This window comes from Globicephala melas, chromosome 5, assembly GCF_963455315.2.
Source record: "Globicephala melas chromosome 5, mGloMel1.2, whole genome shotgun sequence".
NCBI lineage: Eukaryota > Metazoa > Chordata > Mammalia > Artiodactyla > Delphinidae > Globicephala > Globicephala melas.
In genome coordinates this window covers 36,481,494-37,053,600 of record NC_083318.1, presented here as the reverse complement: position 1 = coordinate 37,053,600, position 572,107 = coordinate 36,481,494, and the positions used below count along the sequence as shown (strand labels likewise).

Genomic DNA, 572,107 nt, shown 5'->3' with positions numbered 1-572,107 from the left:
AGCCCCTGCCCGGTAGAGGACGGATGAAGCAGGCTTTCCACTTCATGCTTTGCCCGACGTTGAGTTTCAGGCTCAGTTTTGAAGTCAGGACTCCGCCCACCCCCTTTGCTTCAGCATTCCAGCCAACATGTGGATTCCTGGCGATCTTTGTTGGTGGTGATCTCTCTGCTGCCAGTGCCTTCTCTTCCTCCCACCCTTCCCAACTGATTGGCTGTCTCTGCCCTCAAGACGGGGCTCATTCGTTCACCCATTCACACATCTATTTAAAAAAGATGGATGTATTGTATCTGCCAGAGTTCTTTGGAGGTAAGCAACAGAAATGGGTCCTGGCGAAACTTTATGCAGTAAAAGACTTTTATTTCCAAGATCTGGGGTAGTTCACAGAGGTCAGGAGACCCTGAACCACTAGGCCTCACAAAGACAGGACCTGGGGAAACTCTGGGCTTCTAGGTACCAAGAAGTAAGGAGAAGTCAGAACAACTTGGTATCAGCTCTTATCCCTCCTTGAGTCACTCTGTCATGCCTGAAATTCTCAGGAGAGGATGTCTGATTGGCCCAGCTTGGGCCACTTGCCCACCTCATGGCCAAATGCCTCAGGTACCATGATTGCCTGTCCATCAAGACTGCACGAGTTGGGGAAGGCTGGATCCCAGAGGAAAATTCAGTGCAGACACCACCATCCCTTGTGGGCACTCTAATCCCAGACACAGCCTGGATGAGTACTAGGGACCCCAAGATGAACCCCACAGTTCCTGCTCAAAGAACTCACAGCCCAGTGGAGGAGCCTGGTTAAATAGAAGGTGCTCAAAACAGAGTAAAGAGTGGCATGACAGAGGGGCCCCTGGAGCCAGGGAAAGGATTCCTAGATCCAGGTGGGGCATCAGAGAAGACTTCCTGGAGGAAGTGGTGCTGAACTGAGCTTTCACAGATCTTTAGAAGCAGGTTGGATGAAGAAAGTGGGGAATGGTGTTCTGGGCAGAGGGTACATAGAGCACGAGCAAAAGCAGAGCAGTGAGAAATGGACAAGCGGTTGCAATAGAGTCAGAGGAGCCCTGGAGCGTTCTGTATGGCCACAGGGGTTTGTGAGGCCCACTCAGGACAGTGGCAGTGGCTGGAGAAGCCTAGAATGCAAGCAGGAAGGGACTTCCCTTATTTCTGATCTGGTTCGAGAGCTTGTTGGTGGCCAGGAGGGCTGGGGGCTCAGCTTGAGACATTAACATGACAGCACCGAAGAGCTAAATTGATCAATGGGGACAGATCCTTCCCAAATGTGTACCAGATTCCATGTATAAGAAGAAAAACTCCAGGTGGAGGCAGGTCCGCCCAAATGACTCATCTTTTCTTCCTCTGGTACCCAGGAGAGGATCTGCACGGCTCCATTCTAATGGCAACACGTCTCAGGCCTCTTTTCCCTGCTGTTAACACACAGGTCACGTGGGAAACACGAATCCAAACCAACCAGGTCCTGTGATGGGGGAAACTAAGCCCAGCAAGGGGAAATCCTTGGCCACAGTCCGTCCTCGTCTAGAGCTTGAGTCTCCTGTTGAGCTCACAGAGTGTCAAGGTGGAGGGATCAATGCTTGAGCAAAAAAAATCACTTTTTAGCTTTGTTTGAAAACCACATTTTTACTCCCTTCACACCCACTAGCGTGGCTATAATCAACAAGTGGAGAAGGACGTGTTGGCGAGGATGTGGAGAAATCAGAACGCTTGTGATTGTTGGTGGGAATGTAGAATGGTGCAGCCACTATGGAAAACAGTTCAGCGATTTCTCAAAAACCTGAACATAGAATTACCGTATGATCCAGCAACTTCACTCCTAGGTATACACCCAAGAGGAAGGAAAACAAATATCTATACAAAACTTGTACATGTGTGTTCACAGCAACATGATTCACAATAGCCAACAGATGGAAACAACTCTAACGTCCATCAACTGATAAGTGAATGAGTTAACAAAATGTGAGATACACACACACACACATATATACATATTCACGCAGTGGAATATTATTCAGCCAGGAAAAAGAATGGCACACTGAAACATGCTACATGTGGATGAACTTGTAAACGTGATGCTAAGTGAAGGAAGTCAGACACAGAAAGACAAATATGGTAGGATTCCATTTCTATGAAAAGTCTAGAAGAGACATCTACTAGACATCTTCTAATCCATAGGCACAGAAGGCAGATGAGTGGTTGCTAGAGGCTGGAGCAGGAGAAAATGGGGAGAGACTTGTTTATGAGTTCAAGATTTCCCTTGGGGATGATGGAAAGGTTTTGGAAGCAGATAGTGGTGACAGTGGCACAACACTATTAAAGCACTCAATGCTACTGAATCGCACACTTTAAAATGGTTAATTTGATGCTATGTGAATTTCACCTCAGTAACAATAATAACACATTGCTTATGTCTAATGATGTTGGGACATTTGTATTGGTTAAGGACAAGATGATGTGATAACCCAGCACCTGCTATAGGGGAAGCCCTGTTTTAAGCCCTTGACAGCAACCTGATCTTGAAGCTATCATTGTTGTTGCCATTTTGCAGCTGGGAAGACTGAGGGCTCAAGGTCATACAAGGAGGAGTGGAGCTGGGATTTGAACCCAGGCTGTCCAGCTCCAGAGCCCATGTGATGAAGCACAAGGGAGAAGCCTCCTGGGTCACAGGACTGGCCTCAGTGCCAAGGGACCTGTGTGTGAACCCAGCACTCTCTGACTTCGGGTCAGGCCCGTAAACTCTGGGAGCTTTGGAGTCACACCTGTTGAGCAGGAGTGGGTGTGGCAGTGAGGATGAGGTCCTGTGGGAGGACCGCGTGACCACGGCCACACCCCCCCCACCCCCTCATGGGTACCTCTCTTGGGCTCCACATGCCTTGAGACATTTTGGGAGCCTCCGATCCCATCCCCCAGGATTCTCTAGGCAATCACCATCAATGAAAGGACAGGGCCTTTCATTTTTGCTAAGGGCCCTGCTCACAGGGACAAGCCCTGCAATTACCCTCTTGGCCCCCTGCTGCGTGGTGGGCAGTCACTGGATTCCTTTATGAATTCTGCAGGAGATGGATGGATAGGGAAGCCGAATCTCAAAGTGGATTTATAAGCGGAAATCAGGGATAAAGGTGGGAGAGGGGAGAATGGACCACATGTACCGCTAGATCTGGTTCCAAGAGGGGCGTGATCTGTTAGGCTATGTCCTGGCAGCGTCTGCATGGGCCACTTGGACCTGAGCATCTCTCTCAAACCACTGATGGAATTGTGTTTGGTCAATGAACGTTTCTAGGGATGATGGGGTGGTAATCCCTGGGGCCTAGTGTAGTACATTTACACAGGAAAGCTGACGTGGTCCCAGGAGTGGGCAGTTTTCTTTAACATGAAGAGTTTTTTTTCCGTCTTGTGGGCACAGAGCCTTTCTTGAGCGAAAATGTATGTACGTTTTGTTGGAAAGGAAGGATGAAACCCCTGTTGATTGGATGCCTGCCTCCTGGCCTGCTCTGCCCGAGGCAGGCCCATGAGATGAGCACGTCAATCTGGGAAGCGGTTATTTTTGCAGGTGGGAACCTGAGGCTCCGGGGTAGGGGCGGGGGATGTCCCATGTTCTGAGAGTCTGAGGAGTGAGTTCCTTCCACTTTATCAGGGCTCCCCTGCCTGGGGCTGGGAGATGGCTTGTGTCGTGGGCCCGGGGGACGGCCAATCCCTTGTTTCCTTTGCTCAGATGGGTGATATGTTTCATATATGACAGTCCTACTATTCTGCGGTTGTATGTGATACTCTTGGCCAATAGGAGCAAGTTTGTTTCAAAGGATCTGGGACTGGAGGGGGAAATTACTGTAAAGGGCATTATTGGGACAACGGGTGAAATTTGAATAAGGCTTGTGGATTAGATAATAATATGATGCCAATGTTAAATCCCCTGACTTTGATAACTGCATGGTGGTTATGTGAGAGAATGTCCTTGTTCTTAGGAAATGCACACAGGAGCCCTCAAGGGTTCTTTCCATTATCTGTTATCATTTCATAGCATAGAGGCCTAAGATGGTAATGATTTATTACGTCTCATGATCCTGTGGGTTGGCTGCACTCAGCCGGGAGCTCGGCTGGACCAGCGCACTCCAGAAGGCCTCACCCTCTCCACGTGGTCTCTCCCCATCCAGTAAACTTCTCTGAGCTTCTTTGTATGGTGGCTGGCTCTTAGGAGGGCTGCCACTTCACATGGTGGCTCCTAAGACCTGAGAACCGGCAGACTTCACCCAGGGATAATGATCTTTGGCCTTCAGGGGCTTAAACTCCAGCAAGCCATCCCGGCTCCACTTAGGGTGACCCCCAGGGATGCCTGCCACCAGCTGAACAGGAGGGTCTTGTAGTCAGAGATGCCCACCCCCTGGGACCCGGCCACCTTAGAGTCTTTAAGGGGGAGCTATGTTTCCGCCATTCCTGGGGGCAGTCTGTCTTTGCGGAAAGCCTGAAGGTTACCCAAAGACCTGGATTCCAGTTCTGGTTCCATCACTTAATTTTGGGCAGGGGACTGAACCTTTCTGAACCTCAGTTTCCTCAGCTGTAAAATGGGAAGAATAACACCCATAAAGAGGTTTGGTGTGAGAATGACATGAAATGGTAGAGTTCAGGCTCCTGGCACCGTGCTCGTCACTGTCAAGCTAGGGAACAGGCTCCCAGTCATCCCGGTTTGCCTGGGACTCAGGGGTACCCGGGACACTAAGGCCAGGGTAGTGGGGATGAGTTGGTCACCCTACATGGCAGGTCTCCTCGCCTTCCCTTCTCTGTGCCTTGGTTTCCCCAGCAGGCAGATGCGAGCAGGGCTTCATCCTTGTGATACTGCCGCAATACGTAATGGGTAAAGCACGCATGTTACATAAACTCAAAACCAGATGCCTGCACGTACATAGGTGGGTGTGCACATGAGGGTGGGCATGCACGAGGGGCAGGCCTGGTTCGGTGGGAAGAACGCCACTGCTAGTGGCCAGAAGCCCCGGTTTGGGTCTCAGTGGCCCTGTCACTTGAGCTGCGTAACCTTCTGCCCCTGAAGCCAACCCCACAGGGCCTCAGTACCTCCCAGTGTCTGGTGATGACAAGAGAGGTGGTCGCATTTGGTTTGGGGAAGAGGTTGGGTGCTTGCTGAGCAGGAGAGGGACTGCGTGGCGGTGGTGGCTGAGGTTTTCTTTTCTTTTTCTTTTTTTTTCCACCTCAGAGCCTGGGCAGTCATGTGCGCCCTTCCCTTGCTGTTTCAGGCCTTCCTCCCTAGCGGGGCTGGGTGGGGATGGAGGGACCATGCCCAGCAAGCTGGCTCCATCTAACAGCGAGGGGAAGGTGGGGGGACCACCCATCCTGGTGTGCCGAGTTCATTGCTAAAACTGGGAAAGTCCTGGGCAAACTGGGTCCGTTGGTCACCCTACTCATTACCTTGCTCCAGCCTCAGTCCTCTCACCTGTGAAATGGGGACAGGAACACCTTCCTGTCTCAGTGCATTCAGTATGCTTTAACAGATGGATATCAGAGAGCAGGCGGCTTAGAAACAGCAAACATTTATTCCTCACAGTTCTGGAAGCTGGAGGGCCAAGATCACGGCACTGGCAGATTCAGTGTCTGGGGAGAACCTGCTCCCTCACTGACAGCCATCTTCTCACTGTAACGTCACACAGCAGAAGGGGCGAGGGAGCTCTCTGGGGTCTCCTTTATAAGGCAATAATCCATTCATGAGGGCTCCGCCCCAAGTCTCCACTTCTTAATACCGTCATGTTGAGGGTCAAGGTTTCAACATGTGCATTTTGCGGGGGACACACATTCAGACCACAACATCCCCCCAATTCAACATCTCTTGGATGAATATTAATTGAGTCCTTACTATGTGCTGGCATAGCACTGGTCTCTGGGGATTCATGAGTGGACAAGGCAGACCTGCCCCAGCAAGGGGTAGACACAGACAACCCGTGAGTAAGCAAAGAGGCAAGATGCCTTCAGGTGGTGACGATAGGGTGGAGCAGGGTCTGTGGCAGAGAGGACTCTGAAGGGGCTGGGAGAAGGCCTCTGTGAGGAGGTGACATGAGCTGAGGACCAGAAGAAGCCCACTTCAGGCAGAGGCTCTGAGCAAGAACACAGCAGGTGCAAAGGCCCTGTGGCAGGAACAAGTGTGTCTGGCTTCCAGAGAGAAGGGGAGGGTGGTGGAGGTCAAGGAGAGAGAGGTGGGCAGGGGCACCATGTGAGAGCCCAGGAAGCCATTCTCGTCCGTGTGTCACGGGAAGGCATGGGAGGCGGCGTGGCTTCGTGGCCGGGAACGTGGGCCCACAGCTGGACTACGTTTAAATACCAGCTCCACCACTCACAAGTTAGGTGACCTTGCTTAACCTTTCTGTCTCCCCATTCCAAAATGGAGTTGTGCATAGGAAGTAAAAGGATGGGTTCAGCCAGGCCTAGAAGGTCCATAGGCTGATCAAAGAAGGCAGGACAGACAGGCAAGTAAAGAGAAGAGAAGTAAAGAGAAGGGGCACAGACCCTGGGGCAAGGCTGCCTGCGTTCAAACCCCAGGCTCCACTTCCTGGTGTGTCATCTAAGCTCTCTGTGCCTTATTAGTAATAATGACCATCTTATGGGGCTGTTGAGAGGATGGCGTAGATCAACACATGGCAGTTAGAGCAGGGCAGCGTAAGGGCTGCTGTCACTGTTATCATTGCAGGAAAAGGTCACCCACCTTAGGCCCTTGCACCCCCAGCAGGGCCACACAGCAGCTGTGTGACTTTGCCCAGTCACTTGACCTCTCTGAGCATCAAATTTCCATTAGTCACAAAGGTCTAGTCATTCCCCCCGACCCTGTCCCCGGAGGCTGTGGTAAGGAGCCAGGAACTTGGGCCAAGGCCTGGGACATAGTGAGGGGTCAGTTCCCTGCCTGCCACCTGCCCACATGTAGTTCAAAGATAGATGCTTCTTCTCCTCCTCTCCATCTCTGGGGCCTCTGTCCAGAAAAATCTGACCTCTCCAAGCATAAGAGAAGCAGTGCAGTGTGGTGGGAAGACTCTCAGTGTGAGAGTACCAGGAACCCACATGCCAATTCTAGCTCCTCCCTTCTCTAGTTGTAAAAGCTTGGGCAGGAGCTTCGACCTCTCTGAGCCTCAGTCCCTGATGGGAACCCTGGGCCCGCAAAGCCAGGGTGGGGGTCAAACCAGACAGCAGGTGTTGTAGCCCCTGTCCCTCCTTCCCCATCTCTATGTCTGCTCTCCGCTGAGCACCACCCCTCCCATTGCATCTCCCAACACAGACACCCAACATGTGAGATTCTCTTAGTTTTCGCTCTGGGAAGCCTGCCTCCGTTGAGTTGGCTGCAGTCAGCATTCCGCTGAGACCATCTCAGAAAGCTGGTTTGGAGCTGGATGGGGTGCAAAGAGGGGGTGGCAGGGGCTAAGAAGAAGGCAGGGTGGGGCCCAAATGCCCAGCTTGTTGTCTTTTGAGGCCAAGCCGCTTCCCTCTCCTGGTTCCCCAAGGGGACCCTTGGATTCTGGAAGTCAAACTGGCAAGGCCATATACCTGCTCATCAGCCCCAAGCTCCCGAAGCCAGACAGAGCCTGGGAGGACAGACCTGGAGTCACATCCTTGCTCGGTCACTTACAAGCTGTGTGACCTTGGGCAAGTTTCTCAGCTTCCTTTTTCTACAACTCCAAACCCTGATTTCAGTCTCTTGCTAGCCTAGGTTTAGTCCCAATAACAAACTGAGGAAAAGAAAAAAAGAGAAAAGAAAATAAATTACTCTTGGGACAGATGGAAAGAATACAACTCAGCCACTCACCAGCTATGTGCTTGGGCAAGTTACTCTGCCTCTCTGGGCTCAGTTTACTTATCTGTAAAATGGGTATGATATGTCTCTCTCTCAAGTATTACTTCTCATCAAATGAGATGACACATGAGAAGCACTTAGCACAGCTCCTTGCATATGGTTGATGCTCAAAAGAAATAATACTTTTATTGTCATCATCATCACCATCATCATTATCACTATAGTTACCATTATCATCACTGCCATCGTCTCCACTATCACGGTTAGCATCAGCATCCTTATTATCATAATTATCATTGTCGTCACCATCATCATCATCATCATTACCATGACTATCATCATCATCAACATCTACATCATTGTCACTATCATCACAATCAGTATCAGCATCATCTTCATCCCCATTGTCATCACTGTCATCATCACAACCACCACCACCACCACCAGCAGATGGGCTGCTGGTGTCCCCATGTGACGGATCAGTCTTGGTGAGTCTACTTGATGGTTTTAGGACTTAAAGCTGATTTTCTCTGACTTGTGGTAGTTAAAACTACCACCCTGGCATTCTTTCCACTGTTTATTGTTTTAGAAAATAAACCAGAAAATTGCTTTCTTCCCAATATGGTTTCCAAATACCCAGCATCAGGATTTTCCACTGGCATCTTGGAATGTTCTCATCAGAAATCTCCTTCAAGGCATGATCCTTGAGGCTGGGAGCTTTGCCCAAGGGCTGTCTGGGAAAGGAGTTTCTAACACTAATATCGTCTGCTCATGCCCAGTTCTTTCCAACTAACAGAGGACTTTCAAACCATGCAAACCATTAATACAAGGGCCTTCGGAGGAGAAGGGTATGGGGAGGGAGTATTAGCCTGCTCAGGCTGCCATAACAAAATACCACAGACGGTCGGGGTGGGGGGAGGCTCCAACAACACACATTTATTTTCTCACGGTTCTGGAGGCTAGAAGTCCATGAACGAGGTACCAGCAAATTTCTGATAAGAGCTCTCTTCCTGGCTTGTAGATGGCTACCTTCTCACTGTGTCCTCTCATGGTCTTTCTTCTGTGCTTGCTGGGAGAGGGATGGTGGGGGGAAAAATTTCTGATTTCTCTTCCTCTTCTAAAAGGACACCAGTCCTATTAGATTAGGGCCCCACCCTTATGATCTCATTAACATTAATTACCTCCATAAAGGGCCTATCTCCATAGATAGTCACGCTGGTGTTTGGGGCTTCAACATAGGAATTCTGGGGGACACAGTTCAGTACATAACAGAAGGGAAGATATATTTCTAAAAAGCCTACTACATGCCTGGCACTGTATCAAGAAATTTCATAGACATTGTTTCATTTGAGTCTCGAGACAAACCTGCAAGGCAGGTAACACAGTCCTCATTTTACGAATGAAGAAACGGAGGCTCAGAGAAGGTGAGTGGCTCAGTATCACACAGCACAACCTGCGGTTCTATCTGATTTCAAATACCATATGCCATCTTTTTTTTTTTTTTTTCGTGTCAGTGGTTCTCAAAGAATGGCTCACAGACCTCTGGGGGTTCCCCAAGGTCCTAGATAATGCTAATAGTATTATATATTAGTAATGTTAATACTATATAGTATCCTAGTAATATTAATATTAATACTAATAGTAAATGGGGTTTCACTGTGTTGACATGTCACCGACGGCGCAAAGCCAATGGTGAGTAAAATTGATTCCTTAACTGGAACAGAAACACTGGCCCCAAACTCTACTAATAGTCATTCTACTGTTCACTGCTATGCACTCACAGTAAACAATAAAATAAGAGTCATTAATTTTCTTAAATCTCAGCCCTCAAGTACACATCTTTTTAACATTCTGTGTGAAAAAATGGAAAGTATACATAAAGCACTTCTTTTGCAGACTGAAGTGTGACAGTTGCCTTGAGGAAAAGTTAAGTGTGCAGTTGTCTGGGTTTTGAGCCGAACTAGCTGCTTTTTTCATGAAGCACCGTTGTTTAGTCAAAAGAGTGATTGACAGGCTACCCATGATCATGCAGACTTAGATCGGAGGCAGGTATTTTTTGAAAAGGACGGAAGCAAGCCTTTCACTTCAGGGTAAACAACGGTGTTTGTTGCCAATGAGAAGACTTGACCTTTTGACAAAATACGGAATTTCGGAAAACTTGATTCTCCTATGGTCAGCTTGCTCCCTAATGACTGAAAGACTTTTTTTGGTGGTCACATGATTGAGATTGGTGGTGAGATGAATGAATGTGATTTGTTTTATGTTATATCATTTAACGTGTCAATATTTGGAAGATTTCATAAGTCAGTGATCCAGCGTTTTATAAATGGCCAACAGATGTTGTTTCCAAATCACACCTAGGTAAAGAGATCCATTCAAAGCGCTGCGTAGACCAATGGATGTTAATGTAACAAACCCCAGAAAGTTCATCAATATGTTTTCAAATTTCACATCACAACTAACTGTTAAAATACTACCACTTGTCAAGTTTTGTGTAGTATCAAGAAATTAGCTGAAAAGTCTATTAAAATATTCCTCCCTTTTCTAACTATGTATCTGTGAGACCAGATTTTCCTCATCTACTATAAGCAAACAACCTATTGCAACAGAAGGAATGCAGAAGTAGCTATGAGAATTCAGCTTCTATTAAACCAGCCTGTAAATAGATCTGCAGAAGTGTAAGACAATGCCACTTTTTCTGTGATTTGGTTTTTTGAAAATTAAAAATATGTTATTCATGTTAATAAATGCAAGAGATTTATTGATATTTTTAAATAATAAATACTCTAAAACATTTTCAGTTTTAATTTCTAAATGTCAGTAGATGCAACATACACGAACAAAAGCTCTTTGATGTCCTCAATAATTTTTAAGAGGGCAAAAGGGTCTTGAGACCAAAAAGTTTGAGAACTACTGCTCATGCCATTTTGGGGTTGAGGAAACTGAAGCTCAGAGAGGTTAGGCAGTTTGGCTGAGGTCACAGAGCTAGAAAATTGCCCAACATGGTGGACCTTGTGACGATTGCCGGGCTCCCCCAGCTTCTGGAAGACAGACCTTGGCTCCCCCAGCTTCTGGAAGACAGACTCCTCCTTGGAGGAGTCCAAAGTCACAACTCTTTCTAGGTCAACTTCCATCCAGTGCCAGACTAATGGGGTCAGGGAGGGGAGGGACTGGCTGGGGCAGCTCAGGCTTCTGAGGAGTTTGGATGGGGGTTTGGAGGGAGAGGAGGCTGGTGAGGGACCAGGTCCGGGCCACAGACAGCCCTGAGGCAGGCAGAGGAATTTAAACCTGATCTAATGGTGCTATTCTGCCTTCGTCAAGATCTCAGCTGGCCTCTGCCTGGGTTTGAGAAAGTTCAGGGTTAAGGACAGAGCACCTACAGCAATGCAGAAGAGCGGCATTGAGCTTACAATTCTGGGTCTTTCTACCTCCATTCAAAGTGCTATGAGAATCATGAAATGAGCACTGTTAACGTGTTTATATGTCAGAGGGGGCGGTTATCATGATCAGAACCTCTATCTTCAGGGGTAGAAGACTATGCAGCAGTTCTGGGATGCACGAAGCCTCCCTAGGACTATCCAGTCACAGGTTCATGCAGCCCTGCTTGCACACCTCCAGGGGCAGTGAGCTCACTACCTCCTGAGATGGCTCCCTGCTTCTCTGTCTATTCTCTCGTGGAGGCCGAGATCTTCTCTTTGCTGAGACCCTTTCCCTTTGTTTCTCTTCTCTCTCTTGCTTTTGTTGCAACCTGCTTCCCCTCCAGACTTGCCTTCTTATTGACTTTCTCTCCATATCTTTTGCCATTTTACTCTGCTTGCTTTCTCCTTTCCTGTGTTCCCCAGTCCACCTCCGCACCCACACGCCCTCCCACAGCTAACTCCTGGAGCCTCATCCACTCACCATTTCCGGAGGTCTCCTGTGTGCCAACCATGGGAACAGATGGGTTCATCAGATCAGTCCCTGTCCTCACCAAGCTCATGATCCAGTGGGGCCATTGCCATATGGTCCCCCTGTCCATACAGGGCCATATGGTGTGCAAGGTGTTAGGGAGGGGTAAGTCACCATTTATAAGTTTCCTAACCACAGGCTGGGGAATCCTGTTCCGAACACAGAATTTAAACCCAGGTCCGCCCACCCCCAACTGTGTATACAAATGACTTCACCTTTCAGAGCCTCAGTTTCCTTATCTGGAAAATGGGTCTAGTATTACCTACCTCTCTGACCCATTCTGAGGATGAGAGAAAATTATGTGTGTGAGCCCCTGGCACACAGTAGGTGCACAGGACCAGTGAGTTGGGGTCCTACTGTCTCCACTCAGCAGGCCCTCGGAGCAGCTCGTGTGTCCCAGCGCCGGGCAAATGGCCGGTAGGTCGGATTAGGGACATGTGTTAGCAACTCTCCGGTCAACAGAGGTCTGCCCAGCAATTGGCCCTGCCAAACCCTAGGCTTCCCTTAACTGATTTGGACACAAGCAACGGCTGCAGCGCAGACCCCAGAGGCTCCTCCCTTAACCTCCGCTTCCCCAGTGCCCAGGGAGGAGCCGCAGCCCTCCAGGGACACAGCCAGGCCAATTGAGGTGGATGGAATTCGGGCCTGGACCGCAGATGCTAGGAGGCGAGCCCCTGCTTCTGTTTGTTTAGGGGCCAGAGTTGTTAGCCTCGTCCTTTATCAGCAGCTGTGGGGTGGGGGGCTGCTCCCCGCCACCTGAGAGGAAGTACCTGGGCTTTGGTGTCAGGCACACCTGGATTTGAGCCCCGTGCTGCTGCTTTCTAGGTATAGTCCTTGGGCAAGTCACGTCACCCCCTGAACCTCAGATTCCTCTTCAGTTCAGGAAACTGACCCCCATCAGTTAAAATTACCCCCATCCCATAGGGTTGTGATGAGGATGAAATCAGATAAAGGATGCCAAGAGCTGCACACATGACAGTTTGGGAAATGTTATTATGGTCATTTCCCACTGAGACCAATGCCAGGGGCAGAGCTGAAGAGAATCAGACCTCTCACGTGCACATGAAATGATAAACGCGGGGCAGGTGCTACGGACCATGGCCCTGGAGGAAAGGTGGATGGATGGCAGTGCTTAGTCTGGAGCGGGCCTGGCAGGTCGGGGCCTCGGTACACATTTGTTGCCTGAAGAAATAACGGGTCACCCAGGAGGACCTGGCCTTCACTTTCAACTATGTGTAAGATCGAGGTGCCAGCTCACTCTGCGGGGGGCTAAGGTGGGGCTCGGGGTAAAGAAATCTCTTCCTGCAGCCAGGACAGTCCAAAGATAGAAGACAACACCTCCGCTGGGAGTGAGCTCCCCATCGTGGTGGGGGTGCCAGGCTGGTTGGGAGAACTGTGGGCAGAGATGTTGTAAAGGGATCCCCGCACTGGGTGGGAACTTGGCCTCTGTGATGTCCAAGTTCCTCTCCAACCTGAGGGCCTCCGATTCTCGGAGAAGCTTTCTTTTCCAACTCGTCTGTCAGTTATGGTGGCCTGCTGCTCTGCAAACAGCCTCCACACCTCAGTTACTAATGCGGTGGAAGCTTATTTCTTGGCCAAATAACAGCCCAACGCAGGCACTTGCCGCAGTCTTCCTTTGGGCAGTGACTCAGGCACCAGGCTCTTTCCATCTTATGATTCCACTATCCCTCCAGCCTCTGAATTCTTTGCCAGATCCTCTGCATATGGCTAGACAATGGGGGGAAGGAAAGAGTGGAGGATTGCATGGAAGATTTTTATGAACCAGCCTTGGAAACAGTGCACGTAATGTCTCCCCATGTTCTATTGGCCAGAACTGCAAGGGAGTCTGGGAAATGTAGTCCGGCTGAGTGTCCAGGAGGAAGAGGAAATGAGTGTGGTGAACCGCCGGTCAGTCATTGACACAGGAGCAGGGGGTGCACTCATTTAATCAATCATCCATTCATTCAGTGAACAGTGAGCACCTACCTTGTGCCAAACCCTAATATGGGATATAAACATGAATCAGATGCAGCCCTGGTCTCCAGGAGTCCACAGCCTCAAGTTCACAGCCTGGACACGTCAGGCAGCGACAGCCATATAGTTTGGCAGGGATGAAGGATGCCCTTCATCGCAGCACCACCATAGCGTATGAAACAGGGCCCCTGTTCCCTCATCCGGAAGTTAGGGAGAACACCACCTACCTCAAAGAACGATACATGCCAAGCTCTTCGCACAGTCCAGCATACGGTGAGCCCTCTACAAATGGGAGTGACTATTGGTATTAGTAACTCTATGCTTTGCAGCGTCAGTCCTTTCTAAGTATTTTAGGGTTGGGTCAGGAGACACTGGGGACCACAGTGCCATAACGGTGGCATTCCAGGAACCCTGGCAGGGTGGAGGGAGGAATAGCATCTGGTTGCTGACAGAGAAACCTGACTGCCCTCAAATCCTCACATGCAGTGGCCCAAGCAGAGCCGTCCAACCCAGGCTCCGTTCACTTCGAGGGAATGCCTGAAGCAGCTGCGTGTTTTCTCAATTCCCCAGCATGACAGCCTCCCTGGAAATAATAATTCAGGGGAGTTTCTCTCTTCTTCCCTGAGGTAAAGCAAAAAGAACTACACCCCTCCACAGCTCTACGAGAGAGATTCCAGAATGGGAAACTAAGGATCACAGAGGTTGAGCAACTTCCCTGCGGTCACAGAGCTGGATGGCAGAAGAGGGATTCCAGCCTAGGTCAGACTGCTTAACAACCCAGCTCTAGGGACATGAGGACAAAATTTGCAGAGGAGACCCTAGTGCAAGCTCAACCTCCTATGTAAGCGTGAGCTGCTTTCTCTGAAAATGGGAGTGACAGCAATATCTTCCCATAGGGAGCTCAATGAGAAACACTGTGTTTAAGGTCCCGGCCCCTGGTCTAGAACTCAGCAACACCAAACTGGACGGAGGCCCAGTGTGGCGGTTAGGAGCACTGACTGAGAGGCAGCCGCCACGGCGTAGCAGCTGTGGCTCCTTGGGAAAGTCATGTACCTTTTCTGTGCCTCAGTTTGTTCACCTGTTGAAAGGGGATGATGAAGTACCTGGCGAGTGCCATGTAAGTGTGATTTTTGTTATCATCTGTGCACTGATGAGGTGAATTCCTAATGGCTTGTTAAGCTACCTGACCTTTACCAATGGATAAGAAGGTGCCTTAGGCTAGACTTCTGAATTTTTTCCTTGAGGGGCTGGGAAAAGTCCAGACAGCTTAGCTCTGGGAGGGTGTTTGAATTGCGAGAACATTGAGTCTAGGAAGCCAGCTGCCTTCATATTACAGATGGGGAAACCGAGGCCTGGAGAAGGGAAGGGGTTTACCCAGGAGCTCCGGCTCACTCAGGGAGTCCTAGTGCCCAAGCCTGTGTGCCTTGCCCTCCTCTTCCTGTTTCAGGAAATGGAACCGGGCTTTCATTAATCTGTGTGATGGAAATCGCAGGGGCCCAGATGGAGCAGATCCCGGGTCACGACTGGAAAGTCTCATTGGTATCTGGCTGTCGCCAGGCTTTGCCTTATTCTGGAATATGAGTCCCCTTCTCCTCTGTCTGCCCTATGCCCCACTCATCCCCTTTCAGACTAAGGTACCTACATTGGAGAATTGTAGCCACGACTTCTCTGCAGCAGCAAGGGGTCCTAGACAGCACATTTCAATTCCACATATGTTTATTAAGCACCAGGCCCTGAACTAAGGGGATTCAGTGGTAAATGAATCAGCCATGGTTTCTGCACTTAGGATCAAACAGGAAGACAGATGCTAAACAAATCATTACAATCGGGCCCTGAACTGAAGGCTGTGTGACCATGAGCAAGTTATGTGACTCCTCTGAGCCTCATTTCTCTATCTGTAACATAGGATGAATGACACCTATTTAAATCCCAGAGTTGACATGAGGACGAAATGAGGTAGGGATGACAGCAACTAACACCTAAGTAGAAGTTCTAGAAAGTGGAGTTCTCTCCCCTAATTGGAGAAAGAAACACTGCACTTGTATTTCTAAGAAGAAAGAATAAGAGGATGTGGATGGACCTACAGATGATCATACTAAGTGAAGTTAAGTCAGACAGAGAAAGACAAATATCATATGATATCACTTATCTGCGGAATCTAGAAAAAATGATACAAAGAGCTTATTTACAAAACAGGAACATACAGACATTGAAAACAAATTTATGGCTACCAAAGGAGGTGGGGAGGGATAAATTAGGAGTTTGGGATTAACAGATACACACTACTATATATACAATAGATAAACAGCAAATAGCACAGGGAACTGTATTCAATATCTTGTAACAACCTATAATGGAAAAGAATCTGAAAAAGAAAAAAATATAGATCAGTCGATCGATCGATAGATAAACTGAATCACTTTGCCGTACACCTGAAACTAACATAACATTGTAAATCAACTATACTTCAATTAATTAAAAAATTAAAAAAAGAAGAAGAGGATGGTAAAAATAAGTAGGAGAGCGTGCACTGTGCCAGCCAGGACAGCGTTCTCCCAGCTTGGTGATTCACTCAGGTCTGAGGAGTTGAAAGCAAAGGTTGTTGGCTTATAATGCACCACTGAGCCTGTCTATTCGCCAGATACTCCACTTTATGTATCTGATAAAATGGCATCAAAATCAGAAACACATTTCCCAAAGATGCTGGAAATGCACAGTCCTTCCTTTAGAGCGTGTACAGCTGCAACATCGCTGTGATTTGGTCCGGTTGGGCGTGATCCATCCCAAGACCCAGTGGAGCACAGCTCTGCCGGCGTCCAGGCCATGGGAGGCCCTGCTCCACCGCGCTCAGGCTGGGCGGCCGTGGGGCCCAAGCTTCTCTGAGGCTCAGCTTCCTTATCTGTGAAAATGGAAGCAGTCCCAGCTGCTGACCCACCGAATTGCTGGCGTGTAACTGAAACCCGAAGGAAACTGTCTGTTTCACAGAGATACCTGCAGTGCCTAAAACAGAGCTTAGAGCATAGGAGATGCTCATTAAACCGTTATTGAATGGACGGTGCAATAAGAGCTCAACCAATATTTGTTGAATGGGCAATTAAATAAATATAGGTACAAAAGTATGTCTTTCCAGCCTACAGCATTCCTGGAGTTTCTCCTTCTTTTCTTTCTTTCTTCCTTCCTTCTTCTCTCCCTCCCTCCCTTCCTATATTTCTGTCTTTCTTTCTTTCTCACTTTTTTGTAGCTGAGACCTTTGGATACAGAGAGGTTAAATCATGTATCCTAGACCTAATTAGAGTCTGCCTCTGATGTTTGGGCCTAGTTTTGTCTGGCCCCGTGTGCCTTATACTTTCCACTGTGTCTGGAAGTTTCTTAGAAGCCTCTGAAAGTATCAATTAGGAATGCTTTGAAGAGTAGCTTAAGCAATAACGATGTGTATTTCTCTCCCACCAGGCGTAGTGGAGAGTGGCAGTTCAGGGCTGGAGCAGCCGCTGAACGTTGTAGCACAGAACTAGGCTCTTTCCATCCTCAGACAGTTGGCTTTTTGTCTTAATGTGTGTTGCTTTCTGGTCACAAATGGCTGCTACAGCTCCAGGCATCGCAACCAAGTTCAAGGCAAGAAGTGGGAAGAAAGGAGGGGGAGGGCATCTCCCGAAGTGGTTTCTTTTTATTATCAGCCAAGGAAAAAGGTACCCAGTGGCAGATATCTCAGCAGACTTCCCCTCCTGTCTCACTGGCTACCTTGGTCACCTGGCCGACCCTTCCTGCAAGGGAGGATGAGAAAGTGAGCCCTCAGCAGGGGCTGCTGGGCTGGCCGGGTCTGACCCAGATCAACTGTTATCTCTTGGGAACCGGCTCACTGCTGCTCTGAACAAAATCAGGGTTGGGAGAGTAAGGGGAGAGGAGGGAACTGTTGGGGAGTCCAGACCTACTGTCTTCCGCACTGGCGAGTGAAGAAACTGAATCCAGGGCGCTCCTCAAGGACAGGCTCTGGGTGTTACCTATCATTGTACCGGCTCTTTGAAGCAATATAGCACAGGGCAGGGCTTCCCGAAGGTGCCACATGCACGCGAGACAGATGATTTACTGTGATCTGCTGGTGCAGTGGTCCCTAACCACACAGGGAGAGAGAATTCCCTTCCCCGATTTGCTTTCAATTCTTCCGATGACATCTTGGAGAGATGATAAAGTAAATGTGATGAGTGGTCCTCGATTATATCCTGGATTTAAAAGAAAAAACAAGCCCTAAAGAACATACTGGGTTAAATGGGGGGAATCTGAATGTCAGTTATAAATTAAATAATAGAATTGAATCAGTGTTAAATTTCCTGAGTGTGATACTCAAGATTGTGGTTATGCCCTTGTTCTAGGAGATACACACTGAAGTAGTTAGCAGTCGTGTCATTGTTGTTCACAAGTGGTTCACCAAAAGTTGTTTATACATGTATGTGTCATACACTTATACATGTATATACACACATATATAACTACACATATACATACACACGGTATGTATAACTATGTACGTAAATATACAGAGATATATGTATATACATATACATTATACATATAAACAGAGAGAAAGAGAGCAAACACAGCAAATGCTAACATTTGGTGAATGTAGACTCTAAATGAAGGGCCTATGGGTGTCCATTCATGCAACTTTTTTTTTTTTTTTTTTTGCGGTACGCGGGCCTCTCACTGTTGTGGCCTCTGCCGTTGCGGAGCACAGTCTCCGGACGCGCAGGCTCAGCGGCCATGGCTCACGGGCCCAGCCGCTCCACGGCATGTGGCATCTTCCCGGACCAGGACACGAACCCGTGTCCCCCGCATCGGCAGGCGGACTCTCAACCACTGCGCCACCAGGGAAGCCCCATTCATGCAACTTTTTAATAAGTTTGAAATTTTTCAAAATGAAAAGTTAAGAAAATAATTAATGTTTTAAAGAGGAAATTTCAGAAAAATATTAAAGAAGTACATAACATGTTAGTGAGCATTACACCAATATTCAAAATCTTTCCAGTCATCTCTAAAGCCCCAGATTTGGGAACCACTGATGTCAATTTAGGGGACATCTTTCAGCATCATTTATCCTTAAGCTTTATTCCCTCGTATGTAAAATGGGACGATTTTTACAGCATCCTGGGATGGCCGGTAGTGGCCTTCCGGGAACGTGGTGAGAATGGTATGAAATAATACACGCACAGTTCTTGGCACAAAGGCTGGCACAGAAGCCAGGTTATGGGGAAGGCTCACTGTGGTGTGCACCCCCAGTAAGTACCACTGGGCCTGGCACACAGTAGGGTTGTTGAGAACTGGGTGTAGCTGACTCAGGCAGGTCAAATCACCAGGCCCAGAGATCCTTGATTAGCAGAGTCCAGGGCTGGGGGAGGCAGCCAGCCTTCAGTGCATTGGGATGGGGCTAATTCCATTTTCCGGTCCCTGCATCCATCAGAGGCCGTGGGGTGCACTCTCACCCCCCTCCAGTGTCTGGAGCTGGGCAGTGTGGAGGGGCCGAGCAGCCCGGAGAATTCTTTCCGGCCATCACCATCACCATCAGGGCTGCCAATCCCCACTGCCGCCCCGAGACTCCGCCGTGAGCCATGCTAATCCCATTACCCACAAATGAAGATGTAATCACAGCTCTTTCAAAGGGCCTCTGAGGCTGATCCCTCTTTGGAAAGAGAAAAGAAAGTGCAATTGTCCAAGCCACTGACTTCTGAAGTTCCCACTGCGATGAGGGGACACAGAAGTTATCTGGGGCGGCAGCTGCTCAGCTGGGAAGGGGCGGAGGCTGCCTGAGTGTGGCGCACAGAGCGGGGCGGGGTGGGGTTGGGTGTGCCACGGGCCAGATCCCACACCGACTTGCACCGTGTCCTCGGCTAGACCTCCAAACTCTCTGCACCTCGCCTGTGCATCTTCCAAATGGCGGCAAAGCATCTTACTGGATCTAGTGGTTGGGTGGCTGTGTGTGGAGGTGAAATATACCCGGATGTGAGGTCACTATTGATGTTGGCAATATGTTATTTTATTCGTGGTAAATTTTACTGAGCACTTACTAGGTGCCATTTTTCTGATGCTACTGTCATTCCCATTTTAGAGACCAGGAAACAGAAGCACAGAAAGGTCAAGTGACTTGTTCAAAGTCGTAGGGCTGGACGGTGGTGGCCAAGCTCAATGGCATCTGGAGCAGGAGCATAAAGTCCCACCTTGCACTATTGTTGCTTTGGAACAGAAGCAGTGGTGTCTGGCTGAAAGCAAAGAATCCTAGTTTTGCACGGGAATAGGGTCATCCTGCCCTTCGGCCATGCTCTTCCAGGCTCTGAGTTTCAGGACCATGAAAGGATTGACCCATGGCTTGGAGTAGAAGATGTCCTCCGTCCACCGGGCCTGGGATCCATGCGAGCCTTGCTGCCCTGTGAGAATCACGATGACTCTCATCACTGACCCTGTTCCGAGCACTGTGTACCAGGCACTGTCGTGTGTACAACATGTACAATAAATAATCAGTGACACAGCGGGAATTGTTTAACAACCAGCTCTCTGTGGAAAGCCCTTCATCTGTAGCATTTGCCAATTTCCATGGTGCAAATGCTCCCACCTCCCACCATGGCCAACAGGGAGTTGGGTAGGCATGGGCAGAATTTGTGCTAAGAGTGGCTCCAGTGAGGGTGTAGAGGAAAGGGAACCCTCCTACACTGTTGGGAATGTTCAATTGCTGCGGGCACTATGGAGACACTATGGAGGTTCCTTAAAAAACTAAAAATAGAGTTACCATATGTTCTAGCAATCCCACTCCTGGGCATATGTCCTGAGGAAACTATAATTCGAAAAGATACATGCACCCCAGTGTTCATAGCAGCACTATTTACAATAGCCAAGACATGGAAGCAAACTAAATGCCCATCAGCAGATGAATGGATAAGGAAGATGTGGTACACATATACAATGGAATATTACTCAGCCATAAAAAGAATGAAATAATGCCATTTGCAGCAACATGGATGGACCTAAAGATTATCATAATAAGTGAAATAAGTCAGAAAGAGAAAGACAAATACCATATGATCTCACTTATATGTGGAATCTAAAATATGACACTTATTTATGAAACAGAAACAGACTCACAGCCATAGAAAACAAACTTATGGTTACCAAAGAGGAAAGGAGGTGGGGGAGGGATAAATTAGGAGTTTGGGACTAGAAGATACAAACTACTATATGTAAAATAGATAAACACAAAGTCCTACTGTGTAGCCCAGGGAATTATAATCAATATCCTATAATAAACCATAATGGAATAGAATATGTATATATATGTATAACTGAATCACTTTACTGTATACCAGAAACTAACACCATATTGTAAATCAACTGTACTTCAATTAAAAAACAAAGAGTGGCTTTGGCACACCAACAATCAATAGCTCACAGCAGCGGGATGCCCTCGGAGTCCAGGTTTGTGTTCTAACTTCTCTCTTCCTGATTTCCCAGGGACAAGTCCACCCCCAGCCAGACGATGATCTCCTCAAGGGCAAGGAGCCTGACACAAAAGCACTAGCACCAGGCTCACACTGAGTGTCCAGTAAGTATTTGGAGAGTTGAACTGAATGCTTTGATTTCAGTGGAATCAACTACTTTGCCCAAGGTCACGCAGGTAACCAGTAGCAGAGGCCATGACTGGAACCCATGACTCTTGGCTTTGGGGGATTACACCTTTGGTATGTTTCAGTGTGAATTCTGAGGTTATTGCCACATCTGAGAAAGGAGATGGAATATTCTGATTTTCCTGGGAGGAAAGCAGAGGGGCTGTGCTTTCACACTTTGCATCATCAACGTCCCTTTGCTCCTTTTCTTTTGTGATCACCATTCAGATAAGTACGTACCTTCTACGTGCTGGGGAGTGGACAAGAACAGGACACCAGGACGAGGTTTGTAGAGCACTTTATAGTTTTTAAGGTTTTTTTCACTTGTGTGATGTCAGTGTTTCCTAAGTTCTGGTAGCATTCCCTTGGCGGCAACCAAGATGACATCATTGGTCATGAACCTTTTAGAACGTTAATACTTAGCCATTTATTTTAATATGCCCTCAGAAATATTTCTAGTACATTACATTAGTTAAGCATAGGTCACTGCAATCAACAAACAGCAACAAACGAGTGACTTCAATAAGAAAGAAGTTTACCTCTCCTTTGGTAAAAGTCAAGGGCTGGCATGGCACTCTGCGAGATCAAGGCCCCACCTCCTTCCATCCTGTGAGTCTGCTGTGCAGGACTTCCATTCTCAAGGTTGCCTCAAGGTCTAATCTGGTTGCTGCAGCTGCAGCCATCCAGCCTACATTCCAGACGGCAAGAAGCAGAACAGGAAAGGAAAAAAAAAATACATTCCTCTCCTTTAACTCATACCTTGTGTTCCCATCCATTGATCAGGACAGGTTATAAAAACCACACTTAGCCAAAAGAGAAGCCAGGACAGTAAGTTTTTATTCAAAGCATGCCAGTGGCCGGGCAAGGAAATTAGAGTTCTTCCACAGGGAAGACAGGGAGAGTCAGTTTTGTGGAAGAGACATTGGTCTTTGCTACCTACACACCCAAACTTTGATTTCATTGATATTGTTGCTTAGGATGAGATTAAAGTTTTTAAAAGATGAGGCAATTGAAAGGAAATTGTTAAGTAAATTGAGTCCAGGTGGCACGTGGATGTGGTAACAGTCAGGAAGGTGGTAAGAAGTGGTGAAGGCAGAGCAGCCTGCAGGGGGTCCATCTGTGCTCCTCCAGGACGTGGAGACTGGTGGTCAGTATGGTGGCATCACTGCCCTCCTCCTTCAAAGGAGGAAAGGCCAGGACTCATGCTCACTGCCTCTCAGAGACTTTCTTGGGACTATGGCAGCCACCGTGATGGCTCCCCCAGCAGCACCCCCCTCTTGCTGACCCATCACCTACCACAGAGACTGCAAAGATGGGGCACTCACTTTCCCAGCATCCTGGCAGCTCAGGGTTACCCAGAGACCCAGGTCTGGCCGATGACACGTAAACAATAAAAGCACAAAACAAGACAGGCAGCTATTCTGATGTTTAGGACTATTATTAATATCGATATTGACTCTGGGGTCCCAGTTGATTTCAGGGCCACACACACCCCAAGGAACTAGTCTGAAAAGAAACTCAGTCAGTAACTTGAACCTTGAATGGTAAAGTGGAAAACAAGTGCCAAGGGTAATGCTGGCCACATAGTAGGCACTTAGTAAATATTTATTATCATAAATATTCCACATGAGTGCCTTCTATCTGTGGTCCTTCTTCTATTAAATGTGTTTAAGGCGTGGAAAGGCTCAGACAAGTGTCTGCACATGGCCAGTGTTCCATTAGTGTTATTTACAATTCTTTTTTTTTTCCATTTTTTTGAGGTTTTTTAAAAAATATTTATTTATTTTCTGTTTTTGGCTGCGTCAGGTCTTAGCTGCCACACACAGGCTCTTCGTTGAGGTACCTGAGCTCAGTAGTTGTGGCTCGCGGGCTTAATTGCCCCGTGACACGTGGGATCTTAGTTCCCTGACCAGGGATCGAACCCACATCCCCTGCATTGGAAGGCGGATTCTTTACCACCGGGCCACCAGGGAAGTCCCTTATTTACAATTCTTGTTGTTATCATAGCATCCTGGGGATTGTCATCATTCATTCATTCAACAAACACACCCACGTGTGCCAAGCACCATCTTGGCACTGCGGAGTCAGCAGTGAAAAAGGCCGAGTCTCTGCCCTGCCAGGAGCCCAGGCCCTAAACAACTCATCCCACATTTAATTAACGAGGATCGTGGTACATGCCAGGTGCCACGCAAGCATAAAGTGGAGGCACTGAGCTTAGCCTGGGGTGCCCTAGGGAGAAGCTGTCACAAGCTGGGACCTCAGGAACAAGCTGGAAGTCGGTCCAGCTAAGAGTAGGGAAGACATATCCAGGGCTGCTCAGCAAACCCGGCGCGAAGGCCAGCAAGCCAGCTCATCGGGCCTCGGCTCCCAGGCCCAGAGTTTGGGACAGGGCCAGGCTGACTCAGAGCGGGCCAGGCATTGGCAGATGCCTCTGCACTGCAGGCTGGGCAGCGCTGCCCAGCCACCTCCCTGACCTCCCTGGGCATCCTCTTTGTGTAACAGCTGTCCCCCATGCCGAGACCCTTGGGATCCAGTTTCTGCAGAGGCTGACTTGCAAAACCCAGTGCATTGTCCTGAAACAGCGGGCTCTGGGGAGAGCTCAATGCAGTCATGGCCGCCACGTCTCTGTATACCGCCCTGAAAAGAATTACCTTCCATCAATAGATGGTGCCCATTATGTGCCAACACCCAAGGCTTTTAATTGACTCAGGCTTAATTAATGATTTGGAGAACATTCATGGCTAGCCTGGGGCTCCCAGAGAAGGGGGTGGGGCATGGTTAATAATGGGAAGGACTTTACAAGAACGTTCCATTTAACTGTCTCTAGGTCCTGGGTGGAGATGCCTCTGAAGTGTGACAACACAGGATGGAATGGGAAAATATTTGATGAGAAAAGTCCAGATTTGCCCCCCATCTTGCGTCTTCTTTCCTGCTGCTCAAGTCTGAAGATGCAGCTTGACTCATACCTACTACCCACCTTCTCGTTACATTTGGAGAAGAAGCCCCCATTTCTTTCCCCATCCTGAGCATCCTCTGACAGAGACCCCTGAGGACTGGACCTGTCTTGTTCCTGATGGTTTCGAGAGGCTTCAGTTTGTTTTTGTTCCCAGGGAATTCTGCAGGATTGCTCTGAGTGTCCTTTGCGGTTTCTAAGATAATTGAATGCAAATTCTGTGAACATTTCATGGGAATTTTATTAGCATGCCATGAGAGTTAGTTAAAAATTCCATGGAGGGCTTCCTTGATGGCGCAGTGGTTGGGAGTCCGCCTGCCGATGCAGGGGACGCGGGTTCGTGCCCCGGTCCGGGAAGATCCCACATGCCGCGGAGCAGCTGGGCCCGTGAGCCATGGCCGCTGAGCCTGCGCGTCCGGAGCCTGTGCTCCGCAACGAGAGAGGCCACAACAGTGAGAGGCCCGCATACTGCAAAAAAAAAAAAGAAACTAAGCTAAACTCTTGAAAGCCCCTTAGTCCATCCTTCCAGGACCTCCAAAATCTGGGTTATTCTAGCCTAACCCGTCTCGTCTCTTGCTCTAGCTCCTTCAGACCCTGGGCTAAATTCCATCTCTGTGACTCTGCTGTGAAGGTCCTTCTTCTTAGCATGACTTCCTCCTCCTCCTCTTTCCTGCTTCCCCCTACACTGAGGCCTCCCAGACTTCTCCAGTGTGCATTCCAGAACTTTCACATGTTGTACATCACGAAGTAGCACGTTCTGATGCAAGGATGCGTGGTGTTTGGGCTGCTCTTCTCTTGCAAAATGAACAGGGTAAGTCACTAAAGGTGAGGCCATGTCATCACCCAGACCTGGCCCTGCAACTGACCGGCACATGACCTTGGGCAAGATACTTTACCTCTCCCAGCCACTGTCCTCATTTCATAAAAACATGAGAATGGAAACAGTAAATCCTAGTTGGCAGAGGTAAAGGGAAATATGAAATGGGATAAAAGAGAAAGATCTTCCTGATAAGCTTTAAGAGTTTTAAAAACAATGGGGGTGTTGAGCGCGCGCATGCTGCCCGGTGGGGCGGAGGTGTTTCGGAAGGTGAGTCAATTCAATTCCCCCACCCCCTCCACATCCCCCAGCACACTGCCAGCACCTATAGTATAGTCATCTGCATTTGGAGCTTGGCATCATGGGCACTTTAAATTCTTCTCATCTCCTTTAATGATCCTAATTCCTTTCAGGAAGGTGCTGCCATGATCCCTTTGCTACAGTGGAGTGTACTGAGGCTTGGAGATAGCACTCGAGGATGCATTGGTCCATCTGACTTACGCGTAGCCGCCTGGCTCCGCTGCCCCTCCACTAAGTGGTTGAACGTTCCTCGACTGAGCAGACCTCCCGGTTACCACGTCCTTTTCCTCAAGGAAAGCCTGCTGTCCGAACTCCCATGAGAGGCGGTTCCTTATCAGCCACGGGACAGACCGACCTACAGGTCGAGTCTAAGTCCCCCTTGCTCAGGAGGGGGTGCCGTGAAATTTCCATGGACCTTTATAGGAATAGGGTAGGTTCGTAACGGCCACTGTTATGAAGGTAAGGAGAAATCCAAGCTGGAAAGGACTTCAGCTGCTTTATTCTGATGGAAACGTGGGTTCAGAGAGGAGGAGTGATGTGCCCAAGCCCTTGGTAGAGCCAGAGGTGGATCTGGGGCCTGAGTCGCAGTTCACTGCCCCTTGTCATGACTAGCCTCTCCGTGTCCCGCTTCTGCAAGGCCTTGCTCTCTGCAAGGACGAACCTCATCAGCTTCTTTGTGCTTTAATGGGTGATAATGTTGTGTTTTATTATACTTTCCAAGTAGCATCTTCTGTCATTTTCATTTACAATATTCCCACCATGTTTCCAGCCCTGTGCTTGTCACCATGAAAGTTACAGTGAAGGAGTCAAAACATGAAGGAGACAAAGTCTTTTTTCTCCTTAAGGAATTCAATGAGACGTGGCCACCTTACAGGGGTGGAGTCAAATAAGGATTCGTTTTTCTCTCACGTGATAATTCCAAAAAGAGGAGGTGCAGGATCAGGGACTCATCAGAGCCCATACCTCCTCCCCTATCGACCCAGCCATCTGCAGCCTGGGTTCCTTGTTCTCATGGTCACAGGGTATACCCTCCTCCACTCCCACCCTCATGGTGTCTTTCTGATCAGGAAGAAGGGGTATATGCAAGAGCCAAAAGTTTGTATGTCAGCTGGTTCATTCATGCCTAAGACCTTTCCTGGGAAGCTCTTCCCCACACATTCCTTTGGCCACTGCAAACTTAATGAGAGGCTGGGAAATTGTGTTTGTATTTGAGTTGGTACATTGCTGCCTCCCCAAAAGATTGCTCTTAGAAAGAAAGGGAGTAGATATTGACTAGACTACCTGCCATTTCTGCCACAACAGAATCAAAGAGTTCCTAAAATTGTATGCAAAATTAGGAATATTTAAACATGATTTTCTGGGGAGAGAGTCCGTAACGTTTCCTAAATTTTCAACAGGACCCATTGGATTGAATATCTTTGATCCAAATGGAGACTCATGAAACAGCAATTCTAGTAGCTGAACTTGGGCTCTTCATGCCCACCCTTAGTCAATTTCTTGAGGGTTATCAGCATGGGGGTAGGGTGGGGGACATTAGGGAAATGACACAAGCTTCCAAGGCAGAGGATCTCTTTTACAGACCTAGTGCTTCCACAGCCCAGCTGTGTGACCATGGGAAAGTGTCATAACCCCTCTGAGCCTGAGTTTCTTGGTCAGTTAAAAGGAGGGAAAAAACTACCTTAAAATGTTATAGGAATACTTCTGCTTCTTGCACAGCAGTAGTAACAGGAATAAGATTTAACCTCCCCTAAAAACCCGGATAAAATATGAGAAACAACGGTTTTCAGATATTGGACATCAGGCAGTGCAAGAAGCAATTCCTGAAAAAGTGAAAACAAATAAGAGGTTCCCTACAATTGCCCAGATTTTGGCCTGGAGACCGTTTCCAGGGAGCCGTGCAGGGAGGTGGAGCCCAGGCAGAACTTGGCAGTGGCCATGAGCTGAGGAATGGAGTTGGGAGTCCAGGCGTATGACATGACTGTAGTTCACAGGGCAGAATACTAACGAGGAGAGAATACACAGAGAGATCTGTAGACAGTCCTTCTGGAGTCTTCACTTGAGTACTGCTTAGCACATGCACGGGAGGAAACCTCCCTCCACCAAAGAATTAGAGAGGAAAATCCCTAGAGCAGAAATGGGCCAGGAATAGAGTTTTCATTGGCCAGAGTGGGAAAAGCTCATAGTTCAAAGGACATTAGATAGAGTATGCAGAAGGGTATTTATTGCCTCAGGAGTGGGCAAAATTAGCTCTAGACTAAAGGCTTCCCTGATATCATCTAAAAGATTAAAGGCAAGTGACAAAAGGAACAAATGGTTTCCAAGTCACTTAACTGTGTCACAGAAAAAAAAGCTCAAGAATACTTAGAATATAAAAATATCCAGCACATAAGAAAATACAAATCATAATAAATGGTACAAAAGTTACCAGGAATGCAAAGAAGCAGGAAAATACAATCTAAGATGAGAAAAGTCAATCAATAGAAACAGAACAAGAAATGGCACAGCTGATACATGAAGAGGCAAGCATCCTAAAACAGTAAAAATAACTGTGTCTAGGAAAGCAGAGGAAAGAATGGGCGTATTAGGTCAAGATCTGGAAGATATAAAAAGAACATAAATCAAGCTTCTAGAAACGAAAACTACAATATCTGAGATTTTAAAAGCAAAACACTTTATGGTATTAACGGCAGATTAAAAACTGCAGAGAAAACAAAAAAGGATTAGTGAACTTGAAGACATATTAATAGAAACTATACAAAACTGAAACACAGAGGGGGAAGAAATGACCAGGAAAAAAATGAACAGATCATCGGTGAGCTGTGGTACAACCTCCAATATGTTAATATAGGTGTCATTGTAGGAGAGGAGAGACGGGGAATAAAAGAAACAATATCAGAAGAACTAATAGCTAAAAACCTTCTAAGTTTGATAAAAATTTTAACCCACAGAGTTAGGAAGCTCAATGAACCTCATGTGCAAGAAACATGAAAACTTCAGCAAGGCACATCATAATCAAATTGCTTAAAACAAGTGATAAAGAGAAAACCTTAAAAATAGTCTATTTTTTAAAAGACACATTATGTATAGAGAAACAATGAGAACAGTAACAGCAGGTTTCTCATTGGTAACAATGCAAGACAGAAATAAGTGAAGTAAAATCTTTGGAGAATTAAAAGAAAAAAACCTATCAAATACATTTTTATACCCAGTGAAAATATCTTTAAAAAGAAAGGTGAAATAAAAAAAAGGTTAGGGTTAAGGAAAAGGACATACAAAAATTACAAGCAGCAGAGCAGAAAGCAATACTACTAGAAGTATTAAAGGAAGCCACTCAGGCAGAAAGAAATGTATTGAATGGAAACCTGGATCTACACAAAGGGAAAAAAAAAAGCACCAGAAATGGTAAATATGTTGTTAACTATAAGGTTTTTTTTTTCCTTATCTTTGTTGTCATTAAAACACAATGTGCAGTTTATAGCCAAAATTATTGTGTGTTGTGTGGTTTATAACACGTGAAAGTTGAATGTATGATAACAATAGCACAAAGGCCAAGAGGGGGTTGACTCTTATCTTATATGTGAAGTGGTATAATATGACTTGACGGTAAACTGGGGTACATTAAAAATGTAAACCATCAACCCTAAAGTACTGCTAAAGAAGCAGAAAGAGTTAAAATAAGCCAACAAAGGAATTACAAAATCTTCATAAAAATAATAATAAAATTAAAAAGATGACATAAAAGATGGGAAAGGGAGGACAAAGAACAGATGAGACAATTAAAAAAACAAATAGTAAGATGGTAGATTTAAACCCAACCATATAAATAATTACATTAAACGTAAATAGTCTAAACACTCCCATTAAAAGTCACCGATTGTCAGATGGGATTTAAAAACAAAACCCAACTATTCTTGCCTACATGAAACCCAGTGTAAATATACAAATTTGTTTTTATAAAAAGGATAGGAAAAGAACATGTTAACACTAAGCAAAAGAAAGCTAGAGTTAGCTACATTAATATCAGACAAAGTAGATTTCAGAGCAAAGAATATTACCAAGGATAAGGAGAATAATTTCAAAATGATAAAGTGGTCATTCATCAGGAAGAAATAACAATCTAAATCTTAAATCCTAAAGCCTTCTATTAATAAAACTTTAAAATATATGAAGTAAAACTGATAGAATTGAAAGGAGAAATAAACAAATGCATAATTAGTGACAGATTTGACCACCGCCTCTCAATCATTGCTGGAACAAGTAGAACAAAAATCACTGAGAACATAGAAAGGCTGAATAACCCTATTACCTAAATTGACCCAACTGATATTTTTAGAGTACTCCATCCAACAAGAGCAACATATACATTTTTTTCAAGTGCACATGGAGTACTTACCGAAATAGATCATATTCTGGGTCAGAAAACAAGTCTCAATAAATTTAAAAGGATTCATGTCATATAAAGTATATTCTCTGTTCACCCTGGAATTAAATTAGAAATCAATAACAGGAAGGTATTTGGAAAGTAAGTATTGCTCTTCTAAACAATCAATGGTCAAAGAGGAAATCTAAAGGGAAATTAGAAAGTATTTTGAGATGATTCAAAAGTAAAACACAACTTATCAAAATGTGTGAGATGCAGTCAAAGAAGTGCTGAAAGGGAAATTTATAGCAATAAATGCCCATTTTAGACAAAGAAGAAGGGTCTCAAATCAATGGTCTCAGCTTCTACTGAGACTTCGCCATGCTGGTCAAGTGTGTTCCACATATGCTCTGCCGTTGGTTAGTATTGGTTACCCTGGGACTTGGGTGGTCTATTTATTACATTAGTTCTCAAAGATATCATGCATAGGATAAGATCTGCACACTCATAGGTCAGGGGGTGAGAGGAGGGAGGTAAATCCAGGAATTCATAAGCAGCTTTATGAGGTCACTTTTCAAAGTTCTTCCTCCTCCATGATTTCCCAAGTACTTTCCAATTCCCTGGAGCTTCCCTTTTCCGTCTTCTGGCAAGAAAGCTGGGACTCAATTAATCTACTCTTCCTCACACTCTACAGCTGTACCCATATTTAGAGCCAAATGGCAGAAGGAAGGAGAGAGGAAAAGGCCATGAGCGTTGACCACACTCGAGACCACAGCTCCAGCAATGGGGAGAAAACATTCCACCTCCTCAGCTTTGGCTCCTCCAGGTTCTTACTACTGGCACTTCCACAGCTGCCTGAGGTTTCCTGGGGATTGGGAAAGGGGTGTGAGAGAATGGAAACCTCAGGGAATTTCCACACTTGCCTGGGGGTTGGGAGTTCTATTTCTCACTCCATAAGCTGGAGATAAGGGTGTCTTCTAGCACTCTCTGGGCCACAAGGCTCACTTTCAGGATTCCAGATGCATTTTAAAAATGGTAAACTATTTCTCAGTGGTACTTCAAATTCTGACATTCTTCCTCCACTATCGGTTCCTTTTCAGAGTCTCATGCAGCTGCTGCATGCATTCTGTCCAGGTTTTAGGGTTGCTTTCTGTAGGAGAGACAGATGCTTCCTTTATCTGAGCTGGAACCAGGCCCTACAACTGATTTTTGCAAAAGTGCCAAGGCAACTCAATGAGGAAAGGATAATCTTTCAATAAATGATGTTGTAACAGTTGGATAGCCATATATGAGAAAATGAACCCTGACGTTTACCTCAAAACACATGCTAAAACTAAGTTGAAATAGATCATAAATCTACATGTACATGTAATCTAAATGTAAGAGCTAAAACTATAAAACTTCAAGAGGAAAGCATAGAAGAAAATCATAGTGATTGTGGATTTGGCAAAGAGTTCTTAAACAGGGTACAGAAGCCGCAAACTATAAAAGAAAAACATCAAACTGTATTTTGTCAAATAAAAATGTTTTCCTTTTCAAAAGACGCTCACAAATGAAAAGACAAGCCACAAGCTGGGCAAAGTGTTTTGCAAAACACCTATCCAGAAGAGGGCTTGTATCTAGAGTATATAAAGAATTCTTACAACTCACCGATAAGAAATCAAACAACTAATTTTTTTTAAATGGGCAAAAGATGTGAATAGCCACTTAACTAAAGATATGAGTATGAGAAATATTCACATGAAAAGATGCCCAGGGTCATTAATCATTAGGGAAGAGCAACTTAAAACCACAAAGAGATACTACTACACACCCACTAGAATGGCTAAATAGAGAGAGACTATGCCAGGTGCTGGAGAGGATACAGAGCAACCTTAGTTTCACACACTGCTGGGAGGAAAGTGAAAGGTTTCAGCCACTTTGGAAGACAGTTTGGGTGTTCCTCAAAAAGTTATACCACTATATGACCCACCCATTCTACTACCAGATATTTAACCAAGAGAGATGAAAACATATGTCCAGACAGACCTATACACAAATGTTCATGGCAACTTTATTTGTAATAGCCCCAATCTAGAAACGATTCAAATGTCCATCAGCAAGTGAACGCATAAACGGATTGTGGTATGTCTATTCAATAGAATGCTACTCAACAAATAAAAAAGGAATGACCTTTTGATACATGCAACAACATGGATGAATCTCAAATTCATCATGCTGAGTGAAGGAAGCCAGACACAAAGGGTACATTCTGTATGATTCTATTTACATAAAATTCTAGAAAATCTGTGGTGACAAAAGAATAGTGGTTGCCTAACGTATGGAAAGAGAAGGAGTGGGAAGATTCCAAAGAGATAGCAGGAAACTTTGAGGGAGTGATGATTTTTATGTTAATCAGCTTCACTATGATGATAGATTCAGGGTCATATACATATGTGAATATTTTATGAAATTATACATTTAAAATATAAGCAATTTATTGTATGTCAATTATATATCAAAAAAGTTGCTTAAAAAAAGAAGAATAAAAAGGTTGTCAGAAGAGAAACTGAAATAATGGATAAGAAGGCTATAACAATGTGAGTTACAAATCCCAAACATAAATCCTTTTCAGTAAGACGAAAATAGTCCAAAAGTAAGATAGGTTCTCAAGGAGAAGACCGACGAGATCAGATGTCCAAATGCTTTTCCTGTGCAAAGGCTTGGCCTTAGAAGTCTACAGGAGCCAACCCAGTACATCCTCTCAACAACCTCCTAGGTAGAGTGAGGAAACAGACTCACAGAGAAGTGAGATAACTTGCCCAAAGTCACACAGCTAGAAAGTAGTCAAGCCCAGAATATGAATTCAAGCAGTGTGACCCACGATCTTGGGCTCCTTACCATGACCCTTTACCACCTCCCCTCCTGGCTCTTAACGCTTCTCATTCAGAGAGCTGAACGCAGCTGCAATTCTGTTCCTGGTCTTACATTACGTTTGGGTTCTCTCTTCTCTGTGGGAGGCTCCATGGCTCTTGTCACCACCCCTACCCCCAACCTAAGCTACAGTGTACTTTCCTTCCCCTCTTTCCTAGTCTCCCCACTACCACTGCACTCCTTTGGGACAGTTTAGAGTTCCAGAACCTTCTAGAACCTTCCTGGTGGTTTCATGCCTCTGTGCCTACACTCTTGTGAACCCCCTGCCTGATCACGCTCCCTGTCTTGCCAGTCACACCAGCACCTCATCTCAAGATCAGCTCATCTCTGAAGGGTTCTGACCCAAGCCCCCCCCTGCAGAATGGCCCCCTCCTCCTCCTCTTGTCCTGTCCTGTGCCTCTGCGAGACTCTGGGCCTGGCCCCTGTTTGCAAGCTGGACAGCCTGGCTCTCAAGGATGCAAGATTCTGGGACAGGCACCAAAAAGTCATGGTAAATCATGTGGGACAGGAAGAGGCTAATTGGGATTGATCTTGTAAATGAAATTTTAAATTGTGAAAACCATTTAAAAAATGTAGTCTGTTAAAACTATGGACTAATTCCTGGGACTGGTCCAGATAGATGAGAGTTGACCCTTCAGGAGATCTTGACAAAGTGAGGACAACAGGATACATCACATAAATAGCATCATTTTTTACCACAACATTGGAGGAATTCATCAGTGCTCCCAGGGGCCTTTCCCAAGGTTTTGCTATTCAAATCATTCTCCTTGAAAGCTGCTACACTGTCCTCATTGCAGTGGGTTTGCTCATCAAATGTTCTCTGATTTAATACCACCAGATCCTCATTTGGTCCCCATTTAGCTTGTGGCTAAAGAAATTCTTGAAAACCAGTGGTAGGCAGAATAATGGTCCCCAAGATGTCCATGTCCTAGTCCCTGGAACCTGTGAATGAATATGTCACCTTCTATGGAAAGGGGGACCCTGCAGATGTGATTAAGGTTAACAGTCCTCAGAGACAGAGGTTACCCTGGATTATCTTGGGCAAGCCCAATGTAATCACAAGGGTCCTTATAAAAAGCAGGCAAAAGGGTCAGATGGAGAGAGAGAGAGAGAAGCATGCAAGCCGAGACCAGAGGAAATAGAAGCTGCTAAACTGCTGGCTTTGAAGATGGAAGATGCCACAAGCCAAGAAATGCGGGCGACCTCTAGAAACTGGAAAAGGCAAGAAAGTGGATTCCCCCTAAAGCTTCGAGAAGGAACCAGTCTCAGTTTTAGCCCCACTGAGACTCATTTCCGATTTCTGACCTCCAGAACTGTAAGATAATAAATTAGTGTAAAGTCACTAAGTTTGTGACAAGGTGTGGCGACAGCTACAGGAAACTAAGAAAAAACCATTTCACCCTTTTATCTGTCTCCAGGAAGTCATGCATCTTCGAAAACTTTATGCCACAAACTGAATTATGACCCCCTCCCCCAAAATTCGTGTGCTGAAACCCTAACTCCAATGTGACTGTATTTGAAGGTGATTAAGGAGATAATTAAGGTTAAATGAGGTCATAAGGATGGGCCTAGTCTGATAGGATTGGTGGCCTTATGAAAAGAGGAGGACCTCTCCCTTACCCCCAGCTCTCTCTCTCTCTCCGCCATCTGAGGACACAGTAAGAAGGTGCCTGTCTGCACGCGGGGAAGAGGGTTCTCACCAGAACCCGACCATGCTGACGCTTTGATCTTGGATTTCCAGCCTCCAGAACTGTGAGAAAATAAATACCAGTTGTTAAGTCCCCAGTCTGCGGTATTCTGTTACAGCAAAATTTCCTTTGCAACTGCAATGGATGCTGTGATATGCTACCAATACCTGTGTCCCTCCCGTTGTCCCACTCAGGTCCTCCTCGCCCTGCTGACAGCAGCCTCACCTGGGTTACACCCCCTCCACTGGGGCAGACAGAATGGAATGGCTGGTCAGTGCCAGGGGGGCAGAAGCCTGGCCTTGATTCTGGACAATCTGAAGGTCATCCCAGCTGCAGAGATTCCCACGGATAGAGAGGTCTCTGCTGAGGTTGCACTGAGGTTCAGCTTCTCCTCCCGGGGCCCCTCCCCTCACTCCCTTGATCCAAAGGTGGTGTTGGCTGGATCGCTCCTCAATAAATTCCCTGTGTGCACATCAGTGTCTTGGAGGCCATTTCCTGGGAACTCCACTTAATACAGCAAATGTTGAGATTGGATTGCTTGCTGCCAGGGGGTCAGGTGGCCGCAAGAGCTGATCTGGCTTCAGCAGAGAGAGATGCACGTTTGTGGTTTCAACCCAGTGAGTTCTGGAGTTGAGTACGGAGGGCTGCTTGCTGGAGATGACATCGTAAGTGATCATTCTATCAGAGTCTCTCCCCGTTTGGAGATATTTGCTTCCCTCTGACACTCCATACCTGCCAGGACTTGGATAACGAGCCCAGGTGTCAAGGGGATCGCCTTGAATTTGTCTTTCGTGTCTGCACATCACCTTCAGCGTAGCCCAGCTACCTGTCGAATACCAGCCAAAGCCACGTGGAGCTTGAGAATCACCCCACAAATCCTGCCCAGATCTCTGACTCCCAAATCATGACATAGAACAAAATAATTGTTTTAAGTCTCTAAGTTTGGGGTCATTTGTTACCCAGTGGTAGCTTATGGGACCATGATTCCCTCTACCTTCGGACAGTTGCTCCCTCAGAGACATGAAGTTATATTAGATGACTAGCAAGTACCACTGCAGGAGTTGGGGAGAGATCAGAGGGGCAGGGAAAAAAGTCCAAGGCCCTAATAAGTGTCAGGCCCCATACCAAGTGCTCCCACCTCCGTAATCTCCTGGAGTCTTACTCTGGCTGGATGAGGTAGCAGTGCCTCTCCCCATTATACAGAGCAGCACACAGAGGCCTGGAGACGGGTCATGTGACTCACTCAAAGTTACACCACTAGGTAGCGGTGCTCCTGTATTCATTCATTCCACCAACGTCTATTGAGCGTCTCCTATAAGCCAGGCTCCAGACGATGTTCTGGGGACACACAGGTGAATAAAAAGAGTACAGTCAGGGGCTTCCCTGGTGGCGCAGTGGTTGAGAGTCCGCCTGCCGATGCAGGGGACACGGGTTCGTGCCCCAGTCCGGGAAGATCCCACATGCCGCGGAGCGGCTGGGCCCGTGAGCCATGGCCGTTGAGCCTGCGCGTCCGGAGCCTGTGCTCCGCAACGGGAGAGACCACAACAGTGAGAGGCCCGTGCACAGCAAAAAAAAAAAAAAAAGAGTACAGTCAGTACCAGGGGTTGGCAGTGGCTGTGGGGTGGAGGGTACAGATTTCAGTGGGGTAGTCAGAGTGGGCCCGTCTGAGAAGGGGAGGTTTGAGTCAGTATGGAAGTGGTGAGGGCTGGAGCCAGTCGGTCTGGGGCCCAAACTCTGTAGCCAGCAGCGGACAGACGCCCCATGAGCTCCCTAGCGTGACTTGAGAAACTCAGGCTCCTCCAGCTGTGCTGGGCACCAAGCAGGGCCCTTGGTCCGAGGCAGGGCTGGGCAGGCTGCTTGGCACCAGAAAATGATGCCTTCGCATCGCCCACGCGGGTGGGTGCACCAGCTCCGGTGCTCTGTGTTAATTGCTCTGAGCACAAAGGGCCATATGATTTGGATCAAAAGGCCCTTCCTTCTCGGTGAAGTCTTAATTGTGGCACGTCCTGCTGCCCGGGGGTGAGCTGAGCCAGGAGCACTGCCTCTGGAATCGTGCAGTCAGTGTTCTGGTCTCAGCGATGCCACTTGCCGATGTGTGTTGCTTAAACCTCTTCCGGCCTCAGTTTCTTTGCCTATAAAATGGGAGTGAAATCTGCCCCCTGACTATGTCATGGCACTGTAAGTGAGGATCAAGTTGGGAAGACGGTGTGAGAATAATTCCATAAATATGTCCCAAATTGCACGTTTTAGCTATACCAGACAATTCGCTGCTTTTTGAACTCACCTTGCATATTCATCCATCCATCTATCTATCTATCCATTCAGCATTTCCTATGTGCCCACTTTGTGCGAGGCATGGGTTCTGGGGTTGCAGAGATCACTAGGATGGAGTCACTGGCCTGTAAATGCCAATTGTCTGCAGAGGAGATAGGCAAGGAAATAGAAAAGGATAAGTAGAGAGCCACCACCGTGCAGGAAAGGGGAATTTGGGGCTGGGCTTTGAAGTTTGAATAGGAGTCTGCCCCTCAAAGAAGTGTGGGAAGACATGCAGTGCAGAGAGGCAAGGCAAGTTGCAGTGTGTTGGGAATGGCCAGCAGCTGAGGGTAGCCCAAGTGGGCGGGGGAGGATGCATAGGTGATGAAGCTGGGACTGCAGCGTCTGGGTTAAAGGGGCCTCTGCAGGCTGGCAGGAGAGTCTGGACTTGGTTCTTCAGCCACATGGAAAGATTTTTAGCAGGGGAGAGACAGCATGAACTTTATTCTAGGGGAAGGGACCCCTAGAGGAAGTGTGGAGGGTGAAATGGTGAAAGGCTGGGGGCGGCACAATCTGTGAGAGGCAGTTGCAACGGTTTAAACAAGACTCATTCATCAGCTCAACAAGTAGTCTTTGGGCACCTACCAAAAGCCCTGCACTGGGTAGGTCCTGGGGGTACATTCTCATGGGAGAAGACCATAAACACGTAGGGAAGTGTGGGGTGCTGACAAGGCCCACAGAACTGCAGCGCAGATGGATGTGGTTGGTTGGCCCCCAGAATCCCTGCTCACCCCCATCTGCTGCTCCTTTCTCAACTGCAGGGACTGGAAAACCAAAACCTGCATTCCCCAGACTTCCTTGTAGCTGGGGATCCAAGGCAATTAGGTTCCACTAAGTGCATACAGTTGTTGGAGCAGAAGAAAGTGGAGTGAGGCTGGGCCCTCTTTCCACTGCCTTGAGCTAATTTTTGTTGGCACCTAGGGTGCTTTTCTGCAGCCAGCAGCCTTACAGTGAGTCTGGACAGGGACAGAGGGCAGGGACAGTGTCCTTCCTCTGTGTTCCAGTGCACAGCACTGTGCCTGGTGCGTCAGGTTTGGGGCACAAAATTGTTGACATATCAGTCTCCCTGGCTAGATGGTGAGTTGTGGGTCTGCAGGGACTGTATCTTAGTCACCTGAGTCCCCATGGACCAGCATGGGGCGTCCCATCCCTCCCCTCTGGCAGGGAATGTCGGGAGCCTCATGGCCAAGGTCAAGGTGGCAGGTCTGTTAGCCGGAGCTGCAGGTACCGTGGGGAGACGCATCGAGGAAGGAAGAGCTGGGGCAGGCCAGCAGAGTGGCCACGTGGCCAGCCACTGCCTTCTCCATGCTCCATACTTCCCTGTGCATGGGAGGCCCACGTGTCTGGTGGGCTAGGGGTGGGCTGCACCACGTGGGCACACAGTGGGCATCTGCTGATGCTGAGGGCACAGCACACCTCCCTGGGAGCCAGAAGGCCTTGGTTCCAAACCCAGCTCTCAATTTCCAGCTGCGGGCTGCGTGAGAGTTTCTCAGTTTTCTGTGCCTCAGTTTTCTCATCTCTGAAATGGGATAGCTACTCTTAGGGTTTGTCACAGGTCCATCCTGGGTAACAGACTCTGTGATCTACGTGCAGATGGAGAGAGAGAGAGAGAGGGAGGGAGGGAAGCAAGACCCAGCAGCACTGCAGATACAACACGGGCTCAGGAGAAGGGCTTAGGAGGAGGAGGCATGGCCCTTCAGACAGAGCTGGCCCCTCCCTGGATTGGGGCTGCGTCTCCCTCCTGCTCTTGAGTAAGATGGTTCTCTAGCTGAGGGCATGTTTGGAGAAGGACTCAGGAGAGAGCCTTGGCCACCAACGCTCCCCAAAGCTGAGAATTGAACGTCCCCTCCCGAAGGAGGACTGGGGCCGGGAACCTCGCCATCCACTACAGGCTTGCTGGGAGAATTAGCGGTTGCTATTCCTCTGTGCTAATGAACCCAGCAGTGACACCTCCCCTGGTGTGAAAAGTTACTATTATATTTGTAGGGGAGCTGAGTTGGGGGCAAGCTGCCCAAGTCCAGGCTGCCCAACCCTACAGGTGAGGGAGGTGAGGGAGGCAGTGCCCTTGGGTGAAAACAACCTTGTTCCTGGATTCTGGAAAGTGTCTCCCCTGCAAACAGATGGTTCCATTGGAGCGAACTCGGGGGCGATGCCAAGCTGAGAGCCGGGTGGTTAGGGCTGCCTTGGATCCGTCCACGTTTCCCAAATAAATAAGCTGCACGCCATGCAATCCCCCACTTAAAATAAACCCCATTTCCCCGTGGAACAGAAACGACAGCTTAGCATTTCTTGGCAGCCAACAGTTTCCAGAATTTCATGCAGGTTAAAAATAAAAATGCAAAGCATTATGATAATCCCTCCTGTTTCTGTGGCACTCTGCAGTGTGCAAAGTATTTTCCCAACCATATTTCACCACATACCTCTGCAACCATCTTCAGAGGGTGGTTGTTTTATGCCTAATGGTAGATAAGGAAACTGGGGGCGGGAAGGCAAAGTGGGTGAAGGAAGATCGCCAGGAGTAGCGCAGGCCCGTGCAGCTCCGCGTTGAGTGCCCTTCCACTTTGCAAGTTGTTTTCATTAAGGAGCAAGGCATTGGATTTAGAGAATGAGCTACCTGTGTGTGATGTTCTTGTTAATGTATTAGGTGAGACTGGGAAAAACTTTCAACCTCAAATCAGCAGAGGTCCAAAGCTCATTGACCTAAATGAGGTTGGAATCAGTGTTCTCATCATTCGAGCCTAAACCTAGGGGACATTTCTCGGTCTATATCTTACTTGGTGTTGATAGCAGTTAGGGTCCAACAGGAAGGAGATGGTATTTTTCATGTGTGGTGATTTGAGAAGATTTAATCAGGAGACTGCTTACAGGGTGGGCAGTGTGACACAGGGGTCAGTTGGTGGCTCAATCTTGGTTCCAGACCCATTTGCGGGCCAAGTTCCGAAAGCCTAGGGGATAGATCCATCCTGGAGGAGAGAGAGAAGGGGGTCCTCTTTCCACTGATTGGGGCTGTGTAACCTGGGAGGCCAGACCAAGGTCACAGCTGGACTCAGGCAAAGAGTGTGGAGCAAATGAAAGACTTGCCAAAACTCAGGTCTCCAGAAACAGTGACTTGATGAAAGGCCTCTCCCACAGGTAGGACCCAGCAGAAAATGGGATCTGAGGTCTGTGGCCATCACTGCCAGCCGTTCACGGGGCTGTGGATCACGGCAGCTGGAGTCCCCTGGCTGGAGTCCCCTGGTCTGACCTCATGTCTTGCAGAGCTGTCAGCCTCAGATTCACCATTTGCTCTACCAAGCTGCTAGCTGGGTGGTCGTGGGCCTGTTACCCACTCTCTCTGAAATCCAGGTTCTTAATCTATAGCAGTAGACCCCTTACCCGTGGTTGTCAATCTAGAGTGAAAGCAAGGTATTCCCAAAGTGTGTTCACAAATTAGCCTCTGAGAAAGAAATGTGGCAATGGGATGTGCTGCGATGATGCCATGTGGGAGCTCAGCCATGCCCAGGCACAACAAAAACATGTAATGCCTGTCTCCTCTTCCAGGAAGTCCTCTGCGACTGATGTCACCTTCCTGCATCCCCTTTGGGCTCCCAGCTCCCTACCCTAGAACCTCTATCATGGCATTTTCCAGCCCACTTCTTCAGGGTCCCTTCACCTGCCTTCTGTCGAGACTGTGAGCTCCTTGAGGGCAGGACCTTGAGGTTTTTCTCCCTGTAACCCCAGATCTGGTACATTTCCTGGCACCTAGGAAGCCAATAGCTTATTGTGCCCGTGACTCAGCCAATAGTTGTTGAATGAACCAATGAATGAACCTGATCCCCTAGCATTGCTGTGAGGCAGCTGGAGCAGTCAGTGTTGCCCCATCTTAGAGGAAGGGAAACAGGGTCTCTAAGAGTTGAGGTGACTCACCAAGGACACAGAGAGGCCAGTCAGCGGTTGACTTTGGGTGAGAAAGTTCCAAGGACTTTTGAAGGAAGATAAATCCTGGGGCTGTCTTGTTTCTAACTGACCATGGAGAACACTGCTCCATGACCCTCAAGAATGCCTCCTGGCCTGAGAAAAGCCAGAGGAGGCCCAGGGGCCTGCAACCAGCCAAGGGAGCAAGAAAGGGCTGTTTCTCAGAAAATAATGGCGCCCAAATCCCCGTCCACCTTATTTAATGCTCCAAATTTTCTGAGAGGCCTAATTGAACATTCCTCTGTGGAACCCTCTAGGTGGAACAATTAACCGGCCTCTTAGCAGCAAGGAGCTCCCTGGGCAGGCCCCAGATTTATGTCTCGTGGGGAGGCAGCCTATTAGCTGTGGCCATAAATCTCAGGGCCCTGGCTGGCAAGGTGGATTTTAATAAAATCATAGGGGACGGAGGCAGGCTGGGGTGGCAGATTTCCGGGGGGAGAGCCAATGTTTGCCCATAATTAACTGGGACGCCTTTGAGCTCTGGGGAAATGCCCAGGATTTTAATGAAAATTCAGGATCTGGAAACAGTGACCAGTTGGCAACCAGGCCAGTATCCCTCCTGAGAGGGGGATCAGGGAACTGGGGGGTGCGGGCCCAGGTCACCCCCGCCAAGGGGTCTTGAAGTTGGTGATATTCAGTGGACTCTGGGACAATTATTCTGGTTGTTTAACTATGAGAATACTTCCATACCAGTTGGCAAATTGCTCCTCCAAGCCCCTAAGGGCCTCCACTTTCCAGGGACCCTTGTCCAGGAATCCTTGGAAACAAGAGGGGAAACAAGACGGGGAATGCCTGGCCTGGCAAGGGGCTTCCTGATCCTGAGGGAGGCCTTCATTCCTCTAGGTCAGTGCTCAAGGCCTTCCTTTGAACTTGGCTGACCCATTAGCCAAGCCCTCCCACACTGGAGCACCCCAGAGGCCCATCCCAGAGCCTCTTTTCGTCCCTCCCCTTCTCTCTTCTCTGCTTTCTCTTGCACGTCTATACCTCCTGTCCACATCCCTCTCTTGAGCTCCAGACTGACAAACGCATCTGCTCCCTTATACGTCGAATGGGCATCTCCTCTCTAACATGTTCAAAACCGAATGGTTTCTCCCCACCCCTTCCTCCTTGGCCCTTCCATCCTCATCTTAACAAACAGAGCTACCTTCACTCCATGTGCACAGGCCAAAAACACAGGAGAGTCCTTGATTCTTCCCTCCATTTCCTCATCCCTCAATAAGTAGCCAGACCTTCCTCCAAAACTCATGTCACCATCTTCACCAGTTCTGTTCCGGTTCAAGTCCCTTGTCTCAGTAAGCATGGGCTGCCACAACAAAATATTGCAGACTGGAGGGTTTAAACAATGGATATATATTTCTCATGGTTTTGGAGGCTGGGAAATCCAAGATCAAAGTGCTGGTTGATTTGGTTCCTAGTGAGAACCCTTCCTGGCTTGCAGACGCCCAGCTTCTCACCGGTGGAGAAACATAGCTCTCTGGTGTCTCTTCCTTTTCATATAAGGGCACTAATCCAACCATGGGGGCCCCGCCCTCATGCTCTCAACCAAACCTAATTACATTCCCCACCTCCTAATACCATCACCTTGGGGGTTAGGGCTTCAGCATATGAGTGGGGGAACATAAACATTCAGCCCATAGCACCCCATAAGCTCCTGCCTGGATGACTGTGTCAACTCCTACTTTATGTCCTTGCTTCCATTCTTGCCTGCCTGTTTCCTCTACACAGCAGCCCAAGAGAGCTTTTAAAAATGCAAATAAGGTCATGTCACTCCTCTATCAGGGACAGTGAAGGGTCTGGGATTTTAACCTACTTGCCAGGTAACGAGTTAGCCTGTCACAGCTTCATGGATATTGGCAGAGACAGGAGACTCTTGGGTCAGAGACAGAGAGCTGTGTATTACTGACACCAGTGGCCATAGCCAGGGCATCATTATTCTCTTGAACCATTTTTCTAAGCCCCAATTGCCTGATTCCCACAGGGTGATGCAACAGGACCAAGAAATTAGTGCATGGAGAGTGGGCTGCATTACAGGAAAGGAACCCCGAACTTAGGGAGCCCCAATATTTTCCAATGAACTACAAACAAACCTGCCCTAACTTTGCCCCAGAGGGAGATGCTTATCTTCATCATACTAGATGGTATGTGAATCCACCCTCTGCTTGGGAGGCAGACACTCTCTTTATCTTCCAAGGCTGTTCATATACAAACATCTGTGAAAAGATAGCATGGAACAAAGTCAGTCAGTGCTTCTGATTGTCAGAAATGGACAGACCCATAGAGGACTGTCATTGTGTTAGTTATCTATTGCCATGTAACGATATTGCTACAATCATAGTGGCTTAAAACAACCTATATTTATTATCTCCTAGTCTCTGTGAGTCTGAAGTCTGGAGGAATTTTAAGTGGGTCCTCTGCTAGGCTGGGTTTTCATCTGGAGGCTTGACCAGAAAAGGAACTGCTTACAAGCTCACATGGCTGTTGGCAGAATTTAGTTCCTTATGGCTGTAGGACGGAGGGCTTCTGTTTCTTGCTGGCGGTAAGCTGGATGCTGCCCTCAGCTCCTAGGGCCATCTGCAGTTCTTTGCCCAAATTTGGGCTTCCCCCAAATGGAAGCGTGCCTCATCGATGCTAGCAAGGGGGAGTCACTTAGCAAGATGTGTGCTTCAGGCTTAGGAAACCTAATCATGGGAATCACATACATCCCATCAGCTTTGCCATATTCTATTGGTTGGAAGCAGGTAACAGGTTATTCCCACATCCCCAGTCCCATAGGGGATTACACAAGAGTGGGAATACCAGGAGGTAGGTATCATGAGGACCATCTTAAGAGGCTGCTCCCATAGTCTTCCAACATCCCGGCTTAAAACCCAATGGCTTGGGACTTCCTGGTGGTGCAGTGGTTAAGAATCTGCCTGCCAATGCAGGGGACACGGGTTCGAGCCCAGGTCTGGGAAGATTCCACATTCCGCAGAGCAACTAAGCCCATTCGCCACAACTACTGAGCCTGTGTGCCACAACTACTGAAGCCCGTGCACCTAGAGCCCGTGCTCTGCAACAAGAGAAGCCACCGCAATGAGAAACCCGCGCACCACAATGAAGAGTAGCTCCCGCTCGCCGCAACTAGAGAAAGCCCTCTCGCAGCAATGAAGACCCAATGCAATCATAAACAAACAAATAATTTTAAAAAAACCCCAATGGCTTTAAGAGTGTGCATCTTATGGTATGCAAATTATATCTCAGCTAAAACAAACAAACAAACAAAAAAAACAACAAGGGCATCTCACTATTCTTACGCTTAAAGCCAACCTCCCTGCCCTGACTCATGACACTCTATGGGCTTTGGCCCCTACCTATACCTCTGACCTCACCCCCTAAGGCTCTCTTCCTCACTCCTTCTGGCCATTTATCCTTCTGTTTCCCAAACAAGCTGGCAGCTTTCCTGCCTCTGGGTCTTAACACTTGCTGTTCCATCTGCCTGCCACACCCTTCCCCTCCTTTCCCACAGCTAACACCCTCATCATCTTCACCAGTTCTGCCCTGGTCCAAGCCACCATCGGCTCCTGCGTGGTCACCTGCAGTCAGCCCCTACTGTGTCTCCTGGCTTCCATTCTTTCCTCCCTCCTTCCTCACAGCAGCCCAAGAGCTCAGTGTTACTCCCCACAAAAGGCCTCCCCGACCACCCTGTAGTTATAATAACAGCACGCGATACTTCCTGGGGACAGCACAGTCTCCCAGCTGCTTCACAAGCTCCTCATTTAACCCACCAGACAACTTAATGACAGTATGTGTGGCTGTCCTCCTATATTTCAAATGAGGAAACTCACATGGCACAGAGAGGTTAAATAATTTGCTTGAGGCCACGCAGATGGTCTGCTTTTAAGGCCGTGCTCTTCCCCAGGGAGACATACCCAGCCCAGGCCCCTCCCACCCCGGCTCTCATCACATCACTCCAGTTTCGCCTGCCTGCGCCCAGCACTACCTACATACGTCTCACCCGGATGACGTCTGCCTCCCAAAGCCTGCAGCCTCGTGAGAGGGGGACCCTGGCTCTCTGGTCACCAGCACCGGACACGCAGTAGCTGCTCCACGAGGATATATTAACGTGAATCCATTTTGTTCTCAGCAAGCAGTGGGTGGGAAACCATTTGGGAAACCACACGGGCCCCATACGGGTCTGAGATTAGCCAAAGCGTTCTCCTCTCTGGGAAGGAATCCGCTCCTGCCCGTGCCACGTGGGGCGATCCCAGCACTGGGACTTGGTGTTTTCTCTTGTCACTTCTCGCTGCGGGGAGGGTAAGAGGGAGACGTGTACTGTCGCAGATCAGAGCGTGGAATTGGCATCAACCCCGACTCTGCCTCTTGCTAATGGTGGGACGTGGCCAGAGACCCTTCCCCTGTGAGTCAGGGTTCATCCAAGGTGGGGGGTTACAGGGAAAGTGGGCCGTGGCAGCACCTCCAAGAATCCATCTAAGTCTGAGCAGGTGTGAAAGCGCTGGGCACTCAGGAGGGCTCGCTGGCTGCTGCCGGCACGGCTTAGAGCAGCGTCGAGGCCTCACATGGGGCTGAGAACTTTGCGTGAGTCGTCACATTTCATTATAGGAACCGTCTCCTGCAGAGGTCATGGCCGTCCCCACTTTCTCTGTGAGGAGGATCTGACATTCTTGAACTGGACCAGTCATAAGCATCGCAAACCACAAAGGAGTTCTGTTTGATAGCTTTGTTTGTGGAACATCACGAGGAGATTTAAATCCAGTATAAAGTGTACACGCAGATCCCCGATTTCCGTCTCCAGAGGACAGGGGAGATGTTTCAATCACCTGGGGACTTCTGTGCCTGGGAATTGAAGGTGCCGGGTGGACGATTACTGGAAGCAAAGCATTCCCTTCAGAGGAGAGCTTTCACTAAAGCCTAATAGAAATGTCTCACCTCTTATTGGGCTCTTGGACCATGAAATGGACAGTGTTATAGGGAGGACTGGATTGACCTACCTTCCCTTCCCCATAATCCCCTGACCTCAGTTTCCCCATCCACAAAAGGGGAGCAAAAGTCTCTAACTCTGGGTGCACTTGTGAGGATGAACTAGTTAGAGGGTGAAAGACGCTTCGTCTGTCTGTCCCAGGTGCAGAGCTGGGACACCATGAACGTTGGTCTGATCCCTACTCCAATGTTGACTCCTTGCTTGGAAACAGGAGGGCTGGTCCGGCAACAGGGGTTTCAGCATGGAGATGGAGAGGCAAGTCCTTCATATGTCTGTGCGTGACAGTCCTGGGAGGAGGGCAGAATTAATCCTTCAGGTGGGGACCCTCAGATGTCCCCAAGACAAAGAACGTCAGGAATTTGGGTGGGGGTGGTCGGCACCAGAGGACCACCGTTTTCAAAGCAATTCCCAATCTCTTAGCCCAGGAGTCTTACAGACCCATAAAGACCTTACTCCTCACGCCCAGGGACCTGAAAGGTCATCTAGAGTGGCCGATTTCTCTCATTTTTACACACGAGGAAACCAAGGCCCAAAGAGGGTGAGTGGTTTGCCTGAGGCCTGGAATTCCCAGAGGCCTCCCCCTGTCGTGGGAGGGAGTTATAAATCAACTCCTCTGTGGATTTGTCTTTGAGTCTTCTGCTAATCCCTCGTGTCACGGCTTAAATGTCACTTCTCAGGGAGGTCACTGCCAACCTCTCTGCAGGGGACCCTTCTATGAGCCAAGCAGCCTGCTCCGTGAAGCCTCACACATTTTTCTGGAAGCTTCTCCATTCACGTCTGCTTCGCTGGTAGGACATCAGCCTCCTCTGTTTTGCTGCTCATCTCTGGTCCTGAGGGCCTGGAACGGTGGTGCCGAGAAGCGAATGTGTGAACCTCTTTCCAAAGCATAGATCCAGCAGTGGGAGTTGGACCAAGTAGGTTCTTTAGTGCTGTGTTTAGTACAAAGCCCTCCTTTGATGTGTTCTCCTTGTCTCATCACGTTACCTCCTCTTGGATTCCAGTGGACACACCCAGCTCCCTCACAGCACTCTGAGAGCTGGACCTTGTCCACCTCACCTGTTTCTCCTGCAACTTCTGCCATGGTTCCCTGCGCACAGTAGGTACTCATGGAGCTGCGGGTGCAAAGTGGTAGAGTGTGCAGGGGGCCTAGGTTTAAATCCAGTGCTGCCACGTAAGAGGTGTGTGGGTTCGGCCTCCACAGGCTTCAGCTTCCTGGTCTGTAAAATGGGGAACACATCCCTGAGGAATGTGGGTGGATTAAATGAGGTAACATTATGACAGGGCTTAGCAGAGTGAATGGCACATAGTACGTGCTCTGGTGCACGAGTCCTCCAAGTGCCCTATTTGGTATCTGGTCTTTAAACATCCCCCCCGCACACATCCCCTCAGGCTTCGTCCTTCCACGATGACCCTCCGGGCTCTGCACCTTCCACCCCACCTGCAGATCGCTTTCTCTCCTCCAAAAGAACAGCCACGTCATCTGCCAGCAGCCTCTTCACGCTGGGACCTCTGCCCACAGGGCCTTCACTCTCCAAGCAGTGAAGACCTTCCACTTCAAGTATCACCTCCACTAGGAAACTCTACCCAGCCACCCTCACAAGGGGATCCAGTCACCCCTCCAGTGGATCTGGTCACCCTATAGGTAGATCTGACCATGTCCCCAGGTGGACCTGGTTCCCCCACAGATAAATCTGACCACCTCCACAGCTCTAACGACCCCCATAAGTAGATCTGGTCACTCCCACAGCTGGATCTGAGCACTTCCTCCCTCATCTGCTCCCCACCAACCTGTGCATACTTTTGTCTGCGTGTCTGTCAGTCCCCCCGCCGCCGTGTCTGCCTGGTCCCTGTGTCTCTGGGACTCAGCACAGGTCGGGCACACCCAGGGGCCTTGGGCAGCCTCTCGAAGATCTGAAAGACTGAGAGACAAGCCCCAGGAGTGGGTGCCCCTTCGATACGCCCCGTTGATCAAATAATCTCAATCAAAAGCAGTGACGCGTCCTGGCTCCCCAGTTTGCCCACTTAGCTTTCCCTCCCCGAACCCAACAGAAATCCCCACCGCGTCACAATGAAGAATCAAGCCTTTAGCAAGCTGCTGGGCTGCCTAAGAGTAAAGCAGCATAATTATATCTTAATAGTTGTTTTGCAGCATAGGATTTTAATTACTGAATGTGTGATAACGGCTCCTTAAATGCCCATGCTCTTTAAAAAACCTAATTTATAATTTAAAAAGCTGACACTTCTCCAAGCGCTTTATTTTATCTTGTCGGGAGTAATGGAAGAATAAGTTATTGAAAACCTTTATTTTTCATTAGCCTTAAATTCAACGACAATTAATGTGCCCAATTTGATTATAAACTGCACAAATTAAACAATAAAGAGCTGTCTAATGAGAAATTAATTATGAGGAAGGGAAGGGGAGCGGGACAGGATAAAAGCAATAACTTATAGCCCGTGGCAGGATGTGTCAGGTTTTAAAGGAGATGAAGGGCCCTCTCCTCAATGTGTGTCTTTGCTGATACGACCCATCACAGATCAGTTGATCCAGAAACCATAACAGGCTAGTAATTGAAACTGCCAAAATCAATAGTGCTGACAGCCTTAATTAAATTAAATATGGCTGTGATGGGCTCCCGGTGCCCAGCGGCAGCCGGCCACTTGACCCTCCGGCTGAGCACGCCTGATCGAGTGGCGTGATGGATCTGACCCCAGGGGACAGTTGGGGACCGGGCTCCCGAAGAAAGTGGCTCTGGGAGGATTGGGGCCGGCGGCTGCCCCGCCCCCTGCTGCCCGGCTGGGCCTGGGAGGGAGGATGGGGGACCGGGATGCATTCCCCCTGTCGGAAGTTGGGAGGTCTGGGTCCTAGTGGGGCAGAGAACCCTCCTGAGTTAGAGGAGGTGGGAGCAGAAGAGGAAAATTAGAATCACTGGTGAATCCCTCTTTGACAAAGTGTTGGCATTTCCCACCCTTTCCCGAGAGGCATTTTATGGCCCAGAAGGAGAGACTAATCAGACAGGCCTGGGTTCAAATCCCAGGTCTGCCACTTAGGATTCCAGGGACCCAGACCCAGACTTGACCTTCTCAAGCCTCACTTTCCTCTTCTGTCAAAAGGGCGCATGTGCTCAGAGAGTTTTAAGCGATGGCTGCGTAAAATGCACAACACTGACGGGATGCTGAGCCCAGCAGGGGGTAAGCACGTGCGCTCAAGATGCCCTCCGGTTTTGCAATGAATGAGCGGAAGCCCAAGAGGTAACATAAGCCGTACAGATAACACAGACTCGGAATCAGAACCTCTGACTCGGACCCAGGGCTCTTTCCTTATTAGAGTGGTGCCGCCCGAGAACTAAACGTGTGAAGTGTTTGGCAAGTGCTTCTTTTCCGTATGGAATCCTGACCCATGAGAAAAGTATAGGGACTGTCAGCTTCGTTTTACAGAAGAGAAAACTGAGTTTCAGAGTGGCCAGGAAAATTGCCTAACTTCACAGTCAGTGAGCGCCGGAGCAAGGGCTAGAACCTTGCCAGCCAGGTAGAATGGGACCCCAAGATTGAAGCACACGACAGAGGGAGGAGCCTCCACCCCTGGGGTTCCTGGTGAGGCCCTGGTGGTCACCGGGCACTGCCAAGCTCCTAGAATCTGAACCCTTCCCTCTTCCCCCCAGCCCTGATGAAGGGGCCGACTTGCTAAGAAGAAATATAGAACCAACAGCAGCAAGTTTTGTTTTTGTGGCTGTTCTTATAATTCTTTTTCTGAAAAAAACACTATCAAGTTGATGATAATAAAAAAAACAACAACAACACAGAAAGATCTAGGACACACGCTCCCACACCTGTCACTACTATGAATTTGGGTTAAAGACATTCGGTTCCTTGGATGCCTTGCAGGAAGGCGCTACTGCACAGCGTAGCCGCAAGGACTGTGGATTTTTCCTCAAAAGCCCGGGGTGGGTTCCTACGCCACTCCATCACGCATCCGTGGTGTGATCTTGGATATGTGACTAAACCTCTCTGCTATCCTTCTCCACATCTGTGCATGGGGACAAGCGTGGATGCCCTTCCTTCCTCTCAGAACTGACATGTCACCGAAGCAGCAGTGCCCGGGAAAGAGCTTTGTAAACCAGACAGTCTGGTGCAACTACTATCTCCTGTGTTTATTATTCACTGGTGTTCCATTTGCCTTAGCCGTGGGTCGACTGAAGGAAAAAAACATACATGATCACTTTCTGAGATATTGTTCTTTCCTTACCAAAAAAAAAAAAAAAAAAAAAATCAACGACTACAAAAATATCCTGGCTTCATAAACATTGGTTTTCACCGTAGGAAGCTGAACAAATAAATATCTTCACAGTTTGCTGGGCTGTCGGCCGGCTTGAGCTGACTTCTTACACGACATGAAATAGACAGCTCGGGGAACCCAGTGTTTATGTCAGCGCTAACAAACTGTCCCTTCATTACCGGCCTGCCGGAGATCAGAGGCCCAGATTATTGAAGGAGACGCCTTTGAGATGCCCAAGGAGTTGCTGTGACAACCCCCAGAGGGCGGGAGGTGGCGGGGGAGGCAGGCTGACTGTCGGTGGGGACAAGGCTCTGGGCTCTCCAGGCCAGAGTGGGGATAATCCCAGCCCAGGCTGCTGAGCGGAGGGCGCCCCGCACAGAGAGCCCCCTCTGCTCGCCTGCTCCGCCAGCCCCATCCACGGAGGCCTTGGTGACCGTGGAATCTTGGAGAGCAGCTGGGAAGCCAACGGGCCATACAGCTCAAGGATGACCCTTTTCTTAAAGCTGGTAAAAGAGCGATGTGGGTAAAATTTCCCATCCATGGTGGCTGCTAGTTATTGTTCACGGTCATGGTTCCCGTGCAGTGCCAAGAACTCAAGATTGTTTCCATCAGAGCCACCTGTGTTGAACCCTGGTCCAGCTGTGTGCCCTTGAGCAGTCACTCAACCTCTCTGAGTCTCGGGCTGACAAGTTCTACCTCGCAGGTTTTCTCCTGTCCCAGGCACCTCCCAGAGGTCAAGCGTGTGGGCTCTGGGGCCACAACACCAGGGTTTACACTTCAGGTCTGTCACTCTTGAGGTGCATGACCTTGGGCAAGTCACCCATCTTTGTGAGCCTCAGTTTCCTCATCTGAAAAATGGAGATAATGGTACCCAACTCAAATGCATTGGTCTATGTAAAGCATGGAGGCAGCTTGATAAGTATTTATTATTCAATACCCTCAGGACCACCAGATGAGGAGGGTCCTGGTGTCCCCAGCCTACACTCCAAGAGGAATCCAAGGCTCCCAGTGGTTGGATGCCCCTTCTGAGGGTCAATGGGACCACATCTCAACCCTGGAATTTACATGCCAGCTTGTTTGAGTGCAAAGCTGGTGCTGGTTCCTCTGTGAACCACGGTGACTGCTCTGGGGAATAATACATCACACACACACAAGCACACACACACGCGCGTGTGCATGCGCCAGCATATATCATGAATTGCCAGTGAAATTATGGGTCTGCTGGGGAAAAATTACAACAGGGAAAAAAAGCCCTCATTGAATCAGAGTCCTTCACCTGTGTGCTACACTCACCAGCTTAGGGAGGGCCGGCCAGGCTGCGCTCGCCCTTCAGCTTCTCCAGGGCCCCGGGATGGCGGCAGCAGATGTGATTTGCTTTCCCGGTCAGAAGCTGTGCGAACTGCAGCAAAGAAATGCAAGGCAGATTACTTTGATCAGGTAGAGGGTTTTTACACCGAGCTTGGCTTCCAGAATTCATCCAAAAATCTCTCAAGTAACTAACTCATTCAGCACGTTGTGACTGGGTTCCTGCTCTGTGTGGCATTGAGTAAGTGCGGGGGATGCAGGTAGATAAAACGTGGTGCCTTCTCGGGGTACCAGGTGTGAAACGGAGCCTGAAATCAAGACTACAACGAGATATCACCTCACCCCCTTAGAATAGCCGCTATCAAAACCGTTAAACAAAACAGAAAAGTAACAGATATTGACGAGGATGTGGAAAATTAGAACCCTGTGCGCTGCTGGTAGGAATGTAAAATGACTCAGCTGCTGTGGAAAACAGGATGGCGGTTCCTCACAAAATTAAACACAGAATTACCATATGATCCAGCAATTCCATCTCCTGGATATGCACCCAAAGAACTGAAAGTAGAGACTCAAGCAGATATTGTACTCCCATGTTCACAACTTATTCACAATAAGCAAAAAGTGGAAAACAACCTAAAATCCATCAGCAGATGAATGGATGAACAAAATGTGGTCCATCCATACAATGGGAACATGATTCAGCCTTAAAAAGGAAGGAAACTCTGACACATGCTACAACATGAATGAAACTTGAAGTCATTACGCTAAGTGAAATGAGCATGAATTTGTCAAAAAAGACAAATACTGCATGATTCCACTTATGTGAGACACCTAGAGCCAAATTCATAGACAGAAAGTAGAACGGTGCGTGCCAGGGGCTGGGGCAGGAGAAACAAGAAGACTTTTAATGGGGACAGAGTTACAGTTTGGGAAGACGAAGAAGTTCTGGAGATGGATGGTGGTGACAGTTACACAATACTGTGGATATACTTAATGCCACTGCACCGTACACCTTAAAATGGCTAAAATGGAAAGTTTTATGTATATTTTACCCCAGTTAAAAAAAGAAATCTGGAGAGGAAATAAAAGATACAGAGGTTGGAAGGGCAAATTCTAAATATCAGGGGCTGGACAGAGGTCAACTCATCAGCCAATCAGAATTGATTAAGTGCCTACTGTGTGCCAAAGCAGGACAGCTGGGACAGTGGGGGAGGTGGAAGGCTTGCCTAGAGAAGGAGAAGGACCTGCCCTCCCAGTGGCGTTTCTCACTGCAGTGCACTTCTGCATCACCTGGGGTCTTGTTGGGATACTGTTTCTGGTTCAATCAGACTGGGCTCTGGTTTCTCAACTGCACTTGTAACCAGCTCCCAGGTGATGCTGAAATGCTGCCGCTCCGCGAGGGTTCAGACACCGGCCCTGTGTGCCTGGTGCATCTCATCCAGGGGGCCCTGCAACGGAAAGGGTGGGAGAGAAGCTTGATGTCAGGCAGCCCAGCATTTGAATCACCGCTTCACTGCTTGTGTAAATCAGGGCTCTCCAGAGAAACAGAACCAATCGGGAGACAGAAAGATACAGATATTTATAGCTACATCTATATCTATATATCTAGCTCTATGTGTGCATCTGTATCTATAAATCTATGTATCTATCATATGTATACTATATATATTTTTATACATGCATATATATATATATATATATATATATATGGAGAGAGAGAAAGAGAGGGAGAGAAAGATGGCTCAGGGAAGGTTTCTCAGATGCAGTCTTTTTTTTTTTTTTTTTTTTTTGCGGTACGCGGACCTCTCACTGTTGTGGCCTCTCCCGTTGTGGAGCACAGGCTCCAGATGCGCAGGCTCAGCGGCCATGGCTCACGGGCCCAGCCGCTCCGCAGCATGCGGGATCCTCCCGGACCGGGGCACGAACCCGCGTCCCCTGAACCAGCAGGCGGACTCCCAACCACTGCACCACCAGGGAAGCCCTTGAATGCAGTCTTAAGGGCAGTTCCTTCCTCTTCTGCAAACCTCAGTCTTTGCTCCTCAGGCCTTCAACTGATTGAGTGAAGCCTACCCACACTGTGGCGTGTCATCTGCTTTACTCAAAGTCCATTGATTTTATTTTTAAACTCTTTCATACAATTCTTAAAGGTTACTTTCCATGAAAGTGATTACAAAATATTGGCTCTATTCCCCGTGTTGTACAATACATCCTTGAGCCGATCTCACACCCAATAGTTTATACTTCTCACCCCACAGGTAACCACTAGTTTGTTCCCTATGTCTGTGAGTCTGCTTCTTCTTTGTTATATTCACTAGTTGGTTGTGTATTTCTTAGATTCCACTTACAAGTGAGATCATACAGTCTTTTTGTCTATAAAGTCCATTGATTCAAGTGTTAATCACACTGAAGAAACACCTTCACAGTACTCTCTGGGATGGCGTTCGACCAAACAGCTGGGCCCCGTAGCCTTGCCAAGGTGATGCCTGAGATTAGCCATCACACCACTCACTGGCTGACGGCTGAGCTGCTCTGGGCCTCAGCACCCACCTCCGTAACATGAGGATAACCAAGTTCACAGTGAGTGGGAGCCCTCAGCTTGGAAAGGAATTTAAAGTGCCGAGCATAATGCCTGGTACCCAAGACAGGAGAAGTAAGCATCCCATCCTCCCAGCGTCCTTAGAGGAGATGCAGCTTGGGCACCAGGTCTCACGAGTGACTCTAAGTGTCTGCGCTCAGGGAGCCCAAGAAGATCTGGGACAGGGAGAACCAGGCCCAGGCTGACAAAGCAGGGCTCTTCCGTGGAGGGAGGGTGATGGCTGCATCAACTTCTGGAGACAGGGCTGCTGTAGGAAGAAGGAGACCAATCCCAGACACCAGAGAGAGGGGCTGCCCCTGGTGTGGCTGCCTTTCTCCACCTTATCTGTTGCCAAGGAATAAACTTGCAGTGTCAGGGCTGCAGACGTGCTGGTGAGGATGAGGCCAGAACCCCTTGCACTTAGACAGCCCTCTGATGCAAATCAGAGATGCAAATCAAGGCCCCTTTCTGCATTACTCTGCAAGGATTTCCACTCCGGGTCTCCCACCTGTGTTCCGTGGACAGGGGATGTGTGTTTGTTGACCTTGCAATCCGGGACCTAGGCTCTTTGCATAGCCTACAGGCTCCCACGGTCTGGCCTGTGCCTCCCCTCTCCAGCTAGGTCTGCTTAGCAACCCTCGCCTATCTCAGATGAAAGTCCAAGTCACAATGAACCATTCGCAGTCTGCTCTGGGGTGAACATCGTCTCCCCTAAATTCACCTTTACCTGGCACCTGTGAAGGTGACCTTATTTGGAACTAGGATCTTTGCAGATGTGATTAAGATGAGGTCAGACTGGATTAGGGTGGATCCTAATCCAATATGACTGGTGTCCTTCTGAGAAGAGAAGAAACACAGACACAAAGGAGAAGGCAGTGTGAAGACAGACACAGGGGTTGCAGTGATGTGTCTACAAGCCAAGGACTGCAGGCAGCCACCAAAAGCTGGGAGGAGGTAAGGAAGGATCGTTCTCTGGATTCTTCAGAGGGGGCACAGCCCTGTTGACACCTTGACTTTGGACTTCCGGCCCCCGGAACTCTGAGAGGATAAGTCCCTGTTGTCTGAAGCCCCTCAAACAATGGTTCCCTGTTACAGCAGCCACAGGACACGAACACACAGTTCAGGGCAGCCCCCTGCCCACCCCATCACAGCACCACCCCCAGACTATCTTCTTCCAATGCTCAGCAAACATGCCCCCCACCTCCGGCCCCCAGCCCCAAGTCCAAGTCCTTCTTTGCCAATACTGATTGCATCCCATTGTCACTGCCTGGACCCGCCTGTTGCCCCCAGACAAGTGTCTCCAGGGTGAAGGTCCCTTTGCATCATCCTTGCCTCTCAGCACTGCCTGGCACACAACAGGGGCCCCATAAATGAGTGTGGCCCCTTCCCCCAGGACCCAGAGTCTGGAGGGCAGACCTCGGCATAGCACCTTTCTGGGGCCCGGACTCAGCTCTGACGCTGTGACAAAGTGTTTATTTCTGGCCTCACCGACCTGGAGGTGTAAACACGTACCTGGTCGAGACACCACCATTCCTATCTTGGACTTCAAAATAAACTCATCTCAGTAATTGATAGTCTCCACACAACACAGGCCCTTATTAAGCCTGGCAGGGCCTCTGAAGGGCAGGAAGGTCACCCAAGGGCCTGGAGAAGAGACTGCTGGCTCCCCAAGGCAGAGTTCCTTCACCCCCCCCCCGCCCCAGTGAGGAAGTCAGTGCCTCCTCCCCCTCTCCCCCTCCTCCCCCTCCTCCCCCTCTCCCCCTCCTCCCCCTCTCCCCCCTCCTCCCCCTCTCCCCCCTCCTCCCCCTCTCCCCCCTCCTCCCCCTCCCTCTCTCTCCCAGGCTTTCCTGCCTTTGAAGGGACCACCGTTGTCCCCAGTCACTGCCTCCAGGAGCTTGGCAGTCCTTCCCTACACACTCCATTTCCACCGTACCCACATCCAGGCAGTCACCAAGCTTTGTCAGCTCTCCCTTCCCTGTATCTTTCAGACTTTACCACCCCTGCCTGCCCCAGCACGTCCCCACAGCCCTCCCTAAGTTATGAAACAGCTCCCAAACTTGCTTTTGCTGCCTTTCTCTCTCCTGTTCCACCCTCTTCAGTGATCCACAGGCGTCTCTACCTAAGGAAGTCAGTCTGGGTGCCTCCCCCTGCCTGAGCCTTTCAATGGCTCCCCGTTGCCTCTGGGTTAAAGATCTAACTGCCCAGCCCCATCTACAAAGCCCTTTGGGATGTGGCTCCTGCCCCTATCTACCCCCTTAGCCATCTCCAAGTGCTGCCTTCATGGTCTATACTCCACTCCATCCAGAATGAGTCACGTTGCACACAACGCAGGTCAAAGCCCAGGCTTTTGAAAACGCTCTTCCCTCTGCCCTGAACTTTCCTAATCTGTTAAGCTCCAATTTAACCCTTCCAGGCCTGGGTCAGATGTCTGCTCTTTCTTAAGTCCACCTGATGTCAGGGTTATGTATCCCATCTGCAGCCTTCCTTCTCCCTAGGCGGAAGTAGGATTATGGGTCCAGAACTTGCTAGTAGAGGGCCCCTGTGGGCCAGCCCCTCATGGGTAGGTAAACCTATTCTCACGGATGGGTCAGTCCATGTAAGACAGTTTCCTCTGGCAGGTGAGTGTGTGCCCATGTTGTAATGACAACAAGAAGTGGTTGGCCCCGAAAGCCTGGCCTGTCCCTGGCCCACTGTGGACATTCTCCCTCTCCTGGAAGGTGAGGAGTAAATGTCTGATTTATCTTTGCCTCCCCAGGAGCTAGTCCACGCCTGGAAAAAACTGTGTCAACAAATGTTAACTGGATAAACAAGAGAAAGAATCAGCAATGTAAAGAGCAGACAAAAGACGAAAGAAAGCAATCAGGGAGGATGGAGGCAGGAAAAGCAAGGATAAAACACATACTCAGTTAATCTCACAGTGTCCTTCCAAGGGGGTCCATTATGGTACCCATTTTATAGATGTGAAAACTGAGTTCCAAGGAAATCTAAGTGAACTGCCCCCAAATTACACATCTGTTTGCATCTGTGACACAAACCCATATCTCTCTTATTTTTTGAATTGTTTGTGGTCATTTTCACGAACGTGTGTCAAGCTGGGTTTCTCCTCTCCCATTCCCGTGCAATTCAGTTTTCCAGTGCCGCTTCTAATCTGCAAATACAGGTTTCTTTCCTCTTTATAAAAGTAGTGTGTGCTGATTTTAAAGAATTAGGAAACTAAAGTATTATTTAAAGCAACAAATATAATTTCCATGAACCCTGTCACCCCAGGACAATCCCTCTTAAAATTGTTATGTTTTCTAGTCTTTTCTCTGTTTGTTGTATATGTTTGTTGTATATGTGGTTAGAAGTAGCTTTCTAATGTCATTTAAAATCCTGATTTTTTTTCACGTAATATTGTATCTAAAGCATTTCTCCGTATCATTGGAAACTCTTAGTAAGCATAGCTTTTAAACTTTTTTATTAAGCACTTACTAAGTGTCAGGTACTGCCCTAGATCTGATTTACATTCATAATATACTTTGTAAACACACCATAATTCTTCCAGCCTTTCTCCAACGGTTAGGCATTTAAGTGGTTTTGTTTTTCACTATTATAATAATTCTGCAATAAATTTCTATGAGTATAAATTTTTATCCACACTTGGATAACCAATGAAGTTTTAAAAGTTAGTTATTGCAATAGACTGAATTATGTTTCCCCCCAGATTGAAGTCCTAACCCTCAATGTGACTGTATTTGGAGACAGGGCTTTTAGGAGGTAGTTAAGGTTAAATGAGTTCATGGGGTGGGGCCCTAATCCAATAGGGTTCATGGTCTTATAAGAAGAGGGTGAGAGGGATCTGCCTCTGTTTCTATGCCATGTAAGGGCACAGGGAGAGGGCAGCTATGTGCAAGCCAGGGAGAGGGTCCTCACCAGAACCTGACCCTCCTGGAACCCTGAACTCAGGCTTCCAAACTCCAAAGAGGTGAGGAAACAAATGTCTGTTGTTTAAGGACCCCAGTGTGTGGTGTTTTGTTGTGGCAGCCTGACATGACTAAGACAAATATCATGTTCAAGATCTCCATTATGATGAAGTCTTCGTATGTGTTTAAATTCGTCAAAGCTTAATAAATCATACCCTTTAAATACGTATATCTTATTGTATTTGACTATACCTCAATAAAATTGTTTTAAGTAAATATCAGTGTTTAGATTGAAATGAACTATACTTCATCTTGTTAATCCTCTCTTTTTTGGAGATCCCTGCAGGATTCCACACACAGACATCCTCACTCACATCAATATCATTTACAGTTTGGGTCACTCATTACATCACAGAACGTGAAACCGAGTTCCCCAAAGTCTCCAGCACTCCCCAGCTGGGTGCACTTGGGCAAGACTCATCCCTCTCTGAGCCTCAGTTTCCTCATCTGTAAAATGGGGATGCAACATCTTCCTCTTGGGTCACTATGAGCGGAGACCTGCTAGCCACCCTGGCAGAGAGTTTGGTACATGGCAAGTGCTTCAAACTGTTTTCAGCATTATTGCTGTGAGAAAATCACGAGCCCTCCTGTCAGCTGTCAAACTAAATACAGGCGGATCAAGCCTTCCACCTTCCCAGAACTGATGATAGATCAGGCTCAGTGAAAACAGGCGAGCGTTCTCAAGCCATTGCATCAGATCACCCAGGAAGCTCCTTTAGAATGCAGATTTCTGGCTCCGGGTCAGGTCTACCAGACTAGACCCTCTAGGACTGGGCCCTGGCATAGGAATTGTACCACGCATCTGGAGAAATTCCGAAAGCTACTCCCTGGGCTCCGTCAATCACGTTAATGAGAATATCATCAGCTCTTGTTTGTGAGCATCTACCCAGATCCAGGCACAGTGCTGGGAGTGCAGGACAGTGTTCTCAATCCATCTGTGGCACACCACGTGAGATGGGGCTCATTGCGGCCCCATTTGACAGGAGAACAAAGTGAGGCTGAGACAGGTTGTCACTTGCTCAAAGTCATTCTGCAGAGCTGGGTTTTCAGTCTGGGTCTGTCTTATTTCAAAGGGCTGTGCTGTCACTCACTGCACCATCTGATGTATCCATTTATTCAGCAGACATTCATTAAGTACATACGAAGTGCCGGGTTTGGGTCTAGGCGCTGTGAACCAACAGTGAACAAACAGGCAAGGTTTCTCCCTACATTGCAATAGTGGGAAATGGGCATTTTTAAAGTGTAGCAGTCAGGATAGGAAAGGTTATGCTGCAGTAACAAACAACACCTCAATCTCCATGCTTAACACAAGTTTCTTTCTTTCTCAGGCTGCACATCCACCATGGGTCACCAGGGGGCCGCTGCTCATCACTGGGAACAGACTGATGGAGGAGTTACCTCCAAGACACTGCTAGTCACCATGCGTGGGAGGAAGGGTGTTCTGCAGGATCGCACAACAGCTATGAAATCTTTCACCAGAAATGACACAAGTTACTTCTGCTCACAGATCACTGGCTAAAACCAGTCACCAGTGGCCCCATCCACTGATGAGGGGCCAGGAAAGGCTGTGTGGGGACCTCCCATATGCCTGAGGGCAGGGAGAACAGGCCACTGACTACCATTAAAAATAAACTCCTGACAAAGGAAGCTCATTTACAATCAGGATGACTGCTAGAAAGAAACAAAAACAGGGTTGTGGGGTAAAGAGAAGGGAGTGCAAAGGGCAGGAGGTTCTCTAAACAGGACACTCTGGGTAAGTGACATTTGAACTGTTGGAGGAATATTAACTTTAGGTTAAGGGAAGCGACTGCTTTGATAAACTTTTCTTTGTTTTGGTGAATAATCTGGATTTATCAGGTTCAAGTTGTTGAGAAACCCCAAAAGATGTTAGCTCTATTCCTGGTTGTGTCAATTCTCCTGAGTAACCCTTGAAAAGACACTGAACTTTTTGAACCTCAGTTTCCCCATCTGGGAAATGGGCACTGTGGGCCTGCTAAGAGGTCCTCAGTTGGCTGCCCCCAGGACGGATGGAGCCTGAAGAGCTGTTGTTGCTTTTAGTTAACGACATAAGCCAGCGTTTTTACATTGGGAAATTCCTAATAAAAGTTTGGGTCTCTAGCATCTCTTAAAATTGCAGTAGGGTGGGTAAGCCCCGGCCAGGACTCCCACGGCACCAGCTGCTGCGCTGTGTTGGCTTCCTCCTCTCCAGGGGACCAGAGCTGTGGTGGTCGGCATAGTCCCACCCTGCTGGGGTCAACCTGCCCCTGGGCCAAGTGCGTTTGCCATTCCTGGACCGGAGGGCCTCTGAGGTTTCCCTGTAGCATCAGCAATCTTGGGAGTCTGTATGTTTTCTCAGTTAGAGCTGGGGAAATCCTGTGTGTGTGTGTGTGTGCACGCACGCGCGTGAGTGTGCAAGTGAGTTGTGTGTGTGACTACACGTGAGTGTGCATAAGCTTGTGGGTCTGTGTGGGTGAGTGTGTAGAAGAGCTCAGTATGTATGCAAGCGTATGAGTTGTGTGTGCGTGGATGTGAGTGTGTGTCCATGTCGAGTGAACATGCCAGTGTGCATGTGTGTGTGTTTTAGGAAGGAGGGCATTCAACAGTCAAGTTGGAGGTTGCAGCCCAAGCTTGTGGCTGATTGCCTCAGAACTGGAATAAAAGCATTCATTTTTAAGACCCAGAACAGAGGTAAGAAACACTAAACCCCGTTTCCTCTATTTCCTTAATCAAACCTTTTAATGTAATCTTATCCCCTATCTTGCAAATCCCCATCCTTCCTTACTGGCTAAACCTCAGGACTGGATATGAGGAGTGGGGACAGAGGTGTTTCTCTCTCTAAGCGACCGAAGTGATAGCGTGATGGCGGGTCTATCTCTGGGGAGGGGGAAGGATGAAGGGAGAGGCAAGTCTCCTTAATGAAAGAGGCCGGATTAAGTCCCTTGCCCCACACTGTGTCTCTGAGTAGCCCCCAGGGGAGCGAGAATCAGGCAAACAGGTCTTGATAGGTGAGCTGTCCGGGCTCTGCACTGCCTCGGGGCGGCTCCCCACCTCCAGCTTCCTCAGATCCCGGGCCTGCTCACCGTAAAACTCCACTGATGCTGCTGCGTACAAGGAGGCCTGGAGACGAAGTGCAGCCCCAAAGCCCAGGTCAGGGCGGCCCAGTCCTCCCAGACCAGCCTGAGTCACGTGGGCCTCTGACCCCAGGGCCTTGGGGTGTGTCCTAGCCCCTCCTCCACCGGGGCTCAGGCCTGGGAGGGGTGCTGAGAGAGGGCATCCCAGGCTGCCCTTTGGAAGTCTGCAAGGGGTCCCCGGCCCCGCCCTGAGGAAGGAGCCTCCTTGCAGAAATTTCAGGCCTGTGGTTTCCCCTATTTGTAATCATTTGGATAAGGTCAGAATTAAAATCAGTTTCCATGGTGAGAAAGGAGGGAGAGACTTAGAAACAGACCCAGACAGGCAAACACAGAGAGAAACAAGAAAAGGGACAGAGAGGGAGAGACGGGGACAGGGAGACAGGAGGGAGAAAACAGAGAAGAGCAGAGGGGCTAGGGACTGGGCGGGGTCACCATCTTAGGGACTGCATTGACCTGGGGCTTGTGAGGGCCAGGATGAGAGGTGTCCTGGGAGAGGGGGCAACAGAGGATCTCTCCCCACTGTGTGCCCAGGGCAGAGGGCGGGGAAGGAAGGGAGAGAAGAGGATGGGAGAAGACACACAGGAGAGGCAGGGAGGGAGAAAAGGGGGGCTGGGACCAGACTGAGAAGGCAGGTGGCAAAGGGGATGAAGAGCACAGCCATCTGAAGATTGTGGGAGGTGTGGGCGAGGAGGGCCCCCAGCCCAGGCAGGGAGGAAGGAGGACCCACTGCCCTTGGCCTTGATCACCACTGCCCTCCCCAGACCCAGGGTCCTGCGACCAGGCCTCAAGGTACCTCCCAAGAAATAGGGCAGAAGAATGTGCAGGGCGGGGGGGGGGGGCGGTGATGTGATGATGGTGGGCAGGACTAGAAGCCATCTCCCCAGAAGCCCCAGGAATTCCTCGAGCTCAGCCCCTGCCTCCATGAAGTTCCTGCTTTGGCGTACTTGAGCTGTCACCTGAGTGAGCCCACTGAATGTGGTTCTGTGGAGGCGCTTGTTCAATTATCCACCAACACGGACATGTGGCTCAGAGAAGTTGAGAAACTGACCCAAAGTCACACAGCTGACCAGTGGCAGAGCCAGGAGTCAAATCGAGCTCTGGTTTGAGAGCCTGCACTCTCCTCACTGCCCCACACAGCCCTTCCCGAGCCAGGGGACTGCATGGATGCCACAGGGGGCATGGGTGCCAAAGGCTATACAGACCCAAACTCAAGTTTGCAGACTCTAGTGCTGGTCAGGGTGCTTGGGGATCTTGTTCAAATGCGGATTCTATCTTGGCAGAGCTCTAGACATTGCTGACCATTCCCAGTGAGGCTGCTGCCACCGTTTGGGGACCACACCTGGAGTAGTGGGGGAATCAGCCGTCCAGAGGATGGGAGCTGTTCAGGACTGAGTTTCCAAGTTATTCAACCAGAAGAACAGGAAAGTGTGAAAGGACCCCTGAGAGAGATCCTGGGGAGCAGGCAGGGGGAGACAGTGAGAAGGAAGAGGGTCCTGGGGTCAGAGGTGTTAGCACCTGTCCCACGGGGAGCCCAAGACAGGAGCAAAGAGAAAGAAGTTGCAGTCATGCCCATGGATGGGCACTCGCCCGCAGCAAAGCTACACTGGGAAAACACACACTGTTTGGGTGCAGACACATCTTGTCTGGGATCCTGGTGACCCCCGGGCGCTGAGTGACCCTGGGAAAAGCACTTGACCTTTCTGACCCTCAGCCTTCTCATCTGTGTAATGGGGAGTAATACGCCCTCCTCAGAGCATTTCTTGTGGGACTAAAACAAAGTCTGTATTCACTTCCTAGGGATGACTTAGCAAAGTACCACAGACTGGAGGTTTCAAAGAACAGAAACCTTGTCTCTCACAGTTCTGGAGGCCAGAGTCCAAGATTGAGGTGTCGGCAGGGCCGTGCTCCCTCTGAAGGCTCCAGGGGAGAAGCTGTCCCTGGCCTCTTGCAGCCTCTGGTGGTTGCTGGCCAGCAGCGTTCCTTGTCTTGTGGCTGCATCATCCCCATCTCTGCCTCCGTCGTCACTGGGCCTTCTCCCAGGGTCTCTGGCCCACAGTAGGAACTGTCAGCCCTTCCCCCGTCTCTCCCACGTGTCCAGTGTCAGTTACCTGCACAGCTCTACGTCCCAGCCCTCCTTACAGGCAGGAACTGTGCCACCATCTCTCTCTAAGAGAAGTGGCCAGACACAGCCTGGATACAGGGGAGCACAGATGACCCGCTGCATTGCTTCTCACGCAGAGGCTTCCTCAGGGTCTGCTTTGAACCCAGGCCTGTTTCCTTCTCTGGTTGCATCTTCCAGCCTCCCCCCAGGGTGGGGCCTGCCCCAGGGGCTGTTTCCTTCCTTGAGGCTCACAGATGCCTTGGGAAGGGAGGGCGTTCTGCAGATCTGTCGGATCTGTCAGCATTTGCTGCTACAGACCCCAGATCACACACTTTTTTTCTGGCCAGCGTCTTCCTGTCAGAACAGTACCCACAGTTTCATCTCAGCATGCAGGAAGGGACGAGGAGTCCCCACTGCCTCTCTATGTCAACGCCTTCCCTTGCATTATCCCAGGTATTGCCTTAGCAGTACTCTCCTGTGCATCAGAGTCCCCTGGAGGGCTTGCTGGACCCCACCTCAGACTTTCTGATTCAGCAGCAGGTCGAGGGTTGGGCCTGAGCATCTGCCTTTCTCACAAGTTCCCAGGCGGTATTGATGATGCTGGTCCAGGTGAGAACATTGTACTAAGGTGGGTGTCATTATCACCATAGTATAAATGAGAAACGACAGGTTCAGAGAGGTAAAGTGATTTGCCCAAAGCCGCACAGCTCACCTGGGTTATAATCTCACCTGGATCATGACACCAGTCCCCACCTGATATTCCTTGTTGGCCAACGACCCCCAACACATTAGCTGCCCCACCTCAGTGCCCGCCCTCCTGCCCCTACTCTCCGGGTTCAAGCCCACTCCCACAGAACCTCTGCCCTTCAGAGATGGAGGCTTCTCTGGTGCCGGGTGGGAAGGGTACACTCCCATGAACAGAAGGACCAGCCAGGAGCTCTGGAAATACATTCGAAAGGAGAATCAAGGCAGGCCTCATGGAAGAAGGGCATCTGAGCTGAGTCCTGGAGGATGGCTAAAGCTGGGTTCGACTTAAGCATTGTTATGGACCCTCCACTTTCTTGGTAAAGCCCCCTCCCTTCCTATCAGCCGCCTCCCTCAACTACCCCAAGGACAGAAAGGAGAGGGAAGGGAAGAGAGGAGTGAAAGGAGGAGGGGGGAGCTGGAGCTGGAGGGAGGAGAGAAGAAGGGGAGGGGGCAGGCGGGGTCTCAGTACAGGGCCGCTGCTGGGGTTACATCCAGAGCTCTGAGGCACAGTGACTTTGCAGACAGCCCGGGAGCCAGTGCGGGTCTGCATGATGGGTGGAGGTTAAACGCAGCCACGAGGCTCAAGTTGGGAAGCCATTCTTCAATTTCCAATAAAAACCCTGAAGTAGGGATGACGCGCGATAAATCAACCTTCCACGAGTCCCATCCTGGGATAATCTTTTCAATTATCTACTTGCTCAGTGCTCGTCTCCTAAGACGATCAAAAATGTGCCGGGTGGATGCCCACCCGGGCCAGGAGGCGAGGAGGCCTGAGAGCAGCGTTCGTTTGGCAGATGGGCCTTGAGTACCTGAAAGGCCAGTCTGGCCAGAGTCAGAAGACAGTTGATTAGGGAGGCTTCCAGGGAGAAAAGCGCTTCAAAGAGTGGCCGGGAGGTCAGGGACCAGGGAACCATCTCCTGGCCCAGGACTGGTACAGTCACGGCATCTCAGGAAAGACGTCTCTGAGCCCCAACTATGCTCCAGGGGCTGGCGACAGAGCAGGGAGCAAGGCAAGGTCCCTGCCCTGGTGGAGCTGGCCTTCCAGTGGGGGAGAGAGACATCAGACACAGAAAGGACATGGCGTGAAGGAAATAGGCACAGTGTGACGTGCAGAGGTGGTCCCGGAAGGCCTCTCTAAGGAGCTGAGACTTGAGCCTGTCAAATCGGCTCTACCACTCACGAAGCTGAGTGACTTGGGGGAAGTTACTTAATCTCTCTGAACCTGTGTGAGCTCCGCAAAGGGGAGGAGACATCAGCACGTGGTAGGGGCTGTGGAAGAGTGTGTTCCTTCCCAGTTGCCCCTTCGCTCACCTCTCCCGCCCAAATTCCCCTCCCCCAAGAACACCCCCCTTCTGCTCTTACTCCTCCCAGGAGCCTTCTCTGATTCCCATTTATAGCATCCCTTCTCCATCTACTGTGGGCCTCCAGTACCTGGCCTTCCCCTCTTTGAAATACCCTCCCTTTCTCTCGTGCATCAGGGGTACTTCCATTCATGTTTTCTCAGCCCTGCAAGACTGAGAACTCCTTAGGGCCAGGATCCTTGCCTGACTTGACCCTGTGGGCCCCGCAGACCTAGCATAGGACACGGCTCAGAGGTAGATCCTTGGATGTCTGCTGCCCTGATGGGTGGGTGGTGAATGGGTGAAAGGGTGGATGACTGATGGAGGGATGGATGGATAGATACATGGGTGACAGGATGGGTGGTTGCATGAATGGATGATGGAGGGATGGATGGATGACTTGCTGAATACCTGGGTGGGTAGATGAGTGAGTAGATGAATGAAAGTCAAGATCTAGGGAAATAAGAGGATTAGAATTAAGGACACTGGGGAGGGTAGCTTCGCAGAGGAGGAGGAATATTTCTTCCTCAAAGACAGGAAAAATTTTTTCCAAGGAATAAAAAGGGAAGTTGAGAAAACACCTTCTTTTTTCCCTTCATTTATTCAAACATTTGTTCGGCACTATGCTGGGCTCTAGGGATCTAAATAAACGGGGTTCATGGCCAAATAGTGAAAGCAACAAGCGAACAGGCGGTGAATGCATGCTGTGGTCAGCATTATTTGAGCAGAACGGTTAGGAGGCTGCGGGGAAGCGCCGTTCCCCTCCTGCTGGTTGGCACAAAGAAGGCCGCAAACAGGGCTCCCCGTCACCAGGTGACGGTGCTTTCTAAGCAGCCTGAGCTCTTGGCAGCGAGGTAGTTTGGCACTATTTCTTTGCCACCTCTGGCAAGCCTGCCCACGCCTGAGTCCCGACTCTGGAGCTGATGCCTGGGTTCCCTGGGGAACGCGCTTAGGCAGATGCTTGCAGAGGCCAGGGGATTTTTTTCGGCTGTTCCGTTTGATCTACAAAGGAATGGAATTATTCTCCCCCATCTTGTGTATGAGGAGGCAGTAGCTCAGGAAGGTGTGGTGTTTTACTCAAGGTCACCCAGCTGCAGAGCTGAGGGGCTGGAATTCGCACCCAGGACAGCATGACCCCAAGCCCCACGCCCTTCCCACCAGGCTGTGCCACTCCTCTGCATGGATGTCCTGTTGCTAGGGTAACCTCCCTCCAGGCCCAGCAGTCACCCCTCCTGGAGCGTGATTCTTGCACCTGACATCATAATCCTCTGTGACATCTTAATCAGCTCCCAGGCAACTGACCGTGCCCACAGGGAGCAGAGTAGCAGTATTAAGGCCCAGCAAGTCAGCAGGGCCTGGACTGGGCCCACCTGCCCCGCCTTAGCCTTAACCCTTGCCTGCCCACCCCACTCCCTGGGGACAGAGGTTAGTTCTAGAGTCACACAGATACTATTTCTGAATCTTTCTAAGCTTCAGTTTCCTCATCTGTGAAATGGGTATAAGGATGCCCATCAGCTAATGCACAAAATTGTGCAAGGGCTTCGAAAAAGGACCTGAAGGCACTGTGTCCTTTCAAGGAGCTGTGGGACACAGGAGCCGCTATTGCTGTCATTCTGCTCTGAGTTTACTGCTTTTAGAGCCTGGGTGTCCAGCAGCAACACAGAGCTCCCCAGGCAAAGAGGAGGACACACATACATCCTGTCGTGGGTTGCATTCTGTCCCCGCAAAAGACATGTTGAAGTCCTAAGCGCCCATACCTGTGAATGGGACCTTATTTGAAAATAGCATCTTTGCAGAAGTGATCAAGATGAGGTCCCACTGGAGGATTGTGGTACCTTAATCCAATATGACTGCTGTCCTCTTAAGAAGAGAGAAATTTGGACACACACACAGAGGGAAGACAATGCGAAGACATACATGGAGGAGACAGAGCAGAGATTGGGCTGATGCAGCTGTAAGCCACAGAATGCAAAGGATTGCTGGCAACCACAAAGCCAGGAGGAGGCAAGGAAGAATTCTACCTAGAGTCTCGGGGCAGTGTAGCCCTGCTGACACCTTGATCACCGGCTTCTAGTCTCTAGAACTGTGAGAAAACAAATTGTGTTCTGGGTACTTCATAGGAAACGAATACTAGGAAACGAATACACTCCCTAATAGGACAACTTCAAATCAAAGTCCGATGTACAGTGGGGATACCACTTTGCTGAGTGACCTTCAGCAAATCACTCAACCCATTCTCCCAGAAATATGGGGCTATGAGGCCACGTCGCAAGTCAGACATGAAGAATACGTGGCATCCAGTCTGTAACGTGTCAGCACAGTTGATGGGATTATTGAAGCCATGGCATGATTCCGTAGCATTGATTTTTATTTTTTTTAAGTTCTCATTGGGAAGCCCTGCGTCTCCACTCAGGAGGGCCCTGGCACCCAGGAGGAGGCAGAGCTCCTCAAAGTTTCCTCTTTGAAGACCCCCAGCCCACCCCGGGGGTTTACACATGCACAGCGCACCCAAGCAGAGCAAGTGGGAAGAGCCCCCCCCCCTTTTTTTTTTTTTTTTGCAGTACGCGGGCCTCTCACTGTTGTGGCCTCTCGCGTTGCGGAGCACAGGCTCCGGACGCGCAGGCTCAGTGGCCATGGCTCATGGGCCCAGCCGCTCCGCAGCATGTGGGATCCTCCTGGACCAGGGCACGAACCCGTGTCCCCTGCATCGGCAGGCGGACTCTGAATCACTGCGCCACCAGGGAAGCCCGGGAGGAGCCACTCTGATGGACCCTCATCTCCTCCTCTTCCTGCCCCTCTTCCTCCCTCTCTCCCTTTTCTCTGGGTTCCCGCCCTTGCTGAGACCCAGCCACTGGCTTGGGATTGTTCTGCCCCAGATGCACCAGCTGAGCAGAGGGACCTGCTGCTCCCACCTTTGATGTCAGAGCACGTGTGGGGAGGGAGAAGGCAAGGGGGACTCTTCCTGTGAGGGGTGGGGGCAGGGAGGGCATGAAAAACATTGGTTTCCTTTCCTTTGGGTTTCACAGTCCTCTCCAGTCTTCCCCCCAAAGCGACGACTGCCACATTTTGCGAGGTTCAAGTCTTGCTCAGCCCCCAGTAGCTGAGTGACCTTGGGAAAGTTACCCCATCACATCACCCTCATTGCTTTGGTCATCTGTGAAATGGAGACCACAGCACGGACCCCATGTGGCCAGGAGGATTAAATGAGGTAACGTGCCTGCACATCGTGGGTGTTTGGCAAGTTTCATGGTGGTGATTACTCCATCATTAATATTCTCCACGTGCCTGAGGTCAGAAGCAAACACTAAGCCCCTCACCTCAGACCACAGCTGCTTGGTGCCTCTGTTTTCCCACGTGTTAAATGGGTTAATGGTGCCTGGGTTTAAGGCTGTTGGGTGCATAAGATAATTAAAGCACTTAACACAGAGCCAATATCACTTACTTCTCTGCCTTCCCTTCTCATTACCGTTCTCTGCATCATGAGGGTAAAATCTTAACAGTAGTCCAAAAAATTCTTCCAAATTTGCCTTCCAAGTTGGAAAGTCTACAACACAGCCTCACAGGCAACCCAGCCTCAGGAGAATCTCAGGGAAGGCTTTTCCTCTTTGCACTCAGAAAAGAGAACTAACACGCCTGCCTGTGATCTGGGGAGAGGCGTGCTGGGCTGGCTTTTGTTTTTCTAGAAGGGTTGTAAACACAGGATAATGAGGGCTTGAGAAGACAGCTTTAATGACTGTTATTGCTGGGAAAACAGAGTCCATGGAAGCCCCAAACTGGCCCATGCCCTCCCTGACCGAAAGCCCAGAGCGTCTGGGAATGCTGGAGGGCAGGCAGGGTTGCCACAGAGCCTTGGGGTCTCACCTCTCTGACCTTCAAATGCTGCACAGCCTGCCCCTTTCCCCCTCCTGCCTCTGCTCTTCCCACCTGGACCGGCGTATTCTCCTCCACTCAGCATGTCCAAACCCTGTCTGTTTTCCCACGCCCACACTCTGGCACAGGCTGCCCTGTACCCCAGTGTCCTTCTGGCACCAGCTCCTGTGAAGAAAACACCCTGTCTGAACCTACACCACCATCCTCCCAAACATAGCACCTGGATCAAGTCCAAGAATGTCAGTCAACGAGCTGCCAGCCTCTGGCTGGGGACTTAGGGCAAGGACAAGGGAGTTCTCTTGGGAATGTGAAAGGCTCCTGAGCTGTGTGACAATGGGGCAATGTCTTGATCTCTCTGGGCCTTGACCTTGTACCTGCAAAAAGCTCCAATATCTCCTGGTCAGGTCAGACAGTCATTGCAAGGCTCAGATGAAATAACAGATGGGAAGTGGTTTTATCTTCTGGGGTGAGTTATCAAAGCCTGGCACCAAGGCTGGTCCTTTTGCATCACTGTATTTGCTGACAAGAATCTTCTGGAAAGCCCACTGACCTCTTTTGGTCAGAAAAAAACTTTCAGTGCAGGCTTCCTCAGTGCCAGCCACTGCACCAAATACCACACGTGATTTGCCTTATTTCTCACAGCAGAAAGTGGGTAGACTTATTAGGCCCATTTTGCAGATGAGAAAATAGAGACATGCAGAGGTCAGTAACTTTCCTAAAATCATGGCAACTATGCAGGAGATTTATTCAGTCGTTCACAAGTATTTATTGAGCAATTGCTATATGCTGGGCCCCGTGCTAGGTGATGGAGAGACAGTCGAGAGCAAAATAAAGCATTTGCCGGTAGGGGGCTGAAGTTGAAGGGGGAGAGACAGATAACAGAGATAATAATAAAATGTTGGATGGGACTCACGCTACGGAAAAAAATAAAGCAGGCTGGAGGGAGTGAATGAGTGGGAGAAGGTGTTCAGGGGAGCCTTCTCTGAAAAGGTGACACATGAATGGAGACCGGGAGGGAAGTGAGGAATGGAGCTATGGGGACAACTGAGGGAGAACATTTCAGGTGTCCTGGGGCAGGATTGTCTGGGCACCAGCAAGGGGCTCAGGGTGGCTGCTCATGGAGCAGATTTGGAGGCGAAGGGAGGGGGGCTCGATAACGTAGGGAGATGTGGGGAGGAGAGAGCGGAGCAGGTAGAGCCCCATGGGCCCAAGTGAGGCAATCGCCGACTGTGTCGCTGCACTCTGCCCCTCCCCACACCCCACAGGTGCAGGACCCTGACCCTGACCCTGAGCTAGGAACTGTCCTCAGGGCACCATGGGGTGGAAAGAACACAGGCTTTGGGGCCTTAGGGCTGGGTTGGGATGCTGTCTCCAGATGTTGGCCCATCTAAGTCACTGTAGCTCTCAGGATCCTTCCCCATCTATTAAGTGGGCACAACAGTGCCCACCTCCCAGGTTTGGAGGACCCATCTCGGGGTTGTTGTGATGGCAGAAGCCGACTCCCAGATCACTAAATCCCTCCGAGCACTTAGGAGGTATTCCTCTTTACTTAAGCTTCTCCGAGAATGAGAGAGGGAGACAGGAGAGGGTCAGGAACTCCTCCAAGGGCACAAAGTTGGAAGGGATGGAGCCAGGATTTGAACTCAAGGAGGAAACTACCAGAAGGAGGCTGTTCCAGGTGCCGAAGGTGGCTTCTGCCTGGGCTCTCTCACTCGCCTTTCCCCCACTCAGCATCTGAGCTGGCCTCCCCTTACCTGGCAATCAGGCTCTGAGCTGGCTCCAGTTACTGGAGGCCCTGAGGGGTCTGTTTAAACAAGTGTGTCTGAGCAGGAAAATCAAACAGACAGGGACCCTCCAGGGCCGCCGGGGGACCACCGCTGGGACCACGCCTGAACCTGATAAGGCCGGATCTATTTTCACTTAATTGGGCTGCGTCCCGGGACCCACGATTTGATCAGATAGGAGGTCTCTGCAGGGATGGAAAGGGTCCGTTTCAGGTGGGGTTGCCCTGTATCCCTGGCTGGGAAGCCCAAGAGCATTGGGGGCGCCCCTGGCTGAGGAGGGCCCCCATGAGAGTTTGCTCATTCCTGCAGAAAAGGTTGGGGAAAAGGCTGTCCGGAGCATAATTCTCCCCCACCAGGAAGGCCCAGGGAGGGAAATTCGGCCTTCCTGGAAGGGTGGGGCCTCTGGATGAAAGTCACATGGCCACATCCTCCCAGCATCCAGCAGTCACCACAGTCAGTGTCTGACACACAGGGAGAAACACGCAGCCAGGGAAGGTCCTGCCGGGTGGAGGCAGCCAGCTGGCCAGGGACACGCCGCTGGACTTGGAATCCATGCCGCTGGACTTGGAATCCATGCCGCTGGACTTGGAGTCCACGCAGGCCTTTCTGAGTGACACCAAGCACATGTTGTTTGATCTCTCTAGGCCTCAACTCCCTATCTTGAGAGGAAAAGGCAGCTAGGACTCAACTTCATGTTTAAAGGAGGTTTAAACTCAGCAGAGCCAGCAACTGAGTGTTCTTTTGCAAACGTCATTCAAGAACTATTGGATCAGCACTAAAATGGACTGTTTTCACCCTTGACCCCAAGGCTCAGGTCTCTGGCCCTAATGTGTCTGACCTGATGGGGACGCTCCGGGTTAGGGTCTTGTGCTGAAGGTTTGACACTGCCTGCTCGTCATCCATTCACCTCTCCTCTGAAGTGTCCCCTCTTTATGCCAGGCCCTGTCCTAGTGCCAGGGGCCCCACACAAGCTGGCTCTGGAGAGCCACCCCAGAGGGCACGCCCAGGGCTCAGAGCTGGAGCAGGTGGAAGCACCAGGCCCTGTGGGTGGGCCAGGCTTTGCAGCCTGCTTGCCCTTCCCCATCAGGGAGTCCAGATCAGGAGGCTCCAACGTGGGGCACATCCATGCAGTGGGGCACCCTGAGAATCCCCTGGGTGCCATGTGAAATCTTAGAACATTTTACATTTTTTATGTTGGTCTTTGCTCATAAACAATTTAACTCCAGCTTTCCCATATGTAAACCAAGGATAAAAATAGAGTTGTTGTCAGGATTAAATGAATTAAGACACGTTAAGAGCTCAGAACAGTGCTTTGCAATAGTAATTGTCAATAGGTATTAACTATTATTAATGGGACTTATGATTCCTCATCCTGGCATTCAGCTCTTCAGTTCTCCAGTTTCCTTGGACTCAGATCCAACCTCAGGGAGGATGGCAAAGTGGGGCTTGGCACGTCCATTACATGGATGCAGCAACTGAGGTCCAGGCCGGGGTTGTCATTCACCCTGTTACACACCTCCTCTGAGGTCATGGGCAGGGCCAGGACTCCCCGAATTCCAGAGGGGCGTGGCATGGCGAGGGGCGTGGCCCTATAGGGAGTCGTGGCCCTGTGCCTTCCAAGCGCACTTAGAACTTGTGGGTGTGAAGTCTAGTCCGGATCCAGCCCAAACTCGCTGGCAGTGGGGGAAAAACAGAACTGAATCAAAACCGCAGGCATTTACAACATCCACGGCCCATCTACGCCGTGCAGAGGCTGAGAGTGGGACAACAAAAACTCCCCCACTTCTCTACATGCGTGGCGCAGTGGAAATGAGCAGTGACGCCGTTTCCAGTCCTGGTGTCACCGATGCCCAGCTCTGCAGCCTGGAATGTGCTCGGTTTTCTCATCTGGTTCCATGTTTGGTTTTTATTTTTTTTTTGGCTGGGAGGCATGTGGGATCTTAGCTCCCTGACGAGGGATCGAACCTGCACCCCCTGCATTGCAAGGCGAAGTCTTAACCACTGGACCACCAAGGAAGTCCCTTCGGTTTTCTCGTCTGGAAAGTGGGCTGGCCATCTCGGGAGCTGTCGTGAGCATTAACTGTGGTGATGCATTGAAAGCACCTAGCACATAGCAGGTGTTCAGTCAAAGCGGGTTCACTCCAGCCCCCGCTGGCTCCAAGAAACAAACCCTGTCCCAGGGCTCCACGAGCCCATGCCCCAGCCCTCGCTGGAGAGAGGGGACAGACGCTCCCTGAACCTACCAGGGTCAGAGTGCACCAGGGTGCACCACGCTTTACAGTCTTTTGCATCTGAGTCCTCAAAAATGGACAGGGTCCTCTGTGAGGTCGCAGAGCTGCAAGCCACTGGTCACAGTTGGAACATCCGGGTTTCCTGACCTTCCTCGGGGCTGGGAAGGATGAGCACTAGGTAAGGCATTGGGCAACATACATTTAGTGCCAGTTCTGTCCGTTTCTGGCTCAGAGACTGTGGGAAAATGACTCCTTTTGGGGTCTCAGTTTCCCTATCTATGGAACATGGGCTCCATAGTGCGCTGATTGAGTGCCTACTGCATGCTGGAGGCTTTCCAGCCACTGTCCCCCCAGCCCTCCACCCTACCCAGGAGGGTGGCACCCAGCTCATTTCAAATGATGAGCGTCCCTCGTTCACGCTCATGGGCAAGGAAAGAGAGGTCCAAGGATTGCGAAGGCAGGAAGGGAACAGTATAGGGTAGAGGCAAGGCACCGCCTTTTCCGAACAGCTGAGGGTAGTAAGAGTACAGAGACCTGGGGCGGCCTGGCTCGTGCCCCTGCAAGCCCTTAGGAGGAGTCTTGAGTAGCCAGGAGGGAACTGGCTGGGACTGGGTCTAAGTGCCCTGCGCTGGGTCAAGGGCAGGGGCAGGGCCAACTGCTTCTCCCTACAGACCTGCTGCCTGCTGTTCTCCACTGTTCCCCGTGGGTTCCCCGGCCACTCCTGCCCTCTCCTCAGCGTGCCCTGCATTTGCACGCCGTTTCCTCCCTCAGGTTCTGGAACGGTGGGAGTGAAGGACTCTTAGCTGGCACCTTGAGGTCTGCCGAGCCTTCTGGGTGCCCGCAGAGCGCCATTCAGACTCTGTCACCCTCCTTTTCCATCCTCCTGACAACCCTAGAGGGAAGCTATATTGTGCGCTCATGATCCAGATGGGAAACTGAGACTCAGAAGAGAAATTACTAGCTCCAGACCATGGGCAGTAGAGGCAGGAGCCCGGTGGGCAGGGAGGAGCACTTCCTGCAGCTCCAAAGATGCCAACTGCTGCTCCAGAAATGGGAAACTATCTGCAGAAAGAACTCGCTGGAGTCGCATTAGCTTCGGAGTGACTTGAGGGCAGTGATTCCTACTGAATCATGGGTCTGGTGGGGGAGGTGAGAGGCTGCAAAAAAGACAGAAAAAGGGAAAGAGGAGGGGAGGGGTGGGAAGAAACATGGTAGTAGAGACGGAATGGCACAGAGACAGCAGAGAGATGAAGAGATGGAGGCTGCCAGGTCCACCGGAAGAGATCAAGAGAGACACACCTGAGACCAAGACCCACCCCAGAGACAGATGAGAGAGACTGAGGGAAAGAGGATGCAGAGGAAGAATGTCAAAAGCCAGGGCCCCAAGGGAGAGAGATCACGGAGAGAAAGAGGGGTGGAGGTGGGAATCGTCGTGAGAGGGGGCCCGGGGGCCTCCCAAACCACCTAGCCCCACCCGCAGCCCCACCCCCGTTCCTGTCCATATTGTAGGGACCCCTCCTGGTCGCGGAAGGGCCGGATCCCTTGCCCGAGAACTCGGCACAGTCCCGTCGGCTGCCCAGCCACGGCGGGGTGCGGGCCACACTTAGGAGGACACTCCCTGAGCTCCCCTCGACTGTTCTCTTTTCCCGTCCCAGCTCTGGCCTTCCTGGGCATCCCAAACTCGCCGTCCATCCCACTCAATACCTAGGTCTTTCAAAAGTCCCAGGATCGTAGAGACTCCTCGGCTCTCGGCATCGCGGTATCCATCGCTGTATCCTCCACCATCTCCGAGGCTGTGTGTCTTTTTGCCTGTGTCTGTTGATCACTGTTCCTGCCCATCTCCGCCCAGTCTGGTCTTTCGCTCAGCCTCTTTCCCCGGGTTGTCGAGCCGGGGGTGAAATACGAGGTTTCCCACCTGCACAGGCACCTTAGAGGAGGAAGTTGCAAGTCGAGAGGAAGGCCCCAGAACCCCCTGGATGCCTCAGAGCACCTCCAAGTGCTCACAGCGCTGGGAACCTGCCACAGCGCGAAGTCCGGCGGTGTGGCCAACGGCGGGAGGGCCAAGCTCAGCGTCTCTGAGCTGGGGAACAGAGTTCCCATTTTAAAGACGACAAACCGAGGCTCGGAAGAAACGGCCGTCAGATGGTGAAGCAGCTTGCAGCCCGGATCTGTCTTCTTCTCTGACACACCTGAGCTCCTCCACATTTGATAAATTCACGGGAAATCTGGACAGTTTTCAAGACTCGAGAATGTGGTGGGCAGGGGGAGGGGAGGAGCAGGAGAGAAGAATAGTAAGTGATGGACCCAAAACCCATTTTCTGGATTGGGGGCGGGACTGGGAGGCGGTGCTGCCAAATCCTGACAGCACCCTCTGTATTTTAATGCGTTTCGTCTTTTGACAGCTCAGTGAGAGGAGACCGCTACAGCGAGTGAAAAGAGTGGTTTGGGGATTCAGACCACCTGTGTCCAGATCCTGGCGCCACCACCAACTGGCTGTGTGACCCTGGACAAGACACTTAACCTCTCTGATTCTATTCTCTCATCTGGAAGGGGGAAAAAGGCTATAGTAATACCTATCTTCCAGAGTAGAGAGGATTAAATCGGGGAAAGTTTGTGAAAACTCTGACAAGAGCCCTGACACCCAACTCAAAAAAAAGTCAATTCCCTTCCTCCCATTCCTTCCAACGCTTGCACGTCCAGGCCCCTGCCGGAACTGAGATGGGGGCCTCGGTGGGCTGGGCAGAGCCTGGGGGGAGAAGGGCGAGCCTTCCTCAGCTCAGGGTGGGCAGAGCCGGGATGGAAGATGTTTGGTCGGCCCCTGGAGCCTCGGGGTCTGCCTGACATCTCCAGGCTTAAATAACCGTGCGCCTTTGTTATTCGTCGGCAGCAAAGTGGTTCGTTACGCCTGATTGGTCTAATTGCTTTGAAATGGGATATATTATCTATAATTATAGAGCTCTAGGAGGAGCCGGCCGGCCTCCGCTTTCATCTTCCCCAAGTGCACCCTCATGTCGCGATCACATTAATTTGGGCCATTTGAAAGGGGGGCCCCTCTCTCCCCCCGCGGATCTAGACCCCCTCACCCCCTTCCGAATTTAAAGACACAAGGAAGCCCCGGCCGGCTCTGGAGGAAAGAACTAAGGGGGGAGGGGGTGGAAGGGCAGGGCGGGAAGGGGGAAGAAACAGGGAGTCGGGCTTGTCGATTTCTCCCAGTGAAATCCTCCACTCTTGGGCAGTTCCACCCACAAGTTGGGCCCACTTAAGCGGAGGAACGAGCAAGAAGGAGAAAATGTTTTTTACTAGTAGCTTCCCCCCCCCCCCACTTCGCATTGAAAAGAACACCACAACTCTTCAAAGGTATAAGTTCTGCCCAGGTCCCGGGAAAGCAGAAAGCTTTTTGCTCCGAATCTGTGCCCTGGATATTCAGGCAATAGCTGAAGACTCCCTGGAGTTCTTAGCTCTCCGGAGTCTTTCTCTGGAAAGCTGTGAAATCCTCCTGAAGGATACCATCAGTGACTCCCGGACAGTTTCCCAAACCTCTGACTCCTAGCCGTTCACTTCTAGGCGACGGAGACCAAAAGACTGGAGAACTCCGGTCGGGAGGCCCCCTCCGCAAGTTGGGGGATCCCGGGGTGGTGCTTTCTGTCTACCCGTCAACCCCCCTTACCTCCAGGACAAAATACCTCCCCTCTCTCCCCCTCGGTCGCCCTCCTGGAGATTGGTGAATTCCCACCAAAATAAATCGTTCCGGGTAATCGGTTTTCATAGCACATTCATTCTATTAAAGAGGACTGTTTGGGGCTCGCTAATTGCCGGGGGATCCCACTGAGCTGCACATTTTAAAAATGCACGCGGATTCCTGGGTCGAGGCCACAAAATGCATTGGGAAAGGGGGGGAGGGGACGTAAACAAAAACCCGACGGAGGTGACAACGAATGCCGAAGTGAGGGACCAGCCTGCAGGCTCTTCGAATCCGTGCGCAATACCCAGATAGTGACGGAGGTCTTTACAATGGGGTCTGTCTCAAAACAAATCTCTGTCCACGAGGCGGGAGTCTTAAAACACCACCCTTCCTCTGCAGCCACGCAGTCCCATAAAATAGGCATTTTTGGGGAAAAAAAGACCACCACCACCAGTTGCCCAGAGAGTGGCCGCAGGACACACCCTCTTTCGGAACCGAAATGCTGAGCTGATCTGTTCGGGGCATGGAGAGAGCTTTAAGATGCCCCGGAATGAGGGAAGTAGGAGCCAGGCGGGAGAGGTGGGGAGGGGAGCGGAGTGCGCGAGGACGGAAGCCTAGCGCCAGTCCCGGAGCTTTATCTGCTGCGGGCCAGCCCTGCCCTTGCCAGGCATGAATTACAGCCCGGCTTTCTTGGCTGCAGCGGCCACGCGGAGAAATGCCGGGAGTAGAAGCGCCTGGGGGTTAGTGCTGGAGGCGAGATAACAGGCGCAGCCCCCGGCCCTGTCAGCTCTCGGAACCCGCCAACCGGGAAATCCGAAAAGGCCCAGACGAAAATCAACGCAGAGAAGGCTCCCTCTCCCTGCCCCAAACTTGTGCCTTTCCTCCCGCGGGAACAACGCGCCCCGGGAGACAGATGGATATTTTGGTTTTTTTTCTCTAAGTCCCTTCTCTGAGACCGTGGGTATCTTTTTCTCGCAGCCCATGGCGGATCAGTGGAAGAACCCCGCGCGATTCTGAGCACGGACTCCACGTGGAATCCACTCTGAACCCCTTTCCCTCTGCAGACACTCTGCTCGCCTTGCACGGGTGCTGCGGTCCACCCGCCGCGCCGAGTCAGAACAGACACTAACCCAGACCGAACCTAAAAAGATGCCGTGGGGTTCGGGACGGGTTCGCGAAGCAGAGGGGCGGGCGGCAGGGCCGGGGGCTGCGGGCGCAGGCGGTTTGCTCCCAGGAGGCGGGGGCGCGACTTCAAGGGCCCCTGCGCCGGCTGCTGCCTTTGATCGGGCCGCCGCTGGCGCCTAAAAACAACATCCTCGTCTGCCTATTAGGCGCGCTGAGGGATCGTGACAGATTGTTTATCCCCGCAATTAGCGATGCGGCCCTTCTCCCGCCGCCCGGCCGCCCGGTCCCCGGCCCGCGGCCTGGCCTTGCTGCGCCCGCCGGACACAGCCCAGAGCCCCCTCTGCGCCGCGCGCCTGCACTCTCGGGGTTCGAGCCCCAGCTCCGCCCTAAAGCAGGGGTTCTTATCTGGAGGACTCCAAGTGGGTACAGAGCCTTTGAAGTTGCTTTTGCTGATGCGCATTTTCTAGTTAGAAAGTTCTTGGTTATATTAGATTTTCAAAGTGATCTGGGAGCCAAACATTTTGCTATATGGGAGACGAGGGCGGAACACAGCAGGTCCCAACCGAAAGTCACACTGCTCGCTTTTAAAATGTTGACCCATACAGCCTAGGGGCCTCGGTTTCCTCTCCCTCTTTCAACCGAGTGCAGAGTGAGATTCCGGCTCGCCCGTTCCAGGGAGAGTTTAATTGGAAAGGCGAGCAATAGAAGTCGGCCATCCAGTCTGGGCTGCTAGCAAGGTGCTTGGCCTACAGCCTTGCGGAGTGTCAGGTCGCTCATCTCTGGCCTTCTATCCTTTGCACCCTCGGGCAAACCTCCAGGGTCTAGGTTTCCCTGCCTGGAGGAAGGACTCTCTATTCTCCGTGCCCCCCAGAGGTACGGTGCCTTTAGAGAGGCCGCGTCCGTGCGCCGCTCCTCCAACTGGGCCGGACGCGAGCTGGAGGCCCCAGACCCTGCCCAATGCTTGTGCTGCAGTTTCGGGAGCGCAAGAAGTCTGGAGAGGCTGCGTAAATTTCACAGACGAGAGTATTCCCGAACCCGCCCAAGGCCTTAACGTCGTGGAGCCTGCGGACAGATGGGAGGCTGCCAATGGCTCCGGCGTCCGCAGCCCGACCCCTCCTGCCAGACCCCGGACGCCGTCCGGGTAATAAAGTTCCCTCTCTAGTAATTCATTTTCCTTAATCTGGATGCCCCTAATCTACAGCTTTTATTGCGCCCAGTTAAAAGGCGAGGGAATTCGCTGTCCCTCCGCGCTCGGATAATTACCCCGAAATGGCCACGGCAGCCCCTTGTGTTTCCTGGAGATTAGAACCCCGCAGCCATCAATGGCCGGTCCCGGTGAGCCGCCAATCACTGCCGCCAGCTCCCCGGGAGCCGCCGGCCTGGGCCCCGGGATAAGAAGCCATAAAAAAGAGGTTCAGAAAACCGCCGAGCCCCGACCCGAGTTTGTGTACATCCTCCGTCTCCCCACACCCCCAACTCATTTTCCTGTATTTTTTAACAGCAAAAATAAAATCACGTTTCCTCCGAAATTGGCAAAATAAAAAATCTCAAGCCCAGCACCAAGGATCCGTCCCAGGAGCAGTCCTCTTTTCTTGGCCGTCTCTCCCAAATGCGCCTCCCCCTACCCCCAACACACACACACACACACACACACACACACACACACACAAGATCAGCGATCCAGAGATAGGGACTGTTATTGTTTTTGCGGACACGCTGATCGAGGTTACGTTAAGGCCAGATCAGTGTTTTGTTGATGTTTCTGTTGGTTTTATATTCAATAAGTTCTATATCAAAAGGATCGGCTTCGTCCCCGAGCCGGTCGTCGGTATAGGTGCTGTAATCCTCCTGAAAGTTCACAGCTGGAAAGTACGCATCGGGTATGAAACTCGATTATCCATTCCAGATAACACAATGTACTCTTATTGTTAACATCCATAGCAGCACGGGAGCGTGGCTTCTGGGGCAAACTTCAGTCCAGCGCTTAGGAGACAAAGGCCCACTTTTACGCAGAGGTAAAGTTTTGAAGATTGGAACCGAAGAAAATGAATGCTTAAAGAAGAAATTAATGTTATGTCTTTCTACTATAATAAATAACCCTGCAGATTTTTTAAACTATAAAAAGAATATATAAGAAATGGCTTCAACACAAATTATCGTGGTAGAGAAGAGGGGAGGTAGATATTGGAGGAGGACTATCCTCCACTATCCACTGGGTAGAAACAGACACAGCAACTGACTGAACGGAAAGGTAAGGGGAGAGGTAGGAGAGAGAAACAGGAAAGGAGTAGAGAAAAAAGGGAGGAATTGGGAAAGAGGGGCGATAAAGGAAGGGGAGGAGAGGGAAGAGCAGAAGAGAAGGACTGAGAACAAGGGAAAGTCCCCCAGGAACACAGTAAAATAGAGACCCAGGAGGAACCACACAGGGACAGGCGGCGCGGGCTTTAGCGCAGAGGAACGTTTCTCGAGCGCCCCCTCCCCTCCTCTGCCCTCCCGGGGCCGGACCCAGCCCTGCGCGCCCCGAGGCCCAGCGCGCCTCCGATCGAGTCCGCCGGAGCGGGGCCCAATGGATCGCGCCGGGACCGCCCCCTCGCGCTCTGATTGGCTGCCGCCGCACTGGCCTCGCCTTATTAACAAGTTCTCTGGGGAGCTGCGGCCCGACCCGGAGCCGGCTGGTGCGCCCGGGAACTCGGCCTGCGCGGCGGCGCCAGCGGATAAGCAGGCCCGGAGCGCCGGAGCTGGTCTTCTGGGGAGGGGCGGGAGGCGCGCGCGGGAGGGCCCGCCCGGCCAGGGCCCCGGGCAATCCCAGAGGCCGGCCGCGCTCCCAGCCCGCCCGAAGCTCATGCCCGGCGGCTGGCCGGAGCTGAGGCTGGAGGGGGGGCCCGGCTCTGCATGGCCCCGGCTGCTGACATGACTTCTTTGCCACTCGGTGTCAAAGTGGAGGACTCCGCCTTCGGCAAGCCGGCGGGGGGCGGCGGGGGCCAGACCCCCAGCACCACCACGGCCACGGCGGCCGCCATGGGCGCAGACGAGGAGGGGGCCAAGCCCAAAGTGTCCCCTTCGCTTCTGCCCTTCAGCGTGGAGGCGCTCATGGCCGATCACAGGAAGCCTGGGGCCAAAGACAGCGTCCTGGCGGCCTCCGAGAGCGCACAGGCGCCGGGCGGCTCCGCGCAGCCTCTGGGCTCCCGGCCCGGGTCGTTGGGCGCCCCGGATGCGCCGTCCTCGCCTCGGCCGCTCGGCCATTTCTCGGTGGGAGGACTCCTCAAGCTACCAGAAGATGCGCTCGTCAAAGCCGAGAGCCCCGAGAAGCCCGAGAGGACCCCGTGGTTGCAGAACCCCCGCTTCTCCCCGCCCCCGGCCAGTGAGTAGCCAGAACCCAGGCGGCGGGGGAGGGGGCCAGCGGGGGTGCGGGACCCGAGGGCGCCAGGCCGCGCGCCGGCGCCTGCTTGTCTCGGGCGTCTGCGTACCTGCAGCCCGGTACCCGGGGTCCGTGCAGCAGATGGTTTGGCGGGGAGGCCGGCGGTTGATGCCTCACCCCACTCCCACCCAGGAAGAGGGTTGAGGCCTGGCTGAGGCCCAGCAGTCGGTCCACTTTCGCGGGCTCCTCGCCTTGGCTAGGCGACGCTGCGGATAGGAGTTCACTTGTAGGACACGGGTGTCTGGGCACCCTCTCCTCCTGCCCCTCCCACCCCCCAAACGACCCCAGGAGTCCCGCCTGGCTCCTCTTTCAGACCCTAAGCCCTGTTACTTCGCCGTTCCGGCAACGGGTGGGTTCTAGGGGTGCGGACACCTTTCCAGTGCTCAGAGTTTCACTTTCTCATAGTTGAAGCCTGGTGCGCCCCCTCCCCTTTTCCAACCCCTCCCCCAAAGTATTTCTTTGCCCAAAGTATTTCCTAATCTCTTGCAAAATCCCCCCCCCCACCTTCGTGTTTCAGGTAGACACTTGGTGCTCTGGGTGGATGGATCATTTAGGGGGAGGGGGCGCTCAGGTTCCAGTGGAGGGGGCGGGGCACCAAGTCAGTTAGTGGGAGGCGCCCCCTCCAACATGGTAGGGAGCTCCCAAATGTCTCGGACTGGGTCCTGGAAGCTGACTCCAGCCGCTAAAGACGCCTCCGGGGTCGTTCCAAGGCCTCCGGGCCCCCTGGCTTCTCTGCGCAGCGAACACACTCGGAGATATTTCAGGAGCACGGGAAATTCCCAAGTTTTCCTCGTTTCCTCTGATTATTTTGCGCGGCATAATAGCAACCCGAATTCAATGGCGTGATGCTGAGGAATGATTTTTATCTGGGGATTAAACGTCTTTGAAAGGCCAGCCCCTCCCTGGGCCTAACGGCCGGAGAAGGTGGCCCAGCGCTGGGCTGTTACTACCGAAGGGAGTGACGTTTCCCTCGGCGCCCGCCCCTCGGGTGGCCCGGCGGAAAGCGAGTCAGGGGCCAACTGCTTCCCGGACTCTCAATGGTCTCGACCAGGGAAGAAGCAGGGATGTTAACACGAGATTTCGTTTGACTCACATCCTGGTGGCCTGAGAGCCCAAAGGATCTTTTTTTTTTTTTAAGCGTGCAAAAAACATTGCATAATTAGGCAAAACCCGCCTGGTGAAACATTCTCGATTTGAATTAATTGCTCCCCCGAGAGCAGCTGCTGCATAGGCAAAGCGTCCTTTCCAAGACTTGAGGATTCTTTTAGGGCCTGGGTCCCGACCCAAAGTCGACGGGATCTCTGTTGTCCTGGGAATAATTTTGGTCCCTGTTTTAACTGGCCGCAGCTGCTGGGTGTGGCAGGGGTTGACTGGCCCCGCAGACCCTGTCCCGGACCTGCATGAGCCCTCTGAGGTGGTGCTCGCTCACAGCCCATCCTTGAGGTATATTTTGAAGCCGTAAGAAAAAGACACCTCGGCACCAGCAGTGTTGATCTCTGCGGACTGAGGCACACCCCCACACACACATTTGAAAGTGACCAGAGGCCAAGGCACTGGGGATGGGAGAGGCGCAGGAGACAATTGAGACAATCAGAAGAAGCAGCCCCGTTAAGATGAAGCACCTCCTCAAACCATGGCACTTTTTATATTTGAGACTTGGCCGTGGTGCGACATTCGTGACATCCGGGGTCGCTCCACCTCCAGTCAGCAGGGACCGAGCTTAGAACCCTGTAGGAACGCATTGTTCCAAGGGAAAGAGTGGAAATCAGAGATCTGGATTCCAGGCCACAGAACGGCCTAGCCCAGCGCTGACCACTTAGTTGGCACAGATAAATGTTTGGCCAACGCCTAAAACTAAACGTGATCCCGGGCTGGCTGCAGGGCTTCTTTCCGTGCGTTTCACCGTTCTAACATCCGCCGTCCCAATGTGCGTGGCGTGGCGGTGGAGAAGGCCCCACTGAGAAAGGCCTTCTTAAGCGGCCATCTAGCTTTACGGGCTGTCCCGCCTCTCCCCAGTTATTTCGGGCCTTGAACATGGGCTCGTGTCACCTGGAATCTTAGTTTCCTCATTTGCAAAAGGTAGACAAGAACATCTACCCTGAGGGGCTGCGGTGGGAATTGGAGAAAATATTTTCCAAGTGCTTCTCATGGTGCCTGGCGCTGAGGTGCTCCACGCAAATGAAGAGCGGGTGTTGTAATTTAATATTATTCCCATTTATGGGCCGATGACTCTCCCGCGCGGGTGTCTTAACCTCCTGCGTTTCTCTCTCTCGGCCCCCTAGGGCGGCTGAGCCCCCCGGCCTGCACCCTGCGCAAGCACAAGACCAACCGCAAGCCGCGGACGCCCTTCACCACAGCCCAGCTGCTGGCGCTGGAGCGCAAGTTCCGCCAGAAGCAGTACCTGTCCATCGCCGAGCGCGCCGAGTTCTCCAGCTCGCTCAGCCTCACGGAGACGCAGGTGAAGATCTGGTTTCAGAACCGCCGCGCCAAGGCCAAGAGACTGCAGGAGGCAGAGCTGGAGAAGCTGAAGATGGCCGCCAAACCCATGCTGCCCCCCGCAGCCTTCGGTCTGTCCTTCCCCCTCGGCGGCCCCGCGGCCGTAGCGGCCGCCGCGGGCGCCTCGCTCTACGGTGCCTCCAGCCCCTTCCAGCGCGCCGCGCTGCCCGTGGCGCCCGTGGGACTCTACACAGCCCACGTAGGCTACAGCATGTACCACCTGACATAGAGGGCCCAGGGTCGCCTACCTGTGGTGCCAGCCGATCTCTCCAGCAACCAGCAGGAGCCTTCCCCCAAGGCGCTCCCCTGCTCGGCCCCGCCTGGCTCCTTCCCTTTAACCCCTACACTGCTCTGGTTTCTCCTCTCGGTTGACCCCTGAGTTCACTCTCTGAAGTCTGATCCCTTCCCCCAAAGCGGCTAGAAGGGTCCCATAACGCTCTTCTAGAAGCCAGATCTACCCCCTCGAGTTATAGATGGGGGAACCGAGGCCAGAGAGGCTGAGAAAGGTATCCACAGTCCCCAGCAGAGTTAGTGGTTGCACCAGAACTAGAGGCCGTGCCTCCTGCACCAGGCAGGAAAAAGCACAGAGAAATTCATGTCTGAAGATGTCGGAAACGAGAACAGTGGGAGAGAAAGAGAACTTAACAGGGGAGACGGATCCCAGGTCCTTCCACTGCAAAACTTAAGAGAACTTCAACAGCGAAACATTTGCTTTTGGGGGGAGGGATACACAGATGCGTGACAAAGGTAGGTTGAAAGGACCTCTCTCTTACCAGTACCAGAAAGAAATTGTAAAATAAAAATTAAAAATTCTGTTTCTATTTAACAGTACATTTGGGTGGCTCTCACGATTCCCTTTGGAAGGGATTGCTGTAATATACTGTATATTTGAAATTTTATTATCATTTATATTATAGCTATATTTGTTAAATAAATTAATTTTAAGCTACAAGAAATTATCTCCTTATTGATTTAGTCTTCTAATTTTACTTCTTGCCATCTCTTCACATGTACAGTTGCTTTCAGTTTGATGGTAGTTGGACGCCAGCAACTTTTCAAAGGTGACGACAGGATATTCAGGGACCGGGGGGGGGTGTCTTTTTGAACACACAGGACCGATCTGCGTTAGCAAAGTCAAGTGGAGAATTGAAGCAATTACCTAGGATAATTAGGCTCAATTTTCCAATTCACTTTAAGCTGAAATCGACACTTGCTCAGGCGACCCATAACCGACTCTTTCTTTTTTCTCCCCTTTTAACCTGTCTTTGAAAACAAAGCGAATCACCCAAATGGTTTGATGACTGCAGACAGCTAATCCAGACAATTCCCACCCCCGCAAACCTGTTTTTCCCACAGGAGGCCAAGTGGGGGGTGGGGAGGCATTGCTTTGCTTCTCTAAATCGCCGCGCCGGTGTAGACGCGGTTTGCGGAACTAATTTTTGAGGTCCCAGAATGTGAGCGCCTTCACACTTCCTATGACGACCCTTAAAAAAAAAAAATCTTTACCGAAAACCCAGGGCGACCATATACTTCCCGCCTTGGTGTGTCCTTTGCATGAGCCCTGCCTACAAACTTGGTTTTTCTTTTATATATAGTAGGTTATATTCAGGCTACCAGGAGAAGATATTTGAACGAGCGCCAAGGTTAGCCTTCTGGGGGCAATTCTGTGAGGATGTTGAAGGCAGAAAATGACCTCCAGCAAATAAAGCTTACTATGTTCCAGGCCCCGCTCTGTTCTCTTTCGAGTTGGGGGCCTTGGCTTAATTCTCACCAGATCCGCGCCCCTCCCCCCCTCCCCCTCTGTCCGGCAGTGGCGGCGCCTCCAAACTCCACGCCGGGCAGCCCCCCGGCAGCCTTTGCTCGAGCGTTTGCGACGGGAAGCCAACACACCAAGGGTTGTCAGAACTCGAAGTTACCTGGCGTTGGACTCGGGGAGGGTGGACGTCTCCATGGATAGAGACCGTCTCACGACGTGGAAACCGAGTCTGTGGCGCACTGCGCGGCTTCTAGCCCTAGGGGAGGTCAGCCTCGAATTCCAAGAGAGCGCAGGGTTGCGCGCACGCGCCCCAGGTGGGCTCTCGGCCAGTGCCGGGCAAGTTCCGCAGTACCGTGGGTCTCGGATGCTGCCGTCTAGGTAGCTCTGGCAAAGGCTCTGTCCCCGCGGCTGGCGCTGCAGCCTGAACTTGTCACAACTCCCCTCCCAAGGAAAAGAAAGCAAGCTTGCTGTGGAGTGCAGTTCCGATGACCAGGCAGTCCCCGGCCTCTGGGCTGGCACAAGCACGGCCATAACCCGAGTTGGGCCTCTTCATCCCCGAGATAGGGGAGTTACACTTTAAAATGTCTTGTACTCCGTATGCCCACGCGGCCCCTTAAAGGGGCTTAGGTACATCACTATGTCTTGCAGACACTGAAAGGATATTTCCCCCCTCTATAAACACAGCATCCCGAGTGACCGCGCGCAGGACACCCTGGCTTCCACAAATCTTCCGGGTTCCTTTCTGGAACACCCCTGGCGACTCTCCTGTCTTGGGGGTTGTACTGAACTTGAAGTCAGAGAAGCCCATGTGGTTGATCCCAGCCCTGCCACTTCCTAGCTGCCTGACTTTTTGGGTAGGGAAGATCACTCTGTCTCTCCATTCCTGTTTTCTCATCTGCGAAATGGTCCTGGGAATCCTTCCCCCGCCCCCAGGATTTTGGGGAAGCGTCAACGAGCCCTTGCGCGGGAGGGCGCCCGGGTTATACGGGGCGGTCTGAATTTTCTCAGCTCACGGTGCGTCGGCAAACTGGAATCTTTTCCACCCGTGCGGGATAGGGGAATGGCGGGGCAGGATCGGGTATCTCCTCCGGCCCGGGCTCCCGGGCCTCCTGGCTCCTCGAAACTTGGCAATTTAGGGTCCAGGCAACCTTAGAGCAACATAATTGCAGTAATGAGCAACTGTTCGCGCTCAGCAGACGCACCGAGGCTCCAGCTTGGCGGTAGCTGCAGGCGAAGTGGGCGCGCCCCCTTCCCCCACCCAGCGCCTCAGCCAGTAGGGAACCGGCCACCGCCCTGGGACCCCCGCCCGAGCCCGCTTCCGCGCGCACCCCAGCCCTTCTGCAAGCCTTGGGTCCGGGTCTCCTTCCACTCCTATGTCCCCTGGTTTCCCCATTTTTGTTTCTTTTCGTTCAGCCTTTTCTTTGCCTCCCTGCTTTTGTTTCTGAATTCCCTCCCTCGATAGGGCGTGCACACATAAGGTGCTCAATAAATGTTTGCTGGATCAGGGCGGCGCGCCGCTGTGGGGTGAGGACCCTGAGCCAGATTCAGCCGGGTCCGGCGGGAATTCGAGGCGGGGCTGGGGCACTGCTTCTTGTCCAGCCCAGTCCTTGGAACGCAGTTGCTTGTTTATCAAGCGAGGGCGGAGTGGGCAGGGGTTCCCGGGTCTGGTCCTTTAAGGATCGATTTCCTTGCCTGGCAGGAAACGTCGGGTCAATCACGACGGAGTCGCCACCTACCTCGCTTGTACTTTGTGATGGAGGAGGAGCCAGCACTTAACGCAGCCTACTGTGCGCTGGAGTTCAGGCGCACGCCACCTCCCCCGCGCCTCCCAACAACCCTAGGAGATTTTTTACAAGGGAGAGCACTGCGGTTCAGAGAGGTTACGCGGTTTTCCCAAGGTCACACAGCCAATAAGGGGGAGAGCAAGGATTCCGAACACAGATTCCACTCGGGGATCCACGCTTTCCCGGTACTGCCCAGCTCCCTCTCGTTGAGGGTCACAGAGTCCGGGCCAGCAATTTGGGGCTGGGAAAACCGGCCGCTTAGAACTCAGGCCCTAGCTCTACGAATTTAACTCCTTCCAGCCCTGACCACAAGTAAGCGCTGTCCCTTGGGGAACAAGAGGGGCATCTCACCTGCCCTGCACGCTGTCTGTGAATGCGTTTTCGTTTTGTTGGGGAGGAGACGGACGTCTCAATCTGCAAAACTCAGCTTCTGACCACTCTGGCGAGACCAAAGCCCATGGCGTGGAAGCCCGCGGAGAACCGAGATTACCGGGCGGCGAGGGACCTGGGGCGCTCCTAGCTCTGGGTGCAGGTCGGCGGGGCCCGGGCGGCCAGGGACCTGCGAGGCTGGGGTGGGGCTGGAGAGCTCGCGCTAAGAGGGCCTAGTTCTAGGGTTCCTTTCTCTGCTCTATGACCCGGGGCTGAAGGCCCAGCTCTCTCAGGAGACCCAGTGAAGACAGTTACTCACGAGGCACAAGGCGGGAGCCATGAGTGCGAATCCTACCGTTGTGAGGCTGGCCCCGGGCCACGCGCCGACCGATGCCCCCTAGTGACCCACGGCGCGGAGGTGAGGCCGGCCTGGCCTCGGCCTGCGCCCAGCCTGGAGCCCTCGGGGGCGCAACGGGAAGCAGCGAGGAGAGGCCGCGGCCGCCTTTCAACTAGGCGGCTGGCGCCGGCCTGGCCTGGCCCCCGGGGCCGTGCAGCCTCCCCGACTCTGTCCCCGCCCGCTCAGCAGCTCACACCGCGGCCGGGCCGGGACACTCCCCCAGCCCCGCCGCCCGCCGCCGGGACAAACACCTTAACCTACCCCCGCCCGGTGTCCATTCTTCAGAGCACCCCAGCTCGCCCGCCCCAGACTCTTGGATTTCCTTCCGCTCCACTCAGCTCCCACTGCCGCCGTGCACAGCACCCCCGCTCCACGCCTTCGGCGACCCTCCCATCACACTGGCCTGCCTCCTCCACAGCGCCCTCCCGCGGCCCCGCAGGCCCACAGCCCCTGCTCTCGCCAGCCCCTGCCCCTTGCTGCGCTGGAGCCTGACGCTGGACTAGGCTCCCTCGGCGACAGAGAGCGCTTGCGGTTGAGCGCGCAAGCACGCACGCACACACACACACGAACATATATCATCAACGCATATACAACACACCAACACACAGCACAACATACATCTAACACACACAGAACTGACACATGCAAAACATGTTACAACCAACACAGATACCCAACACACATCCAATCAACACTCATCACACACACAAACAGAACCAGCACACATCACCAACCATACACACCCAGCACACAGACCCACACAGTCAACAAATACACACACACACAAACGGCACTTCCCAAACACATGCAATTCGACACACACAACACATACACAACCAAGCCATACAGACACCCAGCCACACAAAACCAACATATGCTGCACACTGTGTACACATAAAACCAACACATATACCCAACCAAACGCACACAGCACACACCCAACGCCCACAATCAACATACACGTATTCCAATGAACACGGCTCCAGTTCATAGAGACACATCAAGGCTACGCTCCAACGTCCTACGCGAGCTCTGTCACTTAGGACCGGGTGACACTGATATTTACACATAATCTTGGGTGGGGGAGACCCACTGATAGACATTGATTGGGGGGAGATAAACTCTGAGAAATGATGTACTGAGAGGCTTCCAGCCCACAGAAAGAGACTTCAGGCAGAGGCTGAGAGAAGCCACTCAGAGACTGGGCCACAGGGCTCCACAGAGGAGCGAGCCGCATAGCCTAGAGCACAGCGGATGCGGTTAGGGGGAGATCTGCTGCGTGGAGGACACCGTGAGGGAACGTGCCCAGCGCGTGTGCGTGGGATCAATCCCAGGATGTAAAAGCTTTTCCTGGGAGGCATCAAGAATCGCCCACAGGAATGCTAGGCACTCCCAAGTACCCCGGGGTGACTTCAGCTCTTCTTTCTCAGCCCGGGGGTCCTCCTTGGAAACACCCTCCCCCCAACCCTCCGTCTCACACACCCGCCTTGTGCCTCCGCAGAGTCTCCAACGCCTTCCCAGGAATCAGATCCGACATCCTGCACGTGCTCCGCTGAACCCAGGCCCAAGATCTGGAATAGCCATTCAGACACCCCCGTCCTGCCCCCAACCGAGAAGGCGGTGCTTCTAGAAGCAGCCAGTTTACCGCTGGAGTCAGACCATCTGGTCTTAGGAATCCTGGTTTTGGTACTTATTAGCTGTGTGAACTTGGGCAAGTTACTTAACCTCTCTGAGCCTTTCCCCGTAGAGAAAGTGTGGAATGTGGCAACAATCCCCTTGAATTATTAAGAGTATAAAATGAAATAAAGTGCTTGTGAGATGCCTCGCACTGCCAGCAATTACCCTTGATTATGAGTACTTGAGGTGTGTGCGTGTGTACTTCCCTAGAGAATCCGAAAGAGTCGGGGCTGACGACTCAGACATGGGGGCTGGAATCCAGGTTTATGCCTTTCTGGATGGTGAATTCTAGCAAGTTGATGCTCCTCTCGGAACCTATGGAATCTGCCCCTAAAGCCTGGCTCGCAGGGCCTAGAGCATCGTGGCGGGGTGCAATAAAGACCTGTGTTTGCGGGTAGTAAAAGCGAATTCAACGGGCTGACTGGGAGCAGAGAGAATGATCGGCCCCGACCAGAGGCTGAGTGGGTCCGGGCAGCAGACCCGCCGCGGCTCCCTTTGCTGCCCATTTTTTAGGCCAGGAAACTATGGCTCCAGGCGGGTGCCGGGCGGTGGCTGGATCCCAACTCACTGCTGTAGGACCGCAGGGGCTGCCTTCTTCCCCACCCATGGGAAGCGGGTTTTGCAGACGCGCGGGGCTGCGGTCTGGGTGAGGTTTTCCGTGCTCGGCGCTGCGAGTCTGTGCGTGCACGCACGCGGGGCGCTGCAGGCTGTCTTTGCCCTGTTTACCAGGAGCTGGGTGGGGTAGGTTTGGGTAGATGGGGGCGCGACCTCAAAGCCTCCTCTGTGCGGGGCCACTTCCCTGCCTCCCCAGCCAGGCACCTTCAGGACTCCTCGGCCCCTGTCACTTTGTCCACACTCAGGTGAGCTACCCCGAGGGAAGGCTGAACTCTGCGTTTGGGGATGCTACTTAGAAAAAGATATCCCGTTTTCTCTCTGATGACCGGTTCCCTGCTTCTGTCCTCCGGTGGCAGTTGGGGCTCTTCTACCAAACAAGTGGCCAATGTCAGGGCCACACCTACTGGAAGTAAATATTTGGGGCAGGCTGAGTGACACCCCCCCCCCGATTCTCTGAGACTCAGGCTCCATGTCTGCTAAGTGGGCACAGCAATGACTCCTGGGAGGGTTGGAGAGAGCTAAAGGGAAAGAGCTCTCCCCAGGTCTGTTGGTCTGTGATATCACCTGCGTTCCCAAGCTGGGGCTGGGAAATAACGATGGACCTATCCTTCCGGATGTGACTGTGGTAACGTGTAGAGCCCTTGCATGTACAAGAACCATTGCAGGCACTCCACGTGGATTATGTCAACGAATCCTCACTACCAGGAGGGCATGCGCCATTGGTATCCCCATTTCATAGACGAGGAAACTGCAGCATAGATCGAATGACTCAGGAAAAAGCACACAGCTAATGAGAGCTGGAGCAGAGCTTCTGAACGAGGCAGCCTTTGCTGGGCGCTGTCACCTAAGCCTCTCACTTCTCTGAGCCTCAGTTTTCTGGCCCCGGGAATGGAGTCACATTCAGGCTAATGCAGAGGAAGCTGGGGTGACTCGACCTGGAACGTGCCTGAGGAGCAGGAGAGCATGCAGCACAGTGGAGGGATGGCCACGATCATGCTCTGCGCTGTTCATGCTGATACCCTCTGTGGCTGCTATGGCTGGCCAATTGGAAGTCGGGATGCCTGGATCCCCCAGGGCATGGGTGGGTGGTCCTAAGGGTGGGGGATGAGTGGGTGAAAAGTGGCAGGGGTGTTCTTGTCCTCGGATGGTGGTGGGAAGGATGGAAGATTCTGTACCACTGTGAACCCAGAATTAATCCTTTAATCCTCTCCCTTAGACTCAGACCCACTATTAACCCATATTACAGGTGAGGAAACCAAGTCACAGGGCGGGTAAGTGACTTGCCAAGGGTCACACAAGTGCCTAAGACCGGATCAGTGTTTTCCATCAACCACTGCCCATACCTCCAGCGTGAATGCAGAAACTCATCTGAATGGCAACAAAGCCACCAGGAAGCACCGGCACCTGGGTCAGAGCACTTGGCAGAATCCCCCTCGGACCACAGTCAGAACGGACCAGGTTGCCTTGCTCTGGGTGCTCGGTGCCTCCCTAAACCCACGTCAGATTTGGAGAAACCATTCTGGACATCGCCTCAGAGATGTGCCGTTGTCGCCAATGGGATCAATGTCCTCATGTACAGATGAGAAAACTGAGGCTTGAAGGGGTCGTGCTATTTGGCCAAGGTCACAAACTGAAAGTCTGTGTCCAGTGTACTTTCATTAATTCATTCAATGGTTGAACAAGATGAACACACTAACAAATACGAACTTCATGTAGAGATGAATGCTTTGAAGGGAGAAGATAACAGGACAGCGACAGGAAGCACAATGGGAACGGTCAAGGTGGACCTCTCTACGGAGGCGACCTGTGAGCTAAGACCCAAAGGGCGAAGAGGAGCCAAGGGAAGTATCTCCCGTGGAGAGGGAACAGCCAGTGCAAAGGCCCTGAGGCGGGAAGAGGCTAGCCAAGGCTGAAACTGGCCTCTGTCGAATTAAGCGTAGGAGGCCTACAGGGTCCGCTTTGCAGTTTCCGAAGCTCTAGGAGATGTTAGCGAGGAGAACAGTGGGGGCGGAATAGGAGGGACCGCGGGCCCCAGTTAGAGGGAAAGTGATGGCGACTTGGACCAGGGTGACCGCTGAAGAGATGCTTTTTTCTTGATAACCTTCCTTCTCTTCTGCGCCTCTCCCCGCTCCGACACCTTCGGAGAGAGTTTCTGGAGAAGCTTGGCAACCCGGCGGGGTGAGGCAAGCCCCAGGCCCCACTGTAGTTTCTCTTCCCTTCGGAGCTCATTCAGATTCGAGACCCCGCCCCCCGGCGCCCTGGTCCCGCCCTGGAGTCCCTGGAACCCGGCCGCGCCAGCCCTAGAGCCAGCTGGGCCTCAGCTGTGGGGCGGAGTCCGCCGCGGACACCCCCCGCGGCGACCGCAGCTCACAACTACGGTTCTCCGCCCCTCCCTCTGACACCCGGCCTGGTTCCCGAGGCCCAGCTGTGCGCCAGCTGTGCGGTCCCGCCCCGGAGTGCGCTCCTGGAGCTCAGCCGTCCTCCAGGGCCTGCCCTGGATCCATCTCGCAGTTTAGGAGACTGAGGCCCGGACGCCAGCGAAGGAAGAGGATTGCCTGCTATTGGGCAGGGGCGGATACATGACTCTGCGCCCAACGCCTGCCTTGCACAGTCCCATTTAACCCTCACGAACCGACGACAGGATTCTTATCGTTACCGCTTTGCACACAGCAGCACACTGCTGCCCAGCGAAGTGAAGGTACTTGCCCAGGGCCACGTGGCTAGACAAGATTCCAAGCCACACCCGGGAAGTCAAGCCAGGTGCCCAGGGCGCAAAAGTTGGGGAAGCACTCACTCTCGGGGCTGTGTGAGTGCAGGGTGGGCACACGGAGGGAAGGGACTACATGTCCAGAGAGTGAAGATACCCCCCCTCAATTATCTGAATAATATCTGCTCCTTTGGTGTTATTAACAAAGGTGGAGCCTGAGCTCCCTGCCCTGACCCCCACTTTATTCATGCTTCAAGTCTTGCACCAAGTACATCTGTCAACATCGTTTCCTCCTGTGAGCTGAGGGCAGGCTGTGGTTTGATAGATTCTTTTATGCCAGCGCCCAGTACAGCCCCGGCTGGGGAAGCAAATACCGCATCCCCTAAATGAGCGCTTACTCTGAGCCAGGCGCTGTGCCACGCGCGTAACACGCGCTATTTCACTTAATTCACCCTATGACCTTCAAAGAAAAGATTGTCTTTACTCCCTTTCTTAGGCACGTCAGTTGTGCTCCACACATGTCAAGTGACCCGTCCAAGGTCACTAAGCAGCTTCCGGGTGAACCCTCAGGAACCTGGACTCCTGACCGGGATACCCAGTTTTCCTCCACGCTGGGGCCGGGCAGGGTGGGGGGCGGGAGGTGGTTTCGAAGGAGAAATTCGGGAGGTGAGGCCTGAGCTGGAAACTTCATGGCGCATTGATTTGGGTGGGGGACGCAAGGAGGCGCCCTGCGAATATTTCTGCTCTCTTAAAACGCCTGTCGGCTGATACCTGAGGCTCATCCAGGTCAAATCGAACTGCTCAGGGTCCGCGGCTGGGGCGTCGGATCCGAGAGGCCAGGTCAGCGGACCCCCTGGCCCAGTAAACGCTACTGGGCTCGTGGATGAGAGCTTGGGGCAGGTGCACCGCCTGCGTCCTGGCCTCGATTTCTAGAAGGGGAGCCCTCAGTCTGACTCCATAGGTCCCCTGAGAGCCGGGCTGGAGGAGGCAGGAAAAGGTGGTGAGGACCCTGAGAGGACTTTCTTCTTACCCTTCCTTCACCCCGCCCCAATTCTTTTCCCTTTCTCACCTTTAATTTTCAATGTGATTAAGATAGTTTCTTATGTTAAAAGGTGTGAAGTGACCACTGGAGACCCTGGGCCACCCACTCATTTGATGAGTGTTCATTGTGTCAGGCAAGCCGGGAGAGGTGTTGGGGACAATGCTGTGACAAGACAAGGTGCTGGTCCCTGAGCAGCTCGGAATGAGAGTGGAGGCTGCTGGCACTAACAATGACATGAAAACAGATGTTGTCAAGCCAGGTGGTATGATGAGGATGTGTCTGGGAGCATGGGATCCCTGACGGGGGAATGTAGGGAACATTTTAATAGAATAAAGGACCTCCAGGCCAAGGGACCAGGAAATGCAAAGGTCCCCCATCACTGACGTGGGTAGAATTTTGCAGCTTCGAGCATCCTTTAGCAGTGGAAAGGCACTGGCATGATTTGCCTGGAAAACGGACATCTCTGCTTTTAAACCGAATTCACAAATCTGGTCTCCTTTGATTTTCATCATCTAGCGTGCAGTTGGGACAGGTTCTCACTGTGCCCGTTTTACAGATGAGGGAACTGAGGCCCAGTGCCCTGCCATGGCCCCTCAGTGCATGAGAGGGTAAATCTGGGGTGAGAGGGCAAACCTGAGTCATTCCGTGACACCCCAGCTGACTCCAGATGGACTGGTTTCAGGTGATTGCTTAGATCTACGTCTGCCTCCCACCAGCACATCCATTTAAGGAAGGACGAGGCATGCAGTTTGGATGGGCCGGCTGAAGGTATCAGAGCATGCATCAGAGCGAGAGCGAGAGCGAGAGCGAGCGAGGGCACGCGCGCGCGAGAGAGAGCGCACTGTCTTGCTGAGTGGCCTCTGGAGAGGCTCAGGAAGTCTTGGTACCTGAAGATCTACAATTTTACAGGTGTTCGTTGATCTTGGGGGTCTTCATTTTCCTGAGTCAAATCTGCTCCTCCTGGGTGGAATTCTAAGTTGCCCGGGGAGTCCTTGTTTCCACCTGGGAGAGTGTGCCTACCACTGGTCTCCATCTGCAGCTGGGTGGGTCCAGCACTGCACTCAGGCCCGCCTCACCAGGATTGAATGGGAGCTCTGAAATTCTCTGATGGAATGAAACCCACCCCCTACCCCTGCCTGCAGGGGCCATTCTGATTTTGTTCTCACGCTGAGCTGGCTTCATGGCCTGTGACCAGTGTGGTCACACTGGAACCCACTCTCAGAAGGGTCCCAGGCTGGGGTTTAATGCTGCAGTCACCATCTCAAAGTCCTTAGTAATTTGACCGTTGAGTTTACATTTTGTAAGTGATGTCTTATGTGCTGGGGGCTTGGACCTGTCTCCAGCTGCCTCCCCGGGACAGTTTTTGGCTGTCTGCTCCCCTCCTTCCTGGTAACTCAGGACCCACCCAGCCTCCTCCTCTGCTCCCTCCCAGTGACTGCTGCTGCTTCTCTCCATCTGGCAGAGGCCAGTGTGCCAGGGTGCGCAGACATGCCAGGGCATCTGGAGGTGGGGCATGGTGGCCGAGCGTGTCCCATGGGCAACTTGGGAGGGGTGAGCCTCTTGTCCACCCTGATCCGGGAGCCCAGCACATTCCAGCATAGAGATTGCAATACCCCTGGGGATCACCCATTTGCCAAGGGTCGGGGCAGGGGGTCCGAGGGAAGAGGAGGTACCTGACCCATTCGACTTCCCCATCGTTGGTTAGGTCTGGTGGCTGTCGGGATGGGGAGCCAGGCAGCTGGTGGAGTGGGCACGTGCAGCCAGGTCACACGTGGGGCCCCCCAGACACCTGCCAGTGTCCCTGTGAACGCAAGGGGGTGACACCACATGGGAAACCCCTCTACAGGACAAGAGTGAGGCCACAGGGAGAGGCAAACACTTTCTACGTGAGCCCCTTTAGCACACTTTCACCCCGGCTTTTTGAAAAAGGGGCTGTGCATTTTCGCTTTGACCTGGACCCCACAGACTATGCAGCCAGTCTTGCCCCCGTGTGCCGGGTGGCTCATGGGTTTTTCTTGCTGGAGGCCCAGTATCGCTCACGCGACCCGCAGAGCTGCTCCTCCAGGGGTCTGGGCAGAGGTAAGAGCAAGCTCTCAGCTAATAAGTCTTCATAAAATGGGATGCCCGGCTCCCACACGAACCCCAGCTTTACAAGGAGGTGCTCTTGACAGCACACCAGCAGGAACTGCTGCTTCGGTTCAGGGGAGACGTGTCTGCCATGTTCTGGGAGTTCCAGGCTCAGAATCAGAGAGCTAGCTGGACACGGAGACAGCCAGTCATGGGTGCAGGTCCTGATGGGCCATAGGAGGAAACTGAGGCCCAGAGAGAGTTGATGACAGTCTGGGGGTCTCACTGGGCGGAGGAGCAGAGTGAGGTCAGGCACTCAGGTCATCTGGTCCAGCTTAAGTCCAAAGCAAACATCCCTGCTATCCCCCTGCCTTCAGTGAGCTTTGATATAACGGTTTCTAAGACCCTTTAGCTTGCTGCTTGGTCCATCCTGTCCAGTTCTCCATAGCAGCTGCAGAAGGGACCTTTAAAAACTTGAAATCCGATCATTTCACTCCCCAGCTCTAAACGCCTCAATGGCTTCCCATCTCCTTCACAGTGAAGTGCAGAGTCCTTACCCTACAAGGCCCTACGTGATCTGCCCCACTGCCCCCTATGACTTTCCCAATTACTCTTGCGATGGTAGCTCCTCTGGCCTTCTGGATGTCTCTCAAGCGCAGCACACATACCCCTGCCCCAGGGCCTTTGCACTTACTGTTGCCTTTGCCTGCAGTGCTTTTCTCTGGGTATTTGTATGCCTGCAGGCTCCTTCTCTCTCTCAGGTTTCTGCTCCAGTGTCTCAGAGAAGCCTTTCCTACTCCCCCTGTCTAAAATTGCATTGTCTTCACTGCATGATCACGATTAAGCTTGCTTTGTTTTCCTTCATATAAATCACTACCTGAGAGCCGAGTGTATGTTTACATGTTTATGTATTTCCTGTCTCTTCCCAGCTTGACTCTCAACACCATGAGGCAGTGACTGTGCCCAGCACGTGGGACAGTGCTCAGTGCATAGTAAGGCTTCAGTATTTATTAATTAAATGAAGACTTCTCATCTCACACACAGGAGGAGCCCTGAGAGGTTCTGTGGGCAGCTCTAGGCCCTGCAGGTCTGGGGGAGCAGCTGGCTGGCAAACTGGGCCCCTGAACAATGGGCCCAGTTTTTGGTCTCTGTCCACACTGCTGCCCATTTCTCAGAGGAGGCCCTGGGAAACCTGGATACCCAGGAAGCAGGAAGATGGGTGCTGAGAAGTCAGCAGCTTCCCATCTGACAGCCCCGGGAACACAGATTTAGGGGAAAATGGTAAAGGAGGAAAAGGCCATCATTTCCATGCAGGCCTGGCAGCTCTCACATCCTGCTACGTCCCTGTCCAGAGTGAAGGCAGGACACCTTGAGATTCAAAGGAGGGACGGGCTTGGCGTGCACATGGAGTTGATGTTGATGGAGCTGAGAGCCATTCTTGGAGCCAGGAAGCTCGGGTTCAAGTGCTGGCTGCTCGCTAACTGGCCACGTGAACTTGGGCATGTTTCTTTGCTTCTCTAGTTAACAGTTTTTTCATCTGTGTAATGGGTGTCGTAATTCCTGCCTCATGGGACCAGTATGGGGATTAAATGAGTCAATGCATGTGACATATTTGGAATAGTGACAGGGACTTAGTAAGGTCTCAAAATTCCCCACTACTATCAGGTTCCTGGACTCAGAAGCCAGAAAGCCTGAGGCTTGGTTCCTGCTCTCCTGCCCACCCCTGCCGCAACATCAGCCAGTGTGGGAGAGAAAAGAGAGGAGGAGAAATACCGGGGGAAGAGACACACAGATACGTCCCCCAGCTGCACGCTCCTCTTGTAGACTCTCACCCCAAATCAGCGAGGCTGACAGAGCAGGAGTTATAACTCCCTTGTGCCAAACAAGGAGACCAAGGGCCAGAACGTTTGGGGTATTTGCCTAAGGTTGCACAGGGAGGAATGGACTAGAATTAGCCCGGATGTTTGGATTCCTGGACCCGTGCTCCGTTCCCATCACATTTTCACACTGGCCTGCTTTTCCTAGCATCTGCCTTCTGCATTACAGCTGGCTGCCTTTTTTATTTTCTAGTTTTTTCAGGACTTGGATGAGCCGGAGCCTGAAGACATAATAGCGAGTTGGACCCTGTTTCACCACTGATCCCAGGCCAGGGCATGGCCACTAAATGCTAGGGCTCTCACAGAAGCTTTTGCCCTCAGTCTGTGATGTCTGTGAGATCACTCTTGACAGGGATTTCCCAGAAGTTCTTAAAGTACAGGTGAAGGTAGGAAATTCTGCTAGGATGAAATGAAGATAAGGATATTTAAGTCCTTAGCATTTGGGTACTTTTCTGTATGTCGTTAGGGTAAAGAAAGAATGAGTTTTGTTTGCTGAGCACCTACTCGGTTCCTTACTCCTGTTCTTTGGTATAATGGACACATCAATATGTGACACGGCATCTTGTCCCAGTTGTTCAGGGAATACTGGAGCCAAGAGTGGGTAAGTCAGTTGCTCAGGATCATGCAGTTAATGAGCCTGTATCTGGAATTCAAATTAAGCTCTGTGTGACTGGAATGCCCATGTCCATGCAATCCCGCCACGCTTGCTTTAAGTGCCTTTAAACACATTAGCAAGCTCTGAAAGCACTGGATATGGTTTCAAAAATACAAATCAAGTAAAACACTTATAAGAAGAAAGAATGTTGGGGAAAAAAGCAAACTACAAACAAACCAACCCCAAACTCTCTCCTGGTGTTGATGGTTTTCACTGGAGATGGTACAGAACCAGAACTCTTAAAATCAGTCTTTGGACTTGTTAGTAACGGCCTGGTAAGAGAATGCTAATGAAATGTTATTAGTTTTTTTTCTTGTTCAAACCGCATTTCAAATAATTCGGTTCGTCATCCCCTTTTTACGAGGAACAAAAACAAATGTTTTCCAAAGCTTCAAACCAAAATCTCTGTGTGGGTTTCTTGTTTTGAGCCAAATATTTTGTGTCTTTTCCCAAGTGGGAATTCCCCCCCCTCCCCTCACCGTCTGTCTGTTGTTCCAAGTCCTCTGTGTCTTGCTGGTCCAACTTTCCCCTCCCCCATCTTAGAGGCTAGTCTTTCTCCCCACAGAGAGTCAGAGTCCTGGGTTCAAATCCCAGATCCTTTTTTGTTGCCCACTAAACAATTAGTTTTTGTTTTAATATAAGCCATATTTTAAAGACATTCCCACTGAAAAATAAACAAGAGTACTCAGAGTACAGAGCATATGTCCACTCTTCTCCCCAGAGATGATAGGTTTTTTAAACTTTTTAGAATTAATTTTGACTTTTTATTAAGGAAGTAAGTTTGTATAGTTTTTACAGTCAAATGGTTTAAAAGGCTTATAATGACAAAGAGCAGCCTCCATCCTGCCCACCTCAATTCTTCTGCCCAGATGCAACCATTTTCAACTTTTAGTTATTCCTTTTGGCATTTTCTTCCCTCTTTCTAAGTAATATCTCTCCACTAATAATTCTTTTTTTTTTTTTTTTTGGGGGGTACGCGGGCCTCTCACTGTTGTGGCCTCTCTCGTTGTGGAGCACAGGCTCCGGATGTGCAGACTCAGCGGCCATGGCTCACGGGCCCAGCCGCTCCGTGGCATGTGGGATCTTCCCGGCCCGGGACACGAACCCGTGTCCCCTGCATCGGCAGGCAGACTCTCACCCACTGCGCCACCAGGGAAACCCACTAATAATTCTTGATTTTTTCTGTGTCAAACATTATCAATGGACTTTCTGTTACCAAGATGAAATTTGCTCTTACACTAGTTCCCCCAATTATCCTCCCACCAGTCTAATTTCATTTTTTGTTAAATCAACATTCAGTGTTTATTATTATGACCATGTAAATTGTGTTCACAATCATACCACATAGTATGCGAACTTTAATTACATTTCCTGTCTTGTATAGCTTTTTCTTTTTTCTGGGGTTGATAATTGCCTTTACATTTTATTTAATTTCCCATGTGTCTGTAGTTACGTCATCTTCTCACTTTTTCAGAAATGGAAACTCTTCTGGGCAAATTCACACATACCAGGTAATGTCTCAGATCCATTTTCTCCCCCTTGCAGTCATTTCTCTTGGAGAGAATTACCCTCTTACCACTGGTTGCCATCTAGGCCACTACACAACTGTCAGCCTCGAATGTCTCTTTCCCATCACGCAGGAAGTTCCCTTTGCCCCTCTCCTGGGTTGGATCCCTGATTTCCTGAGTTTCACGCTTTTTTTTTGCTTGGTTTATTTCCTGTGTTGGTGTAGATCTCCTTCAGTAACTCTCTGAGGCAGGGCGCATGGAAGGTAAATTTTTCAAAATTTTGCATGACTGAGATTGTCTTCATTTCACTCTCACATTCCAGAGATAGTTTGTTTCCCTGTACATTTGCTCCAGCAACCTTGGCACCATTTCTCTGTGGTCTTCCCACTTCCAGCTACTGATGGTCTGATGTCATTCTGATTCCTACTTTATCTCTCTGTAGGCATGTGGGATCCTTCCCTTATTCCTGTTGCTTGGGAATTTCATCATCATGTACTTTGGTGTGGTTCTTTTCTATTCTTTGTGTTGGGCCCCAGGTGAGTAATTTCAATCTGGAAACCTATGGCCTTCAGTTGTAAGAAAGCACCTGAATTGTTAATCTGATCATTTCTCTTTCAGACTTCCTATTATGTCCTATCATTTGGTTATTAACCTGTTTAAATTGATACTTTTAACTTTTTTTTTTTTTTAAACAACAGAAATTTATTCTCTCGTAGTTCTGGAGGCTAGAAGTCTGAAGTCAAGATGTTGGCAGGGCCACACTCCCTCTGCAGGTTCGAGGGAAAAATCCTCCCTTGCCTCTTCCAGCTTCCACGGTTGCCAGCAATCCCTGACATCCTTCGGCTTGTAGCTGCGTCACTGCAATCTCTGCTTCTCATGGCCTCCTAATCCGCATTTCTTTCTTTCTTTCTTTCTTTTTTTTTTTTTAAAAACATCTTTATTGGAGTATAACTGCTTTACAATGGTGTGTTAGTTTCTGCTTTATAACAAAGTGAATCAGCTATACGTATACATATATCCCCGTACCTCCTCCCTCTTGCATCTCCCTCCCACCCTCCCTATCCCACCCCTCTAGGTGGTCACAAAGCACTGAGCTCGCGTGCTATTTGGCTGCTTCCCACTAGCTATCTAGTTTACATTTGGTAGTGTATATATGTCCATGCCACTCTCTCACTTCATCCCAGATTACCCTTCCCTCTCCCCGAGTCCTCAAGTCCATTCTCTATGTCTGCGTCTTTATTCCTTTCCTGCCCCTAGGTTCATCAGAACCTCTTTTTTTTTTTTTTTTTTTTTTAGATTCCATATGTATGTGTTAGCATACGGTATTTGTTATTCTCTTTTTGACTGACTTCACTCTGTATGACAGACTCTAGGTCCATCCACCTCACTACAAATAACTCAATTTCGTTTCTTTTTATGGCTGAGTAATATTCCACTGTATCTATGTACCACATCTTCTTTATCCATTCATCTGTCAATGGACACTTAGGTTGCTTCCATGTCCTGGCTATTGTAAATAGAGTGGTAATGAACACTGTGGTACATGACTCTTTTTGAATTATGGTTTTCTCGGGGTACATGCCCAGTAGTGGGATTGCTGGGTCGTATGGTAGTTCTATATTTAGGTTTTATAAGGAACCTCCATACTGTTCTCCAGAGTGACTGTATCAATTTACATTCCCACCAAGAGTACAAGAGGGTTCCCTCCTTTTTCTCCACACCCTCTCCAGCATTTACTGTTTGTAGATTTTTTGATGATAGCCATTCTGATTGGTGTGACGTGATAGCTCACTGTGGTTTTGATTTGCATTTCTCTAATGATTAGTGATGTTGAGCATTCTTTCATGTGTTTGCTGGCAATCTGTGTATCTTCTTTGGAGAAATGTCTGTTTAGGTCTTCTGCCCATTTTTGGATTGGGTTGTTTGTTTTTTTGATATTGAGCTGCATGAGCCGTTTGTAAATTTTGGAGATCAATCCTTTGTCAGTTGCTTTGTTTGCAAATATTTTCTCCCATTCTGAGGGTTGTCTTTTTGTCTTGTTTATGGTTTCCTTTGCTGCGCAAAACCTTTTAAGTTTCATTAGGTCCCATGTGTTTATTTTTGTTGTTATTTCCATTTCTCTAGGAGGTGGGTTAAAAAGGATCTTGCTGTGATTTGTGTCATAGAGTGTTCTTCCTATGCTTTCTCCTAAGACTTTTATAGTGTCCGGTCTTACATTTAGGTCTCTAATCCATTTTGAGTTTATTTTTGTGTATGGTGTTAGGGAGTGATCTAATCTCATACTTTTACATGTACCTGTCCAGTTTTCCCAGCACCACTTATTGAAGAGACTGTCTTTTCTCCATTGTATATTCTTGCCTCCTTTGTCAAAGATAAGGTGACCATACATGCCTGGGTTTATCTCTGGGCTTTCTATCCTGTTCCATTGATCTATATTTCTGTTTTTGTGCCAGTACCATACTGTCTTGATAACTGTAGCGATACTTTAACACTTTAAAAATCTGTTTTTAATCTTTCCTCACCAGGTTCTACAGTGCTTTTCTAGGAGATTTCTTCTGTTTTATCCTTCATTCTTTTCCTTGATGTTTTCATTCCTGTTGTTATGCATGTAGTATTTAAGACCGCTTCTGTGTTCTGTGAATGTCCCCTTTTTATAGCATCTTACTGTGTTCTTGTTTCACAGATGCAGTATTTTCTCTCTTTGAGGCTTTGAATTGTATTTTAAAAGTTTTCTTCTGCTTGCTGCATTGTCTCTCTTTTTCTCCAAGTTCTTCTTTCCCATTAAGAGGTGTTTCCCAAAGGGATGGTCATCTTTGCACAAAAAAGTTGACCACAGGCTCTGTGGGCATGGGCGTGTCTTGCGGACAGGTGGGCTACCTGGGTGGGCAGTAAGGCAGTGATCCAGCCCAAATGACAGTTTCTGTGGATCTTTCCCCTTAAACTGGTGGGTTTCCCCAGAGAGAATCACTTCAGTTTCTTCCCTGGGAAGGGCCTCGAGGGTAGAGCCTGGCCAATAGGTTTCTGAGGGCTGAGTAGGGGAAGGCACCAAGTGGTCTTATTATTGTAAGTGCAGAATTTCTCCTCATGCTGTTTTCAGGCAGGTGTCAGCCTGCCTCCTTCAGATGTATCTGATATCTTGGAATCCAGAGCTGGTTTGGGTCCATTTCTCTAGAGAAGAAAGCTCTAGTGGTTCACTAGAATGGGAGACGAGTGTACATCTTGATGCACGTGAGGGAGGACTTTCTACCAGTCCTCCTCTGCTTCCACCCGTCTCTCACCCAATCTCTAGAGGCACGTGGGCCTCTAATTCTGAGCTCTTATCCTCTGGTTCTGGGTATGACCAGCTCACGTGTAGACTTTCTCCTCTAAGACTTGGAATTCACTTGAGCCGGCTCTGCTAGGCTGTGTATCACTTGCCCATTCATTCACCATCTTCCCAAAACTTATGGACATCTCTTGATTCCTGCACCCTTTGTTCTCATAGATGAATGCCTTTAAAAAATCCCTTTATTGTTATTGTAGTGGACTGTTAGAGGAAGTGGAAATAAATGTGTTTCATCTGCAGTGTTTATATGGGAATAGAAACCTTTCTTGAGACATTTACATAATAATAAATCCATTGATGACAATGAAGATAATAATAACTACTGTCCATCACTCAAATTGTTCAAGTGCTTTGTAGGCACTGTCTCATAATGACACAGGAACTAAGCACTATTTTTGTCCCCATACTACCGATGAGGAAAGGGAAGCTCTGCTAGGCAGGTAATTTGCCCAGAACCAGTGTTGATGAGTAGAGAGGAGGAGTTCAGGACCAGGTCTGTCTCTGGAGCCTGGTCCCTAACCTCCCCCTGTGCAGATCCTCCCGGCCCTGTGTGCACAAGAACACACAGGAATGGGTGGAATGTCACACAATCGGGCTGTGAGCATTACTCCGTAACTTCCTTTTCTAATCCAACCATCAGTCATGGATATCTGTTTATACTAGCCCATTAGAGCAACCTCATTCTTTTTAACAGGGGTATAATATTCCACAACAAAACCTACCAAAATGTATTTAACCACTCCCTATGGAGGGAAATGTATGTCAGCTTTAATCTCCACAACTTTTAGCCATGTGGCTTGGGGTATATCAAGTCTCCTCTTGAGCCTCGGTTTCCCTATCTTAAAAATGGAGGCATCACAGAGGGTCCACTCCAGTACGATTCCATTATATAAAGTATAAAGCAGTTGAAAACTCAAATATGCCACATACAGTGTTGAATGGAAGCCCTCCAAAAGATACGTCCATTGGGCTTCCCTGGTGGCGCAGTGGTTGAGAGTCCATCTGCCAATGCAGGGGACACGGGTTCACGCCCCGGTCCGGGAAGATCCCACATGCCACGGAGCGGTTGGGCCCGTGAGCCATGGCCGCTGAGTCTGCGCGTCCGGAGCCTGTGCTCCGCAATGGGAGAGGCCACAGCAGTGAGAGGCCCTCATACCGCAAACAAAACAAAACTAAACTAAAATGATACGTCCATGTCCTAATCGCTGTAACCTGTGAATGGGGTGTTATTTGGAAAAATAGTCTTCGCAGATATGATCAAGTTAAGGATCTCGAGATGAGGAGATCATTCTGGATGACTCATGTGGACCCTAAATCCAATGACAAGTGTCCTCATAAGAGGCACACAGAGGAGGCAATGTGATCATGGGGGCAGAGATTAGAGTGATGTGGCCATACTCCCAGGAATGCCAGCAGGAGCTGGAATACACAAGAAGGATCCTTTCTTAGGATCTCTGGAAGGAGCTTAGCCATCCTGACACCTTCTTTTTCTTTTTCTTTTTTTAATTGAAGTATAGTCGACTTACAATGTTGTGTTAATTTCTGCTATACAGCAAAATGACTCAGTTATACACATACATACATTCTTTTTTATACTCTTTCCCGTTACGGTTTATCCCAGGATATTGGATATAGTTCCTTGTGCTGTACAGTAGGACCTTGTTATTTATTCATTCTAAGTGTAATAGTTTGCATCTGCTAACCCCAAACTCCCGGTCCATCTCTTTCCACCTCCCCTTTGGTAATCACAAATGTGATCTCTATGTCTGTTGAGTCTGCTTCTGTTTCATAGATAGGTTCATTTGTGTCATATTTTAGATTCCACATATACGTGATATCACATGGTATTTGTCTTTCTCTTTCTGACTTACTTCACTTAGTATGATAATCTCTAGTTGCATCCATGTTGCTGCAGATGGCATTATTTCATTCTTTTTCATGGCTGAGTAATATTCCACTGTATATATATATCACATCTTTATCCATTCATCTGTCAATGGACATTTAGGTGGTTTCCATGTCTTGGTTATTGTGAATAGTGCTGCTATGAACATAGGGGTACATGTATCTTTTTGAATTATAGTGTTGTTCAGATATATGCCCAGGAGTGGGATTGCTGGATCATATGGTAATTCTATTTTAATCTTCTGAGGAACCGCCATACTGTTCTCCATAGTGGCTGCGCCAATTTACATTCCTACCAACGGTGTAGGAGGGTTCCCTTTATTCCACACCCTCTCCAGCATTTGTTATTTGAGCCCTACTAACACCTTGATTTCAGACTTCTGGCCTCCAGAACCGTGAGTGAACAAATTTCTGTTATTTAAAGTCACCAAGTTTGTGGGTACTTTGTTATGGTAGCCACAGGAAACTAATATATGCCATTGGAAAAAAATTTTTTTAAGTGAAAGTATCACTTAGAGCATCTCAGAACTCTCCCATGTATAAAGAAGTGGATATCTCGTGAAGCAGGGCACGGTTTCCGGAGACCCGCACACCAGTCTTGGCTTGACGTTTCTTTGCACTTCAGGCTTGGCTCATTTCTTGCAGGTTCTGTAGTTTTCACTGTAGGTAGTCACCTGGTCTCCTTCCCAGAGCTACCTCTCTTGACATGGGGCTCAAGCATGAGCATTTTAAACAAGGTTCTATGCAAGACTCAGGTAACACAGTCCCTGAAGAACTACAGCTCTGAAATCAGAGTTGGCACCCCGAATGTCCAAGAGAGATGCAGTAGGGCCCGGAGGAAGTCTTGATCTGTTCTTGACCTCAGAGAAGGTCAGGGTTGGAAGGGTCCTTAGAGACCCAGCCCTGTTACTGAGACACTGAGCCCAGAAAAGGCAGAGACTTGCTAAAGTCTTGGGGCCAGCAGAAGCCTGAGTAAGGGGGTGCCAGGTAGGCAGCCTCCCCACATAGTGGAGTCGGCCAGCCGCAGCTGTGGCAGGCTTGTACCTCCCCCTGGATCTGCCTGGAAGCAGAGGCCCCCCAGCCCTGCTCCGAGGGAGAGCATCTCAGACCTGGGGGAGGCCCATCTGCCTTCTGGGCTGCCCTGTGTGACCCCCAGCCAACTCCTTAACTTCTCTGAGTCTGTTTCTTCATTGCTAACACGGAAAACCTACTGATTTTAACAGTCATTCCTACCTCGCAAGGTTGTTTAAAAGATTGAAAATGACCCTGGGTGAACATGCGTCATAAAAACATCAAGGCCAAATAAACAGCAGCTTTCCCGGTCCCACGCACTCACAGAGCTCTAGCAGCACCTCTTAGCTCTATTACTGTTAGTTTTAATGTTTGTCTTTATCCTTGGGATAAAAACTCCCTGTCAACAGTGGCCAGCTGTGACTGTTCTTTTCACTGCTGAATCCTCCATTTCTACATGATTCCTGACACATAGGTGCTTAATAAATACTGCCTAAATGAATATACTAACACTATTGTTAATATGAGATGGCATGATGTAGGATTCAAAAAAAATCTTTTGTCTTACGGATAGAGCCTTAGGTACTAGATTTTGTCTTTATGCGTTAGGATATTTTGCGTATCCATCTCTCTCATTCTTTCCCACCCTCTCTGAATCTCTACCTTTGTCCATCCTTCCGTCTTCAAGTCTGACCTCTCCGGCAGGCCCAGAGCCACCGGCATTTTCTTGGTCTGATCATCTCCAGGCTTGCCCATAACCTCTCCTGGCCACAGTTTTGATGGGAGCAAGCAGGGACCCTCCTCCTTGGTCCTCCAGGCAGCCTCCATTCCTCCCCAGGGGCATGCATTTCTAAGCCCAGGCCTGGGGACGTTGGGAGCCTGAAATCCAGGTTCTAATGTGACCCAGTGCTGGTCCTAGTGACAGAATGAGGCTGGGTGCAAACCTCCTGATGGACATAAAAAAAATGTCAGGAATCTGAAAAAACAATGTTTTGGCTGGAGCCCCACCTTAATCCCTCATGAGCTGTCTCAGTTGAAAGGCTTTTTTTTTTTTTTCTTCCGTGCAGATTATCTGAGAACTGCTTGGCACTTGGGAATTTTCCATTGGCGCAAGTCAAGCCTACCGGTGCCAAGAAAGGAGAGAAGAAATATCAGACAAAGTGGGCCCTGCTCTCCTGCCAGTCTCAATTTGGGAGACTTTTTCCATCCCTGGGGCCATTTGTGAGAAATCAAGCTCCGAGGCCTTCTAGAGAAAATATTTTGACTTTTTATTCTCCAGCGTGGAAATTCTCCACATTTGAATACTAAGCGGTGGCATGAGAAGGGTGTGGGGCAGCCAGGCCAAGAAAAGTTGTATGTGCTTATTTTTATTTATTTTTTTTCTTTTCTGATAGGGAGGCAGTGAGGTTTCTGCAGTCTGAAAACATTTATTCAAATTGTGACTCTGTTACTGGTTGTCGCATGGATTGGGCAAATCACATCGTCTTCTGGTCCTCACTTTCTTCTTTCTGGTGTATGTGTGTGTGTGTGTGAGTGTGGTGTGAGCTGGGTCCTCAGCTGGGAAGCTGGACCTTGGAGGGTGAGCCTTGGGAAGATGGGGGAAGAGACTGCCCGTATCTCTTCAGATCATCATTCAGGAAGGGCAGGTGTAGATGGCAGGGTGGTGTTCCAGGCAGTGGCTACCAAGATGGAAGCAGGTCAGAAGCCAGGATGATGTAGCCTGCTGAGAAAATATACTTTTATGTTACTCCCCATATTTATTCCCATTTTGAAATCCTTCAGTCTCTAGGGAAAAAAATCTGGATAGAAATCGGCTACTGGATATTCAAGGGAAGAAATTCTGTGAAGAGGGTGACAATGTGTGGGACCCCTGAGCAGGCTAACAATTTTCCTTTCAAACTGATGTTCTCTAAGTATTTACTTTGTAAATATTTACGGGGAGGGGGTGGCAGGCGTGGAGAAGGAGGCCCCTGGTGGCTGTCTTGACATCACCTCTGCTGTCAGAACAATTCTGCTCTGGCCCAAACTTGCAGGCTTCACGGAGTAAAACAAAACTTCTTCAGATAACTGCGCCCTACTTAGATTAGAGTTTAGCAACCATCTGTCGGTCCTCAGGCCTACCTTTGGTGGGGGGGGGTCTTATTCCTCAGCCCATGTGGGGATTCTTTCCAGACCCTCCTCCCTTGAGGGATGTTCTGTAAACACAATTCCCTCCATCTTACTGTCCCAGAGATGATTGGCCCCTCTTGTGGGTGGGCTTCAGGAAACTGCTCAGCTGTTGGTCCTCAGTCTGGCTCTGTGAGTGTGTCTAAGGGGGACACTGCCCACCCAACCTCTTCCAGACCAGAGAGGTGGACCAGGGTAGGAGCAGTCAGCAGCACAAGGTCTGTGAAGAAGGGAGCACTGGGACTGTGATGGTCCCATCCCATCCCGCAATGGAGATTCTCTCCCCATCGTTGCAATCTTGAGAGTTCAGGGTTTCTTTATATCAACACATATATAGCACAGTGCCTGACACACACTGGGCATTTATTGTGAGGCAATGCAGTGCAATGGCCAAGAGAACGGGCTTTGAATCCAAACTTTCTACTTTCAAATACTACCCCTGCCAACTGCGAGACTTTGGGGAAATTGCTTAAACCCTCCCTGCCCCCGTTTCTCATCTGTAAAATAGGAATTATAATAGTACTTACTTTACTTGGTTGTTGTGAGGACCAAATGAGATGATATTTCGAAATGCTAGCACCGGGTGTATCATATTGTGGTAAGTAGCATCATGGCACCCAGAGATGTCCACGTTCTAATCCCCAGAATCTGTGACTGTGTCAGGTTTCATGGCATTAAGATGAGGAGTTCAGATGGCAGATAGTATTAAGGTCCTTAGTGTCCTGGAGATGAGGAGATGATCCAGGATGATCTGGGTGGTCCAGTGTGATCATAAGGGTCTTTATAGTGGAAGAGGGAAGCAGAAAAGAGAGAAACAGCATAAGATGGAAGCATGAGAGAGTTCTGATCAAAGCTGACGGTCTTGAAGATATAGGGAGGGTCATGAGCCAAGAAACACGGCAGCCTCTAGAAGCTGGAAAAGACAAGGAAACAGATTCTCCCTTAGAGCCTGCAGAAGGAACCAGTGAGGCGGATTTTGTCCTGACTCCAAAACTGTAAGAGAATAACTTCGCATTGTTTCCAGCCAGGAACTTTGTTATGCATTAATGGAAAAGTAATATAGCTGGGTGCAGGGGAAGGGCTTCCTTTTCTGCAGGCTGAGATTAACATCTGAAAGGTGGTGTATGTGCCCATTTTCAGAGAGGGAACTAAGACAGCGTGAGTTATGTGTAACTGTGTAACAGTATTACCAACTCATTTAAACTGGCAGCTTAAACGAACTCACATGTATTATCTCATAGCTCCTGTGGGTCAGGAGTCTGGCATGGCTTGCCTGGGTCCTCTGCTGCAGATCTCTCAATCCAGGTGTTGTCTGGGGCTGTTTCATCTGAGGCTTGACTGGGGAGGGCACCTGCTCCCAAGCTCCTGTGGCTGTTGGTAGTTCCTTGCAGACTGCTGGGCTGAGGGCCCGTTCTCTTTTTGGCTGGAGGCTGGAGGCTGCCCTCAGTTCATGGCCACGTGGCCCTCTCCATGGGGCAGCTTACAACACACAGCTTGCTTCTTCACACCCAGCAAGACAGATGTCACAGTCTTATGTAATGTAATCACATGGGCCTAACCACACATATCCATCACCTTTTCCACAGTCTTTATGTCTGGAAGCGCATCACAGGTCCTGCCCACACTCGAGGAGAGGGGCTCCCACAAGAGCAAGAACATCAGATCATGGGGCACCCTAGAGTTTGTTCTCCACAAAGAACAAACAAGAGATGATATGAGATGACTCCAAGGAGGCAGTGTGATGTGAGAATCAAAAGCATCGGCTCTGGAAACTTTGCTTTGGGTTAGATTCCAACTATAGCATTTCCTGGTCCTGGAAAAGCTGCTTAGCTCTCTAAGCCTATTTATCTCGCCCATAAAATGGGGATGATGGAGCCCTAGCCTTGTAGAACTATTCTGAGGTTTCTAGTTGATCCAGAACTTGGATAGCCGTGTCATTGATTTAGCCCAGGAGAACCTAAATCAATGTCACTCGTGTTCACTGGGTCCCCTTTAAATGTTGGTTGGTTTTGTGTGGTCGAGGGTCTATAGTAGTCTCTTCCAGAAAGCAGTTTTATCTGTGGCAGAGGATACCTTGTCTCGCAGCATCCATCCTCCCTGACTCCCTTTGCTGCTGGAGTCTCCCAGTATCGGCTGGTGTCTTAGGCGGTTTGTTCTGCTCTAACAAATTACCAGAGAATGGGGGGCTTCCCAGTTCTGGAGCCTGGGAAGTCCCAGATCAACATGCTGGCTGATTCAGTTCCTGGTGAGGGCCCTTTTCCTGGTTTGCAGACAACGGCCTTCTTGCTGTGTCCTCATTTGGTGGAGAGAGAGCCCTTGTCCCTTCCTCTCCTTTTAAGGACACTGTAAGGGCATCCTGGGTACCCCACCCTCATGACCTCATCTTAACCTAATTATCACCTAAAGGCTCCATCTCTGAATACTATCCCATTGGGGGTTAGGGCTTTAACATATGAATTGGTGAGGGGGACACATTCAGTCCATAGCAGTTGAGGACCTATCGGCCAAGCTAAAACCACTTTTTAAAATTGCCCCTTGTGGCAAGAATGACCATGTGACCAAATTTGGTGGAGTGGATGTGACCAGAAGTGATGGGTTGCATGCCGTCATAGGGAGCAGGCATACCTCCTGTCCGTCTTCCCTCTTCCTGTCAGCAGGAAGGTGATGGGAGCAAATTTGACCACAGGTTGTTGCGACGGCAGAGAACAGGACAGAAGGGTCCTGGCTCCTGACACCCACCAGCCCTGGACTCTCTACCCAGAGGCTTACGAGAGCAAAAATTAAACTTCTTCTTCTTGAAGTCACTGTACTTGAAGCTTGCTTGTTAAAATGTCTTCATCGGCATTTTATTTAATACTTGGCTATTTACTGGCTTTCGCTGTGAAGAACACTTGCATATGGAGATGAGTTAAATGCAGTCTCTGTTTACAACTATGCGTGAGTCCTGCCTCTGCCTGGATTCCCGGAAAACAGTACCTGAGACAAAAGGCTTCTGTGCGACAACTTTGCTGGGGAGCGTGATCCCAGGGGGCAGCGAGTGAAGCTGGGCGGAAGGATGCACTGACCACACTAAGGGTGACTGGTGACCCGAACTCCAACTATTTTGTGAGAATCATCTGAGAAGGATCTCCCAGGGGAAAGAGAGCAGAGCAATTTTCCATTGGCATCTGACCCCTCCTTGGCCAAAGGTTAACCCGTGCGGTGTTAATTCCTCGCATTGCTGGAATGTGCGGGCACAGGGGGTGCTCCCGTGGCATCAAGAGCCCAGCATCGATAGAGAACCGCTGGGATCAGAGGCGGTCAGGTCTCTGCATCCTAAGGCTGGACGGAGCCCATGCAGCCATGGCTGGGATCAGTGGCAGGGGAGTCACGAGCATCTCAAGTGCATGGGAGGGGCTCTGAACATCAGTAGAGGAGATGAGTCAACACAGCCAAGTCTGTCCTCGCTCCACCGTCGTCCTCCCCATCGCTAACCGTGATGTCTGGTAGCTGTTTGCACAGCTTTAACCAGACTCCCTGGGTGGGGTGGGGGGAAACGGAGAGAGGACACCAGTTGGGTCCTGTCCTCAGCTGCTTAACGTCCTTCCCTGTTTTTTTGCACAATGTCCACTGTGTTAGTTTCCTGGGGCTGCCGTAACAAGATACCACCACTGGGGGACTTAGAACAACAGAAATTTCTTTCACAGTTATGGAGCCCAGAAGTCCAAATTTAAGGTGTCAGCAGGGCCGTGCTCCCTCGGAAGGCTCCAAGGGAGCATCCTTCCCCGCCACATCTAGCTTCTGGTGGGTCCAGGCAGTCCTTGGCTTGTGGCTGCCTCACTCCTCTGACTTCACGAGGCCTTCCCCACTGTGTTTCTCTCTATGTATCATCTTGTCATTGGATTAAGCGCCCACCCTAATCCAGGATCATCTTATCCCAAGATCCCTATCTTAATTATACCTGCAAAGACGCTTACCCCCAATAAGGTCACATTCTGACATTCTGGGCTGCCATGTCTTCTATGGGACAGCATTCAACCCACTACTCTTTCATTTAAAAATTTCTCTGGACATTTTCTGTTTTAGAGGTCTGAAGTCCAACACCAACTCACTTACATAGGAAAGGAGTTGAATGTAAAATACTCAACAAGGAGCTGATTAATGTAAAATAATCAACAAGGGAACTCTACTCAACACTCTGTAATAACCTATATGGGAAAAGAATCTGAAAAAGAATAAATATATGAATATGTATACTAAATCACTTTGCTGTGCACCTGAAACTAATGCAACATTTTTTTTTAAACATTGTTATTGGAGTATAATTGCTTTACAATGGTGTGTTAGTTTCTGCTTTATAACAAAGTGAATCGGCTATACATATGCATATATCCCCATATCTCCTCCCTCTTGCATCTCCCTCCCACCCTCCCTATCCCACCCCTCTAGGTGGTCACAAAGCACTGAGCTGATCTCCCTGTGCTATGTGGCTGCTTCCCACTAGCTATTTTACATTTAGTAGTGTATATATGGCCATGCCACTCTCTCACTTTGTCCCAACTTACCCTTCCCCTTCCCGTGTCCTCAAGTCCATTCTCTACACCTGCGTCTTTATTCCTGTCCTGCCCCTAGGTTCTATTTTTTTTTCTTTTAGATTCCATATATATATGTTAGCGTATGGTATTTGTCTTTCTCTTTCTGACTTACTTCACTCTGTATGACAGACTCTAGGTCTACCCACCTCACTACAAATAATTCAATTTCATTTCTTTTTATGGCTGAGTAATATTCCATTGTATATACGTGCCACATCTTCTTTATCCATTCCTCTGTCGATGGACACTTAGGTTGCTTCCATGTCCTGGCTATTGTAAATAGAGCTGCAACGAACATTTTGGTACATGACTCTTTTTGAATTATAACACAACATTGTGAATCAATTCTATATCATATCAATTATATATCATAATCAATCAATTTTGAATTATAACACAACATTGTGAATATAAAATTAAAAAAAAATTCTCCCCGAAAATCATCGGGGAATTCTGGTTTTTCAGCACAAGCCACTCATTCTCCTTGCTTGGCCCGGCCATAAGCCTTTCTCTGCTGCTGCTGCAAAAAAAAAAAAAGAGTTGACATAAGACTGGGAAGTCCAGGAACGGAGCAGACCTCAGACATGGTGGGGCAACGCCCTTCTCTCTCTTTCTCTCCTTTGCCTTTCTCTGTGTCTTGGTCCCTTCCTATGCTTCCTCTAAGTAGGAGGGAAAAAGCAGAGTCACAGGCCACTCCTAACTCCAGCCATGTCAGATAAAAGGGAGAGAGATTTTCTCTGGCAAGCTAGATGAGGTCTCAGGCAAGGACTCTATTGGCCCATCTTGGGTCAAGTGTCTATCCCTGGGCCCACCCCTTAGCCAGGGGTGTGGGATACCAGGATTCAAGCCCCACGAGGACCCCGTGGAGCAGGGGAAGGACAGTCTGCAAGGGAAGAGAGGCTGCTTTTCCTGGAAGGAGGGTTGGGTGTGGCGCTGGAGGGCTGCAGATGACAGGACCCCATCACTCACCTGCTGTCTGTCCTACTGCACTCTCCACCACCACACCAATGTGTCCTTCCCCAAAGCCTCCATGCTGTCACATGCTCTTCCCTCTGCCTCCACAGCCCTCTGTGGAAGCCATTCTGCCCGTCCCCACCTAGCCCTCCCTGTCTGCAGCCCCCAGCCCTGGCCAAGCTGGGTCTGCCTTCTGTGCTCCCACCACTTACTCCACTTCCATAAATCGAGGCTTATCCCTTTGTGTCATGAAGGTCTGAACATCTCCTTCACTGGACTGGGAGCTCACTGAGCTGAGGGACTGGATCTGTCTGTCCATCTGTATATTCCCAGGCTTAAAACAGAGCAGGAGTGTAGGGAGTCTACGCTCGCTGAATGAATGAGTGAAAATATATATATAAATTATATGAAAATAATCTCGGACAAGGTTGGACAAGTCATGGCAGGAGGTATGAGTGGACGAGGAGGGGCAGCTCCTCCCCAGCCGCTCAGTCATAGTGGTGGCTACGGCGGATGGCTAGTCCCATCATTGCCCTCGGCCTCCTGATTTTGTCCACAGCCCCCAGTTCTCTGCAAGCTCAGATTCACCTCGCTCTGAGGCATCCCTGCTCTGGTCAGCTCTGGGAATCTTTCTGCATCCATCCAGGGCCTTCTCCAGTGTCCTGGCACCTCCCTTGGCTCTGTTGCAGTGCAAACCAGGGGTGCAGGAAAGTTATCAGCCCCACTCACCCAGGGAGAGTGGGGACTTCTGCAGAGATGCCCTGTCTCCTGTCCCCAGGGCTGGGCAGTTCTGGGAGACTATTTTAGTGTCCTGTGGCTGCTATAAAAAATTACCACAAACTGGCTGACTTAAAACAACAGAAATTTGTTGTCTCACAGTCTGGAGGCCAGAGTTGGGGATCAAGGTTTTGGTGCGGTTGATTCCTTCTGGAGACTCTGAGGGGAGAAGCCATCCCCAGCCTCTCTCCTGGCTCCTGGTGGCTCCCGGCAATCCTTGGTGTTTCTTGGCTTCCAGACACATCACTCTAATCTCTGCCTCTGTCATCACATGCCTTCTGCTCTCTGGGTGCTTTCACGTGGCCTCTTATAAGGACACCAGTCACTGGATTTAGGGTTCATCCTAATCCAGTAAGACCTCATCTTAAGTAATTACATCTCAAAGACGCTAGTTCCAAGTAAGGTCATATTCTGAGGGTCCAGGTGGCATGAATTTTGGGGACACCCTTCAGTCCAGCCTGGAGGCCTCTGTAACCTTTTCGGGAGGTCCTGGAGGAATGGAATTCCTGCTGCTTGCAGCAGACACTCTGGTTATGCTCATAGCAGCTTCCCCATCTCCCCTGTCCCACTGTCTCTCTCCTCCCGCTGCGTCCTGGGTCACCCCCAGTGAACTACCCTTCTCGGGTTATGCTCTCGGGGGACCCCAAAACCAAGAGAGACCTCTTTTCAGTGCTAGCTATGAACTGCCTTCTCCCCCAACCCCAGCAGTCTCCCTGAGTTACCGCCAGAGACCAGAGTCCTCATAAACTACCCTTAACTGTGACCCAGGAGTCACTGTGTGTCATGAACCGTTCTAAGCAGTTTACAGGCCTTAACTCGTGAGTTCTCACATCAGCAGGCTAGCTCTTAACATTGTCCTCACTTTATAGGCAAGGAAAATACGGTCCAGATAGGTTGTAGAACTGGCCCAAGGTCACACCAGCTAAGGAGCCACAGAGTCAGGTTTGAATCCAAGTGGCTCCCCTCTGGAGCCCCTGCCCCCAAACAACGCCTTTGAGGCCCCTGGTGAGTACCTGACTGACTGTGTCCTTGGGCCCCACAGGGGCCATGTAACCCCTGGCCCTCCCACGGGCCCCTGTGCAGTGCTGATCGGCAGGAGTTTCCACAGCCGTGTCCTCGGGGCCCTCTGGAGGGAGTCTGGGTACTGGGGCTGCTCGCTTGGTTTCACGTGAATGTCTTACATGGTCAGCTTCCTGCTCCATCCATCTTAGGGGACAACCATGAATAGGAAGTGTGGGCTGAGCGTGCCGTGGGGGTCTGTGCCACCTCCTTTGTTCAGTGTACTTGTACCCTCTGGATGTGCTTAAGCCCAGTCTCAGCTGTGCCATGTCCATCTCATGAAGGGCTGCCTATGAAGGCCAGCTGGGCACACCTGACCATATGGCTTGGCGAGTCTGAGGGCACGCAGCATGCAATGGGCACTTCTGCTGGGTGGTCACTTAATAGTCTTTTTTTTTTTTTTTTTTTTTGCGGTACGCGGGCCTCTCCCTGTTGTGGCCTCTCCCGTTGCGGAGCACAGGCTCCGGACGCGCAGACTCAGCGGCCATGGCTCACGGGCCCAGCCGCTCCGCGGCATGTGTGATCCTCCCGGACCGGGGCACGAACCCGTGTCCCCTGCATCGGCAGGCGGACTCTCAACCACTGCGCCACCAGGGAAGCCCGATTATGACTTTTTATAAGTCATAACGGCTGACATGAGCTTTCTACTCATCTTTCTGCTTAATCTCTTTTGATTATATATTAATTTAATAATTGATGCCTTTTTGGGGGGCTTCCCAGCCTTCTTGTTTTAGGAATACCATGTTCTCTTAGATATATTTATAGATATTTGTGGGTTAGGGGTCCCTGATCGCCTATTTAGGGTAACTATTCCCACCTTCTTCTTGACAGTAAAATTCTGCCGCCGCTTCTCTACTATTTGGGAACCCCATCATCCCCCTTGTTACTTTATAACTGCATCTCCTACCATCAGTCCCAGATTACAGAGGACGACCACTAAAGAGCCTCTCATTGATGCTTCTGTCTCTCTTCCAGGGCGTTTCGTATGGCCTTGGTAGATGCAGGGTCCTTCAGGCCTTTCTGAAGAACATAGCCAATGGGTCTTCTGGTCTGATATATAGATCCATTATAGCATATCCTCTTCTCTCAGTTTTTTGCTCCCTTCTTCTAGAAACTTCCATCACAGTCTGACATCTCTACTTCATATAATGCGGCCCATCACTTTTTCAGAGCTTCTAAGAACAGCATGTTACAACCATTTCCTGGGTCCCTTGTCAAGATATTAAAGGCTGATAAGAACATGCAGTATAAACAAACAAACAAACAAAAACAACTAATACTAAACTTTCTTTGGGTTATTTGTATGGAAATATGTTAATATAAATGTTTCAGACATTACATGAAATTTCTAAAAATCATATGTTCTGGTCTAATGTTATAAGTCATAATTCTAGTTATTACTTTAAAATGTATACCTCAGAAATAACTAAATTTCCTCGTCAATTGCATTATTATGAACTTTCATCAAATCTTTAACCGTGGTCATTTTTAAGTCTTTTGTCATTTACAGACAGTTCTGGGTGTACTCTGAGGCTTTTGCAAAAATGTTCCTATAAAAGGGTTTCATCTTCAAGGAATTCATGGAAAAGACTCTGACAAGTACAGGTTTCTGGTAACTGACTACACTGCTGAACTGAATGAATAAGCATTTTCAGAACTCTAATGGAAAACTGATGAATTCATAAAAGTGCTAACAAAAGATCCAGATGAAAAACAAAATTAATTACGTGGGACTGAGTGAACTGATGAGGATCAGTATAATTTTTGTGACTTTTTGTTTGAATAAAAAAAAAATCCCGCAAGGACTCAGAGGCAAAAAATATACAAATCAATTTTCACTGCAAAGTAAAGGAGCTGTCACAGTGGCGGATTCCTGGACTGAATGTCCATATTATGACATAGTATGAGTGTTTCGTGTTTGATAATTACATTCATTGTTGCTTTTGTTGTGGTCATCCATTTACAATGCTTGGTGTCAGTCTATCTCTTGTAAAAATAAAATACAGTGTGTGTGTGTGAAAAAAAAGATTGAGTGAGAATGTACAGATTAAAGACATGTAAGAGACATACAATAAACTGTAAAAAAAAAAAGATTTAAAAAAATATATTAAAGTCTGTATATGAGGAGCTTGCTCCCCCCGCCCCCCTCATGTCAACAAAATCCCCCTCGCTCAGTTTTATATTCCATTTCCTCGACCCAGTACCTTCAGGTCCACTGCAGAGGAGACTGTCAGCTTCCTGCTAGAGCACATTAGCCAGTCCTGAAACTCTTTTTGGACTTATTAGCCTTCTCCTCCCTTAGAACACTTACCACTTCCCCAGTTGAGGGTCATGCTGAGACTGACCCTAACTATTGCTCTGATGGCTAGAAGGGGACTTGGGGAAGATCCTGAGGTGAGGGAATTTTGTCTTATAAGGCATCCCTTTCTTGAGGCTTCAAGCAGGTGATCACCATGACCTTTTAATGAGGGGGATGGGCCCCTCTCCAGGGTCAGGGGTTCAAGGGAATTTCTAAGTTCTCAGCTGTACTTACAGAGGTGTCTCCAATCCAAGTCTCAAGAGTCTCGGACTTTCCTTATCGTTGCCCTGACGCTGGCAGAGGAGACTCCCCAGCTGAGAATTCCACCTTCCCTGAAGTTCTGCTACCCGACAATTAAGCTTTGTCTTGGCCTTCAGCTCAGTGTGCCCTCCAGCTGCAGAGATAAAAGTCTCTGAAACGTGGCCACGGGGATCCTCTGACTCCCACATTTGACTTTTAACCGGCGATTAATCAATCTGAGCTTATCACTCTTCTCCCTTTAATTCATTACTGATGTTTAGCAACAGTCACTCGACTGCACAGATCTTACAGTTACTGTTTCTCCGCTACCTCCCAAACTTCAGTGACCACACACAGGCTAATGCAACTCCCTGTTGCTTGTACAGTACCATAATTAACACGGGTGAAATTCTCAGCAACTGTGCCGCTATAGCATGCCAGGGACTCCCCCCCTAACTACCAGTGATGGGGTCTTCATCACCATCTGGATAGGGAGAGACCCAAATCTAGGTTCTGTCCTAAGAAACTGTTTCTTAGAAACTGGTACCAAATGTGTCTGGTTGGATTCCCCAGGACCAGAGCCTGTGATAGGGACTCTTGTGCAACTGATACATTGAGAGAATACTTTAAGATGACGTCTATGAGAGGGACAGAGCCAGGGACACAACTTGGCAAAGATGTAGGCTCAGCTAAATTCTAGCCACGGCTTGATCTCATGGGGAGCTCTTGAGTGTCTCATGTTGACACAAGGTGGATGAGACTTTGTATATACATATTAGTCAGAAATTGGCTGCACACGGACGCTGGCCAGGAAGGGGACAGGGTGTAACTCCTCAAATATATTCCAAAAAGCAAAGAGCAGTGCTCCAGGGAACGGGCAACTCAGAGTCACCAGAGGTCACCATCACAGCAGCAAGAGGGATGGGTACCCACCCAGTGAATGGGGTCTGGCTGACCGGTATCAGCATCTACTCCAGTTTATCTCTGAGTATTATTTAGTTCTCTTGCTTTTTAAAGTCAGCCTCTTCACCAGCATTTTTGATTTTCATCCCAGAACTACTAAAACGAGTTCAAACCAATCAAAGGATGACCAGGAAAATAGGACAGAAGCTACAAGAGGGATTGAGCTGGACCAATGAAAATGTTTTGAATCAGACGTTGAGTCCAGCTGTTAATTAAAAATTGATTTTATTCCTTATTCCTTTGTAAACTTTACAGTTTACAAAGCACTCTCAAAGCTTTTTGACTCAAATGACCCACACAGCAAGGATTGAGCGGGAGAGCCTCCTTGTCATCAGAGGAGTGAAGTGATTATTCTAAGACCTCGAAGCTGGTAAGTGGTAGAGCCAGAGAGAGAAGCCAGGTTCTGGCACCTTCCATCAGAGTTACCTGACCCTGTCGACTTCTATATGTTCATTTGGGGCCATCACTTGATCTTAAGCACACACTTTTTCCTTCACTCAGAGGAAAACACAAGCCAGCATGGAGTATGATTTCCTTGAACCATGATGGAATGTTTCAGAGTTACAGATGTGAATGTATGCAAGTTTTAAAGGTAACCACAGAAGTTTATTTCTCTACTTGTATACAGACGATGGCCAGGGAATCAAATAGTCTGCTTCTCTGGTCTCCTATTGTCCATCCCTTTCTGGGTCGAAATCAAGATCTGCTTTTCCCTCCACTGGGGAAGAGAGTTGGGCGTTTTAACTCGTGGAAACATATGGTTCTCTTACCAGCCGACAGCCATCTGGCAGAGCCAGGGCAGGGGATGGGCAGCGTGCACAGTAGGCAGGTTTCTCAGAGAACTCGGTCTGGAGGCAGGCTGGGTGGTGCGTCCAGGGAGCTGTCTCACGGCTGCTGTGTTATGTGCAGCTGCAAATCACTACAGTATCTCCCTGACGTGTTCCACCCTTCAAACTGGGCCAGTGACTCTTTTCCCCCTCTCCAGATGACAGAAAACTGTAGACTTGAACTTCCCAGCCAACGGTCCTTCCTCCCACCCTGGCTGTGTAATTCCTCCACTCCAGTGACCTCTGTTTCACAATCTGGACCACATCTTGAAGCTCCTCTCCAGTCATCCTTCTGGAACGGCCTCCTCTTTGCTGGCAGCTCTGACATTTGAGCATCCTCCCAGTCACTATCTCAACAACCCATTTTAATTCTCTGTCTTGCCCTCATAACCATCATTTTCTAGGTTCTGTATTGATTTGTCTGCTTCCTCTTCCCTCCCCACACCCCTTAGAGTGTAAGCTCCGTGAGGGCAGGACCTGGACCTGCCTCGTTCACTGCTGATCCCCTAGTGCCCTGGCACATAGTAGTGTTCAATAACTATCTACTGCAGAGCATCTCTTATATCCATGATCCTTCTAAGCTACCCAGCCCCTCCCCACAGGGAGGTAGGCAGTGTGACAGGAGAGGGGACAGACTGAGGGGGTGGGGTTAGAAGGTTCTCCTCGGGCTGCACAGCTGACTCCTCACACCCTCCCCACAAAGCCACAGAGGTGGGGTTTCCCAGCCCCCATCAGGCCTGGCCTCAGCTGCCTACAACCCCTCCTCTGCCCCCCCCCCCGGGTGGCCCCCTCGCCACCGCTCTGTGCAGAGAGTAAAATCAGACACGGAGCAGATGGTCAGCCATGTGGAGCTCCGTGACGGACAAAATGTCACTTAAGAGAAGTGAGGCACGGAGGGGACCGTGCCCGAGCTACCATGATGTCCAGGTGACACCAGGTGAAAGCAGGGAACCCCAGGTCGATGGCCATGAGCAGGACATGCCTACAGGCATGCCAGATCCTTGCTCTGTGGAAGGAAAGCCATCTCTGGCCCTCCTCTACCCATGTCAGTGTGGCTTACATCACGAAGGAGAAGGAGACGGGGAGCAATGTTTGCTGAGCACATCAGGTACCGCCCACTGTGTGGCACGTTCCATTTTGAGTCCTCTATCTCCCTGTCTAGTTATCATCTAATGACCCATCTCCAGCTTTCCCTCAGAAGATCTAGAGTGGCTTACAAATACTCGAAATCCAACTTGGTTAAAAAGAAAACAAATACCAGGTCCAAGAGGAAACAAAGGCAGGAAAAACCCAACGCAGGCGAGGTGAAATTGGTCCACAGCCTGGACAGTGAGGTTCAGGAGAGTTGGAAGAGGTGGGTCACAGGTTTGGGTCTAACCTCTCCAGCGGCCAGTGCCGAGGGACACGTGACCAGGCACATGATGTCGGGTGTCCACAAGGCGAAACTAAACTGGCTGCTGAGAAGCTGGTACTAGACAGAGAGTAACACAACTATTTTTGGTCCTGAAGTGGACAGAAACATCTCCCTCTGGGCTTCAGAAGGATGACTTACTGGGGAGCAGGGAGCCCTGTCCTCAGCCCTGTCTTCAAGGTAAACGCAGTGGCCGTTCCTGACAGCGTCCCCGAATGCAGGCGTGTGGCACCACACCAGAGTGAAAATGCAGTAACACCTTTGTGCGGTGGGGATTAAGTGGGATAAAATTTAGAGTATTAAGGAGAATGGATAGGTGCTAAGTCTCCAGGAACTCTTCCATCCACGCTTTGCTCTTCTCTCAACAGGGCTTCTGATACCATTGTGTGGTGGCCCTAGAGTTCTATCTATGGTGATAATGATGTACGGGCAACCTGTCCATTTGTACAGCCATCCAAGTTGATCTTTGTTAATCCTCCCACCAACTCTGTGAGACAAGTATTACTGTCTCCGTTTCCAGTGGGAGCCAAGAAGACTAGGTAACTAGCCCAAATTACCCAACTAATAGGTAACAAACTAGTAGGGTTCCAAACCCAGTGTGGTCTGACCCCAAAGCTCTGGTCTTTCCCCTGCACCGTGCCGCTCAGCTTCTGCTCCTCTGGGGGAGCAGGCCTAGTTTTACAAAATGGCGGCCATGCGACTTCCATCGGCTCTCAGGCCCTACTTTCTCTCTCCTCCGTGGTTCCCGGGAACCCAGGGAACAGCCTGTTCTTTTGGCTGGAAAGAAACCAGGATGAATTTCAACATTTTCTAACCAGGCCTCGCCCTTCTCACTCTTGCCTTTGTTTGCGGATCTCCAGTTTTCCAAACCCAAACCCCCTGATTGAAGGTGAGCGACTGCCAAACACATCTGGCGCAGAGGAAGTCCAGAATCACAGTCATCCAGGTGTTGGGGAGGCCCAGCCGATGGGTCATCCGTGGTCAGCCGGGCAGCCTCCTGGTTGGTCGAGGTCTGGCCCTCCCCCCTTATCTTTGGGGCCTTCCTCCTGAGGACAGGCAGTCAGGGGGAGGGGCAGGCAAGGGGACTGGGCCAAACATTTGGAAATGCTTCCCTTGCAAAGACTCGGCCAAGAAAGGAGATTTAAACATTTCTTCTACCCACACGATTCAAGACAGCTTAGCTTGGAATTCCTAATTTTTATGCTTAATTATGACACAGTGTCTTCGAGGGTGTGTGGAAGAACTTTCATTGGGCTTGTAGAGGTAGGAATCCCCATAGACCCCTGACGGGGGGAAGCTGGTAGAAACCACAGAAGCTCAAGGACAAACCCTCTTATGTAAATGTGCAAACAGGCAGAGACAGAAAGGCACTCGCCCTTGATCCTACAGAGAGCGGGCGGCCAAGCTGGGGTCTGACCCTTGGCCTCAGGAAAACCAGTCCCTTTCTCCCCACCCACCTCTCAAGCCTGCCCATGAAGTGGGAGGGCTGGCCCAGCGTGGAAGGGTGGAAGGTGCCGGTGGAGCTGGAGGGGGACACAGAGTGCCAAGGGCTTGCTCAGAAATGACAGTCACTGTCTGCAGATTACTGGCCATTCACTTCCAGAAATTGGCATCACTGAGCAGATACTACCTTGTTTAAATTCAGGCTCAGAGCGAGCCTCATTGCCCAGCCGCCTTGGCTGGAGGCTTTTGACAGTACCACGAGTCATCATTGGTCCGTTAGCCCTCTGAGGTGACAAATGAGGCAACTGAGGCACGGAAAGATTATGTGACAAGCAGTTAGGGAAGAGCGTGGATTTGCATCCAGCTTTTTTCCTCCTTCCTCTGGGAACCTGCAAGATGTTTTAATAAATGAATATAACGTTATGTATAGCCAGGTTTCTGCAGGAAGCAGAATTCCACTGAAAAAAAGCCCGTTCAGTGGTTTTAATGAAGGGCCATGTACAGAGCTGTGGGCAGGGTTAAGGACACTGGCAGCCTTATACAGGCTCCTGGCAATACTAATTCAGGCAATCAGTGTCTCCTTCCGGTCTGAGGAGACAAGGGGAGGACGCAGGAACATTGGAGCCTGGTAAAAGCTGTAGCCGTGGACCAGGGGCCGCCCTGGTGTCAGTCACTGCTGGAACCTGCCCAGTCCCTGGAGCTGTTTGAATTGCAACCTGGTCATCGGAAAACAACTGCCCTCTCCCTTTCTTCCTCTCCCCACCAACCGCTACCAGAGCCCCGCACTGGCTGACACCACCCAGAAGCTGGGATGCACAGGCCCTTGAATGATACAGGCTATGGGTCAACTCCCAAAGATATGTCTAGTTTGGACCAAATGGTGTATTCTACAAACAAACGAAACAACTGACTTAGTTGCCTATACTTAAAATTTTGAGCCATCACATAAAAATCTGAATTTCAGGCTTCTTTTGAAAAAGCGTTGGTACCGTTGGTCCTACACTTCTGCTTGGCTGGGAGAGGCTGGACCAGAGCTACCTGCCCCTTTATGTAATGGTGGTATGCTTACCAGCCCTACACCCTCGTCTTATACCCCAGGCTCCCTTTGTCATTGATGTTCCTGTCTGGGCCTTGGAGTCTGTCACGTGGCCACAGGGAAGGTGGGGGAACCAGAGCCAGCGAGGAGAAGTGACTTCCCCAAAGTCACCAGCGCCGGGACCACCATGCAGGTCCTGCCTCAGTTGGGCATTCTTTCAAGGCACACGCTGCTGTCCCGACTGGGTCTGGGACTCTGTGGACCTTGTAGGACCCACCCTTCTCTGAGTCCACACCAAGGAATCACGTTTCATGTCAGGTCAGCATTTCCCAGGCATCCAGCTGGAGGAGAAGCCAGCCCCCCAAGTCTCCAGAGAGATCTTCAGGCATCTGGGCTCTGTTTCTGTGTGTTTAACAAGGAAGATCCCTCCCTTCACTTCCAGTGTCCCTCAGCAAGCGCCCCCTGTGAGCTCCAGGACAGCCCTGCCAAGGCCCTCATGATCACCCTGTTTCTATAAGAAACGAGGGGCTCAGAAATGATTTGCCAACAGATGTGCAGTGGGGTCTGAGGCTGCACTGGGATTGAGCCCCACTTGTCTTATTGGGGTTTTACTGCCAGTGTCTCCCCAGTGACGGGGTCCACTGGGTGTGGGGAAGGGTTGCCAATTTCAGGTTTCTGGTTTCCCCAAGTTGGCAGCGTGTCTGCCCCATGTCCGTTCACTGAGTGACACGGGCCACAGGGAGCTGCCCCCAGACCCACAGAGAAGCTAGGACAACGCTTCTGTGTTCTCGGATGCCGCCACCCTCGTCTGTCCCTGCGGTGTGAAGCTGTGCACTGCCCATCCATGCCAGGCATTCTCAACCCAGGCATCCAGAGGCTTCCATCAATGATCTCCAGTCTGGAATCTGCTGGCTGCCGAGGCACGGTCAGGGCTGCCCTTTTAGCCACCCCATTCCAAGATCTCCTTGACCTCTTGGATAGCTCTTGTCCTGTCTTGTCCAAGACTGAGATACCCTTACCCAGCTCCAGAAACTTGTCTCTTCCCCATTTCCAGTTCAAGGTGGAACAGTAGCTAGCACCTTCCATGCATGCTCACCGGGGCAGGGCAGAGAAAAGGTGTGCTTTTGCCCATCACTCGTTCTGAGTCCCTGGAGAGCCAGGACTCCAGCCATTTCTGCTGTGTGATTCCTGCTCGATGCACCACCGTCAGCAGACGGCTGAGGGCAGTGTTGAGCTGGATGCCGCCTGATAGAGCGGGGGCTCCCTCTGCTCCTGCGTGGTGGGGCTGCCTCTGCTCCTGCGTGGTGGGACCCCATCAGGCTCCTGGTGATTGGTCAGCAGGGGGACTGGAGCGCCCCTCGGCACCTGCTCACCCACAGATCTGCCACCTCTCCCGCCTCTGTGAGCCTGGACCCCTGACCTGCGTCTGTAAAGACCTGAGATTTGCATTTTGAAGTCAGGCGAGCTTGGGTTTGAATCCTGCCTCCCTCCACGCAAGCTGTGGAACCCTGGGCTCTTCTCAGAAGCCCCTGGTCCTCAGCTCCTTCATCTGTCCCGTGGGGACAGGACGTCCTACCTGGCAAAGTTGGGGTAAGGCTGGAGGCACACCTCCCTTCTCTCTTCAGTCATATCTTTGCTCCGAGGTCCACCCTGACCGCCCCCTGCCCCCCCACAATCTAAAATCCTCCTACTTCACAGACTTATCTTCAAAACCCTTGTCACCATTAGCCACAGGATGGGTTTATTTGCTTATTTTTTCATTGTTTGCCTCCTCGTCATAACGTAAACTGTATGAGGGCAGGATGGCCCCTGTCACTCAACACTGTATCCTCCATGCCCAGAACAGTCCCTGCATATAGTAGGCCCTCAAAAGTATTTGTTAAATAAATGAATAGACGTGTATTTGCCCGCCCTCAGTGTCCTGCCCTCACCTGTCCCCACAGGTCCTGCTCTGTGCTGTCAGTCCTGTCCTACCCTCTGGTCTTACACCTACTCAGAACTGAACCAGATGCTGCCAGCCCCCTGATTTTGGTCATTGCCACCTTCTGGAATCCCTGAAGCCATGTTCCCTACTGGGTTGGGCAACATGGGCCACCCGGATTAATTAATAAATGCAACAAAACATTCCCCCTCCAAAGGGTTGGGCTCTGCCCTCTAAGCTTACCATCTTGGGTTTGCGGGGCGGGGCAGAGAAAGACCAGCAGGTAGGCGGACTACCATGTATGAGGTCCCTGCTGGGCTGGGGTTCAGTCCCAGTCCTGAAGGTGCCTCGGGGGAGACCAACAAGGTCACATCGTTTCAGGAACTGGATCCTGGCTGGTTGTTGTGTGTGAGACCGTGTTTTGGTTGCAGGTGCCAGAAACCAAACTCAACCAGTTTAATTAAGTCCAAGAGGAACATTGTTGGCTCAAGGCATCAGTTACAGGAAGAGCAGAGTAGGGACTGGGGAAGGGATAGCCACAACCAGAAACCCCACGTCCCTCTTTCTTAACCTTGTGTATCTATTTCTCTCCGGGGTCTATTTCCGGGTCTCTCGTATGTCTATTTTCTTCCACTGTGGTCACTGGGGGAGACACGGCCCTGGGACCCTGAGATCTGAGAGAAAAAAGAATCTGTTCTCTCACTCCCACCTGATAAATCCTAGGGAAGGACTGTGGTTGGCTCAGCTGGGTTGAGAGCTCTGCCTTGGACATGTCACTTCGGTCCAGAAGGTCAGGCACTAGACAGGACATCCCACGCCCCTCCCGTGACCTGGGCTTTGACCAGAGAGGGAAGAAGCAGGACTGGGCCAGCATGAAGGGGTGTCTCCGGTGGCTACCGTGGATCTGGGTCTGCAACCACATCATGCCTCCGGCCCTGTCCTGGAGTCTAGATGCCCTCTGCTCCCACCTCTGCCACAGAAGCTTCCTGCTTCCTGCTTCCGGCTCCTGCTGCAGCTCCACCTGCTTCTTGGCATGCCCTTCCCTGGGCCCCCTTCCCTAGGGAGCAAACTGCTAAGAGTTAGTTTCTCCATTCTCAGGTGTTCTGGGCTGTGGCTGCCCCTGTCCCCATGTGCTTCCCTGGGCCTCTGAGCTGGGGCCCCCCTGAGGGACTGAGGCAGGATCACGTGATATCCGTGCTCTGGAGCACATCTGCTCCCTGTGCTTAGGGGAACCCAGGTAAACGATGTGCAAACGTCATGGGGCTAGAATGTGGAGCTGAAGGGAAGGATCTGGGTGAGGGCTCAGAAGTACACCCTTCATCTGATTACCTCAGAGGCTCTGGGGAGCCCGTCTTGCTAAAGAGGATGGTCTCGTTCTCCAGGCCCTGGTGTCCCAGAGTTCCCGGGACAGGGATGTCCTTGAGAATCCAACTCCCCGAGCAGCTTCACCTGGATTTACCTCATTCAAAGGAACGTCGAGTTCTTGCACCAAGTCTTGCCTGCCAATTGCTGCTCTGAGCTGTCCAGAGAGGACTCAAGGTGAACAGCCAGGATGGGAAGCTCTCATGAGGGCAGAAAGAACCAGTGCTGAAAGCGAGGCAGGGGGTGGGGGCTGTGGATGGTGAGTGCCTTTTATAAGGCACTGAAAGCGTGGCAGAAATGGCAGCCACCCAGCCTGTCTGGGCACCCACTGTGGGCCAGGCATCCAGAAAGCTCCCTCCTTGCCTACAGGGAGCTCACGGTCAGATGAGTTGCTTGGGTGCTGAGGCCCTGACTCACTCGCCCCGTCCAGCCCATCTGAATCATGGCGCCTCTGGTTGCCCGGGCCAGGTCCCTGGCCAAGCCCTCTGCACAGCTGAGTAACATTAAGAACTTGGCATCCTTCACAGCATGCATCAGATCCTCTGGGCCTTTTTCTTATTGTTGTTGTCAGAGGCTGATGGGAGTTTGGGAAGCAAATGAGGAATGTGTTCATTTAGGGCCAGGTTAAAACTGGGCTGCAGGGCGGGTTCAGTCTGAGGGGAGAGCCTGCAGGGCGTCAGGTCCATGTCCAGGTGGTGGGCTCTGGGTGGCCAGCTCCAAGCTCTGGGTGCATGGATAGACTTGTTCCTCTAAGCCCCATCTCCCCATCTACAAAAGAGGGGAGAACAGCAGAACCCACCTCCCAGGCCTGTGAGAAGATTGAGTGAGAGCAGGCAGGGACAGTGCCTAGATCAGCACAGAGGGGGTGCCCTGTAACATAACACTGGTGCTCCATGGTGCCTCAGTCTCTCCATCCATGCTGTCCATCTGCCCTCCTCCTCTGTCACCCCATTCCCACTGGCCACAGTGTGAGGACATCTAAGTTCCTCAGAAGACCCCACCTGGTCCCTAGCACCCTCTCCAGCCCCTCTCTCACCATACTTTCCCCAACATTCTAGGCCCTAGAACTCTAGAACATTCCAGGCCCTAGAACATTCTAGGCTCTAGAACTCTAAGAACATCCCAAGCCCTGGAATTCTAGAACATTCTAGGCTCTAGAACTCTAAGAACATCCCAAGCCCTGGAATTCTAAAATATTCTAGGCTCTAGAACTCTAAGAACATCCCAAGCCCTGGAATTCTAGAACATTCTAGGCTCTAGAACTCCAAGAACATCCCAAGCCCTGGAATTCTAGAACATTCTAGGCTCTAGAACTCTAAGAACATCCCAAGCCCTGGAATTCTAGAACATTCTAGGCTCTAGAACTCTAAGAACATCCCAAGCCCTGGAATTCTAGAACATTCTAGGCTCTGGAATAGGCATGGCACTTCCCATCAAGCACACCTTTGTGCTTTTGTTGACCTTGTTCCCTTCAAATGTGTCCCCACGTTCTTCAGCTGGCTAACTCCTCATCTTCCTCTTGTGGCAGGAGGTGACACGATGAGATTTTGGCCTCCCATCAACCCAGGCAAGTGACATTCCTCAGCTCAGATCACCTCCTCTGAGAAGCCTTCCATGACCTCACCTGTCCCCCAGATGTTCTTAGCTGAACTTCCTCTGTGCCCCAGTGAGCTGAGGATCCCCCACCAGGGCCCCCATGTCCCTGCTCTGGTTTCTCTCTGGCTGTGAGCCCCGGCACCTCAGAGAATTCCTGCATCACTGGGGTGGACCTGTAGGGGGTGTCCTCTGACACTTTTTGAGAGACTAAATGAAGGACTCGTGGAGATGGGGCAACAATGGCCTCCCAGTTAGGAGAACAGAGCTGCTACCCTCAATCTTTTGCCCAGACCCTATCAGGCCTCACTTTCCAACCAAGGACCCCTGGCTCTGAGAAGACCCAAGTCCAGCCCTGCTCAGCCACCAGCTGAAAACCTTGGACCATCAAAGAACACTGAACACAGCTTCCTGCTACAATTTATTACGCAGATTGTCATGGTGAGAGAGAAGAGAGAGGTGTAATTGGAAAGAGGCCTGAGAAAGTCACTGTGATATTTCAGCTGATGAAATCTTTTGCCAGCTTTTCTCTTTGAGTCCTTGTTGTGTGTGCGTTTGTAGGGAGGCGTGAGAGTGAGGTCGGCAGGGGATATGGGAGCAGGTGGTGGGACTTGCTGACGAACGTCTTCTAAGATTCTTCAGGGTTAATTTTTTTTAAGTTACTCAAAGATACACCAAAGGTTAGAGTTCTGGAAATGGGAACCAGGTTGGTTCCCTGGAAACTGAAAACTAAAGTGGCTGATTTGTCCAAGTCAGACTCTTCTCCCTAAAAGGTTGCCAGGCTCGTAGGACCCTGTGAGTTAGACTTCTGGGACCGCCAGCCCAGGTCAGCGTAGATTAGGGACCCATGCCTGATCAGTCTCCACTTCTTTCTCTTCTTTGTCTGCCCACCATCCCAGCATCCTTCGTTGCCATGAGGGTCCTAATTGTCCCTGGGTGATCTCCGTAGTGACTCTGGACTTCAGTTTCCCCTCTTAGGAAATAGAGAGATAGTCCCTTCTCTGCCATCCTCATAGGGAGGCGGTGAAGATCAAATGAGCATGAGAGATAAGCATAAGCATGAGATAAGCATGAGAAATAACTATTTTCCTCTTAAATGAGAAATGAGAAGAGGCAGCGGGCTAGGAGCCAGGATGTGTGAATCTGAGCCCTGGCTTTCTCTGATCCACGGAGAGATGGGCCCTTGAGTTACTCACCCTCTCTGGGCCCCCATTTTCCTTATCTAAGAATAAGAGTCTTGACCCTTGGCCTTGGCTGATTTCAAGGGCCCTGCCAGCTCCAACCTTCCAGAATCCTGCACATCCCATTTCTTCTTGACTAAACTGTACTTTTTTTGTGGGGATGGGGTGGGGCATGGTCCCATCAGATCTGTTGCAAAGTTCTTCCCGAAGGATGCAGCCGTGGAATGCTCGCTCAGGACCCACCATGAGGCTGAGACTCCCTCCATATCACTGGCCATGCCAGCTGAGACTGTGGCCTTCCAATTTTCCAAGCATGTTATGGAATCTGACCTGGGCTGGCTTCCCTGGCAGCTGGGCTACTCCTTCTGACTTGGCAGGTTGAAGGAGGCTGCCTTCCTTGAAACTGACTCAAGGTTTTGAAAGTCATTCATCACTGTTAAGTCTTCATGGGTGGGGTTCTCTATTCCTGCTAGAATTTCCTCCGGGATTGGTCTCTCATTGTGATGGGCTCTCACGCCAGTGCCACTTAGAGGCCCTATCATGATGAAGATGGGGACTTGCGTTCCAGTCCCAGCTCTGCCACCTCCTAGCTGTGTAGCCTTGGAGAAGTCACTTGACATCCCAAGGTCTCTATGTCCCCAGGGGCAGGACAGTAGGAAAGAAATACCCCTGCCCATCTCATAGGGTGGTGTGAGGCCCAAAGGAGATGATGGGTGGGCAGGGGCTTCCTGGTCGATGAGAGACTGTGGACTTGTGCAGCAGATGCTATATCTCTGCCGTGGTTACTTAGCAATGGCAGCACTAAGCTGTGACAAGTCCCCAAGTCAATTCATGGTGCTGAAAAGGGGAGTGGTTAAGGTGGGCAAACTTTCCCAGTGTGACGCAGTGGAGAGAGCATAGGAATGAAACACCACCATACTTTTCACCTCTGCAATTGAGATGGATCCCCAAATCTGGTGGCCCCCAAACATAAAATAGGGGCAGTAGTGAATTTGCCCAGTAATTAGGTTGGGATCCCCCAAAGCAGACCCTCAACACATAGATTAGATTCAAGTAATTTGGTGATAACCCAGGAAGGATGGGGAAGGGGGTAAAGGAGGGAGGATCCCCCAGAACCTCTGAGAGAGGGTGCAGAACACACCCAGAGTCACTCCACAAGGGGGCCGGGAACCTAGCTGGTGTTTGTCTACCAACTGTGAGTTGCTCTCAGGGTGTTAATGCCCCAGAGCTTCCTGCCTGTCTACGTGTGGGCCACCGATGCCCTACGTGACCAGAGAACACGCTTACGCAGAGATGCAGGAAGCCAGGGGACTCCAGGGCCAGCTGACGGGGTGCAGGCCGGATGCTGACAGTGACTGCTATGCCACCTCGTAGGCTGTGTGAGGGTGACAGGAGGTAATGGAGGAGAAAACCATGCCTGGCCTTGGCGAGCATCAGAGAGCTGTTTGCTGTCATTGCTATCTATCCACCAACTTCCTCTGTCGCCAGTAGAACCTTCTCCAGACATCATGGGCTTCAAGGGAGGCTGCCGCCAGCCCAGCCTCAGGGCTGGGGTCTTGGTTGATCTAAATCAATCATGGTGCTCCAGGCCCCTTGCCTGTGATTGGTTTAGGCATGGACCTGGGATGACTTTCTGGTCCATGAGACACAAGGAAGAGGAGGCTGGCTCCTGGTGGTCTCCTGAAAGCCCCTGCATGTTCTGTGTCTGTAATCACTCCTGGGGCAGGGGCTGCCACCTTGTCATGGTTCAGGTGCCCCAGGTGGCTGGAGCACCTTCCAGTAACTTCTAGAAAGAAGATGGCTTGAGTCTGGTAGCTCCGTACCTAAAACTTCCTTCAGCAGGGGAACCCGAGCACAGGTTTAGCTCCAAGATAAGCTTCCCACAGAATCAATATGCATGTTTTTCCTTCTTTAAGAAGGAAAAAAAGAACGCTCTGGCATTTTTCCTTTAGCGCCACCCTCTCTGTCTCCACAAGCTGATCTAATTTGCAATCAACGTTGCATGTTTCCTATTCTAAAGGTCTGGGGAGCTGGGCCTGGAAGGCAGGAAGGTAGTCATTTGTGATGGAACTGAGAAGGCTGGAGGAGCTTCCACATTCCTGCATATTCGCACCTCTCTGGGACAGGACTTGGGCACTGCAGTCAGCCGTGTCCTAACGACTTCCAGCTCCTTCTGGGAGCCTGGGAGACCAGATGAAATCATTGGGTTGTGAAGCAATTTTACTTGGAATGAATGGTGAATTTTGTTTTCTTTTGATAAAGAAACACCAGCCTGTATCTGGCCTTTTTTTTTTTTCTTGGTAGTTAATTTTAGGAAGGACTTTTGAATGCAGTTAAGATGAGGTTGGACAAGGTCACACTTGGGGTTGTCTTGGAGCTGCAGAGCCCGTCCATGGCTGTAACAATGGCGAGAGGGAAGGCTTATGACTGACCTGAGGCCTCAGCCCTGCTGGAGGGACAGGAAGGCTCAGGTCCAGGATTTGGGGGACCCCAGGAGCTGCAAGCCTTCCCTGACCCCTCTCTGGAGAAACAATGCATCAGGGAGAAAGCCTGCTTTCAAATGGGCTGACAGAGCTGTGTGAACCCTCCTGGGAAACATAGGGCCTTGGTCATGAGAAAATAGGCGCCCATGAGGGGAGAAATGAATACTCTGTTTTTTTCCCCAAGGGCAAATATGTTTATTTACAAAACGCACAAACCCTCCCTCCCAGAGTGCAATGCCTGTGGGAGAGGGGGAGGTCGGGGCCTCACACACCTGAGACCCCAAGAGTACCAGGAGGGGCGGGGCCTAGGCAGGGCCGGAAGGACACACTGGCGCTGCCTCAACACCGAATCCAGTAGTGGGTAGGGCTGGAGTGGTGAACACTCTTAATAGTAATGATGATGGTTACTTTGCCCAAGGCACCCTTTCTGTTCTCTCCAGCTCCCCTGTAAGGCAGACACCATCATTCCCACTTTTATATGCAAGGAAATTGAAGCTCAGAGGGGTTGTGTCCCTTACCCAGGGTCACCTGTCTGGTAGGAAGGTGACCAACTCTCCCGATTGGCCCGGGATGGTCCTGGTTTTAGCACGAAGATTTCCACAAGAAATTCCATCATTGCCAGTCAGAGCCAGGATTAAAGCCGAGTCCAACGGGTCCCCAAGCCCGTTGCTCTCACATCTACACCATGCCAGCTGCTAGCTTCCAGCCCTCGTGAGATCTTCCCACTCAGGGTGAAGCCCATAAGCAAGGCCATGCAGTGGGAAGATGGGGAGGAAGAACTTGAACCCAAGGCTGTCTTTCCCCAGAGTCTCTTTTTCTTATAAGATCACAACGGTGGAAGGTTCCAGAATGCCTTTAGCCCTGTGGCGTTGCTGTGAATGGGTAGGTATGCCTAGTGGTTATACCTCTCCAGGGGCTGTGCACACATCTGGAGGGAGAAAGCTGAGTCTCTGCAACAGCTGCCTCCTTGCCTGGCCTGGAGCCCTGCCTGGGAGAGAGCGAGACCCACGAAGGCTTCACGGCGTGAATGAGAGGCGAGATCACACATGGGTTTGCTTTCATTTAAGCAGCAACACAAACGTTCAACGACTCAATAATTGGCAGACATAAATACAGACATAAAATAAGGACCAGTTTTAAAAGAACTCCAAACAAGTACAATGTGGTAACTTTTCTCATTAGCATCAACCGTTGTCCTTCATTATGTGACATAATCTAACGCTGGTGTTCTTCCAGGCCTGGGCTAAGCTGCTCGCTCTCTCGCTCGCTCGCTGTCTCTCTGTCTCTCTGTCTCTCTCTCTGCGTGCGTGTGTGTGTGGTGTACCAATCTTCTGTGAATATACTTACATTCACAGAAGTTTTTCAAGCCGTTTCTCCTTCATGGAAGCTGTTTTGAATTTATGAGCAACTGCAGTGGAAAACTTGCTCTTTCATTGTGGCTGGCATGGAACATCACATTCAGCTGCTTGTCCTAATTAGCCTAAGACTTGTTTCTGTGTTTTGCTACTCCCCAGCATCTCTGTCTTCCCAGCCACCCTGGTTCCAAGGCCCCTGTATCCTCATTCTTTGTAGCTAGAACAGAGCCCAAGCGGAAGGACGTGCCAGCTGAGTCTGTTTTGAGTGGCTTCTGAGTCCTGGCTCTTGGCAAACCACTGGTGTATTCCAATATCCATTCTCCTCTCTTTCTATGGTAAGAGGAGCATGACGTTTGGGCTGAGCCATGGCCACCCTCAAAAGGAAGACTACATTTCTCAGATTCGCTGCTCGCTGTGGCTATTTGGCTAAGTTTTTTCGCTCAAAAGGTATGAGTGTGATTCGTACAAGCTCTGAGTTGTGCCCTTCAGGGGAGGGCTGTACCCTCCTCAGCATCCTTTCTTCCCTTCCCACTGATTCAAACGTAAGCGTGGTGCTGGTGGGCTCAGCGGAAACATTTGTTCATTCATCTCATTAACATAACCAAACAAGACTCCACAAGGGATAACCCACAGAGATAAAAGACAATAGAAATAGACCTACAGATTTGTCAGATGTTGGAAAGGTCGGAGGCAGATGATAAAGCAACATCATGGAGATGATCCAACAGCAAGCTAGGAGAAGCTTGGGTCCCTGCAGCCTCGTGGCTGCCTGGCTAGCCTGCATATGTGAGAGAGAAAGAAATGCTTATCCTGAGCCTCTGCTCAAGTAACTGAGCGGTAACTAACCCCACATCTGATAATATATGGTCCTTCTGTAGCAGCTGGGTTTTTCACATGCAAACAATTTTGGTTCAATCATGAACAACAATAAAGTAGTTCACACCCTTCTTTGTTTTTTTTTTCCTGGTACGCGGGCCTCTCTCACTGTCGCGGCCTCTCCCGTTGCGGAGCACAGGCTCCGGACGCGCAGGCTCAGCGGCCATGGCTCACGGGCCCAGCCGCTCCGCGGCATGTGGGATCCGCGGCATGTGGGATCTTCCCAGACCGGGGCATGACCCCGTGTCCCCTGCATCGGCAGGCGGACTCTCAACCACTGTGCCACCAAGGAAGCCCCACTCCTTTCTTAAATGGAGGCAGTTAGGGGGAAATTGCAAGGGACTACTGATAGGATTTAGAATTGGTTGGATGCAGTCGAAAAGGAGAGGGAGAAAATGATGGTGGAGAGGAAGAAGAGGAGGAATAGGAGGAGGTAGCTTGGTGGCACCTAAACTTTATTGAGCGCCATATGTATACTTGGAACATACTGATGCTAAACATTATTTGTTGTTTATGTGAAATTCAAATTTAACGGGGTGTTCTGTATTTTATCTGGCAGCCTGATTTCCACCCCAACCTCCTACTTCACCTGGATATTTCCTACTTATCCTACCAGACTCAGCTCGTGTGCAGATTCCTTAGGGAAAGCATTCCTGCCTCCTAGCCCAGACTGGACCCTTGTTACAGCTTTTCCCAGGACTGTGCTTCTGCCCCCAGAACCTTATCTCTGTTTGACTATTTGATTAGCCTCTTTCTCAAAGTAGGTTGTGAGTATCTGATGGCAGGTCCACCCCTGCTTTTGCTCATCACTGTTTCTTCTCCTACCCCTGTAGTGTATCCGGCACCTAGTAGGTATACAATAGATAGATGTACAATGAAGTAAAGGCTGGCTGAGGAATTCGTCCAAGACCAGCCACTTAGCAGGTAGGAGAATTAGGATTCAAATCTAAGGAACAAAGACAAGAGCTGTTTTAAAGGAAAACTGACCCCATAACTTGGCCTCTAGTGTCCCCCGGCTGCTTCTGCAGCCTCCTTGTGGAAGGCAGCTCAGCGGGTCAGGCAGGGCTTTGCCTGAGACTGAATCCAGGCTCAATGACTGCTTATCTGGGTGGCCGCGGGCCAGCCACCTAACTTCTCTGCATCTCAGCTTCTCTATCTGCAAAATGATGATAAAAAATAATAATAGCTCTCTCATGGAATTGTTGTGAGGATTAAATGAGCCGGTACATCTGGAGCCCTTAGAAGAGGGCTAAGTGCTCAGTAAATGTGAGCTTCTGTTATGCCATCTCTGCCTTGCTTGCTATAGTCCAGCCACACCCACGGAACTGGTTCCTACCTGAGGGCCTTTGCATGTGCTGTTTCCTCCGCCATGGAAGCCCTTCTCATGCTCTTTTGCCTGGCCAGATCCTTCTAATTCTATCTCTAATTAAATCTCGACTCCTTTCTCAGGAGGGCTTTCTCTGCTCCCACCTGTTGATGTTTTGTACTCACCCCCTTCTCCATCCTGTCTCCTCGGACCGCTGACCACGATATGTAGTGAAATGTGTATTTGGTATGTGTTTGTTTAGGGTCTGTCTTCTTCCATCAGACTGTAAGAGGGCAGGGACCTCTTCCTTGTTCTCCAAAGACCTACAGTGGCCAGCACAGTGCCAGGCATACAGTAGGTGCTCAGTCAGTGTTTGGTGAATGAATACATGAAAACAAAACCACCAGGACATGGTAGCTGAGGGCACAGAGTGGGGCAATGGGAGGGCAGTGAAGGGGCCTGGGAAGTGGGGAACAACATTGCTTTTAATGGAAACAGGGAGTGGGGGGAGACCCGGACTCCATTAATTTCAGTGAATGCTTGTCCAGCGTTGTGTCCTTTGTTGTACTTCTCTCCGTCAGTCACTCACGCTAGTCTATGAAAACGTCTCAAGGGGCCAAGTAGCACAGATGAAAGCTCTTATGACCTTGAAAGCTATTTCCTCCCGTTGCAGCTGCCTTAAGATTTCTGTGTACATCTAGGGGATGGATGAAAATAAGGATAACCATCACTGCCAGGAGATGCCAATTTAAAAATATACATTATATGAAATACTTCTTTAGAATCCCACAAGGTATCTTCTCCCAATTTTACAGATGTGCTAAAGAGTCTTAGAAGGAATAAGTGACTTGCCCAGAGTCACAGGAAGTAGAGGACTGCTGGGATTGGAACCCAATCTGACCGCCTCTGAAGCCCATGCTCTTGCCTGTCCATCCAACAGCCTGTGAAAAGCTAGAGTTTGACATGATTGGTCTGGCTACCCATCCTAGATCAGCATGAGGCAGCAAGGGCCCAGAGGGTCTCAGGGGCCATGCTTCAATACCAGCAAATTGCATGCCCACCAGGCCCTGCTACAGGGGGAGCAAACTCTAGCTTGGTAGTAGCTTGAGTTACTCCAGCTTGATACTTTCCTTGATTCTTTCATCCTTTGATTCATTGATCAAGCTATTCATTCATTCAATAAAATGAATTGTACAAGGCAATCACATATACAGGAAATTGTAGGGAAATATGACGTCCCTGGAGTCACAGGCTTTGGGGAAGTGTTGACCTTTGTGTTGCCAAGGTCCTGGGATTCAGCAACCAGATGAGCCCTTGAATGAGCCCTTGAATCTCTAGGACGGGGTCCAATAATGGAGACTCACAGAAGACATCGGCTCCTGTGAGACCACTGGGAGTCCTAGGCACATTTCACCTCTGGTTAATCTTTGTGTCCTCACAGTTTTAACAAAAAGCAATTGCTTTTGCTTTGTGTGTGTGTGTGTGTGTGTGTGCACGCACATGCACTGTAAAAAGAGTGGCCAAGAGGGATTTAATTCAAAACAAGCATCACTAAAAATATGCATCTCCATTGGATGAGGGTCAATTAATGATGTGAACAAAGAAGATACAATGTCAACAGTCATCTGTTTATTCAAGAGACATTCACTGAGGAACCCTGGGTGCCAGGGCCTGGGTCTCATGGGCCCCACAATTTAGAGGATGGAAGGACAATAAACAATGACCAGGAAGTGACCCATGGGCTGAGAAGGGGGTGGACACGGAGCTGTGAGCCCCAGGTCTGTGTTGTCACGTCTGTCTCACATCTGTCTTCTCTCTGGGTCCTCAACTTCCTGAGGGCAGGAGATGCCTCCTGGTCTTGTCTGTCTCCCTGGGCAGGGCCAGTTGGATGCAAAACACAAATGAGAGGGCCCTTGTTCAAAAAAAGGAAAAAATGCCAACAAAGTTACAAAAATATAGAGTTTCTCTTCTTTTGTGGCCTCTTTCTTAAATTCTCATGGTGTTTTAAAATATTTACTATTTAATAGCCATCTAAGTAAATAAAAATTATTAACATGACTTTCATCATTTATCTTTAAATTGTGTGATGCCGTTTTCAATACAAATCTAAGAGCATTTAACTCTTATGCAGAATCTCAGGAATTCTATGCTCATAGCTCGTATGTGAACACGTGGTTCATTCTTACCAGAACAGGGGAACCTGCCCAAAAGTAACTCACCTGTTCTCATTTTGCTTCTTGATGTGCACACTTTGCTCTCAGTCTTCAGCTCACTGATGAGTGAGGAAGGATGGAAAGGTAAAGGAATTGTGGGTCAGTCAGTCCTTCCTTTCCTTGTATGTCATCATTCTCAGCGTGAGATTGGCTAATACAGGGAAGTGACAAGAGATGGAAGGGATGTGATAGGATTTCTTGGTCGTTAGTGTTTCTTAGAATATCATTGCCTTATTTCTGCATTCGACATAAGTTCCAGTTGACAAAAGAAGGTGGAGGCTGTCAGAGCCCCCTGCTACTCAGTCACAGATTAACATGCTTACCTTGAACTTGCATTGAGTCTCGCTGAACTCCCGCTTAGTGGGTCCACAGGAATTCTGTGCTCACAGGGCTTCATGAATGCTGGATGTGGATGGCGTGGCAAGGAATGGCAGGCATACATGCTATATGTACCTCCTCTGCTCTATGGTCCCACTGGACTTCACTTATGAAACACAAGTTGAAAGACAAAATTATTAAGAATTTCAAGATGGTGATAGCAGAGCATTCAACCAAGCATGGGGTCCTTCCAGGTGTGAGGGTCTGAGAAACTGCCTAGGTTCCATGTCCATGAAGCTGGCCCTGTCCCCAGGGCCTTGGCCAATTTTGCTGATGAGTGAAAATCTTCCCCAAGGTGATCATATTTGATTTACGGTTGATTGGCCAAATGGAAGTCTCCCAGGCAGAGAAAGGGAGACCTAACAGAGGCAGGAGAAGTCATTGCAGGATGGGGGTTGTGGTCAAGTTGGCATGGCTCAAGTATCTTGTGCCAAGGAGGGAGCGGCAACAATGAGGTTGAATAGGAGAGCTGGAGCCAGGTTGGAAATGTCTTTGTATTCTAAACTAAGGAACTTGGACCTCTACCATTGGCAATGGGAAACCACTGAAGACGCCATTAGATCTTGGGCTCAGAAAGAGGGATCTGTTGTAGAGCAGGCAGGATGGTAGGGGAGTGGCAAAGGGGCTGGTGCAGAGAGTCAAGGCCAGAGACAATGGGGTCTGGATGCGGGTGAGGCTGCAGGGAAGGGAGGGGGGCTCACTTGAGGGAGAATACCCAGGTACAGCCCATAGGGCAGGGTGAGCTTCCCGACAGAGGCAGGGCAGCCAGGTGGAGGCCCAGGGCGAGCCTTGGGTTTCTCATTTGGGCAGCTGGGTTTTCTAACTTCTAAACCCAGAGGGTTTAGACATATCACAGGGTCTAGAGACCTCTGATCCACGGCCTGAAAATTCTTGCATTTACTGTTCTCTCCTGCTGAGGACGAGAGCATTAAAGCACAGAAAGGAAAACACAGCAGAGGGCATGTTATTTTTAAGAAAGCCTGTGGCACAAATAAAAACACAATATTTTAAGTCTTCGTTTATTTGCAGGGGAGAGACCATGTCAGCCTGAAGGTTCTGGACAGTGAGCCAACCCCCGCCAGCCTCTGTAAACACTCCCAGACGATAAATAACAGTAGCACCAGTGTTAAAGCCCCTCATTAGGGTCTTGGCATGAGCACACCTTGATCTCAGAGGTCCCCCTGAGTTGTGCGTGCTTCTCTTGAATTCCAAGAGATGAATCTTTCTTCTTGTAGTTCCCAAGCAGAGCAATGGCTAGAGGAAGGTGGAAAGACTTGTTTGTGCCAACAGAAACTTGTTGTTGTTGTTATTGTTATTTATTTATTAGGCCTTAAGAAGCATCCACACCTTACCCTCGCAACAGAAAGTCCCTTATACTATTTGACTCTCCACACACTCCTGTACCGGAGCCTAGGCCCATTTAATAAATGAGAAAAAAGAGGCTCCTGGAGGCTAGTGCCTTGCCTAACGCCATATGCTGGAAAACACTGGAACTTTCTCCTCGTGCTTCTTGGTCTGAGGTCCAAGCATTAGATCAGTGCTTCATTTTCTTGCAAAAGTACTCCTATCAGAGAGAGGTTGTCTTGGGGGTTCTAGAAGGAAGTTTACAGTGGTCCCCTCAAATAAGGAAACTGTCATTTAAGTCTAATGTCTTATCTTAATTCATACAAACATTGCATCTTGTGGTATATTATAACCAAATATGTTTTTTAAACATAGATATAATTCATTGAATGTCTTATCCAGTAAGATAGATGCTCTAAGAAGACCTGCTGTATTTATCCTGTGTCTTAGCCACCGGGTAGGTCCTTGGCGTACTTAACCGTACATTGAAGGGAACTGCATCACACTGTAGCTGCCACTGTGATCTAAAAACAGGATGAGATGATGTAAAAGCTACCCACAATAATCCTGGGTAACAAGCAAGCCCAGGATTTCAGTTGCATACAACAGGAAGCATTTATTTAGCTCAAGGATCAGCTGGTGGTCAGCTGATACTGGTTGGGCTTGGTCACATGCCTGCTGGCCCATTGGTCTCAGCAAGAATCATCTGGGCAGCTAGGCTCTGCTCCACATGCCCGTCATCCTCCTCCAGGGTCCAGTGCACCAACCCAGGCCTGCTCTCCTCAGGGCCATGGCACGGGGTGCGATCATGCCATTGCTCATGTCACACCTGCTAACTTTCCATTGACCAAAGCAAGTCACGTGGCTGAACCCAAAGTCAAAGTGTAGAAAGTATTCTTTCTTTGGGAGGAAAGAATTGAGAAATCACTCAATGAAGGGTGTGGATACAGGGAGGGGTAAGGAATGGGTGCTGTTAATGAAAACTCTCACAGTGACGGGAGTATGGGTCTAGTTATTTTGTGTCACTCTTATTAACTTGCATCAGGGAACCTGGATCCTTTTCTTTTTTAAATTGAGGTATAGTTGATGTACAATATTACATAAATTTCAGGTATACAAAATAGGGATCCACGATTTTTAAAGGGTAGACTGCATTTATATTTATTATAAAATATTGGCTATATATCAGGGAATCTGGATTTTAATGGTAGCTCAGCCATGTGACCTCAGATAAGACCTGTGTTCTATCTGAGCCTCACTTTTCTCATCTGTATAATAGGAACAATCATTCCTTTTTCCCAGGGGTGTTACTAGGATAAAATAGGTGATTCTATGGAACAGCACTTTATGAGAAAGCAGGATGAAGAGATTCTTACTATTACTCCATCTAATGTTTCCTGAGTGGCTATACTTAGCTCCAAATAACTTTTGACCTTCAAAATAGTCAAACCAGGCTACTGAATGCTTTGGAACAGCGATCATTATAAAAACAATGAAAACAACCACCACCACAGCAACTATGATAAAATCACAACAGGAACGCTTTGATATTCACAATTGCCTTTCCTAGATCACAACAGGAACACTTTGATATTCACAATTGTCTTTCCTAGTATCTCCAACGCTGAGACATAGCGCTTACTCTAACGAGGCTTTGCTGAATGAATAATCAAACCACTAAGTGATCATGTATTTTAAAAATGTCTCTCTGGTTCTAAAATTAGTTTACAAAGAGGAACTCTAGAAAAATCTTTGTGTGAGGGATCCCCCTGGAAGCCAAGCTTCACCTGCTTTGAAGAGTAGCTACTCATCTCCCCAGATATATCATGGAAGTTTTCTTCCACCATCCCCAGCACACACAGAGAGCCACTCTGAGTGTTTGTCTTTGCAGCCAAGTTGAACCATTCTGTGAGCCCAAATCCTTATCTTTATTCCCCATGGCATAGTCAAGCCCTAAATCTTGATTATCTTAGGAAAGAGAAATCTGCATTTTATTGAGGACCATCGCTGTGTCAGGCAATTCCACATGTCAATTTCTCCAGTTCCCGCTGCCTCTGAGGGAGGCATTAGTATTCACCCACTATTTACAGCTGGGACTCTGAGCTCAGAGAGGTTGTGGGATCTGAACTCGAAGATGAGCTTAGGCTGGCTCTAACTTTTTCCCCCCGGCCTGTGGCCTGCACTGGCATTAAATAGTTGTTACTTGATTGCTCTATCAATGAACAGGTTGGAAGAAGCTACTATTAAGGTAACAGTCATTTGGCCGGAGGCAAAATGTGGAACAAGTAGATGTAATGTCTGTCCACACTCCTGCCCTCAGGACAATATCCTGTCCTCAGTAAGGCTCAGGGACGGTTCATGGTGATGTTCACGCTCTCTGGAAGAGAACTCTGGAACGGAATTCTTTTTATTGAGCTCAGGATTTTAAATTAGGCCAAGCACATCCAGAAATTTCTAAGATTCCTCTGGGTTTGAAAACACTGGATGTAGTCTAACCCCCTCATTTTCCAGATGAGAAAACTGAGTTCCAAAAATGTGAGTGACTTTTAGAGTCACCCAGCTAGTTATTGGTAGAGCTTGAGTTTTGCTGGAAAGTTCTCTGTGTCTTTCTCTATGTCTCTCTGTCTCTGCCTCTCGCACACACACTCAGCTAAGCCGGGGCAGGGGTGGGTGCAGGCAGCCTCTTCTAGCGAGTAAGAATGCCCATAATCACCCTCTGCCTTTCTGAGTGACGCTGAGAAGTTGAAGGCTGAAGGTCTCAGCGCCCTGGAGCCCCAGGGAGTCTGTGAACACTTAGCACATTTAAACGTCAGCCCTTCAAACCATCCATCTGTGGAGCTTTCCGTGGGATCGATTCCCCCATACCGCCAACGGGATCCTGATTAGAAGCACAGCAGAGCTCCAGAAGCAGCAAGGCTAGCAGGGGAGGGACTCACTTCAGAGCCGTGACACGGTGGACAGCTGAGCTGTCAAAACAGGAAACAGATTCGCGGTGCCTGATTCAGGCTGGTTGACTGCGTGTGTGAGGGAATCAGCCCGTGTGCGACAGGCTGTTTTGACAGGCTCTGGGCCGCTGGGGCGGGATTGCACTCTGTCACACATGCTTTGGGCCTGCAAATGGTCCAGACAGCTGCCCCCTTTTGCATCTTGGAGTGAACAGCTAGGATGAGCTGATTCTGCCTAAGGACAAGTTCTGCTCCCTAAGAGAGAGGGCCCTGGGCCAGAGCCCCCGCGGTGTGCACCCAACTTCCCCACTCACTGCTGTGGAATCTTGGGCAAGTCACTGAGCCTCTCTGAACCTCCACTTCCTCCTCTTGAAAATGGGGACAATACTAGAGACCGAATTTAACTCACGGGTAGACAACCCATCACTGTATCTTAGCGGACCTTAAGGCACAGTATTTAATTCACAGTTAAATAACTCATCCACTGACATTAGTGGAGGTTGAATTATGAAATTTAGAACTTGGAGCGTTGCAAACGGAAGGCACTCAGCAGAGGTTGCTCGATGCTCTCACCAACATCTGACCCTGTACCTTCTGCCCTTAAGCCCAATAGGAGGGAGCTCCAGCTGCTTCAGCTTTGTCCAGGGACATCAACCCCGAGTTCCGAACCTGAGCCTCCTCACTTTCTTCCTAAAATTAACATCTGTCACTAATTGGACACCTGCCATATGCCCGGCATTGCGGTGGGCACTTACTCACGGTACCTCGTTCTACTGCAACAACAAATCTATAAAGTAATGACATTCAAATTAAAAATGGCCAATGAGTGTTATTTAAACATTCAAGGTGCACCGTGAACACTTAATATGTATTAACTTTGTTAATTAAGTTTTAGGTCTTATTTCCCCCATTTTGCAGATGGAGAAACCAGACGCTCAGAGAAGTGAGCTGCGCAGACCAAGTTGCGGAATCCCAGACACGGAAGACCTTGGAAAGACCCAATTTACTCTGGACAGAAGCAATCTCTCTCTCTCTCTCTCTCTCACACACACACACACACACACACACACACACTCTCTCACCTGTGTGCAACTGTGCACAGAAACTCCATCACCAGTGGTAGGGAAGGGGTTCCATGGGCTTATAACAGCGATCCTCACATATCTGGAAGCCTTGGTCTGTGTCTCACTTTCCTGGAGCCCAGCAGGGGCTATGGAGATGGGCAAAAGGTGGCAAGGGCAGCAGAGACCAGGGCGGGGCGACCACAGGGTGAAGTAGGGGCTGGAAGTACAGTTTTAAAAGCTGGAGAGTGGGCTGGGTGCACCGTGTCAGTGGTCCTGCATCACAACGATCCAGAGGCAGAATCCTGGTTCTCTGGAGGACCCACTGAGCTCCTCTCCATTTACTTCACTCGCTGGGTTCCCCCTACTCAGAACACCCCCATCGCCCACCCCCCCCACCCCCCCGCCAGCCTATCTTTCCCTAGGGAACAACTAGTCATTATTCCAGATCCAGTTAGGGGGTCCCTCCTCTGGGAAGCTCTGTTCCCTCCAAACAATGGTTCCCCAGATTCCCATCAGGTCCGGAACTTTCTACCACTGGAGCATCTGCTTGTAGTCTGAGTTCCCCTCTTGCCTGAAGGAGCCCTCTGGGGCATTTCATTTCTGCCCAGCCTAGCACAGGGCCCGGGACAGAGTAGGAAATGAATAAAAGTTGGTCGACTGATGAAAATGATGAAGTCTGGGCGAGTTTTCAACCAAACAAATGGAGGGAGGAATTCATATAACAATCTCATTGGACAGATCAAGAGGCTGGGGCTTGGGAAGTGCTATGGGCTGAATTGTGTCCCCCCAAATTCCTAGGTTGAAGTCCTAACCCCTGATACCTCAGGATGTGACATTATTTGGAGCTAGGGTCTTTACAGAGGTAATCAAGTTAAGATGAGGTTATCAGGGTAGCCCGTAATCCGATATGACTGGTGTCCTTATAGAAAAGGAGACGTTTGGACACAGATTTGTATAGAGGGGTGAAGGAACGTGGGAAGGGGACAGGCAAGGAGGGAGGCCTGGAACAGAGTGTCCCTCACAGCCCCCGGCAGGAACTAGCCTTGCCGACACCTGGATCTCGGACTTTTGGCCTCCAGAACCCATTCTGAGCTACTCTGTCACGGTGGCCTTAGATAGCTAGTACAGCACAATGAAGTAACTTGCTTATTGTCACAGGCCTATCTGTGGCAGAGCCAAGATTTGAACCTGGATCAGCTAACTCCAAGATCCATTTTGGGTGAAGACTTGCTGATTTCCCCACTCTGTACCTCTGTCTTACCAGTTCTCCCATTTTCCTTTTAGAATAAGAGTTGTTCTTGGGCTTCCCTGGTGGCGCAGTTGTTGAGAGTCCGCCTGCCGATGCAGGGGACACGGGTTCATGCCCCGGTCCGGGAAGATCCCACATGCCGCGGAGCGGCTGGGCCCGTGAGCCATGGCCGCTGAGCCTGCGTGTCCGGAGCCTGTGCTCCGCAACAGGAGAGGCCACAGCAGTGAGAGGCCCGTGTACCGCAAAAAAAAAAAAAAAAAAAAAAGAGTTGTTCTTCTGTCTACTCAATTTCTATCTACTGCTTCTCTATGCAGGGTCAGTTAGATCTGGGGAGAAGGGTGAAACTGAAGAAGGTTGGTGACTGGAGGCATTAAATCAAATGAAAATCGCATCCGCTTATCATTTTATGTGGATTAAACTTTCTATTGTAGAAACCATAAACCTACACTGACACTTTCTGTCCGTAATGAAACTTATCTCTGTAATGAAAACCTGACTGCTGCATTGGACACACGAGGGGCTAATCAGCAGTACCTCCAGGCCTGAGGTCCAGGACCCAGACCCTGATGGTTCAGAATGCAGAGGACAGAACCAGACTGCCTGGGCTCAAATCCCACCTTCACTGGTGGACACTCAGGCAAGGTGTTTCGTCTCTCTATGCCTTAATCTCTCATCTTAAACATAGGGTCAAAAATATTATCTGTTTCTTATATTTTCTTTGTTTTCCCCGTGTGGATTAAGGGAGGTGGGTAGTACCTGCACTGTGCTTTGAAGAGTGTCTGGCGGACACTAAGCACTCCATCAGTGGGGGTTATTGATAGAATATTAATAACATTATAATAGGAATTATAATAATATTATGTATAATCATATATTAGAATGCTAATTATAATGATAGTGTAATATTAATAATGCAATTGTTAATTATAATATTAATAATTAAAATAATATATTAAAATATAATATTAATAATACTATTGATACAACGGTAAAATTGTTGCTCCTACTATTACTGGTAAGCCCTCCATTGATGTCGGTTATTGTTTTGTTATTCTTATTATTGGTATTATCAGCAGTTCCTGAAGGTCTCAACAGGTCAAAAGGGGCTACAAGGAATATTAAAATAATTTTAAAATCACTTCTTAACTGTTTATTCCATCAAACAGCCACACTTCAAATATTTGACTTTGTATTTTGCTTCCAATCACTGTTTGTATGGGAATGCAGACATTTCCATGGTTATACCAGTCTCCCTATGATCACAAGCTGTGGACCATTTCTGAGCCGCCTGTGTGCCTGGAGTTTTACTTGGTACCTCTTTTGTGTGATAACTTCCTTCTCAACTTCACAATGGTTCTGTAAGTCAGACAGTCCCGAGATCCATGTCACAGTGCAGGAAAAGGCTCCGAGACTTGCCTAATGTCCAGCCTTGTTGTGAGGCAGAGCCCAGGGTATGACTCAGCTCTCACTGGCTCCAAAGCCCTTCTTAGGGATTATCCCTGTAGGACCAGTTCCAGGAGTAGACAACTTCTCAACCTCATCTTCCAACCGCTGTGGTTCCTCTTGGTGCACTGAGGACATAGTAATTCCTCAAAAACCCAACATCTGGAATGAATTAATGAGCAAAACAAAGCAACGGGGCCCACTGTGGCTTGGAATGTTGAAAGTTTGTCATCTTCATGCTTTTAATCACTTAAATCAAGTGAAGTTGCGGTAGGGTCCGCGTTCAGCTTGAACAAGCTGATTCTGCATCTCTGGCTGCAGGTGGGTACCCTGGGTGGACCCCACTGTGGAAAGCTGGGCCAGGGATTTGGTTGGGCGAAAGAGTCACAGTTTTGCCTCCATCAGGCCCTCGTCGTGAAGGAGAACAAGGTGCCCACCTGTTTCTCTTTCCCCAAGAGATTTTCTGTCTGTGATTGTCATTCGTTCCTGGGACTCATTGCTCTGTTTTTCCAGGAATAGCTTGGAGATCTGACCACTTCCAGAAGCTGGGAGGACAGAGATACCTTGGATCCCTCAAGGGCAGCTACAAGGCAGTGTGGGGAAGAGATATATTTTCCATCAATTCCCCAGAGAAACCAGGAACTGAAATGTGTCTCAGGGAAACGATGTGAGGATCTAAATAAGTACGGCTGTAAAGCCACCCCGGAAACCATGAAGTGCTTATAAATGATGAGAATTTCTAGTAATAGGAAATGATGGTATGGGCTAAGAGATACAGAGGAAGTTATAATGAGTAAATTTAAGGGGTTTAATGATAACGGTAAAAACAACGACAACTAGGGAGATCAGCTTGGCCTGGGTTTCCTGGAACTGCCCTGGTTTTAAAACTGAAAGGCCAGTGTCCAGGAAGCCCCTCAGTGTTGGTCACCCCAGTAATGAGCATCTCAGACAACATGAATTCATTCAAAGAAATTAAAAAGGATCCATTTGCAACACTTTTTGAACAATGGCTAGAACATGCATTCTGAGTCGTTTCACGGAGGGACTCTTTGCCGTCCTTGGTTGGTAGCACCGCTGCGACACCTGAAAAACCTCAGTTCCTTTCAGGCTTGGCAATACGTCAGAGCCAGACTCCTCAGGGACCCATCCCCTGAGATCTCGGGACTCACCAGAAACCCTGGCATTCCCATCACAGCCCCTTGCAAGCTGCAAAGTGATTTCACCTATTATTTCATTTCAGTCTTCCAGCAGCCCAGGGGAGTGGAAATAGTAGGCACAATTAATTTCATTTTTTCAGATTAGCAAACAGATTCAGAGAGGTTAAGCCACTCTCCCCAGGTCACACAGCTGGTGGGTGATCCAGCCAAGGGCCAGGTCTGTCTGACTCTAAAGCCCGTGGTTTTTTTACAAATACTGTATGATATCACTTATAGGTGGAATCTGAAAAATACAACAAACTAGTGAATATAACAAAAAAGAAGCAAACTCACAAATACGAGAACAAACTAGTGATTACCAGTTAGGGGAGGGGGGCAGTTTGCGCGTGGAGGAGTGGGAGGTACAGACTATTGGGTGTAAGATCGGCTCAAGGATGCACTGTACAACACGGGGAATAGATCCAATATTTTACAATAACTGCAAATGGAAAGTAGCCTTTTAAAATTGTATACAATTTTTAAAAATTATATTCCATTAAAAAAAATAAAGTCTGTGGTCTTTTCCCTGTAATATCTACCCCTTCTCTGAGTTATTCCCTCACGTGAAAAACCAAGATCTCAGCATCAAATAAGCCAATGCCAAGACTCCACTCCAGGGAGCCCCAAAGCATGTGGCTGAGCTGAACCCCACACACCGGTGCCAAGCCAGGGGGACAATGACATGGCTTCCAGAACCTCAGTCCTCCTGGTCTGTCACATATGCTTCATGACAGTGGCAGTGTGCAGGGGTGTGGGGTTGGGTACTAAGGAGGAAGAGTGGCTTTCGGAGTGAGATAGAGAAACCTTTAAGAGAACTAATGTAAAGCAAGATGACTGTAGTTAATAATACCGTCTCCAATGCGGGAAATTTACTAAGAGAGTAGATTTCAGGGGCTCCTATCACACACACAAAAAGGAGAAGATAAGTTAATGAGCTTAATCAACCTAATATATTAAGTAGCTGGACTGTGGTAATCACTTCACTATGTACATGGCTGGCAAATCATCCTGTTGCACACCTTTAACAATTTTTATTAAAAAATTAAAAATAAACCCGCCTCCATCTCTTACTATGAGTCTTGATTTCCTCACCTGTAAAATGGAATTATGGTCACCTTGCAAGGTGATGGTGAGCGTGAAAAGTGATAAAGTGTTGGTACAACACGGTACAGCCAGGGGACTGAGAGCTACCGTTCATTGAGCCAGACGTGGTTTTAAGCACTTTGATGGATAAAATAATTTAATCTCGAGCATCTCTGTGAGGGAACGGTAGGCTAGTCCATGGGTCAGATGCAGGTCTGCACACAGGGGGCTGGCTAGGGCCGGGCACGAGCAGGGGCTGAGTAGGTTTGCCAGATCAAATTTTCTAGTCTGAGTGTGTCCCATGTAATACTTGGGACATACTTAGGCTACGTAATTATTTGTTGTTTATCTGAAGTTCAAATCTAACTGGTCGTCTCGTATTTTTATTTGCTAAATCTGGTACCCATAGGTCTGAGCCACTGCCTCCAATAAAACCAGTGTTCATGGCTCACGTGGAACATTTCTCAGGCACTGGGGGGTGGGGTGTGGGTTGGAAGCTTACATGTACCAAGTCTGGACAGCCCTGTAACGGGAGGTGTGCATCCCCTGGGCTTCAGAGTCATCTTTGGGTCTCCTGTGAGGTTGGTTCCTTTGCATCTACCTCAAAGGGATCAGCAGCAGCAAAAGAGACAGGGATTCAGATGATGTAATTACTCTTTCTTTTGCTTTCTGATGCCCATCAAATGATTTGTCTAGCCCCCTCATTTTTTCTGCTAGTCTTTGCCTATATCCCACAATTATTTTGAGTGTGAATAAGGGAAGGAAATGTTCTCTTTCATTATCTTATAAGAAATGTTTTAGGGTAGTGGTTCTCAGATTGGAGTCCTAGGACCACCAACATCAGCGTCATCAACGAACTTGTTAGAAATGCAAATGAATCGGAAACTCTGGGGTAGGGCCCCAAACTCGGTTTCCACAAGGCTCTAGGGCGTGTTGATGCCTACGCAAGTTTGAGAACCTCTGGTTCAAGCCATCCGCTTTAAATTAGGAAGCAGGAGAGCTTAGAGCCCAGCTCCATGCCTCCCTGGCTGGGTGACCTTATGCAAATCACTTATTCTCTTAGACTGTTTCCTTCTGTTGAGGGTAATGGGGGAACCAAGGCCCCCAGAGCCCCATCTAGCTGTGTGTCATGTTTCCTCCCAGTCCGTCGATAAAGGCAGCCTGCTGGGGGGTCCCTGGGCACCGTGCCACAGGAGTGGGAGCAGTCTGCTAGGTCCCTGCTCCCTGCCACCCAGCCTGCGGGTCCCCAGCCAAGAACAAAACGACATGTGCTGCCACTTGGCCTGGCAAGGGAGGTGGCCCAGCGCCAGCCCCTGCTAATTGCTGATTTGCACTGAAATAGCAAACAAAGCTCTTCATGTGAATGCCCTGGTTATTTGGCCGGTTCTCCCCCAGCCTCCTTTAGTCACCACCCAGAGGACTGGCCCCATACTCTGGAGCTACTCACCCCGGGATTCCAGGAGGCCACATGGCCAAGGGCACTCACGCAGCCCCCGGAGAAGCCAGCCTCTCTCTCAGCAGCTAATTGGAAGGAGGGTTTGCTGTTGCTCTGTACTTTTTCTCTCCCATGTTTATGCTTCGCCATGAAGAAAAGAATACAATGATTTCTCTCTCAGGGGTACAGAGCTTTCGAGAGAAAGCAGCAGAGGGGAGAAAAGAGCAAGAGCCCCGACTTGCAGCCTTGAGACCCTGCCAAGGCTTTCAGTCCTGCTGGGACTCACTCCCATGCCTGTAACCCAGGGAGCCCTTGGTGCCTCCCCAGTGCTTGAGACCCAGGTAGGATTGCCTTGAACCTTCGTTCCGCTGCCAGAGGGCACCCCAAGTCTCCCCAGGGAGTCTGTTAAGCCCTGGTTTTACGTTCTCAGGGCCCAGCTCCTGCATCCTCATCCTTTCTCATTCTCCCATGACACTCCGACACCCACAGCTCAGCTCCATCACCAAGTACCATAAGCAAAGAGAAAACCACAGGTCCAAACGTTCCACCATTTTGTGGCCTTGACAGAGACTTGGCGGAGGGTGGAGACGGTTATGGGGTGAAGTTAAGTGGCACATCCCACCCTCTGGCTACCCACCACCTGCCTCCACCTCATCACATGCAGTTCCCTAGATCTCAGAAGCCCTGGTACCAGCTCTCACCTGGGCTTCGCAGAGCCTCCTTCACCCCGAGCAGGCTCATCATGCCAGTCTCCCAGCAAGGAACTCAGTTCCAAGAGAAGGAACTTTCCCTCATCATGTTGCAAGTCATTGGTGAAAATGAACTAAGTCTCTGACCTCTGGGAGCTTACATTCCAGTGGGAGGAAAAGGGGAAAAGCACAGAAACAAATAATCATAGAATGGGTCAGGTGGCGATGAGTCAATATATTTGGATTTGGAGCGATTCCCTCGCCCACAGGTGAAGCTCCCTGAGACAAGATTTTTTGTAAACATCTTCATGGAGTATAATTTACACACCATAAACTGCACATAAAGTGTACAATTTGAGAAGTTTTGACAGATGTACACACTCGTGAAACCACCACCACCAACCAGATAGTGATCCAGCTCCCCCAAATGTCCTTGTGCCCCTTTGCGACTCCTCTGTTCCTTCTGTTTGCCCCATCCCCACTGATGGTTGGCAACCACGGATCTCCTCTCTGTTACTACAGATTACTTTGCATTTTCCGAAGTTTTATAGAAATGAAATCATACTGAAATCATACTTCGGCTTCTTTCACTCACCAAAATTATTTTGAGATTCATCACTGTGGTCGTGTTAATTAAGAGTTCATTCCTTTTTTTTTTTTTTTTTGGTACGCGGGCCTCTCACCGCCATGGCCCCTCCCGTTGCGGAGCACAGGCTCACGGGCCCAGCCGCTCCGCGGCATGTGGGATCTTCCCGGACCGGGGCACGAACCCGCGTACCCTGCATCGGCAGGTGGACTCCCAACGACTGCACCACCAGGGAAGCCCCAGTTCGTTCCTTTTTATTGCTGAGTATATCTCACTACACGGACAGACCACAGTTTGGTTGTGCTTTTACGTGCCGATGGACTTTTGGATTGTTCCAATTTTTTGACTATTAAAAATAAAGCTGCTCTAAACATTTATATCTAAGTTTCACACAGATGCATGTTTCCATTTGTGCTGTGCTGGGTAAATATCTAAGTGTGGAATGACTGGATCATATGGCAGGTTTATGTTTAACTTTTTTGAAAAACTGCTAAACTGATTTCCAGAGTAATTGCACCATTTTACTTTCTCACTAGTAGCGTACAAATGTTCTAGCTCCTAGCCTAAAGTTGCTATTATCAACCTTGAAAATTTTAGACACTTTGGTAGGTATGTCTTGGTATTGTTACTGAAAGTGATGTCCAGCTGCTTGCCGCTCTAAAGCCAATACTACAGAGGCAATGTTGGTGGAAAAGAAAATTTGCCTTATTGCGGAGGCCAGCATCCGGGGGAGGGCGGACTCATGTCCAAAGGCCAACTCCCCCACTGACAACCAGTGGGCAAGAGCTTTTAAAGGGGAGTGTCAGGGGTGTATAGGTGGAGGGAGGGGCTACATGCAGAAGCAGCACAGTCAGCCCTGACAGTCATCTGGAAACTGGTCACGTTGTGGTCTGATCAGCGTCATCCAGATTGTTGTGAGTACAGTTAGTCTTCAGTTCCAGGGTCGGTTTGTTCCCATTTCTTTGAGTCCAGCTCTCGGAATTGTGGCAGCTTATGTCATGGCTACAGTCTGGTCATCTTGTAGTTAACTTCTTCCACCTGGTAGGGGTTTCAATATCTACAGAACAGCTCACAGGATATGGCTCAGAATATCATCTATAGCCCTTGAAGAGGAACTGAAGGTCCTTGACTTTGTTTAATGACTAGATTATTATGATTTGGTCTTGTTTGACCATTATCCTTTGCTTCTGCATTTTCTCACTTTTCTGATTAAACTTATTCTTTGACTAAAGTTTTTCCACAGACAAAAGGCAGGTGGAGGACATGAAGGGGCAAAGGACTATAGGATCCTGCTTCATTTCAATATCTCATTGTGGTTTAATTTGCAGTTCATAATGACTATGAGAGTGTTGAGCATCTTTTCATGTGTTTATTTGCTGTCCAGATATCTTCCTGAGTGAAGTGTATGTTCAACATTTGACCGTTTAAAAAATTGGGTTGTTTGTTTTCTCATCATTGAGTCTTTAGAGTTCTTTATACGTCCGGGATGAAAGTCCTTTATTAGAGACATACTTGCTAAGATATTTATTCCTGTCTGTGGTTTGTCTTTTTATTCTCAACAGTGTCATTTGAAGAGCCTAAGTTTTAAATTTTGACAAAGCCCAGTGTGTCATTTATTTTCTCTTATGGATTGTGCTTTTGGTGTCACATCTAAAACATAGCCTTACCCATGGTCACAAAAATTTTCTTAAGTGTTTTTCTTTTAGATGATTTATGGCTTTAGGTATTAAACTCAGGTCTGTGATTTATTTTGGTTAACTATTGTATGTGGTACAAGGTAGAGATCAAAGTTCATTTTGTTGCATAAGGGTATCCAATTGTTCCAGCACTCATGGTTGAAAAGACTATCTTTGTTTCACTTAAATGGCTTTGTACCTTTGTTGAAAATCAACTGACCATTATATGAATGTCTCTGTATATGGACTCTCTATTCTGTTCCATTGGTTTATTTGCCCATCTTTACACCAGTAATGAATGTCATGATTAGTGTAGATTTATAATGTTTTGTGGTCAAGTAGTGTTAAGTCCTCCAACTTTACTCTTTCAAATTTATTTTGGCTATTTTAGGTCTTTTGTACATGAATTTTAGAATTGGTTGGTCAGTTTCTACAGAAGAACCCGCTGGGAATAAATTTGGAAAGGGTTGAATCTATAGATCAGTTTGAGGAGAACTGACATCTAATGATATAGAGTTTTCCGATCCATGAACACAGTCTATTGATCAATGAACACAGTCTATCTATTTGCTTAGATTTTGTTTAATTTCTCTCAGCAATGTTTGTAGTTTTCAATATATATAGTCTTGAACACTTTTGACAGTCCATTCTGCATTACTATTTATACTTTTAATGCTATTCTAAATGGTATTTTAATTTCAATTTCTGATTGTTAAAAACTAATATTTAGAGACACAATGGAATTTTGTGTATTGATCTTATATCCTGCAAATTTGATAAACTCACTTATTAGTTCCACTAGCTTAAAAAATTTTTTTTCCATTCCATCAGATATTCTGCAGAAAGGATCATATGATCTATGAAGCAAGACAGTTTTACTTCTTCCTTTCCCATCTGGATATCTTTTATTTCCTTTACTAGCCTTATTGTTACTGATTTACATCTTTAGTAAAATGTTGAATAGAAAAGGGAAAACCAAACATCCTTGTCTTATTCTTGATCTCAGGAGAAAACCACTGGCTCTTTCCCCATTAATTACGATATTAGTTGTAGATTTTCCTAGATGTCCATTATCAGATTGAGGAAGTTCTCATATTTTGAGTTTAATAAGATTTTAAAAAATCAGAAATGGATATTGGATTTATAAAATGTGTTTTTTGCATTTATGATAATGTCATGTGTTTTTTTCTTAGTCTGTTAATGTGAATTACATTGATCTTTTGAAAATGTTAAACTAACCTTGTATTCCTGAGATAAATCCTACCAGTCACGATGCATTATCATTTTTATATACTATTGGAGCCTAAAATTTGATGTTTTCTTTGCAATTATGTTTATGAGGGATATTAGTCTGGTTTTCTTTTCTTGCAATGTCTGTTTAGTTTTGGTATCAGGGTCATGCTGGCTGCAGAGAATGGGCTGGGCAATATTCCCTCCTATTCAATTTTCTGGAAGTTTGTATAAAATTAGTGTTATTTATTTCTTACACATTTGGTAGAATTCACCAGTGAAGACCCTGGGCATGGAGTTTCTTTATGGGAAGATTTTTCACTACAAATTCAATTTCTCTAATAGATAGAGGACTATTTAGGCTATCTATTTATTCTTTTTTTTTTTTTTATGGTAGGCGGGCCTCTCACTGTTGTGGCCTCTCCCGTTGCGGAGCACAGGCTCCGGACGCGCAGGCTCAGCGGCCATGGCTCACGCGCCCAGCCACTCCGCGGCATGTGGGATCCTCCCGGACCGGGGCACGAACCTGTGTCCCCTGCATCGGCAGGCGGACTCTCAACCACTGCGCCACCAGGGAAGCCCACTTCCCTGGACTCTTATCCCAATCAACCCAAGGTGACCACTGGACTCCATCTGGGTTACCCTTTACTGTGCCACTTCATGGAAATTCTCTCCAGGCTAGATTGAATAATGGCCCTGTAAAGATTTTCCTTTCCTAAGTGCAAGAACCTGTGAATATGTTATGTTACCTGGCAAAGGCGAATTAAAGTTGCAGATGGAAGTAAGGTTGTTAATCAGCTGCCCTAACAATTGGAGATTACCTTGGATTATCTGGGTGGGTTCAATGTGATCACAAGGATTCTTAAAAGTGGAAAAGGAAGACAGATGTAGTAGAATCAGAGAGATGGCAGCTTGAGAAAGACAACACCCAATGTTACTGACTTTGAAGATGGAAGAATGGGGCCCTGAGACAAGAAATGTGGGCAGTCTCTAGAAGATGGAAAAGGCCAGGCAAGGATTTTCTCCTAGAACCTGCAGAAGGGAATGCACTCCAGACAACATCTTGATTTTAGCCCAGTGAGTTCCATTTTGAACTTCTGACCTCCAGAACTATAAGATAATAGATTTGTGTAGTTTAAGTCACTAAGAATGTCTTTGGCTATAGTAGCAATAGGATACTAATACAGATTTGGTACCACAAGTGGTGTGCTGCTGTAACAAATACTTTGAAATGTGGAAGTGGCTTTGAAATTGAACAATGGGCAGAGTTTAGAAGATTTTGAGGAGTATCAGAGAAAATGTCTAACTTGCCTTGAACATATTTTTAGTAGAAATGGCTGTTAATGACGTAGCTGGTGAAGGCTCAAAAAGAAGTGAGGTGCAGAGAACAACCCATATTGTCTTAGAGAATATCTAAATCTTCATAAATAGGCCAGTAGTGGAAATATGGATGTGAAACGTCCTGTTAGTGAAGGCTCAGGAGGAAATGAGGAACATGTTACTGGAAACTGGAATAAAGGGATCCTTACAGTAGCAGAAGACTTAGTGGATCTGGGACCTACAGTTATGTGGAAAAGCAGAACTTGTGAACTATGAAATTGGACATATAGCTGAGAAGATTTCTAATCAAAGAGCTAATGCTCTGACCCAATAAAGATGTTAAAAAAAAAAAGATGTGGCACATATATACAATGAAATATTACTCAGCCATAAAAAGAAACGAAATTGAGCTATTTGTAATGAGGTGGATGGACCTAGAGTCTGTCATACAGAGTGAAGTAAGTCAGAAAGAGAAAGTCTAGTACTGTATGCTAAAACATATATATGGAATTTAAGGGAAAAAAATGTCATGAAGAACCTAGGGGTAAAACAGGAATAAAGACACAGACCTACTAGAGAATGGACTTGAGGATATGGGGAGGGGGAAGTGTGAGCTGTGACAAAGGGAGAGAGTGGCATGGACATATGTACACTACCAAACGTAAAAAAATAAAATAAAATAAAATAAAACATATATATGGAATTTAAGGGAAAAAAATGTCATGAAGAACCTAGGGGTAAAACAGGAATAAAGACACAGACCTACTAGAGAATGGACTTGAGGATATGGGGAGGGGGAAGGGTGAGCTGTGACAAAGCGAGAGAGTGGCATGGACATATGTACTCTACCAAACGTAAAAAAAAAAAGAGCTAATGCTCTGACCCAGTTTCTTCTTGTGGCTTAGAGTACAATGTGAGAGGAAAGAGATAAATTAAGGGAAGAATGTTAAACTAAAGGGAAACAGGACTTTATAACTCAGAAAATTCTCAGCCTATCCAGATTGTAGAAGACACTATAATTAAGATATTCACTGTCAGGAAAGTATGCTTTAACAACCTTTTGCTAATACCTCAGAAAGATGAAAAGGTCCGAATATTCAGTTACACAAGAGGCTCTTTGAAGAGATTCAAGGTGTGACTATTAGATTCCCTCAGCCATTTCAAAAGAGCCAAAAATTGATATGAGATTATCTAGGGAGAATCTTCTTGTCTAATGGAGTGAATCCCTAAGACATACATGGGAGACCTACAAGGTCTTTTAGAATTTTACAGCAGTAGAAATGCTACCAGCATTTCCAGTTTTAGCTACTATGAATAAAGCTGTTATAAACATTCATGAATGTATGTTTTTATTTTTATTATTTTATGTTAAATTTATGGCATTAATTGGGGAAAAGTAGGGCCTCAAGAATTGGATTATGGACGTATAGGCAGATTCCAATGACAGCCTTGAACTCCTAAACTTTGCCATGCCTCTTTTGACAGTAGTAGAAGCAGCCTTTCCTTCTCTATCTAAGGAGATTAGCCTCCTATTGCCTGAAACTCCAGTGAGATTTCCTGTGGAAAATTTCCTAGCTGCCAATCCAGGACTGCTGATCCTTCTGAAGACATCCTGCAACTGCCCCTTGTTGTTTCTAAGTCAATAACCACACTCAAATCCTGGCACTACCCAGTGGGCTAGGTGCAAAGTGTTCCCAGGAAAGAGTACCATACATAACAAACAAATTGCAGGATTCTGCCCATTTATTATTTTTTTTATTTCAATTTTTTTTTTGCGGTACGCGGGCCTCTCACTGTTGTGGCCTCTCCCGTTGCGGAGCACAGGCTCCGGACGCGCAGGCTCAGCGGCCATGGCTCACGGGCCCAGCCGCCCCGCGGCATGTGGGATCCTCCCGGACCGGGGCACGAACCCGTGTCCCCTGCATCGGCAGGCGGACTCTCAACCACTGCGCCACCAGGGAAGCCCTGTCAATTTATTTTAAAAAATCAAAACCCATCAAAAATTTTTTTCATGTTAAGGAGTCTATGTAAATTTGGTATTAAGAGAATTTAGTGTTTTAGAGGGATAGTCTTTTAGCTCCACTGAAATGTACAGTATTTGACTTATACTTGTGATTTTAAGTGGAAATCTTATAAGGCGCGTGTGTGTGTATGTATATAAAATTATTAAACCACTGTTTTTATAAGTTTATTTGATTTATAAGAATTATTTCAGTATTGGGAGAGTTTGCCAGACCACTGAACTACTTAAAAGCAAATCAGGTATAAGCAATTTACAAACGTAATTCAAATTTTTGAAGAAGTTTAATTATTTAATGTGGTTAATAGGACCAAGTATTATTTTTGGATCTCTTGTGAGCGATTGTTTGCTGGTCATAAAAAGGCCTTGTAAACTCTGGTAGAAAGTTCTGGTGGCTTAACAAGATCTGCTTCTCTTCTTCCTTGGTGGATGTTACTTTTTCCCAGTCCTTTACAGTTAGTTGTGGCCAAATGACTGAGTTCTAGCCCAATGGAATCGACCAGAAGCGATGTGGGCCATTTCCAGTCCTGGCCCATGAAAACCTCTCACGGGCCTTCATTTCTTCCCATCTTCATCCATGGCTGGAATGGAGATGACCAAGGCAAATTTGCAAGCCACTGGTTGGAAAGTCAAAGCCTTGATCAGCCCGGGTCCCTGCATGACGTCATGCGCTATGGGGCATTCCTCACTTGTGCTGTCCCAGCACTGCCATGGCATGTTACATAGGCAAAAACTACATTTCTTTTGTGTTGGGCTGCTCCATATTGGGACTAATTGTTACCTAGCCTTCTCTAACTAATATGGTTTATAGAATATTAAAGAAAAGATTAGGTGTTAGGATATTTAACTTTAATAAGTTGAAAATAAACTTTGTGAAAAGCAAAACAAACTTCTGAATAGACTTTGCTTGGCCCAGGAATCTTTCTTTGCAAAGCTTCACAGTGGTAACAATTTTCAATTGAGGGTTTATAGGTAACAGATCTGTTGAAGAATGTCAAATTTTTCCTTCTTTTCCATTCTCTGCTCTCCATTTCCTCCCCATGATGGATCTAAACCCTGCTACAAGGGAGTCCTTGGAAAATCAATAATGTTGAGTAAAAATTTAAAATAAACCTTGTTTTTTTTAATTCTTAAAAGTAATATACACTCAAAAATTTTGGAAAATATAAAAAAGTGAGAAAATGTCAGAGAAAGACAATCACTGCTAATATTCCAGAACTTCTTTTTTCAAGCTTATGTTTAATTTTACATAGTTGATATTATATTATATACATATGTATTTAATAGATATTAAATATATATATAATAGGGGTTTCCCTGGTGGTGCAGTGGTTGAGAATCTGCCAGCCAATGCAGGGGACACGGGTTCGAGCCCTGGTCTGGGAGGATCCCACATGCCGTGGAGCAACTAGGCCCGTGAGCCACAGCTACTGAGCCTGCGCGTCTGGAGCCTGTGCTCTACAATGAGAGGCCGCGACAGTGAGAGGCCCGCGCACCGCTATGAAGAGTGGCCCCAGCTCGCCAAAACTAGGGAAAGCCCTCGCACAGAAACGAAGACCCAGCACAGCCAAAAATTAAAAAAAATATATATATATATATAATTACCATAGTGTGTGTGTATATATATATATATATATAAAACATCTTTATCAGAGTATAATTGCTTTACAATGGTGTGTTAGTTTCTGCTTTATAACAAAGTGAATCAGCTATACATATACCTATATCCCCATATCTCCTCCCTCTTGCGTCTCCCTCCCACCCTCCCTATCCCACCCCTCTAGGTGGTCACAAAGCACCGAGCTGATCTCCCTATGCTATGAGGCTTCTTCCCACTAGCTATCTATTTTATGTTTGGTAGTGTATATATGCCCATGCCACTCTCTCACTTTGTCACAGCTTACCCTTCCCTCTCCCCATATCCTCAAGTTAGCTGCCATTTCCTAGGTGCTTACCATCAGTCAGGTATTGAGGTTATAATGAACATACACCCTCTCAGTTAATTCTCCCAGAACTCCCACTATACAGTGCTGCTATCATTTATTTTAAAAACAAGCAAACCAAAGCATAGATTTGAAACAACTTGCTTGAAGTCAGAAAATAAGGAATTGTTTGAACCCAGAACTCTCTGACTCCAAATCCTTGAGCCGGTCTCCTCCACCATGATGCCAAAGGCCAGCTCTTTCCATTAACCTGTTGTATGATCTTGACTGAGGCACTGAAAACCTCTGAAATTACCAGATCGAAGTAGATGATCTCTAAACCTCTTTCCAGCTTTGCAGGCTACAGCCCAGTGATCCCGGGGTGCAAACACCCTCCCAAGCCTCCCTTCCACAGTGGGCTTGCTTGGAGCCTAGGAGGTGGTTCCGCTTATGCTTCCACATGCCCTTGCAGCCCACCTTCACCTTGGCTGCCTGCCCCACAAAGGCTGGAGCCTGAGCCTGGAAATCCACAATCCAAGCAGAGAGATGGAACGAGCTTGGGAAGAGGGCATGAGCTCCCTTAGTGGGGCCCAGTGGCACCAGGAGTCTCCTAACGTTCCAGCTCCCACTCAGGATGGCTTTTATGATTTTTGCAGAGGGGCGGATGCACAACATGCATACATTCGGCACAGTTCAGTACTTACTGCCATGCCAAGGCTGGGGGGTGCCATTTTATATGTCTCTGTTTGCACGGCTCTAGCATCATATAGGCTAAAATGAATTCCACGAGATGGGCTGCTCACAGGCAGAACCAAGAATTTCCTGGGAAGGGTTTCCGTCTGACTTTGGCAGCCGCTCTGTGCAGCGATAAAGCCCTTTCGGACCATCTCACACAGCCACGGGCATCCAAGGGTATTGTATTCTTTGGCCCCCGAAGACTATTTCTCCCTTTTCCAGAAAACGGAGTGTGGAGGGTGGGCTTGGAGTCAAGGCTGATCACAGATGGGAAACGAACCCGGGCCTCCTCCCTCGTCCCACTGGATGATTTGATGGACGGGGTTAGTGCGGTCCAAACAGGTCAGCTAGCACCCCTGCCCCGGGGCACTGGAGCCCATGGACCTGACCCCTTGTCCTGTTCCCCCAGCCAGACAGCCGACTACTTACTGCTCATGAGGTGGGTTTGGTTGGTGCTTTGATTTCTGAAGAACTTCCTTAGGCACCATCTTACCTGATCCTCCTCAGAGCCCTGGGAGGTAGGCTCCGTGATACTATCACACCTCGTCTTCAACACAATCACAGTGGTGATGACAGAACTACTGAGCATTGACTCTGTAGCAGTTCCTGTTGGAAGTACTTGACACCCATGAGCCATGGCTTTGCAGATAGGTCCGGAGAGAATGAAATGACTTAAGGTAGAGACATTCCCTGATCCTCCAGTTCACCCCAGCCATCATCCTCCCCGGAAATTTCACAATCCGGCAATATTGCAAAGGATGCTGCTTGCCAAACACATTGTGCTCATCTCCGTGGCTTTCTGCAGCCTCTTCAATTTTTCTAGTGCTCCCTGGAAAATGCCTATTCATCCCTCAAAACCCAGCTCAGGAGAAGCTTCCTCCAGTGCAGTCCCTCAGACCTCATCAGACTGATTACATCGACCCAGTCACTGCCCACGAGCTCAGTTTAGTGGCCACTGGGTATGGTCCACTTCTTCCACAGAGCTGCACGGCTCCCTGCTCTGGGGCCAGGAGGCTGACTGTGTCGACTGGCCCCCCTCTGCCCTCCTGCTGGATTTGGTCAGTAGGCGACATCAGCAGGTGATGCCAGGTCAGGAGGAGAGTGAGGGGTGGGCATCTGTCCCCCTGGCTCCTTCTCTGTGCTGTGCATTAACCATGACTTTTATTTCTCTACTCTGATGCTTTGCTCACCCTGGAGGACTGGGCCAGCCATTTCCTGGAGATAATAATCAGTTCACTCACAAGTGCACTTCCCAATGCAAACCAAGCAACCCAGAGCCCACACCCTCCAACCCCCTCCTTTATGGGGTTCACACACTCTGGGCCACTATCCACCTGTCCTAATCCTCAGGTACCAGACAACTGGGGAGAGCCACTCTGCCAGAGCCTGATGTAATCATTCAAAGCAGCCCAAGTCATCTCTCCCTGCTTCACCTGTTCCTTCCGTTGGAAACCACAAGAAAGGCTGCTTCCCAGTTTCCCCACTCCCTCTACCTCCCGAGCAACCCTGGTGCTTCCCCATGTGGCCCGCCATACTGTGGCATGTCTCCTTGTTTTGGAATCTCTGAGTATAGCAAAAATCTTTTCTCTCTTCATCTGTTGGCTTTACTGTACCTACATAATAATAAAATGTAAATTAAAACATAGCTGCAGGGCTTCCCTGGTGGTGCAGTGGTTAAGAATCCTCCTGCCAATGCAGGGGACAGAGGTTCAATTCCCTGGTCCAGGGAGATCCCACATGTGGCGGAGCAACTAAGCCCTTGTGCCACTACTACGGAGCCTGCACTCTAGAGCCCGTGAGCCACAACTACTGAAGCCCATGCGCCTAGAGCCCGTGCTCTGCAACAAGAGAAGCCACCGCAATGAGAAGCCCACGCACTGCAATGAAGAGTAGCCCCCGCTTGCCACAACTAGAGAAAGCCCGCACGTAGCAATGAAGTCCCAACACAGCCAAAAATAAAATAAATTTAAAACAAAACAAAACAAAACAAAACACAGCTCCTGTGGGCTAGCTGCTTCCCTCTGCTGGAGCACTGCTCCCCCCCACCCACAGCCCAGGCTTCTGCCTCAAATCCAGTCCAGTGTTCACACCTCCCCTGCACTTCAGGGCAAGGAGCCTTAGCAGCTGCCCCTACTAGCCCCCAGGTTCTGCACTGTCCACACCTTTATGAGTAGTGTTTGTATGAACATCTTCTCAGTTACACAGTTTGAGAGTGTCTGTTTCCTGCCAGGACCCTGTCTGGTACCTGGGGGTAAAACCTGGGAGCAGACAAGGTGAATGCTGTCCTTATGGCCCATCCAACCATCTTGAGAAGCATCTTAGGGTCCTTCCCACCGCACGGTGCCTGGACTCACCTGCCTCCAAACTGTGAGATCCCTGGGCCAGGCCCCTGCTCCCCACATCTCGGCATCCCCCACCTGCACAGCAGGTGCCATCCTGCGGGAAGCCGGGACAAGAATACGAAGGACAGATTCCAGGACAGGAGGGTGAGCACTTGTGGCTGGTTGAAGGAGAAGTCACAGATGACACCCAGGTTTCTAATGTCACCAATGGTGTTGCCAGGCAGAGCAGTGGGCTTGGGGGAGGGCGAGGTTATTACTGGACGTATATTGAGTTGGAGGGGCCTATGGTGTCCCGTGGCCAGTGGATCAGGGAACAGTGCAGCTATGGTGTGGAGAGACCCTCCAGGGACTGTGTGGAGAGAGACCAAAGTGGGCCCAGGGAAGTCGGGCTACATTTGGAAGCAGGGGTGGGAGGCCATCGCTGGGCGGCATGGGAGGAGGGTCTGCACAAAGGTGCAGAGCCAGAGGGGTGGGCTCCAAAGGGGACGCGGCAGGGACGTGGGCCGAGAGGCGCCTTTGGATTTGCCAGCTGCAGGGTCCCCTTGGGCTGAGGCTTTGTGGTGAGGGGGCAGAGGGGAGTCTGCAGGGGTTAGGATGGCAGGGGGTGGTGGTGAGCCCAACCTCACTGCACTCAGAGGACAGGAGGGTGTGAGGGAGACATTCTGGGAAGGGTGAGGCCCCCCACCCCCCCAAGGTGGGGTCAGGCAAGGATGGGACGCAGGAGCAGAGAGCTGAAGGGTGAGGCCAAGAGGAGGGGCTGAAGCGGTGGGAACAGCATTCCAGGCAGAGGGAACAGCGTGGCCAGAGCGGGACGTGGAGGACATGTGGCTCATTTATGTGGCTGAAGAAGGCAGTTTAGAGTCAGATGTGCTTTATGTATGAGAGTGTGAGTGTGTGTGTGAGTGTGTGTGTGTATGTGTAGGTGTGTGTGAGTAAGTGAGTGTTTAGAGTTCTTTTCCTTTCTTGTTGGCCCTCAGGTGCAGATGTCGAGGTGCTCAGATCTTCAATACCTGACACCTCACTTCGTCCGGCTGGGAAAGTCTTTTCATCAAGTTTTTCCCTTTTAGCCTCATACCCCACTTCCAACTCCTTCTGTATGTACACGTGTGCACGTGTGTATGTAGTCTTATTTGCATGTTCTTATAAAATATGCGTTGTAATTTGCATGGATATAGTTTTAATTTTTTGTAAGATGTACTGCGTCATGGGTCACAATTTCTTCCTCCTTCCTTTCTTTTTCTTTCTCCCTCCATCCTTCCTCCCTCCCCTCTCTCTTTCTCCCTCCCCTCTCTTGCTCTCTTTCCTTCACAGCCCTGGATTTTACTGCATAGTCAGTACACAGTAGTGGGTTCATCCCTTCTGGCTGCTACATTATGCTCCAGAGGTGCCCACCTTGCCTTTCCCCCTCTCTTCCCCAGGGGTGGACCCCCAGGGTGCCTTCATTTCCCTGTCCTGGGAGCTGATTTGTAAAGAGTCTGATGAAGAAGGGCGGGAGACGGGAGGCCAGGAGCCCAGGGGCCACAGAATGGGAGAAGAAGGAGGTACAGAGGTTCTATGTCTGCTGACTCTCTTGGGGGAGAGCATGAGGGGGCGTTGGAAACGGCCAGGCCCCAAAGGGTGATCAGGAAGGAGCAGGTGCCGGAGTTTCAGAGTCTTTTTTTTTTTTTTTTTTTTTGGCGGTACGCGGGCCTCTCACTGTCGTGGCCTCTCCCGTTGCGGAGCACAGGCTCCGGACGCGCAGGCTCAGCGGCCGTGGTTCACGGGCCCAGCCGTTCCGCGGCATGTGGGATCTTCCCGGACCGGGGCACGAACCCGTGTCCCCTGCATCGGCAGGCGGACTCTCAACCACTGCGCCACCAGGGAAGCCCCTCTGAGTCTTGCAGACACCTTTCCATTACCCCCCGAAGAGCCTGTGAGCAGGAGGGGCTAAGCTGAGCCTGGCCTGCTGACCGGGCATTTACTGGATGCTTATTTGGTGGGGGGAGGAGAGAAACATTTTCTATTAATAAAAATTGCATGCCTCTCTCTGTTCAAAATAAGAGATTTATTATGTGCATTTATTATAGGTGATTTTCTGAACCAGATGGCATCTTGGGAGGCATATTAAAAAGTTTAAAATGTAGATAATAAAAGAAAGCCCTTGCTTGGGGGTAAGCAGGGCTACATAATACCTCATTCTGCTTCTGGATCTCGGTTGGCTGGGATTTGCAGCCTCCCAGTCCCTCCCGTTGGCTGGAGCCTGGTGCAGAAATACTCAGCAGGGCATGGTCATCCACCGGCAGAGACATGGGTTTTTTTCCACTCCAGGCAGCATCCAATTTAGCAGGGCCAGGGCTTCAGTTCCCATTCTGCCACCTCTGTACGGACTCCTGCACAGAGACCTTCGCTAACTGGCCCTGGTTTCTGGTTTATGACAGTGATGTGTTCATGCCCTCATTGGTCAGTGCCCGAGGCAGATGCCTGGCTGGTCCCACTTAATATGCCACTAGAGGCAGCTACTGCAATCCTCACTGTACAGCCAAGGAGTGCTAAGTCACTGGCTAAAAGTCATATAACTAGTAAGAGATGGGGCTGGGGTTTAAACTCAGCTGCTTCCAGAGCTCTATTTTGCCCTGGGCCTCAGGCTGTGTTAACCATATCTTCTATTTTCTGTATTCTGATGCATTCACCTCTGGGGTCTTGCTGACTCTGGAGGGACTGCCCCTCCCGGGACTAGCCAATTACTATAGATAATAAACAATTCACTCTCAAGTGCACTTTCTAAATTCAAATCCACAAACGCAGAGCTCACACGCGCACCCCCTCCTCTATCTGTTTCTCACATTCAGGGCCATTATCCCTCGCTGTCTTCCTCATCACCCCAGGCCGGGTACCAGACAGCCGGGGACAGCCCTGCCCCCGAGCCTGCTGAAATGATTGAGACCAGCCACTCCCAAGCCTGCTCACTCCACCTCCCTCTTCCTTCTCATGAGAACCTCAGTAAAGGCTCTTGGCGCCCCCATTCTCCCTGCCTCCTGACCCACGCTGGCGCTCCTTCAAGTGGCCCTGCATGGCATGGCGTGTCTCACGTCTCCAGAAAAAAAACTTCTTCCCTCAGGAGAGCTATTTCTGCATCTGCATGTCTCACCGCACCCATTAAAACAAATACTGGTGCCCTTAAAACACACGGGTTTCCCAACATTCAATGGCCAGGAGCTCAGATTTCGGCTTTCACTTCACCTTTTTTTTTTTAAGTATAAATACATTCAGTAAAAAGCCACACGTGTGTTATCCCCATCAGTTCCTGCCACTTCTTCATCCTGCCCATCTTACCCACGACGGGATTGGATACTCTCTGCCTTGAGGTCTGCTGGTTGGTTACATTTTCTCAGGGAGATCTGGAAAGAGATCCCAAGGTGTGCCGGTACTGAGTTTAGTCCTCACTCAGCCAGGGGAAGGGAGTGTTGTTAACAACTTCACTTAACCGGCAAGGAAACCCAGACTTCACCTTGACCACGTTCCGTGGGTGGCCGAGAGGGGTTCATGGCCACAGCATCCTGGCTTTGCTCCACACGGGAGGTGGCGATGGGTTCTGATTTCTTGGAAGTTGAGGCCCGTCTGGGCTCCCTGCCATTCTGCCTGCAGTTAAAGGGCTCTTGCAAACAAGGACACGCACCTTAGTTACAAGGCTGTCCAACTCTGTGTTGTAAACCATTGCAAAACTTTAAAAACAACCTAAGTGTCCAACTGAAAGGGAATGGTTAGAAAATGTCTTGCTGTGGCCATACAGTGCAGCACCCTACTGCCTTTAGATATGCTGCCCAGAATATTAACTTGTGGGGAGTTGTCCATCGTAGTTATTGACCAAAAAAAAACTTACAAAGTATAATATACATGATGATCCATTTGATATAAATATCTAGAAACGTATGCAGCTATGTCTTTGGGTTAGGATTCAGGTGATTTTAATTTTCCTTGAGTTCATCTGTGGTATTCTCTACTTTTATAAGAAGAGGTGTTACCTAAAATAATACTTTTATTTGAAACAGTCTCTTTAATATCTACAGAGTCTGTCTTCTCTGGCACAGAGATGGGCCTGGAAGAAGAGAGATCCTAGGAATAAACGGAACTCTCCCAGGAGCTGGGGATCTGATTGCCCACCCTGTTCCCTAGGCTGGGCTAGGAACCCTGACACAGCCTCCTCCGGGGTGTGGGAGGTGCCCACACACAGCCTCTGCAGTAGAGGTTTATCTCTAAAATAGACACCATAGTCTCCACTGTCCCGGGGTGAGAACTGAACGGCTATAAAAGTGTGAAGCACCCAGCCTGGGCTTCTTCTCCACATCGGCCTGTGCCTCTCCGTTTGTCTTTCTCATTTTCCATCACCCTGCTTCTTCTCACCTCTCCTGTCTCCTCCTTCCTCCCATAACCCCTCCTCCATTTCGCTCTCGGGCAGGAAGGGACCCCGTCTGTCCGGGCTTCAGCCCAGCCATCTTCTCAGAGCTGCTTTTCACCAACGAATGCTCACTGAAGCTTCAGAACTTCCCAGGGAAACAGAGTCATCATGCCTGTTTTACAGAATGACGCTGGGGCGCAAGGTAATGAGCTGGACCGGAGAGGATCAGTGCAACGATGGTGGGAAAGAGTGTTGCCCCACTGTAGACAGGGTGGTTGGACCTCAGCACCAACGACTAGGTTCAGATAGGGCTCCCCACCTCCAAGCCAGCTTTTCCCCTCTGTAAACTGGGGATAACAATAGTCCCACGCACCATGGGCTGTTGTGATGATTAAATGAGAAAACCCACAAAAGCGGTTTCACGGAGTAGCCTGCCCGGCAGGAGCAGGGCTCCGGACTTGGAGACAGGGGCCCAGGGCGGGGCTCTGGGTTGGGCAGCACGAGGATTGGGTGGGCACCTCACCCGGGGCAGTGACCCTCCCCCCAGCCTTTCCAGCCTTACGTTCTAGGGGAGAGAAATGCGTGGGGTTGAGGGCTTCGCAGCAAGTTCATTCCCAGTCCGTCTCTCAGACCATCCGCTGACTCCTTTCTCACCAGGACCCATGAAAATCCAGCCGCATTTTTTCTTTGCTCCTGATGAACCAATAACCTTGAAAATTTGAAAATAAAATGTCTACGGCCGCACAGCTGACTAAGGCTGTGTGGCTTTGCAGACATTATAAAACATCAAATTAGACGGAAAATTGCCTAGGGTCCCTGTAAATGAAATTTACTCTTTTTATAGGGGGAAAATGACCCTTATAATAGCAACAAACAATTTTGGGCTCTTCCTTTTATTAGCCGGCTCACAGGGAGAACAGGCTTTGTTCATTCCACTGCCCTGGGCCCAGTCAACACTTTTACAAAGTTTTTACAACACTTTGCTTTGCACATTTTCACAGCATTATAACAGGAAAATGAGGTTCTACCTGTGTCTCTCCTGTTGGGATAGAACTTTTTGCCCCCCCTCCCCAAAGTTTATGCCTCCTGACTGGTGCTGGCTGGATCCAGGCTTGCTGTGGGGCAGTGGAAAGAGTCCTGGGTGGGGAATGAGACAAGGAAGTCCGCTGTGTGACTTCAGGCTGATCGCTTACCCTCTCTGGGCCACATTTCCTTCCTCCATGAAAGGAAAGGGTTGGACTGGATCAGGGACACTCAATGCCTCTAGGAGCTGGCACAGTGATGGCCTTGTGTGACGGCCAGGCGGGGAAGTGCTACCCCAGAGTCACGCCAGGGCCTGTGTCACCCATTAATGTGCATGTTGTAACATTAAAATTAACAATATGTTTTTTTCTGCTCCAGGACCTCACGAGAATATTTTGGGGGCAAGGCAAAGAGGGAAGATGCCACTGGTCCTAGCTCAGTGGTTCTCAACCGGAGGGTGATTTTTGCCTCCACCATAAGACATGCGAGAGTGTCTGAGACGTTTTGATTATCATGAGTGGGTGATCACCTGGTGATGCTCCTGGCGTTAGTGGGTGGAGGTCAGGGATGCTGCCAGACACCCTAGAGTGCACAGGAGGCTCAGCCATGACAAAGGATTAACCAGCCCCAGGTGTCCACGTGCCCACGACGAAGGATTAACCAGCCCCAGGTGTCCACGTGCCCAGGCCGAGGCCGGCACCCTGCACAGAGGATTTGAATGGAGCGTTGAGACTGGCTGGTCACAGACTGGTCCCCACCACTGGCCCTACTCCCCACGATGCAAAGCAGTGCCCGTGGGACCCTGCAGTGCTGGCTGTCAACCCAGGAGTCACCACACCCTACTACATGCCTGTGGCCTGACCTTTGTCGGGGGCGAGAGAGCTGCCGTCTGCCGCCAAGCTGGAAGCAAGGCCTGAAGAACTGGGTGGGGGGTCAGTGTTGAGGGTCCAGGGACGAAGCCCCAGAGATGAAGGTGGCACCTGGAGACCGCAAGCTGATTTTGATGAGTTCTAGCTCTCTCTCCTCCCAGATTCTCATAGGGGGAGAAAAAAACCTCAGTGGAAACAGCCACCCCCATTCACCCTGTCACATTGGCTTCCTTCTTGCAGGTAAGAGGAAATACACTGACCTTTTAAAACCTCAAAAGCGGAGCCTAAGGAGGCCGAGCGAGCAGGGCCCTGGGCGTCAGGGACCTTGGGCTCGAGCTCACGTGGACGTGTCTGTGGACGTCCGCCATGCTCTCTGACCCACTGTTTTCCCGTCTGTAAAGTGAGCAAGTGGATACAGGCTCCTTGAGTCCTGTAAATGGAAGGGTTTAGACGTTTCCTGATGCAGAGTGGGAATCCAGTCTGGGGACTGGCATGCTTGGTGTTTCCCAGGTACCGCACTGGTCTGCCTACCTTGGGTCATCTGAGTCATGAATTATGGATCTGCAATTTGGGCAGTAAGGATTGCCTTGTCCTACAACAAGGCTCTACTGTACAGCAGAGGGAACTATATTCAATACCTTATAATAACGGAAAAGAACCTGAAGAGGAATGTATATATATATATATAACTGAATCACTGCTGTACACTTGAAACTAACACAACATTGTAAGTTAACTACACTTCAATTAAAAAAAAAAAAAGGACATGCAGATGGTGACATGCTGAACGAGGAAACACAAACCACCTACACAGGGTCCACAGGGAGCTCCCCCTGCATACAGTCTCCCACTCTCGGGAAGTGAAAACCCTGGGTTGTTTCGATCAAAGGCGGAGTTTCAATACATCCACACAAAGGAAGTCAAGACACAAGATTTATCACTTATACATCCCAGAAACGGGGGTGGGGAACACAGTCAGCTGGGGGAAGGACCGTCCTCCGTCCCAGGTCAAGGGCGGGCAGAACATGGATAGAGAACAGAGTGGCAAGCACCTCTTACAAGATGTTTGGGGTGGAGGTCACCAACTTCTCAGGCTCAACTCTAAGTGGTTCTTTTAATTTTAAAAATGTATTGTTTATTTTTAACTGAGGTAGCATTAATCTACAACATTGTATGTTTTATGTATACAGCACTGTATTCCCTCTCCTGCGCGCCCTACAACGTGCTCACCACCAAAAACTTAGTGTTCATCCGTGACCATATAGCCGACCCCCTTTACCCATTTAACCCTCTCCCCCAGCGCCCTTCCTCCTGGTCACCACTATTCTGTTCTCTGTATCTACCTGTTTTGTTTTTTAGTTTGGTTTGTTCACTTATTTTGGTTTTGTTCATTTCTTTGTTTTGTCTGTCAGTTTTTTATATTCTGCCTACTGGGTTTGTATTTCTCCATCTGGCTGATTTCACTTAGCATAATGCCCTCAAGATACATCCATGTTGTCACAAATGTCAAGATTTCATCTTTTTTGTGGTTGAGTAGTATTTCAGTGTGTGTGTGTGTGTGTGTGTGTGTGTGTGTGTAGTAGCTTCTTTAGCCATTCATCTGTTGATGGACACTTGGGTTGCCTCCATATCTTGGTTATTGTAAATAATGTCATGATGAACATGGGAGTGCAGGTATCTTTTTGGATTAGTGTTTTCACGTTCTTTGGATAAATACCCAGAGTGGGATAGCTGAAGCATACGGGCTCTGTTCTTCATTTTTCGTTGAATAGCCATACTGTTTTCCACAGTGGCCGCACTGATTTACATTCCCCCCAACAGTGCACAAGGGTTTCCTTTTCTCCAAATCCTCAACAACACTTATTTCTTGCGTTTTTGATGTTAGCCATTCTGACAGGTGTGAAGTGATATCTCATTGTGGTTTTGATTTGCATGTCCCTAATAATTAGTGATGTTGAACATCTTTTCATGTGCTTTTTGGTAATCTGCATGTCTTTGGAAAAGTGTCTTTTCAGCTCCACTGACCATTGTATAATCTGTTCTTTTTTGTTTTTGAGTTGTATGAGTTCTTTATATAATTTGGGTATTAACCCCTTATCTGATATATCACTTGCAAATATCTTCTCCCATTGGTAGGTTACCTTTTTGTTTTATTGATGGTTTCCTTTGCTGTGCAGAAGTGTTTAGTTTGACGTAATCCCATTTGTTTACTTTTGCTTTTGTTTCCCTTGCCTGAGGAGACATATCGAGAAAGATATTGTAAAGACTGATGTCAAAGAATGTACTGCCCATGTTTTCTTCTAGGAGTTTTATGATTTCAGGTCTTATATTCAAGTCTTTAATCCATTTCAACTTACGTTTGTGTATGGTGTGAGACAGCAGTCTAGTTTCATTTTTAAGACCTGAAAATTATAAGATATGGTTGATAGCAATTGAAGAAGACACAAATAATTGGAAAGATATTCTGTACTCATGGATTGGATGAATGAACATTGTCAAAATGTCCTTGTTACCTAAAGAAATCTAGAGATTCAATGCAATCCCTATCAAAATCCCAAGGACATTTTTCAAAGAAATAGAACAAAAAATTATACAGAACCATGAAAAACTCTGAATAGCCAATGCAATCCTGAGAAAAAAGAACAAAGCTAGAGGTATCATACCCCCTGATTTCAAACTATACTACAAAGCCACAGTGATCAAAACTGCATGGTACTGGCCCCAAAACAGATACACATATGGAACAGAACTGAGAGCCCAGAAATAAAGCCACACATATATGAACAATTGATTTACAACAAAGGAACAAAGAACACACAATGGAGAAAGGATAGTCTCTTCAGTAATTGGTGCTGGGAAAACTGGACAGCCACACGCAAAAATAAAAAAAGAAAACTAAGTGGTTATTTTAAAAGGTGTCCCAGGAAAAGCAAAGTGGGAGTTTGTGACAGGAGTCCTAAGCTCAGGTCCTTATTTAAATATCCAGGCTCTGGGTGTGAGCTGGTGTTATACTGTAAAATGCCCAACTCATTCTCAGGGAGAAATGCTGGTGGCTTGGTCCCATGTGAGAGCTGTGGGTATGGTGATAAGAGGCTGAATTGGGGACATAAGTAGGTAGTTGTGATGGCTAGCTGCAGCTAGGAAGACATTTGATTTTTAGCCCAATTTTCATGATGAAATGGAGACCAAAAAAAGGTTAAGAAATGTGCCCAAGCTCACAGAGCTAAAGGCTATGTATGAATCCATACAGTCCACGAATCTGCGCCCTTGAGGGATGAACTTGCTGGAGTGGGGCATGTCTGACCCATCACTGAGTCCTGGTACACAGCAGAGACTCAGCGCCATCAAATGTGAATTTCGCTGCATCCTGCAGGGAGCCCTCTGGGCGCAGCCATAGTTCATTCTGGCCAGTGGCCACTAGAGGGCAGCAGTGCTTTTTCCTGTGAGCAAAGTTTCAGGACATCAGCTTCAGCTGAGTCAACCCCATCTGGTCCCAGGTCACCTGGAACTGAGAAACTTTGGGACGGAAGGGCCCCACTGACGACCATCCCTCCACCAACCCCAGCCTCCTACCCAAGCCAGAGGAAAAGAACACGCTTGAGGACGCTGGCGGGAGACTGGACAGGACAATCAAGACCTGCGTCGCTACCCCTCTCCCTGGCCCCCACCTCACATCTGAGAAAGGGAGGCCAAGAAGGAGGAGGGACTTGCCCAGGTCACACAGAGACTGGGTGCCATGTGACCACCCTGTTCTCTGAGACCCGCTCCAGCCCTTCTCTCCTGTGACCCCAGGGTCCTCCGTCAGTCCAGCTGACACTGGAAGGCCTTTGGCGGGGGGTGGGGGGGGGAGTGGTGTGTGTGTGCACACGATCAGATTACTATCCCAAGGAGGCAGCAAGGGCTGGAGGGCCAGTCAGGGAGGAGACCTGCTCCAGCAGCCTGCTGACCCCTTCCTGGGCTACATTTTCAGACTGGAGAGCAGTAATTGTGAGAGGCAAATGGTGCTGTTTCTCAGCCTCAGGTACCTGGCATCAGCTGAGTGTGGATTGATGTTTAAGCATCTACACACCACTGCAGCTTGACCTTTGAGAATCCTCTCTTGCTTCAGACATGCACATGGAAAGGTCACATTGATTGTTTCCCAAATCCCCGCATAAATATTTGCTTGGCTGGCTGAGAACCTCGTTCGCCTGTGTAAATTAATATAATTTATAATTAATTGCATTTATTATTTATTTATTTATTTATAATGAATTGCATTGGCAGGGCTTCCTGTCCACAGCCCGATGCCAGCTTCGGAGGCTCTGGCTTTTCCTGTTGATGGTCAGCACGTCCAGGCAAAGCTTTCGGGCTTCTCCAAGCAGTGCCCCCTTTCCCTGACTCATGTCCACAGGTGAGGCCTGTGAAGGCCCCGCCCTGCCCTCCAGTCCCAGCTCCCCGCTCCCTTGATGTGTCCTAGTCTTGGCGGTTGCTCACGCCTATCGAGCACCATTGATGGCTGACGTAACACTTCCCAAGTGTTTTCCACACCGTCACTCATCCACGCAACTCTTGGCAGAGCCCTACTCAGTAGTTGGTATTATTAACCCCATTTTACAGGTGTAAAGACTGAGGCCAAGAGATGCTTGTAAGGGACAGAAATAAGATTGGAACGAGGCATCTGGCTGGAGAGTGTATCTCCTTTACCTGTACGTGGTAAGCTGTTGGGCACTGAGCCACCTGACAGTGTCCTGGATGCTTTGGTGTGGGTCCTGCCACCACACCTCTGCTGGAGCTGTTCTCTCCTCCTGACGCCTCCTTGCCCTTCCTCTCTTCATCTGGCAACTCCAATTCCTCTTCCACATTTCTTCTCAGACCCTCTATTCCAGAAGTCTTCCTAGGATCGGGCCCCTCGCTGGTAACTGTGGAGAATTCTCAGTTTGCACCCAGGGTTCATCCACCGTCGGAGGAAGATTGCTTCTCATCACTGCTTTTGGCCAAGCATCCGCATCCCTTTGCTTTTGTCCGCGGCAGACCTTCCCTCTGTCTTCCCCAGGCCCCACCCCTGCCCTCTGGTTGGCCACCCCAGCTCCCTGCGTGAGACTGGAGCATAGTCCATGGGTTTATCCTGTTTGCTTATTTTAGCAGGAGAGTAATCAGAGGTGGGGTGACTTCAAGATCAAAACAAATCCCACTTTGTGAGCGGCCAGGACGTTTGCTCTGGGGCCCTGCCAAGTACCTCCACCCCACCTCCGCTCCCATTTCCAGCCTACGACTGGTAGTATCTGACCATTTCATTCCCCAAACAAGAGCCATGAGAGAACTTTGCCAAACGATATTTAAAAAACATGCAACCACAAGGAAGGAGGATTATTCTACAGCGGAGAGTCCCGGGTGCTGCTGAGAAGCCGGTCACGTGACCCCAGGTGCAGGAGCTGGTCCAAGGCTGTTTCTGCCCGACTACCTGCGTTTTCAGGTAATTCACCTAATCTTTGAAGACTCCCCTTTGTCATCTTTTTTTTTTTTTTTTTTTTTTGCGGTATGCGGGCCTCTCACTGTTGTGGCCTTTCCCGTTGTGGAGCACAGGCTCCGGACGCGCAGGCTCAGCGGCCATGGCTCACGGGCCCAGCCGCTCTGCGGCATGTGGGATCTTCCCGGACCGGGGCACGAACCCGTGTCGCCTGCGTCGGCAGGCGGACTCTCAACCACTGCGCCACCAGGGAAGACCCCCTTTGTCATCTTAAAGATGGAAGAAATCATTTTGTTCTGAATGCATCTCAGGGTTGTTTTGAAACACAACGTGTATCGTGGGTCAGTGTGTCCCCTGGGCTCTGTCAGCTGCAGAGCATCACAGAAACTACGGGGACCGTGAGAATGGGGGCGACCCCAGGTCTGAGGTGGGACGGAGAGAGTTGGACTCCCTCTTTAGATGGATCCTTCGGCTGTGTCCACGCTCTGAAGGGGACACATTCCAGGGCCCAGGATCCTCGGAGGAAGCACAACCTGTGGCCAGAGATAAGCAAGAGCTATAAATCCATTTTATGAGGCCTGGAATCGCTGTCTGCACAGGCGGCATCCTGGCTGCCGTGAGGGAGGCTTATCAGCGATTTCAGGAGGCCTGTGACACTGATAAGACGGAAACCAGGGCTGTGAGCTGCCTGGGACAGCAGCGGGGCCTGCGCTGGGCGCCTGGGAGCCACAGCTCCGCGGTGCCAATGACAGTCAAGAGCATCCTTTCCCGGGGCCGTGATCCTCCGCCGGGATGCCCCTCGGAACTGGGTTTTCAGTGTGTCAGCGTGGTACTGTGGTTCGGCATAAATTTTCCAGCCTTGAAAACTGTGCATCCGAATTTATTATTATTTTGCTCATATGTGTCATAACCATGGACCTTCCAGAAAACGAGCAGGATCTAATTTTACAGTAATGATTCCTTCATTATCTCTTCACTTTAAATCAAAACCACACCATTCTTCATCTTATAAATATGTTGCTCCAGGGGGTGAACTTGCTGAATCACTCCAGAACTTTCCATTTGAAACTGGAGGGAAGAGGAAGAGGTTTGGGAGGGACGAGGTGTGAGGAGTTGGCAGTTTGGGGAGTCTAAGAGGCAGGAAACCTCGAGGTACCCAGTGGGAGACCCAGAGGAGCTGGTCTAGAAATGTGAATTCGGGGATGGGGGCCAGGGCAAGAAGAGAGGAAGGAGGGATGAAGGCTGAGCTGCCTGGTGGGGACTTTCTATGGAGTCCGTGGCCTGGAGCAGAGAATTTTCTGAAGATGCCAACAAGAAAGGAACACAAGGAATAAAGACTATGTGGAACAGAAAGCACAAATCACCAGATAGACATTTGAAGGGATGTCAAAACAAGAAAAGATGCCAGGGACATCACTCCTGGGCCTGAGACCCTTCTACCTTTAGTTTTTCCTTTTCTCAGAGAGCAGATAGGATTGCCAGGTGAGGAGTCGTGAGGATATCAGATAATGTTCTTCCATCAGGTCGCCAGGAGATGGGCTTCCCACACAGATGTCTTCTTCTGATACTTGGAGTAGATCAGCATAGAGTTCCTGCTGGGGTACAGTGGGTAGTGGGGGACCCGGACCTCCTCCAGGCCCTGGCCAGCAGCTGGGGTGTGGGGTGTGGGACTGTGCTGCTGTGGACTAGCCCAGAGCACTCTGCTGGGAGTGGGGAGTGCAGACCAGGGAGGGGAGTATTCAGGCTTTGGAGGTTCTGCAATGAAGCAGTTGTGTGGCCCCTGCCAGTCTCTTTCCCTCTCTGAGCCTTTTGAGCAAATGTCTAAGCTCCCGCCTCGCCCCTTGAGCTCCCACATGCACAGTGGAAGCCCTGAAATGTCCTCCAAGGGAGTCTTGTCAGGTAATTCCTCCATCAATGGAAAGAGCAGTGGGCTCGGTGTTTGGAACCCTTGGTGTGAGCACCAATCCTGCCACTTCTTGGCTGGGTTACCTTTGGCACGTTACTAAACCTCTCTGAGTATGGTTTTCTCCCAAAAGTTCTCTCTGGCTCTGCGTTAAACAGCAATGCTCAGCTCTACTCTTCACAGGAGGAAATGGTACCTTATGCTAGAAAAGCGGGGGGGAAAGTAATAATTGAATCATTTATTGGAAGGGGATTTCAGTTGTTCCAATGAATAGAATGGTTATATTCACATTTTAAATTCTGGAATATTGGAAACATACAGAAAATAAGACAGAAAATTATAAATAAACAGCACAACTCTGATTCAGTAAATGTTAACCTTTTGTCCTGCATGCCTAAGCTTTTAAAAAAAATCCAGTATTACTGATAAAAGTGACGTTCTGTTTCCCTCCCTGTGCTGCTTCCTCTTCCCCATTCCCAGAAGCAACTAGTCACACGAATGCGATGTGTTTCCAGTCCATTCTCCTATGCTTCTAAGGAGTTTTTGATAGTCTTAAGTACATACAGCTATTTTGGGGGACATACACTCCTGAAACTTTTTTTCTTATTAGACAATTGGGGTTTTTTTTTTTGCTTTTTTTTTTTTTTTGCAGTACGCGGGCCTCTCACTGTTGTGGCCTCTCCCGTTGCGGAGCACAGGCTCCGGACACGCAGGCTCAGCGGCCATGGCTCACGGGCCCAGCCGCTGCGCAATATGTGGGATCTTCCCGGACCGGGCCACGAACCCGTGTCCCCTGCATCGGCAGGCGGACTCTCAACCACCGCGCCACCAGGGAAGCCCAAGACAATAGGTTTTGAGATCAGGGCTTGTTGAATCATGGGCAGCTGATTCATTCACATTAACTGCTGTGTAATATTTCATGGAATGAATATATCAGAGTTTACTCATTTTTCTGAGGGACTTTTAGGATCTTTCTTTTTTCCATTATAGCCAATAATGAAGTGGTAGTGAACATCCTCATTTATATCTCCTTGTGAGATATATTCCTGAGATATATTCCCAGGAAAGAAATAGCTTGACCAAATATCATGAAATTGCTCTTTAAATAATTTGTATCAATTTACACTTCTGAAAGCAGCCCATGAGAGGTCCTGTGTCTCCTTGTCCACACTAACCATTGGTATTATGAGACTTCATGTTTCTTCGTATTTGATGGGTATAAAACTGTATCATATTGCTGTTTTAACGTGCCTCTCCCTGGTCGCTAGAAAGGTTCGACATCTTTTCATAAACTTAAAAGGCCATTATGGTTTCCTGTTCCAGATTATTCAGTCCACATCCTGCCCATCTTTCTATATCGTTCTTACTGATTTGTAGGCAATTTGGATAAGATTAGTTAACATACTATTTTTCCAATTGACAGGGCTTTTCTTTAGTTTTGTTTATTGTGTCTCTTAAAATCTTGTTATATTTTTTAATGTTTTCTTTATTGAATATACTCTTTGGATCTTGTTTAAGAATTATTTCCTTGGGCTTCCCTGGTGGCGCAGTGGTTGAGAGTCCGCCTGCCGATGCAGGGGACACGGGTTCGTGCCCTGGTCCGGGAAGATCCCACGTGCCGCGGAGCGGCTGGGCCCGTGAGCCATGGCTGCTGGGCCTGCGCGTCCGGAGCCTGTGCTCCGCAGCGGGAGAGGCCACAACAGTGAGAGGCCCGTGTACCGCAAAAAAAAAAAAAAAGAGAAAAAAGAAAAAAAAAAAAAGAATTATTTCCTTATCCTAATAACACAACAATAGTCTGCCATGTGTTGTTCTAAATATTTTAAAATATTGCTTTACTTATTAAGTCTGTCATCCCTCTCAAATTTATTTTTGTGTATGAGATAAAACTTCCATTTTTTCTAAGTGGATATCCTATTATCCCAGCAGCATTTATTGTATTGCTTATTATTTTCCCACTGATTTGTCATGTATTCTCAGCAATACACCAAATTTCATTTGTTCTGTTCCACTGGTTATTTTTTTTCCCTGCATCAATAGGCCAGCATACTAATTTCTACAATATTATTACAAGTCTTGATACCTGGTAGGGAAATTTCCCTCCTTCCCTTGTTCTTTTTCAAAATTTAATTAATCTTTTACATTTTTCTATAAATTTTAGGCTCAGCATATCAAGATCTGTCCGTTGGGATGTTCACTGAATACATTGAATTTAAGTTGAGATTCATAATCATGGCTTATCTCTTTATCTATATAGGACATTCTTTTATGTCCTTCAATAAAGTTTTAGAATTTTCTCCATAAAGCCTGTACACATGTTTACTTATATTTATTCCCAGTTGCCTTATGGTTTTTGCTGCTATTGTAAATGGGACTGGTTTTTAAACTACATTTTCCAATTAGTTTTTGATGTCACTGCTATCCATTTTTATTTATTAAATATTGACTAAATAATAATATTTTTTCTAAAAAGGCCTATCTTCTGTCCTGAATTTTATCTTAAGCACTTTCATGAACTAAAAAGCTTTATCCCATATGTTTCTATCCCCCAAAATATATTTTATGCTTTTCCTGCTTTTGTCCATTACATAAACGAAATCATTCTGCATGTTTTCCGCTACTTATGTTTCCTCCTCACTGTAGGTACCTGAGATTCAGCCATGTTATTATGTGCCATTGTAATATATTCTGTATCATTATCATTATATGACTCTACAACAATTTATTTTTCCATTGATGGACTTTTGGGTTGTTTCCAGATTTGCTATTGTAAACATTCTGTCATAAACTTAGATATATTTGTGGCACACTTGTGCAAGAATTCCTCTAGGGTATATTCTAGGGTTAAAATTGCTGGGTCATAGGGTATACACATCTTCAAATTTACTAGGTAACATCAAGTTGTTTTTCCAAATATCTGTCCCACCAGCAGTATGTCAGTTGCCTCATGTCCTCACCTACACTTGATATTGTCATATTTTAAATTTTTAGGCATGTTTGTAGATACAACAGGTATTTAATCGAAGACTTGCTTTTAAATCTATAAACGGAGATCACTTGTCCTAATCCACCCATCCTTCAATGTTGGCATAAGAACTAAAGTTAACAGAGGGGAAAATAGATTTGAAAATATTTTGTAAATTACAAAGTTTTCCACATACTTAAGAAGTTATCATCACCAGTAAATTGAGAGTATCCTAGAGAATCAATAGACAATGTTACAGCACAACTCCAGACCCTTCCCCTCTCGAGCTAAATGATTTACAAGCTCAGGATGTCTGTAGACCTGTAGGCCAGAGGAAGGATGCCCATTGTGGTGACAGTGACAGTGATCTGAGCCCGTCTTCTGAATAAGGAACACCTTCCAATTTTATAGCATCTTCAGCTGGGTTGATTCTGGAACCTTGGGATCAAGATGAAGTGAATTAAGAAGCCATAACTTGAGCATGTTTTCTTGTTTTTGGGTGGCAGCCAGAAAATTCTTGAAAAATAAGTGGTGCTTGCATTTTAGGAACTTGATTACAAACGTTTTGGAAATGTATATCCGATGCTTAAATAATTCCTGGGATTCTTTCACTGTGAAGGAATGTAAACCTAAGTTATGACTGCTGACCTGGCCATTTTCTGCACATTGTGCTCTATTTTTCTGTTCTTTCTTCTCCTCCAACACTTAATTGATTTCAAGGGCAGTTCATTACGCTACCTTGTAAGTTCTTTTTTTTTTTAATTTATTTTATCCAAGTATAATTGACTCACAATGTTGTGTTAATTTCTGCTGTACAGAAAAGTGATTCAGTGTTATATATATATATACATACACATTCTTTTTCATGTTCTTTTCTATTACGGTTTATTACAGGATATTAAATATAGTTCCCTGTGCTATACAGTAAGAGATTGTTGTTTATCCATCCTATATATAATAGTTTGCATCTGCTAATTCCAAACTCCCACTCCATCCCTTCCCCACCCCCATCCCCCCTGGCAACCACAAGTCTGTTCCCTATGAGTCTGTTTTGTAGATAAGTTCATTTGTGTCACATTTTAGATTCCACATATAAGTAATATCATATTATCCTGTGAGTTCTTGATCTATGTCTAGACCTGAATATCCTGCAAAGGCAGAAGGTGATTTCACATTATTGGCACTTTTGCAAATCAACGAGGCTTAAACTATGAGGATTTTTGCCTAATAATTCTCAGTTGGTTGACATCGCCAACCAACTGGTGTGAAGGTGCAATGCTGATGTCAGCAAATTGCTCCAAGACAGCACTTCCCTGGTGGTCCAGTAGTAAAGAATCTGCCTTCCAATGCAGGGGACATGGGTTCGATCCCTGGTTGGGGAAATAAGATCCCACATGCTGCGGGGCAACTAAGCCCTCGTGCCACAACTAGAGAGAAGCCTGCACACGGCAAGGAAAAATCCTACATGCCCCAACGAAGATCCCGTACGCTGCAACTAAGACCCAACACAGCTGATCAATCAGTCAATCAATAAAGAAATAAATTGCTCTGAGACAGCCGAGACTGATGACTAAGCTTTTTATTTTTTAAATTTTTATTAGCGTATAGTTGATTTACAACGTGTGTTAGTTTCAGATGCACAGCAAAGTGAATCAGTCATACATAACATATATCCACTCTTTTTTTTTTTTGAGGTTCTTTTCCATATAGGCCATTAAAAGAAAGATAAGGTTCTGTTCACGTCTCTGCTGCTGGCTGCAGTCCAGACAGTCATGTTTTATGGAAGACCTTGGTCAGAGCCCTGTGAGAATGAGTGTCAGCAAGAGGCGGGTCTCTGTGTGTGTGTGTGTGTGTGTGTGTGTGTGTGTGTGTGTGACAGAGATAGAGACAGAGACAGAGAGTTACAGAGGTTTTGAAGTTGACCAAACAGTGAGAATCACAAAAGCATAGGAACCAGGCCTCCAAGGCTGTGAATATATCAGTGTTGTAAGTGGCATATACTTTATGAAGAAAGAATGGGCTTGGACCACTTGGAATTGCCAAATCTTAACTTCTGACTTTTCTTGGTCTTCCCAATAACCAGTATCCAGTCTCCATAAATATCCAAAACATAGTTACTGAGTATCTACTAAGTGTCAGGAATGGTGCTAGGTGGGGGGGATAAAGTGATGAAACAAAATGACGTGGTCCCTGCCTTCCTGGAGCTTACAGTCTAGTGGGAAAGACAAAGAATATGAAAATAAACAAATGAACATATGATCAAGTACTGTAATGTCATAGGATGCTTTGCAGAGATTGATGGTGGTGATGGTCAATAAGGGGTTTGTAGACCAAGGTGAGAACTTCAAATTTCATTCAAAGTGGGAAGCTGTAGAAAGCTTTTCAACAAGGGAAGGACATGATCTAATTGATGTTTTAAAGTAGATGATTCTGGCTGCTGAGTGGAAATTGGATGGGAGGGGGCCAGAGTGAAAGCTGGGAGGCAATTGCAGTCCAGGTAAGAGGTCATGATGACCTTGACCAGGATATGGATAACAGGTATGGAGAAAAGAGCACAGGTTCCAGGTATTAATCAGGGTTCTCCAGAACCCTGGATATAGTTATACATTTACAGATATAACATATCATATTTATTTGAAAAAGGATTTGTTATAAGGAATTAGCTGACACAGTTATGGAGGCTTAGAAGTCCCATGATGTGTCACTTATAGGCTGGAGACCTGAGAAAGTTGATGGTATGTTTCCAGTCTGAGTCCAGAGGTCTGAGAAATGGAAAGTCAATGGTATAATTTCTGGTCTGAATCTGAAGGCCTGAGGACTAACAGTGACGTTGGTGTAAGCTTCTGTCCCAGGGCAGGACAACACCAACGTCTCAGCTCAGCAGTCAGGCAGAGAGAACAAATTCTCTCTTACTCAGTCTTTGTTCTATTCAGGCGTCCAGTGGATTGGCTGAGGCCCACCCACATTGGGGAGGGCAATCTCTTTACTCAGTCCATTAACTCACATGTTAACGTCTTCCGGAAACATCCGCACAGACACAACTAGGATAATGTTTAATCCAGTATTCTGCACACTCTCTGGCCCAGTGAAGTTGACACATAAAGTGCTTTGGAGGCAGAAAGTACAGGACTTGCTTCTTAGTTGCAAAGGTGGGAGAAAGGTGAGGAAAAAAAAAATCAGGGGACACAAGCCCACGTTTTTCATGGAAGCAAATTGTGAATGATGGGGCAATTTTACTGAGACAGGAAAGGCCAATGGGCAAGAAAAGCAAGAGTTACCTTTAGAGAAGTCAATTCTGAGGTACTTGTGGGGACTCTAAGAGAAAATGTAATAACAAGGTAGTTGGAAAATTAGCCTAAGCGTCCTCGGAAAGTCTGAGTAGGAGGTGTGAATTTGGAGGTCCTTTCATTAGGTGGGTTAAATGAGTTGAAGAAAGAACATGGGCTCTAACAATTAACAAGCACATGAGAAAAAAAAAAGAAAACAACCTTCTGTTGTGGAAGCCTCAGGGGAGAAGGATCAGTGATTGTCAGAATCTCACTTGGGACAAAAAGAGCTAATGGTGAGTGAGGATAAGGGGACAGTGTTCTCGCCTTGGTCTACAAAGCCCTTATTTAGCATCACCAGCATCAGTCTCTGCAAAGCATCCTATTACAGTACCTCACCATTAGCTCCATCCTCCATCAGAGAAAGGAGTCCTGGGCAAAGGTTGGATGTCATGTTCTGAGAAGGTTCTGAACTAATGTTGAGGTGGTAAAGAGCAAATGGTGAAGTCAAGAGATGCAAAGAAGGTGGGGTTGACCAGTTGGCTATAGAGAAAGGAGGAGAAGGAGCCCAGGCTGGTACCCAAATGTCTGGCTTGGCAATGGGCTGGTTCACAGGGGAGGAGCCGTGTCCTCATTTTGTTATTTTTGAAATCCAAAGCAGAGGGACCCCTTCAGGAATTGACAACTTCCAACCACTGGGTCCCAGTCTTTCTGCCTAGAAAAGGATTCTCCTTTACGTGACCCTGGTTATTACACAACTGGGGTCAGGACAGACACCCTCTGCCTGCGTGTCCCTGCCAGGCCTCACCATGGTCCACACTGATTACATTCTTTTTTTTTTTTTTGAATAAATTTATTTATTTATTTATTTATTTATGGCTGCGTTGGGTCTTTGTTGCTGTGAGCGGGCTTTCTCTAGTTGCAGCCAGCGGGGGCTACTCTTCGTTGTGGCGTGCAGGCTTCTCATTGCAGTGGCTTCTCTTGTGGAGCACACATCTAGGTGTGCAGACTTCAGTAGTTGCTGTGTGTGGGCTCAGTAGTTGTGGCACATGGGCTTAATTGCTCCGCGGCATGTGGAATCTTCCCGAACTAGAGATCGAATCCCGGTCCCCTGCACTGGTAGGCGGATTCTTAACCACTGCGCCACCAGGGAAGTCCTGGTAGTTCTATTTTTAATTTTTTGAAGACCCTCCATACTGTTTTCCATAATGGCTGTACCAATTTACACTTCCACCAACAGTGTACGAGGATTCCCTTTTCTCCGCAAAACTTACCTGTTGTCTTTTTTATAAAACCCATCCTAACAGGTATGAGGTGGGTTTTCATGGTGTTTTTTTTTTTTTTTCGGTACGCGGCCTCTCACTGTTGTGGCCTCTCCCGTTGCGGAGCACAGGCTCCGGACGCGCAGGCTCAGCGGCCATGGCTCACGGGCCCAGCCGCTCCGCAGGATGTGGGACCTTCCCGGACCGGGGCACGAACCTGTGTCCCCTGCATCGGCAGGTGGACTCTCAACCACTGCGCCACCAGGGAAGCCCTTCATAGTGGTTTTGATTTGCATTTCCCTGATAGTGATATTGAGCACATTTTCATGTACCTGTTGTCCATTTGTATGTCTTCTTTGGCAAAACATCTATTCAGATCCGTTGCCCGTCTTAAAATCAGATTTGGGATTTTTTGCTATGAGTTTTAAAAATTTCTTACGTACTTTGGGTATTAACCCCTTATCAGATACATGGTGCAAATATTTTCTCACATTTCATAAGTTGCCTTTTTTTTCATGGTTTCCTTTGCTGTGCAGAAGCTTTTAAGTTTGATGTAGTCCCACTTGTTTACTTTTGCTTTTGTTGCCTGTGCTTTAAGTGTCATATCCAAAAAATCATTGCTGGGACTTCCCTGGCAGTCCGGTGGTTGGGACTCCGTGCTTCCACTGCAGGGGCACAGGTTCAGTCCCTGGGGAACTAAGATACCACGTGACACAGGGCACAGCCAAAAAAATAAAAATAAATACATTTAACCATTCAAAAAATATTTAAAATAAACAAAGAAAATCATTGCTAAGATCAATGTTAGGGAGATTTTTCCCTATATTTTCTTCTAGTAGCTGTATGATTTCAAGTCTTACATTTAAGTCTAATCCAGTTTTGTGAGTGGCGTAAGACAGAGGTCTAGTTTCTTTTGCGTGTGAATACCAATTTTCCCAGCACCAGTGATTGAAGAGACTATCCTTTCCCTATTGTGTGTTCTTGGGGTCCATGTCAAAGTTATGCATGAGTATATATCTGGGTTCTCCTTTTATATCTGGGCTCTCCATTCTCTTCCACTGTTCTATGTGTTCTGATCCATGTGCCAGTACCATCTTGTTTTGACTATAGCTTTTAGTATAATTTGAAATGATGTGATACTTTGAGCTTTGTTCTTTGTCAAGATTGCTTTGGCTATTTGGGGTCTTTTGTGGTTCCGTATGAATTTTAGGATGGCTTTCCTCTGTTTCTGTGAAAAATGCCAGGGGAATTTTGATAGGGATTAAGTTGAATCTGCAGATCACTTTGGGCAGTATGGACAATACTTTTATTTTAATGGTATTAATTCTTCTAATCCATGAAAAGGGGATAGCTTTCCATTTATTTGTGTCTTCCTCATTTTCTTTCATCAGTGTCTTATAGTTTTCAGTGTGCAGGTATTTTATCTCCTTGGTTAAATTAATTCCTATGTATTTTATACTTTCTGATACTATTGTAAATGGGATTCTTTCTTAATTTCTCTTTCTGAACGTTTGTTGTTAGTGTATAGAAATGCAACTGATTTTTGTATATTGATTTTCTCTCCTGCAACTTTACTTAATTCTAACAGGTTTTCTTTGGTGGAGTGTTTAACATTTTCTATATATAAATCATGTCATCTGCAAACAGAGATAATTTACTTCAAGAAGAGGGAATTTTGGACACAGGGATACAGACGCCAGGTAAATACCGCGTGTTGATGGGGACAGAGATTGAACCGATGTGTGTATAGCCAAGGAATGACAAGGATTACCAGTAGCCACCAGAAGCTAGGAAGATGCAAGGAAGGATCCTCTACCCTAAAGCCTTCAGGGAGAGGATGACCCTGACAACACTTAGATTGCAGAACTTCTAACCTCTAGAACTATGAGGCAATAAATTTCTCTTACTTTAAGCCCAGTTTATGGTACCCTGTTATGGCGCCCTAGGAGACCAGTACTGTGATGCTCTGGTCTTGTGCTTCTAGATATAAAATCATAAGCTACTAAATCATTTTCATAAATCATCTAAGTCAAAGACACCTAAGAACAAGGAGGGAAAGTATGGCCCACGTGTACAGAAGGGAGTAAAGGAAACAAAAAGACCACAGTGTAGCATGTGAACTTTTAAAAAATCAATATTTGAAATCTTTTTCAACAATCCAGTTACTTAACTGAGATGTTACTATTGTGTTTATGAATTAATTAAACAAGCATGCTTCACCTGCAGAGAGCCAGTGTAGGACACAGGGGAGAGTGCGGGCTTTGGAGCTCTTTGAGTTCAATCCAGCCTCCCCACTTAGCAGCTTGGTGACCTTGGTCAAGTTACCTAATCTACATGAGCCTCAGCCTCCTACGATGCCCGTCTCTAGGTTTGTTATGGTGACTCAGTGAACTGATGTTTATGACGTGTCAGGTACTGCACTGCCATGGGTACGATGCAGGATACAGTCTGTCCCCAAACATAAATTAGAGCATCTTCCAACACTTTAAAGACAGACATTCACACAGGTGGTTTGAAGCAGACCCAGAAACACCGGTGCTCAATGGAAAGAAGAAGAAAGACATATCTTGCTAAAAGCAGCAACTTGCAGAAAGAGCATGAAATAAACACACTGACACCCACCTTGGACAAATACAGCAGGACACGTGTTTCTCACTGTAATGATAGTCTTTATTTGATTTTCATCACCTTTCAATGAAAGAGTGGTTCCCATCAGCACTATGTAATTATGAACCTCACAAATACATCTTATAGATAATGAAATTTCCTTAAAATTGAAAGATAAGTGTAAGGAAAATTTGTAGAGAGAGAAGGTATAAAATAGAAGCTTGGTTAAATGTAAAGCAGGTTTTTATCAAGAAAGAAAAATGGTACCACTACTCCGTTAAAGTGGTACTGCAAACATACTATTTTGCTTGTTCTCAAGCTAGTTGCTCATAAAAAAGAAGCTGGTTTGCCCTTTTCTTCTTAGTGATCAAATCAACATGCTTGTGTACCTCACCATCCTGGTAAGACAAAACCAAGGGGAAGGAGAAGCAAGGCTTCTAACTATGTTAAAAATCGTTTCTAGGGTAGGAGCACAAGCCTTGCTTTCCAGAAGGTGGAGAGACACATGACAGTTTCAGGGAGACCTGTGGGGGCCATGGCTTTAGCCCATTGTGTCTGGGCAGCTGACATAACTTCAGTCCCCCTGGGGTCTCTCTCTGGTCTGAGCTGCCTTAGCTCTGATGATCTGGCAGGACCGTGGTCACTAGGATTGGGTATTCCAAGGCATTGCAGTCATCCAACAGGAACACCAAATCCTGGAAAAGATGTGCAATGAGCAGGAATGTCATTGAAGGTGGCCACAGAGCCCATGCACAACTATAGGACTCCTGGTTATCCTCAAAGACTGTTCAATTGTTCCCCTTTGTGTGAAAATTTCCCAACCTTCATTCCCCCAAGGAGAGCTGGTTACGTCTTTCTTCACCTTCCCATTGAATCTCATATAGTCTTTGACTATTGAATTCAGTTGTACGTTGGTTGACCAGATGGATGGATGGATAGATGGGCAAGGGAGTGAATAAATGAATAAATCTTAATTATTGAGCAAAGACTCTGGGCCAGACATCGGGGATACCATGAGTAACAGCACCAGGTCTCACCTTCAAACACTTTAGAGCCAACAGCAGCACTTTTCAGACTGTATTATGTCTTCTTCTTGTCTCCCCTCCATGACCAAGGGGAGAGGGGAATGAGGAGGGGAATGGGTGTGGGACAAAATGCTCGTCTCATCTTTGATGCATAGTAACAAACAAATCTTAATAAAACTTAAAGCTAAAAAACCTAATAGCTAATTATTAGTTTCCTGGGCCAGGCCTGGTGTTCGGTATTCTATGTTTAGTCACCTTGATAGAGATCTTAGGACCGAGGGAGTTACTACAGTGTCCAGCACACACAGGGTCAGGTTGTAAGTAGTAGTATCCTCCCAATGCTCTCCTGACATGGGTATCATTCACGAATGAGGAAACTGTGGCTCAGAGAGAGGAGGCGACACTGGCATTTAGGAAGCAGGGAGGTGATGCTGAAGCCTGTGCCCCTAGGACCACACGACTCTGCTTCCTACATCTTAACCAGTGCTGATTCTGTGTTTTTCCCGTCTCCCTCCCCTCTGCTGCCAGATTCCTCCCAGCACAGAGCACACCAGAAGCCCCTCCCCCAGGAAGTCTCTCCTGATCCCAGGGCTCTGGGAATTCTCGGAATTCCAGAGTCCTCTACCCGCAATCCCAGCCCCATTTGCCTCGCAGCCTGTGGTCTTGGGTGTTGGAGATGGAGCTGGAGGACAGGAGGAGCCTTGTCCTCAGCAAGAGCTATAGGGTTGAGGAAGGGATTTGTGACCTGGAAGCACCCCACAAGCTTTTGTTCTCCTCCTCCTCATCTCCCTCTTCTCCTAACCCTTCTCTTAAGTTCTTGGCTGATGACAAGTAGAAAAAGAATGTTCAATGGCGTCACTTACCCTCCTGCAGAACGAGTTCATGATGGTGTACAGTTTCCGCACTTTGTCCTTCAAGGCATCTACCCGGGCCACCTTCCAACACTGGGGCGATGCCACAAAGTCCCGCAGCTTGGCCAGCACACAGTAATTCTGTGAGTGGACAACAGGGACGGGTCTCGTGGTGGAAGTCAGTAGCCAGAGACACGGGAGCTGGGGACTCCTGGCCCTTCTGCACAGTCTCTCCCCACTCCCACTCCAAGCCCTCCTGCAGGCAGGCAGACCCTTCTTACGTGTATATCCAGGTACAGCCTGGGCATGTATCTCACACACGGCTCCTGCAGAAAGGGAAACGGGTTTCTGTGTTGCTCACAGGGACACACCCTCAGCCTGGCCACAGAAGGCTCTCTGCCAGCCTCCCCAAAACCAGAGCAGCCCCAGATCCCTGGGGCCTTCCTTGATGCTGCCGTGTACAATACTTTCTTGTACCATATGCCACATTCCCCCAAAGTAAACTGCTCTTCTATAATTCAACTTTTAGAATGCAACCATTTTATCATTGACTATGAGCTAGGGAACAGTTATATATATATATATACACACACACACATATACATACATATATATATATAGAGAGAGAGATACATACATATAAATATGTGTGTCTATATATGTATATATATTAAAACAGTTCTATAACTGTAATCTAGACATAGTAATATATACAGTATATACTTTAGTAATATAAAACTGTATATATATGTACACTTTTATATTACTATATTTCACTTTTGCTTCTGTGCTGGCCTGAAGGTCAGAAGACCCAGATTCTGGTCCCTCCCGACCAATTATCCCCTGTGTGACGTAGGGTAGGTCTCCTTCTTCTTTGTGACTCGGTTTCCCAGTTGTGAGATTAGAGAGTTAGAACACATCACCTCCACTTCCTTCCAGCTCTGAGCCTATGCATTATTTTAAGCTTTAAAATCATATAGTTTTAAAAGATGATTGCTCTACCTATTTAATAGCAAGGAATTTGTGGATACATTGGGGCGCAAAAATACAACCAAATGTTGTTACAAAGAAATATTAATTTATTTGACAGAGTCGCTAAAAAGTAAATTGCAGAACTGCTGTGTTGTTTGATCCAATTTGTCCACACACTTGGATAACTATGTACAGACCCAGAGCTGAAATCCTATCCTCTGAATGTGATGGCAGCAGGTCACCTCTAGGTGGTAGAATTGCAGTAATATTTATTTTCTTCTTTGTCTTTTGTGCCTTTTCCAACCATTTTCAAAGTATATGACTTTCATAAGTTGAAAAAAATACTCATCATTTAAGTTTCAAAAAGAAAATACAAAGGAGGTGATAGGGTATCGTAAGCCCCACATCTGAGAACGGTGCATTTTATTTGAAGGGTTCACAAGCGGTAAAGGGATACTTTTAAATTTTACCAGAGCTTTGAAGTTTAATTTGTTTTGTTTCTACACTGGACGAGCAGTCAGGAGGCCGGATTCTAGTTCTGGGTGGCCCCTGTGGGACTGATGGCTCCGAGCCCCTGGGTCTTCCTCTTAACACAGTGTTGAGAACAGTGCAGACTCCTGGGTTGTCCTCTGTGCAGGCTGTGTCTGCGTTCAAGTCTTCAACCCTCCAGCTGCCCAAAGCCGGTGAGGGGCTCAGCCACCCCCTCTCACAGCTGAGGATGCTGATACTCAGGGTTGAGTAATTTGCTCAGGGTCCTACAGCAGGTTAGGGGTGGGGCTGATTCTGGGAGTTGCCCCCTTAGCTCCTGCTGGCTAGTGGAGAGAAGAAATAAGAGGACTCTTTGGTCCTCCTTAAGCTGGAGCTCTAAACTCTATGGGAGCTTCTCTTCTCCTGTTCCCTTCTCTTCTCTTCTCTTCTCTTCTCTTCTCTTCTCTTCTCTTCTCTTTCTCTCTTTCTCTCTCTCTTTTTACATTTTAAAACAGATCCTCTGATATTTGCTAGTTATAAACAAAAATTGTGATGTCTTTGATTATATTTTCTTTGTATTTAAAAGGAAGTGCAAACCATCGGTATTTAATAGGATGGGAATAAAACACAAATACCCTTGAAATTAACATTGACCAGAAAAGAAAAATAGCGTTTTTTCCCTGGTCCAAAGGCAAATTTTTGAGAGCTGGGTCTCCCAAGTCCTCAGGGGGGCCGAGGGCACTCACCGAAGGCTCCGTGGCCTGCAGGCTCCGGGAGTCAGCGGTGATCTCCCGGCTCAGGGCCAGCATCCTGGAGTAGCAGGTCGGGGGAGCCGGCTGAGCGGCGGGGGGGCCGGCCAGAAGCAGCATCAGCAGGGGAAGCAGCTGGGGGCTCATGGTGCAAAGGCGGCCTGACTGCAGTCTGAGGCCAGCCGCCCCTTTAAGCAGAGGCTTGGGGGTGGTCCTCCACGTCTCCGTTTCCTGTGGTGCCCAGCCAAGGCCAAGAGCACGCCCACCTGGCCTGTGGACACTGGAGCCTTTCAGACCTAACGGTCCCCCTTGTTGAGAGGAGGTGCTTCCTGGCAGGGGCGGGGAGGGGGAGATGCCAGGCACCTGGAAGGGAACAGGGTCTTCCTCTCACACAACTTGCAATAGAACTTTCTCTCCTGGCAGGGGCTCTTCCTGAAGTGGCAGGATTGGCAGATGAGGGGGGCAGAGGACAAGAGGAAGACAGGAGGGATGGTGGTTCAGCCAGAGGGGCGGGAGTGAGCATTCAGCCCCTTCAGTTAGAATGGGGACCGTTTGGTAAAACTGGATGATCTCTTGGAGCAGAACTGGGGGAGGGAAAGGGACCAGAAGTGATGGATTGAGGACCAGTGATCCGGGGGTTTGGGGTCAGGCAGCGTGGGTATCACTATCCACCCACCACTGACTGGCCAGGGGAACCTTGGGAAATCCCTTGCCTTCTGAGCAGCTGCGCCTCTGCCTCTGGAAGATGGGCTTGTGCTAGGGCCTGTGATGGGGGATGTGGGAGCATTCCCCTAGCTGGTCCACTTCAAGCTCCCAGCACAAGTCCTGGTACAGAGCAGACCCACTGGAAGGGTGGGTTCTCCATATGTGGGTCTCTTTTAGCAATGATGCTCTGCGGGCTGCTCTCCTGTAAATACAGGAGCGTGGGTACCAGTTAGAAGAGTAAGCTCTGCCCTTAGGGGCTCAGTGCATCGCATGGTCACCCACTTCTGTGATGACCCTGGGCAAGTTTCTTAACTCTTTCTTCCCTCTCCTTGTCTGTGAAACGGGGATGATAAGTGCATAGCGAGGAATAGAAGATGCTGAACTATTATCACAGTCAGAGCTAATGTCACTGTCTCCTTTCCTACAAGCATCCCTGCGAGGCAGGTCCTGCAGAAAACAGTCCAGTTTTCCATGTGGGAAAATTGAGACTCACAGAGTTCCAGCAACTTGTACAAGGTCATAAGGCTGGAGGCAAATGGGTCCAGTGGGGCTTTCTGCCTTGTCTTCATTCCGTCCTCCCGTTCTGCGGTGTGGAACTGGGGAAGAGCAGGACTCTTGCAGCCAGAGATGAGTTTGAGCTCTTGGGCTGCCCAAGACCAAGGAACAAGCAACGCGAAGGAGCTGTCGAAAGAGAGGAAGGTTCTTACTTAACACCAAGCATCACATATGCTCCAGCAGTAATGCGTGAAGCTCATTCATACAACTACACAGCTGTTGTCACAAATGCCATGAGCTTCACAGAAAGCCAGTGAAGTGGGTGGGGTTATTCCCATTTCCCAGATGAGGAAACTGAGGCTCTCAGGGGATATGAAACTGTCTGGGGTCACAAGGCTTATAAGGGGAGGCAGAGCTGTGCACCTGGGTCTGCCTGTCTCCCAAGCCTGTCTCACCGCAGGGGAGGGCAGAAGAGCGGCCCGGGCTGGCACACATTCCCAGAACAAAACAACCAAAGTGGAGGACCAGAAGGTTAAGGGAAAGGAGTGTGGTGTCCTGCATATTGAGCAGCATCGAGGATCAACAGCAGGGATGAAAGTTCAGCTCCAGCCTCTCCCTGTCTCTGTTTGCCCACAAAAATCCCTTCCTGACAGGTGCCGTTCCCTGTCCATAAACAGAACAGCATCACCCCAGGCAGCGGGAGGTCTCTTCCCGCCCTGATGTTCTATTTTGCTACTTTTCTGTGTTCAAGCCCTGGGCAGGGATCACAGCCTTGCCTTCCTGTTGTGCAGGTGAGAGCATGTTCTCTAAACACCTTTAGCAAGATGGCCTGGGGACCGCATTTTGGGTGCCCTCTCAGGCAGGGCAGAACTGTGTGTGTTTGGAGGTGCAAGCAGCAAACCCAGATGTGTTTTTCTTCTGGATCAAGGGGTCTCCCCACTTTCTGTGGTAGTGCCTGGGGCGTGGGCCTCCCTGGCAGACAAACCGGCCCCAGTCAGGGACTCCGGACTCCTTTGAAATGCTCCAGTGTTTCTGGATGTGCTCATCGAAGGAGCTTCAAATTCAGGACAGGGAGGAAAAACCAGCCCAAGCAGCAAAACTAGTCCTTGGACCATCCGATCGAGGAGGCATTGCTGTGCTGAAAAAGCGGGCTTTTCTGTGCACTTGATGGTGAGATAAATGTGTCGCTGGGAGATCTGGCCTTGTTCCACCCTGGACACGTGTGTGGTTTTTGATAGGACTCCTTGGGCGAATCAGAAGCCTCCTCTGCACCCTACACACCAGACATCCCGCTAACAGGATCCCATCTGCCTTCCCACTCACCGTGCTTGCCTTCTGCATCTGGGCTTGTCAGCACCCAGCACCCAGCCGGGCAGAGCAGATGCTCAGGAAAGCTTTGCTGAATTAACCTGATGGCTGTTAATCTTGTTACTCAGAGCGAGGCACAAACCCATTAAGAAACCCACAGAGCACAGCCGGAGTCATGCCAGAGAGACCCTGCCCTCGATGAAGGAGGTATCCGGGGACCCACGTGTGTATTGGCTCACAAAGTTCTCCTTTGGCACTGCCGTCCCCCTGCGCCCCCAATAGCTCCCTTCCCTGGCCCCTTCCCTGGCTCCTTCAGCATCAGGCTACTCAGTATGGAACGTGAATGCTAAAAATCCAGGCTGGAATTTCCACACAGACTGAAGCCTCTGTCTTCCTCCAAAGGTTTCCCCAACCCCCTTAGTGCGTGAGAAGAGCAGGGGTCCCATCAAGCCATGGTACCTCATTATGTCAGGAGAGCCGAGCAGCCAGAGCTAATGAGTGAGTGAATGCTTCTCAGCTGGAATGGCCTCTACCAGCCATTTTCTTTGAATGGATTCTTCATTCATTCTCCAGACACTTTATTTATTGAGAATCTATTGTGTGCAGGCCTGAGATGGACAATAAGGATAAAACAGTGAATGAGAGATGCTGTCCTCTGAGGAGACTAAAGAGGGCAATTAACTCATCGAACACACAGGGTAAGTGGCATGACAGTGGGAACCCTGGTGCCGCAGGAGCCTCTCCCTGGCGATGGCTCCGTCAGCAAGTTGAGGAACGTTGTGGGGATGTGGGATGGGCATGGGGATGTGGGCGGGGGCGGTGTATGAAGGAGAGAGAGAATTTGGAAGCTGCTATGCTGCCACCTTTGAATGTGGAGGAAGAGGCCACAAGCCAAGAGATGCAGGAAGCCTCTAGAAGCTGAAAAAGGCAAAAAAAAAAAAAAAAAAAAAAGATTCTCCCCTAGAGCCTTCAGAAAGGAACACAGCCCCGCCAAGACTTTGATTTTAGTCCAGTGAGACTCATGGTGGACTTCTGACCTCTAGAACTGCGAGAGAATAAATGTGTGTTGTTTTAAGCCATTCTGTCGGTGGTTATGTGTTACAGCAGCAACAGGAAACTAATACACCATCTCTCCGGGGTTCAGTAGGATAACAGAGATCGTGGTTGTGAGGAACTTGGAAATGATCTGCATCAACTTGCCTGGTGCTTGTGCTTCTTTTACAGCTTCCCTGTCAAGCATTCATCCAGAGTCTGTTTGCATGCCTCCCTGGATGGGGAGCTCATTGCCCTTTAAGTCTGCCCTCCAGTCTCTGGGCAGCTGTGAACAATACAAATTCTTCCCAAGGTGAAGGTGAGATGTGCTGACTCCCTGGAGCTACCGCCTGTGACCTAAATCTCTGTTACCTTCTTCCACAGAACAGCCCTGGGTGATTCTCAGCCGTCAACCTGTCTACCACTACTCATCCCTGCCCCCCAGACAGAGCCGGCTCTCTTTCTGAGCAAACACCCCAGTTTCTTGAAACTTTTTCCATGGGAAGTGGCTTCAACATCCTTTTCCACAATTACATTACGGTTACCATCTCTCTGCCCAGAATTCTTTCCCCTCCCAGTAGACGTTTCTAAAGCAGAAATCCACGCTTGCCTGTTTCACATTCTTCCCTGGTTCCCTGAGGCCTGGAAGATAGTCTGAGGTCTGTGGCCTGGTCCCAGACTATCTCTCCAGCTATCTCTGCCTGTCCTTTCCTGCACTTTTATCAAGGAATGGCAATGATGATGGTGATGATGATGACGATGGTGATGATAGCTAACCCTGAAATGCGGCCTTGCTCCAAGCCCTGTACAAGGCTTAATGCATTCATTCTAGTATCATCATCTGAGGGCACTGAGGCACAGAGAGGTGAAGTGACTCGCTCCAAATCACACAGCATTAGCAATCCCTAGTGTTTGTAGTTATAACACCCAAGTGGCCTTTGGCCTTCATACATGCCGTTCCTGCTTCTTGGAATGTCTTTTCCTCACCTTGTTTGTTCCTGGTTCATTCCTTCTCACCCTTCCAGACTGAGCTGAAATGTCACTTTCTCCAGGAAGCCTGCCTTGCTGGATTGGGTCCCCTCCACCTGCCTGCGCAGGCTCCCATGGCCCCTGCACTTTCCTCTGCTTTGACACGGCATTGTCCACTCTGGCCTTTGTCTGTTTGCTTGTCTGCCCCCTACAGGCAGAGCGAGTGTCCTCTTTGTCTTTGTGTCCACAGCATGGAGGCCAGGTCCAACACAGAGTAGATGTTCAGTAAACATCTCCCTGCTGAATGGAAGTGACTGCCCCTTTATCCCTGTTGTGTGTCAATGTGTCTCCCACTAGCTGGAACCCAGATTGAAACACAGCCCTCCTTGAGAGGTCTAGTCAGAACTGTTAACCTCCTTGGTTTGGGCCCCCGTTGTGTCAGTTAGGACTAAAGTTGTGAGTTACAGAAAACACGGTTTGAGATACCCATGGCCAGATTTTCTGGAAAGTTCAACTGGAACACGTAGTGGTAGTGTGGAGCTCAGGAATGGTTTGATCTAGGAGCTCGATGAAGTCACCAAGAAATCACCTTATTCTGTCTCCCTCTTCCATACTGTGATGGTCTTTTGATGTGTCAACTCTGCCAGGCTATAGTCCCTGGTTATTCAATCAAATGCTACTCCAGGTGCTACTGTGACAGTACTTGTAGATGTGATTAAAGTCCATAACCAGTTGACTCGAAGGACAGGAGATTATTCTAGATATTCTGGGTGGGCCTGATTCAGTCAGTTGAAAAATGTTCAGAGCAGAGCTGATGAAGAAGAAATTTCCTAAGGAAGAAGAAATTCTGCCTGTGCAGTAGCTTCGACCCATCACCCTGAGTTCTAGCTTGCCCTTCCTGACAGCCTGCCTTGCTGTTTTGGACTTTCTTGGCCATGCCGGCCTCCATGACCGTGTCAGCCAATTCCTTACGATAAAATAATCTCTTACTATGTCTCTGCTTCTGGTTCTGCATCTTTGGTTGAACCTGAACTGACACATATGTCACTGACTCCATCCTAAAGCCAGGTCTCCTTGTGGTCGCAATGTGGCTGCTGGTAGAGTCCAGCACACATGCTATCCCATCCCTGTCTGGAGAGGACACATGCCATCTCATCCCCTGACCATTGAAGGAAGTCCTGAGCTTTGCGCTGCCAGCAGATCCTGCCATGTCTGTCTCGTGACCTCGTATTTTCATAGTCTGGGACTCCTTTTTAGCATTTTTAGATAAAGATCACTTAAACTTTTCCTTCTGGCTATTCAGACTGGCACATTCCTGTAAGTGATGCAGGTAACCAGGGAAACACTTTTTTGTTCCCAGCCCTACGGGGTTATGGGAAATTCCTGAGCAGACCATAAGAAATAAGAACTCTTTCATTACATGGCTCAAACTCAGAATCACACCTTTCCCCCGAATATTCCCTGTGTTCCTGTCCTGTGCCTGTTTGCAATGACAGCCAAGGTTGAAAGGGCCATGGCCAATCTCAGATCTCCTCGGCTACCCAAAGTCCAGCCAGTAGCTGTTTTCGCCAGAGATCGGAAGAGCCCTGTGGCAGTTTCCATCCTTGGAAAACATCACACTGGACACACAAGGAGTCTGAGATGCTGACATCAGGGGCTGGTGGTAGAGGCCAGTTCTCTAGCAAAGAGACTACCTCTGAGTCCCCCTTCCTGCCTGCATTTGAGGTCAGAATCCAGGGCCAGTGATGCCTGTGCTATCCTGACAGAGCAGTAACAGCCAGGAGGTATTTGAGCAAGGGGTGTAGGTTGAACAACTAGCCGGAATGTTGCCTCCAGGGTGTCCTGTCAACAGCAGTGTTCCTTTGGTTAAAAGCCACACATCTCCCCCTGTTTATGTGATGTGTTTTGAGCTTGTTACTTGCGCTCTTGGCAAACCCAAGTGGAAAGTTGGCCCACATATTCCAGAGTAAAGGAATGAAGACAAACAACAAGGCCAGGTTTTGCTTTGGGGCAGTGATTCTGAAAATAATCCCACGTTTTAGAATAGAGACCCCTCTATAATCCTTGAAACATGGATTCAAATTTTAATAGGAAACAGTGTGCAGGACAAATTCTCCCAAACATTTTCCTTGGGCCTGTTTATGCAGAAAGGACTCAGAAAAAGTCTTTCAGAAGAGTCCCAGCTTGGCTTTTCTCAGAAAGAACACAGGCTTTGGAGTGATAGAGGCTTCAGTTTAAATCTCACTTCTGTTATGATGTGACTGTGCAAATCTTGTCACCCCTTGTCTTCCTCTGATGTATGGGATTTATAACGTTTATTGCCCAGAGTTCTTGTGACGATGAAATAAACATGAAATAGCCAGCGTGACTGTGGGGGCTGTGGTTTTCATTTTCTTTATCTTTTCTTTCTTTTCATTTTTTTTTCCTGGTTGTGGACCTTGTTCATTCACTCCATCTTAGGCCAGTTCTAACCTTCCCACAATGGTTATGGTGATGGGCACGTGGCCCAGGATGGACCAATCAGCTTCCTTCCCTGGGATGAACTGATGGGTACAGGAAGAAAGTCGCTCTCTCATTCCACCAATGTCCCTACATGGTTGCCAACACGTCTCCTGACCTGGAGTGGGCTTCTCTGCTGGAGGAGCAGGCAAGGCCAGAAGCAGAGCTGGGAGATGGATGGAGAAGAGAGTCTGGATGGAGCTCCATCCCTGATTCTGTTCCCAGAGGCCCAGTCCTGGAATTCCTCCTTGGACTCTGTAAGCTGTCCTGGGGTCATTTCTAGCTATAGACTTAGTATTTCCTTTTGGCTAGAGCTGGTTTCAGTGAGTTGTTTTTCTATCTCTTAAAAATAAGAGAGCTCTGAATAAGACAGGACCCAGCACGGCGCCCAGCACAGAGCTGGTGCTCGCAGCCATTGCCTTCTCTTTGATGATTCACTATTTGTGGCAATCATTGGTGCTGATCATCAAATACGTCCAGTCTCCTCTCTCCTGGTTCCAAGCCAGCACTGAGCTTCCCTGCTCCCTTGAAATTTTGCATGGCCACGTGAGTCATTTCGTGCAATGACACATAAGAGGACATGATGGGTTTTGCTTCTGGGCAGAAGCTTTAAGAGCCCGTGCGTGCGTTGTCACTTTCCCCTTCTCTCTGCTATGGGACCACTGAGTCAGAGATAGTGGCGGCTCTGCTGGCCTCACCCTGAGGTGGAGACCTAGAGCTATACCCCAGCCCACCTCTGGCTTGTTTGTTATGACAGTAGAACCTAGCCCAGCCTGACTGTGGTAGGTAGAATTCTACCACGGCCTCCAGGCCCCTGTAGAACCCCGTCCCCTTGAGTGTGGGTGGAGCCCATGTAGGAGATATCATTCCTGTGGTTTAGTTAGTTATATGGCAAAAAGGATCTTGCAGATGTCCTGGAGCTTACTGATCACTTGACTTTGAGTTACTCAAAAGGGAGATTACCCAGGGATCTACCAAGTGTGGAAAGGATTTGACCTACACTGCTGGTCTGAAGGTGGAGGGAGAAACATAGGAAGGAATGGGGCAGCCTCTAGGAGCAGAGAGTGGCCCCTCTGGCCTCCAGCACAGAAATGGGAACCTCAGACATACAGCCACGAGGAACTGGGTCGGTCAGTAACCTGAATGAGCTTGGGAGCAGATCCTTCCCCAGAGCCCCCAGATATGAGACATGGCCAGTGAGACGCACAGCAGAGAACCCAGCTGGTTTCACCCCGACTGCCCTCCACAGCCAGTAGCTGATAATGGATGTTGTTGTTTTCCTTTAGTGATGTTAATTTTTTTTATTTTTAAAATTTTTTATTTAAGTAGAGTTGCTTTACAATGTTGCGTTAATTTCTGCTGTGCAGCAAAGTGATTCAGTTATACATTTACACATTTTTTCAATTCTTTTCCATCCTGGTTATCACAGGATATTGAATATGGTTCCCTGTGCTATAGAGTAGGACCTTGTTGTTTATCCATGCTATAGATAATAGTTTGTATCTGCTCATCCCAAACTCCCAATCCACTCCTCCTCCACTCTTCCTCCCCCTTGGCAACCACAAGTCTGTTCTCCGTGTCTGTGAGTCTGTTTCTGTTTCATAAATAAGTTCATTTGTCTCATATTGTAGATTCCACATATAAGTGATATCATATGGTATTTGTCTTTCTCTTTCTGACTTACTTCTCTAAGTATGATAATCTCTAGTGGCATCCATGTTGCTGCAGATGGCATTATTTTGTTCTTTTTTATGGCTGAGTAGTATTCCGTTGTGTGTATATATATGTGTGTGTGTGTGTGTGTGTGTACCACATCTTCTTTATCCATTCATCTGCTGATGGACATTTAGTTTGTTTCCATGTCTTGGTTATCGTGAATAGTGCTGCTATGAACATAGGGGTGCATGTATCTTTTTGAATTATAGTTTGTCAGGATATATGTCCAGGAGTGGAATTGCTGGATCATATGGTAGCTCTATTTTTAGTTTTTTGAGGAACCTCTATGCTGTTTTCCGTAGTGGCTGCACCAATTTACTTTCCCACCAACAGTATAGGAGGGTTCAAATGGGTGTTGTTTTAAGCCTTCATGTTTGTGGTACAGTAATTTATTACACAACAATAGACAACAAACACACCGAACAATACATTATTACTTGAGGTTATTCCTTGAGGATTATAATTTTTCAATTTAATAACACGTGTGACACCCCCCAGGCTGCCTTCCAGTGGTTTGTTTGCCAATGTCTGTGTCAGACTCAGGATCTTCTGGTGGAGGAGCTGAGCTGGTCATCTCTGTGTCCCCGGGCTGAGCAAAGGCCCCGGAGAGACACTCTAAGATGAGGTAGAGGTGACACTTGGCAAAATTGTGACATTGATGGAATGTTTTGCACCAAATGTCCACATCCCATCATGCCTGGTTTGGGGACCTTGAAACTAATAACAGCTAATGTGGATACAGAGCTGAGGGTCTGGTGCTTTTCTTAGGGTGTTGTGCCCGTGAACCAGGGCGATCCTTGTAAGAACCCTATCAGGTTGGTGCTGGTACCATCACATCCCCCCTTCACAGATGAGGCAAGAAGTTACATAACTTGCTCAAGGTCACACAATTCATTAAAGTGAAGCCCAGGTTCAAACCAGACAGGTTGGCTCAAATCGGAGTTCCTAACACCCCACTACCCTGCCAACTAAGAGAAAGGACTCAATAAAAATTTGTTGAGGGATGGAGAGAAGGCAAGAAGGAAAAAAATAATTTCTTTATACGCTAACAAGCTGTGTGATACTGGGCAGCTCACTACCCTATCTCTGAACTTTAATTTCTTCAGAAAATGAGGGGAGACTCTATTTAAGGTACTGTTTTGCATTTCTCTCCATTATAAATGTGGTGGCTTGTTGCTTTTAAGAGGTCCATCACGAGCATGGCGCGTCCTCTCTGCCCTGGGCAGGACCAGCCTACCGGCTGCAGCGGCCTGAGTGTGGGCTCACAGGCACATCAGGCTCTGGACCACCATTCTGCAATGTGCTTGATCCCCATGTTCTCAGTGTCCTGAGGTCCCTCATGGGGAGGTGGTCGTGAGGATTGAAGTGGGGTACTTGTTTCAGGCAGAACGGGCGATGCTCACTTATGAGTAATCTCCCTTCCCAGACCCTGTCTCCAGGGAACCTGGAAAATTCCCTGGTTGTTAGCAGATAGCATGTTGTATTAGAGATTGCATTTGGAGGCCCAGATTTTTTCCCCTTTTGTTGTGTTTGTTTTGTTTATAGGATGCTAAATGATTCACTTAACTGATTCTTTTCAATAAATTAACAGAATCGACTTAGCTGAACAAATATGCTTGTTGCTTTGGTGTCACGCATATACAACCAGAATTCTTTTAAATTTAGAACCTCAGACCAGTTGCTGGTTTTGGCTCCTGACCTATGAAAAATCTATACAACCGTTTCCATCTTTAATGATTTCTTTTATAATGAAAGATGATCCATTTCTCCTGCAATGTGATGAGTATTTCTAGAGCTATTCTGTATTCCCCTGAACCTATGAAAAAAAAGTTATTGTCATAAAATATACACAAGATAAGTTTTTGAAATATTTAAACTTTTTTTTTTTTTTTTGCGGTACGCGGGCCTCTCGCTGCTGTGGCCTCTCCCGCTGCGGAGCACAGGCTCCGGATGCACAGGCTCAGCGGCCATGGCTCACGGGCCCAGCCGCTCCGCGGCATGTGGGATCTTCCCGGACCGAAGCACGAACCCGTGTCCCCTGCATCGGCAGGCGGACTCCAACCACTGCGCCACCAGGGAAGTCCCATTTTAAACCATTTTTAAATGTCCAGTTCAGTGGTATTAAGTACATTCACATTGTTGTACAACCGTCACCACAATCCATCTCCAGAACCTTTTCATCCTCCCCAGCTGAAACTCTGTACCCCCTAAACACTACCCTCCACTTCCTCCCCCAGCTCCTGGCACCTACCATTCTATTTTCTTTTCGAGGGCCAGCTTGATTTAGAGGTTTCAACTCAAACCACAGATCTAAGCTCTGTCATTTTCTTGCCGTGTGACTTTCTCTACTGCCTTACCTGTAAAATGGAGACAATGGTGGTGGTCACCCTTATGCTCGGGGCCAGAGGGGATGAAATGGTTAAGATATGCAAAGCCTTTAGACCACCAGTGCCAGGGGTAGACAGAGCATTGTGGGTTTGGTATTATTATTATTTATGTGATTTCCAGCCCTCAAAATACGGTTCCCACCCCCAACTCCCCAACACATTGGGCGATGAGGGGCTCGGGAGCTAGGACACACCATCTCCACCCCCAGGCGCTGGCCCAGGGCTTGAGCCTGGTACAAGGACAGAGAACGTGGGTGGAATGAACGAAGCAGTGATGCTCCAGTCACTTCCTCCCATAGCATGAAGCCCTGGGAAGCCAGCACCCCAGCACAGCCACCATAAACAAGGGCCCCCTGAGACCCCCATTCATCTTCCCGGTCCCGTGGATTCCAGCTTCTGAGGTGAAGGCTTCCTCCCTCGGGAAGCGCTTTGAGTGTTTTGGCCTCCATCCTTTCAGGAAGCCTCGTAGCCGACACACACCCAGGGCAGGAAGTTGGTGAGAAGGACTTAAACCTTGGGTGGAAAGCATCTCACCTCTTCAGAAACCATTTCAGAAGCTGGCTGCACATCCATGTTCCTGGCACATTCCTGGCACAGGGAGCCGGGTTAAGTGTGACCTCCCAAGTTTTTTTCTTTTTTCTTTGAATAGTTCCTTTTTTCCTTCATGAAGAGGCCATAGTTTCTGAGTGAGGCTCGCTTATGGCACAGAATCAGGAAGGCAAAGGGGGTACAAACAGGTCCTGAGCACTTACGGCTGTAGCTCTCAATACTTTCTGAGCAAACAACCACTCTGAGAGATGGGTATAAATCCTCATTTTACACTTGAAGCTCTTAGGTTCAAAGGGGCCATATGTCTTGCCAAAAATACGCTGCTGGTACGTGATGGGCTGGTAATAAAACCTAGATGATCTGGGTCCCAGAGCTGATGCTCCGCATGGGATGGGATGTCTCTAAACCATCTTCATTGGCTGGGGGTATCCAGATACGCCAAATACACTCACATGGGCTGTGTTTACTTATCACAGACTTTCAGGGTGTTTTTAAAATTGAGCTGCATTCACTGACGCACAGCAGATGTAGGGCCCTAAACATAGTATAAAATTATATCCTCGAAACATTTCAAAACAAAGGAGAAAAGGCAAAAAAGCAGGTGGAGGAATACCACATATGTTTCCAGACAGGTCATGCTGATTTCACACTGTTATGTAGTTCTTCCTAATTCTATTTCAAATATAGGAGCTTTGGATTCTTGTTATTTGCTTATCCATCTGTTCAGCAGAGACTTGAGCAGCAATTGGGCTTCTTACAGCTACAGAATTAGTCTTTTGAAAAATGAACCAGAAGACGTATGGAAATTAATCTGGCCTTTCTCAACGAATACACTGTAATAGTAACCTCTTATACACGGGCATCACATGTTTATAAAACATGTGCCCCTTACAAATGAACTTATATACTAAACAGAAATAGACCCACAGACGTAGAAAACAAGCTTAGAGTTACCAAAGAGGGAAGGAGGGGAGAGGGATAAGTTAGGAGTTTGGGATTAACAGATACAAAACTACTATATATAAAATAGATAACCAACAAGGACCTACTGTATAGCACAGGGAACTATACTCAATATTTTGTAATAACATATAAGGGAAAAGAATCTGAAAAGGAACATACACATATGTATGTATGCATAGGGGTGTGTGCATATCCATATCTATCTATCTATCTATCTATCTATCTGAATCACTTTGCTATACACCTGAAACCAACACAATATTGTAAGTCAACTATACTTCAATTTTTTAAAAATGTGCCTCAAATGTGTCATTTTCCCTCCGATGCCTGGGCTTCTGACCACGCTGTTCCCCTGCCTGGAACACTATTCCTTCTCCCAGCCCTACTGCAATCAGGCTCAGACTACTGAGTGTCTGGACTGTCCTTTCCCTGACAAGGCATTTTCTCACCCCAGGCAAGATGAGCTGTCTGCTCTGTTCTCTCTCCTAGATTCTCATGCTTCCCTGTCCAGACATTAGCCACAGATCATTGCTTGTTTACTGTTCTTCTTTCCTGTACACCTTCTATGTTGCTCACAGCTGGATCGTGAGCAACCAGCACAGTGACTGACTCCAGAAATATTCTACATGCTCTCCTCCTCCCCCGTATTTGATGAATGAATGGCAGAGTGAGCAAACTTTATTGATAGCTGTTGTAAGTGCCACACTCCTACAGGGCACCCTGTGACAGCTCTGTCATCATCGTTATTCACGTCATGACAGTTTTGCCTGATGCTTTGCAAATTGATCCGTGTGCTTACAAAACAACTTTATCTGTACGTGTCACGTGTTTTCCAGAAAAATCTTCCCACTTTCCTGCTTGAACTACTGTTCAAAAATAAGCAAAATAAAACTATCCTCACATCCTTCCACTCATTCAGCTGATTCTTAAGCTGGTCTCAGCACTTGAGTAAATTTGTCAGGTAGCTTGAGGGGCATCTTGGGTTTTCTCAGGCTCCATCATCAGACATGGGCTCTAGATGCATTTTCGTGGCAGCCTTGCCACACAAGTCCTGCAAGAGTCAGTAGCAAGAGTCTTAATGGACTTTTCCATTAATGGCTGATGTCTGCTTTCCCCCCACTGGCCATCAGTGACTTCCTTTGAATGATGGTAAAAATGCATTTTCGTGGTTAGATGTAAATTTCATTCCAGAGTTCCACAGATGTCTGGAAAACTCTGCTCCCATTTGCAGACTCTACCGGGGTTGGGGTGGAATTTAGCGCGTGGCCGAACGCTTGGAGTTTGCAGCCTGACAGCCTCTGCTGGATGTGCTTGGCTCAGTCTCTCACCAGCGATGGCATTTCAGAACCACGCGCCTTCATATTGCCATTAAATTGTATGCACTACACTTCCTTCCTTCTTTATTTTACTTGTAGCACCCAGCAGTGACCATTTCATAGGAGGTCTTCATACATTTTCATCAAAGAAATGAATAGATAAATCTGTCTCTGAGCCTTACTGTTCAGGTATTAAAAATGAAAAAATAATCTTTATAGGAGACTTAATTAAATGAATGTTTGTAACATGCTTATTATACTAAATGGCACATAGTAATTGCTCAATAAATGGGTAAATGGTGACTTACGTTTTTAGTCCTTGTGGGGACTGAAGGGGTTGGCATGTCATGCAGACAAGAAGAGGGAGTTCTGTAAAGGGGAACAATGCATTCAACAATGTTTCCTTCCCCAATATTTCAGGCGACCCCTTCCCATGTACATAGTGCCTGACCATGGGATGTCCTAAGGGCTGCAGGAAGGTAGAGGAGGAACTCTTCACTTTGTCAGGGTTGAGCAGTAAGCAGGGGGCATTTCCAGATGAGGAGAGGGCTCAGCTGGACCCTAGAGGCTTGTCAGGGGCCCCCATGTAGGGAGGAGGGGCTGGGCATTCTCAGCAAAAACTTGGACTCATACTCAGAGGGCTAAAAGATCTTTGAGAACATTTACATTCCAAGTTAACACACTTAGAATTGTTACCTACAAATTGGCACCTGCCATCTACCTCTACAAGGATCAAATCATGAGCCGCTGCAGCCGCTGACCTTCAACACCCCCTGAAAGGAGTTCAGGGTGGAGATCAGGAATGAGGCCCTCTGTGCTCTGGGAAGGACTGGCAGAACAGGTCTTCAGATAGTTAGATATTTTCAGGAGAAGATTTTATGAACCCAATTCTTGCATCTCCTCGTATCTAGAAAAGCACTAAAATCTTTCATGATGACTTCTGCTCCTCATGACTAGTAACCTTCACGAGACTAGCAGCAACCTTCTGCAGAAAGTATGTGCTTGACCACATGTGCTCCCCCTTCACCAGAATCACATAGGTACTGACCTCCCCGCTACCTCTCTGGAGCAGTTTCTCAGAGCTATCTGAAATGCTGTCTCCTGGGCTATAGCCCTCATTTTGCCCCAAATAAAATGTAACTCACAACTCTCACGTTGTACATTTTTTTAGTTGACAGAATGTATTTGCATCAGAAACACAAATTAATTGTAAAAATGTTTTAAAAATTATTCTTCATGCATGTTTTCAAAAACATTTTTCTTCTATCATATTCAAAATTATTAAACTAAAAGAATATAAATTAGAATATAAATTGATATAATTAATAATTATACATTATAATAGAAGAAAATTTTAAATAAAAATTCTTTAAACCAATCAAAAATGATTTATTACTTTGAAAATATGATGAAATATGATGAAAATATGATGAAATATGATGAAATCCATTGACCACTTTTGAAAATATGATGAAATCTCATTGACTACTTTTACAAACTAAAACGATTTGATTTCAGTGTTCAACATCCATCTAGTTGCTAATATAAAGAATCTGTATCACACTTCAGACAAGTTCTATCTAGACTTACACACATCGAAATAAGCACAAAATGAATATTTAGTAATGCAAAATGTTCCTCAGCCACACCATGCAATTCTTGCCAATACCCGGTGGTTCATGAGTGCCTCTGGATCTATCTATTGGAGCCAAAAGGAAGCTAGAAATGGAAACTCAGCCCTGCCGGGAAACGATACCCTGTTATACAGGAATCTGACGGTTCATGCGCTCTAGAGCAGGGATGCCACGTGTTAACTCCTTTGTCTTTTCTGGTACCCAAACCCTCTGGCTGCTCAAATCCTCCTTACTCTTGGAAGCAGTGTCTGTCTCTAACATCAGCAGTGAATCAACTTACAAATCTTGGAAGCACTGGCATGCAGTCACATTTTGTTTTTAGGAGATAATTCCAGAGATGCAGAGAAGTGTTCCCGGGTTTCTGACCCATCTTTAGGGTTATGGGACATTCTGTGCCAGCTCCCCTGAGAAGGAAGCCCCAGAAGTTCTAACAAATTGCAGGTGTGTTTATGATTTGCCAGACCTTCTAATAGTGGGGGACCCAGTGCAGGAGCCCCTCATGTCTTGATCTAAGAGGGATACACTCTTTTGTATTAGAGTCTGATTGAGGGTAGTTTCTGTATCCTAGATCAGTTTATTTCAGTTTAAGGGCAATTTCAATTCTTTAGAGTACTGATCACTTCCTGAAATATTTTGTTTTTTTAAAAAAAGTATGCTTTCTTGCCTATTTTCCTTCTTAGAATGTAAACTCTGAAAAGGGAGATTTTTTTCTGTTTTCTTCCCTGCCTTGAGCAGCATGTTGTAAGATCCTGAAGAATAAGCAGTGAATGACTGCAAAACTAAACAAAGGTACCTTGATGACCCACCACATGCCAAGGTGTCGGGGCCACTTAGGAGCCCACACATAGCCTGGCATAGCGGAGGACAGCTGATTCTACAATAGACTCAGACTTGCTTTGCCTCCCCTTCACTCATTCACTCACTCACTCACTCACTGCATTTGCCAGTGTAATACGAAGAGTGGTACACAAAACTGACCCTGAGGGCTGTTAGGCTGCTTGGGCAAGGAGATGGCAGTGGGTAGGGGGTCCCCTATCCTGGATGGAGGCTGTACTTTCTCTCCACTTCCTATGACCCAGAGGGACTTTTTTTTTTTTTTTTTTTACTGTGTATTCCATCCTCACAATGTATCTCATATCTTTCTGTAAATTTTTATTTTTTTATTGAAGTGTAGTTAGTTTACAACGTTGTGTTAGTTTCTGGTGTACAGCAAAGTGATTCAGTTAAATATATATATATTTAAATTCTTTTTCATATTCTTTTCCATTATAGTTTATTACAGGATATTGAATATAGTTCCCTGTGCTATACAGTAGGACCTTGTTGTTTACCTATTTTATATATAGTAGTTTGTATCTGCTTATCCCAAACTCCTAAACTATCCCTCTCCCACACATTCCCCTTTTGTAACCCTAAGTATGTTTTCTAAGCCTGTGAGTCTGTTTCTGTTTTTTGTTTGTTTGTTTCTGTTTTGTAAATAAGTTCATTTGTACTATTTTTTAGATTCTACATATAAGTGATATCATATATTTGTCCAACTTACTTCAGACTTACTTACTTATTTCTCTGACTTACTTTGCTTATTATCATAATCTTTAGGTCCATCCATGTTGCTGCAAATGGCATTATTTCATTCTTTTTTATGGCTGAGTAATATTCCACTGTATACATGTACTGCATCTTCTTTATACATTCATCTGTTGATGGACATTTAGGTTACTTCCACGTCTTGACTATTGTAAATAGTGCAGCTATGAACATTGGGGTGCACGTATCTTTCTGAATTAGAGTTTCCTCCAGATATATGCCCAGGAGTGGGATTGCTGGATCACATGGCAACTCTATTTTTAGTTTTGTAAGGAACCTCCATACTGTTCTCCATAGTGGCTGCACCAATTTACATTCCCACCAACAGCATAGGAGGGTTCCCTTTTCTCCACCAGAGGGACTTCTACTTCTAATGGACGACTCCAAGGTGCCCAGATGCCAGGCAGATGGCTTTCCCAGACAGCTGTAAGAGCTGGCGCCAAAAGGCTCAAATTATTCCTGCATTTGAAAAGTTTCCATTCTGATTGTCCTGCACAAAAGGAGAGTAATAGGGGTGGGGTCCCTCTGCTGGATGGTAGACCTAGTCTGGACGCCCAGCAGAGTACCCTGGCCCAGCACACCTCTCCAGGGGAGGGTGGGAGGATGCCACCCCGCCGACCTTGGCCTTATAAGGTTTGCTTTCTCCAATAAAGCCTATTCCTTCACCTAAATCACATGGCTTTGTAGAGTTTAGTTAGAAACCAGGTGCATGGCATTCAAGATCTCCTTGGTATAATAGTCTGTCCATCATTAACCCCACTATCTTCTCTACTGTCTTGAGAATTGAAAAAGAAAATGCTCTTCAAGAATTTAGGCTAATGGGGAGGCACTACATAAAGCTACACATTCTAGACAGAACGATAAATCAAGAGATTGCAGCAACGAATAGAGACTTTATTCAGAAAGCCACCAGACCAAGATGATGGTGGACTAGTGTCCCAAAGAACCATCTTCCCCAAGTTAGAATTCAGGCTTCTTTTATACGGGGGTAGCGGCGTTTGGTTGTTGCAATCCTCTTGGTGTCAGAATCCTTTGTTCTTGCCGTTGTCCACTAGGTCAGGTCATGATGTTCCTATAAACCTCCAACAAGACAAATGTTTTTCTCTGTTCTGCAGCTCTTTATCCCTATGTGAATGGAAAAGTGTTGTACCTTTAAAGGTCAGAGCCTTGAGAATGGGCTATCCTGTATAATTCAGGCTGTAGGCAACTTTCTTAACTTGTAGCAAAAGGAATAGAACACAAAGGTTAAAGCAAAAGAAACTGATCCAATATGGAGTCAGATTTGTTCTTCCCTATTACAATATGCATCTAAGTTTAGTCTACCCATCCTACTAGTTAGTGTGACCTTGGGCAATATATTCATCTCCTGTGGTAGCCATAAAAGTATCACAAACTAGGTGGCTTAAAACAGAGTCTTATTTTCTCACAGTTCTGGAGGCCAGAAGTAAGTCTAAATCAAGGTGTCAGCAGGATTGGTCCATTTTGGAGGTTTCTGAGGGAGAATCTGTTCCATGCATCCCTCAGCTTCAGGCAGTTCTTGGCAATCCTTGGTGTTCCTGCTTTGCAGATGCATCACTCCAATCTCTGCCTCTGTCGTCATGTAGCCTTCTCCCTGTGTGTCTTTTTCTCTGTATTTCCCTCTATTATAAGAACAGTCATTGGATTAGGCCCATTCTAATCCAGTATGACCTCAGTTTAACTTGATTACAACTGCAAAGACCTTATTTCCAAATAAGGTCACATTTACAGATTACAGGTGTTAAGACTTGAACACTACCTTTTTGGAGGACAAAGTTCTACCTATCAAGGTGAGTTGCCTAACCTCTCTGGATACACTGTCCTGTTTGGTTAAACAGGGATGAAAATAAGGTCAAGAGGATTAAATGCTAAAATATGTGTCAGATGCTTAGCCGAGGCCCTGGCACATATTATACACTTAGTAAATGGTGGCTGGGATTATTGGTGAGTCGAGGTGATCAGCCAGAGAGGCCAGAGCCCTGGGTCTACCAGATGGCCTCGGATATTTCTAAGGCTTTGCAATAAATGAGCTGTCATTTACAGAGGTGGAGCTCAGGTGTTGTCACATGCACATGGGGCTCAGAGAAATGTCACCAACAACAAAGGAAAAGCTTGAGGTTTCCCCAATTTTAATTGGGAAATGGGGCCCAGAAGGGAAGACCTGGAGCTCATTCCCATGTATTCCCAGAGGAATAACCAAGGTTCTCATGGAGAGAAAAAGGCACAGAATATGGATCAAAGAGTTCAGGGTTTGACTCTCCATCCCCCCATTTACTGCCTACATGCACTTGGGCTCGTAGCACCTCTGAGCCCTGTTTTCTTCCATTTCCTAGTCCCTCCGTCCCATACCTGTGATATTTTTGTCACTAATCTCATTATCTCTATGCTATTATTACCCAATATATTGTTACTCTTATTACTTTAAACAAATGGTTCTTTTCCAGATCAATTAAGAATAAGAAAAGTAAAAGATTTTATTTATCTTCATTTGTTCCTTCTCTAATCCCCTCCCTTCCCTTAGGTAGATCCAAGTTTCTGACCTATAACATTTTCCTTCTTCCTGAAGATCTTCTTTCAAGATATTTTGTAGGGCAGGTCTGAATTTCCTCAGTTTTGGTTTGAGAAAGTCTTATTTCTCCTTCATTTTGAAGGATAAGTTCACTAGATATAGAATTCCAGGTTGGTGGGGGTGGGAATGCAGAAAGGCAAAAACAGATTGGAGGCCATTACTGCAATAATCTACCTACTTAATCCACTAATGGTCCATGCCTTGCTCATCATAGGATTTGGGCCTCTGCATTGTGGTTGCCCAGCAATTGGACATATGTCATCGTGGTGTCTGCCCATTATCTTTTGAATGGATTTTTTATTTTAGGGAAGGAAATTTCCACGTCGTGAATCCTACTTACCTCTGCAATGGAGAATCAGAATTCGATTTTCCTAGCTTCCCTTGCAGCTAGGACAAAGGACATGACCTAGATAGCACCAATCAGATGCAACTAAAGGAGATTTGGCTCCAGAAGAGAGAAATTGTCTGCCGTGTTGCAAGTTCTGTTCAGCATCTCCAATGCTAGTGTCTAGAAGCAGTGGGATTATGCCTGCAGCCTGTCCAATGGGGAGTTATGATCTTGGCTACTGGCTGCATCATGCCCTGTTCAATTCTCTGGCCATCCCAGGGATTGTGTAAGCTAATGAATATCCTTTAATACTTTCCTTTTATGTGTATATGACCTAGGGCTCATTTTGCTATTTGCAGCTAAGAATCCTAATTACGCACTTGTGTGTAACTTTCTCGCCTCTAAGAACTACCATTCCTGCTTATTTCAAAGATTTGTGTAAATATAATAATATATGCTAAAGCCATCTGAAAGCAGCTAGGTGCAATTAGCATGGGGGCTGCGTTTGTTTTATTTCCCAACGAATACCCAGCACTTAGCAGTTAGTGCCTGGAATGTAGTAGGTCCTCAATGAATATTGGTTGGAAAAATATGCTAAGATCATCACAGCTTACACTGGTAATCACCATCATCAACATCCCACTCCTTCTCCATACAGCAGGCCCCTTATGGTTCTGATTATGAGGATTGCATCCAGGTGTCTCTGAAGTCAGACAATAGACTCCACAATTGCAGACCAGACTAGAAGATGGCGCTGTTTCCTGATGAGTAATCAAGTGGACCTGAGCAAGTCGGATCAGGTTCTGCCAGCAACAATTCATACATGGATAGAAGGAACTAAAACTTGTGCTGCTGCTATTTTGAGGAAAAGCTTCCAAAATTCCAGTTGACAGTCACAGAAATACTGTTTTATGATTATTTATTAAACACCAAGGCAAGGGTAGCATTTTAAATTGCATACTATAGATCTCTAGCAAGAGTTTGAATGTATCATGTGGAAGTTGGTATTTTGATGGACTAGAGCACAGTCTCCCACCACTGGCACTATTGACGTTTGGGAGGGATGTTTCTTTGTTCTTGGGAGCTGTCCTGTGCATTATAGAATGTTTAGCAGCATCCCTGGTTTCTATCCACTAGATGCCAGCAGCACTGCTTTCCCCCAGGGCCAGTCATGACAATCAAAAATGTCTCCAGACATTGCCAAATTTCCCCTGGGTGGGGATCACCCTGATTGAGAACTTCTGGGCTAGAGCAATATTTCTCATGCTACCAAATCAGCATCTATTCACATGTATTGAGCCCTTGGTAGGCAGTGGGCACTTTGTTGGGTATTTTGATTCGAAGTTCACAGTAACGCTATAAGATAGGAAACATTATCTTCATTTTACAAATGAAGAAATTGAAAGGAAACTTGTTTGAGCAGAATGACTGAATAACGAATGAGTGGTCCAACAGCGATGGTGGGTTCAGATCACAACCAGCTCTTCTCACTCCCAGGCTGGAAGTTTGACCCCTCCAGAACCCCAGGTTCATTGCTAATCAAACTCAATTACTCCGCAGACAAAGGAAGTGGACGTAGAGTGAGGATGCCTTGAGGATTCTGAGACCTGGCTCTGACAGATGAACTTCCCCAAAGCAAATCAGGAACTCCTGATCGTGTTGAAGCTGGTGGAGATAAAGATACTTCTTTTCTGGAGACCAGCTCTGGGAGACTCTGAAGACTCAAAGATTAAGATGCCACCATGTTTCAGCCTGTTTTCAGCTTCCACCGCACTGCTTTTATTTACCATTGCTCCCCTTTCTTCATTGGCTTGTGAAGGTTAGCATGCGGATGTGTTCATTTCTGTACCCACTGGTGCCTGGCATGTAACAAGCACATGTTTGTTGAGTGAATAACTGAAAGGGGGCAGGAGAGAGGACGAAGGGGTGTGTGTTACATCTCTTTGATCCCTCTTAGAACCTCGCCTTCCCATCCTTTGTTTGGAAGACACTTGGCTAAGACAATACCAGTCACCTTGGTGTTCCCAGGTGACCCTCAGTTCTGAGAAACAACAGGACAGAATTTTAGTATTGGAAGAATACTTAGACATGATGTCATCCATAGGCAGTCTGGTTCATCCCTACAATATTCCTGACATGCCCATTAAACCCATTCATTTATTCATTCATTCTTTCACTTTGCTGGCCATCTGTTATGTGTGTATTTGTTCTGGATGTAAGGGAAGATGAAGATCTTGGCATTCATCCAATCTGTAGTAGTTAAATAATGGGCTTAACTGCTGAACCAAAGAAATGATGATAACTATGATCGTTAACTATGATAGTATGTTTTCCTCTCTTAACAGTCCAGAGGTGGGCAGGCAGTCCAAGGCCAGCAGGGCATTCTGCTGTGTGAGGTTATCCAGGGACCTGGGCTCCTTCTATCTGATTTTCCTGTTCCTCCCTAGGCTGTGGTTCTCTCCTGCAGGGTGGAAGCTGGCTCACAATATCATGTCCCTATTACAGCCTACAGAGGAAGGTACGGTCATTATATACATCGTTTCTCACATCCTATTGGCTGGAACTTAGTCATATGGTCACTCCTCTCTATAAAGGAAGCTGGGAAATGTAGTCTCTAGCTAGGTAGCCATGTGCTCAGCTAAAACTGGGTGTGTGCATGTTCTGTTTTTAAAAAGAAAGAAGGGACAAATCAATACCAAAGATCAAGTCGTAGTCTGCCATACAGCCCAACTTCTTCATTCTTCTGGTTTACAGATAAGGAAACTAGGCCCAGAGAGGGGAAGTAGCTTGTCTGAGGTTGCAAAACAAGGCAGTGACAGTAGAACCTTTAAGACCTGTCTCCCGCCTCCTAGGTCATACACTTTCCATCTCAATACATGGTGCCTTTTATTTATTTATTTTTTAAAATTTATTTATTTAATTTATTTATTTTTGGCTGCGTTGGGTCTTCATTGCTGCACGTGGGCTTTCTCTAGTTGCAGTGAGCAGGGGGTACTCTTCGTTGTGGTGCGTGGGCTTCCCATTGCGGTGACTTCTCTTGCTGTGGAGCACGGGCTCTAGGTGCATGGGCTTCAGTAGTTGTGGCACGCAGGCTCAGTAGTTGTGGCGCACAGGCTTAGTTGCTCCGCGGCATGTGGGATCTTCCCGGACCAGGGCTTGAACCCGTGTCCCCTGCATTGGCAGGCGGATTCTTAACCACTGTGCCACCAGGGAAGCCCCATGGTGCCTTTTAGTAAATTGTTATTATTACTCCTACTCCACTTGGCTTCTGCTTTCTAAGAGAAGGATTTATTCTCTCTGATACAGATTGTGTGTGCTGAAAAAAAAAAAAGCACAACCTAAAAGTTGAGAGTTATGTTTTATTCGGTGGAAAAAACTGAGCACTTAAGCCTGGGACACAGCATCTCAGATAGCTCTGAAGGACTGCTCCGAAGAGGCAAGGGGGAAGCCAGGATATACAGGGGTTTCTGCAACAAAGACCAGGTAGTCCGAACATCACAAGATGACTGTTCATTAAAGAAAGCCAGACATCTCAAGTTAAGGAATTTAGTGCTTTTCTACGCATTATGGGAAGATGCAAGAGTCTGGGCTCATTGAAATCATTCCTTTGATATGCACCTCAGCTATCTGGGGCCAGTATCCTGTGTTTTCTCATCCTGAGTTTCCTCAGGGTGTACGGTTGGGAGAAGGGGAGTGCAGGGGGGAGTGGGTGGCTGCATTTTGCAGATTCCATGGTGGGTATTATGTTTTCCATCCTGAGTTCCCTCAGGGCTCACCGGCACCATCCAGGGTGGCTGGAGCGGCTGGAGCGGCTGATAGCTGCTACAGCCTTTGTTCACTGATATGGCAGGCAGCATTTTTAGTTCACAACGGTTCTACAGATCAGTGGTTCTTAGTCCCTTTTTTTAGGGGAAGAGGTAGACTCGTGGAACTTTTCAGGGAACTATGAAAGACTTTCACTCTCCCCCCATAAAAATACTCAAACATACATGCACGGGCAGGCACACACACACATAAGTACACACACACAAGTTCAGGTGCAGTCTGGAGTATTCCCTCCCATATGACCCTAAGAATCTCTGTCAACCCAGGTGGGAATACAGTGTAACACACTCCATGGATGCTGTACTTGGCAGCTACAGAGCCTTCTTCCTGACCCAGCTGGGTTCACGTTACAGCTAGAATTCCCCGCAAACACTTAATTTGAGATCAGCGTGGAGCTACTATGCAAATTGTTTTAATATAAGAATGAGGAGCTCAGAATTGCTCGGCTACCAAGTTCCAAACGAGGGAAGTTTTATCAGGCCAGGAAAGGAAGAAAGGCCATAATAGTAGCAACTGATGGATCCTTCCTTTGGGTAAGCATGCACACCCACGCACTTACCCACAAAGACTCAACAATAAAAGGTAACTCTTGAAATTATCATTTTTTAAATCATTAGGGATAATTTGCTATCTGAGTGAGGTGATTTTCAACAATGAACTGGCTCTGCAAACCGTTCCTTATCTTGGTGTGCCACAGAACAGCCTTTCTCATTTTTTTCTTTATAATATACAACACTGCCAAACAGAACATATTGAAAGAAAGTGCAAGCAGACAGTATTTACTCTAAGTGAACCAGAATCAAGTTTTAAATAAAATAGGCTTAACAGAAACGATAACAAAATCTGATCTAGCAGACTCAAAAAAATCGCTTGGCACAGAAGACAGCCTGCCCGGAGAATTACATGAGCCTCTCCTGTGCGATTGTGTTACATAAAATTAAAGGTTACAGCCGCTGGAGTTTATAGTTCTAAATGCAAGTCTGGTGAATGCCTAATCATGTTCTCTGTGATAGGTCCAGCAGCCCCAAGAATCTACTCATGAAAATTGAAGTCAGAAAAAGCATCCCAGTTCTTATTTTCTGTGCCTCTATTTGGGATTTGAGATGTAACACGGAATCGTATACTCGATTTCGTGTCACATTCATAGGAGAAGCCTTAGACCGCAACTTCCATGGTCTTTCCACAGTCAACCTCCTGGGAAAGGCAGATACACTCAGGGCAGAGAAGCAGATGGCTTTTATTTAATTTATTTATTTTGCAGCTAGTCAGAAGACCACACAAAGCCTTATCAGTATGTGAGCCAGGCAAGAGGGCAAGACCTGTAGCTGGCTTTGCCTTGACCACGGCCGATACCAAGTTCAGCCATTCTCATCTAGGGGACTAGGTGACACTCCACATTGTGTAGGAGATAGAGGAGGAAGGTACTTACGTCAAAATAATTCAGTCAGATTGTGCCAGGAGGACGTGACCGATTCCTGCAGCCATGAAGAGTCATGACGAGGGTTTCTGGAGGCTTCCAGTCTCAGCTGTCTGCTAGGGAGAGCAGAGTGGGAGATGGAGGGTACCACCTTGTCATCCATCCCTCCTTTCCATACCTGGAGACCTGCCTGGTTGAAAATGAGTCTTGGTTGGGGGGGGGTCAGATTAGATGTGTGACTCTGTCTCCTTGACAAAAGAAGCCCTCACCCAGACACCAGTAGGGGAATGGAATTCTCATCTGTCTCCTTTTGGCAGTGGGCTTCTGACTACAAATGTCCATTGGAGTCTCCTCTATCTCAGTCTTTCCCAACAGCACCTGCAAAATCTTTTTCTGTAAAGAGTATTTTATGGAGCTGTAAGTAGAAAGAGTTAAGAACTGAGTGCTCTATGAGGAATGAAAACATAAACTTGTACTTAGCTTTTAAGCATATATTCCATGTATTCGTCTTAATTATGCACATGGAGTCACTTACATCTCTCATAAATCTAGAGCTATATGTGTCACATAATCCTTGGAACGAATGATGACTTTATAGATGACGAGCCACAGAGAACAGTCATAAATCCTCTGCTCTGCCCCCAGGATACCTTGGGCAGCATCTTCTCACACGAGGCGGTGGGATGCAATTTTACTTACTGGTCTCCTTAGTGCTCCTAGCCCAGCGTCTGACACAAAATACAAGCTCAGGGCATGTTAACTAAAGCACTAAATGATAGTGAGGAAGCCATTTGCCAGAAGCAGTTTGGACATTATTTCTAACCAGATTTTTATCGGGTTCACTTCTTGTGTTGGCCACTAATAAACACAGCTTGATTGTTACCAACATACCAGGGGCTGTGATACACACTTTCTCTACATGAACAAGTTTAATCCTCACACCTGCCCCTGATGCAGGTACTCTATTTGCCGCTGTAGATCATCTCTGCGCCTCAAGCCCTTCCCCCACGTAGCTCCCAGAGCATCCCAGACTTGGGGTTTCCTCTTATATGCTGGTTACTGCCTCTACATCTCCCCAGCCTGTTCTTATTAGAGGCCCTGGGGTTTGACATCTGGCATCTCCTTCTTCCTTGGCGTCTCCAAGATGATCTCCTCCAATCTCAGGGCCTGAAATGTCATTTAGAAGCTCAGGATTCCCAAATTTACATTTCCAGTCTCACTTTCTCCGCTAATCCCCAGACATACCTGTCTAGAGGCCGGTAAGCAGCCACAGGAGACATGTCCCAAACAGGACTCCAGATCTCCCCACTTCCCCTCCCATCTCCTGCTGCCACTCACCTCCCCGCCCCACAAATGCACAGATCCTATCCTGCCCACAGTTTTCCCCAACTTGGTCAATGTCAACTTTTTCCTTCCGGTTGTTCAAGCCACACCCTCCTAGTCATCCTTGTTGCACCGGCTGCCCCCTCTGCCTGTAATGTTTTCACCCCAGGTGTCCATGTGGCCAGCTCCCTCCCTGCCTTCCGGATTTCCCTCTGGTGTCTGCCCAGTGAGGCTTCCCTGACCATCCCGCTTACAAGTCCAGACGCCTGATTGGCGGTGACGGAGTTGGGGTTCCTTTCATGTTTCCCAGCAAAACCTGGATTTCTACACACCTGAAACCATCCTCATTCATCATTTTGTCAGTGAATATTTGTGAGCATCATTTCTGTATCAGGTACTGAACAAGACCTCGGGGGCACAAAGATCCCTGTATACAGACCTGGCTGCCCTTGAGGCTCACGGATAACAGGAGAGAGGGTAGAATGTGGAAGCAATGCCATGTGGTGTGGGTCCACGCATGCCTGTAGGGAGACAGCCTTGCTGCTGAGTAACTGTGGTGGTTGCGTGGCGGCCGCCAATGAGATACATCCAAGTTCTAACCCCCGCCGGAAACTGTGAATGTGATCTTATTTGGAAAAAGTGTCTTTGCCGGTGTTTGGGATCTTGAGATGAAAGCATCCTGGATTATCTAGGTGGGTCCTAAATCCAATTTATAAGAGACAGAGGAGGAGGTGACACGGAGAACAGAAGGCCACGTGAAGATAGCAGCAGGGATGGGGTTCTGCAGCCCTAAGGCAGGGAATGCCTGGAACCACCAGAAGCTGGAAGAGGCCTGTAACTGACCCTCCCTCAGAGCTTCTAGAGGGAACCCCCCCTGCAGACACCTTCATTTTGGACTTCTGCCCTCCAGAACAGTGAGAAAATATATTTCTGCTGCTTTAAACCAAGTTTGTGATAACTTGCTACAGAAGCCATAGGAAACGATAATACAATAACTGTGGCATTAAGGACAAGCCATTTGACCCTCTGAGCCTCTTTTTCTCCATCTGCAAAATGGGGATCTTCCTAGCACCCCCTCATGTCACACAGTAACGTAGTGATGAACCATGCCTTACAAAATCAGGTGTGTTAGTGTCCACAGATTTTTTTCAAAATGAAAATATTGCTCATTGTTTTTACTGGTTATTAAAATAATACAAAATTTTAAAAAGAAAATAAAAATGATCTGAATTTCATAACTCCAGAAACAGCCACTGTTCCCTACTTCCTTTCTTTCAGATCTGATATATGTGTTTAATTTGTGGATCTAAATCTCCACCACTTTGCAACCATTCGGCCTTGCCTTAACCTCCCTGTGCTTTTTCTCTATTAGTACAGGGGTGATAGTCACGTCCACCTGCCAGGTTTGTTGTGAGTATTAAAAGGGGGTGATCCATGAAAAGTACAGGCCTGACACAATATCTATAAATGGGTAGGGGGTCAGGGAAGGGGTTGCCTGGAGAGCCACGCTTCCTGCAAAGTGCTGGCATGGAGCTGACACACAGAGAGTTCCCCCTACAGCACGTTGCAGCTGCTATCCTGATCACCCCTGCGCTCAGTCACCGCACTCCAGCGACCTGGAACAGCTGAGGCCCTTCTCGCTTGGCCTCCGGACTTTGCCTGGTTGCCCCTCTCTTCTCCCACCTGGCTGATTCTTCCTTGCCCTTCTGGTCTCAGCTAATGTGCCATCGCCCTCCTGTCAGCTTCTTTGAGTGTGGTTCTGTAACAGGGAAGAACAAATCTGACTCCATATTGGATCTGTTTCTTTCACTTTTATATTCTATTGCTTTTGTAGCCTCTGGCCTGGAATATACAGGAGAGCCCATTCTCAAGGCCCTGAACTTTAGAGGTATAACACTTTTCCATTCATACAGAGATAAAAAGTTGCAGAACAGAGAATAACATTTGCCTTGTTGAAGGTTATAGGAACATCGTGACCTGACCTAGTGGACAACTGCAAGAACAACGAATTCTGACATCAAGAGGTTTCCAACAACCAAATACAGTCTCTCCCCTTTTAGTATAAAAGAAGCCTGAATTCTAACTTGGGAAAGATGGTTTTTCAGGACACTAGTCCACCATCATCTCAGTCCTTACCCAACAGCTGTCTCTCTACTGGCCTGTCCTGGGGTGCGTGGTATGAATTTGGACTCGGTAACCGTTCAGGGGCCTCCCGTCTGCCTTCACAGCCTGTGCTTATCCCCCTCCCCCTAATCAAAGTATGACCCGCTCTGTGAGTGTTGCCCTTGTCCTTCACCAGCCTTTTAAACTTCAGCTTCATGGAAGCAGACCCTGTCTTACTCATTGCTGGGTCTGCCTCCAGCACCCAGACCAGGGCCTGGCCCACAGCAAGTGTTCAGAAAATGCTTGTTCAACAAAGGAGGAAGTGAAGGAACAAACACTCGTGACTCCTTTCTGGGGGACTCTGCGCCTGCCCTGACTCTCAGGGCTGGGACAGGTCCCTCCTGTGTTCCCGTAGCCTCCTGGGATTCCTTCCACACAGTACAAATCACAGTCAGAGACTTTGCATGCATGACTATTCATTGAATATATGTATTTGTCAGTTCTTTCTGTGATAATGCTGTGGAACAACCACCCCCTCAGCAACCCCTCCCCCCCAAATCTCACTGGCTTACAAGAACATATTTTTCTTGCTTGTGAGCTTGTAGTTCTGCTTCAGGATACACGTGGGGTTCAGGTGTACACCTTGGGTCTCTCGTTCTGGGAACAGAGGCTACCCAGGGCCAGATCTTCTTGTGGTGGATGGCGAAAGGACAAGAGAGCTGAAACATGCAACATCTTAAGGCTGTCACTCTGAACTGGCACACTGTCACTTCCTCCCATAGACCACTGGCCGAAGTAAGTCCTACGGCACGCTCCACCTCAGTGGTGGGAAAGTAGGAACTGCCCCCTCGTTCCAGTGAGCAGTATCAAGGACAGGGAGAGAAGGAAAAATTGTGAGCCAACAGTACAATTTACACCATAGCTAATTACTGAGGATAATAACTAACACCTGTGTTGTGCTTATTATGTTCCAGACATCAACATCAATTCATTTATTCTGCATAACAACCCAAGGAGGGGGAAAAAAATACTATTATCACCCCCATTTTGCAGATGAACAAACTGAGGCCAGTAGAGGTTAAGTAATTTACCCAAGTTAGCTTGCTAGAGAGTGGCAAAGTGGAATGAAATCTGGGAAGAACAGGGCCCAGCACTCATGCCTGTCACCATCCCTCCTCCTGCCTCTTGGTCTAGGGGCTGTACCTCCTTTATCTTGGTTAAGTACATTGCCTGGTGTAGACTGGCCACTCAGTCAATGCTTGTGGGCAGAATGAAAAGCAAGAAATAGTTATTGATCATTTGTTACATGCCAGGCCCTGTTACCTGCTTTTATACATATTATCTGATATAATTCTCATAGCAACGCTGGGGAGTTAGTATCAACCTCCCCGTTTCACAGATGAGAACTGGAAGTGGGGGGGCACATACAGCCTGTAAGTGGTCGAACCAGTCCTGTAAATGATGCTTGTCTGACCCCTGAGACCTAGCAGTTTAGGCCAATCCTGAAACTTCAGCTGGATGGGGCTGGCTCGTCTGCTCGACCTCTTCCCGTTGTCTCTCGGAGTTTTCTTGCTGTGTTAGACAGAGAGACACTCCCTCCGTTCCCTCCTCCCCCACAGAAGGAGACAGACAAAGAGACAGAGACAGCTTGGGGGTGGGGGAGACAGGATAGGGAGATAAAAAGAACCACTGCTTTCCACCAAAGCACAGACGGTAACTTAAGGCGCCCAGCAGATGGCAGGATGTGGCCAAAGATTCCTGGCTACCAGGTGCCTGGGCGGGCAGGACTGCACCGCGCGGGTAACCTGCGCGTCCCTCAGGAAGCGCCCTCTGAGAGTCTGTGCTCGCCCCACGAGAGCTTTGGGGCACACCCATCGCATCCCTGTCATTAGTATCCCCGTGTCCAGTCTGGGCTCCCCAGCTCCCGCCGCCAGGACCCCACCGACCCAGATGCGAACCGCCCTTAGTTCAATTTCAGGGGACTCCGGAGGCCCACGCAGAGCCACTCCTAGGGAGAATGATTTGGGGCAAACCACGCCCCTTTGCGGACTCAGTTTCCCCGGGAGAATGAAGGGGTTAGACTGAGTCCAAAAGGGTAACTCTACTTTCACTCATTAAACATTTAGAAAAACATTAAGAAGAAAGAGCGTGTGTTGCAGAACTGGCAGACACACCACTGCCCGGGTCTCAGTCCGAGTGGACAAATAAGGCCAATAGGGCGTCCGGGGGTCTCCCTTCGTAGCCAGGACCGACTAACTACTGACCGAAGAGTTCCTTTACCCCTGAACTCTACCTGACTCTAAAATGGGCAACAACGCTTTTTCTAACCGTTGGGTTGTTGAGAGGTGACATGGGATTGTGTTTATAAAGCCCTTGACTGAGGCCCGGCACACAGTAGATGTTCACGACTCGCTTACTGCCTGGAGGGAGCGCCCCGACTCCTCCGGGTCGACGCTGCGCTCAGCTCCGGTGGGTGCAGCGGGGAGGCGGCGGCCCGCGCCCTCTCCTACAGGCAGCCCGTAGGGCTGCGTTCGCCCTCTGTGCCCGCCGCGCCCTCTCCTCCAGGCCGCCCCCGGGGCTGCGCTCGCCCGCTCTCCCCCTCTGCGCAGCCCCCGCCCATTCCCTCCTTCCCCTCCTGCTCCTCCTACTTTTCCCGCGCCGCCTCCGGTCTCCCGCGTGGAGCGCGCCTCGGTGGCCCCCGCGCCGCGAGCTCCAGTGTTCCAGGGCGGGCGCAGGCGAGGGGCGCGGTAGAAGAGTTAGCGTGGCCAGGGAGCGGCGGGCGCAGGCGAGGGGCGCGGCAGAAGAGTTAGCGTGGCCAGGGAGCGGCGGGCGAGGCGGGAGAGCGCCGCCAGGGGGACGCCCGGGAGGAGGGGGCGCGGTTCCCGCCGCTGCGCGGCGCTCGGCCCCCTCCGGCTCGGCGCGCGGCTGCAGTCTGGGCTGGGCGCTCGCGGCACATTCCGCACCCGCACCCCGGCGGCCGGGCATGTAGTAGCGGCAGCTGCGGCAGCCGCCGCGGCGGAATATGGGCGGGAACCACTCCCACAAGCCCCCGGTGTTCGACGAGAATGAGGAAGGTAAGAGGGCGAGGGGCGCCTGCCCCGCGCTGCCCCTTCGGGCAGAGGCCGGGTATCCCTCCTTCCAGCACCCTTGGCCGAGCGTCGGCTGTGTGCCCGGCCCGTGCCGGGCTAGGGGCTTCTACAGAGGCAACAACTCCTCGCGTCAGTGCCCCTTAGGGGCCGGGACGGTGCCGAGCGCGAGCCCGGGCGGGCCATTCCGAGAGGAGAGTGAACCCGAAGGCTTCACTTGGGGGAGCAGGAGGGATGAGTTGACTTCAGAGGCGAGTCTGGATGTTGCTTGGGCTCCAGGGAAGCCGAGGTCTCCTTTAGAGCCCGAGGCTGAAGGAGGCGGTGTGTGTGTGTGTGTGTGTGTGTGTGTGTGTGTGTGTGTGTGTGTGTGTGTGTGTGTGTGTGTGTGTGTGTGTGTGTGTGTGTGTGTGTGTGTGTGTGTGTGTGTGTGTGTGTGTGTGTGTGTGTGTGTGTGTGTGTGTGTGTGTGTGTGTGTGTGTGTGTGTGTGTGTGTGTGTTCCATGCTGCCCTCCTCATTCACCCAGGACGGCTTAGGGAAACTTTTCTTGATTAAACTCTGTGTCTGGGCGGAAGGCGTCCCGCTGTTGGCAGCCTCCCAGGTGGAGGAGTGGTGTAGGCGGTCCAACCTCATCTAAACTCCACAACTGGGCTCTTATGGCTCATATCGGTAGAGCTTCGTATTTGGAATAGCAGAACCCCTTTTCCAGCGCTGTGTGTCTGTGGGCAACTTCCTTAACCTCTCTGAAACCTTTGTTTCTTCACCTAGGAGAAGAGACTTACGATTGCTGCTTACTACCTTAGGGGGTCGTTTGAAGCTTAACCACTGGTAATTCCTGTGAGAAGTGCCTTGATAATATAATCAGTTACAGAGCTCTGCACGGTGTTATGTGTTAACTTTGCCTCTAAAGGCTCGGTTTGCTATTGCACTGGTTTCTCCAGTCTCCACTGTGTCCCCAAATGAGAGCCAGGTCTACTGAGCATAGTCCATGTGCCAGCCAGTGTTCTAGGGCTTTACATGTGCTCACTCAGGCCTCATGGCAACCGTATGAGGTGGGTACTTCTGTTGTTCCATTTTACAGTTGAAGAAAGAGATGTGTCCTAGTCAGAGCTGGCTTTGAGGCTGGACGGTCTGCCCTGGAGGCAGTACTTCTTGTGCCCAGGAATAGGCTTGTGGGCATCAGTCATGATCTCTAAATCTACCAAGGCTGTGGGTGGTAGTCAAACGCTCACCCCGGCAGTCCCTCTGAATAGAATACCTGAATACAGCCAATGTAATTGAGTCACGCCCATTTGGTCCTTTCTTAAAGGAGTTCCTAGTCTAGTGGCACTGAGGACCGTCCATGGTGATAAGGGCAGTGAGCGGGACCAGTGCAGGGCCTTGGAGACCCAAGGAAGGCTAAGCCCTTCCTGGTTGTTTAGTCTGGAGCACAGGTAGATAGGGAGCCAGGAGTGGACAGACAAGAGGTAGCCAGGTGGATGGGGGAGGCCCTTGTGTATCCCAGGAAGCATTTGGACACCATGTAGCTGAACTCTTCCCCAGTCAAGTTCATAATGACCCTGAATTGCTTTATGAAAGTCAAAGCGATCTTGACACTTAAATCAGTATTTAAATATGTGTTCTGCTAGGGACATATCCTGCTTGGGGTGGATGTGGGGCAGGCCTGTCCCTTTGGGAGAACTTCTGTCCTGTGAGGTTACATTCAGGGGTGCTCAGACCCTATGAGAAGATACACTCATTGACAGATGGAGAGGATGACTTGGGCCAAAAACTTTCTGTTCACAATCAGTCAAAGGTTTCCTGTCTGTTTTGGGGAACGGACTTATATTAGTCTGCTCAGGCTGCTCTAACAAGATACCCCAGATGTGGAACTCCCTGGTGGTCCAGTGGTTAGGACTCTGCACCCTCACTGCCGAGGGCCTGGGTTCGATCCCTGGTCAGGGAACTAAACTCCCATAAGCTGTGTGACATGGCCACAAAAAAAAAAAAAAAAAGAAAGCATTCACAAGATACCCCAGATGCTTAAACAAAAGAATTTGTTGGTGGTGGTGGCTTAAACAACAGAAATTTATTTTCTCACTGTTACGGAGGCTGGAAGTCCAAGATCAAGGTGTCATCAGGGTTGGTTTCTGGTGAGGGCTCTCTCCCTGGCTTGCAGACAGCCTCCTTCTCCTTGGGTCCTCACATGACCTGTGTGCTCAAGGAGATAGAGATCTCTGGTGGCTCTTCCTCTTCTTATAAGATCGCCTGTCCCACAGGGTTAGGGCCTCACCCTTATGACCTCACTGAATGCTAATTATCTCCTTAAAAGCCCTCTCTCCAAACATAGTCATGTTGGAGGCTAGAGCTTCAGCATCTCAAGTTTGGAGGGGACACATTTCGGCCCATAACAGGATCCTTTGATGAAAGCCATGGACTCCTTTCCCAGAAGAAAGCACAAACTTATGCATCACTCCCAATTTTAGAGGTTCGTGGTAGTAGCCTGGGTCAAAGGTCATGGTTTAGGTAATTTTTTAGTGTCTTTCTCTTTTATTTTCAGAGTAAATTTGCTTTCCTGTCTCTATCCTTTATCCCAGAAAATATGCTTTAAATATCTGTTGGCAAAATAGTTATATCTGGCATAGCCAAGCTTTTGATTTTCCTGCTGTTGTTCCTCATTCCAAAAGTGGTCGGGCTCAAGGTCAACTGCCTGGTTGAAATACAAGGTTAGGACTCTCCTCATTTTGCTGGCTTTCAGCTCAGTGAAACATTAACTTGTTTGATTTTGCCAGCATATGTCTCAATACTTGTTCAAGTAACACACTGTTATTTGCCGCCAATTGATTCGCTTATTTCATAGGCATGTACTGGTCATCTTTTCTGCACCCACCCCTGTGCTGGGCAGCAGGAATATGGAGAAGATGAAGGCAAAGTTCTAACCCTCAGGGAGCTCGCAGAGCAGATAAACAGCCAGGACAGTGTAAGAGAGCTCAGGGGACTGTGGTATCCTACAGGAGGTGCCCTAACCCCGGGGCAGAGAGGAGGGGTCAGAGAAGACTTCCTCTTAGACTGAGTCTTGCAGAAATGGTAGAAGTTCCCAGGAAGGAGAGGTTGGTAGGTAGGGGAAGGGTGTTTCAGAGGGAGGGAACAGAATGTGCAAAGACAGATGGTAAAGAATAAACATGGCTCTTTGGGGAGATTGTGGGGACTTTAGTACCCCTGCAATGTGGTGTGTGAGGCTGGAAGCTACAGGAGATGAACCCTGAGTGCTGGGGTGGCCTTAAAGGGCCCAGTGGCCATGTATTTGGAATTGACCTTATGGACATCTGTAGTCAACAGAAGGATTTTAAGCAGGGCAGTGACATGGTCTGGTGACCGAACACGCTCTCCCAAACCAGAGTTGCTGAGTGGTTGAAGATGCAGATACAACGCAACCAGAACGAATCTGATTTGTAAGTAATTTAAAGCTAAACTGTAGCTGAAAATTTGCCATTGTGTAATTGTACCATAACTGTCTACATTCTGATGGCAAACATTTAACTTGCATCCAGATAATATTAAAAACTGTAACTTAGTGATGCATTGTGTGGACTCCTTTTCATACCTAATTGGGAATCATTATCACGACTCAGCCAGGGAGGTCTCAGAATGTGCATTTTACTAGAGAGTTTACAGAGGACCTCTGGAAAACTGCCCAGGGTCCCATGGTCTGTGTATGGATGAGCTGGGACTCATGAGTTAAACCCCCAGGGCTGTTTAACTCCAGAGTCTGGTACCTAACACTGTTTCCTGTGCCACCCCTTAGGACCTACAGGAAAATGAAGCCGTCAAAGATATGTAGGACCAACGCAGAATGAGACTAGCGCAGAGATCAGGCTCTGATAGGGGTCTCCTTATGCAAACGTCTATAGGAAGAAAGTAACAGTGCATCCTGACAGCACTTGATCATTTACAATAATCAGCTACCATCTTCAGAAAACATTTTGTTGAGCTGTCATATCATAATGCAAGTTCTGGGAATGAAAGCAAAATCATCTCCCTTTCCAAATTCGTGTCAAAATTGTTTTTAAGGTTTTTTCCCTTTACTGTCCTAATCTATGTCTAGACATTTTTACATAAGGGTACACTTGCCACACAAAATGATTTCTGCATTTTCTCTTAGCGTCCTGTTTTAAGTAGTTTATATTGCTATAATGTCTTCAAAATTACTATTTTAATGGGCTGTAATATTCCATCTGATGGAACTATTGTAACTTAAATGTTTTCTTGTTGTTAGACATGCAGGCTGTTTTCAGTGTTTCATCTTTATAAGTAAATTGCCTGAAAATTTTATACATAAAGCATTTTTCTTCTTTTAAGTGAATTCCTTAAAATGAGGTGCAGTGAGTGAGATTATTGGATCGAAAGGATTGAATAACTTCTAGGACTCCAGAAACATGTTCTTAAATTATGTTTCCAAAAGGTTTTTTTTTTAAATATCAATGTTGTATCAATTTATGGCCTGTACCCACATTTGAGGGTATCAGTTTCACAACCTTGTAAACAGCTCCGGGTATTCTCATTTTAGATTGTTAGGAGTTAAAGGGACATTTAAAAAGAAATGTAACTTCTGTATTATTGTTGGGCCAGGTAACTTCACATGCAGCGTAGAACATGAAAGCATCTTCTTGGTTAACATAAATATACAACAAATGTTGTTTAACTCTGGGCACAGTCAGATAACAAAGGCAATTTAAAAAATCACTCCCTGAAGTTGCAATCATACTTCACTTGGAGACAGTCTTTTGAACCTGGGGTGTCCCTGTCATTGTGATTCACAAAGTGCCTGAAATCTCTTAATGGGGCAGGATTCACTTCCAACTTTGTCTCAACTTTTTTTTTTTTTTTTTTTTTGCGGTACGCGGGCCTCTCACTGCTGCCACCTCTCCCGTTACGGAGCACAGGCTCCGGACGTGCAGGCTCAGCGGCCATGGCTCACGGGCCCAGCCGCTCCGCGGCATGTGGAATCTTCCCGGACCGGGGCACGAATCCGTGTCCCCTGCATCGGCAGGCGGACTCCCAACCACTGCGCCACCAGGGAAGCCCTGTCTCAACTTTTTTAGAACTTGGGGGAAGCTCACTTATGTTATACATTGCTTTTCATCCTTGTACCAGTTGTGGCTTGTGCAAAAGGTGGAAACCAAACATATTCTGAGAAAGTTTGGAGTTGCTTTGAATGCACTTTGTTCTTTATATATAGAGTACGTACAAAAGTAGAGGCTGGAGAGAGGCCATGTAAGGGATGTGGGCTTATGGGCTTGGTGTCCATATGTGTATCAGGCATGTGTGTGTCTAATGCAGGAGTCTAGAAAGTAAAGCTTAGATTTTAAGATCTACACCTCATTTGAAAGTTCATTTTGATTTGTCTTGTACATGGGGGATTAAGAAAATTACCATAAATCGATCTGAGATGGTTAAGTAGAAATGAATTGTAGGATGCATTTATACCTTTCAAACATCCTAGAAAATAAATATGGACTTCATGAGGATAAACCATGTACTAATCATCTCTAGAAAGTCAGACATAAGTATACACACTAATGGATTTCATTGACTATGACGCACACACTTTCCCATGTTTTAACATTTCTGAAATTGGGATTGCTTTATGATCACTGCTGGTCATGGTGGTACTTGTGATGTAATCTTATTGTTTGTACATGGTCACAGTTGTTCGTACTAACATGATATATGAAAGGTCTAAAGGAACTCTTTTAAGGGATGCGAAAGAATCACATTGTAGATTAATTGGCAGCATTTCTTCCTTCTTCGTGGCACATAAAGTAAGAGTGCATTTAATGTGGATGGCACCTGAAAGCAGACGGAATAGAGCATGCCAGCCTCCTTCAGCTGCAAGTGACAGAAAAGCAACATGAGTTCCTTTAAAGGGAATTAATTGGCTCCGGCCACTTCTCATCACTTCCATTCTGGTCCAAGCCAGCGTCACCCCTCTTGCTTAGGTTATTACGATAACTTCCTTAACTGGTCTGCTTGCTTTTACCCTTCCCCTCTTCAGTGGCACCTCCATGCAGCAGCCAGAGTGATCCTGTTAACATGGGCATCATTTTTCGTGCATTGGTCTCCTCCTAAGGAGTTACAAGCTCCTTAAAGTAGGGATGTGGTGTGATTGATTCACTGCTGTGTCCCCAAGCCCTAAAACACCTGGAACATAATAGATGCTCAATAAATTGTTGATGGACAAATCAATAAATGAATGAATGGAGGTGTGAGTCTCATCAGCTGTGGCTGGAACCAAGTTCCTGAATACTATCATGAGAAATCTTCTTCCTTGGATTCTCTCCTCTGTGTGGCTCCAAGCAGGCTCTCTCCTCATGAGGCCCTTACCACCCCCAGGCTCACAACGTCACAACTCCAAGTGTGGAAAAGGGAGCATCTTTTTCACCATCGTTGCAGAGAACATCCCAGGGTTAGTTCTGATGGGTTCTCATGAGGTCTTGGGTCATTCTTGCACCAATGGCTGTGACCGGGGAGACTGAGGCTGTAACTGGCCGGGCTGTATCTCATGCCTACCCTTGGATTCAGGGGGTGGCGTTGGTTCCCCTTGAGGCATTGGGACAAAGAAGATATGTGAAGAATATTCTCAAGGAATATTGCAGTATCAACAGAAGAAGAGAAGTGGACCCTGGGTCAGGCAGGTAAACACAAACAGAAGCATCTGCTCCAGTGATGATTATTTTTGTGTTCCTTGAAACATGGAACATTCCTTGTTTATTTTGTTGCATATCCACCTCTGCACTAGACTGTGACTTCTGAACAGCAGCAGTTCTTTCCTTTTCACCTTGGTGTCTGCAAGGCCTAGAATGGGGCCAGTGAAGGCCTATGACAGCTCTTTGTTGAATGAGAGATGAAAGTAATAACTTATTGGGGGCCAATTTCTTCTCTTCTTCTGAGTTCAGAAGCTGTTGAGAAACAAACGAAGACATTTCGGGTGTATTATTAATAAAGTTGGTTTGGAGAACTGACTTGGATTTGAGTCCAGAATGGCCTTTCTATTCTTGTCCCTTAATTTCAAGCTTGAGACCTGCTTGGGCAGAGAATTGAGTCTGTAAGGTGGGCTCTGGGACCGTGGTTCCCAGTCACAGAGAAACCCAAGAAATTTCCAAAAAATGGTAACCTGTAATGATCAATGGATATTGGACTCTTGTATGTCATAATTTGGGCCATCACTTCTCTCCCAATGGAGAGAGAAGGCAGATCTTTCCCCTGGTGCTTTCTGGGTAAGACAAAAATCCCTCTTTTATGGGACAGCAAAAGGGTGGAGAGGGGAGATGGCTCTCACGATATGAGCTGGAGTGGATAGGCTGTTAGGATGGCGACACGATTTATGATGTCTTGAGGGAAGGGTTTAAATGCCTTGAGAGAAGAAGGATCGATATTTTAGAAGGATCAATCAGCACAAGCTAGCACTGAGCTTGGGCATTCTCCTGAGAGAATTGGTAGGAACAAAATATTCTTAGCAATACTCAGTTATCTAAAATCTGGGCTCTGAGCTATTACAGACAGAGATGGAAAAACTGTTCTACAAAGAGCAGTGAGAGTCCTGACACCCTAAAGGGATATTCTCCTGCAGACAACAATGGGGACAAACAGTTTAGGATACCAGGGGAGAATTGTGCACCAGAACCACCAAGAAGAGAAAATCAGGCTTATTAGCCAGAGACAACCAAGGAAAAAGTGAAGACCGATATTGTTACTGATCCTGCAGTCTAACTCCTTTCAGCCCTTGGTTTTTCTGACCACCTTGGAGTGTCCTTATTCATTGAGGAGTCTGGCCTCTGGTTCCTCTTTCCATCTGTGAAGTCAGTAATACAAATAGGCCCCATTCTCTCAATGTGGGGCTTTACCACTGTTCACCCATATCCCGTCCCTGTTTATTTCCATGCAAAGAATTGTCCTTCCTTGTCCCGTTGCAGTTCTGTGGGAACATGTGACTCGCTTTGGTCATTGTGAGTGGAGGCAATGTATGTCACATCTTGGAAAAAGTATTTACGAACTAGGTGTCACTTCGTATGTCTCTAGCTCTGGGCAACCACAATGTTCTGGATGGTGGAACTTACTTCAGCCTGCCTCCCAGAGTGAGTGCAACGTGGAACGGAGGCCACCTGACCTGGGACATGGCATCAGTGAGACAGACACTTCTGCTTTTTGAAGGCACTGAGATTTGGGGCTGCTTCTTACTGTAGCATAACACAGCCTGTCCTGATGGGCACATTGACCAAAACCAGCTCTCCCTCAGGCAGAGAGCATTCACTATTTTACAGTTAATTATTATGTTAGCTGTATTGTTATTGTAGATACGCTTTATCATGTTATTTTCCTTCTATTCTGAGTTGCTGGGAGGTTTTATTATCAATGAGGGTTGAATTTAAGTAAATGCTTTTTCTCCATCTGTTGAGATAATATGTGGTTTTTCTCCTTTTTCTTTGTCTGACTAGGTGAAGATCAAATTTTTAGAGTATTCTTAAATAATAAATTAACCTTTCATTCTTGGCATAAAACCCAGTTTTCATGATGTGATATATTATTAGATTTGATTTGGTAATATTTTGTTTATAAATTTTTCATAAGAGGATATTATGAACAGTATGCCAATACATTTGAAATTTGGATAAAATAACTACTTTGGAAAACACAACTTAGCAAAAATAATACAAGGAGAATTTAAATATTAGATTAATTCTATATCTATTAAGGAATTGAACCTGTAGTAAAAATTTTCTTGTAAAGGGAAGTCTAGGCCCAGATGTCTTCATAGGTGAATTCTTCCAAATGGTAGAAATGATAATAATGATACAAAGCGAGTGAGAGGCATGGACATATATACACTGTCAAACGTAAGGTAGATAGCTAGTAGGAAGCAGCCGCATAGCACAGGGAGATCAGCTCGGTGCTTTGTGACCGCCTGGAGGGGTGGGATAGGGAGGGTGGGAGGGAGGGAGCCGCAAGAGGGAAGAGATATGGGAACATATGTATATGTATAATTGATTCACTTTGCTATAAAGCAGAAGACTAACACACTGTTGTAAAGCAGTTATACTCCAATAACGATGTTAAAAAAAATAATAATGATAATCTTCTGCAAACTCTTCCAGAGAAGAGCAAGAAAGGGCACACTTTTAATGTCTTTAAAAAAAAATTTTATTGAAGTATAGTTGATTTACAATGTGTTAATTTCTGCTGTACAGCAAAGTGACTCAGTTATATATATTTATTCTTGTTCATATTCTTTTACATTATGGTTTGTCACAGGATATTGAATATAGTTCCCTGTGCTCTACAGTAGGACCTTGTTATTTATCCATTCTATATATAATAGTTTGCATCTGCTAATCCCAAACTCCCAGTACTTCCCTCCCCCACCCCCTTAATGTCTTTATTAGTTTTTTAAAAAATAAATTTATTTATTTTATTTATTTTTGGCTGTGTTGTGTCTGTTGCTTCGCGCAGGCTTTCTTTAGTTGTGGCGAGCAGGGGCTACTCTTTGTTGCGGTGCACGGGCGTCTCATCGTGGTGGCTTCTCTTCTTGCGGAGCATGGGCTCTAGGCATGTGGGCTCAGTAGTTGTGACTCACGGGCTCTAGAGTGCAGGCTCAGTAGTTGTGGCGCACAGGCTTAGTTGCTCCGCGGCATGTGGGATCTTCCCAGACCAGGGCTTGAACCCGTGTCCCATGCATTGGCAGGTGGATTCTTAACCACTGTGCCACCAGGGAAGCCCATCTTTATTAATTTTTTGTATCAAGGTTATATTAGCCTCATTAAAAGAATTTGGAACTATACCATTTCTTGCAATTCCCTGTAAGAGTTTGTTTAGGATTGTTATTATTTCTAAGTTGCACATGTATGGGCCAAATGTTCATAATATCTTCTTAATCTTTTCAGTGTTTGTAGGATCTGTAATGATATCTTCTTTTTTAATTCTGATTTTGGTAATTTGTGTTTTCTCCCTCCTTAATTTATTTTTTGATTGGTCTTGCTTGAGTTTATCAGTTTTTTTAGATTTAAAAATACCCTTGGCTTTCTTAATTATTATTTGTTTGCTAATGATTTACTGGTTTATGTTCTCATTTTAATTTTCTCCTACATACATTTTGGTTTAACTTACTGTTCTTTTTCTAGATTTTTGAGACAGAATCTTCTTTGATCATTGATTATATTTACTCACATATTCTGCTCATTATTTCTTCCTTCACTTGGAAGTTTCCATTGGAATTATCTTCATTTTGCCTGAAATATTTTCTTTAGCATTCCCTTTAGAGTATGACTTCTGGTGACAAGTCTCACTTTTTATTTGTCTGAAAATGTCTTCATTTAAACTTTGTTTATGAATTATTATTTTTCTGGATATCAAATCTGTATCGGCATCTTTTTCCTTCAGCATTTTGAAGATACGATTCTATTGTCTTGGGGTTTTTATTGTTTCTGATGAAAAGACGACTGTCAGTACTATTTTTTGCTCCTTTTCAGCTGACGTTTTGTCTTGCTGCTTTTAAGAATTTTATATTTTGCTATAAAATTTAAATCAGAAATTAAATCAGAAATTTCATTACGGTTTGCATAGGTCTGGCATTCTGGCCATTACGTCCTGTGGCTCTTGCTTCTTGTATCTGTGCTTGAGGGGCATTGCTATTTTTGCGGGATTCTTATTTTGTCTTCTAATATCACATCTGACATTTTCTTTCTCCTCACATTATCAAACTCAAATTGCACAGATATTAGGCCTTATCACTATGCCTTGTATGGCTCTGACAATATTTCCGTATTTTAAAAAAACTCTTTTCTTTCTCTTTGTTTTTAGTCCGAATATTTTCTTCTACCCTATTTCTTTTGTAATCACTTCAGGTCTCCCTATCTGCTATGAAGTATAACTTTCAAGTTCTTAATATTCATTGTTGCACTTTTCAGTTCTAGAATCACCATTTGGTTCTCTTTTATGGCTTTCGCCTCTGCTGAAATTCTCAAAACTTGCTTTTTAATTATTTAAACCTAACAATCACGTTTACTTAGAAGACATGTTTGATAACTCCATTATTTGGTAACCTTCTATTTTTTTTTTTTTTTTTTTTTGCGGTATGCGGGCCTCTCACTGTTGTGGCCTCTCCCGTTGTGGAGCACAGGCTCCGGACGCGCAGGCTCAGCGGCCATGGCTTACGGGCCCAGCCGCTCCGCGGCACGTGGGATCTTCCCGGACCGGGGCACGAACCCGTGTCCCCTGTATTGGCAGGCAGACTCTCAACCACTGCGCGACCAGGGAAGCCCATAACCTTCTAGTTTTATTGTCAATTGTTTCCTTTTAGACATCTTTTGTTTTCTCATCCATTTCATACTCATTGCTGGAACAAAGCCCTTTGGCATCCTTACGGGAAGCGCAGAGTTTACCAAGCCTCTTCCTTTTTGGTAGACTCTGATTTTTAGTGTGTGTCCTGTCCCTAAAGCCTGTGAGGTCTTGCAAACCCTGTGTGACTTCTTAGCCTCCTGAAAGCTGTTTTCAGATTTGGCAGATAACCTCTTGAGGAAGAGTGATCTCAGTGCTGGACCCATCTCTTTGGGCTTTTCTTTTTCATCGATATTCAACCTGCAGCTCCTTACTCCTTTGAGAGCTCTATGAGTCCTTCAAATAGATTTTAAAATATATATTTTGTACAGTTATCATAGTTCTTATTAGCAGGAAGGTTGACCAGAAACACTCTAGTCGACTGGAAGCAGAAGTCCTCTCCTCAGTGTTTATGTGTGCGTAATGCCTTCTAGTTTAATAATAAGCTCTCCCTGGTACCCGTGTCACCTTAGGTCTACCACCCAACACGCCTCACTTTCACAACCATACTTGCCCCCAAAACAGTCTTCTCTTGGTGTCCTCACTTTCTCATGATAACTTGGTCCTTAACTCACTACGTTGGCTTCATCATTTCAGTGAAATAGCTCTGAGTAGAGTCATGATCATTTGGTTCTTAAAACTAGCATATGATTGTAAGTCTTTTCTTTCTTGCAAATAAGAAAATGAGCTCATGCATAAACTCATGATCCAACTGAAGAGTAGAGCCTGTCCTGTACTTTTGAAGCTCCCTGGGCTTCTCCCTGACTCCATCCTCTTTCCCACACTTTCTCATTCCTAACCATACAGTGTTTAATTGTTATTGCTTTATGAAATTTATAAAAATAGTACCACGTTTTATGTATTCTTCTGTACTTTGCAGTTTTTGCTCAAGATTGAGTTTCTAAGATTCACCCATGCTGTGTATAGCTGTACTCTCTTCATTTTCACCAATGTGTAACGTTCCATCATGTGACTGCACCGTGAATTTTATCCTTCCTACTGACAGTGGACATTTGTACTCTTTCTAGTTTTTGACTATTATGAACAATGCTGCTATGAACAATTTTGTATATATCTCCTGGTGCGCATACATAAGAGTTTCTCTAGAACGTATACCGTTAGGAAAATGGCTGGGTCATAGAATAGGTGTATGTTCAACTTTGTTAGATAATGGCAAATTGTTTTACAAAGTAGTTGTACCAGTTTACACTCTGATTAGCCACGTATAGACGCTTCCATTGCTCTACATCAGCACTGTTGTAAAGAAATATGATGAGGTCGCCAAATGCAAGCCATATTTGTAATTAGAAAATTTCTACTAGTGACATTATAAAGGTAAAAAGGATTAGGTGAACTTAATAATACACTTTATTTACCCTAACATAACTAAACTATTTTAATTTCAATGTCAAAATTATTGAGATATTTTACATTCTTTTATTCATACTAAATCTTTGAAATTGGGTATGTATTTTACAGTAACAACATGTCTCAATTTGGATTAACTACATTTAAAGTGTTCAAAAGCCACATGTGGCTCGTGGCTACCCTGTAGGACCACACACCTTTCCTTCCTTGCCAATATTTAGTTATGGGCTTTTTCATATTTGCCAATCGAATGAGCATGAAGTGGTATCTTATTGTTTTAAATTGCATTTCCTCACTAACAGGTTGAGGTTTCTTTATATATTTCGTTCCCACTTTTGTGAAGTGCCTGTTCATAGCTTTGTTAGTTTTTCTTCTAGAAGAGTCTGCCTTTTTGGATTGATTTGTTCCTTACATATTCTAGATAACTCCTCTTTGTCAGTTATATGTGTTGCAAATATTGTCTCCTATTTTTTGATTTCCCTTTTTAAGTCCTTTATGATGTTCATTGGCTGTTCCTTCTCCATCTTCTTTGCAAGTTCAGCCTCCTCCCCCTTGCAGTAAATCTTGGAGTTCCTCAATACTGAGCCCTGGTACCTCTTCCTTAGCTCTCCGTACTGTCTCTCCAGGTGAGATTGCCAACCCCTACGTGTTCAGTCACTCTGTACCAGTCTGAGTGCAGTCAGGAGACCAAAGCAATGTCAAAAAGGGAAAATGTAGTACAAAGGACTGTCATCTAGTCAAAAGGTTAACTTCGAAAAGGAGTCAGGTCTCTAGGAGATCCAGAAGTAGCAATTTCAGGAAAACAGCTGCTCCCGCTAGGGCTGAGGGTGAGTTAACAAGGGAAGAACTCAGAAACCTAGAAGAGGGCTTCCCTCTCCATCTAGGCTGTTTCAGATCTCATTGGGAGGGCCTGGTTGTCAGAGGAACAGGCATCCTACTGGGTGGCACAGAAGCTTGTGAGAGGATGCTGGCTGCAGCTTGCGCAGGAGGGCCGCTGAGATAAGGGCTACCAGGTCCCCTGCACCCCAGCCTACTGCAGCACGTGGAAAGCAGCACACTGGAAGAAAAAGGAACGCCCCTTCCTCCCACTCTGGACCGGCAGTGTCTCTGTTGTGCCCTCTATTGGCCATGCCGAACATGAAGCCAGCTGGAAATAAACGTCCCCAGGGTCCCGTCCAGTGTCACAAAGCAGTGGATTTGGAGCTCAGAGACAGCACATGCGTTACTGGTGCCTATTCCTCTAAAACAATGACTCAGTAATTTATTTCCTTAATTCACATTTCTCCTCTGGGCTCCCAGTGTGTGTGCCTGTATTTCCACTTGGATGTCTCAGAAGATTTAATACCTCAAATTCAAAATGACCTCAGTCAAACTCATGTGTTTTTCAGAGTTTCCGAGCTTAGTGCGCAGTACCATCATCTACCCAGTTGCAGGAGCCAACATCTCTGAGGTTTTCCTTGATCCTTCCATCTCCCTCACCCCCGTGAATCCAATTAGGCACCTGGCTGTGTTGATTTTACCTCCCAAATATCTCCCAGATCTGCCCTTTCTTTCCAGCCACACCACTACCATCTCCATTCAACATCACCCCTCATGGGACCACTGTGCTGCCTCCTGACTGGTCTCCATGCTCCCTCTTGCCCTTTCAGTACATCCTCCATCCAACCACCAGAATCACAGTTTTAAATCATGAATATGACCAGGCTGGTCCTGCTCAGCGGTCCTTAGTGGCTTCATTGCTCTCAGGACGAAGATTAGGAATGTAATATGGCCTCCAAGGTTGTATGGTCCGGAACCTGCCCAACTCTCCCATCCTGTCTCATCTCGTGTGAGTTCCGTTCACTGCTTGAGTTAAATTGCTCAGTGCAAAGTTGCTAGAGTACCTGGCACGTGGGCACTGTCCCATCGAGTTAGCTACTCCTCTCATTCTTCCTGTAATCAATGCTGTTATTTATACTCTTCGACCATGGGAGTATTCTTTCAGTTTCATGTAAGTTCCATGCCCACTACTGCCCCAGGGCCTTATCACTTGTTCTCTCTGCCTGAAATGCTCTCCCACCCACCTCCACCCCACTTGGTTTAGTTATCTCCCACTCATCTTTCTTCAAGGTGCCTTATCTTATTCCCAGACTGCCTCATGACCCCCAGGGAACCCCCCTCAAATTACCATGTGCCCTTTCGTTACATTTATCACATTTGCAGTTCTTTGCTTATTTGTGTGAATCCTTCATTAATGTCTGTCTCCCCCCTGAGACCGAAGTCTCTATGAGGACAGGGCCTGTGACTCTTGTAGTGTCTAGTGTGGGTCCCACTGCTTTTACAAAGTGTCTGTCATTGTAACTGCTGGTCCTTGACCGTCTGCCAGGAAAGACAAAGAAACATCACTGTGTAACCTATGAAAGGTAACAGCTTCCCTCCTTGTATCTGAAGGAGGCAGTCTAGGGAAAGGGAAAACCGAATTATATTTAAGAAGCACCTTGTATGGACCAAACATTGTTCACACACGATTTCACGTGGTCTTTAGAATAACACTGCAGAGTAAGAGTGGTAACTTTGGCTTCATTTTATACCCAAGGATGTTGGGGTTTGGAGAAGTTGACTAAGTTGTCTTAGGTGATAAAATTGTGGTGCTTGGTCTCACTTCTTTCTGTATACCTGGAGCGCTCTTTCCCGCATGACAGTCTTTCCCAAGATTCAGCTGTTTGTGTCCCACCTGCAGAATTATTTTTTACCACAGCCATGTATTACCTGTACTGTTATTTACTTAATACTTTTTTCTATCTTGACTGATTTTACTTTACTAGAACTTTTTAAAAAGGCGCTTAAATGGATTAAGACTTCTATAACTGGGAAGAAAGATAAAGTCAAGATAAAGTTCGGTAGATAAAAAACAATGATATTCAGTGTAGCAAAATATTATTAACCTTTTTGTTTTGTTTTTTTTTGTTTGTTGTTTTTTTGTGGTACGGGTCTCTCTCTGCTGTGGCCTCTCCCATTGCAGAGCACAGGCTCCGGACGCACAGGCTCAGCAGCCATGGCTCACGGGCCCAGCCGCTCCACGGCACGTGGGATCTTCCCGTACCGGGGCATGAACCCGTGTCCCCTGCATTGGCAGGCGGACTCTCAACCACTGCGCCACCTGGGAAGCCCTTATTAACCTTTTGTACACCCTTCCTTTGTGACTTGCTCAGTGGATATTTTTGGAGTGGATTTGTAATCACTGAACTCACAGCAGACCTGGGCGGCAGCTGGGTAGATGCAGGGTTGGGCCCTGGGGGGGTCTGCAGGGTAGGCGTTTGCATGTTAGCTCGAAGGCGGGGGTAGGTCCCTGAAGGGAAGTGAGTCCCACACTTTGTTCCCAACATCAGAGCTGCGGCTTGATGCTCTTTCAATCACACTGCAGCTTCCAGCCCTGCTTAGAGATAGTATATTGGCCTCTGGGCTTATGTGTCTCTGGGACACAGCAGGCGCCCTGCCAGGTACACCCTGGAATCTTCCAGCAGGGAAGCCCCGTCCACAACACAGTGGTTAAGAGCACAAACCGTGGAGTCAGACTGCCTGGAGTTCCATGCTGGCTCTGCTACTTACTAGCTGAGCAACCTCAAGTAAGTTTCTTCTCCTCCCTGATTCTCAGTTTCCTCATCTGTAAAATGGGGATTCAGTGGTACTTACTTCATAAACTCTTCTGAGGAGTAAATGAGTTACTACATGTAACATGCTTACTAAATAGTCTGGCACATAATATGTGCTATGTAAGTTTTATTAAATTAGATTAAGTTTTGTGACTGAAGAAGGTCATGCACAGAGGTTAAAAGGACAGGTTTTGGGGGTTACACAGGTTTAAATCCTGATTCTTCTACATATTGTCTAACTGTGGAGCAGTGCCTTAACCTTCCCAAGCCTCAGTTTCCTCCTCTGGACAATGGGATGCGATCTGATACAGTTGCCATGGGAATGGAGTGAGGTGATGCTTCTTACAGTGAACAGTGCTTAGGAGGGCACCTGGCCCAACACCTGGCAGCATGATATATGTACAAAGAGAGAGGTCAGGTGAGGCCTGCTGTTCCTTTCAGCCTGAAGAACGAAGTTGTTCTGACTCCCTGCTGCCTTCAACCCCTATCGTCAGGAGGGATTCCTCATTTCCATTCTCCTAGGAAACAGCCTGTTCAGACAAGCTTCCTTGTCCGAGTCCTCATCACATCTGTCAGGAAGGCCAAGGCCTATTTTCAAGAAGCCCGACTCTGGCAAGTTGTGTGGAACAGGTGATCAGGGATAGCCGTCCTCTTGTTGGTGGTCGATGCCACTGACATGGATCAAGCCGACTTTTGAGTCTTTTTGCTCAATCTCTTGGCGGCTCCTACGGAGGGCTTGGGAGTGGAGTGGGATTTTAGGGAGGATTAGATATCAGGCCCCCGTCTTTTAGAAAATGTCCATCATCTTAGGTGCTTAAAGGAAAAAAAGAAAAAGACTTCTGGATGCCTGGTATTGTGGATTGAGTTGAGTCCCCTAAAATGAGTATGTTGAACCCTAACCCCCAGTACCTCAGGATATGACCTTATTTGGGGACACAGATGTAGTTAAGTTAAAAAGAAGTCATTAGCGTGGGCCCGAATCTCATAAAAACAGGAAATTGGAACACAAAGACAGACACACACACAGGGAGAGTGCCATGCACACATGGAGGCACAGGTGGGGTAATATGACCACAAGCCGAGGCACACCAAAAACTGGGCAATCCACCAGACGCTGGGAGAGAGGCACGGAACAGATTCTCCCTCACTGCCTCAGAAGAAACCATCCCTGCTGATACCTCAGTGTTGGACTTCCAGCCTCCAGAGCTGTGAGAAAATAAATTTCTATTGTTTTAAGCCACCCAGTTTGTGGTACTTTGTTATGGTGTCCCTAGGACACGATTTCACCTTGTTTTACCATTATGTAGTAACTTCAATGTGACATTCTAGAGGAAGCCACAAATCAGCTCTGGGAAGTTTTTCCAGAAAAGGCAATTTCTTTTTTTTTTTTTTTTTAAGATTTTTCTTTTATGTAGACCATTTTTTAAAAGCCTTTATTGAATTTGTTACAATATTGCTTCTGTTTTATGTTTTGGTTTTTTGGCCTCGAGGCATGTGGGATCTTAGCAGCTCCCAGACCAGGGATTGAACCCACACCCCCTGCATTGGAAGGCAAAGTCTTAACCACTGGACTGCCAGGGAAGTCCCCAGAAAAGGCAATTTCTGAGTCAATCCTGAGGTAGGGACAGGAAGCATTGAGGGGGAGGTAATGTGGGGAGGAAGGAAAGAGCTGAGAAGGTGGGGCTGGGGAGGCCCTTTAAGGCTAGGAGAGCAGCATGTGCAGAGGTGAATGGGTGGAAGGAACAGGGAGGTGTTCAGAGTTAATGGGGAGTGGGTATGGTGGGGGAGGGGGCATGGGGGAGGGAAGCCATAGAGATGGGGCTGGAGACTTAGGCCAGAGCCATGCATTAAAGGGCCTGGAGTGTCATGCTATGTGTCTTGGTTGGCTTGGGTTGCCACAACAAATACCACAGACTGGGTGGCTTGAACAACAGACATTTATTTCTTACAGTTCTGGACCCTGGGAAGTCCAAGATCAAGGTGCTGATGAGACCTTTCTTCTGGTTTGCAGACAGCTGTCTTCTCTTTGTACCTTCACCTGGTGGAGAGGGAGAGAGCGCTAGTCTCTCTCTCTGTAAGGACAGTAATTACTCTCTCTCTAAGGACACTAATCCCATCATGGGGCCCCACCCTCATGACCTCATCTAAACTCATTATCTCTCAAAGGCCCCATCTCCAAATACCGTCATCTTATTGGGGGTTAGGGTTTCAGCATAACAATTTTGGGGGGACACAAATATGCACATCTCCATATGCTAAGGAATTTGATTTTTATTCTTAGTTGGCAGAACTGACTCTGTTATCTGTGAGACTCAGTGCAAAATAAAAAGGTGGGGTCCCTCATTCCAAAATTGGAAACATGCTGTTAAAGGTACTAAGATATAAAGCTTTTTCCTTTCTTTCATGATCTCCCTCTTTCTCTTGGTTTGTCATGGTGTTTTTTATCTGCTATTTAATAGCAATCTCGCTAAATAACATTTAAAATTTTGAATTATCAGTGAGCATTTTACCATTCATCTCTGAATTGTGCAATGCCAGTTTTAAATGCAAATACAAAAGCATCGAACTCTCGTGTGGAATCACAGAAGTTACCCAATTCATACATCGAGGTACATATATGAACATATATTTCATTCTGACCAGAACAGTGGAAACACTGCAGAAAATTAACTCTTTTTATTTCCCTCCTTGATACGTGTGCTTTCTACCAACGCTGCCTACCTTCAGCTGACTGATGAGTGAGGAGAGATGGAAGGGAAGAGGAACTATGGTTGTCTCATATTTTCCTTTCCATCTGTGTCATCACTTCAGCCTCAGTGATTCGCTAACACAGGGAAGTAACACAGGAAGGAAAGGATATGACCAAGGTTCTTTGGTCCTTGCAGTCTCTTAGGACACCTGTGCTTCTTTTCGCATTTGGAGTAAGTTAGTTCTAGTTGGACAGAATACTTGGTCTCTGCGGGCCGTCAGTGCCCCTGCTTACTCAGGTATAGACAAAACACACTTACCTGGGTCTTGCTGAACCTCCACACTTCATGGATCCACCAGAATTCTGTGCTCACGGAGCATTACAAATGCCATATGGGAATGAGGGACATGCACGTTGAGTGTAAAGCCTCTGCTCATGAGCACGCCCCACTGGAATGCCTTACAAAGCTACATTTCCAAGGTGAAAGACAGCAACTCCATAGTGTTCAACCAAGTGTAGGGCCCTGAGCTCGGAGCTCTGTATTATTGCATGCCCACAAAGCTGGTCCTCTTAGTAGAAGATGAGGAGACATTAATAGTTTTAACCTGGGAAGTGATGTGACCAGTTTCCGTTTTAGAATGATCACGATACCTGCAGACTGAAGGATGGGTTGGCAGGGGGAGAAATTGGTGGCCAGGAAGACAGTATAAAAAAATCCATAAGTAAGGGAGGAGGGTTGTAAATCCCCATAATTGGATATGTTGGCATATGTGTAGACAGTTACCTGTATCACTATATATTGATGTACAGGAAAACACAAATACTCCTACAGGTGTTTTTTTACGAATCTAGCCCCTTCACCCTGTGGATAGTGCCAGTGAGCTCCCACTTACAGGCAATATAGCTTATCAAATTCAGCAAAATCATGGCACAGCAGAATTTTCTACAGTTCACTTAGGTGGTATAATATGTTTATAAATTCCATTTAAAATGTAATTAATTTTAAGCACACTTTTTAAAAAAAATTGAAAAGTCACTGCATGTCATATTTAATAAGTTCCAACATAGTTTCTTAACCCTCCTCTCCAGAGTATAATTACTCCATCAGTCTTCCTGGAGAATCAGAGGGAGCTTAGTAGAACACACCTTTCATGCATTAACCAGAATTGTGCTTGCTTTGGAAAGTTATTTGCATTGGCATTTTACTTCTTCCAGAACATAACAAATGTTTCTGATCTTCCTGAGGTATCTTGGTCTTAAACTGAGGCTATAAATCTTTCAGAGCTTCTGTTTACCAATTCCTTTAATTTCTGTGATGTGACAGGTAGGGAGAGAAACAAAGCTATAATTTGTGACTCTTCTTCTTTCTTAGCCAGATAATAAGACACAAGATCAGGCCCTGGTATGCAGGTTGGCAGTTTGGTTTGTGTTTTGGCTTATGCTTCTGAGTTGCCCCTGGGGGAGGTGTACCTACTTCCCATCTTTCTGGAAGTGTTTATCTGTTTGTAAATAATGGGAACACTGTGTTAGATTTTGATATAGATTTCTGGCTGAGGCCTGTAGGGCAGAGGGTCTTAAATATGATATTGGTTTGAGATGAAATAGCTGTTTAAAAAACCACTAGTGGGCTTCCCTGGTGGTGCAGTGGTTAAGAATCCACCTGCCAATGCAAGGGACATGGGTTTGAGCCCTGGTCCGGGCAGATCCCACATGCTGCGGAGCAACTAAGACTGTGCGCCACAACTACTGAGCCTGCACTCTAGAGCCTGTGAGCCACAACTACTAAGCCCGCATGCCACAACTACTGAAGCCTGGGCACCTAGAGCCCATGCTCCGCAACAAGAGAAGCCACCGCAATGAGAAGCCTGCACACCGCAACAAAAGAGTAGCCCCCGGGCTTCTCTGGTGGCGCAGTGGTTGAGAGTCCGCCTGCTGATGCAGGGGACATGGGTTCGTGCCCCGGTCCGGGAAGATCCCACATGCTGCGGGGCGGCTGGGCCCGTGAGCCATGGCCGCTGAGCCTGCGCGTCCGGAGCCTGTGCTTCGCAATGGGAGAGGCCACAAGAGTGAGAGGCCCGCGTACCGCAAAAAAAAAAAGAGTAGCCCCTACTCCCTGCAACTAGAGAAAGCCCGCGCACAGCAACGAAGACCCAATGCAGCCAAAAATAAATAAATAAATTTATAAAAAGCAAACAAACCACTAGAACATTATTTGCTGACAACCCCATCATTTGTTTTTGTAGGCACAACTTATGCCCTGCAGGCTTAAATTTTTAGTTGCCAACCCAAAGGTTTTACATGGGTATCTGGTAGGAATCTCGCTCTTAGTGCCCCTCAATTGAACTCTTGCTTCTCTGCCCCATCCCTAAATCTGATCCTTCCCATCTTCCCTATTTTAACAAATAGCAGTTCCATTCTTCCAGTGATGAAGGCCAAAACTTTGGAGTCATCCTTGACTTTTCGTATGGCACCTACCCTCTTTCCTGTAGTCCTCCCATTCCTGTCCTGTACTCCCGCCTTTCACACCCACCATTTCAATACCAAGACACTGAGAAATTTGGAGCAGGAGTTGAAAAAGACTCATCTCTCTCAATTGTCTCCCACTCCCACTCCCAGTTCTGTTTATTTTCAGTCTTCTGGAGTTTATTGAGACTTATGTCTTGGCATTTGGTCAACTTGCCATAGCCTCTTGTAAAGAATAGGTATCCCGTAGTGATTGGTGTAGTGTTCTATAAATGTCACTTAGGGATGTTCAAATCTCCTGTGTCCTTAATGAGTTTTGCTGCTTTTTTAAAAAATTGGTTACTGAGAGAGGAGTTTCAGCATCTGTATGTATGTTTGTGAATTTTTCTATTCTTTTTAGTTTTGTCAATATGTATGTATTTTGAAATATGTTAATAGTTATATGCACATTTAGGATTATTTTGTCTTCTTGATGAATTGACACTTTTATCATTATGAAATCATCTTCTTTATCTCTGAAAGTAATGCTTTTTTGAATTCTACATGGCTGCTATTAATATAGTCATGCCAGCTTTTTAATGCTTAGTGTGTGCATGGGAAATCATTTTCCTTTTTTTCACTTTCATTTACTGTGTCTTTGAATTTAAGCATCACTTTAAACAGCATGTAGTTGGATCTTCCTTTTTTTGTTTTGTCTGAAAACCTCTGCCTTTTAGTTGGAGTAATTAGTTCATTTATGTTTAATATATTTTTGATGTGGTTGGGTTTAATTCTGCCTCTGTCTGACTTTGCTCTTTGTTTATTTGTTCCCTGTGCACTTTGCTCCTTTTTTATTCCCTTTTTGAATTTTTATAAATCTAATATGTTTTAATATTACATTTTATTTTGACTATTGGCTTTTTAGCTAAGCCTCTATATTTTTTAAAAGTTGCTGTAGGGATTATAATATGTGTTCTTAGTTTATCACAGTCTACCTTGAATTAGTATTATACCACTTCATGTATAATGGTAGACTCTTATAATACTGTAGTGTAATTTCATTCTCCAATTTTTGTCCTTTTTTGTCAAATATATTTATTTCTATGTAGGATATAAAACCCATGGTACTTCGTTATTATTTTTTCTTTATCAGTTGTTTTTAAGAAAAAAGTTTTATATTTACCTACATGCATACAATTTCCAATGTGCTTAATTACTTACTGTAGATTCAAAATTTTATCTCATATCATTTCCTTTTTGCATGAAAAATTGCCTTTACCCCTTTGGTAATACAGTTTTGCTGATAACAAATCATTTAAGGTTTTTTTAACTAAATATCTGTATTTCACCTTCATTTTTGAAATGTGTTTTCATTGGACACAAATCCTAATTTGACATTTGTTTTTTAGCACTTTCCATTATCTTCTTGACTCTGTTATTTCTGATGAGAAGTCAGCCATCATCCAAATCATTGTCCTCCTGTAAGTAATGTGTCTTTTTATCTCCAGTTGCTTTGAGGATTTTTCTTTATCTTTGACTCTTATAGCTTGTATCTTATGCATCTAATTTTCTTTGTATTTATTCTGCTTAGGGTACACAGAGCTTCTTGGATTGTGGATTGATGTTTTAAATAAAATTTGGGAAACTTTGGACCAATATTTTTTCTTTTTCCTTCTCTCTGTCTCCCTCTCTCCTTATGGAACTCTAATAACATGTATGTCAGACCACTTGATAGCATTCCATAGAATATTGGAGTGTCTGTTCCATTTTTTTCTATTTGTGTGTTAAATATATTTTCTCACTTTGCTTCAGTTTGAGTATCTTTCTGTTGATCTGTGTCTTCAAGACTCTTCTGTATTGTTCAGTCTGCTCTTTCTATTAAATGAATTTAAAAATTTAAGACATATTTTTCAGTTCTTCGGTCTTCATTTGCTTTTTCAGATTTTCCATGTCTCCCCTGAAATTCTTCATGTGCTTATTTGTCCAATATATTCAATTTTTTTCCTATAACTTCTTTAACTGTTCTTCTAATTTCAGCGTCTTAATGTGTGTCTCTTTCTATGGATGTTGTTTTCTAGACCATGGGACACGTTCTCTTGTTGCTTCACATATCTAGTAATTTTCTTTATATGCTAGATGTTGTAGATGGTACAGTGTAGAGGATGGCACTAAACTTATCCTTGGCACAATAAATATTAGCTAGAATTATCGCTTTAGAATGTTTTATGAATACTACACCATTTTATCCAATAAACTTTTTATTTCAGATATTGTATTTTTCAGTTATAGGTTTTCCACTTGGTTGCTTTCTTCCTCTGAAGAGTGTGAGTTCTGTTCCACTAAGAAAATAAATTACTGTCTGTTTACTTTGATCTTTAGAGTCTTGATTTTAGGCTTTGCTTCTGGGACTTGGTACTTACTCTTGCTGGGTTTAACTTGAACTCCAAACTCTGTTGTTGAATACACTGCAAAGTTGCTGAAATTTCCGCTCCTCTCTTTCAATTTTTCATTTGTTTCACTGGACTCCTTGGAGTCTCACCCAACTCATGCCCATTTCAGGAGTCAACTAAGGATTCCAAGAGGAATTTGTATGCACATTTTGGGGCATTAAAATCAATTGTGTCCTGCTGAGTTATTTCTTTAGTATAAATTTCAATGGTGTGATTATTGAAATAAAGCATCTATATGTCTCTATAACTTTATAACTTGTAAAACACTGGCATTCCAAAACATTTTTCTTAAATTTTGTTGCCACCAGTACAACTTAAGTATAACAATTCTTAAAGAACTTCTGTCCAAAAAGTGTTAGCATTGTTAAATCTGTTTTCTTGATTAACTAGGTTTGATGTGGAACTTGAGGGTTTTATTAATGTTCATGATAGCAGTTCCTGAGAAGGATGAACCCTTTTTTCAGGTCTTTATTCATTATTATGTGTCCTCTCTGAACATTACCTTTTTATATGTTTGCCTATTTTTTTTCTGTTGTGTTTTTGATTAAAAAATATATCTAACTAGGCTCTTAATTCATTTTGGCGATTAACCCTTGTGTCCAATTTTATCTTCTCCTCTTTTTAAGATTATCGTTGGATAAATTGAATGATAACCGAATTCAGTTCTAGTGAACTATTTTAATTATTTTTTATAGTTAATAATGCTCATTTATTACTTAGAAGACCTGGAAATCACAGAGCACGCGTGGGGCCACACAGCAAGGTCACAGGTAGAGGGACGTTCACCTGGGGTTCTGCTTTTACTGAGGGTGGGGGCCTAGAGATTTGTTGGTTCGCTCTTTATTGGTGAATTTAGAACATAAAAGCAGGAATTTAAAGTGCGGGAAGAGAAAAAAATGAAGCATGCGGCCCAAATAGTCAGTTATTAGAGTCAACCAAGATTTCTAAAACAAAGGAACCTCAGTCAAGTGAGGGAGCCTGGCTCTTTATCTTGCCATGTGGCTGGCAATGTGTTTGTTGAGATAGCCGTCTTTGAAGTGGATGCCTCTCTGAAATGGATGCCTCAGCAGACAAAGCTTAAGTCAGGCACTTGCATTACAAAAAAAAACACAAACCCAAAACAACTGTCAGGGTTGACACTACACTAGTAAATACTGCATATTCACAAGGCTGATCTCTACTGACATAATCTGCATTTTGTATCTTATCGGCTAATGCCGTGGAAAAATGTGCTAAAAAGATGTTGAATTTTAAGTTGGTGACCTGTGTACATGGTAATTACAGGTTGCAAGATGGTAATGATGATAAACTCTGCATGTGTAAATCTTTACCATGGTTACAGTGGCCACAATTATGGGAAGAGATATCGATATCATAGGGTACTTGGACCTTTTTTATAACTAGGTGTGGGTCAGAAGGGAAATCCTTATTCCTTCATTGTAAAATTTTCCTGGGCAGTGGTTTTTCTTTCTTTGAATTGTTGTGGAAGGGCTAGGTCACTGGGGGAAGAAGGGCAAGGAGAAGAGAGACAGGGGTGCTTCCTTGCTCACATCTCGCCATCTGCACTGATGCCCTCAGGATGAGATGCTCTGTCTTGCTGAAGGACTCCTGGGTTTCCGAGCTGCATCCGTGGGCTGTCGACTCCACTTGTGTGGACTTTGTGGGCCATGTTTCTCTCTATACACTCAGCAACTAGAACACTGCATGACGCAATACGCAGAAGTCCCCGTCGTATATTTGTTGAAAGAATAAATGAGCCTCTTAGTGTTTGTTATGTTGCGTATGGTTTCCCCCATGTCAAGTTACCAACAACATGAAAATGTCATGACAATGAGAATAAGCAGAATCTAACAAAAATATTATGTCTCACTACCCTGTCCACCTCCCTGCTGCACACAGTCACATCCTTTTACAGTCTAGACCTCTTGTTAATCCCTCCTTATCCCCCAATCTCACCCCAGCCACTAAGATGTCAGTGCTATATGCCGGTTTCTCCAGTCAGCTGTGAGGCCAGACACTACTAACTAAATCATGGTACCACACCCACTGAGCTCAGATCAGCTTCAGAATCCCCCCTAGGCACGCCCAGCAGCTTTTCTCCAATGACCAGGGCAGGCATTGGACGTAAAACCTCTCCCCGGTTGACCCGTTGTTCAGCCTTCCTCTGGGTGCACCTCCCATCCTTCTTTCCAAGACCTCTTCTCCCTTTCCCCCGAGGTTAAATGATCAAAATACCTCTTGCCTATTGCCAAGCCTAAGACACATCGCGTAGTTTTGTACAACAACCCAAGTTCTGTGTAATCCTTAGCAAAGATGCTGCTAGGAAGGTAGGAAATAGGGTTCGCTAACATCAGGATCCCTGGAGGACCCACACCATTGTAACAGTTTCAAGCCTACACTAAGACAGACTCTGTGTCAGGAGGTTGTGTGGTTAAAGAAAACAATTATTCAATGACACTTGCTGAAGTGTGGGAAGGAAGACTATTCAAGGTGGGGGTTGCATCTTGAAAGGTGTAGGGACCACTGCAATGGAGTCTTGTGGTGAGGTAGAGAGCTTGGACTCAACTCTGATATAGCATGGGCAAGTGGGAATTTATAGCCATGGAGAATGGCGGGGGTCGGAGGATGGAAAATGTCTTGGAGGAACATTAGGATTAAGGGAGGATATTCTGAATAAACTGAACTAACAGAATTCTTGCTGATGGCAGGCCAGGGTGATCACACATCACCTGGAGGATGGTGGAGGATGAGGAACCCAATTAGATATTGAGGGTAATCAGATATGGAGAATGGGGGATTTTAGCTAAACTAACTTCCAGGATTCCTGCTAAAATTGGACAATGCAGAGATAAGCAAACATGGAGGCTCAAAAGTCAGGCCTAGTTGAAAAGTTCAGAGGAGGCTGAGTAGAGTTTGGCTAAGGAGAGGATCTTTTTGTTGTTGTTTGTTTGTTTTTGCTCCGGATGCACAGGCTCAGTGGCCATGGCTCACGGGCCCAGCAGCTCCACGGCATGTGGGATCTTCCCGGACCGGGGCACGAACCCGTGTCCCCTGCATTTGCAGGCGGACTCTCAACCACTGCGCCACCAGGGAAGCCCAGGAGAAGATCTTTTTGAATATTCAGTAGGATGCTTTTGGCTTCAGGTAATGGAAAACTCAAGAAATAGTAACTTGAACCGTAAGGACATTGCTGTGTAATTAACCAGAAGTACAGAAGGGCGTGGACCAGGAATGGCGGGGGAGCAATGATGGCATTGAAGACCCTGGCTGTTTTTGTTCCGCTGCTCCACCCTTCTCCCGTTACTGGCTTTCCCCCTCAGGCTCATCTCTCAAGGTCTCAGGATGGCTGCCACAGCTTCAGCATCTCCCCTCGTGAGAGTGTCTGAAGATGGGGTGGGGTGGGGAGTGAAGGAGGAGAGAGGGCTTTTTCTTCTCCTGCCTCTCTTACAGGGAGGGCAATACAGTTGGCCCTTGAACAATGAGGGGTTAGGGGCACTGACCCCTGTGCAGTTAAAAATCCCTGTATAACGTTGCAGTCGGCCCTCCATATCCTTGTTTCTGCATCCTGGATGCAAGCAACTGGGGATCGTGTCGTATTGTAGTATGTATTTATTGAAAAAAATCCGTGTATAATTGGACACATGCAGTTCAAACCCATGTTGTTCAAGGGTCAGCTGTACTTCCTGGAAGTTATTTGCAGAATTCCCTTTGCCACTCATTAGTCATAACTAGGTCACACGTCCTCATCCTCCACCAATCACTGGCCAAAAATAACTGGAATGCCATATTTGTCCTGGATCAACAAGGATTCACTCACCCGGACTGGCCAAAGAAAACGGGAACTTTCAGCCAGGGAGAAGATAGAATGGCTTTAGGGTAGACAAACTGTAATATCTGCTACAGCCTAAAAAACCAAAAAACAAAACACCCAACAAAATACCTGCCATGGTGTGAAAAGTGGAGGCTAAATTTAAACCATGTAAAATGCAAGACCACATTACGATGAAGTTAATGATATTTGTAGGGTAAGCCTTTCCCACTAGCCATCTAGTGGGAGAGTCTGGGGGTCTGGAATTCTGGAGGTCCTACCCCTAGGTCTGAATATATCCAAGCTCCAGATTCCATTTGGCACCTCCTGGTAGCTTTTGTCCACTCTGGCTTAAATATCACCTGGGAAACCTCCTGATGTCAGATCCATGGGGACTACTGGGGATTTGGGGAACGGTCCTCCACCTCCCATCTTCTCATGTCAAGGTGGCCAGCATTGCGCTGCCTGGCCTCAGTCCCCTTTAACTATCCCCACCACCCACTTATCCCAGATGATCCAACTCTCTCTGTCTTTGAGAGGAGGGGCCAGCACAAAGCAGGGAGCATTATAATGGGCTTGGTGTTAGCACAGGTTTAAGTGTATTTCATTTTATATCACTACCTGTGAGAGTAGAATAACCATCTCCATTAAAAATAAGATTGTTGGGGCTTCCCCAGTGCAGGGGACACGGGTTCGAGCCCTGATCCAGGAAGATCCCACGTGCCACGGAGCAACTAAGCCCATGCGCCACAACTACTGAGCCTGTGCTCTAGAGCCCGTGAGCCACAACTACTGAGCCCACATGCTACAACTACTGAAGCCCGTGTAACTAGAGCCTGTGCTCTGCAACAAGAGAAGCCACTGCACCACAACCAAGAGTAGCCCTCACTCACCGTAACTAGAGAAAGCCTGCACACAGCAACGGAGACCCAATGCAGCCAAAATAAATAAATATTTTAAAAAAAGATTGTTTTTCCTCATAATATTAAAATTATAATGTTGAAAAAACTTCAGTTAGAAGAAAAAAATATTCTTAGCATCCAGAGACAACTGTGATGCTTTAGTGATTCCTTGCCAGACGTTTTTGTTACTATTCATTGTTTTTTTTTTACACCATATTACACTGTATTACATTTTGTATTGCCATTTCCTTTAGAAGCTATGTTTCAACAATTCATAAAAAATTTTAATGGCTGCACAATATTCTATTATGTGGGTGGGTACACAATAGTATTTTAACTGTATCTCTATTGTTGAGTGTTGGGCTCTTGCCAATTTTTTATTTTTAGAAATAAGAATGTAACTGCATACATAAATCTTTGTACATTTTTCTATTTTCCTAGAACAGATTACTTGAAGGGAAATTAACAAGGTGAAATTTATGAACATGGCAAAGAGTCTCGATTTTTATCCCCAAATTATTTCTCAGAAAATGTATGCCAGTGCATCCTAGCCAACAAAGAAAGTTCTAATATTTTACATCTTTGCTAATTAAAAAAGCAAATACTTAACCTTATTATTTACATTGGAATTGTTATTGCTTAGTGAGGTGGAATATTTTTTACACGTGGTTGTTAGCTATGTGTCTAAAATTGAAATCTTGATTTTCCCCTCCGAACAGCTCCTGGCAGCGACTCATGGATAATCTATTCTTCTAGATGCTCAGGTCAAAATTTTGGTGTCATCCCTGACTTTCCTGTTTCTCTCCCACCTCGTATCCCTCACCCTGTCTGCAGCAAACCCTCCTGCACCACCCCCACTGCTCCTCCCAGGTGTCTTCTCCGAATCACTGCAGCAGCCTCCTGATTGTTTGCCCTACAGCCAGGTCTTAGCACAACAGCAAGGGTCATCCCGTTAAACCGTAGCTCAACGTTAGTCTAGTGCACAGAGCCCTCTGTGGTTCCCTATTGCAGTCAGCAAAAAAGCCAGAAGTTCAAACTCTACAGGGCCGTTCATGATCAGATCTCCTGTTACCTCTCAGACACTATCTTCTTCTGCTTTCCCATCGATCTCCAGTGACACTTGAATATCCCAAGGCCATGCCTGCCTCAGCACCATTGCTCTTAACTGTCTGCTCCTGCCACAGTTTGCTGTCTTGCTCTTCCATGAACACTCCAGCGTGGCCTCAGGACCTTTATACTTGCTGTTCCAGCTCTCTGAAATGCTCTTTCCCCAGATACCTGCATGGCCAGCTTCCTTTCTTCCTTTAGGTCTTTTCTGAAATAGCTTTTGTCAGCGAGGTCTTCTCTGTTCTTTTTAAACCTTCCATCCCTCTCTACATTTCACCTTGCCCTTATGACTATCTAGCTACTATATGGGTTACTATTTAAATCCTTTTTTAAAAAATTTTTATTGGAATATAATTGCTTTACAATGTTGTGTTAGTTTCTACTGTACAGCAAAGTGAATCAGCTACATGTATACATATATCCCCTCTTTTGGGGATTTCCTTCCCATTTAGGTCACCACAGAGCATTGAGTAGAGTTCCCTGGGCTATACAGTAGGCTCTCATTAGTTGTCTATTTTATACATAGTGTCCATAGTGTATATATGTCAATCCCAATCTCCCAATTCATCCCACTCACCTTTCCCCCTTGATATCCATACGTTTGTTCTGTACGTCTGTGTCTCTATTTCTGCTTTGTAAATAAGATCATCCATACCAGTTTTTTCAGATTCCACATATATGCTTTAACATATGGTATTTGTTTTGCTCTTTCTGACTTACTTCACACTGTATGACAGACTGTAGGTCCATCCACGTCTTTACAAATGACCCAGTTTCGTTCCTTTTTATGGCTGAGTAATATTCCATCGTACATATGTGCCACATCTTCTTTATCCATTCATCTGTTGATAGACATTTAGGTTGCTTCCATGTCCTGGCTATTGCAAATAGTGCTGCAGTGAACACTGTGGTACATATATCTTTTTGAATTATGGTTTTCTCTGGGTATATGCCCAGTAATGGGATTGCTGGATCACAGTAGTTCTATTTTTAGTTTTTTAAAGAAGCTTCATACTGTTCTCCTTAGTGGCTGTATCAATTTACATTCCCACCAACAGTGCAAGAGGGTTTCCTTTACTCCACACCCTCTCCAGCATTTACTGTTTGTAGATTTTATGATGATGGCCATCCTGACCAGTGTGAGGTGATACCTCATTGTAGTTTTGATTTGCATTTCTCTAATAATTAGTGATGTTGAGCATCTTTTCATGTGTTTGTTGGCCATCTGTATGCCTTCTTTGGAGAAATGTCTATTTAGGTCTTCTGCCCATTTTTTGATTGGGTTGTTTGCTTTTTTCTTGATATTGAGCTGCATGAGCTGTTTGTATATTTTGGAGATCAGTCCTTTGTCAGTTGCTTCACTAGCAAATATTTTCTCCCATTCTGAGGGTTGTCTTTTCATCTTATATATGGTTTCCTTTGATGTGCAAAAGCTTTTAAGTTTAATTAGGTCCCATTTGTTTATTTTTGTTTTTATTTCCATTTCTCTAGGAGGTGAGTCAAAAAAAGTCTTGCTGCGATACATGTCAAAGAGTGTTCTGCCTATGTTTTCCTCTAAGAGTCTTACAGTGTCTGGCCTTAAATTTAGGTCTTTAATCCATTTTGAGTTTATTTTTGTGTATGGTGTTAGGGAGTGTTCTAATTTCATTCTTTTACATGAAACTGTCAAATTTTCCCAGCACCACTTATTGAAGAGGCTGTCTTCGCTCCATTGTATATTCTAGCCTCCTTTGTCATAGATTAGGTGACCATAAGTGTATGGGTTTATCTCTGGGCTTTCTATCCTATACCATTGATCAATATTTCTGTTTTTGTGCCAGTACCATACTGTCTTGATTACTGTAGCTTTGTCGTATAGTCTGAAGTCAGAGAACCTGATTCCTCCAGCTCCATTTTTTTTTTTTCCTCAAGATTGCTTTGGCTATTTGGGGTCTTTTGTGTTTCCATACAAATTTTAAGATTTTTTGTTCTAGTTCTGTGAAAAATGCCATTGGTAATTTGATAGGAATTGCATTGAATATGTGGATTGCTTTGGGTAGTATAATCATATTCACAATATTGATTCTTCCAATCCAAGAGCATGGTATATCTCTCCATCTGTTTGTGTCATCTTTGATTTCATTCATCAGTATCTTCTAGTTTTCTGCATATAGGTCTTTTGCCTCCTTAGGTAGGTTTATTCCTAGGTACTTTATTCTTTTTGTTGCAATCGTAAATGGGAGTGTTTCCTTGATTTCTCTTTCTGATTTTTTGTTGTTAGTGTATAGGAATGAAAGAGATTTCTGTGCATTAATTTTGTATCTTGCACCTTAACTAAATTCATTAATTGGCTCTAGTAGTTTTCTGGTGGCACCTTTAGGATTTTCTATGTATAGTATCATGTCATCTGCAAACAGTGACAGCTTTACTCCTTTTCCAATTTGGATTCCTTTTATTTCTTTTTCTTCTCTGATTGCTGTGGCTAGGACTTCCAAAACTCTGTTGAATAATAGTGGTGAGAATGGGCACCCTTGTCTTGTTTCTGATTTTAGAGGAAATGCTTTCAGTTTTTCACCATTGAGAATATTTGTTGTGGGTTTGTCATATATGGCCTTTATTATGTTGAGGTAGGTTCCCTCTATTCCCACTTTCTGGAGAGTTTTTAATCATAAATCAGTGTTGAATTTGGCAAAAGCTTTTTATGAATCTATTGAGATGATCATATGGTTTTTATTTTTCAATTTGTTAATACGGTGTATCACATTGATTGATTTGCATATATTGAAGAATCCTTGCAGCCCTGGAATAAATCCCACTTGATCGTGGTGTATGATCCTTTTTTTTTTTTTTTTGTAGTTTTTTTATTTTTTAAATTTTTTTAACATCTTTATTGGGGTATAATTGCTTTACAATGGTGTGTTAGTTTCTGCTTTATAACAAAGTGAATCAGTCATACATAAACATATGTTCCCATATGTCTTCCCTCTTGCGTCTCCCTCCCTCCCACCCTCCCTATCCCACCCCTCCAGGCTGTCACAAAGCACCGAGCCAATATCCCTGTGCCATGCGGCTGCTTCCCACTAGCTATCTACCTTACTACGTTTGTTAGTGTATATATGTCCATGACTCTCTCTCGCCCTGTCACAGCTCACCCTTCCCCCTCCCCATAATGTGTTGTTGGATTCAGTTTGCTAGTATTTTGTTGAGGATTTTTGCGTCTATGTTCATCAGTGATATTGGCCTGTATTTTCTTTTTTTATGATATCTTTGTCTGGTTTTGGTGTCAGAGTGATGGTGGCCTCATAGAATGAGTTTGGGAGTGTTCCTCCCTCTGCAATTTTTTGGAAGACTTTGATATGGATAGGTGTTAACTCTCCTCTAAATGTTTGATAGAATTCACCTGTGAAGCCATCTGGTCCTGGACTTTTGTTTGTTGGAGGATTTTTAATCAGAGTTTTAATTTCATTACTTGTGATTGGTCTGTTCATATTTTCTGTTTCTTCCTGGTTCAGTCTTGGAAGGGTTTTACCTTTCTTGGAATTTGTCCATTTCTTCCAGGTTGTCCATTTTATTGGCATATAGTTGCTTGTAGTAGTCTCTTATGATCCTTTGTATTTCTGTGGTGTCCATTGTAACTTCTTCTTTTTCATTTCTAATTTTATTGATTTGAGTCCTCTCCCTTTTTTTCTTGATGAGTCTGGCTAAAGATTTATCAATTTTGTTTATCTTCTCAAAGAACCAGCTTTTAATTTTATTGATCTTTGCTATTGTTTTTTTCATTATTTCTGCTCTGATCTTTATGATTTCTTTTCTTCTACTAACTTTGGGTTTTGTTTGTTCTTTCTCTAGTTGCTTTAGGTATAAGGAGAGGTTGTTTATTTAAGATTTTTTTTGTTTCTTGAGGTAGGATTGTATTGTTATGAACTTCCCTCTTAGAACTCCTTTTGCTGCATCCCGTAGGTTTTGGGTCATCTTGTTTTCATTGTCATTTGTCTCTAGGTATTTTTTGATTTCCCCTTTGATTTCTCCCGTGATCTCTTGGTTATTTAGTAGCGTATTGTTTAGCCTCCATGTGTTTGTGGTTTTTACAGTTTTTTTCCAGTAATTTCTAATCTCATAGCATTGTGGTCAGAAAATATGATATGATTCAATTTTCATTTTGATATGATTTCAATTTTCTTAAATTTACCAAGGCTTGATTTGTGACCCAAGATGTGATCTATCCTGGATAATGTTCCATGTGTACTTGAAAAGAAAGTGTATTCTGCTGCTTTTGGGTGGAATGTCCTGTAAATATCAATTAAGTCAGTCTGGTCTAATGTGTCATTTAAGGCTTGTGTTTCCTTATTAATTTTCTGTCTGGATGATCTATCCATTGGTGTAAGTAGAGTGTTAAAGTTCCCCACTAGTATTGTGTTACTGTCGATTTCCCCTTTTATGGCTGTTAGCATTTGCCTTATATATTGAGACCTCTTGTATGAGGTGCATAAATATTTACAATTGTTATATCTTCTTCTTGGATTGATCCCTTGATGATTATGTAGTGTCCTTTCTTGTCTCTTGTGATGGTCTTTATTTTAAAGTCTATTTTTTCTGCTATGAGTATTGCTACTCCAGCTTTCTTTTGATTTCCATTTGCATGGAATATTTTTTTCCATCCCCTCACTTTCAGTCTGTGTCTGTCTCTAGGTCTGAAGTAGGTTTCTTTTAGGCAACATACATAATGGGTCTTGTTTTTGTATCCATTCAACCAGTTTGTGTCTTTTTGTTGGAGCATTTAATCCATTTACATTTAAGGTAATTATTGATATTTACATTCCTATTACCATTTTCTTAATTATTTTGGGTTTGTTTTTGTAGGTGTTTTTCTTCTGTTGTGTTTCCTGTCTACAGAAATTCTTTTAGCATTTGTTGCATAGCTGGTCTGGTAATGCTGAATTCTCTTAGCTTTTGCTTGTCTGAAAGCTTTTGATTTCTCCATCATATCTGAATGAAGCCTTGATAGGTAGAGTAATCTGGGTTGTAAGTTTTTCCCTTTCATCACTTTAAATATATCCTGCCCACTCCCTTTTGACCTGCAGAGTTTGTGCTGAAAGATCAGCTGATAACATTATGGGAATTCCCTTGTATGTTATTTGTTACTTTTCCCTTGCTGCTTTTAATATTTTTTCTTTGTATTTAATTTTTGTTAGTTTGATTAATATGTGTCCAATAAATATTGTTAGTTTGATTAATTTTTGTTAGTTTGATTAATTAAATTAAATTTTTGTTAGTTTGATTAATTTTTGTTAGTTTGATTAATATGTGTCCAATAAATATTGGATTTATTCTGTATGGGACTCTCTGTGCTTCCTGGACTTGGTGGCTATTTCCTTTCCCATGTTAGGGAAGTTTTTGACTATAATCTCTTCAAATATTTTCTCAGACCCTTTCTCTTTCTCTTCTTCTGGGACCCCTATAATTTGAATGTTGTTGTGTTTAATGCTGTCCCAGAGGTCTCTGAGACTGCCCTCAATTCTTTTCATTCTTTTTCCTTTATTCTGCTCTGCGGCAGTTATTTCTACTATTTTGTCTTCCAGCTCACTTATCTGTTCTTCTGCCTCAGGTATTCTGCTATTGATTCCTTCTAGTTTTTTTTTTTTTTTTTTTTTTTGCTACGCGGGCGTCTCACTGTTGTGGCCTCTCCTGTTGCAGACCACAGGCTCCGGATGCGCAGGCTCAGCGGCCATGGCTCACGGGCCTAGCTGCTCCGCGGCATGTGGGATCCTCCCAGACCAGGGCACGAACTTGCGTCCCCTGCATCAGCAGGTGGACTCTCAACCACTGCGCCACCAGGGAAGCCCCTAGTGTGTTTTTTTGTTTGTTTGTTTTTGCGGTACGCGGGCCTCTCACTGTTGTGGCCTCTCCCGTTGCGGAGCACAGGATCCGGACGCGCAGGCTTAGCGGCCATGGCTCACGGGCCCAGCCTCTCCGCGGCATGTGGGATCTTCCCGGACCTGGGCACAAACCCGCATCCCCTGCGTCAGCAGGCGGACTCTCAACCACTGCGCCACCAGGGAAGCCCCTAGTGTATTTTTAATTTCAGTTTTTGTGTTGTTCATCACTGTTTGTTTGTTCTTTAGTTCTTCTAGGTTCTTATTAAATGTTTCTTATATTTTCTCTATTCTATTTCCGAGATTTTGGATCATCTTTGCTATCATTACTCTGAATTATTTTTCAGGTAGATTGTCTGTTTCCTCTTCATTTATTTGGTCTTTTGCTTTTTACCTTGCTTCTTCATCTGCAATGTATTTCTCTGTCTTCTCATTTTGTCTAACTTAACTATGTTTGAGGTCTCCTTTCCACAGGCTGCAGAGTCATAGTTTCTCTTGCTTCTGGTGTCTCCCTCCAGTGGGTGAGGTTGGTCCAGTGCCTTGTGTAGGGTTCCTGGTGGAAGGGACTGGTGCCTATGTTCTGGTGGGTGGAGCTCCATCTTTCCCTCTGATGGGCAGGGCCTCATCAGGTGGTGTGTTTTGGGGTGTCTGTGGGCTTAGTATGACTTTAGGCAGCCTGTCTGCTGGTGGATGGGTTTGTGTTCCTGTCTTGCTTGTTGTTTGGAGTGGAGTGTTCAGCCCTGGAGCTTGCAGGCAGTTGGGTGGAGCCTTGTCTTGGAGTTGAGATGGAGACCTCCAGGAGAGCTCTTGCTGATTAATATTCCCTGGGGCCGGGAATTCTCTGGTGTTCCAGCGTTGTGGACTCAGCACTCCCACCCCAGAGGCTCAGGCCTGACCCCAGGCCTGGGAACCGAGACCCTGCAAGCCACACAGCTCCACAAAACAGGGGAAAAAAAGAAAAGAGAAGAAAAAGGGTGGGAAGAAAACAAATGAAAACAAACAGGCAAACAAAACCCAAGATAAATAGTAAAGACAAAAACAAGTAAACAGCAACAATTAAAAAGAAACAAATGAACAGACAAACAAAACCCCAGACAAATGGTAAAGGCAAAATGAAACAAACAAAGTAGAAACACACACACATACAAAATAAGAAACACAGAGAAAACAAAACACAAGAGAATGAGACAAAGAAAAGAATCCCAAAATGAAAGGAAACAATTAAAAATAAAACTAACAAAAATAAAAACAAAAAAACAAAAGCAGAATGCAAACCGGTTATGTGGGGATCTGTCTTGTCCTTTCCGGTGTCTGAGGTCTTCTGCTAGTGTTCAGCTGGTGTTCTGTGAGAATTGTTCCATCTCTAGATGTATTCTTGATGCATTTGTGGAGAGAGATGAACTCCATGTCCTCCTACTCCTCTGCCATCTTGTTTTTTCCCATCTTACAATCTGCTTTTTAAATCTTAATTGTTGTTTGCATCTCCACTAAAATTAAGCTACAGCAAGGCAGGGGTTTCTGTCTTTCTGATTCACCCCTATATTCCCAGCATCAGTGCCTGTTGGGAAGATCATAGCAGCTCTAACATGTGCATGAATGAATACATGTGTATTGTCTGTCCCAATCCTTTGGCGTTTATTTGTTTGGGATCCTCACTAATTTTTTTCTATCATAAAACTAATAAAGGATAAAGATTGGGAAGAGTTCAGAAATCACTGCTGTTGTCCTAACTTTGAGTTGAAACCAATGTTAAATTTTGCTTTATTTCCTGGGACAATTTTTTTCCCTCTCTGCTTAAGTACTTTTTAAATGTATTCTTTGTGCAGTGAAATTTTATATCCAACTTTTGCACTATTCATTATGAGTTGTTTGTATTTTTCATGTAATGATAATTTCTACATAACATTTTTAGTGATTTCAAAATACTATACTAAATGAACTTACTTTATTTTCCTTAGTTCCTATTATTGGCTCTTTGTATTACTTTCATTTTATTTACTGTTATAAATAGTGCTGTGATGAACATCCTAGTACATATCACCTTTTCTGCCTTTCAGATCATTTTCTTGGACTAGATTTTCCAAAGTTAAAAAATGTTTATGAATAGTTTTAAGGTGTAACAGTTTTTCAACTTAAGACTTTGCTTGGAGAGTCCCAGAGATGGTTAAAATTCAGCTTCAATTAATAATTCCCTTTCAAAATATGTTTAGAAATCTGTATTCTGTTGGCTTCAAATGCTTTTTGAGATGTTTTCGTTTCTGTTCATGGCGTTTGTTGAAGAGGGGTCACTTGGTACTGTGGAAGGTAACAGACTCTGGGCTCAGATGTGTTTTCAGCTCTGGATCAGTTACTCATTGCTAGAAGACTTGGGGCGAGTTACCAACCTTTTGAGCCTCATTTTCTGCTTTAGTCAATTGCATATAATTATACCTGCTTTGTGGTAAGGATTAAATGAGATGGACTACCTATAGCCCCTTTCACGGACACTGGCATACAGAACATGCTCAGCGAGTGGACGTTGGCACCACTACTATTTCAAATGATTAAGGACTAGAATTATCTCCAGTGTCCACTACATACAGAAATAATCATTAGAACAATCATGTATTTAAATAGCAGAAGGAAGTGATAGCCTCTGTTTTGGTTCCTTAGCTACAGACTGCTCCTCTTCTGTTACCTGGTTTGTTGAACTTTCCATGTCTGTTCCTCTCTACAAGACCATGCTTTTCAGTAACAGCTGCTCCTCAAACTTCTATTTTTAAATCCTTGTGGTTTTATTGGATGTTTCATATTTTAGATATAATTTTCTTTGCTGAATTTGTGGATTCATTTCCACGAGTCTATCCCTATGTCACATTTATCCTCTCTTCACTTCGCTGTGGCTGGAGACTGTATCCTGTCAGTTGACACTGCTGTGTGTGTATTTCGCTGTGTACCTTCTGCCTGCACCAACTTCTGTGTAAAAGACGGACACTGGCATTTCGTGATCATCCAGAGCTGTTTATCACAGAATTATTTAAAACAGTGAAAGACGGATAACAAGTCAACGTGAGTGGAAAGATTCTACAAATTATGATACTTCCCTGGAATGGAATATTTTGAAGGTATACAAAAAAAATGATGTTTATGAAGGGTTTTAATAGCATGAAAAAAGAATTCTAGTAATAAAAATTATATGTATGGCAAGATTCCAAGGATGAAAAGAAAACAAGGTCCTCAAAACGCTAGAAAGAGCTATGCTGACAGAAATTACTTCTGAGTGGAAGGAATTAAGTTTTGTATTTTCTGTTCCTTTAAATATTTTTGTTTTCTTGTCAAATTTTCCTGCACTGAGAACAAATTTGCCTTCTTCATTGGAAAAAATAGCTTGTGCAAAATATTGAAGAAAACAAATCTTTAAGGTGGAACCCATTCACTTAGTTCTACTACAACTTCATAAATTAAAATTATATTTGTAAATTCTGCCTCAGGGTAGAATCTTTTGGTTTTGTTTTTGTGTTTGTTAAGATAGCCTTTAATGCCTACCCCCAAGGAGACACTAAAATTCAGAAGCTTCTACGTATGGATAATCTATAGGCAGACGAGCTCCACATTCCATTCTTCAATCGATATTTAATGTTGTAGCAAGTGTCTGTTGCATGATTTATGACAGCAAAAGTGTCGAGAAAAGCACAAATAGGTTTCTGAGTTATGGTGTTTTAGCTCAGCATTTTCCAGAATGTATTCTGAGACACATTAACTCTCCAAGATTCTCTGTGAACAAATGTTTCTGTTGGCCAAATTAAGTTAGGGAAATCCTGCAGTATGGTGTATTGACTTAGAGCAAAGGCTGGAAAGTACTTTCATTAAATTCCCAACTCTGGCAATTACTAGTTGGGATAATTTACTTAAACTTTCTATGCCTCAGTTTCCTTGCCTGTGAAATGGGAATAATATTATATGGTGGTATGAATTAAATGAGATAATAGAGAGAAGTATCTAGCACCATTTTCTGGCCTGCAAGTTACCTGCTGTTATTTTATTTTATATAGTATATTTCCCTTGAAAGTGTGCAGCATCTTTAGGATAGCAAATTATGGATTCTGAGAAATCTATAGTAAGGAAATGTGTTTAAATTTAACATGCGGATCCCAAACTTATTTCACCACAGAATATAGTACCAGTTGTTTCCCCATGGAACTAGTATTCTGGGGAACACACATTGGAAACATAGCTCAGGATAATTCTAAGGGAATAAACTGTAAAATTCAAGTGCACCCTTAGTAATGTTCAAAACAAACATCAAGGGGGCATTAGTGAAAATGGCAGAGCAAGAAACTCTGAAATTCTGAAAAAAAACTGTCAGAATTAACTTTTTGGAGCTCAGGAAATTAACCAAAGGTTTATAGAAACCCAAGGAGCACTTATTCAAGAAAAACAGCTGAATCTCAATAAGAACAGCAAGGCTTTGTGGTATTTTAACTCACCCTAGTCCCATTTCCCACTTTGTACCTCAGCAGTAGCCTTGAAAATAATAGCTCATATTCTTAGTACAAGGGGGAACAGTCCAGACCTCATTCACAAAGAATAATCATTAGTAGATCTGTCTGTTGGCTCCCTGGAAGAAGACTGGCTGGGAAGGCTTATCTTTATTTCATCTGACTTGGAACTTGCCCACTGCTATCTGGGGGGTGTTGGTAAAAACTATTTACAGGCAAATGTTTTAGTCATTGCTACATGAGACAATGGATAACAGTTGGAGTGAGTAATGGACTAATCAAAAATCTTGGGTGGAAAGGCTGGAGAATGAGATGCTTTGGATAATAAGGGCTTTGAATAGTCCTAGCATATTCGTGGGAATCTAGAAGGTCACATGTATTTCCAGGGCTTGAACATGCTCACGAAAGACCTGAGAAGGCCCTAAGATCTCACCTTTGACTGACCTTGGGGGTCTGTACCAGAAGGAAGTGAAGACTAAGGTATTGTTGTCAGCTGCACAGCTGAGTGCTGAAGGTATGCTCCAACATATTCACAGAGCCCCTCTGCAAAGATGGGAGGTTTTTTTCTGCCCAGGACTGTAAGGAAATCTCTTTCCAATCATTAGCTGACCACTAAGCTAATGGGACCAAGTCTTCAGTGGACACACATGACAAAGAATACAGACTTTACAGAATTAGTTCAGAAAAGCCATGAGATAAAAAAACAGCAACTACAACAAACAGCAACAACAGCAAACCCTGAGAAGGGGGAAGAATCTGATTTCCAGAGTTGCCACAATGTAATATTCAGTGTCCAGTTTTCAACAAAAAATTGCAAGGATTACAAAGAAGCAAGAATGTATAGTTGGGGCTTCCCTGGTGGTGCAGTGGTTGGGAGTCCGCCTGCTGATGCGGGGGACATGTGTTTGTGCCCCGGTCCGGGAGAATCCCACATGCCGCAGAGCGGCTGGGCCCATGCGCCATGGCCGCTGAGCCTGCGCGTCTGGAGCCTGTGCTCCACAGTGGGAGAGGCCACAGCAGTGAGAGGCCCGTGTACTGCAAAAAACAAAACAAAGCAAAACAAAACAAAACAAAAAAAGAATGTGTAGTTGCTACACAGGAAAATAAAAAAGCAATCAATGCAAACTCTCCCTGAGGAAGCCAAGAGATTGGACTTTCTAGGTAAAGACTTTCAATCAAGTATTTAAAACACGTTCAAAGAGCCAAAGAGAACCACACCTAAAGAACTAAAGGAAAGTATGAGAACCATGTCTCACCAAGTAGAATATTGATAAATAGATAAAAGTTATACCAAATATAAATACCAGAGTTGAAAAGTATAAAGAACTAAAATGAAAAATTAACTAAAGGCGCTCAACATCAGATTTAACTAGGTAGAACAAAAAAATGAACATGGAGATAGGTCAATTAAGATTATCTAGTCTGAGGAACAGAAAGAGAAGAGAATGAAGAAAAATGAACAAAGCCTCAGGGACCTGTGGGGTGTCATCAGGCATATCAACACACACATATAATGGGAGCCTCTGAAGGAGAGGAAAGAGGGAAAAGGGCAGAAAGAGTATTTGAAGATATAATGGCGAAAAATGCTCCAAATTTGATAAAAATGTTAATCCATACCTACAAGAAGCTCAACAAACTCCAGATAGGATAAACTCAACGAGATACACACCTCCTTAGATTAATCAGACTGTCAAAGGTTAAAGATGAAGAGAATCTTGAGAAAAGAAAAGTGACTCATCATATGCAAGGGTTCTTCAATAATATTAACAGCTGATTTCTCCTCAGAAATCATGGATGCCAGAAGGCAGTGAGATGACATATTCAAAGTGCTAAAAAATATACTGTTGAACAAATACTCTGTATCCAGCAAGACTACCCTTAAAAGATGAAGGAGAAATTAAGACATTCTCAGATAAACAAAAATTGAGAGAGTTTGTTGCTAGCAGACCTACCCTGCAGGAAATGCTAAAGAGAGTCATTCAGGGTGAAGTCAAGGACACTAGATAGTGACTCAAATCCACGTGAAGAAATAAAGAAAACCAGTAAAGGTAAAGGTACCTACAAAAGTAAATACAGAGGACAGAATAAATGTATTTTTCTTTGTAACTCTTTTTATTCTATCTGTACTAAAAGATGAGCACATAAAGCAATTATAAATCTTTGTTGATAGGCATACAATGTTTAAAAAATAATTTGTGGCAATAACAGCATAAAGGAGGTGAATGGAGATATATGTGAGCAACGTTTTTCTATATTAAATTGGTATTAATCTAACCTAGACCATTATAAATTAAGACATTAATTATAGTACCCAGGGCAACCACTAAGAAAATAACTGAAAACTATACAGAAAAAGGAAAGATCAGGGAATTAATTAAGGTACACTAGAAAAGCTTCTTTAACAAAAAGAAGACAGTAATGGAGGAATTGAGGAATAAAAAAGATATAAGAAATAGAAAACAAACATCAAAATGGTGGAAGTCATTCCTACACTGTCAGTAATTATATTAAATAGAAATAGATTAAACTCTCCAATTAAAAGACAGATATTGGCAGAGTGGATAAAAAATATGATTCCAACTATCTACTGCCTACTAGAGACCTATCAATACTTTAGATTCAGAGACACAAATAGGTTGAAAGTAAAAGAGTCAATCCATCAAGAAACCATAACAAACATTCACTAAAAACAGAACCCCAAGATACATGAAGCAAAAACTGGCATAATTGAAGGGAGAAATAGACAATTGAGCAATAATAGTTGAAAACTTCAATACTCCACTTTCAATAATGGGTAGAATAACTGTACAGAAGATCAAAAGTAAACTGAAGACTTGAACAACACTATAAAGCAACTATACCTAACAGACATATAGAAAACATTTCACCCAACAATGGAAGAATACATATTTTTCTCATGCACTGTGGAACATTTTCCAGGATAGACCATATATGCAGAAACAAAACAAGTCTCAATCAGCTTAAAAATATTTGTCATACAAAATATGTTCTGTGACCACAACAGAATAAAATTAGAAATTAACAACAAAAATAAATTTGGAAAGTTCACAAATATATGGAAATTAATGACACATCCCTAACTAACCAACATTAGAAAATAGTTTGAGATGAATGAAAATGACAGCACAGCATACCACAATTTATGGGATGAAGTGAAAACAGTGCTCAGAGGGAAATTTATAGTAAATGTCTACATTAGAAAAAGAAAAATCTCAAATCAATAGCCTCACCTTTCTTTAAAAAAATAGACAAAGAATAGCAAACTGAACACATGCAAACAGAATGGAAATAAATGAAATGGAGAATAGAAAAATAATACAGAAAATCAACAAAACAAAAAATTTGTTCTTTGAAAAGATCAAGAAAGTGGTCAAGACTTTAGCTAGACTGACAACGAGAGAGAGAGAAGAAAATTACAATACTAAAGTCAGGAATGAAAATGAGGACATTACTACTGACCTTATAGAAATAAAAATGATTACAGGGCAATGCTATGAACAATTGCATGCCAACAAACTAGATAATCTTGATGAAATAGACAAATTCCTAGAAACACACAAACTGCAAAACTGAGCGAAGAACAAAGAGAAAATCTAGACAGACTTATACCAAGTAAAGAGCATTTGATAATAATAAAATATCAAAACCTTCCAACAGATAAAAATTTCAGGACCAAATAGTTTCACTGGTGAATTCTACCAAATATTTGAAGAAGAATTTACACCAATCCTTCTCAAACTCTGAAAAGTATGAGAGGAGAAAACACTTCCCAACTCATCTCTGGGGAGCCCATATTACTCTGCTATTAAAACCAGACAAAGATGTCACCAGAAAATCAAAATACAGACCAGTACCACTTAGGAACATTGATGCAAAAATCCGCAACAGAGCACCAAAAACTGAACCCATTTAGAAAGAATTATATACCACAAACAAGTGGGATTTGCCCAAAGAATGCAATTTTGGTTCAATGTAACAAAATCAATGTAATATACCATATTAATAGAATAAAGAAAAAAGTCACATAACTGTCTCAATAGACACAGAAAAATCATTTGACAAAATTCAGCAGCTGCTTATGGTACAAAGCATTCAGCATACAGTAGACAAGAACTTTCTCAGTCTGTTAAAGGGCATCTGTGAAAAACCCACAGCTAACATTATACTTAATGATGAAAGACTGGGTGTTTTCTTTTTAAGATCAGGAATGGAAAATGATGCCTGCTCTCACCTTTCCTATTCAGCTCTTTCTGGTGATTCTAGTCAGGGCAGTTAGGCAAGCAACAAATAAATAAATAAATGATTGATAAATAAATGGCATCTAGATTGGAAAGGAAGAAGTAAAATTCTCTCTCTTTGCAGATGATATGATCTCATATCCAGAAACACCCAAAGAATCCACAAAAAACTCTTAGAGCTAATAAAAAAGTTCAGCATAGTTATATTGTATAAAATCCATAAAAAGTCAGTACTTATATACACTAGCAATGAACATTCTGAAAATGAAATTAAGAAAACAGTTCCATTAAGAATTGCATCAAAAATATTAAAATACTTAAGAATAAAGTGTAAGACTTTTATACTGAAAACTATACAAAACACTGTTGGAAAATACTAGAAGAAACCTGGGACTTCCCTGGTGGTCCAGTGGTTTAAGACTTTGCCTTCCAATGCAGGGGGTGCAGGCTTAATCCTTGGTCGGGGAGCTAAGATCCCACATGCCTCGTGGCCAAAAAACCAAAACATAAAACAAGCAATATTGTAACATATTCCATAAAATACTTTAAAAATGGTCCACATCAAAAAAAACTAAACTAAAAGAAACCTAAATAAATAGAAAGACATCCCATGTTTATGGATTGGAAGACAATATTGTAAAGATGGCAATAGTTTCCAAATCAATATACAGGTTAAATGCAACCCCTATTAAAAAAAAAAAAACCAGCTACCTCTTTGGCAGAAATTGAGAAACAGATCCTGAAACTTAGTGGAAATGAAAGGGACTTGAAATAGCCAAAATAATCTTGAAAAAGAATAACAAAGTTGGAAGAATCACACTTCATCATTTTAAAACTTAGTACAAAACTACAGTAATCAAGAAAGTTTGGTACTGGCATAAGGATAGACATATAGGTCAATATAATAGAACTGAGAGTCCAGAAATAAACATCTATGGTAAATTCATTGTTGAAAAGTGTGCCAATATCATGCAATGGGGAAAGAATACTTGTCTCAATAAATGGTGCTGGGACCACTGGGTATGCATATGTAAAAGAATGAATTTGCAACCCCCCCCCATCTCACAGCATATGCAAAAATGACCTCAAAATGAACTAAGGACCTAAATGTAAAAGCTAAAACTTTAAAACTCTTGGAAACATAGGTGCCAATCTTCATAAACTTAATTAGGCAATGGCTTCTTTTATATGACTGCAAAATACAAGCAACTAAATAAAAAATAAATAAGTTGGACCTCATCAAAATTCAATACTTTTGTGCTTCAAAGGACACTAGCATCAATGTGTAAAGACAGCCCAAAGAATGGGATAAAGCATTTACAAACCATATATTTGATAAGATCTAGTATACAGGATATATAAAGAATTCTTGCAATTCAAAATTAAAAAGATAACTCAATTAAAAAATGGGCAAAGGATTTGAATAGACATTGCTCCAAAGAAGATGTTCAGATGGTGAAAAAGCACATGCAAAGTTGCTCAAGATCATTAATTATTAGGGAAATGTAACTCAAAACCACAATGAGATAGTATTTCATACCTACTAGGATATGTATAGCAATAATTTTTAAAAAATGGAAAATAATAAATGTTGACAAGAATGTGGAGAATTGGAAACTTCATACATTGCTTGTGGGAGTGTAAAGTGGTGCATGTGCTATCCAGAACAGTTTGGTCGTTCCTCAAAAACTTAAACATAGAGTTAAAATATTACCTAGCAGTTCAACTCCTAGGTTTATAAGAAGAGAATTGAAAACACATGTGTGCACAAAAATGTGTACATGAATGTTCATAACAGCCATAAAGTAGAAACAACCCAAATGTTCATCAGCTGATGAATAGATATACAAAATGTGGTCTGTCCATACAATGGAATATTATTTAGGCATGAAAAGAATGGAGCACTGTCACGTGCTAGAACATGGATGACCTTTGAAAACATTATGCTAAATGAAAGAAATCAGTCACAAAAAGCCACATCTTGTATGATTCCATTGATTTGAACTGTCCAGAATAAGCAAATCCATGCAGACAGAAAGCAGATGATTGCTTGCCTAGGGATTGGAAACGTGGTGGTAGGCAACGGGGGAGGATTGGGAGTGACTGCCAGCCAGTCCCAGACTCTTTTTGGGGTGATACAATTTCCTGGATTTAGATAGAGGTATGGTTGCACAATATTGTGAGTATACTTAAATCATGAATTATACACCTTAAGATGGGTGAATTTGTTATGTGAACTGTATCTCAATAAAAATATTGTTAAAAAAATAAAGCAAATATGATAGTTAATTTTGTGTCAACTTGACTGGATCATGGGATGAGCAGATATCTGGGTAAACAGTTATTTCTGGGGGTGTCTGTGTCAATGATTCCAGGAGAGATTAGCATTTGAATCAGTAGGCTGAGTAAAGCACACTGCCCTCCCCAGTGTGGGTGGGCATCATCCAATCCATTGAGGGCCTGACTAGCATAAAATGATGGTGGTTAGGAGGATTTCCTTTCTCTCTGCTTGACTACTACAGTGGGACATCAATCTTCTCCTGACCCCGGGTGTTCTAGGTGATCAGACCTTCAGACACGGACTAGAATCTATGCTTACTAGCTCTCTTGCCTTCCAACTATATGGTCTTCCTGGGTCCCCAGCTTACAGAGAGCAGATTGTGAGACTTCTTAGTCTCCATGGTTTCATAAACCAGTATCTTATAATAAATTACATAGTTATAGATATAAATCCTGTAGGTTCTGTTTCTCTGGTGAACCCTGATTAATACAGCCAGAGCAAAGGAGAAAAATCAGCAAAAACCATATACTTACTTTCAGCCCCGAGTTATTTCAGAATCCGTAGTGCAGTCTTAGGTCAAGTTCTGCAAGTAATTCGTTCATCCAGGCTGCATTTACTGCACACCCAGTAGCTGCCAGCCCTGAGCTGGGTACCAGGAGTACAGAGAGGAATGAGACTCAGGCTCCCCCTTGGGGAGGCCACAGCCTGGCAGGTGAGACAGAGGTAAGGTGGGTCTAATGCTACTGAGGACAGGTGCTTGAGCTGTGAGAATGAGGGCTAGGGACATTTTCACTAGGAGGGGACGGTCGGAGGGCATACATTGGTGTGGTTGAGGTCCAGGCAGAGGTGGCCGAGGGCACTCTGTGAAGAGATCAGGCCAACCTCAGTTGCCAGGCTGGGGTTTGGACAGTGACTTAATGCTAAGCTTGGAGATATGGCTTTAAAAATACTAATAGAAATTACATTCTAAAAATATAACAGGGTTCATTCAATAAAACTATATACATTGTCCCAGGCCCTGCACTTGGTTTGGGAGAAATGTTGGTGATTAAAAGAGGTATCGTCACTGCTCATGTGGCCCTTCAATTGTGTGATTAGAAGTCTTCGTGGCAGCATGATTTATAATGGAGAACACCTATAATTTCAGTGTTCAATCTTAACAGAATGGCTAAGTAATTAGAGGACATAATATGATGAAATGTTATTAATCATTCAAAGTAACGTTTGTTGGTAATTTTGATGGTTGATGTTTAAGATTTAAACAAAAAAGCAGGTTGCAAATATGAACTGAAAAAAATACTGCTGGGAATTATATTTTATCGGGTGGTAAAATTATAAGTGATTCTCATTGTATTCTCTCTACTTTTCTACATTTTCTAAGCAGGGAAATATTTTCTACAACGAGCATGTGCTTTAACATAGTAAAAAATTCTTTAATATGCCTTAAGAAAACTCCTAAAAGAGCTAAACATTCAGGTCTACACCAAAATATCTTTTTAGACTTTTCAGACAGCTGGTATGAGGGATAAAGAGAGTACTGTCTTAGCACTTTAGAATTTTTGTACTTTCCTATTAAATATAATAATAAAACACCCACTTCTGTCTCAGCACGGTTAGCTGCTTGTGGTGCTGGAGGAGCCAGCAGGAGATCAGCATTTCTGCACACCCACTGCTGGGAGTGACCATGTAATCCAAGAAAATTGATCTCCAGGTGTCTTTCACCCCAGATGGCATTTTGACAACAGAGATAAAACATTCACACAGTCACAGTGCACATCCAGCTCAATTAGACTCCCTCGCCTTACCCTGGATCTTTTGGAGGGGCTTCTTTATTTTTAAATCCTCCCTTTGAACTTGAGGAGTGCTTTTTATCAGGCTGTAAGCATTAGTGGTGTTTTATTGTCTGGTGGCTTTTAGAAACTTGGGGCCTACGGCGACTGCCGAATCCATTTGGGGACACCCTGTGGTTTACCTGAGATGATGGGAAAGGGGAGGGTAGAGTATGTCAGCCCATGTTCAAAAGCCCAAACGCCCTTTGGAGATGGGCACTTCTGTGTTGCCACATAAGGAGCCTGGATGATTACCAATGGGCAGAAAAATAGGAACAAATATTAACACTCATAGCAACCAAGATTTACTTTCATGATGTTGGCCATTTGTGAAGAGGGAAAGGACTAACATTTATTGAGCTCCTGCTAAGTGCCAGGCGCACTCCATGTGGAAGCTCACTGAACCATCTCAGTGACCCTAGGAGTTAAGTGTTTTTATTCCCATTCTGGAGAAGATGAAATTGAAGCTGAGAAAGTAAGGAACTTATCCAGCTTGTAAGTGACAGAGTTGAGATATGCACCTCAGTCGTTCCAGTTCTAAAGACCTTGTTTCTTCTTCTTGTCCTGACTGCGCTTTACGTATATGAAGTCTCATTTAATCAGATTGGCTTTCTTGCCCATGGTACTTTTATTGTGGGCAGGAAAAGGGAACATGAAAACCATTATTATACTAACAAGGGAAGCCTGACTAATTTCTGCAGTAAGTGGATGTGGTCACACTCCACCAGTGTTTGTTGAATGAATGAATGATATGCATGTGCCTTAAAAATGGTATAAATGCTGCTTTTTGTTATACTCCTATGTATGTATGTATGTATGTGTTTACCTATTTAATTTTATTGTTATGAGGACACTTAACATGAGATCTACCTTCTTAACAAATTTTTAAATACAATACGTTGCTGTTGACTGTAGGTGCAATGTTGTACAGCAGATCTATAGAGCTTATTTATCTTGCTTAACTAAAATTTTATGCCCATTGATTACTAACTCCCCATTCTCCCCACCCCCAGCCCTGGCCAACCACCATTCCACTCTTTATTTTATGAATTTGACTATTTTAGATACCGTATAAGTGGAATCATGCAATATTTAACTTTCTGTGACTGACTTATTTCACTTAACATAATTCCCTCAGGGTTCATCCATGTTGTTGCATAATACAGAATTTCCTTCCTTTTTAAGGCTGAATACTATTCCACTGTACATAGGTACCACATTTTCTTTATGCATTCATCTGTCCATGGACATTTAGGTTGCTGCCACACCTTGGCTATTGTGAATAGTGCTGCAATGAACACACAAGTGCTAATACCTCTTTGAGCCTGATTTCAATTTTGGGGGTTAAACACTCAGAAGTGGGATTGCTGTATCATATGGTAGTTCTCTTTGTAATATTTTGAGGAAGTTCCATATTGTTTTCCATAGCAGCTTCATCTTTTTACATTACCACCAACAGTGTGCAAGGATTCTAATTTCTCTACATCCTTGCCAACACTGGTTGTCCTTTATATATATATATATATGTATATATATAATAGCCATCCTGACAGTTGTAAGATGATATCTCATTGTGGTTTTGATTTGCTTTTCCCTGATGCTTACTGATATTGAGTATTTTTTTCCTATACCTGTTGGCCATTTGTTATGTCTTTTCTGGAGAAATGTCTATTCAAGTACTTAATCCATTTTAAAATTTGGTTATTAGTTTTTTTTTTTTAAACTATTGAGGTGTAGGAGTTCCTTATATACTTTGGAGATTAACCCCTTATCAGATATACGGCTTACAATATTTTTTCCCATCCTGTAAGTTTTTTTTTACTATACTGGTTGTTTCCTTTTCTGTGTAGAAGCTTTTTATTTTGATGTTACCTATGCTTTTGGTGTCATATCCAAAAAATCATTGCCAAGATCAATGTCATGCAGTTTTCCCCCTATGTTTTCTTCTAGGAGTTTTTCAGTTTATGGATTAAGGACATAAACAGCCTTCTATTTGTGTCTTTAATCCATTTGGGGTTGATTTTTGTGTATGGTGTGAGATTAGGGGCCAATTCCATTCTTTTCCATGTGGATATCCTGTTTTCCCAACACTATTTATTGAAGAAACTCTCTTTTCCCCATTGTGTATTCTTGGCTCTTTAGACAAAAATAAATTGCCCATACATGTGGATTTATTTATAAGTTCTCTATTATGTCCCATTGGTCTATATGTCTGTCTGTATGCCAGTAAACTATGTTTCAATTACTATAGCTTTGTAATATATTTTGAAAACAGGAAGTATGATGCCTCCAGCTTTGTTCTTCTTTCTCAAGATTGATTTGGTTGTTCATGGTATTTTGTGGTTTCTTTTGAATTTCAGAATTATTTTTTCTATTTATGTAAAAAATGCTATTGGGAGTTTGATAGGGATTGCAGTGAATCTGTAGATTGCCTTGGGTAGTACAGACATTTTGATAATATTATCTTCCACCGCATGAAATGGATGCCTCTCCACTTGTTTGTGTTTTGTTTACTTTCTTTCATTCAATGTTTTGTAGTTTTCAGTATACAAGGCTTTTACCTCCTTAGTTAATTTTATCCCTGCATATTGTAATCTTTTATTCTGCTGTTATAAATGGGATTGTTTCTCTAATTATTTTTCAGATAGTTCATTATTTATAGAAACACAACTGATTTTTGTATGTTAATTTTGTATCTTGCAACTTTACTGAATTTCTTTATTAGTTCTAATAGTTATTTTTAACTCTATAACCATAAAAGTATAGTTACATAAAACATTAAAATATAAATCTTTGGGATTTTCTATATAAGATTGTGTTTATCTGCCAACTGGGACAGTTTTACTTCTTCCTTTCAGTTTGGATGCCTTTATTTCTTTTCCTTGCCTAATCGCTTTGGCTAGAATTACTAGTACCATGTTGAATAGAAGTGGTAAGAGGAGCCTCTTTGACTTGTTCTTGATCTCGGAGGAAAAACTTTCAGTTTTTACCATTGCGTATGGTGTTAGCTGTGGGCTTGTCATAAATGGCTTTAATATTTTGAGGTAAAATTTCCTTCTATTCATATTTTATTGAGAGTTTTTATCATGAGATGCTGTTGAATTTTGTCAAACTTTTTTTCTGTGTCTGTTGAAATAATCATGTGATTATTATCTTTTATTTTGTTGATGTGAAATATCATATTAATAGATTTGTTTATGTTAATCCATCCTTATATCCCAGGAAGAAACTACTTGATCATTGTATATGATTTCTTTAATGTGCTACTGGATTTGATTTGCTGGTATTTTGTTGAGGATTTTTTGCATCCATTTTCATCAGGGATATTGGCCAGTATTTTTTTGTTTGTTTGTTTTTTTCTGTCATGCCTTTGTCTGGCTATGGTATCAGGGTAATGCTGGCTTCACAAAATGAGTTTGGAAGTGTTTCTTTTTGTCAGTTATTTGGAAGAGTTTGAGAAAGATTGGTATTAATCATTCTTTAAATGTTTCGTAGAATTGAGCAGTGAAGTCATCTGGTCCTGGAGTTTTCTTTTTTTGGAGGTTTTTGATTACTGATTCAATCTCTACATTGGTTAAAGCCCTATTTAGACTTTCTGTTATTCATGATTTAGTCTTGGAAGGTTGTATGTTTCTAGGAATATATCTATTTCTTCTGTTATCCAGTTTGTTGGTATATAATTGTTCACAGAAGTCTTTTATGATCTTTTTATTTCTGTAGCATCAGTTGTAATGTCTCTTCTTCTATTTCTGCCTGTTTGAGTCTTTTTTCTTTTTTTTCTTAGTCTAGATAAGGGTTTGTCAATTTTGTATGTGTTTTCAAAAAATAACTTTAGTTTCATTGTTTGTTCTGTTGTTTTTCTGTTTTTAAAATTTCATTTATTTCTGCTCTAATACTTCCTTCCTTCCTTCTGTAATTTTGGGCTTAGTTTGCTCTTCTTTGCCTAGCTCCTTGGGTGTGAAGTTAGATTTTTATTTGAGAGCTTTCTTCCTTTTTAATGTAGGTGTTTATCACTGTGAATTTCACTCTTAGTACTATTTTTGCTGCATCCTATAAGTTTTGGTATGTGTGCTTCCATTTTCCTTTGTCTCAAGGTATTTTTTAAGTTACGCTTTTGTTTTCTTCTTTGATCCAATGACTGTTCAAGAATGTTGTTTAATTTCCTGTATTTGTGAATTTCCAGTTTTCCTTCTGCTATTGATTTCTAGTTTTCCTTAGTTGTCAGAAAAAAAAAAACTTAGTTTGCTTTCAGTCTTCTTAAATTTGTTAGGACTTGCTTTGTGATCTAACATATGATCTATCCTTGAGAAAGACCTGTGTGTGCTTGAGAAGAATGTATATTTTGATACTCTTGGTTGGAATGTTCTATATATGTGTTAGGTTCACATGGTATGTAGTGTTATTCAAGTCTTCTATTTCTTTATTGATCTTCAGTCTGGATTTTCTGTCCATTAGGGCATTGAAGTCTTCTACAATTAATTGTATTGCTATCAGCTTCTTCCGTCAATTCTGTCAATGTTTGCTTTATATGTTTAGGTGCTCTGATGTTGGGTGCATAGATACTTACAATTGTTATATCTTCCTGATGGAGTGATCCTTTTATCATTATATGATGTCCTTCTTCATCTCTTGTGACAGTCTTTGACTTAAAGTTTATTTTGTCTGATATAAGTACAGCCACTTCTGATTTCTTTTGGTTGCTGTGTGCATGGAATATATTTTTCTTTCCCTTTGCTGTCGGCCGAAGTGTATTCTTAAATCTAAAGTGAGTTTCTTGTAGACAGCATATAATTGGTTTTCTTTTTTAATTCACTCAGCCACTCTTTGTCTTTTGATTGGAGAGTTTAATGCATGTACACTTGAAGTAATTGCTGATAGGGAAGGATTTACTAGACATGTTTTTAGTTTTCTGTCAGTCTTGTAGTTCTTTTGTCTGCCTTTTTCTCTCTTGCTGTCCTTCCTTGTGTTCTGTTGATATTTTTGTATTGATATGCTTTTATTCACCTCTTGTTTTCTTTTATGTACTTCTATAGGTATTTTTTTGCATGTGTGGTTACTCTGAGGCCTAAGTAAAATATTTTTATAATTTTAACATAATTTTAAGCTAATAACAACTTAAGTTCAATTGCATACCAAACACTATACTTTAACTTCTTCCTCTCCACTCTTTTTATTATTATTGTCACAATTCATATCTATTCATACTGCTTATCTTTTAACATTTTTTTGCTATATTTTTAATACTTTTGTCTTTTAACTTTTGTACTGGAATTAAAAGTGATTTGCCCACTACTATTACAGGAATGCATTATTCTGTATTTGTCTAGGTATTTACCTTTACCATCATGTTTCAGACTTTTTTATGACATGGCATACTCTTGAGTGTCCCTTTGTTTCATCCTGAAGAACTTTTTAATTATTTCTTGTAAGGCAGTTCTAGTGGTGACAAACCCCTTAAGCTTTTGTTTGTTGGGAAAGTCTTTATTTTTTCTTCATTTTGAAGGATAGTTGTTTTGCCAAGTGTAGTATTCTTGGTTGGCAATTTTTTTGGGCACTTTGAATATATCATCCCACTCCCTTCTGACCCGCAAGCTTTTTGTTGAAAAATCTGCTGAGAGTCTTATAGGAGTTCCCTTGTATGTGACAAGTCACTTTTCTTTTGCTTCTTCCAAATTATATCTTTATCTTTGACTTTTGACAATTTGGTTATAATATGTGTCAGTGTGGATTCCTTTGGGCAGTTCTTATGTGGTGCATTTTGGGCTTCTTGGATCTGGACATTCATTTCTTTCCTCAGATTTTGGGAGTTTTCAGCTATTATTTCTTTGAATAAGCTTTCTGGTCCTTCCTTTCTCTCTCTCTTCCTTCTGGGCTTTCCATCGCGTGTATGCTAATCATTTGGGGGGTACCCCATAAGTTCCTAAACATTTCTTTACTCTTTTTCATTCTTTTTTCCTTTTGCTTCTCTGACTGAATTATTTCCAATAACCTGTCTTCGTGTTCACATGAAGATCTTTTCTTCTGCTTTATCTAATTACTATTATACCCTTCAGTTGAAATTTTCAGTGCAGTTACTATGTTCTTGAGCTCCTTGATTTCTGTTTGGTTCTTAAAATGTATTCTATCTTTGTTACAATTCTCACATTGTTCATGCATTGGTCTCTTGACCTCAGTGAATATCTTTATGACAATTATTTTGAATTCTCTGTCAGGTAAATCATATAGCTCTTCTTCATTATGGTTAGTTTCTGGAGATTTATCTTGTTCTTTTGTTTGGAACCTCTTTGCTTGATTCTTCATTTTCCTTGACTCTCTTTGTTGGTGTCTGCACATTGTACAAAGGAGACACCTCTCCCAGTATTTGCCAACTGGTCTCATACAGGAGAAAACCCCACCAATAAGCTGGGCCAGATAATCTTGGGGCCTCTACCAATTCACCTCCCCAGGAAAAAACATGCAGTTGTGTTTTTGTCTGCTTGCTCTATGCTGAGACAGTGAGTGGAAAACTGTGGTGTCTACCAGTCCAAACCACCATCTCTGTTCCTTCCCTGGAAGCTAGACTGTATCATACCTGTCAGGGCTTCAAGACTGGAAAGTCAGATGCCAGTTCTTTGGGGATCACTGGAAAACTTCGTGTATTGAATACATAATTCAACTGTTTCCCTCCCCAGAAGGAAGCCCCTTCTAACTGAAGCTAATGTGTCCTCTTGAGCAAGGGAGGAGTTGCATGGTATTTTTAAAACTCCACAAACTGGTAGAGTGATGTCAGCAAGATGTTAGAATAGGAAATCCTAGCTCCTAGATCCTGCTGTTTCATTAGGAATGTTTACACATCTACAAAGAAAGAGTCCCTGCCTGCTCCTCAACAGAGTGTTAGGGTCTTGCCAAGCATCACTTTTTCTTGCCAATCCTGTGTGGTCATTGCTGCTGTATCCTCCAGGCATTGAAGTGCAGCCAAGAGGGAAAATCTAAGAACTGGGACTCTTTTCATGACTGTGACTGATCAGAGTCTTTTCAGAGGAGTCAGTTTTACAGTTTCGAAAGGACTTAGATTGATACTCAAACAGCACCCTGGTCACTCACTCATTGGTCATCTGCATATGTGATTCACAGGTTTCTACAGTCACTAACGAGTAACAAAAGGATATATATCAGTTAGCTATTGCTGCATAACAAATCACCTTGTTCATAGATGGTGGCAGGGTTCCAAGAGAAAGGATGTAATTGTGCAAAGCCTCTCGAGACCTAGGCTTAGAACTGACACACCATCCCTCCCACCACATTTGTTTGGCTAAATCAAATCTCCAAGCCAGCCCAGATGTGAGGACTGGGGAAATAGACTCCATATCTTGATGGAAGATGCCAGAAAGTTGTAGTGCAAAGGGTGTGATATGAAGATGGGTGAAAAACTGGGTGTTAAAGTCAGTGACTTAGAGCAGAGAGAGTTGTTATCTTCATAGTAGAGCAGCGGAGGAAATGGGGTGTTAAGATCTATATGTATGGTTTCCTTTGCTGTGCAAAAGCTTTTAAGTTTCATTTGGTCCCATTTGTTTATTTTTGATTTTATTTCCATTACTCTAGGAGGTGGGTCAAAAAAATCTTGCTGTGATTTATATCAGAGTGTTCTGCTTATGTTTTCCTGTAAAAGTTTTATAGTGTCTGGCCTTACATTTAGGTCTTTAATCCGTTTGGAGTTTATTTTTGTGTATAGTGTTAGGAAGTGTTCTAATTTCATTCTTTTACATGTAGCTGTCCAGTTTTCCCAGCACCACTTATTGAAGAGGCTGTCTTTTCTCCACTGTGTATTCTTGCCTCCTTTGTCAAAGATAAGGTGACCATATATGCACAGGTTTATCTCTGGGCTTTCTATCCTGTTCCATTGATCTATATTTGTTTTTGTGCCAGTACCATACTGTCTTGATTACTGTAGCTTTGTAGTATAGTCTGAAGTCAGGGAACCTGATTCCTCCAGCTCCATTTTTTTTCCCCTCAGGATTGCTTTGGCTATTTGGGGTCTTTTGTGTTTACATACAAATTATAAAATTTTTTTCTAGTTTTGTGGAAAATGCTATCAGTAATTTGATAGGGATTGCAGTGAATCTGTCGATTGCTTTGGGTCATTTTCACAATGTTGATTCTTCCAATCCAAGCACATGGTATATCTTTCCATCTGTTTGTATTGTCTTTGATTTCTTTCCTCAGTGTCTTATAGTTTTGTGCATACAGGTCTTTTGCCTCCTTAGGTAGGTTTGTTCCTAGGTATTTTATTCTTTTTGTTGCAGTCGTAAATGTGAGTGCTTCCTTGATTTCTCTTTCTGATTTTTTGTTGTTAGCGTATAGGAATGCTAGAGATTTCTGTGCATTAATTTTGTGTCCTGCTATTTTAAAAAATTCATTGATTAGCTCTGGTAGTTTTCTGTTGGCATCTTTAGGATTCTCTATGTATAGTACCATGTCATCTGCAGTGACAATTTTACTTCTTCTTTTCCAATTTGGATTCCTTTTATTTCTTTTTCTTCTCTGATTGCCGTGGCTAAAACTTCCAAAACTATGTTGAATAATAGTGGTGAGAGTGGGCAACCTTGTCTTGTTCCTGATCTTAGAGGAAATGCAAAAAAACAACCCTCAGAATGGGAGAAAATATTTGCAAATGAAGCAACTGAGAAAGGATTAATCTCCAAAATATACAAGCAGTTCATGCAGCTCAATATCAAAAAAACAAACAACCCAATCCAATAATGGGTGGAAGACCTAAATACACATTTCTGCAAAGAAGACATACAGATTGCCAACATACACATGAAAGGATGCTCAACATCACTAATCATTAGAGAAATGCAAATCAAAACCACAGTGAGGTGTCACCTCACACTGATCAGAATGGCCATCATCAAAAAATCTACAAACAATAAATGCTGGAGAGGGTGTGGAGAAAAGGGAACCCTCCTGCACTGTTGGTGGGAATGTAAATTGATACAGCGACTATGGAGAACAGTATGGAGGTTCCTTAAAAAATTACAAATAGAACTACCATATGACCCAGCAATCCTACTACTGGACATATACCCTGAAAAACCATAATTCAGAAAGATACATGTACCACAATGTTCATTGCAGCACTATTTACAATTGTCAGGACACGGAAACAACCTAAATGCCCATCAACAGATGAATGGATAAAGAAGGTGTGGCACATATATACAATGGAATATTACTCAGCCGTAAAAAGAAACGAAATTGAGTTATTTGTAATGAGGTAGATGGACCTAGAGTCTGTCATACAGAGTGAAGTAAGTCAGAAAGAGAAAAACAAATACCGTATGGTAACGCACATATATGGAATCTAAAAAAAACGGTACTGATGAACCTAGTGGCAGGCTAGGAATAAAGACGCAGACATAGAGAACAGACTTGAGGACGTGGTGCGGGGCGGGGGGGAGGAGAAGCTGGGATGAAGTGAGAGAGTAGTATTGGCGTATATACAGTACCAAATGTAAAATGGATGACAAGTGGCAAGTTGCTGCATAGCACAGGGAGATCAGCTTGATACTTTGTGATGATGACCTAGAGGGGTGGGACAGGGAAGATGGGAGGGAGGCTCAAGAGAGAGGGGATATGGGGGCATATGTATACACATAGCTGATTCACTTTGTTGTACAACAGAAACTAGCACAACATTATAAAGCAATCATACTCCAATAAAGATATATAAAAAAAGATCTATATGTATTATTCATGTAACAGAAGGACCCAGGGAACAAGTACACCCTTGGGGTTAGTTAACATACCACCCCAGTATTTCCTGGCTGAGAACCAGAGCTCTTTCCCAGGTTACAAAACCCAGTGTCAGTAGCAGAGAGTGAGTTGAAATGTCATCCTAGGAGTTTATAATGAATATGTGGGGCATATATGTATGTATGTTCTAAACGTTTAAAATAAATCTCCTGTGTGTGCCAGTTACTCATTACAGTAATTCTGTAAGGAGGGACTGCTTGCCCCATTTTACAGGCGCGGAGACTGAGACTCATCAAAGTGAAATAACTTAGTTACCATAGCTACTATGTGGTGGGCCAGGATTCCAGCCTCCATCTTCCGAGGCCAAAGCCCTGCACTCTTCCCATCTTCTCTCTGTTAAAGCTGATTTCTCATTAGGCGTTAATTGTGTATCCTGGTGACTCAGCAGCATGGAATGAGAGACAGTGAATCTTTGTCCTTATGTGATTCTGGGATGCAGATAAGGAATATGTGGTCAGATTCAGTATCTACAGGCTTATACTGAGCACCAACTATATGAAAAGATGGTGTATTAGTTTCTTATTTCTGCCCTAACAAATTACCATCACCACTGGCTTAAAACAACACAGATTTATTCTCTTACAGTTCTAGAGGTCAGAAGTTCGGAATGGGTTTTACTGGGCTAATATCAAGGTGTCCGTGGGGCTGCTTTCTTCTGGAGGCTCTCAGGGGAGAATCTATTCCTTGCCTTTTCCGGCTTCTGTGGGTTGCCTGCATCCTTGGCTCGTAGCATCCTTCTGTTTTCAGAGCCAGCAATGGCCAGTTGAGACCTTCTCGCATCACTGTGACTCTGACATTTCTGCTTCCCTCTTCTGCATTTAAGGGCCCTTGTGATTATATTGGGCCCACCTGGATAATCCAGGAAAATCTCCCCATCTACAGGTCATCTGCTTAGCAACCTCGGTTCCGTCTGCTCCCTTAATCCCCTTCTGCCATGTAATGTAACATTTGTAGGCTCCGGGGATTAGAACGTGGACACCTTTGGGGGAGGTATTATTCTGCCCACCATAGAGAGATTCTGCTAAATGGGGAACAGATGAATTAGGGCCTCTACCCTCAAGAAGTTTACAGTCTGGGGTGTGTGTGTGTGTGTGTGTGTGTGTGTGTGTGTGTGTGTGTGTGTCTGTGTTTGTTCACAGCTAAGTGGAGTAAAAGGCAGGATGTAAAAAGGGACATGGCAGGGTTAAGTCTAGGAGGTAGAGGAAGTGAGAGGAGGGGTATTGCTTCAGATTGGGGAGTTGAGGGGATATAGAAAGGCTTTTTGCAGGAGGTGGTCAGTGAACTTAGTGCTGAATGATAGATAGAATTTCAAAGGGTAAAGTTGGTTGGGAGAACATCCTAAGCAAAGGGAATGGCCCAGAAACACAGGATGAGTGTCCTGCTAGAGGTGTGTATGTCGTGGTCCCCAGCTTAGCTGCCTTCAGGGGGCAACAGTCACAGGGGAGAGAGGAGCCTCCTTCCCCCTTGCTGGCTCCTGGGTTTTCAGGAGGGGTGGGTCCCAGCCAGAGTGGGCAGCCACCACTGAGCTCCAGCATATTGTTGCCATGCATAAACCTGGGTTGTTGTGGCCAGATTGTTGCTTTTCTAAAGAAGCCTGAAATCTGGATTTTTATGTGAAATACTTAGGTTTTAAAAGTGAGTGTGTAATTCAGTTCTAAAACCCCACACTGGGGGCTTACCTGGTGGCGCAGTGGTTGAGAATCCCCCTGCCAATGCAGGAGACATGGGTTTGAGCCCTGGTCCGGGAAGATCCCACATGCCGCAGAGCAGCTAAGCCCGTGTACCACAACTACTGAGCCTGCACTCTAGAGCCCAAGAGCCACAACTACTGAAGCATGCGCGCCTAGAGCCTGTGCTCTGCAACAAGAGAAACCACTGCGATAAGCCCGCGCACCACAACGAAGAGTAGCCCCGCTCGCTGCAACTAGGGAAAGCCCACGTGCACAGCAACCAAGACCCAATGCAGCCAAAAATAAATAAATTAAATAAATTAAAAAAAAAACACCACACTGAATAGGCCAAATGGAAATCAGAGGGCTTCCAGCTGTAACTTCTGATGTGAGGCACAGAGAGATTGAGTTATTTGCCCAAGGCCAAACGGCTGTGAAATGACAAAGCCAGCATAGTCAGTGATCCCTGGGTTCTTGATAACATGCTCCAAATTACTCAGCCATCGTGAGTAACCTCTGGAGAGGTGGATAGACAGCTGTCATGGACCACAGGAGGTGTTCAAGTCAGGAGAAGATGGCTACTGATCAGTAAGATGGCCTTGTAAGAGTATTAGTGCAAGAGGACAAGATTTCTTTCAACCCTGAGATGCTGTCATTCCAGGAAGATTTGGGACACGTCATGTGGCTTCCCAGGAGGGTCTGCACTGTTCCGCAGCATGAGATCTGGAACATTGATTCAGGAATTTATGTCCTGCAGTTGTTTCTCTGAAAGAGAGAGGTGGGGGGTGGGTGGGGAGGGGAAGGAGGGAGGGAGGGAGAGAGGAAAGAAGGAGAAGAAAAAAAAAACAGAAGAAAAGAAAAACCAAAATTACCTCTTTTGTTTATGTTGAGAGAAAAGGCATTTGGCTCACAAAAAGGGGATGGATAATTAAGATCATTAATGATATGAAAGTTCATTGGAAACTCTTTTTATTTTCAAGAACGGAACGATAGAAATGATTCCTTCATCATCATCTCTGATAGAATAGAAATTTTATCCCATCTTGTACCCCAGTTACAGACTATAATGACTTAGTCTTTAGAAAGAGTTTTTTAAAATACAAAGCATTTCTTTAATTTGCATTTTTAACCTCTGGGTTTGAATAACAGGCTGTGCAATGATAAAACTGCAACTGAAATTCCTATCTGATGGGAATTGCTGTAGGTTTACATTGAGGTGCCTGCTTTTTCAGCAAATGCCCCAGGTAAGTACAATTCAGTTTCGCAGATATGTCTTGCACAGTGTTATGTGGTGATTAAGATCCTGGCCCTCAAGTAGGAAGGGTCTGCATTCATTCATTCAATAGTTATTTGTTAATAAAGTAACCTTTCCTCCCAGTCTGTCCACGACTGCACTGTTTTTCCAGAGTCTCCTCAATTTAGTGTCTCCTTTTATTCTCAAAATTGTCCTGGTTCTAACACTAAAGTATATGGTCATGCTCATCGTGGGTGTTTACTCTGCACCAGGCACTGCTCTCAGCCCAGGGGGAACAGGTGCTGAATGGGGCAGACACATCCCTGCCCTTTCCTTAAATAACCACCTCATAGCTTTGTGACCCATGGCAAGTTACTTAACGTCTCTGTGCCTCAGTTTCCTCATCTGTAGAGCACACCTGGTTGTATCTACTTAGTGAGGTGGTTGTGAAAAATTAGATGATCCATTCCATGCAAAATTTGTAGCAGAGCCCCTGGCACAGAGAGAGAGCTGGTTACATGCTAGTTATCATTGTTAGTATTTCTCCTGAATGGAGGGACTGTGCCTGGTCCAGTGTGTGTGTAGCAGACGAGAGCACACTAAGGTAAGCTGTGGACCAGTGAAGGAGAAAGGAGCACACACAAACGGTGACAGAGAATCCAAAGGCATTTTTTATTCGTTCGTTTATTTAACAAGTAATTTACATGTTTCCTACCTAACCTAGGCTCTCAGCAGGGTTCTGGGGACTCCCTGGTAACTGAGGTAAACCCTGGTTAACATGGCCTGAGATCGCTGTGGTGCAGCTGAGGCCCCCGTAAAGGCGGGTCTCTGGTTTAGTTAGAGGGGTAAAGAGGCCTTTCAGGGTAGGCTAATTGTGCCGTCTCAAAATTCATATACTGAAGTCCTAACCTTCAGGACCTCAGAGCGTGATCTTATTTCGAGCAGGGTCTTTACAGAGGTAATCGAGGTCATCAAGATGGGCCCTAATCCAATATGACTGGTGTCCTTATAAAAAGGGGAAATTTGGACACAGACATGCACACAGGGAGAACACAGTGTGATGATGAAGGCAGAGACTGGGGTGACGCTTCCACAAGCCAAGAAACACCAAGGATGGCCAGCAAGCCACCGGAAGCTGGGAGAGAGCCCTGGAACAGATCCTCCCTCACAGCCTCAGAAGGAACTCATTTCACTAACACCTTAATATCAGACTTAGGAGAGAATAAATTTCTGTTGCTTAAGCCATGCAGTCTGTGGTACTTTGTTACAGCATTCCCCAGATACCGACAGGCCTTCCCAGAGGTCACGGTGTCCAGGCAGGTGTTGCTGGGTGAGCAGAAGCATTTGCACTGGTGGGGACGTGTCCCTTCACTTGGCTGCAGTTCCTGGGGGCTGGTACACTCCCTTATCTTAGATGTGGACATCCTCGGAGCTCCATTCCAGCCCATTCACTTATCATGACTCCAAATCAGCGTGCCAGTGTGGCAAAGAGGAGATGAGGCTCCGAAAGCATGTTTTGAGGGAGAAAGATGCAAATCGTTGTTTTCCAGAGGCAAGTGATACCACTGGAACAGCTGCAGGAGAAAAGAAAAAAAAACTGGCTTCAAGTGAACCACAGATCTGGAGTTCTTAGACATACAGCTGCTACCTCGTGTACCTTAACCATTTCAGTCTTCTGTTTCCTGCTGTGCATCCAGCGATTGGCTAACTACATTGACCAACTCACAGAAGGAGAGATGTCCAAGTCTGCCACTGGCTTTTTCTATACTTGTGGGGAAATTATGACATCTTGGGCATAACCACATGCAACTGACACTTGTCATTTGCAAGAGATATGTCTAGAGTCCTTCACGGATTTGAGGATTCGTGAATAGGATCACTCTTGCGTTAATGATTTTTTTAAAGTGAAATATGTCCAACACAGACAAGTACAGAAATAATATAATGCCCACCAGCATATCCTTCCCCCAGTGTAAGAAATGAAGCATCGTACATACAGTTGAAGCCTCTTGTCTAGCACGCTGTAATCGTTTTCCCTCCCCAGAGATTACCACAAACATTTCCATGGTTTCTTTTATTCTTTTGCCTAATGTTTTGTAACCCAAAGCAATAGATCCTATTCTTAAACTCTACCAAAATGAGATTACATCATTCTGCAACTTGCTTTTCTCACTCCCCATTCCTTTTTAATGTTTATTCATAGGATGCAATTCATTTATTGTAACTGCTCTACAGTGTTCCCTGGGATTATGCCACAGTTTATTAACTTATTTCCATATTGATGTAGATGTGAACATTCTTGTTTGGGTTTCCTTGTGTACATTTCTGGGAAGTTCTGTAGGGCACATTTTACAGGATACATATGGAGAAAAGGGTCGTCTTGCTGGGTCGTAGGATTTGCCATCTTGGAATTTATAAGATTGTGACAAATTACTCCCCAGAAGAGTACTTTGCATTTGCACCTGCAGTTTTGATAGTTCCTACTTGTCCAGGCCTAGCCAACACTTGGGATTATGAAACTTCAAATTTTTGCCAGTATGGTGAGTTTTTTTTTCGTTTGTTTGTTTGTTTTTCGGTACGCGGACCTCTCACTGTTGTGGCCTCTCCCGTTGCGGAGCACAGGCTCCGGACGCGCAGGCTCAGCAGCCATGGCTCACGGACCCAGCCGCTCTGCGGCATGTGGGATCTTCCCAGACCGGGGCACGAGCCTGTGTCCCCTGCATCGGCAGGCGGACTCTCAACCACCAGGGAAGCCCAAGTTTTTAAAATTGCATATTCTGATACCAGCGAAGTTCAGCCGCTTTGAAATATTTATTGTTCATTCAGATTTCCAAAATGGGAAAGGGTATTGCCCATTGTATCCTTTGCCCATTTTTTTCCGAACAGGTTGAATTGTTGAATAGCATCAGTAAGAGAAGGCATCCTTGTCTTATTCCTGACTTCAGTGGAGATGCTTCTCAAGTTTTAACCTTAAAAATTATGTTTGTTTAAATTTTTTGATTGTTACCTATTACCACATTAAGGAAATTTACTATATTCCCAGTTTTCTTTTAGAGAACTTACGATTTTGCCATTCATACTCAGATCTACAACCTACTTGTAATAAGATTTTTTGTATAAGGTGGAAGAGAGAGGTCTTTAGCAGACTTAATAAAATTAACAGTAGTTATGTCATTATCTTTCAGTCCATATTCAAATTCCCTCCAGTGCCTAAAATATGCCTTTTGTAGATTGTTGAAATTGACATCCAAACAAGGGTTTTCTTTAAACATTACTTTTTCATGCTACTTACTTGTGAAGGAGGTGAGTTGTCCTGAAAGATGTTTTAGGTAATGGGTTTTATTATTTCTTCTTTGTGGTGTCATTTAATTTGTTCCCCTGGCCCTTATGTGTCTTACAGATCTTCAGTTAGATGTAAAGTGTGCATTAGGTTTAACTTTATTTTTGTTACGGATTCTTCACTAGTGGTGCTTTACCTCATGTGCAATTTTGGGTTGTCATGTTTAGTGATGCTTAGATTGATAAGTGGGTTAGCTAGTGACAGTTTCATTCCTTCCTTGTAAAATCTCTCATCAACCTTCCACCTAATAATTTTACCATCCATCAATGACCATTGTCTGAATCAGTTATTAACTGAGGAATTGCGAAATGGTCAATTTTAATTCTCCCATTCCTTCAGTATTTAGTAAGCGAAAGAACTTTATCCTCTTTGATATTTGATTACATTCATGTTAGAGTGGCAGAATAAATGCATAACTCTTTCCCTTTTTATATCAAATTTCAGAGGAGCTGGTGTCTTCGCAAGACCCAGCGTCATCCATCCAGTGAGTTTTGTTTCTCTCTCCTTTTTTATTGAGGCTAATGATTAACTCATTGTTTTCCATATATTCCATGTATTTTAGTAAATTACAGTCTAATTTGTATGAGTATTTCTATTGAAGCATAATATACGTTAGATGATCGTATGAACGGTTAATGTACAGCTTGAGGTGGTTTTCATAAGGTGATACCTATATGACCACTGCTCATATCAAGAGATACAAAATGAAAAGTCTTCCTGTATTCACAGATTGGAAGACTTAATAATGTTAAACTGTCCATGCTATCCAAAGCAATCTACAATACAGATCCAATGCCATCCCTACCAAGATCCCAAAGACTTTTTTTTTACAGAAATAGAAAAACAATTCTAAAGTTTATATGGAACCACAAAAGACCACAAATAGCCAAATCAATCTTGAGAAAGAACAAAGCTGAAGGCCTCATGCTTCCTGATTTCAAAACATATTACAGAGCTACAGTGATCCAAATAGTATTATACGGGCATAAAGACAAACATACAAACCAATGGAAATGAAGAGAGAGGCCAGAAATAAATTCAGGCATATAAGGTCAACTGATCTCTGACAAGAGTGCAAAGGAGACACAAGGGGAAAGGATAGTCTTTTCAACAATGGTATTGGGAAAACTAAATAGCCACTTGTGAAAAATGAAATTGGACCCTTATCTCACACCACACACAAAAATCAACTCAAAATGGATTACAGACTTGAATACGAGACCTGAAACTGTAAAACTCCTAGAAGAAAGCATAGGGGGAAATCTTTATTCTGTTGATCTTGGCAATGATCTCATGGATATGACAGCAAAAGCACAAGTAACAACAACAACAAAAATACACAAGTGGGACTGTTGCCAAGCTAAAAAGCTTCCTCACAGCAAAGGAAACAATCAACACAGTGAAAAGGCAACCTACAGGATGGAAGAACATACTGCAAGCCATGTATCAGATAAGGGGTCAGACTCCAACACCTCCTACACCTACAACAGAAACTCCTACACCTCAACAGTAAAAACAACCAACAACCCAATTAGAAATGGGCTAAGGACTTAAATAGACATTTCTCCAGAGATGACATAACAAGTGGCCAACAGGTAGATATAGGAAAAAAAGTGTTCAAAGGCACTAATGTTCTTTTGATTTGCAGGGAAATGCAAGTCAAAAACCACAGCGAGATGCCACTCATACCTGTCAGGATTGCCATTATCAAAAAAACAAAAGGCAACAAGAGAAACTGGAGCCCTTGCACACTGTTGGTGGTAATGGAAAACAGTGCAGGTGCTGTGGAAAACAGTATGGAGGTTCCTCAAAAAATTACAGATTGAACCACCATATGATCCAGCAATCCCACTTCTGGGTATTTCTCCAAAAGAATTGAAATCCAAATCTCAAAGAGATACTAGCACTCCTATGTTCATTGTAACTCTATATAGAGTAGCCAAGATGTGGTAACAACCTAAATGTCCATTGATAGATGAATAGAATAAGAAAGGTGCGCTACATATATATACACACACACATATATTCACACATATATATAGACATACATTGGAATTCTATTTTGCCTTAAAAAGGAAGGAAATTCTGAAATATATATAGCTTGGATGTACCTTGAGGACATTATGCTAAGTGAAATAGGCCAGTCACAGAAAGATAAATATTGCATGATTCCTCTTACATGAGTTATCTAAAATACTCACATTCATAGAACCAAAGAGTGAAATGGTGGTTGCCGGGGCTGGAGGGAGATGGAAATGGGGAGCTATCAATCAATGGGCATAAAGTTTCAGTTAAGCAAGATAAATAATCTCTGGAGATTTGCTGTACAATATTGTACCTATAGTGAATAATACATTGTACACTTAAAAATTTGTTAAGAGTTTCAGAGAATAAATATCATGTTAAGTGTTCTCACCATAAAATAAAATAAAGCAAATAAAAATAAACAGAGTCTCTTGCAGACAAAAAAAAAGCAGTAAGAAGAAGGAAAGAAAGAAATTACTGACCTCAAGAACCGCAGCCCCTCTCTCCTCCACCCCAGGCTCTCTGCCACTCATCTCCTCCTAAAGATAACCATTGCCCTGACTTCGTCAACCTCATTTAGTTTTTTTCCAGGTTTGGAACTTTAAATAAATGTAGACCTGTGGTGTATCTTCTCTTGTATGAGGCTCTTTCATTCCACATTATGTTTCTGAGGATCACTTGTTTCATGTAGTTGTAGATTGTTTATTCTAGCTTGTGCCTGTATTTCAGTGTTTGATTATATTGCAGTCTGTTCTTTTGGCTTGATGGAATTTGGGTTGTTTCCATTTGGGGCTGGAACAAATCTTGTATATGTCTTGCACATTTTTTTTTTTGGTGTACCTGTAATTTTTTTGGATGTGTACTTTGGAATGGAATTGCTAGGTCATATGCAAATGCTTAGTTCTGATTGGCACTGTCAAATCGTTTTCCAAAGTGTTTTTACCAATTTACGCTTGCACTGTGATATATGAGAATTCTAGTTTTCCCTCATCTTTGCCAACACTTGGTACTGTCATTCTTAATAATTTTAGAAATTCTGGTGTATGTGCAGTGACAGTCCATTGTGATTTCAGTTTATATTGCCTTGATGCCTGACGAGATTGAGTGCATTTTCATCTGCATATTGGTCATTTTATGAAATATCTGTTCAGGTCTTCTACCAATTATTTGTCAAATTGGTTTCTCTCTCTTCTTACTGATTTTTAGGTGTTCTTGATGTGTTTTGAAAAAGAAACATTTGTCTGTTATATACACTGCATATACTTTCTCACACTCTGGCTTTTTCATTCTCTTAATTGTATCTTTTAGTAACAGAAATTGTTATGTGAATGTACCCAACATAACAAGTTTGTCCTTTGTAATAGTTAAGACATATTTTGTTTCCTATTTAAAAATCTTTGCTACTTATAAGTCCCCAATATTTTTTTCTTGTGTAACCTTTTGAAGGTTTACATTTTTACCTTGCATTAATGATTTTCCATCCATCCGGAGTTGATTTTCTTTATGGGGTGAGGGGAGGAGGGGACAGTATTTATTTCCAGTTTACCCAGTACTGTGAATCGAAAAGGCCCTTGTGACAGTTTGCTATCACCGTGTAACAAAAACTATCAAAAACAATTTAGTCACTTGAAACAACTACCATTTATTTTGGTCACAATTCTGCATGTCAGCAATTTGGGCTGAGGCTCACTTATACATCTGCAACCTGCCTCTGGGTTGACTGGGGCACCTTTCCATATGGTTTGTCACCTTACAGCAAGATTACCTGGCTGGTTCACATAGCGGCTAGGTTCTAAGAGAGAAGAGAATGTCATAATGTGAAAGCACTTTTCAATCTCCATTTATATCACATTTGCTATCATCCCTTTGGCCAGAGGAAGGCCAGTATTCAACCCCAGACTTTGAGAGGGGACTTCCCCATGTCATGGATATAGGGTAGTGTGGACATATTGGGGTCCATTCTGCAATAATCTGCTCAAACCATGCTGTCCCCATGGCACTACAATATCACCCTTGTCTCAAAGGAATTGACTGTACGTGTGTCGGTCTGTTTTTAGTTTTGGACCCTTTATTTCATGGTTCTACTTGTCAGTCCATATGCTAGTAACGTATTTCCTTAATTCCCCTAACTTTGTAATTTTAGATACGGCATTTTAACTTCTCTTACTTTGTTATTCTTCTGTGAGATTGCCTTGGCTACTCTTGGCCCTTTGTATTTCCATATAATCATAGGAACAGGTAGTCAATTTTCTTTAAAAAATGGCTGGAATTGTGTTAACTAAATAGATAAATTGGAGGACCATTAACAACTTCAAAATACTGAGTCTTCTAATCCATGAGCATAGTATATCCCTCTATTTATAGTCATTCTATTTCTCTCAGTAAAACTTGAGCTCTTGCACATTTTTTAGATATGAAAAAGTCTGCATACAATTAAACATTATAGATGTTTAATTGTATGATGCTATTTGAGTTATCTTTAAAATGATACATAGAAATACAATTGCTTTTTTGTATATTGATCTTGTATCTGGTGTCCTTTCTAAAATTATTTATTAAGTACATTAGTTTTTCTGTAGATTATCTTTGACTTTCTACATATGTAATTGTGTCTTCTGTGAACAAGGGTGTTTTATATTTTCTTTTCCAAACCTCATACCTTTAATTTCTTTTTGTGCCTGAGAAATTTTCTAGGACCTACTAGAGGTTGAATACAAATAGTGATAACAAGCATTTTGCTTGTTTCCTAATTTCTTTAAATATTTAACCATTAGGTTTTTTTTTAATTTTTAAAATTTTTTTGGTAAATACTCTATCAGATTAAAGAAACTCCGTCTACTCCTAAATACACTGTGTTTTATCATGAATTTGTATTGGATTTTATCAAATACTTTTAATGCAGCAATTAAAATTATTTCAGATGCCTTTTTTTTTTTCTATCTTTTATGTCATCAATCTTACATTTCTGGGATAAACTGACTCTGGTCATATTGTAGTAACCTTCTTATAGCAGGATTCAGTCTGCTAACATTTTATTTAGGATTTTTGCATCCATGTTCATGAGTCAGATTGACCTGTAATTTTCCTTTCTTATAATGTTTTTCTCATGTTTTGGTATCAAGATGAGGCAGTCTCATAAAACACATTGGGAAACGTTCCCCCTTTTTCTGTTCTCTGGAAGAGTTTACATAATTTTGGTGTTCTTTCCTACTATAATGGAAGAGGCCATCTGGACCTAAAGACTTATTTGTGATAATATAGTTAATTATAGATTCTACTTCCTGAGAGATACAGGACTATTCAGATTTTCTATTGAGTTTTTTATCTGTCAACCAGTCAGGCAACTTGCAGAGTGAGAGAATCAAGCTCATGTTCAAGTTCAGGTTCATTTGGCATTACACATTTTTTTTAAGTCAGTGGATTTTATTCACACTTTATCAGTCATTCCACTAGTGTCTTTCATAACATAAGGAAAAAATTTTCACAGTTCAGGAGCCAATTCAAGATCACATATTACATTTAGTTATCATGTATATTTCTTTAAACATTATTTAAGTTGCTTTTTATAGTGGCCTTTGATTGCATTTCTTTATTTCCATTTCTTGCTATTGTGAATCAGTGGCTTACAATTTAAAATATTTCTACTCCTGGGAATTATGACTGTTTCTTAAGTAGTTAGCTGATCTGGTGATGGAAAATACATAAACCCCCACACACGTGGATTCAAAGTCCAAACCTACCAGTTCTAGCTGTATGATCTGGGGAACAATGCTCCACTTCTTTGAGCTGCAGTTTTTTCTTTTTTTAAATAAAACTTTATTATTATTTTTGACATGTACCATATTATACTTCTACTCCACCACAGTGTGCTTCAGGGTCACCTGCAGACCTTAAATCTGCCGATGCTGAGGGTCATTGACTTTAGGAAGTGGGCTCATCTTTCTACCTCCTAGAATCACAAGTAGAAATCAGGAGGAAAAACAGAAGAGTGACTAAAACAGTAATTAGGAGAGAACAGTTATGTTTAAATCTGAAACACTCATTAGTCTCAAAGAATGGAAACCTTAAAAGGCAATTTATATGCAAACACTTCCAATGTTCTTTCTGCGTCAGGCTGCACACCATCATTAGCTTGCCAAAGACCAGCTCTAAGGAGGATTTTTTTCCCTCTCCCTTTTTCTTCCCTCCTAATTGCCATGCTCTCGCCAGCTTCCTTGTCAAATTAATGCAGACAGAAGCCACGTTCTTACCCAGAGCTTTGTCCGGCAACAAAACCATGTGCTTCATTATCCCGCCCGGCCACTGATGTCTCAGAATCTCAGGATGTGAAAGCCAGAAGTAGCCTTCCAGGTGCCATGCACAACAGCCTCATTTTCCTAGTGAGGGAGCCGAGGTCCGGGAAGAAGGCACAAGTCCAGGGTTAGATCCTTCCTTCATCCATTTACTCGACAGATGTTTATCAAATATTTATTGAACAACTACTTCACACCTGGCACAATGGAAATAAAGATAGAAAAGTGCCCTAGTTACAGACAGACAGTGAGATAATAAATTAATACATACAAAATGGGAGAATATGATATATGCCAGGAAGGAAATATACAGGGTCCTATGATAGAAAATGATGTGCGTGGACCTCCTTGATGGGGTTTGTCTTAGTTCAGTTTCTCTAAAAGTAAACCCTGAGACAAGGTTCTACGTGCAAGCAGTTTGCTTAAAAGGCGATCCCAAGAAAGACAGAGGGAGGGCAAATGAGGCAAGGAAGGGGAGACAGTCATTAAAGCTTGGGTTATCAAGCAGGTTACCACTGTGGGCACCTGCAGACTTTGGGCAGTGGTGTAGAACATGCCTCAGGGTCATCCCACCCCTATGTTCAAGGGATGTGGGATGTTGATTCACCCATGCCCACCAGTCACTGGTTGAAGGCTCCCCCAGGGTACTTGCAATTCTGGGCATTTACCAGCTGCTGTGCAGGGCAGAGCAGAGTCCCATCACCAGGGAAAGCCCTCCATCAGAGAGATGCAGGTGTTTGCAGTGTGTGCATTGAGGTGGTAAGGACAGAAGATGAGTGGTGTACCAACAATGTCAGCTTCAGGGTAGTATTAGTCAGGGAATCCAGAGAAACAGAAGCAATAGGGATGCTATTGGATGGGTAGATGGATGGATAGATAAAGAGGTTTGTTATAAATAATTGGCTTATGCAACTAAGGAGGCTGAGAAGTCCAAAGATCTGCTGTCAGAAGGCTGGAAGCCCAGGAGAGCCAATAGTGTAAGTTTCAGTCTGAAAGCTCGCAGGCTCGAGATCTAAAAAGAGCCAATGTTTCAGTTCAAGCCCGAAGGCAGAAAGACTGATTTCCCAGCTCTAGGGAGTCAATTGGAGTGTTCTCGTACTCCTCAAAAGGGTTAGCTTTTTGTTCTAGTCTGGCCCTCAACTGATTGGATGAGGCCCACCCACATTGGGTAGGGCAATCTGCTTTACTCATACTACCAATTTAAATGTTACTTTCATCCAAAACACCCTTGCACACTCAGAATAATATTGGACCAAATATCTAGGCATTTCATACCCAGTCAAGTTGAAACATAAAGTTGACCATCACAAAGGTAGTCCAAGAAAGTTTCTCTGTGGAGCAGAGGTCTAAGATTGGAAAAATGAACCATGGGTGGGGTTCACAAAGAGCTGGGGAAGAAGAGTCCTGGAGTAGGGAAGGGAGGAGATTGGCTGGCTCTCAGGGTTAACAGATGACTGTGACTGACCAAAGTGAACAGCATTCATTTATTCAATAGATGTGATTCAATGCCTCCTATGTACCAGGCACTGGGGAGAAGGGAGTGAACAAATCAGACAAATATGCCAGTTCTTAAGGAGAGAGATAGACAACAACCAAAGGAGTAAAATACATAGTAGGTCAGATGGAGCCTCTGTCAGCCCTAGTCCCTGAGTGAGTGCAGTAGATGGAGCCATCGGCTGATCTGCGTGGACAAGTAGTACAAGTGACAAAACAAACATTCATTATTACAACCCATCAAGATTTTGGGTTTACTTGTTACACAGCATAACCTAGCCCATACTGATTGATGAACCATCTTGCTAAATGGCAAAACAGATCATATCACCCCATCCTTTTTTTTTTTTTTTTTTTTGAGATATGCGGGCTTCTCACTGTTGTGGCCTCTCCCGTTGCGGAGCACAGGCTCCGGACGCACAGGCTTAGCGGCCATGGCTCACGGGTCCAGCCGCTCCATGGCATGTGGGATCTTCCCAGACTGGGGCACGAACCCATGTCCCCTGCATCAGCAGGCGAACTCTCAACCACTGCGCCACCACGGAAGCCCTCACCCCATCATTTTAATAGACACACACACACACACACACACACACACACACACACACACACACACACACACCCTCTACCACTCAGAACCCTGTATGCTCCCCATTGCCCTCAGGATAAGGAATAACATCTTTATGCAACCTCAGAAGCCCAGCATGGCCTGCTCTTGCCACCTCTTCAGTATCATCTCTCACTTCTACCCACCCCTCCACCGCATTTCAGCGTCTTTGAACTTGCTCTTTCTTCTGCTTGGAATAATCTCTCATACTCTCCCCACTTCCACCCCTCCTGCCCTTCCTCCCAACACTGCCCAACTCCTGTGCATCCTGTGGTCACAGTGTCAAGTTCACTCCCTCAAAGGAGCCTTCCCTGCCCCCAGGTGTCTTTCTTCCCATGACATGTCTTCTTGTAGCCTTCAGCACTTCTGCCAATTACAGGTAAAATTCCTGTTGAATGGCAGGTTCCTATTAGATTTTAGGTTCCTGGAAGACAGAGATGCCCGTCTTATTTGTTCTGGTGTCTCAGCACACAACACCAACAAAGTCAAAGAATAAGCTCCCTGTAAATACGTAGCCAATGAATAAATAACAGATCTTTCTGACATCTTTCCACCAGAGTGCTTTTATTAAAAGTCAGATTTTCTCTTAAAAGGAGTCCTGCATAGAGACATAGGACTCACTTTTGTGAGTTCCAGTCTTTTCAAAGAACTCCCTCCTGTCTTCCAATAAAAAGAGAGACAGGAGAACCAAGGAAACACATCTCCTCCAGAACACACTGTGCCTCCTGCATGGCGGGCAGCAGGGGAGATGTGATGCTTTAATTGGGAGCAGCGGGGGCTGCTTATTCCGTGGGTGGAGGTGTGATGCACCTCCCAGGTTGGAGCCCGGCATTTGTTTGGGATTACTCAGCAGCCCCAGCTCTTCCCAACCCCTAACCCCATATTAATGACCCAAGTTAAAGAGAGGGCAACTGTTCCCACCACTTTGTGAGGTCACAGGTTGCAGGGAACCTACCCTACATGGGAGGGGGTAGCTGGAGACCTTCCCTGAAATTCCGTCATCAGTTTTCAAAGATCATAGTGAAATTATGATTTAATTTGGTTAGAAGTACAGGGATTTGGGAGATGCTCAAGGGTGGTTCTCTTGTAAGTGTCACATCTCAGGCTGTCCTGTGTCATTGGTTAGCTTTGCCAAGTTGCTTTATCGTCCAAAAGGGAGACTCCCATCTCCTGGTCCTTGGGAGGCTTCTGGTGCCTCCAGGGCCTCACGTGCGGATTTGCACATAACTGGCTGATTGAGCCCAACCCAGTTCCAATCCCTGGGCCACCAGGCTTCCCAGATTGCACTGGCCCTGAAAAGGATCATAGTGAGGGAGACACGTGTGTGAGCTTGAAAAATTGCTTTCCTACTGTGTTCCAGGAAAGATGCAGTTGTCTTAGCAGGCACTGGACGTATAAGGGTGGCACAAATGAAAATGTGAGTGAAAACAAGGAAGAAAAACAGGGATGGGGCAGAAACAGCGCCAGAGGGAAGCTGGAAATGTGTACCTTCAAAGCCCCCATGCAGATCTGAGCTTCCTCGTGGCCAATTCGAAAAGTGTAGTCAAGGCAGTAACCCATTTCACAGGTCTGTACAGAGAAACCAGGCCTGGTGCTGAGGAGCTGCACGAGGACTCCTGGCCCTGAGGGGCGGCCCTGGACAAGCTGTCAGGAGGGTTGGCCCTCTCCTTGGCACTGAGACTCTGCTGGTTGCAGAAACTTGGCCAAGTCACTTGGCTCCCATTACATCAAGGACAAGCATCTCTGCTCTGTTCCCCTCCCAGGGTGCCGTGAAGGTCAGAAAAGGGTGGAAATGCTTTTTTGAACCAGAAAGAACCATACAAGCATGAGGCGTTATTATCTGTAAGAAACTGATGGTGCTAATTAATCTCTCTGAGCTTCAGTTACCTTAACTGTAACATCGGGCATGATAACAACCTCATAGGGTTTTTGTAAGAATGTAGATCGTCCGATTGGTGGCAGGACTTGTCTGATCTTAATCCTCTCCCTCTCTGGCCCTCTCTCATTAAGCAAGAGGGACAGACCCTCAGATTGAAATGGAGTGGATTCAAATCATAATGACGTAAATGTTCTGCTCTGAACATGTATCTATTCTTTTTAACACTGTACATACATGGAATGCTCTACATACTCACAGACATGTTACACACACACACACACACACACACACACATATACACACACACACCCCACACTGTATTCTCCTACATTACCTGCAAGCAAGGCCAGCTCCGTGCATGGGACCTGGGCAGTCGCCTAGGGCTGTACCCTGCGAGAGGCCCCACATTTGGTTTGATGCTCTATCACCATCTTGAAATGTTTAATAATATTTGAATAAGGGATCGTGCGTTTTCACTTTACACTGAGCCCTGCAAGTTCGACAGCTGGTCCTGTCCTGTCTACACGCGTGACTGGCCAGCACGTTGCAGGAGGAAGAGAAGAGACCTTTAGAGCTGGAAGCTCAGCTTCCTCCCAGAGTCTCTTTCTTTTCTCAGGAAAGCAGAGAGGGCTGTCTTACTTACTCTGGTGTCTGCATGTTGCTACCTGCCTGAGACCCCCAGAGACGGGGGGCTTCCGCCTGCTTCTGGGCGAAGGGGACATGTGATGGGGGTATCCTGGTGTGGCCGGTGCTTGCTGCGTCTTTGACTTTCATTCTTCTGTCTCTGTGACTCCCACTGGCCTCTGATCTCTTCATCTTCATGCTGCCATGGCCGCCTGCACCAGTGCACATCCTCCTGCACAGTGCTGTGGACCCAGTGGTTTCAGGCTCAGGCTCTAGAGCTGGAATGGCCAGTGTTCAAGTCCTCGGCCTGCCCCTCCGCGCCTCTGACCCAATGGCAAGGTTCCTGGTTTGTCTGGGTCTCAGCTTCCTCGTATGGAGAGCGGAGAGAGCGGGTGTGAGCTCCTCACTGTGAAGACTGAGAGCTAGGCCTGGCCCCGAATCGTCTGAAACATCAGGCAATCGACGTGGCTACAGCAGCCTCTTAACCCACACCTCCTTTCTGAGTTTGCTCCCAACCCATCACTTGTGACAGGCAGCAAAAGGGATCATCTGAAAATCTAAGTCAGGTTATATACTGTCCCTGCTTGGGACCCCTCCACAGTACCCCCTGCATTTAAATTCACTCCAAGCTCTGTAAACAGTGGCCTGAGGGGCCCACCTACCTCTCTGACTTCAGCTCACTCCCACCTGCCTTTCCCATCACTCACCACTTCAGACACACGGCCTTTTGTCAGGTGCTCAGAAACACCAAACTTGTTCCTGCCCCAGGACCTTTGCATGTGCTGTTCCCTGTGCCGAGTACTCGTGCACGAATAACTAGGATGACTGTTACAAACACCTGGCCAAATGGCACGTTCCCCATGCTTGGCTGGTCACTGCAGGCCAGAGCTTCTCAACCTCTCTTGCATCATCACCTTCCCACGCCCGTCCCAGGAGCCTTTTGAGACATTGTTTTCCTGAGCATCTCCCCCACTCCCCACCTGCCATGGGATTTTGATAGCTCAGGTATACTGTATACCTGTGCACACCGTCTCTGTGTGCCTGTGCTTTGCACTTAAAAGACTAAGATAATTTTGCCCCCAGAACCAGTTTCCCCCTTCTTGCAGGATTGCATGCTGTGGGCAGTCCTGATGGTGGCGAGCTTCTGCCCCTCAGGCAGGCTCTGAGTTTGGTGTCATTCCCACAGTTTAGTAAATTCTTTCTGTGCCTTGTCCTGTGTGCGAAGTTTTGTCAACGTTAGAAATGGGAAGTTTGATATTCTGTTAGCTGGGAAAGCTCACGGAAGGGGCAGGAGCACGTGTAACCACTGGGGCGTTAGGAAGATTTCATACCGGGCTGGAACAGTTTCCATTTCTAAATGGACAGAAAAGGAAATGGTTTGGCCTTTTTCTTAGCAAATATCTGACAAGGAGTGCTTTGGAGCTGGGCTGGACTGTTGGAAGCATGAGATTTCCAGAAAGCTTTCATTTCCTTTTCTTTTTCTCTCAAATATTGTCAATTTTTTCAGACTTCTGTTCCCAAGGTTTTATCTCCTTCCAAGAATCTGACAAAACCCAAGCATATGCTCAGTGACTGAGCAATTTGTGTTATGACTGTATGATTCTGTTACCAAATGTTCCATTTTCAAAATAAATTAGATAAGGACAGTCTCAGTTCTGAAAGAGTGCACTCAGCTTATAAATGTGAGTTCACATATGAACTCACAAATTTCAAATAGCATGTTTGTATGTTCTGAGACTAATGTGGTGACTTGAGCTACAGAAGTTGCTTGTGTTTGCATAGACTCTATTATGTCCTTAAAGTTTTAATGATTTCTTTTTCCTCCACATTTATTTCAATATCCAGTCAGTTTTTAATCCCTACACATAGAGATCCAGGACTCACTGGACACTTTTTGAATGAATGATCGTAATTTTGCAGATCATGTGTGAAATCATGAGAATTTTTGAGATCTGTCTGTTAGTGTAAAAACAACTAAATGACTTAGTGACAGTGATCGGGAACCTGCCTGGTGCCGTGCTTTGTTCTGAGCACTTTACAAATATTAAATAATTTGATCCTACAGCCATCCTATTATGTAGCTGTTATTATTACTTTCCTATTACAGAGGAGGAAGCAGGTCCCACAGCTTGTAAGGGGAAGAGCCAGCTTCAGGTTCTGTGTATGTAGTGATGTCATTACAATAACAACAATATCAACAGCTGCCAGTAGTAATGGCCTAGATGGCGGTAACACTAAGAACAAAGCAGGTCAGATCTATCAGGTAGAATGCTGGATGTTTTCTGTAAATCATCTCTAATTTTCACAGTGACTTTCAAAGGTAGTGAAATTCCTGTTCCCATTTTGCAGATATGGAAGCAAAGCCCCAGAAAGGTTAAGACAGCCTCAGGTCACACAGTGCTGGTGTGGAGAGGATGCAGTTGGGCCTGCATCCAAGTCTCTGTTGGGTCTCGCTGTGAGAACTGAGAAGATTGCTGTCCCTGATGAGGGGGAGGGACAGACGTCTGTTTAGGAAACTTCTCCTGGCCACCACTTGGCAGCCAGCCACGTTGAGAGGCCAGGAAGCCTAGGAAAAGCATAGCCCAGGCCTGTCCATGCAGGTCTCCTGGGCCAGTGGAGAAGGGATAAACGTCCACAGAATGGGGAAGAATGGCTGAGTGTTCACTGCGTCCACCCATTCACTCATTCATTCATTCAGTTGTCCATTTGCCAGTGCTTTGAGGGCCTACTGTGTGCAGGCCTTGGCTCCACTGGGGATACTGACCACACCCATACCTGTGACATTTGACCCAGTGGACCCCTCCGTGGACTCTCCTCCTTGGGTTCTCTTATGGACTGAATGTTTATGTCCCCCTGAATTCACACCCCAGGGTGATGGTATCTGGAGGTGGGCCTTTGGGAGATACTTAGGTTTAGATGAGGTCACGAGGGTGGGGCCCCATGATGGGATTAGTGTCCTTGTAAGAAAAAGAAGAGAGAAGAGAGCTCTCCCTCTCCATCATGTGAGGACACAGCAAGAAGGCAGCTGTCTCTGAACCAGGAAGAGGGGCGTTACCAGAACTGAATCTTCTGGCACCTTGTTCTTGGACGTCCAGCCTCCAGACCGTGAAACATAAATGCCTGTTTGTTTCAGCCCCTCAGTCTATGGTATTGGTTACACCAGCCCGAGCTGACTGAGACCAGTTTCGTGATATTCTCGGGTTCTCTCCCCTGTCTCCAAGCAGTGTCCCCTCCTGTGTCCCGTGTTGCCTGCCTTTAGCTGCAGGTGTCCCCAGGCTTCTTTCCTCAGCCCCTATTCTTGACTGGTGTGCCCCACCTGGACCAGTTCATCCACCCCTCCCACGCCGGCTGCTGAGTCCAGAGCCAGCACCCCCTCCTTACAACTCTCTGGGTCCTCCTGCTGTCTCTTTTTCACCACGGGCCCCTCAAGCTCACAGGCCTTGAGCCAAACTCTCCATCTTTCCCTACAAATTGTCCTTGTTTCTCCTTTGGTCTTTGCCTCTGCTGGGGCCTTCACCCTCCATATCTAATCAGTCACCTGTGCTGGGGACCCAGAATCTTCAGAGTCCACTCCTCGCTTCCTCTGTGGCCACTTCCAGCGTTCTTGCTGATCTGTGTCCTTTTCTCTCCTCCTGTCCTGGCTCTGGTTCAGACTCTCTGACCCCCTTGTCTGGATTCTACATGTCTCCTGACCTCTCTTCCCTGGATCCACACTGTGGTGGGCATGGGTGATGATTGAATACAGAGTTTTCCCTCTATAACCCAGGGTCCCTCATGTCCCCTAGTCCTGTGCTTTTCCAGTAACATCAATAGCATCATCATTATTGTCTGAGTCTGCTTGGGCCACCATAACAAAGTACCATAGACTGAGGGGCTTAAACAGTGGTAATTTATTTCCTCACAGTCCTGGAGGCTAAAAGTCTGAGATCAAGGATTCAGCAGGGTTGGTTCCTACTGAGGCCTCTCTCCTTGGCTTGTAGACGGCCGCCCTCTCCCTGTGTCCTCACATGGTCATCCTTCTGTGCATGTCTGTGTCCTAATTTCTTCTTCTTATAAGGACACCAGTCATATTGGATTAAGGCCCACTCTAGTGACCTCATTTTACCTTAATCACCTCTTTCAACTCCATTTCTCCAAATAAGTCCCATCTAAGGTTCTGGGGACTTTAGCATGTGAATTCTGGGGGACACAGTTCAGCCCGTAACCATCATCATCAATCATGTCACCATTGTCATCATCCCCGTCACTCCTCCCCACCACACACATTTATTGATCACCTGGTATGTGTTGGGCTCTGGTGTAAACCTTTCCACGTGTGATCTCATTTAATTTTCACAGGAATGGGGAGGAGAGAGGTGAGGTAAACCCCCACTTTGCCTCTTCAAGGAGGTGTTCTCTCATGCCCTGCTTCTGCCAAAATGTCATCATCCCTCCAGTTTGTGGGCCAGGGGAGCTGCTACGTAGCCCATCCACTTAGAAATCACAGCCTTCTTTGAATTATAGAATCTGGCTCTCTCACAGAGAAAAAGTCCTGAAATCTTTTGAGTTCATCAGATGTCTAAGCAGCAAAGGATTTCACTGTGATTGTCAAGAGCTATATAATCCCACCTCTACTTAAAAGTGAGCAGCAATTTTTGGGCTCTGGAGCCTCCTGAAACCGTCAGAGGGGGTGGCCAGTCCCCCCTCTGCGTCCACCCAAAGCCTCCGGAGCTTTCCTCCATCCTAGCCTTTGTGGGTGCTGCTAACCCTCTTGACGGGCACACGCTGGATATGGCTGGGACCAAGTTTGGTTTGTTTCTGCCCCAGGGCCTGAAATAGAATCATATTTCCGTGAAGGTCAGGAAGGAAATACAAAATAAACAGATCTTCTAACCCCAAAGGGACACCACAGGCCACGGATATAAAGCATTTCAATGAGGCTTATCTTATTATTCTGGTTTGCGTTAGGCTAGTAAGGGAATTACATTGTGCATGTGTGCCCATGTGTGTGCCTGCCTGTGTGCATGTGTGTGTGTTTTAGGGGCCATCCCTAATCTCTAGTGGTTCATAACAAAAATTCATCATTTATTTGGCCCTGTAGGTGGCAGAATTTTAAGATGGCCCCCATGAGCATCCGGTCTCCCACTCCACTCCTGTGATTATGTCACATTATATTGCAAAAAGGAGATTATCTAGGTGGATCATATCTAATCACAGGAGCCCTCCAAAAACAGAGAGATTTATCAGAGTAGTTTCAGAAAGGACAGTAGGAGAGAGATTGGAAGCATGAGAAGCATTTGCTGTACTATTAGGAGCTTCCAGATGCTTAGAAAACTCCCGCTTCACAGCCAGGAAAGAGACAGGCACCACCATCCTACAACCACAAGGAACTGAATCCTGCCAACAACCTCGATAAGGTAGGAAGCTGATTCTTCCCCAGCATTTCCAGTAAGAGCAGCCCGGCCAACACCTTGATTTTGGCTTTGTGAGACCCTAAGCAGAGAACCCACTTGCTTCCACTCAGATTTCTGAACTACAGAGCTGTGGGCTAATCAGTGGGTGTTATTTTAAGCTGCTAAATGTGTGATATTTGTTACACAGCATAGGAAACCAATACAGGTCCTTCCTCTGTGTGTAGGACAGGACCTGGGCCAGGAACCAGGGACATGGAGATTCCTGGGGCAGGCCTCTGCCCCCAGGCGCTCATGGTCAAATGTGAGAATCCAGAGTTCAGGCTGGAGGACCTTAGCTGAAGGCAAATGTCACTGGGGGGCTGCCGTAGCAGCACTTGATGGTGGGAAAGAGTAGTGGGCAGGCCTGGGGCCAGGGCAGGTACTGGGGGAGAGGACACCGAGTTGGCCATCCTACCCCCTGACCCAGGGTGGCTTTTCTGAAGCTGTTGGGTCACGTGGGCATGTTTGGGCTCGGGGCCATCCAGGGCACCCATCCCTGGCTTTCTCTCTTACCTTCCCCGGACCTCTGCTTCCACGCTCCCCATTTGCCTTCATCAAGGAGTCTGATTTCTCTTTCACAGTGAAAATGGCAGCCCCTTACACCAACTTCACAGTGTCTACACATCTGCCTCCAGGCTGCCCAAGCTCTTCCTCGGACCTCACAGCAGGGCTGTCTCCTGTTCCCGTCCCAGCAAATTGATTGGTGATCTGACCCTGCCCCCCCGCCAAAGACTCTGGCCTTGACTTAGGTCGAGGGATGTCCATGGATGTTCAGTTGTTCCAGCACCATTTATTGAAAGGCTGGCCTTCTTCCGTTGAATTGTTTTTGTACTTTTGTCAAAAATCAGGAAATTGGTAGCTTGGTTTCTAGGAAAAACGGTCATGCTCTAAGTCACACAGAGTTTCTCTTTCAATCATTGTGTTGAGAGCTGGCCGGGACAGCACATTTTGTCCAAGGTTGCACAGCTGGAAATAACGAAAGCCTGCCTCTCCCAGAGCTGGTTCCACTCTACCAGAATGAGGAACCAAGTGATGCCATTTTGTTTCTAAAGTATCTTTTTGTTTCTACAGCTAGACAGCTATAAGTATACACACAGGTGCATACAGCCACGAATGTGGTCATTTGGTCATTCGTGCATCTGCTTGGTCATCCTTTACTCAGCCTCTCCTCTGGGCCAGGTGTCGTTCTGGGTGTTCTGGGTTGAATAGTGTCCCCCCAAATTCATGTCCACCTGGAACCTCAGAATGTGACCTTACTTGGAAGGAGGATCTTTGCAGATGTAATTAGTTAAGATGAGGTCATTCTGGATTAGGGCCCTAATCTAATGACTGGTGTCCTTATTAGAAGAGAAGAGACGCAGAGACAGACACAGAGGGGAGACGGCCACGTGAGGATAGAGGCAGGGATTGCAGTGATGCGGCCACAGCCGAGGAGCAGTAAGGATGGCTGGCGACAGCCCCAGAAGCTGGAATAGGCAGGGAAAGATGCTTCCCTAGACTGTCTGGAGGGAGCCTGGCCCTGCTGGCGCCTTGAGTTCAGACTTCTGGCTTCCAGAACTGGGAGAGAATATATTTCTGTGGTTTTAAGCCACCCAGTTTGTGGTTCTTGGTTACGGCAGCCCCAGGAAATGAATATACTGGGCACAGAGGAAGCAGATGTATCTGAGAGAGTCTTTGCTTTGAGGAATTGTTAGTCTCTCTCTCTCTCATGTGTTTGATACTTTCATTATCATAGATTCCGCCTGTCAAAGAGCATCCAAATTAGCTTCTGTCCCGAGATTATCGCCATATAATATTTTCCTATATGAATTGGGCATATGATTTCCTAAATGCTTATAGATTCAGTGTTTTTGCTGATAAGGGTATAGAGTGAGAAAAAAAAAGGCTTTTGGTCTTTATGAAACACATTTATCAACTAGAATACAAAACAGTTTTTAATGAGGATAGAAGAAGCAGCTCAGTTTAGCAAACACTGTTTTTCTACTCTGTACGTAAGAAGTCTGGACGGAATAACTGGTCCAGCTCTGGCCCCGACTAGCCAGAATGGATGCTGGCCAAGGAGCTGGATCAGAGTCTCCAGCTGAATATCAGCCCCTGATGTGACCATGGATGAAATCTACACCTTAGGGCAGAGGAACCGTGGATGAGCGAGGGAGGCTGTGCAAAGATGGCTCCCTCCAGAGCCCTGAGTGCTACTAGCATAGACTTGCGCATGGACTCATAGCCTTCAGCATGGGGAGTGAATATATACACGTGGCTCCCCTGTGCAGCCACTCTTCCTGGGTGGGAAGGTGTCAGTTCCAGTCCCGCGTAGCCCATGAGTCTGTGACCTCTGAGTAAGTAGGCTACCTGGTGAGGGAGGAGGTTACACACCTAGAAGATGGTTGTCTCCATCAGTCATGGGGAAGGAAGAGACTGGTATTTGTTGAATGCTTCTTGGAAGGCACTGAGCTTTGTGGTTTTGATGTTGTTACACTGAACTCTGATCCACTCAAATTGATTTTGGAGTCTAGTGAACAGAGAGAGGTACTGATTTGATTTGGTTTTTGTCCCAAGAACTAACCAGTTTTCCCAGCCCTACTTACCAAATAGCTCTTCTCTTCTCTGCTGGAGTTCAGCCTGAGCTTGTCAACCTGCAAAGCAGTGTTCCTTCCTCTGCTCCATCCTGAATCTCTGGTGGATATTTTTGTAACTCAGTTTCCCAGAAGAATCACACTTCACTCGGGATTATGTCTTTTTTGTTCACCACAGGCATCTTATCACATGCAGTGACCGTTGAATGAGTAAATAAACTATTACTCTTATATCTGGTAGGATAAGACTTTTCTCTTCAAAACTTATTTGGTAGAACATTTTACCCTATTCTCACTTATTCTTAAGAATGATTTTGCCAGTTTTGGGAAACAACCTCGATTATGATTATATAAATGTGAGCATGAATTTGAGAGGAACTGACAGATGTCTTCTTGTGTCCTGAAACCTTTACTGCCTTATCCCATTCATCATCCTGACAACCCCATGAGGTTGGCATCACTGTGCCCATTTCACAGATGACTAGCGTGAGATGCTGAGACGTGGAGGGCCCCCTCCTCCTTGAAGCTATCTCTAACCCCAGTCAGAAGTGAGGCTGCCATCCTTAATGTGCTCAGCACTCTCTTGGACTTCTCCCTTTCATGGCCAGGTATGATGTATGATGTATGTAGGTATTTATTGAGCACTTACTATATGCCAGGCACTGTTCTAGGCTCCAGGGATACAGCAGTGAACAAAACAGGCAAACATCCCAGCCTTCAGGGAGTCGGCATTCAATATGGGGGTGGAGACAACGAGCAGGTTGACAAGAGAGCAACAGATATTTCAGCTTGTGAGAATGACTAGGATGGAAATAGGATGGTGATGAGGTAGGGAGGACTGAGGGGGAGGTCACCCAAGCAGGACGATCAGGGAAGACCTCTCACTTATGCAGGGAAGAGAGACCCACGGATGGGAAGAAGCTGGCACAGGGGTAAACCAGGAGTCAAGCATTCCAGGCGGGGGAACAGCAGGAGAGTGCCTGGGCATTTGGGCAACAGCTGGGAGGCCTTGGAGGCTGATGGATGCCAAGGGAAAGGAGCATGCATGGGGAGGCTGGGAGGGAGGGGAGGACGGGTCCTTCCAGGTCATGGTGAAGAGTATGATTGTATTACCTGTGCAACCGGACACTACTGACGAATGAATCTGAATAGTACTTGAGTTGTAGGCTCTTGGGATGGTGGGCAAAGGAGGGAAGAGAGGACTCTTCTTCTTGGACGTGAGAACACACTCAGACCCTGGGGTCAATAGGTGAATTGGTGCCTTTCTAAGAATTGCAATGGTCCCACCTGCTGTCCAAGATAACCCCTTACTGAAACCCCGAGTCCCTGCGAGGCTGATTCCCGGGGACTTGGTGGCTTGGTAAATAAGGGGAGAGGATCCTCTTGGGCAGTACTTTTCCCAAAAAGCTCTTGCAGAGGCTGGACGTGTCCTTGCCCTGAAGAAATGTCTAGTGATCTTTCTGATGGGTTAACCACCCCCCAACCCCACCCTACTCACTCCTTTCCACTCATATCCCTGTCCTGCTGTTCCAGGAACCCATCCTGCTGTTTCGTGCCACTGGGTGCTTGTTTTCCTTGTAGCTTTCCTTGGAATCATTACTTCTTCTCCTCACCCCCTGGAGAACTCTTATTATTCCTCAAACCCACACTCAGGGTCTTGTGCTTTCAAAACTTTCCCTGACTGTCCCCGAAGGATGGAGTAGATCCCTCTCTATGACCTTGGTCCTAGTCGCTGCGGCAATCAGCACCCTGCAGGGCCCAGTGTGTCCCCTGCTAGGCTGCCAGCTCTTTGTGAGCAGAGCCCTGTCACTTTCGAAGCCCCCTTCTCTCATTGGGATCAGCACACCGTAGACACGGAAGATGTGAGGATGGACCTAAATCTAGTAATGAGAATGTCTCGTCCCCGCTTCCACATAGGCACAGGCTGAACCAAGACAGCTACGTTCTTGCTTTGCTTCTCCCTTTCCTGGGCTCCTGGCTGATCACCACTCCATCTTTTTTTCTTTTTTTAATGACTTTTTTAGAACACTTCAAGGTTCATAGCAAAATTGAGGGGAAGGCACAGAGACTTCCCATATACTCTGGCCACCACCCATGCACAGCCTCCCCCATTATCACCTCCCCTACCACAGTGGTACCTCTGTTACAATCAATGAACCGATGAAACTGACACATCATTATCACCCAAAGTCCATAGTCTACATTAGGGTTCAGTCTTGGTGTTGTGCATTCTGTGGGTTTGGACAAATGTATCATGACATGGACCCATCATTATGGTATCGTGCAGAGTCTTTTTACGGCCCTAGAAGTCCTCCATGCCTACTTTATCTTTTCAGATAAATTTATTTAGCAGACTGTAACATCATTGCTGGGATTCCACGTCTTTAATTCCCATCATGTGGCAGTTCGGTTTCCCTGAGATTACAGCTAAATTTGCTTATTTCCAAATAGCTTAAACCAACAACACCAAACCATAGTTTTATTTTCCCTCGTCAGGACCCTCTAGTACTTTCCCACCATGTTTAGAAAAATCTCCTAAAGCCCTTACCCCAGCCCTGTATGGCCAGCTCCTGACCACCCTTCTGACCTCATCTCTCCTACTTTCTCACCCTCTCGAGTTGCACTCCAGCTATCCTTGCCTGCCTGCTCTTCCTGCAGACCATCAGGCATGTTCCCCTCTGCCTGCCGTTACCATCCCCCAGATATTTGCATGGCCTTTTTCAAGGATCTGCCCAATTGTCCTCTCCTTAGAAAGGCCTGCCCTGACCACCCTATTCTACTCCCAACATAGTCACTGTTTATGCCTGTCCCTGGTGGGGTCGGCAGAATAATGGCCCCCCAGAGATGGCCACATCTCAATCCTAGAACTGCATATACACTGCATTACACGGCAAAAGGGCCTTTGCAGATGTGACTAAAGTTAAAATCTTGAGATGGGGAGGTTATCCTGGATTATCCTGTGGGCACAATGTAATCACAAGGATCCTTATAAGGGAAAGAGGGAGAAAAGAGGGTCAGAGAAGGAGACGTGACATTGGAAGCAGAGGTTGGAGTGATATGGGGCCATCGGCCAAGCAATGCAGGTGACCTCGAGAACCTGGACACCTGGAAAAGGCCACAAAATGGATCATTCCCTAGAGCCTCCAGGGGGAACTCAGCCTGCTGACACCTTGATTTTAGTCCGGTGAGAACTGTGTCAGACTTCTGACATCCAGGGCCATAAGATAATATATTTGTATTATTTACGCCCCTGTGTTTGTGCCTGAATTTGCTAGAGTAGCACTAGGAAACGAATACACGTGGATTTATTGTTTTCTTCGTAGAATTCACCACTTCATACCAATGAGTTATACACTGATGGATTAGTTGCCTCCTTGCACCAGAAGGTCAGCTCCATGGATGGAGAGTCATTTTGTGTTCTGTTCACTGCTGGGTCCCAGTACCTAGAACAGGGCCTGGCACACAGCACACACTTGTTGTCACTTCAACAAGTATATGTATCCACTCAGTAGACCTTTATTTTTTCAACCAATAAATACTTGTTGAATAAGTGACTGATAGAAGCATTTCACGGTGATGCCTGATGCACCTGGGTCGTCCCTCCTTTCTGTATGGAGGTCAGTTGTGTCCTATAAAGACACCACTGTCTTTCCCAGTCCCAGTCCCTGGAGAGCCTAGTCCCTGGAGAGCCCCTTCCTGATCTCCTGCCTCACTGCACAGCTCATGTATTCATGCCTGTGTTTGGTTATCTCAACTGAGTACTTCCTCTGTGCTACCTGTCACGTATCTGGGAGTCAAGGATGAACAGGGCTCAGCCCCATTCTCAGTGAGTCACCTGGGTACATGCATTATCTCTATGCTAATGAGAGACAAAACCAAAACCAAATAATCACCAGCATTATGTGCTGATTATGGAATCGTCTTATCCCGAGAAAAATTCCACCGGATGAGTGTGACCCCATTTGAGAGATGAGCAAACAGATTGTGAGATGCTAAGTGACCAGGCTGAGGGTCCACAGCTGCAGCAGGGATTTGAGTTGATACTTTTCAGGGTGGCTTCCGTTTGCAGAATCAACCTTCTGCTCTGTCATAGCCTGTGGCCCTCGCCCTGACTTGGGGAGGTAGGCATCACTACTCCCATTTTACTGATGGGAAAATTGAGGCTGGGGAAGTTAATTTATTTCCTCAGGTTCACAAGGACAAAATGGTGGGGTTAGGTTTAAAGCTACCTGTGCAGAACACCAAGCTCTCCCTTCCACCTCTGCCCCTTACCACCTCCCCATATGATAGGTCTTTTCCCACTGCAGTCCAATGACCAAAACCTCAAATACTTATGGGATCAGGCAGGAAACAGATGCATGAACTGGGCAGGCATGGATAGTGGTGACTCAGAGAAGACTATTGTCCTGTTGTCAGGGGGCATCATAGGGCCAGTTATGGCAGATCTTCCAATTTTTGAAATGATGGCAAAAATCAGTATTTTGAGGTGAAATTTCCTATACACGCACGACCAGCCCAAGTGCAGTGGTACAAGGAATGAACTCCAGGTTTCAGCTTTTTAGGGAAATGGAAAAGGGGACATTTGCTTGCTGTCTTTGCTTGTTGTATTTTTATAGGATATTGATTGGGTTTTACTTTCTATTACAGATTGTTTAAAGAGTAACTAGCCATCTTGAAAATTCACACTTGGCTCTCTGAATAAGCTGCTTCCTGAATATTGCATGTTGAAAGAGTGCTATGAAATTCCTTAGAAATAATTGGCCTGTTGGAAATGAGAAAAGAGCCCAGTAGCTCACAAGGTAGAACAACCAGATTTACCTAGTGTGATAATTACCATCAGTAGTTAATAGGCACTAATACAGTTCTCACTTTATCACTCAAGCAATGTTTGGTCATGATTTAATCAGATTAGTGTTGTGTCATAAAGGTGAAAAGTGGGGAAAAGCTACTCAGACAGAATAATAATGATAATCATACCTAATATTGGTAGGCATTACTTCAGACTCAGGATTATTCTAAATACTTTACCTATATTGATTCACTTAATATTCATGACAACCATAGATGGGTATTTTAGTTTACCCATTTTATAAGTGAAGAGACTGAGGCACAGAGAGGTTAAGTGACTTCCCCAAAGTCACCCAGCCGGTACGTGGTAGAGCCAGAATTCAAATCCAAGCAGTGTGGCCCCTGTGTTTACACTCCAAACAACGTTGTTCTTCTGCCTTTCAGTAAAATCACGATGAGGCTGGAAATTCAACAATAAAATAGTTAGCATTTACTAAGCTCTTACTATGTGACTGTCTTTGTGTATCAGAGAGGAATGCTTCTGGCTTCTTGTAGTAGCAAATCTGACCCACAGTGACTTAAATAAGTAAGACTTTGTTCTTTTTTCTAGTATAATAGAAGTCCAGAGGTAGGTGGTTGCTGGCATAGCTTCAGAGGCTCAACAACAGGTAGTGGCTTCTGTGCCCATAAATCTTAGCCTTTTGCTTGTGTTTGTTGTTTCATAGTCACAAAATGGCTGCTGCAGCTCCAGACATCACATCCTCATTTATGGCAGGAAGAGATGGGAGGGTTCAAGAGCCAGTCCAGCTGTAACTGTCCCTTTTCATCAGGAAAATATGCTTTCCCAGAAATACCCCCATTAATCTCCTGCTTAGATCTCATTGACTAGACCTATGTCATGAGGTCACTGCCAACTGCATGACTGTCTGTGACAGTGGAGAACAGAATTGTCCAGTGGATAATCAGTATCACCTGGAAACTTGCAACCTGGGAAATGCAAGTTCTCTGGCCCCTCCTCAGAAACGCAGGAGGGGACCCACGATCTGTCTTAGCAAGCCTCCAGGGGATTCTGATGAACTCACTGGATTTGGTCAATTGTGACTCATTGTCTGGGGCCGGCCACACTGCTCCCTGATGGATCTGAGGTTTCCTGATCAAGGATGAAGGGCGAGTTGGGCCTGGCCTGCCCTCCAGGCGGGCGTCATTGTTGTGGAGCCTTTGGGTGAGGTCACTGGCACCCCCTTGGCTTCGCTTCTGGCTGGCAATGTGCTGCCTGTTTCTACTTTAACAGTGTACTTATCACAGTGTCACCCTTGGCAACCCTAGTGTCTGGTGGTCTGAACAAACACTGCTTTTCAAGAATTCACCTTCCCGTCCCCCGGCCAGCTCTGTCAGTGCTTGTGACTTCAGGTGGGACAGCTGATGGTCTAGAAACCTACAGGTGACCAGTTGTCCCAGTTTTCCCAGAACTGTGGGGTTCCAGGGTTGCAGGACCTTTAATGCTAAGACCAGGAAGGTCCCGGGCAAACCATGACCCGATGGTCACCCTAAGAAACCCACTAACCACCCCTCCTACACCCCCCAGCCAACTCCTCTTGCTCTGGGCCAACAGCCCTAGGTGACAGTGCGATTTCTAGGAGGCGTCTTTGGCCTGGGACTCTCATTAACTGAAGTCATTTCAATCTGCTTATCAATCAAGTGTAAACCCTTCCCTTATTCACAGTGTATTCATGGAGGCACTATTATGTAAGTCTCAGTACACCAGGTCAGGGGGATGCGAAATAAATGAAAAACCCAGGCCATACACTCAATCACTTAAATCCAGTCTAGTCCAGTAAGCAAATAAACGTTAAATAAATACCTATTAACCTCGTATGTTGTGTTAGACACCCACCCCCATGAACACACATTTCTGTAGAGGATGTGTGAGATTATTTACAATATTATAATGCTAATTATTAAAACAGTAATAGCTTTAGGCACTTGCCAAGTTGCTCATTAATTAAAACCCCTTCCAGTTATGAGACAAGACAAAAGCGGAGGCCAGTGGAGAACCAAGCCTTACCCCTAGAAGGGATCTAGGTGGGGTTGAGGAGTGGGACCCAGGAGGGCAGCAGCAATGGGCCCCGTGATTCTGAAGCCCAGAATTAGCCAGGCTCACCCACCTGTTCAGCAACGACTCTGGACCCCGTAGACCTCTCCACAAGTGCCTGGCCCTGAAAAGCTTCTGGCAAGAGGGAGCAGAGGAAAAGCTTGCTCCCTGAAGACAGACAGATTCCAGAGAGAGAGCAGGACAAGCAGAAATACACCAGTGCAGTTCCTTTTCCAGCTCACCACTTGGACAACTCCCACAACATTTGATGGGGCAAGAGGCCACAGATGTTCACTGAAGTATCCCTCCTAGAACCCAGAGAAGGGGGAGGATGGCTCCCCATCCCCAACACAAATAGCTAATGCTTTTTGAAAATGTGTTGTGTGCCAGGCACCATTCTATGCTCTTCTGGAAGGTAGGCACCATTGTTCCCATTTTACAGACGGGGTACGTGACGCACATAGAGGCTCAGTGACTCATCCAACGTTACTGTGGCAGAGGTGGGTTATGGACCGAAGCAGTTTGACTCCAGGCTGGGGTCTCCTGATCCCTGGACCGATGTCTGCAGAAGGTCCTGCTATTGCACTAAGGAGAAAGTGATTTGTTGAAAGTGGGGGAAAGCTTCATGAGTGAAAAGAACATGTGAGCCGTGTGTCGAAGGGCAGGTAGGAGTTTTCCCTGAAATAAAGAGTGTCGGAGGAATGACTTTCCAAGCAGGTGAAATAACAGCACAGGGAGCATGGAGCCTTCAGGGAAGTGGGGATGTTTCTTGCTAGTTGGTGGGGAGGGCAGGTGTCAAATGCCAACAGTGGTGCCTGCCTCCCGGGACCTTGGGGGCTTGGGATAGGATACGTGCATTTCCTAGCTCGTTGCTGGTCACATCACAAGTGCAGTCCCAGCCCACTGCTTTCTCTCTTCCCAGTTTCTTTTCCTGGCAAGTTATGTGCAAAGGAAACCAATCTAGGTCAAGGTTTTGCTAAGTTAACCGTTAACCCTGTCTCTCTATTCTAAGCACGTTAGGTGTTAGATGGCGCACTGGATTCTGACGTTGGTTTGGCAGGGACACAGTTCAACATAATTATCCTCCATGGTGGTGAGTTGAATGCACAAGGAACTAATTGTATTCATTCACCTCCCCCTATCCTTGCCCCCGTAATGTAGTAAACTAATCAGTTCACTTCATCTTTTGTAAATAGCATGTCTTTCCTAGTTAGTAGAAACTGGCCGTAATTCAATCTAATTCAGAAATATTTACCGAATACCCATTATGTACCAGGAAGTGTGTCTGGCACCATGAATATGGGGATCTGCTTTCAATCATTCCTTTAGTTGATGAATATTTGTCAAATACGACTGTGTGCCGACGCCGTACTAGCTGTAGGGTTACAGTAGAAAAACAAACATGGCCTTTGACCTCAGGGAGCTTAGAGTCTAGTGGAGGATCAATGATCTTAATCAAATGCATGTAAAATAACACAGAATAATGTCTTTTGGAGCAAAGTCCCAGGGTGCTGTGAGAGTATATAATAGGGGGAGCAGACTTAGGCTGAAGGGTCAGAGCAGCCTTCTCTGCTTGCAGAAGAATGAAGAGGAAGCAGAGTTAACAAGTGTGGGGCCAAGAAAAGAGCATTAAAGGTGTGGGGAATGGCTGCTCAAAGCACAGAAAGAAAGCTTGCAAGTCTGAAGCTCAGTGGGTGTCTGGAGCATGGTAGGAGGTGAAACAGGAGAAGTAGCAGGGGCACAATGGTGTAGCCTCATGGCCATGGGGAGGGATTTCCTCTTTTCCCTGAAAGCAATGGAAGGGCCATTGGAGGGGTGTAAGCAGAGGATGAGCAAGAAGAACCCCCTCCTGAGAGAGGTGGTTGGAAGACCACTGTGGTTGTCCAAGCGAGAGACGATGTGGGTTAGACCAGAGGGTGGCCGCAGGGTGGATGGATGGGAGAGACAGTGAAGAGGTGAAATGGACCTAACCTAGTGAAGGATTAGCTGTGGGGTTGGGAGAGAGAGGAGTCCACGATGAGTTCCGGGCTTTGAGCTTGTGAGGTCGAATGAATGTTGAACCACTCATCCTAGGCCGTGTTTCTTTTCTTTTCTTTTTTAATTGATGTACAGTTGATCTACAATGTTGTGTTAGTTTCAGGTGTACAGCAAAGTGATTCAGTTGTATATTCAGTTATATATATATATATATATATATTCTTTTTCATATTCTTTTCCATTACGGTTTATCACAGGATGTTGAATATAATTCCCTGGGCTATACAGTAGGACCTTGTTGTTTATCCATCCTATATATACTAGTTTGCATCTGCTCATCCCAAACTCCCAAACCATCCCTCTCCCCCCCGCCTCCCCTTTGGCAACCACCAGCCTGTATATATGTGTGTGTATATATACCTATGTATGTGTATATATATATGTATATATATATATGTATATATATATATACATATATATGTGTTATTTTCCATTATAGGTTATTACAAGATATTGAATATAGTTCCCTGTGCTATACAGTAGGTCCTTGTTGATTATCTGTTTTATATATAGTAGTGTGTATCTGTTAATCCCAAACTCCTAATTTATCCTTCCTGCCTTCCCCTTTCCCCTTTCATAACCATAAGTTTCTTTTCTATGTCTGTGAGTCTGTTTCTGTTTTGTAAATAAGTTCATTTGTATCATTTTGTTAGATTCCACATATAAGTGATATCATATGATAGTTGCCTTTCTTTGTCTGACTTACTTCACTTGGTATGATAATCTCTAGGTTTATCCATGTTGCTGCAAATGGCATTATTTCATTCTTTTTTATGGCTGAGTAATATTCCATTGTATATACGTAGCACATCTTCTTTATCCATTCATCTGTCGAGGGACATTTAGTTGCTTCCATGTCTTGGCTCTTGTGAATAGTGCTGCTGTGAACATTGGGGTGCATGTGTCTTTTTGAATTAGAGTTTTCATGTTTTCTGGATATATGCCCAGGAGTGGGATTGGTGGATCATATGATAGTTCTATTTTTAGTCTTTTAGGGACCCTCCATACTGTTCTCCATAGTGGCTGCATCAATTTACATTCCCATCAATGGTGGAGGAGAATTCCCTTTTCTCCACACCCTCTCCTAAGTTCCATTTTGGACCCATTGAGTTCAAGGTGGCTCCAAAGCCTTCAGGAGTTTCTGTGTGGTAGGATCAATCGGTACACACAGCCTGGAAAGTCATGGGCCATTAGGTGGTGACTGAAGCCTTTGGAGCCAGTGAAGAGAGGAAGCTTGTAGGATGGAGGCTTGATGGAGTCCAGTAATTAATGGCCAGGAGGACAAAGATGTGTGTGCAAAAGGGTTGATGCATGAAATGGAAAATCAAGAGGGTGCGCTTCCATTGAAGCTATGCAGGTGTTTTGAGAGAGTGGCCAAGTAGAAGGGGCACAGTAAGTTGTCATTGGCTCGAGTGGCATAGCCATACGTTGTTGGCCTGTTGTGCTATGGGGATGGGGTATAAGCCATACTGGAGCAAGGCAGTAGAGATAGCAGGAATGGGGAGCGCCATCAAGAAACGTGATGAAAGGGAGGCATGAGACAGGGCAATACCAGGAGGAAGGTGTGGGATCATCATCCTCATCCTCTTGGCTCGTGATATCAGTGCTTAGACAGACACCCAAGCAGGGAAGGACCATGATGTGGCCATGAAACTTGGGGGTCCAGAGGTTCCATAATGGAGGTGGGATTAACTCCTTGGATACTGAGGCAGGTGAGCTGATGTCTGAGTATGTAAGGTAAGAGTGCTTGATGGACAAGACAGGAACTAGAAGTAGGGAAGGGTCATCCTGGCAAAGGGATTAGCAGGTACAAGAATTTGATAATCCAAGCATCCAGGTTTTTCTCTGTCCTGCCTTCCCTCTGGCCCAAATGATGTCTCTCCTCCTATATACCATATAGGTGTATATGGTTGTGGGTGTCTAGGTATATGGTGAGGTGTTAACTGCCAAATATATGTGCTGGGAGGGGAAATGGAATATGCCGAGAAGTATCCATTCAGTGGTGGAGTGCTGCCATGACAAACATGATGCAGTAAACCAGGAGCCGTTTGAAATACATGGGTAGGTGTGCAGGGAAGGACATTTAAGAACCAAAACAAGGTTTGCCAAATCTGACTTATTCCTGTTTTTCTCTTTTTTCTTTTACAGTCAACTTTGACCATTTTCAGATCCTACGGGCCATTGGTAAAGGGAGTTTTGGGAAGGTAAGAATGATGGATTTTAACAAATTTCATCAGTAAAATAGGAAAGTTCCGACCACTGGGCTTATGCCTATGTGCCTGTTTGTGTGTTTGTTTCTTTGTTGATTGCTGGGCACTGGGAATTTCCTGTTGGACAGAAAGATTTGAATTTGCTAAATTTGAAATGTGAAAGGAAGTCTGAATCGTTTCCTTTGGATATGCTGTCATTTCATTCTGAAAATTAAATTACAGCAGTCCTGCTTTAGGTGAATTACTATGGTAATTATTTCAAGATTGCTAATGCTATTTCGTCCTTGAGGATGTAAATAAGGAAAGTGGAAAAACCCCACAAATTTATGTGATGGCCAGCAGTAGCTCTTTCCTGCGATGGAGGTACTTTAAAAAATTACTGTGGAAAGAAGATTTAACATGAGATCTGCCAGCTTAAATTTCTAAGTGTACAATCTATGTATCGTTGTTGCCTATACAGAGAACACTGTAGAGCAGATCTCTAGAGCTGACTCATCTTGCTTGGCTGAAGCTTTATGCCCATTAGTTAGTAATTCCCTGTGTCCCCATCCCCTCAAGCCCTGGCAACTGGCCTTTGGTTCTATGAATTTGAATATTTTAGATACCTCCTGTACATGGAATCATGAAGTATTTATCTTTCTGTAACTGGCTCATTTCACTTGGCATACGGTCCTCAAGATTTACACATGTTGAACAAAAGTGGTGAGAATGGGCCTTCTTGTCTTGTTCCTGAACTAAAGGGAAAAGCATTCAGCTTTACACTGTTGAGTATGATGCTAGTTGTGGGCTTGTCATATATGGCCTTTTATTATGTTGAGGTTTCTTCTGTACTCATTTTGTTGAGAGTTTTTATCATAAGTGGATGTTGAATTTTGTCAAAAGCCTTTTCTGCATCTATTGAGATGATCGTGTGATTTTTATCCTTCATTTTGTTTATGTGGTACATCATGTTGATTGATTTGTGGAGGTTGAATCGTCCTTGCAGCCATGGAATAAATGTCACTTTGAATAGTGTAGATGATCCTTTTAATGTATTGTTGAATTCAGTTTGCTAATATTTTGTTGAGGATTTTTGCTTCTATGTTCATCAGGTACGTTGGCCTGTAATTTCCTTTTTTTGTGGTGCCCTTGTTTGGTTTTGGTATCAGGGTAATGCTGACCTTGTAAAATTAGTTTGGAAGTGTTCCCTCCTCCACAGGAAGAGTTTGAGAAATATAGGTATTAAACATTTGGGTGTTTGGTAGAATTCACCAGTGAAGCTGTCTGACCCTGGATTTTGTTTGTTGAGAGTTTTTAATCTCCTTACTAGTAATTATGTTTATTCATAATTTTCTCTTTCTTCATTATTCAGTCTTGGAAGACTGCATGTTTCTAGGAATTTAAACATTTCTTCTAGGTTGTCCAATTTGTTGGCATATAATGGTTCATAGTAGTGTCTTACGATCCTTTGTATTTCTTTGGTATTAGTTGTAATTTTATCGCTTTCATTTCTGATTTTATGTATTTGAGCCCTCTCTCTTTTTTTCATAGTGAGTATAGCTAAAGACTTGTCAATTTTGTTTATCTTTTCAAAGAACCAGCTCTTAGTTTCATTGATCTTTTCAGTCTCTATTTCATTAATTTCTATTCTGACTTTTATTGTTTCCTTCCTTCTGGTAACTTTGGGCTTCATTTATTCTCCTTTTCCTAGTTACTTTAGCTTTATCGTTAGGTTGTTTATTTGAGGTTTTTCTTGTTTCTTGAGGTAGGCCTCTATCACTATAAACTTCCCTTTTTGAGCTGCTTTTGCTGCATTCCACAGATTTTGGTATGTTGTGTTTCCATTTTCATTTGTCTCAAGGTATTTTTTAAAATTTCTCCTTTGATTTCTTCTTTGACCCATTGGTTGTTCAGTGGCATGTTGTTTGTCTCCACGTATTCGTGTTTTTCCAGTTTTCTTCGTGTAAATGATTTCTAGTTTCATACCATTGTAGTCAGAAAAGATACTTGACATGATTTTGATCTTCTTATATTTATTGAGACTACTTTGTAGCCTAACATATGATCTATCTTGGATGATGTTACACGTCCACTTGAGAAGAACATGTATTCTGCTGCCTTTGGATGGAATGTTCAATATGTATGTATTAAGTCCATCTTGTTTAAAGTGTGGTTTAAGGCTGATGTTTCCATGTTGATTTTCTGTCTGGATAATTTTCCATTGTTATAAGTGTTATAAGTTCCCTACCATTATTGTATTGCTGTCAATTTCTCCTTTTAGGTCTGTTAATATTTATTTTATATATTTCGGTGCTCTTATGTTGGGTGCATAAATATTTACAAATGTTATATCTTCTTGCTGGAGATGACTTTATCATTATGTAATGCTCATCTTTGCCTTTTATTAGTCTTTGTTTTAAAGTCTATTTTATCTGATATAAGTATATCTACCCAAGCTCTCTTTTGGTTTCTATTTGCATGACACATTTTTTTCCATCCTTTCACTTTCAGTTTGTGTGTGTCCTTACATCTGAAATGAGTCTGTGGTGGGCAGCATATATATGGGTCTTGGTGTTTATCTGTTCAGTCATTCTATGTGTTTTGTTTGGAGAATTTAGTCCATTTACATTTATAGTAAGTAGTGATAACTATGTACTTATTGCCATTTTGATAATTGTTTTCTGGCTGTTTTGTAGTTCCTCTATGTTTCTTTCTTCTTCTCTTGCATTCTTCCCTTTTGGTTTGATGACATTCTATAGGGTTATGCTTAGATTCCTTTATCACTATCTTTTGTGTATCTACTATAGGCTTTTGCTTTGTGGTTACCATGTGGCTCACATGTAACAGCTTATATATATATACACAGACACATAAATATATATGTAAGTGTATATATAAAATCATCTATTTAAAACTGATAGTTAAGTTTGAATGCATTCTAGAACTCTACATTTTGAACTCCCCTTCACATTTTATGTTTTTGATTTCACATTTTACATTTTTTAAATTTCATGTATCATTTAACTAAATTATTATTTTTATTACTTTTATTTTTTAAACTTCATAATAGCTTTGTAAGTGATCAATACACTACCTTTACTATATATTTACCTTTACCAGTGAGATTTTTACTTTCATATGTTTTCTTGTTACTAATTAGTGCCCTTTCTTTTTAGCTTAAAGAAGTCCCTTTAACATTTATTGCAGGTCTGGGTTAGTGGTGATGAACTCCTTTAGCTTTTGTTTGTCTGGAAAGCTCTTTATCTCTCCTTCAATTCTAGATAGTAACCTTGCTGTGTAGATTATTCTTGGTTGGAAGTTTTTTCCTTTCAGCCCTTTGAAAGTGCTGGCCTTCAAAGTTTCTGCAAAAAAAATCTGCTGATAGTATTATGGGGGTTCCCTTGTTTGTAACAAGTTTTTCTCTTGCTGCCTTTATGATTTAGCTTCAGCTTTTGACATTTTAACTGTAATGTGTCTCGGTGTGGGTCTATTTGGGTTCATTTTGTTTGGAACTCTCTGGGCTTCCTGAATCTGGATGTCTGTTTCCTTTTCCAGATTAGGGAAGTTTTCAGCCATTATTCCCTTAAATAAGTTGTCTGCCTATTTCTCTCTCTTCTCCCTCTGGACCCATATAATGCAAATGTCATTCTGCTTGATGTTGTCTCATAGGTCCCTTAAGCTATCTCCACTTTTTGAATTTTTTTTTTCTTTTTGCTGCTCTATTTGAATGAGTTCCAGTGACCTCTATTCCAGACCACTGATTCTTCCTCTGCTTCTTGTAGTCTGCTATTGAACCCCTCTAGTGTATTTTTCAGTTCAGTTATTGTATATTTCATCTTTGTGACTTTTATTTAGTACTTACTTATATTTTCTATCTCTGTTTAAGTTCTCTCTGTGTTCATCTAGTCTTCTCCCAAGTTCAGTGAGCATCTTTATGACTAACATTTTGAACTCTGTTTCAGCTAAATTACTTATCTCCATTTCATTAAGGTTTTTTTTTTTTTTTTTTTTTAAAACCTGTGGTTTTATCTTTTCCTTGTGTTTGGAACAAATTCCTTTCTCTCCTCATTTTGCTTGACTCTCTGTGTGTTTCTATGTATTAGGCAAAACAGCTGTCTTTCCCAGTCTTGAAGTAGTGGCCTTGTGAAGGAGATGAACCTTCTTGTTTAACCTTGCCCTAGCTCTTGGTTATATTTTGAACCATTGTGATTGTCGTAGCACCCTGATTTATTCTTGGTAATTCCCAGTTGTTGAAGACTTGTGAGTGTTCCAGAGGGTGGGATCTCAGTTAGCCCTTAATTTCAGGCTGATTAGAAATTAAGCGGCAGCTTTTAAGGTATGCAAGTATACACAGTACTGTGAAAATGCAATTGTAAACCTTGCTGGCCTCCGCACCAGGTGATCTACAGGTGTCCCATTAGTGAAGTTGCAAAAAATCGGGGCTCCAGGTGAGTGTTTGATTTCATTTCTGGGAGGTACCAGTGAGCTGTAGTGAGGTCAAGGGAGAGCACAAAGGTGATATCCCCTAGACCTTCCATAGCCTCTAGACGTATGGAAAACTGGAAGCCTGTCCATCAGGCTTAAGCTTCAAGACAGGTAAATAGGGCTTTTTCACAGGAAGACTGGGGGTGCATCACAGTCAGCTGTCTGTGTAGTAACTGGAGTGTGGTAGCCTGCCAAGAATAGTCTCTCTGATTGTTTCAGACTCATGGGGTCCCAAAACACAATCCCCCCTGGACACCTGAGCCAGGTGTTCAAGAGGCACACTGCATGTGTCAACTGGCTTTGGCAGGGATGCAGAAGTGGCATGAGGATGGGGCACGTACAGTGGGACTAACAAGGTGGAGAGAGAGCACAAAAATGGCACCTGCCAGCTTCTGTCTCCAGGAAGAGTCCCAACAGATTCCTGCCCCTCCCGCAGATGCTTTAAGATTAGTAAATAAATCTCCTTCACCTATGGTCTAGACCTTTTCATACTGTTGATTTCGTGCTGGGTCCCAGGGCGAGTGAGTCTGTGTGCGAGCCCTTTCAGAGTGCGTTCCCTGTTCCCTACAGCCCTGTGGTTCTTCTGGATGTAAGTCCTGCTGGTTTTCAAAGCCAGGCATTTTGGGAGCTCTTCTTACCAGTGCATGTCCCAAGGGTTGGGATGACAGATGAGAGCACAAACCCCTGGCTCCTCAGGGAGAAGTTTTTTATTTGTGAGACCCCTCCCAATTTCAGGTCACCACACTGAGCGTGGGGTTCGGGCAAGATCACATCTCTGCTTCTCCTTCCCATCTTGATGTGGCTCTTGTATCCTTTGTTGTGGAGGAGCTGTTCAGCTAGTTTTCATATCCTTTTCATAGGGAATTTTTCCATAGGTAGCTGTAAATTTGTTGTGCCCATAGAAGGAGGTGAGTTCAGGATCTTCCTACATCGCCATCTTGAACCGCCTCCTTCCTCAATCTCTGTCTTTACTGATTTTAACAATCTAGTTGTTTTATCCATTTCTGAGATGGTTGTATACAATCTCCAGCTCTGATTGTGGAGTTGCTTCTTCTTCCTTTAATTCTGTCAGGTTTTTGTTTGTTTGTTTGTTTGTTTTTTTGCGGTACACGGGCCTCTCGCGGTTGTGGCCTCTCCCGTTGCGGAGCACAGGTTCCGGACGCGCAGGCTCAGCAGCCATGGCTCACGGGCCCAGCCACTCCGCGGCATGTGGGATCCTCCTGGACTGGGGCACGAACCCGTGTCCCCTGCATCGGCAGGCGGACTCTCAACCACTGCACCACCCGGGAAGCCCTAATTCTGTCAGTTTTGCTTCTTATGCTTGGAAGATCTGTTGTTAGGTGCATACAGTTTTATGGTTGTTATGGCCTCATGATGAATTGACCTTATTATCATTGTGAAATAAACTTTTCTATCTCTGCTAATAATCTTTTTTGAAGCCTATTTTTTCTGAGATTAATATAGTCATTCCAACCTACATGGCATATATTTTTCCATGTCTTTTCTTTCATTCTATCTGTGTTTTTATATCTGACATAAATCTCTTGAGGATAGCATATAGTCAGGTCTTGCTTCTCTTTAAATCCACCTGGCAATCTCTTTTAGTCCTTTATTTGTTCTTGTTCTCTTTCTCTTTTGTTCTTCTGTTTCTCTTTTCCTGTTTTGCTTTGGATTAATTGAATATTTAGAATCTCCATTTAATTTATCTGCTGACTTTATAGCTACACTTCCTTGTGTTATGTTTTAAAATTGTTGCTCTAGGGATTATAATACACATCTTCAGTTTATTTCACAGTCTGCTTAGAGTTAATATTTTATACTTCACATAAAATATAAAAACCTGGCAACCATATAGGTCTATTTACCACTCCTGTCAACCATTATACTATAGTTGTCATATGTATTACAGCTTCTTAAATCATGTCTCCAATACAATATTATAGTTTTTTGCTTTAAATGTATAGAAATATATGAATATATAATATATGTGTAAAATATATATCTATTTTAAAGTATGTGTAGTTTTTTCGCTTTTAAAAAATTAGGAGGAAAGTAGTTCTTGATATTTACCCATACCTTTCGTGAAGGTCTGAATTTCCCTCTGGTGTCCTTTCCATTCATCCTGAAGAATTTTCTTTAGTATTTTATGTGGTGCAAGTCTCCTGTCAACGCATTCTCTTAATTTTATTTTCTCTGAAATGTATTTATTTCACCTTCTTTCGTAAAGAATATTTTGACTGGATACAGGTTATTGGGTTGACAGTTTTTTCTTCACTGCTTTAAAGATTTTGTACCATTGTCAGCTGACCTCCATGCTTTCTGATGAGACGTCATTAGACTTGAATCATTATTATCTGATAGTAATGTGTCACTTTCGTCTCTCTCCTTTCAAGATTTTCCTTTCATCTTTGACTTTCAGCAATTTGACTATGTTGTGCCTAGGTGGAAATTCTGGATTAAAAGAAAATATTTTCTCTCCCTTTGCTTAGATTTCCTATATTTTCATTTATTTCTGTCATATTGCCCTTTATATCATGCAGCATATTCATAATCATAAGAGCTGTTTTCATGTCCTTTATGCTAATTCCAACATCTGGGTCATTTTAAGATTCACCTCCATTGAGGATGGGTTCCATTTTCCTGGTTCTTTATACGTTGAATAGTTTTGGGTTGCATCCTGGATATTGCCAATGCTATGTTGTATAGACTTCGGATTGCATTGTATTTCTTTGAAAATATAGTTTTAATGAGCAATTAACTTGGTTGGATTTACACTGCATACTCTGCCTCTTGGACAGGCACACGAAGCGTAGTCTTTTCTTCTTCACTGTATTGCTTATAGTCTGCCCCTTATAGCCCTTAGGGGTCAGCCAGAGATTTGGGCAGAGTTTATGTGCCACGTTTGAGATTCCCCCTCTCTGGATTTTTCAGAGAGAGGAGTTGTGGCCCAGAGAATTTAGGAAGTTTGCCTCTAGTCTCTATGGATAGTAGCTGAACTTCAACAACAACAAAAGATTTTAAAATTCTGTTAAATCTTTACTTTCTGTTGTCCCTTATGTCGAGGATTTCATGGATGAAGGAACATGGAAACAACTTTTTAAGTCCACAACACAATCGGCACCACATAGACGCATATCACTTTTACCCTCATGTCAGTGATGATTTTGGTCCTGAGCTCCTTGCACCCCTTCCTGTCATACTACCAAATCTGTTAGCATGTGCCCTCATGAATCATCAATGGATTATATCCTGTCACCATCCTTAAAAGTTTTGTTTTCCTTTTCTGCCTACATCTGTGCTACTGTTTGCCTACTGGCTTGGCTCTCAGAACCTGTATTCCAGAGCATAAATGTATTAAAGCTATGGTTATAGTGGATGTTCTGAAAAACATGCAAGCTTTATAGAGCATCTAGTTTTAAGTCCCTCTTTAGCTTGTAGCAATTTCTTGATGACACCCAAATTCATGTAAAATGTACACAGACATCCAGTATTCAGGACGAGGTTAGTTTACTTCAAGGCAATCGAACGTAGCTTTGTTGTGGTCAAAATACCAAATAATCGCTGCCTTTCATGGTAAGTGTAGATGAGTCTATGTGACTATTATGAGACTCAAGGTGGAACTGGGCTGGACTAAGATGAAGAAAACCACCCTCCTAATATTGAAGGGATATTTTGGCTTTGCTATCTGCCTTTGGCAGGTTTTGATATCTGACATTTATTAAGCGTTTTCAAGAAAGACATTTCATTGTTAAAGTATGACAGTAGCCTTGGTTATCAGGAAAAAGCACATGTGAATTCCCAGAAATCCCATTTTACTTTCATTCTGGAGGAAGTTGTGCTTCCCCAGTGTAGCACCAAAGTAAACAGCTGCAGGCAATCCATTGATTTTAGCAGGAATTCACTGAAAATTTTTATAACCCATTTATGACTGAATTTTAGGACAGTTGAGGCACAGCAGATTCTTTTCTACATATCTCAGTGGAGACACTTTAGATTTGGGAAGCAGACTGACTGATATGTACTAGTTGTGGCTACCTGGGAAAGTGAATTAGCCACCCTGAAGCTTAGTTTTACTCATCTGTAAAAAGGAAAGGGAATGGAGAATCATAGTGGACTGTAGTAGCTGTTGTTTTTGACTGTTCAGCATGCTTTTTGGTCCCCTTTCTTATCACAGTAACATCTCTTTCCTTTGGAAAACACCTCCCCCACCCCATGTGGACTGTCAATTATTATGGTTCCTCACTCACCTTCTGAGATGGGCATGTGACCTGGCTGGGCCAACCACTTGGGCCATATTCAGCTAGACTGGTGCTTGGTCCAAGGAGTGGCTGTGTGACCCAAGCCCAGCCATTCATAATCCTTCCATGGAGTCAGAGGTGAAAGGCTTGTTCTCATCCTCTCATTGATGATGTTCTGTAAGAAAACAGGTCTGCATGAGTTGGTGACCATCTTTCTCAGCAACTGGTGAAGGTGAAAGTCTCTCTGCAAGAGGAAAGAATGAGGCCCAAAGTGAAGAAACAAACAGATGTAAGAGGCAGGTGGAGAGATGGACTCCTGTTGAGTAGGGTCGGGACTGGGGCGAGCGAGCAAGGCACGAGGAGTGAAAATTTAAGGAGGCATTGCTCCCAGGGTCCTCCAAATGCAGGTCGACATTGCTTCCTAACATTTTGCCCCCTCACTTGCTGGACCCCAGTCCTGGCCCTGCTGGGCACTGTCTGAGCTTGAGTTCCTCCAGGAGCTGAAACTGAGACAGAGAATTGAGTGCAAGCAGTTTTTTGGGGGAGAGGTGATCCCAGGAAACACCTGAAAGAGAAGGGGAGTGAGACCCAGAAGGCAAGGCAGCCAAGGATGGGCATTTGGTGAAAGCACTCACCACTGAGGCCCTTGGACTCACCTCCATTCTGGAACTCAATGCCGAGGGTGCCTTGAGGCAGCCGAAGGTCAGAGAAGCTGATGTTTTTATGCACAGTTCCCTGTTCATCATTGATGGAGGGCTGCTTTAAGCAGCATTACCTCTCCTGCACTTTTTGGCTTATCCCATCCAGGGCAGAAGAAGGTCCCCAGCAGAGAGTCACAGGTGTCCACAGTAAGCATCCTGAGGTGTGTGGAGGTGCAGGAGAGGGAACATGGGCAGGTACCATCAGTGCCTCCGCCTTTGTGCTCTTCCAGTCCTGTGAGCCTTATCCAGTGTCCTTACCAGCTACAGGAGCTGGCATCCTGTTTTGATTATGCAAGATCATGTTGGGTTCCCAGTATTTGCAACGTGGAGTAGAGTCCTGACCAATCAGAAACTCACAGTCATTGTTCTAGGAACTGGACCCCTCTTACCATCCTTGTTGCCCTAAAAGCCCAGTATGCTGGGCATTATTATCCCCATTTACATATGATGAATCGGAAGCCTGGAGAGGACCCCACTGTCGCACACAGCCTGTTTTGTTTCCACGTGTTCCTCCCAAATACAGAAGTTAGGTTGAAACTATAGCTTTAGTCACATGTGTATCAGCAGGAGACCATGGGGGTCAGGGGGATAGTGTCCATCAGTGTCCAAAAACACTGGACATTTGGTTTGGGAAGTAACATAACATAGAGGAAAGATCATGGGCTTTCTAGATGGGGAGGCCTAGGCTCAGATTCTGGTCCCACTGTTTCTAGCCATGTGAACTTGGACCAGTCATAAAGCTTCTTCAAACCTATGTTTCCTCTTCTGAAAAACAAGAATGCCCATTTCTATCCTTATTATGTTCACATTTTCCTTAAAATCCTTGAGCATACAGAACATATTAATAATAGCTCTTTTAAATTTTGTTTAAAATTGTTTAAATAATTTGATCACTAATGCTTATTTACTAATTTCATCACTGGTGCCATTCCTGGGTTTGTTTGTCTTTATTAGATTTCCTCCTGCTTATGAGTCATATTTTCCTGCTTCTTTGCATGTCTAGTAATTTTTTTGGACACTGGACATTGCAATTTTACTTTATTTATTTATATGTTTTTATTGATTTACAATGTTAAGTTAGTTTCAGGTGTACAAAATAGTGATTTGATATGTTCATAGATTATACTACATTTAAAGTTATTATAAAGTATTGGTTATATTCCCTGTGCCATACATTATATCCTTGTATCTATTTTATACCTAGTAGTTTGTACCTCTTAATTCCCTTCCCATCTCTTTCCCTTCCCCCCACCCCTCTTTCCTCTGGTAACCACTCAAATAGAACCTAGAGAAATGAGATCTACAATATATGAAATGAAGTATTCATTGGTTGGGATTAACAGCAGATTATGCAGTGCAGAAGAAAAGGTTAATGAACTTGAAGATATAGCAATAGAAACTATACATGATGAAGCATAGAGGAAAAAAAATTAACAGATCCTCAGTGACTTATGGAACAAAATGCAATAGTTTAACATATGTGTAATTGGAGTCCCAGAAGGAGGGATGGGCATATAAAATGTATTTGCAGAAATTGTGGCTGAATTTTTTTTTAATTGATGAAAATGATAAAATCAAATCCAAGAAGTTCAACTGACTCCAAGCAAGAGAAACACAAGGAAAACATCATCAATGATCATCATAATCAATTAATAAATAGTTTAAAACCATTAAGAGAAAATCTTAAAATCAACCAGAGAACAAAAGGACACATTGTGTTAGGAAATGGAAACTATGTAAACCCAAAGACAATGGAGCGATATCTTTCTAGTGATAAAAGAGAACAAAAATACCTTTGTACAATGAAGGCAAATAAAGACTTATAAAGAATGCCCTGAGTGATCTTACTGGGAAAATAAGGGGCAGAGACCATGCAGCCTCCAACATCAGACCTGACATATGGTTGGCATTTTTAAAATGCCTTTCCTGTCTTCTTGGCCCTGGGTGATGTGGTGGGTTCTGGAAAGTTTTAGGTAACCACCTGAAGGGGTGCGTCAGGGGAAGACCTGGCTCTCTTAGCTTCCTCTTTCCATCTGTCACAGCACATCTTGCCAAGGGATGGTCTTCAGCTTGCTCAGCTGCCTCTGCCATCAGAGTGTGAGATTCCTGAAAGCTTGAGATTGGTCATATTCACCTGCCCAGTCCCATCAGCACCTGGCTTAGTGCTCAGCAGGTGGTAAAGGCTCAATAAATGCTACCTAGAGAATGGATGAGGGGGAGAGAGAAAGAAGAGGGAAAGCCCTGGTCTACGTAGCAACCAGTGATGTGATAAAGCATGGATTGGATCACATGCTTGCTGCTTTCAGAATGAATGCCAACCTCTTCTGCTGGCCCCCAAGGCCCAGCAGTCTGACTTGTGCCTAGTTTGCTGACACCTCTCTCTACCCCCTCCATCTTCCTACTCATTCCGCTCAGCCCATCTTCTCATCTCTCGAACATGCTGAACTTATTTCTAACTCGGAACCTTTACACTTGCTGTGCCCTCAGCCTTGATCACTTTCCCCCAGAACTCTGCAAGGATCACTCATACCATACAGAATTCTGCTCAAATGTCCCCTCAATGGGGGCCCTCTCTGAATATCCACCCCACTTGACTCCACCCCAAGCAGTTCATATCCATGTACCCTTTCTGGTCCCCTTTTCTTCAGTGCACCCGTCATTACCTGTAATTCCACTGCATGCTTATTAATTTGTCCTCTTAGTTGTTGGTCTCATGCACCAGAACATAAGCTCTCTCTGAGGGCAGCAATGTTCCCTCACTGTCCACAGTTGTATCTCCAGTACCTACTAAGCAAATATATATGTATAAAGTATAATACATATACACACATATGTATATTTACACATACATATATGTCTAATGCACATACATACACACACTCACTAATCAGCATATAGATATACGTATACACACATTAAGCAGTGTATATATACATATTAGCACACATATGAATATGCATATATACACACCTAGTAAGCTGTATACATAGACACATGCATATATATACACACACATCTACATGTATGTATATACACATACATATAGTATTTATAAACACATGTAAATGTATATGCATATAAGCAGTAAATATACGTATATACATATATATATATACACCCACTAAACAGTTTATATATAGGCAGATATACAGATACCCACCATATATTATATAGATACATATACACACTCATATATGTATACATATATATGTAAGCCCACAAAGCAGTATGTATGTATATCTACACACATATATATGCATGTATATACATACAAATACATGCATATATACATATCCACTAAGCAGTGTGTATATTTATATTCATATATAATATATACTTACATATACATGTGCATATGATACATATGACATATATGCTCTATATAATTAACTGAATGAATACATATTATGTAAATGAATGAAAAACTTGACAATTAACCAATCAACTGCTAAGAGTTAGTTGACTGGTTTATACTGACTGGGGTTAGAATCCTGAGGAGAATTTCTCTATCTCCCCTGCTGCAAACTCTAATTTTTCACAAATGCCCCTTCAATTTCCACCTCTCTCCTGACTCACTCTCCACCTCCCACAGGTTGCTCTTGACCCCTTCGTTCGTTGAGCCATTGGACATTTTGCTCCTGCACCAGCAGAGAGAGTCCAGACTGGAGTGTCCTGCTCTGAGTCAACTTTGAAGTCAACAGGGCTTAATTATTTTCAAGGGAAGGAGGAAGATACCTTTGGGAGAACTTTCTGAGAAGTTTGCTTCCAAAGTGTGTTTCTTGGATTAGCAAATGGGCCCCGTGCTTAGAGAGTCATAGGGTTGAAGCAAAATAAACAGAGAGTTAATTAAAATTCATGGAATAGCCAGAGGCAGTCTGCACATAAAACAGCAAAAAGTGGCACAGATTTATATGATAATAGCTCTTTATGTCCCTCAAAGGAAGAGTCTGGGTAAAATTCAGCAAGAGTTGCACAGCTGATAATTCCAGACTCCACACTCTTATTATGCAATGATGATCATTTCTACACGCAAGCATATTATTAGCTGTCTCATTCCACATTCCAGATTTTCACATCTGCATGTGAATTCATAGTGTGAAAAAAATTTTTGATTAATAGCGGACTAACCAATTTAGTGCCCAGACTGCAACAAATCCATTTTGGAATTAAGTGGAGATTCGATTTTATATATATGTTTATAAGTTTGAATGTTCAGAAACATTTGACTTAGTGTTTTTTTCCTTTAAAAATGTAGTCTTTGGAAATCTTGTTCATCTTTTAAGATAAGGGTAGCATGGTGGAAAGCATAGCAGGATTTTGAGTCAGACAGTAAACGTTTATGCCAACTGTTCTGTCCCAGCATTAGTCTAGGTACTTGTGGTGGTGTGGCAAACAAGATGGACGAGGTCCCTGATGCCATAGAGCTGACAGTTTAGTAAGGGAGACAAATACACAAACAATATCCAACCGCGATTTCAATAATGAGAGTTGCTCAGCAGAAGATGCATAGTGCAATGACCTGGGAGGGTAGGCCTGCTTTCCTTGGAGGAGAGGGCAACAGAGAAGGCTTTGCCGGGAAGGAGACATTTAAGCCAAGGCCTAACTGCTAAGAAGGAAACAGACCATGAGGCAGACCATCACATACAAAAGGGGCAGCAGATGCAAAGGTCCTGTGGCAGGGACAGACTTAGTAATGGGGCCATGGCAGCAAATGTGTGTAAGATGCCCAGCCAACATTGTGTCTGCCACAAGCAGGGACTTGGAATATATGTTTGCTCTTTTCAGGACAACGCAAGAGTTAATCAGTTTATGGCAAAATGGTTAGAGAGCTTTGCCTCCAAGTCTGACAGAGCTGAGTTGGAATTCTGGTCAACCAGATGACTCTGGGCAAGTTACCTAACTTCTCTGTGTTTCCAAAGTGAGCTGTTATTCTTATGTAAGAATCATTTTTAGAATTCTTAAACATGATACTTTTACTAGAAGCTTTTACTGTTCATGCAGACATCTTTTATAAGCGGTGGAATCCATTTCTTTTTAATGAATATTTATTCCTTTCATATTAATTAGTCCATGTTTGGCTTGAAGCATAGGTTGGAGGAATTTGCTGGCTCCCAGGGATCACTTTATTAAGAGCTAAATATCACAAGAAATGCAAGCTCATTCGCGAATGGCTTTCAAGCATAGGCCAGAGCAAATGATCCATTACTGACCAATTTAACAGACGTCATTGCTCGTTTGCATTTCGCATTTTCCAGCAATGACGTCTCATTTCATATTCTGGATGAGCCTTCCCAGGCCTTTTTACATCTGTAAAGTGGTCTCAACCTTGCTTCACCCTAAAAGATACATTTCCAGCACTAAGGGTGTCAGAAAGCACCAAGGTTGGTCCTGGACCCTTGCCCCCATGACTACTTTTTGGTGTTTCCTGACAAAGTGATGTCCCTTATGACTCCAGAGCGAAACTGTGTGCATAAGCAGTGGCATTATTTATAAAACACACGATCACCTCTTGGAATTACCTCCAAACTCTCCTCCACCCTGTTGCCAGAAAGAACTCCCCTCCCCCTCAAAACCCACATTTTCCATGTTGTTTGTTTGTATGTTCTTTCCTTTATTCATTCATTTGCAATTGTATACCTAGGATCCACTTTTTAAACCCTTCTGTATCTCCCCAGTGCCCTCAGGATAAAAGCCAACTGTATTGTTCTGCTGGTGCTGATGTGACAAAATCCCACAGGCTGGGGGCCTTAAACCACAGGAGTGATTGTCTCACAGTTCTGGAGGCCAGAGGACACCAACCCAATTGGGTTGCCCTCATGACCCCATTTTAACTCAGTTACCTCTTTAAAAGTCCTATCGCCGGGGCTTCCCCGGTGGCGCAGTGGTTGAGAGTCCGCCTGCCGATGCAGGGGACACGGGTTCATGCCCCGGTCCAGGAGGATCCCACATGCCGCGGAGCGGCTGGGCCCGTAAACCATGGCTGCTGAGCCTGCATGTCCGGAGCCTGTGCTCCGCAACAGGAGAGGCCACAACAGTGAGAGGTCCACGTACCGCCAAAAAAAAAAAAAAGTCCTATCGACAAATGCATCACATTCTGAGGTACTGGGGGTCAGGGCTTCAACATACAGATTTGGGGAAACACATTCAACCTGCATCACTGACCTTTAAACATGTCAATCAAAACCATCATGTCACCTGCTCCTCACCTTTGTCACCTCATCTTTAGCCATGATCTCCATGATGTCTGTCATGCACTGTCTCAGGGTGAACACCAGGGAGTATCACCTGATACAGGTCAGAACTCACAGATGAAGTGTCCGCGGGACAGGCGTACTGTTTCTTAGCATCTTAAGGAGACTGGCTTGGCTTAGAGCGTAGCTGGACACACCATGGGGCTGTGCCCCAATCAAACATGTCTCCCCATGCTGCTGTCTCTTTTTATGCTGACTGGGGACAGACAGTTTAGAATCAAGTACCAAGCAGTTTGAGCTTCCTGTGCTTCCAAATGCCCAGCACTGGTGGCCTGAGTGACTCCTTGGGTCTATGAGAAGTTGAAATCAGGTGCTGACTTCTGATCCTGGCTAGCTCATTGCCGCATGTATTAGTCAATGTTCTCCAGGGAAACAGAACTAAAAAGAGGTGTGTGGATATAGATGTAGATAGATTTATTTAAGTAATTGGCTCACATGATGATGGAGGCTGGCAAGTCTAAAAATCTGCAGGATAGGCTGTCAGGCTAGAGACCCAGGAAGTTGCTGATGTTGCTGTAAAAGGCCAAAGGTCATCTGCTGCAGAATTCCCTCTTTCTTGGGGGAGGTCAGTCTTTTGTTCTATTCAGACCTTCAACTGATTGGATGAGGCCCACCCACATGGAGGGCAATCTGCTTACTCAAAGTCCACCTTTTAAAATTCATCACAAATTAATTTTATCTAAAAGCACCTTCACGGAAACATACAGAATCATGTCTGACCACATGTCTGGGCACCATAGCCCAGCCAAGCTGGCACATAAAATCAACCATCACACCAAATAATTGTGAAATTGTTCCTGAGCTCCTTCTTGGGCCACTTCTGCACATCTCTACAATGTTCTCTGGTCTTACCTTCAGTACATGTATGAATGATGATCATAATCACAATAATAAGCAATAATTTAGTAAGTGCTTACCATGTAACCCTCAAAACCACCCACTAAGATAAGTACACTGCTACCCCCATTTTACAGATGGGGAAGTTGAGAATGCTACTAACACATGCTAAAATGCACCATGCATGTTCCACCTCTCTGTACTTAGAGAGGGGCTGTGCACTCTCCTGGTAATGCACTTCCTTCCCTCTCTTCCTACACCTCCATCCTCATGAAGCCAACCCTTGATGACTGAGAAACAATTCAAATGCAGCCTCTTCCAGTATGTCTTTCCCTAATCCCATATCCTGGTTAGAATCCCTCTTCTCAGGTCCCTCAGTCCCATGTGCTCACCTATCCTATAGCACTGTTCTTTCCTAAGTAATAATTATCCATTTCTCCAGCCAGCCAGCCACAGATGTCAACTAGATGTTCCAGGCACTGTTCTAGTCACTGAGGAGGGAGCAGTGAATAATAGGAAAATCCCTATCATTATGAGGTTTACGCCACAGTGGGCGAGACAGACAAAGGGAAAACAAACAAACCAAGAATCATGTGCTGTTATGGAACTTGGCCAGGGTGATGGAGGAAACAGGGAGGGAGGATGGGGACTGAGGAGGGATTAGCTCATTCACACATGGAGGACAGGGATGGCTTATAGGATAAGGTGATTCATGGGTAGAGCCTGAAGGAGGTGAGGACCCAAGACTGGACACCTGGGGAAGAGCATGGCAGACACAGGAATGGCACAAGGGCCATGGTGGGAAGTGAGCAGGGAGGAGAGTAACATAGAATTAGAGGGGACTTGAGGCCACGCCATGTAGGGCCCAGTGACCTGAAGTGAGCAACTTTGTCTTTCACTCTTGAGTATTGTTTGTTTATCCCATTGAACCTTGAGTTCCTAGAGCAGTGTCATATCTTCATGGCTAGCATAATGCCAGGACCATGACAGGCATTTCACACATGTTTTTTGAGTGAAATATTCATCCAAATGAGTATTTTTCTTGAAGCTAACTTTTGATCACTCTAGTGAGGCCACCGTTGGTCACAGCCCACATGGACTTTCTGTGCCATGAAACATCATCGTATAGTTTGTGTATCAGATGGAGATGTTCTCAGGAGTGAGAAACAGAAAATCTGCCTTATAGTGGCTTAAACAAAGAGGGTTTATTTTCTCACATAACAAGAAGTCTGAAGGTAGGTGGCGCTATGATAACAGGTTCAGTAACTCTGAGACCTTCGTAGCTTCATGGTCACAAGGGGCTGCTGCAGCTCCAGACATTACATATGTGCTCAAGGTAGAAAGGAGAAGAATAGTGGCCAAGGGGAGAGAAGTGGAACCATCTGTAGCTATTCCCTTTTATTCAGAAAGCAAGACTTTTCTTAGAAGCCAATAGCAGACTAATATTTCATTGGCAAGAACTATGGCTACTTCTGGCTGCAAATGAGTATTTAATGGATCATACTGCCTCCTTGAAGAAAATTGTCCTATTCAAAAGGAAGAAGAGGGAGGATGCATTTGGGTAGTTAACAATCATTGTCTGCCAAAGACAGTCTTCTTGTCAGATAAGGATATTTGAACAGCAGTACCTAGCATGATCACTCTTTTTTAGTGACCTTATTTAATCTTAATTTATTTATTTTTTTTGCTTTTCCCCAAATTGGTTGTTTCCCAGAATCTTGCTCCTGTGAGCATAACCAGTGTCCGTTAATGTCGCCCTATAGCTGTGCATCAGTCAACAGCATCTGCTAAGTGTCCTCAAGCTGGGGGTGGGGTGGGCAGCACAGAGAAGGTCAACTGAGTCAGGTGAGAAAGGGCATCCAGGCTGGTCCATGGAAGGGCAGAGCCAGCCTTTGCACCCGCACAGTTCTGGGTTACCAGCACAGCTCTGGCTTCTCTGATTCTGGGTGAGCTGTCCCCCCAGAGCTTGGCTTGCCTGAGCTGAAAAGTGAGGGTTACAGTCCCGACCATCAAGGTCACTGAAGATGCAGGCAGACAAGGACTTTCCTGAAGAATCCAGCGAAGTGATTCTCAACTAGCCTGCTTATCAGACTCCCCCCAGGGAGTTTTTACAAAATACAACATCGCAGGACCCTCGCAGACCTCTGGGGTTGCCACAGAACCGAGGCCATCAGTGCTTTGAAGGTAAGGTCCGGCTGAGGACCACCAGGTGCTGGTGTGATGGAGGTTCTCAACACGCATCCCTACCCCTTCTCTGCTGAACTGGGGTCAGTTCCCAAATTCCTGATGCAGAGTGTGCTTGACACGTGCCATTCTCACGGCAAATCGCCTGAAATCCATGCTCGCTAGCATTTATTTATCTGTGCCAGTAAATTGTAATTAATAATGATAACATCAGGTGTCCTCATTGAATTAGACTAATGAGGAGTGTTAACTGGGGGCTTGCCTGTCAGCAGCTTGGGTGGCTTTGCCAAATTGCTCATCCCTTGACTCATTACCTGTGATGTCTAGTGGAAAGCGCTCTGTGCTGACCTGCTTAGGAGCCCTGGGGCCACGTGGGACCCGCCTCTTCTGTTTTGAAGGCTCCCAGGATGTGGGCAGAGCTGCCTGTTGGTGAGGAGGGCTGACGTTGCCTCTAGAACACCTGTCCTGAGCCCAGGAGGCTGAGATGCTGCTTTAGTTTTAGCAGATCCCCTCCGTCACGGGGTCGCCTTGGGCTTCAGAGCTGGGAGGACCGGCAGGCCCTCCTGCTGTGAGTCCAGGCATCGAGGACCCCACCTCCCTCGAGCACACAGGGCCTGGTGGGCCTTGTCTTAACTGAAATTCCAGTGCCTCTGTGGACTCCCGCTCAGGCCTGGAGGTCAGGGTGGCCCTCAGGTCAGGAGATGGTGATGCCCGCAAGGGGTGAGGCAGGGGACGGCCTGTAGGAAGGGTATTCTAAGCAGAGGGAACAGAACATGCTCGTGCTGGGGGTCAGGGGCCAAGGTGACAAGTTCACATGTCTGAGCCTCTGGAAGCTCGGGGTTCCGTAGGGCACCAGGCAGCATGGCTCCTGCCTTCCTGGTGCCTGGGGTCTGCCTGTCAGTCAGTAAACAGGGCAGATCCAGTGTAGGAAGCAGCCCAGTAGAAATAGGGGCTGTGGGAGCCCACTGGGAAGGCTGTTGAGGCAGCCCCCCCGAAATAAAAGGGAACCTCCTACAGAAAGTAACGAATGAGCAGAGACAGCGCTGGTGGGTGAGCGAGAGGGAGGGGGTCATGGGCCCGGGAGGAAGTGAGAAGGGGAGACAGCAGTGGTGGTGGAGAAACTCTTTAAAGAAATTCTAAGGGGGGTGAGTAGCTGGCATGAAGGGGATGTGTGCGTGTGTGGTGTGTGGTGTGTGTATGTGTGTGTATTTGTGCGTATGTGTATATATGTGTGTGTGGTGTGTGTATGTATGTGTATGTGTGTGGTACGTATGTCTCTGTGTGGTGTGAGCACGCACTTGCTGTCAGAGGTGACGGAGGCGCGGAGGACTTTGAATGACAAGACACAGACCTTGAACACTTCCTGAAGGTGAAAGAAAGCCCCTGCAGGGCTTCAAGTCTTTCATTTTGGGGAAGTTCCCACTGGGCAGAAGGGCATGTGCAGAGGCCAGAGCCGAGGAGACGCTGCTGGTGACGAAGCTAGTACGGTGAAATGTCCCCGCCTCTGAAATCTCAGGCACTAACTCTAAGTACCGGCAGTCACTCTGGTCACAGGGACTCAGGGGGAGACGACACAGGCCAGGGGATCGGGCTGGCATGTGGAGTCCCGGGCGCTGATTGGGGAGTTAATGCACGCAGGGCTCAGGGTTGGGTCCAGGCTCAGCAGTGTGCTCAGCTCCCCACCCGCCCATGTTTCCTGGGCACCTGTGTGGGCCACACGCTCTGCTGGGCTCTGTGGACACCTGACTGTAGACCTGCGGGGCTCACATGAAACGCACTGCACAGGAAGGATCACAGAGGTGCCTGGCCGAGTTGGTCAGCCAGAAGGCGATGGCCATGATGGACATTTACAGACTGTCTTAGTTTCCTGTGGCTGCTTTAATAACGGGGTGATTTAAAACGGCAGAGGTTTATTCTCCACTGTTCCGGAAGCTCTGGGAAGGATCTGTCCCGGGCCTGTCTCTTGGCTACTGGGGTTGCGGCTATCCTAGGCCTTCCTTGCCTTAAAGATGCATCATCTCTCCAATCTCTGCCTTCTTTTCTCTTATTATAAAGACACTGGTTGATTTGGGGCCCGCCCTAATCCTAGATGACACATCTTGAGAGCCTTAATTATATCTGCAAAGACCCTTGAACCAAATAAAGTCTCCGTCACAAGCTGAGGGGGTCAGAACTGTTCAACCAGGACTACAGCCTGCCTGTCCCCTCCTATTTGGTTTTGTGCATTGCATTCCCTGTGCCACAGTCATCCTGCCTGACAGAGAGCCTGAGGGCTGGTCCCACCTGTCCCAGCTTCCTTGGGTCTGCAACGTGAAGGGATTGGCTCAAGCCACCCTGGCAAGCCAGTAGGAAATGTCACCCCAAGCTCCAGCCATGGGACCCTGTGTCCTGGGAAGCATGCCTCCCTCCCAGCACCCTGCCCTGCCTTCAGATAAGTCCTTAATGATGGTTGTGATGACAGTACCAGTAATCACAATAATAACTGCATTTGCTGAGAGGCCTCTGTCCCGGGAGCATTAAATGTCCATAACCCTACGGGAAGTAAAGAAAACTCACCTCCATTCGGTACCTCCGACATGACAGCACCACACCACGCCCTTCACAGCATCCCCTCCCATGTCCTCACAACAGCCCTTGGAGTAAGAACAAACCACCCCCATTTTACTGATGAGTAGACTGAGGCTCAGAGAGGGTGGTTGCACAGCAAAGAACTGGAATATAAGCCCCGCTCAGAGTGACCCGAGAACCCAAACTCTTTCTGTGTCTCTGAGACTTGCCGGCAGACCTTTGTCTCTACTCAGTGCCTTAGACTTGTCTTCGGTCTTTTTTTCATTTTAGCCTCTCTGTCCCCTGGTCAGGTTGAGTCAGCCATTGCTACCTGCCTTGCTTGGCCAGTGAAGAAGCAAGGGCAGAGGAGCCAGGGATACGTGCAAGAGGGCCATGAGCAGAGCCCAGCTCTCCAGACCCCGCGTCCAGCTCTGTGTTCCTGAGAAACATAGAGTGTTTCTAAGATGCCTTAGAAAATAGATTCAAGCCCTCAGTTTATAGAGGAGGAAGTTAAGGGATCCCAGCCACACCTTTTCTTTTATTTTTTGTCTTTTTACTTTTGTTTGTTGTTTTGTTTTTTAACATCTTTATTGGAGTATAATTGCTTTACAATGGTGTGTTAGTTTCTGCTGTATAACAAAGTGAATCAGCCATATGCATACCTATATCCCCACATCCCCTCCCTCTTGCGTCTCCCTCCCACCCTCCCTATCCCACCCCTCTAGGTGGTCACAAAGCACCGAGCTGATCTCCCTGTGCTATGCAGCTGCTTCCCACTAGCTATCTGTTTTACATGTGGTAGTGTATACATGTCAATGCTACTCTCTCACTTCGTCCCAGCTTACCCTTCCCCCCCCCGCCCCCCCCCCCCCCCGCCGTGTCCTCAAGTGCATTCTCTACGTCTGCATCTTTATTCCTGTCCTGGCCCTAGGGTCATCAGAACCTGTTTTTTTTTTTAGATTCCATATATATGTGTTAGCATATGGTATTTGTTTTTCTCTTTCTTACTTACTTAAGTCTGTATGACAGACTGTAGGTCCATCCACCTCACTACAAATAGTTCAGTTTCGTTATTTTTGTGGCTGAGTAATATTCCATTGTATATATGTGCCACATCTTCTTTATCCACTCATCTGTCGATAGACACTTAGGTTGCTTCCGTGTCCTGGCTATTGTAAATAGAGCTGCAATGAACATTTTGGTACATGACTCTTTTTGAATTATGGTTTTCTCAGGGTATATGCCCAGTATTGGGATTGCTGGGTCATATGGTAGTTCTATATGTAGTTTTTTAAGGAACCTCCATACTGTTCTCCACAGTGACTGTATCAATTTACATTCCCACCAACAGTGCAGGAGGGTTCCCTTTTCTCCACACCCTCTCGGGCATTTCTTGTTTGTAGATTTTTTGATGATGGCCATTCTGACCCGTGTGAGGTGATACCTCATTGTGATTTTGATTTGCATTTCTCTAATGATTAATGATGTTGAGCATCCTTTAACTCTTAGAGGAAAACATAGGCAAAACACTCTATGACATAAATCACAGCAAGATCCTTTTTGACCCACCTCCTAGAGAAATGGAAGTAAAAACAAAAATAAACAAATGGGACCTAATGAAGCTTAGAAGCTTTTGCACAGGAATGGAAACCATAAACGAGATGAAAAGACAACCCTCAGAATGGGAGAAAATATTTGCAAACAAAGCAACTGATAAAGGATTCATCTCCAAAATATACAAGCAGCTCATGCAGCTCAATATCAAAAAAACAAACAGCCCAATCCAGAAATGGGCAGAAGACCTAAATAGACATTTCTCCAAAGAAGATGTACAGATTGCCAGCCACACCTTTTCATCAGCATGGAGCTGGCCAAGACCCCAGGCCTCAACCTCTTCTTTGACTTGTAAATCCAAGCCTTCAAGCTCCAGGCAACGTCCTGTACCAACCTCTCTTCCTTATCTGGTACCCAAAGTCAGACCTCCAAACCCTATTCAAATCCTGAGCTCTGCTTTGAAAGCCAGAATTCTAATCCCATTTTGAAGAGTCTCTGCTAGTTCCTGAGCTGTCTCCGAGCTGCTATGAGTGTCACCCTCCTCCTTCCCGCCCACCCCCCTATCCTGCCCCGGGAGGTGAGAACCATCTCTCAGCACCTTTGCCCCTCGTCAGTCATACCAACAAGAGCTGGGGCTGGGAGGGGTCTTCCTCTGACGGGGGCATTGCCCAGACTCAGCTTTTCGAGATGATGCAGCCAACTGGATTTCAGGGCTCCCAGCCCTGGCAGAGACCGTGTCTACTCCACATCTCTTCTGAGAAGGCAAATGAGGAGTGAGAGAGATGAGAAACCCTCATTAGTGGAATGATCTGCCCCCTGTGTGTCTGCCTGCGGACGTGGGTCTCAGGGCTCTGGAAGTCTCTCTTCAGATTCCTGCGAACCAGGGACCCAAGGGGCTGTTGTCCAGCACACCTTTGCCTTCTGTGGTTTTATATTTTCAAGTTCACTGGTAAAGTTCTTGGGCCTTCAACCTCATGCCACTAATCGTACTGCCTGGAAAAGCATTCTTTTGGAGATTTCATGAAATGTGCTTCTTAAGACATTGAGATTCGGGTGACATTTATCAGACACAGCCGGGCACTCCCACTTCCTTGGTCTCATTTAGTTTCACCCCAGTGGGGCAGGGTGGGCTTTGATAACTCTGTTCAGACAGATGCTGAGACAGAAGCTCAGAAAGGCAGCAAGAACCAGAGTGGGAATTGGAATTCAGGCTTTTCCCTACCGTCTTGTATCTGCCTCAGATTCATAGCACATCGGAGCAAAAGGGGTCCAATTTCCAATAGAAGACCAACTTGGGACGCCCAGAGAAAACACCGAATTCCCAGGCCCGTAACCATATCCCTCGTGTTCTCTATCACAGACCTGTTCCCAGGGAGGATGCATCATTGGTGTGTCCTGGGAAGGCAGAGAGCCTGGGTTTGAGTCCTGAGGCGTGAGGAAGGTCTAAAACCTTTCTGTGCTTCTCTTCCTTTATCTGTCAAGGGAGGGTAATAAAACTACTTACTGTACGGGGTTGAATAGTATCCGTCCCCAAATTCATGTGATGTAGCTGCTAGCAAGGGGCATCAAGGATTGATAACAACCCCCAGAAATTAGAAGAGGCAAAGAAGGACCCTCCCCGAGAGCCTGCAGAGGGGACGCGGCCCTGGCAACACCTTAATTTGGAGCTTCTGGCTCAGAACTGTGAGACGGTAAATTTCTGCTATTTTGAGCCCCCAGTTTGTGGTACTTTGTTATGGCAGCCCGAGGAAATGAATACGATTCCCCATCAGGATGTTGGGAATACAGGACGTGTTCACCCTGCTACTTTTTTCCAGCCACACCATACTCCTTGCCGGGTGTCCTAAGGCTCTATGTTCTCCTTTATATCTTCCCTTTCCCCTAAAAGCCTCTTCGTTTGCCTTTGCCATCTTTCCATCCTTTCATGCCCACCCTCTGGCATTAGTGCCTCGAGAGAGCCTTCTCTGACAGCATGTCCCCCCTCCCAGCGCTGCCCCTTGTGAGTAAGGGCGTCACTCAAAAATCAGACTGTTGTGGGTTTGAATCACCGTCCTGACACCGAGGGGCTTGTTGAACTCTGGACAAGTTAACTAGTGCACACGGGGCTGCAGCTTCCTCGTGCTCAAGGGAAGGTGGAGCCTTTATTCGCAGGGTTCTGGTGGGGATCACGTGAGATAATCAAGGAGACAGTTTGCTCAGTCTCCCAAAGGAGAGTGCTCAGTACAGGAGCTGCCACCATTGCTGTCACCACTTCTCCTTTGCTCCCCCGGGGCCCCTGCGCCTTAGTTTGGGTCTCCCCAACGGCCCTGGAGAGGAAGCAGGCACAGGTAGTGAGTTGGGAAATGAGTCAGGGAAGGAAAGGCAGGAGGCTGCTGGTAAGGGTGTGCCGTCAAGCCAGTTAGCCCTGTGGGCAAACTCTCAAACTCCGGGAGCCGTGGGATGGACAAGGGGTCTGGGGTGTAGATGCCCCAGCTGCCTGCATGGGCCGAGTGTTGCTTCTGTGGACCTTCACTCTTCGGCATCGCCAGTCTGTTACAGCAACGCGGGCTCTGCTGGCAGACAGAATCGTCGGTCAAAGAGAAGCGGGGCTGGCGATGGAGGTGTGAGCGGAAGTGGGGAGGGCGGGGGCCACGGGAGGCACAGATACGTGTATCTCAGCATCGTAGATACTGGTGCATCTGTCTGTTTTCCTCCCAGGCTATGAGTTCCTTGAGTGCAGGGCTGCCTCTTCCCCCTCCTGTTTCTGCAGCTGCTTTTTCAGCACTTTCTTAGTGTAAATACCTGATCAACAGGTGAATCTGGTCCAGCTCTTCCATTTTGCAAATATTGGAGAGGTTGTGGCGTAGCCAGCACTGCTCCACTAGCAAGATTTCAAAACCAAGACTTGAACCCAGGAGTAGGAATGCCGTGAGGGGCTGCCTTTTTGTTCCTTTGAAACGTTGGCCTGAATGTTCTCCCTTTTGGCTGTCACTTAGGTCTGCATCGTGCAGAAGCGAGACACTAAGAAAATGTACGCGATGAAATACATGAACAAGCAGAAGTGCATCGAGAGGGACGAAGTCCGGAACGTCTTCCGGGAGCTCCAGATCATGCAGGGGCTGGAGCATCCTTTCTTGGTCAATCTGTGGTGAGTGATTCCATCCAGGGCTCCGGTGAAATCCTCATTATGGAGCCAAATGCAAATCCGGCTCTGCTAGAAGGAAGCTTCTGTACTGTAGAGAGAAAGAAATGAAATTTTCTGGGTTCAGATATTCTTATGAATATTTCGTTGGGTACACTTTCTGATGACTAATCGGTAGAGTACATTTTCTGATGAAATCATTAAACATAGGCTTAATTTTCATTCGGTCCTCTTACCTGGTGAATCAGAATTGAAATCGGTTTAGAAGAGAAGGTTTTTGTATGTTCGAGAACACATGTAGAATGTGATAAGAGGATGCCAAATGGAGCCTTCTAAGGGGAATTTAACTTTTTTAGAAAATTACACCCACAGTGTTCGTGGCAAGCAGGACTTGCCATGAACATGAGGAGCTGACGTTTTACTCCACTTAGGATGGCTGCCCGGTGTGGACATGCTAAATTCCAGGTTTTGAATCTGGCCGATGAGGCCTGCATGGCTAGGAGCCATGTTCTGGAACTTTCTCTCCCTCCCACCCCTGGCTATCATCTCTGCTTTAATTTGTGTCCTAGATTTGCCCCTTTGCTGGTTGTTTCCCTGCCTCTGTGTCTTTGCATGTGAAGTCTCCTCTTCCTGAAACTTCCGCCTTCCTGTCTCCCCAGCTTCCTCTGACCAAATGCCGTTCATTCCTTTGGTTCAGCTTTCGAGGTACGTAGGCGAGGAGCCTTCGCTGCCCCACAGGCTGGGTGAACACTCCTCATGTCTCCACCTTGACCTGTGCTTGACCCAACATAGCCTGCATCACCTTGAACCCAAATTATTGTTTATTTATCTGTCCTTACTAAGAAATCACTTGCTCCTTGAGAACAAAGACTGTTTCCTGGTTCTTTGTTTCCGGGAGTCTAATACAGCCTCAGACATGTTGGGGGCACTTAATCAATGTTTCCTGAGCTGGATTTTGTTGAAGGGGAGAGGACAGGCTATCCTAGGAAACAAAATCTGACAGTTGCATTCTGCATCTTTTGATCTTCAGAGCATCCTTTCTGATGGGAAAGTCTAGCCTAGCCTGAATCCCTAATATCACCAATTATTTCTGTTGCCCTTCATATATAGAAGCGCTCTGAACACTGGGTGATAGGACAAGGAGGGACATCAGTTGTCCTGTTTGAGAAAATCCAAGTCTGCCCAGCAGATGCCTCAGACTTGGGCATTTCTGTGGGCAAACGCCATACTGTGTGTCATACACTAGAATCTGGGTAACAAGTGTGCATTTGTCATGTCTCCAGCCACCCAAACACTTCAGTTATTTGGGGGCAATAAACCTCTTTGTGTTTTGATTGCGGTACGAGGAAATGTTTTAAATTTATTTTTTATTGCGGTGACATTTGGTTTATAACATTACATAAGTTTCATGTGTACAACATTATATTTCTACTTCCATATACCCTACAGTGTGCTCATCACCAAAAATTAAGCTTCCGTTCATCACCATACAGTTGATTCCCTTTACCCATTTCACTCCCCTTCCCCCAGCCCATCCCTTTCCTTCCGGTAACCACTCCTCTATTCTCAGTATGTATGTACGTGTTTGTTTTTGATTGATCTGATTTGTTCCTTTATTTTTTGTTTGTTGGCTTTTTATATTCCACATATGAGTAAAATCATACAATATTTGTCTTTCTCCATCTGACGTATTTACCTTAGCATAATAACCGTCAAATTCTATCCATGTTGTTTCAAATGGCAAGATTTCATCTATATTTTTATGGCAGAATAGTAATCAGTTGTATATATATACCACATCTTCTTTATCCATTTGTCCGTTGATGGGCACTTAGGTGTTTACCATGTCTTCACTATTATACATACATAGCACTGCAAGGAGCATGGGAGTGCAAATATCTTTTCAAATTAATGTGTTTGTATTCTTTGGATAAATACCCAGAATTGGGACAGCTGGCTCACATGGTACTTATAGTCTTAATTTTTTGAGGAATCTCCGCACTATTTTCCACTGTGGCTGCATCATTTCTAATCAGAAAAGCAACATAGGTTCATTGCAAAATACAGAAAATGACATACATAAGAAGGCAACAATTATCCAGAATCCTACCACCACCAGATTACATTTCGGTGTGTAATTCTTTTTATACTTCTTTTCTCATATCAATATGACTGTAAATGTCATTGATATAAAACCATGCATAACAATGTTGGGTTTTGTTTTTTCAAATTAATTGTCTAGTAGGAGCACTATCTCCTTACTACAAACTTTCTGTAAATCACTTCTAATGGCTACATAACCTTCCACTGTGGAGAAGTTCAATAAGACATCTAACCGCTAACCTGTCGTATAGGTTATTTAGGGCTGTTTCTAATTATCTTGCCAATGTAAATAATGCTGAGATGAAGATCTCTGAGCTTGAACTGTTTCAGGGGAGACTCCTCAGACCGAGTAAGGGCATGGGATGTACATCTGGACTGTGATGTGTGTTGAAGGAGGGAGGATGTGTCGGCATCCTCCCTTTTTAGGACCGTTTTTCGATGCTCTGTTCATGGTCTCCAAGATGCCAACAGATTAATGACAGACCCCCTTTAATTCCATGTAAGCGCTGGGTCAATGGGAAAGCTCCCTGTGCACGTTGGCCTCTTAGGGCATTGGATTCCCATCATAAGCAAGAAAGGATAGAACCTGCTGCTTGATTTTGGAGTCTCCAACTCTTTGGCCTCAATTTTTCACCTGCTAATGGTGAAAATAATACCTTGTTTACTGCTAGCACTGTTTTGAGAGTTAACTGATAGGAAAAGATATGACAGTATATTTTCTGTAAGTGAAAATATTGTTTACTGTAAGAGGTTATGTATATATGTGTGTGTGCATGTGTATACCTACATATGATAATAGATGGATGATACAGAGAGAGAGAGAGAGAGAGAGAGAGAGGAATGCTCCTTCCAGCTATAAGTGAAAAGGAGAGGGTCCTTAATTCACTGGGCAGTACTGAGTACTTTACATACTTGTGGCTCAGGGGGCAGAAACTTAAACTTGCTTCAACACCAAAGGGAATTTCTTGGGTTTTATACCTAAAAAGTCTAGAATTCTAGCTGACTTCGGTCTCTATCTCCTGCTTTCCCCTGTGCTGGCTGTGTTTCAGAGCCACGACTCATGCTGACTGATGGTTTTCCTACTTCTACTAGCTGAACAGCCACAGCAGAGGCTGAAGGTCACGGGCGTGATTGACCTGGTCATGTGCTCCTTCCTAAAGCAGTGGGGAAGGGGCCAGGAGGTTGGTCCCACCTGAGTCTTAGGAATCTGCAGAGGGAGGTTGGGAGCTGTTTCCAGAAAACAGTAGTGACTGTGCCCACCACGTGATTGGCACCTGCCACCCAGACATTACATCCTTGTGCTGGAGTCTTCATAACAGCCCTGTGGGACAAGGGGTTTGGGCCCCATTTGTCAAAGAAGTAAAGCAGGGCTCAACGCAGTTCATGATCTTACCTGAATCAACGGAATTGCGATTCAAACTCAAGATCATCCAGTGTGCCCCGAGGTTTCCAGTTCTTGTAGGCAAATACCACTAACGTTTATTAGGTACTTGATAAGTGTCTTCTTTAACTGCTATTAATCCTCCTAACGGCCTCTTTAGTTTCCTGCTATCATCCTATTATTATTGTCCCCATTTTACAGATGGGGTAACTGAGTCACACCACTAATAAATGGAGGAGATGGGACTTGAACCCAGGCTGTCTGGCATCATGGCCCACATTCACAACCCTTCTGCCATGGCTGCTGTGAGAAGGCCCTGACCCTACCCTGCTTAGCCCACCACACCCCCTTCCTCCCTGCATGGAGCCCCTCCTGCTGGGCTTCTGTTTGCTGCCTCCCTTACCCTGCTAGGAGGGAGCATGGCGTGGGATTGCTCATCAGGTTCATAAGGACACCACTGCTTTAAATTAATTATACATCAGCTTTTCATCTCATTACACGGAGGGTGAATTATCGCAGACTTGGAAAGCCTGACTACGCCCCTTGTCCTTCTTCTCTTTTGCTGACATGCTCTATAACTGGCAAAGGCAAAGGCAAAGGCAAAGGCCGGGCACTGATTAGTTTTCACGACAATTTGCCCTCTAAAGAACGAATGATGGGTGCTCCCAAGCCCGGGACGATCCAGGTGGAGTTGTCAAGTGCAATATTTTCACCTGTTCTGAAGCAAAGCTGTTTTGCTCTCTGGGGCTTAAGACAACTGGGGCAAAGGAAAAAGGCAATGAAAAATCACACCCCAGAGAAGAGGGCTGTGCACTAGCGGGAGCCCTGGAGAGGTGGGGAGGGGAGAGATGGCGGGGAGGGGAGAGATGGCGGGGAGGGGAGAGATGGCGGGGAGAGTTTCAACACTCGGGCTCTGAGGTCCGATCTCCCAGGTTCTAATGACAGCTCTGCCTCTTGTAGGCAAAGCGGCTACTCTGGAACTGTGTGGCCTCCCCGCCCCCTTCCCGCCCCACAATATGACTAACCCCCAATATGACTATATCTGGAGACAGGATCTTTAGGTGGCTGTTAAGGTTATACGCGGTCATTAGGGTGGAACCCTAATCCAAAAGGATGGTGGCCTTGTAAGAAGATGGAGAGAGAGCGAGTCTCTGCCATGTGAGGACATAGCAAGAAGGTGGCTGTCTGCAAACCAGGAAGAGAACCCTCACTGGAACACGACCACGCCCAGACCCTGATCTTGGACTTCCAGTCTCAGAACTGTGTGAGAATACACTAACTTCCAGTGCATCAGCCTCCCAGGCAGTGGTATTTTGTTATGGCAACCTGAGCAGACTAATACGGGGGCTCGAGAGTGATTTGATTCTCCCCCCTGTGTCTCAGTTTCCTTATTTGGAAAATGGAAGTGAAAAGATGACCACATGATAGAGTTGCTATAAGGACCAAATGGGGGAATACATAACAAGCATCCACATGGTCCCAGACATGAGGTGACCGCTGGGCCAGGGACCTCCACTGCTGTTGATATGATTAGCACCCGTCTTTCAGGTTAGTCTGGGGCTGGCTGGACCAGTTCTCTCCTCTTCCAGCGGGGAACATGAGGACATGCTGACTGTTGGAAGATGAGTCTTGAGATTTCGGTACTAGATTTTTATCCTGATTACATTGTGGTGGGTAGGTAGTTCACTGTGTTTTCAGACTGTATTTTCAAAATCCAATTCTGCTTGCCAGATTGACTATATTTACTATACTGTTAAAATGTTCTGTTTATAATTAGGCAGCGCCTCCCCTGCCCTGTTTGCTGCTGGATTAACTGTGAGGACGGATACCTAGCAGGATAGGATGAGAACAGATACCTGCAATCAGTTTAAACTGTTCTCATAGCAAGTGTTTCTGGAACCTTCTCTGAGTAGCGAAAGGCTGAGTCAAGACGTAGGTCTCCATGAGCCACTCTCAGGCAAGAAAGAATCACTTAAATTAGTGGCTAGTTTTTCTTAAGCATTGAGACCTTTGATTAGAGTAAAACTGTGTAAGGTTTTTAAAGGTGAAGCTGATCTGTCTGAAGCAAGTGGGCAGGAAAGGAGGTTGGGGGGAGGATAGAGACAGAAGGTCCCTCAGGGACCTTTGATGAAGGATAGAAGCCCTTTACAAATAATCACCAGTCACTGAGCAGCTTCATTTCCATAAAACTAATTATCTTTGGCCTTGAATATTGCTACAACCTCCCAACCAGCATTTCAACACTCAGCCATCACCAGTTTTCCCCACACAGGGTGTCTTGGTCAGCTCAGGTCACAGTAACAGACTACCATAGACTGGGGGCCTTAAAAGACATTTATTTCTCACAGTTCTGCAGGCTGAGACGTCTGAGATCAGGGTGCCAACATGGTCAAGTTCTGATGAATACCCTTTTCCTGGTGTAGAGATGGCTGTCTTCCTGCTGTGCCTTCACCTGGGGGAGAGAGAGAGAGAGAGCTCTCTCTTGCCTCTTCTTGTAAGGGCACTAATCCCATCATGAGGGTTCCACCCTCATGACCTAATTACCCCGAAAGCTCTATCTCCATCACACTGGAGACTGGAGTTTCAACATATGAATTGGGGGAGGGGACATAAGCACAGTCTATAGCACAGGGGCAAGTCTTACCAAAGTGCAAATCCGAGCCCACTCTCTGATTAGAATTCTGTGATGACTCCCCAAAGCCCACAGAATAGATGTCTCTCCATGCCCTGGCCTCTTGACATTATGTCAATCTCTCCTCCTGACACCCACCCCTGCTACCATCTTGGTGCATTTTTGTCCCAGCCATACTAACTGATTAGTGGCACCTGTAATTCATCTTGCTGTCATCAGCCCTCCGGGCCTTTGCACATGCTGTTCCTTCTGCCTGGAACACCGTCTCCCCTTTGTTCTCTTTGAGAACTTCTGCCCCCACAAGTATTCATTCATTAAATGGATATTTATTGGACTCTTACTGGGTACCAGGCACTGTCTTAATTTTTAAGGATCCAGAGAAGAAGAGAATCCTTATGACTACCACCTCTTAAAGTCTATAGGTCAGGCACCAATTCCTCTATCGAGCTGCCTCAGGATTGCCACCCAGGCCTCAACTGGCAGTGCTTTCATCTGCACTCTGTTGCAGTACCAAGCAGCTCAATCACATTTATCCATCTGTACATCTGTTTCTTCCATTAGCAGTGAGCCACTTGGGGAATGGGACCATGCTTTATTCACCTCTGTATTCCTAGCATCCAATGTTCAATAAATTAATTCACTCAGTGTTTGTTAAGGACCTACAACATGCCAAACCCTGTGTTGGCATCAGTGATAGAACAATGAGCGAGACAGTCACTCTCCTTCTTTACAGAGCTTACAGATGTGAGAGGACAGACCTTAAACCAACAGTTGGCCCTGCTCCCCTGCTCTCTTCCTTCCATCTTAAGTAGTCACTGTCCTTTGGGGTCCTGGGTAACTTAAAAAATATAGAGGTTACAAATGTCCACCATGTCCTGGAGGTCATAGATGGGAAATGCTCATGGGCTTTTTCCCAATTCCAATTAGTATCATCTTCTTTAGTCTCCATCAGCATGGTAACTCCCTTAATAAAAGGGCACAAGAGGTGATGCTGACTCATCCAGGGTCCTTTTCTCATCCTTTTCTATTCCAAGATTTGTTAACATCACTGGTAACTTCAGTTTGTGCTTTCAAGATGGCAGATTTCTTAGGTTTGTTATTCTGAAGGAGGTGAGTATGGATTACAAGATGTCCCAGCTGCGTTCTGACATCCAGGGGGTCAGCGCTGAACCGTGGAAAGGGATGCATGAGGAGCCAGGGGTCATGCTGTGTAACTCCGGGGCTCGAGGAGGGTGGAGTTGGGCCCTGGTGTATCAGACAATTCCTGTGGGTGAAGGGGGTCGATCCAGCAATCAATCAGGAAGGGCATGAAGTTTGCCCAAGGTCAGAGGGAAAGCCAGGACTCACTTGGACCCACCAGTGGTCTTTGGGGCCCTCTGATTCCCCACCTTCTGTCCCCACATGGCACCTTCTTGTGCCCATTTCTCTGACTGCTCCTCATGCTTCCCACATGTTTTTCTGTAATTAAGACTCTCCTGGGCTTCCCTGGTGGCGCAGTGTTTGAGAATCTGCCTGCTAATGCAGGGGACACGGGTTCGAGCCCTGGTCTGGGAGGATCCCACATGCCGTGGAGCAACTGGGCCCGTGAGCCACAACTACTGAGCCTGTGCGTCTGGAGCCTGTGCTCCGCAACAAGAGAGGCCGCCATAGTGAGAGGCCCACACACCGCGATGAAGAGTGGCCCCCGCTTGCCACAACTAGAGAAAGCCCGCGCACAGAAACGAAGACGCAACACAGCAAAAATAAATAAATTAATTAATAAACTCCTACCTCCAACGTCTTAAAAAAAAAAAAAAAAGACTCTACTTGGTCCTTGGGGAATCATTAAAGTCTTCCCACACTTCATCAAGGCCTAAAATATTGGTAACACTATCCTTTGTGGATCACCTATGGTACATGGCTCTTTTCCTATTTTATCCTGGTTAATCTTCAGAATCATCTTACAAGATGGATGTTCTTATCCCCAGTGTACAGTTGGGGAAGCAGAGGACTGGTGGGTTAAATAACTTGTGTAAGATTATGTAGCTGACAAGAGGCAGCACTGGGATTAGAGGCAACGATGTACCAGGAAATGCTTAACAGCTGTCCAAGAGGACAAAAAGCAAGTCCCGATTTGTAGAGTCAGCTGATTTCCGTGGTGCAAAGAGTCCCATCATGGCCTGCTATAGACTTAATGTATGTGTCTTCCCAAAATTTGTATGTTGAAGCCCTAGCCCCTCAATGGCATGGTATCTGGAGATGGGGGCCTTTGGGAGATGATTAGGTCATGAGGGTGGGGCCTTCACGAATGGGATTAGTGCCCCTCCAAGAGGCCCCAGAGAGCTCCCTCACTCCTTCCCCTTCTGCCATGTGAGGACACAGCAAGAAGACAACCATCTATGAGCCAGAAGGCTGATGCTCACCAGACACCGAATCTGTCCGCACCTTGATCTTGGACTTCCAGCCTCCAGAATTGTGAGAAGGGAATTTCTGTTGTTTATAAGCCACCCAGTCTATAGTATTCTATTATAGCGGCACAAACAGACTAAGGCATGGTTGATTTCAAGCTAACAGCATGTTGATCAGCTTATAAAATTTCTGAAAATTCAGCAGTTCTCATGAGCCAGTATGAGCCAGCTCCAGCACAACTCTGATAGACCCAGATCTAACACCAAAGCTTTTGCTCTTCCTAAACCAACTTCTGGGAGCCAGGCCCAGGGATAAGCCTCATGAACCTAAGATGAATAAGCAATGAAGGAGATACCTTGAGAGGAATTAAAAAGAAGAAATACAGCAGTTGGATACTGGACAAAAAATGGTCCTTCCCCTTCCTAGGATGGTATTCTTGGAAAGTCTCAGTTTCCTCATCTTTAAAATGGGGATAATACCTCCCTCCCTTCCTTGGACTTTGTGAAGTCCAAATCACATGAGGACCAGTGAATGAAAGCCCTATGGAATTGATAATTTGTTAGCGAGATATACATTAATATACTTCCTTCTGAGAAAAACTGAAGGATGGGTAATAGCCTGTAAATCTCATGCACAGTTTGTATGCATGAAGTTGCCAGTGGAAGGCAGTGAATGCGGTTATACATGTAAGGACTGCAGATAAAGACGAGGGATGCTCAGTGAGGAGCAATTTTATGCTAAGTTCATATCCCAAAGCAATACAAAAATTGCATTAGAACGTAATACATTTAGGAAGCATTTACCCTCTGTAGTGAGCTTAATTAAATTGGAGACTGTGGCGCCCTTGTTCCTCAAGTTTTTGAAAGTCACGTGGCAGCTCCCCAAGTTCTTCCAACAGCTGGGCCCCCCCCCCCAGTTCCCACTCCTCGCTTCCACCCCTACTCCTGGTCTTTGCACCGGTGTTTCCTCTGCTTGGGACCACTTCCTCTAGACACCTGCAGGGCTCACACCTTCACTTCCTGCGGATCTTTCTCAAATGTTACCTCCTATCTGAGCTCTTTCGCTGACCACCCAGTTTAAAATCATAAGCTCCTCCCCACCCTGGCTGGCAGCCCCCCTAACCCACTAACCCTCTTCCTTGCTTTATATGCTATGGTACTTTTCATCCTATAACACGTGATACATTTTACTTATTCAACTTGTTTATTTTTCTATGTCTCCTACACACACACACACACCCACCACACACACGAAGGAAGGGCTCCAGGAGGGCAGACTCGTCTGCATTTTCACTGCTCCTTCCCAGCGCTCAGAAACATGTCTTGGCATCAGAGAGATGCTCAGTGAGTACCTGCTGAATGAAGGATTGAATGAATAAATGTCCTGCCTCCCCAACACGTGGTATTCAGGGAGCCATATATGGCAGCCACCTTGGTTCTTCACTCCCACCGACCCACACTGACCTGGAAACCAAAACCAAGATCGAACCCTCTAGTCTTCTGAACCCAATAGAAATGATTTTGCTAATCTGAACAAATGGAGTTTCCACCCCTCCCTCTGATCCAGAGTAAGTCTGTGAAGCTGAGGAAGGAAAGTGACCTTTTATATTCTGACGGGTAATGATGGAAGCAGTTCTAATAGCGAACCTTTATTAAGCACTTGCTGGGTACCTGGCTTGTGCTGAGGGTTCCACGTGAGTCATCCCGTTCATTGTTCCCTCGGCCTTGTCGAGAGCCACTGGGCCTCTCCGTCTTGCAGAGAGACAGTTGAGGCTCAGAGGGGTTCGGGGCTGTAAATAAGCAGACCGTGCATTGGACTAGCGCTCTGCACCAGCGCCCTCTGCCTTTGGGTTCACGAGTTCGTTCATTCAGCGCCTGTTTATTAAGCGCCTGTTACGCGTGCTGGGCGTGGTCCTAAGTGCTGGTGATATGCGCAGAGCAAAATAGGCGTGACCTCACATGCGCGGAGCATCCCCTTTTCCAGTCTGGACAGGAGACAGGCAAAAATCCAATAACTTTATAAAAACATGGACAATTCGAGATTCTGGCAAGTGCTGGGAAGGGAGTGCACGTGCACAGGAAACTGACATTGTAGAGGAAGAGGAAACTTGGCATCCTTTGTGGCATCGGGGAGACTCCCTGACCAAGTGGCACCTTGGGGATTTCACGGCACCCAATGCTCACAGCAAGTCACCATGGCAGGGGTTATTACACACGGGGAAACTGAGGCGCAGAGAAGCTGAGTGATTGATTGTATAGGGCCCCACAGTTAACAGGATAGAGCCGGGATTCACCCAGAACTTATACTTTCCACCACCTCCATTTTTCAAGCTGATGCGATAAGAGTTTTTGGAAATTGTGTGGGAATTTCAGAGGGAAAACTGAGACCTGCCATTGGGATCTTATCCACTCACTTGAAATTTGATACCTTCCTTCTCTGGATACAGTTTTCTCCTCCGTGGCCTGAAGGCCTTAGACTCTCTCCACTGGTTTCCCTGGAGCCCTGGGGGACCCAGGAACTTCCTTAGAGGTTACTTGGGGCTGATGGGGCTGAATGTGTAGGGATCAGGCCTCTGTCCTGCCTCATTCTGCATTCCTGTTTCGTAATGTTCTACATTTGGTTTCATTTAAGGAAGACTTTTTCTGCTTAACCATTATGACAGCCAGTAGCCTGAATTGTCTCTCCTGCTCTGTGAGTGTGAGATTGGACCACTGCAGCCTGCCCTGTGGGCTGAGAACTGGGCTCAAGCACAGCCAGCTCTGAGAAGCAGAGCGGAATGACCCAGACTGTGTGATCAAATCCAAAGAATTACGGGCTTAATGAAAATACATCTCACCATGTAACACTAGAGGCCGCACATTCATGGTTAAAGAAAAGAGTTCTGTTCCACACTCAGGGCAACTGCTGTGCCCAGGCCAGTGACAGATACCACGGGGGGCAGGAAAGGATGCCTGAACGTGCTCCCCCAGCCGCATGCGGCTCCCACAGAACCAGGAGCCTCGCAGGGCCCCGGGAGTCAGGAATTATGTCTGGACAGTAGAGATGCACAGAGAATATAATAGAGTCATTGTTGACTCTCAGGAATGCGTGCTTCGTTGATAAATGGCCATTGTGCTTTTGCCCTGAGAACTGTTTGAGAGGCGATGGGAAATGACAGTGGAAGACCACATTGCTCATGAAGGGCAGAGTGCAGATTTGCAAGGTCCTCAGTCCAGAATGGTGATATTTTCTTAGAAAACCCATCACAAGGGACCTCGAGGGCCACTCTTCCTGCTGTTGGATCCCCAGGGATACCTGTGCCGTGCACAACTCCCAGGGGACCATCACAGCCTCACAGTCTCCTGCGACATGGTAGCCTGGTCCCCAGGGCCTTCCTGGGTACCCCTGAGAGCTCTGTGGACCATCACTGTCCTCCATGACTCCTGATGCCCTGTCTGAACGTGACCCTGACCATGTGTTGACCCCTCCTCTCTGCTGTAAGACTTTGCCTCTGCAAGACTAGACGTCATTCATTCCTTTCCACCTCTCAGCCCCTTGCCCCCAGTGGATCATGGGCCTTCTTCCTGTGCAAGGAGAGGGGAGGGCGTGCAGTGAGCATCATTAGCTCGATCTGTAGATGAAAAGACAGATCTGGTAAGGTGGAGCCATTTCCCCAGCATCATCGGACCATTAAGCTGGGGAGTCAGGATTGTAACCCGTCTGTCTCACTCCAAAGCCTGAGCATCTCCCACCACTTTCCCGGCCTCGCACGCTCCGTGGAAGCCTCGGCCGCCGTCCAGCTGGTGCAGATGCTCATCGGGAGTCATAAGTGGACATGTTGCTTCTCTGTGAGTCCCTCTTCTGGCTGCGTTTCTGTATTCCAAGGGGTCGGTGCCCTCACCTGGGGCCCCTGCCCTGCAAGAACCCACCCACGGCTCCCAGGGGCGACTTCTTCACAGGTGACACTGGGTTTTTTATTTCCAGCCACATTATCAGTCACGCGTGAAACTGGGAGAAATATCCAGAAAAGGTGGTGACGGGAGGAGCAGTGTTCCCGACACACGTGCAAGAAGAGATTTCAGGATGTTTACGGACTTAGAAGCCAAATGTGTTTGCTGTATTGTTGACACGTTGAACTGGAAACCTACAAAGGCCACCACAGTCAGAAACCCTTATCCTCCAGAGACATCCCTGATCAGCACCTCCGTGCAGAGCAGAAATCCTTGCTCCCTCCTCTGGGTCCACGCAGCACGCGGCTAGTGCTCTCGTGTGGTCCTTCTCAGAGTCTGCCCTGTGATTGTTCCATCCGAGAATCTCGAAAGAGGGTCATGGCTCATTCATTCACAAGAGGCTGTCCTGGACCATTGGCTTCATCCAGCTCCCGGGCTTTCTCTGTCACGTCACCCTGCTCCTTTCTGCCTCTGGTGTTTGCTCATCACTTTACAGACTTTTCCCAGAATAAATATGAGCTCCCTGAGGCCAGAGTCCCGTGTATCTCATGTGCTGTGTTTCCAGTACCTAAAACAGGGTCTGGCACAGGTGGGCACTTGATAATCCATTTGTTGGATGTTTGCACCCAATCCATGGCTTGGGACATAGTAGTCTCTCAATGGATGGGAGAGAAAAGGGAGGGATGTTTGGGAAGAAATGGGGAGCTACCTGTTCTCCCAGTGTGTCCCTGGGGGCGGGGACCATGCCTTTTCATGTCTGTACCCCTGGCTTCTAGCACAGGAGAACACGCTTTGCATGGATGATAAATTAGCCCCATAACGTGCTGAGTTTAATATGCAAACATATGTGCCCCAGCAACAGAACAATGCACTTAAATGCTTCTCGATCTCAAAGATCCTTTTATTTCTTTCATTTTAATTATGTTCTCCATAATTCATAACAGAAGTGCGTTTTCTTTTTGATTGGCAGGGCACGTACCTTTGATTCACCAATGTGTTCTTTACAATAGGTCTAAGGCTGTTGGCTCACATTGAAGTGGGGGAATGAGGCATTTGTAAAATATATTTCTGTAAGATTCACGTTTACTCCAGCCTTTTTTGCTGCTACCTCTCCTTCCTCCATGCCCTGCTAATGCTAGCAACTTGACATTCCCCAGGCACATTTCAACCAGCAAAAAAAAAAAAAAAAAAGTTGAAATGACTTGAAAAGTGATTATCCACTTTCCAGGTGATAAATTGATTCCGTGACTTCCTGGAGAAGGAGGTTGGAGAGACCCCATAGTGGTCCCTCATGATGATATGTACATCGTCTTCGTATCTAAGAACCACCTGCATATTATGGACTTAACATTTTTATATCAGCTCACTTTTTTATTTAGATTAACTTGATCTTAAAAGCTTGGTATTACCCCATGAGTAAAAAACTATCCTCTGTTTTCTTAAATAGAAAGCAACACTAAGAATTTATACCATGAAACATATATAGTATCATTAGATTCTAACTAAATACTGTTGCCTGCCGAGATGGTGAACCTGAGATCAGGTCTTTTCATTGCTTGAAATGGAGATTGACAGGTAGTAGGAGAGTGTTGAAGAGAGGCTGGCATCAAACCCAGACCTTCCCCTTGATATAATCAGGATGGAAATGCAATTGGAATTGGAGTGAGCAGCCCTTTGCTCTGCATTAGATGGCATTCAGTGCCACACCAAAGGCACCTGGGATCATCTTATTGGTAGCACTTGCGATACATGGCCCACATCCTCAATGATACTGGGTGCTGATACCTGCTGTGAGCCAGGTACCACTCTGCAGGGTTCTCTTACTCTTTCTTTTTCCCCCTCTCTTTTTCTTTCTATTCCTTTTCTACCCTATTGTTTTGCCCCAAAATTACTTAAAGCCACTCACACAAATGTTTTAAAATTCAAGATAAGATATTACTAAGCGAGAAAACAAAAGGAAGAACTAATGTGGGGAATGTAGGCAATGAAAATGTCGTGAGGAATCAGTCCGAGTTCAGATAAGCACATAGCTCCACTGCCCTGGATCAGTGATGGTAGACGCCATGGCAGACATGAATCCCCTTACCCCCACTCAAACCTCTTTAGAAGCAGCAGGGACTCAATCTGCCAGGACCTCAGTTGGCTTCTTTCTATGAGCAGGTGGGCTTGAGAAATGACCCTTACCCTCAGGCCCTTGGGACCAGGAGCCATGTCAAATTAGGACTCACAGGCTCAGTTGCCTGCAGGGGCAGACAGGTAACAAATGAAGAAAAAAGTAAGAATTGTGGCCAGCAGAGATTGTGGCCTTAGCACATCATCAGCCTGTGGGGGTGATGCAGGGCGGGGTTTGTGGGCGGAGCTGAGAGGAGGCTCCCAGCTCTGTAGGTCACCCACTGTCTGGGGCTGACCGTCTCTCATCATTTGGCATCCTCTTGGTCTCACTTTGCTATGTGGCAAGGTGGTGGGTGGACCAATGGGTTTCAGGCTGGACTCTGTGCCATCCCTTTAGTTGCTGCAGGCAGTGAGGGACATGTGTGACGGGAAGGTTCTTGTGACTGCAGCCCTTCTATCTGTTTGTCAATACTCTGGATCATTTTCCTCAGAGCATATGTCACCATCAGAAATTAAATTAAATTCATTTAGTGGTTTATTTACTTCCTCCTTCAGAATGAATGCATCATTTCTGGGCCACCAGCACTTGATCACAAAGAATTCACTCCAGAAATATTGGTAAAATGAATGAATACTTGATGAATGAATGATGAGTCAACATATTCTACTTTTCCAACAGTTCTACCTCTTAACTAGTTCCCTTGTTTGAGTGCATGGATAACCTTGTGGATGTTATCCTTTAATTCTTGTTTTCCTAAGAGTTTTTTTATCTTTGGAGTTGACTTTGAACTTTATCAGATGCCTTTTGAAGAATCATCAAGATGCTTACGTGTTTGGTTTCTTTGATCTCGAAGTCTGGTTAATTATATTATTAAATTTATCAACAGTGCCTCATGCCACCTGGAGTAAATCTCACTATTATGTTTCATGGTAGAACACGTGTTGTTGTTTTTTCAGCAAATAACAATGACAATAATAGCAACATCTAAAATGCACTGCATTCTTTTTGCATGTCAGTTTCACTTTAAAATGTGTTATCCCGTGTCATCCTAACCACTTCCTGTGATGGAGTACTCTTACTTCACAGAGTAGGAACTTCATAAAATCTATGTAAAATGAGGGCATGGTGCCCAACAATGGTTAAATCTCAAACTCAGCTATTATTATGATTATAAAACTTTATCTGCTTCCCTGATCATTTGCTTAAAATATACATTGTGGGAGACACAATGGTAATCATAATTTTCTTTCTTTTTTTCTTCCTTGGCCGGACTGTGGGGCTTGCGAGATTGAACCCAGGCCCTCGGGAGTGAAAGCGCGGAGCCCTAACCACTGGACCGCCAGGGAATTCCCACAATGGCAGATCTTGGTGTCAGGCTGGTTTAGAATTCCTGCTGTGCACAGCGTTTATACGGAGGTGGCTAATCCTGTCTTTCCCTCCGAATTCTGCGCTTTTGTATGAGGTGCAGTGAGAGGGAAAATCAGTCTAAACCACTCTGACAATTTCCATTTTATTCGCACCCTTGAGATCTGTACTGGGAGTAATGAGATTTCTGATGAACCCTGAGCCAGTCTCGGGTTTCACGTCTGGATGGGAAACTCAAAGGAGTCTCAGGCCTTACGGAGATCCTTTATGGGATGTTAAAATTCAGATGGGTGGCCTCAGCTGCCCTTCTCAACCACAAGTCTGGGGAACATCTGGTGTGCAGTGAATGTCATTTTAATTAAGGATGCGTGATGGTGATTTGTGCAAAAGCAGCTCAAAGTGAGGCAGGCCCACGCACATCAACACGGTGTGGGAAGTAGAAAGTCTAATAAGGTGTACACAGGAGCGGTACCATGGGGAACTATTTTAATGAATGTATTAAGTGTTTGTCATTAGCATATCTTTGTTGCTACGTGACCATGTACTCCTGAATATTTGAAAACCTATTAGTAGCCTGTGTGGTTTGGAATTAATGCATCTGATCTTGCTTATATTATAAATCAGTTCCTCAAATGCTTCGTTTTACCTATCTGAGTTGCTCCATATTCCCAAATTAGTGGAGCCCACCTTAATAAGATTTTATTATCCATCTCTAAATTAAATGTTCTCTTCACTTCTCCTTGGTTTTCCAACTTGACTAAACTTAAAATTGTGATTAAATTAGTTAACCTCACATTGAGCTCCACAAGTACTGGACTCCTGGGAGCCAAGCATCAACACCAAGTGGTTTCAGACACTTGTCCAGGTCTTTGCATGGGATGTTCCATTTTCCTGAATTTTCTCCCAACCCTGTTCACCTGATGAGCTACTATTTGCACCACAAAACCCTGCCCAGTGCTTATCTGTGAAGCTTTCTCTGATCCCATCTGAGGGATGCCTTTCTTTCTTTCTTTTTTAAAATGTATTTTTTTGAAGTATAGTTGATTTACAGTGTTGTGTTAATTTCTGCTGTACAGCAAAGTGACTCAGTTTTATATATATATACACACACACACACATTCTTTTTCATATTCTTTTCCATTATGGTTTATCACAGGGTACTGAATATGATTCCTTGTGCTATACAGTAGGACCTTGTTGTTTATTCATTCTTTAATAATAGTTTGCATCTGCTAATCCCAAACTCCCAATCTATCCCTCCCCTATCCCACTCCCCTGTGGCAGCCACAGGTCTGTTCTCCATGTCTGTTAGTCTCTTTCTGCTTTGTAGATAAGTTCATTTGTGTCATATTTTAGATTCCACATATAAGTGATATCATATGGGATTTGTCTTTCTCATTCTGACTTACTTCACTTACTAAGATAATCTCTAGATCCATCCATGTTGTTGCAAAGGCATTATTTCATTCTTTTTTTATGGTTGAGTAATATTCCATTATATGTGTGTGTGTGTGTGTGTGTGTGTATATATATATATATATATATATATATCTCACATCTTCTTTATCCGTTCATCTGTTGATGGGCATTTAGGTTGTTTCCATGTCTTGGCTGTTGTGAATAGTGCTGCTATGTGAGTGATGCCTTTCTTGAAGTCAGTGTTTGGGAAAAAAGTTTGATTTCCCCAAGGAACTAGAAAACATCTTCATTCTGATAATGAAAATTGTGTATCTGGCTGTGTCATCCTCTCCCCTGTGATTGAAAGGAAGCTCAGAGCTAAACCACATTAGAGAGGCTACAGGGTGCCTTAAGAAGCGAAAACCCTCAGACAAGCAGGCCTGAATTTGAGTCTCAGGTCACTGGCTGCAGGACTTGGGATGATCGATTGAGACTCAGTTTCATCATCTGTAAAATGGGACTAATGTCTAGTGCTTACTTTTTTTTTTTTTTGCGGTATGTGGGCCTCTCACTGTTGTGGCCTCTCCCGTTGTGGAGCACAGGCTCCGGACGCGCAGGCTCAGCGGCCATGGCTCACGCTCCGCGGCATGTGGGATCTTCCCAGACCGGGGCACGAACCCGTGTCCCCTGCATTGGCAGGCGGACTCTCAACCACTGCGCCACCAGGGAAGCCCTAGTGCTTAAGTTTTAAATGTATATTATTAAATGTCACAGTGCCTGAGTTCTTCACACGTTGAAGGACGTTCATTCTTCCATGTGCATTTATATCTTCATTTCCTGCCTCATTTTGATCTGCATTTCTCTGCTTTTCTTTTTTTATTGCTTTGTTCTCTACTTGACATTAAAATTCTTTGGTCCCTCTTCTCTTTCTATTTTTTTTTTTTTTTGCGGTATACAGGCCTCTCACTGTTGTGGCCTCTCCCATTGCAGAGCACAGGCTCCGGACGCGCAGGCTCAGCGGCCATGGCTCACGGGCCCAGCCGCTCAGCGGCATGTGGGATCTTCCCAGACCGGGGCACGAACCTGCGTCCCCTGCATCGGCAGGCGGACTCTCAACCACTGCGCCACCAGGGAAGCCCCTCTCTTTCTATTTTTATCATCATTTTGTTTTCTATGTTTATGTTGTAAGCCACCTAAAGTCACTTGTGGGACTGGCCAAAACACACTGAAATAAGCCGTTCTATTTTTAAAGTGGTTGAAACCTTCCCATATAGTGTGTAAGGGAGTCATGGCACCCAGGTCCTCCCACACTGCTTTTCTCCTATAGGGTTGGGGCGATGGAACAGACCCACAGGGATACAGAGCCAGATGTGTGAGCGCTGCCTTACTAATATATTGGCAATATCCCCATACCTCCTACACGGTTCTGCAAAAAGCAGGTTTGGAAAGCTCTGCTTGGACTTGAGGTCGAAACAGAAACTTCTTCCTTCAGCTCAAAGCTAGAGGTGGGGGGGACCTTCAAGACAGCAGAGGAGTAAAACGTGGAGATCACCCTCCTCCCCACAAATACATCAGAAATACATCTACATGTGGAACAACTCCTACAGAACACCTACTGAACACTGGCAGAAGACCTCAGACCTCCCAAAAGGCAAGAAAATCCCCACGTACCTGGGTAGGACAAAAGAAAAAAGGAAAAACAGAGACAAAAGAATACGGATGGGACCTGCACCACGGGAGGGATCTGTGAAGGAGGAAAAGCTTCCGCACACTAGAAAGCCCCTTCACTGGCAGAGACAGGGGGTGGCAGGGGGAAGCTTCGGAGCCACGGAGGAGAGCACAGCAACAGGGGTGCAGAGGGCAAAGCATAGAGATCCCTGCACAGAGGATCGGTGCCAACCAGCACTCACCACCCTGAGAGGCTTGTCTGCTCACTTGCCGGGACGGGTCGGGGCTGGGAGCTGAGGCTCGGGCTTCGGAGGTCAGATCCCGGGGAGAGGACGGGGTTGGCTGCGTGAAGACAGCCTGAAGGGGGCGAGTGCGCTGGGAGGGAGTGCAGGAAAAAGTCTGGAACTGCCGAAGAGGCAAGAGACCATTGTTTCGGGGTGTGTGAGGAGAGAGGATTCCTTCCCTGTCTGCCCACAGAAGGCAGAACACCGCCTAAATGAGCTCCAGAGACAGGCACGAGCTGCGGCTATCAGCTCGGACACCAGAGACAGGCATGAAACCCTAATGCTGCTGCTGCAGCCCCCAAGAAGCCCGTGTGCAAGCACAGGTCACTATCCACACCTCCCCTCCCGGGAGCTTGTGCAGCCCACCACTGCCAGGGTCCCGTGATCCAGGGATAACTTCCCCGGGAGAACACACAGCGCGCGTCATGCAGGGGACATGGGTTTGTGCCCCGGTCCGGGAAGATCCCACATGCCGCGGAGAGGCTGGGCCCGTGAGCCATGGCCGCTGAGCCTGCGCATCTGGAGCCTGTGCTCTGCAACGGGAGAGGCCACAACAGTGAGAGGCCTGCGTACCACAAAAAAAAAGAAAAGAAAACCATAAACAAGATGAAAAGACAACCCTCAGAATGGGAGAAAATATTTGTAAATGAAGCAACTGACAAAGGATTAATCTCCAAAATACACAAGCAGCTCATGCAACCCAATCCAAAAATGGGCAGTTGACCTACATAGTAGACATTTCTCCAAAGTAGATATACAGATTGCCAACAAACACATGAAAGGATGCTCAACATCACTAATCATTAGAGAAATGCAAATCAAAACCACAATGAGGTACCTCCTCACAGCAGTCAGAATGGCCATCGTCAAAAAATCTACAAACAAGAAATGCCCGAGAGGGTGTGGAGAAAAGGGAACCCTCTTGCACTGTTGGTGGGAATGTAAGTTGATACAGCCACTGTGGAGAACAGTATGGAGGTTCCTTAAGAAACAAAAAATAGAACTACCATATGACCCAGCAATCCCACTACTGGGCATATACCCTGAGAAAACCATAATTCAAAAGAGTCATGTACTGCAATGTTCATTGCAGCTCTGTTTACAATAGCCAGGACATGGAAGCAACCTAGGTGTCCATTGACTGATGAATGGATAAAGAAGATGTGGCACATATATACAATGAAATATTACTCACCCATAAAAACTAACGAAATTGAACTATTTTTAGTGAGGTGGATGGACCTAGAGTCTGTCATACAGAGTGAAGTCAGAAAGAGAAAAACAAATACTGTATGCTAACACATATATATGGAATCTAAAAAAAAAAAAAATGGTTCTGATGAACCTAGGGGCAGGACAGGAAAAAAGATGCAGACATAGAGAATGCACTTGAGGACACGGGGAGGGGGAAGGGTAAGCTGGGATGAAGTGAGAGAGTAGCATGGACATATGTACACTACCAAATGTAAAACAGATAGCTAGTGGGAAGCAGCTGCATAGCACAGGGAGATCAGCTCGGTGCTTTGTCTCCACCCAGAGGGGTGGGATAGGGAGGGTGGGAGGGAGATGCAAGAGGGAGAGGATATGGGGATATATCTATACATATACCTGATTCACTTTGTTATACAGCAGAAACTAAAACGACATTGTAAAGCAATTATACTCCAATAAAGATGTTAAAAAAGAAAAAGAAAAAAAAGCTAGAGGTGGGGATCCACAAACCCCGATGGGGCTGCAGAACTAAGAAAAGTTGTGACCAGCAGACCCTGAATGTAATTAACCAAATAGCCTCTTGGTGGTTCAGCCTTTACTGAGCATCAGATCATTGGGGTGACTTTGCCAATGATGGGTGCTGGGACCCCACTCAGTGGGATGTGATTGAGCTGAGACCAAAGCCCAGGCATCAGTGGTTTGAAAGCTTCTCAGCTGAGTCTAAGGTGCAGCTAGTGTTGAAACTACTGAGCTGCTGAATGCCTCAGCCCTAGGAGGTGTGAATGAAAGGGGTGCAGGAAGCAGAGGCCAGACCCTTCCTGGGACCCTGTGGGTGGAGGAATAGCTGGCAGGGAAATATGCACAGGCTTGCTTTTTGAGGCTCAGCAGGGTCTGATCAATTGGGTGAACCTCTCCTCCTATACTAGGGAGATGTGAGTCAATGGGGAAGTGAGAGACCAACAGTGTTCTCAGCAACATTCTGGAGTGGGAGGGGCAGCAGCTCCCTCCTGTCCAAAAAGGCAACATTGCTCATGGGAGATCCCTGCGCTCCTGTCCCTGCACCTGAGTCTGAGGATGCAGTGAGCATTCCTGCACCCCATCTAGCCTTGGAAGACCCCCAGCTCTGTGGGTTTCCACTGAGGAAGCTGTCAGCCAGGTGTTTCGTTTTAGGAAAAGTTGTTTGATGTTCACACACTGCTCCGTGATTGAGGTGCCAATTGTATTCCCCAAAGTCAATTGTACCCCAGTCTTAAAATATGGGGAGGGGAGGAAAGAAAGCAGAGTTGTCCAATGCAGGGCACCTTTGGGGAAAAGGTAGTGTGGATGCTCCTATTCTTGCATTGCTTAAGCTGATCAGCAAGAAACACAGAGCTGGCCCTAGATGTGGGGCTTGCACCCTGGAATGGAGTGACCTGCAAGGCATAGTACCTGCACTTCAGCCCTAGCTCTTGACTGTTCCGTCTACTCCCAATGGAGCAGTAATTTCAGGAGTGTCCTCTGGGTACTTTAGTTAAGATTCACCTATTAATGTTTACCCTGGGAAAGGACAACCGAGCTTGGGGCCAAATTAACTTGGCTGATGTTGACTCGCATTTCCAGCTCTGTGGCTCTTACAGAACTGGTTTATTTATTCTTCTGAAGCAAACACATGGAACATTCTCCAGGAAAATCATATGTTAGGTCACCAAACAAGTCTTAAGAAGTTTAAGAAGATTAAAATCAAATCAAGTATCTTTATCATCCACAATGGTATGAAATTAGGAATCAAAAACAAGAGGAAAGTTAGAAAATTTGCAAATATGTAAAAATTGAACAGCATACTTCTGAACAACTAATAGGTCAAAGAAGAAATTTAAAAAGGAAATCAAAAACTGTCTTGAGACAAATGAAAATGGAAACACAATATACCAAAAGTTATGTGACGTGGCAAAAGCAGTTTTAAGAAGTATGTTTATACTGATAAATGTCTACATTAAGAAAAAGAAAGATCTCAAATAAACAACCCAATTTTACGTCTCAGAGAACTAGGAAAAACAAACAAACTAAATACAAAGTTAGTAGAAGGAAGGAACTAATAAAGATTAGAGCAGAAGTATTTAAGCAGAGATTAGAGCAACTGTGGAAAAGATCCAAGAAACTGAGTTGATTTTTTAAAAGATAAGTAAAATTGAAAAACTTTTAGCTAGACTAAGAAAAAAACTCAAATAAATACATTATAGATGAAAGAGGAGATATTACAACTGATAACACAGAGATACGAAGGATAACACAGAAATACAAAGGATTACAAAAGTTGAAAAACCTTTAGCTAGACTAAGAAAAAACTCAAATAAATAAAATCATAGATGAAAGAGGAGATATTAAACTGATAACACAGAGACTACTATGAACTATTATGTCCCAACAGATAATCTAGAAGAAATGAATAAATTAATTGAAACATACAACCCTCCAAAACTGAATCATGAAGATAAACATCTGGACAGATCAGTAATGAGCAAGGAGATTGAATTAGTAATCAAAAACCTCCCAAAAGGGCTTCCTTGGTGGCACAGTGGTTAAGAATCCACCTGCCGATGCAGGGGACACGTGTTCAAGCCCTGGTCTGGGAAGATCCCACATGCTGCGGAGCAACTAAGCCCGTGCACCACAACTACTGAGCCTGTGCTCTAGAGCCCACAAGCCACAACTACTGAGCCCAGTTGCCACACCTACTGAAGCCTGCCCGGCTAGAGCCCATGCTCTGCAACAAGAGAAGCCACCGCAATGAGAAGCTGGAGCACTGCAACAAAGAGTAACCCCCACTCGCCGCAACTAAAGAAAGCCCACGCGCAGCAATGCAGACCCAAGACAGCCAAAAATAAATAAATAAAAATATATTAAGAAGAAAAAACCCTCCCAAAAAAGAGAAGTCCAAGACCAGATGGCTTCATTGGTGAATTATACCGAAAATTTAAAAATTATGCCAAACCTACTCAGACTCTTCCAAAAAAATTGAAGAGGAGGGACTACTTCCAAACTCATTTCACAAGGCCAGCATTACTATGATTCCAAACCCAGATAAGGACCCAGATAAGAGAAGAAAATTACAGGCCAGTATCCCTAATGAATATAATAGATGCAAATATTCTCAACAACATATCAGCAAATGGAATTCAACAGCACATTAAAAGGACCATACACTACAATCAAGTGATATTTATCCCTGGGATGCAAGGAGGGTTCAACATACATGAATCAGTAAATGTGATATACCACATTAACATAATGAAAGGTAGAAGTCATATGATCATCTCAATAGATGCAGAAAAAGCATTTGACAAAATTTAGTATCTTTCACGATAAGGACTCTCAACAAATTTGGTATAGAAGGAATGCACTTCAAAATAATAAAGGCCATATATGACAAGCCCACAGCTAAATTTATCCTCAAAGGTGAAAAACTGAAAGCTTTTCCTCTAAGTTTAGGAACAAGACAAGGATATCCATTCTCACCACTTCTATTCAACATTCTACTGGAAACCCTAAACTGGGCAATTAGGCAGGAAAGAGAAACCAAAGGCATCCAAATTAGAATGGAAAAAGTAAAAGTGTCTCTGTTTGCAGATGACTTGATCCTATATATAGAAAATCCTAAAGACTCACCAAAAAACTGTTAGAACTAATAAATGAATTCAGTAGAGTCACAGGATACAAAATCAGCATAGAAAAATTAGATGTGTTTCTATACAATAACAACAAACTATCTGAAAAACAAATTAAGAAAACAAAACTACTTACAATGGCAACTTGCTGCAGAGCCAGAAGTGCCTGCCTGGGAGTCTGCACTCCTTCCAGGTGACCCTGTAGCCATTGAATGATGGTCCCAGGACTGTGAGAGGCCAACTCTCTTGTACTGAGGTATGTGCCCTCCAGAGCTCCCTGCAGGATCAGGCTGAGGCTGTATTTGCCTGATGTCACACCCTTGCTTCCTACCCCGCTGGTCACCCAGGGAGCACTCCTTAATGAATCACTTGCTGATAAATCCTCACCCCAGGGTCTGCGTCCAGAAAAACCCAACTAAGAAAGGTGCATATCTGAAATGGTAGAATTATAGAACTCGGAAACAGACAGTTTGGGGAGTGGAATGAACATGGTCTCTGGAACTTCTGGTTCTGATATCTGAACCTGTGCTCATAGAAAAATGGTGATAACTGAATTGTAGAACTTTAGAGCTGGACAGAGTCCTAGAGGTTAACAAGTGAGATTCCCATAATTCATTTCAGTGGGCATTTTATTGAATATGTGCTCTGTGGTGGGACTGTGATGGGCTTCAGATGGGAAAACTGAGGCCTAGAGAGCGGACGTGGGCCACAGAGCACATGAGTGGTACTGACAGGACAAGAACCCAAGTCTTTTGCTTCTTGTGCAAAATACAGTCCTTGACCCTATTTCTTTCTTCTCCTTCGTGGACCTCTGGTGGCTGTAAGTAGGGCTGGGGCTCTTGAGGCTTCTACTTCTTTACCTCTTCTCCCTCACTCTCTCCAAAGACAAGGCAGCGTCCAGGGCACATGGAGACATGGAGAAGAAAGGGTGTTGCCCATGAGCCTAACTGGACTGGACTAGACTATGTTGGTGGTGGCTGGAGCCCTGAGGGCCTCTCTGGATGGCTACTCTGTACCTCTGAGGGCTCTGCTGATGTCAGAGGCAGTTTTTCCTCTTAGTTGAGGTGTCATTTCAGAGGTTCGGGCTTGGAGGGGAAAGTGACACAGTGGGGGTGATGGTGGACTGTGTGTGTCTGGGCAGCTCAAACTGGGAAAGCCTAGGGTTGTGTAGAGCCCTCATCCTCTACTCTGGGCCTTGGGGAGAATCCATCCTGCCTTAGAGGAATTCTTTCCTGCTTAGTCTCACCTCCCTTCCTCTCTCCATCAGAAGATATTGGGACACAAGTTTAGGATGGGGCCTTGGGGCAAAGGAATGGAAAAGGCAACAGGAGCTGGCTTTAATTCAGGCCACCTGGGTTGTCTCTACTTAGGTCAGAAGGAATATTCTTAGCACCAGGGCGCCCAGCCAGTCCAGTCCAAGAGGGGCCAAGACTTCCCAACTGGGGGTTTGATTGAAAAGCTTTATAGTGTTCAACCAACTGCTTTAGTCTAGAGTGTCACCTTTGCTATTTCCTTCTCAAGTCTGTGACAGGGGTAGAGGCTAGTTATAAGTTCTGGTCAAATACCTCCCCAGGTCATAATGCCTAGCAGAAAAACAAAACATCCAACAAACCAACCCCCTTCTATTCCAATAAAAGCTATGACTTTCTTCTCTTGTGGTAATTCATCAGAACTTCCTTCTGACTCCTGCCTTTCCTTCAACCGGGGGTGGCTCTAGCAGTAGGGCAGGGAATGGCTTCCATGTAAGTGGATTTGCAGCACTATCCTACTATATAGTCACTTTCCGTAGCCCCTGTTTCCGGCTGCTCCTCCACAGAGCTGCCATACTTCTTGGAAACAGTAATGTGGTCAATAGTTGATGGTGGTTATTGCTTGGAGAGATCATTACAGTTCTCTAGTCCTGAGCTAACAACAGCGTCATCACTTCTCGGGGGTGGTGGCTGGTGTCCTCAGGAGGAAGAGCCCTGGCAGAGGGAGGGGCTAGCAAACGGAGGCCTCAGTAATTGAAGTGACTGCGGGTGAGTCATGCACACTCGAGCAGAGTGGGAACAGCTGTGGAGGGGGAGGTGGAAGTCCCGTCTGTGGAGCCTTTCCATAAACCTAGATCTGTTTCTGCGGAAACAAGACAGCATCCGCCAGAACCATTCTGCACCCATGAAGACAGGGACACATACAAGGAGGAGCCTGAGCCAGGGGACGGGGAGAGGAGGAGGTTAGGAGTTGGGCTTGGGGTGCCTTCATCTTTGAGTTTTCATTGGCTGTCTTCTCTCCCTTCTCTTCTGCTTCCACAAATTCTTCCATTCTTTTCTCCTTAAGTCCCTTTATATCGTTCTTTCCACCCTGGCTAACTACTACAAAGTGCCATTGCAGACTCAACCCATTCTTGACCCACTTGATTCTAAACTGCTTTAGATGGTTCTGGTTTTCAGTCTCGATGGGTTGGCAAACTATGCCTCATGGACCAAATTTGGTGTGCCTACTGTTTTTGTAAATAAAGTTTTATTGGAACACAGCCATGCTCATTTCTTTAAGTATCGTGTATGGCTGCTATCACATGACCAAAGCAGAGCCGAGTAGCTATATGTCCCACAAAGCCTAAAACATTGACCCCACAGCACCTATCCTGACCCCTGTCATCCCTCACTCTGTCTCCATCTTCTCCAACTTCCTGGAGAACTAAAGCCTTTTCGATTTTTCCCAGTCTGATCCAACCACTTACCCCACAGCCCAGGCTAGAGAGAGCAGACCCAGGAGGGGAAAAGATCTTTTATTTTTCTAGCCATGTGACCAAAAGGGAGCCATGTGGGATTTGTCATACATTTGTTGTCCCTCATCTGGATACTCTCATTCCTTTCCTTTTTCTCCCCTTGCCCCTCACTTTTTTTTTTTTTTTTTGCGGTACATGGGCCTTTCACTGTTGTGGCCTCTCCCGTTGTGGAGCACAGGCTCTGGACGCACAGGCTCAGCAGCTATAGCTCACGGGCCCAGCCGCTCCGCGGCATGTGGGATCTTCCCGGACCGGGGCACGAACCCGTGTCCCCTGCATTGGCAGGCGGACCCTCAACCACTGCGCCACCAGGGAAGCCCCACCCCTCACTTTTTAATCCTCAATTCCTTTTATGTACATTTATTCAAAAAGAAAACATTATCTGAGTTCCTATGATGTTTCAGGCACTGCTATGTTGGTCAAGATGGGCTAAGCTACGCTGCGGTAAAAAACAGCCCTCAGTTCTCAAGAGCTTAAAACAGCAAAGATCTATTTGTTGTTCTTGCTACAGTATGTGCAGCCTGGCCTGACAGAGGGCCCCGTTTTTCACAGGGATCCAGGCCTATAAGTTGATGATACGTCTTGAGCACCATCCATGCCAGGCCAGAGGGAAAAGGAGCTCAGCCCCAAAATGACAGATACCCATTTCTGCTCACAACTCAGAATTAGGTACAGGGCTCTGTCCACCACAGAGGGGTCAGGAAAGGTATTTCTACCACATGCCTAGAAAGGAAGGAGATCCAGGTATTGCTGAGTAGAATGAATGATAATCAAACACTGGTGGTGTAGAGATAAATAAGAACAAATCACAGTCTGTGCTCTGGAGGAGAACCAAGTCTTATATGTGATTTATTGAGTTCTTACTGTATACACAACGTTTTGTAGGTGTTATGACATTTGATCTTCACAGAAGAGTCATGAGAAATTTCCCCACTTACAGGTGAGAAAACTGAGTCCCAGCAAGACTACGTGACTTGATTAAAGTCACTCAGCTGGTGGGACTTATGGGTATAATTCTCGCGTCAAAGAAAGAGCCCTGTGTGTCATGCTACAAGTGCCCCCAGTTTCCCTGCTCAAACTCTGGCTTTGGATTCCCATCTGTGACTTCAGCCACTGGTCTTTGAAGTGGGGCAGGAGGGAAGATCCATTTAACCACTCGTTGATCGCCCCGTGGTGGGTAGGAAAGAGAGGAGAGAGCCTTATCTTGGCTTGAGTTGTCCAAATCAATCCCATCTGGCAAATATGATCATTTTGTCCAAAGTCTGACAAATTATTGTAATGCCTCATAAGCAATCTTCAGTAAATTCCATTTTCAGCGACTTCCCTGGTGGCACAGTGGTTAAGAATCTGCCTGCCAATGCAGGGAACATGGGTTTGATCCCTAGTCCAGGAAGACCCCACATGCTGCAGAACAACTAAGCCCGTACGCCACAACTACTGAGCCTGTGCTCTAGAGCCCGCAAACCACAACTACTGAGCCCACGTGGCACAACTACTGAAGCCCCATGCCACAACTACTGAAGCCCGCACTCCTAGAGCCCGTGCTCCACAATAAGAGAAGCCACCACAATGAGAAGCCCGCGCACCGCCACGAAGAGTAGCCCCTGCTCGCCGCAACTAGAGAAAGCCTGCGCGCAGCAACGAAGACCCAACACAGCCAAAAATAAAAATAAATTTAAAAATTCCATTTTCAGAAACCACTTCCTCCCCTCTGTGAGATTGTTCATGACCTCCCCCCACTCCCCCCCACCCCCTGCCCTGCCACCCATTGCCTTCAGGAGAAAGCCCAAATGTCTTTGACTGATTTCCAAAGTCCTGTCCAGTGACCCCTCCTCCTTATTCAGTGTTCTCTATCTTTCTCCCAGCTTCCATCCCTCAGTCCTTCTGTAGATGGAGAGGTTCAGGGCAGACAAGATGAATGTCTGGACTAAGACACTGACAGTAGGATGGATGGAGGGAGAGAGAGATTAGGAGACTAAGTATGAGAAATTCAGGTTTACATTTCTTGACTGAGGTAACCAACAGTCAAAATTCTAAAGACAGTGAGGGGAATAACAGTGGGCAAGAGAATAATCTCAGGAACTTGCTTTCTCATGACTCATTCCTGTGTTCCAAGGAGGCAAGGACCAACCTTTACTTCCCCTTGTCTCTTGTCTATTTGACTTTTTAGAGAACTGACTGCATGACACATAGTTCACCATGTCACTCGGTAAATAGTTGTTGAACGGAACTGGATGGCTAATGATGATATAGTAATCATAGTAGCCATAGTTTACATTGAACACCTACCATGGCTGGTCTCCATGCTAGATCCCTTGTCTACATTATCTTACCTAATTATCATAAACCCCTAGGAAGCATTTATAATATCCTCATTCTACACAGGAGAAAATTATTCAGAAACTTTAAAGAGCCGTCCAGAATTGCAAGGCTAAAAGAAACAGAATCAGGATGTGCACCACCCCCAACTGTCTACTTCCAAAACCCAGACCATTTCATCTACGCCGTTACTTCTCCAAGGACAATGTGTTTCATGTTGCCGACACAAGGGATTTTGGTCAAATATGTGAATTTTTAGAGGCTGACTGCCTGGTTTGGATGTAACAGCACAATTCCTAGAAGACTTAAATTATGCATCATTGAAGCACTTCCATTGGAAAGTTAAAATGTCAAACACACGCCCATAGCTCAGCACATACGTAATCTAGCAGCCATTTCCTTGAAAATAGCATCTTGTTACAAAGGCATAATGTCGCAGACTGAATCTCCAGCCTACGTATGCAAATGCGGTTTCTCTAAGTGCATTTGAGGAGAGGAGTGAAGAGTCTGGTCAGGGCCAATGGCTCGAGGGCTGAGACATCCCCCCTTCCATAGCTCCAGGCATGTGGCATCGATGAAAAGGACCTGATTCAGCACTGCAGCTCAGTAAAGATGAATATGGGGGTGCCCCCTGGATCTCTCTGCAATAAGCCGTTTCCTTCCTTTCAGGATGGTGAGCGCCTCTGATCTATTCAAGTCATCTCACCATCCTGGACCTCAGTTTCCTCATCTATTAAATGGATATAGTAATTGTACCTACTTCATTGGATTGTTGCAGAGGTTAGATAAATGAATACATGTAAAGTGCTCAGGGTAGTGAGCCAGCCCTCAGTGAATATTAATTATATATTAATAATCATCTTCATTCCAATGCAGCAAATTCACTAAGGGGTGATCATTGACTTTGGTGTCCGGCAGCCTGCAGATCAAATGCCCGCCCTATCACTTATTAGCTGTGTGGCCTCAGGCAAGCCCTTTATGCTCCCTCAACCTCTGTTTCTTCAATGTGTTTTTATCTAGTACTTTCTAAGTGTTAGGTGGGCTGCTCAGCACTTTTCATATATTATCTGTCAGGCCTCAACAATCCTGGGAGCTAGATTACAGAGCCCGCCTTTACAGATAAGGAGACTGAAGTTCAGAGAGGTTAAGCAAATTGCCCAGTGCCACACAGCCAGTAGGTGGTGGAGCCAGGCTTAGTCTAGGTCTTTCTGCTTCCAAAGCCCGTGCTCTTAACCACCTCACTAAGCCATAACGGTTGGATTCCCTACCTCAGAGGGTTCTTGGGAGGTCTAAACAATATCTGAAATGTCAAACAGCAGTTACGGGGCAAGAATGAAGTGGGTGTTCAAACATGGTAGTAGAAGTATTGATACTTTATCATTATGATTGTGGACGACAACCAAACAGCTGCTTCTCTCCCCTTCCTCCTCCTCCCCCGCATCATTCTCATCATCCTCCTCATCATCAAGGCTTTCCCCAGGATGCCCTGACCCATTGTGCATATCCTGCTTCCATCTCGCCCCTCCTCGCACCTGCATGACAGCCTGGGCCTGTGTACTCCAGCCTTGCCCTGGTCCCTGCTGTTCTTTCTGCTCTACCCATCTCTGCACAGTCAAACCTTAGCCAGTCTTTCATCAAAATCACAAATCCTTCCTTTTCCATGGAGACTTTTTCTTGCCCTCTCCTCAAACTTAACCTGCTGTGCTTTTGCATCGTTAGTGGTGTGTATTATGCACTCGACTTGAGGGTGTATTGAACTTGTCAGTCATTCCCTGGTTAGAGTTCAAACTCCGTGACAGCAGAGATGGAGCGTGGAGTTCACCGTCATGTGCCCAGCCCTGCGGTAGCCACTGGCGGGCATTCAGCAGCAGATAAATGGGCACTTAATACAGTCTTAAATCTGTTCCTTTGAACACGGTTACACATACCACAGTGTGCAAGACTGTACTGTGGTTAAGTCAGCTTTAGAAATTCTTCTTATATCCCCACGCCTGAAGAGTCATATGAATAGTGGTGTGCAAAGGCTCTGAGAAACCCATTTTCATTTTATAACCCAGTAAACTTATTTGCCCATTAGACCCCCCCCTCCCTTCCACAAATACCCATTACTCCTCACACCTCTTCCCTGCATATGTTGTAAGAAATTAAGAAGAGAAAGCTTTTCTGATCCAATGCTAATGGAAACGATTTGTAACTCTGGTAGAGAGAAACAGAGCTTCTTCCCCCGCAGACTCCAACTTCCTGAATGTAGAGCTGCCATGTGGGGAGCAAGGTTAGCATCAACAGCCACCGGAAGTGGCCTCACCAGCAGTGGGATGACCTGAAGACCTACCTCCCCTCCAGTGACAGAGCTCAAACCAGGCCATGTGTCCATTGGCTCATGGGATTCAGGCAGAAGAGGGAGGGAGATGGAGATGGAGATGGATGGCTCTGATTCCTTGCTGGATATGTTGTTCATAACAACTAATGAATGTTATTTGTTCGTTTTTTCGGGGAAGGGAATACTCCATCCAGCATCTCCTACAGGCCAGGCTTCCCTTGTGTTAATTCACTCACTCTGCATAATGACCCTATGAGGTAGGCATCATTCCCTCCCAGAGAGAAATAAACAAACAAAACAAAACAATCTTGTTTCACAGTTTAAAATGCAGTCTGTTCATTTGAAAAATAAACAAACTTGCATTTTAAACTGTGAATCAAAACAAGCAAGTGGCAAGTCTTCCTGATTTTTAAAAAAAAATTTTTATTTTTATTTTTCCTTGATGTATAGTTGATTTACAATGCTGTGTTAGTTTCTGGTGTACAGCAAAGTGATTCAGTTACACACACACACACACACACACACACACACACACAAATATTCTTTTCCATTATGGTTTATTACAAGATATTGAATATAGTTCCCTGTAGTATACAGTAGGACCCTGTTGTTTATCTATTTTATGTATAATAGTTTGTATCTGCTAATCCCAAACTCCTAATTTATCCCTCCCCCACCCCCTTTCCCCTTTGGTAAACATAAGTTTGTTTTCTGTGTCTATGAGTCTGTTTCTGTTTTGTAAATAGTTCATTTGTATCATATTTTAGATTCCACGTATAAGTGATACCATATGGTATTTTTCTTTGTCTTTCTGATTCACTTCACCTAGTATGATAATCTCTGGGTCCATCCATGTTGCTGCAAATGACATTATTTCATTCTTTTTTATGGTTAATATTCCATTGTGTGTATACATATGTGTGCGTATATATATATATATATATACACACATATATACGAGACATTCCTTGTCTTGGCTATTGTAAATAGTGCTGCTGTGAACACTGGGGGTGCATGTATCTTTTCAAATTAGGGTTTTATCTGGATATATGTCCAGGAGTGGGATTGCTGGATCACATGGCAACTCTATTTTTAGTTTTCTAAGGAACCTCCATACTGTTTTCATAGTGGCTGCACCAATTATCATTCCCACCAAGAGTGTAGGAGGGTACTCTTCTCCACACCCTCTCTAGCATTTGTTATTTGTAGACATTTTAATGATGGCCATTCTGACCGGTGTGAGGTGATATCTCATTGTAGTTTTGATTTGCATTTCTCTGATAATTAGCAATGTTGAGCAGCTCTTCATGTGCCTGTTGGCCATCTGTATGTCTTCTTTGGAAAAATGTCTGTATAGGTCTCTGCCCATTTTTTGGTTGTGTTGTTTGTTTCTTTTGTTATTGAGTTGTATGAGCTGTTTGTATGTTTTGGAAATTAAATCCTAGTCGGTCACTTCATTTGTGAATATTTTCTCCCATTCCGTAGATTGTATTTTCTTTTTGGTCCCTGATGAACCACCATTTATTTGACATCTGCCATATTATTTCATGTTTGTGACAACCTTGGGAGTTGATTTTACTGTCCTCTTTTACCAGTGAGGAGACTGAAGATGGGAGAGTGTTGATAATTCATTCAACATCCTTGCAACAAATGGTTATTTGGCCCCTATCACGTGCTGTGTACAGTAATAGAGTATTGTTGCAGGTGGTCCTATTTAAAGATAATATTACCTGCTAGTCTTTGTTGAACATCCATTGTGCATTAGGCACTCTTCTGGTGTGTCGTACACTGAATGTTTGTGACCCCCAAAATTCACATGTTGAAACCTAACCCCCAATAGGCTGGTATTTGGAGGTGGAGCCTTTAAGAGGTGATTAGGTCTTGAGGACTCCAGAGAGCTCCCTTGCCCTTTCCACTATGTGAGGACACAGAAAGAAGACAGTCTATGAACCAGACACCGAATCTGTTAGCAGCCTGAGCTTAGACTTCCAGTCTCCATAAGAGAGAGAAATAAAAGTTTGTTGTTTTTGTTGTTTAAGCCCTTTGGTCTGTGATGTTTTGTTACAGCATCCCCAGCTGACGAAGACATAGCATTTTATACAGGTCATCCTTTTTTAATCCTCACGATGAGTAGGGAAGCAGATGGGATTAGTGTTCACATTTAACAGATGGAGAAACTGAAGCACAAGATTCAAAAAAACTTGTCCAAAGTGGTGCAGCTGCCTGTGGCTGACCAGGATCCAGCCTCAGGTGGTCAGGGTTACTTGCCCAAGTAACGCTTGGATGTGACACCTCATGAAACAACTGTCCCTTCCCTATAGCCTGTGGCCTTGCTATCAGCCTAATAAAGAGCTCTCGGGACATAATTCATGATTTTCTGAATACAGGGACTGTGTGGACCATGAAAGGTACAAAAGATGTGGGTGAACCCCCAGCCCCCCATGGTCCCTCTGAGGAAGCACCCAGTGGTTGCTTAATCAAAGTCAGCTGGCAACCCTGAAGTCAGAATGCCCTCAACACACTGTGATTTAATCCAAACATTCCAATTTTGTTACCTTAACAAAGGCCACTAGGCCATCTCTCCTGCATTTGTCATCATCCCTTAAAGCATGATATAATTGGAAGTTGCTGTGCTGGTCTGAGGGTAGGATGACATTTTATGCACATTCAATTTGGGCATAAATGTCATTTTTGCACTAGGTTGAGGCTGCTGGCTGTCAGGATAAAATGTTCATGAGAGATGAGCAGACTTACTGGAGATCTTGGTGAGTGAGAAGAAAGCAGCTTCTGATGACCCAGGCAAAGAGAAATCAATTACTGCAGGAAGGAAGTTGGCATTGTTCTCTTAAAAGCAAGTGTCCGCCCTCTGCATTTTCTTACTGCATCACTACAAAATAGATTCTCTCCATCTTCCTGCTCTAAACATCAGATAAAACCTGATCAGCATTCATTCATTAAAAATGCACATATATGAATATCCCCTTTATATATTAGTACAATATATAATAATATATAATAAATATTCTATTTATTTGAAGAGCCATTGTGAATTAGCACCTCTATCTTCAAGACACGTCATATCCACTATTCTTTACATTTGATTTAATTCTAGGGCTCATCCTTGGTCCCGTCTCTCCCCTCCCCCGCCTCTCCCATTCAATACAGTACACACCCCGTTGGCTCTGACGGCTTATTATCCCTCCACTCCCGTCACCAGACCACCCTCATGCCTGCCCTGGGTTTGGTGAAAGTGGACTAATGATCTTTTAGCTTTCATCTCTGCCCCTGAGTCTATTCTCCATACAGCCGCCAGGATAAACTTCAAAAAAACTGAAGTCACGTCATGTCATACTTGTTCAAAACCATCCAGAATAAAATTCAGGTTCTTTCCTGTTGGGATCTGAGTCTGATAAATAATACCTTTCCCTCTCTTTTACCCGCCCGGCTTAGAACCAGTTGAGAAATGAACCCAGAAGTGAGGCCGATAAACATGCAAATATCATGTTTATTACTGATACAGAGGTTGTCCAAGAACAGAACTTGGCTCTGCCTAATGAGCGGACTTCAATACTCCCCTTAATTGAACTTTCTCCTGCCGTATAGAAGCCTGCCTCATTAAAATCACAAATGTTGCCTTCGCGGGGAAGCCTTCTCTGTCCCCTGTTTCAGACAGTCCCTCTCCCATCTATAGTCATGCCATTTGCTCATTTTTAACAAGACTGTCTTTTTCCTTATTGATTTGTGGGAGGATTTATATATGTTGGATATCTTCTTGCAATTTGTAGCTTGTATTCACATGTTATGGTGACTTTTGATAAAAATGATCTCCGTTTTAATGGAATTAAATTACCAATCTTTTCTTTTTAAAGTTAGTATATTTTGTCTGCTTTGAAAAAGCTTTCTCAATCTCCAAGTCACAGTGAGATTTCCCTATATTTTCTTCTAACAGTTTGAAGTTTGGCTTTTCACATTTGATGCTTAAATCCAAAAGGTTTCTGTATATGGTGTGAGATGTTGATTTTTGTATATGGTGATATTTAGGTGCAGTTTTCTTTTGTTCCTTTTAGAAAACCCACTATTTCAGCACCACTTATTATAGTCCCTCATGGATACAATGTCCCCCCTTTCTCCAGTGACCTGCAGTGTTATATATCATTTTATTATACCTCTGGGTTTGTTTCTGGGTTGTCTTTCTGTTCCTATGGTCTACTTGTCCAACCCTGCACTACTGTCACACTGTATGAATTGTTATAACCTGATAATAATAAGAGAAAATTAAAAAGAGATTTTAAATCTCTCATGATCCCATCAGCTAAAGACTATCTCTGTCGGAGCTTCCCTGGTGGTGCGGTGGTTAAAAATCCACCTGCCAATGCAGGAGACACGGGTTTGAGCCCTGATCCTGGAAGATCCCACATGCCGCGGAGCAACTAAGCCCGTGCACCACAACTACTGAGCCTGCGCTCTAGAGCCCGCGAGCCACAACTACTGAGCCTACGTGCCACAACTACTGAAGCCCACGCGCCTAGAGCCTGTGCTCTGCAACAAGAGAAGCCACCACAATGAGAAGCCTGCGCACCACAACAAAGAGTAGCCCCCGCTCGCCACAACCAGAGAAAAGCCCGCGTGAAGCAACGAAGACCCAACGCAGCCAAAAATAAAATAAAATAAAATAAATTTACAAAAACAAAAAGACTGTCTCAGTTTCTTTGGCATTTCCTCTTAGTCTTTTGCTTATGCCTATTTTTGTACATCCAGGGGAGACTGTATATACAGATATGAATTTTCACTTTTCCGTAACATAATTTTAATTTTTCCTTAACATCTGTAATTCCTACAGGTTTGAATTTTCATTTTTTTCCTTATAAGGAAGAAATTTTCATTTTTTCCTATATTTAGATGCATATTGGCAAATCCTCCAAATTTGTGTTTTTATTATGAGAAAGATATGAACAAAAGCGTTAAAGTTTTAAGAGGAAGCAAGAAAGCATTTCCTCTTGGGAGAAATCGAGAAAGATATTGTGGCTACTTACTTAACATAGTTCTTTTCTTGTTGATAAATGAATGGTAACAATATATGGAAAGGGCTGGATCATCCATTCAAAACTGTGACATGAAGACATCTGGGAATGATGAATGTATTAAAAGTCTAACCATCATTTCTGAAGGTCTTTAGATGGAAGCAAGGTATTTGCTATATGGGATCATCACTGAACTATTTATTTCAGGAGCAAACAGTGACACAAAAATATGTGGAATCCTTTCCCTTCAGCAGTGTCAATCGTGACCCTTTCAGAGTCTAGAGAACAGAGTCTGGAGAACATAGCGTGTTAACTAAGTTCTAAGTCGAAAGAGAACCATCTTGCAATTTGTGTGGCGATTGTGTGAACTGCAGTTTTAAATAGGGAACTGATGTGTTGATTGTTGTTGGGAGGTGTTTAAAGATCTTAGTCACTTCAATCACTTTTTACATCTTTCTCTAATTTGACTGCAGGACTTTCGACAACATTTCCTCTCCAAATGATTATCTATTCAGTCAGCTCCAATTAGTAGACAGTGTGTAAATGCAGAGCACCTTTCACAGGGAACACACGTCGTTTGATTTCCGATACTGGCAGCTTCTCCTGTTCAGGTTTCCTGAAGTTGGACCTTCTTTGATCAGTCAAACAGCTTCCCACTTAGATTTAATTTTTTTTTTAAATTTAGAGCCACTTATAAAATCTTTATTACTTAGCTTCTCCTGGAGTCAGGTAGAGACTGTTCATGGCTTCTGCTATATTTATTCAACATTAGAGGTTGTTTTACGTAAGCCACTCTAAGCTTCATTACGCTCCTTTAAATCTTCAGAGTAGGCACAATTGTGGTGTCTCCAACAGTCTTCGAGATGAATGGGAACATAGCAGCTGGTCTTACCTGACTCAGGGATCTCTTCTCCACCGTTCAAGTCACCATTTATTGAGTGGTAACTCTAAGCCAGAAAATGTACCTGCACAGCTAGGTGCCTGGTATGCCCTGATCACTTTCTCAAGTGCATTCTGTTATGGAATTTTCCTGATTGTGAGAAAATGCCTCCTATCCCTTATCCAAAATCAGCCTGCAAAGAACATCCACCCATTGGTTCTAGTCTTGCCTTTTGTGGTTGAGCAGTGTTAAGTCTTGCCTGTTACAGTGTGAGTGCCTTAGTGTTAAAGATCAGTGGTTCTTGGTGCTGTCTAGAGGTAAATAGATAGCTAACAAAGATCTACTGTATAGCACAGGGAACTACACTCAATATTTTGTAATAACCTATAAGGGAAAAGAATCTGAAAAAGAATATATATATAAAAATATATATAACTGAATCATTGGGCTGTACACCTGCAACTAACACGATATTGTAAATCAACTATACTTTAATTAGTTAATTAATTTTAAAAAGACCAGTGGTTCTCAAACTTTTGTGCGCATCAGAATCACTTGGAGAGCCTGCTAAAGCACGATCTTCTGGCCCTACCTTAGAGTTTCTGATTCTGTAAGTCTGGAATGGGACCAGAGAATTTGCATCTCTAAGTCTCCAGGGGATCTCATGCTGCTGGTCTGGGGACCACACTTTGAGAACTTCTGCTAAAGACAAATAACATCCATTTAAGTAGGTGCTAGGCATTTGTTGTCTGCCAAGGATACAGCAATGGACAAAATGGGCACAGCATTTATCCTCATGGAACTTATGGTCCAAGAGAACTTACTGGAGATACAAACAGCAAAGAAAGGTGTTTGTCATGACAGGGAAATGTTGAGAAACTCTGAGAGTATACAGTAGGGGACCTCATCTGGTCAATGGGTCAGAGTCAGGGAGGCCTCCTTGCAGAAGTGATTTTTGAGCTGTGACCTGAAATATAGATTGGAGTTTGTCAGACTGAAGAAGGAGGATGGAGCAGTGAGAAAGACAAGTTCTATGCGTGGGCACAGGTTGGACGAGGATGGATGGCACATAAATACAAGATGCATAGATACAGCCGATGTGATGGCTGTGCAGAAAGTAAAGGGAAGGCTGGAGGAGGTGGAGGTGCTTTCTGAACTAGCTTAAGATGTCTATTTTTTATTCCAAGGTAAATGGGAAGCACTTAAAATCCTATGGGGTTTTAAACCAGGTGAAGTGGGTGTACCTCGTTATCAACCTATCAGGGCTCTATAAACGGCTTAAATCTATACTGCTGTTATTCAAGACCCAGCCCTAGGAGTTGCACAGAGACACTTCTGCTGCACTGCTAGTTAATACAAGCCACTGGGCCAGCCCAGACTCAAAGGGACTGTAAGTAGATTATACCTTTTGATGGGAGCAGTGGCGAAGAATTTGGTGTCCACTTTTAATCCACCATGCTGATTTGTATGTTTAAAAGCTCACGCTGATTTCTGTGGGGAAGATAGATTGGGGTGCAAAAGCAAAACAGCCTATTTAGGAGGCTTTCGTGGCCCAGGAAAAAGATAATAGTGTCTTGAATTAGGCTTGTAAATGGAAAGTAGATGAATTTGAGATACATTTTAAATGTAGAGCCAGATAAAGGATTGGGCCTCATGGGTAAGAACTACAAAGGCCAGCCTACAATATGTGAAGAATTCTTAACAAAGAATCCCAAAGAGAAGATGGGATTAACCCCAGACCCCTCACTCATTATGGCTTCAGGAACCATCAGAGCAAAAGCGCTCCTTGGGAACTGTCCAGGGTCCTGAAGCATTTCTCAGCTGTTCATCCATCCAAGGGCCTCTGGCTTTGTGCCAGGCACTGTGATAAGGTTTGGGAATGTTAAGACCAACAGGACAGGGTTCCAGCTCTCACAAATGAGCACACAGTCCTTTTGTAAGGATTAGCAAGTATGTAAGAAATCCCAGAGACAGGGTGATGAATGTTGAGTATAGGTCAGCCTGCTGAGGTCAGATAAGGCTTTCTGGTGAAGACGATCTCTGAGCTGAATACTGAATAGTGAGTGAGAGGTTGCAGGTTAGTGTGAGGCAGAGAGAAGGCATTTCATGTATAAGCAGGTTACGGTAACATAAAATACAGAAACATAAAATGCAAAACGTCAAACAACTAGAGCTGAGGCTGAAAAGGCAGAGAGCAGATCACCAAGAACCTCATATGCTAGGCTTAGAAATTTAGATTTCATCTGGAGACAGTGAGGGGGCACAGAGGGTTTTAACTAGGAAGTGAGGGTATGAAATGATTTATACCTTGGCTGCATCTCCATGGGAGTGTGGCAATGACTGGAGGCAGAAAGAACAGAGGCGGGAGCTGAGTGAGGTCCCTGTTGCAGTAATCAACTAAAAGAGTGGCAGTGAGAACCATCTCTGCTCTCTCCTCTTTATCAAGTTGACACCCCAAATAGGAATTTCTACTAAAAAATCCAATCCATCTTCTAAGAAAATTATTGGAGAATAAGCTGCTGTCATTTCTTCGTGCTTCTTATAACTTATTGGATTTCTGAGTAATTGGATATATAATATCACTTAAACCTTCTTTCTCTATTGAAAGTAATTGGCATATTGAAGGTGAGTGTCCCTATGAGGGTGCCTGGCCCTCTCTGTTCCTTAGAGATGGCCTGCCTGGAAGCAGTTCATGTCCTTCTCTTTGTTACTGCCCCGCCCACCAGGATGGTGGGTTAAGGATCTGCTCTATAGATCCAACTCTTTGAATGTTGAAGTTCCAGAGTCTGCTGTTGGAAGGAAGCAATTAGTGGTATCTCTACTTCCACCAGTAGAATAAGCTGTATTCTTCACCCAACTTTACAGCAATAAAATGCATCCAGTATTTCTAACGGGCATGCATTCCTGAGATGTTAAGGAAGTAACATTGGCAGGGCTTGGTGACCTGATTCCTATAGGAGATAGGAGATAAGGGAAGAGGAGGAATCTTAGTAATACCTGCGATTCAGGCTTGGAAGGATAGTATTGTTTACTGAGATGAATAATACAGACGAAGGAAGACATGTTTGGGTGGGAGGCGGAATAACTTACCTCACCTGTGAAATAGGCATGTAGCAGATGCTGTCGGTGCTCTGGCCATGCCCTTGCCTGCTTGGATCACTTTACCACTTGTTGGATCCCAGCGTGCTTCCCTCCAGCTTGCCAGCACCCACATGTCTTTGTTGTTGGGCTGCTCTCAGCCTTCCAGAGCCTTCTCTCCCTGATGCATGTATTGCTGGAACTGCCCAGGAATTTATATCCTCCTGGAGATACCTGGGTGCAGATGTGTAAACCCTCCAGCTCCCTTGAACCTCAATCAGGGACATCTCAGGAGTGGTTCTCATTGTCTCCAGAGCTCCCCCTTAGAACCCTCCTGGGTATAGATGTCACATTTTTCCTTGGCCTCTTTTCATGCTGGGTCCCACTTCTCTACTCCCTGACTGGTTTTCCTAGAAACCCTTACTAGTAAACTGCTTTCAGACAAATCCTCATCTCAGGACCTGTTATTGGAGAACCAAGACAAAGACTGGGAGCAGTAATTAATAATACCTGTATCATAGAGCTGTGAGGATTAAATAACGCTTATAAGGACTTTACTGCAATGATTGGCTCATAGTCAACGTTCAAGAACTGTTAGCTACTTTTTTTTTAAGCTGAGATTTTTAGAAATGTTTATTTCAGGTGTCCGTGGACATCAAATAGACAATTTAGATCAGTGGTTTTCAAAATGTTTTGTCTCAGGTGCCCTTTTACACTCTTGAAAATTACTGAGGACCTCAAAGAGATTTTGTTTATATGGGTTGTATCTATTAATATTTACAATTTTAAGAATGAAAACTAAGGAATTAAAAAGGATTTATTTATAAATGTATTTTTAAGTGACAATAATAAATCCCCTACGTGTTAACATAAATAACATTTTTATTAAAATTCCTATTTTTCCAAACAAAAATATAGTGAGAAAATGCCATTGTTTTACATTTTCTCAAATCTCTTTAATATCTGGTTTTACTGAAAGCAGTATCCTTATATCTGCTTCCACATTCAATCTGTTGCAATGTGATGCTTTCATTGAAGTATATAAAGAAAACCCAGGGGCTTCCCTGGTGGCGCAGTGGTTGAGAGTCCGCCTGCCGATGCAGGGGACATGGGTTCCTGCCCCGGTCCGGGAAGATCCCACATGCCGCGGAGCGGCTGGGCCTGTGAGCCGTGGCCGCTGAGCCTGTGCGTGCAGTGAGAGGCCCGCGTACCGCAAAAAAAAGAAAACCCAGCATCACACACATATATTGTTGGTGGAGGGTGGAGTATTTTGATGGCCTTTTTTCAGATAATTTCAGATATTCTTCTTTCATATTATTTCAAAACCCAATGAGTGGCATCTCCTTAAAGATCAGTTGTGGTATGATATCTGAAACCATGTCAATGAACTTTTCATATTCTATTACCTTAAAATCCTTTAGTCTGTCTTGAAATTTAAATGGACCCTTTACTCATGCATTATTTTGTGACATAATACATCAGTACTTTGGAAAATAGTCAATGATTTATTCAGAGCTTCTCAGTGTTGGCATACTCCATTATACACCATTTAAAAATCACACTTGTTAATATGACTACCAAACTCATCAGAACTTTAAGTGTCAGAAAGCTGTCAAACTCCTATGACAGACACAAGTTTCCTAAAAGTCTACTTTTTAGTTGAAAACTTAAATTTTAGTATCAGCAACAAATACAATTAGATGTTTTGTTGTTGTTGTTGTTGTTGTTGTTGTTTGTGGTACGCGGGCCTCTCACCGTTGTGGCCTCTCCCGTTGCGGAGCACAGGCTCCGGACGCGCAGGCTCAGCGGCCATGGCTCACGGGCTCAGCCCTCCGCGGCACGTGGGATCCTCCTGGACCGGGCACGAACCCACGTTCCCTGCATCGGCAGGTGGACTCTCAACCACTGCGCCACCAGGGAAGCCCCAATTAGATGATTTTTTCTTGAAATGACAGGCTGACTTCATTCATCTTCAGGTTTGTCAGTCAGTCAATCTCTGAATTAAAAATGGCATCCCATGAAAAAAGTGTCTGGTTCAGTTTATGACTTAACTGCAAAAGGGTTTTTTTTTTTTTTTTTTTTCTGGAGAGAAGTGCTTTATACAAATTTCCCATTTCGTCACTCAGACTATTAAAAAGAAAGGATATAAGTTTATACAGTTTTTTTCCTGCTTCATCAATGCCATTCTTAAGTGAATTGGCTTTTATTTATGAGTGTGTGGCAGCGAGAAACACAATGACTATTGGTACAGTTTGGTGCCATTCCTTTAATTTGTGCAAAGGGGCCATCCACTTCACCCATCATTGCATTTGTGCTGTCAGTGAAAACACATTCCAAGATTCATAAGATAGTCAGCACTTTGAATACTTCAGCACCCCTGTTGCAAAATCTTCTTTGATGATTAGCAGATGCTGATACCAGAAGAATACCAGCAAAACTGCAAGTCCTGCCATGTCTGTCGATTTGTAAGACAAAAGTACAGTTCCACATTTGATTGGTTGACTCAGTCTTTATGTTTGCAACTAACTCTTTAACTCAAAAGGTTACTGTGTTTTTGGAAACTGTCAATGCCATGGTTTCTTTTGCGGACTTATTCGTCAGACATTCAGTAATGTCAAGGGTATAAGGCGTTATTAGCCTCTGAGCTATCATCTGTGCTTCCCCAGCCAATGAAATGCGATAACTTATCCTGTAACATGGTTGAGTGGCTTTTTCATTTAAACTGTGCAAAACTGTAATAAACAACCTTTTTGGCTTTTAAGGAACTTATTTTGTCTATGTTTAATATATTTAGTTCCTTTTTCTCTAAATTCGGAATGAACTGGCGCCACAGTAGTATTCTAAAATGGTCTGTTCCATAGAACACAGTAAGATAAATGATTAACATCTGTGAAGTTGAGGGAACTAAAGTCATTTTGTTTTTCATTGTAGTTTTGTTTGTATTTTTACCTAATTTCTTTGGAATAGATTGCTTTCTTCCATGAGTCAGAATGGTCTGATATGTCTGTTTCATCTTTCTCAGCAATTTTAGTTACAGATGATTCAGCTATGGGTTGAGGAGGTGAATCGTCTAAATTATTTTAAGCTAATGACCTATTCTTAAGCAGAAGAAAAATATTTTATAAATGTTCATTTATTTTCAAGTAAAATATTACTGAGTTATAAAATAACAAAGGTTTTAGATAAGATTTAAATTTTCATATTTTTATTTTCTAGAAATTATTTTCTAAATGTTATTACAAAATGGGACAACATAGGATAGTTTGTATGTTTCTAAGTAAGTATAAGGAGAACTTCAGGATTTCAAATGAACAATTTATTAGATGATAATGAGGTTACAGATATTAAGCAGATATAACCAAAGATGGCTAATAAGAACACAGTGGAAATTCTGAGACCAAACTGAGATAATCTTTGAAAAATGAACATATGTATACCTCAAACTTCTTACCTTAGAAAGGTCTAGAAAACACAAGAATATACAAGCATGCATTCCATTTAAATTTGACATCATAACATGTCATGTGGCTTTGGAAAACTCCACTACACACTCGTGAGAATATGAAAGAAGCTCAATCTGAAAAAAACTGCAGATCTGTCATCTATAGAATGGGTTCTTGGCTGCCTCCTGCACGAGATTGTCATGCAGGGTGCTGTGTACGATGCCTAGCACGCGGCGGGTGCTGGGTAGCCAGCCTGGTGGACAAGAAGACGTTCCCTGGGACCTGAATACTTGATTTTGAATCCCAGCTCCACCATTTACTGGTTGTGAGACCTGGGGTAAGTTACCTAATCTCCCTGTGTCTTGGTTTTCTCTCCTTGGAAAGGGAATGACAGTGTGTGTCCCTCTTAGTGTTATGGGGAAGGTGGAATGAGATGGGATGTGGCGAGAGCTTAGAACAGCGCTGGGCATGTGGACGCTGCTCTGTAAGTAGCTGCTGCTATTCTTCTCATGCCTTCCCCTCTCCTTTGAAAGGTTTCACTGCAACGCTGTAAATGGTGTGTTTTTTTTGGACCATTTGAAGGGTAGTAAGAGTTTTAAAGAGTTTTAAAGTTTTACAGAAAGAACACTTCCTCTTTAGATTATTCATCCTAGATTGCATGTCAGACTCAATCCAGCAACTTTATCCAAGAGCTTGTCCGTATGAAGAGAATTGAAGATAAATAGAAGGTTATACCTTAGCCAAATATACAGAAATTTGCCTACACTTGAAAGGTTGGCATCGCAACTTACTAAATCCAAGTTATAACATAACTTGTTATTTTGACTAAATAAAGTCTTTGTCACTGAGGAAGAGAATCTGTTGAGAACAGTTGGCTCCTGTCTCATTTGGCTAAAAATAGAATCTTCAATTTGAACCTTTGAACCCAACAGCACTTCAGATTCTTAACAAGGCTAATAACATCACGTCCTGGTATAACTTCCTCCTCCTAAGAGCGAGTCTGCAGAAGTGAAGATGGAGGTACCAGATGCAGAAGGAGGGGAGATGAGCTATCAGCTGGCAGACGTGGGCTGGAGTCTGGTCCTTGTCACTTACCAGCTCTTCAACAAACAAGGGGAACTGAGCATCTAACACTGAGAGACCTGCAGAAGGGGACAGGAGCAGAATAAGACTCCAGGAAAACAGGGGTGGGTGGGGTAACTATGGGATCCATTTGTGGGAGCATCTGGACACTTACTGACCATCAACTGTGGTGTGTTGGTGGTCAGAGCCGCCTCTCAAGCTAGGTTGTATTGGGAAAGTTCTTTTTTTTTTGGCCCGCAGAAATAAAATTTTATTTTTCTGTAGCCAAGCCCAGAGCACTCCTTATGATGAAGACAAAATGCGTAATCTTAGTTACTTCCTCTTGGGTATCGTAGGGTGTGGAGCAATTCAGGACATTATCACATGGCTGGTTAGGTCACTGATTTCTTTGGGGCAGAGAATATGCCTTAGGTTTGTATCTCCAGCACCTAACAGCTTATATAGGAAAAAAGATTTTCTTTCTTTTTTTTTTTTTTTTTTTTTTGTGGTACGTGGGCCTCTCACTGTTGTGGCCTCTCCCGTTGTGGAGCACAGGCTCCGGATGCGCAGGCTCAGCAGCCATGGCTCACGGGCCCAGCCGCTCCGCGACATGTGGGATCTTCCCGGACCGGGGCACGAACCCGTGTCCCCTGCATCGGCAGGTGGACTCTCAAGCACTGCGCCACCAGGAAAGCCCTCTTTATTTCTTTTTTAAAAATATTTATTTACTTATTTGGCTGCACCAGGTCTTAGTTACAGCATACGGGCTCTTAGTTGCATCATGCGAGATCTAGTTCCCTGACCAGGGATCGAACTTGGATCCCCTGCTTTGGGAGTGCAGGATCTTAACAGCTGGACCACCAGGGAAGTCCCAGGAAGATTGTCAATAAATGTTCATTAATGACACAAAAATATTCTTCAATTTTAAGGTTTTGAGATAGCCAGTGTGTCACACTAATTCACTGTTAGAAAAATTTGCTGGAAACAGGAGGCAGATTCTTCCGCCTGAGTTTTATTATTTTTATTTTATTTTTTATTGGAGTATAGTTGATTTACAATATTGTGTTAGTTTCACGTGTACAGCAAAGTGAATCAGTTATACATATACATATATCCACTCTCCTTTTAGATTCTTTTCCCATATAGGTCATTAAAAAGTATTGAGTAGAGTTCCCTGTGCTATACAGCAGTTTCTTATTAGTTATCTATTTTAAATTCATTTTATTTATTTATTTATTTATTTATTTATTTATTTATTTATTTATTTGGCTGCATTGGGTCTTCGTTTCTGTGCAAGGGCTTTCTCTGCTTCCGGCGAGCAGGGGCCACTCTTCATCGCGGTGCGCGGGCCTCTCACTGTCGCGGCCTCTCCTGTTGCGGAGCACAGGCTCCAGATGCGCAGGCTCAGTAGTTGTGGCTCATGAGCCCAGTTGCTCCGCGGCATGTGGGATCTTCCCAGACCAGGGCTCGAACCTGTGTCCCCTGCATTGGCAGGCAGATTCTCAACCACTGCGCCACCAGGGAAGCCCAGTTATCTATTTTATGTATAGTAGTGTGTATATGTCAGTCCCAGTCTCCCAATTTTAAATGTTAGTGTCCCTCAGAGCTGAGTTTCTGGGTCTTCTTCCCTCTCATTCTAATTCCTTTTTGAACCTGCTTCCATTACCTGCTTCATATGCCAGCAGTGCCCACATGAGGATCTCCAGGCCAGATCTCATCTTCTGAGTTGCAGACTCATCTTTTCAGTGCCTACAGTTGTTTTTTAAAAAAATTTTATTGAAGTATAGTTGATTTACAATGTTATGTTAATTTCTGCTGTACAGCATAGTGACTCAGTTATACATATATATAGATACACATACATTCTTTTTCATATTCTTTTCCATTATGGTTTATCATAGGATGTTAACTATAGTTCCCTGTGCTCTACAGTAGGACCTTGTTGTTTATCCATCCTATATATACTAGTTTGCATCTACTCATCCCACACTCCCAGTCCTTCCCCCAGTCCCCACCCACCTTGGCAACCACAAGGCTGTTCTCTATGTCTGTGAGTCTGTTTCTGTTTCGTAGATAAGTTCATTTGTGTCATACTTTAGATTCCACATATAAGTGATATCATATGGTATTTGTCTTTCTCTTTCTGACTTACTTTGCTTAGTGTGATACTCTCTAGGTCCATCCATGTTGCTGCATATCAGTGCCTACAGTTCTTCTTCCATGAATGAGAGGGGCATCTCAAACTCCCTATGTCTAAAACTGGATTCGTGGTATTAACCTCCAATTCTGTTTCTTCTGCCATATTTCCCAGATCAGTCAAAGGACAGCACCTTAGTCCATTTACACACTTGTTCATTCAACAAATACCTATTGTCTGCCTGTGATGTGTTAGGAACTAGATGTCAGGAAGGCATTGATGACTAGGCAGGTCATGACCACCCTCACTGATCTTTCACATCTTTTCCTTTTCACATCCAGTCTGTCACTAAGTCCTACTGTTCTACTAGAAAACATACTTCTAGTCGTTCCACTTTCCTCCATATCCATTACCACTGCCTAAGTCCAAGTTATCATCATCTGTCAACTGAACATCCACAGCATCGCCATAAAGTGATTTTGTTGTGCCCATTCTTAACCCCTTTTCTGTTCATTTTCTCCACTGCCAACATGGTAAAATGCTTCAAATGCAGTCCTTATAAGACCACATTAACATCTCTGGGTTAACATAGTCCAGGGTCTTCTCATTACTCTTAGAAGATAGCATAAAATCCTTAACATGACCCATAAAGCCACGGAAAACTTAGTCCCTGCGTATCTCTCCACTTTTATCTTCTACCTCTCTATGAAACAGCCACATGGCCTTTTTTTTTTTTTTTTTGGTTGTGCCAGGTCTTAGTTGTGGCAGGTGGGCTCCTTAGTTGCGGCAGGTGGGCTCCTTAGTTGTGGCATGCGATCTCTTAGTTGCATCATGCATGTGGGATCCAGTTCCCTGACCAGGGATCGAACCAGGGTCCCCTGCATTGGGAGCACGGAGTCTTATCCACTCCACCTCCAGGGAAGTCCTGCCACATGGCCTTTTATATTGAGATACAACTGAAATACACCACTATATTAGTTTCAGATGTACAACATAATGATTGGATATTTTTATATATTGTGAAATGATCACCACAGTAAGTCTAGTTGACATCCATCACCACACACACGTTACAATTTTTTTTCTTGTGATGAGAACTTTTAAGATCTACTATCTTAACAACTTTTAAATATACAATACAGTATTATTAACTATAGACACCAGGCTGTACACGACATCCCCAAGACTTATTTCATAACTGGAAGTTTGTACCTTTTGACCACCTTCCAAAGGCGAAGATTCAAGGGGAAGTTCTCATTCTCAAAAAGGTCACCTTTACAACTCAGTTGTAGTGTCTCCTGGTCATTCCCCTCCTGTTTCAGGTTCAATCTTCTGAACTTCACACCTGCTTCTACCTGGCACTCTCTCAGATACATAAAGATCTACAGTTGTGCCTCCTACCCAAGTCTTCTCTTTTCCTAGATGAATAGCCTTTGTTCTTTCTTTAAAATCGTTTAGCTTTAAGAAAAATTCAACACATACAGAAAAGTGCACATGTAACAAGTGGTACAGCTCAGAGAATTTTCCAGAACTGTACTCACCCAGCACCCCGAACAAGGATCAGAACATAGGTACCCCAAGATCCCCTTCGATCTCTATCCCCCCAAAGTAGCCACTATCCTGACTTGGAACAGTATAGATTGGTCTTGCCTGTGTTTGTATTTTATATAAATGTCATCCGACAGTAGTTATGAGACGTAGATAAAGTGCACACAGCATGGGACCAGAGCCTCTTTCTCTGGATTACTGTGTTCAACATTGTGATTTGAGGTTCATCCGTACCTTCCTAGGCAATTGTAGGCCACTTGTTCTCATTGCCGTGTAGTATTTCATTGTGTGAATATACCACAATTTATTTATCCGTTCTACTGTTGATGGGCTTTTGAGTTATTTCTACTTTGGGATTCTAACAAATAGTGTTGCTATGAACATTCTCCTACAAGGCTTTGAGTGCAAACATGCACATTTCTGCTGGATATATACCTTGATGTGGAATGACTGGGTCACGGCACATAGGTGGAATGTTTTCATATCCAGTTTGAACAGCTAGAGTCAAACAGTTTGCGAAAGCAGCTATACCAACACCGTCTCTTCTTACACCATGTGTTACTGATTGTGCTGCATAGGAAGCTCTCTGATGAACTTAGTTTGTAGAAGTGGAATACATAACTAAGAAGAAGAAAAAGGATTGTCCAGAACCTCCAGGAATCATCAGCCTAAATTAAGGTTAAATTCTGCAACCCCGAACCCCCGCCGCCAAAAGGTGTTCTGGTCTGGCTTTGTCTCGTGCCTGAGCCCCTCCCTGTGACCAGGGCAATGGGACCATCTGATTGGCCAGCCTGGCTGTCACTCAGGCTCCCTAGTGCTCTGCCAGGGTGGGACACTGTGATTGACAGCTCCTCTGCATGGGCAGCTAGCCAAAGGCGAATAGGCGACTATACCCTGACAGGCGGACCGTTCCTGTCACAGCCACTGGGGCATCTGAGAGCCAGGGTGCTCCTGCATTTCACCACCTGCTTCACGCTGTCTGGAGGGACCGCTGAGAGCATCACATGAAGAACTGGATGTGAAAATGCTGTGCGAACATCTGCAGATGTTAGTTATTAATGTCCTGCATCCATTTCATCCTTTATTGTGAAGAGTTTTCCCACTCGACAGATTAATAAGAAAGAACCCAGCTTCTGTCAGTGAGGTCTGTAAGCCCAGCTGGATTTAATTGTTGGGGAGTGAAGAACTTGCAGATGTTTTCTCTGAGGCCTTACCAGAAAGACTGAGACAATGAATCTAACAGGATGAGGGAAAGGAATTATTAAAAAGAGAAAGGAAATGTGAGCTAGAAACAAATGTGAGCCTTAATGAGAGTGGATCATGGGAAGGGTGGTGTGTGACCAAGGAGAGAAGCAGCAGCACGTTATCACCCAGGATATGTGATGCCAATGTCGCCCTTTTCCCCAGAGAGGAGTATGTCAAGGTGAAATCTGCATTGGATGTCTCTACTGCCATGTGATGTGTTTGATGACGTTGGAGAGTTAAAGTGAGCTTTCCGGTAAAGGACCACTGGACTCTTTCCTTTGTCCTCTCTCACTAATATTTTTCAACATTTAATTGGATGATAAGATGGAAAGAGAATCAGAATACATGGTCCAAATCAGAGGTCGAGGCCTCTTTCCGCCCAACAAATTCCTTTTTCTAGGTCTTAGTTTTCTTATTTTAAAAAAAGGGAGCTTAAAAATATACAAGGTTGTTTTAAGCTCACAGTCTATGGTTGTGTGATTCTTTGATGAAAATATAGAAGGAGGCGTCAAAAGTTGGATTTGTTTCCTATGGCTACCACGACAAAGTACCCGAAACCGGATATCTTAAAACAACAGAAATTTATTCACTCACAGTTCTGGATGCCAGAAGTCCCAAATCAAGGTGTCCGAAGGGCCATGCTCCCTCTGAAGGCTCTAGAAGGAGAATCCTCCCTTGCCTCCTCCATCTTCTGGTGGCTGCAACCGTTCCTGAGCTTGTGGCTGCATCACTCCAGTCTCTGCCTCCGTCTTCACGTGGCCCTCTCTCTGTTTCTTTTTTCTTTTTCTGTCTCTTGTGAGGATACTTCATTGGATTTTAAGCCCACCCTAATTCCGGATGATCTCACCTTGAGATCCTTAACTTAATTACATCTGCAGAGGCTCTTCTTCACAAATAAATTCACACTCACAGATTCTTGGTGGGCAAGTCTTTTGGGGAACCATAATTCAGCCCCTTATAGCAGTTGTAAGTGGCATCCTTTTTGAAGGGATTGTTCAAACTGTGGAGGGCAAAAGAATCTAGATTCACTTGTGCATGTTTTAGCTTACATCCTGGGTTCAAACCTGGCAATTTGAAATTTAATTCTGATAAATATAAAGTTCAGCATTTAGAATCAAACAATTAATTACCCAGAAAATGGTGGGAAGACTTGACTTGGCAGTAGTTCATAAAACATTTAATTTGACCAAAAAAGTGGCACATACCATCATTGTGAGTAGGTGCTTATCCACTTAGTCATTGAGTAAATGTGTTCTGGTATCTGCTTGTGTCAAAGAAGAGGGAATTACATGTGGTTCTTGCCTGCCATTGTAGGGGGAAGCATTCAACAAGGTTTGTTAACTGAATATTGAATTATGGAGCCTAGTCTAGTAGTAGATACAGACAAGTCAGCCTACATTTGCAGTTGATGTTTGTAGGAGGCTTTGTAAGGGTTCACATCTGTGCACAGAGGAGGCAGGCATCCGTCCTCCTGGGGAAGAGGATGGGGAGTGGTGAACAGATCACAGTCAGTGACTACCCTACAGGGTTCGGCTCTGTACAGACCATCATGGTGGTAATGGGGTCAACTCCAGGGAGCCTCACGTCAGCACATTGCACTAAGAGGAAACTAAAAGGTGATGAGGGGTACAAATTATATCTGAGAAATTTAAACCTCTCTTTCAATAAGACAAGACCAAGGTGAGTCAGGATAGGGTCATAATGGGATGGAGATGACCAGACCACCTGATGTGTGGGAACGGGAACCTCTTAGAGCAGTGCGAGGGGAAGAAGGCATGCCTGGGTGAATGGACCCATGTTTGGCATTGGTCCTGGTGGTGCCCGACGAGTGTCCACTGGATGACACGGATTCAAGCATGATTTAGGCAAGTGGAGAAGGTAGTATCTAGAAGGCGGGCCATGATAAATTATTAATTCATTCATCCACTCAGTAGTTGCGTGCTCAGCATCAAACGTATGCCAAGGACTGTGCCGGCATCATGGGACGCAGATAAGCACATTCCAACAACGCTGATCTCAAGGAGTTCAAATCCTGGTGGGGAATATGGATGAGTAGATAATTACAAGGCAATAAACTCAGTGCTGTAACAGAGAATAAGCAAGATACTATGGAAATTAGAGCAGGGAGTGCTTAATGCTTTTGAAGAGACTTTGGTGGTGTCTAGAAGGGATGATGTTTATCCTAAATCTTGAAGATGAAAAATGGGATTAATCAAAGGAAGCATTTTTGGGCTGGGGGAGGTTTCCAAGCTGCAAGAGCAGCATGTGGAAGACCCAGCGTGAGAGCACAGTGAAGCGCTGATGTTACTGGAGCCAAGCACCGAAGGCATGAAGACAGAGGCAGAGATGGGAGAGGTGAGCGGGGCCGGTGTCTGGGTGTTATTCCAGGAAGTCGGTGAGGTGTTTTAACTAGCAAACAGATCATATTTTCTTTTAAAAAGATTTCTCTAGCTGCTGGGTGAACAATGAATTGGAGTGGGTTGGGGTTAAGGAGTGAGGTTGCTGGGGGACAGATGTCAAGTGACCAGCAGAACTGGAGGGAGGAAGGCAGGATCACATCTTTCCAGATGATGTGTCCCATACAGGCAGAACTGGGCTCGTGGCCTGGGGTTGAGGGGGATGGTTCGGGTAACGGGACTCAGCCCCTGTGGGGAGGGGTGGCCAGAGTGAAGAATCAGGCTCTGAGTCCCGCTGACCATGCCAGAGATGCGAGGTCTGAAGAGTGAAACTGATCTTAGTGCTCCCCAGATGGAGGTGCTGCGCATGCACATGGAAGTGCTGCGCGTGGACGGGGACTTCCTGCCCGCTCAGGTGCCAGACAGGGCTGAGCCTGCAGGTGGCGCCCATTCTCAGGAAGTCCAGAGGGTTGAGGCAGGTGCTTAAAAGACTCAAAGGCAAGATAAAAAGATGAGTGTTGACTATCAGCTGTAATTATTATTATGGCTATATTAAATAAAATGAAGCTTTTTCTTTTATCTGAATGATGTTGAAGGTTAGACTGTGGTCTCTTTCTGCCTCCAACTTCATTCCCCAACAGCACGTCTGTTCCCGGCAATATGAACAACATGATTTGCTACAAATGAATCATTCTCTTTCATACCCCCATACCTTTTTCTTGGCTGTTGCCTGTGCCTGGACACCCCGTCTTCTGCCAGGTTAACTCCTACCCATTCTTGCTTCCTCCTGGAAGCTTGCTTTCCCTGACACCCCAGGCTGCCCTAGACATTTGAGTTGTGCTCCCATCTTGATCTGTGCTTCTCTCCATCACAGCACTTAGCAGATGAAATTGATGTCGTCTACTTCTCTGTAACCCCCTAGACTAGAAGTTGGCTGGAGACTGGGACCGTGACTGACTTACTTTTGTGACTGAAGCAGTGATTCAAACCTAAGCTCTCAGTAAATGTTTTTGAATATGTGGGTGAATGAGGGAGTGAGCAAGTAAGGATATAATTGAATAAATAAAACTAAAAACAATAATGGCATTCTGATATCAGGAGGCATCTTTGGTCTCAGATTAAGAAAGAACCTTCTCACAGGTACCTCCGCTTAGGGAAGGGATAGCCTGCTTGGGGTGGGAGTGGGTGCTCTTATCTGGAGAATGTAACTCTGGGCTGGATGACCCTCACTCAGACAGTGAATTTATGCCTTGAGTGGGAGGCTGGTTAGCAAGACTGCCAACTTCCATTTTAACTGTAAATTCTCTATGCTATTCAGAAATGAGTCAAGCCTGAAATTGGGTTATAATTTGTGGGGATGACACTTGATTGAGGTTTACAAATAATGAGATCAAGAAAAGTGAATTTGTAACTATATCCATCAAGAAACATAGAAAAATGAAGTGGAGAAATTTTGCCTAGCTATTAAACATCTCCTGGACCAAATAATCACATTAATTCCTACCTTGTGATTTTATCTCTCTTAATTAAGCAATCCATCTTTTTAATATTTATCATAGATTTTAACATATTAACCTTATTAAAAGATGGATTGCAGAAACGTTTATCCTGAAAGTCTGAATTTTTAGTTATTTCTGAGAACTCAATTACTAAATCAACAAGTATTTATTGACTTTTATGTGTGCCATGTGCTTTTTCATATACTCTGTCACTTAAACTTAAAAACAAATACTGCAAGAAATGTATCCTTATTCCAATGCAGACTTACAAAAAAAAAATACACCAGTGTACCCATCACGTTTCTTAAGAAACCATTGAGGAGTGAAAGTACAGTAAAACACGACCACAGACACTACCCAATGGTAAAGTTTACATTACTTTTCTCCATATGGATGTATCAATAAGCAACATGTGATATTGTTTGCATGTTTGTAAATGTTATCATGTTATAAATGATACCATGTATGAAAGTTATCCAACTTGCTTAGTTGTTGTTTTGTGTTTGGAAGTTCGTTCATTTTTACTGCTATAAAGATTTTGTCATAGGAAACTATCACAACATATTTATCCATTCTTCTGCTGGAGAATATTTGTGTTTCCAGTTTTCTATTATTACCAATAATGCCATTACGTGCCTTCTTATACATGGTGTATGTTTGTCCGTGTTTATGTTAGTGTTTCTCCATGTTTATGATGGGTAGTAAGATTGCTGGGTCACATGATACGGCAACCAGATAAAGTCAGTTGTCCCCCAAAGTGGTTTTATCAGTTTGTATCACTTCTAAGATGCTGATAGTTCCTGTTGCTCCATATTCTTGCCAACACATGATATTGTCAAATTTTAAATTTTTGGCTATCTGATAGTGTGAAACTTTGTTGTTGCTGTTTTACTTAGCATTCTATCATGACTTGTGAAGTTGTCTTTAGCTTCTGTTGATTTGTAGGAGCCCTTTGTATGTTGATGGAACGGGGTGGAAGAAGCAAGTGGCATTGTCATGACTGAAGACTCCCTCAGCCTCATTACCAGATTTCAAAGGGCGAATCTGAAATAGTGCTGTGTTTCTGTTCATGGTCAGGAATAAAGTCACTCATCTTCTGTGCACTGTCCTACTCTGATTCCTTGTCCTAATCCCAGCTGATAGAAGGAAGCGCTTTGCCTTCTTAGCTAAAATGAGTCACTGGAGCCTCTCATGTTGAAATGTGTGGTGCCTTCACAGCATGCCAAATATTCTGAGCTTGGCTCCGCTCACTGGAGGGTCAGTCACCATGCAGGGAAAGCCCTGCTGCCCTAAGTGCCATTAAGAGGGAAAGGGTCTCTGTTTTCTCCTACGATTGGGGAGGCTGTGGGCTGAGATGGGGGGGCAGTTTAGGCTTTGGAGCCAGGCTGCATCACTTCCTCACCATGAAACCTCAGCAAGTCACTAAAGCCATGAGCCTGTGTCTTCATCTGCAAAGTGAGCTCAGTAGAGCACATGCACAGTGCTGTTGGAGATTGGTCCCTGGTGTCTGGATTGTTTAAGCAGGTTAAGTGACTTGCCCGAAGTTCCCATTGGTGAGAGATGGGATCCAGACTCAGGCGTTCTGATTCTAGAGCCCAAGCTCTCTCTCCACTTTCCATCTTCTTCCCTCCCTCCATTCTTTCCTCCCTCCATTTCTCCAACTTTCCTTCCTTCCTTCCTTCCTTCCTTCCTTCCTTCCTTCCTTCCTTCCTTCCTTCCTTTCTTCCTTCCTTCCTTCCTCCCTCCCTCCCTCCCTCCCTCCCTCCCTTCCTTCCTTCCTTCCTCCCTTTGTCTCCCCTCCCTCCCCCCTTTCCTTTCATTGGCTACTCTGTGCCAGACAGTATGTTGAGCATCAGGGACACCGTGGTATCCAATTAAATGTGATTTTGCTCTTAAGGAGTTTACAGCATAGTGGGGGGAAAGAAAGAAAACCTTAAATTATACAATTGTGAGGAGCTAAGACAACAATGGATCTACTGAAGTAAGGGGAAGTATATTTATCTATATGTATCTTCAAGGGCTAGCAAAGGCCCAAAGCACATAAAATTCATAATAAAACATAGGTTTAATGTTTATTAAAATAATTTTCTCCCCAATGGTTTCCCTCTTCCCTGATCTAGATATCAAGCATAGAGGTAGGTTAAAAGCCTTTTTTCCCAAGGTGTGAATGCCGAAGTTCTCAGGCTGCTCTTCCCCTAACTCGTTTTGTGACATTTGATAAGATGTCAGACCCTGTGCGGGCACCAGTTTCCTTATCTGAGATATATGACTGATAATGCTACCCTCGCTGCTTCTCAGTGAGTTACGTAGAAATTGGATGATGTTTATGAAAGCTCCCTGAGAAGGTACAAGTTATAAATGGATATGTGTGAGGCTTACATTATGAAGTTCATATTCTTTGAACTTCTCTAACCCAGAAGGGTTAGTCTATGGCAAAACCCAGCCAGGGGACTTAATTGAGGCACTTCCAGGAAAAGAGTGGGAAAGGAGGAGTTTCTGTGATGAGATACCTTTTCTATACTCAAAGCCACTTCTTTCTATCTCCACCCCCTCGCATAAATTCCTGTCGGACATTTACTACGATTGACCGTAAGAGAACCATTTCGTGAGTATGTGCCAGTGCCAGGACCTGTGCTGCATGCACTGGATAAAGAATCTCTAATTCTTACAACAATACTATGACATCAGTTTCAGTATCCCCATTTTATAGGAAATAAAACTGAAGCTCATGGGCAGTGGAAGAAGCTGAAACATCTTCCGTATCCATGATAACGACCACCTGTGCTACAGTACCTCATCTCAGAGAGTGATGCCGGGTGGGTAGATGATGAGCAGCCCCATCGGTACATCTTCTTCAGCCCTGTGTTCTCCTTTGTCCCTTGCCCTTTAGCTATCCTGTCCACTCTATTACACTTACCTATTCCCTCTACTTTAGGCTGTCATTGTCACTCATTTTTAGGAGAGAAAAGAGTGAAGAGAAAGAACCGGAGCTGGAGTCACACCTGGATATAAATCCCAGCAGTACCACTTCTAACCTGTGTGATCTGAGGCAGACTATTTAGCCCATGCCTTGGTTTCCCCATCTGCAAAACAAAGGCAGTAAAATCATCGAATCAGTGTCAGAGCTACATGCAATGACTTATAAAGTGCCTGGTGCATTGCTTGGCATTCACTAAGGGCTGAGTAAATGTGAACTTCTTCCTCTCTCATCAGGATTGGTTGTAACCTGTAACTGATCACCATTTCTCTACTCTCTCTAATTATTTGTCCCTTTTAATCCTTCTACCACCACTGCCACATTTGGCTTCCCAAGGACGTATCCTTGTTCTTCTCATTGGCTTCTGAACACCTACCAGAACAACTCTTCTCTCTGGCTTTTCAGGATGATAATTTGGCCTTATCATCCCTTTCCAAAGCTGCTTCCTGGAAAGCCCCTGGGGGTTACAGCACTCCATCCAGTAGCACAGGGTTCATCCACTTGCCCTGTTGTTTCTTGGGTAGTTATGTTGTTCTCTCTGCCTAGAGGGAGCTCCCCTCCACCTCTGCCTAAAGAAAGCCTATATAAAACCAAGCCTGCTCCTCCAACTAGACATATTTTTGAGACTGAGTGTTTCTCTGGGGCAAGGGTGATGGCTTATTCATCTGGAATCCCCAGAACCTGGCAAGTGTTTATAATTTATTTCATAGATACAGGACCACTCAGATTTTCTATTTCTTCATGTGCTAGTTTTAGTAAGCTGTGTCTTTCTAGAGATTTTCATTTCATCTAAATTTTCAAATTTATAGTCATAAATTAATTTACCATACCTCTTATGTTTTTAATGTCTCTAGGATCCAGAATGATGCCTCTTTCTTCACACCTGATGGTGTTTGTGTCTTTTCCTTATTTTCTTCATCCATGTTACCAGGGGTTTATTAATTTTATTAGTGGGTTCCAAGAAGTAACTTTTGGTCTTCTAACTGTACATTTGTTTCTATTTCATTGATTATGCACTTTTAAAAAATTATATCCTAGCTTGCAACTTTTAATTTTTTTCTAATTTCTTTAGATGTATACATGCATCGTTAATTTTCAGCATTATTTTTTCTGTCTAACAGTGCACTTAAGGCTGTAATTTTCTTCAAAGCATTGCTGTATCTGAATCACACGAGTTTAGTATATCATATTTTCATTATCATTCATTTTGAATTATTTTCTAATTTCAATGGTAATTTTTGCTTTGACTTACTCATTTTTGAGAAGTGTATTTTTAATTTCCAAACATCTGGAGATTTTCTAATTAACATTTTGTTATTAAGATCTAGCTTAATTGAACTGTAACCAGAATGTAATCTTCTGTCAGGTTTTGCTTTCTGACCTCACATGTGCTATGTTCTTAGATGCAGTTCTTCAAATTTTGCCCATACTTTTTTTTAAAGATACCAAAAATAAAGGTAAAGGAAAAAATTCATGAGATGAAGTGGATGTTATGATCTTGGGTTTTCTTTTGAATTATCCTCAAGCCTCAATAAACATTCCATACATAAAACTCCTAGTTTATTACTAGCAGCCATCATTCACTAAAAAAATATTTATGGAGAACCTTTTTCACACTAAGCATTTAGCTAAATGTTGGAGATTCCACAGCGAGAAAAATCAGACAGCATCCCAGATTTCACAGCCCAATGGGGCAGACTGACATTAATCAAATAATCAGTGTAATAATGTGTTATTTTAAACTGAGATAAGTGTTCTGAGGAAAATGAACACATTCTCTGAGACCATATACTTAAGGAATCTTGCCTGTTCAGGGTTGGAGAGAGGCAGGTCTATTATTCACATACCAAGTTGTAGAAAAACTAATAGGGTTTGGTGCCTAACATCGCAACGTTCTTGTATTATTTTGAGAGCATCACAGCCATCTGACTTTCTCCTTCTGTTAATTAATACTTACCTCATAGGATTTTTTCTTTTTTTTGGCCGTACCACGTGGCTTGCAGGATCTTAGTTCCCCTACCAGGGATCAAACCCATGCCTTCGGCAGTGATAGTGCAGAGACCTAACCACTGAACCACCAGGGAATTCCCAGAATTTTTTAAATTTATTTTTTAAATGAGATATAACACACATACACAAAGTGCATTAATCTTAGCTATACAGTTAAACAAATTTTTACATATGTATGTACCTTAGTTGACAATGATCTGAATCAAGATGTGGAACTTCGTCAGCATCCTGGAAGATTCCCTCATGTTCCTTCTTGGTCAATACCCTACTAAGAGGTTACTGCCCTTACAGTCTCTATCTCTAGAGGATTATGTGGTCTCTTTCTACCTTATATGAGTGGAATAATGAAATAAATACTCTTTCACGTTTGGCTTCTCTCACTGAATGATGTCTTTGAGATTCGTGTGTTGTATCTTGGAAGTTCTTTTTCACTGCTGTATACTATTCTGCGATATGAATTTACTATAGTTTATTTAATCATTTTCCTACTGATGGTCAATTGGGTTGCTTATAATTTGAGGCTGTTATTAATAAGGCTGCTGTGAATTTTCTTGTCCATGGTGAACATATGTACTCATGTCTCTTGGGCAATTTACACCTCATGGAGTATTGTTGAAGGAAGTATAATATGCAAAGTATATAGTAGGTGCAAGGATATTGCAAGTCCCAGTGCCATACTGCATGTAAGTAGTTGCTTTGGTTATTTATTATTCTGAATTTAGAAGAAGGAAATTGTGGGCTTTGTGCTCTAGAGTTGATGTTTGATCTCATCAGGCCTTCCCGTCTGTTATAGATGCAGACACTGAACCCAAAGGGAAGACGTGACATTCCTGGGACCACACCTGGAATTTACAGATGGTTCATCTCACAAACTTAATGTCTTTTAAGCCAGAGACTGTCTTTCATAAACATGTGTGAAATTCAGTTGACAGAACGTTCTGTCATAGACAGAGTGTAGGCATGTTGACAGGGTGTCCAAGCCTGGAAGCTCAGGAGGAGGACTTGAGGTTTTCTAAGGGACAGGAGCACAGAGTGGGGTGGAGTTTGGTATACATAAAAGAGCAGACCCAAGGTGAGCATCCTTCAAAGGCTCTCCCTCCCCAGCCCCAGCCCTCCCAGCCCTTTCCCGCTTCCCCATGGAATAACCCAGCTGTATCCTTCAGTACAGCCTTAGAGCACCTCTGTTCTCTGAATGCTTAGCCACGCTTATGCTTCAGCTTTTGTCTCTGTAGTGTCTGAGCGCCCTTTAGCTACTTTTCTAACTTTAAGGCCCAGGTCAGACATCCTGTGCCCAGAGAGACTGACTCTCTTGTTGGGTTCCTGCAGCTTTGTATGAGCTCAACTCGGCCTCGGCTCACAATGGATCAGCTCCTCTGAGATGAGCCCTACATGCCCCGTGGAGCCCTGACCTTCTAGAATGCCTTGTGCAGTCATGTGCTTCCTGCCTCCTTTCCTGGTGAGGTTCTGAGCTCTGTGAGGGTGGCGATTGTGTCCGCCTCGAGCCCACTATCCTTGGCACCTCGCACAGGGCCTCACACAGGGGAGGATGGAGCTATGAATAGTGCAAAGCAGGCACCCCAGGAATAAGTAAATGAATGAATGAGTGAATGAATGAATGGGCGGATGAATGCAGACTTCTGCCCAGAACATGGCAGCTCCTCTCCACTTCACCATAACCCTTCTCTGACCACCAGGGTCTCAACCCTTAGTGGTGTCTTCCTCCCATCCTTGGCCCCCTGCTGTCTCTTCACAACACAACAGTCAGGGGGACCCTTTGACCTCTTATCATGTCACTCTGCTCAGAATCCTTCAGTGACTCTCGTCTCATTTAAACAGTACAGTGGGGAAGAGTGTGGGCCATGGGGTCAGACTTCTTGAGTCCAAATCCCGGCTCCTCGGTATTGGCTACGTGACTCTGTTCCGTTGCTTCACCTCTCTGTGCCTACTGATGGGTTTGTGGAGAATACTGAGTGAGTCAGTTCATAAGAAGCACTAAGCACAGTGCCGGAGCATAGTCAGGACTGAATAAGGTCAGTATAGTGTGGTGAGGATCAAATCAGAGAATAGAAACAAAAATGGTGATGGTATTGTAAAGTGACACGGCACTGGGGTAAAAGTGCAGGCCGCATACAATGCTGGGCTCAAGTCCTGGTCTGCCACTGACGAGCTGTGTGACCTTGGGCAGGTGATAGAACCTTTCTAAGTCTCAGCTTCCCCGTAGTGCATTGGGAGAATCTTAGTTCGCACCTTGTAGGTTTTGAGCAACCCGTACTTTACAGAGAAAATCAGACCTCTCAGGGCCCAGAGGACCCACACCTGAATTCTGCCTGGACATTCAGAGAGGCTTCCTGGAGGAGATGCCATTCAATCTGCACCTGCTGGAGGAGAAGGGGCTCTCTAGGCTGCTAGGTTTGAAAGGTCCTTCTAGAAAGAGAGAGAAGTGTGGGTAACAGTAGGAAGGCGGGACAGTGAGTGGCCAGTGGGAAGGAGAGACAGCTGGCACATGTGACACATGTGACACATGTGAGAGGTGGGTCACCCATCTAGAGAGGTTGCCTGGGTTGCAAGTTGGTTTCCTGGGCAGCAGATTCTGAGGTGGAAATGATCAAGCAGGGGATTGGTAGGGAGCGTCTAATTAGGGAGTGCCCTGGGTATCAGCATCTGGGGAAGGAGGAGAAGGGGGGAGACAGGGTTGAGCAGGGGAGCGGTTGGTCCTGGTGGGGTTTCAGTGAAGCCTCGGATGACCCCATGGGGCGTTCTGAAACTGGCCAGCTCTTCCGAGTTATCCTGAGTCAGGGTGACAGGGCCAGGCTTTTTCTACCCCCAGGGTGGCCAAGCAGTGGCTGTGGGGTGCCCCAGGAAGGCACGAGTGACCTTGGCTAAGGCAGCTCTCTTAAGCTGAGGCAGTTCTAAAAGCAGCTGATGTCTGAGGGCTGTTTACCCTCAGCTCTCCCAGCAGCTGGGTGACAAGCCTGCCATCTTATTAAGGGTGTAGGGGGTGGCTCGCAGCCTCCATCACGGCAGCCTGACCCTCTACATGAAGATTTGTGTGTCTTTTTGAGGCTTGGAACTTGTCCTGCAGGCTGCAAAGAGTCATCAACAGTCTCTGCACAAGGAGAAGATGTGTATTCAGATGTGTATATATGTGCAGCACTGGAGGAGAGGGGAGGGAGGGAGAGGGACCCGTGGGGGAAGTTATTGCTTCAGTCCAGGTGAGTGGTGATGAGGCCCTTAGCAAAGATAGTGGCAGTGGGGCCGTGTAAGATTTCTGGGTAAATGAGAGTAATGACAGTCATCATTTATTAAGCCCCTGCCCCACAGCGGGCCCTTTAACCTAATGTTATCAACCTTCACAACAGTTATGCAAAGTATGCATTTTTACACAGAATAAAGTTGAGGATCAGAGAAGTTAAATAACTTGCCTAAAATCACACAGTGGTAAAGAACAGAGCCAGGAATGAAACCCAATTTTATCAAACTTAAACTTCTGCACTTAGGACAGCTTCTGAAACACAGTGGGTGCTCAGAGCACCAGTTGCCATTAGTATTACTTATCACGCCTATTGCCATCATTTTCTGGATAAAATGCAGGCCCGCGTAGCAGATCTGCATTTTATTAGCAGAAAAAGCACTGAGGATTGCTGACAGCTATGATGATCTTGACAGTATTAGGGGCAGACATATTCAAATGCAATTAAAAACAGCAAATATAATAATCAAATGTAAATGAGCCGAAGCCAGCAGTGCCTGGTGCATATGCAGTTAGCACACATGGTAATTTAGTGGGAGGCGTAACTTGCTCCATTTCATCGCCTCTAACAAATTGCTGATGCCTCGCCTTTCCCCTCCCGCCTTTCCCTTCTCTTTGCTGCTAACAATTTCCTCTCCATGTTTGTCCACGCTCTCTGTTGGCAGACAAGAGTCTAATTAGCTGGACTCTCTCGGAGCCAGGATGCATCTAGTTGTGGCTCAGAGAAGGAGCTAGCTTCACAGGCTGCCCGGGGCCAGTGGGCAGGAGCCATCAGAGAACTTTGTGTCCTCTCTCTTTTGCTGACAAATGACGCTGCTCATGGAAAGTGTTAATCATCTTCTCCAGCAAACACTTACTAAGCAGCCACTGTGTGCCAGGCCCTGTGCCAGGCACCAGGAGGACAGAGGTGCATTGGTTCACGCCTTCATTTATTTATCTGCCAATCATTTGCTGACCCCCTGCTCCATGTCAGCATCTGGGCCAGGCAGTTAGGAGGTGGAGAGGAATAAAACAAGGCTGATGTCCTTTGGGAACTCACAATCTTTTGGAGAAAAACAGAGAAGCAAATAGGTAATTTCCACACAGCATGCTGTGTGTGCAGTAGAGGTTAGGGTTCGTTCCAGGGCCATGTGTGCAGTGCACCTGCCAAGGGTTTGGGCTGCCTGCAATTGCATCCTCGATCCTCCTCTTACAAGCTGGGTGACAGTGGCCACATCACCTGACCGCTCTGTGCATTTTTACAGTGATAATATTAACACAGACTCACAAAGGTGGTTGTGAAGACGAATCGGTTCTCGCAAAGCACTTAGCCCAGTACACAGCACACACGGCAGATGCTTGGGGAATGTGAGCTGTGGTCACATCTTTATCTCTGCTCTTGGAACTCAGAGGAGGGACAGGCTGCACTTCTGCCCTGGGAGTTACCGAGTTCAGGAAGAGCAAAAGAAAGTCTGGGGGAAGGTGTTAAACTGAGCTTGTATTGTGGAAGGAACACACTCAGCCTCTTACTGGATGATGCCATCACCTCTTTGAGCCTCAGTTCTTGCATCTAGAAAGTGTAGATAAGAATACAGTCAATCCTCACTATTTGTGGATCCCATATTTGCAAATTTGCCTACTCACTAAAATTTATTTGAAACCCCAAAATCAATACTTGTGGCACTTTCATGGTCATTTGTGGACATGCACAGAGCAGCAAAAAAAAATTGAGTCACCAGATGTGCATGTTTCCAGCTGAGGTTGGACAAGTCTGCCTTGTTTCAGCTCTCATATTGTGACAAGTGTCCTATTTGCATTTTTATGCTTTTTGTGGTTGCTGTTGGTGTTTTAAGTGGTCCCCAAGCCTAGTGCTGAAGTGCTGTCTAGTGTTCCTAATCTCAAGGCTGTGATGCACCTTATGGAGAAAATACGTGTACTTAGGTAAGTTTCATTCAGGCATGAATTATAGGGCTGTTGGCTGTGAGTTCACTGTTAACTAATCAGTAATATACATCAAATAAGCTGTCTTTAAACAGAAACACACACAAAGCAAGGTTGTATATTGATTAGTTGGTAAAACGTTGGGACCAGAGGCTCTTGGGAGCCTAGCCCTGGTTTGCTATTCACTAATCCAGCGTTCATAGCAACTTTATCCAACAAAGCTACCACGAGCAGTGAGAATCAACTGTATCTTTGTTGCAAGGCTGCTATGAGGACTAGCACTGTGCATAAAACACTCAGAACAGTGCTTGGCACAGAGCAGACTCTCAGTAAGTCTGCCTGAACCCACAACAATTTTACATGAAGAAGCTGAGGCCTAAAAGAGCTGGATGGAGTTCATAATTGCTCCCAAGTGGCTGATGACTAAATTGTCAGGAGTCACAGCCTGAAAAAGATTAAAATAAAAATAAAACAAGCCTCAACAAATATTAAAGAGTTACAATCATTCGGAGTATAATCTGACTGTAATGGAATCAAAACCAGAAATCAATATCAGAAAGATGTTCAGACACTTGGAACTGAAACAACAAACTCCTATATAATACAGGATCAATTGAGAGGTATCAAAAAAATTTAAAATACGTTCAACTGAATGGAAGTGAAAATACAATACATCAAAATATGTGGGAAACAAAACAGTGTTGAGAGGTAAATTTATAGCATTAAATGCTTACATTAGAAACAAGAAAAAACTCAAATTAATAATCTAAGTACCTACTTCAAGAAACTAGAAAAAGAAAAGCAAACTAAACCCAAAACAAACAGAGGAAGGAAATAATAGAGATAAGAATAGAAATCAACAATATTGAAACTAAGAAAACAGTAGAGGGAGTTCCCTGGTGGTCTAGTGGTTAGGATTCAGTGCTTTCACTTCCATGGCTCAGGTTCAATTCCTAGTCCGGAAACTAAGGTCCAGCAAGCTGCATGGCACAGCCAGAGGGGGAAAAAAAAAAGAAAACAGTAGAAACAAAATTTTAAGCTGATTTTTTGACGTGATCAATAAAATGGAAGAACCTCCAGAAAGACTGACAAAGACAAAAAGAGAGAAGATACAAACCATGAATATCAGGAATAAAACAGAGGCTGTTAGTACAGATCTTGCAGCATTAAGAGGTTAATAAGGGAATATTTCAGTCAAGTTTACAGTCAAAATAAATTCAATATCTTAGAAGATATGGAACAATTCCTTGAAGACCACAAACCATCAAAACGTAACTAATATGATATAGATTATCTGAATATTCCTACAACCATTAAAGAAATGGAATTTGTAATTTAAATGCTCTTGAAAAAGAAATCTTCATGCCAGAGAGTTTTATTGGAGAATTCTACCAAAATTTAAAGAAGAATTAACACCAACTTTATATAATCTCTCCCAGAAAACAGAAGAGGGTAGAACATTCCCAACTCATCTTATAAAGCCATTATTACCTGATACCCAAACCAGACAAAGATAGTACCAACCTGCACCCAAAAAACTATAGACAAATATCTTTCATGAACATACATTTGAAAATCCACAACAAAATATTAGCAAATTGAATCCAACAATGTACAGAAAGAGTCATACACCATGAGCAAGTAGGATTTATCCCAGCTATGCCAAGTTCAGCCTTCAGCATTGTTAGTCAATGTAATCTACCATATACACAATCTAGAGAAAAAAAATCATATGATCATATCTATTGATACAAAAAAGAACATCTGATAAAATCCCATACTCATTCATAATAAAAACTATCAACAAGTTAGGAATAGAGGGAAACCACTCAACTTGATAAGACCATTTACAAAAACCAACAGCTAAGATCATACTTATGATGAAAGACTGAACTTTTTTCCCCTAAGATTGGGAACAAAGCAAGAATATTCACGTTCACCATTTTTATTCAACGTAGTACTAGAAGTTCTAGTCAATGTAATAAGGCAAGTAAAGAAAATAAAAATGTATATGTAGTGGAAAGAGAAATGAAACTATTCTATTTGCAGATATCATGTTTGTCTATATAAAAAACCTAAAAGAATTTACCAGAAAAAAATCCTGTAACTAATAAATGAGTTCAGCAAGGTTGCAGAATACAAAACCATCACACCAAACTCCATTTCATTTCCATATTCTAACAATGAACATGCAGAAACCAAAATTAAAAACACAGTATCATTTATAATCACTCTAAAGATAATGAAATATGTAAGTGTACACATAACAAAACATTTACAGGCTCTGTGTCCTGAAAATTGCAAGTGCTGATGAAGAAAGTCAAGAAAGACCTAAGTACATGGAGCAGCATACCCACTTCATGGACTGGTAAACTCAACATAGCAAATATGTCAATTCTTGCCAATTGACCTATGGGTTTAAAACAATCCCTAGCATAATCCCAGCAAGGAATTTTGTTGACCTGAACAAGACTATTCTAAAATTTATATGGAAGGCACAGGCCTTAAATTAGCTAAAACAATCCTGAAAAAGAAAAAATAAGTTCTTATTCTACCTGATAATAAAGCTTATTCTTCAGTTATGCTTATCAAGACCACACGGTATTGGCAGAAGGGTAGAACTGTAAATCAATGAAACAGAATGAAACCCCCAGAAATAGAACCACAAATGTGTGTGCTCACTGGTTTTTGACAAAGATCAAAAGGCATTTCAGTGGAAGAAAGATAGACTTTTCAACAAATAGTGCGGAGCAATTGGACATTCATAGGCAAAAGAAAAAAAAAACACCTAAACCTTACACCTTATATGAAAACTAACTGAAAATGGATCATGGATTTAAATGTAAAACTATAAAATTTATAGGAAAAAATATGTAGGAGAAAATCTTGGGGATCAAGGGCTTAGTGAGTATTCCTAGACTTGATATCAAAAGCATGATCAAAACATTTGGTAAAATAGACTTCACTGAGATTTGAAATGTTTGTTATGCAAAAACTCCTATGAAAATACAGGCTACAGAGTAGGAGAAAGTATTTGCAACTCACACATTTGACAAAGAACAAGTATCTAGAATAGATAAAGAACAGTGAAAAAAAGCCAGTTAAAAAATGAGCAAGAGACAAGAGTAGTCATTTCACTGAAGAGGATACACAGATGGCAAATAAGCACATGAAAAGTTGTTCAACACTGTTAACCATGAGGGAAATGCAAAATAAAACTGCAATGACAAATCACTCTACATCTATCAGAATGGCTAAGATTTTAAAAACTGTGACAACACCAAATGCTGGTGAGAATGTGGAGAAATTGGATCATTCATTCTTTGCTGGTGGGAATGTGAAATGATACAGCTGCTCTGTAAAACTTTTGCAGTATTATAGTTTCTGATAAAACTAAACATTGAACTACCATATGACCCAGCAATTGCACTCTCTGGAATGTATCCCAGAGAAATGAAAACTTAATGTTCACACAAAACCTAATCATAACAACTTAATTGGTAATAGCCAAATGCTAAAAAACAGCCCGGTTGTTGATCATATCTATTGATACAAAAAAAAGCATCCTTCAGTGGGTGAAGGATATCCTTCAGTGGGTGAAGGGTATCCTTCAATGGGTGAATGGTTAAATAAACTGTTGTACGTGCATACCATAGAATATTACTCAGCAATCAAAAGGAACTATTGATGTATACAACTTGGATAAATCTCTGTAGAATTATGGGGAATGAGAAAAGCCAGTCCCAAAAGTTTGCATTATGATTCCATTTATATAACTTTTTTGAAATAACAAATTTTTAGAAGTGGGGAGCAGATTAGTGAATGACAAAGGTTAGCCAGGGGGGCTGCATAATGGGGGAGCAAAGGAAGATGGAGGTGAGTGTGATCTTTAAAGGACAATGCCACGTCTCCTAGCAATGATGGAACTGATCAGTATCTTGACCATGGTGGTGGTTGCAGGAACCCACCCATGCGATAAAATTGTGTAGAACTGAATGCACACACCTTTGAGTAAAAGTAAAGCTGGGGAAATATGAATAAGATGGGTGGCTTGCAACAGTGTCAATACCAGGTTGTAATATTGTACTATAGTTTTGCAAAATATTGCTATTTGGGGGAAACTGGGTTAAGGGTACATGGGATCTCTCTGAATTATTCCTTAGAACTTCATGTAAGTCAAATTATTTCAATAAAACTTTCAATTAAAAATGGCAGAAGTCAACTAATGATAGAAATGGAATTCTCTGGAGAAGACTCCTTCTGGGTTTGTATTGTATTGAGGAAGAGCTATATGAATTCAGAAGATTTGGAGGTTGGGACATCAAGGACTGAGCTTTACTTAAGGAGGTCTGATTATATCTTAAATCCTTCTTAGTCTTAATGAAATTATGGTGAAATGAGCACTTTTTTTTTCATGCCTATTTAATACAACTGCCCTGTGTCATACCCATGACACCAAATGTCCTCTCTTCTTTCTTTCATGAGCTATACATGCATCACTTTGTTCATTATATGTTTGGTCAGTGTATGTGTTCACTTGGTCTTGACACAATCTGATGGCACTGATCACTGCTGAGATTATCTTCTATGTTTATTTATTTGCGGTCTCCCCCTCCTGAATGAAGGCTCCGGAAGACAGGGTTTTGTCCATTTTCCTTAATGATATATTCCCATCATCCAGAACTGTGACCAGCACATAGTTTGGACTATTTCATTATTTTTCAATTTTCCTGTTTTTTTTTTTTTTTTTGGTTGTTGTTCTCAAGTTCTTATTTTTGACTCATGGCTTCTATTCCTTATTTTTTTTCTTTAAATAATTTGAAAATACTTATCTACAGCTCCCTTTCAGATTGTTCCTTTAAGTCCGTTTATTGAGAGGTTAATTCTTTTCAAAAAATCTGATGTGTGGTTAAAGTTTTTGTCAGAGAATTCATCTTCAGCCAATTATCTGTGTTGCATTGGTTGCAGAAGTGTTTCACATTTTCTTCTGCTGGGGTCTCAGTTTCCACTAGTTCAAGGCCAGTTTTTATGTTAAATGCCTACCAGATCAGTGGTATGAATTTCACCTTCCAACCACATTTGATGCAGACTTGCAATTTTTATTTCTTGCAGGTGATTTTTCCCACCATTTCCCAGAGTGGATGGCAAGGTTTTCTTGTATTTCCCTGGTTGTGCAGGAGGTGTTTTAAGTGTATTTTCCACTGATCATGTAGCCCTTCAATGCTCCCTGCTTCATTGAGCCCTCAATTCTCTTTTCTCCCAATTATCTTGGGCCCAACCCCCATCTCCTTTCCCCACATGGGCTGACTCTTCCCCACCTTTAAGGCCTGTTTCTGACTTTGTGAGTGTTTGACTTCATCTCACCTCTCTGACTTAGAGATACCACCTGGTCTCTGCATCTGCCTTCTTTAACTTTCTCACTCTTGACCTTGAACAGATTATTTAGATCTTTTGGTTATCTTTTATTCAGAATGTCCATACCCTTGGAGTGGGAGAGCGTTCACCCCACTTCACCTCTGTGTCCCGACTCTCTTCCTATTGATATACTTCTTACTGGAGCCTCTTGTCCCCTTAACTAGAGAGTGTCAGCCAAAACCACATATGTCCAAACCTTCAATGTGTCCCTAAGTCAGGTAATCCATCCAGAAGCCACGTGCTCAGACCTGAGAGAAGAATTAGCCTGAGCCAACCTCAAAGGATAGCTATTCAAGGCCGAAGTATCCACCGGGATAAAAACTCAATGAAAGGAATTATTGGCTGCCTCTGGCTTATATTCAGTCCCTATGGTCTAGAGGGTTGGGGGGTTATTTCCTGAACTGATTAGAATAGATACCCAAGATTGTAATGCATAAGGCAACAAAGTGCTCAGGAAGAAAAGAGTGGCCTTTCAAAAACACAGATCTGCTGGTGTCACTCTGTTGATTCAGACTTTTGATTTGCTCCCCCAGACTTTTGGACTCAGGTGCAAATCCTTAGACTGGCCATTAAGACCCTTTCTGTTTGACCATATTCCCCTCTCCCATCTTGGCTCCACACACAGCCTGTGCCCCAGCCTCACAGAATGGCTTGCATTCTCCAAATTCTCCATGCCCGTTTCCATGGTTTTGGCTTCATGTCTGTAGTCATCTCTTCCTTTTCCCCTCCCACCTCTTCATGGAAGCTCCTCCCTCTCTAAGACCTAGTTAAACACTTGTAACAATTGTAAACAACTGAAAACCATTGTGGATGATCCAGAAAAGGTTGGTTAAATGCAGGGCACAGCTTTTGGGGTAGAATTCTACACAGCCATTAAAAATGGCTACGTGGACTCATACAGGCATGAAGAGCTAGCAACAATATATGGTGAAGTATTAAAGAAAATGGCCTATAAAACAACATGTATAATAAGATCCCATCTTCATGTTAAAGAAATGAAGAGCACTTAGCATGGAAAGGTCTGGCAGGAAAGACACAGTCATAATACTGACAGAGCTTATCTCTGAATAATAGGATGTAGACTGAGGTTACTTAATCCTCAGTGCTTTTCTAATTTTTTTTCACAACGAACCTCTATTACTTTAATAATCAGAGTAAAGCCATTGAGTTACTCCCTTGTGAAGACTTAGCACAAATATCAGCTCCACTCTGAAACCTTCCCTGACCACTCACTCCCCACCTGCCCCAAAGAGTTGACGATCTCCTACCCACCCCTCCATTTTAGCACTTTATTTTATTAAATTGGTTTGTGGAGCTCTTTCTACTAGACCGTGAGCTCCTGAAGGGCAGTGTCAGCACCATTAGGGGCTCAGAAAATATTTGCTGGTGTGAACTGGTATTCACTAAGGTGGTGGAGAAAGAGGGATGTCTCACTGGGGGACAGTCCATTTGGATCAATACAGGCTCATATATTTTGTATATATCATCAGGGAGTATCTCAGACTTGGTTTTGGCTCTCACCGGACACAGAGCTCTCATCAAGACACAGAGACACCAGATTTCTTTTCTGCACCTTCCTTGTCAGACTCCATCGCTGCGTTCCAGGAAATCACTGTTCTTATCTCCTTCACCATAGTTTCATTTTGCCTATTAGAATTTCATATGAATGGAAAATTTGTGCCTGGTTTCTTTCAAGCAACATGTTTTTGAGATTCAGTCATATCATTCATTGTGTGTATGTAGTTCCTTCCTTTTTCTTATTGTGTAGTGTTCTACTGTATGAAAAATACCCCACTTGATTATCCGTTCTCCTGTTGATAGACGTTTGCTCTTTCCAGTTTGGGACTATTATGAGTAAGGCTACTGTGAATATTCTTGTATAGGTCTTTTTGTGAACAATTTGCTTTCGTTTCTATTGCGTAAACATTTAGGAAAGAGTTGAATTGTTCAACTTTATAAGAAACTGCCAAAGAATTTTCCGAAGTTATCATAAAATTTGATGCTCACTTATGGCAGCTTATGAGAATTCTGCTTGTTCCATGTTGTTCTCAGCATTCGGAGCCATCAGACTTGTTACTTATAGCCATTCTAATCAGTGTGTACAGGCATTTCTCTGTGCTTTTAATTTCCTTTTCTCTGATAACTAATGATGTTAGGAACTTTTTATTAGCATTTATATATCTTTTCTGTGAAGTGCCTGCCCAAGTCTTTTGTATTTTTAAAATTAGTTTTTTTAAAAAAAATTATTGAACTATAGATGTCCTTTATAAATTCCGGATGAAAGTTCTTGGTCAGTTATACACTGTGGATATTGTATCACAGTCCGTGAATTGCTTTCCATTTTCTTTGTGATATCGTTGATGAGTAAGATTTTAGTTTGGATGAACTGCAATTGATCAATCTTCTTATCATCTGTATGGCTTCATTTTTTCCTTGTGGTGGTTTTACTTTTTTTTCTTTTGGCCACACCGTGCAGTATGCAGGGTATTTGTTCCCTAACCAGGGATCAAACCCACACCCCTTGCATTGGAAGTGCTGAGTCTTAAACACTGGACTGCCAGGGGAGTTGATCGATCTTCTTTAGGTTCATTGCTTTTTATCCCCTAAGAATTCTTACTTACCCCAGAACACAAAGAGAGTTTTCTGTGTTTCTTCTAGAAAATATATTCAACTTGTAGATCTGTTATCTGTCCCAAGTTATATTTTGTGTATGGTGTGAGGTAGTGATTGCTATTTCTTTTATCCCATACAGATGACCAGTTTTTCTAGTCCTAAATGTTAGAAAAACTTTCCTTTCTCCAGTGACTCTTTGGTCCTTTGTTAGAATCTGGGAAATGGTGCAAAACAGCCATCTCAGAATTATACCACCTGAAAAGTGGGAATGTTGGGTGTTTGTTTGACTCCTAAGAATAGTTGAAGGCTCCTTCTAAGAAAGTGTTAATTCTTTGGATCTTCTAATCTGCTGTATACATAGCCTCCTGCAGGTCCAGGTAAACGTCCTTGGGTATAGAAATACAGATACTGGCAGTTAGTACTTCATGGCTAATTGAAATGGTAGGGTCCAAAGTTTATGGGCGGGCTTTGACACATTTGCTGTAGAGAACTATAGTGCAAACATCCTGAATCGCACCATGATCACTGAGATGTTTCTAAGATATTTTGAGTTAGGTCAGTCTAACTTTTATTTGTTGCATACATATTAACTTAAAAATAAACATGCAAATAAAACTTTCCACAATCTTGTCACTCCAAATTGACTGTTCTTAATTTTCACTCCTGGTCATTTCAGTGTTTGCCCATACAGACTTACTTCTATATAAAGTAATTATAGATTTTGCATATTTGTCTTCTTTATTTTCCACTTGATGTTGTTATATCCCAAGTGCCTTCCCTGTAATTACATAGTATTGATTTTAGTAACAGTGTAATATCCCATAATATGGTACCAAAATGTACTTACCCGTTCTTTTATTGTTAGATAATAAGATCAACTCCAGTGTTTGGTAATATATGAAATGATGAGCATCTTTATACATAAACATTTTTTTCTTATATTAATTTAGTTCTTTAAGGCAACTTCCTAAGTCTTGGATTCCTGCATGAAAGGGATAAATGGATGGGTATTTCTAGTCTGCTGATATACATGTAGTCCCCTGATAACACGTATGCATTCAGTAGGTTTGGGATTTAAACCAAAGATACTACGGTGAATTTTATCAATATTTTTTTCTGATTACCTAACATTAATAATAACAAAAGCATCAACAACATTTGGAAGCAGTTTATTGTGTATGGATTTTGACAAAACATATTCAGAGCTGGCTCACAATCTGTCCCTGGAGAAATTAACTTTTTGAGATAGTACAGTTATAAAACTCTCTTTGCAAACTGAGCATATAATGTGAGATTAAAATAAACAGTTATCTTCAGAGCCAAATGAAAGTCTCCAGGGAGTGTCTGAGGGTAAAAGGGTTAGGTCTGGTTTCAAAGAAAATTTTAATTAATGATCTGAAAGACCAAGACAGCAGCTGGTTAATTAAATTCACAGATGGGTCTCAGTTGGGAGGTGGTGTGAACTCTGGGAAAAGGTGAAGAAATTAGATAAAAAACTCTGTTGCAATCGCCAAGGAACGCAGAATGAAAGTGAAAATTTGCAGTAGTCTGAATCAAAATTATTTGGTCTCATATTAATAGTATTTTGCCCCAGTCATAGCTCTCTTCTAGCATGACTTAGATGCTTCTCAGGAGCCTTGAGTTTGGATAGGCAATTTGGGTGTGAGTTCCTTTCCTCCATCTTTGTGATCGTCACCAATTCCCCTTGATCTCTCTGGGGTTCAGGTTTCTGTCTATACATGGGGGATAATAGTTATGCTGACTTTGCAAAGTAAAATAACAGGAAGAAGGTGAAACTGCTTGATCAGCTCTAAAGTTACTTTACTTGTAATTCCTTTTCAACCCCCGGAATCTTTTGCATGAACTTTGATTTTCTACTTTTAAATATATTTTGCCCACAGCAGAGAAAATTAAATAAAGGCCAAGCAAAGGGCTCCCCATCTCAAACACCCAAACTCTTTGGGGTCCATAGGACCAAGATGGGACCCAGGAGATAGGTTCTGAACCATGAACCCAAGACGACGTAGAATGCTTGGATGGAGGACTTTACACGGAAAATTTGTTTCGTTTGCAAAGAGCAAACCACATTTTAGATCACCTTGTTGAAACTTTGAGTAAAGAAGATCTGAAAGATTCCCAGCGAGCAATGAGTGGTAAATAGCTGTTCATTATGGCTGAGTCAATGGGTGCAACGCCATTGACATTCTCTTAAACTCAGTTCAGTCTTTAATTTTTAAAATTGAGTAGAAGTATTTATTACAGACTGTGATCTTGATTCTTTCCCTCTCCCCATTTCCCCTAGGTTTCTCAGCTTAGCGCCAAATTCTCTTCTTACTTGGGGGATTGTGTGTGGCTAAACCCCATGTCTGGGTAGGGAAGGACTCCTGTATCATTAATATGGTTAATAGCAGCTCCCCTGGGAGAGGATGGGAAGATGGGAGCATCCTCATATCTCAGGAAAGGAAACAAAATCTCAGGGAGATTAAATGACTTGCCCAAGGTCACACAGTGAGTAAGTCACACAGCTGGGACATAAATCAAGTTTTTCAGATATTCTGGTTATGTATTTCTCGAAGCCAAATATGGAGAGAACAAATTATACCAGAATGTGGGGGAAGGAATCTGAAAAATGGTTCCGCTTATTATTGTAAATGGCAACCCACTCTAAAGAGATACTGTTTGTACCACTTTTTCTCATGCAAAGAGAACACTTGAATACTTCATCCATTTCTATGCTCTATCATGTCTGGAAGGAAATGTGGCAGCTGCCAAACAACTTGCAGCTCTGTTGTTTCCTTTTTGGGGCCAGGGAGTGAGGAGGATGGCTATGGGCTCCGCGGGAATTGTTTGCCAGCAATGCTTAGGGTGGTGCTGTGGGAGGATGCCTTGGATGAGGTGCAGGACAGCAGTAGGTTTAGGAACCATTCCATCCTGATTGCCAGCAGCCTGTGGGCTGAACACACTCTGCAGATACAAGGAAAGGTGAACCAATTTCTCTGATGTTTGTTGTTCATCCTTCTAGAGGGAGGGATGTAAAGAAAGTTTCACTTTAATATTTCTTTGTGTGTTTGGGTGCAGTTTTCCCACTCTGCTCCACACCTTACCCCTGATGTGTAAGACCCTATCAGATCTGGCCCCTGCCTTCCACTTCTCTCTCTCACTACATGACAGCCACTCTAGCCCTCATTCTGCACTGCAGTGTGCTGAGCTCACTTCCCACTCATGACTTTTGTACCTGTGGATCTCTCTACCTGCAGTACCCTTCCCTGTGACTGCTACGTGGTCACCTCCTCCTCAGAGATGCATTCCCGACCAATATCTATAAGGTTGTTTTCCCGCTGTCTTCCAGTCCCTAGTGATCACCCTCACTTGCCTAACGCTATCTAAAATTGTCTCGTTTATATATTTATTTTTTCCATTATGTTAGTTGACTGTCATCCTCCACTAGACTGTAAGCTCATGAGCGCAGAGGTCTTTTTGTCCTGTTCACTGTGCATTCTTGGCACCTAGAACATTCCATAGTCATTAATTCCATCAGCATTTCTTTTGCAAAATCTACTCTGTAGCAGAATATAGGCGAAGGGCTTCCACTTCTGACCAAGGTGGAGAAAGGGAGACCAGATTTATCCTCCCTCCTGAAACAACCAAAGAAGGGAAAAATTGTATGAAACATACAGGACATTAAAAGTTATTATAACTGTATTTCATAAGTTCAAAAAGTTAAGTAGAAACATGGAAGATATAAAAAAGACCTAAATTGAACTTCTAGAGTTGAAAACTAAATGTTTGTGTTGAAGATATACTGGATGGGATCAATAGCAGGTTAAACATTGCAGGAGAAATGGTTAGTGAACTTGAAGACATACCAATAGAGGGAATACTCCCTAGTTTATTCTTTGAGTCTAACATTACCCTGTTATGAAAACCAGACAAAGGCATTACAAGAAAAGAAACCTGCAGACTAATAACCCTCAGGAACATTGATTCAAAAATTATTCACAAAATTCTAGAAAATCAAATATAATAATATATAAAAAGGATAATACATCATTTCCAAGTGAAATTTATTCCAGAAATTCAAAATTGGTTTAACATTTGAAAAGCAATCAATGTAATTCACCATATAAACATGCTAAAAAAGAAGAAACATGATCATTTCCATCAGTGCAAAAACATCATTTGACAAAATCCAACATCCATTCCTGGTAAAAACTTTTAACAAACTTGGAGTAGAAAGGAACTTCCTCGACCCAATAAAGGATATCTACAGAAAACCTGTAGATATCATTATATTTAATGGAGAATAATTGAAAGCTTTCCCCCTAAAATCTGGAACAAGACAAGAATATCCACTCTCACTACTTCCATTAAACATTATAGTGGAGGTTTTAGCCAGTGCAATAAGGCAATGAAAGAAGAAAAAAAAAGCATTCAGATTGGAAAGGATGGATACAACCCTCTTTATTTGCAAATGATATGATGATGTTGTTTATATAGAAAATCTGATAGAATCTTCATAAAAAATATTAGAACTAATAAGCAAACTTAGTAGGGTTCCAGACAAGGTCAATATATAAAAAATTTATCGTATTTCTGTGTATTAGCAATAAACATTTGGAAATTGAATTTTTTAAAAATACGATTTATAGTAACATAAAAATATGAAATACTTAGAGACGAATCTGAATAAACATGTATAAGACCTGTACATGGAATACTACAAAACACTGTTGAGAGAAGACGTGAATAAATGGTGAGATATCCCTTGCTCATGGGTCTTAAAATTCAATATTGCTGTGATGTCAATTCTCCCCAAATTGATCCACAGATTCAGGACAATCTCAGTCAAAATCCCAGCAGGCTGTTATGTAGAAATTGACAAACTGGTTCTAAAATATATGTGGAAATGGAAAGCACCTAGAATAGCCAAAACAACTTTAAAAATTAAGAATGTAGTTACAAAACTAATTTCAAGACTTATAAATATACAGTAATCAAGACAGTATTGTATTGGTATCAACACAGACAGATCAATGGAACAGAATAGAGAGTCCAGGGATAGATCCACAAATATATGGTCAATTGAGTTTTGTCAAGGCCTCTGTCCTCTAAGGACAGTCCCCTTCTAATGGGGGGCACAGACTATATTCAGATAAAACAAGTGAACCAATTATATAATATTAAGCAGTGATGTAGTTTCAACTTAGTCACTGCCTATCTAGCCTTCATGTTCTTTCATTATCACAATGTGAATGAGTTGATTCTGTTCCAATTTGTCATCATATTTTATAGTAAACAATTATTTTTCAGTCATGATTCCAAGAGTCTGTTGTTTCTGTTTTATTTAAAACTGCCACAAATCAATTTCAATGCAAACATCTTACTGTGGTTCATGTCTGGTTGCTCTCTCACCCAGTTTGTGAGGGGAATAAGAAGAAGGCTTCTCAGAGGAGCTACAGTGTCTTCCAGGATTGCTTTACCCTTTTGCCATACCTCTGAACCCCCATGAATCCTTTGCTTGCTATCTCATGTCCACCCTTCACATTGTAGCTCTGATGTTGTATCCATGACTGTCACCATTGTATCCCCATCAATTTCTGCAATGGCTGGTGTCCAGTGGGTGCTTTGGAAACATTGGATGAATAGATGGAGGGATGAATGGGCCTTTAGGGCTGAGTTGAGAAGTTCTGGGAGGGTCCCCTGTAGGAAGAACCACCACTGAGTCATTCACATTGAGTATGGCTGGGGCCCAGGTCACTGGTGGGGTGAGGAGGATGGTGGGCTCGAAGTAAAGGCAGGGCCCACATTTGAGAAGTCAAGAGGAGCCTCATGAGGACTTTTTAGCATTTTAAACAGAACCGGTTTTTCAGCCACACATCAGTCACCCCAACTCTTCTAGGTGCTCCAGCACATCGCTTCTGTCTTCTGTTGTAGATGCCCCAAAGCACCTCATTTCACCTAAGAACAAAGTGAGAACACAGCCCACATTCTAAAGGAAATTTTATCAAGTTTTGATGCTTTTAAAAAATATACAGACTTATTAGAACGCACATCCTACTTCTGGGAGTTCAGGAGCCCTCTCTTATTATGCCATCCTTGCCATGCAAAGGTTCCATTCCAAGCTCTTCCCCCCAGGCTGCTGAGTGAAGATAGAGAATTTGATGTTTCCAGAGTCTCCGATATCTAATCTTGAAGAAATTCACTGAAAGGGTTGTTGTACATCATGTAGCAACTTCTTGGCTGAGAAGAAAACCAAAGGACTTAAAACACAAGCAGATTCTTTTTCTTTCATTTATTATTTTAATGGAATAGTAATTACATCTATTTTTCAAACTGCTTCCCCATGCGTCTTCTCATGTGTTTCTCATAACAACCCATGATTTTATTATTTTTACAATAATCATATTAGAAAGAAAGGAAATGCAGCTCAATGACTTGAGATACTTGCCCAGAGAGGCACAGCTGGCAAATGGTAATACATGGTCTCCACCCCTGCGCTGTCCAAATGCCCAGCTCTGGTGCTTTTCTGCAGCACCAAATTGCCTCACAGTGAGAACAGGAGCCTGCGGGGTTTTCCAATTTCCTCACTGACTGACTGACTCGTATAGAGGGCACTCTGTAAATACTTGTTTAATTGCCATTCATTTGGACTAGTTCCCACTAAATATGAGCCAGACTTTGGAACCAAGACGGATGGCTCCAGATGATCTTTTGTCTCACTGAGTTTGTTCTCTCCAACTCCAAATCCTTGTGATAAACATGGAGCCTTTGAAAGCCAAACAGGTTTGTTTGTTTTTGCTCCTGTTTATTGTGGGGTTTTTTTTTACGATCGAGTATAGCAAGCATATTCCATTTGGCATTGTAGGATGGTTGTGTTGTAGATGGTAGAGTGCAGAGAGAATCAATGCCCATTCCAGGATTGACTTGAATATGCTTAGTTTGAACCATTGTTTGTGCAAGTGTGTATCTCACTTTTAATTTTCAGTACAGGGCGATGGAAGAACTATTAGAGAACAGGTCATTTCTGGGACAAGAAAGCTGTCTGGAGTATTATTTTTTTACCCAGCCAATTCATTCTGTTTTTAAATTACCTTAGACACCTTAGAACATTACAATCAGTAGCAATTTTAGTGGGGTGCCTATGGATCAGCTAACGCAGAAGTCAAGAAATTGAAGCATGAAGCTTCGTTTGCTTATGAGTACACTCTCAGACCCATTTTTTCTCCATTTATAACAAGTGGATAAATCCGTTTTCACCTGCCTACCTGGCTGTGATGTGAAAATTAACGGGAGGTGTTTTACTCAAAGAAAAAAAAGATGTTATAAAGAGCTGCACCTCAAAGTTTATATCTCCGTGGCTCACCCATATATGGTCTTTTTAGTGTTCGGATGGCCAACATTTTCCGGAGCCTTTAAATAGTATTTTTCCTTTCATATTTGAAAAGGATACACAGATTTTTTTTTAAATGTATAAAGATTGTATGTTACTGACAACCTGTAATCTGGATCTTTTAAACATTTCTTTGGCCATCAATAAAAATATTTCTGGCTATACTAAGCCTTGCCTATCACTCAGCAGGTATTCTTTAATTATTTGTGCAATGAATTAATAAGTGAGCATCCTAGGAACTGTTTCTAATGCTTGATGTGACACTCTACCGCATATCCACCATCTTTAAGATGCCCTAAGTGAGAGCGATTGATCAAGAAGCCATACTCTGCTGTGCCCTTAGCTGCTGGCCAGCGGCGAGGTGAATGGAGTGATTGATGAAGAGTCCCAGGGGTGGTGAGGCTTGAATAAAAGAGCTGCCGTTCAAGATTGCATGGCAGTTTCTACTTCCGGCAAAGCAGCGCTCTAGTATAGGACATGAAAAGCCTCCCAGTAAGAACACCAAGACACATGGGACAAAACGTATTTTTAAAAATTACTTTAAGTACAGAACTTAGCTTGAAAGAAAGGAAAATCTTCATGTGCCAAAAGTAAGGCGGCCACCAAAAACCAGAGCATGAAGGATGTGAGCTGACACTATAGCTGCCCAGGAACAGGTGAGGGTGCTGATCTCAGTTACACTGGCACTTAGGGTTCAGCACCCAAGAGGTAGAAGATTAGACCTTGGGCGAATGTAAGACAGAGAGTATGAACTGAGACCTCCACGTAAACTGGGAACCTTCCGAAGGCTGTGCCTTCATTGAAAAGTCAACCAGGAACAATGTTCATCAGCAAAGGAGAGAACCAGGAAGTCTCTAATGGGCTCTGGAAAGAAAAAAATTATTTCACATGTGAATGTGAGACCCCAAGTGTACACCTCACAAGTACCAGAGCTTGAATATATATTTCCTTTGTTATTACAGAGAAGTACTGCTGTATAATAAATATCATTGTATACATTTTAAATTATGCTGAACCAAGCAACACATTTTAGATACATGTACAGCCGTATATCTATAAAATAGTAAGACAAGGATAAATTTTTTAAAAAGATTAAGTAGTTCCATCTGGGAGATAGAGGAAGATGTAATTGAAGAGACGTCTGCAAAGACTTAGGTGCTATCAGTCAGATTCTATTTTTTGTTTTATTTTTTTATTCTGGCAGAATACATATATAAAATTTGCCATTGTAACCATTTTAAGTGTACAGTTCAGTGGTGTTAAGTACACTCGTATTGTTGTGCAGTCATCACCCCCATCCATCTCCAGAACTCTTTTTGTCCTGCAAAACTGAAAATCTATACCCATTAAATAATAACTCCCCATTACCAGCTCCCCCATCCCTGGAACCACCATTCTTCTTTCTGTCTCTATGATTTTGACTACTCTAAGTATCTCATAAAAGTAGAATCATATAGTATTTGACTTCTGGTAACTGGTTTATTTCACTTAGCATGATGTCTTCAGGGTTCATCTATGTTGTAGCATGTCAGAATTTCTTTCCATTTTAAGGCTGACTAATAAGGTGGTATTTCATTCTGTCACTTTGCTATTTGTTTTTTGTATACCTTATAGCTTTTTGCCTCTCGTTTCCTTCATTATTGTCTTCTTTTGTGTTTAGTTTTTTTTTTTTTTTTGTAGTAAAATGTTCAGGCTCCCATCTCTTTCCTTTTGTGTATATTCTATATCTGTTTTCTTTGTGGTTACCATGGGGGTTAAATTTAACGTCCTAAGATTATAACATTCTAATTTGGATTTACACTAGTTTAACTTAAATAACATACACAAACTCTGCTCCTTTACACCTCCATCCCCACTCCTTTCAGTGCTTGATGTCCCAAAATTACATCTTTAAACATTGTGCATCTAAAAACATAAACTAATATTTTTAAAAATACATTAGTCTCTTAAATTATGTAGAAAATAAAATATGGGGTTACAAACTAAAGTTATAATAATACTAACTTTTAGACTAATAATTGCTTTTTTAAAAAGTATTAATCTCTTAAATCAGTAGAAGATGAAAAGTGGGGTTACAAGCTGTTGGTACCATAGCTTTTATACTTGCCCATGTATTTACCTTCATTGAGACCTTTATTTCTTCCTGTGGCTTCAAGTTACTGTCTAGTGTCCTTTTGTTTCAGCCTGCAGCACTCCCCTGAGAATTTCTTACAGGGCAGGTCTAGGGGTAATGAACTTCCTCAGCTTTTGCTTATTTGGGGATGTCTTATTTTCTCCCTCACTTTTGAAGGACTGTTTGCTGGATATAGGATTCTTGGTTGACAGGGTTTTTTTGAGGACTTTGGACATATCAGCCTCCTGACTTCTGGCCTCCAAAGTCTGATGAGAAATCTGCAGATAATCTTATTGAGGTTCCCTTGTATGTGGCATGTTGCCTCTCTCTTACTGCTTTCAAGATTTTGTCTTTGGTTTTCCACAGTTTACAATGTGTCTCAGTGTGGGTCTTTCTGAGTTGATCCTATTGGAGTCCGTTGAGCTTCTTAGATGTTTATATTACTGTGTTTTCTCAAATTTGGGAAGTTTTCAGCCATTATATCTTCATATATTTTCTCTGCCTCTTTCCCACTTTTCCTCTTAGGACTCCTACGATGTGTATATTGGTCCACTTGATGGTGTCTCATAGGACCTTTATGCACTGTTTGCTTTTCTTCAATCTCTTTTCTTCTGTTCCTCAGCCTCAATAATTTCCATTGTCCTATCTTCAAGTTTGTTGATTCTTTCTTCTGCTCATTGAAATCTGCCTTTAAATCCCTCTAGTGATTTTTCATTTTAGTTACTATACTTTTCATCTCCAGAATTTCGTTTTGGTTTCTTTTAAGTTTTCTATCTCTTTTTTGATATTTCCATGCTATTTGTGTATCATTTTCTTGACTGTCCCCACAGCTTCCTTTACTTCTTTGAGCATCTTTAGAACCATTATTTCAATGTCTTTGTTTAGTAAATCTGTCATCAGATCTTGTTACAGGGACAGTTTCTGTTGGTTTATTTTTTCCTTCAAACGGGCCATACTATCCCATTTCTTTTTATGGCTTGTGGCCTTTTTGTTGAAAACTGGACATTTGAATCTAATAATTTGGTAACTCAGGAATCAGATTCTTTCCCTTCCTCAGGATTTTTTTGTTTTTGCTTTTTTTTTTTTTTTTGCGGTACACAGCCCTCTCACTGTTGTGGCCTCTCCTGTTGCGGAGCACAGGCTCCGGACGTGCAGGCTCAGTGGCCATGGCTCACGGGTGCAGCCACTCCGCGGCATGTGGGATCTTCCCAGACCAGGGCATGAACCCGTGTCCCCTGCATCGCCAGGGACTCTCAACCACTGTGCCACCAGGGAAGCCCCTTTGCTTTTGTTTTTGATTGTTGTATATTGTGTCTGTGCCAAGGATCAGTCTGAGGTGTAAACTTTAGATCTTCTCAATTTTTTTCTGAGCCTGTGCTTTTCCCTGTGCATGCATGGTGAATTTCTAATTTTTCCCATATATGTGGTTTTAAATGTACTAGTCATTAATATCTAGTTCCCCAAAGAGAAAAAGAGTGAAACGAAAGTGGGGTGGAAAGGGCACAAGCCCTTTAAGTCTCCTGAAATTCACTTCGGCCAGTGGGGGCAGGGTTCACAACAATGGGGGGAGGTGCAACAACAATGGTCACCCACCTCTTTGTCTGCACTTCTGTGATCAGAAGCAACAATTAGCAGTCAGGTCACAGATCTCCAATATTTGAAGAACAGGGTCCTCTTCACCCACCCAGGCTTCTGCAAGCTGTGTGCAAGCTGCTCCTGGAATACATGCACAGCTGCCTGCTCTGGGGCTTGGAGGTGAGGGATGGGTAGCTACTACCCTACTAAGAGCTGAAATTGACCATAATTAACTTCAATCCAAGCCTTTCCCTAAAAGTTGCAAACCTTCATCAGACTCCAGAGTTCCAAGATAATTACATCACACAGATTCTACCAGTGCAATTGTTGTCAAGGTGGGAATAGAGATTCCTGGTGCTTCCTTCTCCACCATCTTCCCAGAATCAGGTCTGTTTATTAAGCTATAGAGTTTATGTAATTCTTATTTACAAACCACAGGTACACGTGTTTTATACATATATATATAAATATACATATATATATTCTTTGTCTGAAATACTTTTAAGTGACCAAAAATAGAACAAGGTTAAGATAAATAAAATTTAATTCTAAAAACTAGGTTTAAAGAAGACTAGGTGACAGTAACATAACATATGGAAGAAGAGGTGATCATAGTAAAACATATTACTTGTATGTTTTTTAAAAAGAAAGTAGAAATATTGTTTAATTCAATACCATGTTAAGTAAGGTCCAGACGTTAAAATTTAAATGTAAGCGCTAAACGTTTAGAAATAGGGTACATAGCCAAGAGGGGAACTAAAGAAACTCAGTCAATGAACTTGAAGGCAGATGTGAAGGGGAGAAAAGTAAGAAAAAAGTATGGTAGACAGAAAGCACTAAACACAAAGATAACTGTAATTCAAAAAGTCAGTCACTATAATAAATATAAACATACTAAACTCACTAAACAAACTCTCAGTTCAGATATTTTAAAAATCTATGCATGGCCTATTTACAAGAGTCACAGCAAAAAACATGAAGGTAGTGAAAAACTGTACATAATGAGATGGAAAAAGATAGGCCAGGAAAAGAATATAGGTCAAAATTGATGTCACAGCAAAAAAACCTTTTCTTTTTCAGGATAATGAGGATAAACTACAAAATGATAAGAAGGAAAATTCACGTCTCTTAACTTGTAGGCTGATATAAAACTGAAAAGTATGTGAAGCAAAAATTGCTGGAATCGTAAGGAAAAATAAGAAGGCATATATTTGGTGAGAGACTTTTAACTCACCTGTCTCATGGGGAGATAGATCAAAGGAACAGTTAGTAAGACACAATTAATAAGTTTAAGCTAATGCATAGAAATAGCAGGAAACAAAGTGAACAGTCAGAGCACTGGCTGAGAGAAGGTATTGTCAGCATAGACACATGTCAAAAGGTTAGTCTCCAATATGTAAACAGTGTCTACAGATAACTAATGAAAGATCAAACAGCCATATAGATAAATGGACGATGAACAACAACAGGCAGTGCATAGAGGAGAAGGCCCAAGTGGCAAATGAATCTGTGGTTAAATATCAGACTCATTGTTTTGGGTTGAATTGTGTCCACTCAAAACTAATGTGTTGAAGCTCCCAGAGCCTCAGCATGTGACTGTATTTGAAGATAGGGTCTTTGAAGAAGTAATTAAAGTTAAATTAGGTCATCAGTGTGGACCCTAATCCATCTGACTGATGTCCTTATAAGAAGAAGAAATTTGGACACAGACACACAGAGGGACAATCATGTGAGGACACATGGAGAAGACAGCCATCTTCAAGCCCAAGAGAGAGGGGCCACAGGTCGACACTTTGATCTCAGACTTCCAACCCTGCTGAATTGTCAGAGAGTAAATTTGTTATGGTATCCCTGAAAACTAACACACTCAATCAAATACTGTTGGTAGGAACATTTTGGTGCATGTATTTTGGTGTATATAGGTGAACATTTTTGCTGGGTATATACAGAGGAAAGAAATTGCTGGATTATGTTCAGCCTGTGTAGATACTACCAAATAGTTTTCCAAAGTGTTTGGCCAGTTTACACTCCCATCAGTACTGTATGAGAATCAGGGCTGATACACAGCCAGCAACTCATGGTATTGTCCGTAGTTCTTATTTTGGTCACTTTGTTGAGTGTGATGAGAAACCACATTTTCATTTTGATTTGCACTTCTCTAATGACGCTGAACTCTTTGTATATTTTGTATATATACCAGTTGTACATCCCCCCTTTTGTTGAAGCACCTCTTCAAATCTCTTGCACATTTTTCTTTCACTTTAAATGGATGAACTTAATCTAATGAATAGGTATATTCATATGATTCATAATACAAAAGGGTATATAGTGAAAATTCCCTCTTCTAGTTCTGAAACCAGGCCATCTAGTGATCCTGCCCAGATCACAGTTGTCAGTCTTACAAATATAATTCCAGAGATCTTTTAAGTGCGGTCTTATAAATATAATTCCAGAGATCTTTTAAGTGTGTATAAATAACACATATATTTTATGAAAATATATGTGTTATTTATAAAATGTTCTTCCACTTTTTACACAAATGGTTTAGTACACTAAACATGGTTGTGTATATTGCTATTTTTGGTAACAGTTTCATTGAGATATAAATTCACATGCTATAAAAGTCACCCTTTTTAAATGCACAATTAAGGAGTTTTTAATTCATTCACAGAGTTGTATGACCATCACCACCATCTAATTTTAGGACATTTCCATCACCCCTCAAAGAAATCTTATACCCATTAGCAGTCAGTCTTTATTTCCTATACTCCCCAGTCCCTAGAAACTACTAATCTACTTTTTGTCTCTGTGGACTTGCCTATTCTGTAAAAATGGAATCCATGCAATGTATGGCCTTTGTGACTAATTTCTTTCATATAGCGTAATACGTCAAGTTTCACCCATATTGTAACATGTATCAGTACTTCATTCCTTTTGATGGCTGATTAATCTTCCGTTGTGTAGATTTACTACATTTAGTTTATCCATTCATCCGCTGATGAACATTTTGGTTGTTTCAGTTTTTGCCTATCATAAATAATGCTACTATAAACATTCGTGCACACGTTTCTGTGTGGACGGACATATGTTTTCAGTTCTCTTGGGTATATATCTAGGAGTGGAAGTGCTGGGTTATATGGTTATTCTTTATTTAATATTTTGAAGAACTGCCAGACTGTTATTCCCAGTGGATATACCATTTTGCATTCCCAGCAGCAACGTATGAAGGTTCTCCATATCCTTGTCAGTACGTGCTATTGTCCATCTTTTTTTGAGCCACTCTAAAGAGCATGAAATTGTATCTTGCTGTGATTTTGATTTAAATGCCCCAATAACTAATGATGTTGAACGTCATTTCGTCTACTTATTGGCCATTTGTATATCTTCTTATAGGAGATATGTCTATTCAAATATTTTGCCCAGTTTCAAATTGGATTGTCTTTTTATTGTTGAGTTGAAAGAGTTCTTTATTCTAAATAAATGTTCTTTATAATATACATGATTTGCAAATAATTTCTATTCTGTGGGCTGTCTTTTCACTTTCTTGATAGTGTACTTTGAAGTTTTTAATTTTCATGACATCCAATTTATCTATTTTGTTGTTGTTGTTGTTCTTGTTACTTGTGCTTTTGGTGTAATATCTAAGAAACCTTTGCCTAATTCAATAATCAAGCTATGGAGCTCTACACCTGTGTTATTTTTCATGAGTTTTAAATTTTTAGCTTTACACTTAGGTCTTTGATCTATTTTGAGTTAATTTTTGTGTGTGGTGGCAGGTAAGGGTTCAGCCTCATTCTTTTGCATGCGTATATTCAGTTGTTCCAGCACCATTTGTTGAAAAGACCTCTTTCCCCTATTGAATTATCTTAGCATTCTTATCAAAATCAATTGCTCATAAAAGTAAAGGTTTATTTCTGGACTCTCAGTTCTGTTACATTCATCTATGTGTCTCTCCTTATGCCAGTACTGTACTGTCTTGGTTACTATAGCTTTGTAATAAGTTTGAAAATGTTAGAGTAAATCCCTCACTTTGTTCTTCTTTTTAAAGATTGTTTTGGTTATTACGTGTTTTTTGTTTCCATGTGAATTTTAGTGTCAGCTTGCAATTTCTGCAAAAGCTGCAGTTGGAATATTGATAGGGATTCCGTTGAATTTGTAGATGAACTTGGGGAATATTGCCATTTAGTTTTTTGATCCATGAACATTTTCACTTCTTTATGTCTTGTTTAATTTCTTTCACTGATGTTTTGTAGTATTCTATGTAAAAGTCTTGTACTTATTTTGTTAAGTTTATCCCTAAATGTTTTAATAATTTTTATTTTAAATGGAATTGTATTCTTAACTTCATTTTCAGGTTGTTTATTGCTAGTATATACAGAAATACATACGATTTTTTTTTGGTCTATTGATTCTCCTTCCTGTGACCTTACTGAATGTATTTATTAGTTCTAAAAAGTTTTTTTTAATAGATTTCTTAAAATTTTCTATATACAATATCAGGTAATTTTTGAATGAAGATAGTTTTACTTCCTTTCTAATCTAGTTACCTTTTATTTCTTTTTCTTTCCTAATGGTCCTGACTAGAGCTTCCAGGACAACATTCAGTTGCAGTGGTGAGAGCTGATCGTTGTCATATTCCTGATCTTAAGGAGAAAGCGTTCAATCTTTCCCTATTAAGCCTGATTTGACTGTGTTTTTTTCATAAATGACCCTAATCAGGTTGAGGAATTTCCCTTCTCTTCCTAGTTTGTTGACTGTTTTTATCATGAAAGGGCACTAAATTTTGTCAAATTCTTCTTCTGCAGCTATTGACCTGATCATGTAGGTTTTGTCTTTTACTCCATTCATAGGGTATTAACATTGATTTTTGTATATTAAGCCAACATTACAATTCTACCATAATTGTTATATATATAAAAACTTGTTATGTGTGTATATATATGTATATACCTATACATACATATATAAGAAGATATATTAGAATTTATAATGATATATATGTAACAAGATATATATGTGTGTGTGTGTATCTATCTATCTATATATCTGCCTGAATGACTGACTCTTTATCATTTTAAAATGTTTCTTTGTCTCTAGAAACAGTTTTTATCTTAAAGTTTATTTTGTCTGATGTGGTATAGTCATTACAGCTATCTTTTGATTACTGTTTGTATGTTTATTTTACTTTAAGCCTAATTATTTCTTTGAATCTAAAATGTGTCTCTTGTAAATAGCATAGAATTGGATCATTTTTTAAAAACAATACAATCTCTGCAATTTAATTGTATTGTTTAGAGTGTTTACATTAATGTAATTTTCGATAAGGTGGTATTTTACATGTACCACTTTCCTATTTTTTTCTATATGTCTTATGTTTTTTCCCTTCTGTTCCTCCAGTACTGCTGTCCTTTGTGTAAAACAAATATTTCCTGGCATAGTCTTTTAATTTCCTTGTTTCTTTTAACATATCTTTGAGTTATTTTCTTACTTGTTGCCCTGAGGATAACAATTAATATTTTAAGTTAAAACAAGCTCATTTGGATGTCAGTGTGTGTGTGTGTGTTGGCAAGTTTTATTTTGATATAATTTCAAAATTACAAAAATTGCAAAAATATTACCAAGATACTTATATACTTTAAACATATCCCCAGTTGTTAACATTATGCCCCATTTTTATTCCATGTGTTTTTTGAGAACTGAAGTTCTTGATTTTAAGCAAATCCAATTTATCAATGCATTCTTTTTATCAGTGCTTTTAATATCCTGTTTAGAAGTCTCTTTCTATCCTAAAGTCATGAAGATCTTCTCCCATGTTTTTTTCTAGAAGTTTCAGTTTACATTACACATTGAGATCTACAGTCCATCTTAAATTGATAGATGTGTATGATATGTGGTCTTTGTCAGAATTCATTTTTCTCCACATAGATATACAACTGATGCAGAAACATTTACTGAAAAACTTTCCATTTGCCATTGGTTAAAATGTCCCTCTTCCTTTTAAAAAATCAATCAAGTGTATGATGTTAAGTAAGCTACACTCTCAAGGTGCCTGTTTGGACCTTAGTAAAATAGGTATAATTGTGTATTCCTCTGTAGTTACTGTAAGGATTATAAGAGTAAGGGTGTGATACACTTTTATCACTCAGTATGTTTAACATCAGGATGTTAGCTTTATTCATTTAGCCACTCATTCTTATAACCAGCTCCCCCTAAGCCCTCCTGTGTGCTACCCACTGTGCTAGTTGCTTAGTTCACTTTACGTAATCCCACATAGAGAGGGACATGATTTCTGTTGTTTACTTACGTATCCGAAGCACCTAGACCAGTGTCCAACGTATGGTTGGTGCTCAATACATGCTTGTTTAATAAATTATCTTGTGCATGTGAGCACAGGAAGAAATATGTAAATAGCCTCATTGCAGCATCACTTGTAACAAGGGAAAAGTAAAAACAATTGTGCTGAAATTTATCTCTCAGTAGGGAATAGATAAATAAACTTTATAAATATAAAATATATACATGGTAATATGATATAGTATACTATATTAAAATGATTCAAATAATGTGTTATAAATGGGTCCATCATCATAGTTTCCAAATACATGAAACAAAATTTGATAGTGCTGAAAGGAGACATAGAAAAACCCACAATTATAGTTGGGGACTTCTTAGCAATTGATGGAACTTCTAGACAGTAAGTCAGCGAAGATATAAAAGAATGAACACCACCATAACCAAGAGTACCTAACTGACATTTACAGAACATTTCACCAAATAACACAGAAAGTACTTTTTATTTTCAAGTTTCCATGGAATAGTCACAAAGATTTACCTGGCTCCTGGTTCATAAAACAAACCTCAACCAATTTTTAAAAATGAAATCATGACAGAGTAGGTGCTATGACCATAATGGAACCAAACTAGACCTCAATAACAGAAGGACAACAGGAAAACCTCCAGATACTTGTAAATTAAACACAAATTTCTAATAATCCTTGGGTTAAAAAAGAAGCCTCAGAAGAAATAGAAATACATACAAGTGAATGAAAATGAAAACACAGCATATCAAAATTTGTAGGATTCAGCTAAAGCTGTGATGAGAGGGAAATTTATAGCTCTTAATGCTTACATTAGAAAAGGGGAAAGGTCTCAAATTAATCTAGTCTCGATCTCAAAAACCTAAAAAACAAAGAGAAAAATAAACCCGAATCAAACAAAAAGAAGGAAACAATAGAGTAGAATCAATGAAATTGAAAAGAGGAAAGCAATAGAAAAAAAATCAATTGCAACAACAAGCTGGTTCTTCAAAAAAAATTGATAAAACTCTAGCAAGACTGAAAACTATAAACTGAGAGAAGATACAAATTAAGAAAATCAGGAATGAAACAGAAGCTATCACTACAGGCTCTGCAGCCATTAAAAGGATAATAAAGGAATACTGTGAACAACTTTATACTCATAAATTTGACAACTTAGAAGAAATGGACCAATTCCTCAAAATCCACAAACTACCAAAACTTAACCAAGAAAAAATTAACTTAATTCTATCTTTTTTATATAAATTGAATTTATAATTTAAAAGCTCCTGAAAAATTGAGTTCCATGTCCAGATACTTTCACAGGAGACTTATAACAAATATTTAAAGAATTAAATTTAAAGAATTTTATATAGTCTCTTCCAGGAAACAGAAGAGAAATGAACACTTCCCAATTCAATTTGTGAACTTGTATTACCCTGATACCAAAGGCAGATAAAGACAGTGCATTGTCTTTTCATTTTGTTTGTGGTTTCCTTTGCTGTGCAAAAGCTTTTGAGTTTAATTAGGTCCCATTTGTTTATTTTTGTTTTTATTTCCATTACTCTGGGAGACAGATCAAAAATGATATTTCTGCAATTTATGTCAAAGAGTGTTCTGCCTTATGTTTTCCTTTTAAGAGTTTTATAGTATCCAGTCTTACGTTTAGGCCTTTAATCCATTTTATTTTTGTGTATGGTGTTAACAAATGTCCTAGTTTCATTTTTTTACATGCAGCTGTCCAGATTTCCCAGAACCATTTATTGAACAGACTGTTTTCTCCATTGTATAGTCTTGCCTCCTTTGTCATAGATTAATTGACCATAGGTGCATGGGTTTATTTCTGGGCTTTCTATCCTGTTCCACTGATCTATATTTCTGGTTTTTTGTGCCAGTACCATACTGTTTTTTTTTTCTTTTTTAAATGGCATGATTGTTTATATGAAAAATCACTCATAATCTGAAAAATAACGACTAGAACAAATGAATTTAGCAAAGTTACAGTTTCCAAGTTTTTTTAATTAATTTTTTTAACATCTTTATTGGAGTATAATTGCTTTACAATGGTGTGTCAGCCTCTGCTTTATAACAAAGTGAATCAGTTATACATATACATATGTTACCATATATCTTCCATCTTGCATCTCCCTTCCTCCCACCCTCCCTATCCCACCCCTCTAGGTGGTCACAAAGCAATGAGCTGATCTCCCTGTGCTATGCGGCTGCTTCCCACTAGCTATCTGTTTTACATTTGGTAGTGTATATATGTCCATGCCACTCTCACACTGTGTCACAGCTTACCCTTCCCCCTCCCCATATCCTTAAGTCCATTCTCTAGTAGGTCTGTGCCTTTATTCCCGTCTTGCCCCTAGGTTCTTCATGACTTTTTTTTTCCCTTAGATTCCATATATATATGTTATTTATGGTATATGGTATTTGACAAATATATGGTATTTGTCTTTCACTTTCTGACTTACTTCACTCTGTATGATGGACTCTAGGTCCATCCACCTCACTACAAATAATTCAATTTCGTTTCTTTTTATGGCTGAGTAATATTCCATTGTATATATGTGCCACATCTTCTTTATCCATTCATCCGATGATGGACAGTTAGGTTGCTTCCATCTCCTGGATATTGTAAATAGAGCTGCAATGAACATTTTGGTACATGACTCTTTTTGAATTATGGTTTTCTCAGGGTATATGCCCAGTAGTGGGATTGCTGGGTCATATGGTAATTCTATCTGTAGTTTTTTAAGGAACCTCCATACTGTTCTCCATAGTGGCTGTATCAATTCACATTCCCAACAGCAGTGCAAGAGTGTTCCCTTTTCTCCACACCCTCTCCAGCATTTATTGTTTCTAGATTTTTTGATGATGGCCATTCTGACCGGTGTGAGATGATATCTCATTGTAGTTTTGGTTTGCATTTCTCTAATGATTAATGATGTTGAGCATTCTTTCCTGTGTTTGTTGGCAATCTGTATATCTTCTTTGGAGAAATGTCTATTTAGGTCTTCTGCCCATTTTTGGATTGGGTTGTTTGTTTTTTTGTTATTGAGCTGCATGAGCTGCTTGTAAATTTTTGAGATTAATCCTTTGTCAGTTGCTTCATTTGCAAATATTTTCTCTCATTCTGAGGGTTGTCTTTTGGTCTTGTTTATGGTTTCCTTTGCTGTTCAAAAGCTTTTAAGCTTCATTAGGTCCCATTTGTTTATTTTTGTTTTTATTTTCATTTCTCTAGGAGATGAGTCAAAAAGGATCTTAGAGGAAAACATAGGCAGAACACTCTGTGACATAAATCACAGCAAGATCCTTTTTGACCCACCTCCATACTGTTTTGATTACTGTAGCTTTGTAGTATAGCCTGAAGTCAGGGAGCCTGATTCCTCCAGCTCCGTTTTGCTTTCTCAAGATTGCTTTGGGGGATTTCCCTGGTGGTGCAGTGGTTAAGAATCCACCTGCCAATACAGGGGACACGGTTTTGAGCCCTACTCCAGGAAGATCCCACATGCCACGGAGTAACTAAGCCCATGTGCCACAACTGCTGAGCCTGCACTCTATAGAGCCCATGAGCTACAACTACTGAGCTCATGTGCCACAACTACTGAAGCCCACGCACGTAGAGCCCGTGATCTGCAACAAGAGAAGCCACCACAATGAGAAGCCCGTGCACTGCAACAAAGAGTAGCCCCTGCTCCCCGCAACTAGAGAAACCCCACATGCAGCAACGAAGACCCAACACAGCCAAAAATAAATAAATAAATGTATTTAAAAAAAAAAAAAGATTGCTTTGGCTATTCGAGGTCTTTTGTGTCTCCATACAAATTTTAAGATTTTTTGATCTAGTTCTGTGAGAAATGCCATTGGTAATTTGATAGGGATTGTACTGAATCTGTAAATTACCTTGGGTAGAATAGTCATTTTAACAATATTGATTCTTCCAATCCAAGAACATGGTATATCTTTCCAACTGTTTGTGTTGTCTTCAATTTCTTTCATCAGCGTCTTATAGTTTTTGGAGTACAGGTCTTTTGTCTCCTTAGTTAAATTTATTCCTAGTTATTTTGTTCTTCTTGATGTGATGGTAATTGGGGTTGTTTCTTTAATTTCTCTTTCTGATCTTTCTTTGTTAGTGTATAGAAATGCAACAGATTTCTGTGTATTAATTTTGTATCCTGCAACTTTACCAAATTCATTGGTGAGCTCCAATAGTTTTCTGGTAGCATCTTTAGGATTCTCTATGTATAGTATCATGTCATCTGCAGACAGTGACAGTTTTACTTCTTCTTTTCCAATTTGGATTTCTTTTATTTCTTTTTTTTTTTCTCTGATTGCTGTGGCTAAGACTTCCAAAACTATGTTGAATAAAAATGACAAAAGTGGAAGTCCTTGTCTTGTTCTTGATCTTAGAGGAAATCCTTTCAGCTTTTCACCATTGAGTATGATGTTAGCTGTAGGTTTGTCATATATCTTTATTATGTTGAGATATGTTCCCTCTATGCCCACTGTCTGGAGAGTTTCTATCATAAATGGGTATTGAATTTTGTCAAAAGGTTTTTCTGCCTCTATTGAGATGAACAAATGGTTTTTATTCTTCAATATGTTGATGTGGTGTATCACACTGATTGATTTGCAGACAACCCACAGAATGGGAGAAAATATTTGCAAACAATGCGTCCAACAAGGAATTAGTCTCCAAAATTTACAACCAGCTCATGTGGCTCAATATCCAAAAACCAAGCAACCCAATCAAAAAATTGGCAGAAAACCTGAACAGACATTTTTCCAAAGAAGATATACAGATGGCCAAAGGGCACATGAAAAGATGCTCAACATCGCTAATTATTAGAGAAATGCAAATCAAAACTACAATGAGATATCACCTCACACCAGTCAGAATGGCCATCATTAAAAAGTCTACAAAAAATAAATGCTGAAGAGGGTGTGGAGAAAAGGAAACCCTCCTACATTGTTGATGGGAATGTAAACTGATACAGCCACTATGGAGAATAATATGGAGGTTCCTCAAAAACTAAAAATAGAGCTACCATATGATCCAGCAATCCCACTCCTGAGCATATATAGAGAGAAAAACATGGTTCAAAAGGATACATGCTCTCCAGTATTCATTGCAGCACTGTTTACAATAGCCAAGACATGGAAGCAACCTAAATGTCCACCAAGATGTGGTACATACATACAATGGAATATTACTCAGCCATTAAAAAGAATGAAATAATGCCATTTGCAGCAGCATGGATGGACCTGGATATTATCATACTAAGTGAAGTAAGTCAGACAAAGGCAAATACCATATGATATCACTTATATGAGGAATCTAAAAAAAATATGATGATACAAGTGACCTTATTTACAAAAGAAAAACAGACTCACAGACTTAGAGGATGAATTTATGGTTACCGGGGGGAAGGGTGGAAGGGAGGGATAGATTGGCAGTTTGTGGTTGACATGTACACACTGCTATATTTAAAACAGATAACCAACAAAGACCTACTGTATAAATAAATAATTTTTTAAAAGACAGTGCAGTGAAAGAAAACTACAGACCAGTATCTCTCATGAATATTGGAATGTGCATAGGAAACACTCCACAAGTGTGAGTTACCATTATTTGCTTCCTATTTCTTACTCCATGCCTCCTCTTTGTAAAGAATGCAAATTATACATTTGTTTTGGAATTTAGCCCAAGGGAGATGTTTGGCTTCATCTCATTCAATCAGACAGTGAGAGTGGGTTGTCTGTTATGCATTGCCTTTGTTGCTCTGTCCTGTGAAGGAGGTTGAACCATGCTCACAATCAGTTTGTCCATGGGAACAAAACATTCGCCTCTCCCTTGTTCCACATTTTTCCTCTCCATCGCATCCATCAGTCTTACTTCGTTAGACACCGCAAAACTTTTAGAAGCAAGCAGAAGCGAGCACAGATTTAATCTATAAATTAAACCATTAAGCCACAAGAACAGTGTCCTGCACTGACACAAAGAGATGACACTTGAGGGTCTGCAAATCCCACTGTGTAGCTGGCAGGTGGGGAGGGCCGTGGACTTGCATCTTGCCTTTGCATCATCCCACAATTTCTCCTGCCCTAAACTACCTTGGCCCGGGGAGCTGGATGGCATTTGAGAGTCTCCCCTTCATGGCACTTGGCTAACAGGCAGCAGATGGAAACTAACCAGTAATCTCCTGGGACAGAGATAGGGCCAGAATCAGCCTAGTGTGAGAACAGTGAGGGCTAGCGTGTTTGAATGGCTTGATGACTTTTGTGGCTGAAGTCAAATTAAAAATTTTTAAAACAGCTTATTACTGTGAATGTTATTAAAGGCATATGTATCAAGCACAGTTCAGGTTTGATAAGCTCCTTTTTATTTGTCTGTATGAGCTAACGGAAGGCCCAGCATCCCATTATTGGATTTCTTAGTCTAGAGGGTATTTCTAGCTCCTCTCTTGCTGGATATTAAGTCTCTGAGAGTCGCTGGAAGTGAGCATGGTGGGTGAGCCCCCCTCTCTATCTGCTCCCCCTCAAAGATCAAATTGGACAGAAAATGGTCTTAGGAGACGCTCGGCTCCTCGTCCCTGTGGGTGGACAGATTAAGGACAGAGGAGGTGAATGTTGGAGACACGTGGCTTGTGCTGCTGCCAGGGCTTCCAGAATGACCATCCCACGGAGTCCTCTCTGGGCAGTTGACTCCTTTTGCCTCAGGAAAAGTAGAGAAACGCATTTGCTTCCAGTGGTCAAGTAGCATTGCGCTGCTGGAAGACTAAGAAGGTTTAGGATTTCCTGCAGAAGGTCCCTTTCCTTTCCATGCCTCCCCAGCCAACACCGTTGGTTGAAGAGACCAGGTACTGGGCAAGGTGAGATGAAGTGAGAGGGAGCGCTGGAGATGCTCTAACTGGACATTCGAGGCAGATCATTCTTTGTCATGGGGCCATCCTGTTCATTGTAGGATGTTTAGCAGCATCCTTGGCCTCTAATCACTAGATGCCAGTAGCATCCCTTCCAGTGTGACGACCAAAAATGTCTCCGGATGTCAGCAGATGTCCCCACTGGAACCGTGGCTGGAAACCACTGCTCTAAACTGGCAAGGGGATGATGGATAAGAGTAGAGAGGTGGGATTAGGGAGCATTGTGAGGGAGCAGGTAGGGATGAGAGAGTGACAACAATGAGTGTCTCTGGGACTGTTAAGTCCATGGCCAAGTGCAAAAAATGGAAATGCAGCAATGGATCATCAGGGGGCACTTGTCCTGGCACAGGACATCAAACTCCAGACTCCTTATGATTATCACAAACTCAGGTGACCTATTGGGGCAACTCCTCCCACTGAATCCCAGCTTCTGGCACAGGGCTGGATGCATAGTAGAAGCCTACTGGGTGTTTGTTGGTGTGTGCATGAGCTCATATTTGTGAAGTAGTCCCTGAGGCCATTCACCAGCATCTCTTTTATTAAGAAAGCTCACCTGTGAGCATGACGCCCAGACCACTTTGCTGTTGCCCCATGTAGCAGTGCTTTAACGGAATTGGACTTGGATGCATTCAGTCTATCTTGAGGAACATCATACAAAAACCCCGTTAAACTTGCAACTCTGTTCAAAGCTATTTTAGATAGCTCACTGATCACCACGTTACAGAATGTCATCTTTATAAGAATCTAGTGGGAGAGAGTTCCCTCTGGCTTTTGCACCAGCAATAAACAATGAAACATAAAAATAAACAATTGATTTGTTTTTTCACTTTGACCCTTGAATCATGAAGCTGGTCGTGATTCTCACTTTGCTCTCGTTGCTGGGAAGGTTAGAAATGCATTGATGGCCTACTTCAGGCAAGCAGGCAAGTTCTTTGGGCATTTTTGCCTGCAACCATTTTCTTGTATTCCTTTATTATTCTTTGACTTGGTCTGTGGCTTACTTATTTTTAATTGTACTTTGTTATATGTATTTTGCAAGTCACTTTTAGTCCGTTTTGGAATAAGGTAGGAAATTAATACATTTTTTTAAAAACCCAAAGGATGTTGGATTCTTCATGTTGGCCTACGTCAATGTCCAGGCCAGGACTGATGCCATCCCAGCTCCTGACCTTCTTTGATCTTGCATATTGAGCCTAATTATCTAGATTTCTCCATGGTCAGCATTACTGCAATCAAGTGCAGGTTTTTCATTTGTGATCTCCATCATTTCCATGACAATATGCACCGGCATCATGAGAACATAATTATAATTCCAGTCCAATAAGAAGCAAAAGAGGCAATGGCACAGAGCTGTGGAACGGCACAAAACTACAGAGAGATCAATGCAAGGTCATTCTCTGTTCTCCGATAATAACATTGAGTCTCCTGGAGAATGTAGGGTCCATGGCCCAGGGTGACGATGGATCTGCAGCGAGAAAAATCCATAATCTGAGTTATTGCCTAAATTATCGTTATCTTTGCATTTGGGATTTTCTCTTTAGAATTCATTCTGGTCTGCAAGTTTCTCCCCTGAAAATTCATGTTGCTCCTCCAAAAAGTTCTGATGGAATACTGAATGAGATTCCCTTTGACAGTTTAGCTGTGAATTGAGGGTGCAAGAACTCACTGGTCATTAACACAGCGTTTCAATAGTCCATCAACTATTAGAATACAAGCTGAGCGTCTGTAGGAGCGTATTACAGCTGATTCCTGTCATTTCTTTCTGAGCATCTAAACCCTTATCTCCAGTAGCAAATACGTGGAAAGATGCATCAGATGACTCTTTCAATTCCAAGTGACAGAAACACAGTGTTAAGTAGCTTAAATCAAAAAGTACAGTCATTGCCCATGTAAATAGGAAGTTCAGGGACAGACCGCTCTTCCGCCCAGGCTGGAGCCCTCACCTCCAGCAGGGCCTCTCTCTGTTTTCAGCCCTTCAGCCCTGGTTGACTCTCTGCAGCTTCACTCTACAGATGGGTCTTATCTTCATTTTGGACCACAGGATCTAGACAGCCTCAGTTACAGCTTCTAGCCGAGCACACCTAGAGCAAGGTCCTAATCCACACACTGACCCCAGGAGCACTCTGAGGGGGCCTGATGAACCAACACCAGAGGGGCCAGAGGACTCTGAGGGGGCCAGAGGACGCGCGTAAACTTTCTAGTCACGTTGTCATCTTTTGTTGAGGGGGGAACAGGAATCATCAGACGGCTGCAGCAGGTGTGCCTTAAGTGAGGGGGGAGAGTCCCAGGTGAATCGTAAGTGGGGGAATGGAGGGCGTTTTGACACCAGACTTGCTACAAGCAAATGATGTCTCTTGTACACTTCTTTTTTTTTTTTTTTTTAAAGAAGATGTTGGGGGTAGGAGTTTATTAATTAATTAATTAATTTTGGCTGTGTTGGGTTTTCGTTTCTGTGCGAGGGCTATCTCTAGTTGAGGCAAGAGGGGGCCGCTCTTCATCGCGGTGCGCGGGCCTTTCACTATGGCGGCCTCTCTTGTCATGGAGCACAGGCTCCAGACGCGCAGGCTCAGTAGTTGTGGCTCACGGGCCCAGTTGCTCCGCGGCATGTGGGATCCTCCCAGACCAGGGCTCGAACCCGTGTCCCCTGCATTGGCAGGCAGATTCGCAACCACTGCGCCACCAGGGAAGCCCCACTCTTCTTGAACATAGACAAAACAAAATCACTTCATCATACAAAGCCAGTATTACCATGATACCAAAACAGGGTCAGGACAAAGGTAGGAAAATATAGGCCAGTGTCACTTGGAACGTTTGATGCAAAAATCCTAAATGAATAAACCTGAACCCAGTAAAAAAAAAAAAAATATATATATATGTATATGTATATATACATATACATATATATATAGTATATGTTATATATAATATACTTATATATTTATTATACATTATATTATATATATTATATGTTATAAATTAAAATATATATTATAAATATATACTTATATATTTATTTATTATTATATATGTTATATATAATACACAGATACACATATATATGTATATAGATATACATATATATATGTGTGTTTATCAAGTAAGGTTTAGACTAGAAATGCAAAGACAGTTTAATGTAAAAAAAAATAAAATAAAACCTTTGAACCCATCCGATAAAAAATTCTTAGCAGTCTAGAAAGCAACTTTCTTAACTGGATAAATGATATCCATCAAATATCTACAGCAAACAATTTACTTAATGGAGAAACAGTTTACTAAATTCCAGAACAAGATAAAAATGCCCAGCATCACCTCTTATAATCAATGTTTTACTGGAGGTCCTGGGTAGTAAAATAAAACAAGAAAAAGTAAACAGCATAAGGATCGCAAGAGTATAAACATGGGAGTTTTTTGTAGAATACATAATCATCTTCATATAATAAGTGGAAAAAATATATGAAAGGTATTAGAACTAATAACTAAGATGTCAGCCAAGCTGCTAGATTTAAGATAAACATTAGCAATTCCGGAGTGTATTTTCCCCTAGCAATGACCATTTAGTGCACCTTACTTTAAAAGATTATCTTCACAATAGCAATAAAATTTATTTTAAAATATCAGAATATTTTAAAATATCAGAACTCTGCTCAATGTTATGTGGCAGCCTGGATGGGAAGGGAGTCTGGGGGAGAATGGGTACATGTACGTGTATGGCTGAGTCGCTTTGCTGTGCACCTGAAACTATCACGACGTTGTTAATCAGCTATGCTCCAATATAGAATAAAAAGTTAAAGTCATAAAAAAATGCATACATGCCAGGTCCTTAAGTATAAAATTATAAAATTTAATTGACAAACATAAAAAGAAGACCAGAATAAATAGATATTTCATGTTCATGGAAAGGTTGGAAAGTTCCAGCATCGTAAAAATGCTAATCCTCTTTAATTTGTAAATTAAACATAATTCCAACAAAAGTCAGAGTTTTTCAAGAAACAAGATACATTTATTTTAAAATTCCCATGAAAGAGAAAAGGTTAATACAGATGGCTATGACCATGTTGAAAGACAGATTGAAGCGTGGCTTTTACAGAGTTCGCTAAAGAGGCCCTTGGTTACCTGCTCCATGCTCCAGCGTGTCAAGTGCATCTTTGTTTGATTCTCTCCATCCTCGCATGGGCCCAGATAGTCCACCCAGAAAAAATAGTGTCTGGAAAAGGCCAGTGCCTCCAGGCTGGGAGCCTACCTTGGGCAAGGCTCCTGGGCAAGCTTTATTTTTTAACCTCTTCTCGAGCATCCAACTCCTGCAGTGCATCAATTGGGGCAGTGATCACGCACTAGACAGCTTATACTTGTCCTGAAGCAAATATAAAGTCCAGCTGGTGCCCTCCAGGTGGCCCTGGGCACCCCCACAAGCCCCTGGACCACCTCTTTCCTGACTGGGCAGGCAGCCACTGCTCCAGCCCTGAAGTGAGCCTGAAAGAGAATGGAAGAGGCTGGTCTGCATCATCACCCTTGGGTTGTCAGTGGCTAAGATGCTGAAACTGGGGGGATGGGAGGTGCTGTCCCCAAGACCCTACAGAGTCCTGGACTCCCAGCACCAGAAGGTTCATGCTGTCCTTCTGTCTGGGTCACAGTCCCTGTGTGTCCCAGACCCAGGGTACCCTTCATCTGCAAAGACCTTTCCACCCACCTCAGTTGCTGGAGAGCTGACTTCCTCCCTCCACATGCCCACTGCATCCCAGAGAGATTTCTAGAGCCCCTGTCCCCCTGCATGACCACTGACTGTTGACTTAGCCCTTCTCTCCTAGGGGACTGTGTGCCCCTTCAGAATGAGGACAATTACTTTGTCCCAGTGTCCCCAGCACACCACCCAATGCCTGTCACAGGACAGGTACTCTGTAAACATCTGGTAAATTTACAGTTAGGGGTCACAATATATCACCCCCCTCCTCCTTGCTTTGATCCCGACCCGTATAAACAGCAGGTGAGACATACAAGGAGAACTGTGACACTCGGGCAGCCATTTCTTCTGTCTCTGGATCCCAGTCTCTGTAATACAGGGTGGGTGGGGCTAGATGGCATTTAAGGTTCCTTCCACCCCTGGAATCCCTCATCCCGTAAGCACATGGTCTGTCACCTCTCCTGTGGCCGAGTCGGGCTCCCTCCTCAGGGCTGCATGCCCAGGTCAGGGAAACACAGCAAGTACATGTTACAGCAGCATCTCAGCAGTGTGTGGTTGTAAGAGCTCGATGGGAGTGGGGGTTCTGAGTCTTATTTTCACGCTGACGGTGGCTCACTGAGGCCCTTCTTCCCTCTTCTGTCGAACGAGGGGAATGGCCTGGGTGGCCCAGGTCTAATAGTCGAGGATCTGAGACACAGATCTAAGCCTCCAAGGCAACATCCTGTCATTCTGTGATGCCCTTATTACAGTTCATGGTTCTGTATGGAACGTGATGACATTTTATGACGTGATTCTAGTGTACAATTGTTTAACGCCGTTCTCAGGGTTTTTATGTTGGTGCTTCAGCCCTTAAAAGGCCTAAGTGCAACTTCTGTTGCTTTGGGGGAAAAATACACTCAAAATCTTAGTGGCTCAAAATACAACCATCTCATTATCTCACGTTCTGTAAGTTGACTGGGCTTATCGGGGCGGCTCTTCTGCTCCATGTGATGTCAGCTGGGACTGCAGCAGAATATCCAAATTCCCAAGGTGGTTCACTCTCACGGCTACTGGTTGGCGCGGGCTGTCACTGAGTGCTCAGCTGGGGCTCTTGAACAGAGCGCCTTTGTTTTCCTTCTCATGGCCTCTCCATAGGGCTTAGGCTCTGGCCAGGTTCTGAGAAGCAACGTGAGTAGAAACCGCCAGTTCCTTTAAAGCCTGGATGTGTCTTACCAGAGCATCACTGCCTTCAAGGGCTGCAGAAACAAGATCCTTGTGGGGAGCAGCATGTGTGGGTAGGACAGGGGAATGAGTGGAGAAGAGGCTGCAGCTTTGGAGACCAGCTACTTAAGTCCCGACAACATCTAATTAAAACATATACTAAAAACAAAGTAACCTGTTGGAGTCCAGTGTTGGTTCAAGTGCCATTTGTCAGCCAGAGGACTGGTGCTCTGTCATAGAACACTGTAACTTGGGCAGCATCAGTGCCTCTCTCTGAGCCTCAGTTTGCTCTTCTGTAAAATGGGGGCATCGGTCTTGAGGGCATTGGAGTCATCTCCATCCCTAACTTTCTCTGCCCCTCGGTGCTCCTAGGTACTCCTTCCAGGACGAGGAGGACATGTTCATGGTGGTGGACCTGCTGCTGGGAGGGGATCTACGTTATCACCTGCAACAGAATGTACATTTCACAGAGGGGGCCGTGAAGCTCTACATCTGCGAGCTGGCCCTGGCCCTGGAGTATCTGCAGAGGTATCACATCATCCACAGGTAACCAGGCTGCTGGAGGGATGCTGGGGGGTGGGGTGTGATGGGAGGAGTCTGCAGCCATCGAGAGTATTTTCTCACTGACATTCTTTAGAAGTGGCAGCACATGGAGATCATAAAAAGCAGAACAGCTTTATTGCTTTTACCTTCTCTACCTACTCCCTTGTCACGTGCATCGAGGTGGAACACTCCCACTGCCTGTGTAACCTCCTCTCTTGGTACCCCACTGCTTAGAGACGTGGCTGGTGGTCGGCCTTTGCTTCTCCATTCTGGTGTGTCTTTGGGAGGCTGGAATGTTCTGTCCCTCTAGCATCAGGTTAGAAGAGTCACAGTGGCATGAGATGGGAATGTGAGGGATTCTCCTCTATTCCTTTCCTTACTTTGAAATCAGTGCTGTGTATCATGGAGGATTTCTTCCTCTTGGGAAGCTTCAGTGCTGGCTCTGGGCTTTGGATATAAGCTCTGAGTTTCTGCTGCTTCCTCAGGGCCTTTGCTTCTCCCTGCCTGTGCACAGCACCACCACATCCAACCTGGTGAGCAAGGCAAGTTTGACTGCAGAGGCAGGAGGCCAGCGAGAGGCTTCAGAAAGCAATGGTTTGGGCTTCCCTGGTGGTGTAGTGGTTGAGAGTCCACCTGCTGATTCAGGGGACACGGGTTCGTGCCCCGGTCCAGGAGGATCTCACATGCCGCGGGGTGGCTGGGCCCATGAGCCATGGCCGCTGAGCCTGCGCGTCCGGAGCCTGTGCTCCGCAACGGGAGAGGCCACAACAGTGAGAGGCCCGCATACCGCAAAAAAAAAAAAAAAAAAAAAAAAAAAAAAGAAAGAAAGCAATGGTTTCATTAATAAAGTCCTATCTCTGACCACAGAGGAGGGGGCCAGCGTGAGTAGCTCCAAATCTGTTCACCCATCGTCTTGCACTGTGCCTAGTGGGTCTTCTTCTAACTTATACAGTTTTGGAGGACTTGGGAAAGACAAGAACTTGAGCTTGAGAGTAAAGACGGTAGATGAAGCACACACACGTGCACACACACACGTGCACACACACACTTACAGTTTCTCCTTTCTAAAGTCTCCATAAAGTGACAGTAAGGAGGGTTTGAAAAATGGCAAATTCACAAGGATGGGGAAAACTAAAGAGGAGACTATAGCAAAACATGGTGGGGAGGGGGATTAGAAAGAAGATGGAGTAGTAAATGGCTTAGGATGCCAGAAACTGAAGTTTGAGTTGTCCCTGGGAAGAACCATGAATTGATAGGCACTAAAGAATCCCCCGCAAGGCTCAGGAATGGGGAGTCATCAGTATAGATGGAAGGTGGAAGAAGGGGTAAAAGAGAGGCTAAAATGAGGTTCATTGTTTGAAAGCCTTTTAAGATGTACTGAGAACCCCCAATCTGCTTACCCATCCTGAATAACTGGATGGCTGTCCCTTCCTCTTCCAAGCAGAAGACTGAAGGTTTGTTCCCTCAGGAGAGTAAAATAGAGAGTGTCTGGACTGAAAGACATCAAGCCTCTTGAGTTGGGATATGGTACTGAAAATAGCACCACTACGTAGACATATCCATACCAGATGCTCAGATAACACACGCTCCCCACTTCCAGCTGGGCTCAGGCCTTCCTCCTCCTGAATGGACACCTGAATGATTTCAGTGGGGGTTTGGCTGAGCCAAGAGGAAAGAGATTTAGACATCAGAAGTTCCCCAAGACCCTTGGAGTGTAGTTCAGGGTCAGCAAGCCCTGCTCATTTGTTATAAGCTCCCAACTAAGTTAGTGACAGCTAAAGATTATCAGACATCCAGAGAAATCTTCTAACATGAAGAGTGAGAGCCACGCAGTCAAATGGAAAAAGAAAAAAAGCTTGGAATAAACAGAGACTCTGCCAGGACAAGACACTATCAAAAGAGCTATGATCAGTATTTTCAGCGGGATGAAAAGAGTTTTGCAATCGTAAAATAAGAAGTACTATGTGTATTTAAAATTCAAAGGACAAACATCAGATCAGAGCTCTTATAAATTAAAAATATTAATGTAGAAATGAAAAATTCAAAAGATAAAGGTGTTAGAAGATAAAGCTTGAAGATATCCTGTGCACAGTAGAAATAAAAAGACAAAAAGAAAATATAAGAAAATTAGAGGACCAGTACAGTAAGTTCAGTATCAGAGAGAGAGAGAAGGAAGGAAGAGGGAGAGAGAGACAGAAAGGAAGGAAGGAAGGAAGGAAGGGAGGGAGAGAGGGAGGGAGGGAGGGAGGGAAGAAAGAAAAGTGAGAAAACAGAAACATAGGGGAAGAAATCATCAATGAAATAAAGAAAATCTCCTGGACCTGAAATATATGAATTTCCAGACTGAAGGGTCCATCAAGGATACAGTGACTAGAAACAGACATACATCAAAACAAACTTTGGATCCAATAAGCTTGCACTGTAAACAATAGTTTGGGATTATCAAACACCAGAAGGCAGTGGAAACATGCTGATCAATCAGATGTGAGATGTATGTTTTTTCAAGGTCTCAAAAAATATACCTTTTCTCAAGTAGCTATTAGAAAATGACATGGACTCCACTAAACTGAATGACTAAATCAAGGAGGAACAAATGGAATACGGAAAGCTGGAGCTCCAGCAAAGAAGAGAGAGGCAAAGGAAATCTTCCGGATGATGGGTGGGTCAAGGATGTCAGCTGTGCCTGCGGTGTAGACCATGACCAGTTCTGATTGGAGTCAGATCAGAAGTCCCTGGGAGAGACTTCTTCAGGAAGAGCAAGCTGATAGAATTCCTAAGACATCTGGCTGCCTTGAGATATTTATTTATTTGGCAAAGAATCTGAAGTTGAATAAATGAGAAGTTCAGGGAAAAAACTCAGCAATAAATAGAAGATAATTTTTAACTCCAGGGAATGAAAGTGTTGGACAGGACATTGCATATCATACAATTTACTACATGAATCATCTCTGCGTAGCATGCTTAATCATAATCACCTAACCCCTAAAAATTGACCTAACCAAAAATACAATAATACCGCATTAGGGGAAGTGAGGAAATGGGAAGATGAATGTGTCTTGTGGGGACACACGAAGGAAAGACTGCTACATACTCATCTTCCATAGTGGGAAGCCAGCAGATAGAGCCGGAAATTGAAAAGTCAAGGAGTCCTGTACATCAGTCATTTCAAGATAAGGAGCTAAATACCAAAATTATAGCCTGGGAGAGATAAATGGACGGAGAGGGAGAAATCAAGGAGAAAGTGATAGGGATTGTCGCTATATTGTAACAAAACTTTCAGCACAATTTGATTCTTGGAACTATTCCTCTGTATCATTTTGACACAAATAGTAACAAATGTAACAAAATGCAAATGAAGACGAGGAAGGAGGGAGAGGAGAGGTAGAAAGAGGAGGAAGGGGGAAGGAGGAGGAAGTGTAGTAGTCCCAGTCGTAACAGTAGTAGTAGTAATAGTAGCAGCAGCAGCCCTGGTCGAACAGGAGTAAAGGGACTGTTCAGTGTGATGCAGCATATTTACTGAGGTCCATTGTTCATTCACACAGTCATTGACTAGCTTTTGCCCGCAGGCATTCCGGCTGTGGAATCTGGGTTTATAAGCACTGTGCTATATTTGTTAAGGAAGGTCACCCTATACCAGAGTAGCCTCTGTGGGCTGGCTGGGCTTCTTTGAAGGCAATGAAAGGAGCGAGTTCTTTACCAACCTATTGTACAAGTGTCATTCACCCAGTATCACAGTCCTTCCTCCGCTAGTGTGTAATAGATGATCTATTTGCCTGCATCCCCCCACACACTGAGTCATGTGGACCTTGGTGAGACAGATGCCAACATCCCAGAGCAGAGCTGACGGTAGACCAGGCGGAAAATGGAGCTGTCACATAAGAGCATGGTGGTTCGGAACCATTTCATTGTATTTCAACAAATGTTTTTATGTTGCTCTATGTGGGGTCATCTGCCCTCAGATTCCAGATCTACCTGAGAGAAAAGGAGCTATCCAACAATGTAAGGAAATTTTTAACAATCCACTAAAAGTAAATGGAATTACCTTACCATTTCTAAACTTACAGACTTGACAGAAATTTCAGTCAGGGTTTTTTTCCCCCTCCCATATGGTAAATGGAATTACCTTACCATTTCTAAACTTACAGACTTGGCAGAAATTTGAGTCAGGGTTTTTTTCCCCCCTCCCATATGGTTCAATAAATCTCTTTTTCATCGTGTATGTATGTACAGACTTGAAATTATGTGTGTCTGTACACATTGTGCATAGGGATATAAGATAATGTTGTGCAATGTTTTGTATTCATTCAACAGCTGAATATGTAAGTCCCCTACTGCATATGTACAAGGCACTGTCAATGCCATATTTTATACAGACTGATGAATGTTGCTTCTTTCCAAGTAGCCACACTTGCAAGTGGCAGAATCATTCCACAAATGCAAGCCTGAGTTGAATTGCCAAGAATTTCTATCTTCCATCTTGATGGACTTGGACGTGTGACTTAGCTTTATGGACTTCCATTTCCTAATCTGTAAAATGGGCCTGATGACACCTACTTCACAAATTCCATGAGATGCAAATTCCATGAGAAAAAGTTCATAAAGGATTTAACTGTGCCTGGGACCTTTTAGGTGCCTCATTCCTCTTTCTTTCATCTGAGGGAATTGATTTTGAAACCAGGTGTTCATTTATACTTAGTGGTGACAGATCTCCATCCTTTGAGGATGATGTAGATCTGTAGAAAATAAAAGGTATTTCAGAGTATAACCCAGTGAGCTTGAAAGTGCATAAGCAGGAAAACACCATTGTGGGTTCAAAATAAATCATTGTCTTAAAACAATTAGAAGTTTTACTTTTTAGAGCACTTGAGTTGGCCCTTCGTTCTTTCAAAACACTCTAGGCCAAGAAGTGTGCCAGCCCCGGGAAGAAAATGGTGGGTGGGACCCTTTGCCTGCACCTGCGCAGATTCCCTGGGCGGAAGAGACAACCACTCTAGGGGCCAAATTACTGCAGTCCGAGGGGGAGAGGGGACCCAGGACAGGACACCACACAGTGGCGGGCGGAACCTCTGAGGAGGGCACCCAGCCCAGACTGAGGTGGGGGGCAGAGCAGGGGACACAGAGGAGGCTGGCAAGGCTTCCTCTGGGACACGCAAATATGATTTGTGGGACAAATAGGCATTAGCCCAGAGAAGAGGAACGCTGGAGGCACTGGGCAGACAGGCTCCTACTGAGAGGCCTGGGTGGGCAGAGGCTGAGCTGGTCAGCTCGGCAGGGAGCACTTCCTGAGGCTCCGGCTGGTGTCAGTCATTGATGGGTTGAAGCTTGGGAGTGATGTGGTCCAACTGGTAATCGAGAATGACGTTCACCGAAGGCACCTCCCCGGGGGTGCTCTTCAGCCAGAGCTGGTTACTGGACTAGCTACCCAGAAGGGCCAGGTCATGCAGAAGAGCAGATGACTAACAACAGTGACAGTGAATCAAGTTTGTTAAGCTCCTGTGTGTCAGCACTACCTTAAACTATATATATATATACACACACACACACACACACACACGCATGTGTTTGTGTGTGTTTACATATGTGTGTGCATATATATGCATATGTGTGTATATTCATATACATACAAATATCTCATTTAATTCTCACATCAATCAAATGGGCTAGGTACTAGGATTATCCTAATTTTTCAGAGCAATTGGGTGATTTGCACTCTGGCACACAGCTGGCAGGTCATGGAACCAGGTTTCAAACCAAGACACTCTGACCCCAGATCCCATGCTGATGAGCACATGCTATCCTGGCTTTCTGCATTGAACTGTTTATAAAACCCTTATATGAGTGAGGGTGCTTGCACATCTGAACATAAAAATATGCATGGATGGATCTCATCGACTCCTCCCAAGCGCCCCTGAGGAAGGCTCTTCCAGCAGTGCCCATGAAGCAAGAGAGGATTCTGGTGGTGATGCCCCTAGCCTGAGGTCACCCCTGACTCACTGCCCGGCACAGAGGAAGTGCTCCATAACTACGTATTGAATCAATGAAGAAATACTAAAGAAAGAAATGAAAGACACGCCTTACTTGAAATTACTTGAAAATACAAGTTCAAATTCAATAAGTCACTACCCAAATCTTGCAGTGCTTCCTGTAACTTTTCTGCCCAAATATCCCTTGATATCTGAGGAGTCAGCCTTTTGAAAATTTCTGGTGGGGCCCAAAGTAGCCATGCACAAGCATGAAATTCCTTTGAAATCTCATGTTTGATGTTAAAAATTTCTCCAAGTTCCACTGCAATATGTAATCATAATTCTTTTGATACATAAAGTAGTGCTTTGAAGAACTACATCTCATCACAAAAATAAAGGAAATGAACAATAAAGGCTTCTTGGAGTCTCCTTGGTCAGTGGCAGGTGCTGTTGCATTATCTATCAATTTGGGAGAAATGAGCAGATTTGAAGAGAGCTCATGGTTCAGGTGAGGTTCACGGCACCAGTAATTCTCTCCCTTGTCTTTTATTTTTAGATCCAATCCACTCGTAAATACGAGCCCGTAAACAGCAAGCTTGTTCACTGTTTTGAACAGAGCAGTGATCTAAATGCTAATCAAAGTGGGTTTGGGGCAACATTTTCAAACTCCTTTTGAAGAAAACTTTTCACCAGTGAGGTTACTTCTACCAAACTGTGGTCTAAAAATTCCTGAAAGTCCTAGGGCAGTGTCCTTTACTCCCTTAGGAAAATCTCTCGATGAAGTCTGATTATTTATATAGTGCATTTTATTTTGCTTCCAGCCCTGAACCTGCATCACATGAAAATTAACTCACAGTCTCAAAGGTTTGTAATCCCAGTGGTCCTTCACTTCATCGGACTCACAGTCTTCCTTTCCAGGGCAGAAATCTCATCAGATACATGAGAAGCATCTCCAGCTTCACCTTGGAGTTGTTTTGTGTGTGTGTGTGTGGTACGCGGGCCTCTCACTGTTGTGGCCTCTCCCATTGCGGAGCACAGGCTCCGGGATGCACAGGCTCAGCGGCCATGGCTCACGGGCCCAGCCACTCCACGGCATGTGGGATCTTCCCGGACCGGGGCACGAACCCGTGTCCCCTGCATCAGCAGGTGGACTGTCAACCACTACGCCACCAGGGAAGCCTCTGGAGTTGTTTATTGAAAGTATTCAGCCTTGAGAAGATATCTGCTTAATGAGTCAAATATTTGTGAAGCCCTCTCTATCATTAAAGCTAATTATAAATTTTATTGAGGGCTTCTTTATGGGCTTTGTCAGAAACCTTTTTCTTTTCCTTTTTATCTTTAGGAAAAATAATAGTTCAATCCTGGAACACTAGCAAGCACCTTTCTTTAAACTAGCATTATCTTTGAGATGAACAAGCTTTTCAAAGCCACTTCTCAGTTCTACAAATTGTCTAGAAAATAAGTATACAAATGCTAAGTTATATAAAGTTTATCATTTTGTTACCGAGTTCAAGCGCATACTGCTCACCACACAACAGGCCAATAAATCAAGAGATGAGTTGTGGAGGCAAGGAAGAGTGACTTTATTAGGAAAACCAGCAGACCAAGAAGATGGTGGACTCGTGTCCCAAAGAACCATCTTGCCTGAGTTAGAATTCAGGCTTCTTTTACACTAAAAGGGGAGGGAATAAAGCCAAGCATTTCCTGGTTCTGGTCAGCCTCTGGAGGGGATGTGTTCATTTTCTCCTTGCTGCTGTCATTCATAGGTGGGCCTGGTCAGGATGTTTCCTGTGAGCTAAACAAAGGTATTTTAGCTTAATGCCCATTACCTGGGAGGCAGGGTTCCCAGAGATGGACCATTATGCATACTTTAACATCCCTTTAGTGAGTAACCTGTAGTAGAATACAAAGTTCTTCCCTATTACAATTTTTTGTCACTTTATTGAATAAACCGAGAAAATAAAGAAGTAAAAATTTTTTTTTGCTATGGGTTTTGTTAGCGTTAAGTCCAGGCCTCATTTTTTAATAGAGAGTATGTGTACGTGTTATAAAGTTCAAAAGATTAAAAAGTGTGCAAGTGAAAAATAATTCTCCCATTATTTTGAGGATTTTCACTTATTTACAGCATATGCTTCAAACTTCCACTTTGAATTCACCATTCCTATTCCCTGTGGACAACTTAATCTAAAAATATTAACAGGTAAAAAGTAAATGAAGCATGTGCATACGCACGCACACACACGAGATTTTTGGCATTGTGTGTCTTTGGGTGCGAATAGTATGAGAAGGAGATTACTCACTGGGGCAGGGCTTGGAACCGAGCTTTGTTCATATTTATGTACAGTAAGAATTTAAATGCAGTGGATCATCCCCATATTTGAAACCTGGGAATGGTAGGTAACAAAATAGAAATCATTGTTTGTAAGATGCTACACCCATGATGGAGATAAAAATTTGCTGAGCACTTTGCTTGTGCCAGGCTCTGTTTTAAGTACTTTGCAGGTATGATCTCACCTAATCCCAACACCAGCCAACAGAGGTGGGGCCCATTATCAGCCCCATTTTACAGGTGGGAACATTGAGTCTCATAGGGAATAAATAACTTGCCTGGGAGCAAACACTAAGTGGACGCCTCAAGTCACCAAGCTCTTACTGTCTCTATACTGATAATAATTGGCAGTCAAGTTCTCTCATCATATTTACACATAGAATCTTTCTATTACCCAGGCTTTTGTGAAGGAAAAATCATGTGACTGACTCTCAGGAAAAGGTGATACCTTTTGTTGTTGTGTTCACATACAAATATAGCTCTATTTTTTGTAGCAATATTCAACCTCCTCTGTCCCTGAAGCCCTTGGCATTGCCAAATGAGTTGCTCATTTTCTTGTGGGGCAGCACCAGTTTTCAGCTTGGGTTGTACGAACTGATGGGGCTAGCATTCCTGTCCTTACTTTGGAATGCTTGTGTGTTTATGATTTTTTTTTTCTTTTGGTAAATAGACTCACTTCCTTATGCTTGTGCCTCCTGAACTCTGGAAAGAGAAACTGTCTTAATTCTTGATAATCTGGCAACATGGCCTACATGCATTTCCCAGGGAGCTGTGTGCAGAGTGAGGTGGGGTGTTGGTTTTCAGTGGCCGAAATCAGTTTATTGGAAAATCAAATGCCTCTAAGCTGTAGGGACAGGGATTGTGCCAAGGGGTGAAATATGACCAGGCTGCTAATCCTATGTCATCTTTGGCAAAGGCTTGTCCCTCATGTAATGGCAGTGGAAGTGAACAATTTCCTAACCTGTGGCTTCAGTGGCTTTGGCTGAGTCTTCGCAGTAGCCTGCTGTCTCTGGCTCCCAGTTTGGGTCCCATTTGATGACCAGTGGAATTTGTAAACAAACAATCCCAACCTCTGACCACAGTGGTGGGACACAGGGAATGAGATTGTGAAGAGGAGAAACCAGACTTCGTACCTGACCGTAGGGGAGGGGTCAAGGGCATCTCCTGCATGTAGGCAGGGTCCTGGCCCACTGCTCCCATTGTAAGGAGTAGTGCTGAGAGTTCTGACATTGTGGTCCAGCCGCAGGAGACCTTAATAAGTCCATTACATCTCTGACTTGAGTCTGCTTCTCTGTTAACAAGAGGAGCGATCGCCAACAGAATGTCGTGATGCAGGTGGAGTGTCAGGCACACATGAAGTATTCAGCAAGTGTAGCTCCTTGTTTTCGGGAGCAAAGAGCAGGAAAGCACAGTGGTGAAAAACCTGGATTCTGCTAAGATAGAGGAGGCTTCCATGCTGTGAGCTCAGGCACAGCATCTGATTGCTCTGAAGCTCTGGTTTATCACCTGTAGACAAAAATGGTGGTGGACAGAAAAATGTCCTCCCCCAAAGATGTCCACATCCTAATTACTGAACCCTGTGAACATGTTATGTTCCATGGCAAAGGGGAATTAAGGGTGCCAGTGGATGAAGGTTGCTCATCTGCTGTCCCTGAGATGGAAAGATTGCCCTGGATTGTCCAGGTGGTCCAGTGGAATCACAAGGTTCTTTAAAAGTGGAAGAGCAGGCACAAGAAGAGGTCAGAGGGATGCAGTGTGAGAAGGACTCAACCCTCAATACATTCTTTTCTGGCCTTGATGATGGGGAAAGGGGCCATGAGCGAGGAAAGGCAGGCGGCCTCTAGAAGCTGGGAAAAGGAAGGAAACAGATTCTCCCCAAGAGCCTCCAGAAGGAAAGCAGCCCTGCTGAAACCTTGACTTTGCATCAGACCTCTGACTGGCATACAAAATATAAGGTAATAAATTTTGTGATTTTAAGTCACTAAGTTTGTGGTCATTTGTTACAGCAGCTGCAGGAAACCAATACTCTACTACCCTGGGGTGTTGAAAGAACAAACTGAAATAATGTGTGTTGCATGTTTAAATTTAGTACCTAGTAAGTGTTCAATAAATGTGATCTTCTGTGACAAAGGTTACTGGTGATGGTGATGATGATGATGGTGGTGATGATATTGATGATGGTGATGGTGATGATGATGGTATGTTGATGAAGGTCATGATGAAGATGAAGAAGATGATGATGATATTTGAGGGCCTTACTATTGCCCATCTCTCCAGCCTCATCTCTTGCATCCCCTTCCTCTGGTTCCGCCCATAGACCTTTGCAGTCCCCTTGTCCCAGACTCTGCTTTTCTCCCAAGTTCATGCTGTCTTCCACCTCTGTTTTTCCTTTGCATGATGATCTCTCTTTAAGAAATGCTTTTACTTACCCTATCCACCTGTTTAGCTTATTCCCATCTGTCAGAACTCACAATGGAATTCTGAAAGCCACAGGGAAGGGTTTCTGCATATCAACACTGTTGATATTTTGGTCCAGATAATTCTTTGTGGTGGGAACTGTCCTGTGTACTATATTTAGCTGCATCCCTGCCTTCTACCTGCTAAATGCCTAGAGCCCTACCTCTCCTTCCCCGCCAAGTTATGACAATCAAAAATGTCCCCAGACATTGTCAAATGTGCCTTGGAAGACAACATCATCCCTGGATGAGAATTACTGCATTAGGGGATATCATCCTTGAGCCCTGCCCCAAACCAACAGCTTTGCAAACACACGGCTTCCCTGAAGAATGCAACCCTATGGAAAACCTGAGTACCACTTTATTTATAGCTGGGCTTGGGCCCCAAACCTCAAAATAAGGCATTTCTAGGGGCAGAGCCGGACGCTGTGGAGCATCATCCCACTGAGCTAATTAGGACTCAGCACCTTCAAACCAGAGGCCAGGTGGCTGCATCTCCCTAGTGCCCAGGAGGATGCCTCAGAGATAGGTGGGCAATAGGGATGGTTGGATCCGTGGCAAGTGCTGAGCAGACTCACACCCCACATGGGCCCGGACCGGCCTCACCCCTGGACGGGAAGAGGTGGTCAGTCAGCGAAGAGGTCATCTGTAGGGCTTCATCTCTGACCACAAGGAAGAGAGAAACAAGAGGGAGTGAGCCCCACCCCTGCACTCACCTTTCAGCACACAGTGGCCCAGCACCTAAGAGAAGAGGCCCTAACCCATACCTGGAATCCAACCTCTCAGAATAATGGTCTGAGGAGAAGTGAGGAAAAGAGGGATATAAGGAATTGGTGTTGAGCATCTTCTACATCATCACATTTGTTTCCTGTGGCTGCCGCAGCAAAGTACGAAAAGCTTGGAGGCCTAAAGCAGCAGAGATTTATTCTCTCCCGGTTCTGGAGGCTAGAAGTCCACAATCAAGGTGTCAGCAGGGTCAGGTTCTCTCTGAAGTCTCTAGGGGAGGATCCTTCCTTATCTGCTGATAGTTTCTTCTGATGGCTCCTGGCATTCCTTGGCTTTTAGCAGCATCACTCCAATCTCCGCCTCCATCTTCATGTGACCTTTTCGTCCCTGCCCCTCTATGTCTCAAATCCCCCTCTCCTTTCCCTTTAAAGGACACCAGTACTAGGATTTAGGGCCCACCTTAAATCAGGATGAGCTCATCTCTAGATACTTAATTTCATTATATCTTCAAAGACCCTATTCCCAAATAAGGTCACATTCACAGACATGGAGTGTTAGGATTTAGACATATTTTTTGGAGGACACAGTGTAACTCACTACGATCGTGTTCCAGCTCCAAGGTCACTCCTGTGTGAAGACTCCCGACTGCTCCAAGGAACTGGGTGGTTCCTCCTTTGGGCATCCTCTTCACACTTCAAGGAGCACTTCCCTCCACTTGTTTATTGTGTTCACCTCCAAAACTATACGCTCCTCCAGAGGATGCTTTCAGAATTATCTATCTCCTGGTTACCTATTTTAGGTCCTGGCACATAGTAAGTGTTTAATAAATGTTTATGCCTTACCAGCACTTTCTACAATAGCCAAGACATGGACACCACCTACATGTCCATCGACAGATGAATGGATAAAGTAGATGTAGCGCGTATATACAATGGAATATTACTCAGCCATAAAAAAGAATGAAGTAATGCTATTTGCAGCAACATGGATGGACCTAGAGATTATCATACTAAGGGAAGTAAGCCAGACAGAGAAAGACAAATATATGGTGTCACTTATATGTGGAATCTAAAATATGACACAAATGAAATTATCTACAAAACAGAAACAGACTCACAGACCTAGAGAACAGACTTGTGGTTGCCAAGGGGAAGTGGGGGGCAGGGGAGGGTTGGATTGGGAGTTTGGGACGAGCAGATGCAAATTATTATATATAGAATGGATAAACAACAAGGTCGTACTGTATAGCACAGGGAACTATATTCAATATCCTATGGTTAACCGTAATGGAAAATAATTTTTAAAAAAGAAAAAAAGTAAATGTTTATGCCTTAAATGAATGATTGAGGCCTAATAAATAGAAAGGATTTGTCCAGGTAGTGAGATATTTCTGCCCTGGCAGGCTGTGAAGTAAACCAAATCTCAGGATCACATTCATTCAGTTTGTAAGTGTTTAACTGGCACTTACTGTGTGCCAGACAGCACAGCAGAAACCCTGATACATAAATGCTTGGTCCCTTTCTTCAAAACCCAAAGTCTTCTTAAGTATGCATTGAGCACCTACTGTGTGCCTACCACTGGGCTCACAGTCGGCCTAGGGAGACAGACGTGCTATGGCCATCTCAGCTGGGGTGGGAAACGCTTGGTTCAAGCACATTCAAAGTGCTACAGAACACAGAGGAGCCAGGGTAAAATTTGGCTTCAAGGATCATTCAGGCTTTGGGGAGATGATGGCATCTAGGTTGGATTTTACTTTCGGGGGAGAAGGGAGTGCTTCCTAAGACAAAGCATTCTAGAAAAATAATTTCTGGGCAGTCTGAATATGTATTTGCTGGTGGCAATAGAAATTGTTACGACCCTTTTGAAAAGATATTTGGCAATAAGAATCAAGTACTTTAAAAAATATTTATACACTTTGACCCACTGATTTCACATCTTGGAATATATTATAAGGCTCCAGTCTGGCCTGCCTAAAAAGTGCTAAGTGTGAGGATCTTTATTACAACATTGCTTGTGTTAATCAATAATTTTGAAATAACCCAAGGGAAAGAAATCAGCTTAGTAAACTGTATACCTACTGTTGAGAGACTTGAGACTATGATACACCCACATATATAGGGCTTACTATGAAAATCCTGCAATGTTAAAAGGGGTTGTTTTTATGATCTTGAAAGAAAATTATAGCTTATAAAATTATATAGACTATGTAAAATTCTTTACATAGTCTTTACATACTATGTAAAGAAATGTCTGCTTATTAAACAAACAAAAAATCCCTCAGCTTTCCAATGCATTAGATTGAAGGGAGATTTTTCTTTCTTTCTTTTTCTTATTTTGAAATTTTCTTTAATAAGCATGTCATCCTTTTAATGAAGAAAATCAAAGCATAGCTTTCTTTCTAAAAGGAAGGTGTTTATCAAACATGAACTTTGTTTTTTGTTAATTTTTATTTTTTATAATAGCAATGTTTTATTTATGGCTGCATCAGTAATCATATGTATATTCAGATACACAGTTTAGTATTTTTCTACAGAAATTAGCGTATTTTAGTACCAATTAAATCATCTTATGTTTCCCTTATATATTTTTTCTAGATCCTTACTGAAAACTACACAATTGGGGTGGGGAGGTGAGTACCTTAGAAAAGCAAATACATTTGATAAAAATTCAGAGCTGTTGAAATCACTTTAACATCCTCCTAAATTTTGGTGCTTTACACTTAGACTTACAATTAGTCTATCAAACATGAGCTTGAGATTGGAATACCTGGATTGGAATCCTAACACCACTGCTTAAGCCAAATGTGAGAGCTCAGAAAAGTTCATCTCATCATCCCTCAGTTTTGTCATCCTTAAAATGGGCTCATGTGAGAATGGGACGAAATTATCCATGAATTCTCAAAGCATAATGCCTGCTTCACACCTACTGAGCCTTCAGTGAGATCCATAGTAAAATAATAATTAATAAGCACAGAATAAAACCGATATGACCTATTTTTGTATCCTAAATATCCTCCCCAGCCCCTCTGGCAACACTGTGCCGAAAATAAACTGCCAATTCTCATCAGATTAAAGAAGAAACACTTCATCAGTTCTTCTTCACTATCCTGTGGGACGAGGGTCAGAGCAACGAGAAAGAAATTTTGAGATGGGAAAAAAAATTGAAGACATGCAGAAGTGTCATTTAGGATGGAAATTCCAATTCAATTTCAGGAGTAACTCTGTTATTTCTAAGCACAAAGCTTGGTTTCCCTTCTGTTATAGGCCAGCATTTTGAGAATTTATGACTTTGTGATGATAAAAAAAAAATGAGATATAAGAGAATCCAATTTATTCCTTAAAGGGATTGCTCCGTCTCTGGGGGTATAAATTGCTCCTGCAATTAGGTGGCAAGCATTTATGTTAGATAATAAATTTTAGAAATAAGGACCTGGGTCTCAATTTAATGTCAAAGAAACTGGAATGAAATCTGGGAGCAGAATTTGAAAGCAGAGAATAAACCTCTGAAAGAATCCAATAAATTAGAGGCTGTTTTACAGAAGATGTTCAAAAGCAAGACAATGAATGCAGTGTCAGGAAATCAGGTCAGCATTTTTGGAAGCGTCAGCATGCGGTGAGAACACAAAGATTTCTGAACTTTGTTCCCATGCTGTTCCCTATGGCTCTGAATCCCTTTCCCAAGTAGAAGCCTTCATTCATTCATGCAGTCATTCAATAAACAATAATGGACAAGTTTCAAAGCTTGGGCGTTAAGGAGAGATGCATTAAGAAAGCAAAACTACCCTTAGGAAGCCTCAATCCTTGTGGGAGGAGCACATTGGTTATTAATAATATTAGCTACCATATATGGTGCTCTATATAACCATATACATATACACACACAGTTACAGATATATACCTTACTACAATATATATATCTTATACATATCTTATTATACATATCGTATATATATTATTATGATTCATTGTAGCCTCCCCACCCCCTTTTAACAAGTGAAGAAAATACAGGGCTAGAAAGGATATGAATCATGAGAGGGGGTAGGTGAAGACAAAATATTCTGACAGTTCCAAGAAGTGAGAGATCACATACATTTTATACCTTGCCTGGGCTTCTGGAGGAGCTGTACTTTGAAGTCTGAATAGCATTTTAACAGGCACAGATGGTGGAGAACATTTTTTCAGGAGGAGGAATTGACACAAGAAAGGGGTTGGCTTACTTTAGGTCTTCTTGTGCAGGACCTTGAGTACAAGGTTATTAAATATGGACTTTATCTTGTGACAGTTGCCATAAGGATTGTTGAAATAATCCTTCAAGTCAGATGAAGATTGAGATAAAGAAAGAAGAGAGGACTCCCCAGCGGCCAATGATTTAATCAACCATGCCTACATAATGAAGCCTCCATAAAAATCCCTGAAGTACAGGGTTCGGAGAGCATCTGGTTGGTGAACATATGGAAGTTCTGGAAAGAAAAGAGAATACATGAATAAAAAGTAGAACAGGGCTTCCGTGTGGTGCAGTGGTTGAGAATCCACCTGCTGATGCAGGGGACGCGGGTTCGTGCCCTGGGCCAGGAGGATCCTGCATGCCGCGGAGCGGCTAGGCCCGTGAGCTGTGGCCTCTGGGCCTGTGCTTCCGGAGCCTGTGCTCCACAGCGGGAGAGGCCACAGCAGTGAGAGGCCCGCATACCAAAAAAAAAAAAAAAATAGAACAATTGGAAGTCAACAGGCTTTTTTAAAAAATTAGAAGTCACAATGTATTTATATTGCACTGCTTTTCAAACAGAAGAGATTGTTCCTGAGGAGCACAGAGCTTGGAAGATGAGAAAATGACCTGCAAAAAATGATCTTTCACTTAAATGAGTAGATTGCTGATTGGCACCCTGTGGACTAGCACCAACACCGTGTACGGAAGGCCACTAGTGCCCTAATGTGAAGTCTAACTCATGAAAAAGAGTCAGAGGAGGTGCCTTGAAGATGGCGGAGGAGTAAGACATGGAGATCACCTTCCTCCCCACAAATACCTCAAAACTACATCTACATGTGGAACAACTCCTACAGAACACTTACTGATTGCTGGCAGAAGACCTCAGACTTCCCAAAAGATGCCCTCAGGAGACCTACACACAGAGGTGGGGTCAAATCCAAAGCTGAACCCCAGGAGCTGTGCGAACAAAGAAGGGAAATTTCTCCCAGCAGCCCCAGGAGCAGCAGATTAAATCTCCACAGTCAACTTGATGTACCCTGCATCTCTGGAATACCTGAATAGACAATGAATCATCCCAAAATTGAGGCGGTGGACTTTGGGAGCAACTGTAGTCTGCATCTAATTTGTTTCTGGTTTTATGTTTATCTTAGTTTAGTATTTAGACCTTATTATCATTGGTAGATTTCTTTATTGATTTGGTTGCTCTCTTCCTTGTTTTTTATATAAATATATATATATATATTCTTTTTTCTCTTTTTGTGAGTGTGTATGTGTATGCTTCTTTGTATGATTTTGTCTGTATAGCTTTGCTTTTGCCATTTGTCCTAGGGTTCTCTCTGTCCTTTTTTGTTTTGTTTTGTTTTGCTTTGATTTTTAGTGTAGTTTTTAGTGCTTGTTATCATTGGTGAATTTGTTTTTTGGTGTGGTTGCTCTCCTCCTTCTTTCTTTTGATTACTTTTAAATTTTCTTATTTTTAATAATATTTTTTATTTTAATAACTTTATTTTATTATTTTTCTTTCTTTCTTTTTCTCCCTTTTCTTCTGAGCGTGTGGCTGACAGGGTCTTGCTGCTCTGGCCAGGTGCCAGGCCTGAGCCTCTGAGGTGGGAGAGCCCAGTTCAGGACATTAGTCCTGAACTCCCAGCCCCACATAATATCAAACGGCGAAAGCTCTCCCACAGATCTCCATCTCAACACTAAGACCACCTCCACTCAACGACCAGCAATCTACAGTGCTGGACACCCTATGTCAAATAACTAGCAAGACAGGAACACAACCCTACCAATTAGCAGAGAGGCAGCCTAAAGTCATAATAAGTTCACAGACACCCCAAAACACACCACTGGACTTGGTCCTGCCCACTGGAAAGACAAGATCCAGCCTCATCCACAAGAGCACAGGCACCAGTTCCCTCCACCAAGAATGCTACCCAACCCACTGAACCAACCTTACCCACTGGTAGAAGACACCAAAAACAATGGGAACTACGAACCTGCAGCCTGCAAAAAGGAGACCCCAAACACAGTAAGTTAAGCAAAATGAGAAGACAGAGAAATATACAGCAGATGAAGGAGCAAGGTAAAAACCCACCGGACCTAACAAATGAAGAGGAAATAGGCAGTCTACCTGAAAAAGAATTCAGAATAATGATAGTAAAGATGATAAAAAAAATCTTGGAAATAGAATGGAAAAAATACAAGAAACGTTTAACAAGGACCTAGAAGAACTGAAGAGAAAACCGACAATGATGAAAAACACAATAAATGAAGTTTAAAATTCCCTAGAAGGAATCAAGAGCAGAATAACTGAGGCAGAAGAACGGATAAGTGACCAGGAAGATAAAATAGTGGAAATAACTACTGCAGAGCAGAATAAAGAAAAAAGAATGAAAAGAATTGAGGACAGTCTCAGAGACTTCTGGAACAACATTAAACGCACCAACATACGAATTATAGGGGTCCCAGAAGAAGAAAAGAAAAAAAGGGGACTGAGAAAATATTTGAAGGTTATAGTTGAAAACTTCCCTAATATGGGAAAGGAAATAGTCAAGTCCAGGAAGCATAGAGAGTCCAATACAGGATAAATCCAAGGAGAAACATGCCAAGACACATATTAATCAAACTGTCAAAAATTAAATAAAACATATAAAAAGCAGCAAGGGAAAAGCAACAAATAACATATAAGGCAATCCCCAGAAGATTAACAGCTGATCTTTCAGCAGAAACTCTGCAAGCCAGAAGGGACTGGCAGGACATATTTAAAATGATGAAAGGGGAAAACCTACAACCAAGATTACTCTACCCAGCAAGGATCTCATTCAGATTTGATGGAGAAATTAAAACCTTTACAGACAAGCAAAAGTTAAGAGAATTCAGCACCACCAAACCAGCTTTACAACAAATGCTAAAGGAATTTTTCTAGGCAGGAAACATAAGACAAGGAAAAGATCTATAATAACAAACCCAAAATGATTAAGAAAATGGTAATAGGAATATACATATCGATAACTACCTTAAATGTAAATGGATAAAATGCTCCAACCAAAAGACATAGACTAGCTGAATGTATACAAAAACAAGACCCATATACATGCTGTGTACAAGAGACCCACTTCATACCTAGGGACACATACAGACTGAAAGTGAGGGGATGGAAAAAGATATTCCATGCAAATGGAAACCAAAAGAAAGCTGGAGTAGCAGTTCTCATATCAGACAAAATAGACTTTAAAATAAAGACTATTATAAGAGACAGAGAAGGATACTACATAATGATGAAGGGATCAATCCAACAAGAAGATATAACAATTGTAAATATTTATGCACCCAACATAGGAACACCTCAGTACATAAGGTAAATGCTAACAGCCGTAAAAGGGGAAATTGACAGTAACACATTCATAGTGGGGGACTGAAACACCCCACTTTCACCAATGGACAAATCATCCAAAATGAAAATAAATAAGGAAACACAAGCTTTAAATGACACATTTAACAAGGTGGACTTAACTGATATTTATATGACATTCCATCCAAAAACAACAGAATGCACTTTCTTCTCAAGTGCTCATGGATCTCCAGGATAGAACATATCCTGGATCACAAATCAACCCTTAGTAAATTTAAGAAAATTGATATTGTATCAAGTATCTTTTCCGACCACAATGCTATGAGACTAGATATCAGTTACAGAAAAAAGATCTGTAAAAAATACAAACACATGGAGGCTAAACAATACACTACTATATAACCAAGAGATCACTGAAGAAATCAGAGAGGAAATCAAAAAATACCTAGAAACAAATGACAATGAAAACACAATGACCAAAACCTATGGGATGCAGCAAGAGCAGTTCTAAGAGGGAACTTTATAGCAATGCAATCCTACCTCAAGAAACAAGAAGCATCTCAAATAAACAACCTAAGCTTACACCTAAAGCAGTTACAGAAAGAAGAAGAACAACAACAACAACAAAAACCCAAATTTAGCAGAAGGAAAGAAATCATAAAGATCAGATCAGGAATAAGTGGAAAAGAAATGAAGGAAACAATAGCAAAGATCAATAAAACTACAAGCTGGTTTTTTGAGAAGATAAACAAAACTGATAAATCGTTAGCCAGATTCATCAAGAAAAAAAGGGAGAACTCAAATCAACAAAATTAGAAATGAAAAAGGAGAAGTAACAACACACCACAGAAATACAAAGGATCATGAGAGATTACTACAAGCAACTATATGCCAATAAAATGGGCCACGTGGAAGAAATGGACAAATTCTTAGAAAAGCACAACCTTCTGATACTGAACCAGGAAAAAATAGAAAATATAAACAGACCAATCACAAGCACTGAAATTGAAACTGTGATTAAAAATATTCCAACAAACAAAACCTCAGGACCAGATGGCCTCAGAGGGGGATTCTATCAAACATTTAGAGAAGAGCTAACACCTATCCTTCTCAAACTCTTCCAAAATATAGCAGAGGGAGGAACACTCCCAAACTCATTCTACGAGGCCACCATCACCCTGATAGCAAAACCAGACAAAGATGTCACAAAGAAAGAATACTACAGGCCAATATTACTGATGAACATAGGTGCAAAAATTCTCAACAAAATACTAGCAAACAGAATCCAACAGCACATTAAAAGGATCATACACCATGATCAAGTGGGGTTTATCCCAGGAATGCCAGGATTCTTCAATATACACAAATCAATCAATGTGGTACACCATATTAAGAAATTGAAGGAGAAAACCCATATGATCATCTCAATAGATGCAGAAAAAGCTTTCGACAAAATTCAACACACATTTATGATAAAAACCCTTGAGAAAGTAGGCACAAAGGGAACCTACCTCAACATAATAAAGGCCATATATGACAAACCCACAGCAAACATCGTTCTCAATGGTGAATAACTGAAACCATTTCCACTAAGATCAGGAACAAGACAAGGTTGCCCACTCTCACCACTCTTATTCAACATAGTTTTGGAAGTTTTAGCCACAGTAATCAGAGAAGTAAAAGAAATAAAAGGAATCCAAATTGGAAAAGAAGAAGTAAAGCTGTCACTGTTTGCAGGTGACATGATACTATACATAGAGAATCCTAAAGATGCTACCAGAAAACTACTAGAGCTAATCAATGGATTTGGTAAAGTAGCAGGATACAAAATTAATGCACAGAAATCTCTGGCATTCCTATACACTAATGATAAAAAATCTGAAAGTGAAATCAAGAAAACACTCCCATTTACCACTGCAACAAAAAGAATAAAATATCTTGGAATAAACCTACCTAAGGAGGCAAAAGACCTGTATGCAGAAAATTATAAGACACTGATGAATGGAATTAAAGATGGTACAAATAGATGGAGAGATATACCATGTTCTTGGCTTGGAAGAATCAACATTGTGAAAATGACTCTACTACCCAAAGCAATTTACAGATTCAATGCAATCCCTATCAAACTACCAATGGCATTTTTCACAGAACTAGAACAAAAAATTTCACAATTTGTATGGAAACACAAACTGCCCCAAATAGCCAAAGCAATGAAAGAAAAACAGAGCTAGAGGAATCAGGCTTCCTAACTTCAGACTATACAACAAAGCTACAATAATCAAGACAGTATGGTACTGGCACAAAAACAGAAATATACATCAATGGAACAGGATAGAAAGCCCAGAGATAAACTCACGCACATATGTTCACCTTATCTTTGACAAAGGAGGCAATAATATACAATGGAGAAAAGACAGCCTCCTCAATATGTGGTGCTGGGAAAATTGGCAAGCTACATTTAAAATAATGAAATTAGAACACTTCCTAACACCATAAACAAAAATAAACTCAAAATGGACTAAAGACCTAAATGTAAGGCCAGACACTGTAAAACTCTTAGAGGAAAACATAGGCAGAGCACTGTATGACATAAATCACAGCAAGATCCTTTTTTACCCACCTCCTAGAGAAATAGAAATAAAAACAAAAATAAACAAATGGGACCTAATGAAACTTAAAAGGTTTTGCACAGCAAAGAAAACCATAAACAAGACGAAAAGACAGTCCTCAGAATGGGAGAAAATATTTGCAAACGAAGCAACTGTCAAAGAATTAATCTTCAAAATATACAAGCAGCTCAATATGAAAAAAACAAACAAGCCAATCCAAAAATGGGCAGAAGACCTAAATAGACATTTCTCCAAAGAAGACATACAGATTGCCAGCAAACACATGAAAGGATGCTCACCATCACTAATCATTAGAGAAATGCAAATCAAAACTACAATGAGGTATCACCTCACATGGGTCAGAATGGCCATCATTAAAAAATCTACAAACAACAAATGCTGGAGAGGGTGTGGAGAAAAGGGAACCTTCTTGCACTGTTGGTGGGAATGTAAATTGATACCGCCACTATGGAAAACAGTACAGAGGTTCCTTAAAAAACTAAAAATAGAACTACCATACGACCCAGCAATCCCACTATGGGCATATACCCTGAGAAAACCATAATTCAAAAAGTGTCATGTACCACAATGTTCATTGCAGCACTATTTACAATAGCCAGGACATGGAAACAACCTAAGTGCCTATCAACACATGAATGGATAAAGAAGATGTTGCACCTACATACAATGGAATATTACTCAGCCATAAAAAGAAAGGAAATTGAGTTATTTGTAGTGAGGTGGATGGACCTAGAGACTGTCATACAGAGTGAAGTATGTTAGAAAGAGAAAAACAAATACCGTATGCTAACACATATATGGAATAAAAAAAAAAGTTCTGAAGAACCTAGGAGCAGGACAGGAATAAAGACACCAATGTAGAGAATGGACTTGAGGATACAGGGAGGGGGAAGGATAAGCTGGGACAAAGTGAGAGAGTGGCATGGACTTATATACACTACCAAATGTAAAATAGATAGCTAGTGGGAAGCAGCCACATAGCACAAGGAGATCAGCTCAGTGCTTTGTGTCCACCTAGAGGGGTGGGATAGGGAGGGTGCGAGGGAGATGCAAGAGGGAGGAGATATGGGGATATAGGTATATGTATAGCTGATTCACTTTGTTATAAAGCAGAAACTAACACACCATTGTAAAGCAATTATACTCCAATAAAGATGTTCAAAAAGAATAAAAAATTAATTTTAAAAAAAAGAGAGAAGAGAGGAGGTTGGTGTAGATTTTCCATAGTTACAGGTTGGTGATACCTACTGTGCCAGTCTGCATTATCTCCCTTGGGCTGGACCCAACAACCTGTGCAGTCTTCACAGGTACTCATTCATTCATTGATTCATTGATTCATTTGTTCCTTCAGTTGTTTGTCCATTCGTCCATCCAATCATGCATGCATCCATCCATGTATCCATCCATGCATCCGTCCACTAAACAGTGACTTACCAGGTACCCACATCATGTCAGGCTAAGGCTGCAGCAGTGAACAGCTGATCAAGTTTCTGCCTGTTTGGTGCATATGTTCTTGTGGAGGGCGGCAGACAAACAAATGTGTATGTAATATGTCAGGAGATGATAAGTGCTGTTAAATTCTATGGCAACATAGGGAGGACCGCAAGCAGGGGTCTGGCTTGCTGATGCTTTATGGAGGAGAGTGGTCAGAAAAAGACCTCATACAGGGCCATGTGAGCATGGGCTGGAGGTTGTGAGGGTTGGGATTGTGGCAATCTTCCGGGTGCAGGTGTAGAGGTGCCAAGATGGGAGTGTGCTTGGCGTGTGTCGGGAACAGCGAACAGAACAGTGTGGCTGGAGCATCAGGGAGAGTGGTGGAGGTGAGGCCAGGGGAGAGGTGAGATAGAGGGGATTAGTCATTGGCTTGGGCTTCTACCCTAACAGAGTGAAAAGCTAGCACCCATTTTCAGCAGAGGAGTGACATGATTTGATCTATGGCTTCAGTAGAAGTGCATGCCGGCTGCTTCTCACAGGGTCATTCTGGCTGCTGTGTTGAAGATGGACTGTAGTCAGGAGGAGCGGGGAGCAGCCTCCCCTCCCTACGGATGAAGAGAAGGCATGGCTTTTGCTGGAGAGCAGAGAAACATTTCGATAGAAGGTCAGATATCCTGCCCTAATACCTCATGTGGCCAAACCAACCACAGTTCAGTTACCAGGAAAGAGAGACACAAAGACCATTTGTTGTTCGTTTGACACATTCGGCTGTGAGGTGCCCGATCCAACACTACATTCTGGGGTGACAGAATTGGGCTGGAACCATGCCAATCTTCAGAGCACTCCATGCCCAGTGGGGGGGAAGATCAGAGATGCTCACAAACTACAATAAAACAGGTCAGAGAGCCCCACATTCTTGGAGAGGTAAAGCCATAAGTCAGGGGCAATGTCATTGTAAGCCCGCCCAGGGAAGGGGGTGCCAGGCGAGATTAGGTGACCCTTTGATGCTTTAGGAGGGGTGTGTGCTCTGCTGTGAGGGGCTGGCCATTTTCTGATTGTTGGAGCTATTGTGTGGGAGGGCATAACTGATGCAGGGCATGGCGTGATCCTATGTGCAAGAGGCTCAGGTGTGTGAGGTGGGCATTACCTAGATAGCCTCGCAGCTGGCAGAGAGGATGAAGCTGAGCTAGAGTTGTTTATTTTTTATTGTGGTGAAATACACATAACATAAAATTTACCATCGTAACTATTTTTAGGTGTACAGTTCAGTAATGTTAAGTACCTTCACATTGTCGTGCAGCCAGAATTCTTCCATCTTCCCAACCTGAAGCTCAGAATAAACCCATTAAACACCAGTGCCCCATCCCCGCTCCCTCCGGCCCTTGGCATCCACTGTTGTACTTTCTGTATCTGAATTTAACTCTAGGGATTTCATATCAGTGGACTTCTACCGTGTTTGTCTTGTTGTGACTGGCTTTTTTCACTCAGCATCATGTCCAAGGTTCATCCATTTGTAGCATGTGTCAGAATTGCCTTCATTTTTAAAGTTGAATGATATTCCATTGTATGTATATACCACATTTTGTTTATCCATTCATCTGTTTATAGACATTTGGTTTGCTTCCACCTTTTGGAAATTGTGATTAGTGCTGTTGTAAACAATTCTTTGAGGCGTATACTTAGAAGTGGAATTGCTGGATCACATGGGAATTCTATTTTTAATTTTTGGAGAAGCTGCCTGTGCTAGAGTTTTATATTGAAGAACTTCAACTGCTGGACTAAAGAATTCAGACTTGGTTCTGTAGACCATGGGGAGATGAACAGTGTACTCTAGTCTTCCTGGCAACCACACAGAGCAAGCATTCTAAGAGAGAGGTTTAGGCCAAGGCAGCCAATGAGGAGATGGCTACAAATGTTAATGTCATGGCGTACTAATGTAAAAGGAAAGATTGAAATCAGTATTTCAGTTCTGAGGATATTAGAATTAACTTAGACATTAGAATTAACTTCTAGCACTCACAGTAATTGAGATTGCTTCCTTTCCACCATCATGGGAGGCATTTGCAAATTCTGAATGTTTTGGTGCAGAAACAAGATTTCTCTCTGCAAAAGTAAACAAGCCTTCTTTAATGTGAGAGAGTTCATCTCCATCAAGATATATAGAGCACTGTTATTTATTTGTTTGAAAAGGCAATAAAAATTGCGTATTGTGGGAGGAGCTCTCCTTAGTGCTGAAAGTAGAAATTTTACATCTGTTCCTTGACTTCAGCTTGGAATTGCAGATATGAAGACACAAACAAATCACAGACAGTCAGCTAAACCTCAGGGATGGAAGGAAGAAATTTAAGCCCTTATGCACTCCTGATCTATTTGAAAATTGCCAGGTCCTGTCATCTCGGGAACCATCCCTCAGCTCTCCTCTCTCTTATTCCCACGTGCACAGAAGTTCCCAATCCTCCGGGTTCACCTCTCTGCCTCCATCCATCATCATCTCTCTCGGACTAATTCACTGGCCTTTGTATATAGGTCAGGATGCTGGCAGAATGTAGAAATCACCCTTAGTATTTCAAACAGAGGGAACTTAGTACAAGGAATTGGTGACATTGATGTATGTCTTCTGGATTGAGGAACAAACAGGGGTTGATGAGGCAACAAAAGAGATTAGCCAGAGCAGGCAGCTGCTACATACCCTGGAGGGACACAGGGGTCGGGGGATGGGGAGGGTGGTGTCCTGGATCCCTGGAGCCAGGTTTCTGCAGTGGAGCTAGACCCTCAGAGGATCTGGTCCGTGAGAGCTGGAGCTGAGAAGTACCACAGAGGCAGGGACTGTGTGATACAAGCTGGAACAACAGTATGGAGAAGATGCAGCCCTGCCAGGGGTGCTGCCCAAAGAAACACCCTAGCTTCTCCCCAACTCCCACTCTCCAGTCTTCCGCCATAGGGCAAAACCAATTGGAAACCAGAAGACAAGTATCCCCAGGAAATGTGGTCCCTGTGATATAGAAAAGAACAGGAAATGGATCAAACCGTGTGCTGGCCCATGACCAGCACAACCTCCTGGTCTAGCTGGTTATACTTTGGCTTTCCATCAATTCAGCCTCCATACTTCCTGGGTGATTTCCCTAGAACTTTGTTGGTGTGATGTCACTACCAACTCCAGTATTGTCCCCTCCATGATGGCTACCATGACTTCAAAGGGAAACACATTGCAGTTCCATGCTTCCCTGCTACCAAAGTACCTCATACAGACCCCCACTATCATAGTGACCATCCCTGTGGTCTTAGTCTATTTTTCCCGTTTGGTTTCAGTCCCTACAAGCTTGGAACCATATTCTCATCATCAGTACAGACCCAATGCCTAACAGAGTACCTATCAAGAATGTTTGACGGGTGACCATGGAATGCCTGTAAACAAGATTATACACCTTTTATATAAATACATCTTTCACATAAATATTTTGAAATTCAAACAGTTTAACTTTAGAGAGTCTTGTATTATTTCATATAATTCACGCAACAATTCTTTAGCTTGGGCTATATCTTATGATTTCGCTTATTTTATAGATGGAGAAAATGGAGGTTCAGAGAGAGGCTATGACTTGTCAAGGCTGCAGGGTTAGTCAGGGCTGGAAGCAGGTCCTGCTGCTCATGTTCTGGATCAGAGTCCAAGGCCTGGGTGATGTGTCACCTGTGGGTTCTGGGCAACCGTTGCACATTAAAGGCAGACTCCAGCCTTGATGCTAGCTCTGTGGCCTTTGCTCAGTTACTATGCCTGGCATTGCTTCTTTTAGATATTATAAGGATAGTCAAAAGTTGAAGCTTTTAGACCAAAACAGAATGACTTCTAGTTCAGGGTTATGAAATAGATGTTATCCAGAGCAGAGCTGCTCTAACCAAAGAATTAGATGTGGAGAAATGTGTTTGGCCAGCCTCCCTATTGTGACTGTTCCTTTGTTTCCTTTATTCATTGATGTGTTTGCTAATTGTGACACATGTCCTGTTACCTATGGGGCTTTGGCTGTATGAGAGATGTTCCTGTGAAGTGTTTACTCCATTACTGAACACAGAAAAATTCAATATTCATTGCTAATTGAATAGTCTTAGTTACTAAAAGAGAAAACTGCCTCCTGGCATATTCAGATGAAATTATCAGTTTCAAAATATGCATCCTTCTCTCTCCACCCTCACTGAGTAAGTGGAAACTCTCACAATATTTGCATGAACCAATGAATGAAAGATCTCCTGACTCATTCCCCTGCTGGAGACATCTTTCTAAAACAAAACTGAACCATGTTACTTTGCTTCTTAAAAATGCTCACTGACTCCCCATTGCCCACAGAATGAAGTCTGAGTGTCTTAGCCCTGTTGTTCATAATCAGACCCTTAATTCTCATTTTGCCCACTCTTCCCTTTATGCTACTAGGGTACAGCAACTTGTCATAGTTGTTTTAATAAATTCAGAGTGATAGACACTCAAACCAGTTTAAGAAAAAAGGAAATTTTATTTTAAAAATTTGGAAGTTAGCATATCTGATATTGTTGAAGCCCAGTCTCGCGTGGGGTGTGTGAGCGGGGGGAGGCGCAGGGAGAGAGAGAGAGCTCTTGCTTTGTAGCTGTCTGCTAACTTCATTTGGCAAATAAGCTCTCCAGCGGGCCAGCAGCATGGCTGCTCGCAACCCCACTGCTGCCATGTCCCCAGCTGGACCATCACAGAGGGAGCTGATCTTCTCTTTCACCAGAGAAGCATGATTGAGTCTTCTGAGTCACATGACTATCCCAGAAAAGCCTCTGATTGGTTCTACTCGAGTCACGTGACTATCCCTGACTGAATCCCTGTAGGCAGGATGATGGAATATTATAATTTAGATACTTGAACCATGTACCCCCCCCTCCAAGCCCCTCTGGGACCACCATGAGGGGAGAGGGGTTACCGAAAGGAACCAGAAGAAGAGGCAGGAAACTATGTTAAGCTGAAAAAGAACTTGCTACTCCAGTCCACACCCACAGTATCCTTTTAGGTCTCCATGTGTTCACAGGCTGAATGCCCCTCTTCTATCAACTCTTCCTGGAAAAAAAATACTTCCTCCTTTGAGAAGGCTTCCCAAATTCTTCTAAACATGTAGCTTTCCCCCCTCCTTGAATCTTTTTACACATCTTGCTCCCTTTGGGGTTTAATACAGTGCCTAGCACACAGTAGGTTCTAGATATATATAGAAGCAGTGAATAAGGTGATCAATAAGAAACTTCTCAGTTTTCTCTATATTAAACCTAAATATACCGTTTCATTCCCATTGTAAAGTTCCTTACATGTTTTTTCCATTCATCTTGTTTATCTGCATACTTCAGAAGCTGCATCTCAAGTCACATTTGGTTTTATAGCAGTGAAATTAGATTCTGGGCTGGAGAAGAGACTTTCACGTTTAAAAACCTTCAACCTCACCAGTTGCATGAAAATGCAGAGAATTTCTATTGCGTTTGGCAGCAGGCGATATTCCTGATGTTGCAACACACATTTTCCTGTGGAATGTTGAAAAGTTAACTTGGGAGCTTGCCTTCAATGTTGATATTACTCATTTTTCAAAAGAGACTGATTAGTGAGTCACTGGGAAGAGGATGTTATCAAGAGTTGAGTGAGTGTGTGTGTTGTGTGTGTGTGTGTGTGTGTGTGTGTATCCTGCAAAGGTGTGCTGCCAAGAATCAGACTGCTGAGGGCTTGGGATTTTAAAGGGCAGTGTTCCAGGACCTGATTTAGAACTTGGGACTCCACACCGCTGTGCTCATCCATGTTTACAGATGTGCATGAAAAATGTATGGAGAACTCACAGTTGTGCAGGTGCTGGACAGATCCTCCTCCCTAGTATTTATTTCTGTAAGAGGTGTGCATCCCCCGAACCTACTTCCAAAAGAACCCGGGGTGACATAAATGGAAGGAGAGCATGAAAGGCAACAAGCAGAGATTCCAGGTTCCGAGGCCGAATCCCTAGCTGTGCTCTCTGTGGAAAGTTGCTTCAGTCCCCTGAGCCTTGGTCTACTTCTCGTCCTCCAGAATGGGGATGGTGATGAAAACCACAGGGGTCCTGTGAGGATTAAAGAGGTAATGTGCCAGAGGGCAAAGACCTGGATGTGTCTTGTCACAGTCACTTGCTCAACTTGTCACATCTCCCCATCTCTTACCTTCCCAAAGGGTTTGACAAGGAAGGTACATTAAAACAGAGTGAAATATTTATTTACAAAAACTGAGTTTGGAGGCTGCCATTTGCTCTCTGAGTCCCAGGAACAAGCTGATCAATCGCTTTGATTCCTCATTTCCTTCATCTTTAAAATGAGGTGAGTGTGTATGTCACTCAGAAGAAGATGCTCAGTGCCAGGGAGGTACCAAAGCACGTGTGCGAAAAGGAAACATGCACATCAGTTCTACCGAGCAGGGCAAGAGGCGTGAATGGCCCAGTCACCTGTCCCAGGTGATGACGCAAGTGGCATCAGATGTACCTGGATTCTTGGTGGCCTCTTTGTAATGTTTTGCATTGAGCAGAAACACCAGACATTTCACATAGAAAGACTTGGGTCCAAATCCTGACCTTGTCTTGGTTGAAGTTGGTGTCAGATTCCTACACTGCTAAGTATAGAAGGCAAATGGGAGTGAATAATACCCATTGTGGCCCTGAGGATCGCTGCCATGTACTGCATGCCTAATGCGTTATAGGGTTCCACTAGGCGCATTACATGCACTATCTCATTTAATCCTCACAACCATCGTGTCTGTTGGACATTATGAACACCCGCCTCCCATTTTGCGGCTATGAACATTGAGGCCCAGAAAGGTTAAATAGCCTGTGGGAGATTTTGAGGACAGGAATTGGTGGAAGGCATTTAAACCCGCAACTGCAGATCTCAGTGTCCCTGCCCTTTTCCTCCAGTCTACGTTTAGCTTTTAACTTCAGAAGAAAACACCCTTATCACATGGAAAGAACTCATATTTCTCCCTAGAACTAAGCAAAAAGAGAAATGTGACACATGGGTGTTTTTTTTTTTTTTTTAATAAGACATTGACGATTCCTTTGTCAATGCCCAGTGAAAGGCTCTTCACCCCACCATGATGCAGAAATGCTCTGGGGCAGCTCTGGGGTAGCTCTTTATGCCTTTTGATTTGTCAAATGGAAGAGGAAAGATACTTAAGTTGTGTGGCCCCAGAGGGCAGAATTGGCACAAAGGGGCAGATGTGATGGGGAGGCTGGTTGGATTCTCCATCACATAAAGGATTTGGAGCTGTCCAGCCTGTGGCCAACAGCCTCACCAGGCAGTGAGTAGTTGCCTTTCCCTGAGCCCATTTCAATGGAGGACCACTGAACAGGATGCTGGAGAGAGGACGCATACAGGGACAGAGCACCAGGCCAGGGGGCTAGCAGCTCCCCTGCACCAACACTGAAACTTCCTCGGGCTTGTCTATAGCAACACCCTTGAACCACCCATGGGGCTGTTGTGCTTGGCCAAGTACAAGTCAACTTGTAGGAAGGAAATGCGAACATAACCAGTTTATTATGTTATTTCTGCTTGTTGGGCTATTTAAATCAAATCGTCTTTATTTTTCTCTAATTCTGGTTCAGTTGTACAGTGGTGAATGTTCTCTCTCTGTTGGATAGCGGATCCCATTTGGGGTAGATTCCATCACATCCCAGGAAACTTTGTTAATCAAAAGTCCAATCTAGTCCACTTGGAAACCCTAATCTCATATAAGATCCAGAGCTTTCCCCTCCCCAGTCACTGTCCAGGTGTGGCTACGGACGCTGAGGTGGGGAGGTGCTTATCTGCCTTCTTCCTTTTCCATTTCTCCCCTTGGCATGTGAGTGTGGAGATACCCACCCCCAAGTCCCCCCTTTTCTGGGTCTCTCACTTCTCTGGTGTGTCAGGTCAAAGAAGAGAAAGATTAAAAAGGGACTTGAATAACCAGCCATGTTAGTCCTTTTGCTGTTGGCTGACCAGCCATGGACGCTCTCTACATGGAGATGTCTGAATAAAACCACAGCAAACTTACCACTTGCTGGGTCTGGTTCTAAGGTGTTTGCATTCAATAACTCACTTAATGCTCACAACAATGTCCTGAATTAGGCCTATTATTATTCCCAATTTATAAATGAGGAAACAGGCAGAGAGGTACAGCGTGCATTTCCCAGATGTGGGCCATTAGGTGCATTTCCCAGCTGTGGGCCAAGATGGTCTATGAAGCTATGAGCAAGTACATTGAACAGAGTTGATATAAGCAGTTCACCAGTGGTAAGGCTCTTGTGGATGTCTTCATGTTCGCTGTGGGATTCTCACTGGCTGACTCAGTGCCTGCCATGTTGCAGGAGCGCCATGTTTTTGAATGAACAAACCAGTGAATGAATGAACTCTTTGACAGCCCTTTTGAGAGAGTTTAATCCTGAAGAGTGACTAATGGCATCAGTGGGTAAAGATGGTGATCAAGACTATGAATCAGAGGTTTGTTTATACTTCTGGCGTGAGAAATGTTTTATTCAAGCAAAGGGGTCCCCAAGCTCAAATCCAGAGGACAAATAGGAGGTGAACCCAGGCGGTCCTGGTGGCACATGGCCTCGTCTCTCATGGGCATGAGTGCATTCTTAAGTGGGCCTGGCAGGGACCCCCTGACATGGGAGTTTCAGAGCAGACCTTCCTTTTTCCATCCCCCTTCAATTCCTATCCTCTGAAGGACACCCCCAAAGGGGACGCTGCTGGGTCCCCTTGCCTGGGGACTCTGCACAGGAGACTCACGCATCCTTGCTGTGTCAGATGCTAGAAGGGAGAGGGCTGCCCTCCTGCTATTCTCTTCCTCTTTCCTGCTGTGGCAAAATGGTAAATTGTCCCCAGTAGGTGTTCTTCCCATAGTATTAAATTCTGGCCCATAGTATTAAATTGTATCTGGGCATGCTGTCCAGAATAGACACCATGTTGCCTGCCTCCCTTGCATTAGCTATGATTGTGGGACCGGGTGCTAGCCTATGAGATGCGAGCAGAAATTCCAAAGGCAACTTCCAGGAACCTTCTGATGAGCAGGTTGATACTTATTCTTTGCCTCTTCCTCCACCCTTTTTCCATCTGGCTGTTTGGATGGAGACATGGTGCCTGGAGCTCCATCCTAGGGGGTGAGAATCCACACCCCAGTGATGTTAGAGTGGGGAGGTGGAAACAACCTGGTTCCCCAAAGACTTGGTGGTACCCAGCTGCTGTGCCAGCTCTCAGGTGCCTACCTCTAGATTTCCACATGGGGGAGAAATAAACTTCTTTCTTTTGTCAAGCCACAGTTATCTAGGGGCCGAACCTAAATCCAGCTAATCAGTCTATATCTCTCACTTTCATTCTTTCTTCCACTGTTCAGGTCAGCACAAGGGCAAGCAGCAGGCTCGCTGCCTGAGCAGACAGTGGATAAAATGCCATTCATCAGGTCTTGCAGGCAGCTCTGATCACTGCTGTGGGTCTCTTACCCCCTCTCTTGGGTGGGTGCAACTCTTCCGTGTTCATGCGCTTCCTTCTCCAAGCTGGCAAATCATGCCCAATGATTCTCACTCTCTACCCTCACCAGTCGTCTTATATGAGGGTTTGGGGTGCAGTGGCAGCTGAAGGATGGACCAACTGTGTCAACTCTTTGCATCCACTTCTTGGACCTGGTGGCCAGTTCTCAGGCAACATGAATATCTCAATCGTGATCCTGTTAGGTGCATTTCCCAGATGTGGACCAAGATGGTCTATAAAGCTATGAGCAAGTACATTGAACAGAGTTGATTTAAGCAGTTCACCAGTGGTAAGGCTCTTGTGGATGTCTTCGTGTTCGCTGTGGGATTCTCACTGGCTGACTCAGTGCCTGCCATGTTGCAGGAGCGCCATGTTTTTGAATGAACAAACCAGTGAATGAATGAACTCTTTGACAGCCCTTTTGAGAGAGTTTAATCCTGAAGAGTGACTAATGGCATCAGTGGGTAAAGATGGTGATCAAGACTATGAATCAGAGGTTTGTTTATACTTCCGGGGTGAGAAATGTTTTATTCAAGCAAAAGGGTCCCCAAGCTCAAATCCAGAGTTCAGCGTGTGCAAGCAGCGTCTGAGCTTGGATGCCTAGTTGGAGAGGCAGGGGCCACAGACCAGAGTTGCTGGACTGGCTGCCACAGAGCCTGGACTGGAGCCCTGATGCCATCACTGACTGACCGTGGCACTTCAGGCGAGATAGTCACTTCTGTTAAAGAAAAGATTATCCTGACACTCGCTAAAATGGTAAGGAAGACTTTACTCAGGACTACTGCAAAGGGGTCAAGCCCGTTGCCATAGAGAAGACAGATCAGGCTCAGGTCCAAACACAGCAAAGACAAGTGGAGATTTCTAGCCAAGGAGCAGAATGGAAGTTCAGCAGGTGAAAACTTACTAGAAGGAGACATCAAGAGTAGGGGAATTCTCACTAAACTGATGTAGCAGCAGTGTTCTTCCTAAAATCAAACTTGGCAGGCCAAAGACAAGACCCCAAGATGAGGTCTGATCAGAAAGGGGGTTCAGAGGAACCTGTCCGGGGTTTAGCTAAGCTTTTGTCATTCTTGAGTCTGTCTCTTGTCTTAAGTCCCTTGCAAGGTTATTATGAAGACAACAACAAGGTAGGGCAGCAGAGGAGAGAGGGGAGCTGGAATCCAGCCCTGGCTGTGCTCAGCTCACTGTGCATACGTTTTACCTACAGAGCCAGTGAGTGAATATTTTACGCTTGTGGGTCATAAGGTCTTTGTCTCATTGCTCAGCTCCGCCATCACAGTGTGAAAGCAATAATAGACAATGCACCAATGACTGGGGGTGACTGCATTCCAATATAACTTTATTTACCAAAACAAGATTTGTGCCTGAGACATAGGTTGACCTCTGTCTAGAGGGGGTGTCTTTTTCCAATTCATACAAGAGTACTGTATAGACCAATGGTGCAGTTTTCATAGGGCTTGAATTCTGTTTCCCTCACATTATCAGTTATTATTTATTTTAAAACCCAGTGGTAATATATGTGTTGTGTAAGCCACTTTATAAACCTTTTTGGAATAAAGTGGATATAAATAAATATATTCTCTTGCGCGACTGTCCAAGATTCCAGCCTATGGAACTTGGGGCAGGGAGACCAGGGAGGGGCAGTGTCGCAGGAGGTGGCACGGTGGGAATGAGAGCCCCCCCGGTGCAGGACACACCCAGATGGTCACAGAGATGTCCTGCTGGAGGCAGAAGCCACTTCTCTCCACCCCTGGCAACAGGTCAGGATGTGGGCTGCACTTGAGTTGACCCTACTCATCCCTGCAGACAGGCAAATAATACAGATAAAGCAGATGGTCCAGAATGAGAGCACAAGAAAATTAGCCAATAGTTGACTAACCCCATGACAGAGAGATGAGCACCAGTAGTGAGAAGGGCTTACATCTGAGGAAATACAGACAAAGGATTGGGGACCAGGGTAACCAGCAAGAGAACAGAAAATGTGGAAGCAGAGGGTGCCACAGCCCTGGTACTCCCTGGTTCCTGCCTCCCCTGCCTAGCCGGGTTGTGCATGGACTTGTTAATTTACTGAAGACACCATGATGCCATCCATTCTTTCTGCTGGAGCCTTGAAGCTTCCATTGGGCCAGGACTCGTGGTATCCAGCACCCCTTAGCTTTCGTTCTGCATTCTAGACATCGTCATTGCTATTCTGTATTGGCATCCTACCGAGGCAATTGTCCTATAGTTGACCAAAAAATTCAGAGTGTTTAAAAAGGAGAAGATGACAGCTTTCATCTTTTTCTGGGTCAGTGGACTATTTAAGATTAAGATTTCAGCTTAATCCCTACCTTTACAATAATAACTGCATCTACACACTTTGAGCTCAAGGCCTCAGCAGGAGAAAGGGGATTCTACCAAACTAATATTCCCAGCTCTTCCTCTCCAACACACATGTGTACTTTTTTCCTGAATTCAGATTGATTTTTGCAAGGCATTTCATGCTACAGAGCATGGAAGCTGAGTTTTCTGCCATAAGCCCAGTAAAGTTTAAGATTGGGTTCAGCAACGGTGGAGGCGCGTCAAGACACAAGACCCATGGACCTAGTGGTGAATCCTCATGTTGCTTGCTTGAGGTCGACAAGGATTAACTGGATGCTGTCTAGGAGTCAAGCATTTTGTTCACGCCAACTGAAAGATGTGAGTGCGGCAGCAGCGGGGTCAGCCTGTGGAGCCAGGAAGAGCTTTCTAGAGGGAGACAACTTTGCAGCTGTGACTTAAAGCATGAGTAGGAGTCACTCAGAAAACAGAAACAAGATGAGTCCTCATGGATATAGCTTGCACATCCATATTGGTTAGGGTTCTCCCGAGAAATAGAACCAACGGGATAGATATACATATTTCCCTCGACTTACAGTGGGGTTACTTCCTGATAAACCCATTGTAAGTTAAAAATATTGTAAGTCAAAAATGCATTTAGGGCTTCCCTGGTGGCGCAGTGGTTGAGAGTCCGCCTGCCGATGCAGGGGACACGGGTTCGTGCCCCGGTCCGGGAGGATCCCACATGCCGCGGAGCGGCTGGGCCCATGAGCCATGGCCGCTGAGCCTACACGTCCGGAGCCTGTGCTCCGCAACGGGAGAGGCCACAACAGTGAGAGGCCCGCATACCACAAAAAAAAAAAAAAAAAAAAAAAAAAAATGCATTTAATACGCCTAACCTACCAAACATTATAGCTTAGCCTAGCCTGCCTTAAACATGCTCAGAACACTTACATTAACCTGCCATTGGGCAAAATCACCCAACACAAAGCTTACTTTATAGTTAAGTGTTGACTGTCTCAAGTAATTTATTGAATAGTGTACTGAAGTGAAAAACAGAATGGTTGTCTGGGTACGGAATGGTTGTAAGTATATCAGTTGTTCACCCTCGTGATCATGTGACTGACGGATCTGCAGCCACTGCATCATGACACTGCATATTATGCGGCTGGGAAAAGATGAAAATTCAAAATTCGAAGTATGCTTTCTACTGAATGCAAATTGCTTTTGCACTGTTGTAAAGTCGAAAAATCATTAAGTTGAACCATCATAAGCAAGGGACCATCTGCCTATGGAACTGGCTCACTACATTACAGAGGTGAACAAGTGCCAAGATCCACAGGTGAGTCCTCAAAGTGAAGACCCGGGAGAGCCGATGGTAGTTCCAGTCCAAGGGCCAGGTGGCTCGAGACCCAGGAGGAGCTGATATTTCACTTCAAGGTCAAAGGCAAGCGGGAAACAATTCTCTCCTCCAAGGGGAAGGGTCAGACTTTTTGTTCTACTCAGGCCTTAAACTGATGGATGAGGCCCACCCAAACTGGGGAGGGCAATCTGCTTTACTCAGTCTACTGATTCAAATGTTAATCACATCCAAAGAATCCTCACAGATACACCCAGAATAACGTTTGACCAAACATCTGGGCACCCTGTGGCTCAGTCAAATTGATGCAGTAGAGTTACCATCACACCATCCATTCACAATTCCCACTAGGGTGGCTGGTCTATGGATGGATCTGGAATTTTAACCAATGCCAGCTGAGATTGTTGGAGACAGCAGCTGGGCAGGCAGGGACAACCATGTCAGTCTGGACAGATGACTGGCATCAGAGGCATTGGTGGACATGGTCTTTCCTCACTCCTGATGTTCTGCCTCTGAAGGGCACTCATTGTAACTCTTGGCCTCTCTGAGCCCCTCAGTGCTAATGTAGAGTGACTCATCTGATTAGTAACTTGGAAAGACTTACTGGCCGGGGCCTGCTCAGCTCTGCCCACAGAGCACGTGTTCTGTTCTCTGTGCTACACGTTTAACTGAGCAGATCTTCTCCATGTGGAGGGACCTTCCTTGGTTGAGTTACCCAAGACTGAGTGGGCAAATATTCTGATTCCCAGGCCCTTTGGGCCCTCCTGCTAAGCCTCATCCTCCAGCTTAAGCTCTACCAGTAATAAAGATAGCATGTTGGTCTCTAGCTTTACTCTTATTTTATTCCTCAAAGTTCTCACACTCCAGATGTGAAGGATATGTGCTGTTTAGCAGACGTCTGCTCAGAGATGCCATAGATTAATTTAATGATTTAATAAGTTAATAAGAGTTAAACTTTGGAGGTTGAAAGTTCAAGACCATAAGAGAAAAGAAGATTCATGGAATGGTAGAGAAAACGTTTAAAAAGAAACTCAGAGGGCCAGGGCAAGACTTTACCCAAATTCCCACACTTTGAGAGCAGCCGGAAGAGAAGTAGCAAAGGAATGAGAAGAACAGAGGTGAGAGAACTCAGCCAGCACACACCAACACTCATGGGAAGGAGCTTCAAGAAGGTGGTGGACAGTGGCAAGTGCTCAAGCCAGATATCCAAGAGCTTTCCAATTCACCAACATCCCAAACCCCCAAAGTTGAAAGAACATCCCAGATCTATCCATTTCCTCCACTATTAGGGCTCTTCAGAGAAACAGAATCAGTAAGATATATCTACACATCTATATCTACATCTGTATATACCCTTCCCTCCCTTCTCTGTCTCTCTCTCTCTAAGACAGAGAGCTTTATTTTAAGGAATTGGCTCATGCAATTACGGAGGTTGGCAAGTGCAAAATTTGCTGCGTGTGCCGTCAGGTTGGAGACCCAGGAAAGAGCTGACCTTACAATCCAAGTGTGAAGATCATCTTGCCGGCAGCATTCCCCCTTGCTTAGGGGAGGTTACTCTTTGTCCTAGTCAGGCCTTCGACCGATTAGATCAGGCTCACCCACTCTGCAGAGGGCAATCTGCCTTACTCAGTCCACCAATTTAAATGTTATTCTCGACTTCCCTGGTGATCCAGTGGTTAAGATTCCATGCTTCCACTGCAGGGGGCACAGGTTCGATCCGTTCGCAGGAGGGAAGTTCCGCATGCCATGTGGTGCAGCCAAAAAAACACAAAAACTGAAAAAAAACAACAATAAATGTTACTCTCATCCAGAAACACCCTCACAGAAACACTTAGAAATAATGTTTAACCGAATATCTGGGCACCTCATGGCTCAGTCAAGTTAACACATAAAATTAACCATTAAATTCCCTAAATCCAAAGACGGTGTCCTACGACACAGAAAAGGACACACAGAGACACAGAGGAGAGAAAGCCATGAAGACAGAGGCAGGAACTGGAGTGATGCAGAAGCCAGGGAACACTGGAGCCACTAGAAACTAGAGACAAGAAAGGACCCTTCCCTAGAGCCTCAAGAGGGAGCCTGGCCCTGCTGACACCTTGATTTTGGACTTCTGGCTCCAGAACTGTGAGAGAATAAATTTCTGTTGTTTTAAATCATTCAGCTTGTGATGATTTGTTACAACAGCCCTAGGAAACACATACTCTACCTTTATGATTTTCGCCGTATCTGCATCCTACCTATACTATTGTTTAAATAGCATTCAAACTCAATTCGCTTTTGCTAAGATAAATTTGTTTCAGAAAGACACTCTATGTTAGTCCTTGAAAGAGGAAACGGTGCTGTTTGTGGTAAATATAGGTGGCCATGAAAACAAACATAGTGAAATCAAAATGATGTTATTAAGGGCTCGCTAGATCCCATTGTCCAAGGTGCTCATCCTGCCATCTGCTTTCTCTTTGTGAAAAGGGATATTAGCAAGTGGCTGATGTTAAAGAGATAAAAGAATCAAACCAAGACACCTCTTTGACCTAATTAGAAGGACTGAAGGAGAATTTCTCATTCTGTGCTCCAGTGCGACAGAAAGAGGCTGAGTGTGTACTAAAACTACCGCCCACCCACTATGGTCCTCGCAACCACACTTCCTGAAACTCCAGGCTCCCCCCCCCCTCCCCGCAGCCTACTTTTCATACCCTGCCACCTCCTCCACCTGCTGGCCCAGCCTCATTGGCCACACTCCCTCCGCTCACATGGGACCTTCCTGTGCTCCTAAATTATTTGGATGTTGGACTTGCTAGAATGATCCCCTGTGTTTTAATTTTTTTTTCTTATTCTCCATCTGTGAGACTTTTCATTCTAGTTTCTGAGAAATTTCCCTGGCTTCATCCTCCAAACCTGTCTATTGATTCTTTTTTTTTTTTTAGTTGTCAGATATTCGATTTCCCAGAGCTCTTTCTCCTCCTCTGACGGTTCCTTTTTCATTGTGCCCTGTTGTGTTTTATGGGCACAGTATCTCCTCCTACCTCTCTGAGGATATTAATAATAGTTATTTTGAAGTTTCCTCTTCCCTGAATTTATTTCTGTTTCCTCTGAGGTCCTTTGATATTTTTATTTTATCTCTGCTTTTCATTTTGAAGATTTCTCTCAAATGGCCACTGGTCATGCATAACTGTTCACTGATATTGAAGAAGGAGGCAGTTAAAAGCTGGTTGGTGGGTCTTGGGCATGGAGGGCCCCACAGTGGAGCTTCATACAGCGAGAGCTGGTGGAGAGCTTCCTCCACAGGATGCCCAGGCAGTAGCCCTGGGGCCCCCTCAGTCTCATGAATGGTGTTGACCCTGGCCTGGCTGCTGAGGTTGTGGCTGCAGGACAGGACACCATTTATGAATCAGACTTTTGTTTATTACCCTCCCTGTTTCAGCCCTGTGCTCACGTCCACCCTTCCCTGTGAGTGACCGAGCATCATGGGGCTGGGAGTGGATTTGTGGATTCAACACCCTAGGGGCAGAGTGTCAGCTATCCAGCCCCCAGCACAGTCCATCTTCAATGGCTCCCGGTCCTTCTACGGCTGGAGATCCTCCAAGGTTCTGTGAGTGACCGGCTTGCTGGGCTCCCCTATGGGAGCCCGGACATCAGAGCGTCCTCCAGCCCATTCGATCGGCTCCTCCGTCTGCTTTGCTTTTTAAACATGTGATGACAGCTCATCCTTTGGTATAAATTGTCCTGATCTCTTTGTCCCAGTGGGTTCATACTGGTTTTATTCCTTGTCTTGCCGGGGGACTCATTCAGTCACTGAATAAATACTTGCTGATCCCTTACCCTGTGCCAGGCACTCTTCCAACGTAATGAGCAGAAACACAGCCGTCCTTGTCCACCTGGAGCTTGCGTTCTAGTGGTCCAAATGCATCTTGTCAATTCCCCATGTTTACTGGAAAATGTTAAACCATCTTCTACAAACGTAAATCAGACCATGTCACTCCCTCAGTGGAAACCCCTGTAACCAAGTCCAAGCTCATACTGCTCGCTGCAGGACAGGCCAATAAATCAAGAGATGAGTTGTTGGGGAAAAGAATAGTGACTTTATTCAGAAAGCCAGCAGACCAAGAAGACGGTGGACTAGCGTTCGAAAGAATCATCTTCCCCAAGTTAGAATTCAGGCTTCTTTTATACCGAAAGGGGAGGGCGTATGGCTGTTTGTTGCAACTTCTTGGTGCTGGAATCCTTTGTTCTCGCAGCTGTCCACATACGTCTGGTCACAAGGTTCCTCTAAGCCTGCAAGACAAATGTTATTCTCTGTTCTGCAACTTTTTATCTCTATATGAATGGGAAAGTGTTAAACCTTTAAAGTTCAGAGCTTTGAGAATGGGCTATCGTGTATATTTCAGGCTATAGGCAACATTCTTTTATAAAGGGGCAGAGCCAGCGTGACTAAGCACCGGCAACAGAGCACAGGGGTTAGAGCTAAAGGAATAGATCCAACGTGGAGTCAGGTTTGTCCTCTGTTACACCCCTGCAGGACCCTCACACTGCAATTAGACTAGACCGAAGGCCCTCAGCTTGGCTGGAGTGTGTCCTGACACCCCCCAACCAAGTCTCCCCAGGACCCTTCACCCCCAGTCCTCTCAGCTTCGATGCCTCCTTTGTCTTCCTGCGGCATTGGGTGTCCTGTTTTCATGTTATCACATTAGGCTTCATAGCGCTCCTTGATCTTGGACTTTTAGCCCCCAGGAATATGAGAAAATAAATTTCTGATTTTTAAGCCCTCCATCCTCCCTGCCCCATCTGTGGTATGTTGTTATGGCAGCCCAAGCAGACTATACTGAGGGCCAACGGTCCCTCTGGTGCATCCTTGGGGCCTCAAGCAAGTACAACCCCTAGATCCCAGCCCCGCCTAAAGCCAGCTACCTGAGGTCTTTTCCTCCAAGGAGGCAGGGCACAGGTATTCTCCTCCTTGTGCACGTGATGAATTAGGATCTTAGTGGAGGGGACTCCGTTACTAAGAACAGTGAGGATCGTGGCCCAGGGGCTGCTGGCATCAGTATTGCCAGGATTACAGCTGGAGCCGCCATTGTCTGAGACAGGACGTGATGAAAGCATGCACACGTGAGGCCGCCGGAATCTCAGGGCCACATCCAGTGCACAGGGCACCTGCCAAGCCCACTGCTTCTGTCCTGGGGACGATTTAATATGTTTATTATTCTGGCGAAGCTGCCCCTAACCAGACCTATCCCGCAGCTGGCTGAGAGCTATTTCATTATCTCTTCGCTCAACAGATAAAAAAGAAAATGGAACACAGTGGGCTGCATCAGAGCAACCCCTTACTTTTAATCCAGGGTCCTCGCTTCCCTCCCAGCCCCACTCCCAAACTTCTCCAACGCTACCCAGAGAAACACAAAAGGCCAAACTTCTGTGCTGAAATTACGCTATGAAATAAAAGGATGTTGCTTGGGAGACGTACAGGAACTGTCCTAATGCTCTGTCTAATTTTGTGAATAGATGTTATGTAGAGAAAAGCCTCATGTTTAAGATGAGGATGACTTCACAGGAATCCTGTCCCAGCCCCTCTCCCTCTCTGTGTGTATATACAGGGACTTAAACTCTCTGTTTTAGCTTCCTCGTCCATCAAATGGGAATAATTGTCCTTCCAGAGGGGTAGTTGGAAAGATTAATTAAGATAAAGGATGTAAAGTAACGGCAGTTTCTGGCCATGGAAACTTGGGAAATCATCCGTTCCTTCCACAGTGTATTCGGAGCTTACTATGTGCCAGGCACTGCTCTCTCCTTGAAACAGGGTGGACAAAACTCAGGCAGGTTCTTAACTCTCTTGGAGATTACGCTCCAATAGGGAGAGACAAGGAGTGAAAAGCAAACAGGTGACACATGTAGTCATTCACATTGTGTTATTGTTGTGCAGATGTATCCTGGGTGACGGGACAGAGAGCTGGGGGGCAGGGTAGGCTAGTGGGGATGATGATGGTGATGATGATGGTGATGGTGACATCAGTGGTGGTGACAGTGGTGCTGGTGACGATGACGACAATGGTGATGATGACGGTGATGATGACACAACGACCTTTGTACCGTGAGCAGGCTGCTTGACTTCTCTGAGTCTGCAGAATAAGCTAAGAATTACATGATTAGAGGTAAAAGCAGGACTAGCTACATAATTAGAGGGGTCCAGTACAAAATGAACATGCAGGGCCCCCCCCTCCCACCGTTCAGATCTTATTAAGCTTCCCTCTCAGCTGTGTCTTGCTTTCCCTCGGGTGGAAGGAACAGAGGGAGATGTGACAGAGGGCCCCTCAGTCCCTGTCCGTGGTCCTCCTCCTGAGGCTGCCCCAAGATGTTAATTCTCAACAACTTGCAGCAAAAAGACCCCAGCTTTCCATCCTGGTCTCAGTTCTGCTGCTTTCCGTGTCACTTCCCTTCTCCAAACCAAGATTTATTTATAATTAAGCAATTAAAATTTTTTGACGTATTAACTGAGACTTCACAAGCCTAGGCTAATTCTTTTGTTTACATCATTGCACTGAATCCTCAGAACAACCCTTGGAGGTGGACGTGATGATTATCCCACTTTACAGATAAGGAAACTGAGTCTCAGCAAGGTTACAAGACCCAGGGCTAGTTTGTTTCAGATACACTTAAGGTCCCAGGCTAGGACTCGGTGACTCTTACACATTTTGGCAGCGTGCTCCCTTGGATGAAATATCAGAGAGATCGGGCCCTAAAAATAGCAACTCTTTAAAATATTAATTCACTGTAATGCTTCACATAGACTCTACTTTCTAACCAGGCCTCCCTCATTCCTAGAAAAATCAGAGAAGGGAAATCCCTCCTTCTGTGGTTCCAATCTGGGCCCTGCCTTCAGCCTCGGGTGGGTGGGTGTGAGGGGCTGTTTTCTTCTCTCCTTTGCCGGCTGATCAGTACCTGCCATGTCTGGTTGCTTTAGAACCCACTAAAATAGAGCCTGCTCTGCTCACTTCGGCACACAGATCCACGCTGTGAGTCAAAAGGTGATTCTCCCCTCTCTCCATCCCCCCATCACACCAATCAAACTGAGCAGGCCTGCCCCTAAGGGGGCCACGGGACTCAGCAGCTATAACACAATCCTCCTAACTTATTCCCAAAGGAATCAGAGCCCGTTACCTGGACCCCATGTTTTAGTGAAAGACACCTACACGCCAGGGATTGGAGACTAAGAATTCTGGGCAATTCCTCTCCTGAATTCAGCCTCCCATTGTGAACCAGCTCAGATATCTGTCTTGCCCCTTAAGCAGAGCAGGCCTCTCAAACGCCAAGAGGCATCAAAATCCCACTGGAGCTTGTCAAAATGCAGGTTCCCAGGCCTGGTTCACAGAATCTGAGGCTGTGGCTGGTCTAGGGTGGGGCCTGAGTTGCTGTATTACTCAAAGAACCCTAGTTTCTGGAGCTGGAAGACTGTGGACCAACCCTGAGAAACAGATGAAGAGGAATCATGGGGGCAGGCAGTCCTGAATGCTGGGCCTTCACCCACTCAAGTATCCAAACAACTGTTTACTGAGTGTGTTCTTTATGGCAGATAGCGTTCTAGGTCCTGGTGGTACAGCGATGGGGGGAATCATCCCTGCCGTCATGGGGTTTATAGCCCAGTCTGGAGACGGAGACCACGAAAACAAGTCAGTACGTAAAATGTCAGGTGGTGAGGAAGCCGAGGGGGAGGTAAACAGTGGTCTGGAGAGAGGGGGTAGGAGGAAGGTAGTAGAAGCGGGAAAACAAATTCTTGGCGATAGAAAGGGCACTGGCCATGGCGAAAGATCAAGCCAGACCTGATCGCAGATTTGTAAGGACGTATTTGTAATTTAGCGCAAGTCATTGAACCTTTCCGAGACTCATTTGCCTCGTCTGTAAAAAGGGAGGGAGAAACAAAATTATTTCCTAGCTCCTTTTTAGCTATTCAATACCTTTCTCACTGACTCAGGAAGATCCAGGCAGTTAAGAAGGTTACAATAGTCAGGAAAGCATAATTCACACCCCAGCCCTGAGGCTAACTTACCCATTGACCCAAGGAAATGACTCACCTCTCCTGAACGTCAGTCTGTTGGTCTGGAAAATGACAGGTTATTCCTGAGGGTGGTCAGGCGTCCTCCTGCCCAGTGTTCTTAGATTCCAGTAGGAATCACATGAATAGAAGAAGACCTTGACATGGAGTCTCTTTCCAGTGTTTTCCTCAGAAAGTAGGATTAAGAACATGAGGCCTATGTCTGAGCATCTTAATGGAAAAGCAAAGAACTGGGAGCTGTGGGAGGGACCACGGAGCTCCTGAAGAGTCACAGCACTTCTTAGGCTCCGCCACGTGGAACCCACCCTATTACTGAATCCAAGGGGGGAATGCAGGACCGAATGACTGTGGCAGTTTGCAAGCTGCAGGAATTGAGTGAAATAAAGCGAGAGCTAAGCCGTGGTCTCTGGGGAAGCCGGGAGAGTTGGGGGGATCCCCTGCCTGGACCACGCCCTGCCAGGACCTGACACTAATTGGCCTGGTTCTCCCTCGGGACCTTTGGACTCAGACGTTACGGTTCTGGCCAACATTTACCCACTGCCTTGGGACAAGTTTATAGATGTAGAAACTTAATCAATAGTTGTCAAAAGCCCAGTCTGTGCTCAGCACCGTGCCAGGTTGCTGATCTAGAGGTGGGCCCTGCTTCGATGGAACTCAGAGCCTCTTGGGAAAGAAGAACATCATTCAGATAATCACACACACATACACACTGGCTGTGGTCACAGCCCGCGAAGTTCAGGGAACAAGAAAATGCAGGACAGGGACCGGGACCATCCAGGACTTCAAGGAGAGCTTCTCAGAGGCAGTGGCGGCTGAGCAAGGGCAACCAGATGCAAGGGGCTGACCAGGAGGCGATTGGAGAGCTCCAGGCCAGGGAACAGCGTGCGCACGGACACGAGGACTGGGTGTCTGCCCCACCCAGGAAATGGAAAGAGCATTGGGCATCAGGAGAGCTGGGTTCATATCCCTCTGCTGCCACTTTTAACTCTGACCATGGGAAGTCACTTCACCTCTCTATGGCTTCCGCTTCCTTGTCCATGAAAAGAAGATAATGCTTGTTCTGCAGAGCATTCATGTGGGTTAAACGAATTACAGTATGGGAAGGGGTTTTGTGAACTGTACAACTGTGTACATGTGAAGGATGGTCATAATCATTTTCAGGGTCGGTTTCTGCCCCATACTGTTCCCTCTAAACTCCCTGCTAAGTAGGGGTGGGTCAAAGTGGGGGAAAGGGTCACCATTTTTGGAGCACCTACTCTATGCTAGGAACTGAGCTAGGTCCTTTACATTCATTATTTCGTTTCATCCCCATTTTACAGATGAGGAAAACTGAGACCCAGGCAGGCGTAGAGTTCATGTGTGAAGGGCTTTAAAGCTTTATCTATCATCACAGGCTGTCCTGCGGTCCCTGCAGGGCGTGGGCAAGCACCCTATCCTTCTTATACACTTTTATTGTTTTCCATATGCTGTGCAGTGGCGCTTAACTTGAGGAATTCACAGACTGACTCATGGACAGACCTTTGTAATTTAGTGTTCCTAGAGCAACTAGAAAGAAATAAATCTGGGCTAGGTGGGTCTGCATGGGCTTCACGGACCCTTCCTGACCTGCCTGGGAAGGCGACGCCCTCATGGTGTCTAGGGCAGCGTGTTGTTGGCCTCACCCATCCATGAAGGAATTAATTGAGCCCAGTGCATCCCTGAACCTGTTTGTAAATCCTGAAACTCTTGAATTCTCCATGAGGTATACTTGGCAATTAGCTGAATGCAATTTACACCCAGGCCCCGTGGAGTGGCATAGCCGTTTGAATGTAATGAATCAATGTCAACCATGCCGATGCTTGTTCTTTGCAGGATGAAAGAAAAACCAACAAACCCCGAGCATGGCTTGACAAGATGCCTTTCTCTCCCGAAGGATAAAGGGAGAGGAAAGTGATTTGAGTTGCAACAAGAGGTTTTAAGCCAGATGTAAGAAAGAACTGACTCACCAGACTGTGTGTGCATTTAAAAAATTGTTTCCATACCTTTAAATCAAGACCTGGGTCTCTGACTGGTACATCCAGGCTCTACCATGAACTCTATGACCTGGAGAAAATGTTTAACTGCTCTCAGCTGCAGTCTTGTTGTCCAGTAAAATGAGGATAATAATATTACCTACCTGTGTTAGTTTTCCTGGGCTGCATACAAAGTACCACAGACTCGGTAGCTTAAACAACAGAAGTTTATTTGCTTATAATTCTGGGGGCAGGAAGTTCAAAGTCAGTGTGTTAACAGGGTTTCTTCTGAGGCCTCTCTTCTTGTAGACCACCACCTTCTCCCTGTGTCCTCACATGGTCATCCCTATCTGTATGTACAGCAGAAATTAACACAACATTGTAAATCAACTATACCTCAATACAATAAATTTTTAAAAATAATAAACACTTTTCCAGGAATGGGCCTGAGGCCTGTGACAGCTGTGCCTTATTCTGAAATTGTGTCCTCATGACTCTTCCGGGCTCCTCTTTCCCTCTTTTTGTACAAGTACAGTGGTAGTGGTTGCTAGTCTGCTTTGATGCCCTTGATGGTTTTCAAAGTTGACAGCCACATCTCAGCATTCACTTTTTATTTTTGAGATTATGTTAGAATATGGAATCCCAGACACCGGCCACCAGCACTGTGGGTACCAGAGGGCAATTAAGGGAATTTGTGTAAGAAGGGACAGATGTATGTTTTGTAAAGCCATTCGGGTCATATTAAAAAAGAAATACAACCTTGTATGTGGGTGTTGTAATAAAGAAACATATCCTGAAATCCAAGTAACATAATTTTGCTGACCAAATATCATAGGTATTATAGCCATGCTCCTGGAATTATGAGATTCATTTTTTTCTTGAGTATTTCCCCCAGGTAGAGAACATTGATCTAGAGGCAAGTTGAGAATGGGTCTTGTCTGCTGACGTGTGACCTTTGACCCTCTGTATATACTTCTTTCTTCATCAATAAAATAGGAGTAGTGAGTGATACCTGCCTCTAGAGCTGTGTCAGAATTGAGCGGGGTGACACAGAAGGTGATGCCACAGCCCCTGATTCAGAGAAGCCACACTCCTTGTGAAACCCACTCCTTGTGAAACCCACGTGACCTGCCCACGTGGTGCAGGAAGTGCAGCTGTGAGTCGTATCAGGACTTCTGGTAATGTGGAGGCATCGTGTTGGGGGCTGGGGGCCGTACATGGTCCCTGCCCTCCACAGGAGGCAGGAGAGAGACAGGAGAAAGAAGTGAAACCTAACCAGTAGCAACAATATGCGGTTTCAGAATCGGTACCCAGTTTCTGGACGGACAGTCCACACCAATGTGGTGAGAGATTCCAAAACGTGAGAACCAAGTTCATCAGCCTCCTGCCCCCCATCGGCTTGCTGCTGGATGGGTGCCAGCTGGCCACAGAGGTCCACGGCCAAGGTGAATCCCACCCATTCAACCCTGGCTCTGTCACTGCATCCAGCCTCCCTCCGCAGTGCCCGTTCTGGTAGCTCATCCCCAAGACTGAAATGTCTTTGCTCCTTCTGTTACTAACAACAGGCGTGCATCCTACAGGCCTGGCCCTTGGCTGGCTGCTCTCATAAAACCCCACCTACATCAAACGGAATCATCTAGTACCCAGCCAGCCTGGAGGAAAATCCCAGGTATTGCCTCCTAAGTCTAACAACCTGAAGTTGGCTCCATAATCAAATAAAGCCCCTCATAAGTGGCCTCAACCCACCCGTCTAAACCCATCTCCCTCTACCCACCAACTTCTAACCCACCACTCCGGCACGACCAGTCTTCTCCAGCCTCAGAGCTGGCCATCCTTCCTCCTGTCCCCAGTCCTGCCTGTAATGCCTTACATGTAACTCCTTGGACAGCAGTGAGGAACTACAGAAGTTTCTGGATGACACGACTGAAACTATCGAATTTGCATTTCAGAACACGATAAAGATAAGCTCCTGTACTAGATAGGATGTAGGTTTAGGTGCTTTAACAATGGGCAAAAAGAACGACTAAAACAAACAAATCCTCACCGTAAGCACGTGGAGTATGTGTTGTTTTCCAGTTTACAGCTGAGGAAACTGAGGCTCGCCCTGGGCATTGTGCCAGGACCTCAGGGCCAGCAAAGTCGGGACTGGAATGGGACCGCTGTGTGTCCACCTCCTCCCGCATCACTTCTGTGATGCCAACAGCATCTTCTTTCTCTAGGGGTAAAATACCCACAGAATTTCATTTCACAGATGCGACTCTTTTTCCACCAGGTTTTTATTTGTCTTTATTGCTGCATAAGATCATGGACATATAACACTCAGAGACCCCCAGCAAAGGCACATGTGCAGAAATGGCCCCACGGCCCATTTTTGCAGTCTGGATCAGAGCCATTTCTGTGCTTTATTTATTTATTTTTGCGGTACGCGGGCCTCTCACTGTTGTGGCCTCTCCCGCTGCGGAGCACAGGCTCCGGACGCGCAGGCTCAGCGGCTATGGCTCACGGGCACAGCCGCTCCACGGCATGTGCGATCTTCCCGGACCGGGGCACGAACCCACGACCCCTGCATCGGCAGGTGGACTCTCAACCACTGCGCCACCAGGGAAGCCCCCTCCCTCTTTTTTTTTTTAAATAGCCCAACTGACATTTTATGCTTTGTTTTATTTGGGGATCAGGGGATAATTCAAAAGCAGAACCAGGTTTTATAGCCTCGCATGCACACTTTCTATCAAAGTATCATTTTGCCCAGCTCTGAAATTATGGGCCTGTCCTCGGAAAACATTGTCGCAGACTTGCCCGTCCTCGCAATGCTTCTAATGCCCTTTCTGAACACACAGGCCCATTTTCAGCAGGATGACGTGCTTGGGCTGAGATATGATCAATGTGAAAAGTGGAACCAGAGGAAATGGTCCTGGAACCCACTAACCTAGAGGCTCTGATAAGATGCTTTGCCCATAAAATGTTATTCTTATTAAATCCCGAATGAATCAGGCTCCCGTCTCCTACGTGACGCTTTTCAGGAGTCTGCCTGGTGAGTCTCCTCTGAAAGAGATCTAATTCACTTTGCTAAAAGTTCAAGAATCCACCCCTGAGGGCTCCCTAGCTCCTTTTAAAGAGCAGAGATAGGACCCTCATCGTTATTTATTTCAGCACTTCTTACGCACTGGGAGCCCTGCTAAGCCTTGTGTGATAGCACCTCCGTGTATACGCCCAGCAACTGTCAGATAGGGACCGTCATTCCCATTTTCCAGATGAGGAGAGTGTGGCTCAGAGTACGTTGCCCAAGACCATACAGCTATCATAACAGTTTTCTGTCGCTGCGGAACAGATTTCCACTAAATGAGCGGCTTAAAACAAACACAAACTTGTATCTACGTTATTTTCTCAGAGTTTCCACAGGTCAGGAGTCTGGCCACAGCTTAGCTGGCTCTTCTGCTCAGGGTGTCACAAAGCTTCGACCCCGGTGTCCACTGGGCTGCACTCCTTTCTGGATCTTTCTGGATCTTTCCCAGGCTCTCCTGGTTGTTGGCAGAATTCAGTCCCTTGTGGCTACAGGAATGAAGTCCCCCTGTTTCCTTGCTGGCGCTCAGCTCCTAGAGGTGCCCGCAGGTCCCTGCCATGTGGCCACTCCCACTCCAGGCCGCCAGGACTCAGTCTGATAGCCTGTAATCATGGGAATGACCCCACCACCTTTGTCCTGTTCCCTAGGCTGGACAGATGTCACAGGTTAAACCATTCAACCTCCCAGCTTTCCATGGACTCATCTGCAAGATGAGAGCTTGCTCCCAGGTAGTGTCTAACTGACTGTTTCTTGTCATTCACATGTCAACCTAACGTCACGTCTTCTGAAAGTCCTTCCCTGGCCACCTACCAAAAGCAGGTCTCTTTTCTAGACCCTGATTTGTTCTCTTCAGAGCACTTGTCTCAACTTGGGGTCGTGTCACTTATTCACCCCTGTCAGCCTCCTAGAAGCGAGTTCCATTTGCTGGGTCTGCCTTGTTCACTGTTGCAGCCCCAGTGACCATGGAAGGGATGCCCCCAAGATGCTTGAGGACCATTGACTCCCCTCCGTGCTAAGAGCTGACACAGAGGCATGTGTCAGACATTTAAGAAGCCGAGGCACAGGGAGGTCACCCCAATAGCAGGAGAGGCGCCGGGGTGTCAGACAGTCTGCTCCCAAGCAGGATTCGCCTGGGCAGGACACCCTCTTTCCTTGGAGCCATGGGGTCTAGTTTACCAAGCCACTGATATCTGTGCCCCTGTTTGGTCCTCATGATATGAGAGACCATGAATGGAGGCCTTTCAGAATGTGGGCTCTGATGGATGGTGGGCCTATCCAAGGTCACACCGTGGTCAGTGGGGGAAGCCGGCTGCCACTTGACATGTACCCACCTCCTTCATTAGCTCTCTTTCTTCTCTGCCAGATGTGTAGCCTCCTGTGGGCTGCTACAGCAAATTATCACAGAATTGGTGGCTTAAAAAAAACGCAAATTCGTGACCTCACGGTTCTGGCCAGGACTGAAATTAAGGTGCCAGTGGGGTCAGCCTTCTCCAGAGGCTCCGGGGGAGAGTCCTTTCCTTCATCTTCCAGCTTCTGGGGGTCCTGGTTCTCCTTGGCTTGTGGTCTCTGCCCCTGTCTTGACATGGCCTCTTCTCTGCTTTGTGTCTGTGTCCAAACCTCCATCTCTTTTCTAAGATGGCAGGCATTAGGACCCCCCCCCAAACCCAGGATGATTTCATCTTTCCTTGAACCTGCAAAAGCCCTGTTTCAAAATAATATCACTTTCTGGGGTCCTAAGTAGACGTGAATTCTGGGGGGACACTCTTCCCCCTACTACACAAGGTCACCTCTCCTTAGGTCGGCCACCACTGCCCCATCTTTTCTTGGCTCTGACACCCTGGTCCCCACTGGTCCGTGTGATTCCCTGGCCGGCCATTCCCTCTCCAGCTGCCCCAGTTCCATCTCCCCCAGGCTCCAGAGCAGTCTCCCTGCACCGTGGCTTCTGTGCCACCCCACCTGCGTGTCTCCCTCTCCCACTGATTCTGAGCTTCCAGAGGGGAGGGACTGTGTCCCCAGCTCTCTGCCCAGCCCTGCCAGGAGGAAGCATTTGAGGGTTATCCCGGGAATGCCCTGGAAGGAAAAGGAAGAAGTCAGAGGAGGGAGTGAGGGATGAAGGAGGAAGAAAAGGAGCGGGGTGGGCAGAAAACCCCAAAACAGGGCAATTTCAGCATCAGCGGAGGTGGCAGCTCAGGCCAAGGACCTTGCAGGCCTTTGGGGCTCATGGTCTTGGTCCACGGCCAGCTCCTCTGAAATCCGCACACCCCAAACAAGGTCATCGCAGTTCTAGTGACACCTTAAAGAAAGGATGCTCTTGGGCTTCCCTGGTGGCGCAGTGGTTGAGAGTCCACCTGCTGATGCAGGGGACGCGGGTTCGTGCCCCGGTCCGGGAGGATCCCACATGCCGCGGAGCGGCTGGGCCCGTGAGCCATGGCCGCTGAGCCTGCGCGTCCGGAGCCTGTGCTCCGCAACAGGAAAGAAATGCTCTTGAATATTTGCTGCTGTGTTTTCATTCTTGACAAGTATTTATTTTCCCTTCTCTCACCTTTTCTGGAGAAACCCTCCTGGGAGAGGCCCTAGACAGGGGCCAAGTGTTTGCTGATTTGAGCCACAAACACTTGACTCCAGGTCTTCCGTCTTTTGTTTTAATTGTGTGAGCTCTCTAGTTCATCCTCCCCCTGGGGACTCCCCTAACGACCAATCTCTGTTCACCAGGGACCTGTGTCTGTGAACTTGGGAGCTGGGGTTCCATTGGCTTAATGCTCATCAGTATTCACAAGTCACAATGCAAATGAAAATTTAAAGCTATGGTATGAGTGTATCTTTCTCCCCCAAAGCCGTAGGCATTACCTCATACTGTTACAAATAACCATGGCGCGTTTTCAGGTAGAATTGCTATTTGATAAACTCAGGGGCAATCGCTTTTTATTTCGAAGAAAGCTGTCATTAGTCTCAAAAGATTTGACATTTACTCTAAATGAGTGAGTGGGGCTTGCATTTCTAAAACCCATGGCTTTAATACAAAGCTTTGGAAAGTGTATGCATGTTAATGATGGGTAAATCAGAGCTGAAGCTGTCCACTGAGTTTCTCCAAGGCTGTGTTTCTCTCACATTCATTCTTCCCGTGTTTCCTGTGCGTTGACAAAGGTTCTTTTCCCCCTAAAACTCCACTCAGGGTCTTCTGATGAGTTCTTCTGAAACCCAACCTTGTCTTTTGTACTTCTGCATTGTCTCTGCATCGTCCGGTCTTAGCAAGAACCTGCTAAGTTGGTTTAACCAGAATCCCCCATCCTCCCGACCTGATCATCTTCTGATCAGGTTGCTCATCCCCCGGGGGGTTTGATCCCCCTGGCCTGCCATCAGCAGGAATCCTGAACCCCTCTCACCTCTGATGTCTCCTCTTAGTAACTTTCCATCCACCGATCCCCACCTGCTCCTCGGCTACAAATCCCCACTTGTCCCCCTTGTGTTCAGAATTGAGCCCAGTTCTTTTCCCCTTTGGTGATTGCAACTGAATAAAATCTGTCTTTACTGCTTTAACTACTGTCCTGGTTTTTCTTTGACTGTGTCTGCTGGTGACAGATGCCATGCTAGGGGTGCAGAAGTGAAGAAAGCAAAACCCCTGCCTTTGAAAAGCACAGCTTGGAGTTGGGAGCCCTTTGCTATAATGATGACATAGAGCAGAATTTTCCAGAAACTCCCCAGCCGAGATTTCGCTGCACATGGCCCGCTGTGTGCAAAAGGGATCAGCAAACTTCTGAAGGACCAGATAATAAATATTTTAGGCTTTGAGGGTCACATCAGTCTGTGTTGTACATTTCTTTTCATTTTTGCTTTGTGCATGTGTGTGTGTGTGTCTTGTTTTGTTTTTTACAATCTTTTAAAAGTGTAAAAGGCCTTCTTAGCTCACAGACTATACAAAAACCAGCTGATTGCTGGGTGTGATCTTTTAAGAAACTGAATTGACATCTTCAACCCTGATTTAGTCATCATGAACGTGCATACACTTTCCAGAGCTCCATGTAAAAATCACAGATTTTAGAAATTCAAGCCCCATTCACTTCTTTATAATAAATGTCAAATCTTCTGAGATTGTACAAAAACTGGCAGAGGCTGTGGACAAGGATGACGAGGACAAGTTACTGAACCTCCCAGAGCCTCAGTTCCCAGGTCTATAGAGCAGAGACCATTACACCTGGGAGGTTTAGTACCTAGCAAGGTGGGAGGGCTAAATTCCATCAGGAAGAGTAAGTGTCTGTACTCACCAGTAGAGACCCTGTGCTCAGTGAGCAGTCATTCCTGGGCCTCAAGAGGCAAAAAATCATTAAGAATATTGAGGAGAAAAATATTCACACAATAATCCACTTGCAGTTCCAGGAAAAGAAAAGGGAAGGAAGCGAGAACACGGGGCTCCACTATCATAACAATCACTCTTCTGCTCCCTGTCTGAGCCCTCATGCTGGGGGAGAGACAAGCACTCAAGGTGTTGTCAGGCATTTATCCCCAGTTGTCACGTTTGTCACGTGCTCCTCCGTAGGCTCCAGAAATCACATTTTCAGCTTCTTTGTTTTCTCTTACAGAGACATCAAGCCAGACAACATACTGCTGGATGAACACGGTAAGCCTGTTATGAACGCTTTTCTAGAGACTATTTCAGTGGGAACTTTGAGGCTCTGGGAATTTGGTCCTGGTCCTGGTGAGTTGGATTTTAGGGTTGACTAGAAAGCCTTCTTTTGTTTCAATCCTAGTGAATGAACAGCTGTGTAAATTTCTGGTCTGTGTCCTGCTGCGGTGAGTTAAGTCCAATGTATTTGATGGTTTCATATCTAAAGACATCACCATTCACGTCCTGGTGTGAGGACAACAGAGCAGCAATGGGAATGGGATACAAGGTTGGAAAGCTCTGAGCCTCCCAGCCCTGCTCTCCGACCTGTGAACCCGGGGCTTCAGAAATGTCACTCACCTCTCTAAGCCTCAATGTCATCTTCAGTAAAATGGGGAAAATGATACCCACCTTCCAGATTGTCATGGAGATCAAATGTGATAGGGTGTGCTTGGCAAGCTAGGAATCAGTAATCAGTAATCCTCTAAGCCTTCCCTCATCCAGGCTTCTCAAGCTTTTATGTGTGTACGGAGTGTGCGCATCTTCTTAAACTGATTCAGTGGAGTGAGGTGGACCTGGGATTCTGCATTTATAACAGCTCCCAGTTGAGGCTGACACTGCAGGTCCATGGAGAAGGCTCCATGTCAGCGGCTCTCCAACTCTGGTCTTATCGGAATCCCCTGGGGGATTTGGTAAGCATCAGAGGCCAGACCCAGTCCTGTTTAGAGAGCCTGGGCCTCTGTGTTCTGAGTCAGTCCCAGGGATGTGGTGCCCAGTCAAGTCAGGACAAGTCCAGGGCACAGCCCAGCAATGACTGACAGTCTACTGCAGTCCACGCCAAAGGCAGCTTTGCAGCCAACCATCATGGCAGTCTTGGAGACTAAATTCCCCGATGTTGCTTCAGAAACTCATCTCCCGAGGGCTTTCGGGGCTGTGGGCTGGAGTGAGCAGACGGGGATTTTTCTGCTGTGCTGCCGAATCTTTCAGGGACGAGTCTGCCGCCTCATCTACATGGCTCCTCTGACCTACCTCCCCCACTCCCTCCCGCAGGCTGAGGCTGTGTCTCCAGCCCGAAGCCCCTCTAGGACTTGTGTGTGTCACCAATGTGTCTCAGGGAATCCTGCCTCGTTGTATAAGCCCCTTGGTACTGGGAGACAGAGTGGGAGTGGTGGATGGGACCATCTGGGCTCCAGTCTCCTGCCAGAGGCTGAAACCAGCCCAAGTGCTTTGGGGCAGAGAGGTGAAATCCCTGTGCTCCCGAATGGAAGGTCAAGGATGACCTTAGGTTGCCAGGGGGAAACTGAGCAGAGCTGAGGCTGCAAATCAAGGTCCCCAGTTTGTATCTAAAAGGCAGGAACCCCAGACCTGGGTCTCAGCTGGTCCCCCAACTAGCTGTGTGTCTTCAGGCAAGTTGCAAAACAAGTAATACCGCCTTGCAGGGTGGCAGAGGTCTAAGACAAGATGGGGAGGATGAGCCACTGTCCCAGCACCAGGACATAAAGGTGCTCGGGAGGGCTTGTATTAGCTTATAGCTCTCAGCCTCTCCTGTCCCTTCTCTGCTCAGATCACAGAAGCAGGTGAGGTGGAAGGAGAAGAGGCACAGGCTGGGTGACGCAGGACCCCTGGCAGGGCTGTCCTGGAAACCAGGGGTGTGGAGGGCAGGGTTCTGGCTGGGATCCTCACGGCTCCAGCCTAGAGACTTGAGAGAGACTTTTGGACAAAGACCTTTCAGGCCCTGGGCAGCTTTCCAGAAGCAAAATCAAGGCAGGAACGCCAAGCAGTAGGAATAATTCAGCTGTTCCTCTAGGATGAAATGAGACTCAGCAAACCTGTAGGGTTAACCAGGACCTGCCTGATGCCGTAGTTCCTGCCCGATGCTACAGCCTCGGGTCAGAGCTCACACAGCCTTCTCCGGGTTCCCTCGTTCCTGGGCTCCTGGATCTCCGTCCATCCCTTCCTACCTCCCCTTCTGTGCTCGTCCTCACCTCTCCGCCTCAGCCCTTTCCCACTTTCCTCCCACATCTCCCCATCCTTCCCCACCTCCCGCATGCCTTACACAGTGTCCTGACCCTGCCCTCTGGCTTTGCAGCATCCCACACACTCCCCAAGGATTCGAACCCTCCTGTCTCTTCTCTAAGCTCCTTTTTCATCAAGCTTGCTGTCGAGACAGAGCACTGAACACTATTTCGTACTAAGATGTGAATGGCTGATGCCCTCCCCTCCATCAGCTTTAGCATCCAGTGAGTGCCTTTTTGGGCAGTGCAGAAGGAAAATCAGGAGCAGAGGATTCTCAAAAAACACAAATCTTCTCCCCTAGGAGAGAAGGACAAGAGAGGAGACTGTGGCTGTTTTTCCTTCCCCTGATTTATGACAGGAGATAGATGCTCATCAGCTTTTCTTTCTTTTTTTCTTACTTAGTCATTGTTGCCTTTTCTCCCCCTCCAGCTTTATTGAGGTGTGATTGGCAAATAAAAACTGTATATGTTTAGGTTGTACAATGTGATTTTTTAAAGGTGTACAACATGATGATTTAATACACATATACATTGTGAAATTAACAACACAAGGTAATGAACGTATCCAGCACCTCTTAAGGTTCCGTTCTTATTGTGTGAGTGGTGAGAACATTTAAGATCTACCCTCTTAGCAAATTTCAACCACACACCACAGTATTATTAACTACTGTCACCATGCTGTACATTAGATCTCCTTACCCTGTTGTTAAATGCATTTTAAAAAAAAAAAACAGCTTACAAAACAGATAACTATTTCTATTTAAAGAGTTTGCTGATTGATCTCATTAAGTGTTTTCTCAGAGAACAAGTTGGTTGCTGTGTTTACAGTGAGTCATAAGCATAATTAAATAAATGCATTCATATTTTATTCAAAATGTTCAAGATCTGCTGGTTATACAAAATCCAAGGCTCTCACAGAAGCGTCTCTGCTCCCCCGGTGTCTGCTCTGCTTCCTGATCTTGCAGGCTGGTCTTATCTCCTAGAATGGGCGCTAATTCTACTCTGAGATTTGGGGTCTCTTGGCTAGCAGCAAAAGCAGAGGGAGACCGTACCTGGAGGTAAAATGAAGTTGAAGGAGGATGCAGCATCATAGCACAGTGTGAGAGGAAGAGTTGAGAGTGCTTTAGGGCTGAGGGCAAAGTGCTCTAGGAAATGGGGAATTTAAAACTGTAGAGGGAAGAGGAAGGGATTGCATTCATTTTCTGTTGGTACAATAATGCTGGGTGATGAATAACCACATGAATTTAATGGCATAAACAAGAAGCATCCAGTTAGCTCACAGGCCTGTGGGGTTACGCTCTTGTAGACAGGGCTTGCTCCTAAGACTGAGGTCCTGCAGGGTCAGCCAGGCAGCTACGGTGACGTTGGCTGTGCTCACTCCCATGTCTGGGGGTCGCCTGGCTGCCAGCTGGTACACCGTGACCTTGGCTCATTGACTGGACAACTCGGCCCAGCTCCTCATGGCTCACCTTCTGGCAGGCCAGCCCTGTGTGACCTCGCGTGGCCATAGCAGAAACAGAGGCAGGGAAAGCCCAGTCACTTAAGCCACCACCGGCATCACATTTGCTGCCATCCCAGTGGGCAAAGCAACTCACAAGACCCAACGGGGTCCGGGTTGAGCACTGCCAAATGACATGGCGAAAGGAAGGATACGGAGGAGGAGGAACTGCGGAGATTAATGCAGTCATCCAGCAGATGGGCAGGTGGGGGGCTGGTCTTTAACACGTGGGAGCTTGACTTTCCCCCAAATGAGCAAAGAGCCGGGAGTCAGAGACAGAAGGGCAGTGCCTGCGTTTTGCCCTGAGTGTCTACTGAGGACCCTTGGTCAAAATGTACTGACCATATACTGTCAGCTTTCTTATCTGAGGTTTCACATTCTCGAATTGAACCAACCTCAGATGGCAAACATTCAGGAAAACAACTCCGGAAAGTTCCAAAAAGCAAAACTTGAATTTGCTGCTAGCTGACAACTATTTACATAGCATTTACATTGTACGAGGTATTGATAAGTAAAAAAAACAAAAGTATATGGAAGGGTGTGCCCAGGTTATATGTAAATTGTACACCATTTTATACGTGGGACTTGAGCATCCAAAGATTTGGGTATCAGTGGGGGTCCTGGAACCAATCCCCTGCAGATACTGAGGGACAACTGTAGCTCTGTCCTCTTCTGTATGCAAGAAAGTAATTCCTTCACTTTTGCAGACCTGCCATAAGCCAGGTGTTGTGACAGGCGACCCAAGGACACAGACCCCCTGTGGCCGAGGACATCGTGGTCTAGGGTGGCGCTTCTCAGCCACGGCTGCACGTCACCCAGGAACCGTAAAAGGTGCCGATGCCAAGGTCCCACCCGCAGAGGCACTCACTTGACTCATCTCGCAGGAGAAATTGCTGGGCGGGGTGTGTGTGGGGGTGAACGTGGGGTTAAAGCTACCAGGTGGTAGCTTTAAGGTGTAGCCAGGGCTGAGGGAGGGACAGAAAAGTAAACAGGTGATTCTGACCCAGCAGGGTCAGTGCTGGAACGGGCAGGGGTGAGGCTGTGCCGGAGCAGAAGGGCAGTGAAGCTGGGGGAGGGGGAGGGGGAGGGGGAGGGAGGGCTTTCTGGATCCTCCCTCCAGAGTGTGGGCACCAGAGCATTTGGGAGCAGAGCATTCCAGAGGGCAAAGGAGAAAGCTCCACTGGCCAGAGGACAGCAGGCTGTGAGGCGTAGAACTCATTCTTTTCTCAGGGACCTCGGGATGGGCGCTTGGGGATCAGAAACCTCACCTGGATGTTTAGTAACAGGTGACACAGCAGCCATGCCAGCAGAATGAATCTGTTTCCTCATTGTATCCCTAAACACCCCAGTGCCAGGATCCAGACAGCCAGGGACAGCTCCTGTGCCCCAGAACCCCTGAAATCATTCAGCCTAGCCAGTCCTAAGCCTGCTTGCCCTGCCTTGCCTGTTCCTTCCCACAGAAACCACCAGAAAGGCTCTTGGCCACATTTCCTCCCTTCTCCCTCTGTCTCATGACTAACGCTAGTACTTCCCTGGGGGGACCCACATGGTGTGATGTGACCCGTCCTCTTAGGAACTGTGAATAACAAACTATCTTTTCAATGGCAATTGTCTCCTAATCTGCGGACTTCACTTCTAATTTTCTATTAACAGGCTCTATTTCAGAGCACTCATTCACTGGACTTATTTCAAAGAATTTCCTCTCCATCTGTTGCTGACATATTTGTCGGCAAGTGTTCCCCAAAACGGCAGTGGCCAGCAGCAACACCCCCTTATCACTTGTCAAAACACTGTATGTGCTGTGACATCCCCCTCACGAGACTCCAGGAAATTAACAAATCAGGCGCGTGTTGATTCTGAAGCCTCAGATGCAGGGATTGGAGCAGCTGAGATGGAAGTGGGAAAAGCCACCCAGGCAAATTGGGGGGGTGGGCAGAGGTGTTTCTGCTAAGTCAGAGGGGCCAACAGTGCGTGTCATTATTCTAGACGAGTTTAAGGATAGAGCTTAGGAATGTGGCTTAAAGCTAGCCTGGAGTCCTTGGGAGGTTGGTAATGAGATTCTTTCTGAAGACTGCTGGGAATGGAAGTGTCTAGCACAGTGTGATGTCTTAAAGTCCTGAAGACCCAGAGCAGGAATCTCTGAGGACCCCCAATAAATAGCCCCCTGTATTAGTTTCCTAGGGGTGCTGGAACAAAGTCCCACAGATTGAGAGGCAATAAACAGCAGAGATGTATTGTCTCTCAGTCCTGGAGACTAGGAACCCGAGGTCAAGGTGTCCGCAGGGCTGTGCTCCCTCTGAAGGTGACAGGGAAGGGTGTGTGTCATGTCTGTCTGCCAGCTCTGGTTTGGAGACACGCATACTTCTTTGACTTGAGACCGTGTAACTCCAGACTTCAAATGGCATTCTCCTTCTGCTTCCTTTCTGCTTCCAAACCTTGCCTGAGTGCATTTGAAAGGCAGAAGCTCAATCTTGTCCAGAACCCTAGCTGCAAGAGGGTCAGGACATGTGGTTTTTCTCTCTTTCTGGTCCTTATAATACAGGAGGCAGGAAAGAATGGAGTGGAAAAGGATGCTAGGTATCAAAATATAGTCTCTAACCCCGTGCCTCTCAGTCATTGCAAAGAGCAGATCATGGCTGAGAAAGTTTATAAAAACCTCCCTGTCAACCTAATTCACTGTGATTAGTATGATTGCATAAAATTACATGCCAACACAGAGACGTGGAAGGGAAATGATTGATCAGGGAGCCATGGCTATGCTGCAGTAACTAATTAACCCAAAATCTCGTGACTTAACCTTAAAAGCCACAGAAGTAGAGAAAAGGGGAAAGAAACTCAGAACTGTTGAGCCCTCTCAAAAGCCTTGGGGGAGACGGTTTCCAAGCAGCATCATATAAAATAGGGTGTGAAGGCTGGGCGGGTTTTACGAGATCACAATATATCCCGGGGGAAGGCGTTGAAACTCGTCTTGGGTGGGAGTTCCCCCGAATCTCAGCCTAGGAGCTCAAGAAATCCCACACGTGTTGCATTTCTTGTACCCTGCTATTGCTTGTTCACCCCCGCACAGGGGGAGCAGGGAGCACACAGATTTTTTTGGTTTTTTGAAGATTTATTTATTTATTATTTACTTATTTTATTTAGTTTTGGCTGCGTCGGTCTTAGTTGCGGCACGCAGGATCTTCATTGTGGTGCGCGGGCTTCTCTCTGGTTGTGGCATGCGGGTTTTCTCTTCTCTAGTTGTGGTGCACAGGCTCCAGGGTGTGTGGGCTCTGTAGCTGTGGTGCGCGGGGTCCAGAGCACGTGGGCCCTGTGGTTTGCAGCACACGGGCTCTCTAGTTGAGGCCCGCGAGTTCAGTAGTTGAGGCGCACGCGGGCTTAGTTGCCCTGCGGCCTGTAGGATCTTAGTTCCCTGACCAGGGATCGAACCAGCATCCCCTGCATCGGAAGGGGGACACTGGACAACCAGGGAAGTCCCACACAGATTGTTTTGAAAGTCCTTCTTTCCCATCCCATGTCCAAGATAGGGGAGGAGGTCAAATCAAATAGAACAGAAGAAAATCAGAGGGTCATTCATTCTACGTCAGGCAAAGGTGTGCCCCGAAACAGAGTCAATCTTTGGTTGAGGTAAAGCCAAATGAAGACTGGATAAGCTGGTGCCTTGGAATTTGATTTGGTTTCTTTCTTTCTTTCTTTTCTTCTTCCTTCCTTCCTTCCTTTTCCCTCTCCTCACCCCCTCTCTCTTTCTGCCACTGTCCTGCAGTACATTCACTGTCATCTCCATGAAGGCAACAGGAAACAGTGCCCAGGATGTGTGATCCTGAGGGAAGTATCACAGCCAGGGTAGCATCACACTGACATCTTGGAGGTATAGATATTATTAGCAGTGAGCATGTGAGCCTGTCATGGGCAGGGCAGTTGAGTCTACAGCAAGGTTCTCATCCTCTTGGGCATCCAGCTGTGTCTTTTCAGCAGCACCACTGTGACCTCTGGCTTAGGCATGATGTAGACCCTGTAAACCAGCTAAGGTGGGGATAGATGTTCCCACGAGACTTTACTCCAAATTCCAGGGAAACAAGGCAGAAAATAATGTGGGAGGAGATCATCTCTTACATATGGACCCCCTGTCAGCCTAACTCCCAATCTAGTGCCCTCTGGTGGGCACTACCTTAGCACTCACTCCCAGGAATTCACAGCCACGAATCCAATCTTGGCTTCCTGAGGATAGATCTAGAGAGAACTCACTCTGCAGTAAACAAAGCCTGACGTTCGGTTGACTATCCCCTCCCAAGCAGACCCCATCTTTTCCTGGATTGTGGCCTTGTCGGTCCCAATGAGAGCACTGCACTGCCCTCACTCATTTGGTAAATACCCACGCGGGTTTGGGGTTATTTCATTACAGGGGCTGAGAGGGGAGAAGGGAAGGGGGGTGGCATGGTGGAGCAGGAATAGACACTTGTGCAATGTAGCTGCAGACGAAACAGATGAAAAGTCAGCAAAATTCAGGAAGGCTTTGGATGTTTTCTCCTGGAATATACAGGGAAGATGCAGGAATCAGTCTTCGAAGTAGGAGTCCCTGTTACTGGTAATACTGAGAAGATTCTCTGCATTGCCAGTTATACCGCAATGAGGGGACTGTGGATGGGACTTTAGCCCCGTGTAATCTCCATCATCCCATCCCCCAGTTCCATGACACAGGTAACTGGCACATCCTTAGTGTCTGCAGTTCCAAGCCCCCTCCACCCATATGCACAGGTAGGAGGTGCTCATTAAATGATTGCTAAGTGAATGAAGAAATGAGTGAGAATTTTTCCAAGTCACATGGATGTCAAGTACTTTTGTACTCGGAAAATAGCCCAAGTTACAGGTCCTCGTGGTGCCAATCCTGACACTGGCACCAGTGATTACAAAAACCGTGGAGAGGGTGGCTGAGTCCCAACAGCTGAGGTCCAGCTGAAAAAGTGACGTTGCTACAGTTTTAAAAGTCAAAAATTGAAATGGAGTGTTGTCAACTCCTGTAAATACCATGATAGCCTTAAGAAGTAAAGAATGAAGAAAGGTGATAGGATTGCCTACCACATTTCCTTCATTCAGTCTTTTGTTTGGTCAGTCGATCAGCCAGTCAACAAACACTTGATAAGTACATTTTCCAGGTCAGGCCAGTGCTAAGGTACTGGGGACATAGAAATGAATGAGGGAGGATTCCTGGCCTCAAGGAGATGGACAAAGTGACAGATACAACATGGTGAATGCTAGCATGGGAGTGACAATGGAGGGGACTGTGGAGGTACAGGTCGGGGCCCAGAGGAGAAGCCTAAACTAGTCAGTCTGCCATGGATTAAATGTGTCTCCACCAAAATTCATGTTGAAGCCTTAACCCCCAGTGTGATGGTACTTGGAGTTGAGGCCTTTAGGAAGTAATTGGGTTTGGAAGAAGTCATAGGGTTGGAGCCCCCATGATGGGATTTGCGCCCTATAAGGGGATGAAGGGACCAGAGCTCTCTCTCTCTCCACCATGTGAGGATACAGCAAGAAAGCTGTCATGTAAACTAGGAAGAAGACCTTCACCAAGAACCCTACCATGCTGGCACCCTGATCTTGGACTTCCGGCTTCCAGGACTGTGAAGAATAAATGCTTGCTGTTTACACCACTCAGTCTGTGGTAATCTGTTTTAGCAGCCCAAGCCAACTAAGACACACACACCCCTCATGGTAGTGAGTCTCCTGTTAGTGGAAGCAAGCAAGCAAAGGCTAGATGTGCATCCAGCAGTAATATAACTCTCCAGCCAGGTTCTGAAGAATGAATGGAAATCTGCGAGGCAGAGGGGAGGAAAAAGCATTCCAAATGGTGTCAGAGTCTTGGAGGTGTGATGAATTTCCATGAGTTCAGAGAAAGGAGAGAAGCAGGGCTGGAGTTCAGGATTCATAAACAGGGCTGGGAGGATGATTATTGATTATTGATTCTCTCATTAAAACTTGTACTAACATCTCACACAGTATCCTGGGCTCCTTCTCTCCCTGAATTTTGAATGTTTTTAATTTACAGAAAACAAATAGCTGAAAAGTCAGTTCATATTTGCACATTTTGTAGTAAATTTCCATCCTCCTTAGAAGGAACTCGGAGACCTCATATGGCACTAATTTTCACTTTCCCACATCTTGACTCAACTGTTAAAGGAGACACACCGGGAAGTTACAGCTCATCAACTCACGCGGTACAGAAACCAGAAGTGGAATTCTGCTGTCTGGCGCTCCTGTTGGACGTGAATTCCCTGTAGACTGGTCGGCTTCAGAGCTGCCCCAGATCCTCCACCCCAGAGGGCCGGAAGGAAGTAAGGGCTGGGCTGTGAGACTCAGCTCTGAAGGGGGCAGCGTGGGGCGGAGGGAAATGCCCGCCCCGGAAGAGGCTGGAGACAACAGCTTCCCACGTATCAGCTGCTGACCGTGGATGAGTCACTGGTCTCTGGAGCTTCAGGCTACTCTTCTGTAAAAAACAGGGTAGCCATACCCCCCTGATAAGAGTACTTAAGGATTAAATGCGCTTCAGCACCAATTATGTACCAGTTATGCAACCCTAAACGACAGCAGCTTAAATAGATGGGGGATACATTGTTTTTCTCCCTCTTTATCAGTTTCCCTGCTTTGACTATTGCCCCTACAATCCATACACAAGCCAAAGTGATTCTAAAGTGAGTTGGATTGTATCTCTCTTTCTCAAAACCCTCTCACTTGGAGTAAAAGCCATCTGAGCCCCTTTCCCACTTTCTCTCTCTGGCCCCCTCGCTGGTCCCTTGCAGGGCCTTTGTGCTGCCCATTCCCTCTGCCATCACACTCCTCCCCCAGAAGTCCAATGGCTTGCTGCCTCTCTTCTTTGGGTCTTTGCTCAAAGGTCACATTCTCAGTCCCTATCTACCCTGTTTAATGCTTACAACTACCCTACAAGGTACTTATTAGTATTAGAAGAATCAGAGGCTTATAGAGTGGAATAACCTGCCCAAATCTCATGGTAAGTGTCTGCCTCAATTAGGACACCAGCAGTGTGTGGCAAAGAACAGGGAGCCCAACTCAAATAGTCCTAAACAATAAAGGGGTTTTTTTAGCTTGTATAACTGAAGCCCAGTGGAATGTGGCTTCAGGCAGGATTCGCTCAGGCTTTGGCACCATTTCTCTGCCACTCTTGCAGCTCTACCTTCTCCAAGGATAGGCTTCATCTTTAGCTTGTCTTTCTTTGTGGAAGCCAATGGCTTCTACAGTTCCTGGGGGGTCAGGGGGGTGGTTATATCCCCACATCACACTGGCCAAAGGCAGAGAATATCTCTTTAGGTAGCTCCTGAAAAAAAAGAAAGAAAACTCTTCATTTCCTGAATCCCTAGAAAATCATCTCCCCAGTTTTCATTGGCCCCAATTGGTTCATATGCCCAACCCCGAGCCAACTGTTAGAGCCAAAGGGTGAGGTTAGCCTGGCTGGCTGCAGCTGGAGCCACATGCCCCATTCCACAGCCAGATGTGCAGGGATGAGTAATTGCTGAGATAAGGGGATGTGAGTGGCCACAAACAGCAGATGTCCCACACAGGAGCACAACTGTTTGTTCTTGAGCAATCTGACTCTAAAGACTGTGTTCTTAACCACAGTGCTCTAAGCCCTTCAACCAGGGAAAGGACACCATCATTGTATGCAGATGATGTGCTTCTATGCCTAGAAACACCAAAAGGCTCACTAGAAAAATTATCAAAATTAATAGCAGGTTGTGAAATTTAAGAGAGACATAATTGCTTTTCAAAGACTCACAAAATTTTTTTAACAAAACAGAAGTAGTTTTCTCTTTGGTAAAAATCTAATCTCTCCTCCAGTGACATTTACTGTGACCCAAGCTGCTTCTACTTTGTTGCTCCTCATCTGTGTGGCCCAAAATAACCCCCCAAGTCCACATAACAGGTGACAGAATTTGGGGGTAGTGGAGGGAAGGAGGGAATTCTCATTCCCTTTAAGGAACTATCCTGAAAGTTGCAAATATCATTCTGTTCATATCCCATTGGTCAGAACCTTGTCACATGACCACAGCCAGCTGCAAGGGAGTCTGGGAAATATAGTCTTTAACTGGGTGAGCATGAACTCAGTTAAAAATTCTATTACTACCTAGAAGGGGAGATGGGATATTGGCAGATAATATCTTATACTATGGATGATTAACAGAGTAGCCAAATAGGAGATAAATAAGCAAAACTTAAGAGCTTTTTATTGTACTAAAAACAACTAAGTATAAAAAGAAAAGGAAAATACTTTCATTCAGAATAGTGACCAAAACTATATAATATCTAGGAATAAATTTATCCAGGGAGTTACAAGGTCTAAATGAAGAGAACACTAAACATACAGTGAAGGAGTAAAGCTGAATGAAAGACAGAGCATGACCTTGGGTGGATTACATGTCCACACTTCTCACATGAATGCATAACTTAGTGTAATTCCTATCAAAATCTTAATGGGAGTATCTCCTAATTCATCTCCAAAAATAAACATTTGAGAATAAATATTCTTTTCTATGTTTCCAAGAAAACATGGAAAAGAAACAATCATGAGGGTGACCACTCTCATCTAATTTTACAATGGGCTACAAATCTATTGTAATGAAATGAGTATAGTTCTGGTCCAGCAATAAACAATAGGTCAGTACAACAGAAGAGAGAATCCATATGCAAATCCACATATATGTGTGACTTGATGTAAAATGAAGGTCACATTACAAGTTACTGGGAAAGGATGAAATTTTCAAGAAATGTTGAAACAAATAGCTATCTATTTGGAAGAAATAAAATCAGAAACTATATCATACCATATAGAAAAATATAATCCATATGGTTGGGAGATTTAAATATTGATACAAAATTTAAATTATATATATGTGTCTTATAAGAAAATATTGAGGAATATGTAAAATCTTGGGGGTAGAATAGGTTTCTGGAAACTGGAAAGTTATAAGAAAAATAATACTCAGAAACTATAAAAATAATATATTGTTTGAATTCTTTAAACTTTCATATGGAAGAGATACTATAAAGTCAAAAAAAAGCAATAATCTAGAAGAAGATATTTGCAGTAGATGGACCAGAGAAGAGGGTAAATGTATTGAATAGTCAAGGAGCTCTGACTGAAAATTGACCAATATTCTAGATGGGCAGTTCGCAGGGATACTGGTCACATGAAAACTATGCAGCCGCATCAGCACTGAAATAACATTTCTCATCATCTGATAATAGCCAATAAGTAAAATTATTGATAACAGTGAGTGCTAGTAAAAGTGCAGAGAAATACACAGTCATATTCTGTTTATAGTACCATAAATTGTAAGTTTTGGGAACATAAAATGCATACCCTTTAACTACACGCTTCCACTTCTGGGAATTTATCCAGTCAAAATAAAAGTAGCAATATGTAAACATAAGTTCAAGAATACTACTGCTGCATATTTTATAAGAACAAGACAAACAATTAAGCAAACAAAACTGGAAACAACCTGAGTGCCATAATAGGAGAATTGTTGAATAAAATATGGTATAACCATATATGGAATACTCTGCAAATACAGGTCCACAATTTCTTATCTGAAATTATTGGAGCCAGACATGGTTTCATAACTCAGATATTTTCAGACTTAAATATATACTTGTATTAAATAATATATATAATAATATGAAAATAGTGTCTAACATAACATATAATAATATTTTAAAATATATGCTGTATATTATGTTATATACATAGTACTGTATACTATGTAGCAAGGCTTGGAGAGCATCTCGTAATCAAATATATAAATATTTCTGTAGCAAAACATAACTTTTCACCCTAAGTAGAATAAATAAAACTATGAAGGGCTTCCCTGGTGGCGCAGTGGTTAAGAATCTGCCTGCTGATGCAGGGGACACAGGTTCGAGCCCTCGTCCAGGAAGATCCCACATGCCGTGGAGCAACTAAGCCCATGCGCCACAACTACTGAGCCTGCACTCTAGATCCCGCGTGCCACAACTACTGCGCCTACCCGCTGCAACTACTGAAGCCCACGTGCCTAGAGCCCGTGCTCCACAGCAAGAGAAGCCACCACTCGCCACAACTAGAGAAAGCCCACGCACAGCAACGAAGACCCAACGCAGCAAAAATAAATAAAATAAAATAAAATAATTTATTTTTAAAAATAAATTTAAAAAACTATGAAGAGGACTTCCAGGTCAGATTTTATCACTAAATGAATTTAAAAACAACAAAACAAAACAAAACAATGGATTTCGAATGGAGGTAAGGACTGTGGATCTCATAGGTAGACCTACATATATTGATTTGGAAATATGTCCACAATACATGGTTAAATGCAAAAGTGACTCTTAGAATGACACATGGAGTATTGAGCTCTTTATTGTAAGAACAAAGCCAAAGTCCTAACGTATGTGGATATACGTCTGCATAAGTGAAGGGAGAAATAATGGAGGAGCTGTATGAATCAGGGTGGTTATATGGCAGGGAAAGGAGAGATTCAAACACATGTTTGTATTCTGTGATTTATTATAATGAGCTGGCTTTACTTTCATAATGCAAATATTAAAAAATTTTAAGAGGAGGAGAAATGAAAGAAAACCAAATAAAAACTATATTTGAAGATCCCAGAATTCCCTCCCAGCAGTGCTACTGTGCTTGGAACTGTTCAGGTGTGGGGTGCAGAAGTGACTCAGACGTCCACCTACTTTCACATACCTCACAGTGGAAAACAGGACTGTGAATTTACTTGTTTGTTAGTGTTAGAATTGAGGCAATAGAGGATGCAGGAGTGGACTGGCCCTAGCTGCAGAGGGGATTGGAGCCACGCCTTGGCATGCAGTACTGCTAAGAGTAAATACTTATACGAAATTCCCTACTTCATGTGTGTCAGTATGCTCTAACCATTTCATATGTATTAACTCCCTGACTTCTCCCACCAGCCCTCTGAGATGGATATTTTGTTATCATCATCCGCATTTTACAGAAGAGAAAACCAAGGCTCAGGGAGATTATTTGCCCAAGGTCACATAGCTGGTCACAACAAAGCTGAGACCCAAACCAAGGCAGCCTGTCTCAGAGTCTGTACACCCAACTACAGAGAGGACCATGGATGGCTGAATGGGAGGGATGCTCATCCGAGCCCCAGAGGCTGGAGCAGACTGGATATGTTCTAGAGATGCTACCTGGGTGGGGACACTGTGTGTCTGGCCAGAAAGGGTTCCCAGCAAAGGCCTGGCTGGGTGACCTAAGCTTCATCCACAAGCAGCTGAAGGGTACTACAGATCATCACTGAGTACCTCCTGCTGCATCTCACCCGGGGGCACTGGACAGAGCGCCTGGCAGAGCAGCTTAGTCACACATCGGTGCTGGCTGTTGAGCCTGAGATTTGGGATTTGCATGTGACACCACTGGTGCTTTTTCCGTCCACCGAGGCTGATCACATCAGGCACGCCTCTCCCATGAACCTCTCAGCAGGCCTCTTTGCACCTGCTCTAGTCGGGGGGTCTGTCCATCTCTTGGAGGTGCCCTCCAGGCTCTCCCAATGTCCCAGTTTTTTGTATGCCACCCACCTATGTATTTAAGCCCCACCATCCCAAACGCAGCTCTCAGATTTGGTGAAAATCCAACCATTTTCACAAAATGATGTGATGACAAACAGAAAGAAATGTGATTGCATTTATATCAGGTATTCAAGGGTCTCAGAGCTGGTTTTATTTTATTTTATGTGTTTTTAAAATTCTGTAGTGCTTTACAGTTTTCAAAAGTTTCACACACGTGATTTCCTATAATCCCATAATAACCCTTTTTTTAATCCCCTACCCCTTCCCTCTCCCCGCTGGTGACCACTAGTTTATTCTCTACATCTGTGAGTCGGCTGCTTTTTTGTTTTGTTCACTAGCTTGTTGTATTTTTTAGGTCCCACATATTAGTGATATCATAACGTTTTTGTCTTTCTCTGTCTGACTTACTTCATTTAGCATAATGCCCTCCAAGTCCATCCATGTTGCTGCAAATGGCAAAATTTCATTCTTTTTTATGGCTGAGTACTATCCCATTGTATATCTACACCCATTGTACCTTTTCTCTATCCTTTCATCCATTGATGGACAGAGCTAGTTTTATTTTATGTTCCAAATCCCCAGAGAGCCAGTACTCACTATTTTGGATTTTCCTCCTTCTCACCTCTCACCCTCTTTCTGTCACTTTCTTTCTTTTCCCCTTTATCCCCACATCTCCTTGTCTCCTTCCTTTTCTGTCCCTCTTCCTTCCCTCTCAGGGTTCTTCAACACCCACGTCCCATCTGCTGTCGTTACTTTAGGCTGGATGGAAGGTTGGTCTCAACCCCCAAGGCCCCTCCCTACTCAATTCATCAGGTACAGTACTAAGGCCCCTGCTGACCAGAGCAGACAGACAGCAGAACAAGGGTGTCTTCAGGGCATGAGAATCCTCTCTCCATGCACCCTCTCCCAACCCACTGTTTTCCTGAGAGAGAGAGTCTGGACTCTCCTGTCTCATTTATTTATCAGGAGCTTTCACTCTCTGGACCAGTGCTGCTAAACTTTAATCCATAAAAATTTCATTATGTCTTCAACATATTTGTTTATTTATAAATAATATGCATGTACCACCAAAATTCACATTATAAAACCTGCGTATAAAATAGACTTTTTTTTCACCTCACATATTTATATATGTATATGTATCTGTTTTTTGGAGGATGAGCATATTTGAGTTCTACTATCTTAGCAAATCTTAATCATACAATACAGTGTTATCAACTATAGTCACCATGTTTTGCATTATCCTCAAACCTTATTCTTCTTAGAGCTGAAGGTTGTATCCTTTTACCAGCCTTTCCCTATTCCCCCCCCAAACCCCTAGCAACCACTTTTCTACTCTTTGTTTCTATGAGTTTGACTTTTTTTTTTAGATTCCACATACAAGTGAGATCATGCAGTATTTGTCCTTCTCTGTCTGACTTCTCAATTAACATAATGCCCTCAAGATCCATCCTTATTGTCCCAAATGGCAGGATGTCCTTCTTTCTCAGGGCTGAATAAATTCCACTGTATACACATACCACACCTTGATCCATTTGACTGCTGATGGACACTTTGGTTGTTTCCATAGCTTGGCTACTGTAAATGATACTGCCCAAAATAGGCACTTCTAAAGTATCAGTTAAAATACTAATGTAAATAAAAGTTCTAATATTTTCTTCCTGCCCCACCCACCGCTTTGCAAACCACAACTTTAAATCAGACAAGGAAATAACCCAGCTGCCTGCAGCTCTTGCTAACTGTGGTTTCTGATTCTCTATCTCCAGGACATGTTCACATCACAGACTTCAACATAGCGACGGTCGTGAAAGGCACAGAAAAGGCTTCCTCCATGGCCGGGACCAAACCCTACATGGGTGAGTATTCCAGATCCCCGCAGGCCTCAGCATTCCTCTCCTGCTTCATCTCACCCCTCCCTCACCCACCTCCCATCCCCTCACCAGACCCCAAACCATGCCGAGTATGTGCCGTGCTCTGTCACACCTTTGGCCCTTACCTAAGCTGTCTCCCCTGCCAGGAAGACCATCTCCTCCTGTGTTTTCTAGAGAACTCCTACTCAGCCAGAAAGGTTGGCTCCAGCTTAGGGAAAAACAAACAAACAAGTAAACAACAAACCCTTCTTCTTTTTCCTTAAAGTCCAGTAGTGTTGCCAGAATACAATTTTGGTGTTGGTCATTTTGGATCTATATTCTCAGGTACACAGTGCTCTTGCAATGTGGTTTCAGGTTGGTTTTTCTTTAGGACTTTTCATGGAAATGTCATTTTTTTTAGTACACATTCTTTTCCTTTACTTTTTCTTTGTTAAGGATGCCTATTATCTGAATGTTGGGTCTTCTCTGTCAGTCTTCAATATTTGCCATTTTCAAATCTTTCTTATCTCTTTCGTCCTATGTTTAAATTTTTTCTCACTTTTTTTCTTTCTCTTTACTTTAAAGCATTCTCTGTTGTGTTTATTTGCTTTGTGTACTTTCTAGTGAAGTATTTATTTCTGAAATAATTTCCCTTTGTTTCTATTTTTTTTCCTGAGTTCTTTTGCCAGATTTCTGAGTATTTAAATTATAATTTATGTGTTCTTTCATGTCTTGCATAATTTTTAAATGTCTATATTAGTTATTAATCCTTAATGTCTATATTAGTTGTCAATTGTTATATGACAAACCATGTCAAAACCTAGTGGCTTAGAACGATAACAATTGTATTATCACAATTCTGCCACTTGATTTTTTTTTAACATCTTTATTGGAGTATAATTGCTTTACAATGGTGTGTCAGCCTCTGCTTTATAACAAGGTGAATCAGTCACACATATACATATGTCCCCATATCTCTTCCCTCTTGCATCTCCCTCCCTCCCACCCTCCCTATCCCACCCCTCTAGGTGGTCACAAAGCACCGAGCTGATCTCCCTGTGCTTTGCGGCTGCCTCTCACTAGCTATCTATTTTACTTTTGGTAGTGTATATATGTCCATGCCACTCTCTCACTTTGTCCCAGCTTACCCTTCCCCCTCCCTGTATCTGCAAGTCCATTCTCTAGTACATCTCCATCTTTATTCCCATCTTGCCCCTAGGTTCATCAGAACCATTTTTTTTTTTAGATTCCATATATATGTGTTAGCATACGGTATTTGTTCTTCTCTTTCTGCCTTACTTCACTCTGTATGACTGTCTCTAGGTCCATCCACCTCACTACAAATAACTCAGTTTCGTTCCTTTTTATCTGCCACTTGATTGAGTGGTTCTTCTGCTGGTTTTTGTTGTGGTCACTCATTCAGCTGCTGGGTCAGCCAGGACAGCTGAGATAAATGGGCCCCTCTCTCTGGGTGGTCTTTCATATCAAGGGGACTAGAGAGAGCTTGCTCACATGGTGGCAGTGGTTTCAAGAAGGAGAACCCAACTCCCACGTGCCTATCAAGGCTCTGCTTGCTTCACATTTCCTGATGTCCAACTGGACGAAGCAAGTCACATGACGAAGACCAGGGACCACATGGGAGGGAACCGCACTGGTCATGGATACCAGGCAGCCTGATTCATTGGGGAGCCATTTATGAAACAATCCACCACACTGTCTTTTCTGAGGTGCTTTCCTTGTACAATGTTGTTCTGCTCTTTATTCTCCTTTCTCTTATAACTTGACATGGAATTTGACTTTGATACTTTTATGTTGCTCATTTTCACGTAATATTAGTTTTCCTGAACCTTTATATGGTGTGGTGTTTATATGGTGTGGCTCAGGGTAGCTTTTCTAACAGACTTGCCTCTTCTGTTGTTTAAGTGACATGTCACATCCCAAGGCAGCTTGCTACCTGGGATTTCCTTGCCCACTTCCACTTGCCCACTTCTATCTGGACCTCCTCTTTCTTTGGTCTGAGGGGCCCCCTTCCTGCTCAGTTTTGATTTCATTCCCAACAGTTTCTCCCTGGGATCTTTCCTAGATGGGAGCTCTGGCTGGATTGATTAAAGCGATTTTGTGTCCCAGACTCTCCAGCTCCTGCAAAACTTACCAAGGGCCCTTTTCACTCACCTGAGATGGGTCTGGACAAGTCCCTCCCAGTTTCATCTGCTATTCTCAGACTGGTCAGCTGTGCCTCCCAGTCAATGTCTGCTCACTATTTTGAAGTCCCCTGTGCTCTGGTCCATCATAGGCTGTGTTATTATTTTCTTTGTTTCCTTCTGTACAGAAATCACTGCCATGGAGGGCTTGTCACTGTTGCTGGTTTGTTCCCACCTGCTTATAGTTTGGGGTCTGGGGGGACAACTTAGCTTTGTAGTAAATATTGCCCATGGTTTTTGGTTTAGCTATTTATCTGCTCTGCCATTGTTTATAGGTGGATTGTGGAGATTCAAAAACTATGTCATCGTCTCCCCAGAATGGACTCCTTGTGTCCTTCATCTTTAACTTACTAAATAGATTACATAAATGAAGTTTGGCAATAAATAATGGTAAAAACAATACTTCTTAGTATTTACTATGTATGTGCCAGGCATTCCATCCATAACCTTATTTAATCCTCACAAACATGAAGTAGGTGCAATTATTTATTCCCATTTTAGAGTTGAGGAAATGGGCTGAGAGAGGTCGGGGGACCTACCCAAGTTGACCTTGGTAGTGAGAGCAGACCCAAGTCAGTGTGAACACCAGAGGGTATACAATGAGTGGGTCTGTCCATTTCACAGAACCCCCTTGGGATGCTGAATACAGACCTTAATAAGGCTTTCACTGTTGACGACCTTTCTGAAATCCCATTCCAGAAGGATCCAGAGCTGGGGCAGTTCTATCCAAGGAGGTCCCTGCTTTAAGATTCAACAGAGATCAGACATGGAGATGGAGAATGGCAGTGAAGGAGGGGATAAGGCTGCCTCCAGCCCTCCTAATCAAGCAGTAGAGGGGATTACAGTGATGATCACTGTGCAGGGAACACCGCAGGAGGAGCAGGTGTGGGGGACGGTGGGAAGGATGAATTTGAAAGTGAGGTCTGTAGGAACTTCAAGACATTCAGATGTACTTCAAGACATTCAGATGTACTCCAAGCAACTGGAGAGTGATGTGAACTCCATCTGTGCATGGGGAGTTACCGGCACGGAGATGCAGCAAAGCCACGGCAGTGACAGGATCCCCCAGGGAGGACACAGGAGAGAAGAACACCAATTCTAAGCCCAGGAGCATTTTGCCGGAAGGGGCAGGTAGAGGCCAGAGGAGTCATCATCTCCAGAGGGAGGATGGAGGAGAGAGGTGACATAAGAGAAGAATCTCCCAGTTGGAGCCACCTCTATAATCCTATAAATTAGTTCCCACTGCCTTGAGTCTATTTCCAAAAAGCAAATTGATCTCTAGGAAAGTAGATTCTGGACCACTGGAGAAATTCAAGACAATGTTCTCCCAACCCTGACCTTTCTGCCCCTGCTTTGCCACTGTTCATAGCAGACTTTCCTGGGCTACCTCAGCCTCATGCCCTGGCTTCCCACTCATCTCTGACGCAGCTCTGTCCTGGCTCTCAGCCTCTGGGAAAGCAGACCAAGGTTGACCCAGAGGCCCCACTGTCAAAAAGGAGAAGAAAACCAACATGTATTTTGACCCTACCAGATGTCTGTCATTACATTTAATCCCCAGAAGATCCACATGAGAATTCTGCATCTCTTTCATTTTATATATGAGTAACCTGAGGCCCATAGAGGTTAGCTAACCTGCCCAGAGTCACACAGCTAGCAAGTGATGGAGCCAGCCAGAATTTGAAGCCATGTCTATTTGGGTCCGAAGTCCATGCTTTTTAAAAAAAATTTTCTTGAAATAGAGTTGATTTACTGTCATTGGGTTAGTTTCAGGTGTACAGCAAAGTGATTCATTTTATATATACGTGTGTATATGTGTATGTATATATATGTATAAATATATATATTCTTCTTTTACATTCTCTTCCATTATAGGTTATTACAAGATATTGAGGAGAGTTCCCTGTACTATATAATAGGTCCTTGTTGGTTATCTATTTTATATGTAGTAGCGTGTATATCTTAATCCCAAACTCCTAACTTATCCCTTCCCCCCCTCCCCTTTGGTAACCATAGTTTGTTTTCTATGTCTGTGAGTCTACTTCTGTTTTGTGAATAACTTCATTTGTATCATTTTTTTAGATTTCATGTATAAGTGATATCATGTGATATTTGTCTGGCTAACTTCACTCAGTATGACAATCTCTAGGTCCATCCATGTTGCTGCAAATGGCATTATTTCATTTGTTTTCATGGCTGAATAGTATTCCATCATGTATATGTACCACATCTTCTTTATCCATTCATCTGTTGATGGGCACTTACATTGCTTTTGAAGTCCATGCTTTTGCCACTGTACCAAGCTGCCTTTTTGACACTGAGTTCTTGTATCAGAAAGTCACATTTCTCAGACAAGAAAAAAGTGTATTGTCCCAGCTGTACCTAGGATTCAGGGCTTCTGGTGTCCTTCTAATTAAAGGAGCTTCAGTCCTGAATTAGTGAACGAATGCACAGGAGAGATTTTTATGGGATTTAGAGAGCACAGCTGATTGACCAAATGGATATACTTTCAGAGACTGTAGGGGTTGGCAGTGCCAAGCAGTGGGAGGTTGGTGGGGAAAATGGGGGTGAGAGGGAAACTCTCTCATTCAGGTCACATCCTGCAGTTCCCAGGGCTATAAATTCCTGCTATCAAGTGGCAGGTTTGTTGATTTCGTTCACTTGAGCTGTTCAGTTCAAAGGCCCAATAACAAGTTCCCAGAATGTTCCAAACATGGATTCAGGGAATGGGCTGATGAGTAAGCTCCCAAAGGTTGCTCACGAAGGATGATCCCAGAAGAAATATTTGCATAGTACTGAATTTTCATTCATTAAAAGAGCAGATGGAATTCACCAACAGAGAAAAAAAAAAACTCTCTGAAACGTGCCAAATTAGAAGTCAGAAATGTTCCAGCAGCCTCCCGGGGCTTCAGAGTTTATTCATCTGAGGTGAAATGAAGAGCTGAGTGTTCTTTCAGCAAATACAGTGTTTCAGAGGTGTGAGGCTCAGAGTTAGGCACTGGGGCACAGGGGTGAGTCATGCTCTCCGGAGCCAAAGGGGCTCAACATCTGTGGGGCAGAGAGCTGTGCAGGCCTGGATTTAAGCAGGTCTCTGTCAAGATGGATTCCCCAGAATGGGACCATCTGAGGAGTCAAAATCTCAGAGTGTGCTCAGAGCTCACCTGCCAGGCGAGGATAAGGAAAGGTCATTTCAGTCCGAGCAAAGGCATAGAGGAGTGACGCAGCATGGTGGGCTGGGAGACCCTAGCACTCCCATTTTTTTATAGCTTGTAGAACAAGAGGAGGTGAGAGGGAGAGACGAAACAAGCCAAAGTACCAGGGTCTTGAATGCCATGATAAGGGCCACGGAACCAGTGGAAAGGCCAATGCTGGAGACTCACGGGATTGGCCTCATGGGTGGCCTTGGAGAAGAAAATGGGCAATCGGGCTTGCCAGAAATGGGTCTCAGCGTGGGGTGATTTGGGTGTCTTCCACTTAGAGGCTGGGTGAACTTAGGCAAATCCCATTAGCCAACGTAATACACTTAAACTGCCCAGCATGGTGAAGGTCAAACCACGAGACCCGACAGCGTCCTCATCTGAGAAATGGGATTAATGGTTATGCAATCTGCCTTAGTAGATTGTTTGTGAGGATTTCATGATGTAACTATGGAAAGTACGTAACGTAAAGTCAAGTGTAGATGCATCAGACTGGTAACTGATACTATTATTGTTGCTGTTATCATTATTCAGACTATTTAGTATATGTTAAGTCCTGGGAGCCCAGACCCAAATCAGACATTCCCTTGCCTTATGGAGTTTGCCGTCTAATCGGGGAAAGAGACCCCAACCAAATCCTAATTCATGATAGGAGCTGGGTCGGCTGGGGGGTGGTGGGTGCCCTGGGAGATCATTGGGCCGGTGCCCTGTCCGTACTCACCATATGTGAGTTCCTTTCCCCAGTGAGCAAACACAGGTGGCTGTGGAGGCACCATGGCCATGCTTGTACTTTCCTTGTAGAAATGATGGAGGCTAAAGGAAGTAAAGTTTGCTACCCCTGTGCCAGAGAAAGTGACGGAGCCAGCATTCAGACCCAGGCCAGTGAGGCTCCAGGGCCCAATATCTTTCCTGAGAACCTGGCAATCCATCCATCCATCCATCCATCCATCCATCCATCCATCCATCCATCCATCTATTCATCCATCCAGCAGAGATTTATTGAGCACCTTCCACCTGCCAGGCAGTGTTCTATGGGCTGAAAACACGTCTGTGAACAAATAGGCAGTATTCCTGCCCTCATCAGTTTGGCTGTTTTTGAGGGAGACAATCACTTTGCAAATCATCGAACTGATAAATATATAGTTCGAGATGCTTATTTTTGAGGAACAACTTTCATGCGGTAAAATGCACTCTTTTAATGTAATCCAGTAAATTAATCCACCATAATGAAGACGGAGAAACAGTTCCATCACCTCCAAGATTCCCTCATCCCAGTTCCTGGCAACCAGTGATCAGTTTTCTATCCCTATCGTTTTGACTATTCCAGAAAGTCACAAAAACAGAGTCATATTTCTACAAACTTTTGAATCTGGCTTTTTTTACTTAGAATAATGCATTTGAGGTTTTGCCATGTTGTGTGGATCAGTAGCTTTCCTTTTGATTTCTGAGTAGAAATCCTTTGGATGGATATACACGTTTGGTTTATCCATTCACCAGTTGTACGGCATTTGAGTTGTTTCCAGTTTTACACAATTGTAAATAAACTATTTGCGTACAGGTTTATATATAAACTTAAGTTTCTACTTCTCTAGAATAATTACATAGAAGTGGGATTGTTGGGTCATATGTAAATGTACGTTTAACTTTTTAAGAAACTGACAAACTCTTGAATATAGTTTCATTGGCTTATTTGCCATCCACATACCTTCTCTGTGAAGTATCTGTTCAAATCATTGCCCATTAATTTATTGGGTCATCTGTTTTTTTATTATTAAGTTCTCATAATTCTTTATATATTCTGGTTATAAGTCTTTTGCCAGATATATTTGCAAATATTTTCACCAGTCAGTGGCTTGTCTTTCTGTTGCCTTAATAGCATCTTTTTAAAAGCAGATGTTTTAAATTCAAATGAAGTCCAATTTTTTATTTTTCATTTATTGATCATGTACGGGGTGTCATTCTGAACACCTTTTCCTCCCTCACATGAGGTCACAAAGATTTTCTGCTTGTTTTCTTGTAGAAGTTTTATACTTTTGGGTTTTACATTTAGAACTATAGGCCATTTTGAGTTCACTTTGGAATGTGTTGTGAATTTTCATTGATTTACAAGGGCTGTCCAATTGTTACATCCAGCATTTGTCGAAAAGATGATTCTTTCTCTATTGCACTGGCTTTGCAACTTCATCAAAACTCAGTTGACCATAAATGCATGGGTCTGTTTCTGGATTCTATTCTGTTCCATTGATCTACTTGTTTATGCTTTGACTAATCTCATACTTTTGCTTTCACTTCATAATAATACTCAGATCAGGTAGTGAGAGTCCTTCAACTTTTTTCTTCTTTTCAAAATTATTTTGGCTTTTCTATCCTTTGCCTTTTCATATAAGGAAAAGGCTTTGTGCCCAGTCTTTGCCATGAGTACCCAGTGAGGGTATGTAGAGAGGAGTCTGTGAGTAATGCAAATTCCTCTTGTATCTGGACAAACAATAGTTCTATTCTCTCACTTAAGTTCTTATACAACCTTCAGCAATTCAGTTAAATTAGGCATCTTAATTTAAGTCTCCTTACTCTCTTCTATGGCAGCCCTGTTTTCTTCCCATGCTCTTCCCAAGGTAAGCCAGTATTCACATCCCAAACCTTCTTGAAGGTACCCGTCTTTCCTTAAATTTCAGACTAGTTGAGTTCAAGAAAAGTTATGGTTTCATAGATGATCTAGCTTTTTCTCACTGTTAGGCTGGGAGTGACACTTTTTCCAACTCCTATATTTTAAACAGAGTAGAATTGTTTGAGGTCTTTGTAAGGATTATGGTGGAAAAAGAGAGATGCTGATGGGATAGATGATTAGATTGGAGGGGTCAGGATAACTTTGCTGAGGAAGTGACTTTTCAGCTAGGTTCTAAAGGACGAGTAGGTGTTGTTCAGCACAACAGGTGGCAAAGCACTGCAGGAGACAGCAACTTTTTGCCTAGACCCTGAGGCAAAAGGGAGCTTGTCACATCGAAAGAACCATAAGGAAGCTAGATTGGCCTGAACAAAGTAGGCAAGGAGAGTGAGCCTGGAGACATGGCGGGGCCAGATCACGTGGTACTTGTGTACCCACCAAAGCTTTTGACAGTGGGAAATTTTAATGAACATTATGGGTCTTAGATAAACAGAGATCTTGGAATCCTTTAAGAGAGTAGCACTATCTAAATGAACTTTTCCATCAGCCTAACATGCTGTTTAGATGTTTATCACCCATTTCACATATTAACTGTGTAAAATGCACAGGGTTAGAACCCTGTGCTTTCAGTTAGCACTTTCCATCATTCTCTCTGAAAACTTTCCAAGGGTCTTCTTTTTTTAATTTACTAATTTAATCTGACACATTTAACATGAAGTAGTTTTCTGGTACTGGTGCGTCATGAATTTCTGTACCTCATCAGAGCTTCTCAGCCAGTTAAACTTTCCCTGCTGTTCCTTTTCTCATGCAGACAGGTGAGGTCCTACTGGTCCACACCTGAGCAGCGTCTTACATACCTTAATGAAACGACTCTTCTGTTACTATTAACACTACTAGCATCACCAGATAGAAAGAAATTATCAGACTGATGCAGCAGATTCATTTCATCTCAAATTAATATCTGAGTTCATTTGCCAAGATAAAAAGCCAAAGAAACGTGATTTGCCCCCAAGGGATCCAGACAGAGGCCAGGCACCCTGCTCATCTCTGCTTTCCAAAGCTTTTCCACGCACTCTAATCAAAGAATGATGATGGAGCTCTTGAATCATTTGGGGAACATGTACAACATGTACATTTGTGAGTTGGTCTTTCATTTATGTGTGCATTTCATTTCCCATTCAATAATGAATTGATATAATAATAACTAGCTCACATCTATTTGGAACTTGCTTTGTGTCAGTCCTTGTTCTAAATGACTCACATATAGCTTTGTGCTAATCCCTGACGTTTTGGCCCTGACTTAGTCATACCCCTATTCAAAGAGCTCACAGTCCAGTGAGAACGGTGGACATGTATATCCTTAATTGCAGTACGGCATGATCAGTGCTGCAAGGGAGGAACCAACAAGGGTTTGGTGAGAATCCAGAACACTGATGTACTTGGCCAAGAGAGGGGAAAAGAAGGGAACTGAGAAACAGGAAGGGACTTGAAGAACACTCCACAGAAGGTGTAAAATTTGGTCTGGGTTTTGAAGTATGAGTAGGAGTTCATGAGTATAAAAAATAGGGTAAAGATTACCAGGCAAGTCATAGAAGATTAAACATAAAGTATGTCCTATTCTTTGAAGTTGGCCCAATGGGTATAATAAAGATAGTGGCCAAAATATGAGGAGGTTGGAACCTATTTTTAGGAATTTTTCATGCTAAGGAGTTTGACCATTATTCTACAGTAAATAGAAAAATTTGGAAAGATTTTAATTAAGTGATTTGAACATGTGAATGATAATACAATGACAACAATGTTAGGTTGCATTTATTGAGCACTTACTTTGTGCTCAATAAATACATACAGAACTTCCTTTTCTCTTCTCAATAACTTGATGTAGCAGACATCATTATTCCTTTTTACAGATGAGGAAAACCAAGATACAAATAAGACGTTAGGCATTTTGCCTGAGGCCACTGTGGCAGTAAGCCTGGGAGCTGGGGTTCAGGTTCAGGTTGAATAATCACTACACTCACACCTTCCGTCTCTCCGTTCCACTGATTCTACTGACTTAGAAAGGTGTTTGAGGAGTAAGTGTAGTGGGATTACAGGGCCCCAGGCTGGGGTAGGGGAGGAGCTGTCATGAGTCCAAGCAGAAGTGAAAAAGGACCAGAGAAGAGAGGAAGATTCTGGAAGGGAAAAATGATGAGTCTTGAGAATTAATCACATGATCCAAAACATAGGCTGGACGAGGGGCAGGGTCCATGAGACTCCCACGTTTCTGACTTGCACAACTGAGCAGCCCATCAACAGAGACTGAGAACGCAGGAGAAGGGGCAGTTGGAGAGGGAGAGTTTGGCTTGGACAGATTGAATGTGCCATGCCTGTGGGGCTTCTAGGTAGAGGTGTCCAGATCTGGCACATCCTGCCAGCCGGGATATGTGAGCCACAGAAAGGCTCAGTGGACAGGAGAACGGGGCTCTGGTCCCAGCTGGGCTGGAAGCCATGGAACTCCTCCAATAGGCTTCGGCTTCCTCACCTACAAAAGGTAGGGGAGGAAGGAAATTACCTTGAAGGTCCCCTCTAGGCTGAAATGCGGTAATTCTATGTTCCCAGTCCAGAAGGATGCAATTACCTGTAGAAACCGATCCTGGAAGCCAGTCAGCTTGTAAGCTAGACATTGAATAGCATTGTCACAGTCCGCTGCAGCGATCAGAGCCTTCAGGAATATTCATAGAGCTAACGCATCAGACCAATAATTATAACTTAGGTGGTTTCTGTGGTTTTTCTCCATATTTTTAGTCTAATGAGGAAGTAAACTCTGTGTGGTGAGGATAGGGGGCAAAGCCCACCACATGCATATTTACATTGCCTCGGGGTGATCTCTTTCAGGCGACACCCCATGTTCTTGCTTTTCTGGAAGGCCAATTCTCTGTGAATCCAGACTCACTTTCCATTTAAAACCTGCACTGACAGAATTGCTCAGCTACTGGTAGAAAAGGTTAGTGGGAAGTGGGGCTGATCTATCCATGCCACTGGCCGTGCTGGGGAAGCAGCTTCCGTGCAGCCCGATTTCCCCCCAGTGTATTCATTCGTGGGCTCACAGCTATCCATGGACCGTGCAACATGCATGCACACCGTGAAAGATCCTGGGGATGTAGCGAGAAGGAAACAGGTGTTGCTGGGGAATGCGATTCAACAGCCGCTTTTATTAATGTGCATGTTAATGGCGAACCACATGTTTTTTTTTTTCTTTTGGACTATGTTGAAACCTTAATTTCCTAATTTTAGAATACCCGGACCTTCGTAAATACTCTTGATTTTCATTCCAATTGAATTCACAGATTTAATGCATTGACCGTGGAGAGATTTTGGCGTATAGAACATATAGAGTATATATATTGTGTGTCTATGTATATCTGTTTTATGATACATCATTTTCATTTTCAGCATATACATAAAGATGGTGTAATGTCTGGAGTTTGAAGGAGACAGGGCAAGGTCTGGTCGTCATTCTGGATGACCCCAGAGAATGGGGGAGGCCTGGGTTCAAATGAGGCTCAGAGCCACAGTAGCTGTGTCACCTCTCCAAGCCTGGCTTTCTCAGATGGAGATCATGATCGTACGCGCCTCTCGAGTTCCTTCTGAGGATAAAATGAGATAATGCATGTGAAACTATAGAAAGAGTTCCATAAATGTTAGCTTTCCTGAGGAGTAAATAATATATGTAAAGAAACTTGAAGAGCTTCTAGCACATGGTAGATGCTCAACAAATGGCCACATTAATAATGCAGCTCTTGATGTTGTAAAGAAAACCACTGCTCGTGATAATAATGGAACAGCTGTATTGATCGCCCCTTGAAAGTGGTAAGAGCAGCTTTGCAGTCCACGCTCTTCCACTTGCTGTCTCCACGGCCCTGAACTCGCCCCTTTACCTCTCTGTGCATCTGTTTCTTCATCTGGGGCTTAGGGTGCTTTGCGCACGGGTGTGGGTAATTATGAAGGAACCTTTGTGCCCGAGAAAGCTCTGCGTGACTGTTTTGTGCGTGACGATGATGGTTACAGTGAGCATTTTCAATGGCTCAAAATAGATTCGGGGTTGGCCCTTACCCCACCAGGGCATTGCAAGAAGTTTTAGTTGTTTTTCTTTCTGGAAGACCTTGGGAAATTTCATTTATCCATCACCCCTGCAGGTGTACCCAGACCTTGGACCCTGGACATCCTTTCTGGGCGAGGCCATAGCCAACTTCAGCTATCTGCTTGGTTTGTCGTTTGCTGTCCTGGGCTCCCCCTTCAGGGTTCCTTCATCACTCACTCTGCTCCAGGGAACCCCCAGTCCTGGCCTTGCCAGCATCAGCCCAGAACCTCCTGGTCCTTTCCTCAGTGAGACTCAGCTGCAGCTAGCCAAATGGCACGTCATTGTGAAGATTAAATGAGTTAAATGCTAAACTAAATTAAATTAGTAAATTAAATAAATTAGTAAATTTATTTTACTACTATAATTTATTACTAAATTATATTAGTAAATAAATTAGTAAATTAAATAAGTAAATTAAATTAGTAAATTAACTAAATTAAATTAGATTAAATAAATTAAATGAGTTTAATGCTAAACTCTTAAAACAAAGTTTGGTGCATGACAGATGCTCCAGAGAGATGAGCTATTTTTATTAGCAGTGTGTCAAGAACTTAGAACAGGGCTTGACACATAGCGAGGGCTGTACTGGTGTTGTTTGCTTTTTTTTTTATACGATCATTCATTTATTTAGTCAGTCAACAAACCTTGCCCACATGTCTTCTTCATGCCAGGCAAGACTTGGGGAGCCAGGGAGAACATGACCGTCCCTGCCCTCAGGGAGCTTAAAGTCTAGCAAGAAGCAAACAAATAAGCAAAAATGCAGCCGGAATGTAAAGATCAAGAGATGCCTGGGGGAGGTGAGGATAAAGAGGAAGCTGTAATCTAGTCTGGAGGGAGGGGAATGATAAGAAAATGATAATAGCAGAGATGTATTTTGAGGAATACATGACAGATGTAAAGAAGCCTGCAGAATGGTACGTATTCGGTTCCTAGAAGTGGTAACTCTGAAGCTACACCCTTTGTGAGAGAACCTGGTGGATTAGGGGAGAGGAAAAGAGACAGATAGACAGACAGGGTGTTCTAGGAACGGCAAGCAGCGTGTGCAGCTGGAGCCCAAGGTGGCCATGGGCAACTCTTGGGCCATAATACAGCTTAGAAGATCTACAGGTAGGAGCTGAGGGGCTACAGAATTTAAACCACCCTCTAGGCCACATGGGTTTCCAGCCCTAGTACTTTGTACTGTTCCACTGAAAAATCAAAAAGATTCCAGGATCAAGTCTAATAAATTTCCAAACCATGCTTGCTATTGAGTCATTAAAGGCGCTAAGAAGTCTACAAGAAAGAACGCAATTGAACCTCGTCATTTCCCAGACATGTTTGACCTCAGAATCATTTCTCCTCCAAAATCTATGAGCCTAACATGGCTGGTGGCATTCCTGGGAATACAGATTGTGAAACAGCCATCGTGATAGGAAGACCTTGAGGCAGGGTACTGCCGTGGTCTGAGTTGCATATCAGAAAGCTAACTCCCCCAGAAGCAAGGACGGACTGGAGAAGGAGACTCTGGAAGCCAGAGGACGGGTGGAGAAGCTAGTGCAGGAGACCAGGAGGAAGGAATGGGGATCTGAACAAGGGCCATGTGTTGGCGAAGAGGAGGAAGGGGATACAGGAGCTGAGGAGGGAGAGTCATCCGGCATTGATGGCTGAATTTAACTGTTCCAATAATGGGAACTCCCTGAACCTGGAAGTCAGGACCAGGAGTTCTGACTTGAGCCCTGAGTTGGTGAGTTGTGGCCGAGGCAAGCCACTCTCGCCTCTCAAGCCCGGTGGCCAATTCTAACACAGAGGGGACGATGACAAGACGGTTTCCAAGGGACCCTGCACCTCTGCTGTGCTGACGGTCCTAGGCTGTGAGCTGTCTCTACTTCTGAAGCAGGCAAGCAATGTGCTGGACCAGCTGTATGGCCCCAGGGTGAAATTGACATGCATTGATTAAGTGCCTACCATGTACCTGGCTGAGTGCCAGGCTCTGGGACAGAGGGAAGGAAGGTAGCAGCTTTCATCAGGACCCATCCTCAGGTAAGTCCATCACCCCTGGAAGTCACCTCAGTATAGGAGAAAGGACTTTGGAATCAGATACTGAGAGAGGCTAATCCCAGCTCTGCCATCCCAGCTGGCTGACCTGGAGCAAGTTCCCAGCCCCTCTTACTAGTTTCCTAGGGCTGCACAACAAAGTCCCACAAATGTGGTGGCTTGGAGCAACAGAAGTTCATTCACTCACAGTTCTGGAAGCCAGTAGTTCAATATCAAGGTGTCTGCAGAGCCGTGCTCCCTCGGAGGTGTAGGAGAGGCTCTTCCAGCTTCCGGGGGCTCCAGGGCTTCCTTGGCTTGTGGCCGCATCCCTCCAGGCTCTGCCTCCTCCCACGGCTTTCTCTCTTTCTCTCAAATCCACCTCTTCTTTCTCTTAGAAAGGCATCAGCCATTGAATCTAGGAAGGGTCCACCCTGAATCCGGGATGGCTTTATCCTGACGTCTGTATTAATGACATCTGCAAAGTCCCTATTTCCAAATAAGGCCCCATTCACAGGTACGTGGACATATCTTTTGGGGACACTTCACCCAACTACACCCCTTCATGTCTCTGCCTCTTCATCTGGAACGTGGAGATCATTGTAGGCTTGTTTTATTGGGCGGTTGGGAGGATGAAGAGAAGGAGTACGTGTAAAATCCTTAACAAAGCACCTGGCAAACTAGTTTCCATACTCATTCATTCATGATGAAATGATGGTGACAGGTCTGTGTCTTGTACCTGTCCTTCAAGCTCTAATCCTATATGATGCCCTCGCCTCTAAGCACTGATCCAGGCCACTAAAGCAGCCGTTCTGGTGGCATATGGATTGTGACATAAAGGTTGTTTATGTTCTCTCAGCCCCAGCTGTGCAAGGGAGGAGAGACTGTCACCTTCTCTGGGAGTGGGGTCACAGGCTGCAGACGTTTGTCACTTGGTTGGTCACAACAGCCAGGACAGAATTGGTCAGCTGCTGCTTCTACCCTGAATTCCAGATGGGCATGGGGCTGCCAGGCACCACAAGGATTTATGGGGACACCTGGGCACGCAGCCTCGCCTGCACTCCTGGGCATGTCCCTGCCTCCCTCACTGAGCACATGGGCTGGGCCAGCAGCTGTCGAGGCCCTGGTTCTGTAGAATTACATCTACACATGCACAGACCAGCATGATGTGGCTCCTTCTGTCCTGGAACCCTCAGCACGGAGGGAAGAAGGACAAGTACACAGACTGGGGTGCAGGGAAGGAAGCCCCTCTGGGTTGGAGCTCAGCCTCAGGCTCCCAGTGGGATGCAGAATAGCACAGCTCAGTGCCTGGAGCTGCTAGGAAATCAAATATTTTCTCACTAGATGTTTAATGAACAGGTATGATTGCCACCTTTGCATTCAGGTTGATCTAGGATCGATAGGAAGGGGCAGACAGAAAGATACTGGAAATGCCAAACTCAGTGGGTCTGTAGACTGGTAGTCATGAGGCTGAGGACGATGAAGTTTAGCACGCCTCCCAGGCTGACTGCGTGGACCGTGGCGAGGCTGAGCACGGTCAGAAGAGGAGGTTTGAATGACAATTCTAGTAATAAAAACCATGCCCAAGATTCCCAGAACACTCACAATAGACCAGCCAGGCATCCGGCTTAGCTCTCAGCCTGCGTTGTTCCTTAATCCTCATAAGAACCCTATGAACACACTGTTGATTCTTGTTCATGTTTTACAAAACTGAGGCAAATAGAACTTGTTAATTCAGCTCCAGCCCCACTGACCTTCTTCCTGTTTCCCATTACACCATGTTGCTTCCTTTGGGAAGCTCAAATTACCCAAAGGGACATTTCCTCAAACTCCCAATCACATCTTCCCCAACGTAGACTGGGTATGTTTCTGTACTCAAATGTTGATACGAACCTTATTTCAAACTGGGATTCGACCAGTGTATAAGGCGTACCTCAGCTCTGAACTTCCCTGCTGTGTAACTTCCTGTGCACCGCTGTCCCACTCTGAACCTCTTCGGTAAAATGTGTCAAATGATAACACGGCCCTGAGGGTTGTTGTGAAGAGGAAAAGAGAACCCTCGGGTGAAAGTGCTAGAAAATACAAAGTAAATGGAGAGGGTCTCTAGAGGGCAGCTGAGATCTGCCCGCTGGTCAGGTTCAGTGGTCCAGCTGCCGATCCAGAGCCCAGATTCGAGCGTCCACATCTGCCCTCATCTGCCTCATCTGGCCCTCCCCAATCCCACGCCGTCTGAATGCCAGTCTGAAAATTGAGTCGAGATGTCTTTAAACACAGCATGTCCTGGTTCCCTGCGAGAGAGTTTGGCTGCTCTGACACCTGTAAAATGGAATTATATCTACAAATTAATTTGCTAGAAATGATCCACATTTCCCAAGACTTTCCTGGAAGCCAATATGAACAATTAGAGCTGGAGACGCAACTCCTGGCCTGATGAGTTGGGGGTGAGGCAATGATGAACCCACCGCCCATTAGCTTAGGAAGCAGCAGGGCCGGGGGACCCTGGAACAGCTGCAGCTCCCTGAGGAGTGAGGATCCATCACCCGCGGGCCTCCACCCTCCACTTGTTTATTTATTGAGGTGAAATTCACATAATGTAAAATGAACTGTTTTCAAACAGTGGCATTTAGTACGTTCACAATGCTGTGTAACCACCACCTCTGTCTAGTTCCAGAACGTTCATCACCGCAGAGGAAACCCAGTGAGCAGTTGCTCCCCATCCCCCCTCCCGGCCCCTGGCCACGCACGATCTGCCTTCTGTCCCTGTGCATTTACTTATCCTGGATATTTCATATGCGATCCCACCTACGCTAAAATAAAGCCGTACCTGAGACAGGCACCAGGCACAAGGGGCTCTGAGCATCCTAGTTACTGGGACATCTGACCTGGTGTTGGGGCCAGAGCGGAATGACATTTAGCAAGGTTCTTAGCCCCTTGGGGTGCAGTTTCTTCTTCTTAACTCAGACTTTAATCCCCGGGCTGTGACCGTGATTCATGCTCCAGCAAACCCTCCTCCTCCCCAGACTTTCCCTGACCCTCCGCGACAGACCGCCCTCCACAGCGCACTTGGGTTGCCCCATTTGTATTCTGTCCCAGGTGTCACACCGGTGTTTCCTGTGATGCCTGCACCTTGTTCTCTAGCCACCTCGTGACTTACGGAGTGCAGAAACCACGTGGCATAGCAGATGGAGTACTGGCTTTGCCATCCAAAAAGCTGGGTTCCTGGCCCCGTGTCCTCTCTGTAAGAGGCAATGAGTGTAAAGTGAGATGCGCAGTAATGTTCTTTTGTCCTGTCTTTGGCAGCCCCGGAAGTGTTCCAGGTGTATGTGGACGGAGGCCCTGGGTACTCCTACCCCGTTGACTGGTGGTCCCTGGGTGTCACGGCCTACGAGCTGCTGCGGGGCTGGGTAAGATGTGCGCCTGTGTGGTGAACGCGAGGGCTGTGGAAGTGGGGGGCTCAGCTTCTACCAGGCTTGGGTGGGGTGGAATGGCCCTGCCGCTGGATGTGCACCATGCCGGTCCTGGGTGTCAGTCCTGATTGCCCGTGTGCCAACTCCAAGGTCCTGAGCATTAGAAAGCTCTTAACAAGCTTCTGGTCCAGCCCCTCATTCTACTCATGGGGACAGGGATGTCCAGAGGGGCAGGGTCTTGTGTGAAGCTCAGCAGCTGATCCGTGGCAGCTCAAACACCCAAAGCATCTTGGTGTCATGATTTCAAACGCTGTCGTCTTTCAACCCACAACATGATACGCCCGTGCCCAGCTTTCCAGCTTGGTTTTTTGTTGTTGTTATTTTAGTTCCAACCTTCCCCGAATACTTAGCTCAGTGTCCTATAAAAATGGGGCATTCAGTACGTATTTTTGTTTTATTTCTTTTAAATTTAAAAGCTGAAGATGACTAATGGAGCTATTTGGCAACTAATAACTCAGTTTTATTTTAGCAGAAAGAATTATGACAAACGAATTTCGAGGCTTTTTTTTTTACACAAGTATCATTTGAAAATGACGCCATTTAACCTCTCAGGACCATGGTTTCCCCTTCATACAATGGGGATAGGAACATCCTTTTAGTCTATTCTGTGGTGCTGAAGTTATCCTGGGATCGATGCACCCCTAGACTGGGACACTCAGTTTGCGTATTACCCACCTTATAGCTCCAGCACCCAGCACACAGCGTAGAGAGTCAGTTCCTCCCACTGGATGCTGCTTTAACAGTGTCTCACGGTCATCTGCATATATGCATATTAAGGCGGGTAGACGGTGCCCCTTGAGGGCAGGAGCCCCCAGTGCACAGTGATAACTGGTGGGAATGAATGATGGCAGCTGTGTGAAAACCATACAAGCTATGTGAGTGTCATTAGTTATCACCGTGTGGTTCAAGCAACTGGGGTCTCTCTTGATCTCAGTGATTTCCCCTGAATTCCTCAAAAACATACTACAGTACATGATGTTGTTAGAAAGCAAAAAATATGTATATGAACTTGTGAGTTTTCTCGGGCACTGAATGAAAACAATTCATCCCTCCCCACCTCCCTGGTTGGTTCCTTTGTCGTGTACTGGTTCTTTAATATACATGCTCCAGGAGGGGACATGAGGGTCCCCATGATATTTGTATGAACCAGAGAACACAGACATCACCAGATGATGTTTATCACGGAATCAATCATACGAATGACCTTGGCAAGCAGTTGACCTAAGCATGATTGGTCGTTTGCCAGCAGAAAGTGCATTCTCTGCCGGAACACAAGTCAGAACAGTCAGAGATGATGACTTGGCAGAAAGCCCCAAGGGCTTCAAAATAAAACGTTTCATTTTCAGTGTATCTGAGTTTTCTGCTTAGGGATCCAAATGCCACTTTTAATAGAAGAGGGAGGGTCCCATGGTGGGATCGAGGCTTTGGTGTGGGGACAGAGTGAACAAGAATGCCTGTTATGGGTTGGTGTGACTGTCTCCCAGATATCTTGGTCTGTTCATCTTTGACTTGAAACACAATGGGTTTATGCAAATAGTTGATTCTGTTTTTTTAATCCTGGAAACGATCACATTTAGTCCAAAAGCTATACTGAAAAACACTCATATTTTTCCATGGACTGTGTGAATTTAGAAGTTATCCTTCCTCATTGAAATTCCTCCATCATGTCAGTGACAGCATCCCTGATAGGTGATCACCCCCCTGTTCCTTGATTCCCTCAGGATCCAGGGGCCTCCTTACCTCCAAAAGATGAAAGTCATGATGGGAATTTTCTAACACATATTGTAAGATCATAGAGTTGGAAAGCGTTAGAAATGAAAGGTGGGAGATTGAAGGTATTAATATGGTATGTTAGCCAGGGACCCAGGCATGCTCTAGTCTTAGAGCAGAAAGAGACATCTCTCCCGAAATGCTCTATCAGGAGAGCAGAGGAGTGGAGTGTCATCAGTGGGCTTGAAATTTCAATGCAGAGAATTCTGTGAGCCTGCTTGGATCCTGTAGCCCAGACGAGGGGAGTAACTTGTACCCAACTTTCCTATGAGCCCAAACAAGAATCTCAGTTCTCACCCTGAGACCTGCTAAGTAAAAAAAAAAAAAAAAGACTCAAGAAGCACCACGCAGCTGCATAGCACAGGGAGATCAGCTCGGTGCTTTGTGACCACCTAGAGGGGTGGGATAGGGAGGGTGGGAGGGAGATGCAAGAGGGAAGAGAGATGGGAACATATGTATATGTATAACTGATTCACTTTGTTATAAAGCAGAAAGTAACACACCATTGTAAAGCAATTATACTCCAATAAAGATGTAAAAAAAAAAAAAAAGAAAGAAAGCACCACCTGGAGAGTTCCCTTTTGAGCACAGTTGTCTCAGGGACTGTGACCACACCCCCTGGAGAGAACCCCATGGGAACAGAGAGGAGAGGGAGGTTTCTCATCCACTGACCCAGAGAAGGGACTTAAAGGTCTTAGACCAGTGCCTGTTTCCCCACCTACCAGGCTCCTTGGTGGTTTCCCTGGCGGTGTCACCCACCTGGCCACTGGTTTTCCTCCGCATGCACAGGGCTCTTATATCCAGAAAGAACGTGTTTCATTTTTTTAAAAGCCCTAATGGCTAGAAAGATTTTCCTCTTACTCAACTGAAAGCTGCCTCCTCGTAACACAGAAAGAGGATCTTAGAAGAATTCACAGGTTCAAACCCTGGCTCTACCAGGCACCTTGTCTGTGATCTTAACCAAGGCCAATAGACAGACCAAATGCTCAGAATCCTCATCTGTTAACTGAAAAAATAATAATAATAGTAACACCTACCCAACAGGGTGGCTGTGAATATTAAGTGATTCTGACGATGCAAATTACCCAGCTCTGTGACCGATAAAGGGTCGGCACTCGGTCAATGTCAGCTCCCCTCCCCTGGTCTCTCTGATTCCCATGCGGGGGGCCTGCTGGCAGGTCTGCATCCTTTCCAACTTAGCACCTCTCAAGGTGGAGACAGGCCCTGGGAGAGGAGCTGAGTCACATGTGGCTGCTGACGGTTAGTGGGGAGGTCCCTGGCCCGGTGGGCAGAGGTCCGGGCTCCCATCCACACCCCGTGTGCCTTGATGCTATGATTCTGCCTTAGTCACTTAACTCATCTGAGCCCTGGCTTCCTCCTTCATGAAATGGGGATGATGAGGCCGGCCTGCGGGGTCACCATGGGGATTCCAGGAGCAAATGTAGGCGGAGCACACGCGGCGTCCAGCACACAGGAGGGATGCTGACTGCTACATAAATGTGCACGCGGTGATGATTCTGAGACAGGTAGCTGCAGAGACAATGCTGATGACTGCTCTTAGGGGAGCAGGGAAGAATTTCTGAGGGAGGAAGCGTTAAGGGGGATCATATATGAGTTGCTTGGGAAACCGTGTGAGCAGAGACCGGGAAGGGCAGCTGAGGCTGACACAGCAAACATCTTAGACTGACCAGCAGTCAGAAAGACAGTCTGGGGGCTGTCTAACATTCGAATTATAGGGGTCCCAGAAGAAGAAGGAAAAAGAAAGGGACTGAAAAAATATTTGACGAGATTATAGTTGAAAACTTCTCTAATATGGGAAAGGAAATAGTTAATCAAGCCCAGGAAGCACAGAGAGTCCCATACAGGATAAATCCAAGGAGAAACATGCCAAGACGCATATTAATAAAACTGTAAAAAATTAAATACAAAGAAAACATATTAAAAGCAGCAAGGGAAAAACAACAAATAACACACAAGGGAATCCCCATAAGGTTAACAGCTGATCTTTCAGCAGAAACTCTGCAAGCCAGAAGGGACTGGCAGGACATATTTAAAGCGATGAAGGAGAAAAACCTACAACCAAGATTACTCTACCCAGCAAGGATCTCATTCAGATTTGATGGAGAAATTAAAACCTTTACAGACAAGCAAAAGCTGAGAGAGTTCAGCACCACCAAACCAGCTTTACAACAAATGCTAAAGGAACTTCTCTAGGCAAGAAACACAAGAGAAGGAAAAGACCTACAATAACAAACCCAAAACAATTAAGAAAATGGGAATAGGAACATACATATCGATAATTACCTTAAATGTAAATGGATTAAATGCTCCCACCAAAAGACACAGACTGGCTGAATGGATACAAAAACAAGACCCATATATATGCTGTCTACAAGAGACCCACTTCAGACCTAGGGACACATACTGACTGAAAGTGAGGGGATGGAAAAAGATATTCCATGCAAATGGAAATCAAAAGAAAGCTGGAGTAGCAATTCTCATATCAGACAAAATAGACTTTAAAATAAACACTATTAGAAGAGACAAAGAAGGACACTACATAATGATCAAGGGATCAATCCAAGAATATATAACAATTGTAAATATTTATGCACCCAACATAGGAGCACCTCAATACATAAGGCAAATACTAACAGCCATAAAAGGGGAAATCGACAGTAACACATTCATAGTAGGGGACTTTAACACACCACTTTCACCAATCGACAGATCATCCAAAATGGAAATAAATAAACACAAGCTTTAAATGATACATTAAACAAGATAGACTTAATTGATATTTATAGGACATTCCATCCAAAAACAACAGAATACACATTTTTCTCAAGTGCTCATGGAACATTCTCAAGGATAGATCATATCTTGGGTCACAAATCAAGCCTTGGTAATTTAAGAAAATTGAAATTGTATCAAGTATCTTTTCCGACCACACTATGAGACTAGATATCAATTACAGGAAAAGATCTGTAAAAAAATACAAACACATGGAGGCTAAACAATACACTACTTAATGACGAAGTGATTACTGAAGAAATCAAAGAGGAAATCAAAAAATACCTAGAAACAAATTACAGTGGAGACACGACAACCCAAAACCTATGGGATGCAGCAAAAGCAGTTCTAAGAGGGAAGTTTATAGCAATACAATCCTACCTTAAACAGGAAACATCTCGAATAAACAACCTAACCTTGCACCTAAAGCAATTAGAGAAAGAAGAACAAAAAAACCCCAAAGTTAGCAGAAGGAAAGAAATCATAAAGATCAGATCAGAAATAAATGAAAAAGAAATGAAGGAAACGATAGCAAAGATCAATAAAACTAAAAGCTAGTTCTTTGAGAAGATAAACAAAATTGATAAACCATTAGCCAGACTCATCAAGAAAAAAGGGAGAAGACTCAAATCAATAGAATTAGAAATGAAAAAGGAGAAGTAACAACTGACACTGCAGAAATACAAAAGATCATGAGAGAGTACTACAAGCAACTCTATGCCAATTAAATAGAAAACCTGGAAGAAATGGACAAATTCTTAGAAACGCACAACCTGCCAAGACTGAATCAGGAAGAAATAGAAAATATGAACAAACCAATCACAAGCACTGAAATTGAAACTGTGATTAAAAATCTTCCAACAAGGGCTTCCCTGGTGGCGCAGTGGTTGAGAGTCCGCCTGCTGATGCAGGGGACATGGGTTCGTGCCCTGGTCCGGGAGGATCCCACATGCCGCGGAGCGGCTAGGCCCGTGAGCCACGGCCGCTGGGCCTCTGCGTCCAGAGCCTGTGCTCTGCAACGGGAGAGGCCACAACAGTGAGAGGCCTGCGTACCGGAAAAAAAAAAAAAAAAAAAAAAATCTTCCAACAAACAAAAGCCCAGGACCAGATGGCTTCACAGGCAAATTCTATCAAACATTTAGAGAAGAGCTAACACCTATCCTTCTCAAACTCTTCCAAAATATAGCAGAGGGAGGAACATTCCCAAACTCATTCTACGAGGCCACCATCACCCTGATAGCAAAACCAGACAAAGATGTCACAAAGAAAGAATACTACAGGCCAATATCACTGATGAACATAGATGCAAAAATCCTCAACAAAATATGAGCAAACAGAATCCAACAGCACATTAAAAGGATCATACACCATGATCAAGTGGGGTTTATTCCAGGAATGCAAGGATTCTTCAATATACGGAAATCAATCATCGTGATACACCATATTAACAAATTGAAGGAGAAAACCCATATGATCATCTCAATAGATGCAGAGAAAGCTTTTGACAAAATTCAACACCAATTTATGGTAAAAACCCTGCAGAAAGTAGGCATAGAGGGAACTTTCCTCAACATAATAAAGGCCATATATGACAAACCCACAGCCAACATCATCCTCAATGGTGAAAAACAGAAAGCATTTCCACTAAGATCAGGAACAAGACAAGGTTGCCCACTCTCACCACTCTTATTCAACATAGTTTTGGAAGTTTTAGCCACAGCAATCCGAGAGGAAAAGGAAATAAAAGGAATCCAAATCGGAAAAGAAGAAGTAAAGCTGTCACTGTTTGCAGGTGACATGATACTATACGTAGAGAATCCTAAAGATGCTACCAGAAAACTACTAGAGCTACTCAATGTATTTGGTAAAGTAGCAGGATACAAAATTAAAGCAGAGATCTCTGGCATTCCTATACACTAATGATAAAAAAATCTGAAAGTGAAATCAAGAAAACACTCCCATTTACCATTGCAACAAAAAGAATAAAATACCTAGGAATAAACCTACCTAAGGAGACAAAAGACCTGTATGCAGAAAATTATAAGACACTGATGAATGAAATTAAAGATGATACAAATAGATGGAGAGATATACCATGTTCTTGGATTGGAAGAATCAACATTGTGAAAATGACTCTACTACCCAAAGCAATTTACAGATTCAATGCAATCCCGATCAAACTACCACTGGCATTTTTCACAGAACTAGAACAAAAAATTTCACAATTTGTATGGAAACACAAAAGACCCCGAATAGCCAAAGCAATCTTGAGAACGAAAAACGGAGCTGGAAGAATGAGGCTCCCTGACTTCAGACTATACTACAAAGCTACAGTAATCAAGACAGTATGGTACTGGCACAAAAGCAGAAATATAGATCAATGGAACAGGATAGAAAGCCCAGAGATAAACCCATGCACATATGGTCACCTTATCTTTGATAAAGGAGGCAGGAATGTACAGTGGAGAAAGGACAGCCTCTTCAATAAGTGGTGCTGGGAAAACTGGACAAGTACATGTAAAAGTATGAGATTAGATCACTCCCTAACACCATACACAAAATTAATCTCAAAATGGACTAAAGACCTAAATATAAGGCCAGAAGCTATCAAACTCTTAGAGGAAAACATAGGCAGAACACTCTATGACATAAATCACAGCAAGATCCTTTTTGACCCACCTCCTAGAGAAATGGAAATAAAAACAAAAATAAACAAATGGCACCTAATGAAACTTCAAAGCTTTTGCACAGCAAAGGAAACCATAAACAAGACCAAAAGACAACCCTCAGGATGGGAGAAAATATTTTCAAATGAAGCAGCTGACAAAAGATTAATCTCCAAAATGTACAAGCAGCTCATGCAGCTCAATAACAAAAAAACAAACAACTCAATCCAAAAATGGGCAGAAGACCTAAATAGACATTTCTCCAAAGAAGATATACAGATTGCCAACAAACACATGAAAGAATGCTCAACATCATTAATCATTAGAGAAATGCAAATCAAAACTACAATCAGATATCATCTCACACCGGTCAGAATGGCCATCATCAAAAAATCTAGAAACAATAAATGCTGGAGAGGGTGTGGAGAAAAGGGAACACTCTTGCACTGCTGGTCGGAATGTGAATTGGTACAGCCACTATGGAGAACAGTATGGAGGTTCCTTAAAAAACTACAAAAAGAACTACCATATGACCCAGCAATCCCACTACTGGGCATATACCCTGAGAAAACCATAATTCAAAAAGAGTCATGTACCAAAATGTTCATTGCAGCTCTATTTACAATAGCCAGGAGATGGAAACAACCTAAGTGTCCATCATTGGATGAATGGATAAAGAAGCTGTACCACATATATACAATGGAATATTACTCAGCCATAAAAAGAAACAAAATTGAGTTATTTGTAGTGAGGTGGATGGACCTAGAGTCTGTCATACAGAGTGAAAGATAAAGACAAATACCATATGGTAACACATATATATGGAATCTAAGAAAAATAAATGTCATGAAGAACCTAGGGGTAAGACGGGAATGAAAACATAGACCTACTAGAAAATGGACTTGAGGATACGGGGAGGGGGAAGGGTAAGCTGTGACAAAGTGAGAGAGTGACATGGACATATATACACTACCAAACGTAAAATAGATAGCTAGTGGGAAGCAGCCGCATAGCACAGGGAGATCAGCTCGGTGCTTTGTGACCACCTGGATGGGTGGGATAGGGAGGGTGGGAGAGAGGGAGACGCAAGAGGGAGGAGATATGGGAACATATGTATAACTGATTCACTTTGTTATAAACAGAAACTAACACACCATTGTAAAGCAATTATACTCCAATAAAGACATAAAAAAATTTTTTAAATAAAATAACAGGTCTACCACAGTTCTTTTCCTGTTTCTTCCATTTCTCGGTACATTGGCCATCTTTGTAAACTGAGTTTCCTGGAATAGAGATGCACCTCCACTCTATAATGAGTATATCCAGTGCCCTGCTGCCAAAATCACTTTCACCAGCAGAACATGTAATTACTTTACCTTATAAAGACCACTTGGTTTTCTGAGTCAAGACATCCTAAGGCCAATGAGTGAGAACCGAGCATCAGTAGAACTCTTTACCTGACGCAGATGAATATGGATCTTAATATGTGCCAGTATTCTTGTCGAAGGACCTGGGTTTCTCCACAACCACACAAACAGATTAAGGCTAAGCCTGGAGCTTAAAGGCACAGAGCTGACTTTATTTTATTATTTTTTAAAAATATTTATTGGAGTATAATTGCGTTACAACGTTGTGCTAGTTTCTACTGTACAGCAAAGTGAATCAGCTATACATACATATATATCCCCTCATTTTTGGATTTCCTTCCCATTTAGGTCACCACAGAGCACTGAGTAGAGTTCCCTGTGTTATACAGTAGGTTCTCATTAGTTATCTATTTAATACATGGTATCAATAATGTATATATGTCAATCCCAATCTCCTAATTCATCCCACCCCCCCCAAACTCCCACTCCATCCCTCCCCCTCCCCCTCCCTCTTGGCAACCACAAGTGTGTTCTCTATGTCTGTTTTAACCACGTGGGGTCTCTCTCTCTGACGCCGCCTGTTGTCCTTTGGTTGCAGAGGCCATATGAAATCCACTCGGCCACCCCCATCGATGAGATCCTCAACATCTTCAAGGTGGAGCGTGTCCACTACTCCTCCACGTGGTGCAAGGGCATGGTCGCCCTGCTGAAGAAGGTAAGGGGGCAGCCGCCAGCCCACCTGGCCAGGGAGCTGGGCACTCAGCGCAGTAACAGGCAGACCAGCAGATTAAGGAATGAGAAAACGAATGGCGGGACAGTGGTGGAAATAGTAAAGTCAGCGGTGCTCTAATGCCTCATCGTAAACACTCTCACCATCCTGCAGCAAGATCACAAAGCCGCTGGACAGGGTGGCTTTTAGTCACGTCTGTGACAACAAAGCCCACAGGCTCTTTTCACTCCACAACAAGCTTCTAGTAATTAGAAATATTTAATGCATATAGCTCTTTAAAAATTTTACGAATCATCTTTTAACTCACTGACCTTTAAGACATTGGGCGTCTCCTGACTTTTCCTGGGAGCTAGTAGTTGCTAGTAGAATAAAGCAGTGGTTCTCCAAGGTGGTTCCTGGACCAGCATCCCCCGGGAACTTGTTGGAAATGCGGATTCTCAGGCTCCACCCACAGACCTGCTGAATCAGAAATGGAGGGGCAGGCCCTGTTGTTTGTGTTCTGATAAGCTCGAGTTCAGCATGGGCAGTGGGTCGTGGCGCCCTCCTTCTGAGGCTGGCATTCAGCTAAACTCACTCGGAATCCTCCGAGACACAGAGTCGAGCCTTGCATGTGGTCAGCGCCAGTCACCTTTAATGAAGGAATTATGATGACGGCAGCCAGCACTGGTTGGGGGAATGTTATATGGGGGCTCTGCTCGTTTAGTCCTTACATGCCCTGTGAGAGGAGTCGTGTTAGTGCCCCCATAGTAGAGATGGGAAAACTGAGGCTCGGGAAAGCAGATCATTCACTCACTGCCACAGGGCTGTTAGAGGCAGAGGAGGATTTAAATCCAAGTTCTCTGAACTCCAGATGTCAGCTCTTAATCCCTCCAAACTCTGTAGATGACTTAGGGAATTACTCATTAGTTAAATTGCTTTAGGGGAGATTCACCCCCTGGGTTTTAGACATCAGTGGTCCTTAACCAACTGCTGATTGGAATCACCTGGAAGCTCTACCCACCTGCCAACACCTCCACCTCCCACCCACCCATGGAGTCAGAGAACTAACTGCTGCTCTAAACGGTGACCACGCCCTTCCAGTGCCCCGGGCATTGAAGCAACATCTCTGTTTAAATCTGTACCCGTCATCCTGGGGACAGTTCCTAGAGAGAGGCCACCGTGATCAGCAGGTGAGACTCTGCCAGGTGCCCCTCCCATGGTGTGACTGTAGCCCACTCGCTGCAGTGGCAGGTGGGAGCCGCCTGGCGGGGCGTCCTGATTCCAGCTCCCACCTGCCAGCAGCTGGGGGTGGCATCCTGCCTTGGTGTGTCCCAGGTCCTCATCCATCCCCTATGGGTCTCATCTGAATCATGAGCCAGAAGTGGAAGAGTTACCATTATCCTTCCTACTTTCGGAGGAGGAAGCATGCACAGCACAGTCAGCAGCTCAGCCGGGGCCACGCTGCTACCGAGTGGCCCTCCCAGGGCTGGGCCCCGTCTTTCATTTTTAGCCTCAGTGTCCTTGCACCAGATAAGCTAGTGTTTTGAAAGCTGAAAACCCCTCTGGATGCAAGGTAATGCACGGCTATTTTTTTTTCTTTTACTGCATCACCCCTTATTAGCAGAAACTCCATTTGAAGGGAAGCTAAAAGTTGACCCCTTGGCTACAAATGAGGCCATTCCATCAGACTGCAGAGGTCACCTCATAGCTGTCCAGGGAGAAATTTTATTATGCTTTTGTGCATCCCATTACCAAGCTGAAAGTCCTAAAACAAGGTGGCTAATTCTTTTTATTTTTAATTGGAAGCCTCTGCAGACCTCATTGAGAGGTGGCATGTCACAGGGTGCGAGTTCCCAAGGGGAGCAGGGCGGGCGAAAATCTAGTCGCTGTCCAAAGAGCCCATTGCTGGATGACCTTCCAGCAGCCTGACCCCTCAGTTTCTCCCTGGCTATAAAGAGATGAGTGTAGGTGATGCTTCCAACACAGCAGCCCAAACAGGGCAGGACACTCATGGAACGCAGAAAGCGGGGCACCTTCCTTTTCCCAAGACTCCGCCTTCGGATTCCCCCACAAACCTCGGTGGGGTGCACTGCCCAAGCGAGCACGTTTGCCCTTTGCCTGCAGCTCCTGACCAAGGACCCCAAGAGCCGCCTGTCCAGCCTCGGTGACGTCCAGAGCGCACCCTACTTGGCCGACATGAACTGGGACGCGGTGTGGGAGAAGGCCCTGATGCCCGGCTTCGTACCCAATGTGAGTGAGGTCCTGTTTGACGGCATCCCGCCCTGTGCAGGGTCCCCCACCTGGGCGGGCAGGAAGACGCCAGAAGCTGTCCAGTGGGGGCCCTGCTGGCCACGGTCACCTGAGCACCAGAGGAATCACGTTTCACTGAGATTCAGGGTGGATTTGTACCTGTTTTCCGAGGTCCACACGCAGATGCCTGCAGTTGTCCCCTCTGGCCACACTGTTCCTTAGCTCCATACCTGTGAACACACTGCTTCCTCTTCCAGGAGTGCCTTTCTTGTCAGCTTGGAAATCTCCTCCCCCTCCTTCCAGACTCAGCGTAAAACGCAGCAAGTGGTCCACTGGAGGGTCTTGGTAACTGCCTTCTGGATAAGGAGGAAACTCAGCCATTGCCTCCTCTGGGACGTTTTCCCAGCCAGCCTCTCCATCCCCTTACCTGGAGTGGATCTCACCCTCCCTGGTTCCCCACTGGACAGGTGCCTAGGTCTGCGTTAGCGGCCAATAACGTTCTGTCGCATGCATCCGCCATTGCCCGAGAGCTTCAGAGGGTGGGTTGGCTGACCTTCGCCTGAGAGAGATCCCAGAGCAATGGGTGACCCCAGAAGCTGCTAGAAGACCTCGATATGTGCTTGTCACATGAGTATGAATCGGTTAACGATAACAGCCAATAGGGTTAAGCGTGTTCTAAAGCTTCACGTACATTATGTCACGTAAGCTTCACAACAGGGAAGGGGGCCCTGTTAGTCGTCTCAGCTTAAGTGAATAGTCTCAGGTTAAGCAAACTGCCCACAACTACTCAGTGAGAAATTGGCAAAGCCAGGACTTGACCTCAGGCAGTCTGGATCCAGAGCCTCCATTGAAGGAAGGAAGGGAGGGAGGGAGGGAAGATAGATCAGGCCAGGAAAGACTTGGGCCTGGAATCTGACCTGCTCACTGGGAGAGGGAGAGTGGTGGGGGACAGATGTACCACCAAGGGAAGGGGGACTATTAGTGGAGCCGTAGCAGTTGGCGGTGTGAGGATCCCGGCAGGGGCAGGTGGGGGAGAGCTGTCAGTACAGACAATCCCAGCGGGGACTGTTCCGCTGGGACCTCTCTCCAGGATGGAGAAGGGAAAGGGAAAAGAACGTAGTACTGCTCCCCAGCCTCACAAGTTCGTAGCACTTACCCTCATTTTACAGTTATGGAAACAGGGCCAGAGAGGTTGAGGGACTTGCTAATGAGTGGAAAAGCCAGGCCTTGCCCCAGTTCTATCTGCAAAGCCCTGGTTCCTCCTCCTGCCCTGGCCATGGCAGGGCACTGGCTGACATTGAGGGGTGAGGCAGCCTGGCCAAGGCAAGTTTGATGGCAGGTAGCAAGACCCTCGCTTATAAGTTGGGGTTTAAGGCCGGGGCTCCCATGGGAGGCGGCTGGGACTGCAGGGCAGCAGAGGGAGTGGTCAGTCACTGCAGGCCTGCCATGGATCAGGAAGGACCCATTCTAGAAGATTTGCAAGCACTATCTCAGTTAATCCTCATCAACCCATGAGCCTGCTGCATTTTACACAGATGAGGAAACTGAGGCAGAGAGAGGTTATATGTCTCCCTCAAAGACACGCAGGTGAAAGGTGAGGCTGTACGACTCAGTGGCAAGGCTGGCAGCCCCTGCCCCATTGTGCATGGTCCCTCCCCTCCCTGGCCCCCATCCAATCAGGAACAGGGACACCTACTCAAGGACTCACTTCTCACTTGGCCCTACATGAAGAACTTTATTAACTTGTTTAATCTTGCATGAGGGAGGAATGCTTATCCAGACTTTACAGATAATGAACTGAGTCCCAAAGAAGTTCAAGGTCAGAAAGCAGCAGAACTGGGTTGTTGTTTTTTCTGAGCACCTTCAGAGCCATTGATGTTATAACCACCAGCCTGTGCTGCCTGAGAGGGCCAGCATCCTGGGCTGGGTCTCAGGATGGAAAAGAGCCACCTGGGATAAGTCAGGGAGACCAATATTGCTCCTGACCAAAGTGGCAGGAGCCCAGCCTAGGGCAGAGCCAGGCCTGAGGGTCAGCTGGCTCTAGCTGCAGGAGAACAGGGAGCCAGGATGGGGAACTGGGTAGATTTTGGCCAGAAAAGGTATTTTTAAATGGAATTGTTAAAAATGATATTTATAGAAAAGGTAGTAATGACATGAGAAGGACAGTATGAGAAAATAAGTGAAAAGAACAGATTGGAAAACTGAACTCAATCTCACGAAATGAACATACGTAAGATCAAGGGAACCTGTGGATGTTAATAAGTGGGGTGTGCAAGGTGGGCGGGATTATGGGGATAAATGAATGACGTGTGCAGTGAGGGTGTGTCACTGTTCATTATCAGGAAGAAAGTGTAGCTGATGTATCCCATAGGAGTAGTTCATTGTTCCTTGTTGAATGAATGAATGATTGATTGAATGAATGGATGAATGAAAATACAATTCAATGGCACGGAACAAAGACAAACCGTGTTTTCTTTTCCATTTCCTTTCAGAAAGGGAGACTGAACTGTGATCCCACATTTGAACTTGAAGAAATGATTCTTGAATCCAAACCACTTCACAAAAAGAAGAAGAGGTTGGCAAAGAACAGGTCCAAAGATGGCACGAAGGACAGCTGTCCTCTGGTGAGTGCCGTCTCAGGAGCAGACCCCGGGCAGAGAGGAATCCTATACTCCAGTGAATATGGTTGAGCTGCTTCTTAGCCAGATGGGGGGCTTGTCACTTTGCCCCACCAAATACGTTCATTTGCAGTCAATAAAATGCCTCCATCGAACGAGTGGTCTTTCATAGCAGGACCCTGTGAAATCATCCCTGTAGAGGGACATATCCGTGCTCTCATCATTCACATTAGCACTGTTCCTAGCGCAGGAACCTCCGTATCTGTTAGCAAGAGCAGAAGAAATGATGTTGAGCGACACCAGTGCTGTTCCGAGTAGCCCCCAGCACCCTCCGCAGAGGTTTTATACTGTGGAGGCACCCAGGGCCACACTCTGTGGGCCACTGCATTCATTTTCTAGGCTGCCAACACAAAGTATCACACACTTGGTGTCTTAAAACAACTGAAATGTGTTCACACAATTCTAGAGGCCAGAAGTTCAAAACCAGGTATCGACAGAGCTTTGCTCTCTCCAAAGGCTATGGGGAGGGTCCCTCCTTGCCTCTTGCAGCTTCTGGCGGTGGCCAGCAGCCCTTCACATCCCTTGGCTCGCGGCTCCATCACCTCCATCTCTCCCTCCGTCTTCACGTGGCGTTTTCCTCTCTGTGTCTTCACACGGCCCTCTTTTAGGGACACCCGTTGTTAAATGTAGAGCCCACCCCGCTCCAGGGTGACTTCAGCCTAACTAGTTCCATCTACAAAGACCCTGTTTCCAAATAAGCTCACATTCACCAGTCTAGGGGGTTAGGACTTCAACATATCTTTTTAAAATATTATTTTTTATTTTTTATTGAAGTATGGTTGATTTACAATGTTGTGTTAATTTCTGCTGTACAGCAAAGTGATTCAGTTATACGCATATATACATTCTTTTTCATATTCTTTTCCATTATGGTTTATCACAGGATATTGAATATATTTCCCTGTGCTATACAGTAGGACCTTGTTGCTTATCCATTCTATATATAATAGTTTGCATCTGCTAATCCCAAACTCCCACTCCTTCCCTTCCCCACCCCCTCCTCCCCCTTGGCAACCACAAGTCTGTTCTCTATGTCTGTGAGTCTATTCCAGCTTTGTAGATAGGTTCATTTGTGTCATCTTTTAGATTCCACATGTAAGTGATAACATACAGTATTTGTCTTTCTCTTTCTGACTTACTTCACTTAGTATGATAATCTCCAGGTCCATCCATGTTGCTGCAGATGGCATTATTTCGTTCTTTTTCATGGCTGAGTAGTATTTCATTGTATATATACAAATCTTCTTTATCCATTCCACGACATACCTTTTTGGAGGACACAATTCAACCCACAACGGCCCCTTCCTCCATCAAAATATATTAAAAATTGTAGTGCATGATTACATTGGTAGGAAGATGAATATAACTTTCAAATTTAAAAATTCATTTTTTTCAGCTTATTTGAAAAGAAATTAAAACATCTTTGTAGCCCCTAAGAGTGTCGCGGAGCCTAGGCCAGTGCCTGCAGAGCCTAATGCAGAAGTTGGCCTGGGAAGGGCTGGGTGTGTGTACGTAAGGGCACACAAGGGTGTGGGGTTCCTGCACAGGCATGCAGTGTACATTCTGCATCCAGGCAGCCTCTGACACGTGTATTACAGAGCATCCGTGGGACGGGTGGTCCTGGGCACCTGTTCCTGAAGAGACTGAGCACCTTTGCACGATGGCCTTAAATCTCTCCCTCTCCCCACCATGCTTCTTAATTAGGACTAACGAACATTCAAGTGATCAGGAAACCAAGGTCATGATTTTCAATTCCTATTCCGTTTTAACATGGCTTTTAAATTGGATTTAATGGCTTCAAATGGAGAAAAGCATCTCTGTCTGCCAGCCCCCCTCCCCACCCCCGGTGGCACAGCGGCCGCTACAATCAGGGCTGCTCCAGCCGCTTTGATTGTCCCCAGCCCCAAGCATCCGTGGCCCCATTTAGATCAGTCTCTGCTCATCCTCACTCCCCGGATGATGCTTCATCACTTACAGTCCCCTCTCTGTGCTCTTTGACAGAATGGACACCTCCAGCAGTGCCTGGAGACAGTGCGGAAAGAATTCATCATATTCAACAGAGAGAAGTAAGTCCACCACCAGCATCTGCTGGGCAGAGCCCTTCCAAGGGCAGAAAGTCTCCCTGGGGGAATCGGGGTCCCTGGCCCCCCATGAAGCCAGCCACGACACTGGAAGGGAAGCAGCAGGTGGACGCCGTTGTTCTAATCCTGCCTCTGCCATGTGGCCTGAGCAAGGCACTAACTTCACCTCTCTGGGCCTCAGGGTGTTCATATGAAGTGGGGTGGCCACAGGAGGACCAAGCCGGCACACAGGATGCTGGCGCAGAGGGGCAGGCCTACAGATGGTTACGTGCCCAAGCTCTGGAGCAAACTTGCCCGGGATCAAGTCCTGGCTCTTCCGCTGCCAGAGTGACCTAAGGCAAGTCACTTAACGTCACTGAGCCTCATTTTCAGCAGTGACAAAGTGGAAATCACTCCCTTGCAGTGTGTTTGTTGCAAGGTTAAATGAGGCTGTTCCTACAATACCTGGCATGGTAGGAGCCCTCATGAAAAGGATTACTATTATTGTTGTTGTTGTTATTGTCATTGTTCTTGTTATTATTTGATGGGGTGAGGTGGTGTGGACTGTGCTAGGACCCCAGCATCATTGGCTGGCAGGAGATAGGATGATGCTGAGTTGGGAGGGGCGAAGCTGGGGTCGGACCTGGCCGCATGACTGCCCTTACAGCAGTCAAGGAAGCAGAGGCTCAGGCTTGGTCCCAGCTGACGTTACTATCTGGGGGTTCATCCACCTGTGCCTGATGAGTCAGAGCAGAGGCTTGGGCAGCCGTGGGCTCATGCAGCAGGAGCTGAAGCCCTGTAGGCAAGACTGACAGCACATCAGCCCCATTTGGCCGACACTCAACTAGGCCTTGGGCTTGCAGAGATGATGGGATGCGCTTCCCTACCTCCAGGAGGGCCAGATGGACGCATGCCAGGCTGGCCCTTAGGCGTTCACCAGCGTTCCACCATTTTCAGCTTATAGCAGGTGACAGCAGCACTGGGGATGCATGATATGGAAAACGGCAGCCCAGGCGTGGCTCCGACAGCAGGTGCCGGGCTCAGCCTGGGTGTCAGGGAAGCTTCTGGAGCCAGCATGCCCGGCTGAGTCCTGACGGGCGAGGAGGGCAAGGCGTGGAGTTCCAGGAGTCAGGACAGTGCCCAGAGAACGAGACGGCCTGGCAGACACAGGGACCAGCGGCTGTTGAAGAAGTTTGTATTCCCTAAGCGTGCACGGAGGGTGGAGCAGCACGAGGTGAGGGCCCCGGGGCAGAGTTGTTTGGGTCGGGGGGCAGGGCGGGGCCCCATTCCCAGTGGGCACTGGGGGAGGTGAAGGAGACTGCAGCCTGTCATTTATCCTGGTCAGCTAAAGCTCTAGGGCTGGTGGATGCCCAGGTTAGCCCAGACACACACACCAAGCTGGGCAGCAAGTCTCACCCACTGCGGGACTACGTCCTTGGTCCCAGCAGAACGGGAAGTGCCTCTGCAACACAGCGCGTCAGACTTGGGACGGGGCGGGGCGGGGGGGCGGTGCTGACGTGGTGAGCGGTTTCAGAGCTCATCACAATTTCCCTGTGGTCCTGCCTGCTCTGAGGCTCATGGTCCCTCCCAGCGGTAGACACCCAGTCCTGGGAACTTCCGCTCAAACCAGCTTGGGCACTTTGGGCCAAAGTGATGGTGGGCTCCAGGCAACCTTGCCTCGGGTCCTTTATCAGTTCAGGCATGTCTGAAGGGTCCTCAGAGAGAGAGTGCCTGGATGGCAAATGTGAGCCTGTGAAAAGGCAGAGGGGTGACGGACCCGAGCGGAGAGCAATCACACTGCGTATTGTGCCGCGTGCCAGAAGATGCTTCAATCTAGAATCCGAAGAGTCCAAGTTGTTTCCCTTTAAAAGAAGATGAACATGAGATATCCGTCCTTGTGTTGTTAGGGGTTGCCTCTGGCTGCCTTTAGCAGAAAGCTAACTATTTAGTGGCTTCGACCAATTAGGTGCTCTTTCTCACACGGAAAAGTGAATGGATAGGGCTTCCCTGGTGGCGCAGTGGTTGACCGTCCACCTGCCGATGCAGGGGACGCGGGTTCGTGCCCCGGTCCGGGAAGATCCCACATGCCGCGGAGCGGCTGGGCCCGTGAGCCATGGCCGCTGAGCCTGCGCATCCGGAGCCTGTGCTCTGCAATGGGAGAGGCCACAACAGTGAGAGGCCCGCGTACCGCAAAAAAAAAAAAAAAAAGAGTGAATGGATAGGGAAATGTAGTAGGATCGCCCAGCCGTGCTGAGAACCCCTTTGAGAGTTGTGGTCATGGATTTGAAGTGAGGCTGGCACCGTTAACAGAGGGAGGGTGGAAGTCATTTTCCAATGGAGGCTGCGGGGTCAAGGACCAGCATATGCAAAAGCAGGAGGCAGGAAAGAAGATGGCCTGTAAGGGGAGATGTGCATGGGTTTCACCGAGGTTCCTGCTCTTTCATCCCTGCCTCTCTGTTCACCTCAGGTGCTCCCCCGTGGCTCTGAGGCTATAGGCTACCTGTCAGAGCAGGTGTGCTGGGAGCAGTGCCTTTCCCCCAGCCTCTCCCCACCCACCATATAAAACTATCCAGGTGGACGGCTTGGTGTCTGGATGCTGTCTGAGCATCACGTCGACCCGTCCATGTCAGACCCCATCCCTGCTCCACAAAGTACGTGGGAAGGGAGCCACACTGCATCTACCCATAACCCTCTCTGCTGCGGTTTCTCATCTACAAAAGTGCCTGTGAGAAGTCAATTCATGAGGCATGATCTGCCCCAAAGCAAGAGATTTCCTTTTAAACCAAGAAAAAAAGTCGGCGCTATTCATCCTGCACTTCTTTCTGCAATCCTGTTTTTGAAGCACCCGCTGTGTTGGCGTTTGAGTAGCTGGAAAATTAAGTCAAGTACCTTCTTTCCGACCTCAGACATGTGGCCAGTGGGGTGACAGTAGGGGACGCCAAGACGCCGAGCCAGGCTTCCCTTCATGCTCCGCTGGGACCATGCTGCCCCTCGCTGCCTCCCTCCAGCAGTTCTGTTTCCTTTCATTCTCTGCACGCCCGGCTGTCAAAGTGCAACAGACCGGTCCTGCTCCATGTACCGTTGTTACAGGCCTTGTCTCTGCAGAAGGCTCTGTAAAGAAGAACCAGACGGAAGTGCCACAGTCACAGGGGGTCATGTCGGAATCTCCCGGGCGGTTGTTAGCATTTAGAATTGCTGCATCTGTTACAGGTTGAACTGTGTCTCCCCCCACCAAAATAGATATGCTGAAGTTCTAGCCACCAGGACCTTAGAAGGCGACCTTATTTGGAAATAGTGTTGTTGCAGATATAATTAGTTGAGATGAGGTCATACTGGGGCAGGGGACCCTTGCCTGGTGTCCTAATATGACTGGTGTCCTAATAAGAAAAGAGACACAGACTCAGGGAGAAGACTGTGAAAATGGCGTCAGGGACTGGAGTGACCCATGTGCAAACCTAGGAAAGCCAAGGGTGGCCCACAGCCAACAGAAGCCAGGAGAGGGGCCTGGAACAGATTCTCCCTCAAAGCCTCCAGAAGGAACAAACCCTGCCAACACCTTAGTTTCAGATTTCTGGCCTCCAGACTGTGAGATAGTACATTTCTGTTACTATAAGCCACCCAGCTGGAGGTACCGTGTTACAGCTCCCCAGCCCCGCGCCCGGGAAACCAACACGGCATACTTCTGAATCAGAAGCTGAGAGAATGGGCCTGGGGATCTGCACTGTACCATGTTCTTCCAGTCGTTCTGATGAGAATTTCTGCAGGAGACCAGAGTGCCCACGCCGTGCATCCTCCAGTTGGTTCTGGACTGAGTCATGAGAATTCCCCATCTAAAACTGTCTCCGAGGACAGAGGGAATGAAAAGTGCCCAACGAACTGAGAAGGTATCTTGAGACCAAACAACGAGGCAGTCAGCTCCATAAAGTACAGTTGTGACGTTTATTGCGGGTAACTTACGTGCGGATTGGATGGGGCGTATGGCAGTCTGGAGGCATCGGCAGCTGCACTCCGCACGTCCGAGGGACCATCACCATTTTATAGTTAACCTAGGGTATGGGGGTAAGTGCTTGGAGACGGGGATTGCGTTCCAAGTCAAGGCCTTATCTGATTTATGACGGGTGGGTGCCAGGAATACGTCAGCGAAGGTCTTTATCATTATTTGGAGACTACCTGGACCTCATGGTCATTAAACAATATCTATTAATTACAAATCCACTGACGACAGAGAAGAGATTTACTACACAGTACAGTCCTAGGTAGGGTCAGTGGAAGGACAGGGGGAAATGAACAGGCCCAAGATGGCGTCAGTTATGCTAACAGCCAAACACACTGCAAACCTTCCAGCCCTCTTTCTCCTTTGCGCTGGATCATTCACCTGCAACTTCGAGCCCTCGTGGGTGGAAGAATACTGCTGAAGGCTCTAACCGCCCCAGCATAACTACCTACCTCTTGCATGGGCCAAGTATGCTTCCTCAACTAGAAAAAACTCTTGGACAGAGAAAAAGCTCCCCTCCCTCCATGGGATGAGGAAGCTGTCATAGGCGTGAAGTGCCAAGGGGACACGGGCCGGGCATCTGCTGTGGCAGCTCCCATAGAAGGTTCTCATTCAGCCCTTTGACAGATATATTATAATCCTGACCTGAGACTTGGGGTCATGGAAGTGGATCTAGCAGGACCATGTCCTCAGGATGCTTGAAGCCTGCAGGGGAGATGGCGGGATGCAGACATTCTTAGGCCGCTGTGAAAACGTGGAGGAGATGCCCTAGGTCTGACCTCTCTGGACTTCAGTTTCTAAACAGAGAACAAGATTAAAATTAGCACTGCCTAATTTTCTGGAAATGCAGCTATTATTGGTTAATGGTCTCAGCTGGCAAAAGGCCACTGAGCCAGGTGGAGCATCTGCTTCCAGGGACTGGTCAGGGCTTCCAGGGCCTGGGCAGCTGAGCTTCCATTAGTTTGAGAAGTGCACTGTGGGGCTTGTCCTATTTTGGCCAAAGATCCGAGCAGGGGTGATTTTTCCAAAAGGTCTTTTCAATAGCATTTGACAAAGTTTTGCAGGATAAAAAGCCCCTGGTGCGAAAGGAGTTTGAGGAGGTGAATTTTCTATCTGCTTCCTCTCTTAAAGAAATAAAAACATTTAACAGCACATTTAAGCTACCTTTGGAGCCCTTGAAAACATTACATTTTAAACATCGAACACTGCACATGTTATGTTTAATAATATTATTAACAGTAACTGTACATGATTTTATGGTTTTAGATCCTGTTCCTTTAATCCAGGGCTTCTCAACCTCAGCTCTGTTGACACTTGATGACTATTGACCTCAATTCTTTGATGTGGGGACAGTCCTGTGCATTGTAGTATGTTTAGCAGAACCTGTGACCTTTATTCATTAGATATCAGTAGCACCTCCATAGCTGTGACGCCAGAAATGACCCCGGGCATTGCCACATGTTCCCTGGCAAACAGATCACCCCCAGTGGAGAACTATTGCTCTAATCCTTGCTCATCACATTTTCCTGAGGTACTTATTATTATTATTATTATTATTATTCCCAAGCTCTTGCAGCTCTTAATTGGAAGATGAAGGACTTGAACTCTCTTCTTCCATCCACTGGATTCTGGGCTCTTTCGAAAACTCAAATTTCATGAAAACTCGAAATCAAGCAATCCCACGGGAATCAGGGCCCTCTGTCCATTTCACTTGGTTCTCCATCAAAGGAAATTTCAGCCAGGTGGAAAAGGGTGACGGATACTGACATATCAATCTCAACCAATAAAAGATAGGAGCGTTGGTTTTCAGTCAGCCAAGGGAGACACGCAGACCCTGACAGATCGCCCCGAGTGTATACAAGCCCGTTGCCCCGAGCAGTAAAGCACGTGCTCTTACTGGTCTGCTCAGACTTAGCTCATTTAAAGACCCATCTTTACTTTCCCTTCAATCGGTTTTCTCTAGTAAAAAAGAGGTACCCTAATTTTTCTTTTTTTTCAAATTTTAAATGGCTTTATTAAAGGCTGTTAATATAAAGGTGCCCTAATTTGTTATGTGAATATTTATCGGCCTTACGTGAAATGAGGCTGTGTGTAAACTTGAAAATTATAAATAGGACCTAATGTTCTGTTTTAGAATAAATGATGGTGGTGGTGGTGGTGGTGGTGACATTCCCACCAACAGTGTAAGAGGGCTACCTTTTCTCCACACCCTCTCCAGCATTTGTTGTTTGTAGATTTTTTGATGATGTCCATTCTGACCGGTATGAGATGACATCTCATTGTAGTTTTGATTTGCATTTCTCTAATGATTAATGATGTTGAGCTCTGAGCACGTTTAAGGTAGGAAGATGATGTTCGGTAGGTTAGGTATGTTAAATGCATTTTTGACTTTTAGGATATTTTCAACTTACAAGGGGTTTATTGGGATGTGTATATATATGTGTGTGTTTGTGTATGTATATATATATGTATGTGTATATATGTTTATATGTGTGTGTATATATATATTAAAAAACACATACCTAAGTCCCATGGCTTAACCTACACAAATCGTGGCTCTAGGAGTCTAGAGAGGAAGATACCAGCATAAATGGTGAATTCTCTGAGACTACCATGGCTACAAGGGATGAAAACAAAAAGAAAACAGCTTCAGTGAAATGGAAACTTACTGCAGGACTCATGTAGCCACAGGAAGTGCTGGAATGCAATGTGATCCCAAAGTAACTGGGACGGGGGCCAGGAACCTTGCCTGAACTCACTCCTTCCTTCTTCCAGTGATTTGTTTTTCTCTGCACATCAAAGTCATTTTCTTTTACTGTAAACCAGTTCTTTCTACACACTGAGCTCCAGAGTCTCCCAGCTCTGCCACCAAACTCAAGAAAGTAGATAAAACAGGGAGTTGAGGAAAGTCAAGAAGGAGAATGCTTTCCTGATCTCAAATTCGAGTACCCCAGGGAATGACTCTGATTGGTCAGGTGCTAGTCCCTGGACCAATCAAATCTGGCCATTGGAGAACTCTGACTGGTGCTGATTGGGTCATGTGTCTGCCCTTAGGCCAATCAATAGCTGTGAGAGGGAGGTAAGATTTATAAAGTCACTAGAAAGGCAAAATGATGGTGGTCCACTCCACTTGGAAAGTAAGGACGATAGCGTAGGGTAAATGGAGCCCAGGAGAGGAAAGAATAGGGAGTGACAGATGTTGAGGTCTGGGGAAGGTTAATAAAGAAATGGCAGGTGGTCCCTCTTGGCTTTCTGTCTGACCTCCTCCCTTCCTCTGGGCAGGTAGAACGTGGTAACTGTACATGGATAGGACGGGGGAATAGGGGACAGGGAGAGCTGGCTGCCCAGGCATGGAAGTACCAGCCCCAAAGTGGACACCATTTCAGGTCCCTTGGCCGTCAAAGAGTTCATCTCAATCTGCAGCCCCAGGGTTTTCCCATGGTTACTCTCTGGCCCAGAATTGGACTGAGGCCATTATTCACCCACAGACCAGTGTCTGAATCTCCAGAACCCCTCTCTGAACCTAAAGAGGCCAAACTCCCTACAACAGCAAAGGTCTGTTTCCTGTTCATGGCAGGTTAGCTGGGGGGTGCTGCTGCCATGTCACCATCCCCAGCATTCCAGGACGCAGACTGAAGGAGCATCTCTGGAACATGGCCGTGAGACTGACAGAGGGAAAGAGACTTCGGGAGGGTCTTGCATCGGCAATGCTCCAGCCTGATGGTAGCGTTTCTACTCACACTCATGGGCCAGAACTGGTCACATGGCCGAACCCAGCCCCAGAGGAGCCAGGAGGTGCAATCTTGCTACGTGCCGAGAGGGGCAAATCAGAATGTTTGGTGAACACCGTTAGTGGCTACCTGTCCATCAGGCCCCCAACCCACAGAAGTGAGGACCCAGCAACTCTCATCCTTAAGCCAGCTCAGACGTAAAAGGTCAGCCCCACCTCTAAATCTAGAGAGAAATGTACTAGTGCCAGTGCATAGGGAGGAGCACTTAGCTGGGAAGGAGCCGGGGCTCCCCTCTGAAAAGCTGTGTGCCCTACCACCAGTTCCTCATCCTCTCTCATCCTTTTCTCACCCTCAGAATGGGTGCTGTTAATTCTTATCTGGAAGGGTGGGTGTAGGTATTAAATGAGGAGGTGCTGAGTGAGGATGAACTCATCAAATCTCAACCCCTATCACTCAGAAACCAGGGCTGCCATCCCTTCAATTTTCCCAGAGCTCATCCATTTGCAAAGGGGTATATAGAGAGGATGCTCAGTAAAATAATCCCCTACAATTTGCTATATCACACCCATGCCACAGCTGACGCCATCCTAAGGCTCCCTCAAATAGGTTTTGCTTCAGGCAAAGCCGATAAAATAGACAGAATTGTAATGCTTCTGGCCAAAGGCTGTTACTGAATTTGTGAGATAAGTATTGTATACAAGGTGGTCTTCCCAATAAGCGATGAGGTTTGAAAGCGGAACAGCCAGTTATACTGAGTTTTTACTTAAGGAAGAGACACCTCATGGGAGAGGAGAAACATGTATCAGTCAGAGTTGCAGAGGAAACACTCCAAGGATAATTTATTTTCAAAGGACACTTTACAAAGGTGTGGCTGTAAGGGCGTCATAGAAGCTTGTGCAGTGAACTGGGGCTTCGGAGAAGGCAAGGTGTTCCCACCCGGTGGGTGACAGAGAGGAGGAGAGGGAGGTCGTCCAGGGAGAAGGCTACCTTGATTGGAGCAGCGACCTTCCAATGTTCCCAGCAGCCCCAGGTGACAGTGCAGGAAAGGGGCTGGGGACCTGATGCCCAAACTTGACTGCCCTTACTCCTGATTTCTGCCGGGGCTCCCCATGGGCCAATCCCAGCTGGAAGCCCAAAGAGCTTGGGGGCTTTTGATACAATTCCTACAAGTCGGACTCCCAAGCTGGAGAGCAGGCGGGGAGTGGGGCAGGGTGGACCTGGGGTACGATGGAAGATGGATGATGGAGGTCCAGGGGGCCTCTAAGAATTGAAGGAGTGTCCCATGAGCGAGAAATTAGAATCAGCTGAATAATTCCGGGAAGCACAACAAAGGCCAACGGGGAGGAGCTCTCAGGCAGCAGATTTCTCAGTTGAAATTCTATATGAAGGAAAAGTTTCTAAGGATTTAAGCAGTTCCCACATGAAATGGCCTATCTTGAGAGGTGGGCAATGGGGTTTGGGTTAAGACTGGCTGGCTCTCTGCTAGGGATGCTAGAGGCAGGATTCTTGCAGTGTACAAACAATTAGACCAGGTGACTGTTTGCTTTCTTCTCTTCAGTATCCACCCCCTGTCCCCAAACAGACAACCATTCTTCAATTTGGAGTGTTCCCTTTCAGAACTTTCTGGTAACTTCGACTCTGGTTTTTATTAACCATAGAGAAGCAGTGTACATAACAGCTACAAGCACAGCCTCTGGAATCAGACTGCCTGGTTTTGAATCCTGATCCATGCTAGCTTTGTGACCTCGGGCCTCACACTACTGCCTCAGTTTCCTCATCTGTAAGATGGGGTATTAAAACCTACTCCATATGAAGGATTGTTTTAAAGACCAGTGAGTTAACAGATGTTAAGCACTTAACAGCCCCCCTACACAATCAGTCAGCACTGCCCAAGTGTTTGCTAGTAATATTAATTTTGCACAGAATTATCAGACCAATACAGTACTGTATCAATTAAGTGCCATGTCAAACATCATTTTGCCTTAATTCTTTAACGAACTCTTACGCATACACACAAAATAACAACCTATCAACTCCCTTGGCCACAAGAGAAACAGCTCCATGCATGCTGACTCATGCAAATTGTTGTCCACGAGGGCTGTGAGCTCGCCAGTTCTAATGGTCATCCAATTTTTGTCCAGCTAAGACATCCTTTTACTCCATTTAATTGGGACTGGCATCCTTCCCCCCTCGGTGTGTTGAGACAGAGCCTGCCAACCTGTGCAAACAGGCTGCTGATGAGGGGTGGCAACCTGGCTGGGCATTTATCCCTGCATTCACCCGCCCGGCCTTCCAACACGTTGACTGTGCACCAGCCCCAGGCTGGTCGCTGTGCCGGCTGCCGTGCAGCCACAGATGGCTTTCGGTGTCCCTTGCCCAGAGGAGGGGAGACCAGTAACCAGGCCGGAGACCCAGTTCCGGTTGCCATTTCCATGCCCAGCCTTCCCTGGTTTATAGGCCCCTCTGGACCCCACCATGACTTGTGGGGCTGGATTCCCTCCCCATGAGCCTATTGTCCTGTTTCACCCATTTCTGGGTCCTGACTCTCAGCCACTGTGTGTGTACCCCCTTCCAGTACCCTCCTGTTCTCCAGGTCTTCAGCCTTGATCCCCCAGAACGAGGCCTGCAGAACCATCTGTGGGGGCCTCCTTGCTGGGAGACATTCATCAGAACTGTGGCAGGAAGTTAAGCTTTACTTACTGATCCTCAGTTTCTCCATCTGTGAAATGGGGGTGTCCCCACACTGCCATCATCATCATAAAAATCGCTGCCCTTTTTAAAGTGCCTGTTACAGGGCAGACGGATACTACGCGTTAGTTCATCTTCTCCTTTAAAGAGGTGGTGCTGTGGCCATAATCACAGGTAAGGAAACAGGGGCTTCAGGAAGCTGGGTAAGTTCCCCCAGGCCCCTCAGCCAGTCACGGCAAAGGTGGGATCCTGATCCAATTCTGTACAGCTCCAAATCCTGCCTCTCCCACCGTGCCACACTGCCACTCCACGATTCCACACAGTCCAGGAGACATATAACCAGTGAAATGACGTGAATAGGTGTGACGGCGCTTGAAAGGTTTCCCATTTTTAAAGCACACAGCACAAAGGAAAGCTGGTCATCACCCTGGAACGGGAGGCCTAGGGTTTGATGCTGCAGATCAATGTTGGTACGAAACTGACTCCATCCTCGGGGTGTGAAATAGCTTGATTTGAAATTGTTTGATTGCTAACCGTTTTATTTTAGTCCTATGTAGTGCTTTGCCTTTGAAAAATGCCTCCAGCCCAAATTATTACAAATTTTAATGCGTTCTGTTCTTGTTAATCAAGGGTCTCCGCCACAGAGCACTTCCTTCTGGAATCTAATGCTTGAGTTTGGAACGTTGAGAGCATTCGCATCCATCACTCAGAATTCTGGTCACAAAGCTGACAGTTAATTTGATAAAGTGGCTGAGAAAATGAAATGTTCCTGCCATCATGGAGCTAACTAGTCAATCTGCGTCCGTAGACTTGGGCTATGTCTAGTAAGATATGTAAAATCCTTTTTCGTTTCCTCCTGAATTATAGATAACTAGGCTCAGGGCTAGTCACGGAAGTGAGCTCTCGGGGCCAACCATATGGTTTTATATCATTGCCTTGGTTCGTGGGTTCCTACTTGAGCAAACTGAGACTTTCTAATTCCTTCAGAGTGTGGAAAAATCATTCCATGCTACCTTCCTTCCATATCCAGATCGAAAGGCATAAGAGTCAGTGGAAAGGGCAGGGGTCTTGGAGACAGACAGCCCTGGGTTTGAATCTAGCCTCCCGAAGTTACACGGCTAGTAAGTGGCAGACCCAGGGATAGAACCAGACAGCCTGGCTCCAAACCCAGGCCTTGAATGCCAAGCCATACTGCTTCCTTCCAGCAAAGACTTCATCACAGTGAATGTTCACTGTTTGCTCTCTGTCCTGCTCCCCAGCCCCTTCAACTGTGAGCCTGGAACATAGAACCTGGCACACGGATAGTGCTGGTAAAAAGGATGAGTGGAAGGATAGGGGAGTGAATGGGTGGGTGGGCATTGAGCAGATGGGAGGGTGGCAGTGATGAATGGAAATATGGGAGTAGATGGATGACTGGATGGGCAGAAGGGTGGTGGATGGATGGATAGACGGGTGGATGGATACTAGATGAACAGGTGATGTGAGGTAGCTGTGTGGGTGGATGGGTAAATAGGGGGTCTATGGGGGGAATCAATGGATGGCTGGATAGTGAATAGGTGACATGGATGGTAAGTGGATACTTGGATGATGAGTAGAAGGGTAGATGGAGGGATGTATTGATGGATGGATGGATAATGAATGGTTGAGGTAAATAGGTATCTGTATAGAGGTACATGGGTGGGTAGGTGAATAAGTAAGTGAGTAAGGGGAGGTCAGTTAGGTGAGTAGGGGTGGACAGGTGGGGATGGGGTGGGACAGATGGACATATGGACGGATGATGGTTGGATGGATGGGGTAGATGAATAGGGTAAGCAAATGAACGAATATATGGATAGGTGGATAGAAAGTGAACGGGTGGGTGGATGGTGGCTGGATGCCAAATGGTTGGTAGTAGGTGGGAATGCAGATGTAGTGGGAAGAATGCAGGCTTTGGAGCCTCCCAAAACTAGATTCGAATCCAGTTGTGTAAGCCCGTGGATGGATGGGTGGATGTCTAGAGAGGGGTCCATCCTTCTGGATTCTGCCTTCTCGTCTCACACTGCACCTGGTGGTAAGTTGCGAGGCACATGACTCACACCTCATTTAGACGCCACTCTAGGCCTCCAGTACCCATGGTCATAGTATTCTTATGAACACTTATGACCCTCCATAGAGGAGGGGAGACTTGAAACAGCTGGTTCTACTCTTTTTTTTAAAAAATATTTTATTCCTTTATTTTGGCCGTGTTGGGTCTTCGTAGCTGTGCGCAGGCTTTCTCTAGTTGCGGTGTGAGCGGGGGCTACTCTTCATTGTGGTGCGCGGGGTTCTTACTGTGGTGGCTTCTCTTGTTGCAGAGCACGGGCTGTAGGCGCACAGGCTTCAGTAGTTGTGGCTCATGGGCTTAGTTGCTCCACGGCATGTGGGATCTTCCCGGACTAGCGTTTGAACCCGTGTCTCCTGCATTGGCAGGTGGATTCTACTCTGGTAGAATCCCTGGTTCTACTCTTTGAAATAGCTCTGGCCAGAAGGAGGAGATGAAGTGGCTGAAACTATCCAGCTCCAGAAAGGACTCTGGTCCACCATGCAGTATTGTTTTTACTTTCCGTGACTTACCTCACTGGTGTCCCTTCATTTCAAATCTCCTCCCTCCCTCCCTCCAGCTTCACACATTCCAGACCAATCCTTAAAGCCCAGCTCAAAGGCTGCCTCCTGCAGGAAGCCTTCCTTGATCTACACAAGATTTCAGAATCCATCTCTCCCTCATCAGGGCTGTCTCATCCCTTTGCTCCACTCTTTATTATGCAGTCTTTGAAGCTTTATTTTGCGTTATAATAAGGGAAATTCAGAAATCTAGAGATAGTAATGCTTTCTATGCTATGTTTAGGCATTTAAAAGAAAATCTTAATGGCATTCATCTTTATCTTGCAATTTACCCAGAGAATTGTGGGGCTTCACAGATTGTGAACCAAACAGCAATGTCCTGCTTTGGAGTAAAAGCATTTCCCTTTCACTCTCACAGATTTCTTAGTCACTTGAGTGTTCCCTAGTTCCGATCTGATTTTCTCTCCAGAGGTGTCTGAGAGTCTCTGAATGTAGGAGAGGGAATAAAGGGCCAGGGGAGCAAGATTGCCAGGCAATCCCAGCGTTGCTGAGGAAGTCTGACCACCTCCCTTCCTCATCCTAGGCTCTCCCCTCCCTGCTCACTTTGGCCTCTAGATCCAGTGCCTCTGGGCCTCTGGGCCCTGAGCCCTCCTCCACTAGGATGATGTATTTTATCCTGACTACCTTTCCCAGTTGTCCTATTTGGAGGGCTGCAAGCCTCAGAGGCAGAGGCACTGGGCACCTGGTCCTAGTCCCTGCAAGTAGACAAAGGACAGGAGGTTGGGCTTCCCTGGTGGCGCAGTGGTTGAGAGTCCGCCTGCCGATGCAGGGGACACGGGTTCGTGCCCCGGTCCGGGAAGATCCCACATGCCGCAGAGCGGCTGGGCCCGTGAGCCATGGCCGCTGAGCCTGCACATCCGGAGCCTGTGCTCCGCAACGGGAGAGGCCACAACAGCAAGAGGCCTGCGTACCGCAAAAAAAAAAAAAAAGGACAGGAGGCAGTAGTTCCAAGTTCACTGTCTTATAAACGACTTTGTTGCTGCTGGTATTTCACATTGCCTGAAGGACTTGCTCAAATACTGGCATGGTTCCAAACACTAGGCATCTCTGCCGAACACACACACACACAGAAGGCATCCCCACCACACACACACACACAGCATTCCCACCATGCACACACATATACAAGGCATCCCTACCTTGTGCACACACACAACACACATACGCACACATGACGTCCCCACCATACACACACACACAGCTGTGATCCATCCGAGGCCACGGCTGTGTTGTATTCATCCGAGGATCACCCACAGTACCCTGCACCTGACAAGTATGTACAGATGTTTGTTGGGTGAAACAACTCTTTCATTTAAATCAGGCAATAGGTCTGCACTCTGTTTGACAGAACATACTAATGTACAAGGTACATTTCAGCTGAAACCTGTGTCTTTCCGAACAAGGTAGAACTGTAGTTATATTATTTCCAGCCCTGTACTAGATATTTCACACACATTCTCTCTGGTTCCCCTTAGCCACCTGCCAAGGGAGTGATATAGTCCCCAGTGATAGGAAAACTGAGGCTCAGAAGATAAGCAGCTTGACCCTTTGATCCAAGTGGCTGATGTTGAGATCCAGGGTTTGAGCTGAGTTCTTCCCTATTCTCAAACTTCTCATTGCTTCCTTAAATGTCTTGGTTTCATTTTTTGCCTGCACGGTCCACATGGAGTGACAGATGTGGGGTAGTGCATGAACCTGCAATTGAAGATCAGAACAAGAAGTGTGTTGACGTCTTCAATCATGTGGAAGGTGACCAGATGACCAGCTGTTAGGAGATGCAGTGTACATAGTCCTGCTTCCTCAATGTAAATTGGTGTAGCCATTATGGAAAACAGTATGGAGGTTCCTTAAAAACCTAAAAATGGGGGCTTCCCTGGTGGCGCAGTGGTTGAGAGCCCACCTGCCGATGCAGGGGACACGGGTTTGTGCCCCAGTCCGGGAAGATCCCACATCCCGCGGAGCGGCTGGGCCCGTGGGCCATGGCCGCTGAGCCTGTGCGTCCGGAGCCTGTGCTCTGCAACGGGAGAGGCCAGAACAGTGAGAGGCCTGCGTACCGCAAAAAAAAGAAAACTAAAAATGGTGTTGCTATGTGATACAGCAATCCCACTCCTGGGCATATATCTGGGGAAAACTCTAATTCGAAAAGATACACGCACCCCCATGTTTGTGCAGCACTATTAACAATAGCCAAGACATGGAAGCAACCTAAATGTCCATCAACAGATGAATGGATAAAGAAGGTGTGGTACATATATATACAATGGAATATTACTCAGCTATAAAAAAGAATGAAATAATGCCATTTGCAACAACATGGATGAACCTAGAGATTATCATACTTAGTGAAGTAAGTCAGAGAAAGACAAATACCATACGATATCACTTATATGCAAAATCTAAAATATGATACAGGGGCTTCCCTGGTGGTGTAGTGGTTGGGAGTCCGCCTGCCAATGCAGGAGATGCGGGTTCAAGCCCTGGTCCGGGAAGATCCCACATGCCACGGAGCAACTAAGCCCGTGCACCGCAACTACTGAGCCTGCGCTCTAGAGCCCGCGAGCCACAACTACTGAAGCCCGTGCGCCTAGAGCCCATGCTCCGCAACGAGAGAAGCCACCGCAATGAGAAGTCCATGCACCACAATGAAGAGTAGCCCCCACTCGCCGCAACTAGAGAAAGCCCGCGCACAGCAACGAAGACCCAACGCAGCCAAAAATAAATTAATTAAATAAATAAATTTTTTAAAAATATATGATACAAATGAACTAATTTACAAAACAGAGACAGGCCCACAGACATAGAAGACAAATTTATGGTTACCAAAGGGTGAAGGGAGGGAGGAGGAATAAACTAGGAGTTTGGGATTAGCAGTTGTAAACTACTATAAATAAAATAAACAACAAGGTCCTACTGTATAGCACAGGGAACTATATTCCATATCCTGTAATAAACCATAATGGAAAAGAATATGTAAAGAGTAGATAGGTAGATAGATAGAGATACATATAGACATATAGCTGAGTCACTGCTATACACCTGAAACTAACACAACATTGTAAGTCAACTATACTTCAAGAAAAAAAATTTTTTTAACATCTTTATTGGAGTATAATTGCTTTACAATGGTGTGTTAGTTTCTGCTTTACAACAAAATGAATCAGTTATACATATACATATGTTCCCATATGTCTTCCCTCTTGCGTCTCCCTCCCTCCCACCCTCCCTATCCCACCCCTCCAGGTGGTCACAAAGCACCGAGCTGATCTCCCTGTGCTATGCGGCTGCTTCCCACTAGCTATCTACCTTACGTTTGGTAGTGTATATATGTCCATGCCACTCTCTCACTTTGTCACAGCTTACCCTTCCCCCCCCATATCCTCAAGTCCATTCTCTAGTAGGTCTGTGTCTTTATTCCTGTCTTACCCCTAGGTTCTTCATGACATTTTTTTCCCTTAAATTCTATATATATGTGTTAGCATAAAAAAAAAAATTGTGCTCCCTTAACACAGTTTGTCATAGGGTGGTTTGTAAGTCTGGGTGCTCATCTGTTCAGATATTTCTTTGTGGGACAATTTGATCACTGTCCCTCTTCCCCATCAGGTGATAAGCTAGATGAGGACAGAGAACCTGACTGCTTTGCTCGCCAGGGTTTCCTCTGCTCCCTGGCATGGTGACTGGTCCATCAGTGGGCATTCACTACACATACATGCGCGAATAATGTGTGGGACACGCCCCTTTACCTACTGTGTGAACTTAGGCAAATTATATACATGATCTCCTGTGCACTTCACAAGGAGCCGTGATGTAGGTATTACTATCTCCATTTTACAGATAGAGAAACCGAGGTTCTGGGTGTTGAGTAACTCTTCAGATCCACACATGAGCTGGGTGTGGATCCCAGCCTGCCAGGCTCCAGACACAGCATTCTCGCCCCCTCAGGGGTTGTGCTTCCCCAGGCCAGCGCGACATGCAGGCTCCTCGGTCGCCCTGCTTCCCCAGCCGTGTCCCTGGACATCCCCCACTCCACATCACTAACTTGGGTCTCTGCTGTGCTTGTCTGCAGGCTGAGGAAGCAGCAAGGGCAGAGCGGCCAGCTCTTGGACACAGAAGGCCGAGCCGGGAGCCAGGCCCAGAGCAAGCTCCAGGACGGGTGTAACAACAACATTCTGGCTCACGCCTGTTCCCATGGCTGCAGCAGCTAAGCCACCACCTGTGGCTTCCAGCGGGACTGCACACACCTCTGCCCTGCCCACCAAAAGCCCCTCTCTGTGCCACGATGGTCCCTGCCTCACCTCTAATAACATCAGATGCAGAGAAGGAACCCTGGGCTCGGAGCTGGGGAGCCTGGGTTCTGGTCCCAGCTGCCCGGCTGATACCTGCTTGACTGTGGACAAACCTTGCCCTTTCTGTGCCTCAGTTTTCCACATCTGCCAAAGGGGTTAAACAGCTCTCTGCCCCACCTCTAATTACAAGGTTATTCAAGGAATCCAATTGGGTAGTGGACATGCAAAACCTTTATAAAGTTGTTCACATGGGCAAAATAAAACCTTAATATTTGAAGTGCACTCCCCTCCCCCAAAGCAATTAGACCAACACAACTTTGCAATTCGGTCCATCCTGACTCTTAAGACAGTACCTTCAAAAATGCAGCCCTCAAACATCTGATGTGTTAGCCCAGCCTATGGAAACACCATTCCCGAATCCTGGAGCTAAGCCGGAAGTGTCTTCTTTTGCCTTCTCTGTCAGGCCAGTCTTTCTGACCTTCTAAGATGGCTCTCCACCATCTCCACCTTTAATTTCAGTAGGGCTCCACTCCCACCCCACCCCTGGTGCTGGGATGGCCCGCCCGTAGATGCCCATTCAGAAGGTCAAGTCACTGACCGTCAGTCTCTCCTATAGAGTATCAGCAGAGTTCCTCCCAAAACCCAGTCCCACAGCAGAACTCTGAGTGTCCGTCCCCTTCCAAGTTTTCTTTCCTGAAAAGGGGTTATGTCATCTCATCGGCGTTGTCTTAAAGAGGGTCTCCGACTGCCATCCAGGAGGCTGCTCCACACTGATAAATTAGGAAGCACAGGTGGTCAGAAAGTGTAGGAGGACGGTGGGCTCACACAAAGAGCAAACTACTTTATGATCTGTTCCGGGAGCATTTTGTCTTTGAAGTGGGAGATGCTGTAGGATAGGGGATACAGCTTGGACTTGGAACCAGGACTGTGTCCAGAATCCAGCCCTGCTGTTTACTAACCGGAAGACCTCAGGCAAATCGCGTAATCCCTTGAGTGTCAGTTTCCTCGTTTTAAAACGAGGATAATAAAACTAACCCTCGGGTTAAATAAAGATCCTGTGTGTGATATACCCAGCACACAGTACTCTGTGAATGGTAGCCGGTTTGGGTCTGCATTCTCATCTGCATCACTTAAAGAAACTTTCCTGTTTCATTCATTTGGCAGTCAGTTCTCTGTAGAAACAAGCCTGGTGTTTAAGATCCTTTGAACTTTTCATCCTGGCGTCTCTGATATCTGTACATTCCTCTGAAAGTTCAATTGTGTTTTTATTTTGCATCCAACTTTAACTTTTTACCTCAAAAATCAATCCTTGGGACTGTCAATGCCACCTCTTAGATTTCTTAAGAGACATTTTAATGTATTATGTGGTTTTATATTTTTATTTGAAAAAAGGAAAGAAATGATTATTGTTTTCCTCCTTCAAACCCAGGCTATTTCTAGATGGTGTTGCCCACGTGTCCACTTGTCTTGCACACTTTTCATTCGTTGATTCCCGTTGGCACCATCCTGTCCCCTCCAGGAAATAACGGGGCTGCTTCTCTCTTCACTGTGACCCTGGCAGCACTTAGGGCCCCTCACTGGGTTGAGTTCATGAATTAGGGGCGGGAGCTGGCAGTAGCTCAAGATGCTGGATTTCCTGGCTCTGTTCAAGTTAGCCTTGTTCGTTGTTCAGAATAAACTATTTCTTGGCCATTCCTTCCTACAACTTTGTTCTTATTCAGGGTTGGGTTGGATGGGCAATGTCCCCTCAAAGACAAGTTTAATGAGGAACATAGAGACTGGGGGTGGGGAGGTGGGAAGGATTTCAAGTCAGTGATGTGTTTACTTTGCTCACAGAATAAAACCAAACTTGGCAATTCAAGGCTCAACCAACTTGATTACAATTCATGTTATCATCATCACCATCATCAGCAGCATCATCATCATCACCATCATCATCATCACCATCATCATCATCACCATCATCATCACCATCATCCCATCATCATCATCACCATCACCATCATCATCACCATCATCATCACCATCACCATCATCATCACCATCATCATCAGCATCATCATCATCACCATCATCATCACCATCATCATCATCACCATCATCATCACCATCATCATCACCATCATCATCATCACCATCATCATCATCACCATCATCATTATCACCATCACCATCATCATCACCATCATCACCATCATCAGCAGCATCACCATCATCATCAGCATCATCATCATCACCATCATCCTCATCACCATCATCATCATAACCATCATCATCACCATCATCACCATCATCCTCATCACCATCATCATTGCCGTCCTTATCATTATTTTAAAAAATACAGAAGATTCTCCACCTAAAGAAAAACACTCTTAAAATCTCCTCAAATTACTGCTCGAACATTTATATAGCACACACATGGATGCAAATGAACAGTAACTGCTCTACTGTACAGATTCTAACTTAACTTGCCGCCTCCCTGCTTTTGCCCACCCTGCCTTCCCTACCCAGGATGCCTTTCAACTCCCATCTCTACGTGTTAAAATACGTGCCTCTCATGGGCCAATTCCACCTTTCCCATGATGCCTTCTGGGTCTCATGGCAACCCTAACCCAAGCCAGGTGTAATCTCCTCCACACACCCTCTCACGCATTTTCTGTGACTTTCTCGCAGCTCTGATGGCTGCCAACTGCACAACAGGGTTACTTTCACCCATGGCTCATCCTCAAGCTCCTATGAGAGGTCTGATTCTTGTGCCTATCTCCTCTCACCCTCCATCTTCCGGTCCTAACAGCGCCTGTTTCACGGGAGGTAATCAATAATTTGGAATGAATGCGATAAATGCAAGCCCAACACAAACTCTCCAAGTGGGTGAAGCTTGCTTTTTGGCAGCCTCCTGTCTGGTCCCACTGCCACCTCCCCTGCTTTTTTTTTCTCTCTTGGTCCCAGTGGTTTCCCAGAGGCTGCCTCCCCCTGAACCACCAATGAGGTACCCAGTCCCCACCCCCAATCCCCCTAAGAGCATATCTCCTCAGTCTCAAGTTCCAAATGAGTTTTCCCTTCTCCCTCATCCAAACCCCCATTCCCAGAGTACAGAGCCCCATGCCAGTTGTTGGGAAAGCAGTCCGATCAGAGAAACATGTATCCAAGCAAGAATTCGCATTAGGAATCACCTTATGATTTGGGATTCAGGCACAGAGGGACAAGCTGTAAATTGGTAACACTGACAGGGCTTTCCCACCTCCACTGAGATATAACTTGGGCTTCTCGTGACAGTAAGTAAAAATAGGTCACGTTTATAGTAATAGTAACGCCAAGCTGCATGCTCTGAGTCCCTTCCCACTTACTGGCAGAAAGTACAGTATATTGTCCGAAATCCTCCCCAAATTTGCCTGAGTGACCACAGCATAATTTCCTGTTAGCCAGAAGGGCCCCCTCCCCACCACTGGGGAAAAGGGGATCCCCTATGAATCCTCAGTGCCTACGGCTGTTGTCATTCTGCTGTGTGGACCATCCTGGTTCCTGGCCACCATGAGCCGTGACCCTCACCTACAGGCTTCTGCCAGAACACCAGCTGCACCCCTTTTCTTTCTCTCCAGCCTCTAGAGACACAGCCTGGACTTCTTAAAATCAGCTCTTCTAATGCTGGTTCCAACGCAAAGCTCTTTAGCTGTAGGCAACTCAGTGCTTGCCTTTATGCCTCCTCCCCTCACCTTCTCAGAATACATGATGTGGCTGGTCCTGGGACGGTCCTGTGCAGGGACACACTGACCCTGGGGTCCCTGCCTCCGGGTGCTCCCTGGCCCCCTTGCCAGGGCTTATCTCTCAGCTTTCTTCAGGGACCCCTGTCCATCAGACTCACCTCCGCTCCCGTCATGGGTTGGTCCGCTTCCCTTTCCGGGGTCCTCGGCCCACACAGAAATCAGCTCTTGAGGCAGGCAGCAGCTTCCATGTGCTGAAGTCTCCAGCGATGGCTGGGAGGCTGCTCCCCACTGGACACACTGGTCCTCTCTGGGGTGGGCATGAGCCCACCCAGTCTGATACTGGCCCAGCGAGAGCTGGCTCTGCAGTGGGAGATTTGGCTT

At 45.4% G+C, this 572,107-nt stretch overlaps 3 protein-coding genes and 1 non-coding gene across 6 annotated transcripts; 3 read left to right on the top strand and 1 right to left on the bottom strand.

Moving 5' to 3' along the window:
- The first annotated feature begins 80,639 nt into the window (after nt 1–80,639).
- Nucleotides 80,640–84,538, top strand: MSX1 (msh homeobox 1). Its single transcript, XM_030864192.2, has 2 exons — nt 80,640–81,108; nt 83,448–84,538. The coding sequence occupies exons 1-2, from the start codon at nt 80,640–80,642 to the stop codon at nt 83,888–83,890; spliced, it is 912 nt and encodes a 303-aa protein (XP_030720052.1). The 3' UTR covers nt 83,891–84,538.
- A 102,271-nt stretch (nt 84,539–186,809) lies between these two features.
- CYTL1 (cytokine like 1) lies at nt 186,810–191,020 on the bottom strand. Its single transcript, XM_030863844.3, has 4 exons — nt 190,831–191,020; nt 188,926–188,970; nt 188,657–188,785; nt 186,810–187,463 (listed from the first exon to the last, which is right to left on the bottom strand). The coding sequence occupies exons 1-4, from the start codon at nt 190,978–190,980 to the stop codon at nt 187,380–187,382; spliced, it is 408 nt and encodes a 135-aa protein (XP_030719704.1). The 5' UTR covers nt 190,981–191,020; the 3' UTR covers nt 186,810–187,379.
- A 31,488-nt stretch (nt 191,021–222,508) lies between these two features.
- STK32B (serine/threonine kinase 32B) lies at nt 222,509–569,715 on the top strand. Of its 3 annotated transcripts, none has more exons than XM_030864190.2 (12): nt 222,509–222,650; nt 317,137–317,192; nt 342,950–343,101; nt 445,666–445,839; nt 499,762–499,799; nt 516,653–516,742; nt 534,227–534,330; nt 543,588–543,704; nt 545,823–545,948; nt 548,441–548,572; nt 550,628–550,692; nt 567,803–569,715. In XM_030864190.2, exons 1-12 carry the CDS (start codon nt 222,599–222,601, stop codon nt 567,939–567,941), a joined length of 1,245 nt encoding a protein of 414 aa, XP_030720050.1. In that variant the 5' UTR covers nt 222,509–222,598; the 3' UTR covers nt 567,942–569,715. The 3 variants fall into 3 exon arrangements, with proteins under 3 accessions (XP_030720050.1, XP_060154734.1, XP_060154733.1); XM_060298751.1 differs by lacking the exon at nt 567,803–569,715 and adding an exon at nt 551,644–551,736; XM_060298750.1 differs by lacking the exon at nt 317,137–317,192 and having other exon boundaries at nt 222,614–222,650.
- On the top strand, nt 224,533–224,605 carry TRNAE-CUC (transfer RNA glutamic acid (anticodon CUC)). The gene has a single exon. It is a non-coding gene; the product is annotated as a tRNA-Glu (tRNA).
- Nucleotides 569,716–572,107: the final 2,392 nt, after the last annotated feature.

Bases quoted from the DNA above. Each gene is read 5' to 3' on its own strand.
- MSX1 (XM_030864192.2), top strand. From the start codon at position 80,640: ATGGCCCCGGCTGCTGACATGACTTCTTTGCCACTCGGTGTCAAAGTG. The intron at 81,109-83,447 runs GTGAGTAGCCAG...TCGGCCCCCTAG, and splicing joins CTTCTCCCCGCCCCCGGCCA to GGCGGCTGAGCCCCCCGGCC.
- CYTL1 (XM_030863844.3), bottom strand. From the start codon at position 190,980: ATGAGCCCCCAGCTGCTTCCCCTGCTGATGCTGCTTCTGGCCGGCCCC. The intron at 188,971-190,830 runs GTGAGTGCCCTC...CCCTTTCTGCAG, and splicing joins TGCAGGCCACGGAGCCTTCG to GAGCCGTGTGTGAGATACAT. The intron at 187,464-188,656 runs GTAAGTGACGCC...CATCTTTTCCAG, and splicing joins TGAACTCGTTCTGCAGGAGG to GATTTGGTGTTCCTGTTGGA.
- STK32B (XM_030864190.2), top strand. From the start codon at position 222,599: ATGGGCGGGAACCACTCCCACAAGCCCCCGGTGTTCGACGAGAATGAG. The intron at 317,193-342,949 runs GTAAGAATGATG...GCTGTCACTTAG, and splicing joins GTAAAGGGAGTTTTGGGAAG to GTCTGCATCGTGCAGAAGCG. The intron at 548,573-550,627 runs GTGAGTGCCGTC...GCTCTTTGACAG, and splicing joins CGAAGGACAGCTGTCCTCTG to AATGGACACCTCCAGCAGTG.